This window comes from Sus scrofa, chromosome 1 (genome assembly GCF_000003025.6).
Source record: "Sus scrofa isolate TJ Tabasco breed Duroc chromosome 1, Sscrofa11.1, whole genome shotgun sequence".
NCBI classification, from domain to species: Eukaryota; Metazoa; Chordata; class Mammalia; order Artiodactyla; family Suidae; genus Sus; species Sus scrofa.
In genome coordinates, this window is record NC_010443.5 from 207,172,937 (window position 1) to 207,749,652 (window position 576,716).

At 39.3% G+C, this 576,716-nt stretch overlaps 4 protein-coding genes and 3 long non-coding RNA genes across 23 annotated transcripts in view; 4 read left to right on the plus strand and 3 right to left on the minus strand.

The window, feature by feature from the left end:
- On the plus strand, nt 328-43,501 carry PSIP1 (PC4 and SFRS1 interacting protein 1). 4 transcript variants are annotated; one of them, XM_005660092.3, is made up of 16 exons: nt 328-758; nt 1,283-1,497; nt 4,889-4,965; nt 17,857-17,995; nt 20,504-20,608; nt 21,653-21,715; nt 26,936-27,032; nt 28,642-28,717; nt 32,718-32,946; nt 34,003-34,121; nt 36,834-36,889; nt 37,498-37,568; nt 37,785-37,886; nt 38,003-38,216; nt 40,374-40,485; nt 41,742-43,501. In XM_005660092.3, exons 2-16 carry the CDS (start codon nt 1,426-1,428, stop codon nt 41,800-41,802), a joined length of 1,593 nt encoding a protein of 530 aa, XP_005660149.1. In that variant the 5' UTR covers nt 328-758; nt 1,283-1,425; the 3' UTR covers nt 41,803-43,501. The 4 variants fall into 4 exon arrangements, with proteins under 4 accessions (XP_005660149.1, XP_020957809.1, XP_020957867.1 ...); XM_021102150.1 differs by lacking the exons at nt 36,834-36,889; nt 37,498-37,568; nt 37,785-37,886; ... (1 more) ...; nt 40,374-40,485; nt 41,742-43,501 and adding an exon at nt 35,560-36,374; XM_021102208.1 differs by lacking the exons at nt 36,834-36,889; nt 37,498-37,568; nt 37,785-37,886; ... (1 more) ...; nt 40,374-40,485; nt 41,742-43,501 and adding an exon at nt 35,425-35,595.
- SNAPC3 (small nuclear RNA activating complex polypeptide 3) lies at nt 42,795-79,485 on the minus strand. 2 transcript variants are annotated; one of them, XM_001927743.5, is made up of 9 exons: nt 79,132-79,484; nt 78,349-78,426; nt 70,588-70,672; nt 61,862-61,966; nt 59,911-60,060; nt 52,159-52,241; nt 50,769-50,933; nt 48,167-48,274; nt 42,795-46,858 (listed from the first exon to the last, which is right to left on the minus strand). In XM_001927743.5, exons 1-9 carry the CDS (start codon nt 79,446-79,448, stop codon nt 46,711-46,713), a joined length of 1,239 nt encoding a protein of 412 aa, XP_001927778.1. In that variant the 5' UTR covers nt 79,449-79,484; the 3' UTR covers nt 42,795-46,710. The 2 variants fall into 2 exon arrangements, with proteins under 2 accessions (XP_001927778.1, XP_003121948.1); XM_003121900.4 differs by lacking the exon at nt 59,911-60,060 and having other exon boundaries at nt 46,170-46,858; nt 79,132-79,485.
- Nucleotides 86,439-162,342, minus strand: LOC102162768. Its single transcript, XR_002335897.1, has 5 exons — nt 161,966-162,342; nt 107,403-107,715; nt 106,396-106,528; nt 88,979-89,177; nt 86,439-88,308 (listed from the first exon to the last, which is right to left on the minus strand). It is a non-coding gene; the product is annotated as an uncharacterized LOC102162768 (long non-coding RNA).
- On the minus strand, nt 166,753-169,989 carry LOC110255498. Its single transcript, XR_002335899.1, has 3 exons — nt 169,791-169,989; nt 169,539-169,679; nt 166,753-166,858 (listed from the first exon to the last, which is right to left on the minus strand). It is a non-coding gene; the product is annotated as an uncharacterized LOC110255498 (long non-coding RNA).
- On the plus strand, nt 174,409-317,817 carry TTC39B (tetratricopeptide repeat domain 39B). The gene is given in 21 exon segments (XM_021063500.1): nt 174,409-174,460; nt 174,463-174,653; nt 207,493-207,527; nt 248,943-249,038; nt 263,154-263,264; nt 266,058-266,189; nt 267,435-267,511; nt 274,314-274,381; nt 277,585-277,649; nt 285,917-286,022; nt 287,673-287,738; nt 289,268-289,376; nt 290,360-290,427; nt 290,517-290,576; nt 291,993-292,154; nt 293,738-293,829; nt 297,652-297,778; nt 300,746-300,854; nt 309,981-310,098; nt 313,193-313,309; nt 315,616-317,817. Coding segments are annotated over 21 exon segments (2,037 nt in total). The 5' UTR covers nt 174,409-174,423; the 3' UTR covers nt 315,707-317,817.
- LOC106507234 lies at nt 330,018-349,070 on the plus strand. Its single transcript, XR_002335903.1, has 5 exons — nt 330,018-331,254; nt 341,392-341,580; nt 345,152-345,246; nt 346,477-346,616; nt 348,145-349,070. It is a non-coding gene; the product is annotated as an uncharacterized LOC106507234 (long non-coding RNA).
- FREM1 (FRAS1 related extracellular matrix 1) overlaps nt 362,875-576,716 on the plus strand; it is a 268,715-nt gene continuing 54,873 nt past the window's right edge. For 3 of the 13 annotated variants that reach the window (XM_021063514.1, XM_021063573.1, XM_021063581.1), the window contains exons 1-24: nt 446,107-446,635; nt 467,807-468,317; nt 474,253-474,347; nt 477,073-477,374; nt 478,722-478,918; nt 483,018-483,341; nt 486,561-486,669; nt 503,585-503,716; nt 505,467-505,811; nt 513,092-513,234; nt 519,954-520,150; nt 521,389-521,479; nt 523,052-523,219; nt 526,329-526,537; nt 530,740-530,833; nt 534,661-534,913; nt 539,575-539,769; nt 541,111-541,296; nt 547,234-547,430; nt 551,291-551,513; nt 557,765-557,909; nt 562,768-562,909; nt 565,610-565,805; nt 569,543-569,807. In XM_021063514.1, the coding sequence (XP_020919173.1) occupies nt 468,075-468,317; nt 474,253-474,347; nt 477,073-477,374; nt 478,722-478,918; nt 483,018-483,341; nt 486,561-486,669; nt 503,585-503,716; nt 505,467-505,811; nt 513,092-513,234; nt 519,954-520,150; nt 521,389-521,479; nt 523,052-523,219; nt 526,329-526,537; nt 530,740-530,833; nt 534,661-534,913; nt 539,575-539,769; nt 541,111-541,296; nt 547,234-547,430; nt 551,291-551,513; nt 557,765-557,909; nt 562,768-562,909; nt 565,610-565,805; nt 569,543-569,807 (4,451 nt within the window). In that variant the 5' untranslated portion in view covers nt 446,107-446,635; nt 467,807-468,074. Of the gene's footprint in view, nt 363,094-446,106; nt 446,636-451,943; nt 452,243-460,462; nt 460,617-463,661; nt 464,320-467,806; nt 468,318-474,252; nt 474,348-477,072; nt 477,375-478,721; nt 478,919-483,017; nt 483,342-486,560; nt 486,670-503,584; nt 503,717-505,466; nt 505,812-513,091; nt 513,235-519,953; nt 520,151-521,388; nt 521,480-523,051; nt 523,220-526,328; nt 526,538-530,739; nt 530,834-534,660; nt 534,914-539,574; nt 539,770-541,110; nt 541,297-547,233; nt 547,431-551,290; nt 551,514-557,764; nt 557,910-562,767; nt 562,910-565,609; nt 565,806-569,542; nt 569,808-576,716 lie in introns of those variants that run through there. The other 10 variants (XM_021063521.1, XM_021063517.1, XM_021063564.1 and 7 more) reach the window with 10 other exon arrangements.

Here is a 576,716-nt window from a genome sequence, read left to right on the forward strand (position 1 = left end):
TCAAGAAAAGGAGCCTGCAAGCCCCCTTCAGCGAGGCTTAAGAGGCCTACAAGCTGCACAGTGCAATCGCCTTATGCTCTGATTTCATCTATGGGTTTTTGTACAGTTCTTTTTTGGATGGTGCAAACCGCGCAACTGCAGCAATGAAAACCTCCCCACCCTGGGAAACGATGGAAGAACATGTTAGCTTAGGCTGCCAGGTTCTCCCTAACACACAGCCAAGGGCTGGAGGCCCAGATACCCGCCCCCAAACCCTGTCCACAACAATCGTTTCCTCCCTCCCCGCCTTTTACATACAGTACACATACAAATACACACACGCAGAGCAGCCAGCAGGGGCGGGCCGGGCCCGACCATTCCACAAACCGCAGGGGGGAACCACAGCGGGCCGACCTGTTAGTGTCCACTCCTTTTCTTCTTTGGACCCGTATCTCTCTCTGTCTGACTGCAACTATTAGGCCAAAGCGAACTTGGGGATCTATGGCCTCCTGAAGTTCCTCTCCGGAGCCACAGACCTTTGGCGGGTGCTGCGTTACTCCCCCTCGTCGGCGAGCAGTTGGTCCCGCCCCAGTGCTAGCGGGCGCCGAGCGGGAGCCGCGCGGGAGCAGCGCAGCGACGGCGGCGGCAGCGGCGGCGGCGGTTGCGATTCGGAGCCGTTGAGACGCCTCTGCGGCAGCTGGTGGCGCAGGTGGCTTGCGTGGACGCGGGCAGAGGCGGCCGGTCCGCCACCGCAGCCCCAGCGCCCGCGGCCCCGGCAGGTGAGCGGGCGGCGGGGACTCGCCCCGCCCCCCCTCGGTGGCCTCACTCCTGGCTGTAGCGGGGAAGTGGCCGCGGCCCGCCCGTGAGCCGAGGTTCGGCCCGGGGCTGCTACTATCGGGGAAACAGGCTAGGGGAGAGGTCGTGTGTGGATAGGAAGAGAACGTTCGCCTTGCTTTTGCCATCTTTTTCTCCTCCTCCCCCTCCCTCTTGGGGCTTAAGCTTGGGGGAAAAAAGCCAGAGGAAAGATGGGGCTGGAGAGAGAAGAATTGGGCTGAGAAGCATCTCTGCCTCAGGTGGTGGCGTCTTTTCGGTCGTCGAGCGGTGGACCTGGCGGAGCCTGGAGGGGAAGCTCTCGGGCTGCGGAGGCCGAGTACTCGCGGGGGAGGAGCAGGAGGCGGCTCTCCCCTCACTCTCCCACCCCCACCCCTGCCCCTCCACGGTCCTCCCCTCCCCCGTTCCTCCCCGTACAGCCCCTCCCTTCGGGTTTCTGAGCTTTAACCGCCCTCGGTGCTCTCCCTCGCAGGAGCGTCGGGACACCCCGAGGCATCCTCTCCCTCCCGCCGCCCAGGGGAGCCTCGGCTCCCCTCCGCCCTCCCGCATCCCCTCGGCGTCCGCACCACCGCTCCTCCTCCCTGGGCTTCGGACCCCCGGCCTCGCCCCCGAAACATGACTCGTGATTTCAAACCTGGGGATCTCATCTTCGCCAAGATGAAAGGTTATCCTCATTGGCCAGCTCGAGTAAGTGATTTTTAGCTTTCTCATTTAGCGATGCTACCTTTTTCAGAGGCCTACTTCCTATCCTTTTCTCTGAATTTTTTTTTCTCGTTTCTTTTTCTCTCCCTCGAGTTCTTTAGTCTCATTTATAAGCTCACCTTTTTAGGGTTTTTTTGGCCCACTAATCTCCCATGTAATTTAAAAATCCTGATGTTTTTACATAACTAGGTATTTTTCTGTGGTTTGTTTTTGACAGACTTTGGCAGGTTTCTTTAATAGAGATATTTAAAGGTGATGCAATTAATGTTCCACTGTAGGTGAAAATAATCAAGTATAGATTTGACGTTTAAAAATTAATGAAACATTGACCTTTTCCTAATTTTGAGTAAAATGCAAAATACCAGTGGGATCTATGCAAACTATTTAGGTGTCAAAGAGTTGTATGTGATTAAATTGAATTCATAGGTACTTTTTTCCTGTTCTATAGTAGATCAGGCCTTTTGGATTGACTTGTTTAATATGATAGAGGATTGGATGTTCTTGAAAGTTTTATGATAAGATAGCATCAAGGATGGTTTATAAAACTTATTTTTGTGTTTTTACTGGAAAAGTTTGCCTTATGACCTTGAAGAAGTTGTTTGATTACTTTGATTGTTTCCCATAGGCAAAAGGAGAAGTAAACCCAGATTCCTGTAGTACATGCAGTACGGAGAGGTGATTAAGGAGCCAGGATTTTTTGTTCAGAAATTTAAGACTAAAATATCTAAGCACCATTTTCAGAAAAAGATCTTTTAGTTTATGGTAGAACTCAGGTTCTAAGATAGTGATAGAACCTAAAAAATGTTGAGTTCAATTAGATTAGTAACCCCAAGATCCTCCTTAAATATAAACATGTGTCTAAAGTTGGTAATTTCCATTAATTTGCTCTTCAAGGAGTGTATTTCTTGAGGATAATTCAATTCTATAGTTTTAATTATGTCAGCTGGGAGGAAGAATAGCCAGTGGTTACAAAGAATCATGGAATGAGTTGCTGAGTGTTATCCAGGTATAAAATATTTTTTGTTCCTTAGTTTTTCCCATCCAACTCTGTATAGACTCAGGTTAACAGGTTTCCTTCCTCAACCTGGAAAGATTTCTTTTTCCCCTAATTTATTAAGTCTACCTTTTCATTGGAGTCTTACTGGAAAAAGCCTTAATCATAATTCTTGCCTGTGTATTTGACGCTTTATTTCATTGCAGTAACCCTTTATTTTAACTCTCCCTTACATTCTTTGGCTTCCAAATAGATTGTAAGGCTCTCGAGGGCAATAGCTATAAACGGAATTTCTTTATTACCCCCTCATCCTTAGTACATAAATGATGCACTTAAAAACACCATTTTAGGTTTAAATAGAGTATAGGGAAACTGAGCAGGTTTAAGGTCCCTCCAAGCGTTGTTTTTTTTTTTTTTTTTGTGATTTTAGCATCATTTATTTTGAGGTGTTATAAAATCTGAGGTTATAAGATACATCTGTATTCAGTTTTTATACAACTGCACTTAAAAGCCAAATGAAAATTTTCAAAAAATTACCTACTCTTCTAAATCATCTTCCCCATATGCTTCAGTCTGTTAGGTGACCAAGGATTAGTGCTAAAAAAAAGCAAAATAAAGTAGCCTTAGGAAGGCCAGCGTACTTTCTTTATTGAATAAGTTCTATAGTTAACAGCTTAATTTGAATTGAAATGGAAAATTTTAGTCTCTTTCCTTTTCCCCTTTTTCTCTTGAGATGCTGTTGAATTTGTTTTTGATATTGTCTATGTCTAAGAATTACAGTCCGTTTGTATTTTCTTTTTAGTCTTATAGATTCCAAGTCTTTGCTTTATAGAGTTTAGAGTACGTTTTTAAGATCTCAGCTCTGAAGGTGACACCCATCGTTCCAATTTTGATATTAACATTTTCTGTCTGCATCACAAAGTTCATTATTTTTTAAGTCTTGCACATTTGTGTAATCCTGTGCCAGTAATAATCATTTTTAGAGTTGACTTAAAAAAATTTGCCTAGTATTTATTAAACTCAGGTGCTAGACATTTGCACAAACTTTTAAAGCTGTTTGCTGGCAAAAAGAAGCATATGAGCTGAGTTGACAGAAAATATCCCTCATCTTAAGGCCTCTAAGGATTGTCACAATTTACAACTTGTCATAAAGTTGAAAACACCCTGTAGGTGAGGAAATTAAGTTCTGTAGAGTGTTGGATGCTAATGATTCTTACTGATATCTGAAGTCTTCGGATTGGTAACCAGTCAGGTCACCCTCAATAACACATAGAGAGCACAGTAGGTCCTTTAATGGGCTGTTCCCTTCTTAACAAAGTCAGCTGATTTTTAAAAATTAGTTTCTTCGAAATTATGATAGTTATGAAATGGAAATTTATTATGAAGTTTAAATAAATAAATATGTTAAATTCTGGCTAAATACCACTACTTCATGGTGTTAACTTTGATAAGAGAAAGTGACAAGTATTATGGATGTTTTAGACATAACCTGGTAGTTTCTTCCTTACTTAATTAGAAGTATTAAAGAGAAATGAAAAAGAGGAGTTCTCGTGGTGGTGCAGCAGAAATGAATCTGACTAGGAACCATGAGGTTGTGGGTTCCATCCCTGGCCTTGCTCAGTGGGTTAGGGATCCGGCGTTGCTGTGAGCTGTGATGTAGGTCGCAGACATGGCTTAGATCCCGAGTTGCTGTGGCTGTGGCGTAGGTTGGTGGCTACAGCTCTCCGGTTGGACCCCTAGCCTGGGAACCTCCATATGCTGCAGGAGTGGCCCTGGAAAAGGCAAAAAGACAAAAAAAAAAAGAAAGAAAGAAATGAAAGAGATAACCTCATTTGCTTCAACCTTGTAGGTATAAGATCTTTTCAGAATGTGTCTCAGACTTTGAGAAGTACTGCTTTAAGTTTAATGTGTACTTATACATTATGCTGATGTTTGTATAGATTTCTTGCAGAAATAACATTTAAACAGGTTAAAACTCCCTTATCTGAAATGCTTACAGTCAGATTTGTTTAAAAATCCAGAATTTGGGGATTTTAGAAAGGTAGCGATGGAACACACGCCAAACGTGTTGCTCCTGGTAGGGTCTGGGATGGCCCATGGTAATCTAGCACAATATTTCTGCAAAGAAGCATCAGTAGAAACAATAGGTAGGTAAGAAATGATGGGATAGCTTACCTCAATCCAAGTTTTGCCACCAAATGAATTTTGAGAAATACATTGGTTTTCAGACCTGCTTGGGTGTTAGAACTGGAGATGAGGGCTTGTGAACCTGTAGAACTGCTCTACTTTAGAGCAGATCCCTCTTGGGTGTCTTGTTTTCAGTTTATCCTGGTGTGTTTGGGTTGATGTAAACAATTTTAATTTTTCTGATCTTTCTTTTAGGTAGATGAAGTTCCTGATGGAGCTGTAAAACCACCCACAAACAAACTACCCATTTTCTTTTTTGGAACTCATGAGACGTAAGTCCTTTTGGCTGAAAAGGCAAATCATAGTTAATTTAGCAGGTTCATTGGGCATAAAATGAAAAACTAGAGATTAATTCAGGGAGAAAATAATAAAGAGGAAATGTTAAAACCGTCTTTGAACTTTAGAAAAAAGTTTTCAAGTTTCTCTTTTAAATTTATTTTTTCTGGTAGAAAAATTGGACACTGTAGGCCTAACTTTTAATGGAATGGATGATTCCTTAATCATAAGAGGAAGATAAATATATATGGATCCTCTCAGCAAAGAGAAGAATAACTGACGGATGAAAGTATGTGAGAAAAGTTTTAACAAGGCATTCAGTATTCATATTTAGGATAATTAGTGCTTTTCATAATGACAACCTGGCACCCTATTTTCGGCTTTATGATTTTAACCACACAAATGGTATATTAGAGAAAAGATGAGAAGAAATCTAGATAGTGCCCTCTGTGCGTGTGTGTATGTATGTATGTCTGTGTATATGTGTGTGTATATGTATGTATGTATGTATGTGCATGGTGCTGAGAGCTACTAGTACTGCTCTGCTGCTCCTGGAAGATTTGTGGGCAGAGAACTGATTTGGTGAAACAAATTTTTCAAAAATTGGAGTTGAGTATTGAACTGCTGCTCTAGGTGCAGAGGATTACTCCAAAGGCTATCTTATTATTTTTAAAAAATAATACGCTTTTTGCCTATATTTCAGTAGCCTTAGAAGTAGTATGTAATTTTGCCGATTTTGAGAAGTATAGAATGTGTGATAATTTTGGTAAAGTGGACTTGTTTACCTGGGATCAGGTGAAACATTGAGCTGGTGATATTCTAATTAGAAGTATGTATTCCTTAGAGTGACTGTAATAGCAACAGTTGGTTTAATGTTGCTTAGCTACTGTATGAACTTAAGGTAATTTTTAAAAATGGCTTTATTGGTAGGTAATTTACATCTTAAAGTTCATCTCTTTAGAGTGTATAATTCAGTGGATTTTCTTTTTTCTTTTTTTTTTTTTTATATAATTCAGTGGATTTTAGTGTTATTTACTTCTGTACCCATCAGCAGTCATTCTTTATTCTTTTCTCCCCAGTAAACTAGATACCCAATAGTTACTGTCTGTCTAGATTTGCCAGTTCTGGATGTGTTAATGTAACATACAATGACACGTAATTATTTGCTTTAAAATACAGTTTTGAGTCTACATTTGGGTTGGTTTTCACTGTAGTTACTTTGAGTTGGGTTCAAGTATATTAAAAACAAGAAATTAATTTTGTAAAAAAAATGAGTTTCTGATTTTCTGGAATAATCTACCATTTAAATTTAAAACTCTGCTATAAATTCAATAGAGAAAGATGTCTTTTAATGAAAAATTGTATACTCTCTATTGGAATAGGGGTTTTAAAGTGTGATACCAGGTCAGGCTGCAGCATACATGGGAACATCACATGGGACGTTGAGGCATGCAGGTTCTTGGACCCCACCTCAGACCTACTGAATCAGAAACTGAGGTATGGGGGGCAGCAGTCTCTTTTAACTAGCTTCCAGTTGATTCTGCTGCATGTGAAGTTTGGGAACACGGTAGCAGAGTAATGTGAATAGACGTTCCCTAGAATTTTTGTGTCCTTATAGTATTATAGAACAACCTCGTTGATTCTTACATTAAATTTAGATGAATGAGTATTCCTTTCCCAACATTTACAAGTGAGGATTTTTAGGAGTCGTGTTGTGGCTCAGCAAGTTAAGGACCTGATGTTGATGTTGTCTCTCTGAGGATGTGGGTTCAATCCCTGGCTTTGCTCAGTGGGTTGAGGAGCTGGTGTTGCCATAAGCTGTGGTGAAAGTTGCAGATGCGGCTTGGATCCAGTGTTGCCCTGGCTGTGATGTAGGCCTGAGCTGCAACTCCAATTCAGCCCCTGGCTTCGGAATCTCCATATGCAGAGGGCGTGGCCGTAAAAAGAAAAAAAAAAACAAAAGTAATTACAAGGATTTTTAGGTTGTAAATATCTGTGAATTATAAACCAAAACAAACTATACCAAATAACTAAGTTTTCATAAGCATTGTTTTGTTAATAAATGGTATAAAGTGCTTAATGAAGACAGTGAATTACTAATCAAAAATTAGAATATACTCAGGGAATATAATTTAAAATTAAGCTAATGATAATAAATTTTCATTTCAAAGTGTACTCGTAATTTTTGTGTCATGGTGTTCTCATAAGTACGCCATTATCTTTGGAAAGGTAGTGTTGGTGTTTCTATTGGTCTGGTGGCTTAACTTTTTTGGTACTTAAGGTTAATTTTTAGAAACTAGATCTCAATGGTTATTTGCATTCCCCCCCCCCAGAAGTTGAGAGAGGATGGTTATTTGTACCTTTCTATTTGGGATTTGCATAAATGGGAGTTTATTCTGATATCCTGTAGTGAGGGAGGTGGAAAGAAAGAACATAGAAAAAGAAATGGCAGTTTGAAAATTGGAAGTACTGATTCATAACTAATTTGTAGATTAAGATTTCTTTATTGTTGAGAGCAGAGTGCTTTTGTAATTGCATTCTTTTCCTGACCTACAAACATCTGATTTTTCTTAATGTTTTGTGCCTTTCACAGTAAATTCATACAGCAAAGTTCTGAACATTGGATAACAATGAGCCTTTGCATATACCAAATGTCACACTCTACTAGGTAGATATATTCAGGAGTTCCCGCTGCGGCACAGGGAATTAAGGATCTGACTGCAGCGGCTCAGTTTGTTGCAGAGATAGAGGTTCTGTCCCCTGCTTGTGCAGTAGCAGTGGGTTAAAGGATCTGGTGTTGCCACAGCTGTGGTGTAGGTCTCAGCTGCCTTACAAACAACCAACCAACCAACAACCTGATATATTCAAAACAGATTCTCAGTAAATGAGTGTGACAAGAATGTAGTGCTTTGCTGGAGCCAAAAATTATGTGTTATCCTGGATTTCATATTACAGTCTTTACCCCTTCCTCCCACATCTTGTCATTCAGCAAGTCTTGTTCTTTTTCTTTAAAGTGCATTCTGATCTATTTTTTTTTTTTCCTCCATCTCCTCTACTACCACTCAAGTTTATGCCGCAGTTACTCTTAGAGATAGTGTCCTGGAGTTGCCATTGTGGCTGAGTAGTAATGAACCTCTTTAGTATCCATGAGGACGCAGGTTCTATCCCTGGCCTCGCTCAGTGGGTTAAGGATCTGGTGTTGCTGTGAGCTGTGTTGTAGGTCAAAGATGCAACTTGGATCCCGTGTTGCTGTGGCTGTGGTGTAAGCTGGCAGCTGTAGCTCCGATTCGACTCCTATCCTGGGAACTTCCATATGCCACAGGTGCGGTCCTAAAAAGACAGTGTGTCCCAATCCTGCCTTGGTCTCAGTTTTCACTCTTGATGTAGAATCAAAGTGATCTTTATATTCTAGACAGATCATGTCATTTCTCGGTCCAGAACTCTTCAGTGGCTCCCTTATTAACATTACCAATCAACAAACCTCCCAGTTTTTCCTACAAATGCTATTTATTTGTAAGTCCCTATATGAATTAGTCTGCTTAGATCTCCAACCTCAACACATTTTTTCAATGTTACAGATATTTTTCACCTTTTGTCAGGTCCTTCTTGATTTATCTTATTGGGAAAAGTATATCTTCAGATTTTTAGTCATTTAGATCTCAAATCTTGCTTTTTAATGCTTTTTTCTCCATTGCAGTGATGATAGAAATTTTTTCTTTAACCCCCAAGTCAGGAGCTTGGAGAGCAGAGACCTTGTCTGTCTTGCTTGTCATCTTAAATGCCTGGCACATAGTAGCTGTTAAATAAATGTTTGGTGTTTGAAAGCTCTATGACCTAGATAAAAATCATTTGTTGATTATGCATTTGCTGTCTATTAGCTAGCATTTATATAAGGTATAAGACAACTGGATCAGAAGACTCTTTGAATTCTGCCACTTACCTGCTGTATATGACCTTAGGCAGGTTACGTAGCCTTGTGTCCTACTTTCATTACTTGTAAAATGAAAATAATAAAATATCTCAGGATTTGAGGTGAAGATAAGTTGTTACATAAAAGGTGCTTAAAACAATGCTTGGCATGTATTAAACACCAAATATCAGCTGTTAATAAAGGTAATACTGCATATTATTTTCCCAATTATATTCCAGCACTTGTGTTTATTGTTTGCAATTCACTTTGAGTTTTGCTGGCTAATTACCACTGCTAATTGAAGGAATACTCAACCCAGGTGTATTTATTTCTCTGAAGTCTAGTAAATTTAAAATGGTGTTTTTACTACTTTTATCTCCTGATGCTCAGTTCTAGAAAATTTAAAAAATATCTGTAACAGTCTATTTCAAAACTTGCCTAATTGCAGTTTTAGGAGTGAAGGGGAATGGAGAGGTAATACTGTTGATTGTTTTTTTTTTGTATAACCTGGCCACAAGAAGGGAATAAAAAAAACAGATCATAGAATAGTATTTTATTTTCTTCTATACTCCTTCTGAATAATTTCCTTTTTAAAATTTTTTGTTATTATTTTTTTAATAGTTATTTCCCCAATACAATTTTTTTTCTACTGTACAGCATGGTGACCCATTTCCACATACATGTACATTATCATGCTCCATCGTAAGTGACTAGACATAGTTCCCAGAGCTTCATAGCAGAATCTCATTGGTAATCCATTCTGTATAATTTCCGTACTGCAGATATGGCTGTGTGTGTTGGTATGGGACTTGTATAGTTTCTCATGAACCTTATACCATAAAATGGGAGGAACTGTATGTTCATCTCTGTATGGTCAGGTTCATGGTGCATAGTAGATATATCCTCATTTGTCTGTTGAATCATTTTCTGTTATAAAATAGTGTATGCTTTAATAAAATATAATTATAAAACAGTATATTTCATATTTTGTAATTTAATAATAATAAAGAAGTGAAGCAGCAAGTTAGAATCAGTGTTTTAAAAGACAGAAGTTTCTGTATTATTTGGCAAGAGATAAATGAGTATTGAGCTTCATGTTTTCAGCTCCGATAAGCTTTCCATCCCATTTTTTTTGTTTTTTTTTTTTTTTTTTTGGTATGTGATTTCTGGTTTTCTTTAGGTTCTAAGTATGTGATGATTGAGTTTTTGTGAAGCATATATGTATATGTTCTTATGGGTATATACATTGTTTCCAAAAAGGTACCCGGAGAGAGAACTGCTTTTCTGTGTGCTTAAATTTCTCTGAAAATTGGGATATACAGAGACACACTTAATGGCCTTTAGGCATATGCCATGTAAGAAACACACTAGTAAGATTTGTTTCAGAATTTTAAAGATTAGTAATGTAGTTAATTTGCTTTTTTTTTTTTTTAAGGACATTTCACATCAGCTTTGATACTTGTGGGCTTTGGCATTGGAATTTGAAATCTGTCTTGATATGTGTAGGGATATGACATCAATATTTTATTAGGAGATGGTTGAAAGACTGTATTACAGTGGTTAAAAGAAACCCTGAAACCTTTTTAAGGGAATGTTGTACAGAGTGGAGGCTCTGCTGTTTAATAGATAGGTAACCTTGCCAGAGTCAGTTGCTCTTTCTGGCCTTCGGTGTTCTAATCTTTAAAAGGGGGATTTTGGTGATCCCTAAGCTTTCTTTCAGATCTGGAATTTGGTGGGTAATTTGTTTTGAAAAATTACCCACCAAAAATTTAAAAAACAAATTGTAAAAATTAAAAAAAGTCAACAGGAGTTCCCGTCGTGGCGCAGTGGAAACGAATCCAACTAGGAACCATGAGGTTGCGGGTTAGATCCCTGGCCTTGCTCAGTGGGTTAATGATCTGGTGTTGCCCTGAGCTGTGGTATAGGTCACAGACGTGGCTTGGATCTGGCGTGGCTGTGGCTGTGGTGTAGGCCAGCACCTGTTGCTCCAGTTTGACCCCTAGCCTGGGCACCTCCATATGCCACAGGTGGGACCCTAAAAAGCAAAAAAAAAAAAAAAAAAAAAAAAAGAATCCTCCTTGGGAGGATTCTTTCTGTGTGTATGAGTTTTCTTATTTTTATTTATTTATTTATTATTATTTTTTTATTTAATAAACAAGTGGCCGCACCTGCGGCATATGGAAGTTCCCAGGCTAGGGGTCGAGCCACAGCCATTGTAGAAGCAACGCCAAGTAGTTATGTTGTGAGCCACATGGGAAGGCCGGGTTTTCTTATTTTTAAAAACTGATATGGGAGTTCCCGTCGTGGCTCAGTGGTTAACGAATCTGACTAGGAACCATGAGGTTGTGGGTTTGGTCCCTGCCCTTGCTCAGTGGGTTGACGATCTGGCATTGCGGTGAGCTGTGGTGTAAGTTGCAGATGCGGCTCGGATCCTGCGTTGCTGTGGCTCTGGCGTAGGCCAGTGGCTACAGCTTCGATTCGACCCCTAGCCGGAACCTCCATATGCTGCAGGAGTGGCCCAAAGAAATAGCAAAAAGACAAAAAATAAATAAAAAAAAATAAAAACTGATATGTAATTGATGCATATTGTGTAAGTGTAAGGTATGTTGATTTTAATATGTTTATTGCAGTTGTGATTACACACCACCATAGCATTAGCTAACACTTCCATTAGGTCCCATGAGTCCTTTCTTTTTTGTGGTGAACACATGGAAGGGTTTTTTCAGTCTCAATAAAGAACCGCCTAGTTTTAGGCATAACAGTTCTACTTAGAATTATTAGGAAAGTATGTGAAAAGATTGAGCAATACATAATTTATTATAGCTCACTTTATTTTTATAATTTATTTTTTTGGTCTGTTTTAGGGCCACGCCATGGCGTATGGAAGTTCCCAGGCTAGGGGTTGAATCAGAGCTGTGGCTATCAGCCTACATCACAGCCGCACTTGGGATCCGAGCCAAGCATCTGCGACCTACACAACTCACAGCAAAGCTGGATTCTTAACCCACTGAGCGAGGCCAGGGATCGAACCCATGTCCTCATGGGTCCCTGTTTGGGTTTGTTACTGCTGATCTATGATGGGAACTCCCTATAGCTGCATTTTATAATAGAAAATTTGGTATAGAAAGTGATCTCACAATAGACTAATTTTGGGATAGGTCTTCAGTGAAATAGTACGTAGCTGTTATGTAATTGTTGACATGAAAAGATGTTCCTTACATTACAATTTTAGAACATCTTAATAATCCCAAAAAGAAATCTGTACCTGTTAGCAGGTACTTCCCATTTGTCCTTTCTCCCTCCCGTCTTGCTATAGGGAACCACTAATCAGTTTGCCTGTCCGGGGCATTTCATGTAAATTGACCGATACAATATGCAGTCTTTAATGACTGGCATTTTTTAACTTAGCATAATATTTTCAAGATTATTTATAGTGTGTAACATGTGGTAGTAATTTGTATTTATTGCAGAATAGTACGTTGTATTGATATATATTTATCTGTCAGTTGATATTTGAATTGTTTCTACTTTGAGCTATTATAAATAATGCTACAATGAACAATTTGTGTTTTGTGTGTCATGTTCTCCTTTCTGTAGGAGTGAAATTCCTGGGTCACATTAACTTGATGCTTGATCTTTTGAGGAATCTCCAGACTTCAAATTAGCTGTGTATCATTTTATATTTCTATCAGCAAAGCGTGATGATTGTAATTTCTCCATATCTTTGCCAAGGCTTGTTATTATCATCTTTTTTCTTATTATAACTCTTCTGTTAGGTGTGAAGATAGCATCTTACTTGGTTCTCATTTACATTTCACTGATAGCTAATGATCCTGAGCATCTTTTCATGTGTGAATTTTTTTTTTAACCATCTGTGTATAACATGAAGGTCTTCTCTCAGTTGGAAAGGCATAGTTATTTAATTCGGGGTATATTTATAAAGATACAAGTTTAGGTATGACTTATAATATGAATATAACGAATAGTAAAATAATACAGAGTAGTTCTTGAAAACCTGAATCTGGGGAAGGAGCAGGGAGAGAATTTTTTTAAAACCTATTCTGCAGAATTAAGAATAAAGGTTAACCAAGTGTAATAAAAATTTAAATGTAAAACACAATGGTATAAGACCAAATATAAATGATTACATTATGTGAATAGAATTCTATTAAGACTTAGATTGGATTAATCTTACTAATCTACCTATATCTTATTTTGTGAGACAAGGCTCAAAAAAAGTATGACTAAGACTAATGTCACAAAGAAAGCAAGAATGGATTTGTTCTATCTGATAAAAGTAGAATTTAAAGTCAAAGCATGAAGAGGAGAGGAAAGAAGGTACAGGCAATCTTTAGCTTTGCATAGGTCTATCTAGTATGTATGAATTTTGGTTACCATGGTTTAGTTAAAATAGCACCAATGCCCCAACAAAATGTTTCAAATTGCACTTTCTCTGGAATATTAACTGTAATTGTATAAACTACTAAATTTATTGTTACCTCTTCAGTCCACAACTCTAGATATAAATAGGAGATCAGATGCATAGCATGTCACTTTGTTTAAAACTGCATCAGCGGCACGTGGAAGTTGCCAGGCTAGAGGTGGAATTGGAGCTGCAGCTGCCAGCGTACACCACAGCCACAGCAGTGCTGGGTCTGAGCACCATCTGTGACCTACACTGCAGCTGTGGCAATGCTAGAACCTTATCCTACTGAACGAGGATAGCGATCGGACCGGAGTCCTCACAGACACTATGTCGGGTTCTTAACCCACTGGGCCACAGCGGGAACTCCATGTATCACTTTTTTCAAAGTTTCTTGGTAACTGGTCAGTGTACATCTGTTTCTCACTTCAGGCGTAGATAGCGCTATGGTAGCCTCCATGTCTTTCGATTATATACCCACCCAGGTTGAGTTTAATGAAAAAACAAAATGGAGAATTGACCAACAAAGAAGCTAATAAGGCTAGAATTGAAACTTGCATGTAAATAGAGTTGTAGAATAAATAGACTTGTGAATAATAACCTCATGAATATAGAAGTGCTAAATATGGGGAGACTAGATATGCAGGCAGAGCAACTAGGGAGGGCAAGCTTTTCAATATGAGGGAGGTGGTTGTAATAAAAAGGATGAAGATGTCTCATAGGAAGTCATGCCAACTAATAACATTAAAGATACTTCACAACATTCAAAGTGCAAAATAAAATGTTAGAATCATCAGATTTAGAAAGGAATGTGACACATTGCCGTAGGCATAGAAAATATGCATTGATAAGCTTTTTACAAAGAGTGAAGTAGTTTAAACTCAGTGTTTCTAATGTTTTAAATTACAGTGTAACTAATAAATAAGTTTTAGTTTTTAGTGTTTTAAAATGTCTTCGTACAGGAGTTCCCGTCGTGGCGCAGTGGTTGACGAATCCGACTAGGAACCATGAGGTTGCGGGTTCGGTCCCTGCCCTTGCTCAGTGGGTTAACGATCCGGCGTTGCCGTGAGCTGTGGTGTAGGTTGCAGACGCGGCTCGGATCCTGCGTTGCTGTGCCTCTGGCGTAGGCAGGTGGCTACAGCTCCATTCGACCCCTAGCCTGGGAACCTCCATATGCCGAGGGAGCGGCCCAAGAAATAGCAACAACAACAACAAAAACAACAAAAGACAAAAGACAAAAAATGTCTTCGTACACTTAAGAGTGTTTTGACGTTTTTTTTTTTGTTTTTTTTTCCTTTATTTTTTATCTTATTTATTTTTTTGTCTTTTTTAGGGCTGCACTAGTGGCATATGGAAGTTCCCAGGCTAGGGGTCTAATCAGAGATGTAGCTGCCAGCCTACGCCAGAGCCACAGCAATGCAGGGTCCAAGCCGAGTCTGTGACCTACACCACAGCTCAGGGCAACGCCGGATCCTTAACCCAGTGAGCAAGGCCAGGGATCGAACCCTCAACCTCATCGTTCCTAGTTGGATTTGTTTCTGCTGCACCACAATGGGAACTCCTGTTTTGACAGTTTTTGAAGGTTATGGAACAGTTATAGCTTTTCCTGTTGTTCAATAAAATTGCCTTGCTGTGGTCATTTGTATGGTCTTTTTGACATACAAAGTGAGGACTATGTTTTGGAAAAGAATAATCGTGTAAATTTACCTCTCAAGCCTTTATAAATAAATAACATCATGGTAGAATCAGTTTTCTCTTTTGAATAGCTTTTTAGCTTAGAGTCATGTCTAAAAATGCCTCACATTTGAGGTTTTTAAGACATTTTTTCTGTAATTTTATTAAGTATTTAATATTTAAGGCCCTTCCACCTCTTGAAGTTCTTGATGCCAGCACTTTCAAATCCCCTTTGGGGATTTTGAACTATACATAGGGGTCCTATCTCACTTTTTACATCCCTGCTTAATATCAAATTTTCTGTCTTTCTAGCTTCCGAATGTGTTGATAATGTCTCTTGTTTCCTTTAGCCTTAGGAGTTGTAGGGTTTTAGGAAGAGAGAATTGCTTTGTTCTAACTAGAAGTATATTTTATTTTTTTGGCCACCCTGCAGCATATGGAGTTACTGGGCCAGGGACCAAATCTGAGGCACCCTTGCCACCTATGCCGAAGCTGCAGCAACACCTGATCCTTTAACCCACTGTGCCAGGCTGGGGATTGAACCTGCATCCTGTCACTGCAGAGACGCCGCAGATCTCTTTGGGCAACAGTGGAAACTCTGTTGTCCAAAGTATATTTTATTTATTTACTAATTATTATTAAAGTATAGTTGATTTGCAGTGTTTCTTCAAGTATATTTTATTTTTGATGGAGTTTTAGCTCAAGTCATTTACTTAGAATTTGAAGGAGAGATTGATTTACCGTTTTAACTAAATGTTAATTTTTCTTATTTTAGGTTACAAGTATGAATGAATGAAGCCTAGTAAAGGTCTAGAATTTCTGGATCAAATAAGATAACAATGATTTAAGTGTGTCTTAACTGATGTGCATTTACTTAGAGTTTTCATAAATTGCAACTAATAAAGCTGACTTTTATATGCATAGATTATATATAGAAAGAGAAAGAAAGAGAGTCTTTTTAGGGCCACACCTGCGGCATATGGAGGTTCCCAGGCTAGGGGTCAAATCAGAGCTGTTGCTGCCGGCCTATGCCAGATTCACAGCAACATAAGATTTGAGCCGCATCTGTGACCTTTACCACAGCTCACGGAAACGCCAGATTCTTAACCTACTGAGCGAGGCCAGGGATCAAACCCGCAACTCATGGCTCCTAGTCGGATTCGTTTCCACTGTGCCATGATAGGAACTCCCTGCATTGATTATATTTAAGTAGAGCCCTGAGTCTCCTTTTTGTTAAAATTTTATCTTAAAGCTTTTAAAATACTCTAACTGGAATTTTGACTTTACTCATTAGGTCCCTAATTCCTAAAGAATTTCAGCAGATAGAGAATTTATGGTAGATATTTAATTGATATTTAACTTAATGTGGTAGTAAATAATTTTAAATTATAGCACATTTTAGAAATGAGTATTAATTTTCCTCTTTGGAGACTACGTGTATATCAATCATTATTGCAAAAAACTTAACACATCCTGTGCATCTGCCTTTATAGGAATGACAGACTTATCTAGAACTGACATAGGGAAATACATAAGGGGGCTTTTCTGAGGATGATAAATATGTATGTATATTTACATACACACACAAAAGTAGTTGATTGTCATCATTTGTGGTTTCCATATTAATGAATTTGCCTGCTTACTAAAATCCCAAATCAATACTTGAGATGCCTCTGTGGTCATGTCTGTGTGCAAAATGGCAAAAAATTTGAGTAACTTGATGTACACATCCCTAACTGAGGCTGAACCAAGGCCATGTTTTGCTTTGGTTCATCTCTCATGTTGTAAACAAGTGTTTGTGGTTTTTGTAGTGCCATGGTTTTTGTGTTTTTGTGCTTTAAGAAAAAGCACAAAACTGTCTATAATCAGTACCCAAATGTAGTGCTGAAGTGCCATTTAGTGTTCCTAAGTGCAAGAAGGCTCTGCTGTGCCTTATGGAGAAATATTTGTTACATAAGCTGTTGGCTGTGAGTTCAGTGTTAATGAATTAGCAGTATATATTAAATAAGGTGTCTTTAAAGACAAACGCACATAAAGTAATGCATTGATTGACAAAAAGGTTGTGACCAGAGGAACTTACCCTGTATTTCCTCTGGAGCAGTAGTACAGTATTCCCTAATTTAGTGTTCCTGGTGACTTAGAATATAATTACCATGAATACAAGAATTGACTGTAATGTAATGGCACAGTGGATTAAGAATCCTACTGCGGGTGGCTCGGGTCACTGTGGAGGCATGTGGTCAATCCCCTGCCCAGTGCACTGGGTTAAAGGGTCCAGCGGTATAGGTCGCAGCTGCAGCTCAGATTTAATCCTTGGCCCAGGAACTTCCAGATACAGTGGCTGTGGCCATCCAAAAAAAGGCCAGAATGAATGAAGAAACCAGTTATAACATCTGAGTACCTCACCGAATAAAGTAAAATTCCTAACACTCATTTTATTATAAAAATCTATGTGTGTGTATATATATATAAATATTTTAAAAATATCGACAATGCTTTATAAGCTATATAATATGCCAAATTACTTTGCAGTAAAACTTATATTGCTGTGCATTTAAAAGCATTGATTAAAACAGTCATGTCATAATCTCTTTTTTATGCATTCTTTAATTGTGGTAAGATAAACATAGAGTTCACCATTTTAACCATTTTTTAAGTGTAAAGTTTAGTGGGATTCACACTGTTGTGCAACTTGTGTGTTTTAAAAAGAATTATGGATCTAGGAATTGACTGAATTTAGTAAGAGTGTTTAATTTACGATTTTTACTGCATTTTAGGTTGAGAATTTTTGATAATTGCATCATAAAGTGGTGCTATTTAATAACTTATATTTGAGATTGCTTTGCACTCACATTTCCCCTTCCCCCTCTCCTTTTTTAGTGCTTTTTTAGGCCCAAAGGATATATTTCCTTACTCAGAAAATAAGGAAAAGTACGGCAAACCAAATAAACGAAAAGGCTTTAATGAAGGTTTATGGGAGATAGATAACAATCCGAAAGTGAAATTTTCAAGTCAACAGGTGCGTCATATTACATAAAACTTAGTTTAGTTTTATTTATTCAGTTTTGGGGAGTAATCACTAGTAGAGCTATAGGAAAATAATTTAAAAGCCTTATGAATTTCAGATTGAATCACTCCCATTTGTGAGGTTGAGATAACTTGTTGAACTAGATAACTTGTGAAATATTGCCTGCATGGTCAAAGATATCTCAGAAACCTGGGAAACAATTATTGAAATCTTGATTGAGAGTTTAATGTATCATTGAATTTAAAACCGTATGTACTCTTAAATCTAAGTTTTACAGCTTGAAGAGTTTTTTTCTTAATCTTTGAATTTCTAAATCCATAAAATTTATTAGAATAAGAACTTCACATGGATTAAATTAAATCTGTGACAAAAGTACTTATAGCACTATGCAAATTACACTTGTTTTGGTGTGTAGAAGAGCAACCTTTAAACCTCCTTTCTGTTCTGTTTTTTGTGTGTCCAGAGCTTTTGTTCATTTATATTAGGCTTCAGTTAGTAAAAGCTATTAAGAGTATGAGTAAATCTAAAGGAGATAGCAATACTGAGAATTCTGCAACTTTCTACATTTAAACCCATATATATATATATATATTTTTTTTTTTTTTTTTTTTTTTTTTGTCTTTTTTGCCATTTCTTGGGCCACTCCAGCAGCACATGGAGGTTCCCAGGCTAGGGGTCGAATCGGAGCTATAGCCACCGGCCTACGCCAGAGCCACAGCAATGCAAGATCCGAGCTGCGTCTGCAACCCACACCACAGCTCACGGCAACGCCGGATCGTCAACCCACTGAGCAAGGGCAGGGATCGAACCCGCAACCTCATGGTTCCTAGTTGGATTTGTTAACCACTGCGCCATGACGGGAACTCCCAACCCATGTATTTTTTATTTCTTTGTATGTATTGTGCTTTTTCTCATGTTTGAGAACTTTTCAGTTGCTCTTCTGTCTGGAACATTTAAGTCTTTTATTGATGTTCCAAGACTGCATTAGATGGTAAGTGCCTTCATTATATACCCAAAAGTTATTTGTTACAGTATTCAGTCATATCATAGTTGCTTTTGTGCTTGTCTTTACTGCCACAGGCTATATAGTTCTATAACAGAGAAGTCATATGACCTGTGTGCCTGGGATTTTTTATGTGTGGGAAGACTAGGTATTTACTAAATGTTTGTTATGCAAATGTAAGAATGGATAAGTGATTTCCCATCCTTATCGCCTTGACTATGTAATGAGAGTCTAAAGAGACTGAGTTGACTGTTTCCTGAAAATAGTATTTTGTAACTTAAGATTATGCATCCTTGGTTGTGCCTTCAAGGTCTTTTTATCCTCCAGATTGCCTAGTGTAGTTACTGTACCTCTCTTCCTCCCTATCTACTTAATCTCCAGGTAGTTTCCATGTTACATACTTAGGATTTTCCATTTCACAATGAAATTTTTGGTAGATTGTGTGCATGAAACTCAACAATTATCTGTTCTTAACAAAAGCGTGAATGATTATGCTGGTGTGGTGTACTCTGTATTTCTGGCACAGACATCCCCAGTGGCACATTCCTGTGGTTTGGTGCAAGCATTGATGCCCAAACTTACACAGAAGAAACAACGATTAAAAATTGGCCATCATGATTTGTAACATTTCTATAGTGCTATAAGTAATTTTGGGCACATTTTTACATTTTTTTATTATACTTTTATTTATGAGTTAGTAGCATTTATTTTAAGCGAGGAAATGGGTTCATAGTGTAAAAGACCTGCCAAAAGAAATTGCTAGAAAGGTGCTTAGTTTGGATTATAGTGCTGTCTTCCTGTAGATTTGTGCTTTACTCTGACCTCTCAGTGTGTACTGTGTTGCCTTTGGTATTCATCTTTTTGGTTGGTATGAAAATCTAGGGATGCTAAGTTAAGTATCTTTCTCATCTAGGGGTACTTCTAAAATTTAATGATGATTACTGGACTCCCACACAGTACTTGTTAAATCAGAATTGAGTTTGGGTCTCAGGAAGCCGTGTTTTAAAATAAACTAAGTTTGAGATAAAGATCAATCACAATCCTTAAATAAAGCTGAGATACATATCCTTTGCTAAGGCTGTTGGTCTTAGAGTACATAGATAAACTTCTTTCTCCAGAATATTTCAGTAGTTGGAAACAGTATAGGTCTGTGCTGTTCTAAATCAACTTACATTGCATCTTGTTGAGTGTTTGTTGGTTAGAACATCAGAATGGTATTCTTTGTAACTGTACTTTTCATTTCTGCTTCACTTTTGTCCACTGAGCTTGTATGTATCATTTGCAGGAATATAGTCCCTTATATGACTTTACTAAAGAAAATGACAGCATTTAAAACTATTTTAAAATTGTATATATTAAAAGGTTATGTGCGACAGAAATGAGGGTACTTCTCTAGCTTTCTTATAAACAGGCTTTGGTTTTTTTCCTGGGTGCAGAATTTTAAAGTTGGGGTAAAATCTTATTTTCTGAAACTGATAAAACTTGATTGTTCATAGGCATCTGCTAAACAATCAAATGCATCATCTGATGTTGAAGTTGAAGAAAAAGAAACTAGTGTTTCAAAGGAAGATACTGACCATGAAGAAAAAGCCAGCAATGAGGTATGTTTAATTTTCACTTGCACTCTAAACCCATTTTGTTGCAAGGAAGAAATTTTAAAATGAGTTGATAGTGGTAAGATAGAAAGTAATCTTTGAAGTAGTTGAGTAATGGGAGCTGTTGTCACCCACTGGGTTAAGGATCCAGCGTTGTCGTTCCTCTAGCGGCTTGGTTCCATCCCTGGCCCAGGAACTTCTCTATGCCTTGGACATGGCCAAAAAAGAAAAAAAGGAGTTGAGTAATGAATGAGAAAATATTAAAGGCTTATTTCCACATGAAAATATTCAACATAGTATTATAAAATAGTTTGTATCTTTAAGATACTCGGATTTTTTATTCGAAGTTATTTTGCTGTGCAAAATATGAGGTACAACTAGGAGAATGGCTTACTGTTTGCTAGGGACATTTTTAAAGTGAAGTATTGTTGGATAGATGTATTGGAAAAGACATTAAACTGAATCTTTATTAATTTCTATTTTTTATTTTTGGCTGTGCCCATGGCATGTGGAAGTTCCCAGGCCAGGGATTGCACCCGTGCCGCAGCAGAAACCTGAGTTGCTGCAGTGACAGTGCTGGATCCTTAACCTGCTGTACCACAAGATAACTGCTGAACTAAATTTTTTAAAACCTAGGTGTATTTCCAGCTCTGTATTTGGTTGTTTTGAATAGGAATTACAGCCCTTTTATACGTCTTGAACTTGTTAGATGATATCCAAAGTCAGCTACCTCTTTCATAGTCCTAACACTGGGATTCTACTGCAGAACAAGTGGTTTTGTAAAATTAAATAGACAGACTTCCTGGTACACTAGCAAGTGTGACTTTGATCTGAGAGAGGGAAGGATTTTTTTAGGGTAAGACACTGGTAATTACTTTAATGTTACATTGATTATGTGATAATGTTAAGTAAGACTTTTGGTGTTTATAATTTCCATGGTCAGAGAAGCAAAACAAGTTTCTGTAAACTTTTAGTAAAACACACTTGTGACTTGTAAGAAATTTTCTTTCAGTTGTGGCATAATTTATCATTTTTGTCTTTTTTTTTAAGGATATGACTAAAGCAATTGACATAACTACTCCAAAAGCTGCCAGAAGAGGGAGAAAGAGAAAGGTAATTCTACTGCTTAACAACAGAGGTGTTTGTTTGTTTGTTTTGTTTTGTTTTTTGTTTTGCCACAGCTATGGCATGCAGAACTTCTTGGGCCAGGGATCAAATCTGTGCCACAGTAGTGGCTAAAGCCATAGCACTGACAATGCCAGATCTTTAACCCACTGAGCCACAGGGGGACTCCAACTACAGAGATCTTAAAAGAATTTTTATTTTAGTGTAGAGATAATGCAGCTCTGCCATTTAATTTAAACTATGCTTTTCATTCTAAGTCCTTTAATTTTTAAAAGGGTGGGTCATGATATTTATATAATAAAACTACCTGTGTTTCCTTTCTTAATGATACAGCATCCTTGAGTAAAGATGAATGGTAAACAAAATAAAATGTTTTAATGATGCTGCCTTCAGTTTTCTCTGTAAAACGGATAATAACATATACTTATCGGATTGTTGAGAAGATAAAATGAGTTAACATGTAAAATATTTGTAATAAATCCTGGTACATAGTAAGTGCTTTATACATGCTGTCCATTATTATGCTGTTGTTTTATTACTTTACAGCATTGTTGCATAAAATGAGAGTATGTGACAGTTTAGGTTGAAGTACATCTTATGCTTCTAATTAATGTTTCTGTTTCTTCTTTCTCATATGAAACTTTGTTCATCGCACTGTTTTCTTTTTTTTTTTCCTTATCTTTTTTGAGGGCTGCACCCACAGCATATGGAGGTTCCCAGCCTAGGGGTCTAATTGGAGCTATAGCTGCCGGCCTACACCACAACCTCAGCAACTCGGGATCTGAGCCTCATCTGCGACCTACTCCACAGCTCATGGCAACACCGGATCCTTAACCCACTGAGCAAGGCCAGGGATTGAACCCGCAACCTCATGGTTCCTAGTCAGATTCGTTTCTATTGCGCCACCATGGGGACTCCCATCACACTGTTTTCTGACCTGTTTATGTCTCAGACTGTTATATGACAAAGATACAAAGTAAACTAAGAAGAGTTCAGTGTCTTTTAAGAAAGTAAAATATGAAAACAAGTAATTACAGTGACTTTTTATCCCCTGTAAGGGGCATGTGGAAGGGGCTGTGATAACTTCAACAAGATTTTAAAAGATAGGCAGAATTATGTCATGCACATGAAGGAGAGTAGGAAGGACATGTGAGGCAATTACAGGGGCATAGAGAAAAATTCTGCTTTAAGCAATTCAGGAAGGCCTTTCAATATTACCAGATAAAAGGTTTGAGGTAAATGAGTATAAGAAAAAATGTTTTATTCTAAAGAACTTAGAGAAATGATGGGAAGCTATAGAATCAGTTTAAATTTCAGATAACCTCCTCTTTTTCAGGAGAATGATGGGGATTGGATTGGAGCAGTGAGACTGGTTCAGTGATTAATTCCTCTAAGGTTTTGGTACTCACTTTACTAGTCCAGGCAGAGAATCAGTAGTGAATAAGGAAGATAAGTTCTCTATTCTCATTGAACTTTCATTTTTAAAATTTTAGGTACTTATTTTTATGGCTGCACAGGTGGCAAATGAAATTCCCAGGCCAGGGTTTGAATCTGAGCTGTAGCTGTGACCTACGTTGCAGCTGTGGCAACGCTGGATCCTTTAACCCACTGTGTTGGGTTGGGCCGAGAATTGAGAACCTGGACCTCTACAGTGACCTGAGCCAGTGCAGTGCATTTGCGTTCTTAACCCAGTGTGCTATAGCATGAACTCCTGAACTTTTTTGTTGTTGTTGTCGAAACTGACAATAAATACATAAAACGAGAGAATCGAAATGGGTAGTTAGGATTGTGACTTGGTAAATAAATTATGAAAAGCCTTTCTAAAGACCTAGCATGATATTTTTGGTTGTGTAGAAGAGAGATAGGATTTTACGACCACCTTAGAAGATAAAGTTAATAGTTTGAAGGGAGGGGGCAGCATCCGATAAGCCAGAGTGTTGATGGGATGACCAGATAATATGCTGAGAATGCAGGAGATGTTGTTTTGCGAGCAGAGGCATGAAGGGGAGGATGGGAAACATCTTTGGAAATTGGACCTCAAGATAGGTATTACTGACACTACGGGGGCAAAAAGTGCAAGTTACAGATGCAGCCTCTGATAGAAAGATAGGATGTTAGACAAGGAGTCAAGAGAATGTGGAAAACAGAAGCCTGAAGGAAAATAATGATGACGAAAGGTTGCCTTGAAAAATTATGGCTGAGAATAAACTGGCAGGAGAAACATGTAAGGGAGGATGTAAAGCTAATAAATGAGGGAGTGGGGGAATTCCTGTTGTTGCACAGCAGGAAAAAACCTGACTAATATCCCTGAGGATGTGGGTTCTGTCCCCGGCCTTGCTCAGTGGGTTAAGGATCTGGTGTGGCTGTGGCTGTGGCGTAGCCCAGGGAACTTCCATATGCTGCAGGTGCAGGTTAAAAAAAAAAAAAAAAAGAATGAGGGATTGATTACCAGTGTCCTGATGCAGAAGGGTCCAGTAAGATTTGACATTTAGGCTTCCCCAGGGTTGTTGTTTTTGTTTTTGGGGTTTTTGTTTTGTTTTGTTTTTTTAGGGCTGCACCTGAGCATATGGAGGTTCCCAGGCTAGGGGTCGAATCAGAGCCACAGCAACCCCAGACCCGAGCTGTGTCTGTGACCTACACCCTAACTCATGGCAACGCCAGATCCTTAACCCACTGAGCAGGGCCAGGGATTGAACCTGTGTCCTCATGGATGCTAGTCAGATTCATTTCCACTGAGCCATAAAGAGAACTTCTACCCCAGGATACTTTAAAATCAGATGGCAAGGACAGATGTAGTAGGTTGAGGTATAAAATGTTCAGTGTTAAAATTTTATTGTGCTTTTCAAATATCTGAAGGGAAGGAGAGAGAATGCAGCACCAGGTATATGCATGATTATGGGAGGGTGTTAAAAGTGGATATAGTAGAGGCTTTAACACTTCTTCAAAACCAGGAATGATTGAAGACGTGAAAAGCGTGTAAGTTATTTTAAGTTAAGAATAATACTGGAAGAGAGCAAAGGGAGGACACGTTTTGAAGGAATTGACATAATGGGGAAGAGATGGACATTTCACCTTTTTTTTAACATTGAAGGAAGGGAAGGGTAGAGGAGACTATTAAAAATGTCTAGGGAGACTTGGAAATTAAGGGAATTTCTTCTGGCTGGCCTCAGTTTCTCCCTCCTCCTCACTGAATTCAAAGACTGCAGGAAGAGAGGTTTTGAAAGTTTATGCTAGAAGGAAGAGAAGGAAAGGGCATGACAAAAATACAGGATAAAGGATTAGCAGTGAACTGAACTTGCATAAAATGAATGCATGCTTGTATAATTTCTTTTTTAGCAGACTTTAACAAGGAATAATGAAGCAGGGAGGGTAGAGTTTTTGGTAATGCTCTGTTGGAGATTTGTGAGACAGGTGAAGCAGAACAAGAATGCAAATGAATAGTTCCATAAGGTTTTTGTGGGGTGGGAGGACCTCTATGTAAAATCATGAAGGGGGGGAGTAGAGCTAGAAAGGGAGGTGTTATGGGGAGACTTGTCAAAGGATTAGAGGTCTCAGATCAAGAAAAACTTGGAAGAAATTAATCTGCACTCAGAATATTTGCATTTAAGATATTTAAATATATGCATATTTGAAATAATAGCCCTTTCTCTAGATGAAATGTTTCTTTGAGGTTTATTTTCATGAGGAATGATTTGACTTGGGTGATTTTTTGGTAATAGTCAAGAATATATGTCTACAGAAGGGCTGGATTTTTGCTTAGTATAGTGTTAATTTATTTTTATTCTTGGCATTTGTTATTGATGAACTTGTTACCTCTTATTGGTATCTTCACAGAAAGGTTGATAGCTATAGTTCTTACTTAATGTCAAGATTTACTTTGGAAAGCAGAGTATAAGTGAAGAGAGGGTTTTTTGCCAGATCTATCAAGTCAGGATTAAGGGAGGAGTTAGGTGGTCTGTAAGTTTTTAAAGTCATAGAAATAAAACAAGACCTAATATTTTTGAAACAGTGTTTGTCATACTCCTTGAGAACCATTGAAGAGTTACATTGAATAAGTTTCTTGACTTTTAATAATGCTTTGAATGTGCATTATTATATTTCAGGTAAAAAAGCAAAACTAGTAACAAAGAAATGGATAAATTGTTAGAAGTAGGCTTGCTGGGTAAGATTTGGATCATCTTTATTGCTTATATTCATAAAGATATTTCATAAATGTAGTATCAATTTATTGATCACCAATAATCAAAACATGAATAATTGTCCCATCTTACCCAATAGTGGGCATTATCTTTAATGAGGTGTTTGCAAATTAGATAGTTGATTAAAGGATTTAAAAACATCTTTCTTGGTTTAAGATTGGATTATCTCTTTATTTTATATGATGCGTTATTCCCTTTTATTTGTGTTGATCTAGTTTAGGCTGAATTGTAAATAATTGAGGTGGGGAAGCAGCTCATAGTAGGCCTCTCATTCTTTGTTCTTTTCACTGTTTCTTTTGTCTCTTTTCAGTGGTGATGTGATGTTTGCATTTCCTTTCTAACTGGTGATTATTAACCTTTGTTATGCTGTAATGCCTGAATCATTTAAAATGATTGTTTTAGTCTCTTCACTGGGGCATTACAGTTTGTAGAAGATCATTGGGATTTCTTTATAGTAGTAGATCCTTTATGGAAAATAAAGAGTAATTCCTAGGGTAGAACAGATGTATCCTAGTTCAAAAATAAAACATGTATATATTAACAAAGTTGAGTAGAAATATCAGCAACTTAATTTCTTGCCTTTTCTAACATTAATTTAGAATTAAATAACATTAATTTGTACATTAGTAAGTACATGGAGTTAAATGTTAGCATTTTGAGGTTCTCGGTGAAAGTACATTTATAAGCAATGCGTGGGCTGTTTACAGTGTAAATTACATTATAGTTCAACATTTTGCATCAAGAATACTCACTTTATTTTTATAAATGACTTTTTCATGTTGAGAATATCTAAAAAAATAAACTGTTTTGTTTGTGTCCTAGAATTATTCATTAGACTTAAGAGCTAAGTTTGACAATATCACTCTGAGTTGTCTGTTGAAAAATAATAAAGATCATGTAGAAGTTACTCATATATTAGAACTTGTTATCTTAATAGTGGCATGTTTTTGCCATTGAATTAAACTTTGAATTCCTACTATGTCTAAATAATTAAATCTTTGTGATTCAGGCAGAAAAACAAGTAGAAACTGAGGAGGCAGGAGTAGTGACAACAGCAGCAGCATCTGTTAATCTGAAAGTGAGTCCTAAAAGAGGACGGCCTGCAGGTAGGATTATTAATGTTTAAATCTCTGGTTTGTGATTAATACTCTATAATCGATTAAAGTAATGTACCTCAGCTACTTTGGAATAGGTGAACACACACTTGGTTATGTGTAACATATAAATTTCAAAGGAGATAAACATTAGATTTCTGTTCTTTATAATAAAATATTTAAATTTGAAATAATTGCTTAAGACTTCTTTCATGTTCTGTTTTATCCCCATTGTGTTTTCTTTTCACAGTATAGCTAATGAGGCTGTGGCAAAGATTCAAATTCCATGAATGATGGGTTTCTTTTACCTCTCACTTTAGAAAGCATAAAGGTTCCAAGTAGAATCATAATGAAAGCAATAGAAAATAGTATTTGAGTAATCAAAGCTACTAATTTATAAATTACTGCCCTTTCTTTATTAGGACCTTTACAATACGCAGCTATCTTAAGCATTGCCTATTTTTTTTAATTTGATACATAGGAAGTAGTTTGGAAGTATGTTTCTAATACAAAGTAAAGCAAAAATTAGTTAAGATAGAGCCCTTTTTTTTCTATTTCCTAATACAAGATTCTTAATGAAACAGGATAAAATGAGTAATACCCCAAAAAGAAAAAACCTGAGAATCTGTTCATTTAATTTTTACTTTGGAGTTTAATATTGCAGTGACTCAAATTAATGGTATTAGAAAATTCAGTGAATTCTAATAACAAATTTTCAGAGATGTGAACAAAAATATATAACATTGTAATATATATATGAATATTGAATATAAGTGCTAGTGTCTATTATAAAGTTGAATTTTGTGACATTCCTGTTAAAACAACAATGAAGGATATTCTTTTTAAAGGCTAAATCGAAAATACTCTTGATTTACCTCTCCAGATTTTCTGCTCCTCATTTCAACCATTGGAGGATATGATCTTTTTTTTTTTTTTTTTTTTTTTTTTAATTTTTAGGGCTACACTGGTGGCATATGGAGGTTTCCAGGCTAGCGATCAAATCGGAGCTGTAGCTACCACCCTACCCTACACCACAGCAACACCAAATCCGAGCTGCATCTTCGACCTACAGCACAGCTCATGGCAGTATCAGACACTTAACTCACTGAGTGAGGCCAGGTATCGAACCTGCATCCTCATGGACACTATGTTGGGTGCTTAACCCACCGAGCAACAATGGGAACTCCAAAGAGGATATGATTTTTAAAATTTAAAATAATTGTAATGAACTACTAATTAAAATTCTTAGTAGATGTCATTTGTAATATTTATATGTGAGATCTGCATCTTTTTTTTTTTTTTTTTTTTTTGTCTTTTGTCTTTTTGAGGGCCGCACCTATGGCATATGGAGGTTTCCAGGCTAGGGGTTTAATCAGAGCTGTAGCTGCCATCCTGTACCACAGCCACAGCAACACCAGATCCGAGCTGTGTCTGTGACCTATACCACAGCTCATGGCAATGCTGGATCCTTAACCCACTGAGCAAGGCCAGGGATCAAACCCACAACCTCATGGTTCCTAGTCCGTTTTGTTTCCACTGTGCCACGATGGGAACTCCTGAGATCTGTATCTTAATGGGAAAGCTGATAGTTTAAACATTTTTTTTTTCCTGTCAATGTTAGCTACAGAAGTCAAGATTCCAAAACCAAGAGGCAGACCCAAAATGGTAAAGCAGCCATGTCCTTCAGAGAGTGACATGTGAGTATAATTCATTATGTAGTAAATGAGGCATTTCATTTTAAACATGTCTTAAGTTTTTTTTTGCCTTTTTGGTAGTTTTATTTACAGGTTATTTGTTGCTATTACTGTTTTGTACTTCTAAAAATTATGGGAAAAACATTTGAAAAATAGTTTTTATTATGTAAAAAGTTAAAGAAAAATCTGACCATTTCATTAAGACATTTTCTTGTATATCAGGGTATCACATACTTACTAATGTATTATAAAATTTATAATAGGGAAGTTGGGTAAGATAGTTTTTTTGTTTTTGTTTTTAATTTTATTGCTGAAGCTGCAGTGTATGGAATTTCCCAGCCAGGGATTGAACAGCTGTGACCTAGACCACTGTGCTGGGCCAGGGATCTAATCTGTACCTCCACAGCGACCCAAGCTGCTGCACTCAGACTCTTCACCCACTGTGCCACAGTGCGAAGTTAGTGTGTTTAAGAAAGTTTTTAGACAAAGTATTTTTGAAGTGTTTTCCACAAATCTTCTAGTCCTCTAAAATAACCTTATTTAAAACACTAAATTATTTTTATAAGATTTAAAAATATTTTAATGGTAACTTAGTTTTCAAAAAAATATTTTTTTTCTTGCCAACTTTATTTTCTATTATGGATCTTGTTTATGTTGGCAGGAATATATGTTTCGACAAAGAGGGCAAAACTTTGTAGCTTTGTGTTTGAAAATTTTATAAAAAAAGCTCAAGTGAGTTATATCACTTAGGAATGGATTTAGAGCATTTTGAATGAAAAGATTTTATAGGAAATTATAGTTACAGAAAACTAGAGTGTTGGTAATTTTCAACTAATGTATATTTAAAGAGTTTCATTTTACTGCTAAGCCAGCTGTTTAAATATTCTTAAAAATAATGGTACTAAATTATAACATGGTTTTAACTACTCTAGTGAAATTTAAGAAATTAAGTACATGCATGTGAGTTTCTGGTTTTATGTATTTGTTTATTTATTTATTTATTTATTTTTGCCCTTTTTTTTGCTATTTCTTTGGGCCGCTCCCAAAGAAATAGCAAAATTTAAGAAATTAAGTACATGCATGTGAGTTTCTGGTTTTATTTATTTATTTATTTTTGTCTTTTTTTTTGCTATTTCTTTGGGCCGCTCCCGCGGCATATGGAGGTTCCCAGGCTAGGGGTTGAATCGGAGCTGTAGCCACCGGCCTACGCCAGAGCCATAGCAACGCGGGATTCGAGCCGCGTCTGCAACCTACACCACAGCTCACGGCAACGCCGGATCGTTAACCCATTAAGCAAGGGCAGGGATGGAACCCGCAACCTCATGGTTCCTAGTTGGATTCGCTAACCACTGCGCCATGACGGGAACTCCAGTTTCTGTTTTTAAACATAACAAATCTTACTCATCCCCTCCCTAAGATGTGTTCTCTAATCAAGGCATCAGGCATAAAGTCTAGGATTTGAGGATAAACATAAGGCCTTATCTAGAGACTCAGGAACTGAAACATAACTTATTTGCTCTCCTCTCCCCTTTATATATGCACATGGATCTGGGATAGGGAACTGTAGTACTCCAGGGGAGAAGAGGAGGCACACAGCAGTTGGTAGGGAAAATATTGTGAGATCCCTATTTTAAATACTAAGGTATATCTCTCCTTGACTAGGTCCTTGGCAGTCTTCCCTGAGACTATCCTTCTAGTCCATTTCTCTCCATGGCTTTTGGCTGGTTCCTCTGAGAGGTCTCCACTTTTTCAATATCATCTTTAGTTGATTTTTTTCAGTCTTTTTTCAGTATCCTGTTAGTTACACTGAAATGTATTACCCTCATTAGCTGAGCAGCTTTCTCAGTCTGGTTTCATACTTAGGAGTTGGGCCTAAGGTTCCTTTATAGATCTCCATTACTTTCTCTTAATGCAGGCTGGTGCCACTCTTGGTAGTTAGCATGTGTCTGTATGTTTCATTCTCATCAGCTTCATGTGCAGTGGTCTCATTTGTAAGACTTCCCTAAACATGCTTATCTTTTTTTGTGTGTGTGTCTGTTTTGGGCCACACCCGTAGTGTATGGAAGTTCTTAGGCTAGGGGTTGAGTCAGAGCTGTAGCTGCCGGCCTACGCCACAACCACAGCAATGCAGGATCTGAGCTATGTCTGCGACCTACACCGCAGTCATGGCAACTCCAGATACCTGACCCACTGAGCAAAGCCAGAGATTGAACCCACAGTCTCATGGACACTAGTTGGGTTTGTAACTAGCTGAGCCATAACAGACACTTCTTTTCTTGTTTTGTTTTGTGTTCTCTTTTTTTCTTTTTTGGCCACCCTATGAGATAGGGAGTTTCCCAGCCAGGGATCAGATCTGAGCTGCAGCTGTGACCTATACCACAGCTGCAGCAATGCCTGATTCTTTAATCTGTTGTGTCGGTCTGGATTTCAAACCTGTGTCCTGGCATTGCAAAGACCACTGATCCCATTGTGCCACAGCAGGAACTCCTATTATTTGTCATTTGTGCTATGTGTTATTATAATGCTGCTCTCAGCTTTGTATCTGGGCAAAAACTCAGTGGAGTACAGAGGGAAACTTCATAACCCATTTTGAAACTTATGTTCTCCATAAGAACAGCTTATGTTAACATGTTTATAATTTTCTTAGTCTTTTAATGTAACTTTCCTATTGTACCTTGACTGTGACCCATTAAAAAGGGAATTTATCACCGTGAGAAATCTGTTTTTCATGGAAGATGGTAAGGAGGAAGACCTCAGCAAGGCCAGGGATCGAACCTGCATCCTCATAGAGACTAGTCAGATTCTTAACCTGCTGAGCTACAGCAGGAACTTCAAAACCCATATAACATTTGAAAATAAACATAGCCAGTGATAGTTATGGGACAAAACAATTTCTAAAGAGATAAAAAGGTTTTTTTTTTTTTCCCCAATTTAATCTCTTAAGGGTTAAAAGAAGCAGTTGTCTGGTGGGAGGTTAGTGGGTTTGGAATTGAGATACTGGGCTGTTTGACCTTTTTGCACCATCATTTTCTCATTTGTTAAATGGAATGGGTTGGACTAAGTGACCTAGGGTCTCTTCCAGCTTTCAAATCCATTATATGTATGTGAAAATATCAAATTCTTTGAACACTGTTTATTACATTTAATTGACCATATATTTTACCATTATATGCGTAAGTTGGGAGCCTTTTACCTTGTAAAGAATTTTTTTTTCTTTTTTTGCTTTTCAGGGCTGCTCCTGTGGCATATGGAGGTTCCCAGGCTAGGGGTCCAATTGGAGCTACAGCTGCCGGCCTACACACAGCCACAGCAACATCAGATCAGTCACATCTGCAACCTACACCACAGCTCACAGCAACGCCGGATCCTTAAACCACTGAGTGAGGCCCAGGATCAAACCAGCAACCTCATGGTTCCTAGTTGGATTCGTTTCTGCTGTGTCACAACGGGAACTCTGTAAAGGATATTTCTTTACATTTTAAAATGACCATATTTCACCATGGGCAGTTCACTTGTGCAAGTGTATTTTTTCCAGCATGGCTGCTTTTTAAACATAATTTATTATAATAAGAGTTATGTGAACTTCCATAATATCTAGGGATCTCACCCACCTTATACATTGCTATTACCCAGAGTCAAGAATAGTACCTTGGCATGTAAGATAGTACTTAATATTATTTTTAAGTGAATGAATCACATTACAAAAATAAAACTTGGGGACCCAGTGCGGTACAGTAGAAAATTGACAGAACACTGTAAACCAGCTTTAATGGAAAAAATAAAAATCATTATGTAAAACAAAAACAAAACAAAAAAACTTGGGAAAAAAGTGAAAAATCACTTTTCTGTTACCTTATTGCCACTATAATTTTTTATTTTCTTATATTAAAAGGATGTTCTTTTTCTTTTATGATTGGTTGATAATTTTTATGGTTAATTAATTCAGAGTGTGATTGACAAGTATATAAAAAGTTCATTTTTCATTGTCATACCTATGAAATAGGGTAACTGAAGAAGACAAAAGTAAGAAAAAGGGGCAAGAGGAAAAACAACCTAAAAAGCAGCTTAAAAAGGATGAAGAGGGCCAGAAGGAAGAAGATAAGCCAAGAAAAGAGCCAGATAAAAAAGAGGGGAAAAAAGAAGTTGAATCAAAAAGGAAAAATTTAACTAAAACGGGGGTTACATCAACCTCTGATTCCGAAGAGGAAGGAGATGATCAAGAAGGTGAAAAGGTAAAATGTTTAGCAAATATTCTATTTTTAGTTTCCTATGTAGTTCTTAAGCTTTAGCAAAGCAATATTTTTATGAAATGTCTATAAATGTGATTGTTAAAATGGATTTATGTTTCTGAATTAACTTGAATTAGCTGTGTTAAAAAGCACATTTGAAACTTTACTGTAATTTTGTTATCTTTTCACAATAACCCCACTTATCTAGAAAAGGTAGGAAAGTAGAAAATTAAGCCAAATAGGCTGTGACCAGTCAAGACAGTTGTAAAAGAGGTACATTTATACATAGATTTTTATTATTTACCTCCATGAAATTCTTAATACTCCAGGCCTACTACTGTACATTTTATTAGTGGTACTTAATTATTTGGATGCAACAGTTGTTTGGGAATTTCATTGAAGCTCTACATTTTTTACTGTATAAAAACATTTATACATAGATTTTATATGTACCTATGTTTTATATAGGTACATTTATACATAGATTTTTATTATTTACCTCCATGAAATTCTTAATATTCCAGGCCTACTACTGTATATTTTGTTAGTGGTACTTTATTATTAGGATGCAACAGTTGTTTGGGAATTTCATTGAAGCTCTACATTCTTTACTGTATAAAAATACAAGTTTTGTTTATAGTCTTAGAAATCTGCAGACTCAGGTCATGTAGGTCTTTTATTTATGTTTATAATAGTAATTTACTAATACCTCAAAGGCCAAAACAAATTCGGGAGGTTGAGCAGTGTACTTGTCAGTAAAATAGGTACTGATGGCAAAATCAGAGTGTAGAGGCAAATAGCCTAACAGTCGTTTTGACCCATTTTAACAAAAGGATATCATTCCTATAGCAGTGCAGTAAATAGATTATAAATCCCAAAATCATCAAGGGAAAAGTTAAATTTAGATAGTAACATGTTTAATTCTGAAGTTTTTTTAAAATTAGTAATTTAAGTATTTGTCCCTTAAGAAAATAGAGTTGCTTCTTTTCTCAGAAGATTGTAATCATAGAAACATTAGTCACTGATAGTTAACTAAAACCATACAAATTCTCAAAACAGAAGAGAAAAGGTGGAAGAAACTTTCAGACTGCTCATAGAAGGAATATGCTGAAAGGCCAACATGAGAAAGAAGCAGCAGATAGAAAACGCAAGCAAGAAGAACAAATGGAAACTGAGCAGTAAGTATTTTCTTACTAAATTCCATTTCTTTTTTTAAGCTAGCATGAAATTTTTAATAGACTTTCATTTTCCAGACTTTATGAAGCCTTTTAAATAAGTGACTTTTCCCATGTGTTAGAAAAGTGTCTTCAGTATATAATAATAATCATGTTTCAGGCTTCACCCTTTTCTGCATAAGGAGGATGAAATTCACTGAGATAGTCACCCTGCAAATTATTTTTAATTTAAACTGAAAGTGCAGATAGGGTTTAACTGTTAAGTGGCTTTGTAGAAAATGTCCTCATCCTCTACTGCTTACTTGTATAATATTAAATACAGAAAGATGATAATAAAAATTGGCCTTGAGAAAGAATGAGGGAAATATCTGTATTTGTCATACCACCAGCAGGCCTTCCCCAAAAGACCAGCGAAAGAAACAAAAGCACAGTTGGAAACCCAAGAAGCCAGTAAAAGTAAATCTAAAGGCTGACAGGGTTTGCATTAGATGTGTGCAATATAAATCAAGTTCAAGCTAGTAAGTTTTGATACTTGGAAACCATGTAACTTACATGGGGAATTTCTTTCCCCTTTAATTTTATTCTATAAAGCTTTGTAAGAAGGAAACTAGCAATGGCAGTGATGAATTAGGCTTCATGTTTATTACATTTGTTTTCCTAGTTAACTTTAGACTGTCACTTCTCAGTTCTTTCTCTGAAAAGCATTTCTTTCTTTGTGAAGCGTCTTGCATTATTCTGACTAAACTTTGTTTTTTTGTTTTAGTGAGATGGTTTTAAAAACATGCTCTAGGTCACTAAGACAAACTTAACGATAAACAGCAAAATTCTTAAAACCATTCTTAAATAATTTTGTACTTTTTATTTATATAATACATCTGTAAGGTGAAAGTCTTTCTCGAGAAGTATAATATTTGACCATCTGCTTTCTTAGTTTTTTTGGAGGATATATAAGCAGTTTCAGCTGCTTGAGGGAGTAATTTAAAGATTGATATAAAACTCAGAAATGTTACTCCCTTTGACCATTTATGTAAATACTAGTTATTTTTTGTTGCCTTTCCTTTTCTGTCCTTTCACTGAAAAGTTGTTGGACTGTTTGTTGCTTTTAACTTTATTGTGCTCCGCAAACTAGAGATAAAAAATTAGCTGTTGCTTAGTAAATTTAGCCCAACTCTTCTTCAGTATCTCAGAGTTGATCTTTATGTGTTTCAATTTCTTTTTGAATGTCCTCCGAATGTAACTTTCTCAAATTCTAATATTTGTGTTTTCTTTCCTTCTCCTGTTATTACAAAACTTTGTACTTGGACAGTTTTGCTCTGTAAAGCATTTCAGATGCAGCTTGTATGAAATGCATTATGCAAAATAAAGTTTATTGTATTGTATTCCCAGCCAAACAACATGTAATCTACAGTAATAAAAAATATATCTCATTTTGGGCTCAAAGCATTAATCCAGTTACTGAAAAGAGAATACAAGTGGAGCAAACAAGAGATGAAGATCTTGAGACAGACTCATTGGACTGAATTTCCCCCTCCCCCCCTTGATGGAAGAATGTTCCAGATTCTAAATTGAGGACTTCATTAATGGCATTATTACTGTGTTATGATTGTTAAAAAACATTTCCTGTAAGGTACACACTACATACTAAGGTCGGCCATCATTCCTGTTAAAAGTTTTTTTACCAAGCTTAAAATGAAGCTTTGTGTTTGAAAGTTATAAGCTCAGATGAAGATGGTGGTTGTACATTATTTCATTTAGAAAATATAAAATTCATTTTGTTTTGAAGCTAGGTGTTAAACTGGAATAGCTATTATACCCCCACAGAATGGGGCAGTTGTGCCCTTCCCTTGACATTCTTTTGTTGTTTAAATCTTTAGAATATTAATAATTGTTTTTTTAATCCTGAGAGATTAAACAGTAGACTTGTTAAGAAAACAAAAATGAAACTGTAACCAAAATTTTAAAATAAAGTTTTTTTAAAAAAACCTGATTTTTAGATATTTTTTTGTTCTTGTCTATTTCAATTGGTTTATTATAATAGGGCCTGAACTCCAAGTCAAGGTACTAGAAATTATTAAGAATTCATTTTTAAATGGTTATTTTTGTGATTTACAGTAAAGTGGTACCTTTTCATTTGTGAAATGATATGTAAATGTTAGTGAATGTCACTGAAGTTTGATATATTGGCAAAAAAAAAAACCCACCTCATTTTAATATAGTAATATTATCTTTAAAGAGTCTATTTAATCTTGAAACTAACTTTGAACCCCTCAGATTACCTACATTTTGGAGATGTGGGAAGAATTAAATCAGTCTGTTTTGACATATTACTTTAAAAAATAATTGTGATATATGGAAGTCAAGAAACATTTATAGGCATTCTTTTCCCACTGTGGCCTCTTTGTCCACTGACCCTGAAGTTGGTCTTTTAACACACTATTGTTGGAAAAAAATTCACCAAAGCAGCTGTCAAAATTTATTTGTAATGCCACTGAAAAATGACATAGATCATTTATTCTGGTATGTTTGTGTTTTCAGTTTTGCTTATATTTATACTAATTAGTACTAATGTGGCATTGCAGAATTCTAAAAATTACAATTCCCTGTGATCTACTATTTTAAAGAAAATTTTAATTTTTACATAAGGGATTGGTGGGCATTTGGAAATCAGTCGCCAAAGTCCAGTGTTTTTGAAATATTTGTGTTGACATTTGATAGGCAGAATAAAGATGAAGGAAAGAAGCCAGAAGTTAAGAAAGTGGAGAAGAAGCGAGGTTAGTTATTTCACTTTCTAAGATAAATAAAGTTGTATTATATATAGAAAGGAAGATAAATAGACACTTTTAATTGTATAGGTTTTGAAGTTGATCATTTTATGTTCTTAATCTACAGGTACACTTTTCAAATCCCTAAGGGATTCTATATACCATACATTGTTTTTAAGTATTATTAGGTGAATTTGCTTAAGGAGTTATGTTAATTTTTCTTAATGCTCATTAAACGATGTCAAATTTTTGTAACATTGCCAAAAGCTGGATGTTTTCCCATTTCTGACAAATTTGGGTTTCAGATGGATTTTCTAGTTTTGGTTAAATGTGTAAACGGTGAGGCAGGTATTTAAGGACTATAATAAGAGTAGTTATTACACGCAGAATGCCTGTTTTAGAAAAACGCAGATGATGATTCTTTGCTTATATGATGAATGCTCATTGCCTAAACCAAATACTATAAAAATGGCAGACAGCTTCTTAATGATGTAGACTTGATTACTAGGAACATTTAAAAAAATTTACCAAGTCTTTCCATTATACTTTGCTTAGATGATACAAAAAATACTGGTTTTGGAAAACCTATTTACTGTGTTTCACATTTTAATTTATAGAAACATCAATGGACTCTCGACTTCAAAGGATACATGCTGAAATAAAAAATTCACTCAAAATTGATAATCTTGTAAGTGTTTGATACCTAACTTAGAAATACAGTACTGCCTTTATAGCTTCATGTTTTATTTCTCACGATTTTATAAATATGTGCAAATTTGAGATGATACTATTACTGGTTATTTTGTATTGCTCTTGTTATTCAAGATTTTAAAAGTGATCTCTAGCAATAGATTATATAGCTTGTGGTAATTAACAGTTATGAAATTACTGTTTTGTCATGAAGGATGTGAACAGATGTATTGAGGCCTTGGATGAACTTGCTTCACTTCAGGTCACAATGCAACAAGCTCAGAAGCACACAGAGATGATTACAACACTGAAAAAAGTAAGTGATCGTGAGTTTTGGAGATATTTTAGATTTCCTCATTATCACCATTTCATTAAGTAACGTTTTAAAAAAACCAACAAGGAAAATTACGAGCGTATGTTTTGTTTTCTCAGATTCGGCGATTCAAAGTTAGTCAGGTTATCATGGAAAAGTCTACAATGTTGTATAACAAGTTTAAGAATATGTTTTTGGTTGGTGAAGGAGATTCTGTGATCACACAAGTGCTGAATAAATCTCTTGCCGAACAAAGACAGCATGAGGAAGCAAATAAAACCAAAGATCAAGGGAAGAAAGGGCCAAACAAAAAGCTAGAAAAGGAACAAACAGGTATGTGATAATAAATTATTCGCTGGGACTGCTCTTTAAAAATGGCTTTGATATTTTGTTAATACTCTATATTAAATGACGAGAGAGTTTCATAAAGCACTTAGGACATCCTCAACCTTAGCTGTTTTTCTAAGTTTTCAGAAGTTTGAGTAGTTAATACTACTAGTATCTATTAGTAGCAGTGGTTGCTACCTTTTCATTTATATTATGAAAGATTTCTAACCTTAGTAAAAATAGAAGGAACCTCCTTTGTCCCCATCACCCAACTTCACCAATTACCAATATGTGATCTTTGCTTTGATATCCCCATCAAGTATCTGTGAAACTCCTCAAGGTTATTTTTTTAGGGCCGCACCCATGGCATATGGAATTTCCCAGGCTAGGGGGTTGAATTGGAGCTACAGCTGCTGGCCTACACCACAGGCACAGCAACGCCAGATCTGAGCCATGTCTGTGACGTACACATCACAGCTCATGGCAAAGCCAGATCTGCAACCCACTGAGTGAGGCCAGGGATCGAATGTGTGTCCTCATGGATGCTAGTCAGATTCATTTCCGCTGAGCCATGACAGGAATTCCTCCTCAAGGTTATTTTTAAGCACATTCCAGATATGCTATACAGTCATAAATGTTTTATGATGTATGTGTGTCCAGACACTTAGAATCAGTAGTACAGAGATGTTGTGGGTTCAGTTCCAGACAACTGTAATAGAGTCCCACTAATTTTGGGGTTTCCCTGGGCATATTAAAGTTGTCTACATTATACCATCATCTTTTAAGTGTGCAGTAGGATTATCTTTTTTTTTTTTTTCTTCTTAGGGCCGCACCTGTGGCATATGGAAGTTCCCAGGCTAGGGGGTTGAATTGGAGCTATAGCTGCTGGCCTACACCACAGCAACACCAGATCGAGCCACTTCTGCAACCTACACCACAGTTCACGGCAACGCTGGATCCTTAACCCACTGAGTGAGGCCAGGGATCGAACCCGCAACCTCGTGGTTCCTAGTCTGATTCATTTTCCCTGTGCCATGATGGGAATGCCAGGATTATGTCGTTAAGAAAACCCAATATACCTACTTTGATTTAAAAATACTTTGGGAGTTCCCGTTGTGGCCCAGTGGGTTAAGAACACAACATAGTGTTGGTGAGGATGTGGATTAGATCCCTAGCCTCACTCAGTGGGTTAAGGATCTGGCATTGCTGCAAGCTGTGGCATAGGTTGCAGATGCAGCTCAGATCCAGTGTTGTCTGGCTGTGGAACTTCCCTAGCTGGGACCCTCCCACATGCCCCAACTGCGTCTGTAAAAGAAAAAAAATAAAGAAGCAAACAACTTTGTTGCTAAGAAAATGTTAACAAATTATCTGAGCTGTCAATGAATCATAGTTACTAACATCAAAATCACTGATAACAGACCACCATAACACGTGTAATTTTAAAAGTTTCAAATACTGTATATTTCACAGAATGTGACAGACATGAAAGGAGCAAATGCTGTTGGGAAGATGGTGCTGATAAACATGCTTGATGGAGAGTTGTAACAAATGTTCAGTTTGTAAAAAATGGAGTATTTATGAAGCATAGTAAAGTGAAGTGCAGTAAAATGAGGTCTGCTTGTACCATTATCAGCTTCCCCAATTCCGTGGTACACAATATCTTAGCAGCTGTTGCTTAATGTAGAAACCAGTGTTCAAAAGGAGTTAGATTGATACTCATTAGGGAATGATACAGATCTCCTGAGAGATTTGTTAATGAATAAGATTTACAAGGAAGACCTTAGCAGTTATTAAGTCATAAGAGACAAAATCATGTTAATTAGGATCTACTTTTGACACTTTTTGTTATTAAGTATGAAATTTACTGTGATTCACATTACTTTTTCTAAGAAAAAGAATAAACCTCAGTACTTTAAATGTACCACCCTTTGGTCTGCTTGATAACACTAACATGGTAGAATCAGATTAATAACCTACTTTTTGAATGGACAGAAGTATTAACTCTGATTGTTACTGTTGCTGTGTAAACCGAAGGATTACAGAGTAATTTCAAATAAAATATAGTGTTAGAAACTTTGGAGCTATGTTTTATTTTTGATTTTGCGTCTTTTGAGGACATTTAAAAGAAGCTCTAACAGATTTTCTACTGGAATCCTCCTCCAGGTTCAAAGACTCTAAATGGGGGATCAGATGCTCAGGACAGTAATCAGCCACAGCATAATGGAGACAGCAATGAAGAAAGCAAAGACAACCACGAGGCCAGCAGTAAGAAAAAGTGAGGACATGTTTTAATGGGTTGTAATACATGTTCTAATTTTTAAATCATTTTGCTGTTCCAGGGTTATTTGTATAAGGGATTATATTTTATATTTTCATCACTCATTTCTTGAATTCAGTATGCAAAAATGCAAATCAAGGCCAAAATATAATGAGACTTCACTTATAGCTAATATTCAAGGGAATAGAACTAGGCAGGAATCCAGTTCAAGAAAATATTCCTTGGGCTTCTTTCACTGATAAATCTTTAATAATAACTATGTCCATACTTTGTTGAATTTTGACAGGATAATACAGAAATCAGATCTAGAATCATAGGCTATGTTGGATCATAACACCCATTCTAAAATAACTAGGTATGGAACTGTAATTTTACAAATCTTGGTTTGTTCCACTGTACATTGGAAGGACTTGGAATCAAGCATTCCTTCTAATTATGAACTTTAGGGAAATCTTGTCTGTGTGTACATTACTTCTCCTTTAAAAAAAAAAAAATTTTTTTCCTTTTTGCCTTTCTTAGGGCCGCTCCTGTGGCATATAGAGATTCCTAGGCTAGGGGTTTAATCAGAGCTGTAGCCTCTGGCCTACACCACAGCCACAGCCACACTGGATCCTTAACCCACTGAGCAAGATCAGGGATCAAACCTGCAAACTCATGGTTCCTAGACACATTCGTTAACCACTGAGCCACGACAGGAACTCCGTCTTCTTAAAATCTAGAATATGTTGGTATCACAGATAATATTTTCATGTTCTTTAAAGAAAATTCATTTTAAAGCTGGAAATGATGGAAAAGGGCCTGGGCCATAGTGCTTCCCTGATTATTTTGCTTGATCTGCATATTATTTTGGGAAGAAGATTATAACATGGTAAAATTTTGAACAAAAAATAATTAACAATAAGTCAGGATCCAAAAAAATTCTTTTGGTGGTTTTAAAAAAACAGCATAGGGAGTTCCTGTTGTGGTTCAGTGGTAATGAACTTGTAGCATCCGTGAGGATGTGGGTTCGATCCCTGGCCTGGCTCAGTGGGTTTAGGATCCAGCATTGCTGTAAGCTGTGCTGTAGGCTGACAGCTGCAGTTCCAAGTCAACCTCTAGTCTGAGAACTTCCACGTGCTGCAGGTGCGGCCCTAAAAAAAGTAAAACAAAACAAAAACACACGAGGTACAGATTTAATGTCTTTTTTTCTCCTGAAGAAAAAAAAAATAGTCCCTAATCCCAGTTGTCATACTTTTCTTTCCCCTTTTCTTTAGGCCATCCAGTGAAGAGAGAGAGACTGAAATATCTCTGAAGGATTCTACACTAGATAACTAGGTTGACATACCTGGAATATAAAGAGCATTTGAGAAGTTCGTAATGGTTTTCATTTGAAATATTTAGACAGCTGAAAGTTTTAAATTTTTATAAGCATAGGTTTTGATGTTTAAAACTTGTTTTGAGGGAGAAATCCCCCTTAGCTTTGTTTAAAAGTGACTAAACATTATTGATAATTGTACTTGTGCAGTATTAACAGCTACATTATACAGTAAATGTGAGGGAAAGTCCATTTAGGAAATGTTAAAACTGCTTTTCCAGACATCGGTTGTAGTATATTTTCAATTAGTGTGTGTATGTTAATGCGTAATTGATAGTAGAAAAAGGTTACATTTTAAAAACTGCTACTTGTATAAACCTTTCCTCTTTCCCAAATACTGTGGGTTTTGTGCATAGTTTTTACAAATCTTGGATTTACCAGAATGTCTTTTCACCGTTTGTGGGTTTTGTAGAAGTCAAGCATTTTTATGGTAGATAAAATGTTACTTCTATACAAGTACTCACTCCCCCTTTTATCAAAAGTTAATTTTAACCTCAGTCTACATTGTGCTACATTATCCTGCTGCTTTGTAACAATGTGTGGTCTGTATGCCTTTTTGTATGACAACTAGATATCCAACTGACATTGAACTGACAATTCTGCCAGGTACAAAACTCATGTTAACTTTTGAAGGTAATTTAGTTTTGTGGCTGGGAAATTTGGTGTAATCACATGACTTTCCTGCAGGGAGCAGCAGTATGTTTAGGAATGAATCTGGCTTTAGGGTTCAACTATTTAAGATCCTTTACAGACACTAGTAGCTCCAACTGAAAACTAAATGATAAAAATTTATTTTTGAGAAATGTCTCGAGTTTCTGAATTTTTTAAAGAGTCACACTCATTAAAGAAATTACTAAGTATTTTTTTAATTGGAAAAAAGCAATCCATGATGGTTTTGCAGTAAATAAAAGTAAATACTATATAAAGAAACCAACCTATTTGAGAACACACCTTTATCAGAAGGGAATTTTTATTTCTATGTCATGTATGTGACAGGATTGCATAGAGTGTGGAAACAATAGTTACTCTGAGGCAGTACACAAAAGCTTTCTGTATATTCATGTATATGGACTTAAATCAGGGTGAACCAACATTAATACAAAATTTAAGGGTAATTGAACAGATAGCATTTCTAAGGTATTTTGAATACTAGGTCAGTTGTGGTTTGCAGTAGCTTCAAAGACTCTTTTCATGTTTGGAAACTAGGAATATGGGAAAAGGTTGAATACCAGTGTTGCATGTGACATGCATTGTATGCTTTGACCTCTTGAGTAACTATTTTCATCTATAGATGGAAAGTTCAAATTATTTTAATAATTGGAGTTTTGCTTTTGAGAGGTCTTAAAATGGAACTAGGACCCACTGTTTTGAGGGAACTCTTGCTTATTACATTATATCTGTTTGGTCCTTAATACAAGTTAAATTTGGACAGATTTATTCTAGTTAAGCCATAAGTGTCAACATGTAAACTTGTTTTGATTAAAGGATTTTTCTATCAAACTCTACTAGTAAATTACTTCTTTGCCATTTACAAAAGTGTGAATTCTGGATTTGCTTCCAAGAGAGTATAACCTGGTCATAGAAATTGTATTATTTGGGGATACAGGGTTACTGAAATATAAGTTCAACAATATAGAAATAAAGGAAATGTTATTTTTTTGTTTCCCCTCCCTTTTTTTCAGTGACCCAAAAGACTTATGTAATTTTACCAAGAAGCCACAGACTACTCAAATTCTGGAGGGAGAATTCTGATAATTTGTCTGTTTATATGGGCTGAACTTGCTGTAGCCAGTTGGTTTTTGTAGCGTTAAAACACAATTGCCTTCTCCTTACCCTCATTTCAAGAAATTATTTTTTGTCATAGGTTGATTCCCAGATAACTACTATTCTAATTTTCTTAAGGAAAAGTCATATAAACAATTACCAATTTTTAGGAGCTTTGACATAGTTTAAATTTGTGTTTGGTCAAAACTCCACTGCTGAACAAGTCAGTAAGGGATACTTTAAATGAGATAGCTAGTCCCTTCATCAAAAAACCCCCTTATTTTTTGTGTTAACTTCTTATATGTATAAGCAACATCTATTTGGGGCTGAATTTTTAAAACCATTGGATAATATTTTAAAAAGTAAGTTACACATGACCCAGGAGAATCAACTGCTGCATGTTTTTTTCTCAGCTGCTTTGAAGAAATTTAGATGTTATCATTCTAAATTGGAGAACCTGAACAAGACTTTGTATGTGTAAATAGCCAAAGCCTTATATTTGTTATTATATCCTGTGATTTCAAATAGTGAGATGAGAGATTTTACCTAGTTTTTGCTGATACGTTGACTGTAGTGTACCCACACACACTTACCTGGTTAAAGACATTCAGATCAAGGTGAGGTCTGCCATCTAATCCTGTACAAGAGCAAAAGGCTTTTACAGGGCTCTGTGAGGGCTTCACTAACACAATTGATTCTGTTCCACTGGTCAGAGAAAGGATGATCTATTGGAAATAGCAAACCCATAATTAAATCTTAAGAAACGAAGAAGCTGCTATACAGGTACAAATGTGTTTATGCTGTGTAATTCTCCAACCTTAGAGGATATGACGACACTGCAATTGGATTGGGAGAAAGGTCAAACTATTCGTAAAGGATACTAAATCCTAAAGAATGTTATTTTTCTAGATAATGTGATTTTTTGGTGCATGACTATCCACTATTATATCAAAATCGGATTCATTTCTAACAATGTTAAGGTTCATGAAACATTTTCGTATTTGCCTTCATTAGATAAAATATATGTAATTTAACTTAAATCATATGTTTAATACTGATTTTTCCAGCTACAAAATCCCTGATCCAAGACATCTTTGATGTCTACTTCAAAGTTAGGAGTTTCTTTTGACTTGAACTTGGTGGGAGACCTGTATGACTGATACGTGGTACATTCTCAAGTTCTGGGAGTGACATGGTAGGCCTTTCCTCTAGAACTCACCAAGAAGTGATAACAGAAGTGTATCTGAGCTGAGCCTTTGTAACCTGGGTGTGGAGTTAACCTAAAGAACCAGCAGAATAATAATCTCAATTTCAAAGGACAAAACAAGAATTTCAGTAGCAGTTATGTTTTAACTATCTTTCTTCTCTATCTAGTAACATGAATTGATTGGTGCCACACATAGATAAATGCTTCTTTATGACAATCCATTTTCTTGAACTTGCTTTGAGACTATGAAATGATGAAAATAAAAGCAAAAAGACCCTTGCATAGTAACGCAAGACCTATAAATGCAGTTTCAAAATAAAGTTTTGAAATGCAGTTTCAATATAAAGGAAGCAAAACTTCATTTTTACCTGGGGAACTTTAAGGACTAGGTAAATCTATGGTTTTCCTGCATGAATTTTTACCTGTTCAAATTGAACATCATTGGAAACAGGAAAAGTAAACATTTAGTTAATAACAGCCAGCTAGCCATGGAAGAACCTTAGTCCCTTACACTGATTTTCTGGTGTATTGACAGAATCAGAGCTGCTAGAAACAGGTGTTTGTCTTCTACATACCAATCCAATTAATTGGATATATAGCATTTAAGTCCATAAAACATTTCACTGTCAACCTTTTAAACACATAGGCATCACCAGTTTTTGATTTATATGGTATATATGTGTTCTTAGCCATCCAGGGAATATGGAATTCAGTTGAACTTAAATACAACCTAGAAGAGAGAATGTGAAATTTAAATAAAACACATTTAAAATGAACTGCTTTTCAGCATTCCTAAAGTCTTTAAACAAATTTTCCACCAAAAAATAATTCCAGAATACATTTCAATATGGGTAGCTACAATTTTCTCTGATGGAATTAGAGCTCAGAATTAAAGTTGCCCTTTGGCAAGAGAATGAGAATAGGATAAGAAGGATAATCATAACAAGGATACCATAAGAATGAAGAACTAGGCTAGAAACACACTTGTTTTCTTTTTGCATATAGAATTCTGGGTATTGCCCAGGAGTAAGTGACCTAGAGGTGGCAGACCATGGGGATCTTAATTTCTCATGTCCACTCAGTGGTCACACTACATAAAATCTGCTGTTCTTTCAGATTGTAAAAATAATTAACATACATTTTAAACTAATAACATTTGTAATTCCAAAAACTTCTGGTCAAGAGATGAAGCTTCAATTTAAATGTTACTTCTGTGAAGGCATGAGTATATACTCAAGATTTTTCATGTAGTGAATCTCAAAAGTGTTGTGTGCCCAGTTTCTAACAAAAGGGCCCACTGTAAGATTAAATTACACAATAGCTATTCTTGATTATTTATTAAATACAGTATTAAGAATAGTTACTTAATAATCTTTTATTCTTAACTTCTCCCTCATTTTTATTACAGATATTTGAAGGATCTTTTACCTTGGAAGCCTCAAGGTACAAGGTGTAGCTCTCACATTCTTCAAAGAATTTCCAAACACTTCCATCATTTGATATATCATTAAGAGAATTTTGCTAATGAGCAAAAAGCCCTCTGGACAAAGAATGAATAGGCAAACCACTGACTGGGAAAAAACCAGAATACTTGTATCTGACAAAGGATTTGTATTCAGAATACATAAAGCACTCCTACAACTCAATTAAGACAACTCAGTTAAAATGGGCGAAAAGCACTGAATAAAAACTATACTTTGGAATAAATACTAAAATAATTTAATATAAATTTCAAAACATTTAAATACAATCAAGGTACTGCATAAGAAAATCTGGGATTTGAACTTTTGCAGGGGGTGGTTAGCTTTTAGCTCATTGTTTGAGGTGGATCCTGATCCTTGGTGGCATTTCTGGGAAGTAAAGTAACCATCCAAGAGGAAGGGTACACTTTTTGTTATTAATTAAAGGTTCCAGGATCAACATAAGGATAAGCGAGGAATTCCCCCAGTTTGTTGCCTTCTGAATCATAGTGGAGCATTCGGAAGCAAACATCACAAAAGAAACATGGGTCCTCTGGTGCAAAACTGTCATTGTTCGTCACCCATCTGTAGTTAAAAAAAATGTATATCATCACAATCAACCTTTTCATGCTTTAATGTGCTGTAAGTTATGACCTACTTAATATGTAAATATAACACTCCCACTATTGTCTTATAATTTATAATTATATATATACATATAGGTACAGACATATCACTACCAGTACTCTACAAGGCAAAATGGCAACTTTTTTCCAAAATACTCCTCCTTAAAGGTAAGTAGAAAAGAATATATATAAATATATAAATCATACACTTTTGCCATGACATACCTACCTTTCAAATAACTGTTAATAATTTTCTAGTAGGCCATCTTGAATATTCATTAATATTAGATACTACAGACTTGATAAACTTTTTGCTTATAATAAAATTAGTACTGGGCTAACTTGAAAACTCAAGCTTTTTAATCTAGCCTTTAGGATAAAATGTTTAAAGAGTGCAAACAAATGAGAATATAGGCAACATTATTCAACTGAGATTTTGGTTTTGTCCTGAGATGTCACAGTTAAGTAAAATGCTATTTTTCAGTCCTTCTGAATTCTACATCTCATGGAATGTTATTTTTATTTTTGGCCACATCTGTGGCCTGTGGAAGTTCATGGGCCAGGGATCAAACCTGTGCCACAGCAGCAACCAAGTCACTGCAGTGACAACAGCAGATCTTTAGCCCACTGTGCACAAGAGAACACACTCATGAAATATTTCCACATTCCCTGATTTTCCAGTAACTGACTGATCATACTTTTCCTATTGATCATTCAGAAAAGCCTTTTTGGTGGGGAACCCAAAACAAACTTATGACACCAAAATATTCCCTCTTCTAAATGGTTTTTTGACTCTCATCCACAGTTAAACATAATTTAAACATGCAAACCTACAAAATTTTATAAATTATATTTTGACCTCATTAAAAATGAGATGCTGTTTTTTTAATCATCAAATGCTGTTTTTTTAATCATCAAAAAACTGGGATGAAGCCAATTTTATAAATTGCAGACAAGAAGCAGAAAGAACATGGCTCCCTGATGACATCATCCAGCATTTTATTAACCAAACTAAAGTCATACCTAATCCCTGAACTTTTAATTACACACAATTCATCTCCTTATTGTTTAAAAAGATGACTGTAACCTATTAAGCTGATTTGTACTGTTGGTAGTGCTTTCCTACTAGATGACGCCCTTTATATTATTTATACCCCAAAGTGTAAGTCTTCAGATTCAAAACAGCAAAAACTTCAAAAGCCAAAAATCTTAAGTACATAACTATGGAAAACCAGTACTTCTCAAGGAAAAAAATAGAATCACTTACCTAGCTGTATACATTTTACAAACGAAACATTTTCTGGTCCAGAGCCAATGCTTCTTGATAAGAAGGGGATAAAGTGTCCTATCCAAGCAGTCATCATGATGCACAAGCCTTTTGTACAGGAGAAAATAAATGAAGATATTAGAGTGCAAATTTTTGCGATCTGTAACAAAATGTATCTTTATCTCAAAATCAGCAATAGAGTTAGGTGTTTTTTTCAATTTATTGTGTTCTCCAAAAGAGCCTTTGGGATTAAACAATGTTTTCTTCCTGTGAAACTTTCCAAATCCCTTTATGGCCATGTGCACTCACACTAAAGAAAGAAATATTGTAGGCAGCAATTCTTGAGTGTATTCCATCAAAGAATCCTTGCTTTGCTCAACACTTGGTAACTTTTTATGAAACAGAGTTTGAGCAAGTCTATCCAGGGCTATTTTACCTAAATTAATTGGCTTTGTATTATAAACATGGCTAATTTTTTAAATTACAAGAACCCTTTTATTAAAATTCAAATATGGCTTCTGGCATATTGTAAATTGGTAGGACTTTAGTTTTTGGTGTCAGAATTAGGACATTTTAAGTGGAAGTCAGTGTCTACTATACCACAAATCAGAGTAGTGGCTAAGTCCCATAACCATGCTAGACCTCAGATTCTTCATCTAAAAAATGAAGGGAATGCACTAGAGTATTCTAAAGGCCCTTGATAATTAGAAAATTTGATATCTTAAGGAAGGGTAGCAATGTATCAACATCATCAGAAAATGGTAAGCTATGCAATGGCACTGAATTATTAATCTTCCTATAGAATAAAAATTAGTGGTAGTTAATTACATTAAAAAATTCCTTAGGGGGAGAAATTCCTTAGGAATGTCCAAGTTGTTTTGAATTTAAGGAATGACACTATAGCAAATATGCCTACACTATAGTAAATATAAGGATCACCAGAGAAAAGTGGACTAGCTTCTGTTTTATCCTTATTTGAGGCACATTCTCCTGCATTTGAATGAAGAGCAGGTAGAACAGCTTAAAAAACTTATCAAATAAAGAAATGTACATAATTTTAAGTCATTAAGTTCATGAGCTCTCCTGGCTTTTGCTTTAGCAATTCTTCCCTAGAGGCTTTTGAATTTAGCTCCTCTACATCCCTCTACATAACAACTCGGCTTTGGTTAAATAGATATTTATATGTTTAAATTATGACAAATGAAGTAAACATATCCACACAATTGACTATAGGTTCATTTTATTGTGTAACACTTTAGTTTCCTAGCTACGAATTCTCTCATGTTTGCATTTGCTTGGGTTTCAGTGTAGTTGTCTAATTCAGTTCCCTAATTTCTGAGAGAACAGTAAACACGTTCTCCACAGGAGGCCTAGCAATCTCAGGACATGCTTCCTGAGTCCTCTGTCCTGCTCCAGTCTCTGGACTAAGCATCATTCTGGGATTCCCCTTCTCATCATTCTGAGAGTTCCTTTTATATTTTATCTATCTTGATTTGCATTCAGTATTTTTCTTTTTCAATGTTTACTCTTCAGGTAAAGTACTTCTGGTAGCTCCCTGAGAATGAGGGCGTGAGAGGTAAATTTTGGGGGACTGGTCACTAAATCCCCAAAGTGGAAGCAGGCACTTTCTGAAAGCATCAGTTCCTATTACTAGTATAACAAGCATTATCATTGCTCCATAAAAAAAAAAAAACTTAATTGTCTCTCACAAGAAATCAAACCAAGGATAAAGTAGGACTTATTCTTATATATTGGCCCCTCATAAATTGAGATTTCCTAAATAAGGAAATGAATAGCCTTACTCATTAGAGATACTAGCTATACAACATTTAAAACTAGTCAATCCCCAAACCTCACTTGAGACCATTTCCGGACTTCCCACTCTTAAATCTTTATCAAAGCATCAAGGCTTCCATATTTATCAAATATCAGAATTACTCTTCTCTTCCCCCAGTTTCCTTTTATCGCCTTCAAATTGTGGCAAAAAGAGAAACTTTAGGTGCAAATTGCAAAGGGCCTATGTGATGTAGAAAGTGGATAACTACTACCTAGATAACAGTTATCTAATACACAGGTGGAGACACTTAAAAGTGTTTACAGGAGTTCCCGACGTACCTAAGCAGAAACGAATCTGACTAGTAGTATCCATGAGGACAAAGGTTCGATCCCAGGCCCTGCTCAATGGGTTAAGGATCTGGTGTTGCCGTGAGCTGTGGTGTAGGTCCCAGATGCAGCTCTGATCTGGCACTGCTGTGGCTGTGGTGTAGGCCAGTGACTACACCTCCGATTCTACCCCCTAACCTGGGAACCTCCATATGCTACAGGTGCAGCCCTGAAAAAGCCTAGGAAAAAAAAAGTGTTTACAGATTTTTAATCCTTTAAAACACTAAAGTATTTCTTATTACAGATTTTTCAAAAGGCAAATGGATGCAGAGCTGGTCACTGTACGGACAACAAACACTTATGTTTACTGCTCCTGAGCCAAGCTGCAGTGATAATTACTTCTATTCCTCTTATTTCAAACATATGAACAAAAAACTACCTGTGCTTTTTATACACTGTGAAATAAACAGAATAAAATGCTCTGAGTGCTGTCACTTACCTTATGTCGGTAATGACAACAACATGTTCACAATCTCCCTGGTGACAGTATAAATAAGGAAAGCCCAGTTTAATATACAAGTCATTGAAGGTGAAATCTTCCATCTTGGCAGTCTGAAACTTTCCATAGCCTCTATCATGGGACTCCGACCACTCAATGATGGTTCTGAGGGGGAAAAGGCAAGCATGTATCATTGCTGACAAAAGTCAGCTGACCCAATTAACTTGACCATCTTAGAGATGAAAATCAGAGTGGTTAATACATGTTGCAAGTAGAAAGAAACAATTTTCTGTATCCATTAGAGCAGTAGTTCTCAAAGTATGATCCTAAGACCCCCCTCAGAGATTTGTGAGATCAAAATTATCTTTATGGTAATCCTATAATGTCATTTGCCCTTTTCAACCCTTATTCCCTCATAAATACCAGTTTTCTGGATGCTATGTGATGTGTGTTACCACTTCAGATTGAATGGAAAATGTACAACAATGCCATTCTTCTCACTATTTTGTTTTGGAAAAGATTTCTGAAAAATGTCATTAATGGTAACTATATTGGGACTATTTAAGTTAGTTAATATTTTAAAATATTTGTCTCAATTTCTAATGTAAGTATATAGTCTCAATTTCTAATATTTACAGCTGTAAGCCAAAAAAACAAATGCTCTCTGCAGTCCTCAATTATTTACAGCATAAAGGAATGTGAAGACCAAGTCTGAGAACTCCTGCATTAGAATATAGACACAAATGCCTATGAAGGAAGAGTTTATATTATACACTCAGAAAAAATACACATCTATATTCTAGTTGCCAGGACACCAACCATAAAAGTATGGTAAATATTTTTAGGTAGATAACATGATACTAGATACAGATTTTTCATGTTATGTATTTAAGCAATCAGTCACCTAGGGCAAATAATAGTACACACTGGACAAGAAAAATAGTGAAAGACTAATTTACTATCACCTAAATATGAAGAACAGAGATTAATAAACTACCTAAGTGGGGTTTAATCTTTTTTTAGATGCATCTAAGACTCAACATAAAATTTAACATAATCTCTGAAATAGTAGGTAATAGATTTAAAAATAATTACAGATAGCTGGAAATGTTCCAGACAGACTTGAAATGTTCCATGTATGTCTTTGGCAAGAAAATTTTCTTCTTGGGGTAAAAATTTTGATTAATTTATGATAACCTAGGCCAACCAGAAGAAATAACTTTGAAAATATTTAAAAAATTGAGAGATCATTTTAAACCTCAAAACATATCAATCTAAAAAAAATTCCTTGGCAAAGATTCTTAACAGACCAATAATATTTATAGAGATAACATTATTTTGACAACTAGAAAATAGGAAAGATTTAGAGAAGATTTTTTGGAAACTATACCTGCTCAAATCTCTGCACTCAGGGTATCTTTTATCATTGTAAAATGTTCCTTCAAAATAAAAGAAGGCTGATTTGTATAGGTCCTAAAAGAAAACGGATATGGAGAGAAAGGTCAGTATTAACAGTTGTAAAATTGCTCTAAGTATTAATTCCAAATTTGTATGTCATAAAGTCACACTAATTATGTTTTACAACAACTTCATAGAATATGCTCAGCTCATTCTGTTGGTTCCCAGAGATAAAGGTGTAAAAGACACAAATCTTTGCTATTTTTCAAGTGCTGTTTTTTTTTTGGCTGTGCCCACATGTATTGAGTTCCTGGGCCAGGGACTGAACCTGTGCTATAGCAGTGACCCAAGCCACTGCAGTAATGCTGGATCCTTAACCCATCATGCCACAAGAGAACTGCTATACTACTGCTATTTTAAATCAATAGGTTTGATTTAAATTTGTATATTCTACTGAGATTCATGAAAGGAACCCAATTAGAAATGAAATAAACTTTTAATATTATATGCATACATAGCAGTGACAGTTATTTTGGATACTAGAACTAAAAACTAAACAATGTCACATCTTTGATGTTTCCCCAGTGATAGTAACAGTGATTATAGAATTATGCTGATCTGACATTTTTTCTGTTTGTTTTGTTTTGTCTTTTTAGGGCCGCAACCACAGTGTATGGAGGTTCCTGGGCTAGGGGTCTGATTGGCGCTGTTGCTGCCGGCCTACGCCACAGCCACACCCATGCCAGATCCAAGCTACATCTGCAACCTACACCACAGCTCATGGCAACGCTGTATCCTTAACTCACTGAGCAAGGCCAGAGATTGAACGTGCAACCTCATGGCCCCTAGCTGGATTCGCTTCCACTGCACTACAGTGGCAACTACTTTTGTTGTTATTTTCAATGGGCTTTTATAAAGATTCTCTTTTTATATTTTCAGTAACTCTTATGCAGGCAGAATGTAAACTTCTATTCTCATTCAAGCTCTTGCCCAAAGTACCATAGTAGTTGCACAGCTGGTCTGAACCCTCAAGTTTCAACTTTCAATCTACCAGACTTTCCATCAGAGGTGGTCTCAAATCCTGACCTCATAACAGAATCACAAAAATACCAAAGACCACATCTCACTTCAGATCCATTAAGTGAGTACCTCTGATGATGGTACCAGTATTTTCCTAAATCCCCAAGAGATTCAGACATGCAACCAGCACTGAGAACCTTATGGATTCTGTTAGACAATTCCTTCACCATTTGCTCAGAATTAGGCCCTTGGTGAGGGTCAGAAGATGTGTGTCTTTTTGCTTAATCTATACTTCCTTCTCAGACCTAAGTTTCCTGACCTGTATAATGAGAATAGTATCTACCATATTATCATTCAATTATGGTGATAACCAAAAAATCAAAAGCAGTCTATGAACTATGAAAGATGTATAAGCTTCAGGCATTAAAATAATTTTATCCTAAGATACCCTAATTTCTCTCTTTTTTTTTTGGTCTTTTCTAGGACTGCACCCAAGGCATATGGAGGTTCCCAGGCTAGGGGTCTAATAGGAGCTGTAGCTGCCGGCCTAAGCCACAGCGACGCGGAATCCAAGCCACATCTGTGACCTACACCACAGCTCATGGCAACGCTGGATCCTTAATCCACTGAGCAAAGCCAGGGATTGAACCCACAACCTCATGGTTCCTAGTTGGATTCCTTAACCACTGAGCCACGATGGGAACTCCCAAGATAGCCTAATTTCTATCCCACTTCTTTGAAACTTTGATTTTTCTTTTTCTTTTCTTTTTTTTTTGCTTTTGCTTTTTTTTTTTTTTTTTTTTTTTTTTTTGTCTTTTGTCTTTTTTGTTATTGTTGTTGTTGTTATTGTTGCTTATTTCTTGGGCCGCTCCCGCGGCATATGGAGGTTCCCCGGCTAGGGGTAGAATGGGAGCTGTAGCCACCGGCCTACGCCAGAGCCACAGCAACGTGGGATCCAAGCCGCATCTGCAACCTACACCACAGCTCACGGCAACGCCGGATCGTTAGCCCACTGAGCAAGGGCAGGGATCGAACCCGCAACCTCATGGTTCCTAGTCAGATTCGTTAACCACTGCACCACGATGGGAACTCCTGCTTTTGCTTTTTAGGGCTGCACCCGTGGCATATGAAGTTCCCAGGCTAGGGACTGAGTTGGAGCTGTAGCTGCCGGCCATAGCCACAGCAATGTGTGATCTGAGCTGAGTCTGTGACCTATACCACAGCTTACGGCAAGGCCAAGGATCGAACCCATATCCTCATGGATCCTTGTCGGGTTCGTTAACCGCTGAGCCATGAAGGGAATGCCCTGATTTTTCTTTCATTCCCCTATTTACAGATCACCTGGCACTGGTATCAGACCCCCTTCTAAGATCAGCTGTGCTGTTTCTTCTTGGACTACTCACTGAATCTCTTGATTCTCTGTTTCCTCGTGTAAAATCAGTAAAGCTAATACCCTCTTCCCAAGTGGTTGCAGACATATAAAGATATAATGTACTATAATGCCATGCCTGGTGGCTGTAACACAAAATGTGCCACTTACTATGCCACTTACCTCAAAGGGGTAAGCTAGGGTCCAAAATAAAGATTCTAGAAGAATCACTACCTTATTTTGGAAACAAAAGAAGTTTAGTGTATATAAAAATATGTTCAATAGTTCTCTTGTGGTGTAGCGGGTTAAAGATCTGGTGTTGTCACTGCAGCAGCTTGGGTCACTGCTGTGGCACAAGTTCAATCCCTGGCCCGGAACTTCCATAGGCTGTAAGCACAGCCAAAAAACAAACAATCCAAAAAAAAAAAGTTCATATATAACTTCATCTATAAGTTATTTAGGCAACTTAAAACCTCTGACATAATAATTAGAAGGGGAACTCTAAAAGAACAAAAATAGTTTCCTTATTATATAAATGGAAAGAAGATATAAGTAATCTCATTACCAGCTAATTTTCATTCTCAGTGGTAACCAGAGATCCTCACTAAGTAGTTTTCCTGCTTTGTCAGTTGAGCCGACCAAGTTCAAAGGAGGGAAAATGGAAAAAATGGTGTGAGAAGCCATGAAGGAATGCCCTGATGGGGTCCCAGGTTGTTATGGTTGTTGTGTAGGCCAGCAGCTATAGCTATGATTCAACCCCTAGCCTAGGAACTTCCATATGCCACTAGTGTGGCCCTAAAAAGACGAGGAAGGACCATTAAAAAAACAAACAAAAAAAAGAAATAAAAAGCCAGAGCATAACTATTATAGTCCAAAAAAAAATAGCAAAACATATTACATTTCAGACATGGCTTTTAAAAGGGATTTAAATACATTGGCCCAATTCTTGTCATCTCACACACCAAATTAATCAAAGTATTTTATTAATCTCTTGTTATTGGCTGGAATAAGAGTCTCACTTCCTTAGCTACAAGAGCTGCAATCCATTAATTTGTTCCATGATTACTAGTGGCATACATGCCAAATATCTCCCTGTCAAAAAAACCCATTATAACTGAAGGACTTATTTTCAATTTGTTGGGTGTAACAATGGCAGGGGGTAAATAGATGAACTAATTCTGGCAAAATGCTGAGAACTGTTGAAAGTGGGTAATGGGTACATAAGGACTCATTATACTATTCTTTTTCTTGTGTGCATGTTTAAAACTTTTCAAGGCAAAAAAAAAGGTGCTTTAAAGAAAACACCATCATAAAATACAAATACCAATCAATGAAATAAAATTCTTTCCACAGGCCACATGATTATTAGCATCAGGAAAATTCCACTTAATTATATAAGTTCAACATCCTAAAACATAGCTGGAGAACAAGGAAGCAAATGAAACAGGTCCCTCGACAGGCAAAAATTCGATAAAGTCTATGTATTAGAATCTTGCCGTCAATCACAGCACAGCTCAAGTTTTCACTCAGTGCCTGTTCAACAAGTAAACAAAAGGGTAGGGAAAGATGTCTAAAGCCAGGCATGGCGCCAACATGGCAAAGAAGGAACACTCGGCTTTGACGGCAAGTTGGCGAGGGTCTAAATCCAGCCTGCATCACTAATTACCAAACGCAGTCTCCACATGAAAATGCTTTGATCCATCTTTTTCTTACCTGTAAAATGGTGAAAATTCTTTTCCAAAGATAGTGTACTATGAACTACTGTACCATACAACTGGTACATGAGTGCTAAATAATCAGAGGATATAATTTTAATAAGTAGAAGTGGCAGAAACAATTGTAACAGCAGATGTGTAAATAGTTTAAATGACTATGGGTCATTTAAATCCCTTGCTTAGGAAGCTGTTGAAGGCATGAGCACTGATGTACAAACACAATAAACTAAGCAAGTCTGGTTAAAAACACTTTTCAGGGTTTCAGGAGCTAAGACTGATTCCGAGATCACAACCACCCCCCCAACCCTGGTAGGGTGGAGAAACCTGGTAGAAGATTACTTCTCTTAAAAGAAAAGATATAAACCTCCTATTCCCCGGTATGTATACAGCCTTGAGATTCCACTTGCCTCTCTTTAATGTTTGCCTCCAAGAGCATCAAGCTTGCAAACCTGAAGAATCCAAGTATCTTAAAACCATTTAAGTAAAATCTACTGTTACTTAAGTCATGTGAGTCATGATGCTGGTCTCCATGCTGATCACCAAAAAGACTAGAGCACAGCCAGCCTTGTGGGGGGCATGACATATCAAAAAGTATCCATACATTCTTATAAAGCACTATAAAAGGAAAAGTGAAATGGTCCCAGAGGGGCACAGCGGAGGGTCAAGAAGAAACTCATGGAGGAATTCCCATCATGGCTCAGCAGATCCCGAGTTACTGTGGCTGTGGTGTAGGCTGGCAGCTGTAGCTCTGAGAACTGCTAGCCTAGGAATCTCCATATGCTGTGGGTGTAGCCCCAAAAAGACAAAAAAAAAAAAAAAAAAAAAAAAAAAAAAAAAAAAAAAAAGACGAATCTCATGAAATAAGTGAGTTTTGAGCTGAGTTTGGAATATGAATATGAACTCAATTCATCAGATGGATGGAGGGAGGGGAAGGGAATACTAATGTGGGCAAAGACCTCTTTGTTGAGGCAACACCTGAAAGAAACAGCAAGAATGGCAAGTGGTTCAAAGGCGGACAAGTGATAGAGAAGGTGTTAGGAATAAGAAGCTGGGAGGCAAACAGGACCAGATAAATGGACCACAATTAATGATTTTGTATTTTACTTTAGAAATAAGAGGAAGCCTTTAGAGACTTTTGAGCTGAAAAGCCACAGGATGTGACTGATACTTAAAAAATACCATTTTGGCTGGTAAGGAAGTGTGGAAGGAGGGCAGGATGAATGGTCACTAGGCTACTGCAGAGTCCAGGCAAGAGATGATGGTGGTTTAACCAGCCTGGTACATGTGAAGGAGCAGATCTTAAATATAATTTGAAAGTACAGTCACTGCACTTGCTGATGCCTTCAACATGGAATAAAAGGAGGGCAAAGAAAATTCCAAGGTTTTTAGCTTAAGAAACCAGGTGTAGGAGTTCCCATTGTGGTGTAGCAGAAATGAATCGGACTAGGAACCAAGAGGTTGCGGGTTCGATTCCTGGCCTTGCTCAGTGGGAGGGAGGGAAGGAAGGAAGGAAGGAAGGAAGGAAGAAACCAGGTGTAAAATGAGCATATTTACTGAAATGGGAACACTGGGGAAGGTATAGATTTGAGGGGGAAGAGAAAACCAGAGTCTTTTTGAACATATGCAGTTTGAAATGGCTACTAGACAGTTGGTAATTGTCAAGGAGGCAGTTGGCAATGAAGTCTGGAGTTCAGAGGAAATGCTGGGACCGGAGATGTGAGTCTGGATGAGATCACCTAGGAGTATATAAGAGGAGAGTTCTGAGCATTGATTCATAGGGCTTAATAACATTCACAAGTCAGGAGGATGAAAAGCATCCAGTAGAGGAATTAAAAGTCAGTCAGACAGGAAGAAAATCAAGTGGGTGAAACATCTTAAAAGCCAAGTAAAGAAAGTCTTTTAAGAAGGAAGAAATATTCAGTTGTGTCATGTGCTGATGAAAGGTCAAATAAGATGAGACCTAAATCTATGGTGATTTAGTTCATCGATAAAAATGATTTTGGTGGAGTGGTGAAGAACAAGAATGAGTGTAAGAGAAAGTAGGGGGAGAAAAAAATAATAAATCAAGGTACTGTTATTAACTCCTATTAAATTTTACTCTTATTAACTCTTGAGTCAGTTTACTGAGAAGAAAACAGAAAGATGAAGTCATAGCTAGGAAAAGATACATAGTCAAGAAAATGCTTTAGGATGGGAGATATTACAGCCCATCTGTGTACACATGGGAGAGTCAAAAGAATGGGAAAAAAACAAAACAAAACTGATGATATAGTCCTTGGTTATGCAATTGGGGGTGGAATGCAGTAGACACATAGCTTGGTGTTTGATAGCAGCATCTATTTAGTTGAGTCCATCTATGCTAACAGGTGGGAAGGCAGACTAAGCAGGCAGACGGATAAATGTGGGAAAGAAAGGATGGAAAATTCTTTTTGGTAACTGTATTTTGTCAGTGAAATAAATAGCAAAGTTTTCAGCTGTAGGTAAGCCAAGAGGAAAACATGTTGGCAGTTTCAGAAGGAATAAAACAGTTACCTTGAAAACTGTCAGTGTACTAACTACAGAGAGGTGGTGAAAATGCTACGCAGCATTGAAGCTAAGTGAGAATGTCCTGTAGGCACTTCAAAATAATGAGTTTGGAAACCAAGAGAGAATATGGTCAGGGAAAAAGATTTACAAAGATTGGAGTATACTTAAACACATGAAAATTGGGGGTGGGGCTAGGGGTGGGGGAAGCCCAGGAAAAGAATTTAGAATAAGAACTAAGATGAAACCTAAGTTATAACAACATTTATTTGGCTGGCTGGTGTTAAAAGGAAGAGCAAAAAAAAAAAAAAGAGATTGTGATGGTTCTGGTCCAAACTCTATCTCCATTCTAGTTGTTCCAAACATCTTCTTCTGCAGGAGATGCTGCACCTCTTCAGCATGTCAATAAAGCCGAGGTCTTCCGTCAGAGTTGTGCCAAGTAAAAGAATTAGGTCAAGCTTGGTCTATGATGAAATTCGGAAGGATCAAGGCCCTACTATTTTATTGGGTGAGCAATCCCTTCTGAAAACTGTGAGTAGCCACAGTTTTGCTCCTCTCCATCCTGATCCAATGGGAATATAGGGTTTCTCTGCCCTTTTAAGAGCAAAACCCTGGGAAACACCAGCAAGGACCAACATCAGATGCTATATCCCTTTGCTTTGGTCCTTGGACTGGCAGCTTGTTCTATGGGCACTGATGCTCTCGGGGAAGACCCCAAACCCTTTGCTGGGAGCAGTTATATGACAGACAAACTCATATGGGGTTTCAAGAAAAGAGAGTGAAGAGTCAAGTTCAATACTATAGTGAGGTCAAGTTGTATGAACGTGGAAAAGAGACCTATTGGTTAGACAATTAGGTGGTCCTATGACCCTAAAAAGAAGAGTATATGAAGAATGATTGCAAAATAAATGGGAGATGAAGAAATCAAAACCAACTACAGACCAATCTTTGAAAAGGTCTTGATGATAAAGAAAAGAGATCGGCATGATTGAATGGCATACAAGAAAAAAACATTTACTGGAAAGTCTGTGAGTCTGCTAGAGTAATCACTATTTCCTTAGCTTATTATTATTTCCTTTTGTTTTATGGGGGTTAGAGAAAAAAAAAATCACCTTACTTTGCTGATGTGTTCAGGTGCTTGATCAGGAGTGTTGCTGAATTCCCCACCAATCTGGAGGTCACTAACACAGCAAATTGCATCTCTTAGTTCCGTGAGCTTCTGACTGCCCAGTACCAGTATCGTCTGGTATGGTTTGTGTTCTTTGTGCTAAAGTCAGTAAATAAATCAGTGTTCACTTAGAGACAAAGCAGCTAAACTATAGATCTGTCATGACCAGATCTAAATTAAGTTTTTTTAATGTAAATTATTTCCATAACATGGTGTCCTGCGTTTTCTTACATTCTGCCATTAGTCTACTCAGCATCTATCAATTTTAGGGCCAAACTAATCACCAAAGTTGTTTACCATCTCCTCTGTAATTCAGAGCCCCACTGTAAACTATCTCCTTTCTCTAACTCTAGTATACCAAGCCAGTATTTTCTCTGTCCTGAATCAATTGGAGCCCGGTACCAGACAACTAGGGACAGCACTATACCCCAGAGCCCAGTGGAATTGTTCAAGCCAGCCAATCCTAAACTGTTTACTCTGCCCTGCTTTGATATTCCTGCTGAAACCCCCCAAAGGGCAATGGCCTATGTCTCTTCCTTTATCTTTTCTGTTTCCAGACTGATACTAGTGCTTCTCCTGTGGCCCGCAATGGCATAGCATACCTCCTCCCCTGAGGAAGTGCAAATAATAAAAATCTTCTTTCAATGGCAGTGGCCTCTAGTGCTAGCATCAGTAATCTCTATAAATTAAAATCCCAGGAGTACAATTGAGACACTTGGTGCTATAGTCTGACTGCTTATGTTTGCCCAAAATTCACATGCTGGAATCTGAAGGCTCAATGTGATGGTGTTAGCAGGTAGGGCCTTTGAGACCGATTAGGTCATCAGGGTAGAATCCTCATGAACAGGAGGGTGCTTTAGTAAAAAAGAAGTCTGTGACTTGGAAGCGGACTCTCACTGGACCATGCTGCCACTCTGATCTTAGATTTACAGTCTCCAGAACTGTGAGAAACAAATTTCTGTTGTTTATAAGGCACCTAGTCCATGCTATTTTGTTATAGCAGCCAGAATGGACTAATATGCCCAGCAATAAAACTTTTTTAGTTTAAGCTACAGTTTAAAACCAATATGCTACTAAAGTGATGTCAGCAAAAAAAAGCCTTTGGAATATAGTTATATATAATTAAATTATAAATTTAATAAATTATAATTGAACATAATTCTCCTGGAAGTTACCTCTAGAGGTCAAGCAATGTATACACTACCTTCATGTTATAAACCCAGAGGTTTAGTTTTCCTTTGTTTTCTTTAATAATTTGACATCATAATCAAACAACATAATTAGTACTAACTATATCCCAGATGATTCATAAAAGCCTATTTAACCATAAGTACAATTTACGTGCAGCAAATTTCAATTAAACCTTATCAAAGTTTATGATACATCTATTTGAGGAATCAAGAATATATACACTCTGGGCTGGGGATAGAGTTCTTTTTATTAGAGGCCCCTAAGAAATTCCTGGATACCCCTGACCTGTTAACTTTCTGCAATTTCATCTAAGAAGAGCTGACCTTAGTTCAATAACTCCCAAGAATTCTGAACTAGTGAACAAAAAATACCCCCCTTCTTTGCCAGTTTTTCTGCCAAAAACCCTCATGAATTCATATAATCAGAATCACTATGGATTTGTATACTTTCAGTTGCTACTAGTATAGAAATCAGGTATATTATATTCCAATACTCTAATCCTACTACTCAAGAGATCACTTGAAATTTAACCTTATTTACGATATTCCTTATAAAACAAAGAACCCAAGAATACAGACAGAATGTCAGATAAGACAGCATATGCCTGCATTTATTTTGAACCCTAAGGTCAAATAATTCAACTTCAAATAATTCAACTCTGACAAAAGACAATCATAATATGTGAAGTCCAAAAGGCTTTACCACTGACCTTATGAAATATAACAGGGTACAAGATATTCACAGATAGGATAAGTTCTCCTTCTTCAATCATGTCTGCTGGATTTTCAGGCTTTTTCCCCATGGCATGTGATTCCTGAAGAAGGAAGCAAATTAACAGAGACCTTAAAATCAGCCACTGTGACCCAGCTCAGAGGCAGTATAGAACAATGGCTATAAGCAAAAGCCTGAGTGAGCCCTAGGTCTGATTCCTAATTTTACTTCAGGAAGACCGTTAAAACCTCTCTAAACTTTGGTTTCACCATCTGTAAACAAATAAACAAACAAAAAACCAGAAAATACTTATTTTACAGAACGGTTGTTGGAAATGTATACATAAAGCATCTATTAAGATGTCTGGCACTAACTGCTCAGCAACTGATGACAAAATAGGATTATCACCTAATGTCGGTACAACATTGGCATTTACAAGTTACTGACACTCTTACATACCTCCTCTTGTATTGCCATGACAGCTATTTGACAGATGAAGCTCAGGTTGACCAATTTACTCAAGGAAAATCAGAGAGTCAGAATGTAAATATAGATCTGTTTGACTCTAAAACCCTTGATTTTTAACTATACCGTCATATCTTTAATATGTCACAGCATCACACTCGCTTTTATATGTGCTGAATAACCATGAAATAGGGGCCACCAGGGTGGACTGGTAAAGAAGTAAAGGTGCATTGATGTTTTAAAAATAGGTGGGAGTGACATCACGTAAAATGGCAGAGTAGGAAGCTCTAGGGATTGGTTCCTCTACCAAAGCAACCATCACAATGGAAAAAGAATGGAATCAATTATGTTGGCACTCTGGAGCCTGATCAGACACTTATATTGACCAGTGAGTGCCTAATTAAGGGATAAGCTGCTGATCTTTCCTAGGGAAGCAGAAGGTATAAACCAACTACCGTGCCCGGTTCTTTAGCCCTGCTGCAGATGTGGGGATAGCAGCCTGTGGTCCTGGAACAAGTGGCTGATGCCAGGACATGCAGTGGGGATCTTCTTCTCCAAAATATGGGGATAGCGTGCTCTGGTTGCTCCGGCAACGACCTGAGAGCCTGGTGTAAATACTACCTTGGTTTAAGTGCTCCTACCAGCAGTGGCTTCCCCTAGCAGGATCTATTAGAAAACTTAGACAGAAGACCCTTTGTGGAGTCAGACATTTAAGGAAATCTTGGTCAGGTCACTGGCTGACCACCCAGATAATGAAACAGAAATATCAGTGAGCATACGAGCATACCTTGGGATGGATTCAGCTCCAGACTAACACAATGACAAATATCGCAATAAAATGAGTCACATGAATTTTCTGTTTTCCCAATGTACACAAAAGTTATGTTTATACTATGCTGTAATCTACTAAGTCGGCAATAGAATTATGCCTAAAAAAATGTACAAACAGTAATTAAAAATACTTTATTGCTTATATTGGATGGGTAAATCATAAGGTCCTACTGTATAGCACATGATAACTATATTCAATATCCTGTGATAAACCATAATGGAAAAGAATATGAAAAAGAATATATATATATATATATATATATATGTATTAACTGAACCACTTTGCTGTATAGCAGAAATTAATACAACATTGTAAATCAACTCCACTTCAATAAAATAAAATAAAAAAAAATACTTTACCAGTAAAGAAAAAAAATGCTAACTATCTTCTGAACCTTCAATGAGCTGTAGTAGTAACATTAATGATTACTGATCATAGATCACCTTAATAAATACAAAAATAATGAAAAAGTCAGAAATATTGTGAGAATTACCAAAATATGACAGAGACACCAAGTGAACAGATGTTGGAAACTTGCTTAACACAGGGTTGCCACAAATCTTCACTGTGTAAAAAGATACAGTATATGCAAAATAGAGTAAAGTGAGATAAAATAAAGTATGCCTGAAAACAACAAGGAATACAGGCATTGGAAAAATTGTTTGGAAAAGTCACAAACAGCTCTAGCCCTTAACAAGTAAAATACATGCTCAGAATGTCTAGTTCTCAAAAAAACTTACAAAACGCACAAAGAAATAGGAAAAGATGACCTACTCATAAAAAAAAAAAAAGAATTTGACAAAAAACACTGTTGAGGAAGCCCAAACATGGAAAATACTATCCAAAGATGTTAAAACCAACTATCTTCAGTGCACTCAATGAGCTAAAAGAAGCCATACTCAAAGGACTAAAGAAAATCAGGTTCCTCAGTAAGATTAAAAGCTTATTTCTCATTAGTAACCATGGAGACAAGAAGGCAATGGTATGACATATTTAAGTCTTGAAAGATAAAACTGTCAAGCAAGAATTTATACACCCTGCAAAACTATCCTTCAGGAAAAAAGGAGAAACTAAGCCATTTTCAAATAAACAAAAGCTGAAGGAGTTCATTACCAGTAGGCTTCCCCTATAAGAAATGCTAAAGAGAATTCTTCAGGCTGAAATTAAGACACTAGACAGTAACTTGAATCTATAAGAAGAAATAAGGAACACTGGTAAAGACAATGACATAAGGAAATTAGAAACTCAAGATTACTACAATTTTGGTTTGTAACTTTTTTCCCTATGTTATTTCAAAAGCAAATGCCTATAACAATATTTATAAATTATGTTAACAGACAATACATAAAGATATAACCTGTGACAATAACAATACAAGGGGGAGAGATGGATATATATATATAGAAAAGTATACGTGTACTAATGAAAACGTGGGTATTACTAGAACTAGACTGTTATAAATTTAAGAAGTTAATTGTAATCCCCAAGGTAACCACTAAGAAAATAAGTAGAGCACATGTAGAAGGAAAAAAGAAGGGAATCAAAGGGATACACCACAAAAATAGGTAGTAATGGATGAACTGAAGAGCAAAAAACATATATAACAGAAGTAAATACAGAAACAAACAACAGGGGAGTTCCCGTTGTGGTGTGGTGGAAACGAGTCCAACTAGGAATCATGGGGTTGCGGGTTCGATGCTTGGCCTTTCTCAGTGGGTTAAGGATCTGGTGTTGCCGTGAGCTGTGGTGTAGGTCGCAGATGAGACTCAGACCTGGCTTGCTGTTGCAGTGGCTGTGGCCAGAAGCAACAGCTCCAATTAGACCCCTATCCTGGTAACCTCTATATGCCATGGGTCTGGCCCTAAAAGGACAAAAGACAAAAAAAAAAAAAAAAAAAAAAAAAAAAAAAGAAAGACTAAACTCTCCTATTAAAAAGGTAGGAGAGGAGTTCCCTGGGGGCCTGGGGGTTAATGACTTCACATTGTCACCACTGTGGCCTGGGCTACTGCTCTGGCTCAGGTTCAATCACTGGCCTGGGAACTTCAGCATGCAATAAGCACAAACAGAAAAAAAAAAAAGATAGAAGATTGGCAGATTGGATAAAAAAAACTTGATCTATGCACCCTCTACAACAGAATCACTTTAGATATGAAGACATAAAGAGATTTTAAGTAAAAGGATGAAAAAAGATATTCTGTACAAATAGTAACCAAAAGAAAGCTAAGGTATCTATATTACCGTCAGAAATAGACTTTAAGTCAAAAAAGATTATAAGAAACAAAGAAAGATATTATGCATTCACAAATGTTACAATCCAGCAAGAAGATACAAAAATTATTAACAACAGAACTTCATAATCTGTGAAGCAAAAATCGACAGAATTGAAGGGAAAACAGATGGTTCTACAATAATGCTTGGAGATGTCAATAACCCACTTTCAATAATGATTTCAATAATCTATTACAGAGATAAAAAAGACTTGAGGTGTTTCTGCTGTGGTGCAGGTTCAATCTCTGGCCTGGTGCAGTAGGTTAAAGGATCTGGCGTTGCTGCAGCTATGGCTTGGATTCAATTCCTGGCTGGGGACTTCCATATGCCACAGCTGTGGCTATAAAAACAAAGAAAAGGAAGAAGGGGGGTGAGGGGAGGAAAAGAGAAAACTTGAAGAGTAGAAACCGAATACCAAATAGGCCTAACAGACACATGCAGAACACTCTAACCAACATCAGCAGAATATACATTCTTTTTAAGGGAACATGGACCATTCTTCAGACTAGACCACCAAATCTTAATATATTTTAAAGGACTGAAATGATAAAATAGTATCTTTTTTTGATCACAATGGAATGAAACTAGAAATCAACAGAAGGAGGGAAACAGAAAAATTCCATGTGGAAGTTAAATAGCATATCTGTAAACAAACAATGGGTAAATGAAGAAATCGCAAGGGAGTTCCCATTGTGGTGCAGTGGAAATGAATCCAACACTAAACATTAAATAAAACAGAAAACAAAGGGAATTTCCTCAACATGATAAAGGCCATATATGAAAAATCCACAGCAAAACTAATATTCAGTGGTGAAAGACTGATAATGATGTATACTTTTGCTGCTTCTATTCAACACAGTACTAGAAATCTAGCCACAGAAATTAGGAGGAAAAAAAAGGAAGGAAGACAGAGCAGGCAAGCATCCAAATTAGAAAAGAGATAATGACATACATGATCTTCTATGTACAAAATCCTGAAGAATCCACACACACCAAAAAATACTGTTAGAGCTAATAAACAAACTTAGCAAAGTTGCAGGATATAAAATCAACACACAAAATTCAGCTGTATTTCTCTACAGGAGCAATGAACAATTTGAAAAGAATATTAAGAAAACAATTCCATTTAAAACAGCATGGAAAGAACAAAATACTTAGTAATAAATTTAATAAAGGAGATGAAAGACTTAGACACACCAAAAAAAAAAAAAAAAAAAAAAAAAAACCCTACAAAACACTGAACAAAATTAAAGACAAATTTAAATAAGCTGAAAGACATCTTTTGTTCATGGATTGGAAGACTTAATATCATTAAGGTGATAATACTATCCAAAACATAAAGATCTGAGGTAATCTCTATCAAAATCTCAGTGCTTTTCTTGTTGTTATTGCAGAAATAGAAAAACTTATCCTAAAATCATTTGAAATTTCAAGAGACCATGAATAACAAAAACAATCTTTCAAGAATAAAACTGGAAGAGTAATATCTCCAAATTTCAAAAATGACCACAAAGCCACAGTAATCAAAACAATATGGTACCAGGATAAGGACAGACAGAGACCAATAAAATAAAGAACTCAGAAATAAACCTTATCTATGGTTAACTGACTTTTAACAAAGGTACTAAGACCACTCAACAGGGAAAGGACAGTCTTGAGTACTGGAAAAACTGAATATACACATGCAAAAGAATGAAGCTGAACCTTTTTTATACCACGCATAAAAATTAACTCAAAATGGATCAACAACTGAAACTAAGAGCCAAAACTATAAAAATCTTGTAAGAAAACATAGGGTGAAATTAAAATCTCATGACAGTGAACTTCTGTTTGTTTCTTCACTATTACACAAAAAGTATAGGTAACAAAAGAGAAAACCACACTGAATTTTATAAAATTTTAAACTTTTGACCATCAACAATCAAGAGAGTGAAAAGACAATCCACATAATTAAAGAAAGTATTTTTAAAATCATACATATGGTAAGGTTCTAATATCCAGAATATACAAAGAACTCTTGCAACTTCAAAACAAAGAGACAAGCTAATTTGAATACAGGCTAAGGACTCAAAGGACTTGAAGAGACACTTCTCCAAAGAAGAAATACGAGTGGCCAAAAAGCAAATGAAAAGGTGCCCAACATCAAAAAATCGTTAGAGGAATGCAAATCAAAACTGTAATAAATACTTCACACCCATTAGGAGGGCTATTATCAAAGCTCAGGAAACAGTAAGTGTTGACAGGAATGTGGAGAAATTGGAATTTTCCCTCATTGCTGGAAGGAATATAAAGTAATGCAGCCCCAGTGGAAAACAGTTTGGCAGTTCCCCAAAACATTAAATCTAGAATTAAAACACAATCAATTTAACATTGCAACCAAAAGAATAAAATACCTAGGAGTAAACCTACCTAAAGAGACAAAAGACCTGTCTCTGAAAACTATAAGACACTGATGAAAGAAATCAAAGATGACACAAATAGATTAAAGATATACCATGCTTGTGGACTGGAAGAATCAATATTATCAAAATGACTATACTACCTAAGGCAATCTACACATTCAATGCAATCCCTATCAAATTACCAAGGACATTTTTCACAGAACTTGAACAAAATAGTTTAAACTTTGTTTGGAAACACAAAAGACCCAGAAGAGCCAAAGACATCCTGAAAAAGAAAAACAGAGCAGAAGGAATCAGGCTCCCTGGCTTCAGACTATACTACAAAGCAACAATCATCAAAACCATATGGTACTGGCACAAAGACAGACATATACATCAGTGGAACAGGATAGAAAGTGCAGAATTAAACCCATGCACCTACAGCCAACTCATCTATGACAAAGGAGGCAAGAATATACAATGGAGAAAGGACAGACCCTTCAGTAAGTGGTGCTGGGAAAACTGGACAGTCACATGGAAAGAATGAAATGAGAACACTCCCTAACACCATACACAAAAATAAACTCCAAATGGATTAAAGACCTAGATAAAAGACCAGACACTATAAAACTCTTAGAGGAAAACATAGGCCAAACACTCTCTGACACAAACAACAGCAACATCTTCTCAGATCTACCTCTTAGAGTATTGACAATAAAAACAAAAATAAACAAATGGGACCTACTCAAACTTCAAAGTTTCTGCACAGCAAAGGAAACCCTAAACAACACAAAAAGACAACCCACAGAATGGGAGAAAATCTTTGCAAGTGATTCAACTGACAAGGGATTAATCTCCAACATTTATAAACATCTTCTGCAGATCCATATCAAAAAAACAAACGATCCTATCAAAAAATGGGCAGATCTAAAGAGACAGTTCTCCAAAGAAGACATACAGATGGCCAAAAATCACATAAAAAGATGTTCAACATCACTCATTGTTAGAGAAAGGCACATCAAAACCACGATGAGGTAGCACCTTACATCAGTCAGAATGGCCATCATCCAAAAGTCTACAAACAATAAGTGCTGGAGAGGGTGTGGAGAAAAAGGAACCCTAGTACACTGTGGGTGGGATTGTAAATTGGTGCAACCACTCTGGAAAGCAGTACGGAGATTCCTCAGAAAACTAAACATAGAACTACCATTTGATCCAGCAATCCCACTCCTGGGCATCTATCCAGAAAAAACCGTGACTCGCAAAGACACATGGACTCCGATGGTCATTGCAGCACTCTTTTCAATAGCCAAGACATGGAAACAACCTAAATGTCCATCGAGAGAGGAGTGGATCAAGAAGCTGTGTACATATACACAATGGAATATTACTCAGCCATTCAAAGGAACAAAATACTAGCATTTTAGCAACATGGATGGACCTAGAAATTATCATGCTAAGTGAAGTCTGCCATACAATGAGACACCAACATCAAATGCTTTCATTGACATGTGGAATCTGAAAAAAGGACAGACTGAACTTCTTTGCAGAACAGATGCTGACTCACAGACTTTGAAGAACTTATGGTCTCCTGAGGAGACAGTTTGGGGGGTGGGGGGATGTGCTTGGGCTGTGGGATGGAAATCCTGTGAAATCGATTGTTATGATCATTATACAACTACAGATGTGATAAATTCATCTGAGTAATAAAAAATAAAAAAATAAAAAAACCCTATGATCAAGCAATTCCACTTCTTGGCATATAGTGAAAAGAGCTGAAGATTGATTCAAACAGATACCTGAACACTAATGTTCATAACTGAATTATTTACAGTGTTCATAACAGAATTATTTGGAAATAACCCAAATATCCAACAGATGAGTGGATAAACAAAACGTGGTGTATCCACACAATGAAATATTCAGCCACAAAAAGAATGAAGTTCTCATGCACACTACAGTATGAATGAACCATGAAAACATCACAATTAAGTAAAATAGGCCAGAGACCAAAAACGAAAGATTACATGATTCCACTTACATGGAATATTTATAATAGGCAAACTCACAGAGATGTAAAGTAGAACAGAGGTTACCTGGGGTGGGGGAAGGGAGAATGGGGAGTTAGCGTTAATGGGTATAGAATTTATTTGGGATGAGGAGAAAGTTCTGAAAATAGTAATGATGCTTACACAGCATTGTGAATGCACTTCATGCCACTAAGTAAACATTACAAAATGGTTAAAACATTAAATTTTATGTTATGTAAATATTACCACAATTTAAAAAATGAGTGAGAGAGACAACAGATACCCCTGTGCACTAGTAAGTGCCCAAAACAGCATCTGGCTTGTAGTAAATTCTAAAGAATATGTACTGGATGAGCCCATCATGTCTACAAGCACTTAATTCTTCATTATTCATCATCTTAAATTATTCTGAGGGTTTTACCTAAGAGATAATGGATTAAGAAAGAATGTAGTTAAATCAAAATTAGGAACAGAACAAAAATATCAGAAAGAGCATGGTAAAAGCATGAAATTAGCCTAATACAGAGAGCAAGACCAAAAAGTAAAAACAACAATAAGGCAGAGATCTGAGTGTAAAATGTGCCATTGCTTGAATTTTATGGGTCTTTTTCTCCTACTAGTTCCTAGTCTCAGTAAAGTTTTTCTAATTTGTTTCTAAGCATATCCAATATAAAGCTATCATATAGTCATCACTAACATCTAGTAAGAGTTTGTTTCATGGGAAAAAGTGAAAAGTTAACACTTTTACCATCTCATAAGCAAATGTTTCTTGTCTGCAGACCCGATCTATCGTTATGGTTTCTTTCCGATGTTCCAGAAGCCTCTTTCTAACCCTGTTAACAAGAAAAATCAAACTTCAACATTCTTTGCTGGGGTTCCAAAGATATCTTTAACTTTTTATTTCTAACTAATTTTAGATTTAACACTGCAAAACTAGTACAAAGAGTTCCCTATTCTTACCTGGGTTTCTCTATATTAACATCTTACATGATCACAGAATCACCAAGATCAGGAAATTAACATTAACACAGTATTATTTACTAAAGTTTTTTTGAATTTCACAAGTCTTTTAATTTAGTGCCTTTTTTTCTGTCCCAGGAACCTATGCAGACACCACAGTACATTTTCTTTCTTTTTTTTTTTTTTTGCTTTTTCAAGCTGCACTTTTGGCACATGGAGTTTCCCAGGATAGGGGTCGAACCAGAGCTGTAGCTGCTGGCCTATGCCACAGGCACAGCCCCTTGGGATCCATGCCGCATGTGCAACCAATACCACAGCTCACGGCAATGCCGGATCCTTAATGCACTGAGCAAGGCCAGGGATTGAACACGCATCCTCATGCATTTTAGGTTCTTTAATCGCTCAGCCAGGAAGGGAACTTCCTACATTTTCTTATTTCTTCTTTCCCTCAGTCTTTGACAATTCCTCAGTCCTCTGTCTTTCACGATCTTTACACTTTCAGTTGCTTTGTAGAATGTCCTTCAATTTGGGTTTGATGGCTGTTTCCTCATAATTGGAGTAAGTGTATACAGTTTGGGCAAGAATAACACAAAAATGATATTGTCCTTCTAATTCTATCATCAGGAGATTCAGAATATTAATATTGTCTTATTCCTAGAGATGTTTACATTGATTAAGTTCCTATCTGCCAGGGTTCTACACCAGAAAGATACTTTCTTTTTCTGTGTATCTGACAAATGTTTGGGGGAGATACTTTGAAACTATGCAGATCTTGTTTCTCATCAAACTTTCATCTAGGAATTTTAGCATTCATCAGTAAATTCTGTCTGCAACATTTCTTACAGTGGTTTATACCTAAGAGTGATTTTCTATTCCCCTCCTTTTACATTTATTTGCTGTTATTAAGAGGGAGACCTCTTTTCTCCCATCTATTTATTTGGTCATTTATATTATTACTATGAACTCATAGATACTTACTTTATTGTACAGGTTAAAATCTAATAGTACTGTTATTTTATTGCTCAAATTATTCTAGCTTTGGGCATTAGGAGCTCCTTCAAGTTGGCTCCTGTTCTTTCAACAAGCCCTCGTTTTTGTTCTTTATCTTTTCTTCTTCTTTTTTTTTTTTTAAGCATTCCTTACCTTTTGGCACCATAAGATGCTCAGGGCTCATCCTGTATTTTCATATCTCAGCCCTGGAATCAACCACTTCTCTTAGGAGCCCTATTTCCTTCAGTGGAGAGAGATTTAAAGACCTGTATCTGAGAACAAGGCACTCTCACTGTTTCCACAGTCACTGCTTCTAGGACTCTCAGAAGAGAGGTAGGAAACATACACATAGGTAGGCAACATAAACACATGTACTAACCCACACACATACAAATATCTGTGACTGTGTATTTTTGTTGTGTTTTTTAAGCCATGAGTTTATACTGATACTTCTAATCCCAAACTAAAATCACAGGATTCATTTTAGCCTTCAACCTTTCCTTGTTTATAACTTTTCTCCATAAGTGAGAAACCCAGCTCCCATTATCTACAAACTTTTATTCACTTATATATTTGGTTTTTTAAAATACATGTTTTGAGAATTACTAAGCTACACCCTTGTGAGAAACACTAACTCATTAATCGTTCTTGTCTGCAGCCTTACAACACTGAATCAAGGTGTGATTTTGTACAGATTTAGATGAGATCTTTCTCACTAACTCTCTTCAGTGTTGTTCTGTTATTCATTTGTAACACAATTAGATTCAATTCACAATTTGCCAGTTTTTGTATTCTATTTTTCCCCCTACATCCTGGCTAGTTTTGATAGACTACTTTGGGGGTATGTAAAAGATACGTGAAACACTATTATGGTTCTAAGAGTCAGAGTTATAAAAAGTACATTCATGAGTTCCCACTGTGGTTCAGCAGGTTAAGAATCCATGAGGATGCTGAACCCTGGCTTTGCTCAGTGGGTTAAGGATCTGGCATTGCTGTGGTATAGGCTGGCAGCTGCAGCTCCGATTCCACCCCTAGCCTGGGAACTTTCACATGCTGCATATGCGCCCCCCCCCCAAAAAAAAAAAAAGTACATATATATCCAAAGAACTGTCATTCTCTTTTTGTTCTCACCACTAAGCTGTACTTATTTCCTTTCTTTCCACTCCACTCCTTTCCTAACTACCCAGAGAGGGCAACCAATCTTTACAGTTCTGGTTTATTCTCTCCATTTCTTTTGTTTAAATATGCAGATACTGGAGTTCCCATCATGGCTCACTGGTTAACGAATCCAACTAATGAACCATCAGGTTGTGGGTTCGATCCCTGGCCTTGCTCAGTGGGTTAAGGATCTGGCGTTGCCGTGAGCTGTGGTGTAGGTTGCAGACACAGCTCCCGGTGGCTACAGCTCCTAGTAGACCCCTAGCCTGGGAACCTCCATATGCTGCAGGATCAGCCCAAGAAATGGCAAAAAGACCAAAAAAAAAAAAAGCAGATACTTATGTACATTCTTTTCTTTCTGTATTAGTCTGAGTTTAATTGGGAGGAAAAGAAAACTAAACAGTAATTTGAACAGAGAAAGCTTAATATGAATAATTATTAACTTTAACAGAGGAGTGGAGGAATGAGGGATTGTCAGGTAAGAACTAGAGAACAAAGGATTAGCAAATATAAGGAGTACCCTACCCCTTATGCTAAGAAAGAGTAGCCAAAGGAAGGCTCCTTTTTCTTTCCCCTGATCTGAAATCCAGTCTTGTTGGAGAGGGCATGGCTGTGACTCACTCCAAGGCAGATTGGAGCCCTAGCCTGGGAACGTGGCTAGGTTCATGTGCCGTGGGTGCGGCCCTGAAAAGACAAAAAAACAATTAAGTGCCTATGTAATTTTGTAAATTTGGGTACTACTAAATTTCCCTAGAAAAAGGTTGTATCAATTTTCATTTCCATCAGGAATGTAGGAAAATGCTGCTTCCCCTCAGCCTCATCAAAAGAATGTGTATTTTTAAGAATGCACCATATTTTAAAACTTGTGCCAGTCCAAGAGAAAAAAAGGCATCATTTCAACTTGCATTTTTCTAATTATTAACACACATGAACATTTTTTGATATGTTTCAGCCATTTTTTAGATCTTTTTTTTTGTGTGTGTGAATTATTGGTTCTTATCTTTTCCCCATTTTCCCTTTGGATTTTTGGTCTTTGTCCCTCAACTTTTAAGGTCTTATATATAATGGTTATTGGCTCTTTGTGGTACACTGTTATATTCTCTCCAAGTTTGGCAGCTGTCTTTTGACTTTGCTTATGGTGTTCTTTTGTTAAGCAAAATTTAAAATTTTTGTGCGATCAATTTTACCAGTCTTTTCCTTTTACTGCCTCTGAATTGAAGTCATAGTTGGAAAGCCTTTTCTTATACAAAGACTTGTATGTTTCATTCTCTAATCCCTTTGGGTTTATTCTTGTGTGTAGTGTGATACTAAATTTCCATATGCATTTAAATATAACAGACCTTTCTCTTCTATTCCACTGGTCTGATTGTCTATTCATGAGCTAGTACCTACTGTTTTAATTACAAACACTTTGTAGTATATTTTAATATACAATAAAATTACTAAGGACTCACAATTTTCTTTCCCTCAGTTTTTCCTAGTTATTCTTGTATATATTCCATACGAACTTTATAACTTCATAAAATAACCAATACTTTTAGTACTTTTATTTTAGATGTGTCTATTGTCTCTGCAAGGTTTTCATTTTGTGAGCCAAATCTAAACCCCTTTTACTAGACTGTAGAAAGACTGATGCCTTGGGATACTACTCAGTTATATTTTCTAATTATATGGTACTTTGTTATATTAGCTAGTTTTTTCATTATGAGGTGTGTCTTTTTGCTTATCTATTTTTTAGAAATTGGGAAGTTTGGCATTTGCATTTTTGTTCCTGTGGTTACCTTTGTACTTATATATATTTTTAATGCCCCTTGTTATACATTTTCTCTCTGAAATCTAATCATTTTACTAAGCTATGCCTCAAGAGTTGATAATTCTGGGTTAATTTTCTCAGGTAAATAGTGAGCTCTTTTAACTTGTTGTTTTGGGTTTTCTTCCCAATTCTGGAAATTTTCCTTAGATTATGTTCTTAAATACTCTATTTATAGGCTATTGGATTAAAAAGAATGTTCCTCAAGCTTTGGGGATGAAAGATAAGTATTAGTAGCACCCATGTTGTAACAACTCTCTCTTATACCTGGGAATTAAAATCCTATCTTTTCAGTGATCAAAAAAAATTCAAGCGTACTCAAATAAATTATTTAGCTTGCTATGGATTAAGGAGAGAAGCAGTATCAATGGAGAATAAATCTCTTATCAATTACCTTTTTTTTCCCTAACACATAAAATTAGTCCTTTGGGGAAAAGAAAAAGTGCTATAAATTTATTTGTTTTATGCCATAATAAAGGGGTCATGCCATACTTTGGTTGTGTTTTTACTTTTATGTTTTTAAGTTATTGGTGGGGAGAGGAAAGGAAGGTTTAGGGAAAGAGAAGGCATAGAGATACAGATCTTTGGCTTTTGGCACAAGTCTAACTTACTGGTGGTACTGTTAAGATTAACATTAGTCCTATTTTTTTTCTTTTTGGCCACACCTGCAGCATATGGAAATTCCTGGGCCAGAGACTGAAAATTAACTGAAGCTGTGACCTACACCACAGCTGTGGCCATACCAGATCCTTAATCCACTGCTCTGGGCTGGGGATCAAACTGGTGCTGCCACAGAGAAAACCCGGATCCTTAACCTGCTGTACCACAGTGGGAACTCCAGTCCTATTTTAAATGGCTTTAAAGTACATCAAAACAATCCCAGCTAAGGAATGCTGCACTAACTTTTTTTGCATTAGATTACACATATCATTCTCCTCACATTTCCCATGGAAGGGACTAGAAGACAACTGAGGAGATCTAGTTGATCTAATAACAGAAAATAGCCAGGGGAAGCACTGTGTAAAGTAGTCTATTTCACATAGCTTAATAAAATCATTATAAGCCAATTAGCATGTAATTAACTACAGCAAAAAGTGTGCTTTGTTTATAATTATCAACTTTCTTCTTTTAGTCAATAGCTAAAAAATTACTTCCTTAGGTTTATGTAAGTTTCATTTATTCCATTCATTCTAAAAATATCTACTGACTCCCCATTATGTGCCAAAATTCTAGGAATGGGGGATATGACAGTGTGACAGACATAGCTTATAGAACTTTTTTTTGGCGGGGGGGGGGGGGGGCTACATCTGTGTCATGTGGAAGTTCCCATGCCAAGAACTGAATCTGAGCCAAAGCAGTGACAACACAGGATCCTTAACCCACTGCACCACAAGGGAACTCTGGAACTTTTAAGCCTAGCTAGAAGACAGAAAATTAAATAAATATGATTTTTTTTTTTTTTTTTTTTTTGCTTTTTAGGGCTACAGCTGTGGCACATGGAAGTTCCCAGGCCAGGGGGTGAACTGGAACTACAGCCTCTGGCCTACACCACAGCCATAGCAATTCGGGGATCCGAGCCTACACCACAGCTCACGGCAACACCAGGTCCCCAACTCACTGAGAGAGACTAGGGATGGAACCCGCATCCTCATGGATCCTTGTCAGGTTCGTTACTGCTAAGCCATGACAGGAACCCCTGATGAGTATTTCGACAGGGAAGCACTGGAAGCTACACAAGCATAAAAGGGGAGCTCGATGGAGTTCTCAGTCCATCAGCTAAGACCTGAAAGATAAGTAGAGGTCAGCAAGACCAGGGTATTAAGAAAGTGAGTGTTCTAGGCAAAGGCCTGGAATGAGAGCACATTCTAGGAATTGACAAACAGTGTAACTTGGCTGGAGCCCTGCAAAAGATAAAGAGCTGAAAAGATTAACAAGATTCCTTCTACAGAGGCCCTTGTGATCCTTTTAAGAACTCAGGACTTTTGCCTAAGAGCCACTGAAAGGTTTTAAGTAAGACAGTAACACAATCAGATGTGCCTTTTAAAAAAAATTCTACTTACCAATCAACAATAATTTAAGAGCACCAAATGGAGCAAAGTAAAACAACAGAGTTAAGGGCAATTCACAGATAAAGGAGTATGGACTCTCAAAGAGCCTTTAAGGACTTTAGAAAGGTTAGAAGAGTTCTAGACCTTTCAAGTGCTTCTATTCCTTCAGGGAGACAAATGGGTTGAGAGATGTGAAAAAGATTCTCAGGGTCTCAGAGTTCCTGGTGGTTCTGCAGGTTAAGAATCCAGCACTGTCACTGATGTGGCCTGGGTCACTGCTGTGGCATGGGTTCAATCCCTGGCCCAGGAACTTCTGCACGCTGTCAGTGTGAACAAAAAAAAAAAAAAAAAAAAAAAAAAAGAATCTTAGAGTCTCAGAGATGGGGTTGGTTTCATCTGGGAGAGGGGTCATGTTCATCTTGACCCACTGAAAGAGAAAATGATCAAATATAAATCAAGAAAGGCAGATTTGGGCTATGTGGAAGGCTTCAAATGTCTAAGGAAGAAATCTGAAATTTGTCCATAGAGGAGAGGATGAGCTATTGACAATTTCTAGCAAAAGAGCGTGATGCATAAATCAGAAGGAGGAAAGACAGGAGCTAGGAATAACGGGAACCTTTTATATCACTCCAAATATTGCTAATGTAAATATTAGCAACAGGGTAAGAGAAAAAGATTTGGCAGTTATAGAAGAAACCAAGGTGAAGTAGAAATGCCCCTCTATTTTTTGAGGGAAAATAGAAAGGGTAGGATAAAGGCTGACAACACAACTGAGATGGTGCAAAGTAAGGGGCTACAATCCAGGAATTATAAATTTCACTATTACACACACAGTTTCTCCATAACAGTATCATCATAGAGCAGTGTTTCTCAAAAGTGGTTGGCAGACCAGAATTCATCTGTTGGTCTGTTATCCTACTGGTACAATGAGAGTAAGCATTTAGAAATGTTCATAGCAATGACAGTGATTTTTCTGTTGAATTTAATAAAAAATTTGGAGTTTTATTGTCTTTTAATTCCATTTTTCTGGTAATTCATCTTTATCCTATTTTACAGATATAGATCTGTCAAAAATTAAAAAAAAAACTAGTACTTTATCATACTACCAGAGTATGATAGTTTGAGAAGCACCGTCAGAAAAATTAGCTTGCACTGAGAAACCTATTTAAATAGATTAATTGTACGTTTGTAAACATTAAAAAAAAAAAATTTAAATATGGACTGAATATTACAGTTAATGCATTTACTGTTAATTTTCTTAAGAATAATAATACCACTCTGATTAAGTAGGAGAATGATACTTTTAGGAGCTATATGATCATGTATTTCGGGGTAAATTATCATAATGTCTGCAACTTACTGAGTCGTTCTGCAATAGAAGACACACAGCGAATATCTCAAACACAAAGAGCTAAAGCCAAGATGGCTAAATGTCAACAATGCCTGAATTTAGTGGATAGAATGATAACAATACCATACTGTCGACTTCTGAATAATACAATGTTGAAAGAAATATTTAAACAAATGACAAAGTCCTCCATACCCCAAAGTCACTAGGTCGGTATTCTCTGGGATGACTTCTGGATCCTCCCCTTCCTCAAGGCACTTCAGTTTATCAAGGCTAAAACAAAACAAACAAAAAAAAAGCAATCACGAATCCTTCCGTAGCGCGTTGAAGAGTGTGTCCTAAATACGTTAATGAACAATTAAGAAATCAGATAAAATCCAGCAGGCGCCTCAGAGGAGGCCAGAATTAAAGGCGAATTCTGTGCGATATTCATTAAGTAAAAGGATACATGGCGTTTGAGGAGGCCAATACTGTTAAATAGACAAAGAGATGTTACTTTCATATTTTCACCCAAAATAAGGCACTCTGGGGAAAATCTCATTAACAGCATACCCGGGAGGTCGCCAAAAGAGACCACAGTTAATCAAGATTCCATTCTGGTTTAACATCCTTCCAGCTTCTTCGTTCCTAAGGTCCTTCCAACATCAAAGTGCCTCTCAATGGCAGATACCCGTCGCTGTTACTATAATTGTTTTACTACATTAACAATCACTTAAAAAACTAGTGAGTAGAAAAATGAATCTCTTATGCAGCTCTCTCCCTTCACTCCAACTAGCAGAAATTGTGCATTCCGATCACGGGACTTCTCCCGTCACTCAGGGAAGGCTTTCACCAGGCTGAAAGCTTTGAAAGGGCAGCCTGTCTACCCCGGGGGAGTAAACCACAGGCCCGCCCTAGGATGAGTCCCAGCGGAGCGCAGGAGCAAGGCTGCACCTGGGTAGACCCCAAGTCCCAAGAGCCCCTCGGCCCCGCACTCACCCGCACACCGCCCTTAGCTCTGCTGCCGCTTCCAGGCTGCAGCCCAGATCCCGGGCCACGGCAGCATCCTCCCGGCCGGAGTCGGCGACCGTGTCGCCCTCGGGCACCGCGGGTGCCGGAGGCTCCTTCAGCGACAAGTCCCCTTTTCCGCGCAGTCGGCAGCGCCACAGCTCCCCAAAAGCGCCCACGTGGAAAGCGCGTGTGTTTAGCTCAGGAAGCTCGTACTCTGGAAAGCCGCAGCCACCACTGCTGGGGGCCGGGTCTTGTCTGTCCTCCATCCTGCCGCACGCTGGACCGCCCCGACTGCCTTCAGCCATATTCGTCCCACTCCCTTCCCTGAGAAAGCCGGCGGATCAAGGCCTCGCGGAGCATGCTGGGACTTGCAGTTGCGCGGGGCCCGGGCCAGCAGGCAACGAGGCTGCACGTGCCCAACTTCAGGTACTACATTTCCCGGCAGGGCCTGAGTCGTACCCGCCCCGGGGCGCGGCACCGCGAGTCTCCGCGTGCGGGGTTGAGTGCATTGTTCTCCGCTGGCGGCGTTTCGAAGAGTGGCTTGGTTTTCTGTTCACTGCAGCTTGTGTGACTGGTTTTTCGGCTCTCCGGGTTACGCAGCGTCGCTCTCTGCGGGGCCGAGCGGCTTTGACAAGCCCATGGCCCCACTCAGTGCTTTCCTCTCGGCCCGGGGGTGTGGGACTTTTCGTTGATTTAAGGGTTGCGTGGCTGCCTCACTGTCCCAGAGCCTGAGAGCCTTGGGGGTCGAGGGCTGAGACGGGGTGGGGGGGGCACTACCGGACCTCCAGATCCGGTTCCTTGAGAACCTCCCCAACGCCCCCCACCCCCAGTAATATATGTATCACTGCTGAACAGGCGCAACATGCTGTTGATTTTTTGAGCACTTAATATGTGTCAGACACTGTACATTATTATCCCTAGTGTATATTTTAAAAAATCACAACAACCTTGCCAGGCAGGGATTACCATCCCCATTGAGCTACTGAGGAAGGAGTTAACCTCCAGGAGACAGAAGCAAGGTCAGAACTCAATCCGTCTAGCTTCAGATGGCACTTTCTCCATGTGTCCGAAGCCCCAGAGGAGGCAACGTAGCAGAACATATGGGAGGAGCCTTGATTACTTACTTATTGCTCTATAATTCACATACCATACACCTGACCCGCTGTAAATGTTCTTTCAATGGCTTTTAGTAGATTTACAGTTAGGCAAACAGCACCACAGTCAATTTAAGAACATCTTCATCACTTCAAAAAGAAACCCCATTTATTTTACCTATCATCCCAACTCCTCCAGCCTTAGGCATTTAATATGAATGGCATCATATATGTGATCTTTTAGTGACTAGCTTCTTTCATTTAGCATGTTTTCAGGATTTATCCGTATTGTAGTATGTACTGGAACCTCACTTTTTTATGGCTAAATATACACAGTGTATGGATATATGACGTTTTATTTATCCATTTATCAAAAAAAGGTCTACCTTTTGGCCATTATGATACTACTGCTAAACATTCATGTACAAATTTTTGTGCAGTTTCATTTCCCTTGAAGATATATGTGTATCTAATGATATATATGTAGGATTGCTAGGTCATGTGGTAACTCTGTCGTTAAAGCATTTGAAGAACTGCCAGACCTTTTCACAGTGGTTGCCCCATTTTACACTGCCACTAGGATTGTATGAGGATTTTGATTTCTCTACATCCTTGCCAATGCTTGTTATTTACTGACTCTTTGATTATAGCTATCCTGGTGGGTGTGAAGTGGTATCTTGTGGTTTTGATTGCATTTTTCCAGTGACTAATGGTACTGAGCATCTTTTTGTGTGCTTTTTTGACCATCTGTCTTTTTTTTTTTTCTTTTTTTTTTTTTTGAGGAATATTTAAGTCCTTTGCCCACTTTAAATTAAGTTATGAGTCCTGGTATATACCGGTAGGTTGTCGTAGAAGACATCCGTTGTTTTTGTCTGCTTAGCAGTTTGTTTCTTAGCATTGACCCTGCCTACTCCTTTTGGTCCCCCAGGGGCTGCCAATCATAGAACCATTCTCCCTTTGCCACAGTGATTGGGTCAAGGATGAGTAAGTGACTCAGCTAGAGCCAATTAGAATCCTCCCATGGAATTTTTATCTATAAAACACCCTTCCTCCATTCTGAAGACCTAAGGATGTGCCCTAGACATAGCTTGTGCCAGCCAGTGGACGGTTAGAAGGAAAAAAGCCAAGAGTTTAAATAAGGAAAGGCAGAAAAGAGAAAAGTCATGTGTCTTGGAATGATGTGTCTGAGGCCAACTCCTCCCCTAGACTTGCCATTATGTAAACCAGTAATTTTTTAAAAACTTTTTGCTAGTTTGAATTGAATTCTCGAAACCTGAGGACAATTGGTCTTCCCAGGGCCTGTAAACCCTGGTCCAAATCCCTCAACAGGGGGAGCTCTCACTCCAGAGAAGGAGGTCACATTTCAGGTGAAAGAAATTTTTTTTTTTTTTTTTACCCAGATCTTGGTTTTATTTTTTTTATTTTTTAATAATTTTTTTATTTTCCCACTGTACAGCAAGGGGATCAAGTTATCCTTACATATATACATTACAATTACATTTTTTCCCCACCCTTTGTTCTGTTGCAACATGAGTATCTAGACAAAGTTCTCAATGCTACTCAGCAGGATCTCCTTGTAAATCTATTCTAAGTTGTGTCTGATAAGCCCAAGCTCCTGATCCCTCCCACTCCCTCCCCCTCCCATCAGGCAGCCACAAGTCTCTTCTCCAAGTCCATGATTTTCTTTTCTGAGGAGATGTTCATTTGTGCTGGATATTAGATTCCAGTTATAAGTGATATCATATGGTATTTGTCTTTGTCTTTCTGGCTCATTTCACTCAGTATGAGATTCTCTAGTTCCATCCATGTTGCTGCAAATGGCATTATGTCATTCTTTTTTATGGCTGAGTAGTATTCCATTGTGCATATATACCACTTCTTCCTAATCCAATCATCTGTTGATGGACATTTGGGTTGTTTCCATGTCCTGGCTATTGTGAATAGTGCTACAATGAACATGCAGGTGCATGTGTCTCTTTTAAGTAGAGTTTTGTCCGGATAGATGCCCAAGAGTGGGATTGTGGGGTCATATGGAAGTTCTATGTATAGATTTCTAAGGTATCTCCAAACTGTTCTCCATAGTGGCTGTACCAGTTTACATTCCCACCAACAGTGCAGGAGGGTTCCCTTTTCTCCACAGCCCCTCCAGCACTTGTTATTTGTGGATTTATTATTGATGGCCATTCTGACTGGTGTGAGGTGGTATCTCATGGTAGTTTTGATTTGCATTTCTCTTATAATCAGCGATGTTGAGCATTTTTTCATGTGTTTGCTGGCCGTCTGTATATCTTCTTTGGAGAAATGTCTATTCAGGTCTTTTGCCCATTTTTCCATTGATTGATTGGCTTTTTTGTTGTTGGGTTGTATAAGTTGCTTATATATTCTAGAGATTAAGCCCTTGTCAGTTGCATCCTTTGAAACTATTTTCTCCCATTCTGTAAGTTGTCTTTTTGTTTTCTTTTGGGTTTCCTTTACTGTGCAAAAGCTTTTCAGTTTGATGAGGTCCCGTGGGTTTATTTTTGCTCTAATTTCTATTGCTTTGGGAGACTGACCTGAGAAAATATTCATGATGTTGATGTCAGAGAGTGTTTTGCCTATGTTTTCTTCTAGGAGTTTGATGGTGTCCTGTCGTATATTTAAGTCAGGTGAAAGAAATCTTAAGGGTGTATGTGGAGATTTAATAACATTGGCTTCAGGAGTGGATACCACTGGTGGTTCCTGAGCAGCAGGCGGGAGGGGCAGGACCAGAGGAGCCAGGGCAGGGAAAGGTGGTTCATTATGAGGTGCAGCACTGTGCTGCAACAGCAGTTTACAGGTGTGGTAGGGTGTGGTTCGAAGGGATCAGTGGGGAAAGGATTAATGGTTGTGGCTCCTCCTTGTAATAAGGCTGACGGGGTCCAGGGTAGCCACTGCAGCATAAAATTATTTTGAGCTGAAGGCATTTGAGAATTAGCTTTTCTTCTGAACCCCATTATTTACCTAAATGTGGACACCCCCCCCACAAAGAGCTGAATTGTTATAAATCAACTCCCATAACTAGAGAAGATTGAGTGAAAGTGGGCATCACACCCACAAGCTGTAATAAAACTCTGTCTCCCATCAGTTTCTCCCTAGGACCTATTTTATCTTTCCTGAAAGTCACTTATTTTTTTTTCCTATTAGTGCCCTGCTCCCCTTCCCCTCCTCCCACTGAGATAGTACATAAGCTCAAATTCTAACCGCCTCCTTGAGTCACATTTTCCTGTGAATGCTCATTAATCTGTCTTTTGTCAGTTTCATTCACAGGGCCCAAAAGAGCATGAAAGAGTTTAAGAGGAAGCTTTTCCTCCCCAACAACCTGTGGTAAAGGTAGCTGCTGGCCCCATGGCCCAACTGGCAGAAAAATGGGAGTATTGTTGGACTTGGCAAGCACCAGACAGAAAAGAGGTAGAATGATTCTAAGGTCCCTGGATAGATAGGTACAGTCCTTGTAATTCTGGGGGAGCTTTGTATGATTCCTGGGGGGGGGCCCTAAGATTTCCAAATTGTGGATATTGGAACCAGCTACTAGATTGAGGTGGTGGCATTTGTTTAGAGTCAGAAGTCTGAGTAGTGGCACAAACAGGTCATGGAGTCATTGTCTTGCTTTTGGTTGGGGAGTGGGAATAGGGAGACAAGAGCTCTCAAAGTTTGCCTCTGGGCATTAGTTTCCTCCCCTGAGATACTTACATGGGCTCAGCAGGTGATAAAAATTGGCTTGCTGATGGGAACTGTGATGATGGGAACCGTGACAGACGGTGGAATACCAGCCTCTGTTTACAAGGCTGCCTGACTGTCATGCAGGAATACAGCATTTGTCTACCAGTGCCTCTAATATTTCTAAAGAAGTTATATATTTAGCTTTTTTTTCTTCTAAATGTGAAATCTCCTGATCAGGAGATATTGGCAATTAATTTTGTTAAATTACTTAAACAAGGAGCACATTGGATTGAGGTGGCTCTAATGTGGTGGTCACTTACCTCAGCAAACCAAAATCTAAGTCTGTAAATGCCTCAATTACAAAATCAAAATGCTAAAGACAACCAATCGCAAACAGTCAACGAGGCTTTAAGCTATAACCAATCAATAATTGCCTTGTTTCCGCCTTTCTCTATAAATGTCTTTACCCAGGCTCCAATCAGTGAAGCTCTCCTAACCACTTCCAGTTTGGCACTGCCCAATTTAAATGGATTTTTGCTCAAAGAGACTCATAAAATTTTTAATATACCTCAGTTTATCCTGTAACAGTTGGTATAAAATTTAAAAACAATATTCAAACCAAACACAACATACATAGCCCACCTGTTTACATACTATAGCCCATGTGTTTGTAATCTCTTAGCTATTGTATCCCTAAAATCCACCCAGCTCCCAATTTATGTAATTCCAAATGTGAACTTCTTTTGTGTTTCTTTTCCAAAATAATTCTACCAGTGCCCCCAGGCCATGTTTCTCAGAATTAGCTATAGGTACCTGGGGGTCTCACTTGGGATTGAAGCCATATGTTTCCCACCATTTCAGTGTCATCTGTCCAAGTTGTATTTCCATCCCCTTCTAATGTCTAAATATTTCCTATAGCTAAATCATTTACTTTATTTTTCTCCTCTGGCTTCAGCTTTTTTTCACCTGAGTGTACAATTGGTCTAGATTTTTTAAAAATAGTTCTTGAGTAAGCATATAATTTAAATGATACAAATATTGACTATATTATTATTATTATTTCTTTTTTAGTCACGCCCCCAGCCTATGGAGGTTTCCGGGCCAGGGATCAAATCTGTGCAACATTGTGGCCTGCCCCGTATCCTTAACCTGCTGTGCCACATGGGAACTCCCAACTATATAGTCAATAGTAAGATAGTATTTTTGTATGGGCGTAGATGGTAACTAGGTACATGGTGATCATTTTGTAATGTAGAGAAATATTGAATCACTGTATTACCCACCAGAAATAATATAGTGTTGTAGGTCAGTAATACTTCCAAAAACAAATAAACGCAGAGAAAAAGAAATCAGTAATTCTCTTGTGGTACAGTGGGTTAAGGATCTGGTGTCATCACTGCAGCAGCTTGGGTGGCTGCTGTGGTGGTTTGGGTTGCATACCTGCCCCAGAAACTTTTATGTGCAGTGGGTGTGGCCAAAAAAAAAAAATCAGATTTGTGGTTACCAGGGGCAGGGTGTAGGGGGAGGGGGAATTGGGAAAGGTGGTCAAAAGGTACAAACTTACAGTTATAAGATAAATGAGTATCAGGGATGTAATGTACAACATGATTAATATAACTAATGCTGCTCTATATTATATATGAAAGTTAAGAAAGTAAATCCTAAGAGTTCTCATAATGAGGAAAACAAAGTTTTTTCTTTTATTTTGTATCTATGTGAGATGATGAATATTCACAAAACTTATTATAATCTCTTCATGATGTATATAAGTCAAATCATTATGCTGTACGCCTTAAACTTATACAGTGCTATATGTCAATTATATCTTAATAAAACTAGAAGAAAAAAATTGATACAAATATCACACAATGAAAGTCTCCCTTTCTCTCTAGTCCCCAGTAATGTAGAGTCCCTTCCTAGATTTCTGGAGGCAACCAGAGCTGTTATGTATCTTTCTGAAGAAATCATACACACAGATTTATGTATACAGATGCTCACACACATGTGTGTGTATGCATGTACACACATATATTTTGTATACTGTACATGTTGCTCTACATTCTATATCTGGTAATTTCTATGTAAGGTTATATCTTGGACATCCTTTTATATTAATATATTAAAAAGGATCCTAATTCTTCCACTGTAGCTATCTGTCAAGTTTGTTGAACCTGTCCCCCCTTGAAGTATATTTAGGCTGTTTGTAGTCTTCAACTTGTACAATTAATGCAACAATGAATACTATTATAAGAAGTCATTTTGCTGATTGATATCTGTCCTTAGGCCCCAATTAAAAATTCTTTTTAAAAATTATTCTTTTGGAGTTCCTGTCGTGGCTCAGTGGTTAACGAATCCAACTAGGAACCATGAGGTTGTGGGTTCGATCCCTGGCCTTGCTCAGTGGGTTAAGGATCTGGCATGGCCGTGAGCTGTAGTTTAGGTCGCAGACGCGGCTCAGATCTGGTGTTGCTGTGGCTCTGGTGTAGGCGGGGGGCTACAGCTCCAATTAGACCCCTAGTCTGAGAACCTCCATATTGTGCAGGAGCAGCCCTAGAAAAGGCAAAAAGACCAAAAAAAAAAAAATTCTTTTGTACTCTTGTGGATCACTCACCCTGGGGAAAGCTAGCTCTATGTCATGAGGATACTCAAACACAATGGAAAGGCTGATATGATGAGGAAAGGAGAAGAGGCCTCTTATCAATAATCAGCACTAACCTGTCTGGTACTTGAGGGAGCCACCTTGGAAGCAGACCTTCCAGTACCATCAAGCCTAAGATAACTGCAGTCCTGCTGACCCTAGCTCATCTCTTCCCAGATTCCTGACCCACAGAAACTGAGTGGGATAATAAATATTTAAGCTGCCACATTTGGGGTAATTTGCTGCATAGCAATAAATAATACACAGAGTGATGTAAACACAGCCATGCATTAATAGAATTAACCCATACAAGGGGCTTTGCCATAGAGACAAGAAGCAAGGAAATAAATAAGGAAACATTTCCAATAGTCCAGTAAAGAGGCAATGGTGGGTCTATGAATAGAGAAAAGGTTTAATGAGAGAAACTTAGAGGAAAAAGAAATGAGAGACATGAGGGTAGTTGTAGGCTTACATGCTCAAATATCTAGGAGGATAGTGATGATGTTTCAGAAATAGGGAAGAGTGGAGGCAGAAGCAAATAACAGGAGTGAAATAGTAATATCCAGAGTAATTGTGTAAGGTAGATATTTTTATTTTCCTCATTTAAGAATTTGAGGCTGAGAAAATTTCAGTGATGGGCTTGAAGTTGTAGAGTTAGGACTCAAGTCCGGGTCTGTATGTAGGTTGCTTTACTGTCGAGCATAGGAAATTTCAAGTCCAGTGAAGATGTCCAGCAGGGAGATAGAAGTTTGAATCTAAATGAGAATGAACAGTGCTAAGGATATAGTTCGTAGAGCTGTTTGGGAAGATGGTAGATAAAAGCCATAATAAAACACAAAATTGTCAAGGGAGAGGGAAGAGAGCATATGAAAGCAGCAGAAAAGAGGGCCACAGAAGGTACAGCACCCAGAGGAGACCCTCAGCAGAGCAAAGCCCTGGGGCATAAGCCAGCACAACATGCAAGGATAAATCTTGGAAAAAGAAGAGCCACCCAACTCGCAACAAAGCCAATCTACTAACATTGAGTTGTGGTGAAGGAAAGTATAGTGTTTATTGCAGGGTGCCAAGCAAGGGAGTGGAGATAAGCCTCAGACCCACTCCAACCTGGTCGCCAAGTTAAGGGTTTTTTAAAAGGGGAGAACAAAGATGCTGGGATCAGTCACTGTCTTGTGACATTTTTAATTGTAGTTTGGGGAGTCAGAATGTCTGGTTTATGATTCTCTGGCCAGGCCGTCTGTAGCTCAGATGTCTGTTAGCTCATCCAGCCCTGGAGAAACAACCTGCATTTGTACATGAGTGATGATATTCTAGAATATAGTAATTTTAGTATATTAATGATATTATCGACAACAGCAATTTTTGTCATCTGACTCTGGTTGATTAGCATTCAGTGAGCACAGAACTGGGGTCAGAGGGGACAAAAAAGGGAATAAAATTTGGGGTAAAGAGATTAATCATAAACTTGGTAAAGGAACTGGCTTTAAGGAGACTTGTTTTCAATAACAAATGCAGGAAGATTCATCTACTTAAACAGCAATATTTCCAAAAATGACTGATTCTGAGAGCATTAAATGCTATCACACCCACTGAAATCACCTTTCAACTATGAACTTGGTCAGAGTGTGCTCTTCATATTGAATGGCGACTTCATACCTCTGATCATTTTCTTTTGACTCTGTTGATCCTATCTTGTTGAGTAGCATTTCCAACTGTGGGACACCATGTGGGAACATTCTTGCCTTGAGGTGTTGACAGCTAGTTTGGGAGGAAAAGTGGGTAATCAAAGAGAGACAAGGGGATGCAAGCACTTATCTCCTTTTTTGTCCATTCTTTCTTCTCCTTTCACCTTTGTGAAACATACATCCACATGGATTCTTTTGGTTAGTGTTGTTTGTGATTCAAAGCACTGATGAGTTTTATCCGAAAAACAGAAATGATGTTTAAATTTACCAACACCTTTTTTTCCCCCTACCCTCCCAGCATGTGGAAGTTCCCAGGCAAGAGATCAGACCTGAGCCTCAACAGTGACCTGAGTCATAGCAGTGACAACACCAGATCCTTAATTGCTAGGTCATCAGGGAGCTCCTACAAATATCCGTTTGCAATCCAATCATCACCTCGACTAAGCATAAATCTCTAAATTTTCAAAGCTACACTGTTTATGGCCATAGTCTAAGCCCACTGATTTTTCAGTAATTTACATTTGACTCATGATTAGCAGGGAGTGTACCTCAATTCTAAATTTAGGCAGCAATTACAGTGTGCTCAGGCTTTCCTTCTTTTGGGTTCTGTGGGACAGACATTCCCACCAGGTTCAAAAAAAGACCCTGCAAAAGCAACTGTGAAACAGCTTCTCCTACCGACAACTCTTTTTTGGCATTTCTAGTGAGAGAAGGGTAGAGACAGATGCCCAATTCTCACTTACCCCTTAGGCATTGTGAGGCTTTAGGAAAATAAGAATGAGTCAGCTCTCTCCACAACAGGGTTGGAAACATCTTCAAGATACCAAAAGGAGAAAACCTTTTTTTGCTTGGTGCTGTTCCTGATTTCTCTGCTTCAACAGATTACATGTTCCTGTGGAGAATTTCTTTCCTGAAATCAGGGGACTATGTGGGAATTTCTCCCTGCCAAAGAAAGGGTTAGAAGAAGGACGGTAAGGGAATGATGTGGCCAGAAAAACAGCTAAAGGATGTTTGGTAGAATAATAATAACCATTTGGTGATAATTAAGATCTATAACCATTCACAGTCCTGACATTTAATTATAAGGAATTTTAACAACTGAGGGAGGAAACCACAACTGACTGTCCTCATCCATTCTAAGCAATGGTCCTTCTCACAGCTAACTGTTAATAGATATATATTTGCATAATGACTTTTTTTTTTCTTTTTTTCATTTTATGGCCGCACCTGAGGCATATGGAAGTTCCCAAGCTAGGGATTGCATTGGCGGTACAGCTGCCAGCCTACACCACAGAAACAGCAAAGCTGGATCTGAGCTGCATCTGCAACAGACACGACAGCTCATGGCAACGCCAGATCCTTAACCCACTGAGCAGGGCCAGGAATCAAACTTGCATCCTCATGGATACTTGCATGGTTCTTAACCCACTGAGCCTCAATGGGAACTCCGTACAATGACTTTTTAACAAATGCTCTAAATTGTCTCCAACTAGTTTTTGGATACCTCCATTATTTCCTGTTTTCCCACCATCCTGACCTCAGTTCCACTGATGAGTACAAATTAGGCAATTAGTTTTTTCCAAGAATGATCCCAAATTTATTATAAGCTATTTTAAATCTTGGATTAGCAAATAGAGTAAGAAAGGTTACTGGTAGAAAATGTAAAAAATCAGAGAAAAGGGAGTTCTCTTGTGGTGCAGTAGGTTAAGGATCCAGCGTTCTCAAGGCAAAGGCTTGGGTGGCTGCCGTGGTGTGGATTCCACCCCTGGTCTGGGGAAATTCCACATGCTGCGAGTGTGCCCAAAAAAACCAAAAAACAAAATCAGAGAAAAAAATATCAGAAGATGTTTTGGTCCCTTTTGGTTATAGGGACTATGGACATGGAGAGATTTGGGTGAAGCTATTATTTTTTTGGAGGGAGGGTGGGACCAAGACGTTGTCCCATGCTACAAGGCTGGTGTCACCCTAAGATTCTGCAAACAAGCATACTTTTTATCTTCTTAAATTCACCTACTCTCTCTATGGGACACATTCACTGATGCGAGAGGAACAGATCTTGGAAATGATATAAAATGACTGGAGGCTAGAAGCAGTGGGCCAGGTAATGAAATACTCTCCAATATAAGATTTTTGCTCTCATTTCAGAAGGAAAGCATCTTTCCATTTTAAAGTTCTGTCTTCCTTCTTTCCATACTCTTTGGAAGCAAGTCACTAAAGACAGCTCACTCCTGGAGGGTGAAGGGGTGGGGAAGGAGTGGGAATTAAGTTTAATTCCTCAGAGTAGGGAACAGTTCACATAAATTATTTGAAATTCTATAAGGGAGATTTGCCTCTTCTCCTTCACTAATTTAAATATTCAGTCTTTCATTTATAATATCAATATATACTCATGGATATTTATTTTATCTTTGGATTATCATCTATCACTCCTGTATTAATCACGTGCTTCAAATGCTTTGACATCTGGGGATCTGGGGTATTGCTAAACCTGGAGAGAGCACCCCTCCCAGGGATTGCCCATTCCTAGAGATAGTAAAGGATTCCCCTTTTGAGTGTGCCTTTCAAATGCAAACCAACCAATCCAGAGACCACAACCCAGCTATCAGCCACAAAGGGCAGCCGCTATGCCCTGCACCACTGAAATTATTTAAATTAGTGACTCCTGGAGTTCCCATTGTGGAGCTGCAGAAACAAATCTGACTAGTGTCCTTGAGAATGTGGGTTCTATTCCTGGCCTCAATCAGTGGGTTAAGGATCCACCGTTGCCGTGAGCTGTGGAGAGGGTCGCAGACACGGCTTGGATCTGACATTGCCAGATAGTTATTGCCACTGAGTTTATAAGTAAGATTTTATTGGAACACAGTCATGTTTATTCAATTTCATCTTGGCTGTTTTTGCATTACAACAGCAGAATTTAATGGTTTAACAGTTACAAGAGTGCATGGTCTGAAAAGCCTGAAATATTTACTATCTGACTCTTTACAGATGTTAACCAGATCTATTGTGTGATTATTTCACAATACGTACAAATACTGAATCATTATGTTGTACATCTGAAACTAATATAATGGGTTTTTTTTTTTTTTTTGCCTTTTCTAGGGCCGCTCCCGCAGCATATGGAGGTTCCCAGGCTAGGGGTCGAATCGGAGCTGTAGCTGCTGGCCTATGCCAGAGCCACAACAATGCAAGATCCGAGCTGCGTCTGCAACCTACACCACAGCTCATGGCAATGCCGGGTCCTCAATCCATTGAGCAAGGGCAGGGATGGAACCCGCAACCTCATGGTTCCTAGTCGGGTTTATTAACCACTGCGCCACGACAGGAACTCCTGAAACTAATATAATGTTATATGTCAATTATATCTCAATAAAAAATAATATGTAATCATAGTAAAAAAAATTTGCTCACTCCTTTTTTAGATAAAGGTGATTGTTATGCTTCTTTTTTTGAAAAATTTATTTTATTGAAGTGCAGTTGTTTTACAATGCTAATTTAATTTCTGCTGCACAGAAAAGTGATTCAATTATAAATATATATGTATATATTCTTTTTTTTTTTTTTTTTTCCAGGGCCGTACCTGTGGCATATGGAAGTTCCCAGACTAGGGGTTGAATTGGAGCTACAGTTGCTGACCTACACCACAGCCACAGCAGCTTGGGGTCCCAGCTGCGTCTGCAAACTACACCACAGCTCACAGTGTGTAAAGTAACATAATGTCTTTTCTATCAAAGGAAATCTTGGTTAATCCATTTTGCTCTGGTTTCTGCTCCAACGCCCTCCTGATACACCCTCCTCTTTCCCTCTTCTCCTAGTAGCAATTTGTTTCAAATTAGCCAACTGAGAAGAATGTACACCCTGACCTGACCAATGGGAAGGGGATGGGTATATCACCTGCCTTAGGAATAAATAGGGAGGGTCTTCTTTGCATGCAATTTTTGAGTACCCACACCCTTCTGCAGAAGTAAAGAGCCTTGTCAAGATCTCCCCATGTTCATGTGTCTCATTTTCCAACACTGAAGATCCGAGCCATTTCCCAACAACAGCAATGCCGGATCCTTATCCCACTGAACAGGGCCAGGGATAGAACTTACATCCTCATGGATACTAGTCATGTTCTTAACCTGCTGAGCCACAATGGGAACTCTATATATTCCTTTTCATATTCTTTTCCGTATGGTTTATAACAGGATATTGAATATAGTTCCCTATGTACCTGTGTACTAGTAGGACCTTGTTTATACATTCTATATGTAATAATTTGCATCTGCAAATCCCAAACTCCTAATCCATCTCTCCTCCCCCTTCCTCCCTCTTGGCAACCACAAGTCTGTTCTCTATGTTGCTTATTTCTGTAAGAATAAGAGAGATCTTATGGAAGTCCAAAACATGAACAGAATTGTTCGTGGGATCTGACACCAGGAATCAACACTACATTTCTTCCAGGGCATCTTGGCCTTTATTGTGCACTTCAATTCCTTTTTTCTCTCTCAGGTGGTTCTCACTGGTTCCTTATGCAGATGGCTAAATAGTGGGGGAACCCTCCCTTTTAGCAAGGTTAGAAGGGAGGAGATTTATGATAAAGAAGAATTTAGCTAGAGCTGGCACCACCCCCTGGATGGTAAAGAGAGCCAGGTACCTCTCTAGTCATGTAAGCTAAGTCCAGGGAGAAAAAAAAAGCAATTCTTCTCAACACAATTATTGCCCTTTTAGAACTTGTCAAATTCATGCCAGTTTCAAGGAAGAATATCCTTTCCTTGTTTGTGATTAGACATTGTAGCTGAGGGGGAAAAAACCCCAAAATTGCTCACTTTGGAGAGGTGCCCTTCTTTTTAAGGCACGTTTCTGAAGATGTCAAGTCCATCAAACACTAGGGATTATCCTCATCCTCCCAGATCAGCAGTGACTAAGCAAAGCACAGCCTCTCAGGTGCTCAAGCTTGCAAGTCCCTGCAAAAGACAGAGAGGAGGGCTGTCCTCTTCCTACAGGGAGGGCAGGAGTTCCCTGAGGGAGTGGGTGGCAGGAGGGCACCTTACTATAGGCTTTAAAAAGAGGCAACGTTAGCTGGAGAGGGGTTGAAGAAGGAGGGAGAGAGGGAACATTTACATTAGACTCCCTCATTTTGAAGACCTCGTCTGGAAGGTTTTTGCTGGTGTGAGGTAGTGCGGGGAGCCGAGAAAATGCAGGGACTCAAAAAAGGACCTTGCCTGATGGCAGAAAAAACCTGAAGGCAGGTTCTTAACCAAGAAAGGGAGCCCACCCAAACGGTACAAGCCGAAGGTGGGCTTTTGGTCAGGAAAAAAACTCACCTGAATGGTGCATGCCGAAGGTGGGCCTCTGGTCAGGATGAAAGCCTGCCTGCACGGTACAAGCCGAGGGCAGGCCTCAGGTACACAGCTCTCACTTTGATGTTGATGGGGAAGAATTAAGGCTTTCCTGGGAAAGCCATTTCCATGTTTGCACTGAAGAACATGGATTGTTTCTCGGGTGACCTAGTCTTTCCTGATGTTTTATTTGTTATTCAGTTTTTCTCAGTCTTTCCTGATTATTTACTTATTATTCTTATTTTCCATTCTTATTGTCCTGTGGTGATTTGTGACTTAACAAAATTACAACAATAGTATAATGAGAATTTCATCCTGAAGGACTTTCCCCTATTTTAATCCAACTTAGTTAAAACATAGTGTTTACCTATTAATTACTTATACAGTAAATTTTAGAGTTAGGATTTTAATGAGGTTCATAGAAGTTAGACATATATTATTCTTGACCAAAAAACACCTATCTATGAGTTATAGAAGCTTTTAAGTGATATCTAGTTAAGGTGGTTTATATTTTCTTACACTGTCTCCCTGCCATAATGCTTTAAAGATAAGCACCAGTCTAAAAACAAGATTCGTGAATGCCAAATTCTTGTGTCTGTGTACTCTTCAAATTGTAAAGACTGGCTGGCCGTGGGATGATTTGTACTGTCTCCTCCTTTCCATGATGTATTGTACTAATTGCCCTTAAATTGTACTCACTAAGTTTAGTTAAGATAGAGATCTTCAAACATGATGTATTGTACCTAATTGCCACTAAATTGTACCGACTAAGTTTAGTTAAAACAAAGATCTTAAAACATGATGTATGGCTGCTATACCATGTAATAGTTGACCAATGTGCTTTTAACACTGTGATGAAATCTGTAGCAAAAAGCTGTCTCTATAATCAACCACTTATGCCAATAAAATTTGAGCAGTCCAGAGCCCTGAAAGAAGGGACAAAGAGGCTCTCTCCGTAATTGTACATTTGCCGATGCCGCATCCCTCTCCGATCGGGAAAAAGCGTACGCTCCCTGGCCGCCGGAGCTGGCCTCCAGCAAGGTAGAATAGAGTCCGATACAGTTATAGCCTAACCCAGGGTGATGAATATTTGTACTTCACTCATAATACAGTGTGTACCTGGTCAGGGGAGACTGAGCAGCAGAGGAACAATAAGTGCTCTCTGGTCGCTTGCTGGGGATCCAGCAAAATGAGGAGAGGAAAAACACGCCTACCACATTGGGGCAGAGTCTTCCAGCACCAGAGACAGCCTGCCTTTTTCCTTAAGGCAGAAAAGAAGAGATCTGCACTGCTTTGCCCCACAAGCTTCATATTCACATGTTGCATAAGGGCACCCGATAAAGTTGCCAGATTTAGCAAATGAAAAGTGCAGGACATCCTCCTACTTTTGAATTTCGGATATAAACTATGAACTAATAACTTTTTAGTATAAGCATATTCCATGCACTATCTGGGATATACTTACACTAAAAATGTTTGGTTGATTGTTGTTGTTGTTTTTGCTTTTTAGGACCACACCTGCAGCATATGGAAGTTCCCAGGCTAGGGGTTGGCGGGATCCGAGCTGTGTCTATGACCTATACTACAGCTCACAGCAACTAGATCCTTAACCCACTGAGCAAGGCCAGGGATAGAAATTGTATCCTCATGGATACTAATCAGGTTCATAACCCACAAGGAACACCCTAACAATTCTTTATTTTATCTTACAATCCTATGCCTGGCCTACAGTCTACTTCATAACCTTTCAGAGCAGCTCACGGAGCTACAAAAAACTTCCCTCTGGATCTTTTGCGAGGGAAGGCACAAAATCAAGGTAGAAAGAGAAGAGGATTGTTTTCCCTGTTTTGGAAAATCCTGGCATCCCAGGCCATGCTAAGCCAAAGGTCAGCTTTCAGATGGACCTGTTGTGTCTCCCCTTCTGGTCTAACCTGCTGTGGCCAAGGTCATGGGCTGTTGATTGGGGGCCTGTAGGGACACAGACAGATTTAGTTTACATAGAAAGAAAGTAGTCAGGCAGGTCATTATGCCCCGGGCACTTATGTCTGCCAGCAGACTCCCTCACTCCCGCCTTCCTCCCCTCTTCTCTACCTCTGGCAAGAAGAGGTTCCTTTTCTGGTCCCCTCACCTCTGCTCAGTGCTTGTCCCTCTCCTGCCTCAGTTTGAAGTTTCTCTCAGATATCACTCCTATGCTTTTTGGCTCACTCAACTGCCTGCTGACACTCACTCTTGCTCTTGTCAGGTTGACCTTCTAGCCTACCTCTTTTTCTGCACTATTTTCCTCCGCTCATCCAGATCATTTGAGGCTCCATAGAATCCTTCGGTTCTGTGACATCCTTCCCATGCCAGTCTGTACTGTTCTGTCCACACTTTATAAATGATCTTGTATTCTTCATCACCTCAAAAATTTAATTGCCCTCTGTTTCCTTTTTTAAAAACTGAAAATCAAAATCATAGCGCTAAAAAAAATTTAAATCCCTCATAGTTCCAACAACCTAAAAGGACTTAAAAAAAAAAAAAAAACCAAAAATCTCTTTTTTGGCCATGCCCTCTGGCATGTGGAAATTCTTGGGTCAGGGATCAAACCTGTGCCACAGCAGCAACCTGAGCCACAGCAGTGACAACGTCAGGTCCTTAATCTGCTGCGCCACAAGAAAATTCTGATTTTTTGAAAATGTTTGAGTAGCCTTCCAAATCTTATAATATGTATATATAAATAATATGGCTATCTAAGATCTCATATTGATATCTTTCCAGCTTTCGTGATCCTAGAGGCAAGGCCACTCTCACCTACCTCCAAATAGCAACAACCCAAGAGGATAATTAATCCAGCTTGGAACACCTGCCTACCATACAGCAGTCCTTTCAACCAGTGACTGCAGCTAGGGGAATGAGCTATTATGTTTGGCTAGATCTAGAGCACCCTGTGGCCATGTGATTAGATACTGTGACTGACAGCTTGGCCACAAGGAAAATCAGAGCTGGCAAGTGGGTGGGAGAAGAACAGTGCCCCCAAAAGAAGGAAGGTAATAATGGTCAGACAGAAACAAGAGCTAGCTACAAAAACCACGATCCTTCTGAGTTTGGGTAGAATGACCCAGTCGCCTCAAATATGGTCATCCTTTGGTGAATTAAAAACACAATTTTTACAACTGAGGACTGAGCTCTCAGGCAATGGTAAATGTCAGAGGACACTCTAATTTCAGTGACACTGATTTTACTTAATTATATCTTCTTCCTTTGAGTAAATGAATTTTCTAATGATCAGATAGCGTTGGATTGTCTAAGAAGAATTATTGTTTTCTTTCTTTTAAAGAGGGGGACATTGGTAGTTCCCATTGTGGCTCAGCGGTTATGAGCCCGACTAGTATTCATGAGGATGCAGGTTCAATCCCTGGCCTCAGTCAGTGGGTTAAGGATCTGGCCTTGTTGTGAGCTGTGGTGTAGGTCGCAGATGGGGCTCAGATCCCTCATTGCTGTGGCTGTGGCATAGGCTGGCAGTTGTTGTTCTGATTTGATGCCTAGCCAGGTAACTTCCATATGCTAAAGCTGTGGCCCTAAAAAGCACACAAAAAAATAAAAATTAAAAAAAAAATAAAGAGGAGGACATTGAGTCTTGAAAGAATGTAGGAAAAAATTAAAAGTCCTATCTAACGACATACACTGGTGAGTTGTCTGGGATAAGTTAAAACTGTTCAGCCTTGTATCTTATACTTTCTACAAGGGTGGCTTCTGCAGTTCAAAATATCAGTGGATTTTTTTTTTCTTTAAACTGGAAGATGACTTTAGGATATGCAGTTTTATTTGTTTTCCCCTCCCCTCAAGTGTTTTAAATGAAAAATCTTCATATGCTTCAGGAGTAAGGCAAAAGGAATGTTGTTTAAATTGAGTGAATATATCCAACTAAGAAGGAACAAAAATTCTGCTTCTAAATCTGTATGATAGGTTTTCCTGTCATCAACATTTTGCTTTCACACAAGCCATAAATCTCCAGTCTTGTCTGTGTTTTTAAAGGTGCCCAGTCTCACATTATGTAATTGCTGTGAACAGTTAGTTATTAGAGTATTACTACCCACATAAGAGGGAGGTGAAGCAAAACATTCTTCCCTTATTTTCTTTTGTCAGCCAGTTTCTGACTTATGGAGCAGTTTAAACAAAATTGTGCTATCTTCTGAGCTGTGTCTAACTCTGGTGTTTCCTTGCAATATATTCTTTGAAAACTTATTTGCATTTTTTCAACTCAATGGATTTTCTTATATTATGGTTGTGCAATGATCATCACAACCCAATTATTTGCGTTTTTGAATAGATAATATCTTCCCTTAGTTCAAAAATAAAAAAGATTCAGTGAAGTCTCATGCTCATGTCTTTTGCTGTCTTTTCAGTTCTTACTGCCCCACTTTTATCAGATGTATATAACTTATACAGCTTTCTAATATAAACATGAACAATTATGAACATATGTATTCCCATTTAAAACAAAAGGCAGTACTGTTCTAAACCATACTTAGCAATGTATCTTTTTTTTTTTTTTGGCTGCTCCCATGGCATGAGGAAGTTCCTAGGCCAGGAATCAAACCCAAGCCACAGCAATGACAACACCAAATCCTTAACTGCTAGGCCACCAGAGAACTCCATCATTGGTAAATAGAGAGCTTCCTCATTATTTCTTTTACAGTTGCATAGTCTTCCATCAAATGGATATACTGCATTTACTTAATCAGTACGCATTAATTTATATATGAATTTTTTTCAATCTCTTACAAAGAGTGGTGCAATGGTTAAGCTCATACTGAAGTCATTTATTACATGTACAAATACATTTATAGAATAAATCCCAGAAATAAGATGGCAAGGTTGAATAGTTAACAAATTGTCATTCCTGTAGTGTTTTCTTAAAACGGTACTACTGTCCTTCCCTTTGTGAATTCTTCCTTATTTTCCAAAATTCATTTTAAACAGTAGCTTAAAGACTACTGTGCAAAGACTTCCTGATCCCTTTTCTGAAGACTGTCATTTGCTCCCACCTCACTGCTCTCCCTACCTTGTATTTGTCCCCCTAATATAGCTCTTAGCCCTTTGTACTGAGATTATTTATTGGCATTGCAGTTACTTTTCACTCTACAATGTTGAAAAGCAGGGATGCTGCCTGCTCCATTTCAGTAACCCTAGGACCATGGATAGTACCTAATGTGCAATAGATGCTCAGTACAGATGGATGGAAGATGCATACATGGATGAATAAATAAATATGACCAAAGAAATGACTATTACTGGAACAGTTCTAAAAAATTCTCCTATGGATAACCTGGGACAAATATCAATGTTAAACATGAGTGTGCATTATTTTGCTTTAAGATTTGGGTTGCCTGGGTGAGTTGTTTGAAAGAGAAGTTCTGAACTAGAAGCAGGACACACTGAATTCAGATAAGTGGTTGAAAATAGAGAGCTGTACTGGATAAGGTTCATGTGGATTCAAGAACCAGAAACAGATCTTCTATTTAAGCAAAAATTAGATTCATCGTGGAAGCTTAACAATAGGAGGCAGAGCTAAACAGCCAAGTCTTAGGAAGAGTTATCCTAACAGGGTCAGTCCTTTCAAAACAAGAAGAGCTTGTGGGTTTCTATCCCTAATTGCCAGCAATGACTCAGCTCTTATCATTTTCTGTCTCTGTTCTCAAAGTTCCCAGGAAAGAACCTGATAGGTCAGCAATCTCTTCCTTTGTATCATCAGGCATAACTAAAGGAAAGAATGGGTAACATAGGCATAGCCTTTTGGGAAACCGTTATGTGTCAGTCTGTAATTTTTGCAGAAGAACCAAGGTGACAAGGTCTTGGGTTTCCTATCAGATATGTATAGCAGAATGACAAGGAAGCCAGGGAAATGTAGGAACTAGGTCAGTGGGGCAAGGAATCAGATAGGAGAGCAAGCAGAAGCCTAGACATTAAGACTTGGGCAATAGGTCAGAAGTCGACTGGCAGCCAAATGTGGAGTTGGAGTCATCTGAGCACATCTGGCCCCAGGTTAAGACTGGCTCTGGGAACTAGAAGAGGCCTGAACCTGTCCTTGGGAGATGAATCAGGGAGCCAGCAGGGAGGGGCTGGGGTGGGGGAGGATGTGTGGGTTATACCTGGCATGTACCGTCAATCCCTTGATGCGGAACTTGGAGCAGAGCTCTTCACTCATATGCATTTCTCACTAGTTGGCCAGCTGACAGTGTGAAGGACTGGCCCAGACTTCCTTAACCCCGACTAAGTGAACCAACAACAATGTTTACACATTTCGTTGTCTCTCAGCTACTAGTGATTATTAATTTTTTCCAGTAGCTGTTATTTGGTCTTGAATCCAACTTATTTGCTGGTGTGACTGAGTGGGGAAGATATTTATTTTGTGTCTACTAAGTTCCAGGCATAGAGATAGAGATCTCATATGCATTATTACATTTCATTTTATTTTATATTTTAAACTACATATATAGTTTAAATATATAGATATATATTGCTTTTTAGGGCCACACCTGTGGCATATGGACGTTCCCAGGCTAGGGGGCAGAATTGGAGCTACAGCTGCTGGCCTACACCACAGCCACAGCAACGCTGGATCCTTAACCCACTGAGCTTAGGCCAGGGATTAAACCCGAGTCCTCACGGTTATTAGTTGGGTTTGCTGAGTCACAAGGGGAGCACCTAAATATTTTTTTATTAAAATATAATTGATTTACAATGTTTCTTTAATTTCTATTGTACAGCAAAGTGACCCAGTCACACACAGTTCCCTGTGCTGTGCAGTAGGACTCCAGTGCCCATCCATCATTATGTTTTAAAAATATCCTCAAAATAGTCCTTTGAGGGAAGGACTAGGCCCCCTTTTATAGATAAATTAAATGAGGCAATTTGTCTGTTCAGGCTGCTATAATAAAATACCACAGATTGGGTAGATTACAAACCACAAACATTTATTTCTTACAGTTCTAGAAGCTTGGAAGCCCAAGATCATGGTACTGGCAGATTTGGTGTCTGGTAAAGGCCCATTTCCTAGATGGCCATAGGCCATATTTTTGCTGTAACTTCCCATAGCAGAAGGGCTAGAGAGCTTTGTCTCTGAGGCTTCTTTTTTTTTTTTGGCCATAACCCTATCATGGCATATGACAGTTCCTGGGCTGGGGATTGAACCTGTATCGAAGTTGCAACCTGCATCACAGCTGCAGCCTTCACCACAGCTGCAGCAACGCCAGATCCTAAACCTGCTGCACTATGTGGGAACTTCCCTCTGAGGCTTCTCTTAAAGGGGCGCTAATCCTATTATCCTATTCCTAAGGCTCTGCTTTCATGATCTAATCACCTCCCAGACTCCCCATCTCATATGATCATCTTGGGGATTAGATTCCAACATATCAACACTGGGGGGACACAAACATTCAGATCGTAGCAGAAGGTCTAGTAACTTGAACAGTTTTCTCTGAAACCCCAGTGCTCATATCTCCTTCTTCACAACACTCTCTAGACTCTTCTGGGCCTCGTCATACAAACAATGGGGCCTGTTTTCTGAAAAGCGACTGTATGACAGCCATATGTTCACAGGTAGTGGAAAGTGCTTGGAATACAGAAACCTCAACTCTGGGCTCAGTTGTGTTATCAATTAGATGGTGACTTAGTTTCCTCATCTACACAAAGTTACCCAGAGAGCATGTGGTGAAGGTGGGACTTGAATTCAGATTTGCCTGAATCCACAACCCATTTCTTACCCAGTCTCTATCCTATATGGCTGCTTAAATTGAACAGGGGTCTAGTCAGCAGGACTGCAAAAACTTGCAACTAGTAGCAAGCTATATTTTCTATTCTGCCTGTTTTGCTTTTGCAAAGATGTTATGTTTCATAAGCAAAAGGAATATACTGAATACCAACATTGCATCAACTTCTGTTAGTAATAATATATCACATTTTTGTGTTACTGACTTAACTTACAAGCTGCTTGGCATTATGGTCCACAAGGTAGATAGATGGTCAAATCATAGAATGCAGTAGAACTTGGTGGTTAAGAGCATAGGTCTGATTTCTTAGTTTAGATGTGTCCTAACCGTATGAAACCAGACTAATTACTTATCAGTACCTTCGTCTCCCCTACAGAATGGCGTTTACAGGCTAATGTTATTGCTTTATAGTTGCCCTTTCATTTTTTTACCTAAATGGAATCACCCAGCTTTGTCATTGATTTTTTTCCCCCCTCCAGATCTGTATCTTACTGATTTTTAGCTTCTCCCAAATATATGAAAATTTTCATAAAATAAAAGGAAACTTATAGGTAAAAAAACAACAAATAAATAAACCTCTGAAGCAAGCCTATTGTAGAAATTTTAAACCACTTCCAGCAATAACATTATTATCTAATTGAGCATAGTTTCCCATGAAGGTAATTTTCAGTGTGATGATGTAACTTCTTTTTTTTTTTTTGCCTTTTTAGGGCCGTACCTGCAGCATATGGAGGTTCCAGGCTAGGGGTCAAATTGGAGCTGTAGCTGCCAGCCTATGCCACAGCCACAGCAATGCCAGATCTGAGATGAGTCTGCAACCCACACCACAATTCATGGCAACACCAGATCTTTAACCCACTGAGGGGGGCCAGGGATCGAACCTGCATCCTCATGGATACTAGTAAGATTCTCGTTTATTCCATAAAATGGAAGCAATCACACACACCTTCCCCTTGTGACTGTATGGATTTGGATAGCTGAGCCCTCAGTGTGATACCCACAGAAAGATGGCCAAGTGTCCCCTAGTTATTAGCATGAAAACAGTTGGAATAAGGCCACAAAAGAGTAGGGTTGACTAAGTTTGGAGATGTGGTGTTTTTTTTTTTTTTGTCTTTTTGCTATTTCTTTGGGCCGCTCCAGCGGCATATGGAGGTTCATATGGCTCAGCATATGGAGGTCCATCATGGCTCAGCATAAATGAATCTGACTAGGATCCATGAGGACTCACTTCAGTCCCTGGCCTCACTCAGTGGGTTAAGGATCTGGCATTGCTGTGAGCTGTGGTATAGGTCGCAGACGCGGCTCGGATCCTCCACTGCTGTGACTGTGGTGTAGGATGGCAGCTGCAGCTCCTATTTGACCCCTAGCCTGGGAACTCCATATGCCTCTCAGGGGTGGCCCTAAAAAGGCAAAAAAAAAAAAAAAAAAAGGAAGGCTATCACTACAAATCTTATAAAAGGAAGGATAATAAAGGAATGCTATGATGAGCTTTATGCCAATAAATTTGACAGATAAAACATTCAAGTTCTTAGAAGAACCTAACTTACCAAAACCAATAAGAGAAGAAATAGAAAATCTGTATAACCCTATAGCTGCTAAGTAAATTTTATTAAAAAAATTCTAATCTTAAACTCGCAGAAAAAAGGAAGAGTTAACACTTCCATGTTGCTTTATGAGGCCAATAAAACTCTGATAACGAAACCTGACATGATTATCACAAGAAACAGATACCACAGACTAGTATATCTCATGAACAGAGACACAAAAAACCTTAACTAAATATTAGGAATTGAATCAAGAACTATATATAAAAGGATAATTGTCAGGAAGATGTGGAATTTATCTAGGAATGAAAGGTTGATTGGTTTAACATGAAAAATCAATCAGATAGTTGCAAACTATTGCATAGATGCAAACTATTGCATTTGGAGTGGGTAAGCAATGAGATCCTGCTGTGTAGCACAGGAAACTATATCCCGTCACTTGTGATGGAACATGATGGAGGATAATGTGAGAAAAAGAATATTTATATATATTTATGACTGGGTCACTTTGCTGTACAGTAGTAATTGACAGAACACTGTAAATCACTTATAATGGAAAAAATAAAATCATTAAAAAAAAATCAATCAGGCATTCCTGTTGTGGCTCAGTGGGTTACAAAGCAACTAGTATCCATGAGGATGCGGATTCGATCCCTGGCCTTGTTCAGTGGGTTAAGTATCCAGCATTGCCATGAGCTGTGGTGTAGGTTGCCCACAGACATGGCTTGGATTCCGCTGTGCTGTGGCTGTGGCGTAGGCCAGCAGCTTCAGCTCTGATTTGACTCCTAGCCTGGAAACTTCCATATGCTGCAGGTGTGGCCATTAAAAAAAACAAAAAACAAAATACATAATTCATTGCATTAACAGAATAAAGGTAAAAAAGTTGTTGCATCTCAATAAAGAAAAAGCATTTCACAAAACTCAACATCCACTCATGACAAATTTCATCAAACCGCAGAACAAGGGAATTTCCATAATCTGATAAAGAACACCTAACAAAATTATAGCTAACTTTATACTTAATGATGAAAAGCTGATTGCTTTACCCCTGAGATTGTAAACAAGGCAAGGATGCTATTATGGGCTGAATGTCTGTATCTCCCCCAACATCATATGGTAAAAACCTACCCTCCAATGTGCTGGTACTAGGAGATGAGGCCTTTGGAAGGTAATTAGGATTAGATAAGGTCATGAGGGGGGAGCCCTTGTGAAGAAGATCAGTATCCTTATAAGAGTCCTAAGAGAGCTTTCTTTCTTTATACTACTTGAGGAGACACAAAGTCAGCCATCTGCAACCCAAAAGTGAGCTCTCACCAGAACTTAGCCATGCTTGCACCATGAGCTTGAACTTCCAGCCTCCAGAAATGTGAGAAAAGTTTCTGATGTTGATAAGCCATTCAGCTTGTGGAATTTTGTATAGCAGCTCAAACTGACCAAAAGAGATGTCCACTCCTACTACTTCTAATGAGATAAAAAATAAAAGTCTTATATAACTATAATTAGATAACTGCATTGGAGGTTCTAGCTAGTTTAATAAAGCAAGAGAAAGGAATAAAAGATATAAAGATTGGAAAAGAAGAAGTAAAAACATCATGAACAACATGATTGTCTATATAAGAAATCCTACAGAAACTACACAAAATCTACTAGAATAAATGAGTTAGCAAGATTGTAGGACATAAGGTGAATAATAAAAAATAGGAGTTCCCGTCGTGGCTCAGTGCTTAACGAATCCAACTAGGAACCATGAGGTTGTGGGTTCGATCCCTGGCCTTGCTCAGTGGTTTAACGATCCAGCGTTGCTGTGAGCTGTGGTGTAGGTCACAGATGCGGCTTGGATCCCATGTTCCTGTGGCTGTGGCATAGGCTGGTGGCTATAGCTCCAATTAGACCCCTAGCCTGGGAACCTACATATGCCACAGGGGTGGCACTACAAAAGACAAAAAAAATTAAAAAAAAAAAACCAACAACAACCATATTTCTATATTATAGCATATAACAACTGGGAATTAAAATTAAAAATCAATATGATTTAAAATATCAACAATATGAAATACTTAGGGATAAATTTAAGGAAATAATGTAAGACCTATACACTGAAAGCTATAAAACAATATTGAGAGAAATTATTAAGATGATCTATTTAGGAGATGAATACATGTTTAGGGATTGGCAGACTCAATATTCTTAAAATGTTAATCCCACCTCCTCAAGTTATCTACAGATTGAATGACATTCCAAACAAAACCCCCACAGCTTTTTTGTGGACAATAATCGGCTTATTCTCAAATTTGTATAGAAATTCAAAGGACCTAAAATTAGCCAAAGTAATCTTGGCAAAAAAAGAGGAAAAATTCAAAGGACTTGTACTTTCTGATTTTAAGGCTTATAATACACCTGCAGTTATCAAGACAGTGTAATACTTGTAAAATTATAGCAATTGAATATCAAGTTCCGAAATGGATGCACACTGATTTTTAACAAAAGTACAAAGATTCAATGCAGGAAAGAACAGTCTTAAGGGTGTTGAATCAACATGATATAAGTACAAAAAAAAAGAACCTCGAACTTTACTTCACATTATTTATAAGAATTAACTTGAATGCATCATAGATATAAACATGAGCCCAAATTATAAGATTTCTAGATAAAAATAAAGCAGAAAATCTTTGTGATGCTAGGTTAGGCAACAGTTTCTTAGGTAGGAAACAGAAGCATAACCATAAAAGAAAAATTAATAAACTAGACTATATCAGAATGAAAAACTTGCTTTTCCAAAGACGCTGTTAAGAAAATTAATGCAAACTACATAGGGAAAATATTTACGAAATCCTATGTTATAAAAAGACTTCTATCTAAATTGCAGCAACATGTATGGAACTAGAGACTCTCATACTAAGTGAAGTAATTCAGAAAGAGAAAGGCAAGTATCATATGATTTCACTTATATCTGGAATCTGATATATGGCACAGAGGAACCTTTCCACAGAAAGAAAATCATGCACTTAGAAAACGGACTTGTGGTTGCCAAGAGGGAGGGGGAGGGAATGGGAGGGACTGGGAATTTGGGGTTAATAGATGCAAACTATTGCCTTTGGAATGGATAAGCAATGGGATCCTGCTGTATAGCACTGGGAACTATGCCTGGTCACTTGTGATGGAGCATGATAATGTGAGAAAAAAGAATGTATATATATGTATGTGTGACTGGGTCACCTTGCTGTGCAGTAGCAAATTGACAGCACACTGTAAATCAGTTATAATGGAAAAATAAAAATCATTATAAAAAATAAAATATATGTTATAATTCAGTGAGGTAAGCAATGCAATTAAAATGGGCAAAAGAGTAGAAATGATACTTCACCAAAGAATACTTTAAAAATTGGCAAATAGGCACATGAAAAAATGCTGAACATCATTATTCAAACCACTAGAATGATAAAATTCAATGTACTACAATACCACTTTTTGGCAAGGATATGAAGCAACTGCTACTCTGAAACACAGTTGGACTTTTTAAAAAATAAAGTTAAAATACACTTACCATATATCTCGGCAAGCTTGCTAGATATTTTCCCAAGAGATATGAAAACATCTGTCCAAAGACTTCTCAGAGGTTCACTGCAGCTTTAGTCATGATGGCAGAAAGTGGAAATAATCCTAATGTCCAGCAACTGCTGAATGGATAAAGAAATTGCAGTTATTTTTAGAAATCACAAAAAACAATTCCATTCCATACAATGAAATATAACTCTCATCAATTAGATGGAATAGACCACTGATACACACCAAGACAGTGATAAATCTCAAAAGCATTATGCTGAGTGAAAGAAGAATTTCTATTTCTGAAATCGTTGTGATAGAAAATAGCTCAGTGGTCACCTGGGTCTGGAGGTTGGGGGAGCGGAATGACTGCAAACCGGCATGGGTCACTTTTGGGGGGATGGAATGTTCTATATCTTGTTTGGGGTCATGATTATAGGACTGTCTCCATTCATCCACACTTATCAAACTATACACCTAAAGTGGGTCAATTTTATTGTAGGTAAATGACATCTCAGTAAAGCTAAGTTTTAGGAAAAAATATTGTCTTTACAGAAAGGAGTAATTTTATTTGGGTATTAAATCAAATAAAGCATGTATAACTTTATTAAAATACAGCAATTGAATTCAATATCAAGTTCAGAAGCTTCAATTTTGTGTTTAATAATACTCAGAGTGAAACTCTATAAGATTTACTTAAAAAAAAAAAGACATATGGAGAGTTCCTGTTGTGGCTCAGTGGGTTAAGAACCCGACTAGTCTCTGTGAGGATTCAGGTTTGATCCCTAGTCTCTGGCTCAGTGGGTTAAGGCTCTCAAGTTGCCACAAGCTGCAGCGTAGGTCACAGAGTGGCATGAATCCTATGTTGCTATGGTTGTGGTGTAGGCCAGCAGCTACAGCTCTGACTTGACCCCGAGCCCGGGAACTTCTATAGGCCATACGTGTGGCCCTAAAAAGAAAAACAAAGCAAAAAAGAGACGTACAAAGAGGCTGTTCAGAAAGAGGTACCTGGGAATTGATCCATTGGCTTTAACCACACCTCACAATTGGCCTGCACTTTCTGAATTTTCAGTGGAGGGTTCCTTATTTGCCACTTGGCAGTAAAGGTAAAGCAGCCTTGCTCCTGCTGAGAACACTTTGGTTAACTGAAGATAGCAGAAGAGGGTTGCCAGGTGTCTTCACTCCATACTTGGAATAGCCTGAAGGGAGCACACTTGTCAGTGGAAATACAGGCTGTGTTCTGTCCTGGGCTGGCTCTGGAGTTTTCCCACAGGACAGAACACATAGGCAGGCCCACATTCTGCTCCTCTGAAGATCTGATCTGGAAAGAAGACAGCTTGTGATGAAAACCAATTTCTTGGCAAAAGGTGCATATTACCACTTCGGAATTTTCCAGAATGAATAACTATACCATATGTTGTTCATACCCCTAAGGGAGCTACCCTTTAATTTATATCTTAATGCATGAAAGAAGCCTTAGGGGAGAACAGGAAGGGCAGTGGTTCCTTCAAGGGCTCCAAATAAAACAGCCAATGAGCTAAAAGCAGGAACCAGCAATTAAGGCGGACACAGGGGATTTGGTTTCTTTAACCAGCTTGACGCAAAGCAATTCCCAGCAGGAATCTCAGAGCTCAGAGCCAAGCTCAGTTGTTTGCAAAATCCAAGCTAAATATACTGATACCAACTTCAAGGATAAAGCAGGGTGGTAAGAAAAAAGCAAAACAAAGGATGACAACATATGCTTTGCTCTTCCTAGAGGAAACTTGGTGCAGAAACATGGTTTTGTGGCTTAAATCATTTGACCACTATGGGTTGGCTTCTCTCTCCTTGTTTTCTCTCCAATCATTCTCTTTAGTCAAAGTTAAAAATACCTGCCTTGATGAGCTATTGTAAGGTTTAAAGAGAACGCAGGCAGGGCCCCTTTAGCACAATGCCTGGCTCCGAGTAGTTTAGTGAATAATAAATATTTTATGTAAGAAGATGTTAAATATGACATGTTTGTAAATACGATATCATAAAGAATGTGTGTATGACTGTCCTTATGTTTTGTGGCAAATTAATGTTGGACCTGGGACTTGGAGCCAAGGCTTGTACTATGAATTCCTTGTACTATGATGTGATCCATTATTTGCCCAAGAAGGCTAACCCCTGAGAACTCTGAAAAGATCTTTGAAAAGGATAACTTCCTAGAGACATATAGCTTACAGCTGTAGCTCCTATTGGACCCCTAGCCTGGGAACTTCCATATGCTGTGGGTTCAGCCCTAAAAAGCAAAAAAAAAAAAGGAAAAAAGAAAAGAAATGTCAAAACCCACACACACGATAATCTCAATAGATGCAGAAAAGGCATCTGACAAAATCCAAAATTCATTCATGGTAAAAACTCTTACCAAAGTGGATATAGAGGGACCATAACATCATAAAAACCATTATGACAAGCCCACAGCCAATATAATATTCAATGGAGAAAAGCTAAAAGCCTTCCCACTAAGATCTGGAACAAGACAAGGATGCCCGTTCTCACCACTTTTATTCGACATAGTATTGGAAGTCCTAGCCACACACAATCAAACAAAAGAAAAGTTATCCAAATTGGAAGAGAAGACATAAAATTATCACTCTACATAGGTGACATGATACTGTATATCAAAAACCCTGACTCCACTAGGATCAGCAAAGTAGCAGGACATAAGATTAAAATTCAGAAATCAATTGCATTTCTGTATACTAACAATGAAATATTAGGAAATGAATATAAAAACACAATACTTTTTAAAATCACACCAAAAAATTAAATACCTAGATATAAGCCTGACCAAGGTGAGAGACTTATATGCTGAAAGTTATAAAACATTAATCAAGGATATTAAATTCAAATTAAATTTAAGGAAACTAGATTCAAAGAAATGGAAACGTATTCCATACTCCAGGACTGGAAGTATTAATATCATTAAATGGCCATAACACCCAAAGCAATCTACAAGTTCAATGCAAGCCCTATCAAATTACCCAGGACATTTTTCACAGAACTAGGACAAACAATCCAAAAATTTATATGGAACCATGAAAGACCCAGAATTACCAAAGCAATCCTGAGGAACAAAAACCAAGCAGGAGACATAACTCTCCTAGACTTCAGGCAATACTACAAAGCTACAGTAATCAAGATAGTGTGGTACTGGTTACCAAAACAAACAAACAGACCAATGGAACAGAATAGAGAGCCCAGATACCTATAGTCAATTAATCTTTGACAAAGGAGGCAGGAATATAAAATGGGAAAAAGACAGTCTTTTCAGTAAGTGGCAAAACTTCATGTAAGTCAATGAAACTAAAACACACCTTCAGACCATGCACAAAAATAAACTCAAAATGGCTTAAAGACTTAAACATAAGACAAGACACCATCAAACTCCTAGGAGAGAACATAGGCAAAACATTCTCTAACAACAATGGTACAAATGTTTTCTCAGGTTAAGTCTCCCAAAGCAAGATAAATAAAAATAAAAATAAACCAATATGATCTAATCAAACTTACAAGCTTTTGTACAGCAAAGAAAACCATAAAAAAAAGACAATGGGAACAAGAGAATGGGAGAAAATAGTTGCAAATGATGCAACCAACAAGGACCTAATCTCCAAAATATACAAACAACTCATACAACTCAACAGCAAAAAAACAAACCCAACTGAAAAACAGGCAGAAGACCTGAATAGGCATTTCTCCAAAGAAGACATATTGATGGCCAAGCAGGCACATGAAAAAATGTGCAACCTCACTAATTATTAGAGAAATGCAAATCAAAACTACAATGAGGTACCGCTTCACGCCAGTCAGTATGGCCATCATTAGTCAGTTTACATATAACAGATGATGGAGAGGGTGTGGAGAAATGGGAGTGTAAATTGGTACAACCACTATGGAAAACAGCATGGAGGTACCTCAGAAAACTAAATACACAACTACCATATGATCCAGCAATCCCACTCCTGGGTATATATCCAAACAAAACTTTCATTCAAAAAGATACATGCACCCCTATGTTCACTGTAGCACTAGTCACAATAGATAAGAGATGGAAACAGACTAAATGTCTATCAAGAGATGAATGGATTAATAAGATGTTGTACATATACACAATGGAATACTACTCAGCCATAAAAAATGCCATTTGCAGCAACATGGATGGAACTAGAGACTCTCATACTAAGTGAAGTTAAGTCAGAAAGAGAAAGACAAATACTATATGATATAACATATCTTGAATCTATTACAGCACAAATGAGCCTATCTGCAGAAAAGAAACAAACTCATGGACATGGAGAGCAGACTTGTGTTTGCCAAGGGGTAGGAGGAGAGTGGGATGGGGTTAGTAGTGGAATTTGGGGTTAGTAGATGCAAACTATTGCATTTGGAATGGATAAGCAATGAGGTCCTGCTGTATAGCACTAGGAACTATAATCACTTGTGATGGAATGTAATGGAGGATAATGTGAGAAAAAGAATGTGTATATTTGTATAATTGGGTTACTTTACTGTACAGCAGAAATTGAAAGAACATTGTAAATCAACCATAATAATAATAAAAAAGAAATCTTTGTGGAACTGTAGGAGAACAGTGCATAAGAGAAGTATGTCCTAGGAAATGACTATTGTCACTCAAACCAACTTCATATCGTGGCCATATTTTGTGCTACTTTCCAGGGGATGATGCTTAGATTTTTAGACTCTGAAATGCAATTTTTAGGGATCATGACGTGTTTGGGCTTGAGGCTTGACTCCCTTTAACCAAATCCACATATATAAACTTAAAATGCCTATTTGTTAATTAACAAACTGATCTATACTGATCATGAGAAAAAGAATTATGTTGTTCTTGTCCTATTTGCAAAAATCTATGTGGGAAGCCAGAATCCAGTAAGGTTGCTTAGGGGACAAATAATTAGCACAAGGGAAAGCACTTGGATGACTTTCACGGTTAATGTCATCTGGGAAGGATAGATGTCAGGAATCTGGCTGTTAGCTGTGTTGGTCAGAGAGAGCAGTGAGTACCCTGGTGCCGAGCTGGAGGCCTCAAGTCAGTGTCTGTGTCTCTAACTCCCATTTATGCTTCATTTACCAACCCAACCACAACTAGATAGTCACCCTCTCTTTAGGTTATGGTTACCTTTTATCACCCTGGGAAGCTTACCATTCTGTCTCTTAACCTGTGATATAATTCTTCCTTTGCTTGTAATAAAATATTTCTCACACAAGGCAGATTCTTCCCTTTTATCTCCAGCTTCTTATTTAATCCTCATCTGGGGCCACATCTACCATCTATGGCTACCAGATGTGAAGGCATGATCTCTAGGACTAGTTTTTGCTGCGTGTAATGCTTCTTAATTTCAGGATTTTGAGCAGAGTGACAGATGGTTATCTCTCTATAGATGGCTCTCTAAATTGTTTCTGTCCTTGGAGCCTCATGTTAAAGTTTATTGCTCTTAATTTATTATTACTATTATTTTGTTTTTAGGGCCGCACCTGGAGGTTTCCAGGCTAGGGGTCGAATCAGACCTATAGCTGCCAGCCTACTCCACAGCCACAGCAATTCCAGATCCAAGCCTTGACTTTGATCCACACTGCAGCTCATAGCAACGCCAGATCCTTAACCCACTGAGCAGGGCCAGGGATGAAACCCGCATCCTCAAGGTTCCTAGTCGGGTCTGTTAGTGCTGAGCCACAATAGGAACTCCAGGTTATTGCTTTTTAACGGTCACATTTTGGACCTGACTAGCTTCATCTCTAAAATCTAAAACTCGAGGAGTTCCCATCGTGGTGCAGGAATCCAACTAGGAACCATGAGGTTTTGGGTTCGATCCCTGGCCTTGCTCAGTGGGTTAAAGATACGGTGTTGCAGTGAGCTGTGGTGTAGGTCGCAGACCCGGCTCAGATCCCGTGTTGCTCTGGCTCGGGCGTAGGCCGGTGGCTACAGCTCCGATTCTACCCCTAGCCTGGGAACCTCCATATGCCGTGGGAAGTGGCCCTAGAAAAGGCAGAAAGACAAAAAATAAATAAATAAATAAAATCTAAAACTCGAGGAGTTCCCGCTGTGGTGCAAAAGGATCGGTGGCATCCCTACAGCACCAGGATGCAGGTTCAATCCCTGGCCCAGCACAACGGGTTAAGGGAACGAGCACTGGCTTAGGCTACAAGTGTGGCTCAGATCTGATCCCCGCCTTGGATACTACACACGCAGTGGGGCAGCCAAAAAGGAAGAAAAAACCCAAAAAACAAAAAACACACTCGAAAAGCACACACTCTTACCACGAACCCTTATCCTTCCAGCACTTATTCCATCTCTAACCCCTAACCTTCAATCTCAAGGGTGTTTTGTAATACCTTAATCCCTCTATCTACCTGCTCCTGGCCACATTTCCCTCCTATCTAATCTACGGCCTGGTAGATTATCATACTCACTACTCACTAAGAGCCCAAAGCTCACAATCTTGTGTCCTTCCACACTTGCCTTGCACTTCCATGAGCCAGACCTTGGCCTTTTTTGCTTGCACACATAGGCAGCGGTTTTTCTGAAGGAAAAACAATCATTAAGCAGACTGGATCCACTTCAAGTTTATAATCTTCCATTTTAACTGTACTTTCAATCATTTCTTTACCTGATAATAATCAACTCCTGTTTGGCAGAAATGTCACCATTCTCCTCCAGGGCTCTAACTCACCTCCACCTCTGCCTCCCTCAGTTGTTCCTGCCTATTTATTTCATATATAAAATAGAGGCCATCTGATAGACCTTCACTCACTACGTGCACTTCCCCACATCATGGTTTATACACAGCCACATACATCCTTACTTCTTTTTTCAGGAGCAGCTGTCTCTCCCTACAGCATTTTCAGGCTGATCCTTCTGCCTGGCTTCTGATTAGGTTAGGCTTTAAAAAATCCTCTGTTTTCTTTCGAACCATGGTAACCGTTCTCTGCTGATTCTTTCTTCTCGGCCTAAAAACATAATCAAATCTCTTCGATCTTAAAAAAATAAAAGGAGTTCCCTTTGTGGCTTAGCAGTTAATGAACCTGACTAGGATCCATGAGGATGTGGGTTTGATCCCTGGCCTCACCCAGTGTGGGTTAAGAATCCGGTGTTGCTGTGAGCTGTGGTGTATGTAGGTCCGCAGATTCGGCTTGGATCTGGCATTGCTGTGGCTGTGGCGAAGGCCATCAGCTGTAGCTTTGATTCACCCCTTAGCCTGGGGACTTCCATATACTGTGGGTGCAGCCCTAAAAAGCAAATAAATAAATAAATAAAATAAAATAAAGCAAAGACCTTTGTGAATTCTACATTTCTTTCTACATACAAGCCCCTCTATCCTTCCATTCACAGTGATGCTCCTTGGTAGTCTATATTCACTATCTCTCTGCCTTCATCTTCCATTCATTCTCTAGCTTACTACTCTCTGTCCTCTGCCCCAATGTTCCACTGAAACTATTCTGAAAAATGTTAACGGTGGCCTTCTTGGAAAAGTCAATGGACTCTTGTTTGATCTCAGTACACCTTGTTGTTGAAAGCTGGCCACACTTTTTCTTTTTCTTTTTTGGCTGACCCATGGCACATGGTACTCCCAAACCCGGGATCAGATTTGAGCCACTGTTGCGGCCTGTGCCACAGATGCATCAGGATCCTTTTACACACTGTGCTGGGCAGGGGATTGAACTTGCATTCTGGTGCTGCAGAGATGCTGCTGATCCTCTTGTGCCACAGTGGGAACTCCTGGACATACTTTCACGAGAAATTATTTTGCCTGCCCAACATAGAATGCTTTTCTGCTGAATTATTTCTTCGCTCCATGAATCTTGGGAAAGACCTTCACTACACCTCCCATGGATGCTAAGAATAGACTCATTGACAGCCTCCTTGGTAGATGGCACTGCCTGTGAGTTAGGTTTGGTTATTTTGATGCATCTGCTTCAGACATCAAATCTAGCTAGTGAGACAAAGAAGAGGGACAGCAGACTTGTCACTGAATGTGGAGAATATGGCTGTAGCCATCTGCCTCTTTTCTTTCAGGCACTGCCAGTAGTCCAGTCTGCAGAGACTGCAACCATGGTAGCCTCTGTGCTGTGATTTCTGGTTGTGATTCTGGCAGTCTAGCCTCTGGGCCTCCCAGGTAATTTAATGTGCTACCCAAGACCCTTAAATCTTTTCCCTCTTGTGATTAAATTAACCAGAGTTGATTTCTGCCATTTGCAACTCAGAGCTCTGACCACTGCAATTGCATTTTTGAACTGAATACCACCTTTGATTGATGAATTCTCTGCTTCTATGTCCTTATCCCTCCAATCAGTGACCATTCTAACATAACTGTATCTTTCAACTTGGATGTGTTCTCATATATATCTAATGTTTTGTGTGCATGCTTATTATTCACATAAATGGTATTTTGCTAGGGATCTTTTTCTTTTGTACCTTTCAAAAAATTTAGCACTAAGTTTTTAATAGTCTGTTTTGTAGTGTATCTAGTGTGTTGCATTGCTGCATGGAGTTGTTTCCATGTGAAGTCTCTGGCTTAAAACTTCCCTCTAAGGAGTTCCTGTTGTGGTACAGTGGTTATGAAACTGACTAGTATCCATGACGGTTTGGGTTTGATCCCTGGCCCCACTCCATGGGTTAAGGATCCAGCATTGCCATGAGCTGTGGTGTAGGTCACAGATGTGGCTCGGATCCCACTTTGCTGTGGCTGTGGCTGGCAGCTGTAGCTCCAATTTGATACCTAGCCTGGGAAATTCCATATGCTGCAGGTGCTAAACAAAAAATTACTCATAAACAACAACAAAAAATTACTCATAAACAACAAAAAATTACTCATAAAACTTCCCTTTAACACATAAACTTTGCAATAAGCCTCTTTCTATATGTGGCCTCATGCTCATCTGTATGAGACTGTCTCTAGTATAGTTTACCAGGAGTGGGACATAGGGAATGTATTTATTAAATTTAAGTACTGCCATATTGCCCCCTAGAATGGCCACAGGAGTCATCTCCTATAGAGGAGGAAAAAGTTTTCCTTGGCCCTCTTAGGGTCTCTGGCTGCATCTAAAAAATAAATGGACAAAGAAAGATGAACAGGAGAGAAATGTACACACTTTGCTGAATTTTGACATGTACATGGGAAACTTCACGAGAAGATGAAGACCCAAAGAAGTGACTAGAGCAGGAAATGTTTATTCCATTCAGACAAAAAACCATTACATTTGTGAAGAACTGACAAGACAAAAGGGTTTGGGCTGGGTGTGGTAAATGTTGAAGCACTAACTAGGAAGATAAGGGTTAGTTTAGCAAGGTCTGTTTGTACAGATTTTTTGGCCCCAAATTTCCTGTCTCTGGTGATAAGAATGTCTTCCTTGCTCCCAGGACAAGGAGAGTACCTGTCGCATGGGAGTTTTATGACCTGTTTTAGAGAAGAAGAATGAGGGAAGGTGGGGGTCAGAGTGACCTTTCTGCTTTTGCTGTCTTCTCAGATTTTTCAGCTTAAAAAATGCAATATACCAAGGTGCCATATTTTGGGGTAGTATGTCTTGAACCCCATAACTACCAACAGCGTTCCTATTCATCTCGTCTCATCAATACTTGTTATCTGTCCTTCTAATTCTTAATGACCTTTGTATGCAGTAATTTTTTATAGCTGCCATAGGCGACCAATATGAATAGCTGGATGACTTATTTCTTTATTTATTTTTAATTTTTTTTGCTTTTTACGGCTGCACCCACGGCATATGGACGTTCCCAGGCTAGGGGTCCAATTCTACAGCTACTGGCCTATGCCACAGCCACAGCAATGCAGGAACTGAGCCTTGTCTGTGACCTACAGCACAGCTCATGGCAACACCAGATCTTTAACCTACTGATCAAGGCCAGGGATCGAACCTGCAACCTCATGGTTCCTAGACAGATTTGTTTCCACTGTGCCACCATGGGAACTCATGGATGATTTATTTTTTATATAAGTATACATCTATGAAACCACCATCTCCAGCACAGAATTTGAGGTGTCTGCCTTGAAGAGGTGGGGTGGGAGCAGAGAAAGTGGCCTGAAGCAGATTCCCTAACAGCAGAGGCTTCGACCATGGACAACCTTTTTTTTTTTCTTTCCATTTTTCACTGTCCCGCATCATATGGCGTTCCCAGACCAGGGATAAGATCCAACCCATAGTTATGACCTACATCACTGGATCCTTTAACTCACTGTGCCTGGCTGGGGAGCGAACCTACATCCTGGTGCTGCAGAGACACCAGGCAATTCGGTTGCACCATAGTGAGAACTCCAACAGTGGACATTTTTGAAGGAAGCCAAGCAGAACACAAAGGTAATGATATATTCCACCAGGGGTCCTGAAGCTACGTGGGAGACTTTGCAAGGTTACTAAGAACATGACCTTTATTTGATTAATTCTAGGTTGGGTGGGCTGGGGAACAGGTCATTGCTTTCTGCTCCCCTTCTTGACAATATAGCTTAAGGACTTTATCTTTAATTGGCTATATTGCTAGTTTCCTGAACATTTTTTGGCCCAGGGTAAATATTCATTAAATGTTTATTGAATAAAGAGCCACATTCCCTTGGCTTACTCTTTCCTACTTGCAAAAGGGAGAGTTGTCTCCTATATTGAAATGATATTTATTTTGCCTTTTACCTCGAAGTCCCAGCTAGCAAGTCATTCTAAACTTCACTTCACTGCCAACCTTGGCTTTGAAGTGTTGCACATGGATATCTCAGTTTGGTTACAGCCTTCACAACCTGGACTCAATCTCCCACATCCTGGTCTCACAGCACTTCCTCGTGTGCACCTGCCATATTTGGGCTGGAGAACGTGTCCTGGAGTCACAAGGTACTGGGCTTATGAGTGGTTCCTACAGTGCCTCTCCCTGGATAACACCTCCCTTACCCCTAACAGCCCTGGGAGTACCAACTTCTCGACTGAGACCCTGATAAGTATCACCTCTAGAAGGTCAACGTCTTCATCACTCCAGGCAGAATTAGTCACCTCCTTTTTAATTTACACGGCACTTTATTCTCACTCTAATAACCCCTGAGATTGTAATTTCTCTCTTAGCTTGTTTCTTCCTCAGAGAAGAAGGCCATCTCATCTATGGGTTTATCTGGGACCTCAGTGATTAGCATAACCTAGCACACAGTGGTGCTTGTTTTTTGTTTTTGTTTTTTGGTTTTTTTTTTTTTTTTTTTTGGTCTTTTTAGGGCTGGCCACCCCCACCTCCCCGGCATATGGAGGTTTCCAGGCTAGGGGTTGAATCAGAGCTGCAGTTGCCAGCCTATACCACACAGCCACTCAGGATCCAAGCCACATCCAAGAACTACGCCACAGCTCACAGCAAGGCAGGATCATTAACCCACTGAGTGCGGCCAGGTATCAAACAAGTGTCCTCATGGCTATTAGTTGGGTTTGTTACTACTGAGCCACTAGGCGAACTCCCTAGGTGCTTGTTTTAATCAGGGTTTTCTAGAGAAGTAGAACCAATTAGATAGATAGATGATAGATAGATAGATAGATTTATTTATTTTAAAGGATTGGCTTACATGATTGTGGGGGGCTGGTGAGTGTGAAAGTTTGAAGACTGGAAATTGAGCTAACAGTTGGTGTTGCAGTTTTGAGTCTGAAATTTCACAGAGCAGGCGTGCAGGCTGTAAACTCAAGCCAGGTTTCTCTGTAGCAGTCTTGAGACAGAATTGCATCTTCTCATCAACCGGTTAGATGAGGCTTTAACAAGGTAATCTGCTTTATGTAAAGATGTAACATCAACTGATTATAAACATTAATCATATCCACAAATACCTTCACTGACACATCTAGACTAGCCTTTGACCAGATAAGTTGCACCATAACCTCGCCAAGTCGACACATAAAGTTAACCATTGCAGTGTTCAAAAAGCGTTTGCTGAATAAGTAAAGCAATGTCTAATAAGTCTTCCAGGAGTCCAGAGAACAGAGCAATGGGCTTTAGCATAGAGTTCCAAATTTAGCAATGTTCTTGACAAGCGATAGAATAATCTTATTGGTTCACTGAAGTGGGTAGCCTTCAGAACCCTCAAAAAGATGGGGGCAGGGGAGGGAGGGAGAGAGAGAAAGAGAGGGAAGAGGAAAGGTAAGAGAAAGAGGGAATACATCCATCTGTAAATCAGACAAATCTATATACATGGACACCTGCAATATATCCATCCAATTACTTTTACTCTAGATGGTGGCAATATGGCATTAATAAATTTTGATCAAAATTATTTCTTTATTTTACTGTGAACTGCTGCGGCATCAACAAAAACACTTTCAGAGGCAAAAATGAATGCTTCAAAGTGGTCCTTCGTATGGACTGAAAATGACTAATAATTCAAGAGTGTCATCTCCAGGTTTTGATTAGTTGTGAAGCCAGCAGGGTGCAGGCAGGAGTGAGACTGGGGGTCAAGGGTGAGAGGCAATGCCTGGAGAGAGCTTTCCTTCACAACATGCTGTTTTCCAGAATAGACTCTTTCCTTCAAGTCACTCAGGAGGCAAGAGTGGGAAGATTTGAAGCTTTTACAGAAAAAGTCACCTCATCTATAAAATGGACACAATTGGAGTTCCCTGGTGGCTCAGGGGTTTAAGGACCTGGTGTTGTCACTGCTATGGTTTGGGTTCAATCTCTGGCCAGGGAATTTCTGTATGCTGCAGGCGTAGCCAATAAAATAAAATAAAATGGGCCAATTATGAATGATAAATATTAGGCTAAGTCATATGAAATCACTAATGTTCAACTATTTCTGGCTTTCAGAAATGGCACTTTCATATGATTCCGCCAAATACGTAAACTACTGACTGAGAAGAAGAGCTATGTTGTAGGTGATCAATAACTGCTGGCTCTCATCTTTATCATGAGGCTTGGGCTGGATGCTTTAGGGGAGCCAAAGATAAGCCATCAGGGGTGGGCAGGGCACTAGAAAGGCAAAGCTCTGGGCTCTACTTGGTGGAACTGAGTCTTTAGCAAGACCTTGGGATTTTTTCCTCCAAAAGACCCCAGCTCAGTACATTGAATAAAAAGAATCTCAGGGTTGAAAACACGAGGAGGGCAAGGAAAAATGAAATGGGGAACTGGTCGATAAAAGTCCTAATTTGTTCAGTAGCCCTTCGCAATATGAAGTTGTAGAAGCAGAAGCAACAGTGACAGATTTTCCTACTGTTACGTCCTGATGTGGACATACAGATGGAGAAATGAAAGGGACTGACTTTTTTCAAAAGTCAAACAGAGGAAGAAAAAATGAGAAACACACAAAAGGGTGGGGAAATAGTGAAAGTATTTAATCAGTTCCTCAACTTGTCATATTGAAATCAAACTATCGCTAATTAAATAAATGCATGCACATCTCATTTAATTCTTGTAATGCCACTGTTGGCATCACCATTCTTGTTTTCCACAGAAGGAAACTAAGGGGAAAAGAGATTAGACAATTAAAAAAAAATGATTTCAATTAAGTTGGGTGCTATTTCCCACCAGCTGTTAAGAATGCCATGCAATACCTAGACAGCTGGCTCTCAGTACATCTCTTCTCTTGATTTCAGAAGTTTTCTTGTAATAAAGAATGACTGCCTGGGCAGGCTCATAAAAGCACACTCTGTTTCATGTTTTCATATGCTCAGCATTCCTGGGACACTGTGTAAGTGCTATTTTTCAGATTGACTTTCTTAATGCAATGGCCAATGGTTTCCTCTGGTCCTAAACTATTTATTTTTAAATGTGCGATTTTGATTATTTAAGTTATGTTCTTTAAAAAATCCCATATAACAAGGATGCAAAATGGGGGAAAACTCTTCTATAATACAGAGGTTAGAATCTGATAGTGGTGCTCATGAAATGCAAGCTGCTGACCCATCGATTTTTCCATCCTGGATGATGGAAACAATAGTATTTTTCTAGTATAGCATCCATGCTGTCTCATTATAGAAACTTTGGAAACTACAGGAAAATATAAAGAAGCAATAGCAATTCAAAAGCCCTCCCCCATGAAAGAGCTACTATAAACCTTGTAGTATATGCTTCCCTTCAGCCTGGAAAAGAGACTTTTTTTTTTTTTGGATGAAAAGAATCCTGCTGGAAAATAATCAGCAAAGTGATGGTCCAAAATTCAAGGGAGAAAGGTGAACTGGTTGGGTAATCATTTAATGCTTTCTACTCTTGCTCTGACATAATCATTTCTTGGTAACGTGACAGTGTAAACTTGGAGAGTGTGCCCAAATGCTTTCAGGCTCTCCGAGATATAACCTTTCTGCTAGGGTTGCTACATTAACAAGTTAATACCAGTTCAATGTCAACCTCACGGGAACTTTTCGTAATCGAGCATTCTCCTGAATGCTACAGTAAAACTCCAGAATTTAGAATTTAAGGGCTTTTTCATTTGGATAATTTCGATTTAAGTGCAACTGATGGCCACAAATGCTTCCCCTGGTGTAAACATTTTGGGAAAGGGACAAGTGAACAAACGATGACTTGACTTTGAAGTAACTGAAGAGACTGACGTTAAGACTGGAGGAGGGGAAAGTTCCACTTGTGGCTCAGCAGTGACAACCCTGACTAGTCCATGAGGACACGGGTTCAATCCCTGGACTTGCTCACTGGGTTAGGTATCCAGCATTGCTGTAAGCTGTGGTGTGGGTCACAGACGCGGCTCAATCCTGAGTTGCTGTGGCTGTGCCTAGCAGCTGTAGCTCTGATTCGAACCCCTAGCCTGGGAACCTCCATATGTTGTGGGTGTGGTCCTAAAAAGCAAAGAAAGAAAGAAAGAAAGAAAGAATTGGAGGACAGTGTAGGGTGTGCTTCTGCCCAGCTCTCTGCAGGGCTTAAGCTGAAAGGTGGAGGAGCTGGTTTCTTTTGAAAGTTTAAGGTCTAGAGACCTTGGTCCTTTAGCAAAGGTGGCACATGACAGCACAGAGCTGGGCCAGATGCCCACCTTCTCGGGTTAGATGTGGGAGATAACACCTCTGTGGCTGGCTTTGGAGAGCTCCCAAAGAGACCATTAGGAGTGGCCCTGGTGGAGATCCTCCAACTGGTGTGACAGGAAGAGACTGTCCACAGGGGGAAGATGAGGAGAGGAAGGTAGCAGATTGCTCATAAAATCAGAGGGGAGGTGGGAGGGAGGATTTTGCAAGAGATCTTGTCTGAGTAAAAAGTGCAAAATCAGTTACAAAGTACTTTGCTAGGGAATTGCATTTGGCTGCTAATGCAGAGACCTGAAATAGCAGAGGCCTAAACAAGGGGGGCTAGAGTGGTTCCAGAATGTCATCCATGTCCTGGGCTTGTTCTAACTTTGGGCTCTCCACCCTTAACAAGGGGCACAAGGTCTTCGGTGGTTTAAAGATGGATCTCGCAGCTCTTCCTTTTATATCCACTTTGAGGCAGGAAGATGGAGGATCAACCAGCGCTTCTGTAACAAAGTCCCATTGACTGGGTGGTTTCAACAACAGAAACTTAGTGTGTTACAGTTCTAAAGGCTAGAAGCCAGATCAAAGTGTTAATTTCCTCTGAGACCTCTCTCCTTGGCTTACGGATGGCCCCCTTCTCCTTGTGTTCTTATAGGGTCTTCCTGCTTTGTCCTTTTTTGTCTGTGTCTTAATCTCCTCTTCTTAAAAAGACACCAGTCCTATAGGATTAGGACCCACCCTAATAACCCTGTTTTAACTTAATTCCCTCTTTAAGGGCCCTAGTCCAAATACGGACACATAGTCACATTCTAGGGATTAGGACTTTCACATGCAAATTTTGGAAGAGAGCCACAATTCAGCCCATAACAAAGGCAAAAGAGTGCGTTTCTGCTGGCACTCCTCTTTTTCTTTCTCTCTCTCTTTTTTTTTTTTTTTTTTTTTTGGCTGTTCCCAAGGCATGAGAAGTTCCTGGGCCAGGGATCAAACCTGGAACACAGCAGCACCTTTAGCAACAGCAGTGACAACACCAGATGCTTAACTTGCTTTGCCACCAGGGAATTCTGCTGGCAGCCCTCATTTAATCGTCTTTCCTTGAAGCCCCTGCACTACCACTCACTCTCACAGGTGAGGTTGTCCTTCATCAAAAGATGGAAGATGTAAGGGCTGTGTTTGTTTTTGTCTTTTTCAGGGCTGCACCTGTGTCATATGGACGCTCCCAGGCTAGGGATTGAACCAGAGCTGCAGCTGCCGGCCTACTCCACAGCCACAGCAATGCCAGACCCAAGCTGCATCTGTGACCTACACTGTAGCTCATGGCAACGTGAGATCCTTAACCCACTATGCAGGGTCAGGGATTGAAACTGCATACTCACGGATACTAGTTGGGTTTGTTACCACTGAGCCACAACAGGAATTCCAAAATGTAGTTTTAAATGGCTTGACACATTGCTGTTTCGCTTGCTGAGCTTGGGTGTGGGTTGGTAAAGAAGAGGAGGAAATGGATGTGTGAATGATCTAGCCAGACCAGGGTCGTGAAGTTACTGTGACTCAGTGACTTGGAGGGCTCTGTGACACATGGTTGTGTCTGTGAGGAATGTACATCTTTTGACTATGGATATCTATTCACCAGGAATGTATCTCAGGGCCAGTGCTGTAAGGCCTGGAGTTGGCGGCTGGCCATCCACAAGACACCCAAGCATCTCCCGTGGGGTGAAACTTGTGGCTGTTTTTGTAAAGGAGCTAAGGCTGAGAGTGCAAAGAAGGGCAGCAAAGGTAAAGCAGGAGAGAGAACAGAGAAAGGAAGCGTGGGAGTAGGGGATGAGGACGAGGGACAGTAAGGAAGGACAGAATGTGAAAACAAGAGCTGGGATGAGGAATAAGTAGGTCCTTTTTCTGCAGTGTCCACCCCCAATGACAGGAAGAGGGAGGAAATGAGGAGAGGCGGAGGGAAAGAAGAGGGGAAGAGGGAGAGGGAGGGAGAGAGAGAGAGAGAATGATCATGAAAAGCACTGAGGTAGGGTAGAGCCAGGCCAGCTGGAACCAGTCTTGAAAACCCAGCAGACTGACTATAGAGAGTTCCACTTCTTTACGATTTTTTGGGGGAAGAGGGAACTCTTCCACTTGTTACTAACCTCTGCTCATTTATGAGCTTCCTGAGTTCTGAGTCACTGATTTTCTATGCTATTAAAGGGTGAAATGATGCTAAAGAAAAATATTACAACTGTTGGGTTAATTCTGTTCCTTCTGTCAGGGCCACTGCTGGTGATCCCTGTGCCTTGGTCCCTGTGTATGCATCAGTCATTGAGGTTTTTATTGGGAAGTATTATTTGATTTCTGATGCAAATGTGCAGTGCTCTTTCCATCAGCTGAGGCAGGCAGAGCTCCCCAGAGTGGGAAGGAGGGATGGTGTTACCATGGTGATGAGATGACTAGTTGAACACCAGGCTAAGCACCCTCCTATAGAAGGGCAGGAAGAAGTCATTCCTTACTCTCTTCCCTGATGAGTCAGAGCTGATTTGCATAACCCCTTCATTTTTCATTTAAAGTTGACATCTACTGGGAAGGAAAGTCAGAACAGTGGTCAAACTGGAAAGGGGTTGCTTTTCAACTAACACCATCTTGGTTTTTCGGTTTTATGCTTCTAATTAAGATATTGATTTCTGCTGAGGGCATGTATAGAGTGGCTAAATTTTTTTTTTTTTTTTTTTTTTTTTTGGTCTTTTTGCCTTTTCTAGGGCCGCTCCCTTGGCACATGGAGGTTCCCAGGCTAGGGTTCTAATTGGAGCTGTAGCCACTGGCTTATGCCAGAGCCACAGCAACGCGGGATCTGAGCCACGTCTGCAACCTACACCACAGCTCACGGCAATGCCGGATCCTTAACCCACTGAGCAAGGGCAGGGACCAAACCCGCAATCTCATGGTTCCTAGTCAGATTCGTTAACCATTGCGCCATGACGGGAACTTCCAGAGTGGTTAAATTTTAAAATGTCAGCCAAGGAGTTCCCATTGTGGCTCAGTGAGTTAATGACCCGAGGTAGTCTCTGTGAGGATGTGGGTTTGATCCCTGGCTTTGCTCAGTGGCTTTAGGATCCATTGTTGCCACAAGCTGTGGCATAGGTTGCAGATGCAGCTCAGATCTGGTGTTGCTGTTGCTATAGTGTAGGTTGGCAGCTGTAGCTTGGATTTGATCCCTATCCTGGGAATTTCCATATGCCATGGGTGCAGTGGCAGTTTAAAAAAAAAAAAAAGTCAGCCAAAATTTGAAGGATGGTATAAATTGGCTAGTAAACTAGGGTTATTAGCTATGTAACATTGAACAGCACACTCAACCTTTTAAACTTGAATACATGTATTTCCTTCTGATGTTGACACTCGGAAGTAGAAAGCACTCTTTTGGATGTTTGCTTACAAATTTCTGAGGACAGAATTGATGTCTTCTTTAATACCCAGCACTTGCATCAAATAGCATGTGTATAATAAGTACTGAATACTTTTTTTTTGGTCTTTTCAGGGCCGCACCTGTAACACAATGGAAGTTCCCAGGCCAGGGATTGAATCAGACCTACAGCTGCCAGCACACACCATAGCCACAGCAATGTTAGATCCAAGCTGTGTCTGTGACCTTTGCCTCAGCTCACAGCAATGTTGGATTCTTATCCCACTGATTGAGGCCAGGGATTGAACCTGCATTCTCATGGATCCTAGTTGGGTTTGTTACCACTGAGCCACAATGGGAACTCCAATAATTGAATAAGACATCACTAACATGAACACTCATACATTACTGGTGGGAATACAAAAGGGTACAGCTATGTTGGGAAACAGTTTGGTTAAACACACATTTAACCAAACTGTTGCTTTGTGTCAACTTGGCTAAGTTATGATGCCTTTATTTGGTCAGTCCAGATATTGCTGTGAAGATATTTTTTAGATGTTATTAACATTTATAGTCAGACTTTGGATAAAGCCAATTACCTTCCATGGTGTGGGTGAGTCTCATCTGATCAGCTGAAGGCCTTAGGAACAAAGGCTGAGGTTTCCTGAAGAAAAAGTAATTCAGCTTCAAGATTGCAACATAGAAAACTTCCTTGAGTCTCCTGCTTGCTAGTGCTTTCCCTGCAGATTTTGGATTCAAGACTGCGACATCAACTCATCTCTACCTCTCAAAGAGGATAGGTAGATATAGACATAGACAGAGTTTCCTACTGGTTCTGTTTCTCTGGAGAACTCTAAAAATAATCTAATTTATCAAGCCTAGTCCTAGATAAATACCTATGAAACATGAAAAATTATGGCAAAATAAATACCTATATGTGACTCTTTCTATCTGCATCATTACTAATCGCCAAGAATGGAAACACAACCCAAATATCCTCCAACCGGTAAATGGAGAAACAAACTCTGCTTCATCCATGCAATGCAATACTACTTGGCAATGAAAAGGAAAATACTATTGGTACACACAACAACCTGGATAAATCTCAAAGGCACTGTGCTGAACAAAAGAAGTCAATTTCAAAAGTCTGCATGAGTCAATTTAAATAAAATTCTAGAGAAGGCAAAACTGTATGAATAGAAATAGATCAGTGGTCACAGGGACCTGGAGTTGGGGGTGGTTTACCAACAAAAAACATGTGGGAACTTACTGGGGTGAGGGAACTTTTCTACATCTTGATTGTGGTTACATGACCATAAGCACTTGTCAAAACTCATGGATCTATATACTAAGAAGAGTAATTTTACTGTACACAAAGTATACCTTAATGAAAATGTTAGCTCTGTAATCTCACCATGTGTAAATAATTTATTGATGTTCAAAATTTGTTGTTCTAAGCTTCCAAGCTCTTTTCTAAATATACTCACCAAATACACACACATTCACATGCATTTGGTGTAGAGAAAAGGGAACCCTCCTGCACTGTTGGTGGGAATGTAAGCTGGTACAACCAGTATGGAGAACAGTGTGGAGACACCTTAGAAATCTATACACAGAACTACCATATGACCCAGCAACCCCGCTCTTGGGCATATATCCAGACAAAACTTTCCTTAAAAAAGACACATGCACCTACATGTTCATTGCAGCATTATTCACAACAGCCAAGACATGGAAACAACCCAAATGTCCTTTGACAGACGATTAGATTAGGAAAATGTGGTATATATACACAATGGAATACTACTCAGCCATAAAAAGAACAAAATAATGCCATTTGCAGCAACATGGATGGAACTAGAGACTCTCATCTTGAGTGAAGTAAGTCAGAAAGAGAAAGACAAATACCATATGATATCACTTATATCTGGAATCTAATATATGGTACAAATGAATGTTTCCACAGAAAAGAAAATCATGGACTTGGAGAATAGACTTGTGGTTGCCAAGGGGGAGGGGGAGGGAGTGGGATGGATTGGGAGCTTGGGATTAATAGATGCAAACTACTGCTTTTGGAATAGATTAGTAATGAGATCCTGCTGTGTAGCACTGAGAACTATGTCTAGTCACTTATGATGGAGCATGATACTGTGAGAAAAAAGAATGTATACATGTATGTGTAAATGGGTCACCATGCTATACAGTAGGAAAAAAATTGTATTGGGGGAATAACAATAAAAAAATGAAATCATAGCATTTATTCTGTTTTGTGGCCTGTTTTTTTTTTTTCACTTACATCATTTTCTATATTGCTGCTATTTTAAAAATTAAAATACCTTATAATTAGAAACACAAATCTCTTTCCACTTTGTAAAAGAAACAAAACTAGCCTAGTGTTTCCCCACCCATCACCAAATAATGAAAAACATGAAAATAATTACATGGGCACCCCGTGAATGAAAAAAAAAAAGACAAACAAACTAGCTTTTATTTATGTCAACATAACTAATCCAGGCAGTTTAGGCTTTATAAATATGACATATGTAAGACTGAAGGAAAAAACTGGAGAGGGATGAAGTTTTCAGAGCATGCAGCAAAGATATGTGAAAACAGCCCAATGGCCCAACAAATACACTCTTTGAAAGTAAATACTGCAAATAGCAAGGCCAGGAAAACTCAACTCATCCCATAAGTCAGTAATTAAAAGACAGCTGGCATGACATCAATACTAAGATCCTGAAATATAAAAGGTGGGAAAGAGCCACATAACTAACCAGAGAAGACAGTGAACTGAAAATAGTGATGAAAAATAATCACCATTGCGCTATGAGTTTTTAAAAAACATAAAGCATCGCTTCTCTAAAGGAAGACACAAAGGCAGAAATATAAGAACTTATGGAAAAGATGGTGAGAAAAAGAAGGACGTGAACAGAATGCAGGAGTAAATGAAATATGGACTGGGGTTTATTCTAGAAATTTGAATGTTAGGACTATGTTAATATACTTTGTATTAATAGATTGGAGGAGGAAAATCATATAATTATTTCCGTAGATGCCAAAAATACATTTGACCAAAATAAAATATGCTTAATAAAAATACTGAATAAAATACAGATATATCCTTAACATGGTAAAATAGATCGATCTCAGCTCAAAATCCAATGTCATGCCTAATGACAGAACTTGGAAACGACAGAACTTGGAAACATTTTCAATAAAGTCAGGATCAAGATAAAGATGTCCATGTCACTACTATTATTTAACAGGGTGCTAGAGATTTTAGTTAATACAACTAAGTAAGAGGGAGAAATTAAAGATGTAAAAATTAGGAGAAAGTGAAACTATCACTATTGGCAGATGTTATGGTTATAAACTTGGGAAACCCAAGATAATTGAACAAGAAGCTACTTTTACTGATAAAAATGTTAGTATAAGCTTAATTGCTTCACACAGATGTACAAATCACAATCAGATAAAAGTAAGAAAACCCATTTATAATAGCAACAATAACAACAAAAGGAAAATATCTAGTAATAAACTAAACAAAAAAATATATAAGACCCATATGAAGAAAAAACTTCTCTTAAAGATGTAAAACAAATCTTGAAAAAGCAGGATATAAAATATTCTTGGATGATAAAACAACATTATGAATATCTTAATTCTCTCTAAGTTAGTCTGTAAATTTGTCTCCAAAAATTTGTTTTGTTGAAAATGTTTTAACAAAAACCTGATCTTAAGTTGTGTATTAAAAATAGCTAGGGAAACCTGAAAATAAAAGCTATGATAGAAGATAGAAGTACTGGATGTTAAAACCCATTATAAAGTTGCAGAATACTGGTATTTAGAAAATAAATTCCAAATGGATCAAAGACTTAAATGTGAAAAATAAAACCATAAAAGTTCTAGAAGAAAACAAGGAATTCCTTTAAAACCTTGGAGTGAGAAGGGCCTTTTGAACTAGGATTTGAAATCCTGAAGCCATAAAAGAAAAATTTAGCAAATTACATAAATACAAAGTTTGGGAGTTCCTGCTGTGGTGCAGTGGGATTGGCACTGTCTCTGTAGCACTGGGACTCAGGTTTGATCCTTGGCCCGGCACAGTGGCTTAAGGATTGGGTGTTGCCACAACCATGGCATAGGCTGTAACTATGGCTTGGATCTGATCCTCTCCCCGGGAGCTCCATAAGGAGCAGAGTGGTCAAAAAAGAAAAAACCAACCAACCAACCAAAAAAACCCAAAGCTTGAATTAAAATAAAACCAAAAGCAAAAGCAAGAAAAAAAAAAGAGTTTTTATTGTGGCTCAGTGGGCTAAGAAACTGGCTAGTATCCATGAGGATGTACATTTGATCCCTGGTCTTGTTCAGTGGGTTAGGGATCTGGCATTGCTGTGAGTTGTGTAGGTTGAAGATGTGGCTCAGATCCCTTGCTGCCGTGACTGTGGTGTAGGCCAGCGGCTGCAGCTCTGATTTGGCTCCTAGCCTGGGAACCTCCAGATGCCACAGATGTGGCTGGAAATTAAAAAAAACAAAAACAAAAAAAGAAGTTGCCTATGTGCTGATGCACAAGCTGCCTTAAAATATATTGTATGTGAATAAAAAAGAAGGTAGAGAACATCTTTTTGGAATAAAGAGTGACACTTGAGAATCTATATTTATATTTCCTTGTATATGCATAAAGAAATTCTAAGAAAAGGGATGACCTATGGAGGGGAGAAGGTGTGCAGATGGGGATATGGGAAGGAGATTCCATGTCTTCTTTTTACTTTCTGGTTCTTGAGCCATATGAATGTATTATTCAAGAGGGGAAAAAAGTCTTATTTAGAGAACTAGAGCAAATAAGGTTTCTGTAACTGGATTTGAAGATGGAAAGACTAGACTGGCATGCCATCAAGTCACTGCCCCTTTTAGTCACATGATCAGGCTTTAGGTCAGATCCCTTCAGAATTGAAGTCACTTGACCTGGCTTTGCTTCATGTCCCCCTGGTTTAAAGGAAGGTGCCTGTCTTTACATGTCAAATGCCCAGCTTTACTCCAGCACCCACAGCTTTAGGACATGTAACCTGGCATTATAGAGGGGAGAGAGGTCTGCTTTCAGCAGCTGATGAGGCACTTTCAACCAAGTTGATTGGCCCAGTGGTCGGAGAGCCTAACAGGCTGTCTGAGGTCTGAATACCCTTTGTTTCTCCAGAGGCAAGATGCTGGACCCAGAAATACCTGGCTGGAATCTTGGTCTTGCAGTTTTCAAGCTGCAGGCTTGCATGAGTGTTGGCATCTGGAAAATGGAGCTGGTGGTGGTGAACATGTAAATGGTAGTATTTTGGTGGGCTGGCTATGCTCATTCCTATTCCCTTTCTCTGGAGAATTCTCCCAAACTTCCTTCTTCCCTTTCCATCTGAGACTCTCCCTCCTGTCCACTGCCCTCAGCAGAAGGGTCTCACCATCTGTTGAACAACCACTGATTACAGCCTCTATGCCAAATGTTATGTTGGGTGCTGAGATCATTGTGAAGTTCCCAGCTTTTGAATTTGCAGGCTTGAGAGGCAGACAGTGTTGTACTTTACTGATTTAAAGCCAGGTCATATGACTGAGAACCTGGTCATATTTCCCACCCTGAAGTGCAGTTTGACTGGCTAAGATGGACTTCCCATGCACATGTACAGGTAAATCAGTTCTCTGACACCCTGGCTACACATTAAAGTCATCTGTAGAACTTAAACATTTTTAATGCTGAGGCCCCACTTCAGATCAAATAAATCAGATCCTCTGGAGCAGAGCCAAGCATCAATATATTTAAAGAGCTTCCCAGTGCTTTTCATGGCCAGGGTAGCAAAGCACTGAGTTGAATCATTTGCGTCTTGTCATAATCTAGTTCATATGTGAGTTTTTCTTAGTCAATTGCATCTAGAACATGCTGGTGAAACATGTCAAGCTATCAGTATCTGTTTCACCAGCTGTGTTTATTGCATGACTGTGACAGTGAGAGAAAATGACAAAGGTCAACATTGATTTCTTTGGTGAAAGAGGAGTTAAGGTCAAATTTGAGGAAACTTCCAATCTACCAAATGACTGTTGATAATACTTACGTGTCCCTGTTATGTGCTCACCACTTCCTCTGACTTTGGGGGGAAGCAGAAGCAATAGAAATGAGATCTTTGTGTCCAAAGGAGAAAGAGAATGGGAGTAGAAGAACAGTGACAAAGGTACTAATTCCTATGTTTTAGGCACATTCTATAGGTCATTGCATATAAGCCTCATGACAACCTGGCGCAGTAAATGCAACTATCAGTGCACACGGAACATTCTCAAGGATTGACTAGGTACTGGGGCACAAAATTAACCCCAACAAATTTAAGAGTATAGAAATTATTTCAAGTATCTTCTCTGACCACAATGGCATGAAACTAGAAATTGACCACAGGAAAAAAAAATGGGAAAAAACATCGGTTACAAGGAGACTAAATAAAATTTTACTAAAAAAGCAGTTGGTCAATGAGGAAATCAAAAGGAAAATTTAAAAATACCGCAAGTAAATAATAATGAAAACAAAATCATTCAAAATATATGGGATGCTGCAAAAGCAGTTCTTAGAGGGAAGTTCATACTGATACAAGCCTTCCTCATAAAGAAGAAAAATCTCAAATCAACCACTTAACCTACCATCTAGAAGAATTAGAAAAAGAACAACAAAATCTAAAGTCAGTAGGAGGAAGGAAATCATAAAGATTAGACAGGAAATCAACAAAATAGAGATTCAAAAAAAAATACAAAAAATTAATAAAACCAACAGCTGGTTCTTTGAAAGGGTAAACAAAATTGACAAATCTCTGGCCAGACTCACTAAGAAGAGGAGAAAAAAACTCAAACAAAATAAGAAATGAAAAGGGAGAAATCTCAACAGATCTTGCAGAAATACAAAAAGTCATAGAAGAATATTGTGAACAATTATATACCAACAAATTTGACAACCTAGAAGAAATAGACAACTTTCTTGAAACATACAGCTTGCCAAAACTGAATCAAGAAGAAATAGACCAAATGAACAGACTGATCAGTAGAAATGAAATTGAATATGTCATAAAAACACTTCCTACAAACAAAAGTCCATGACCAGATGACTTCACAGGCAAATTTTATCAAACATAAAGAACTAATACCCATCCTTCTTAACTTTTCCAAAAGGTTGAGAATAAGGAACACTCCCAAAGATATTCTATGTAGTTATAATCACCTTAATACCAAAACCAGACAAAGATACTACCAAAAAAGAAAATTATAGGCCAATATCTTTAATGAACATAGGTGCAAAAATTCTTAACAAAATTTTACTAACCAAATCCAACAACACATAAAAAAGGTCATACACAATGACCAAATGGGGTTTATCCTAAGTTCACAAGGATGGTTCAACATACACAAATCATTCAACATGATACATCACATTAACAAAAGTCAAAAACCACACGGTCATCTTAATAGATGCAGAAAAAGCATTTGACAAAATCCAACATCCATTCAGATAAAATCTCTTACCAAAAGTGGGTATAGAGGGAACATATCTTAACATCATAAAAGCTATTTATGACAAACCCATAGTCAATATGATACTCAATGGAGAAAAGTTGACAGCCTCTCTGCTAGAATCTGGAACAAGACAAGGATGCTCACTCTCACCACTTTCTTTTTTTTTGGGGGGGGTCTTTTTGCCATTTCTTGGGCCGCTCCTGTGGCATATGGAGGTTCCCAGGCTAGGGGTCTAATTGGAGCTGTAGCCTCCAGCCTACGCCAGAGCCACAGCAACTTGGGATCCAAGCCACATCTTCAACCTACACCACAGATCATGGCAATGCCGGATCCTTAACTGAGGCCAGGGATTGAATCCACAACCTCACGGCACCTAGTTGGATTCGTTTCCGCTGCACCACCATGGGAACTCCTCACTGCTTTTATTCAACATAGTATTGGAAGTCCTAGCCACAGCAATCAGACAAACAAAAAAAATAAAAGTTATCTAAATTGGAAGAGAAAACATAAAATTATCACTCTATATAGATGACATGACACTATATATGGATAATCCTAAGGACTCCACGTAGAAACTACTCAAACTGATCAATGAATTTAGTAAAGTAGCAGGATACAAGATTAACATTCAGAAATCAGTTACATTTCAGTATACTAACAATGAAATATTAGAAATGGAATATAAAAATACTTTTTTTTTTTGCCTTTAGGGCATATAGAAATTCCCAGGCTAGGGGTCAGATTGTAGCTGTAGCTGCAGGCCTATACCATGGCCACAGTGTGGGATCCGAGCCATGTCTATGATCTACATCACAGCTCAGGGCAATGCTGGATCCCTGACCCACTGAGTGAGGCCAGGGATCAAACCTGAATCCAAATGATACTAGTCAGATTCATTTTCGCTGAGCCATGATGAGAATTCCAAAAATACAATACCTTTTAAAATCACACCCCCCAAAATTAAATACCTAAGAATAAACCTAGCCAAGGAAGTGAAAGGTTTTTTTTTATATATGTTACTTTTTTCTTAAGGTGTATTTAGTTTTATTTATTTATTTTTTGTTTGTTTTTTTAGGACCGTATCCACGGCACATGGAGGTCCCAGGCTAGGGGTCTAATCAGAGCTGTAGCCTTTGGCCACAGCCACAGCCACATCAATGCCAGATCAGAGCTGAGTCTTTGACCTACACCACAGCTCATGGCAACACCGGATCCTTAACCTACTGAGCGAGGCCAGGGATGGAACTCACAACCTCATGGTTCCAAGTCAGATTCATTTCTGCTGCACCACAATGGGAACTCCCTGAAAGATTTTTATGCTGAAAACTATAAGACATTAATTAAGGAAATTAAAGAAGATTCAAAGAAAATAGAAACATATTTCATACTCCAGGATTGGAAGAATTAATATCATTAAAATGGCCATACTACCCAAAGCAATCTACAGGTTCAATGCAAGCCCTATCAAATTACCCAGGACATTTTTCACAGAACTAGGACAAACAATCCAAAAATTTATATAGAACCATGAAAGACCCAGAATTGCCAAAGCAATCCTGAGGAACAAAAACCAAGCAGGAGGCATAACTCTCTCAGACTTCAGGCAATGCTACAAAACTACAGTAATCAAGACAGTGTGGTACTGGTACAAGAACAGACATACAGACCAATGGAACAGAATAGAGAGCCCAGAAAGAAACCCAGACACCCATGGTCAATTATTCTTTGACAAAGGAGGCAGGAATATAAAATGAGGAAAAGACAGTTTCTTCAGCAAGTGGCGCTGGCAAAACTGGACAGCTGCATGTAAGTCAATGAAACTAAAACACACCTTCAGGCCATGCACAAAAATAAACTCAAAATGGCTTAAAGACTTAAACATAAGACAAGACACCATCAAACTCCTAGGAGAGAACATAGGCAAAACATTCTGTAACATCAATTGTACAAATGTTTTCTTAGATCAGCCTCCCAAAGCAAGAGAAATAAAACAAAAAATAAACCAGTGCGATCTAATCAAACTTAAAAGCTTTTTGCACAGAAAAGGAAACCATAAAAAAAAAAGACAATGAGAACAAGAGAATGGGAGAAAATAGCTGCAAATGATGCAACCAACAAGGACCTAATCTCCAAAATATACAAACAGCTCATACAGCAAAAAAAACCAACCTGATTGAAAAATGGGCAAAAGACCTGAATAGACATTTCTCCAAAGGAGACATACTGATGGCCAAGCAGGCACATGAAAAAATGCACAACATCACTAATTATTAGAGAAATGCAAATCAAAACTACAATGAGGTACCACCTCACACCAGTCAGAATAGTTGTCATTAGTAAGTTTACAAATAACAGATGCTGGAGAGGGTGTGGAAAAAAGGGAATCCTCCTGCACTGTTGATGGGAATGTAAATTGGTACAACTACTATGGAAAACAGCATAGAGGTACCTCAGAAAACTAAATACACAACTACCATATGATCCAGCAATCCCACTCCTGGGCATATATCTGGACAAATATTTCACTGAAAAAGATAATGCATCCCTGTTCAAAATAGCCAAGACATAGAAACAAACTAAATGTCCATCAACAGATGTGTGGATTAAGAAGATGTGGTACATGCGTACAATGGAATACTACTCAGCAATAAAAAAGAGTATAATAATGCCATTTGCAGCAACATGGATGGAACTAGAGACTCTCATACCAAGTGAAGTTAAGTCTGAGAGAGAAAGACAAATACCACATGACATCATTTATACCTAGAATCTAATATATAGCACAAATGAACCTATGTATGGAAAAGACATGGAAAACAGACTTGTGTTTGCCAAGGGGGAGGGGGAGGGAGTGGGATGGACTGTTAGTTTGGGGTTTGTAGATGCAAACTATTGCATTTGGAGTGGATAAGCAATGAGATCCTGCTGTATAGCACAGGGAACTATTATCTATTCATTTGTGATGGAACATGATGGAGCATTCTAAGCACTCAATAAATGTTAGCAATTATTATTATTGCTGGAGATCTCAAAACTAGCAGGTTGCAAGATAGAGAGAATTAAAAGCCAAAACTGGACTTCCCTGCTGTGATGCAATGGGATTGACAGCATCTCTGGAGAGCTAGGATGCAGGTTCAATTCCCACCCCATCACAGTATGTTAAGGTTCTCGTGTTGCCTCAGTTATAGCTTAGGTCGCAACTCTGGCTCAAATCTGATCCCCTTGCTTAGGAATTCCACATACTGTGGGGCAGCTAAAAAATGAAATGAAATGAAATAAAATGAAATAAAATAATAGCCAGGGCCACCTGTCTCCAGAACCATGAACTTTCCTCTCTGCCTTGCAGCCCAGGAGGCAATTTAACAATAACAGCATGATACTGCAATATGAAGCAGCAATAGATGTAAAACACAATGAAGTGTCAAAGGCCGGTGGAGGAAAGGGCATGAGAGCTATGCATTTGTACTCAGCAAAGGAAGCCAGTGAGTATTAAGCACAAGAAATAGAAATTAAAAATCTGGAGGTTTGGGTGATGCACACTGCTGCTTGGCCTCAGCTTTCAGTCATGGATTTAACCCACGCCACAGCAGCGACTCAAGCTGCTGCACTGACTATGCTGGATCCTTAGCCCGCTGGGCCACTAGAGCTTTCCAGCAGACTTTTTTTTTTTTTTTTTTTTCCTTTTTACAGCCATACCTGTGGCATATGGAAGTTCCTGGGCTAGGGGTCGAATCAGAGCAGCTGAGACCAACGCCACAGCACACCAACACCAGATCCAAGCTGAATCTGCAAACTGTAGCTTGTGGCAATGCTGGATCCTTAGCCCACTGAACAAGGCCAGGAATCGAACCCACATCCTCACAGAGACAACATTGGGTCCTTAACCAACTGAGCGACAATGGGAACTCCCCAACACACTTCTTCTTCTTCTTCTTTTTTTTTTTTTTAGGGCCACACCTGCAGCATACGAAATTTCCAGGCTAGTGGTCTAATCAGAGCTGTAGCTGCCAGCCTACACTGCAGCCATAGCAACGTGGCATCCAAGCCACCCCTGAGACCTATGCTGCAGCTCACGGCAATGCTGGATCCTTTACCCACTGCACAAGGCCAGAGATCAAACTTGCATCCTCATGGATACTAGTGGGATTCTTAACCCACTGAGCCACAATAAGAACTCCCCCAACAGACCTATTCTCAATTTGTTTTTCTCTTGTGAGCTCTGCATCTTTTGAAAATGTCTGTGCGAAGTGGTTCCTGAGTGTAATACCGTTGTTTCAACACCCTCATCGTCCTAGTGGGAACTAACTAGACCTTAGGGATGATAAACACATGACTGTGAAACTGAAGAAGAGGCTGACTGCCATCACACATCCTCAGGGTGTAGCCATGGCTGAGGAAATCTGAGCTGTGAAACACCTGGGGTGCTGGGGTCTGACACAGCAAGGCAGATGCATGGTTTGATGAAGCTCTTCAAGCATCTCTCTCCCACCTCCGATCAAGAAGGGGGAAGAGAAAACACCCAGGGTGGAAAATGTCTGAGCCCCTCACTCTTTGCCCTATCCTCCTCAGAACTTTTTTACACTTGGCTCAAAAACTTCGGCACCTTTGCACTCAATGCCAAGTTTCTGTGACAGATTAGTTTCCCCATAAAACCATTCTGAAGTAAGCAGTTACTTTAAAGTTTTGTTTAAGTTATACAAGTTTGAATTTTTACGTTCTATTAAAATTTAGGGAGTTCCTGTTGTGGATCAGCATAAACATATCTGACTAGTAACCATGAGCATGCGGTTCGATCCTTGGCCTCACTCAGTGGGAATCTGGCATTGCCATGAGCTGTCATGGAGGTGGCAGTCATGGCTCAGATCTGGTGTTGCTGTGGCTGTGGCATAGGCCGTGGCTACAGCTCTGATTCGACCCCTAGCCTGGGAACTTCCATATGCTGTTGGTGCAGCCCTAAAAAGACCAAAAAAAAAAAAAAAAAAAACCCAAACAAAAAAATCCCCAAATTTTAGCCCTGGAGTTCCTCTGTGGCTTGGTGGGTTAAGCATTCTGCATTGTCTCTGCTGTGGTTCAGGTCATTGCTGTGTTTCGGGTTCCACTAGTGCAGCCAAAATAAATAAATAAAAATAAAATTTAGCCCTAAAATGAAAAAAAATTCAAGATTCAAGGCTTACCTTCATCATATCCTAGCAAACTGACTTTAAAGTAATTACATCTGTAGCAGCCTTAATTTATTCACTTGCCTAAAATAGGAATAATAATAGCACTTACTTCGTCGTATCTTTTTTTACAAAAATTAAATGTGATCTTTTTTTTAAAAGCCTATGCTAATTAAGTAGTTTGGTTTTAGTTAGGTAGAGGAAAGAATTTGAAGCTAGGACAGAAGAAACATGGGTTCTAATTTCTGCCGTGACCTAGCTCACTTGCTTTGGGCAAATTCCCTGATGTCCTTGCTTTTAGTTCACCCCTTGTTAACAAGATAGGAGAGCACGTAGCAGAATGGTAGGCATTCGGGAAAAGTAGCAGCATCTTTATCCTTCCAGTGTCTTGTAAAATGAGACGACTGGATGAGTCACTGGTTCACAAAACCTGGCTAGTTATCAGAACAAACTTTGGTGATTAAAAAAAGAAGAAACAGAACAATCAGAACATGCGTGTTGAGAGCTGTGGACTAGATGATTTCTGAGATTGGCTCATGGTCTGATGAAGAAAATATGACTTGGGTTTAACTTTATTTGTTTATGCTTTTTAGGGCCATGCCCAAGGCATATGGAGGTTACCAGGCTGGGGGGAAATCGAAGCTATTGCCACCCGTCTACGCCACAGCCACAGCCACATGGGATGTAAGCTGTGTCTTCCACCTACACCGCAGCTCACGGCAATGCTGGATCCTCAACCCACTGAGTAGGGCCAGGGATCGAACCTGAAACCCCATGGTTACTAGTTGGATTAGTTTCTGCTGCGCCACAATGGGAACTCTTGCCCTTTTTTTTTTTTTTTTTTTGCTGGGTTTAACTTTCTTTATTCTCTCTTTTCCACAAACTGTTTGAGTCCTTGTATAATGTTATATAACAAGAAAAGGGATAATATAGGAGGATTGGGGATTTGAAGAGTTGTTATGAGAATATAATTTGACAGTGCCGGCAGGCACTTAACACAGGGGTGGTCAAGGTGAAGATAAATAAATGGCAGCTATTGTTAAATGAGTCTCACTCTTCCTAAACATCACTTTGAAAGATGTGTTTGGAAAACACTGGGTGACTAATGGATGTTGTATTCTCTAGAACAGAGATATTTTGTAATATTGATTAAGAGTAATGCAAGGAAATATAGAACAGTGGGGGAAAAGGACTTTCCAGAAGAATGGGGCAATCTGTGTGGAGCTCTCAGGATCTGACCTGTGTATCTGAGTGATTGATAAGACAATGTGACAGGTGAGGGAGGGGTGCTGAGAGGTAAGGTCAGACCACAGAGGCTTTGAAGGTTTAGTAGAGAAATGTAATCTGGTTGAACTATTGAAGCTCTGCTTTTTTTATTTTTTAATTTTTCTCTTCATGGCTGCACCTGCGGCATATGGAAGTCCCCAGGCTAGGGGTCAAATCGGAGCTGCAGCTGCTGACCTATGCCACAGCCACAGCAACACTGGGTCTGAGCTGCATCTGCAAACTACATTACAGCTCACGGCAATGCTGGATCCTTAACCCATTGAGCGAGGCCAGGGATCAAACCTGCATCCTCAAGGACACTATGTCAGGTTCTTAACCTGCTGAGCCACAGCAGGAACTCCAGCTCTGTTTGCTGACTTTATGACCATGGCCACCTCCCACAAACTCACAGAGCTCCTATAGGAACATCTTGTACACCAAAGCAATTTTAAGGACATATGCAGGGGAGCTGGGAAAGAGAAAGCACTAGGAGGCAAGCACATCTTTGTTTTCTTCTGGGAGAAAGAAAGTAAAAACAAAGTGTTCAGGACAATGTTCTCCTTTAAAAAGCATGATGCAAACTGTCAGTCTTATTTTCCTTTTGTGATTTCATATTGCTGATGTCAACTAAGACATATCAGTAAACAAAAGCCGTTGCAGCCATCCAGCCACCACGTGACAGCCACCCCGACAGTGAGCCCTGAGGGAACTCAGGATGGAAACCAAGAATGCCTGCACTCTAGCAGTCAGCTGCTGCAGCCACCTCCTACTGCACACCTGGCAGAGACTCAGGATGAGAAAACACAGGATGCTGCCCCTCCCTCCTGTAGCTTTGTGCATATCAAAGGAATGATTTCAATGACCTCAGACTTTGCATCTTCCCCTACATAAAAATTGCTAATTTCATTAACTTCAGATGTCTGGTTTTCTTTTATTAACAGTAACTTTTTTTTTTTTTTTTTTTCCATTTCTTGGGCGGCTCCCGCAGCATATGGAGGTTCCCAGGCTAGGGGTCCAATCAGAGCTGTAGCTGCTGGCCTACACCAGAGCCACAGCAACGCTGGATCCCAGCTGCGTCTGCGACCTATACCGCAGCTCACGGCAATGCCGGATCCTTAACCCACTGAGCAAGGCCAGGGATCGAACCCGCAACCTCATGGTTCCTAGTCGGATTTGTTAACTACCGAGCCACAACGGGAACTCCAACAGTAACTTTTTGATGTTTGGAATACCTGGCCCTTCATGGCAAAACTCCTATATATCTTGACTTGCATCTTCAGAACAGTCTCTCAGAGTCACTGGAGATGATGTTTCCTGGGTGAGGTCCTAAGAATGTCTGCTGAATAAAACATTACTCTCAACTTTCAGGTTGTGCAATTTCTCTTCAGGCTACAGTGACAAGCCCTGTGCCCTACTCCCAAGTCACCCCAGAATGACAGAAGCCTATGGCCTTCTAATGGACACCTGATCCAAGCGAGTACCTGCCACGGGATGAAAAACACCAGAGTAATTGCAGCTCATTTAAAGTTAGCTGGTGATGGATAAGCAATGAGATCCTGCTGTATAGCACAAGGAACTAAGTCTAGTCACTTATGATGGCACCTGATGGCGGATAATGTGAGAAAAAGAATATGTGTGACTGGGTCATTTTGCTGTACAGTAGAAATTGACAGAACACTGTAAACCAACTATAAGGAAAAAATAAAAATCACTTAAAATGAAAAAAAAAATAAAGTTAGCCAGTGGAAAGAATTTTATTGCTCCACTTGGGCATCCAGTGTAACTCACAACAAACTTCCACAATGGCCTGGTTGTCTTTATCTTTAAAATAAAATCATTTATATTACAATTTGTACTTCTCCAGAAACAGGTATTTTCAAGTGATTTAGAGTCCCCAGGCAAGCTTTAGGGGAGGGTCTGCTGGGCTTTCCTCCTTCCCCCTTTTGCCTCTTAGATTCTCATTAGTGTTTAAGAGCCTTGAGGCTGAAACTGAGCAGGACCCTGTAGGGCCTTACTAGGGACAGACTAGCCTCACCTTCCTGCACCCTCCTGTCCATAGAAAAGCTTTAGCCTCTAGGCCTTGCAACTGAAGCAGGAGATAGATCTGTCCCAGGCTGAGCAACAGTAATCTGCTCCCTGTGGACAGATAACTTCAAGATAAAAGCTGCATCCTGCTTGGATAAAAGATAGAGATCCTCTATTTCTCATTCCTGAGGTCAAGGAGACCTCCGGAACCATATAGCTGCAGAAATGTTCCTCAGGGGTCAGAGAAAGGAGGGGCACCAGACCACAGTACATCCTGTCAACTTCCAGAGACCCTCAGCTAGAATCCATCCCAGCTAAAAGATGTGCATGCACACAGGGAAGGGCCCTGAGTCAGGCCAAACCAGATGAAGCAACATAATTAGCCAGAGGGAGCCTGGAAGGACTGTCCCCATATGGGTGATTTAAACAACCTACAAAAACAGGTGTTGTTCTCTTCTTCTCTCTTTTTTTTTTCTTCTTTTGTCTTTTTGAGGGCCGCACTTGCAGCATAAGGAGGTTCCCAGGCTAGGGGTCTAATCAGAGCTGTTGCTGCTGGCCTATGCCAGGGCCACAGCAGATCGGAACCGTTTCTGTGACTTACACCACAGCTCACAGCAATGCTGGATCCTTAACCCACTGAGCAAGGCCAGGGATCGAACCTGCAATCGCATTGTTCCTAGTCAGATTTGTTAACCACTGAGCCACGAAGGGAACTCCATCTCTCTTGCTCTGTCTGTCTTTGTCTCTGTCCCTCCCTCTCTATCCCACCCCCACACCCCAGCCTGCCTGTTCCTTTGCTTTCTCTGCTCCCATCTTCTCTCATCTCTTTAAACCTTGCCTGTGTTTTCTCCACACTTATCTCTCTCTTCTTTCTTTAAATAAATAGTTATTGGTATCACTACCCTGAGTCTTTTTGCCGAATTCTTTCTCCAAAGGGACAAAGTTCTGGGGACCTACAGCAGGTGGTTAGGGTTCAGCATTCTCACCTGACAGCCACCCAAGAACATTTTTGGTGCCCAAACCCAGGAATTCAAGGTAATCCGTGGGCCTTGCCCAGCTGTGACTTGAGGCCCCTGACTTTCACTCTTGCTCTTTCTGTCTCTAGCTCTCTGCTTCACTTTCTTTTCAAGACCCATCTATCTCCTCCTTCACAAAGTGCAAAAAAAAAAAAAAATTTTTTTTTTTCTTTTTTGGCTGCACCTAAGGCATATGGAAGTTCCAAAGGTCAGGGATTGAATCCAAGTTGCAGTGTTGACCTGTGCTACAGCTATAGCAATGCTGGATCCTTAACCCACTGCCTCAGTGGGAATTCCTCCAAAGAGCAAATTTATTTTATTTTATTTTTTTTGAAAAGCACTTGTCAACATTTAATGAATTTCCCACCATGTGGTTTCAAGCTACCAGGACACAGGCCCCCTCCCGCCACACCCTTAATCTTCTCTTAGCTGTCTGCTGAAAACTTTGGCCTTCACGACGACAAGCTGCTTTGGGAGCTTTCTCTTCCCCAGAACTTTGTAGTAACCTGATCGCACCACATCAATGATAAGGGCAGCTCCAGTCTTGTTCTTGGCAGCATTTATCTTGTGTCTGCTCACTGACCAAGGTCCACAATTTATCAAGGTTGACAGTTGGGCAGAACTCTGGTTCCTCTTTAAGTGGTAATGCCTCATACCAACTTTCCCAAAGTATCATGGGTGATATTTGTCGAAGTTGATCCTGTAGTGATGCATGTCACCCGCATTGCCCCGGCCTCCTGGGTGTTTCTGGTATTTGCCGATTTGGCCATGGCCGTGGCTCACGTGGCCACGAAGTTTCTAGGTCTTCCTTAGTCTGGATGGCATGTGGGCAGCAACGGCGAAGAGCAAAGAGCAAATTTAATCAGAGAAGTGAGAGAATGCAAAAACAAAGGAAAACAGGCAAGACAAAATAATAATAGTTTATCCATAAAATAAAGTCAAGGACTTTTCATTCCTTCTCAAGAGCTATAGGCAATATTCTGAGTCATATCCTTGAGTTGTTTTGCGGATGCTAAAACCCTCATCAGGTAGAGGAAGTGAATGCTATGCTAACCACAAACACATAGACAATCAGTTGATGATGTTAACTCCCTAAATACCACCCAGTTACTGCATCATCGACCAATCTAAGGAATATCGACAATCTGAACAGGCATCCTACAGTCTTCACCCCTAATGTTGCCTTTAAAAACCCTTCTCTGAAAGCCACTGGAGGATTGGGGACTTTTGAGCATGAGCTGCCCATTCTCCTTGCTTAGCCCTTACACTTTGTGATAAATGCTGCATTTTCCCTTCACCACAACCCACTGTCAGTAGATTGGCTTTACTGCATTGATGAGAAGAATCAAGTTTGCTTCAGTCACAAAGTCAAGGACTGGAGCCTCACTCTTCTTTCACCTGCCACTGCACCTGCCACCATGTTGGCCCAGACTGTGTGAGAACTGTTTCCACTGGGATTTTCACAGGGGTCTCCAGTGTAGCACACACACAAAATATATATATATATATATAATGAGCACAGAGCTAGCTCTTTTAGAATGACTAAATTTAAGTTAGCAGCCAAACTCCTACTCCTGCACAGTGATGGTTGTTACCTTTTTTTCTTAAGAGATTTCTCAGATCCATGCTTTTCCCACTATCATTCCAAAGTCAACTCACAAGTCTATGTGGAAGTTTAGAACAACACAATGAATGGTGAGTGTGTAAATTCTTGTGGGTTCTATGTGTATGGGTATGACATTGTGTTTCCTGGCTAAGAGTTTGCAAATGTCTTGGTATTTTGTGAATGTGTTAGAGGGATGATCAAAACACTTCATTGAAACTACTCTTCTAGTCCTGCCTTATTCATTCCACACTTCAGAGGTATAAATTGGGGTGGCACTCAACATTATAAATAATATTCAGGGATATTGTTTTGCTTTTCACCTCACAGTGAAAGCAGCTGTGGAGCAGGTCATTTTGCTTCTGATGGTTTCAGGGATGGTTCCTCCTGACAAACAAACACAACATGTCCCTTATGTTACTCTTGGTCAGTTTTTGCCATTTCAAGTACAGATTGTCTCTATACTTGTACATCACATGTTCTTGGAAATGTGTTTCCAGTTGAATACCTGAAAGTAAGTGAAAGACTCCCTTGTTACACAGAGCATTCCGTCCCCAGAGACCCAAAACATATCGTTTAGGCAGTGGCTCTTTTTATTGGAAACAGGCAACTGGGCATGGGTCACTCAGAGGCTTCACTTTGTCAGAGGGAGAAGGGAGGGACAGCAGAAGATAGAAGGAAGATGTTAGGCTCAATGAAGTGATTCCATAAGGCCTCCCCAGAGCATGGCAGGATGGGGACGAGGAGAGTAAGCTCCAGGGTTCCAGATATCAGGCACTGTGGGATCTGCAGGGTCCTTTAGAGAAGATAACGTGATCATGATAAGACCTGAAGGAGGGGTGTCTAAGCTAACCTGAAGGGTCATAAATGAAGGCACAAAAATTTCCCTGACACCTTGTCTAAGGCTGATGCTTCACAGGGAAAGCAGCTTAAAGGTGATCCAATTATCAGCCAGCTGAAGCAGGAAGACTAAATCCAGACAGATGCTTTACCAGTATGAATATATTAAGTGGAAGACACTTGAAGGCTTCTTAGTACTTTCGGGCTTCTGTAACAAAATACCCCAGACTGGTAGTTTATAAACAGTGGAAGTTTGTTTCTCACAGATCTGGAGGCTGGAAGTCTGGGACCAGGATGCCTTCAGGGGGCCCTTTTCTGGGTTGTAGATTTATCACACAGTAGAAAGCATGGGAGCTCTTTGGGATCTCTTTGATAAGAGCACTAGTCCTAATGTGAGGACTCCACCCCCACAACCAAGCACTAGCATAGGAGGTAGGATCTTTGGGGGGTGCCTGGTCATTGGGGTGGAGCCCTCACATTAGGACTATCAAAGAGATCCCAAAGAGCTCCTATGCCTTCTACTGTGTGATAAATCTGCAAGTCAGTTAGATACTGAATTTTTACAGATGAAATTGTATGTTTAAAAAAAGTTTTTTTGGTTATTTCAAAGAAACTTTTAGTGAGTACTTACACTCCATGGATTTTTATTCTTTATCTTTCTGGTAATTTTAGTTTTTAAAAATATTGAGCCCTTCAAAGATTTCAAAGCCAAATTTATGGTTACCAAAGGTGAAACATTGGTGGGAGGGATAAACTGGGAAGTTGGGAGTGGCATATTCACACTACCTTATACAAGATCGATGGGTGATAAGGACATACTCTACAGCATAGGGAAACCTACCCAATACTCTCTGATGGCCAGTGTAGGAGTGGAGTCTGAGAAAGAATGGATGTATGTGTATGTGTGGCTGATATACCTTGCTGTGCACCTGGAGTTAACACAATGTTGTGAGTCGACTATACTCCAATAAAATTAAAAAAAAATTGAGTCCAGTAGCCTACTCAAAGATGGCTCTTTACCTTCCAGTATTCACATCTTATACTATCTCCCTCACACTGAACTAGGGCTGGCCCTACATGCCTTCTGAGCCTGGGTAATAAAAGGCATTGTAGCTTTTGCCTTAATCTCTTGGACTACTTGCTCGGCAGAGAGCTAGCCATCTTGCAATGAGGACACTCAAGGAGTCCTGTGGAAAGGTCAGTGTGGAAAGGAACTGAGCCTCCTGGACAACAGTTGGCACCAACTCGCCAGTCATGTGAGTGAGTCCCAGTTACCCTTTAGGTAAGTCCTCCAGCATTTATCTGACTACAACCACGTGGCAACTGAACCAGAACTGCTTAGTGAGCTACATATGAATGCCTGACTCCCAGAACTTGTGAGAGAAAATAATTATTATTGTTTTAAGCCACTAAGTCATTTTGGAATGACTTGTTAATTAGCAATAAATTATTAACATATTAAGTTTCTGAAAGTCAGAGATATTTTCATTATTTAGTCAAACCATGAGAAGTTCCTTATTTTTGTGTTGTTTAACCTAAGAAGTATAACATCAGATCTGTGGGGTTTTGTTTTCTCCAATTTTATAAAAATTTTGACCATTTCTTCAAGTATTTTCTCTAGTCTCTACCCTCCTTCCTCTCCTCCAATGACTCCAATTACACATATATTAGGGTGCTTGAAATTGTCCCATTGCTCACTGTTGCTCTAATCACTATTATTTTTTTTCCTTTTCCTTTTTGTGTTTATTTTGGATCATTTTTAATGCTGTGTCATCAAGTTCACTAATATAGCCTCCTGCAGTATCTAATCTGCTGTTACTATCATCTAGAGTAATTATCATCTCAAACATTTCATTTTTCATCTTTAGAAGCTCAGCTGAGTCTTTTGTTATGTCTATTACATGCCTAAACATGCTTGTTTTCACCACCTTCTTAGATATATGGAATATCATTATAACTATTTTAACATCCTTGTCTATTAATTCTGTCATATATGTCATTTCTGGATCTGTTTCTGTTGTTTGATATTTTCTCCTCTTCATTATGCATCATTTTTCCTACTTCTTTACATGCCTGGTAATTTATGATTGAATGCCAGACGTTTTTCCCCTTCTAGCTTTACTAAGATATCAGTGTGAGCACTGCATAGTTGTCTAGTCTAATGATTTGACTTATGTACATCACAGACATTTTGCATCTCTTGAAGACAGGATATATTATTAAATATATTTCACATATTTATTTATAATATAAACATATTTACAGTATTTCTTATAAATATTGTTGAGTTTTGTTCTGAGACACAGGTTACTTGGAAATATTGGTATACTTCTGGGTCTTACTTTTAAGCCTCATAAGCAGGATCAGAGCAGCATTTGGTCAAGAACTAATTTTGCCCTACAACTGAGGCAATTCCAAGTATTCTACTTGCTGTCCTATGATTTATGAGATTTTTCTACTCTGCCCACATATGTTGATGATAGTAATAGCCTTTTCTTGAATGGATCCTTTAATTATTAAATAGTGTCCTTCTTTGCCTTTCTTTATGGCCTTCGTTTTAAAGTCTATTTTATCTGATATGAGTGTTGCTACTCCTGCTTTCCTGTCATGTCCATTGGCATGAAATATTTTTTCCCACCCCTTCACTTTCAATCTATATGTGTCCTTTGTCCTAAGGTGAGTTTCTTGTAGGCAGCAGATTGAAGGTTTTTGCTTTTTATCCAATCAGCCACTCTGTGTCTTTTGATTGGAACATTCAGTCCATTGATATTTAAGGTTATAATTGATAGATGATTATTTATTGCCATTTTAAACTTCGTTTTCCAGTTGATTCTATGATTACCCATTCTTCCTTTCTTTTTTTGGTTGGATGGTCTCCAATTATTTTCTGCTTGAGTATTTTTCTTTTTCTTTTTTGTGAATGTAATGTTTGGTTTTGATTTGTGCTTGTCCTGTTTTTTAAGTATGTTAACCCCTTCCTATAACTGTTTTAGCCTGATAGTCCTATAGGTTCAAACACTTCATTACCATACTAAAATTAAAAAAAAAGAAAATTAAAAAAGAATCTATTTATTTCCTTACTTCCCTTGCCCACATTTTATGATTTTGATGTCTCTTTTTTTCTTTTTAATTTTATTTTGTTTTAAACATCTTCATGATTAGATCTGTATGCTGGCTTATTTGAGTGACTGCTCTCTAATTGCGGTTTCCTCTGTCGTAGTTCTTCCTTTTTTTTTTTTTTTTTTTTTTTAATTTAGAGAAGCCCTTTCAATATTTCTTTTAGAATGGGTTTTGTATTGCTGTATTCTTTTAGTTTTTGTTTGTTGGAAAAAATTTTTATTTCCCCTTCTGTCTTAAATGATATTCTTGCTGGATAGAGTATTCTAGGTTGCATATTTTTTCCTTTCAGTGCTTTAAATATCTCTTGCCATTCCCTCCTGGCCTGTAGAGTTTCTGTAGGGAAATCAGCTGAGAGCCTTATGGGGTTCCCTTATAAGTGACACTTTACTTTTCTCTTGCTGTCTTTAGGATCCTCTCTTTATCAGTAACTTCTGCTATTTTTATTATAATGTGTCTTGGTGTGAGTCTATTTGGGTGCAACTTATTTGGAGCCCTCTGTGCTTCCTGTATCTTGAAATTAGTATCCTTTAGATTTGGGAAGTTTCCAGCAATAATTTCTTCAAATATATTTTCAATCCCCTTATCTTTTTCTACTCCTTCTGGAATTCCTATTATGAGTAGATTGGCCCACTTTATATTATATATTGCTTTCATGTTTTTTTCATTTGGTTTTCTGTCTGCTGTCCTGTTTGGGTGATTTCCATTATTCTATCTTCCACGTCATTAATTTGTTCTTCTGCATTATTCATTCTGGTTTTTACTGCCCTTAGCTCAGTTTGTATCTTTGCAAATAAATTTTCTAGTTTTTCTTGGCTCCTCCTTATATTTCTAGTTCCTTTCTGAGGGCGTCTGCATTATTGTTCATATCTTAATTCCTTCAGTATTTTCACTATTTCCCTTTTGAACTCCAAGTCTGTCAGACTGCAGGGGTCTGTTTCACTGTTGACTACTTTAGGTGAGTTCTCCTGTTGGTTTAACTGGGAATGGTTTCTGAGCTTCTTCATCTTGAACGTTATTTTCTTTTTCGTGGTGGAGGTGCACGCCCCGTGGCCGGGTAGGGTTGCCCTGGCACTGCTGTAGAGTGTTTCCCAAGGGATGGCAGTGTTGGCTGGTGGTCTTTGATGCAGCGGGGTGTTTCTGGAGGGTGGACGGGGCTAGCAGGGTCACTCTGAAGCAAAGGAGGACTTCCTGAGGGCAGGCGGGACTGGCAGGTCCGCAAGGTATGGAGGCAGACTTCCCGTGGCCAGGCAGAGCTTGCCCTGGTGCTTCTGGGCCTCAGAGCTCTTCCAGGGGGACCAGTGGTGCTGAGTGCTGCTCCACTGGAGTGTAGCCCCTCTAGAGGGTAGGCAGACCAGGCCAGGGAAAGCCCTGGAGGTGGTTGGCTTCCCATGAGTGGTAAGGCCAGCCTTCCGGGATGGCAGGCGGCCTCAGGTCAGGCGCACATGGGGTAGGGGAGGGGGGATGCACTGGGAAGCACTGCTCTCTGCTAGTTGGCAGCAAGAGTGCTTGCTGGGGCTCAAGGAGTATTCTATGGTGGCCCACCCCCTCTCCTCTCTCCTCCCCAACACTGGCGCCTTGTCTCTTCTGCGGGTCCAGATCTTCTCCCAGATTCCCTCTGTTGTGGCTTTCCACTCCCCAGCCCTTAGCATATTGCTCCCACCACCCACAATGCACCACTTCCTAGTCCCTCAGGCTGTCTCCACACCACCAACCCCAGTCCGCTCCTGGGGACTAACCTCCTGAGCCAAGGTCTTGGTGCCCAGCCCCCACCCAAGCGTCTCGTTTTTTGGTGACTGTGCCAGTAGTTGAGATGATCTATTTGGCTCTCACTCTGCTTTTCAGATCTCAGACCTACTGCTGCGCTCTTCTCGGCCTCTGGAGATCCCTCCAACTTGGTTGATATTTCTGTCGATTAGGTGACTTTCCAGGGTGTGGGTTCCCTTTCTCCTTCACAGTTTCCTTTCAGGAGTGCCAGTTGGGTCCTGATTCCCAACTCTCACTCTCCTCTTTTCTCTTGTTTTACCCAGTTATATCATGAGATTCTTGCTGTTATTGGAGGTTTAAGTTCCTCTTCCAGCATTTAGTTGCTGTTCTGTGCGAGTTGTTTAACATGTAGATGTGTTTTTTTTGTTGTTGTGTTTGTGGGAGAGGGCAAGCTCATCCCCCTACTCTTCTGCCATCTTGCCTCCTTTGACACAACATTTTAAGTCAACTATATTCCAAAAAAGTTTAAAAATTCAGTAGCATTTCTATATACTAACAATGAACATGCAAAAATTGAAATTTTAAAATGCAAGATCATTTACTGGTGCTCTAAAGAAAATGAAATATTGATGTATACACTTAATAAAACATGGACAAAATCTATATGCTGAAAACTTCAAAAATACTGATTAAAAAAAAATCGAAGACCTAAATAGAGACACATGCTGTGCTATGGATTGGAAGAGTCATCTTGGCAAAAATGTCAACTCTCCCCAAATTGATCTATGGGTTCAACACAATTCCTATCAAAACCCTACCAACCTTTTTGGAAATAGAGGTAAGGTTATTCCAAAATTCAAGCATAGGTCCCCAAATAGCTAAAACATTCTTGACAAAGAAGAATAGAAGGAATCACTCTACCTGATACTAAGGCTGATTTTATATATGCAGTGACTGAGACAATAAGTTACTGGTAGAGGCAATGACACACAGATCAATGGAACAAAACAGAGAATCCAGACAGACCACAAAAACATGCCCAACTGACTTTGGACAAAGGTGCAAAAGCAATTCAATAGAAGAAGGACAGACTTCTCAGCAAATGGGGCTGAAGTTACTGGACACCTTAGTGAGAAAATTAAACTTCATCTAAGCAGTTCTCATTGCGGTGCAGTGGAAATGAAACCAACTAGTATCCATGAGGATACAGGTTAGATCCCTGGCCTCACACAGTGGGTTGGGCATCTGGTACTGCCATGAGCTGTGGTGTAGGCCAGAAGCTGTAGCTCCAATTCGACCCCTAGCCTGGGAACTTCCATATGCGGTGGGTGCGGTCCTGAACAAACAAGCAAAAAACAAAACAAACAAAAAAACTCCATCTATGCAAAATTTAATAAAACACAAAAAGTAACTCAAAATGGGTCATGAATTCAAATGTAAAATGTAAAACTATAAAACTCTTTGAAAAAAAATTAAAAAAAACTCTTTAGGATCTAGGACTAGGTAGAGTTTTCCCAGATGATCCATGAAAGGAAACACTAAACCACCGAACTCATCAAAACAAAATTTTATTCTGTGAAAGCACATGAAAAGAGAGTGAAAAGACAAGTTACAGAATGGGAAAAACCACTTGCAAACCACATATCCAACAAAGAATAAATATCTAGAATACCCTAGGAACCCAAGAGTAAATATACAAACAACTTGATTAGAAGATGGGCAAAAGCATGAACAAACATTTCACCACACAGGCTGTATGAGGGCAAATAGGCCCATGAAAAGATACTCAACATCATTAGCCATCAGGGGAATGCAAATACAAACTACAACGAGCTATGACTACACATCTGTCACAATGGCTAACATTAAAAATGAGGACCACCTCATACACTGGAGAGGGTGTGAAGAGATGGCATCATTCATACCCATTGTTACTGGAAGTGTAAATGGCACAGCTGTCATTTCTTATAAAACTCAACATCCAATCACATATGACTCAGAGATTGCACTCTTGAGCATTTAACCTAGAGAAATGATAACTTATGTTCACGCAAATGATCTTAACAGCTTTATCTGTCACAGACAAAGCTGGAAACAACCCAAATGTCCTTCAGTGGGTGACTGGTTAAACATGTTATAGTGTATATATTTCACAGAATACCATTTAGCAACAAAAGAAGAATGGATTGACACATGTAAGAGCTTAGATGAATCATGAGGAAATCATGCTGAGTGGAAAAAGGTAATCCTCCAAAATTACATACTACAGAATCCCACTTATAGAATATTTTGAAATGACAAAATTTTAGAAATGGAGGACATACAATTGGTTGCCAGGGGTTAGGGATGAGGGTTGGGGGTGATGTGACATGGCAGGGAGATGGGTGTATTTACAGAAGATAATAGGAGCTATCTTTGAAATGCTGATACTCTTCAATTTCTTAACTGTGGTAGTAGTTCCATATAACTAAATGTGATAAAACTGTATAGAAAAAAACACACACGCACAAATGAGGACAAACAAAATTAGGAAAATCCAAATAGGATTGGCCATTTGTATCAATGCTGATATACTGGATGTGATTTTATATTAGAGTTTTACAAAATATTACCATTGAAGGATACTGGGTAAAGCATATATAGGATCTCTCTTATGAAAAAAGAAGAGGGACAGTGGGGACATTACTGAGAAGAGCCACAGTCTGAGACGACTGGTATCAATTAGATTAAACTCCAAATTCCATATTGCAGCATTCTGAATTTTATGATATGGTCCCAACTTATTTTTTCAGGCTGTCTTCCATGACATACTTAAGCGACCCCAGCATTAGAGCCCTTCTGAGCTCCCTGCCTTTCCCCCAAATGATTAGTGCATTCTGTATGGAAGGATGCACAGCTCAGGGCATTGGTCCCCCAACCTGACTGTGTATTAGCGGCCTTCCTCTGCCTCACCCAGTACAAGGTGAAAATCATGATATTTTCTCCTACCATGTAGCAACCCGTGAACTTGATAATCTCACCCTTAATTCTAGTAGTATACCAAAGCATTTTTCCAAACCAAGAATGTTCTCTTCTCTTCTGATGCTAGTGATCAAGATAAAAAATGCCATCTTTTTTTTTTTTTTTCTTTTCTAGTGGTTCCTCTGCCTGGCATTTCCTGCCCCCAGCTTTGCCCCTCCTTCCACTACTAATCTTAAAAAAACTTCCTTAGTGAAGATTCTTGTCTGTTCAGCTGGAGAAAATTGCTTCCTTTTTTTGAAATCTCAAAGTCCTTTTGTCTTAGTTTATACTCTGTGCTATATTGGGGTTATTCATATACCAGTTTAACGTGTCTGCTAGACTCTGAATGACTTAGGGGCAACGTCCATCATCCCCTAAACTCTCACACTAGCTGCTGTGGAGGCAAACATCAGTAAAATCCCTTCTAAGCCCTCAGAGCTCACACAACTCAGTGAGGGGGATGGTATCATTGACAAATTCCTCTACCTTTCACAAGCTGTGGAGGCGTCAAAGATCAGTGCCCCATTTCAGTTCTTCCAAGGCCCCATCACAGTAAGAAGCAGATTAAATCTGCAGTGGTTGATCCTCTCTACACAGCACTTTGTGCTGTTCCTGCTTCACTCCTGTTGCTGAAGCCAGAAACCCTTGGGAAACAGGAAATGGCCCACGTGGGAAAAGAGATATGGAGGGTAAAATGGCTGATGTGAGAGTCTCATCTCGTCTTGGAAGATAAACTCCAGGGCTTTGATACTTTGAGGCAAAACAACAAAAGAAAATATAAACATGCACATTCCTGTGCATGTACACAAACACACTCACACACACACAGCCCCAACCCAACAACAGGAAAGAAAACCATTTATATTATGACACATTTTTCCTTTTAGATTTCACATTTGCTAATATGAATAATGTAAAAGTAATCTAAAATCACAAAGCTTGACTAATTGTAGAAGCCACAAACACATGGTGGGTAATGGGAGTGGTAAATAGCAGAAAGATTACAATTTTGAACCTTACAATGTTCTCAGAAGGAAGACGATCCTTTCATGGTAAGGCAGACATGGATGGTTTTCAATCTCATCACTGGGGCTCCTTTATAAAGTTCTTTAACTGGTCACGTATTTTGTGAACATGACGTCTTTTTACCTACTTACTCTGTGTTCCTCCACCCTGCTTTTGGCAGCAGTAACCTGATTTTCCCTGGGGACCTTCTACTCCCCTGTTGTTGTCCATGTGTCTCCCCAGAATTAGCAAGTGACTTAGAGCAGCCCATCATATTGTATTCCTCTGGTCACTGAGTGGTTCTGTGGGTGGGTACGTGACTCAATTTGCCCCAATTAAAGTGAATGCCAGGACTTTTGCCAGAACCACTGGGAGAGAGAATTACTCTTTGGATTGAGGTTGCTAACAGAAAACAGTGTAATCCTGACAGCCGTTTCCCCCCCACCCCCCAAAAGAGGATACTTTACCAGAAAAACTATTATCTCACACACACACACACACACACACACACGAGCTGAGTTATGGAAAGAGCAAGACTGAATCTCTGGTATTTAGCTTATGCCTCTGTATCTAGAATGCCCAGTGCTTGCTCTACTCTTGGACTTTAAAGATATATAAGTTAATAAATTTTCTATTTTGCTTAAGCCAGCCTCATCTTTGTGTATGTGTATATTTATGGGCACGCCCATGGCATATGGAATTTTCCAGGCCAGGGACTGTATCGGAGCAACAGCTGTGGCAACACCAGATCCTTTAACTCAACACACGTCTGCAGCAACCTGAGCCTCTGCAGTTGGGTTCTTAACCCACTGCACCACAGTGGGAACTCCTTCAATTGTATTTTTTGAAAAAAAAAAATAACTTTCAAGCAAATGTACACAGACATTATAACTTTGAAAAATAAAAAATACAGACATTTTTTTCATCCTACCTAAGGAGAACTTTTGGTGTTTGCTGGTTCATCTATTTCAGGAAAGCTTAAAGCTTTAGGTATTAAGGCAAATCAGGTTTGAGCAGTAGGAAATGAATTATCCTCATTCACTCAGGATAGAACAGCTAGGCTCTACTGTGATAATAACAACCTCAAAATCCCCTAAATCTGAGTTGCTCACACTCTGTGTCCATTTCAAAGTGGTGTTGGGCTCTGCTCTGTGGTCACTTAGCTGGACACAGGCTAATGGAGCTTTCACCACTTTGTAAAAGAACCATCTGGGTAATATGGCTCCCTTGGTCATCAAATGCAAGAGGAAAATCTCATAACCAATCTTCTATATTTGTTATAACTCATTGTATGGCCCCAAAGGAGAAAAGAACAGGATATAGTGGCACTAGTAATGTCTAACATGTGACCAAGCTTGTATGTATGTATGTATTTATTTATTGTCTTTTTATGGCCACACCTGCAGCATATGGAAGTTCTCATGCTAGGGGAATCAGAGCTACAGCTGCTGGCCTATGAGAGCCACAGCAGCCCAGGATCTGAGCTGCATCTGTGACCTACACCACAGCTCTTGGCAATGCCAGATCCTTAACCCACTCAGCAAGGTCAGGGATTGAACCTATGTCCTCATAGATACTAGTCAGGTTCATTACAGCTGAGTCACTATAGGAATTCCCCAAGCTTCTATTTCTTTTCTTTCTTTCCTTTTTTTTTTTTTGGTCTTTTTGCCTTTTCTAGAGCCACACCTGTGGCATATGGAGGTTCCCAGGCTAGGGGGCTAATTGGAGCTGTAGCTGCCCGCCTAAGCCAGAGCCACAGCAACACCAGATCCAAGCTGTGTCTATGACCTACACCACAGCTCACGGAAATGCCGGATCCTTAACTCACTGAGTGAGGCCAGGGATTGAACCCACAACCTCATGGTTCCTAGTCAGATTTGTTAACCACGGGAACACCCCCAAGCTTGTATTTTTAGATAACAACTCTGATAAGAATTATGATAGGGAGTTCCTTGGTGGTTTAGAGGTTAGGATTTTTGGCATTTTCACCATTGCAGCCTTGGTTCAGTCCCTGGTCTGGGAACTGAGATCACATATCAAGTCACTGCATGCCGAGGCCAAAAAGAAAAAAAAAAGAAAAAGATTATGATAATAACAGGGTACATGTGTTAAGTATTCCCATGTATAAGGAATTTTATATATTATTGTATATGCTCCTTACAGTGTCTTTATGACTTATAATTGCCTCCATTTCCTACATGAAGAAATTGAGGTTCAGTTGGATTAAGAGACTTGCTAGGAGTCACAAATCAAGGGAGATAAGGTTCTGTTGGAACCCACGTGGGAAACTGGCTGCTTACTCTGTGCCATACTCTCTCCCTGATATGAAGGGTCCATTGATTAGCTAAGGAAGTGGACTCAGCAAGATCAACCAGAAATTCAAGTGAGAAATGATGAGATGCTGCTACTCAGATCCTGGGTGGATGGAGAGAAGAGGCATTACCAAGGTGGAATGACAGGACTTGGTGATAGATTAAATGAATGATTGTGGGCAGAAATGAGTCAACGATGACTGAGTTTTCAAGCAGTTTGGGAGGGGTTTGACATGCTAAGTGAAATATGGGAGGGGATGTTAGGCTAGCAGGCAAAACACAGATTTAGACCTAGTGTGGAGATGCTGATTTGTGAATTCTACACTTACATGGCAGTTTGCCTGGGTGGTGAGTAAGATCATCCAGAGTGAAACAGCATGACATGAGAAAAGGGTCAGGACAACTTGTGGGGTGGAGTCAGGGGAGTTATAGGATCTTATAGTTTCCAGGGAAGAAAAAGAATCAAGCATAAGGAATCCTAAGGAGCAGGAAACACCTAACAGTGAGTCTCAGACCTCTGTCTCCATGAGAACCAGGACTTGGCCAAGAACAAATTCCCTTTTATGAGAAAGTGTTTGTCTCTGTTGGTTAAAGCACGACCTAATTAGGACTTTTTTTTTTTCCATTAGACATATTTTTTCCAACCTAGATATTAATAAGCTCTGGTGTTCAGTTTTAATCTCTTGGACTTTAAGATTGGGAATTCAACTAAAACAATTAGAAACCAGTCAATCTAAAACATAAAAAGAATGTGCCATCTTTAACATCACAGTTAAGACAAAAGCAGGAGGAAGATAACAAGAGAGTGTTTCAGAATAGGAATGAAGAGACAATGTAAACTCCAAAATTTTCAGCTGGATAGAAATTCCTGTTCCTCTTCCATTTTTTTTAACCCTTTTCTTTATTGACCTTTCTTTTTCTTTTTAGGGCCACCGTGGTGGCAAATGGAAGTTCCTGGGCTAGGGGTTGAATTGGACCTGCAGCTGCAGGCCTATGCCATAGCCACAGAAACACTGGATCTGAGCTGCATCTGTGACCTACACCGCAGCTTGTGGCAATGCCAGATTTTTAACCCACTGAGTGAGGCCAGGGATTGAATCCACATCCTCATGGACACTATGTTGCGTTTCTAACCTGCCCTGCCATGACAGGAACTCCTTTATTTATTTATTTATTTATTTACTTACTTACTTACTTACTTACTTCTCTTTTTAGGATCACATCTGTGGCATATGGAGGTTTCCCGGCCAGGGGTCGAATTGAAGCTTCAGCTGAGGCTTACATCACACCCACAGGAACGCCAGATCCCAGCCACATCTGTGACCTACATTACAGCTCACAGCAAAGCTGGATCCTTAACCCACAGAGTGAAGCCGAGGATTGAACCCATATGCTCATGGATACTAGTCAGGTTCATCACTGCTGAGCCACAACAGGAACTCCCAGAATTCCTTTACTGACTTTCCTTAACCATTAACTTCTCTGGGAAGTCTTCCCCGGCTAAAGCAAAGCCATGTCCTCCCCAAGCTCCCTTGGTACTTTTAACCTACTTGTAGAGAATTCACCAAGCGTTCCCAGAGGCAGATTAACGTTAACACTATGAAACTAATGAGATTTAAACCTTTGGGTCCCTCACTTGCTCAAGCTGCTGCTGGTGCTGGGAGGTGCTGAGAGTTACGGGATGTTTCTAAATACAGGGTGTGGAGGGGAGGCCAGATGGCAACCAGGAAGCATTTCCACGAAAGCATTTCTGATAAATTGCCAAAGAGATGTTAAAAGAAAGGGATCTCAATCTCCAAGCCTCTGGTGTCTAAAAGTGATTGACTTTCTTATTCTAAATAAATACTCATTTTCATGCTTAATTTTGTATTCCCAATTTTGTAAGCCCAATTCCTCCTTGGTTTAAAGAGGGCTCCCAAATCTTTGCAAGCTTCAGGCTCAGAAAACATGGATCTGCTGTGCATATGCCATTTTTATTACCAGTCACTACTGAGTAAATTGTCCAAATTGTATCCAAGCCCCTTATTTTAGACATTTTTACACCGACAGGTCCAGCATGGTGTCTTGCTTCATAGTAGGCTATAACAGACGTTTGCTGAATAAACAAGCATGGAGTAAGCCATGGTGAAGAGAAGCCCAGAGTTTGGAGAGGAGTGTGGGCATGGGTCCTAAAAGACATGACAGAATGTCAAAACAAAGGAACTGCTCTGTGGTGGGGAAGAGAAATCAGAAAAGAAAAATTCTCAGGGCTTTCCATTTTGCCTGGGGAAATCAGGCTTAGCAGATAAGGCAGTTTTCATTTTTTAAAATAATCTGATATAGCAGATGTTTCAAAAATAATTCCTATCTACCTTCCCTCCACTGGCTGCAAAATGCACTAAAAATTCATAGAAAGGAGATTATAGCAGAGCCAAGCTCTCTAGTATAAAATTTTATATTCTTCCATTCAAGATCAGGTCGAAGATACTTGGTGAAAGAATTTTATATGATAAGAGCCTAGTTCAAGTTTTCTATTTAAGGAAGCAGGCAAAGATCAGGTATTTTTAGTTCCATTTTATACTACAGGAATCTGAAAGATGGTGTCTATCTATTTTATAGAGTACAGAAAGCAGATAAAATTTCACTAAAACCTGTTTTCTGCTTAAAAAAATAAAAAATCTAGTTTTAGTTTCCACAACTGGGAATCATGTTTCTTGTCTTCTAATTTTGCTTTGTTTTTATGTTGATTTTAAAAATGACCAGGAAGATAGAGTGAGAATCACTGAAAAACACAAATTTAACTTGATTGTATGCTAAGCCCATTTCAGGTCTAGATATACTTAAGTTAGAAACAAAAAACTTATCAAAGAAGACAGAGTAAGAGTAGAGGAAAAAATTAGCCCAAATGTATATTTTTCCTTTACTTCATCAACATTTCATAGTTAGTTTCATAGTTTCATATTAAACTGTTCATAGTTTAATAAATAAATGAAAATTAATAAATATCTAAAATAAAGAAATAAAAACTAATAAATAAATGTCTGTGAATCCTTGTTGGCTCTGGAGTGAAAAAGTTGCCTGTTAGTTTGAAGTCTGACTATTCAGAAAGTGTATACTAACGTTACTTTTATTTTACGTGGGAAAAAAAAAAGTGAAAAAAATCTTAGAGGGTGGAAGTTTGGGAAAGTGAGAGGAGAAAAGCTTAATGTTCTCTTCTCTTCCCCGAGATAAATAAGATTTCCAGAAGCCTAAATACAGAAAACACTGTTCTTAGCAAATTCTGAGAGGGAAATGGTCTTCTCCCAGATCTTTCTGGATTTAGTATAGGGTGGCACTGAGGCTGTAAAGCCTACTGCACAGAGTGCTGTGACCAATGACTCTGACGCTATGTTTCATTTCCAGTTTTATCACCAGCTAAATGATTCGGGGCAAAATTACCTCTTAAATTTGTTAGCATTAACCTCCAAACAACAGAAAATCCTCAACTAACAGTGGTTTAAATGAGATAGATAGAGCCTTATTTCTCTTTAACACAAAGGAGTTTCAGGTATAGGCAGTAGGGAGCTAATACTGGTGGTTATATGGTCATTAGGGACTTGATTTCTCTCTATTTTGCTAGTCCAGTATCCCGAGTGTGTATCTTCACAGTACAGTGAAGTTGCTTGAGTTCCAGCCTTTACATTTACATTCCAGCAAATGGAAAGAAGAAAGGGGAAAAGGTAAAGGCCAGTAACACTTTTAAGGAAATATCTAGAAGTAGCCATACAATGCTTATGTTTACTTATCATTGGCTACATCTTATTTTTAAGTTGTCATAGTTGGAAAAAATAAGTCTCAGAAATGTCAATCTCTATTTTGTTTACTTGTGCCCCAGGTAAAAATCGGATTTCCTGTAAAAGGAGAGTGTGTATAGGGATGGAATCCTCATCCTCTGCCATATCTCTTCAAGCCTCAGTCTCCTTTATCTGTAAAGTGAGAATAAAAACATCCTACCCTACCAGATAGGACGAATCAGATAATATAAGTAAAGTGCCTGGTACATTGTACATGCTCAATAAATGTTAGCAGTTATTTGTGCAATATAAATATGTAATCAAAACTTCAAATTGCACCCCCCCATATTAATTCTCAGTTTTACACTTTTAGTTATACAACTCTCTGAGTTTTGTTCTATACACAGCTGCCCAGCTAGAGATTACATTTCTCACTTTCACGTAGTGTGTGACTATGTTATGGCTAATGAGATGTGAGAAATGATTTCTAAACTTCTAGGTCACGTACTTAGAAGGATACTGTGTACGCTCCACTTCCTCTGCTCCCATGCCGCAGGCTGAAATGTAGATTTGATAGTAAACCATCCAGCTTTGACCGTGTGGACTAGGGCAATCCCCTGGAGGATGAGGAAGAAATAAAATAGAGGGAAACTGTGCCCCTAAGTGACCTTTAGGATCTGTACCACTCAAACTTGCTGGACCACCTTCCAGTCTTGATTGCTAGTCAGAAAACAATAAACCCTCTGTATTACTTAATGTGCTGTAATTTTTGCTCTTTGTTAAAGCTGTCTAATTGAGATTCAAATTATTACTTAGGAAGATAATCATACATGTATAATTATACATAATTATATATGTATAATATATATGTGTTATATATACGTGTGTCATATATATATGTATGAGTCACGATTCTTAGCTACAAGCAACAGAAACTATTTTTTGCTGACTGAGGTAGAAAAGGAATTCATTAAAAGGCTATTAGAAGGATAGCTTGCTTGTTTTCCAGAACCAAGCTCATAGAACCAACATAGAGACTTCACAACCAGAAATAATGCCCATTATCATGCTGCAACATGGGTCCCACTCTACACAGACTCTGAAGCTCATGTTTCCAACGTTAGTGACATGAGATGGCCACTGACCACCTTCACTTAGAATTATTGCTCCACTTGCTCTTGGAAATGGCTTGTAGCAGTTTCCACTGTCCCTATGCACATTCCTATGGATTCTGCAGGATACCTGCTGGTTCCTGTACAAGCTTCGAATTCAGCACCTGAGTTAGGCTCTTGTGATTGGTGGACCCTTGGTCATCACTTGCATCCTAGCTAGAAGGGAGACTGGAGAAGAAGGTCTGGCACTTTCAGCTTTTCAAGAGGGAGGTTAACTTTGTCTCAGGTAGGAGTTCTCTTAACACAGAGTTTTAGATGCTGGGTGGCTGAAAACAATGACAGATGATTTCTAAACAGGAAAACTTCTTTACAGGATTGAGGATAAATCTTTGTAGATTCTCTAGTTCATCATTTGGATAAGTGGGTGGTGGTGAGAAAAGGATTATTTATTAGGCAATACTATAGGCACTCAGCTAGCTGTTGAGTATTTAGTTATGAATAAGAAATCATCCCTATCTTCTAAAGCTCAGAGTCCAACAGCTGAGGCAAAACTTAGGTGATTTTAAATTCTTCTGTATTACAGTTTCAAATGGTAAAAACTGCTATATAGTCAATGCTTATTATTTATGGATTCAGAATTTTGAATTCACCTACTTAAAATTCATTAGTGTCAATACTTGTGGCACTTTCAAGGTCTTTCCTACAGTCCTTTGAATCAGCATTACTCTTTGGCTGATTCCCTTATTAATGACTTAAATAGATTTTTAGTGTGTGCTCATGATATGTCTATATTAGAGTCATGTTTTTAATTTTCTGACATTCTAAAATTATAATTTTAGAACTTTAATGTTATGTGTTCTAAATCATAACATGCAAAGCAGTGGAAAATTTGAGTCATCTGATGCTTACGTTCCCAGCTGAGGTTGAATGAGGCAATGCTCTGGTCTCTCATTGTACTGTCATGCTGAAAACCAGCATCCTTTCCATAGTCTATTTAGAGCCATGCTTCTTTCCTTCCTTCCTTCCTTCCTTCCTTCCCTCCTTTCTTTCTCTCTCTCTCTCTCTCTCTCTTTCTTTCTTTCTTTCTTTCTGTGCTTTTTGTTGGTGAATCTATTGCTTAAACTTGCCTGCAAGAAGAGTGCTAAAGTGAGGAGTTTCCATCATGGCTCAGTGGTTAATGAACCCAACCAGTATCCATGAGGATTCGGCTCAATCCCTGGCCTTGCTCAGTGGGTTAAGGATCCTGCATTGCCATGAGCTGTGGTGTAGACTGCAGAGGCGGCTCGGATCCTGCATTGCTGTGGCTGTGGTGTATGCTGGCAGCTACAGCTCCGATTGGACCCCTAATCTGGAAACTTCCATGTACCTCGGATGTGGCTAAAAAGACCAAAAAAAAAAAAAAAAGTGCCAAAGTGTATACAAATATAGATATACTTTTCTAGGCATAAGTTATACTGCTGTTGGTCGTGAATTCACTGTTAGTGAGTCAACAATATATATTAAATAAATATGTCTTTGAGCAGAAACACACATAAACCAAGGGTACATATATTGACCAGTTGACAAATCAGAAGCTGGTAGGAAACTAACCCCGTATTTCCTCTAGAAGTATTGCTAAATCAGTATTTGTACAACTTTATAGAATATTACTATCATGAACACTGAGAATAAACTGTATTATATTCCCCCCTAATTTTAAAAGTGAAAGTAACACAAGCAATAAAGGGACATATTGAGAAGAAATGAAAAACACTCTAAATCCCAGCAACTCAGAAAAAAAAAGTTAGCGAAGCAGATCCATTTACCTGATGTGCAGCAAGCCCTACGCTAAGATGCTGAAGTTTGCAGCGAAGGGTTTTTTCTCCAGGCAGCCAAGCGAGGAAATACGAGCTATGAACATGTCTCAAATCAACTTTCTCAAAGGTGAGGATTGGAGGTATTTATGGGACAAAGAAGGAGCTTGGCCTGAGGCGTGGGGAGCATAGGTAAACATAAGGGGAAATAAAACAAAGGTGCAGTAATTATTGTTCTGCGCAGGCGTAACCGCTACAAGCTTCCTCATCAGACAAGGGATTAGAAAATGGTGTGTTCACTTGTTCAGAGGGTGGAGTTTTAGGCTTTCTGACGTCAAAAGACCACTGGCACACACCTCGTTGGAGGGTGGTTGGTCCTAACTAGTTTTAGCCAGCTTGAGCTTGAACCGGACACAGCTGACTCCAAATTCCTAAAAAACAAAAACAAACCAAAAACTCAGGCAAACACCTTATTGTCTAGGCTTTGTGCTACTAGGAACATAAGCAAGTTTTGATCAGTGAAGGCAGGTTCCAGATTTAATCGGATCTAACGGATGAATACCCTCAGTTTCAAAACCATCAATGTTAACTATTTTGGTAAAAATTATTTCAAATATTTCTTTCTTTTTCATATATATATATGTATATATATATATATATATATACACACACACACACACACACATTATTTTATATAAATGGGATGGTATGCTTGTGGTTCTATAATTTCTTCACCCAATGTATGAATTATAATTTCAGAATTTTCAGAACGTCAAAAACGAGACTCTGGTCCAAATATATCATAAACACCTGTTTATTTAATGCATTAATAAGGAAACCAGTAGGACATAACACTGGTTCAAAGGAGCAAAGAGGAAAACATATCTATAGCCATTGAGAGAATGAATATAAAAATGAGGTTGATAAGTAGATGCAAAATCGGTTAGTGTACCACCTCAGGGCAATAAAACGCTAACCTTTGGGGAAAAATTTTCTTCTGGATAGAAATTTTTTGCAACTTATCAATCATTTGCAAACAAACATCCAACTGGGACTAGTCATTAGTAAATTGTAAATCAGATAAAAATTACAGAGAGCCTTATGCTCTTTAGGCAGGATTATGAAACAATCCTCTAGTAAGTATAAGAAAAATTATAACACATTAGATATCAACCCTAAATTTCTTAAAATACAATCAAAACATTCTTAAATGATTTTGTTAGGATGGAAAATGCTGCCTGTCACCAATTAATATGGTCATAAACAATAGCTGTTTTGCAGGCGGTCCCTACTCTAGATCAGCACCATCTTTGAGGCAGAAACTTGGCACTGATACTTAGTACACTTTTCAAAGCCATCCAAGTGAGATTCTGATATTCTACCAATTATTTCTGGACTACAACTCAAGACTTTTCCTGAAAAGTATTAGGGAATGTCAATACAATTTTTTCTTTTGTAAATGCTGGCTGAAAAATGTATCGAGAAATATGTATGTTCTAAGATGTTTGGGTATTTAAAACAAAGAGGCAATCTCCCGGAAAAACAGCGGAGACATTTTTGCAGGGTATCTCTTTAGTGTATTCTGAAAATTCTTCTGGCTACTCCTGTGTTGACTAACAGTCCGTTTCTCTCCCTGGAGACAAACAGGGCTGTTTCTTCTGTATCACTCCAGATTATTCTCTGTATATATGTCATATGTATCTAAAGGATGGTGAATGTGATACTTCCTGTTGCCCTTTGGTTTTGCAAGTCCCAAAGGCCTAAAATAAAAAACTGTGTGCCAAGGATCCTCCCCTTCACACGTACAGGTGAAGAGGGGACTAGACCATCTCAGGAGCACAGGCAAAAAGAATGAGTTCCCGAATCTGTTTGGTGACCTTGGATTTTCAGCCAATTCCAGGTGATGCAAGAGGAGGCCAAGAATTCCTTAGAGGTCATTGGCATGATAAGAGCAAAGCTGATTTTTTTAAAATTTTATTTTCACACTGTACAGCATGGGGATCAAGTTATCCTTACATGTATACATTATATTTACATTTTTCCCCCACCCTTTGTTCTGTTGCAACATGAGTATCTAGACATAGTTCTCAATGCTACTCAGCAGGATCTCCTTGTAAATCTATAATCCTCCCACTCCTTCCCTCTCCCATCAGGCAGCCACAAGTCTATTTTGCAAGTCCATTATTTTCTTTTCTGTGGAGATGTTCATTTGTACTGGACATTAGATTCTAGTTATAAGTGATATCATATGGTATTTGTCTTTGCCTTTCTGGCTCATTTCACTCAGTATGAGATTCTCTAGTTCCATCCATGTTGCTGCAAATGGCATTATGTCATTCTTTTTTTATGGCTGAGTAGTATTCCATTGTGTATATATACCACATCTTCCAAATCCAATCATCCGTTGATGGACGGTTGTTTCCATGTCCTGGCTATTGTGAATAGTGCTGCAATGATTCTAAGAGAGAGAATTGCCGTGGCCTCGGCAAGTTCAAGTTCTCCTTCGACTCTACTGGGGAAAGATAAGAGATGAATGGGGGCTACTCCTTGCCTTCTGTTCAGACAAAGTTTTCAATAAAACCACTCAGAAAGCTTAACAGCCATCCACTGGAGCTTAAGGGCAGGATAGGTGTCTTCCTATTCTGGGGAAGGTCTAGGTGAAGGCTGGCTGGGGACTTGGCAGGAAGGAAGGGGTTCATTAGAGGTGAGTTGTGTGGCCTCTGACGTCAGGGGCAAGTGTGTGTTACTCAGACACCATTAGGTGAGGCCCTCATAGATATGGCAACTGTAGGTTGTCTTTAACGGGACCCTCAGACATTTTCAGCAATCCTGGGAAAGTGAAGCGCTTCCCTGCTTCCTCCCTCCCCCAAAGAAGCATTTCCTTTGAGAAACACTGAGGATGAGGAGGCTAGATTCCACGCCTGCAGAAATCTCCAAACTATCCTCAAAGGCCTCTTGTGATGGAAGGATCAACATTGTGATCTGTCCCACCAAGAGGGCACCAGTGCTAGTCAAGCAAGAGCTTTTGTGACCTTCATCTTTATCATTCCAACATTAGAAGGTCCTAACATTTAAAATTTTTAGTTATGTTTATTTTGCTTTTTAATTTTTTGTATTTTTGTCTGTGTCTGTGGCATATGGAAAATCTTGGGCCCACACCACACCGCAGCTGTAACCAGAGCTACAACAGTGAAAATGCCACATCCTTAGCCCGGTGGGCCACCACGGAATTTCTATTTATGTTTATTTATTTTTTTACTACTTTTGTTTTTTTTTTTTTGGTTGTGCCTGGGGTGTGTGGAAGTTCCCAGGCCATAGATTGAACCTGTGCCACAGTAGTGACCCAAGCTGTTGCAGTGACAACACCAGATCCTTAACCAGCTGGGCCACAAGAGAACTTCCCTTTTTATGTTTATTTTGACTTGAAATGTATTTTGTTATTGTTGTTGTTGTGGGTAGAGTTCTTCTCGTTACAATTGTATGACTGAGGTTTCTGTTCTTTTTTAAAATTATAGTTGATTTGACTTGAAATATATTCGACATGTAACACTGTGTAAATTTAAGGTATACAACAGGTTAATTTCATAATTTATACATTGTAATGTTAATGCCATTATAGCAATTGATAATAAGCATCTCTATCATGTTACATAATTATCATTTCTTTTTAGTTGTTGAAATAACTAAATTGTTCTAGTCTCTTAGCAAGTTTAATGATTATACTGTAATATTGTTGTCAAAATACATTATACTGTGCATTAGATCTCTAGGACTTACTGCTTATTACAAGTTTGTACCCTCCAACATCTCTGTCCTATGAGGGTCCCAAAGTTGTAGGTAGTAATGGATTTCCAAGAAGGAGCAAGAAGGATTCAGGTTCCTTCTGGCTCAGTCATGAACCAAGAGTAGAGAATCCATGCTCTGGGCATCAGCGTGGATTATATCCAATGAAAGATGTGTCCAATGAAGGCAAAGGGCAAAGATCATAGGACACCTGTCTCTAAGGAAGGGTCTTGGAAGCTCCCAGGTAAAAGTTTTGCTCACACCTCATCAAGGAGACCTCAATCACATGGCCACACCCAGCTGCAAGGGACACTGGAAAGGCAGCCAGTTATGGATGAGGAGGTATCTGGCTAAAAATTTTGGAAGAAGGGTGAAAGAATATTGTAGAACAATGAACTCTGTTTTGCAGTGTTTTGTGCCTTGCATATTTAATAATATATGTTGGAGATGATTCCTTACCAACCTTTAAAGAGGTTCCTTATTTTTATGCATTTTATTTTATTTGGAAATATCAGTTAACATCTAACTGTCCATCAATCCTCTGCTGATGGACAGTTAGATGTTAAGCTTATATTATCACAGATATTGCCACAGTGAGTAACTCTGTGCATTAGTTTTATATACTTGTGAGAATAACTACAGGATAAATTCTCAGCTATGGGTTTTATACTCTGGATCCTTGTTGCCAGACTTTTCAAGGAAGATGTGCTAATTTTCCCAGTCCCACTTACAAAGCTTGAGAAATTACTTAAATTTGGGGGCGCAGCTAGAAAAATAGTTTTGGAATCAAATATGCCAGCATTTGAGTTGGATTCCTTTAGATCCTCTGAAGAGTATTGGATGACTATTTTTAATCAGTTAATTTGTATGAACACAAACAATAAACACTCTTTCCCCTGTGGTGAGCTACAGGTCAGTTCTTTTAACCTTAGCTGGGCTGCTTAGAGTTGGCCTCACATGTGCAGGGTTCAAGGGTCAGTCAGAGATTTGGGCAGGAGCTCCCCACCTCCACCAACCTCTTTCCATTCCTGGATATCTTGTCTTAATTTCCAGCTGCCGCGGTTGCCTGAACTCTGTCCTTGGTTTCTTGGAACCAATTAAATTGCACAGGTTCTCCTCAGGCTAATGGCATAAAAAACAAGAAAGCCATGGAGTAAGTTCTTTCTCTAGTATGAGACCTTGACAGCTTTCAGAATCTACCTTCTTTGGGTCTTTCTTTAGAAGGTTTCAAAAAAAGCCTTCAGGTAGGTTTTTTGTGGTCGAAGGTTGTTTGTTACCCGCACTAATTCTTTGGACTTATTTCGGCCTTCTTCACAGTTTGACATCTACAATTTTTGTAGATCCTCTGTGCATGAACAGTGTCACAGAAATACATTTTGAGTCCACCAAGGGCCTATGTCTCCATATCAATTCCAAGGGCTTTGGAATTGTCTGATAATAACAAAACAAACAGCCGGGAGAGTGGGGGGTCGTGAATGGTAGGGGAGCTCACAAGTTTCTGGGGGTACTTTTGTTGTAGTGTGGCAGATTTTGGGTACTTAAACCTTTTCTAATCTCTCCAAAAACAAAAACGAAAACAAAAACAAAAAGAAAACAAAACAAAAAAACCAACACCAGCCTCCAGGTCACGGTTATATCCTTTATAGTATACCTTTCAGAAAAGGTAGCATGTGATTTATCCCCCACTCAGTAATGACTTTGGGCAGATCATCTAATATTTTAGAGTCTTAGTTTTCTAAGACATAACTGCCAAGCCCAACTAGAGGTTCCCAGTCTGCATCTGAGATCCATCACCCTGAAGCCTACATTTCAATGTTTAAATATGTGTCCAGAAACCAATGGGGAATTCAAAGTCAACTGGAAACATCAAAAAGCAGTAACACTAGGTAGTATAGAGTATAGAGAATAGCATTAATTATTTCCTCTTAAAAATCTTTGTTCCCCCCACCCTGCCTTGCATATTAGCTAGTATGGCCTTTAGGGGGAAATTATTTGAGATACCTGGACCCGGAGATGTGTGAACATGTAAAATTCACCTACTTGGCTACTTCAAATCACCACATTCCACTCTCTGTCATAATTGTAAATCAAGGAGAACTTCCTATTAAAGTCTCAAGGTTGTCAGAGTTCACTGGTGACTAAGCAGGTTAAGGATCCAGCGTTGTCATTGCTGTGGTTTTGGTAACAGCTGTGGCTTGGGTTTGATCCCTGGCCTGGGAACTCCCACGTGCCATGGGAATGGTCTCTAAAAAAAAAAAAAAAAAAATCCTAGGATTGTTGGAGTTCCCTGGTGGCTCAGCAGGTTAAGGATCTGGTGTTTTCATTGCTGTGGCTCTCATAACAGATGTGGCTTGGGTTTGATCTCTGACCTGGGAACTCCCACATGCCATAGGCATGGTGTTAAAAAAAAAATCCCAGGATTGTCTACAGATATGGAAAGTTACACTTACTTACTTTACCTGCTTACTTTAACCCCTCTTTCTATCTTTGGCACCCACAAATAAAGCTGAAAGAACTGAAGTGGATGGATTACTCAAAGATCACAAATCAGGGTCAGAAGAAGGTAGAAGATGAAGGTCCTGATGGTTCAGTATTTGTGTGGGAGTCAGGCTCTTATGGAGCAGTGAGGACCTACCGCTTTTTTGTTGGTCAGTTGGACAAAAATAAAAATTGATGAAAATGAAAGTGGTTTTATTGAATCATTTGAAAATAAACCTCTGTCCTCATCTCTTAGATTGTTTTCCTTTTTGTTGAAAGAATATCAAGGAGAAAGTAGTCACAGCTTTTCCTTTACATGGAATGTTAATGTTAGCCCTAGTGTGCTAAGTACTGACACAAAAAGCGCTTTTCTAGTTTTTCATCCTGAACCCTTAGTTAATGGGTTATATCTGGCAGGTAGGCTGCTTGTGCAAGAGGGACTTAGGTTGCTCGGCACAATTTAAAGCAGTGGTTCTCAAGGCATGGTTCTTGAATTAGTAGCAGTAGCAGCAAGTGGACCCTACCCTAGACCCTCCTAATCAGAACCTCTGGGGAATGGAGCGAGCAATCTATATTGTAACAAGCCCTCCAAAATCTGTGTTTTAATAAGCCAGGTGAGTGATTCTGATGCTTGCTCAAGTTTGAGAGCCATTCATTGCTTTAGAGACACTTAGAGCTAACTGCTGTAGTGCTGAGTCAAAACCACTTTTAGAGTACAGATGTTACTATGGGTATATCTTATGAAGAAGGTTTTTATCTGTGACTCCTTTTCTAGATGGGTGTAGGAACTGCCTAATATAAACCCAAAGTGTCAGAAGCATTGTAAATACTAGGTCTAAAAGAAGCTATGAGAATAGAATTGTGGAAGACGGCCAAAGATAGTTATTGGTTATCAAAACTGTACATGAAATACAATGAGAATACCATAAAAAAAGATGCTGGTATTTTTCAGAATGTGGAGAATATTTGGATTGGAGGAAACTAATGTATTCTAGCAATGGGAGGGGAAATATGCCAGAAAAGAAGGCACAACAGAATCCTGAGAAAGAGGACTTAAAGGAAGTGTCTTCAGGAAAAGAAGACGTGTAAGGGCTGCAAAATTGCTCCAAGTAGGCTCCTCTGAGTCAACACTGGCCAGAAGTTCCAAATGCTTTAGCATATAGGGAAGGCACATGGGAACTCATAATGTCTAACAACACTTTGAATTAGATACGTATACATTTAGATTGCAGCTAACAGAAAACACTATGTAATGGTGGCTTAAACAAGAGAGTAATTGAAATTAAAGTCATAGAAATCTGGTGGTTGGTAGTCAAGTACTCACATGGCAGCTCCACACTCATCAGGAATCCAAACTCTTCTTGCCTTTTTGTTCCTCTGTTCTAGTTCAAGGCTTCTATTCTCCAGGTGTTACTTCATGGTCCAGTAGGTCAACAGGAGCGCCAACCATCGTGCCTGTTCCAGGCTGTGGAAGGGAGGAGAGGCAGAAGGGCAAAAATGTCACATGCTTCTGTTCAGTCACTTTCCTTTCCTAGAAGTTATATATAATATATTTCATTATCTGGAATTTTCTTACATTGGCCATTCATAGTAGTAAAGGAGTTCTTGAAAATGTAGTCTTTTAGCTGGGCACCATGTTGCCTTATATAAAATCAGGTTCTGTTACCAATAGAACAAAGGAAGAATGAACAATAGGGGACAACAAGCAGTCTCGACCACAGATTCCTTATTCTTGTTTTTAAAACCTCAGTGCTGAACTGAGATTTCATACTGCCATAGTTAGTCTCTGTTCAGCTTTTCTCTTCTGTGGGTCTCTCTTACCTGGAAAAAAAAAAGATTAACTTAATTTAGAGAGATACAGGGAAAATAAATAGGAAGGTGATTGGAAAGATTATATATATAATATATATAATCATATAAAATAATAATCATATATATGTGATTATTATACATCTATATAAAGTACACATCTGGTAAACAGGGCAAAATCAAGGTTTACCCAGCTCCAAATGCCTACAGTAAGGATGTTCTTAAGGGAGGATTTCAGCCTCTACTAAATGATGAGGTTTTTTCCCCCCGCTGTAGCATTTAAACCTCTTCCAGGAACATAGATTAATCCCCTTTAGGTCACAGAGGGACCTCTCAGTGCTTAGCTCTTGTATAATTTTGAAAAAAAGAGAAGACATTAAAGGTAGTCATCATGCCTGCCACATTACCCTGAGAAAAATAGTATTGACTTTTCAGATTTCATGTAATTTGTGTCCTTTAATCTCCCTCATTATTACTGATTGTCTCTGTGTTTAAAAAATCATTAGACTAAAGTATTGGCATACAAGTTCTAAACAGAAAGCTCTGGGCACTACAAACTTTATACATATTCATTCATTCACTCCCACTTATTAATTATCTATTAAGTGTTGGGCACTGGGGTTTGTCGTAGTCACAAAACTCAACGTTCCTTCCCTCATGGAGCTTGCATTACAGTGTTATGTGTGGGTGTGGCTGTTGAGAGAGATAGACTGTAACCAAGGAAACAGATGAACAAAATATTTTCAGAGTAATAAGTGCTAAGAAGGCAGTAGGAAGACATGGTAGTATGTGATGGATAGGGAAGGGCTAATTTAGAAGGGGAAGTTCTTGTTGAGCTAAGATATGAATATGAGACAAAGCCATTGACAAATGCATGACATATGGTGATACGCACATCTAAAATTTTTCATTTCTCTCTTTCTTTCTTTTCTTTCTTTCTTTCTTTCTTTCTTTCTTTCTTTCTTTCCTTCTTTCTTTCTTTTTTTGCTTTTTAGGGCTGCACCCTCTGCATATGGAGACTCCTAGGCTAGGGGTCAAATCAGAGTTGTAGCTGCTGGCCTATACTATTGCCACAGAAACATCAGATCTGAGCCTCATCTGTGACCTATACCACAGCTCACCGTAATGCTAGATCCTTAACCCAATGAGTGAAGCCAGGGGTTGAACCTGTATCCTCATAGATCCTAGTTGGGTTTGTTAACCGCTGAGCCACGAAGGGAATTTCTAAAATTTTTCATTTCTAAACTCAAAAGCATTCTCACTACTCCTACGCAAATGATGAAGATGCAATTTTAATTTAAATCAAGTATCAACAAAAAAACTTATATCTTCTAAGAGTAACAGGTTTAGGAATACTACAGATTTGATTGTCTGCAATATGAGATTTGTTTTGAAACCCAAAGAGCTCCCAGTAGATCTACCTTAAAAAAAAAAATCAGACACTGTTCTTGCCAAATCCCTATGCTCACTTCTTTTGGGAAATAGAACATCTAGTCTCACTTGACTGATAGAGTATATTATTATCAGCAAACTGGCAAAGGGAATTGTGTCACAAAAATGAATCCATTCTAATTATTCCCTGAAAAAAAGCTGTTTTATATTTGTGATTCATAATCTTGTAGAATCACTCATGTGCAGGAAAGGAAAGTTGGCATCTGTCACGTGCAAAGCAAATTTGATTATATGTTCCAGTGGCTAGAACACACTTATTCATTCAGTGTTCATAACTGGCTCCCTCAGAAACAGGAATATTACTCATTTAGTGACATGAATTTAAAACATACAGGGCTTCATATTTGATCTCTAATCTAAAAAAAAAAAAAAAACAAACCCTACCAAACTGTCTCTATAAGAATGATTTTTGGAGTTCCCACTGTGGCATAGTGTGTTAATCTGGTTTGTCTCTGTGTAGGCGCTGGGTCATCCTGCCCCAATGGGTTCAGTGGGTTGAAGATCCAGCATTACTACAGCTGTGGTGTAGGTTGCAGATGTAGCTCAGATACGATCTCTTGCTTGGGAATTTCCAGATGCTGCGATTGCAGCAAAAAAAAAAAAAAAAAAAAAAAAAATCTGAAAAATTAAACTTGATTCTTATTATAAAATAATCAAGCCACTAATTAAAGCTAAGTTCTTTTGTATCACTTCAAAAATTGAAGAGTTGAGATTCAAAAGACAATAACAAAGCATCCAGGAGAGGAAGAAGATACCACAACATGGTTTAATGTCAAAAAATATGATATTAATTTAGGAGCCAATGAACTTTGAAAAACAGAATCATGTGTGAGTAATACAGAGAAGAATCTGGACCCAGACAGGAAATCCAGCTTCAGAAAGTTAAGCATAAACAGGAGGTAGGGGGAGGAATGGAAACTTTCAGAGGTATTGGAAATAAATGACCTTTGGGTTCCTTTGAGCCCCACATATCTGATTCTAAAACACCCCAAAGAACATGTTAACCTATTTTTAAAAATAAGAGTTCCCATCGTGGCTCAGAGGAAATGAATATGACTAGCATCCATGAGGATGTGGTTCGATCCCTGGCATCACTCAGTGGGTTAAGGATCTTGCGTTGTCATGAGCTGTGGTGTAGTTCACAGATGTGGCTCGGACCGCGAGTTGCTGTGGTTGTTTGTGGCATTAGCAGCTGTACCTCTGATTTGACCCCTAGCCTGGGAACCTCCATATGCCATGGGTGCAGCCTTAAAAATACAAAAAAAAAAAAAAAGCATTACTGAAATAAAATGTACATGATGGTAAAATTTACCCATTATAATTATACAATTCAAGGATTTGTAGTAAATTTATAGACTTGTGCAATTATCACCATAACCTAATCCATTTTTTTGCCGTGTTGTTTGTGGGGTAGAAACCATTTTATTTTTCTAGCATAAAGGTACATAATGACATTAAAATTGTAGAGCAAGTTTCAAGGATGCAAAAATGACTCACTGAAAATGTGTGTAATAGACATGTGCAGGCAACTGCTCTACTGAAACAAATAGGGAGAACAAGAGGGAAGGTGATAGCTGGAAGCAGTGCAGAGCCACACCCTCGAGTCAGAGTGCTTGAAGTTCAGATTCTGGCATTCTTACTTCCTTAATTGCTGTCTGACTTCAAACAAGTTACTTAAGCTCTCTGAGCCTGAGTTTACTCATCTGTAAATTAACAGTACCTACTTCATGGGATTATGAAGGATAAATGAGGTAATTTATGCAAAGGGCTCAGCAAAGTTCAGGCACATAATAAGTATTCAATAAATGTTGGCAGTTTTATAATTATCACAGGATGACCATTAAATAGTACTTTATGAGCCCAACACAAAAGACTATAGGCTCTATGTTTAAATTTATATGAAATCCTAGAAAAGGCAAAATGATAGTGATAGCAGATCAATGGTTGCCAGAGGCTGGGGAGCGGGGGAAGGAAACTGACAGCAAGGAAGCACAGGGAATTTTTGGGGTGTGTTCCAAATTATGATTGGGATGGTGTTTTGTAGACATTTGTTATCAAGTTACAAACTTAAACCTGGTGAATTTTATCATATGTAAAATAAAGCTGACCAAAAAAAAATCTTTAAAAATATAGCTTCTAATTTTCCAATTGGATTGTTCATTTACCTTACATATTAGACGCAAGGATTTCTAAATGAAGCCAGTAAATATTTGTTGAGCACCTACTACATGCAGGGCACTGTTCTAAGTACTGGGGATACCGGCTTGAAGAAGAGGAACAGCACCCTTACCTTCATAGAGCTTATAGTTCAAGTCCACTTATGTACACATGTTTGGGGTTACAAAAGGGGTCAGCGAGATATTGAGAGGAGTGGTAGAGGAGTTCTCAGTTGCATAAATATCTGTCCCATGGATTTTCTTTTATTTTTCAAACATACACAAAAACAAAGCATCCTTGTTATGAAGACGATGTTCTTCACCTGGTGTCTGGGAAGGTGGTATGACGGAGACCTCTGGGAGACTGGTGACTTTGACTCAAGCCTGCTCTCTGGCCTCACCATCTTCGGATACATAGTGCGCACCTGGCGAGGGCAGGCGACTGGCATTGGTCCAAAGACCAGTTGGACGCTTCCACGAGCAGCAGGGGTATTGTGGCTTTGACTTTGGTCTTGTTAACCCGGCGCTCACTTAGCTCTAGGTGAGAGCTAGCCCCTTGGAAGGAACTTTCTCAGAGGGTGGACCAGACCCGCAAAGTCCGCGAGTGACCCCGCCCACGAGGTGACTCCGCCCGCGGAATGACCCCGCCCACGTGGATTCGCTGTGGATGCCGGCTGGAGGCGGAGACGCGTTGAGGGAATATGGTTGGTTACTCTAGACAGTGGGGGCGGGGCGAGGCCTGCAGGGGGCGGAGTTTGTGGAGGGGCAGGCGGCCTGGCCCCCGCTTGGGAAATGGATGCTCTGTCAGTCTGCCGGCGCCCAGGGCAGGGAAGGCTTGCTGGCCCCGCCCGCGACCCGGCGGGAGAACGGGGCCGCCCCTTTCCTCCCTTGCTGACGCTGGGCTGAGACCGGAGCCGAGAAACCGAGTTGGCTCTGAGCTCCCTGTTTGGCTTTTGGGCGGTGGCAGCCTGAGGAGGAACATGGCGCTCGTAGGCAACGGAACAGAGTTGGAAGCGGACGAGGTACTGGCCGGTTGGAAGTGCGTGTACTGCTCCTGGACCTCGGGAGGGATGAGCGAACCCGGCAGGGTTGAGCGAGCCCGGCAGGGACAGCCAAGGTCCCGCCCCCTTGGTTCCCAGTTTGGGACCTACATCCTCCCGCTCCGCAGAGAGTAGGCGCTGTTGAGGTTGGGGGCGCTGGCATCGTGGGGTCGTGGGGATCGAGGACACCACGTCCTGTCGGTGGGTGGATGGGTGCGAGCGCATGGGAGCGCGGGACCCGCAGGACAGAGCAGTTCCGAGCCTCACTAGGAACGCCTGGGCTTTTGAGGTCTGACCCTAAAGTCCCGACATGGCCCTTTGGAGTTTGTGGAATCCTCTCTTGACTTCGGAATCTCACCTTCTATGGAAGTTTCCCGGTATCAGAGCCGAAAGTCTTGCAGACCATGAGAGGAAGGGGAAAGCCGGAGGAAGGCGCCCCGGGGGCGTCTGCACCAGCGAGCAGGGCAGGGCTGCCAGGGGCCGGAGGGCTAGAGCCGCGGAGCAGCAGCCCAGGAATTGGTGCTTTCCCCTCCGTGCAGGGCCCGGGCCTTTTTTCAGCCGGTCCCCAGTGTCGGTGGTAGACGGAGAGAAGGCGCTGGGGAACTGACTTTGGCCTCCAGTGGTCTCAACTGCCTTTAAATAATTAGTCACTTCCTCCTGTGACTGGTGCGTCTGGGTCTGAGCACCCTCCGGCGGACGGGCAGGACCTGTTGATTTATTGACTGTTCCTTTGAGCAGTTGGCAGCTCTGGAGATTCGCTTTAGCGCTTGAGGTTGAGGCCAGCCGCGGCGGCAGCAGCAGCAGGAGCAGTACCCACAGCTGCGCCTGCTGCCATTTTACCTGACTTGTCGCTGCCTGAAGAGGCTTAGCTTCAAATGATGCAGTAGCGCAAGATCTGGAGTTGGCGGGTTAAGATTCTCTTCAATGTCGGGAAGCTCCTGGCAACGAATACTGTTTTAAATGTAGCCCTTAAACTCACAAAATAAAAGCCAAACTGCAGCTCCTTTATACTGGTCGACGGAACCTTAAACCTGACTGTCCAGAAGCTTCCTTACAGCCTGTGCCTTACAAGGAGGGTCCCAGGACCACAGATCAATAAACTAGAGCTTGTATAGTTGCATATATTTATTGTTGAAGCTTTAAAACTACACATAAAGGCAAATGATGAAATAGCTTATTTATTGCTGTTTTCATCTGTGATAACCTTTATTTGTAGCTTTAGGCTGTCTTTTTGGTATGACCTGGAGTCAGCTTTTTTCATTTTTCTTGTCTTAGATCTTTTCTGTAATCGAAGTCATAACACTTTCATGGTGCTTGACTGTACGCTCACTCTCTTCCTCAAAAGATTTTATGCCTCCCTGTTGTATATTAAATGAAGTATCTGTGTTCTTGTCAATCAAAGCCTGCTACAGTGTGGTCTCAATCTGAATTCTCGGTCTTGTCCCCAGACCCTTTTCTGTATATAACCATATAGTTTAATCTGTGTTATGCCTGTATTAGAAATGAGGAAACAAGACTGGGAGTAGCTGGTAAATATGGATAGAGATTTTTGAAGCCCTGGGCTTCTTATTGAAAAAGATTTGTTACATTAGGGCTGTATAATTGTCTAGACCAGGGCATTGTTGGGAGAGGATGCTTGGACAATAGGTGTAAAGGGGACTGTTTTGGGCATATGGAGACATAGCTACCTGAGCTTTGCCCACTGTCTGCAAGGTGAACTGAATGCCATGCATTTGCTAGGGAGGAGGGCTCTAGATCGTGGGGGATGTTAGGTTTCAGAGCAGCAGAGAGCCTGGCACACAGATATTTGGTAAATACATATGTTATATTTGTTGAATGAATGAATGGCTGCAGAATGAAAGACAATGCCTAATAATTTTTCAATTTTTGCCGTGTCTTTTTTTTTTTGCTTTTTAGAACCAAGCCCGGGGCATATGGAAGTTCCCACACTAGAGGTCAAATCGGACCTACAGCTGCCGGCCTACACCACAGCCATAGCAACTCAGGATCCAAGCTGCATCTGCGACCTACACCACAGTTCACTGCAACGCCGGATCCCCAACCCACTGAGTGAGGCCAGAGGTTGAACCTGCATCCTCATGAATCCTAGTCCTGTTCGTTAACCACTGAGCCATGAAGGGAACTCCCTTTTGTTTTTTGTTTTTTTTTTTTCCTTTTTTTAAATTCAGTAACTATTAGGCTCCTAGTACATGTCAGACACTAAACTGGTCCTAGGAAATGAGCAAAGTACAAACAGAATTTTTTACATGCCAACTTTTATCCCTCATGGTGCACCATTTCTACTGGAATAAATTTTGCAAACTTTTTTTTAATTTAATTTTTTTTTAATTTTATTTTCCCACTGTACAGCAAGGGGGTCAGTTATCCTTACATGTATACAAAATTTTGCAAACATTTATTTGCCATTCGCTTTGTGCTTGCACTTGGTAGGTACCTTAGAAAGAGAAGGCAGTTTTGGCTCTCTATGGTTCTCAGTCTGGGTAGGGAGATAGGGCATGGAAACAAGAACTCTAGAAAAGAGCTCAAGGCAGGATAAGCATGTAAGAAGTAGTGGATTGCAGATTGAGTACCCTTGACTTATTTGTAGAAAGTCCCTCACTGTCGGGCGGAATTGCTCCATCCAGGGTATATAAGACCCTGCTCTTCAACTTACTGGGTGTGTAAAACTGAAAGAACTGGGAATCTTTACAAACAATATAAATTTGATAGTTTTTGAGGCCCCTATTTGATATTCTAGGGAAGTAAAAGGGAACACGTGGCATAGGAGAAAAAGTAGTAAGTTAAGAATTAGGTGAACTGGGCTCTCAGCTCGTTGCTAATTTGCTCAATAGCCATTGTCATTAAGTGTGCCAACATCTGACTTTGTTATGTGTCAAGCCCTATGCTACCTTGGGGCTGCAACAGTGACCCAGACTAACAAGTTCTCTGTACAGAACCAGTGACCTTGATTGAACCAGTCACTCAACCTCTTAGAGCACTTTTTTTTTTTTTTTTTTTGCTTTTTAGTGCCTCACCCTCAGCATGTGGAGGTTCCCAAGCTAGGGATCGAATTGGAGCTACAGCTGCTGGCCTACACCACAGCCACAACAACGCAGGATCCCAAGGTGCGTCTGCAACCTACACCACAGCTCATGGCAATGCCAGATCCTTAACTCACTGAGTGAGGTCAGGGATCAAAGCTGCAACCTCATGATTCCTAGTCGGATTGTTTCTGCTGCGCCACGACGGGAATTCTCACTTAGAGCACTTTTAAGTTTCCTCCTCTAAAGGTGGAGGGGCTCTATGAACCCTGAGTACTCTTCTAGCTCTAAAAGTCTACACTTTTGGAGGCAGGGAGCTTGCTTTTTGGGAGAAGGGCTAATATTAGGGGAATGCTTTTTCGTTCAAAGGGCTCAAGTAGATGACAGTAGTAGAGAGGCCCTGATGGTAGCTGTGGGATGTGTAATTTGACACATTACATTTTACACTAAAATTACATTAAAAGTTACTCAGCAAATACAGTAAATAAAGTTTAATGTTCATAGCTTTAACTTTTAAAATTTGGGAGTTCCCTGGTGGCCTAGGAGTTAAGGATCTGGTGTTGTCACTGCTGAGGTGTAGGTTTGATCCCTGGCCCAGGAACTTCTGTATGCTAGGGGTGCAGCCAAAAGTAGAAAAATTAACTTAAAATTCTTATCATCATTATGAACCCATTACTGATTAAAAGAAACTTTACACTTGCTTTATGTGTAAAGTACAGATATATCTCTGTGCTATTAATGTTTCCTAGGGGGTGTGGTTAGGAAAAAATGTCCAAAAAGTTTCCCTGGGTGGGGCAATAATGAGAAAAAGTTGAGAAGCACTGGATCAGGGAAAGAAATGGTTTATGTGACAGATGTTTTCACTGCCTGCTTTTTTGGCCCAGGATTTTTTCGATCTAATTCTGATTTAGAAAATTTCTCCACTGGCATTTTATTTTATTTTAATTTTTATTGCTGCACCTGAGGCATATGGAAATTCCCAGGCCTATGTCACAGCCACAGCAACACAGGGTCTGAGCCGCATCTGCAACCTACACCATGACTTGTAGCAAAACTGGATCGTTAACCCACTAAGCAAGGCCAGGGATCAAAGTTGCATCCTCATGAGACTAGGTCCAGCCCCTAGCCTCCTGAGCCACAATCAGAACTCCTGGACTGGCAATTTAGATGAAGATTAGATAAAAGTGATTGCTATAGGTTTCTTTGGCTCAGATTCATTCTTTAATTCCATTAGCGTTTCATTGAGCACCTCCCCACGTATGGGGAGTCTTTAGATGCTGGAACGCCACACTGAAATCAGATGGCTTGCTTGCTCTTGACGAAGAACACATGCTCTAGCAAAAGACTCAGTTATACCCGTAATAGAGGTGTCTTTGGGTCAGGGTAGATTTTAGGTAGGAGGGCCATATAATTTATCATCCATAGCAGGGTCCTGGGAGAGTCAATGTGGTGCTTGCAGTAATTACCCCAGGACAACAGGGGCAAACAAGGTTGGTTGGCCACCCTCATTTAGGGACTGGCAAAGACTCTCAAGAAGAGGTGGTATTTGAACTGTGTTTTGAAGGGTCTGGGTGGAGCAAGTGAGATAAGTCACAGACCTAGGTGGAAGTTGAGATGGGTGGGGATGGGCGCACATCTGGGGGTCAGCAATGTGCTCAGCAGGTGGGGAGGAGCAGGCTGAGAGCTCCTAAAAAATGGGGGCCCAGAAGTTTTTTTTAATTTTACTTATTTTTTTTTTAATCTTTTTTTATCTCTTGCCCCATACCTTCTTCCTCATCCTCAAGTCCGGTGGTGTGGACATGCCTCTTAGGCAGAACTCAGTCCTTCCTTGCGTAGCTATTTGCTTTCATAGCCTTGGTCCCTGTACACAGGTGCTGTTACTGATGATTCATGGTGCCACACAGATCTGTGAATTCTGTGAGGCCCCTGGTTTCCACCTGGCTGGCTGCTGACAGCTCCCTGGTTCCCGGTCTCAGGTGCCCCGGCGGTGAGCTTACTTGTGTCTCTTGAAGTCACTGTATGTCCCCTTCCCAGGAGATGAGTACTGGAGGACCAATTTGGGCTCTGTGAGGCTTCCTGGGGAGAGCTTCCCTTGGTCACCAACTGTCCTTTTCCACCCCTGGCTTAGTGGGAGTCAGTCACACACTCAGAGCCACTCTGGCCAGTTGGCCATCCTGGTGAGGTCACCCCACCTCTCTAAAGGGACCTTTCAAGTCTTGACTGCCTGGTAGTTTATAATGCCTTTGTGCATCTTCAGCTCTTTATTTAATAAAGACTAGGTGCATAGGAAGAGAGTTTTTTTTTTCTTCCCTGAGATCTGTGGACCTGGCCCCTTGGTATTCCTGATACTCTGCTGACAGAGGCCTATGTATTTTAAGAATATTTTAGTGAAATGATGCATTGTGTATACTTGTTAGGTCTGACTGTGACTAGTGAAGGAGATGATTATTCAGTCTGACTTAATTTGTTGGGTTTTGTGCCAGATGTTCCCCCCTTAAGTTATGGTCTAGTGGGAGGTGGGGCCAGGTGTGTAAACAGATTGATGCAATTCACTGTGCTGAGAACCATAGAGGAGGGATGCCAGGCTGCTTTGGGAGTGCAGAGGAGGGCATCTCACCTGGGGGTGAGGGGATGGGTGATCAGGGATGGCCATTTCTTAGACATTCTGCATCTTGCAGGATGAGTAGGCATTAGCCATGTAGAAGAGGGCTGGGGAGAGAAGGAACTCTTGAAGTGCATCCCAGGGAGAGAGTAGCAGGCTTAAGGTACAGAGGTGAAGAAGAGCTTGTGATGCTCTGGGTGGCGGGGAAACTGAGGCTGGAAGGCTAGGAAGGGCCGATCTAAGTTTTTCCTGAAGAATCGTGGATATCATGATGTGCATTTAAGAGTTTCAGCTGAGGAGAGGTGTGGCGAGACGCCCGCTGTAGGTGGCTTCCTCTGGCAGTGTGCATGAAGCCTGATTGATTACAGGTGGACAGGATAGGAAGGGGGGAGGTAGGTGGTTGTCTGGTGTTTTGTTTTGTTGAATGACTGGGCCCATGGAAGGCCCACTCTGTGTAGGGGTAGCTAGGTATTGGGTTAACATAATGGGTAAGCCATGGTTTTGACCCTTCTGGAGTAGGTGATCAGGAACATGGACACAAAACCCCACTTTCACCTGGAGTGGAGGGAAAGGGGGGAGAGCATGAAAGCAGGCCTGGAGCTCCTGGAAGAAGGAGGAAGAGAAGCTTTCATGGGGTTGTCACACACCTGGGAGATGGTGGTGAGGGATGGACCCCATCTCTAGGTCAGCTCAGCTGACTTGGTTCCCATACCAAGTCTTTTACTGCCCAGCTGTGTGACTTCTGGGCCTTGGTTTCCTTGTTACACCATGGAATTGACCTTGATGATCTGTTTCTGAAGTTCTCAGCTTTGACATCTGGGATCTACAAGGTGACATTTGATCTGGACTTTGAGGGGTGGAATTTCGGCAGGCAGCCATTGGAGCAGAACTCGGCTTCATTCCTTCAGGCAGAGGGAGCAGCAGGGAATACACTTGGCGTGGATGAAGCTTGTGGAAGCTGAAGCAGAGGGTGTGCAGGGCTGTGCGGTGGAGGTAGAAAGGCAGTGCTGTGTGTGATAGCAGATTTGGATAGGCCTTGAATGCTCAGCTAAAGAGTTTGCGTTGTTTTCTTTTTTTCTCAATTTTCTTTTGTGATACATGTATGATCCCCTATTTGGAGAATGTGTTTCCCTTCCTCCCTTCCTTCTTCTTTTTTGATTGTTAGGGCCACACTTGCGCATATGGAGGGTCTCAGGCTAGGGTCAAGTCAGAGTTGTAGCAGCTGGCCTATACCACAGCCACAGCAACATGAGAGTGGTGCCACGTCTGTGACCTAGCCTGCAGCTCACAGCAACACTGGATCTTTAACCCACTGAGTGAGGCCAGGGATCAAACCTGAGTCCTCATGGATACTAGTTGGATTCGTTACCACTGAGCCACAACAGGAACTCTCTCTGTTCCTTCTTTCCTTTCTTTTGATAAAGGAAGCAATGATGGTCCTATTTTTTGGTTTTACTTTCTCCTTTCCCAGCCGCATTTCCAAAGTATTTAAACTGATCACTGTAAGTTGCGATGCAGTGGTTAAGGAGATAAGTCAGTCACGTGCGAGTGATTCCAGACGCTATGTTTTGTCACCTAGACTCTTACCCTTGGCTTAGTTCTCAGACACAGAACCACCTGGACCCACGACTCCAGTGTGGTCAGCAGGACTAGTCGGGGTTTCTCCAATGGTGTCCTCTGCCCTCCTCTTCTCTCTCCTTACTTCTTTAGACTGTGTTGTCCAAGAGTTCTGGGATTCCTGGTCTTTTCTCCGTATATAGGTCACAATCCTTCCACTCAGAACTAAAGGAAACAAGCTTCAGAGTCTCACATCATTTTTCAGTCCAAATGGGCAAGGATCTCTGAGAGGAGGCGGGCAAAACAGTTGACAAAGTGGGAGAGTCCTGAAGAGAGGGGAAATGACGCCTGAGTCCAGAACCCTCTGCCAGAAGCACTGAGATGGCCTTATCCATGTAAAGTCATAACCTGAGTGCTTGTTCAGAAACAGTGACCCCAGCTTGGGTGCAGACCCAAGCTTCTCATCTCATGTGCTGTGTGACCTTGGGCATTTATTAACTTGTCTGATGCTTTTCATTTATAAAACAGGAATAACTGAATGTGGTCTGTAAGGCTGGCTGTCAAGATGAAGTGAGAATCTGCTGTACAAAGCTTCTGGCACATAGAAGTGCCCTTAATATGCTAGTTCTCTTTTCCCTTCCGCTTTGCCTTAAGGTATTGCTGCCACTGTTTATTATTATTATTGTTACGTATGGTCTTTTTAGGGCCACATCCGCTGCATATGGAGGTTCTGTCTCGGGGTCCAATCCGAGCTGTAGCTGGCAGCCTATGCCGCAGTCACAGCAATGCAGGATCCGAGCTGTGTCTGCAACCTACACCACAGCTCATGGCAATGCCGGCTCCTTAACCCACTGAGTGAGGCCAGGGATGGACCCGCATCCTCATGGATACTAGTCAGGTTTGTTAACCACTGAGCCACAAAGGGAACTCCTGTTTATTATTTATGGGTTCGATGGAGGATCTGTTTTAGTGGGTCCAAATATAGTTTTACCTTATTTTTGTAGTTAGTCAATTTTTGTAGTCAATAGGGAGGAACTCCTGTAAGAGAATCAAAGAAGAGGCAGGAGGCTGGAGTGCCGAGACTTCAAGTGAGGTTTTTTTTTGCTTTTTGGGGCCACACTCGTGTCATGTGGAAGTTCCCAGGCTAGGGGTAGGGTCAAATCAGAGCTATAGCTCTTGGCCTATGCCACAGCCACAGCAACATAGGATCCAAGCTGCATCTGCAACCTACACCACAGCTCACAACAATGATGGATCCTTAACCCACTGAGTGAGGCCAGGGATCAAACCTTCATCCTCATGGGATACTAGTCAGGTTCATTTCAGCTGAGCCACGATAGGAACTCCTATTGATTGGCCAGGGGCACTGAGAAAGAACTCAGGTTCCTGCCACTTAGGGAGCAGTTAGTTATACAGGAAAAAGTGTAGTTTCTATTTTTAGCACAGGTTTGTTCTTGGGTTAAGTCAGTATAAGGGTTAGGGGGAGGCAGTCTCCTTAGGAATGTGGGTGATGGTTTAGGGTAGAGGGAAGTTGTAAAGAAAGGTCCCATGACAAATGACTGTTTAACTGGTCTTCAAGGCAGCTCATTGTTGGGGGAGGGATCTGCCTGTCTTCTGGATTATAAGTCTTATTAAGTTTTGGTGGTGCCTAGCAAGTCATGATTTCCCATCTAAGAAAGTATGCATCCTAGACACAAGCAGTGACTGACCCAGGGCCACCCAGCTCACTTAGGCATGGAATCAGGGTTAGAAGCCTGGTGCTCTAACTGTACATTCAGGGTCCTTTCCACTAGGTCAGGGGGTGGCAGGCTTTGCTGCAAGGACACAAATAGGCTTGTTTCTGCCTGTTTTTGAAAATAAAATTTTATTGGAACCCAGACATGCCCCTTCGTTTAAGTGTTGTCTGTGGTTCCTGTATAGACAGTCAGAATTAGTAGCTGGGGTACAGACCAAATGGCCCACATGGCCTAAATATTTATAGGTCCTTTATGGAAATAGTTTGCTGACCTGTGTACTAGGTGATTTCTAGGGCTACGTGTAAGATTGTTTATAAAGCGTTGTAAGCTTTACGAATTAAATTTGCTTATTCCCTTAATACTTGTATAAGCATCAAAAACTAGGAAAAATTTGCCATCTATTTGGCACTATGGGACAGGCTCTGGAATTAGATGGACAGGGGTTTGAATCCTTGCTTCTCTGTGTATAGCCTTGGATAAATTAATCTCTTTAAGCTTCAGTTCCCTCATCTGTCAAATGGTGATAACAGAAGTTACTATAGAGGTTATTGTGAAGACTAAAGCCCTATAAAGTGCTTAGCATATGGGGTGCAGATGTTAGCCCTTAGCACTATTTTTATTAAGGCTGTGTGATATGATGCTTGATGTTGTTTTCCCAACCTTATATAAAGGTCAGCCCACCTAGAGTTCTGCAAGACTCTTCTTCTACCTGGATTCCTTCAGGGTGGTGCTGCTACCCCTCAGGCTGATCCCAGGACTCCATCTAGGTCAATTCTGCAAGTTTACAACCCTCATACCTCTTACTCCCTGAGGGGAGAGGGGAAACTATATATCACAAAAGAGTATAAACATGGGCTCAAAGGACCGTCTGTTTGAGCACAACAGTGTTCGTATTTGTCAGCAGGGGATTTGGCCATATCAGTAATATTTTGAAAGTGACGTTTGCCCTGTGACACCTATGTGGTATGTGTGGTAATGTCTGGTTTCTCCAAATGTGTGGTTGTGAGGGATGATCCCATCTTTAACATCGGTGAAGGTTTTGACATTCTTAGGACATTTTCATAATGACATAAAGCGCCCAGATGTTAATAGGAGACTGTGACATGTAGGAGGTATGTTTGCGTGTGGTTACTTAGTGTAAGAGGTTAAAAGGTGAAGGAGGTGACAGAGTGTGTGCACCTCTAGGCCCTGGAGGGAGCTCTAGGGTTCTTGCTCTTCTTGCTCTGCCCCAAAGCCATGTGCTGTGCCAGGGTTTTGTTTTTTTTTTTTTTTTGTCTTTTTACCTTTTCTAGGGCCACTTCCCGCGGCATATGGAGATTCCCAGGCTAGGGGTCTAATCAGAGCTGTAGCCACCGGCCTATGCCAGAGCCACAGCAATGCGGGATCCAAGCCGAGTCTGCAACCTACACCACAGCTCATGGCAACGCCGGATCGTTAACCCACTGAGCAAGGGCAGGGATCCAACCTGCAACCTCATGGTTCCTAGTCAGATTTGTTAACCACTGAGCCACGATGGGAACTCCAGGGCTCTTTTTAAAGTTCAAGTGCATAACGTCCATTCACAGTGTCTCATTGCTTTTGAGGTTTTAGTCTTTTCAGATACTCCCTCCTTCCCTCCATTCCAGGTGCTCAGTAACCATTTAGCATTCCTGGCTACTTCCAAGGAGAAATATTCCTCTTTTGGCATACACGCTATGACACCCAGTAGGGATGGGTGCCTTGGTTGTTTGAGAAGGAAAGGGTGGAATTTTTCTGCCATAGAAAGCAGCAAAGGAACTCCCTTTAGTGCTTTCTAACAATATTATATTTTAAGCTCCTCAACCAGAAAGAAGAATTCACCTCCACAATCTATCTATTAGCATTAGCTCAGTCTTAAAAAAAAAAAAAGTTTATTGAGGTGTAATTCATATGCCACTAATTCACTCCTTTTAAGTGTATAATTTAATGATCTTTAGTACATTTACAGAGTTGTGCAGCTGTTGCCACAATCCGATTTAAGAACATTCCCATGACCCCCCTAAAGATTCCTTGTGCCGTCTGCTCTCACCTCAGTATACTTTTTACACTTAAATTCATTGACAAATTGAAAATCAGCATGATAAGATAAAATTTATCAGGCAGAAATGAGCAGCCATTGTATATTGCTTTGGAGACAAAGCAAATGTGTTAGGCATCAAAAAGCAAGACTGTAGGAGTTCCCATCATGGCACAGTGGAAATGAATCTGACTAGGAACCATGAGGTGGATTTGATCCCTGGCCTCGTTCGGTGAGTCAGGGATCTGGTGTTGCCATGAGTTGTGGTGGATGGAGGTTGAAGACTGGCTTGGAACTGGCGTTGCTGTGGCTGAGGCTGTGGCTGGCAGCTGTAGCTCTGATTTGACTTCTAGCTTAGGAACCTCCATACGCTGAGGGTGTGGGCCTAAAAAGCAAAAAAAAAGGAAGACGTACAGCAGAGTGCAATTGGGTCAGTGCTGACTTGGCTCTGGCACTGTGACCTTATCAGAAGACGGGCTCGAGGCCTAAGTGAATTACCCTTGTCCAAATGAGTAATTTGTCCCATTTGCAATAAAGCAGAAGATGTGTAGTGTGTATAGTTGATGATGGTTTTCCCTGACTTTCTAGTTCATTCCCCAAGGCAGATGCTACTTATCCAACATGTTTAGCTTCCTGCCAGAGGGACCAATGAGCAATTACATTTCTAAGCCATTAACAGTTGAATAAAAGGGAATGTCATCTTAGCACAAGTCTCAAAGGACAAAGAGTCAACTGAAATCAACCTCTTTTCAGGGACCCCTGAATTTCAGATTTGTTGTGTCTGTTCCTAAGAAAGCAGGTGGGTGAGAGGGAAGGACATGGAGGGGCTTGTACATTAGTGGACATAGGTTGGGTTCTGTCACTTGCCAAACTGTGACCTTGGGCAAGTGACTTAAGTGCTCTGTGAGTTTCAGTCTCCTTATCAGTCAAATGAGGGATTCTAGCTGTCACTTCAGAGAGTCGCTGCTGCAGCCCTGGCACCTCACCCAGTTCCTGCCGTACTATAGATGTTAGCTGCAGCCATTCGTTTGAACAATTATGTATAGATTTTTCTTTTATTTATTTAAATGATTTTTATTTTTTCCATTATAGTTGGTTTACAGTGTTCTATCATTTTCTACAGTACAGCAAAGTGACCCAGTCACACACAAATATACATCTTTTTTCTCACATTATCCTCCATCATATTTCATCCTAAGTGACTAGATAGAGTTCCTTGTGCTATACAGCAAGATCTCATTGCTTATCCACTCCAAATGCAATAGTTTGCGTCTATTAACCCCAGACTCCCAGTCCATTCCACTCCCTCCCCCTCCCCCTTGGCAACCACAAGTCTGTTCTCCAAGTCCATGAGTTTCTTTTCTGTGGAAAGGTTCATTTGTGCTGTATGTTAGATTGAGATTTTTCTTTTAATCAGTAGGTAAGGATGGCCAGAATTTTACAGAGCAGGAGAGAATCCCAGTAAATTTGTATCATATACTGCAACTAGACATGTTGAACATCCTGACATTCAATGGTCATTTGCTGATATAAATTTTAAGATTAGTTTTGTTTTGTTTTTGTTTTCGTTTAATAGTACAAATGATGAAAACTGTCCCTGTGGATAACTACCTCAAGCCAGGTAACCAAGAGCAAGGCACTTGGAGCCAAAGCTTCCTAATGCCTGCAGTGGGACAAAGTGAAAACACTCATGCAGTCCATCTGGGAGCATTCCGAAAATGAGGATGAGTAGAATTTATTCATGCACTTAATGCTTTTAGAATCCTGAAGTGTTCACATTTTTAACAGTTTATTTAGTAATACTAACACGTGTGCATAGGTGGTATTTCTCCCAACTTTCCAAAATGGAAAACACTGAGATTCGTGGGAATTCTTTTTCAGCAGATGGCAAGCAAACCTACTCTGATTTCATAAATAGTAGATATGACTTTACTAAGGTGTGAGGCTCCACAAATTCTATTGTATTGCTGATTATATTGGCAATTTAAAAAGTGAAGCTACCAGCTTGAATTATTTTTTTCTTCTAAAGACTTAACTGCTTTATCTTCCTTTGTAGTTTATGGTAGAGAAGGCTACATTTTAATTTAGGTAAGAGTCCCCTTTTTTTTGATATATGCAAACCCTGTCCAAGTCAGGGTTTTAATTTTTGTTTAGTTTTTCATTATTCCCATGGCATGTGAAAGTTCCCAGGCCAGGGATCAAACCCAAGCCACAGCAGTGACAATGCTGGATCCTTAACTCGCTGAGCCACCAGGGAAGTCCTCCAAGTCAGAACTTTAAATCTGCATGCGGTGGGTTGAGGGGGAGTAGGTTTCACGTGACAGAAGGTAAGGCTCACTTCAGGACATGGGACATGTTTAAATGAACTCCCTTCTTTTTGTCAAAAACTGAAAAGCATTCCATTTCCATTATGGCAATTTGGTGACAATCACCCTTTCCTTAATTATTTAAGGACAAACACAAGGCTCCTTAACATGGCCTTATTTGACCCAAAAAACCCTCTTCATGCCTCAAACTTGATTTTCCTTTTCTGTTCCCACATCTCTGTCATCAGCTGGTACTGTTGCTCTTCCTCCAAAACACTGCTCCCTACTGTATCCTGGCCCCCTTTCTCCATCTCTACCGTGTCCCCAGGCCTCGGCACAGTGTCTCACCCTGTACCTCCTGGAGAGCATCCTCAAGGTCTCCTAGCTTCCCCTCTGCCTTTTACAATCCACCCTCACCCTGCAGCCCAAGTGCTCTTTTACAAATGGTATTCACGTTACACCTGTACTTCAAAGTTTTAGGATGAAATCCATCCACACTTCCTTTCTTTTGCTTTCCTCCTCCAGCTCATCTCCTGTCCCTCTGCCCTTCATTCCTCTACTGTAGCCACCCTGGCTTCTCCCCCCCCCCCGCCCCCACCTCAGTGAGTGTTTCCCCAGCCTGGCGGATTGCACCAGGCCTCCACGTGACCAGCTCCTTCTCAACTTTCCATTCTCACTTGGAAGATCAGGTTCCAAGTGCAGCTTTCCTTAGGTTACATCTCCAAAGCAGCCTTTCTCTTTACTTCTGTTTATTTCCTTGTAGATAGGATCACTGTCTGTATTATTCCGTACATTTATTGTCTTCTCTGTCATCTTCCTCACTCCATCGGGTTTCAGTGCTGGAAGTGGAAACTGCTTTACCTAGTTTAAGGAAGAAAGTTTAAGAAGGGAATCAGGTGCTTACAAAATGCATAGAGGGGCTGATGGCCCAGTTTTAGGCTAGGCCTCTGGAATGACCCTCAGGGGCATCCAGACTGATGATTCTGGAGCTGATTTCCCAGCACTTTGTGGTGGCTTTGATTCTTACATCAGAAAGCTGGAATAGAGAAGCCTCTGCTGCCACTGTGTTTTATATACTGGAAGGTGGAGAAAGGATACTGAGCCCTGCTGTTGAGACAACCTCAGTCTTCTCACCCTTGCTGGACAGCAGAAGTCAGAAAGGGGCAGAAAAATGACCTCAGACTTTCAAATCTTGTACGGGTATATCTCAATGGATGTAACCTAACTCTCACCCAGAATCAACTCACTACTACAGCCACAAATCTATCAGGCTCCCCAGAGTTCCTGTCTCTGTGAATTGTGCTACAGTTCCTGAAATTTCTGCTGTGATTGGTCAAAACTCTATTGACTGTTCTGACTGGTTCTGTTGTCTCCAGATATATCTCAACTTCTTTTTTTTTTTTTTTTTTTTTTTTTTTTTGTCTTTTCTAGGGCTGCACCCACAGCATATGGAGGTTCCCAGGCTAGGGGTCTAATCAGAGCTGTAGCTGCCGGCCTACGCCAGAGCCACAGCAACATACGATCCACGACTCGACCACAGCTCATGGCAACGCCAGATCCTTAACCCACTGAGTGAGGCCAGGGATTGAACCAGCAACTTCATGGTTCCTAGTCGGATTTGTTAACCACTGAACTACCATGGGAACTCCCTCTCAGCTTCTTAATTTTGGCAGTTCTTTATTTTTACGCTGGCTGCACTTTTCTGCCAGTTTTCACTCTAGATAGCTCTTTGCCTTAATTAAAAAGAAACAATTAAAAAGACTGAATTTTAGCGGTCTGCACCATTATTCTTGTGTAAATGCTGATGGTCCTTTCGGTTCTGCAAGTATTTAGATCAGCTAAGAATTAGTAAGGAAGCTTAGCTTCAGATGACAGCAAATCAAGCAGACCCTTAATATTCCCTTTTAAATAAGATCCATTTTGTAATGTATATTGGTGTGTCAAGTGTGTAGGTCAGTGGTTACCTAACTCAGTTTTCATTAGGTCGCTCAGAAAAAATAATTGAGTCTAAGCCTTAACCTTGTGAGATTCCTGGGCAAAACAGAATTCTCATAATAAGCAGGTTCTAGGTATTAGAATTTGCTCGGAGGGGGTAAATAGAAATGTAAAAATTGCCTAGACCAAATTTGGGACAATTTGAATGCCAAAATAAGCAACGGACCATTGAAAATAGGTCTCCTTGAGTCCATGTGGATGATGACCAACTAGACAGATGTATGGAGGAGACAGGAGGGCATTCCTTCCTTCCTTCCTTTCTTTCTCTTTCTCTCTCTCTATTTCTCTTTATCTCTTTCTCTTTCCTATTCTTTTTAGGGCCGCACCTGTGGCATGTGGAAGTTCCTGGCCTAGGGGTCAAACTGGAGATACAGCTGGGGTCCATGCCACAGCCACAGCAGCACTGGATCTGAACTGCATCTGTGGCCTTAGCTGTGGCTTTTGGCAATGCCAAATCCTCAATCCACTGAGTGAGGCCAGGGATTGAACCTGCATCCTCATGGAGGCTATGTCAGGTTTTTAACCTGCTGAGCCACAATGGGAACACCAACAGGGAAGCTTTTACTTTCAGTAGAATGCCAAGGGCCAAGTAATAGCAGATGAGGGAGTGCTGGAGATGGAAAAGCAGTGTTCAGCTAGCCTAGTAAAGATTGAGTCAGGCAACCATCATTGTGGGTGCAGAATCTAGAGACAGGCTTCAGGGAGGTGCGTGTTACACTGTCTCTCCATAGATTCCTTATTACTTTCAAGACAAAAATGGTAACTATGCAGTGGAGAAATCAGACAACACTTTGACCAGGTGATCAAAATTAATACCATCAGTGGAGGCAGATAACATCTGTGCCTCTAGATAGACATGACCTGGCAAGGACATATTGTCCCTTCTGTACTAGTCTAGCCTGAATCTGATCACAGAGGAACATCAGAGAAACTTTAAATAAGGAAGGTTCTATTTAAAAAAAATAAAAAAAGAAGAGGGTGGTACTCTTTAAAAATGTCATTGTCATAAAAGACAAAGAAAGTCTGTGAAAGTGTTTCAGATTAAGGAGGCAAAGGAGTTGGGACGGCTAATTGCAATAGCTGACCTGAGCTGACCTGAGACTAGTTCTGTACTGCAGGGGAAATACTGTTGGGTCACTGGACAAAATTGGAAAATAGACAAGAGTTCACAGTAGTTAAGTTTACTGAAGTGGATAATTGCACTGTGGTTATGTAAGAGAATATCTGTATTTTTGAAAAATACGTACTAGAGTAATTAGAGGTAAAGGGCCACAGAATATGAATTTACTCTCGGTTTAGAAAATTTTTTCATCTCTCTAGATAGAGAAGAAGAGAAGGGGAGGTGGGGAGGAAGAGGTAAGAACAGATTATAAGGCAAATGGGGCAAAATGTTAACACCAGCTGAATCTGAATCAGCAGCATAGAGGCTTTCTTTGTACTATTCTATAAGTTTGAAGTTATTTCCAAATAAAAAGTTTAATAAGGATTGTATAGAAACTGAAAGTGCCTTTCACTTATACTGGGCTTTCGTGCCCAGTTCTGGGTTATGAAACAAATTTAGCTGAAATGTCATCTTATCTTACTTAGCCTACCTGAGTTTTTCTCTAGGTATGTTGGCTCTGTTTATCATAAAGACTTCAACCTTCTTAATATTGTTCAAACTTTTCACTTTTTCTACATTACACAAGCAATACATCAAGCGAGTCCTTTGTAAAAGATTTAAATGATTCTGAAGCCCAAACATAGTCTCACACTTTACCCTTTCCTCCTTGCCCATCCTTAGAAGAAATTAGCCTTAAGAGTTTTTTTAATGTAAATGGGATCCTGTACTGTTTGCCTTTTCTAGAAATGAGCGTTTCACTTGTTATATCTGGAAGATATTTCCTCTGTTTGCTTTACTCTTTATCTAATGACAGAAGAGGATCAGGTCATATAATTATGGATTGAAAAATATTCACCATCCTATGGACAAAATTATACTACCTTTTAAGCGCCCTTTTCAAAGTTTATTGACTATTGGATTTCTTTTTCATGCACTCTTTCTTTACACTCTTTATTATTATTCTTTCGTTGTCTCTTCTTTATTGACCTATAAGAGTTCTTTATGTATTAGGGATAATTTTTTTGCCTGTTTATGATGCCTCAAATACTTTCTCCTAGCCATTTGCTTTTCTTGCACTTTTAAATTTTTATGTAGCCAGATCTTTTACTCTTTTCTTTATGGTTTCTGGGTTTTATGTCTCATTTGGAAAGATTGTCCCTGTCTCAAGATTATAAAAAGTATTCTCCATATGTTCTTCTCTTGTTTTTTATGTATTTATCTCTTTAATCTATCTAGAAATTTGCCTATGGGTTTAATTTCGCTTTTGTCCCGGTAGATAACCACATTCTTCAGCATCATTTATTAAATCACTCATTATTCTTTCTCCAATTTAAATTTTAAGTGAATCATAAAATGCATTCCTCTGTGTTCAGGCATCTGTGTCTGCATTCTTTTTTATGCTCTATTGATCAATATATTTGTATTTTCCTGTGCCATTTGCACAAATTTAATTTGGCAGGGAAAATCCTATGACATGTTTTCCTTTCAGATAACTATAGAACTACTTGTCAGGTTCCACTGAAAATCTGTTAGGATGTTGATTGGCTGAATTCTCCCTATGTGAAAGGATTCTCATGGCATCAGGGATAAGAGCTCAGGCTATGGAGTCAGGCCTGTGTGTAAACCACTTATTAATTAGTTCTGGGATGATAATTGTACCGATTTTAGAGAATTGCTGTCTGCTTATATGAGACAATGTATTAAAATGCAAAGCATATGCTTGGTGTATAAAGGTACTAAAATTATTTATATGTTAATGGAGCTGATGTACTCAGTAACAGTTTTGTAGCTTATTAGTCAGAATAGCCTTTTCATTGACTTAAGACGCTGTAGGGTATGTGTATAACTACTCACACGTGCACATATACACATGCATGTAAACAAAAGTTCAGTCTACAGTGATGCTTACTGTATAAGGAACTGCATTAGTGCTCTTCTGGTTCCACGCATTTCTGTATTCATTCTTTTTTTTTTTCTTTTTATAGCTGCACCTGCAGTATATGGAAGTTCTGAGACAGGGCTGAATTGGAGCTTCAGATGTGGCCTATGGCATGGCCATGGCACCACCGGATTGAGGTGCCTCTGTGACCTACACTGCAGCTTGTGGCAATGCCAGATCCGTAACCCACCAAGGGAGGCCAGGGATTGAATCTACATCCTCATGTAGCCTATGCCAGGTTCTTAATCTGCTGAGCCACAACCGGAACTCCACTTTATTCATTCTTTCATGTAGTGTATCTGGTAGGCCCCAAGCTTGGTGCTCAATGATATGCCTCATGCAGCCTGTGGCCTGGAGTGAAAACAGACATGAAACAAATAACCACACACACAACTTTGCACATGCGATATATAGCATGAATGGAAGTTAGGGTCTCTCAAGAACTTTGGTTCTGTTTGATGGAGTTCATTTTGTTAAACAGTTCAGTTTGTCGAAATTACCAAATTTGTTTCTCAGAAATGGTTTAAATGGTATTCATGAAAATGAATTTAAAGCTTGAAGGCTGTGGGTTTTTTTTTTTTTTTTTGGTAAATAATTCCTACTTTTTTATAGATTTTTCATATCTCTTACTCTGTCCTCAAAACATCAGGTGAGGTAGGGAAGGAAATTCAATGCGTCATCCATTTATGCCATGGTAAACAAACTTTTTTTGCAAAAGGTCAAAAAAAAAGAATATTTTCAGCTTTGTAGACCCTGTGGTCTCAACTTGCAACTGTTCAGCTCTGTGGGTGTAATGGGAAATATAGAAATTTGTAAATGGTTGAGAGAGGCAGTGTTCCAATAAGACTTTATTTACAAAGACAAGCCGTAGGCTGGATTTGACCCTTGGGTGCCTACCTCTGTGGTGGTGGACTGTTCTCTTTGGGGACACCAGGACATGTGGGCTCAGGGAGGGGGCACAGAAACAGGATTCCCTGGGAGAAGGGCTGTGCCCCGTCTATTCCCCAGCCTTCTCCAGGCTACAGCCTGTATCGCCATTCATCAGGGCCTTTAGGAGATTCAGGTCCCAACAATAATAGTGATAATAACTGATGTTTTATCCCGGCTGCTCTATTCTGTATGCTTTTCACACTTGTCATTTAATCAGTAGACAAGCCAGTGTGATGGGAAACTGAGGCGCAAAGAAGAAAAAGGCTTGTCCAAGGACACAGAGCTGATAAGCGGTGAAATGGATTTGAACCCAGGGAGGCTGATTCTGAGTACATGAGCTTAAATCCTTTTACTTCACCTTTCCCACATTATGGGCTTACTTAGTTTGAGGTTACCTTTGAAGCCTTCCTCCTCAGAAGCTGCCTCTTCCCAGCACTGATATCAAGACGCAAGATTCTGTATTCTCTTTTAAGATGTTTACTTTGGAACAGAGCTACAAGCAAGGGAATGCTAACTGCTGTTTTTCTGTTACAGCTGGAAAGTTTGAGGGGACAAACAAGATGATGCAAGAAGTTTCTTTTTGCTCATCCTTAGGCTGCACTGGAGACTGTCAGCTTTAGAAACACTGTCATGATAACAAAACAAATTTTTGTTAAATACAGCATTAAATACATGATCTCAGCTAAACCTCAGAATAATGCTGTAAATCAAGCAGTATTATTCCCAGTGCACAGATGGGAAAACTGAGGCTCATCTATGAAGTGCTGGATAAGTTAATTAAATCTCCATGAATCTTAGTTTCCTTATTTAGATATAATAATAGCCCTACCTTGTAGGGTCATTATGAAAATTCAGTGAGTTAATACATGTTAAGGATTTAGAGCAGTGTTTGGCACTCAGTGGTGTTAACTCCTACTATTGTTGCTATTATTATTATCAAAATATAATGGCAGTTATAATGGTAGAGATGAAATGTCCTTTTTATGATTGGTTGTGAATCGGAAATAAGCATCTAGGTGTCTAACAGCACCTAGGTGTTAATAAATGGAATTTGTGGTTATTTATTCATGGGAAGAAGCTATAAGCTCTGTTCATTTTAATTTTAAAATGCTTCTATAGGAGCTCCCATTTCGGCTCAGTGATAATGAACCCAACTAGTATCCATAAGGACTTGGATTCAATCCCTGGCCTCTGCTCAGTGGGTTAAGGACCTGATGTTGCCATGAACTGTGGTGTAGGCTGGCAGCTGCAGCTCCAATTCGACCCCTAGCCTGGGAACTTCCACATGTTGCAGGTGGGGCCCAGCCCTAAAAAAAACAAAACAAAACACCCCCTCCCCAAAAAAAACCTTCTAGTCATGGTTTCAAAATTAAACATTTTAAAAGATTAAAACTTAGGCCCTCGGTTCTGTTTGTTGCTGTTTGTGTAAAATTAGTCTCCTCCAAAAACAGTATGCCTAGATAATCCTCTGTTTACTATAGATTAGGTAGGGCTGGCACTACAGCACAGGAGTGCTTGACATATTAAGTGTTTGCCAAGGTTCATTTTACAATCATAAAAATAGCAGCTTAGGACTATGTACAAGGGGGTAAGATAATTTGCTCGTTTATGTTAAATTCAACAATACACAATTGTGAAAAAACATGTTTTGCAAATATATTTTATTTCATTTTATTTTATTTTACTTTTTAGGGCTGCACCTGAGGCATATGGAGGTTCCCAGGCTAGGGGTCGAATTGGAGCACCAGCTGCCAGTCTATGCCACAGCCACGGCAATGCCAGATCCGAGCTGAGTCTGCATCCTACGTCACAGCTCATGACAGCGCCAGATCCACTGAGCGAGGCCAGGGATCGAACCTGCATCCTCATGGATGGTAGTCAGAATCATTTCCGCTGAGCCACGATGGGAATGCCTTTATTTATTTATTTATTTTTATGTATACACTTTATTACACACTGTACATTGCTGTGCACATTTTATGTTTGTACATGCCCATTCCTTTCTATTGTAATGACAATTTAAAGGATTGTTCAATGTCAGCTTTGACTATATGTGATTGTTTTCTTTTGATTACTGACCTTAGAACCTAATCCCTGCGTTAAGGGGCCACTCAATTCCATATTATAATGAAATGCAGAAAGGAAACTCTTTCCCCCTTCATAAAGTGAACTGTTTCATTTTTAAAAAAATACACTTTTCTCTGGATTAGTGCTCAGCAAATGCTGTCCAGTTCAGTTGTTGTTTGTGAGAGTGACATCTGGTGGTTCTTTTTAATTATCATGGTTTCTCTGTGCTTCGCTGGAAGTTCTTAGAAATTCCAAAGAACCCTTGTGTCAGTTGCTTTGCCTGGTACTTAACACACTAGGTGGCTTTTGAGGATCGAGTTAGTAAAATGGATAGGGCTTTGAAAGCCCAGCACTCTGTATAGATGCAGTCCTGCAGAATGCTGGCCTTTCCCAAGGGATTTTATTTTAGTGCCTGTGATAGACAAACAGCTGCCTTATTAGGGAGGATTTGTATTTAACTCAGGGAATTTAGGACTTTGGTATCTGTGCCAATCTCCCTGCTTGACTCATGAGTAAGCTAGAGCCCCATGAGGTTGAGTGTGTTGGCCAAGGTCATGCTTTGTTGGCCAATGTCACTGCTCCCCAGTGAACCGAGGTCCTGGGCTCTGTGCCCATAAGTTGTGTTTATCATGTTGGGTAACCCTCTTGAGTTGAAAGAATGTGGGCATTAAAGGATAGGAGATGGAGGCTTTTTTTTTTTTTCCTTTGTCTGTTTAGGGCCACATCCATGGTATATGGAAATTCCCAGGCTAGGGGTCGAATCGGAGCTACAGCTGCTGGCCTATGCCACAGTCACAACAACATGAGCCGTGTCTGCGACCTACACCACAGCTCATGCAACGCTGGATCCTTAACCCACTGAACGAGGCCAGGGATTGAGCCTGCATCCTCATGGATACTAGTCGGATGTATTTCCGCTGCACTACAACAGGAACTCCATGAAGGCATTTTAAATGGGAGAAGTAAAGGCAGTTACCATTTTTGAGTACCTATTTGCTATAAGTATTCTCATTTTCAGCCTCTTTCCTTTCTTCCAAAAGAGGGCACAGAATTGTTAGTATGAAAGAATTATGAGGAAGTATGGTGAGGGATCCCAGCACTGTTTGCATGAGTCCACTGATTCATCCCATGTCTGAGAATTTATATCCTCCGAAGTTGTATATGGTGAGCCTATTTTGAGTTGGACCTTTATTTATTTATTTATTTTATTGTGGCTCCACAGACAGCATGTGGAAGTTCCCAGGCTAGGGGTCAAGTCAGAGCTGCAGCTGCCGGTCTACACCACAGCCACAGCAATACCAGATCCCAGTTGCATCTGAGACCTATATCACGGCTCACACGATGTGGGTTCCTTAGCCCACTGAGGGAGGCCAGGGATTGAACCTGCATCCTCATGGATACTGGTGGGGTTCTTAACCCACTCAGCCACAACAGGAACTCTGAGTTGGACCTTTGTATGCATTATCTCACTAGTGTATTGACAGCAGTTTGGGGAGGTGGTTGAAATCCACCTTGCTAAGAGTCTGCAAAGTATAAAAGTACCGTGTTGGGTTACAAGGCACATTCACAAGGAGTATGATGGCCCTTGATTTCAGCCAGGGAGTTAAGATAAGCTGTTGAAAAAAATCAGTAGAGGAGGATTCACAGGGCTAGACCTCCTCAGGGTTTGGGTAGATTTGAAACTCAGACCCAGATAGGTTTAACTTCCTGGCCTAAGTTTATATTTTCCATTGTCCTTTGTTGGAAATGTACTACATTTCTGCTCTAATGTTGAGCAGATATTTCAATAAAACTTAACTTGCCAACATGTAATAGTGGCTTATTAAAAATGTGCTCAATTTACTTGTGTGTGCAAAGTAATCTTTCCTAATGAAGTGACTGTTACTCTACCTCCTTTTCTATTGTCAGACCTGTGATTTTTGGTAAATATAAAGCTTTAAAAAGTTCAGAAATTATGAGGTAATATTGGAGCACATCACGAGCATGAGCAAAACTAGAGAACTTGGAGAATGTGTGAAATTATTTTCACTCTCAAATGATGAAATGTTTAAAATAAAATTTCTAAGGTGCAGATTTTTTTCTTTTGGCAGCTGATTTTTACTGTTTGTATTATTTGAAATTTAAAAACCCTACCTTTAAATAATGTTTGAAAACCTCCAATTTTTTGGTAAACATATCCAAAAAATTAGATTTTCAAACCTGAGCAGATTTGGAAGATGAACTCTGTGTCGCACTTCTTTGGTCTACCATTTTTGAGAATTATGTTTATAATGTTGGGAGGGTCACATTTTGTGCGTTGCAAGGGCCAGATGAGGACTCAGAGTGTGAGTGGTCTCTAGTACATGAGCCCCTCATTGCTTTCCTTCTCTTTGATTAAGAGCTCTGTGGGTTAGTTGAGTTTTTTTTTTTTTTTTTGTCTTTTTGCTACTTCTTGGGCCGCTCCCTCGGCATATGGAGGTTCCCAGGCTAGGGGTCCAATCGGAGCTATAGCCACCGGCCTACGCCAGAGCCACAGCAACGCGGGATCCGAGCCGCGTCTGCAACCTACACCACAGTCACGGCAACGCCGGATCCTTAACCCACTGAGCAAGGGCAGGGACCAAACCCGCAACCTCATGGTTCCTAGTCGGATTCGTTAACCACTGCGCCACGACGGGAACTCCCGGTTAGTTGAGTTTTGACGTTAATCCTTAAAGGGGAATTGTGAGTGGTGTTTGCACCCTTTAGCCCCACTGATGGGGATACTGAGGCTGAGTTTTACATTTGGCTCCCGAGGGTCTCAGAGCACTGATGTTCCCTCCTACAATATGAAATTTTAAAAAATGAAGCAATAAAATACAACTGGTGAGGAGTTCCCTGGTGGTGCAGTGGGTTAAGGATCCAGTGTTGTTATTGCTGTGGCTCAGGTCACAGCTATGGTGTGGATTTGATCCCTGGCCTGGGAACTTCTGCATGCCATGGGTGTGGCCCCAAAAATGAAAAATAAAAAAATTAAAATAAAACTGGTGTTAGACCTTGGATCCAGTTGCGGAGTTTAAAGGCTTCAGAAGGCCATGGATGGCAGATGTGAGCAGAGTGAAAAATTATCCCTGACACATGAGCTCAGGGCACATATATTAAAACATTCTTTGCCCTTTTCTCTAAAAGTCACTTCATGGGTGTATGATAAAGGTGGATTTTTAAATTAATCCTGATTTAGAAAAATCAATACTTTATATTGAAGTCATAGTAGGGAATGATATGACTTAAGTTTATGCATTTCTCATAGCTAGTAATGCGCTTTTTCCTTTTATGTGTGAAAAGATTTATATCCAAAGGAGAAATGCTCCTGGTATGTCAGTAAATAATAATAAACTGTAACAACTGATGGCAGTCTGGTTTCCCATTTTGGACCTCTTAATGGACCAGTGATGAATGCCATGTGGAGGAGTGTTTGTAGTTCCTAGGACCCTCATACCCATGGCTCTTAATCCCTGAGTTGGTCCTGCGGGAGGCTGGGGCATCCTCTTCATGTCTCATCTCCTTGGGAATAGTACAGATGTGCCCCAGAGCCAGGTATAGAATCTGTGACTTATCAGAGTTCTCAGCAGCCCTGGGGTTCTTTGAATCCATGGTACCAAACATACAGCTTCATTGGTCAAGAGAATAGAATGTTGGGGAAAAGCTCCAGTGGGAAGGGTCTGGTAAAATGGGATGGAAAATGGTTCTCATTGAGGAGGAAGGTGTGGACAGAGCCTTGGCAAACCTTATCACCGTGTTGTCCTAAAGAACAGCAGTTAAATGAGAACATGATAGTTTCAGCTCACAGCCCCGTTGAGGACATCCACATGAGAGAGGGAAAAGTGGAGGAAGAGGCGGAGGAGGAAGATGAAGAGGAGAAGGAGGAAAAGGAGAAGGTAAGGGGAGAAAGGCAGAGGCCATAGAGAAGTGATTCGACGTTTTGGATTTGCAGTACCTACTTTCAATTTTTATCCGATTCCTTCCTACTTCCTCTTCCTTCTTGGAGTCGTAGTTGCCACATGTTCCTTTCCATACCACAAAGTGAATTAAAATTCAAGCAGGGAGGCCCAAAACACTTGTAAATCTATTTGCTCTCTTTGGAAATTAATAGAGTTTTTAAATTATTGCTGTTAGTAATGTACTTTAGCTTTATTCTTTGTGTTTCCCCCTTAGGGATAAAAATAATGTAAACATCTTCATACTTAGTTACTGTATTATTTAAGATTCTTAAATGAACAAATATTTATTAAGAACCTGTGGTCACTTGGAGTTCCCGATGTGACACAACAGGATTGGTGGTATCTTGGGAGCACTGGGACATAGGTTTGAACCCTGGCCCTGCGGTGTGGTTTTAGGATCCGGTGTTGCCACAGCTGAAGCTTAGGTTACAATTGTGGCTCAGATATGATCCCTGGCCTGGGAACTCCATATGCTTAGGGTGGCCAAAAAAGAAAGAAAGAAGGAGGGAATGAAAGAAAGAAGGAAGGAAAGAAGGAAAGAAGGAAGGAGGGAAGGAAGGAAAGAAAGAAAGGAAGGAAGGAGAGAGAGAGGGAGAGAGGGAGGAAGGAAGAAAGAAAGAGAACCCATGGTCATTTAAATGCACTTGCATGCATTTTTGCTACTCAGAGTATTGCAAAGCTAACAAATTCAGAGGAAAGTTGTTTAGAAAAGTTTTAGCAATTGATGCAACACCCCCATCCCCTTTCCTCACTTCTGGCCTGTTTCCATGACCAGGACCCTCTATCCCTCTGGAGGCCAGGGGTTGGTTTCAGGCTCCCCACCCAGCAGAGAGCAGGCTGTGGAGGGCAAGCTGGCACCTGGAAGGTTCCCCCAGGAAATCTTACACCTAACAGGGTTAGCCTATTTGCCGAATCGCAAAATGAAACTCCTCAAGGTAAGGACCTTCCATCTCAAGACAAGGGTGCTCACTCGGCCAGTCAGCCACTTGTGTGCTAAGAGTCTTTGAAGTGCAGCATACTGTGTTGGATTATAAAGTGGATTCAGAAGGAGTAGGGCGGCCCTTGACTCCAGCCAGGGAGTCAAGATAGGCTCTTGAAAAAGTCAGGTATCATATTGAGGCCATGTATGCTTAGGAGCCAGGTGTGGCTCAAGTAAATCTTTATTATACTTATGCCCAAGGGTAGTAGCTCCTCAAAGTTGGCCTTGGCATGAAATTGGGGGTGGAAAATGCAGTAGCCTTTAAGGACAGAACTAAATGCCAGTGCTTTCCTATGAACACATCTTATGGGTCAGCAGCATGAACTTTCCTGTCTTACTTAAACTGGATGGACTCTGGATGCCTCTCTAATTGTATGTATTTCACCTAGAGTCCACATGGTGGGTGTCCTCAGTACTGGGAGGCTTGAGGGAAACCAGCTCTGGTAATTACTAGGGAAATGAAAACTAACTCTGGTGAAGCATTGGGAAGTCGATGGTGAGTTTGGAGAAGCAAAGAGACCAGAGGTGGAAAAATCTAGTTATGGTCCATGAGGAATGTGTGTGGGGATATTTAGTGATGGGTGGGAGACTATTAACTAGGAGTTCCCTGCAGATTATGTGCTAAACCTAGCAGTCCTGATGGGAATCCATGGGGGAAAGGAGCTCCCTGAGGTAGCAGCAGGAAAGGGATTGATTTGAGTTGGGTGTTGGGACCTAGAGAGATAGGTATGTGGTGTGGGAGGTATGAACAGTCTCCTGACTTCTGGACCTTTTACCCCCCACCCCCCCATGCAGAACCCACACCAGTTTTCCCAAGGAGCTGGGAAAGTGTATTTGCAGGTACCCAGGGATGTTACAACAGCAAGAGTGTGTTGTCACTATTTTTTTTTTTTTTTTGTAAATCAACTGTACTATTAATTAAAAAAAATTTTTTTGGAGTTCCCATCGTGGCGCAGTGGTTAACGAATCCGACTAGAAACCATGAGGTTGCGGGTTCGATCCCTGCCCTTGCTCAGTGGGTTAACGATCCTGCGTTGCTGTGGCTCTGGTGTAGGCTGGCAGCTACAGCTCCGATTAGACCCCTAGCCTGGGAAACTCCATATGCCGTGGGAGCGGCCCAAGAAATGGCAAAAAGACAAAAAAAAAAAAAAAAATTTTTTTTGAGTACTCAGTAGCTCCTTTTAGTTTTAATTTTATTTATTTATTTTATTTCCCTAATACATTTTTTTTCTACTGTACAGCATGGTGACCCTGTTACACATACATGTATACATTCTTTTTTCTCACAGTATCATGCTCCATCATAAGTGACTAGACATAGTTCCCTGTGCTACACAGCAGGATCTCATTGCTAATCCATTCCAAAGGCAATAGTCTGCATCTGTTAACCCCAAGCTCCCCAACCACCCCACTGCCTCTCCTTCCCCCTCCCCCTTGGCAACCACAAATCTATTCTCCAAGTCCATGATTTTCTTTTCTGTGGAAACATTCATTTGTGCCATATATTAGATTCCAGATATAAGTGATATCATATGGTATTTGTCTTTCTCTTTCTGACTTCACTCAGGAAGTCTCTAGTTCCAACCATGTTGCTGCAAATGGCATTATTTTGTTCTTTTTATGGCTGAGTAGTATTCCATTGTGTATATATACCACATTTTCCTAATCTAATCATCTGTCGAAGGACATTTCTGTTGTTTCCATGTCTTGGCTATTGTGAATAGTGCTGCAATGAACATGTGGGTGCATGTGTCTTTTATAAGGGAAGTTTTGTCTGGATATTTGCCCAAGAGTGGGATTGCTGGGTCATATGGTAGTTCTATGTTGTTGTTACTGTTAATGTTCAGTATAATTTCCAAAAGTTAGAAATATGACTCCCATAAAGCTTTAAAGTGAACGCGTCAAAATTTTATTTAACCCATCAGTGAGAAAACCAGTGAGGTGGTAAACTGAATCACAAGGTATTTGTGGACCTGCGTATTCATAGGCTTAAAACAAAAACAATATTAGCTTAAGATTGCTAGGCTATATATAAAACTAGATCATGTCCTCCAGGGCCATAAAACTATCATCTTTGGGGTTTTCCCACCCTTCTTAAATCTGCAAGTTAACACGCAATCTCACAATGTCTGGGTTCCAATCTGATAGTAAATAGCAAAGTCAAGGACAAAGACATTCTCTTAGATCATTAAATAATTCTTGGGAGGATATGTGCAACAATCTGCTGTAGAGAAACGCTGCCCATGCCTCGCCTACCCCCTCTCTAGTTGTGTGCAACTGCCTTACCTCCAAGTTTTGGAAGGTGGTTTTTTTTTTTTTTTTTGTCTTTTGTCTTTTGTCTTTTCTAGGGCCACACCCTCGGCATATGGAGGTTCCCAGGCGAATAGGAGCTATAGCAGCCGGCCTACGCGAGAGCCACAGCAACTTGGGATCTGAGCGGTGTCTGCGACCTACGCGACAGCTCAGGGCAGTGCCGCCAGATCCTTAACCCACTGAGCAAGGGCAGGGACCGAACCCATGGTTCCTAGTCGGATTTGTTAACCACTGAGCCATGACGGGAACTCCTGGATGGTTTTTATTAACATAAAAAAATCCTTTAGAGTTAAAGAAATCTGAGATTGAGTCCCAGTTCCTTAACTGGCCAGCTATATAATACTGGGCAGGTAATTACCTGAGACTGGATTTACTTGCTGCAAGTTGGGAGGAGCAAATGAGATAGCTTTTGTAAACTGCCTGGTACATGATGGATACTGATTAAATCTTAGTTCTTATCTTTACCTTTACATTTTGAAAATATTTTATCTTTTATATTTACCTATTTTTATTATAGTTGATTTACAATGTTGTGCCAATTTCTGCTGTACAGCACAGTGACACATTCATACATATATATATACATTCCTCTTCTTATATTATTGTCCATCATGGTCTATCCCAAGAGATTGGATATAGTTCTTGGTGCTATATAGTAGGACCTCACTGTTTATCCATTCTAAATTTACTTTTCATTTTTTTTAAGTGAAAAAAATTCACCTTTTGTCTGCCTTTCAGAGACAAAATTGTCTTTGTTCTCCTTTCTTCTTCCCTCCCTCCCTTCCTCCCTCTCTTTCTTTCTTTCTTATCGCTGATTTATTAGAATAATATCCTAGAACTCCGGTGGATTTTCTGCATTACTAATAGAAGCATTCTATTAAATTTTTATTACTCATCTAAATGGAAAAAAATAGACTTTTCATTTTTTTGGCCAGAGTGTGCAGCTCCTTAATGTCAGATGTCAGTTGTCAGGGATTGAACCCCAGGCCACAGTGGTGAGGGCACCCAGTCCCAACCACTATACCACCAGGGAACTCCCCACAAAAGTAGATTTTAACATTCTTTTTTAATTAAAAAAGTTTTCCCCAGCTTTATTGAGGTATAATTAACATATAACCTTGTGTAAGTTGAAGGTATACAACTTAGTGGTTTGACGTATGTATATATTGTGAAATGATTACCATAATAAGGTTAGTTAACACATCCATCACCTCTCAATGTTACATTTTTTTGCAGCGAGGATGTTTAAGATCCACTCTCTTAGCAACTTTCAAATATACAATGCAGTGTTGTTAACTACGGTCACCATGTTGTACAGTATGCTTTATTTAGAGAACCTTCTGCAGGTGACAAGATGAAGAGATGTTACTTAAGTGAAGATGATTTCTTACTGGATAGTCTTTAGTTTTTCTGAGGGTGTGGGTGTGGGTATTACATGTTTAAGTGGAAATATTAGCCTTGTCTCCTTTTATTTATTTATTTATTTGTTGTCTTTTTGCCATTTTCTTGGGCCGCTCCCTTGGCATATGGAGGTTCCCAGGCTAGGGGTCCAGTTGGAGCTGTAGCCACCAGCCTACACCAGAGCCACGGCAGTGTGGGATCCGAGCCGCGTCTGCAACCTATACCACAGCTCACGGCAATGCTGGATCGTTAACCCACTGAGCAAGGGCAGGGATCAAACCCGCAACCTCATGGTTCCTAGTCGGATTTGTTAGCCACTGAGCCACAACGGGAACTCCAGCCTTGTGTCCTTTTAAAAGGAGAGATGCCTTCCTCGGTTACCCTTTCTGAAGTGTACTCTGTAGGTATCTCAGTGTCTACTGTGTGCCACACCCCAGGTGGACATTTATAAGGACGGGGATGGATGCCTGGGAGCTACCAGGGGCATGCTCTCTGCATCCCTCTTCCTGTAAAGGTCAGTCCAGCGGGGGTTAGTGGCAAGGCCTGAGGACTGTAAGCTCCTGTCTGGCACAGGCACCTGGTCATCACAGCCAGATCTATGTTGTGGGAGCACATAGCCTCTTGTCTTCTCCACAGCCACTCACATGATAAAGCAGTATGCTGGCACATGGGACACTGAGCTGCGATTCAAATGACAAAATCTATACCAAGAGCCTCTTCAGCATTTTGATTTAGAAAAAGGAGTGTTTTCCTAGTTAGAATTTTTGTTTTTTCTTTTTTTTGGCCGTCCCAGGGCATAAGAAGTTCCTGGGCCAAGGGGATCAGATCCAAGCCACAGTTGTGACTTATGGTGCAGCTGAGGCAACGCCAGGTCCTTAACCCACTGTGACTAGCTGGGGATGGCACCTGTGTCCTAGTGCTGTAGAAATGCTGCTGATCCCTTAGCATCTCAGTGGGAAATCCTAGATTTTTTATATAGGCCAGAGAAACATCCTTTTACTTTTGGCTGAAGAGCTTTTGCTTTAGGACCAGCTCATTTCTCTTCCAGCAGCTGGTTTATGAGCTTCTGATTTTGCTCTAGTCACTAATCTCTGGAGAGTGAAGAATAAGATGGAAATGCCCTTGACTTTATCCCCACGTAAAGAGTGTGATATTAATGTTGATCTGTAGGTCAGAGATTCCAAATTCTAAACTCAGTTCTGTCACTACCTATAATGCCATTTCTTCTTTTTTGTATGTGCACATTTTTTTTCCTTTCCTGCCTGGATGCAGAATCATGCAGCATAGTGTACACATTGTTCAGTGTTAATGGTCACACAGGGAAAAACTCTAACCCTCTTACCTCATTTCTGAATCATAGCTCTAAATGAGGTGATAGGATTGGGGCCCTGATGGTCCAGGCTCACTTCATTCATTAGGCAACGTGTATCTGGTGAGCAATGACTCTGTGATTTCTCTGCAAACAGGGGAAGTAAGACCCTGCCCTGATGGAGATAGATTGTAACCAAGTAAACAAATAAAATGATTAGAGACTGATAAGTATTACGAATCAAAGAAATCAGATGATGGGAAACTCTAAGTAAGCTGCTATTCTTAGTAATTTTAATTAGGGTTATCAGAGGCTCTCTCTCTGAGGAGGTAGCTTGCTGAGATGTGAATGGAGGGATGAAAAGGAGTCAGTCATAGGAAGAGTTGGATGAAGAACATTATAGGAAAGAGAGACAATGCAGAGAGGGGTAGGCTGAGTTTGGCTTGGGAAAGGAACAGAAGGACATATGTGTGCCTGAAGTGGAGTGAGCAAGGGGGCCAGTTGGTGGAGACGGTTTCAGAAGCTGGGTCATTTAGGGCATCAAAGATCATAGGAAAGAATTTGGGTTTATTCCAAGTATAATGGAAAGCTTTTAAAGAGGCTAAAGCAGTGGAATGGTATGAGTTTATCACAAGGAGAGAAAGAAAAGAACAACTGCAGCTGTTGCTTGAAGAGTTGAATGGTGGGTGTCAAGTGTGGGAGCAGGGAGACCGGTGAGGTCCTTGTGCTTGGTGGTGGTGATGGTGGCAAGGATGTGAGAGAAGGATGCTTTGAGGATTTGACTTGGTTACAGGGGATCCCAAACATCTGGATGAGGAGCTTAGATTTGATTTTTGCAGTTGTGAGGGAGTGTTGTGTATGTGTGAGTTTGTGAGTGAGTGTATGTGTGTTTGTACGTGTGTGTGTGGGGGTGGGTGTGACTGTGAGTTTATGGGTGAGATTGTACATGTGAGTCAGTGTGTGTGAGTGTGGGATACATGTGTGGATTTTTGGGTGGATGTGAGTATATGTGTGTGTGTGTGTTTGGGTGTTTCTCTTCTTGCTGCTTTTGAACAAGCCAGTGGCATGAAGAAAAGCCTGTCCTATATGATGCAGATAAAAGGCTGGTAGCAGGGACACTCCCTGGGAGGGTAATGGAGTTAGATGTGACATGAAGGCCCAGAGGTGCTAACTTGTTAGCTGTGGAGAAAGAGATTGAATTGGCAAGTCTTGTTATTAGTTTTACCTTGTTTATGGTTAAATGAGACTGAGGAGTAGAGACTCCATTAAAGGTGTTACATTCTCTTCAAAGTAGCCCATTTTATTGCTAGCAGGTTATGTTATTAGTCTTAATTATTAAAAAAAATAAATTAAAACTCACTTAAATTCCTATGCTTGGTTTCTCTGAAATAAATGGAAAGTGGAATGATTCTACTGTGGCCCAGCAGAACTGTTCCTGCTCTGCCCCTGTATGTGTACACACACACACACACACCCACCCACCCCTCCTCTTTTATACTTAAAGTTCTTGATTCTTGAGAAACTCATTGTATTTTTTGTTTTCCCTCCAGGACATCTTTGAAGATGCCTTGGAAACTCTCTCTATGTAAGTAGTAACATAATTTAAAAAGTATGTGGTAAAGGAAAAGTGATGATTTTCTTATATAAGATGTAAATATTTCATTCTCATTTTTTTTGTGAGTAGTGAGTATTAGAAAAATCTACTTCTCTATAACTTAACAGGATGTGATTAGACAAGAAAGGATCTATTTAAATTACTACCAAATATATTTTTGAGTATTATTTCTTGTAACATTACAAAGTAAAATAAAAGAAAAAAATGCCTTCCAACAAATCAAATTTTATTTGTTTATAGTTTACCCTTTTATTTCTTGTCCATATTTATTTACATGGCTGGCCTCATGTTGTACATTTTTGCTTTTGGTTTGCATTTAACTTTATTTTTATTTTTTTTATTTTAATTTTTTTTGTCTTTTGTCTTTTTGTTGTTGTTGTTGTTGTTGCTATTTCTTGGGCCGCTCCCGCGGCATATGGAGGTTCCCAGGCGAGGGATTGAATCGGAGCTGTAGCCACCAGCCTACACCAGAGCCACAGCAACGCAGGATCCGAGCCGCGTCTGCAACCTACACCACAGCTCACGGCAACGCCAGATCCTTTAACCCACTGAGCAAGGGCAGGGACCGAACCCGCAACCTCATGGTTCCTAGTCGGATTCGTTAACCACTGCGCCACGACGGGAACTCCTGCATTTAACTTTATTATAAGCATTTCCTATAAGCTTATAATAGTCATGTTATGATTTCAAATGACATCATATTAGGTCAAGTGCTTTTTGTAATTATTTTAAATGACATCATATTAGGCCAAGTGAAACAGCACAGTTTACTTATCCGTTTCTCTGTTATTAGACATTTAGGTTTTTACTGGTTTAAAAACTTAATGCTAAGTAATGAATATTTTAATGTGTATAGCTTTGTCATAGTTTTGAATTATCTCTAAAGGTTAACGTCAACTGATGTGAGATTATTAGATTTAAATGGATTAATATTTTTATTGCTCTTTATATGATATTTTTCAAGTTGCCTTTCTGTATTAGTCAGCTCAGGCAGCCATAACAAAATACCAGAAACTGGGTGGCTTAAACAACAGAAATTTGTTTTCTCTCAGTTCTGGAGCCTGAAAGTTAGACATCAGGGTGCCAGTGTGGATAGGTTCTGGTGAGAGCTCTCTGCCTGGTTTATAGACAGCCACCTTCTCATTGCATCTTCATGTGGCAGAGAGGGAGCAAGCCCTCTGGGGTCTCGTCTTATAAGGTATTAGTTAGGCATGAGGACCACTCCACTCTCAGGACCTGATCTAAACCTAATTGCCTCCTAAAGGCATCATCTCCACATACCATCGTACTGAGGATCAGGGTTCCAAAGTGTCAATTTTGAGGGGACACAATTCAGTCCATAGCACTTTCAAAAGAATTTTATTAGTGTACATGGTGACCGATGGTATGTAGGTGAAGTGGTTTAATATGTAGCCTCAGGGAGTTCCCGTTGTGGCTCAGTGGCTTAAGAATCTGACATAGTATCTATGAGGATGTGGGTTCTGTCCCTGCTTGGCCTTGCTCAGGGGGTTAAGGATCCTGCATTGCCACAAGCTGTGTTGCAAGTTGCAGCTGATGCTCAGATCTTGAGTTGCTGTGGCTGTGGTATAGGCTGGCAGCTACAGCTGCAATTCGATTTCTACCCCGTGAGCTTCCATATACCGTGGGTATGGCCAAAATAAAATAAAATAAAATAAAATATAGCCTTAGAGTTCCCCCTGTGGCACAATGGGATGGCTGGTGTCTCTGCAGCACCAAGATGCAGGTTTAGCACAGTGGGTTAAGGAATCTGGTCTTTAATCTCAAGGTCACAACTATGTGATCCCTGGGAACTTCATGTGCCAAAGGGTGGCCAAAATATAGCCCCATCATCCCTAGGTATTATTTGAAACTGTGTTGCTATTTAAATGATACCTAATTGCTTGGTTTTTAAAAAATTTTCTTATTATCATTGTTTAGTCTATCTCATCCTTTTAAAATGAATTTTAGTCTTTTTTTCTCAATTTTTCTCCTACATACTTAATCTTTCTTTTTTCTTTTTTTGTCGTTTCTAGGGCCGCACACCTGGCATATGGAGGTTCCCAGGCAGGGTGTCTTATCGGAGCTGTAGCCACTGGCCTACACCAGAGCCACAGCAACTCAGGATCTGAGCTGCTTCTATGACCTACACCACAGCTCATGGCAACGCTGGATCCTTAACCCACTGAGCAAGGCCAGGGATCGAACCTGCAACCTCATTGTTCCCAGTCGGATTTGTTAACTAACCACTGTGCCACGACGGAACTCCCTCTTACATACTTATTAACTTTAGAATATAAATACACCTTCATCTTTTGTCCTGGTTGCTACAGATATTTTCCTAGTTGCTATTTTTCTGTACATTAATGTTGCAAATTTTTATAGTTTTCAAAAAGTTTTAGAGTTCATGTTGTTGAATGTGTATGTGATTAAAAAAACTTAATTTGAAAATTTAAAAAACCTTTTTGTTGTGCAATAGTTTCAGATTTACAGAACTATCGTGAAGGTAGTACAGAGAGTCCTCTAGCTCACACCATTTTCCCTGTGATTCATTTCTTACATTAGAATGATATATTCATCACAATTAACAATCTGTCATGGACGCATTTTTTAACTGAAGTCTGTAGATAGTTCATTCAGATTTCTTTAGTTTTTATCTAGCATCCTTTTTCTGTTCCAGGATCCCATTTAGGACTTCTCCTTAGTCATCCTATCTCCTTAGGCTTCTCTTAAAAAAAAAAATGCATTTAATTTAATTTAGTTGGATTTAATTATTTATTTTTTTTGGCTGTGCCCATGGCATGTGGAAGTTCCCAGGCCAGGGATTGAACCTGCGCCATGGCAGTGACCTGATCCACAGCTGTGACAACACCAGATCCTTGACTGCTTGGCCAACAGGGAACTCCCAGGCTCCTCTTAATTGTGACAGTTTCTCAGACTTTGCTTTTTTTTGATGACTTTGACAGTTTTGAGTATTGGTCAGGTGTTTTGTGGAATGTCCCTCACTTGGGATTTGCCTGTTTTTTTTCCCTCACGATTAAACTGAGATCATGTGTTATAGGAGGAAGACCACAGATATAAAGTACCATTTTCATCACATTATGTCCTCCTGGCTTACTACTGTTGATGCTAAATTTGATCAGTTGGCTTGAGATAGCATTTGTCAGGTCTTTTCACTGTAAAGTTACTCCTTCCTCCCCTTCCCTTTTCACACTGTACTCTTTGGAAGATAACCTGCTTATGTATTACTTAAGATTACTTTTAAGGTGAGTGCATTCTCTGCCATCCAAAAATCTTACAGTTATTCAGCTCTGCTCCTGCTGCTCTACTCTGAGTGTTGGAATGAAGAGAACTTGAGTTACATAGCAGACTGAAGTCTAGGAGATGGAAAAGAATCAGCCTGTGGGACTGGTGACTGGAATTCTCCAGTGAAGGCATAGCAGTTCCCAGTGGGAAGCTAGAACACCAGACACACACCAGAAAGGGTTTTAGTTCTTAGAGATGAAAACAGGTCAGACACGTAATTTTTTTTTTTTTGTCTTTTTTTTTTTTTTTTTTTTTTGTCTTTTGTTGTTGTTGTTGCTATTTCTTGGGCCGCTCCCGCGGCATATGGAGGTTCCCAGGCTAGGGGTTGAATCGGAGCTGTAGCCACCGGCCTACGCCAGAGCCACAGCAACGCTGGATCCGAGCCGCGTCTGCAGCCTACACCACAGCTCACGGCAACGCTGGATCGTTAACCCACTGAGCAAGGGCAGGGATGGAACCCGCAACCTCATGGTTCCTAGTCGGATTCGTTAACCACTGCGCCACGACGGTAACTCCCAGACATGTAATTGATGTGACTGATGGGTGGCACACATTAAAACTTGTGTTTCTTTGAGGTTTCATTGGCTGCATTAGACTGGCAGTAGCTTTACCTTTGGGTCTGAAAGGTATTTCTAACATTATTATTTTAAAATAATGATTTTAGCTATTTCTAACATTATTAGTTTAAAAAAAATCAGCTATTTCTAACATTATTAGTTTAAAAAATTCAAATTATAGGGAAACAAACAAAAATCTCTTGAACTTGACTTCTGGTTTCTGGTTTTCCTTGTAAAGAGCTTGGAAGTTGTCACTCCAACCTAATAACAATTAAAGAACTAGACAGACTTGAAAAATCCACAGGTACAGGGCAAACAACTGCCTCCAAGATTGGAGGGACAGAGAGGCAAATTCAGGGAGTCATGGCATATCAGAGGGGAAGACAGTGCAGGAGCAGGAAAGCCTCAGCTGTGATCAGTGAATTGCCGGAGGCACAGCATGAACTTTTCTAGGAGCTGAGAACCATATGGGGACCCTGTCATGTGAAGGTGCCCTTCACCCCCATGTGCAATTTATCTCCAGAAGCTCCACCAGAATCCCACAGTAAATAGAGGAAAAAAATCCCTTTGGGCTTTCTACAGAGTGAGGAGAAAAGGAACCAAAACACGCCACAGTTTCAGTAAACTATTACAAGTAACCAGGGGAGTGTAGTTAACCAGAGCCTAGTTGGAGCTGGATAACTGCAGCCCACTCTAGCCATCCTGCCCCACCTAAGCAGGAGAAAAACTGAGAATCAGTTGAGAAGTTCCCAGTCCAGAGGCACAGGTTCCCTAAGAGACTGAGATCTAATCACAGAACTTGGGAATGGTTCCCGTCCCCAACACCTCACCACCATGTGACTACAGGCCTATTTACAGTTCCTTTTTATCCTGTATGTCATATTTAACTGTTAATATTACAAGGCAAACCAATAGGCAGAAAACACAGTTGGAAGAGACAGAGCAAGCATCAAAACCAGACATGGTGAGGCGTGGGAATTTAAAACAACTATGGTTAACATGCTAAGGGCTCTATGGATCAAGAGGAGAGCCTGCAGGTACAGATGGACAATGTAAGCAGAAAGATGGAAATCATAAGAAAGAAAATGGCAAAGGGAGTTACTATTGTGGTGCAACGGGAATGGTGGTATCTCTGGAGCACTGGGACACAGGTTCAATCCTCGGCCCAGCACAATGGGTTGAGGATCTGCACTGCCACAGTTGGACCTGATTTCTGGCCTGGGAACTCCATATGCTGTGGGGCAGCTTTATAAAGAAAAAACAAGAAGAAAATGCTAAAGAAAAAATAAAGTCCTAAAAATAAAAACCATTGTAACAGAAATGAAAAATGCCTTTGATAGACTTATTAGACTGGACATGGCTGATCAAAGACTCCCTGAGCTACAGGCTATAGCAATAGAATTCCCAGAAGCAAAAAGCAAAGAGACCAAAGACTACAAAAAACAGAACAGAGCATCTAAGAACTGTTAGACAACTACAATAGGAATCACATGTGGAATGGGAACACCAGGAGAAGAAAGAAAGAAACAGAAAAAATAATTGTAATAATAATGACCTGAGAATTTCCTCAGTTAATATTAGACACCAAAACAGAGATCCAGGAAGCTCAGAGAATACCAAGCAGGATAAATTAAAAACATTAAAAAAAAAATCCCCTCGGTATATCATCTTCAAAATATGGAAAATCAAAGATAAAGAAAAAATCTGGAAAGGAGCCAGAGGATAAAAGCTCCTTACCTATAGAGGAGCAAAAATAAGATGACTTCCAACTTCTCAGAAACCAGGCAAGCAAAAAAAAAGTGAAATGAAATGTTTGGGTTGAGAGAATAAAACTGCTAACATAGAATTCTGCTCTTTCTGAAATTATCTTCAGAGGTAAAGGAGAAATGGAGTTCCTTTGTGGTGTAACAGGTTAAGTATCCGGTGTTTTCACTGCAGTGGCCTGGGTTGCTGCTTTGGTGCAGTTTCAGTCCCTGACCTGGGAACTCCCACAAGCTGCAGGTGTGGCCAGGAAAAAAAAAAAAAAAGTAAAGGCAAAATAAAGACTTTCTCAGGTGAGCACAAATTGAAGGAATTTGTTGTCTGTAGATCTGCCTTGTAAGAAGTACTAAAAGAAGTTCTGGAGTTCCTGTCGTGGTACAGTGGTTAACGAATCCGACTAGGACCCATGAGGTTGCAGGTTTGATCCCTGGCCTCGCTCAGTGGGTTAAGGATCCGGTGTTGCCATGAGCTGCGGTGTGGGTAACAGATGCTGCTTGGATCCTGCTTTGCTGTGGCTGTGGAGTAGACCGGTAGCTGCAGCTCTGATTGGATCCCTAGCCTGGGAACCTCCATGTGCTGCAGGTGTGGCCCTAGAAAAGCTGAAAAAAAAAAAAAAAAAAGTTCTGTATAGGGATGGAAAATAATGGGGGTCAGAACCTCATATCTACATAAAGAACATCAAAGAAGAAGAAGTCAAAGTAAAACATTTTTCCTTAATTGATCTAACAGTTAAGTTTTTTCCAAATAATACCAATAGTGTATTAGATTATTTACAGCTTATGTTTATATATTTTATATACATATTTATATAAAGATGTTTATGTATGCTTACATGTAAGGGAGATGAATGACAGCAATGATATAAGGGATAGGAGGGAGGAATTAGGATTATTTTATTATTATAAGGTACTCACACTACCTGTGAAATGATATAGTGTATTTGAAAGTAGACTCAGATTAGTTGTAAATGTGTATTGCAAACTCTAGGGCAACCACCAAAAAGAGTAAAATAAGAAGTAAAGCTGGTGTGCTAAGAAAGGAGAGAAAATAGGGTCATAAAAATGCTCCATTAAAACCACATACAGCAGAAAAAGAGTGGGAGACAAGGATAGGAACAAAGAACAAGGGCAGCAAGCAAAAAACAGTAATGAATGTGGTAAATATTAATCCGGCTATGTCAACAATCACTTTGAATGTTAGTGGTCTAAGTTTTTTCATTAAAAGACAGAGTAGATGAAAAAACATGACCCAATGATATGCCGTCTACAAGAGACTCATTTTAAATGAAAGACACGTATAGGTTAAAAGTAGATAAAGAAAAATATATTGTGCTAACACTAATCAGAAGAAAGCAGTAGTAGCTATCCTAATTTTGGACAGAGTAGACTTTGAAATAAGGAAAGTTATCAGGGATAACTTACATAATGATGAGGGGGCAGTTCTCCAAGAAGACATAATTCTTAATGTCTTTGTACCTAATAACAGAGCATCAAACTACATGAGGCAAAAATTAATACAACTACAAGAATAAATAGATGATTTTATTACCATAGTTGGTGACTTCAACGCTCTAAGAAATAGATCCATCAGGTAGAAAATCGTTAAGGTCATAGTTGAACTTAAAAAAAAATCCCCCAAATTAACCTAACTGAAGTTAATTTAGCTCCCTATCTCATGCCAACCCTAAAATTGCTTGCCCGTTATTCTAACACCATTTGCCAAATCTGAATAAAAGAGTATATATGTATGATGCCTTCTTTATCAAATAATAAACTCATTAGAATAATAATGCTCTGTTTCTGGGTTTTGTATTTTGTCCCTTTGATCTCTATGTCTGTGTTTGCACAACACTACTCCATTTAACTGTTTTATGTTTCAATATTAGTAGGACTGACTAGTTCTCAGAATAGCATCCAAAAATGACCTCTGTGATGGAGATATTTTTGATTCATGATTATCAGAAACCTATTGCGAACTCTTAAAATGTGGAATTCTGGAGGCTTTGTGTCTTAGGTTCTTTTATCCTACTGTCAACCATATTACAGTTTTGCTCATCTTGAAAACAATAGTTCTTTAACGCTACCTTGCTTTCTAATTATCTAACATTTTCTTTTCCATTCATTGCCTCTTTCAGCCTCTCTTAAGCTGCATCTATCTGCTGTTGCCTACATGTTTTTTTTTTTTTTTTTTACTTCCAAATTTAACTTCCCCGTCCTGTCCAGTTTAGCAAATACAAGTGTTTACCCATTCTAGAATTTACCTTATTCTTTTAGGTTTCTGATGTGCATTATTTCCTGTGACTCTTAAGACTCTCTTAAACAGTTTTGTGTTTCCTTTTCAATGTTGACAAAATGTCCCTGATACACACTCTTGTCACCTTGGTTGTAGCAATACACAATAGTTACACTTCACCTAATAGAGATCCTCAGCTACTTGAAATAGAGCTCAAGGCCAGACAGGGTAGACAGAGTAGGTAGTAGAGTCCATGCCCTAAAAAGCTTCCATCCAGAGCCTGTTTACACTGAAATTTAGACTTATGCGCTTTGGCATAATTTTGCTGGAGTTCTACGAGGTATGGTGAGGGGGTGGTTTTAGAAGCTAGTTTGAGATAGTCTCAAAAAGTGACAAGGAAAGAAGAAAGAAAATAGGACACATAGTCATAGAATTCCAAAGCACAGGGGTGTGGCTTTACCTTGCCTAAGTGCACCAACCAGATGTACCTTCCTGGAGGGACAAGCCCTTGGACTTGACAGGTGAACTTCAGCACTAGTCCCTATGGCCATTTACTACCTGGGAGAATTGAGTCTCAGTTTCTTCATCTTTCACAAATAGATCTCTCACAGAGATGATAAAAAGAAATTTAATTGAATTGTGAAAATGAGTATAAGCACATAGTAGGTGCTCAGTAAATGTCAGTACTTTACTGTTCCCCCTCCCTGGCTGCTGTCAGTCTCCACTGAGAAAATCATGTTCCTAATGCTGTCTCTGAGACCCCGGAAAAAGGTTAAATTATATCTAGTTTATTCCATTTGAGAAGGTAGAGACTTGTGTCACATATGTTAAGAAAATGCCAAAATGACTGAAAATGTTTGCAAATACCATTTTGAAAGTTAGTAGGATATACTCTGTTCACAGAGAAATCTCTCTTGGGTGTTTTCCTTTATTTCCATAGTACAGAGTGCGATAATCCTGTAATCTGTCTCCTGCATTACTGACCATTTTTGAAATTAAAAATATTGCTGAAGTAATCTATTATTCAAATTTTTCTTTAAAATATTGTCTATGTTTCCATCTGATTACAAATAAGTTAATTGTAAAAAAAATTCTTCAGTTGTTTATTTATTTATTGGCTCTATCTGTGGCATGTGGAATTTCCTGGGCCAGATACCAAACTCGTGCCACAGCAGTGATGATGCCAGGTCCTTAACCCACTGAGCCACCAGGGAACTGCACATGTGAACTTTTATTTTGTCATAATTTCACTGTTTCCAAAATTTCTCCCTCATTCTCTCTCAAATTTATGATGCCACTACTTTCCCTTGGTGATCCATTAGCTGCTAAACTCAGTAGAGCTCTTTTTCCTTATGCAGATTGAACCACATATTTTGGTTTTATGTGCTGACAGCAACACTTCAACCTCTCTGTAGCAGGATGTGTTCTTGCCAACCTGGTGATTAATTTATTCCTATGAATATTTTCTCCTGAATTTCTAATGAAAAGAGGCACATGGACAGATGAAACACATTGATTCTACAAAAGAAAACTATTTCCTGGAGTTCCTGTCGTGGATCAGTGGTTAATGAATCTGACTAGGAACCATGAGGTTGCGGGTTCGATCCGTGGCCTTGCTCAGTGGGTTAAGGATCCAGCGTTGCCATGAGCTGTGGTGTAGGTTGCAGACTGGGCTTGGATCCCACATTGCTGTGGCTCTGGCGTAGGCTGGCGGCTACAGCTCTGATTGGACCCCTAGCCTGGGAACCTCCATGTGCCACAGGAGCCGCCCAAGAAATGGCAAAAACAAAAACAAAAACAAAACTATCTCCTGGTTTCCTCTTCTGTTTGATGAATTCACCATCACAGATGTAGTTTTTCCTAGTTCTGGATCTTTGGTGTTATTTTAACTAACTAACTAACTTACTAACCTAACTGTCTTGGGAAGTTGCTAGGTTTGCAAGCTGGCAGATCATACAGGCATCTCTAATATTTAGAACTGGAGGGAAAGATCAGAGATTAAAAAAAAGGGAGTTCCCGTTGTGGCGCAGCGGAAACAAAACTGACTAGGAACCATGAGGTTGTGGGTTCAATCCATGGCCTCGCTCAGTGGGTTAAGGATCTGGCATTGCTCTGAGCTGTGGTGTAGGTTACAGACACAGCTCGGATCTGGCATTGCTGTGGCCGTGGTGTACGCCAGCAGCTGTAGCTCTGATTAGAAGCCTGGCATGGGAAACTCTATATGCCGTGGGCGCAGCCCTGAAAAGCAAAACAAAAAACAAGTCAAAACAAAACAAACCAGCTAGTGGTACATTGAACATGTCCTTTCTAACAATTAAAATTGTTTATGAACTTTCTGACTTGCCTAGCATAGGAGGTGACCTCTTAGGAACTGTACATTAGACCTATCTCATGACCTATAGAAATTTGCCAGAAAATTAGCCTCTTGTTTCCTTATTTACCAGTTCTGGAAGTTCTCCTTGTGGTGAAATGGAAACAAATCTGACTAGTAGCCATAAGGATGCGGGTTTGAACCCTGGCCTTGCTCAGTGGGTCAGGGATCTAGTGTTGCCGTGAGCTGTGGTGTAGGTCGCAGACATACCTTGGATCCCGCATTGCTGTGGCTGTGGTATAGGCTGGCAGCTGCAGCTCCGATTGGATCCCTAGCCTGGAAAACTTCTGTATGCCTTGGGTGCGGCCCTAAAAAGAAAAAGAAAAGAAAAGCAAACAAACCAAAAAATCCCCCACACCGTTCCTGCTGGCATGTGCTTCTGGGTGCTCTGATGACTGGGTGTCCTTCTTTCCCAGTGTTTGTACACAGCTACTGTCTCTGACAATGTAGTGGTGGGTCTAAATAAAGACTGCTCATAAATTAACTGTGATATGACATGTGAAGAATAAATGAAATGTCTCAGGGGTTCCAAAGAGAGCTCTTGTCTCATCGGGAGATCAGAGTGGTTGGCATTGGTTTTGGATTTTGAGGGACATCAAGCTTACCTGGGACACCTGTGAACACAAGAGCAATTGGTTCACCAAGGACTCCTGGCCTCCACTGAGTGAGGAGAGTAGCCTAACCACGTAGAATCAAGCAACTTGGTAGTGCTTTCAGCTAACCTTTTTCTCATAAAGACCACCCTGGGCAATGGCACAGAAATCTAATTAACTGTAGAGTCTGGTCAGGTACTAGTTAATCAAGATTTCTTTTTCTGATAGTTTTGAGAATCAGAGGAGACATCACATTTATGTTCAAAGACTGTTAGATCAGATGTAGGTTTAATATGTTCTCAGCGATCTCTCATAATACCTTATTACAATATTGAATTTATCCTTATATAGAAATTCGTAGGTGTTTAATCGAGTCCCGAGGCACTGTGAATACAGTGGGATGAATATATTCATGTGCAGGAGTGACAGTGAATTTGTTCTTAGCTTAGACATCGGAAGAGGCAGCTGTTTTTAGTCAGGTGCCAAGGAGTTTACAATAGAAATAAAAATAGTTTGTAGCATAGCATTTCTCATGGACTTTTTCCTTCTTCATGAAACTTCTCTTTTGAGCCTTAAATTATATATCAGAATGAGATAAAGCCTTTAAGGCAGTTCCTCCCCCAAATCAGGTTCAATCAATTAATTATGATGCAATAGTTTGGTCTGTTTTAAGGTTATTTGGGGTGAAAATTAGTGAATGATAGTTGAAAAACATCTAGTTAATATTTTTCTTCATAGTGGTTAAATTATAACTAGTACCTAGAGGCAGAGTTAAATTTATTTCCATTTTTCTGTGATCTCTCTTTTGACTCACCTTTCTTGTCTCAGTAATCCAAATGTTACTCAGATATGGAAGGGGACCTCTCTCCCCAACCTGATTTTTATTTTTCCTAACCAGGTTGGCATTTAATTATTTTATTGGATCTAAGATACCATTACCATGATCTATTAGTGCTAGGGAAGGAAAAAACCCAGCGGAGAGTTTTATAGGTGACTTTGCATAAGAGGATGAAAAAATAAAACTGTCTCACAGGAGGACCAAGTAAGGAAATGTGTCCTTCAATCTTGGTACTAGGTAGGGAGAGGAAAAACAAAAAAGCCTGTTGGGATTCTCTGCCCTGGGAAATTTAAAAAATAGCTCTGGTAATGTTATTAATTTCTATCCAATAAAATCCCTCGGCGTTCCTGTCGTGGCGCAGTGGTTAACGAATCCGACTAGGAACCATGAGGTTGTGTGTTCGATCCCTGGCCTTGCTCAGTGGGTTAAGGATCCGGCGTTGCCATGAGCTGTGGTGTAGGTTGCAGACACGCCTTGGATCCTGAGTTGCTGTGGCTCTGGCGTAGGCCGGTGGCTACAGCTCCCATTCGACCCCCTAGCCTGGGAACCTCCATATGCTGCAGGAGTGGCCCTAGAAAAGGCAAAAAGACCATAAATAAATAAATAAATAAATAAATAAATAAATAAAATCCTTGTTTTAAGTTTACATTGTAGTTCATCAAAGTTTAGTATATTTATCACTCTAATTAAAAATATTCATCACTCAAAAAAGAGACACTGTGCCCCATTCCTATTACTCCCATTCCTAGGCAACCACTCATCTAATTTCTGCCTCTAGATTTGCTGCTATAGACATTTCATGTTAATAGAATCATGCAATGTGTGTTTGTTTGTGTCTGGCCTTTGAGGTTTATCCATGTTGTAGCATATGTCAGTACTTCATTCTTTTTTCTGGCTAAATAATATTCACCCGTGTGGGTTTACCACATTTTGTTTATCCATTCATAAACTTATAAACGTTCAGGCTGTTTCCAGTTTTTGACTGCTGTGAATAAGGCTGCTATCTGTTAACAACCATGTACAAATCTTTGTGTGGACCTACATTTGCAATTCTCTGTCATTCATATCTAGGAGTGGAATTAATGGGCTGTATGGGAAGGCTGTGTTTAACTTTTCAACATGCTCAGAATTTCCATCACAAGCTGGTTTGTGGCCTGAATATTAGGTGTCACTGTGGCCCAAAACAACTTTAAGCAGGTAATTTAATTTTAAGTGGATCACGCTGGTGTGGCCCTCAGGTAACTGGCAAAGCAAATGGGGATCCTCTCCCTAAGAATTCAGCTTTCATCTAGGTCAGTTAGAGTTGCTTTTCAATGTTAAGACATATCCTGGCTTTGGGAATATTACATGATGAAAAACCCATGTTATAGAGTCAATGAAATACAGTAAGTGGAAATAAATTGTGCTAAAAAGTCCAGAGTGAGTAGCATCCACAAGTGTCTTTTCCCCTGTATTTAATTGCTTTTTTCTTCTTTTTTTTTTTTTTAGGACCATACGATATGGAAGTTCCCAGGCTAGGGGCCAAAACGGAGCTGCAGCTGCTGCCTACACCACAGCCACAGCAACACAGGATCTGAGGCTCATCTGTGACCTACCCAAACTCACAGCAATGCCAGATCTTTAACTCACTGAACAAGGCCAGGGATCGAACCTGCATCCTCATGGATACTAGTCCAATTCTTTACTGCTGAGCCACAATGGGAACTCTCAAGTAGTTCTTTATGTAAGGCTATTGGGGAAGGTGTGTGTGTATGCACGTTTTAAGTTAAGGTATCTATATTCCATGAGAGTTTTCCATCTATATTCCATCTATATTCCCTTCACTATAAGGAGGGACAGGATTTTCTAGCTCAAAGGAAAGCTCCTTAGTGACCTTTTGATCCATTTGTCTCATCTTGTCAAGGGGACCCAGGGAGGTGGAAGACTTGACTGTGTTGGTGGGCAGAATGAATGGAAAATGACCCATGAACTCTTATGGGCAGGGCCTTTGCTGTTGAGGTTGCCCTTTCTACAGGCTCAGGAGCCTCTCTGCCCTTCACTCAGCCCCAGATAGTAGCCCACGTGGTATCTGAAGGTCAGAGACAGCCTGCTTCCAGTTCTGACCTCTCCTTACCTCCTCTATCACTGACTTTCTGGATATCACTACTTACTCTGTCTGGGACTCTCTTAATAATTATGATGGGAAATAGGTCCAATTGTTGCTTATTTGATCACCCACTTGGCTATTTCACAAACACCTTAATTTATATGTTCCAAACTGAACTCTGGATAGCCGCCTCCCTCGTCCATGTAAAACCTCTTCCTCTCCCAGTCCTTTCCATCTCTGTGAATGTCCCCACCCACATTCTCAAGCCAGATGCCTTGGAGACATCTTTGATTCCTTCCCTTCCCTTTCACTTCTTCCTTCCATACTACCTAGTCTGATGATTTCTACCTCCAAGTTTATTTCCCATTTGTTCACTTCTCTCTCTCTCTCTCTCTCCTCTGTAGTTATTGCATTAACTCAAGATGCTGTCATATTTTGCCTGGATTACTTTAAGAGCCCTCAGTGTGTTCTCTTGCCTCCTTTATCCTTTATCTTTCCACCTGCCCAACTGCATCCCACTCATTCTCCAAAGAGTAGCTAAAATCATCTTTTTTTTTTTTGTTTGCAAGGATTTAAAACATTTCTTTCTTTCTTTCTTTTTAAAAATTATAGTTGATTACAATGTTCTATCAGTTTCTGTTGTACAGCAAAGTGACCCAGTTATGCACAGACATCATTGTTTTTCTCATAGTATCATCCATCATGTTCCATCGCAAGTGATTGGATATAGTTCCCTGTGCTATACAGCAGGACCTCATTGCTTACACTCCAGATGCAATAGTTTGTATCTACTAACTCCAAATTCCAGGTCCATCCCACTCTCCCCCTACCCCTCAGCAACCATAAGTATATTCTCTATGTCCATGAGTTTGCTTATGTTTCGTAGATAGGTTCATCTGTGCCATGTATTAGATTCCACATATAAGTGATCTCATATGGCATTTGTCTTTCTCTTTCTTTTTTTTTTTGTCTTTTGTCTTTTTGTTGTTGTTGTTATTTCTTGGGCCGCTCCCGCGGCATATGGAGATTCCCAGGCTAGGGGTCGAATCGGAGCTGTAGCCACCGGCCTATGCCAGAGCCACAGCAACGCAGGATCCGAGCCGCGTCTGCAACCTACACCACAGCTCAGGGCAATGTTGGATCGTTAACCCACTGAGGAAGGGCAGGGACCAAACCCGCAACCTCATGGTTCCTAGTCGGATTCGTTAACCACTGCGCCACGATGGGAACTCCTGTCTTTCTCTTTCTGACTTACCTCACTTAGTATGAGAATTTCTGGTTCTATCCATGTTGCTGCAAATGGCATTATTTTGTTTGTTTTCATGAATGAGTAGTTTTCCATTGTGTATATATACCACATCTTCTAAATCCATTCATCTGTTGATGGACATTTAGGTTGTTTCCATGTTTTGGGTATTGTGAATAGTGCTGCAATGAACATAGGGGTGAAAGTATCTTTTTGAATGAAAATTTTGTCCAAATATATGCCTAGGAGTGGGATTGCTGGATGTTATGGATTTCTATATTTAGTTTTTTAAGTTACCTCCATACTGTTTTCCATAGTGTTTGTACCAATTTACATTCCCATTGGCAGTGTAGGAGGATTCCAAAGTCATCTTATTTTATTTTTTTTTTGGCCATGCCTGCAGCATGCAAAAGTTCCTGGGCCAGGAATCAAACCTGTGCCAAAGTGCTGACAATGGCAGATCCTTAACCCACTGAGCCACCAGTGAACCCCAAAGTCATCTTATTTTAAAATTTTAATATAAAAAATTTCAAACGTAAAATGCAGACAGGATAGTAACTGAGCTCTTATGATGCACTCACCACTTACCTTTACCAGTTGTCAGCTCAAGGTCAACCTTATTTCATCTATGATCCACCTTTAGGTTATTTGGAATCATATCCTAGACAATATATTTCTACCTCTAAAAATTTCAATCTGCGCTTCCCAAAAACAAAGATGTACTCTTACATATTTACCATTCAGTTATTAAGGTCAGGAAATTGCATTGAAACAGAACTATTATCTAATCTATAAACCATTTATGGCATCTGCATTTTAGTATGCATGTAAAAAATAGGTCTCTTTTGAAAAACATCACAAGGCTATTATCACACCTAAAAACAGTTAACAACATTTATCAAATATCCTGTCAATGTTCAGCTTTCCCCGGTTGTCTCATAATTTATTAACAGCAGGCTTGTTTGAAGTAGGACAGAGTGATCCTTTTAGAAATTCAATTGGATGATGTCACTTTCTTATTTAGAATCTGTGCATGAGTTTGCATGTCTCTGAGGATGAAGATCCCAGTTTACCTCTGTCTCCAAGGCTTGAGGTCAAGGTCATTTTCCCACGTACTGCTTCCCTTGGTACACCGTCATTCTCTGCCCTCAGCTACAAGCCTCTTTCAGAGTTTTGACTGAGGTGGACCACTGCTGCCCTAGATTTGTGCATCTGACATCTCTGCCCAGAGCAAATTCCTTCTACTCCTCCTGGAGCATCTTCCTGATCACCCTCTGCCCTCAGCTGCTGTGTCCTCCCATCTTAATGACTCTACCCAAATAGGTTACTCCTCCCCCAGTCCTCTATCCTGGCATCTTGTTTGTTCCTCTCCTTCCATTTCTCATTTTGTAGTTGCCTTTTACTTGTTTTTTGACATCTGTTCCTTTGAACTCTTTGTAGATGTTCAGTGTGTATTTGTTGAGTTAATAAATTTGTTGAGTGGATGCCCTAATTAGAAACTACAGATGAATAGTCCAAGTGAACTGCAAGGATTTGCAACTGCATTAAAAAAAAAACCAAAAACAACAGCCATCATTCATTGAGAACTTAACAAGTATAAGGCACAATGATATTGCTGTGATTGTTCAAAGGGAGAGTGAGTTAAAGTATCTTGTGGAAATTCTTTGTCCTTTTTTTTTTTTTTTTTTTTTTGTCTTTTTAGGGCCACACCCACAGCATGTGGAGGTTCCCAGGGTAGGAGTTGAATCGGAGCTCTAGCTGCCAGCCTATTCCACAGCCACAGCAACGCCAGATCCGAGCAGAGTCTGCGACCTACACCAGAGCTCATGGCAACACGGATCCTTAACCCACTGAGCAAGGCCAGGGATTGAACCTGCATCCTCATGGGTACCAATCAGATTTGTTTCTGCTGAGCCATGACAGGAACTCCCTTGCTCTTTTCTTTTTCAACAGTGATTACAGGTGATTGTGTTACTCAACCCATATATACCCAATTAGGGTATTAGGTGTTGTCCAATTATTTGAGTGTAGTAAGTGCTACCCAGGATTTTCTCTGCTATTTCTCAACTGTGGGCTGACTTCCTTTCCATCTGAGGTTTATGCATATGGGCTGCAGACTCTTAGGGGATGTAGTGAACCTTACTGCCCTTTGTTACCTTTCCACCATCTTTTATCTGCCTTCTTTTTGTCTTTTTGTCTTTTTTAGGGCCACACCTGTGGCATGTAGGGGTTCCCAGGCTAGCAGTCCAATCAGAGTTTTAGCCGCCAGCCTCCACCACAGCCACAGCGTCTCGGGCTGCCACCTACACCACAGTTCATGGCAATACCGGATCCTTAACCCACTGATCGAGGCCAGGAATTGAACCTGCATCCTCATTGTTGCTAGTCCGGTTTGTTAACCGCTGAGCCACTACAGGAAGTCCTGCCCTGTTTTATAATACCTTCATCTATTTAGATAAAAATAGCAACCTAAAGTGTCTAATGAAATACCCCAAAAGCAGATACTTGGGAGTTTTGTCTTTTGAAAAGCTTCCTTGCTCATGTTCAGTTTGAAATCAGTCTTTCTGGTTCCCTCCCTCTCCCCTTCTCCCTACTTTCCACTTTGTGTCATCACGTTTGTAGAACATGGTGGGTGGAACTTCTCAGAGATGGATGACATTTGGATTAGGTGCATTTATAAATCATGTATAGTCCGATTTCATGTACCATACACATTTAATAAGGAGTCTGAAGACTTAGCCACCAACAAATCCAAAAGATTCTGAAATTGCTTAACTTTGGTGAGGTATTTGGGGATTTATGTGTGATTTTTATTATTGTGTAAAGTAATTGATGTTATTTTTGTTGTCCAGAGTGAAAGCATTCAAGCCAACAAACAGTATTTTTTTTAAAAAAATTTATGAGCAGATAACTCTGATAAAATAACTCTGATAAAGTTACATTTTGAAAGGTATAGGCATAGTTTTGGTCTTCCCTATAGGCAATTAAGTTATAAGTATTTAATTTCTATTTATCTTGTGAGTGAAGAAATTTTCCTGCAAGGATAGCTTGACTTTTATGAAGTCAAAAAAGAGAGAGAGAGTGTATAAAGCTTTGTGTTTCAAATTACCACTTTTTTTTTTTTTTTTTTTTGGCTTTTTAGGGCCATTCCCCCGGCACATGGAAGTTCTGGGGCTAGGGGTTGAATCTGAACTGCAGCCACTGGCCTATGCCACAGCCAGAGCAGCACCAGATCTGAGCAGTATTTGTGACCTACCCTGAAATGCCAGATCCTTAACTCTCTGAGCCAGGCCAGGGATTGGAACTTGCATCCTCATGGATACTAGTCAGGTTCTTAGCCCACTGAGCCATAAGTTATTAAAAATCCCCTTGTGGCTCAGTGGGTTAAGAATCCAACTGCAGTGGTTTGGATTACCATGGAGGCAGGTTAGATCCTTGGACCAACGCAGTGAATTAAAGGATCTGGTGTTGCTATAGCTGCAGTGCAGGTTGCAGCTATGGCTCAGATTCAGTCCTTGGCCTGGGAACTTCCATATGCTGTGGGTGCGGCCATAAAAAACAAAAAATTCTGGATCCAATTTAGAAGAAATCACTCCAACAATGTATTATTTGCTTTGATTAAAATAATTCTGTGTTGGAGTTGCCATCATGGAGCAGCAGAAATGAATCTGACTAGTGTCCATGAGGATGCAGCTTTGATCCTTGGCCTTGCTCAGTGGGTTAAGGATCCAGCATTGCCAGGAGCTGTGGTGTAGTTTGCAGACTCGGCTTGGATCTGGTGTTGCTCTGGCTGTGGTGTAGGCCGGTGGCTATAGCTCCAATTTGATCCCCAGCCTGGGAACCTCCATATGCCACAGGTGCGGCCCTAAAAAGACAATAGTAATAATAATTCTGTTGTAGTTTACAGGGAAATTAACTCTATGATTCCCTATTTGAAGCATATATATTTTGAAAGAGCATTCTCATTGTTTTGGTACCATTTTATTGTTTAGATACATAGATGGATCCTATATTTTCAGTAGAGCTTACTATAATAGTATAAGTATGCCTTTACAGACAATTCAGTGTAAAATAAAAAGTGTATTTTGTAATATAGGTCTTTAACCTATGAAATAATTTATTTGAAAGCATTTTATAAAGCTACAAAGTTTTATAATGCAATATAATATGTAATGTAATATCTCTACCAATTACTCAACATATAATGTCATATTGGGAGCATTTTGTAAAACTACTATTCCTTCCTACAAGAAATTTTGCTATAGCTATTTTCATGCAGTCTTAGCGTGGCTGCTTCAAGATGTAAAAATGTTTTTTGAAAAAAGTAAAAACATAAAAGAAAAGGAAACATTCTGTGAAATTTAACAAAGAAAAATAAGAAGTGAGTAATTGATCCTTGGTCATTTTCCTATTTTTGAGACTCACTTCATCAGACTAGGGAGAAAGTGAGCATCTTGCTTTGCATGGCTTAACAAATGTTTATCAAGCATTTTCTCTACATCAGGCATTGAGGTAGTTTGGGGAGAGACTTGACAAGTGGAGCATGGATATGGATGGGGGCCTCGGAGAGATCTGTAGTCTCACATCTCAGCACTTATTCTCCAACCAAGTCTCTGTGTTGTTGCTGGTCCAGGGGATGAAGAGTGGAGGGACATGCGTGTGAGATTGTATGGCTTTGCATTGTTCTTAATAATAAAGAAAAAAGTTGGAGATTTTATTGTTTAGATAGTAAAAGCAAATTAAGGCAAATAATTCTGGGTTCTTTGGGTTGGAAATTATGTTTTAAGCCTGATACCAACAGGAAAAAAGAATGATCATTTTGACCATTATGACAAAACCCTCATAAACCCAAGTTAAAAGACAATTAACTGGGAAAAAAAACTTGAGTATAAAAAAAGGTTAATACTCCTCCCCCCAAAAAATGATCAAGAAAGTGGACATGTTGATGAAAAAAAGAAATATGCAGATAACTGAAAAGAAATATGTCAGTAAGGCTACTGTATTAGTTTCTCACAGATGCTGTAACAAATGAACACAAACTTGATGGCTTAACACAAATTTATTCTCCTCTAGTTTGGGGGGTCAGAAATCCTAAGTGGATTTCACTGAACCAAATCCAAGGTGTCGCCTTGGCTATGCTCAATTGGGAGACTTGGGAGAATCCATTTTCCTCACTGTTTCTGGCCTTGAGAACTGCATTTTCTCACATTCTTGGCCTCATGGCCCCTTCCTCCAACTTCAAAGCCAGCAGCATAATCTTTTCAAATGACTCTGCCTCCATGGTTGGTCATATCACCTTGTGTCTTTTGTGTCAAATACTTTTCTTCCTTCTTGTTAAAAGGATACTCATGATTGCATTTAGGGCCCACCAAAATAATCCAGGATCATCTCCGCATTTTAAGATTCTTAATTACAGCCACAAAATCTCTTTTCTAATATAAGTTTGGTTCTAGGGGTTAAGACATGGATATCTTTTGGGCCATTATTTAGCCCAACCACAGCTAAAAATAGCATGCATGGTGGATCAATGTACACACACACATATATACACATACTATGCTTGAGATTTGTTATCTCAGCTTGGTGAGATTACAGGATATTTATGTCAAGTCCCATTCTTTTGCACTGCCAAAACATTTTTATGAGGTATATTTTATTAATGATCAGAAAAAGTAAAGTTACTTTCATTTTGGGAAAGAGACTTAAAAAAAAAAAAAAAAAAGGCTTTCCTAAAGTTCCTGCTATGGCACAGTGGATTAAGAATCTAACTGCAGTGGCTTAGGTCACTGCAAAAGTCCGGGTTTGATCTCTGGCCTGGCTCAGTGGGTTAAAGGATCTGGTATTGCTGTGGTGATGGCTCTGGTCACAGCTGCAGCTTGGATTCAGTCTCTGGCATGGGAATTTCCATATGCTGTGGGTATGGCCATAAAAAACAAACAAACAAAAAACTTGTATTTTCTAGAACAGTTTTAGATGTACAGAAAAGTTAGACGTTCGCACATACTCAACACCTAATTTCTGTTACTGTTAACATCTTACATTAATATCATGATTTATTACTATTAATGAACCAGTGTTAATATATTATCATTAACAAAAGTCCATACTTTTTTTCAGGTTTGCTTAGTTTTTACCTAATTGGCTGTAACAGTTTCTTAGGCCTTTACTTCTTTTTGAAGACTTTGATGCTTTTAGTAGTACTAGTCAGATATTTTTTAGGATATCCTAATATTGGAATTAGGTATTTTTCTCATGGTAAGACTGTGGTTATAGGCTTTGGGGAAGAAGAACACAAGAGAAATACCATTTTCATCATATCATATCCAGGGTACATACTGTCAATATGATTTATCACTGTTGATGTTGATCTTGATTACCTAGAGAATCTTCACAAATTGAGCATTTTTTTTTTATCAAATTGCATCGAGAAGGTCAAGTAAAAAAATCCATGTCAAATTATATTATTTCCTACATTTTCAAGGGGATCCTTTAGCCTTCAGGAGATCCTGTGCGTGGCTAAGTTAATTTTTGGTTGAATACTTAGAAACACCTGGTAACTCACTATTTTAGGAATATCTGTAATTGGGTGGTCTATCTTTTGTAATTTCTCAAAGGTTATGTTCAACTATAAGTTAGATCAGTTATTACATATTTTATATTATTCACAAAAATATAGTTAAAATCAAAGTTTCTTTTGATATAAAAACGAATGTTAGATAAAAGACTGGAAAATGTAGGTGTGCAATACACTGTACTAATAATTTTGCAGTTGAGCTTGCTGATCCTTGAGAAACCCTGACCTTCGCAAGACGCAAGACGTGGACTCTTAGATATTTCTAAAGTGTCCTGTAGTTCTCTTTTGAGGTACAGCACCTATCACATTTGCAATTGTTTGATGAATATCTGGCTTCTCTGCTGGATCAAGAGCTCAAGGGACCATGTGTGCTCTGCTTGCTACTGTTATTCTCCACACAAAGCACGTAGTAGGCACACAAAAGCATGTTGACTGTCACTTGCATATGCGAACTCTCTTGAACACTTTTAGAAGCGGGTCCCATTTATGGGTATATAATCATAACATCATGCTGTGTGTAAAAGGGAATGTATAAAATGGAAACCAACAATATTAAAGAAAAAAATATACATGGAGGAAGGAGACTAGAAATAAATCTAGTAACATATTAAACAGCTGTTATCTCTAGGTTATGAGATTATGGCTGGTTTTAATTTCCTTCTTGGTTTTCCAGTCCTCTGCAAGGAGTTTATTACTTCCTAATCAGGAAATATCAGAATACATTACCTGATACTTTTATAATCAGATTAAATTGTGAGCTCCATTGTAGAAATTGTTCACTTCTAGTAAGAAGCTCTTTAGGCAAGACAAAGTTGCCAAGTCATGGACCATTTCTAAGCCTACTCTTTTTTTTTAAGTTTCATCAAATCAGTTCAAATATTTTTTATTTGATATTAATTTTAAAGTGCATTTTCCATCTACATTATAATGGCTGTTATGTCATATGTATATTTTCATTCACTTCACTTATTTAACTTGTGTGCATTTTACCCATTAAACTAAAAACTTCAGAGAACTTGACTTGCCTTATTTAGTATTTGTAAAAAGTCAGTAGGATACAAAATCCAAGTCTAACCTGGGAGTATCAGCTTGTTCTCATGTTTTCTTTAAAAGAGGTAGTTCATCTTATTCCTCAATTAGACCTCTTTTGATAGAGACGAATCCCTGGATTAGGTCGAAAAAAATCATTAAAAGACCCTGTAGATTTTATAAATCCAGGCCATTTGTATTCTTCTTGCTTGTTTCCCTAGGATAATTAAACAGTGATGGATTAGAATTAGGCTGCAGCAGAGATTGGGGAAAAAAAAAATCTCCCAGCATCCCTTCCTGCAGAAGCATCAGCTTCGGCAGTGAATGTAGCTGCCACTTTAACTGACATGTCTTAAATCCTGCCCTGGGAAGCTCTGGGATGCTGTCAGCTGCCCGATAACTTCTTTTCTTATGCTCATGAATTGAATCTTCCTGGACACCAAGAAATAAAACAGAAATTGAAGATTTTTGTTGCCCTTTAAATTGGAGATTGTCTCTTCATTGATTTTTTTTTAAAAAAATCTGTTGGAAGAGAAGGAAAGGCATCTTCACAGTGGGATTATATTCATCCCTTCAAAGTTATAGTTGCTCTAAATCTGTGAGTATGTTGCATTTATTTAGCTATTCTTGGGGGTATGATTGCCGCCTTCTCTTTAGACCTGGGAGGACTGAATTTAAGGGAAGCTATGCCAGTTAAAAAAACTGGAGTTAAATTTCATTGCAAAACTGCAGTTTTTGTTAGTTAATCTTGTTTTCATTAAAGCCCTCATGCCAAGCCTGCCAGGGACTCCCTCCTCTGCTGCCTGCACCCCTGCCCCCGTATCTTTTTTCTTAAGTTCCTGAGGGTGAGTGCTGGAATTGAAGAAAATAGCAAATCTCACTGCTGAGAAGGATGCAGTCTTCCTGGGATGCTTTGGCTGGTTTACTGCTTCTGCAAGGTGTGCACCGGGCTGCAGAACAATGGAAGGAGGGTGACAGCTCAGGTTGTAATCATTGTGCTTGCCTTAGGTCCTTTGCTGGCTTTGGTATTGTGTTTTGTTTTGTCAAGGTGACTAAAACCTTAAAGCAAAATTAGGCAATGAGGCATGCTCGCAGAATAACGTGGGGAGAGAGTCATGGGCTTACCTCCCTCTGTGCTGTGTCGGCTTCAGCCCGTCTTTTTGTAGCAGATTCCCGTGAATGGGAGTTATCCAAAAGTGACCTTTGCATGACCACCCTTTGCTAATTGTGCATTTGAGTGGGTGCCATTTTTTTTTTTTTTTTTTTTTTCTGGTGACGCAGGCCCTTTAATCCCAACATCTGTCCTTAGTCATTGTGTCCTGCTTTTCCCCTTTGGAATTCACTGAGGCTGGATCTGTATCCTTGCTGAATTATTATTGAATCTGTTGTGAACCTTTTGTAAAGATAGAGGTTAAATTTTGGTCCCCAGGATAACCCTCATATGTTCATGATTGATCTTTGTTACATGAAAGTCTTATTATTTGAGTAATCTGATTCATATCACTGGTTATTTGGTTATTGATGTCATTCCTTTATCTTAAAATTACATTAGCTAAAGGGATTTCTAAAAGTTAAGTTCAGGGATCAGTAGTCAAAATACTTTTAAACACCAGCTGGTAATAGTTATCTTTGTAGAGGTGGAATATGTTTGCCTTAAGGTGATATATGAGGTTTGGGGTGCTAGTATTTTTGATTGATTTCCTATAAGAGAAAATAAATCAAGGATTTTAAAAAAGAAACTCTCTACCACCCAGAGATCAAACATCTGCTGTTTTTATTTTTAAACATTTCATCATATTTAAATGTAGAAACTTTGAATTCAGTGAGGAAAGATTCCTGAAAATAGGAAATTCTGCCTTGGCTAGACTTGCAAAGAAGTTAACAAATGTTTACATTTGTTTCAAAGCCCTTGTTCTGCCCTGGGGACATGATGCTGAACCAGATATTACATCTGCCCTTAGGAACCAGATATTGTTAGCAGGTGAGGGGAACATTCAGAAACTGCCAGAAACTGCCTAATTATTTCATTACATGTGTGGTGATTTTTCAACCGTAGAAGTGTGGGAACTTTGCAGCCAAATAGACAAAAGAAATACAAGTATTTGCAACTTATGCTGCCCCAGATGTTCTGGAGCCACAGATCCTTGGTAAACTTGAAAGGCGATTTTGAAAATAATTAGTTCAGCAAGATAGACTCTATATAAGTGCTGGTTTTTAGATCAGCATTAAGGAATAGTCCCTGCTGTGAAGGAACTCACAATCTAGTCTAGTGGGAGAAGGAGGGGAATTGATTATGTTAGTATATTCTCATATATTATTGATTTATTAATTCAATAAATATTTATTGAGTGTATGCTGTAATGTTGGGCACTATTATGGACACTGTGCTGACACTGGGGATGGGATGGAAAATAAGAGAGATGCCCTGCCCTCTGGCAGAGAAATGATAGGATGTGATGAGAATACACAGGATGGGGAAAGGGGCATCACTGCTATTTACTGAGCATCTGTAGTGGGCTAGCCACTAGTTGTTACTCTGTGTATATTCATCTTCTCATTGATCCTATAAACCTATAAGATTAAACCTACGGGTTACTATCTGTTGTAATAAGCAAGTAAACAGAGGTACTGAGAGGTTAAGTCGTTTGCTTAAGGTCATACAGGAAGTGAGTGGAGGAATTTTAACTTGATCCCAGTTGTGACTTGATTTAAATCTCTGTCCCTTCCAGTGTTCCCCAAACCTGGCTCTCATCAGAGTTACCTGAACTCTGGAGGGAGAACTGTGTTAATGATGGGCATCCTTGAGGACTGTGGCAGTGAGGTTTAGGAAGCATTCTTAGACTCCCCCCCCCAATATTCAGATGGAGGATAGTGAAGATAGATAGAGTCCTACAATAGTTAAAATGGAGTCAGTACCTAGATTTCCTGATTTCCTAGCCACCATTCATTCCATTACAGTGTCTTGGAAGATACGTGCTAAGAAATCAGAACCAGAATCATGAGCAAACAACAGATCCAAAACAACTAGCCAAGTTAATAAACAAAACAAAATAGAACAAAAGCAAAATAATTGCCATGAGAGCCTGAACTTGTAAAGTGTTTGTCTGGTCTTGGCTCTGAAGAAGAACGCCTAGCTATCCTGACTCACCTTTCCTGACAGTGCCAGTTCAGAGGTCTTCCTATGTTGCCTGAATGGTTATTCCTTGAGAGTGAAACAGCTAGGACTTTTTTTTTTTTTTTTTTTTTTAACAAAGCAGATGTTGTGGCTTATTAATATTCATTCAGGCACTTACAGTTTATTCAGGGATACAGATAAGAAACTCTGTACTTGGGAGATAGTGGGATAAAGTCTGAGGTCTGGAGAAGGTCAGTGTTCCATGGAGCAAAGATGAGGGGCCACCAAACTAGCCCTGGTTGATGGCAGGAGTTTAGGGAGACATTGACCTTGTCGGGCTTTGTGGAAGAGTAAATATCTAAATTGAGGCAGATATTGCTAGATATTGATGGTCATTGGATATGGCCATAGGATTTTTTAGGTCAAAGGCCCCGAGATATTTGAGATCATTGTAGGAGGAGAAAAACATTCTCTTCTACCCTGTTAGGTTCACATCTGATACCTTGCAAATTAAGTGGACAAAAAATTAGCAAGAGAAGAGAAAAACAAGTTTAGTTGCATACATACACATGAAAGTTCACAACGAAATGTGCTTCGAGGAGGTGGTTAGAATTGGGGGCTTATATACCATCTTAGCAAAGGATGATAAAGTGTGGCAAAGAGGCTAAACAAAAGAAAAAGGAGTTTTTGGACTTCTGGATGAGGGTAAGTTATGGGACGATGACAAGGAAAGTGATGGTAAATGAGGATTGTTTAGTATGGCTTTTAAGTGGATAAGAGTCTTCTCAGGTGATAAGAGTGATCTCTGGACTCTTCCTGGATGTGGGAGAGGGAGACATCTTTACAAAAGGAAATTGATGCCCTGCTTTTAGACAGAAAGGAGAGCAGAGAGCTAATTGAGAATGACATATTTTGGGTTGACATACTCTGATCCCCTTCACCATGATCTCTTTAGGGTTTGCCAAGAAGCGTGAAAGGCCTGTAGTTCTAATAAAGGCAGGCTGGTTAGAGACAGACAGGTGCCAAGGGTACCTTGCCAAGAAGCTTGGACAGGGGCAGTGATGAGCCACTGAAGTGTCACTAAAATGTAAGCAGTGAAGTCCCTTTGCTCTTGGCTCTAAGACTCTGGCCACTTAGTAATGATTTAGGATTTAAATAGGCATTGATGGCCTCGGTTGGGAATTTAACATATTTGTATACATATACATACGAATGTGTATACAGATATATACTTGTATATACACACATAGTTCACATGCATGGAGATATGTATTAGTATAGGTATATATCAGTCATTGTTTTTATAGAAAGTGTATTTTGATTTCCAACCCAGTAACTTCTAAACACATTTGTAAGATGCAGCTTGCGTAGTTTTTAATCTCCTGTTTTTCAACATCACATCTCTCATTTGATTAGCAGGAGGCTCTGAGGTCTGTTACAAGATAAAGCATTTTCAGGCTCTGTAGGGTTTCCTGGACAAAGCATGAGGGAGGTTTAGCAGCTTTTTGCTGTGTTATCATTTTCATATCTTAGTGGGGAAGAAACGCACTAGATTTTTAAAAAAATGTCTTCTGTGTCAGGCCCAGTACCCACCCTGTCTTTGTGTCTTAAATAACAGCGGTGTTAATTGATCGCCCCCTTTACAGATGAGGAAAACCAGGTGGGAAAAGATTTAAGCAATTGCCTGAGGTTATTTAGCATGCTGACCATGTGCTAAAAATTGGCAGATCTGTGCTCCTACAGGCTGCTATATTGTGTCTCTTAGCTTTGGATTGATTGAGGGAGTGGAGATGGCCCCCTTCTCTGTTTTTCCATAAAGCACACACACAGTACGCTCTGCTTACATGTGTCATGAATAATGCTTAGGTGTTCTGGCCTCATGCCCAGAGATCTTCCTAATGTTTAGACTTGCTTTCCCCTTTTTGCTGTTAAATTTACACTGAGGTCTTTGGCTCATTTTAGAAAGGGTGGGATTGCATCTATGGGCAGATTATATGAACACGAGTTTGATGTGAATTTCATGCATCGTTTGCTTTGCTTTTGATGTTTCATCAGTACACAGGTGTGGGAAGTCTTTAGTGATCATTCAAGCGGATGAGTGGATTTCTTTGGTGATCGTTTTAGATTAGTGGGTTATGGAATATCTTATTTCAAGTCATTACAGGTGACTATATTTTAGAAAGCAAGGAAGTGTGGGACCGAGACTTCAGTTTTTCTTTTGATTTGGGGCTGTAGTCATTATCTTCTTATTTAGTGGGTGGGGCAGAATTTGAGCCTTTCCGTGAGCCCTAATAAGTAGCATTTATATACCATCATCTTTCCTTAATATTAGCTTAGGTTTTTGTTTTTTAAAGGCAATAACATCCCTGAATAACAAAACCATTTTGTGTGCCCACTTAATACCACAACTTGAATATACACATTATACCAATTATGAAAACAGTGAACAGCTAAATAAAATGAAACTTTGGTGCTTAATTTCTTGAGTATTTATATGCTTTCCCTTCTATTTTGCTTGTCTTAGCTGATAAATGTTTGTTGGGAAAAGCCTACTATAGCTTGCTTGTGATTAAGGACTCCATGATCTACAAATGTGACATAAAATGTCAAATATTGAGGCTGTGTTTGGCACAAGGGTACAAATATTATTGACTCATCAATAACTTATTGAGCATCTCTGGGCTCAGAGAGTCCCTGCCCTTAAAAAGCTCATAATCTACTCACAGCAAGTAAATAGTTGGACCACTCATCATGCTATGATTGGTTTTAAATTCTGACCATGGATCCCAGAGGAGAGACATATTATCTAGCCTGGAAAACATGGGGTATTCTTTATGTATTCTTTCCCTTGTGAATTATTATCCAAATGAAAGGAAAGCTTGTTTTCAATATTGCTTTTTAAAGATTTTTTTTTTTTTACTACCTTAGTTTAAGGTGGTTTTAAAGGAAATGATAAACAATTACCCGCATTCAATGTCACACTGAAAACCTTCATTTGCTCTGCATCCTGAAAAGACCTACATCCCTACCTTGAGGGACTAATGAAAATGGCAAAGTGCTGGTAAGTGGCCTCTGGCCACAACTGCAGGAAACTGCTGAGTAGCAGGAATGCAATGGTCTGTCGGATGGGAAGTTCTTGGCCTCAATCACTTAACTCTCTTACCAGCATCAGCACTACATTTGTGTGATGTTTTGGTTTAAGAAGTGATTTTTCAAAATGGAATGCGTTATTTCCTCAGAACATCCCTGTGAGGTTGACAGGATGCAGGTAATTTTATGTGTCTTCTGTTTTTTTTTTTTTTTTTTTGTCTTTTTGCCATTTCTTGGGCTGCTCCTGTGGCATATGGAGGTTCCCAGGCTAGGGGTCCAATCGGAGCTGTAGCCACCAGCCTACGCCAGAGCCACAGCAACGTGGGATCCGAGCCGCATCTGCAACCTACACCACAGCTCACGGCAACGCCAGATCCTTTAACCCACTGAGCAAGGCCAGGGACCAAACCCGCAACCTCATGGTTCCTAGTCGGATTCGTTAACCACTGCGCCACGACGGGAACTCCTGGGTTTTTTTTTTTTTTTTGGTGTGTGTGGGTGTATGCCCCCCCCCATTTTTTATTGCTGTAAAATACATGTAACATAAACTTTACCATCATAACCACCACTTTAGTCATAGTAAATACATTCATAGTGTGGTGCAGCTGCCACCACCGTCCATCTCTGTAACTCTTCATGTTGTAAAACTGAAACTCTGTTCTGCATTAAACAGTAGCACCCCTCCTCTGCCCCCAGCAGAGGTGAGTGATTGCTCCAGAGTCACACTCCTTGCATACCTGGCATAGAACCCAGCAATCCAGTGTTCTGTCTTGTGTCCCAGTGTGCTTTCTCTTCAATTGCATAGCAGTAGGGAGCTGAAGAAGGATAATTAATAGAGAAGGTAGAAGTTTTCTGCTAGAAATAAGAGGACCCTCCAGTAAAGAAGGGGTTTTCTTTTTTTCTTTTTTTTCATTTTTTGAAAGTTTTGTTGATGTATAGTTGATTTACAAGGTTGTTATAATTTCCGTTCTACAACAAAGTGATTCAGTTACACATATACACATCCATTCCCTTTCAGGTTTCATTTCCCACATAGATTATCATGGAATATTGATTTCTCTGTGCTATACAGCAGGTCCCTGTTGGCCATTCATTCCATATGCTTCAGTGTGAGTTTTCTTTTCTTTTTTTCTTTTTCTTTTTTCTTTTTGTCCTGTTAGGGCTGCACCTGCAGCATATGGAAGTTCCCAGGCTAAGGGTCATTTGGAGCTATAGCCACTGGCCTACACCACAGCCACAGCAACTCAGGATTCGAGGCACATCTGTGGCTTATACTGCAGCTCACAGCAATGCCAGGTCCTTAATCCGCTGCAGCTCGAGGCCAGGAATCGAACCCTCGTCCTCATGGGTACTAGTAGGGTTCATTACTGCTGAGCCACAGTGGGAACTCCTGGGTTTTCTTTTAAATTAAAAAAAAAATCAGTGAAGAAAATCAGTGCAATGAAATAGGAGCTGTATGTATCTCTTGCCAGTCTAACATTCTATTTTTGTTTGTTGTAAATAATGTGAAGGAATACAATTTGCTTTGCCTAAGGAAGGAATTTTCAAAGATAACTCATTTCCAACTTGGTCAGTGATTCGCTGTGGTTTGAGCAAAAAAAAAAGCATCTGTTGAGGTTCTCTCTTTTTTCTAAAGACATAGTCAGTCCCAGCCTCTATTTTCTTTCCTTCTTTCCTTTCTTTCTTTCTTTCCTTCTTTCCTTTCTTTCTTTCTTTCTTTCTTTCTTTCTTTCTTTCTTTCTTTCTTTCTTTCTCTCTCTCTTTCTTTCTCTCTCTCTCTCTCTCTCTCTCTCTCTCTCTCTCTCTCTCTCTTCCTTCCTTCCTTCCTTTCTTTTGTTCTTTTAGTTCTGTAACCATGGCATATGGAGGTTGCCAGGCTGGGGGCCAATCGGAACTGTAGCCGATGGCCTACGCCACAGCCGTAGCAATGCCAGATCCGAGCCGCATCTGCGACCTACACCACAGCTCATGGCAACACCGGATCCTCAACCCACTGAGCGAGGCCAGGGATCAAACCTGCAACCTCATGGTTCCTAGTCAGATTCGTTTCCGCTGTGCCACGATGGGAACTCCATCCCCCTCTATTTTCTTAGTGAGTAGGATCTGGACATGCTTTATATTTTATCCACAAATGAATTTTTTGTTCTTTTCAACAGCCCTCACTTTGCTCTGGAATTCTCATCTCCCTGGAAGATGGGAAAACACATGAAATTGTCAATTAAAGATGACGTCATCTATTCAAAATTCAGACAAGCCTCTCTTGGAGTGACTCAGGTTTTCTTGTGGGTATGAGAGAGGCAAGAAAAGTTTAATCTCTATCTCAGGCTGACATCTCCTTTCTCAAAGATTTCCCCCTTCTCCCATCCTTCCCTGGTGGCCTCTGGGTGTAGGACAAAGTGGCATAGGGATGGAGCCCTGATCTGAGTGTTGCTCTCTGGTGGAGTATCTCATCGGTTATTTTTGCCTTGACCTCTATCCTTGCTGCCTCTGTCCATGAAGCACCTATGACCTGAAGGACTTGGTATCCTCTGCTGGCGTTGGCTGGTCCACAGGTGGCCACTCCCATTTGATCCCTGTTCTCTGCCCTTTGCTACAGGAGCTGTCTTTTAAAAAAACTTATTTTGCAATAGGTCCAAACTTAGAGAAAAAGTATGAGAATACTACAGAGAACTTATCTGTACTCTTAATCCCTTTTGAACATTTTGCCACATTTGTGTTTTATTTTTTATTTTTTTATTTTTTCAAGAGGTAATTCCTTTTTGTTTGTGTGGATTAGAGGAGTCTCTTTTCTTTTTTTCAGCCATACCTGTGGGATATGGAAGTTCCCAGGCTAGTGGTCAAATCAGAGCTCCAGCTGCTGGCCTATACCACAGCCACAGCAACACAGGATCTGAGCTGCATCTGCAGCCTACACATCAGCTCACGGCAATGCTGGATTAAGGATCCTTAATCCACCGAGCAAGACCAGGGGTTGAACCTGAATCTTCACGGACACTATGTTGGGTTCTTAAACTGCTGGGCCACAATGTAACTCCACATTTGTGTTTTATTCTCCCACTGTATATATAATATTTTGTATTTTTCTGCATCATTTAGAAGTAGGATGCGGCTCCAAAGAAGGTAGTCTGGAAGGACGAATTGGAACTTTCCAAGTGAACAAGGGGGGAAATGTCTGGAAATAGCTCTCATGTTCTTTCCTTTTCTCGGCTTTCCTCTAACTCTTCTCTCTTATAAGTTAAACTTCTCCACCTTCTTGAGCTCTTCCTTTTATAGAAAAGCACAAAGAATATAAAAGCCATCCAAGTCCTGCAGATAATATGAAGATTTATGATTTTGAGTGAGGAAGCCTTTGTCATAAGTCTAAGCATTAATTATTAAGGGGTAGATTATAGAGTTAATTAAATTTGCTACGATCTCACTCAATAGAATAATTATATCTGGTATTGGTACTTGCCCTTTGGCCTTGTCCAGCTTTTTATTTTTTTATTTTTTATTAAAGTATAGTTGATGTACAATGTTGTGCTAATTTCTGTTGTACAGCAAAGTGACTCAGTCATATGCATATATACATTCTTTTTCTCATATTATTTTCCATCGTGGTCTATCCCAGAAGATTGACTGTAGTTCCCTGTGCTACACAGCAGGACCTAGTTGCTTATCTATTCTAAATGTAATCGTTTCCATCTACTAACCCCAAACTTCTAGTCCATCCCACTCCCTTCCCCCTCCCCCTGGCAAACACAAGTCTGTTCTCCATATCTGTGAGTCCGTCTCTGTTTTGTAGATATGTTCATTTGTGCCACATTTTAGATTGACATATAAGTCATATCCTATGGTATTTGTCTTTCTCTTGCTAACTTAGTTCACTTAGTATGAGAATCTCTAGTTGCTTCCATGTTGCTGTTTTCCAGCTTTTTAGATCTTTCCTCTAAAGGGCAGGACTAATGTGACAAAAAAAAAAAAAAAAAAAAAAAAGTTGAAATTTCTTTCCATTGATTCTGATGGCACTGGTGCCAGGCCTGGAGGTGGCGGGGACAGTGACATGTATTTGAGGGGTGTCTGTTAATTTCTGGGCTGTCCTTGCTCTCCCAGCTGCAGGATTAGCACCTTCCTTCTTTCTTCAATCACTGGCCATGAGAATGGCTATTTGAAAATGTCATCATAGGGCAGAATTTATTCTAATGAGCGGTTTTCTTTAGTTAGAAAGACAAGTTGGTCATGTGGTCAATGATATTGGGCAGCAGGTTTCCTAGAAATCTGGTGCTGGTGTCCACTGGAGTCCTATGTTCCTAACTCTGATGGATGCTCTTCAATTGCAGGTTATAAATGGTGCCTCTTAGAGCATATCCATTGGTTTTTCTTTATTCATTCCTTTTTGCCCCCAAAGAGAGATTTTAAACTTTGATGAAAAACCTTCAAGGATATGTTTTTTTAATGAATTTTTGACATTTTATTTCATTTTTTCTTTTTAAAAATTATTTTATTTTATTATTATTTTTATTATTATATTATTAAAGTATAGTTAATTTAACAATGTTTCATCAAGTTCTATTGTACAACAAAGTGACCCAATCACACACATTTCCCTGTGCTGTACAGTAGGATGCCATTGCCCATCTATTCCAAATATAACAATTTACATTCCCCCAAACCCCAAAATGCCCATCCATCCCACTCACTTCCCTTCCCCCCATCCCTGGGAGCCCTAAGTCAGCTCTTCTTGGCCATGATCTGTTTCTGTTTTTTGTTGGTTTGTATGTTATTTTTAGATGGGATCATCTGTTCCATATTTTAGATTCCATGAATAAGTCATATCATATGGTATTTGTCTTTTTCTTTCTAGTTTACTTCAATTAGTATGAGAGACTCCAGATTCATCCATGTTGCTGAAAATGGAATTAGTTTGTCTTTTTTACGCTGAGTAATACGCCATTGTATATATGTACCACATCTTCTTAATCCATTCATCTATTGATGGACATTTATGTTATTTTCATGTCTTGGCTATTGTGAATAGTGCTGTTATGAACTTAGGGGTGCCTGTATCTTTTTCAGTGAATGTTTTGTCTGGATATTTGCCCAGGAGTGGAATTGTTGGATCATAAGATTTTTTTTTTTTTGTATTTTCTAGGGCTGCACCCATGACATGTGGAGGTTCCCAGGCTAGGGGTCTAATCAGAGCTGTAGCCATCGGCCTATGCCACAGCCACAGCAATGCACAATCCACACCGCATCTGCGACCTACACCACAGCTCATGGCAACACTGGATCCTTAACCCACTGAGCGAGGCCAGGGATTGAACCTGCAACCTCATGGTTTCTAGTCAGATTTGTTAACCATGGAGGCCATGATGGGAACTCTGTTATTTCTATATTTAATTTCTTGAGGTACTTCCATACTCTTTCCATAGTGGTTGTACCAATTTACCTTCTCACCAACAGTGGGGGAGGGTTCTGCACACCCTCTCCATCATTTATTACTTGTTGCCTTGTTAATGATTGGCATTTTGACTGGTGTGCGGTGGTACCTCATTGTAATTTTGCATTTCTCTAATAATTAGTGATATTGAGCATTTTTTCGTATGCCTGTTGGCCATCTGTATGTCTTCTTTGGAGAAATATCTATTTAGGTCTTCTGCCTATTTTTCAGTTGGGTCGTTTGATTTTTTTGTTGATGAGTTGCATGAATTGTTTGTATAAAGACATTCTTCACAGAGATAAAATAGACTATTTTAAAATTTGTATGGAAATACAAGAGACCCTGAATAGCCAAAGCAATATTGAAAAAGAAAAATGAAAATGGAGGAATCAGGCTTCCTGACTTCAGACAATACTACAAAGCTACAGTCATCAAAACAATATGGTACTGGCACAAAAACAAAACTATAGACCAGTGGAACAGGATAGAAAGCCCAGATATAAACCCATGTACCTATGGGCAACTAATCTAAGGTAAAGGAGGACAGAACATACAGTGGAAGAAAGATAGCCTCTTCGATAAATGGTGCTGGGAAAACTGGAAAGCTGCATGTAAATGAATGAAAGTGGAACACTATCTAACAGCATATACAAAATAAACTCAAAATGGATTAAAGACCTAAATATAAGGCCAGATACCATAAGACTCCTAGAGAAAAACTTAGGCAGAACACTCTTTGACATAAATTACAGCAACATCTTGTTTGATCCACCACCTAGAATAATGACAATAAAGACACAAATAAACCAGTGGGACTTAATCAAACTCAAAAGCTTTTGCACAGCCAAGGAAACCATTAAAGAAACAAAAAGACAACCCGCAGAATGGGAGAAAAATCTTTGCCAATGATGCAACAGACAGGGGCCTAATCTCCAAAATATACCTTCTTTTTTCTTTTTTAAATAGGATAGTTTTTTTTTTTTTTTTCATTCTGTTGGAACATAGCCCATTGTGTTGCATTTATTGGGGGAAATTAAATTTGAATTGATTCTGCTTATTATGATTTGATTGAGAAAAAAAGTATAAACAATGCAACTCTAAGCTTTTCATTTGAGAATGGTTCTACTCAGTGATTAAAAATTAGAGCAATGTCAAACAATAATAAAAAGACAGAACACAATTAAAAATGACCAAAGAATCTGAATAGGCATTTCTCCAAAGTAGATATACAAATGATCAATAAGTACCCAAACCGATACACAATATCATTAGTCACTAAGCAAATGCAAGTCAAAACCAATGAGATACCACTAAGGTGGAGAGTAGCAAGTTCTGTCCAAGATACAGAGAAATGGAAACTTCCAAACATTACTGGTAGGAATGTAAAATCATACAGGCACTTTGGAAAATGGTCTGGCAGTTCTTCAATATGTCAAGCATAAAGTTACTATACAATTCAGCACTTCTATCATAGGTATATACCCAAGAGAAATGAAATATATGTCCACACAAGAACATGAATGTTAATGCAAAATTATTCATAATAGCCAAAAAGCGGAAATAGCCCATATACCCATCAGCTAATAAAATGACAAAATGTGTTATAGCTATCCAATGGAGTATTATTTGGGAATAAAAAGGAATGATTTATTGATTTATGCAATAGCATAAATGAATCTTCAAAACACTATGCTAAATGAAAAAAGCTAGTTATGAAAGACCATTAATGTAAAATGTCCAGAATAGGCAAATCTGTACATACAGAAAGTAGATTAGCGGTTTCTTAGGACTAGAGATGAAGGGAAATGGGGAGTGACCGCTAGTGGATGGATGGATACAGGGTTCATTTTGAGTGAGAAAATATTGTAAAATCAAATTGTAGTGATAGTTATACACTTCTATGTGTATATTAAGAACCGTTGATTTATACTTTAAATGAGTGAATTGTATGGTCTGTGAATAGTATCTCAATAAAGCTGTTTAAAAACCTTAAAAAATTAAAGCAGTAAAATCAGAGCAAAATAAAGACTTTTCCTAGCATACTAAATAAAATATGATGTACTGTTTTCTTTAGCCTCTATAAACCCAATGACCATATTTTCTCTAGCTAAAAATAGATTTTTTTCTAACATTTGAGTGTAACATCTAGGTTATGCCTAGTACCTTCCTAGGACTGGGAACAGGCACATCATTCTGTTAAGTCAAATTTTTAATAACTCTGCTTACTTTGGTGGCACATATTTTAAAACTGAAGCAATATAAGGAACATTTAACATGGTTTTTTTGCAAGAGTACATGTTCCTCAGTTCAGTGTTTTATATGTATTTCCTTTCTTTATTGAAGGAAGTAAGAGAAGACCTGAGTAATTGTAGATAGGTGTGAAAATATACCATTGTAAAGATTGTAGGGGTTTTTGCTTGCTGTGGTACAGCAGGTTAAGGACCCAGCATTGTCTCTGCAGTGACTCAGGTGGCTGCTGAGGTGCTGGTTTGATCACTGATCCCACACAAAGAGTTAAGAGTCCACAATGTTGCTGCAGCTGTGGCATAGGTTGCAGTGGATTCTATCCCTGGCCCGGGAACTTCCATATGCTGTGGGTGACTGGAGATGGAGGGAAATGGGGAGTGACCGCTAGTGGATGGATGGATATATGGTTCCTTTTGAGTGAAAAAATACTGTAAAATCAAATTGTAGTGATAGCTGTACACCCCCATGAATACATTAAAAACCGTGGTAATTCTTTTCAAAAATCTCTAAAAATGTAATGAAGTCCCACTCAAAACCTCAGCAGGACTTTCCTTGTAATTTTACAGTGACTGATTCTAAAATATATAAAGAATAAAGTTGCAATAGCAGCCCCATCCTCCCCTCCCCACCAAAAAAAAAAAAAAAAAAAAGAACATTTAGTAAAGCAGAGGACTTGCCCATTGGCCTATAGTTTCTAAAAAAGCCACGATAATGAAAATTGTGTGACTGGTGCAGACAGAAGCAAATGTATGAATGGACCAAAAGAGTGCCCGAAACTGCCCTGTGCACGTGTGGAAAGCTGCCATGTGTTAGAGACTGCAGTGTTATTCATCATGTCAGAGTATGATAATTATCGTGTGAACACATGTTAACATTTACTTATCAATGGCGGAACCAGCAAGATAGTAAAACTGCTCCAAAAGCACTTGGGGAACTGAAGAAAGAAGGTTTGAATAAGATCTGCATTATACAAAACTGATTAATCTCCTACAGGACAATAAAACCATAACCGTACCAAATTATTTGCATTTGTATGAGACAAAAAAACCTACAAGTTAATGTATTATTTTACACAACATAGACCTTAATTAGTAGAAGATAGCAAATCAAGCAAAGGTATATCCCCTAGAGAATGAAATATTCCTTGGGTGGGCCTGTCAGGTAGTGCTCCAAGGTGGCATTGAGTGGACATGAGGTCTTTCTTTTGTCTTATTTTGAAGCTAACGAATAGCCGAAAGATGAGTTTTTCATTGCCGTTGAAATAGTTGCCAACCTATAGGGAAAACAAATTTAGATCACACTGTACACAAAAGTGGATTCCAGATATACTGGCATATAAATTATTTTCTCCATGTATTTGAAACATTTTTCATCAAAAAGGAAATAGGTTCTTGATACAATACTAGATAGTAGTTTAAAGGAGTGAATTGGGTCTATATATAAAAAAAATTTTCTTGGAGTTCCCATCGTGGTGCAGCGGAAACAAATCCGACTAGGAAACATGAGGTTTCAGGTTGGATCCCTGGCCTCGCTCATCGATCAAGGATTTCGTGTTGCCATGAGCTGTGGTATAGGTTGCAGATGTGGCTTGGATCTAGTGTTGCTGTGGCTGTGGTGCAGGCCAGTGGCTACAGTTCTGATTTGATCCCTACCCTGGGAACCTCCATATGCCACAAGTTGCAGCCCTAAAAGGACAAAAAGACAAATATGCTCTTGAATAAAAATCAGTTTGTAGCATGATATACTTATTGTGATATTAATATAAACTTAATACTATAGAATTTCTGAGACTTCATGTACGTGTGTATAAAAGCATAAAGAACTAAATTTTATACCTCATAAAAATGAATAAATTCTAGGATTGTTTTATATTATGTTCTGCTAAATTCAAGTCTATCGTGCCTGATAAAGATACTCTAATTGTAGCTTTGAAATGCAACATTTACCTGGCCCAATAGGCATGATTTCAGCTGAACTTAATTTAGTCACTTTATATACACATGGTATGTCAAACCATTGGAGAAAAGATGTGGTTTTAAAAAAATTATCTTGGGAAAAATGGCAAAAGATTAAGAAAAAAATGCATAGCACCATCTCATACCATATACTCAAGTTATAAGTGGATCAGTATATTAAATATTAAAAAGTAAGTAATACTGGTAAAATTATGTTACACGGTCTTTACGGAGGGAAGGTTTTTTTCCCTAAGTATGCCTTCAAAATCAGAAATTATAAAGGAAAGTGCCTTTTTGATTAGTTCAAACTTTCACTATTGGGGAGAATTTCAAAATTAAAGCTAAAGGCAAATGAAAAAAGGGATTTTTTTAACAGTGTTTTTCAGAGTACATGTTCTTCTAGCCATTATAAATGAATCTGTAAGAGAACAGATGGGCAAGAATGATCCAAAAGGGTAGACAGCCCTTTGAGTCTGCCTTTTCCTCTTTCTGCTTGTAAACAAAGATGACAGTCAGGGCCCTAGACTCTGGTTTATCTAACTACTTAGTGCTTCCTCCATTCTCCTGGTAAAAAGTTCTTGTGATGGAAAATAATGAGTGTTCCAGCTACGTTTCCCCTTATGCATGGAGTTTCCTTTTCTCACCACCCACACCCAACCACCCTAGTAAAAAGAACCCTGATTTCCCCCTAACCTGATGTATATAATCTAGGGAACTTGATCTTTTCAAGAAAAGATGAATGTTAAATATAAAATATCAGAGGATATGGGGGAGTCTGAAGGTGGAATATAATTAAACTTCCTTTAAGGTGCAGTAAGGATATTGACATCTTAGAATTTAAAAAAAAAAGAAAAAAATCTTCCCTAAAGGGATGGTCCATAACTCTTTGTTCACTTCTCTGTGGCTTGTGTTTAGTTAAGGTGGGTGAATGGAGGCGGGAGATTGATGATATTATTATGATACAGGACAGGGCTTATTCTTAAACTCTATGGAAGTTTCCTTCTCTCCTGGAGATCTGCCTCCATGTATCTGTGAGGTAGTTCTGGGTCAAAAAGTGGCCTAAGATTCTGCAAACCAATTTGTCTCCACCTCTTCTATGGTTCCTCGGCATTCTGTGGTGTATATAATGGAAAACAAGGTAATTAAAAAAAATAGAAGATACCCGAAGTAAGGCTTTGGGATGGGATCCCAAAGGCCTGTAATAATAAGGGTTTTTACAGGGACCATTTAATTGGTTTTTTGTTTGTTTGTTTGTTTTTTTAATTTTTGCTTTTTAGGACCGCACCCTCAGCACATGGAGGTTCCCAGGCTAGGGGTCTAATCGGAGCTGCAGCTGCCGGCCTACACCACAGCCACAGCAAAGTGGGATCTGAGCTGTATCTGCAGCCTACACCATAGCTCACGGCAACGCTGTTTCCTTAACCCACTGAGCGAGGCCAGGGATTGAACCTGCAACCTCATGGTTCCTAGTCAGATTCATTTTCACTGTACCACGACAGGAACTCCAGGACTATTTAATTGGAAGCAGAGCTTGTAGGTTAAGGTAAAAGAGGGTCAGAGTATGTGAGTATCCTGGAAATAAAGACTTAATGGAATAAAAAAAATTAAAATTAAAAAATATTAAAAAAATAAAATAAAAAGAAGATACCTTATAAGTTACATGCCCTTTAAGTCCAGAATTTATCCTTAGGAAATAATCAAGCAAGTGAGTAAGGGGCTTATTGCAATATTGTTTGTAATTGCAGAACAGTGGGAGCAACTCAATTGCCTCAAAATGAGGGATAGGTAAAAATTATGTTAACTAGATTCAGTAGACTTGCTGTGTGGAGAGTAACTATGATATAGCAATTCTACTGAGGAGGAATGATTCAGGATAAATTCAGCATATAATGAAGGAAGCCAGAATATGGTATCCCAAAATATTTATGCCTCTTTGACATAAAAATCATTTTGAGCTGAAGGCAGTCAAGGCAGTAAACACTGAAAAAGTTCTCTTTCTGCCCAAAGGCAGGACATAAATTCTCTTTTTACTGCAGACAGACTTATAGCTCAGAGAATCTGCAGACAAACCTTGTTAAATTAAACCTTATTTTCTGGTTATTTCTTCCCCCTAGCCCAACCCTTTTGTCTTGCCTTCACAAAGGTACTGTTTCTTTGCCTATAAGGTATAAAAGATTTTCTGTTCTGGTCACTTTTTTGGGTCTTCATTCTCTTATGAAGGCTCTCATACATGTAAAAATTCAGTAAAATTTATTTTCTTTGCTCTTGTTGATCTTCATCAGTTTGATTTTTCATTCCCAGCCAGGGATTCTAAGAAAGGGATGAAAACTTTTTCTTCCCCTAAAATAATAATCTATTTCAGTGAAGAAACATGTAGATAGGTAGGTAGGTAGGTAGACAGTCGATAGATAGGTAGATAGATAGGTAGATTTACTTGGGGAAAGTTTTGGGAGGTGATTTCATGAATTTCTTTTTTTGTATACTAGAATATAAAGAAAATATTTTATTGGGGCTTTATTATAGGAATGTTCACCATATAACTGAGTAGATGTTGCTATTTGATTTTCAAAATTGGCAAGAAATGGAGGTGAGGGAGTTCCCATCGTGGCTCAGCAGTAAGGAACCGGACTAGGATCCATGAGGACCTGGGTTTGATCCCTGGCCCAGTTCAGTGGGTTAAAGATCCAGCATTGCCATGAGCTGTGGTGTAGGTTGCAGATGCGGCTCAGATCCCGTGTTGCTGTGGCTGTGGTATGGGTGGTAGCTGCAACTTTGATTTGACCCCTAGCCTGGGAACTTCCATATGTATCTGTCGCGGCCCTAAAAAAGACAAAAAAAAAAAAAAAAAAAAAAAGAAATGGAGGTGAGATATTGCAAATAACTGAAGGGCTTGGGTGGTATTCTTGAATCTATGTTGACTTTTCCTGTAAGACGAAGAAATAAAAACCTCACTGCCTTTTTATTAACAGGGCTTCTCGCATAGATATGGCAACAAGCAGCCAACACTGCTCGTCATTTGATACAAAACAGGCATCTGGACAGCACCGAACATCTGCTGTGAAAAGGTCAGGAAGGGGGTGCCGATGTTCCTCGGGGGGTAGGGGGAACAGTCCAGCCCTCTGGGCAGCTGTAGTGTTGATGCTGCAATAGGGCTTTGGGTTTACTACTTGGCAGGGGGTGGGAAGGGGAGAGGCCCAGGCAGGTTTAGTGCCCATTTTACAAGTTAGGGGAGGAGCTGCCAAGGGATTTAGTGATTAGGTGGCACTGTTACACAAAAGCAGAAACAAAACTGAATTCAACTCTTGATGGTGGGGGGAGGCACGACTCCCTTTGGAAACTTTTTTATCTTAACCTTAACCATTAATTTATTATAAAATAATGTAACCATATTGTCCAGCATCAGGGAAGATGAAGAAAAGAATTATGAGCTTTATCATAGACTGTTAGAAATTTGGTATAAGTTCCCACTATGGTGCAAAGGGATTGTCGGGGTCTCTGCAGGGCCGGGATGCAAGGTTTGATCCCTAGCCCTGCACAGGGGGTTAAAGATCCTGTGTTGCTGCAGCTGCAGTGTAGGTTACAAGTGCAGGTCTGATTTGATTGGTGGTCTGGGAGCTCCACATGGCGAGGGGCAGCTTTCTATCTATTTCACTCCAATGTTTTGTCCAGGCAGGTGGTCCTTCATATACATGTAGCCACACCTTTTTCATTGAATATTGTGTTGTGATTATTTTTCTACTTCTATTCTTCTTGTAACTTTGGTTTAGAAGTTCCCTTGTGGTGCAGGCATTAAAGATCTGGTGTTGCTACTGCAGCAGTTTGGGTCGCTGCTGTGTCTTGGGTTCAATCTCTGGCCTGGGAACTTCCACATGATATGGGTCTGGCCAAAAAAAAAAAAAGTGCATGTTAAGAAACTTTCATTGTAAATAATTAAGGAAATGCGGAAAAGCACAAACAGGAGATAAAATATATATTCACCATAACAATTGTTTTCACGTGTATCCTGTCTTTCTCTTTTTCTTTCTTTTTTGGCATATGGAAGTTCCTGGGCAAGGACTGAATTTGAGCCAGAGCTGTGACCTACACCAGTTGCAGCAATGCTGGATCCTTAACCCACTGTGCTGGGCCGGAGACTAAACTGGCCCCTCCACAGAGACAAGTTGGATCATTGTTGGATCATTAACTCACTGTGCCACAGCAGGAACTACTCTCTCTCTCTCTCTCTCTCTCTATGTGTGTGTGTGTGTGTGTGTGTGTATGTATATATATGTATATATATATGTATATATATATGTATATATTTTAGGTTTTTTCCTAAATTGGGATAATATTAATTATACTATTTGGTAACCTGCTTTTTAAAGCATAATATATCATGACATTTTTCCTTTCCACTAAATATTTTTTATAATATCATATTTGTTTCCTAAGTACTGTTCCTTTTTGCACATCTTAGAATTATTTTAGTCAGTTGTCTCTTTTTGAATATGTAACTTGTTCCTTTATTGGTTATTAAAGCAATTCTGTTAAAGCTCTATTTTATTATCATGAGAAAGTGCTTTCTTTCTATCCTTACAGGTTTATTAAATCTTAAATTATACAGCATATCTTTAGCATTTTTGATTTTGCATTTGAAATTTCAGCTATTTTTGGTTATGTTCATAATATCATGGACTTGGCAGTTTGTCTTAGGATTCAACCCTTACAACATAAGAAAGGGGTGCAATATTATGGGGTTTGAGGAATGGAGATGAAGTTGAAAATGACTTCTAAGGATATGGAGGCATTTATTTTCTGCATTACTTTTTTATTTCCTATGTCTCTGCTCATGCAGATTTGAGCTATCTTTGGAAATATGTATTCCTTCGTCATAGTTTCCTCTGATGGTTTCCTAGGTAACCATTGCATCACCATTTACAATGCTGAGTTTTAAAGCTGGGGTAAAATAAAAATTGTGTTACCGAAAGCAGTGATTAATAGAGGATGTAGCAGTAAGAGAGAGCTCCGGGCTGGGTGGATATACTGGGAATCTTCAGCAGATGTGGAGCTGCAGAATGCATGAGCTGTACATGCTCTTTCCAAGAGAGAGCAAAACAAATCAGTGGAGGAAGGAAGCTCTGGGAATACAGACATTGAAGGAACAGCTGATAGGATGAGTTCAAGCAAGAGCTATGGAAATGTGAGGATCAAGAAGACTTAGTGAGATGGTGACTGCAGGATGGACAATGTGCTGGGGAGAGGTGAGTTCTAGCATAAGGTCAGCACAGCCAGGTGTTGCAAAGAGGTCCACCTGGGTATAGGCTGGAAAGCATCCTTTGTGTTATGTTATCAGACACTTGTAGCTTGGAGGGTTTCAGGAAATTGTGGCAGGAGCCAGGCTGTAGTGGCTGAAGATGAATAGGAGGAGGGAAAGTAAGTTAAGCAAGAGTCAATTCCTTTTCAAATCTCTTGCCTATGAAGAGAAGTGGGAGAAGTTCAGGAGGGAAAATAAAATTGAGAGAATGTTATCTTTTTTGTTGATTTTACTTTAAGAAAAAGTGAGTGATATTTGTGCATGTTTCTGAGTTGGAAAGGGTGTAGAGAGGACAAGGTTCGAGATCTATAAAAGAAGAAACAGAAGGAAATGTAAGAAATAGTATAATGGCATATTCAAATATAGTATGGGCATTTGTAGGTTTCATTTTAAAATTAAAATTTCTTAAAAAAATGAGACAGTAAAAATTCCTACTGTGCCTTTTAGTCAACGGGTCTTCTAATGCATTTGTAAAAACAAGCACTTGTAAATTTATTGTGGAGCAGCCGGGAAGGACATCTGCAAAGTTGAGCAATGTTTCAAACTTGAGCAAATATGTGGGTAGTTAGACCACATAGAGAGTAACAGCAACACTACCTATTGTAGTGCTGAGTCCTCCAGTGACTATCCACTCCACAAACCTCCAGTATATTGCTCTTCCACACAAAGCTGTGAGGCAGTCAAGGAGGGAGTTTGGTTACTTTTTAACAAACGAGCAATCCTGGATGGTAGCTGACATACCCAAGATGCCCTGAAGTAGTTGAATTGAATCTTGATGCTCCAACTTCTCATTTCCTGGCCAGAGCATTTTTTTTTTTTTTTCCGGCCACCCTCTGAGGCATAGGAAAGTTCCTGGCCAGCAAACATGAATCTGAACTGGAGCTGTGATCTATGCCATAGCTATAGCAATGCCAGATTCTTAACTCCTGTGCCGGGTAGGGGATGGAGGCAGCGTGTCCACAGAGACAAGCTGGATCATTAACTGCATCACAGCAGGAACACCCAGAGCATCTTCAGTGAACTCATTTGCCTCCCTGGTTATAATCCCTGTTTAATCTTATAAAGTATTTTGACAGCCATGGTTTCATTTGATTATACTTCAACTTGAAAGAGATGGGAAAGTATCTTTCCATGTAAAATGCCTTGCAACTCTGAAATCCTCTCTTGGATTGTTTAGTAATGAATGCTTCATAGAGGGAGCTGTTGTTTAATGGGTATTAGGGTTTCAGTTTTGCAGGATGAAAAAGTCCTGGAGATTGGTTGCACAGAAGTGTACATATATTTAATACTACTGAACTGTATACTTCAAAACAGTTAAGGTGTTGAGTTTTATGTTATGTGTATACTACCACGATGAAAGAAAAAAGGAATGAAGAATAGATAATCCAGACATTATTAGAGAGTTCAGCCTATCTTTTTTTGACCTCCTTCTTTGACTTAGAAGTACTTGGTACATTGTACATGAAATTAAGACATGGATTTCATTTCCTCCTGGAAAGATCCTTCCTAGTTTAAGAAAGAAACCTCTGGACTGAGTTCAGGAACGCTGAGGCAGGGTTTTTGTGTGCATCTCACCTTCTTGCTATATTTTCTTTTTGCTTTTCCCTGACTCACTTGGCATTACCCTAAGGAGCTTCTGCTTTGTTATTATGGCTGTCCAGAACCTTCGCTAGTTAGGTAAGCTGGGGGTAGTTAGCAATCTCTGACAAAAAGGAGCCCTTTCAAAGAGATGATTAGTCAAGGCTAAATTAGGATCATACCAATGAGATGTTAAAGAGCACCTTTTATAATTGTATTTATTAATAAAATCAAGATAGGAGGAAAAGGCAGTAAGTACAGGTAGTTGAAAGGAATTTGATGTGTCATGTTCTGGTTTTGTAAACTAAGTGCTTTTTAAGGACAATTGATAAAAACTCCACTCCTCCTTTTAGTTAACAGATCTACTAAAATAGATATAACATGAAACACTATGGCACCATAGGAGGGGCTCTGGTTCAGAAGTCTATCCTGTTTGGTCCTGAAGGACGAACACATAATTCACAAGCAGAGACTAGCTTTTTCTTTTAAACTATAATAATAGTTACCTATTCATTTAAAGGCATTATTTAACAGCATTTTGACCTTAATATCATTTTTTTCCTGCACTTCCTAACAGCATAAAAAAGCTATTGAATAGATATTGTCATTTGCTCACATCTTTTTTATAGATGAGGGAACAGAGAGTTGGAGAGGACAAGTAACTTGCCTATAAGCTCACCATAGATTACGAATTTATCATAGGTTATGAACAGGTCCCTCCTCTCCCTTGGACCAGGAATCGCTGTAATCTCTTTGTCCAGTCATGTGTGTTCCTGAGCCTCTGGGCTCCACACAGCTGAACCGACAGGCCTGGGGTATGCTGGCCTGGAGCTCTTGAGTACAGATGAGATCTTGGGTTTGCTTGGGAAAGAACCCTGAATATACATTGGTAAAGGCCCCTGAAGAGTAAATCCTTATCCTGTTGCCTTTCTTTCTGTGCCAACAAATCCTAAGTGTTTAGGTCTGTCTTTGAAAGAACTGTCTCTTTTGGACCTAAGTCTAGAGCCAATTGAGTTATTGGTAAAGGGGTCAGATCAATAGAGCTCAAACTCTCAGCTTTATTTTTCTTACAGTCTCTCTGAGAATGTAGATTAGTTGCATGAAGAAATGGACTTTTGTCACACCTCTGAATGAAACTTAGGTGCTATTGCAGGCTTCCCTCGTGAGGATAATGACTGTGGTGGTGTAGAGCCTGCCCTTCCAGCTTACCACATTGTTGACAGCATAGACTGTTAATGTACCAGCTTTCCATGTGGGAAGGAGGCTGGGTCATTTATGCCCAAACAGATATCTCCTCTCCCAGAAGAGGAATGCAGAGGTACGAGTCCAGGATTGTTATTTACCAGGTTCCCCTCAGGGAAATCTGGGAAGTGGGAGAAATATTCCTCCATTACAGCTGTTACTTTCTAACTCATCTGTGAATTTTCTAGGTAGCTACATCAATATTCACAATGCTCACCTGTTACTATTGAGCCTTTATTACATAGAAGTGGATTTAAAGTAAGTTTGTATTAGAGACACTTTTAGACAATTTGAAAATGTTAGTGGGAGTTCCCTTCATGCCTCAGTGGTTAATGAATCCACCTGGGATCCATGAGGATGTGGGTTCAATCCCTGGCCTTGCTCAGTGGGTTAAGGATCCGGCGTTGCCGTGAGCTGTGGTGTAGATCGAAGATGCAGCTCAGATCCTGAGTTGCTGTGGCTGTGGTGTAGGCCAGCAGCTGTAGCTCTGATTTGACCCCTAGCCTGGGAACTTCCTTATGCCCTGGGTGCCACCCTAAAAAGCAAAAATAAGTAAAAAAAAAAAAAAAAAGTTAGTGACTATTCAATTGAGTGTTCACATTTTTATTTTTAAAATTTTATTGAAATGTAATTGATTTATTATGTTGTGTTAATTTGTGTTGTAAACAAAGTGATTCAGTCATATACACACACACACATATCATTCTTTTTCAGATTCTTTTCCTATATAGGTAATCACAAATATTGAGTAGATTTCCCTGTCCTATTCAGCAGGTCCCTATTGACCATTCATTCCATATACAATAGTGTGCATATGCCAGTCCCAAACCCTAAGTCCATCCCTCCCTTCTACTTTTCCCCTTTGGTAACCATAGGTTTGTTTTCAAAGTCTGTGAGTTTGTTTCTGTTTTATAAATAAGTTCTTTTGTATCATTAGAAAAATTCCACATATATTATCATATGATATTTGTCTTTTTCTGTCTGACTTACTTCACTTAGTATAATAATCTCTAGGTCTATCCATGTTGCTATAAATGGTATTATTTCATTTTTTATGGCTGAGTAATATTCCATTGTGTATATATACCACATATACCACATCTTCTTTATCCATTCCTGTGTCAGTGGACATTTTGGTTGCTCCATGGCTTAGCTATTGTAAATAGGTATATGTAATTATTTTGAATACTTTATTTATCAAGTAAAAGAAGCAGTTAAAAATGTAAGGAGTAATTTAGAGAAACTTAGAAGTACAGCATTATTGTATATTGATTATTGGTTTTTTAGCCTTCTATTCATTTTAACACAAATCATAAAAATCCTCTCTCTGCCTTCTACTCAACAGTTCTCATGAAGCAGATATGATTAGTAGTGGGTCATTAGATATGAGCAAATGTGGAGAAGTTTGCCAGGTAAGAAAGTCTGAGAGTATATGTGGTTCTTATCAGGTGAGGCTGGGCAGTTTGACACTCTTAGATAATTATACTAATGCCTCAGTACATGTTAAGTGCCTATACTTTTATTTCCATGTGTGTACCTGAGTTTTTCTATGTTGTAAAGTAGTAACAGCAGGCTTGACTACTGTTTCCTTTCCTTCTTACAGATAAGGAAACAGAAACTTGGGGAGGTAAAGTATATTGTTCAAGGTTACAGAGCTAGGAAGTGGTAGAGATAAGAGTATTTTCTTTATAGCATTAATTTTATCTTTGAAAATTTTATAAATCAAATTTCCATGATAAAAGTAACATGGACAGAGTTCAAATAATTTGGAATAAGAAAAAAGTCACCAATTATATCTCTACTCAACATAGCATCAGTATAAACTGTGAGCTCTCAGAGGGTAGAAACAAAATCTCCAGGTAAATAACTGAACATGGCATAGGGGTCAGATCTGTTCTCTAGGACGACAGTTTCGTGGAATGAGTACATATAAGAAATCTTTGATTCAGAGTCTTAAAGCAAAGGGACTCGAATAAAGTAAAAACATTCTCTGGATGCCCTTAGCCAAGAATCCTGTATTCCTGTCTGCTTTCTGATGACTCGATCAATGAATATCCTCTTCTCCCCTCCCCCACCTTCAAATCTTCATAAATAATAAAATTCTGACATATTGATTTCTTACAGATAATATGACCTTTATGTTCCAAAGGGCTAGATTTTTGCTTCTGTTTGCCTTATAGCTAGTGAGAAGTAAAGCTTCTTAAATAATGCTTCAGATGTTCTGAAGGTAATTTATTCCTCCTTTATCCTCCATATTGACATTTTATTCTTTTCTGACTGTCAGCACTACCACTGTCTTGCCAATGTGGGGAGGGGTGATGAAAACAGTAGCAGTTCTTAGAGTCTCTATACCCTTAGGGGACTTCCTGCCCTGCTGTGATAGTTCCACTCCTGCTCCCTGCCTCCTGGAGCCCCCCAAAAGGCAGGCGCAGAAACATATGCAGGCACTTCCAGTGCTTTACAGTTCTCTCCCGGACAGGCGGACAGACAGATAATGTGGCCCACATTGTCGGCCCCCATCATTGGCACTTTGGATATGGCACCAGCCTCTATTCAGTCCCTGGCACCCACTCTGGAGAATTCCAGTCGGATCTCAGATCAGCACCTCAGACAGCTCCCAGACCCTGTCTCCCCTCCCCCTCCCTCTGGAAACAACCAAATAAATTAAAAGGGGGGGGGGTACAACTAAGGATAAGGAAGAAGGGTACCTCTCCCTCAGAGTCAAAAGAGCTTTCTGCTTCCTCCAACTCTTCTGCTGAGGCGCTGCTGCTGCTCCCAGGTGACCTTCTAGACTGAGTTTGTTCCAAAACCTCAGACTCCTGAAACTGGCATCTTTCTACCCCCCAACTTCCAACATTCAGCACATTGGAAAAAGTGGGGAGAGGTGGTGGGGGTGGGGCAAAGGGCCGTTGCCAATATCTTGTGTTTCACAATTGATTAGATACCTAAATTGGGTTATTATTTTAGATATCTTTCCTTTTCAAAATATAAAAGACTCATTTTGCCTTTAAATGAATGTATCTTCTCAATCAGAAACAGGAAGGAAGTGTCTTTGCTTTACTGAAGATCTAATTGAGGGAGGCCCCTGGGTGGGGCTCCCACAGATCAAGACTGAGTGTGTAGTCTCTCTGGGCTGAACACTCACAGCTTTTGGAGAATTATACTTGGGTGGTAATTTGCACAGGCCGTGACAGTTCACCCAGCAGGCTCGTAGCAACCCTTGCCTTTGTTTTTCCTGCACGACTTGTGAAATGGGGTGGGGGGGACATTTCAAGGATGAGGCAATGCACTTAGGGAAGTGAAGTGACTTTCTGAATGTCACAGGCTAGAGTGGCAATGCCGACTTCTGATTTCCTGTCCAGGAATTTTCATTACATCACATTAGGCGTGAGGAGGAGGATGCCATGAGGATGATCCTCTTGGAGATACTTGGCTGCTTTTCAATAGCCATCCTCATGGCTCTGGTCTGGTTGGACAGGTGTGGTGGGGCTGGGTGGAAGGGTTTGAACCTCCTGAGGCAGCTGTGGGTGGCTGTGTTAGGTTCATAATCTAAGGGAGCCATATGATTGAACATGTTTTAGGAAGAGGAGTATGAGAGTACCTAGGGCGAATTAAAACAAAATTAGTGTTATCTCAGAACTTGCTGGGCCCATCCCAGGCCTACTGAGTCAGAAACGCTGGTGGTGGGGCCCAGCAGGATGTTTTAACAGGCTCTCTGGTGAGTTGACTGCACATTGAAGCTTGAGAATGACCTAAGCAAAGCAAGTAATAGGAAGCCATTCTAGAGACTGTTTCAGAATTCTGACTTGAAGTGATGATAGTCTCAATTCATGTGATGGGATGCACATTAATTAAACTTAATTAATTAAACTCACCCTTTTGGTTGTTCTTTGTAGAACACGTGGTGGTATCGATATTCTTCTGGGGGAGGATGTTAATTTCATGTGAGCACGTTACTGAAATGTTTAGGAGGCTTTAGCGCCCACTTTGGTTTCTCCCTCTGAGCTGCCTTGCAAGTGTGTCCTCCTGCCAGGTGCCAGTGTGGCCACCTGAGAGGCAGAAGTAACCACTGGTGTCTGTTCCTAGCCCATTTCCTGGTAATAAAAGGTGAGCTGTACTCCCGAGAGAACTGGTGGGAGTGGAAATTAAGGAAACAGGTGAGAAGTAACCCTGGAAAACCTAATGCTTGAATGGAAGGGGTGATTAGAAAAGGGGTGGGAATTTCTGAGCTACAAATTTCCTTTTGTTCTTAGAAAAAAATCTACCTTCTCTGCCGTGGTGGTTTCTGGTTTCTGCCTGCTTTCTGTCCTCACTTCCTCCCACTCGGCCTTGCTCACCACATTCCCAGCCTAGAATCTCCTCTTCTCTCTTCATCCTAGAGATTCCCATGGCTGCTTCCCTTCTGTAGCAACCCGCTGTTACCCTTTTCAAGAGCTTTCCAAGCCCTTCCTCATCAATGCTGGGCCTCACCCCACCCACCTTCCCAACGAGTCTCTTTGCCAGACTCATTATCCCAGCCTGAGATGATCTGAGTTACTGATCTCCTTGTTGAAGTCTGTGCTCCCTCCCCAGGAGCATGAAAGCTCTTCCACAGCTGGGAATCCTGTGGGTCTTGTTCGGGGCTCTATTCCCAATGCCTAGAAGAGTGCTTGGCACGTAGTTAGAGCTCCATAAATAATGCATTGAATGAATTCTAGGTAGAGCGTTGACATGGGAAGAGGTAGGGGAAGGAAGTGGCGGGGGGCGGGGGGGGGGGAGAGAGAAATGTGTCTGTAGACACTAGGCAGCAAATGACAGCCAGCTTGGCCTGGGTCGTGGAGGTGAAACAGGATAAATCTGGAGTTCCCTGGTGGCGCAATAGGTTAAGTATCTGATGTTGTCATCACAGTGGCCTGGTTTGCTGCTATGGTGTGGTTTTGGTCCCTGGTCTGGGAACTTCCACATACCATGGGTGTGGCCAAAAAAACCCCACAAAAAACAAAAAACAAAAAAACACCAAACACAGGATAAATCCAAGAGATGTCCAGGAAATAACACTGACAAAATATGATGGACTGATGTGGAAAATATTAAGCAACTTGCTTGTGAAGAATCTTCCTGAGAGAGGTTTGTGAATTCCTAGCATTCTTATTGCGTCTCCTCATTTGCTGGAAACTTAAGAGTGAAGCAATTCTTTTTTTTTTTTTTTTTTTTTTGTCATTTTTTTGCCATGTCTTGGGCCGCTCCTGTGGCAGATGGAGGTTCCCAGGCTAGGGGTCTAATCGGAGCTGTAGCTGCAGGCCTACGCCAGAGCCACAGCAACGCGGGATCCGAGCTGCGTCTGCGACCTACACCACAGCTCACGGCAACAGCAACGCTGGATCGTTAACCCACTGAGCAAGGGCAGGGATCGAACCCGCAACCTCATGGTTCCTAGTCAGATTCGTTAACCACTGTGCCACGACGGGAACTCCTGAAGCAATTCTTTATTCGTGTTACAGTCGGAGTTCTCCAGAGAAACATGACCGATAGGATATATAAAGAGAGATAGAGATAGAGACAGAGTTAGATTGATTTATTGTGGGGACTGGCTCACGTGACTATCAGAGCAGAGAAGTCCTCCAGTCTGCTGTCTGCAGGCTACAGAACCAGGAGAGCCAGTGGTGCAATTCAGTCCTGGTGCAAAGTCCTGGGAACCAGGAACATGGGAGAGTGGAAGATGGCTCCCCAGCTCAAACAGAGGGAGATCAGAAATTCACCCTTTCTCTGCCTTTTTGTTCTATCCTGAACTTCAGTGGATTGGCTGATGCCCACCTGCATTGGAGAAGGCCTCCTGTTTTACTCAGTTCACCAATTCAAAGGCCAATCTCCTCCAGAAATACTGTCACAGACACAGAAATAATATGCCAGCTATCTGGACATCCCTTGGCCTGTTGAAACTGACATGTGAAATTAACTGTCACAAATTCTGAGCTCTCCAGCTAACCCTTTTTCCAAGAGCTTGTCTCATTTCTGAAGGCTCTGGAGAGGTGCCTCCAGCTCCTAGGCTTGAGGATTTCTGTTTCTACCCAGAGTATCTACCTCTCTCCCCACCCATCCGCCCAAACTGTCCGCCCACTCAGCAATTCTTAATGAGATGCACTATGGTCTAGATTACAACCAAGGCCCTGTGGATACAGTAGTGACTACAATAACCTCCTTGCATTTATATCTTAGAGTGGGAAGATAGGCAAAGACAAACAGATCCTCAAATACAGGCACAAGATAGTTTGGATGGTAGTAAGTGGTATGGAGCAAGCAAGACAGGATTGGGTGGGGTCAGTGAGGCAGCTCTGAGTTGGCGCTTTTTGAGCTGAGATCTGAATAACAAGGAGGAACCAGCCAGGAGAAGACTTGGGGGCAAAGGGTGGGTGGCTCCCTGTAGAACCTTCAGAATCCACTTCAAGAAGATGAATAACTGAAGTGCAATTTTGTTTTCCTGCTTGACAAATGAACTTGGAGGGGATAGTGGTATAGAAATTCAACCTTCAGCACTTTTTTCCCTCATTTTTCTTATTTCTTTGGCTGCAACCATGGCACATGGAAGTTTTCGGGCCAGAGATTGAACCTGCAGTACAGCTGCAACCTGAGCCACAGCAGTGACGGTGCTGGGTCCTTAACCTGCTAAGTCATGAGGGAACTCAATCTTTTAGTGCTTTTACATGAATCATTGTATAAGGAGGATGGGACTAACATATATATATAGCTGCTGTATATAAAACAGATAAGTAACAAAGACCTACTGCATAGCACAGGGAAATCTTCCCAATATTTTGTAATAACCTACATGGGTAAAAGGAATGGATATATGTATGTGTATAATGGTTTCACTTTGCTATACATCTGAAGCTAATACAACATAGTGAGTCAACTATACTCCAATAGGAGTTCCTGTTGTGCCTCAGTGGGTTAAGAATCCCACTAGTATCCATGAGGATGCGGGTTTGATCGCTGGCCTCGCTCGCTGGGTTAAAGGATCCAACATTTCTGTGAGCTGTGGTGTAGGTTGCAGACACAGCTCGGATCTGGCATTGCTATGGCTGTGGCTTAGGCCAGCAGCTATAGTTCCAATTCGACCTCTAGCCTGGGAACTTCCATATGCCGAGGAAGCCGCCCTAGAAAAGGCATAAAGACAAAAAAAAAAAAAAAAAAAGAAGTTACATAAGGAAGTTCCCTAGTGGCTCAGCAGATTAAGGATCCATCTTTGCCACAGGTGTGGTGCAGGCTATAACTGCAGTGTGGGTTTGATCTCTGGCCCAGAAACTTCCATATGCCACAAGTGCAGCCAAAAAACAAACAAGTGAAAGATAAATAAACAAACAAACATTTCTAGAGTTCCTATTTTGGCTCAGTGGGTTAAGAACACAATGTAGTGTCCCTGAGGATTCAGGTTTGATCCCTGGTCTCTATCAGTAGGTTAAGGATCTGATGTTGCTCTGAGTTGCAGAGTAGGTTGCAGTTGCAGCTCAGGTTCCACATTACTGTGGCTGTGGTGTAGGCCTCAGCTGCACCTCTGAACTGACCCCTGGCTTGGGAACTTCCATGTGCTTTGGGTGCAGCCATTAAAAAAAAAATTGTTGGAGTTCCTGTCGTGGCACAATGGTTAACGAATCCGACTAGGAACCATGAGGTTGTGGGTTCGATCCCTGCCCTTGCTCAGTGGGTTAACGATCCGGCGTTGCCGTGAGCTGTGGTGTAGGTCGCAGACGCGGCTCGGATCCCGTGTTGCTGTGGCTCTGGCGTAGGCCAGTGGCTGCAGCTCCGATGAGACCCCTAGCCTGGGAACCTCCACATGCTGCGGGACTGGCCCAAGAAATGGCAAAAAAGACAAAAAAAAAAAAAAGATAAAAAAAATTGTTATACAACATTTTAGAGTTGGCTCTAAGTTTTAAAGGGCAGAATTTCTGTCAATCATAAATAATTAACATGATTTCCAAACAAGGGTAAAATCATGACTCATACAAATGAACAGATGCTACAATTTTTACTGAACTCATTAATCAGTGAGGGAATTAGACAGATGTTATAACATTCAAAGGAGAAATCAAAATAGCACAGATCTATATGGAGTAAAGGAATGTTGAAATGAATGCAAATTTACATAGAACTAGCTTCTTCCACAGTGGAGGAGAGAAGTCACTTGAAGGCCAAGACAAAACTGACGTGTTAAATAACAGAGTAAAGCTGAAGATCTCATTGTCATTATTCAACTATTTGCGATTTGGGCTACATCCCATCTAGCAATAGAAAAGAGCTCCTTCAGGCTGCGGGAAAGGAAAGGTTTTTCAAGGCAGAGAGGAAGCAGGGGAATAGAGGAAATTATTAGCAAAGAATGGCATTGTTTTAGGCTGGGTCGCCCCCCTAAGGGCAGTAAAAGTGGTCTATCACCGGATTTCCTAGTGCTGATCAGGAAATTCCTGGCTGGCTGGTTAAAGATCACATTCTTAGGGCAGGTTGAAATTATAATTAGGTTGGGTTTAAGTGCTGGTGGGGTTTAGCATAAGTGACTCCATTTTGGGCCTGTTGCTTCTTTTCAAACACTTGTCTATAGACGACAATTATTTTTCCTTGCTATCATTTACTTACAATTTATCAAGTCATAAGATAGTTCCCATAGAATCCCAAACATATAACCTGGCAGTCTCCTCTAGATTTTAGACAATGCATGTCTAAAGCATATTCTTAGCCCTACATAAAACTAAAACAAAATAATCTCTGCTCCCTCTCATGAATAGAGGTAAGTTCCCACACTTGTGGTCTTTGGAGTGATGGGGTGGAGAGTCTGTCATTTATTTTGTGCTTGCTATGAGCCTTATTTGTTAATTACGCGCGTCCTTGCAACAACCCCCTGAAGGAGGTGCTAGTGTTTCCATTTTGCACATGAGAAAGTCAGGTTCCCAGTAATTAAAGAAATAGCTGGTAAGTGGCAGAGTTAGATTTCCAGCTTGTCCTTCTGTCCCCAAGGTGTACACACACACAAGCACTCCCTGTGACAACTTGCTGAAAGTAAAAGCTCTAGAAATTCTGTGTATTTTTCCTTGATCTTTAGGTCACCGTCAACGAAGGTGGATCTCAGGAGTTGCCTGGAAGAGTGTACAGTGGCCCTGAACTTATTTCTAAGTAACAGATTTACAGATGCCTTAGAATTGCTTCGACCATGGTAATTAACTTTCTTTTAGATAAAATATATTTTGTCAGATGCTTTTGTTGTCATTCTTTATTTTTTTCCTTGATGGTGTGCTTGTCAGTTAATTTTTCTGCATTTCCACCTGAAAATTTATAAGCTAGTTTGGTTGAGACCCTAACTGTTGTTTAGTTTTAATATCCAGTTAAAAAATTTATCTTTTCAACTTAGTAGAGAATTTCTGATTCTTTCTTCTGTCTTAATTTCTGTACTTGTTCAAATAGTATCATCTTATTAGTTTTGATGAGCTTCATTTTGCATTTTTCACTGAAGTATTTTTATGGCTATTCCTCTTAAGTTTAAGTATCATTGAGAAAAGTTTCCTGTTTTCAATTTTAATTTTAATTTTTTTTTTTTTTTTTTTTTTTTTTGCTTTTTAGGGCCTCATCTGCAGTATATGGAAGTTCACAGGCTTGGGGTCAAATCAAAGCTACAGCTGCTGGCCTATGCCACAGCCACAGCAACTTGGGATCTGAGCTGTGTCTGCAATCCACACTACAGCTCATGGCAATGCTGGATCCCTGACCCACTGAGCGAGGCCAGGGATCAAACCCCCTCATGGATACTAGTCAGATTTGTTTCTGCTGCACCACAACAGGAACTCTGAGAAAAGTTTCTTTTTAATTGGGTGTGGGAAAAACTAAAATATGCTCAGATGCTGAAAAGAAATTTAAGGTAATAAAAATCTTATTGGGGCTCCCTCTTTATGTGATAAATAAGTCATGCAATTTCATTTCAGTGAATAGTATCTGTTAATTTTGATGATTTGACAGCAAAACCTGTGCTTAACTTCTTAATAAGCCTCCCTTTGACCACACTGCCCACTTGTAGAGCTTGAGTATCTTGTGACAGGAATAATCACTCTCTCCTCGTGCCTTACTTGGCAACTTACTTGGATGAAACTGAGGCGTCAGGTAATAATTTTCAAGACAGATATGTGGGTGCAGGAGTGGGACTCTCATTCCTTTGAGGAGTCAGAGCGGTGACATGACTCTGTCTGGTCAGTGACTTTGAATCTTAGAAATTAGTATACCTGGAGTTCTTGTTGTGGCGCAGTGGTAATGAACCCAACTACTATCCATGTGGAAGAGGGTTTGATCCCTGTCCTCGTTCAGTGTGTTAAGGTTCCTGCATTGCTGTGGCTGTGGTGTAGGCCGGCAGCTGCAGCTCCGACTGGCCCCCTAGTCTGGAAACTTTCATATGCTGTAGGTGTGGCCCTAAAAAAAAAAAAGAAAAAAAAAGAAATTAATGTACCTGCTAAACTGTGGTAATTCTAAGATTTAGAAGAACTGCACTCAATGAGCATTTCAGAGGTTAGAAACAGATGGTAAAATGGATGGTGAAGCTCCCTGCCTCAGGAGATTGCCCAGGGTTGTTGGCTTCATCCAACACGTCTCACAACTTCTGCCTTGACTGCCCCCCCCCCCCCGTCCTTCTTAGTCCCTCAGACTGTCCCTCCCTCCCTCTCTCTCCATCTTCTGTCTCTACGGTCCCTCTGTCTTCTCCCTCATCTCTTTATCTCTGCCTGTCATTCTCTTCTTGTCTCTCTTCTCTCAATCTGCCTGCCTGTCTGCCTTGTTTTTTAAATCAAAAAGTCTTTTTTTTTTTTCTTCTGCCACTGATGCCCAGCTGGTCATATTATGGAATGAACATAAATGACTTAGTCTTATATTTAGTCAAGTTTTATATTCTCTTATCTTTATGCATATTTCACTGTTAAACATACTTTTTTTTCCCCACTTGAATACTTTTCTTCCTCTTGGAGAAGCTTTCAAATGTGAGCTTTAGAACCACAATTGTTGATGAACTTTGGGCTTCTCTTATTCCTTTTTTTTTTTTTTTTTTTAGTAGCTAGTGCCCTCATTTTTTGGGACTAACTGCATATTACCAGAGGATGTTTAGATTTAGACTATTTCCAGGTGGGAAAGAATAATGTGGCTTGTATTTGTTTTTCAGAGCATCAGGCTGTTGTGTATTATATTTGAATTAAAAAAAATAAAAGCTGTGCTGTAAATAACTAATTATTACTTGAGAAGTTTTGAGGAAAGAGAAGGTGAGGTTTTCAGTCTGAGAATCTGGGATGTGCCATCCATTAGGACTAGCTAATGTCCTTAAGAATCAAAGCAGTACTCACAGATTAACTTGATAATTTGAATTATCAAGAACTTTAATCCAGATTCCCACATATTGGGGTTAGATTTGGTCAGAGGGCTTCCATGAATTTTTGCCTGGGCCCTTTGTGGCTGACCAACTTTCTACAAAAATCTTGCTTCCTCACAGTCTCTGGCTGGGAGATGAGAGGGGATGATTTTAAAGAAGCCTTATCTTTCAAAAATAGATTAGAATTTCTCTGTCACAAAAATATCTTTCCAGTGGCCTTAATGTTAGCATTTGTTTCAGAGCGAAAGAGTGCACTGCTTCTTGTTCAATAGGGAAAACCTGGTTTGCTTGGAAACTTTTTCTAAAAAATGAATTGGCAGGCCGCCCCCTCGTGGTCAAACAGGGAAAAGCATGTGTCACGTTCTGCTTCCACCTGGACCGTTTTGTGCGGCCTGTGTGGTGTCAAATTGGGAAGGTCCGCGGCCTTTGAGTTTTTTAGGGAATGTCTTTCATAGTCCATGCAGTTCCCGTGGTCATGGTGAAGGAGTAAATGTTGTCACTGTCGAAGTCACGATGTGGATTTACTAGGATTTCTTGTGACTGGTATCAGGCGAGCCCTGAATGCTTTCCAGTTGAATTGAAATGTAGTAATTTCTGTGTTCTCCTCAGGGCTAAGGACAGTATGTATCATGCCTTGGGCTACAGTACCATTGTGGTGATGCAGGCCGTCATGACCTTTGAGCAACAGGACATCCAGAACGGCATTTCTGCAATGAAGGACGCCTTACAAACCTGCCAAAAGTAGGGGCTGAGTAATAGCTGAGATAATGCCTATAAACCCTTCTGTCTTTGTGACAAAATGAATGGATGCACCTTGCTTGACTGAGAGCTCTATTGCAAGTTGGCCATGGTTGTAGAAAAGACCTTGAGCAACAAAGCTTCCTGGCCTCCTGTAGTTTTATGTACTAGAGACAAAAATTTCCGCTGAGGAATTGCATGTGTGTATGTATGATGCTGCTCCACGTGGCTAAACAGACGCACCTATACCTTCCACTTTTCTTTTTGGTCCTTGAGCTACCCAGAAGGGCCAAGGGAGATTTCAGTGGGATGCGTGGCAGGCACCTCTCGGGGGCCCCCTGGTGGAAAGTTTAGGTACTACTTGCCAAGCTAGGCCAAGCAAGAGGCATACTTTCCTGTGGGAGATGCTGCAAGTTCAGAAGGGAGTCTTTTATTTGTTTCTTATGTACACATTTGAACACTGTTGATTGGAAAATTACATGAGGTTTGCTTTATTTTAATCTTGGTGTGTATAGAAAGCTCCCAGCAAAAGCTATTAACTAGCATTGGTACATTTATTTTTTTTGGTCTTTTTTTTTTTTTTTAGGGCCACACTCATGGTTCCCAGGCTAGGGGTCCAATTGGAACTGTACCTGCTGGCCTACACCACAGCCACAGCAACAGCAGATCCGAGCCGTGTCTGCAACCTACACTACAGCTCATGGCAACTCCATATCCTTAACCCACTGAGCGAGGCCAGGGATCAAACCTGCATCCTCATGGATACTAGTTGGGTTTATTAACCACTGAGCCACGACGGGAACTCCCTGCATTGGTAAATTTTAACACTGATGAAATTATCTTCTCTTGTAATGTTGCCGGCTGCTGAAATGAAGAGTCTCTGATTACTGTACTCTAACTCCATCCTTAATGTGTGGCAACTCTTACCCAGAAATATTGATTTTAGCCATAGAGATCAGGGTACATGCATGACAGGGTTAGTATTGACTGTTTTGCATAGGTTTATCCACTCGCCTGTTCGGTAAGCATGGATTCAGTACTCACAGGTTGCTAGTGCTAGGAGCTGGGTGTGAAGAGTTCAGAGGGGTGGTCTCTGCCCCATAGACTTTAGGGCTCAGAGTTCTGCTTTGAGGAGTCTTGGGTGTGATTGTGACTGAAATGGATGTCAAATGAAAATGAGCTTGGCCTGATTGCTTGTTATTTTTTTCCTTTCTACTTCCCTTTTCCCCTCCTACTTATTTTCTGCAGATACAGGAAAAAATGTACAGTTGTAGAATCTTTTTCTAGTCTTCTTTCTAGAGGATCCTTGGACCAGCTGACTGAAGGTAAGAGTCACTTAAAAGATTGTTTCTTTTCCTCGAAAAATTAAAATGTGATCATGCTCCTAAAATGTGATACTTAAAAGTATAATATAAAGTAAGTGGAATGTCTTTTTCTCTTCCCCATCATGCTCACCCTCCACAAGTAACCACTATTAACAGTTGGTTTTCAAGCTTTACAGACTTTCCTGTGTACATTTACAAATATATACAGAAGGTACATGCAGGATTTTTATAGTTATTCATGGATTCATTTTTTGTAAGCATAGAATCACATGATATATATTGTTGTACAATGTAATTTTTGGCATTGACTTTTCCCATTTCACGAAAATATAAATTTTACTTCATTCTGTTTTATTAACTGAGTAGTTGGGGGAACTCCCACTGAGTAGTGTGGTGTAGTGGGTTAAGAGTCTGACTGTCGCAGCTCGGGTTGCTGCAGAGGCACAGGTTCAATCTCCAGCACAGCAGAGTGGGTTAAAGGATCCAGTGTTGCTGCAACTGTGGCATAGCTGGGGCTTGGATTCAGTCCCTGGCCTGGGAACTTCCATATGCTGTGGGTGTGGCCATAAAAACAAACAAAAAACTGTTTAGTGTTCCATAGAACCAGTACCATAAATTACTTTTTCTCTATTGAAGGACAGTTACATTGTGTATTTTTTTTCACTATTATAAATGATGTTTTCCTAAAATCCTTGTGCATATATGTTTTCATGCATTTTTGTAAGCATTTCATGGTATAGATTCCTAAAAGCAGAATTACTGAGACTGAGCTTTTGAAAATTGAAAACATTTGTAGATATTGCCAGTTTTCTCCAGAGGCTTAAGTCAGTTTATATTCTTACCATTCATGTACAAGAATTTCTATTTTTCGACAAGCTATTCATTTTTTTCTCAAGGTCAAAGTAATTTTGCTACCTTTAGAATAATGATGGTGTTTCACAGTATGGAAGATGTTTGGTTTGTGGACACTTAGGAATATTCAAGAACCCAGGAAGGACTACAGCATCTGGATCAGATGGCTGGGAGGAAATGACTCATTTTTCTGTCAATTCCTTGCTGTTCCCACAGAGATTAGGGCAGAAGTTCCACGATTATGTTTTATGAGTGTTATTCTCTAGTCAGAATGGTTTACAAGAAAGGAGCATTCAGATTTTCCTGTCGAAGAGAAAATAGCATCCTTTAAATGTGGCCCTTGTGGAATAAAGCTTCTGCCACCCAAAGAGAATTTGTGCCTGTGTTGTCATTGTCACATTTGTTCTCTGGAAGAGGTAACATGAAATTGCCAAAGTAGCTGTGGCTCATTAAGGCAAGAGCACTTTTGGATACTGCTCTCCATCATTCCTAGTGGTCAAGTGTGTGTCAGACACATTTTTGAGTGTGTTTCATTATGAAGTTTTTTTTTTTTTTTTCTTTCTGGAGTCACACCTGCCACATGTGGAAATTACTGGGCCAGGGGTCAAATCAGAGCTGCAGGTGCGGCCCACACCACAACCACAGCAACAGGGGATGTAAGACCCTACATCTATGACCTACACTGCATCTTGCAGCAACGCTGGATCTTCAAGTCAATGAGTGAGGCCAGAGATTTAACCCATATACTCACGGATACTATGTCAGATTCTTAACCCACTGAGCCACGAGAACTCCTCTTTATGAAGTTTTGTTGGCTTTGTTAGATGAGTTTTATCAGCTTGTTATGGACATCGGAGAACTTTGGGTCACTAGAGTGTTGATTACTGGAGAGGATTATGAGACTTGTTCCAGACGGTATGATGTTGGCCCTAAAACTGTCATGGAGAAGATTGGCGTTTCCTTGGTCCCTCCAGGCAATGGAAGCTTATCTTTTTCTCCTGAAACTGACCTCTAAGAATCCTTAAGAGTTTATCTCTTTGATTTAAAATAGAATATGTTTTCATATTTTTCATCTTAGGGCTATTTATGTAAGTTGGCCCCAGTAGCCCTAAAGTAGGTCAATGAGAGATTGAATGGGTCCCAAGGAAATCTGGCTCATTTATATTCTCCTTACTGTTGTCCTCGAAATGGCTTCTCTCCGGGGACCCATTGCCCCCTGCTTCCATTTTTTTTTCCAATATAAAGGCTGACATTTGAGGGTTTTTAAACCTAGTTTTGGAAAGAATGGCATGGCATTTTTGGTGTAAGTATGAATAATAAGAATAGTAATTTAAAAATGTAATAATGATAATCCCACTCCCCTTTTTAAGCACTCTGTGTGTCAGACACCATCCTTGGCGCTTTCCTTAGCCTTATCCAATCTAGCCTATCTAGCCTCCTTTCTATAGACTAGGAACAGATGTTCAGAGAAATTAGACAAATGGTCCAAGATGATCTGCCTAATGGAGCAGGGTTCAAACCTGCTTTTCCCTAAGCCATGGTTCTTTCCACTGTACCCCACAACTTCTCCCATAGGTGGGTAGAAAAAGATATAAAATATGTCACATATGGACAAAGGTAATGTTGAATTATTTCTGTATTAGATATCTTGAAAATAGATGGCATGTGTTCTTTTTATTATGCCTTTGGGCATGGCATATTTAGCAATATTAAAAAATAAACAGTAATAAGATACCATTACACACCTATTAGAGTGTCCAAAATCTGGAACACTGACAACACCAAACGTTGGTGAAAATGTTGGGCAGTTGCAGCTTTCCTTCATGGCTAGAGGGAATGCAAATATAGCACAGCCTCTTTGGAAGATAGCATGGCAGCTTCTTACAAAACTGGGAGCTGAAAACTTGGGTTAACACAAAAATCTGCAGGTGAATAAAGCTTTATTCAGAATTGCCAAAACTTGCCTTTCAGTAGGTGACTGGATAAATAAATCGTGGTACATCCAGACAATGAAATATATTATCATTGCTAAAAAGAAATGAACTATCAAGCCATGAAAAGAATGGAAGAACCTTCAGTGCATGGAGGAAACTTCAGTGCAAGTTACTAAGTCAAAGACACTAATCTGAAAAGGCTGTATACTATATGACTCCAAGCGTGTAATATTCTGGAAAAGGCAAATCTATGGAGATAGTACAAAGATCCATGGTTGCCAGAGGATGGGGTGGAGGGATGAATAGGTGGAGCAGTGAGAACTTTTAGGGCAGTGGAAGTATTCTGTACGATGCAATCAAGACAAATACATGTCATCATACATTTGCCCAAATGCATAGAATGTACAACAGCAAGAGCAAGAGTGAACCCCAATGTAAACTGCGGACCTTGGGTAATTAGGGTGTGTCTGTAGAGGTTCATCAATTGTAACAAATGTACCACTTTGGGGGTGGTGTTGATAGTGGGAGAGGTTATGTCTGTGTTGGGGGCAGGGGATCTATGGGAAATCTTTGTACCTTTCCCTCAGTTTTTCTTTGAACCTAAAACTGCTCTAGCAAAAAAAGATCTTAGTTAAAAAAATTTGGGAAATAAATCAGCTTGTGACTCTAGCATCTTCTAAAATACTTGTTTGTTAAGACTTTTATGTCTAAAGGCATGCTTAGCAAATGCTTCAGTGCATAATGGAGATATTTCCTTCAGTGAACTAGGGAATTTATCATTAAGAGATGTTCTGGTAGGTACGTACTCATAAATGCCAAATGTCTCATTTTGAGAGCTAGAGACTGTCCAATATAAATCAACCAGAGTGAAGAAAGAAGACTTTTATAAATTAAGTTGCATTTATTCCTGATGAGTTTGGCTGTCACCACAACCCAAACAGACTTCGTGTTCAAGGGAGCATGTCAAAACATTGTAGATTTAGTGTGAGATTTGTTTTTCCTCTTGGTAATTTCCATTTCCATCCTGGAGTGGCTGGTTGTCTGCAGGAATGAGGATATTTAATTAAACTTTTTGTGGGTTTAACATAGGACACACCCATTCTCCTTTCTTCATGGCTGGTGTATTGCCCTGAATGGCTTTCTAATAGCCTTTAAAATCAGATGTTTACACGCAGTGCTTGGGATGTGAAAGGGATTTAATACAAGGAATCCTTACACATGGAATGCAGAGTTTAAACTTTCTTGCCTTTTATCCCTGGATTCTTTTTATGTCCTTTATGCTTTGTCTGCCTTTAAAAGGCTGATCCATCCGCCCTTCTGCTCAGATCTCTGCAGTGACTTACTGCTGCCTACTGAATGAAGCCCAGACTCTGACATTCAAGATTGTCCACAATTCAGCCCCAGTTTACCTCTCTGGGTTCATTGCCCATGCCTCCCTCCCTGTACACACCTCGTGCTTCAGCCACAGGCACACCAGTGGCCTTGCCACACAGGGCTCTGTGCTCCGTGCCTTTGCTTGTGTTGGTTCTCTCCCAGTAGCCCACTCTCCTCCGCCTTGGCCCATGCCCTAAGCCAGCACTCTGGGTAGGCTTTTAAATAGAATAATTACTACCAATTCCCACTTTGTTACAAATTTGCCTGGAAAGAGGGTATTCAAGTGACTCTGTAAAAACAGAAATTACCAGTTTTTATCCCACTGAACATGCTGAGAAAATGCAGAGACATTTACTTTGACGTGAGGCATTCCAAGGGCCTGAGACCCTGGCTGTTGATGCTGCCAGAATGTTCTCAGGCCAGAACTCCTAAAGTTTGGCCTGTCATGGGTTTAGCTCCATCTTACATGTGCTGTTGGAAGATCTTTGTTGCACAGTTGCATCTTTGAAAATCGGCCTTTTAATATGAGTGTGGCAGGTAGGTGAACCAATTTATGAGAACTAGTGGTGTGTGTGTGTGTGTGCTGGTAGTGGCTGTGTTGGTGGTTATGGTGGTGATGATGGTAGGGTCTTGTGTGTATAAATGAAAGAAATAATGCCCTAGTTTTTTTTTTAAGTTTTATTGAAGTATAGTTGCTTTACAAGGTTGTAAATAATTTTTGCTGTACAGCAAAGTGATTCAGTTATATATATACATGCATCCATTCTCTTTCAGATTCTTTTCTCTCATAGGTTATCACAGAATATTTGGATAGAGTTCTCTGAAAGTACTAGTTCTTATCCAGTTAGATTCGACAGCATTCCCATTAACACGGAAATACCCCATTTTCCGGCTACTTACGTCACCAGTGTTCTACTTTCTGAACTGTTAGCAAAAAGCATGATCTGGGCCAAGGGCAGTGATCTTAGTGAAAGATTAGTGAAAGATGCACATCGAATGCTTATGCTGCACTGTGAGCTCTATATGCAACCTCTTGGTGAATTCTGCAGCTCTGAAGTAGAGATGTCCCTGGCCAAATGTTACAGATGAGGAAGCCAGCAGAAAGAGGGGAGGGTAGCTTGCTCAAGTTTCTACAGCCTGTATGGGGCTGAGCCTTTCCTACAACCCAGGCTCTAAAATACTCCAAACTCCTTTACTTAAATAACACACCAGTTCGGGAGTTCCCGTCGTGGCTCAATAGAAACGAATCTGACTAGCATCCATGAGGACACAGGTTTGATTCCTGGCCTTGCTTAGTGGGTTAAGGATCCAGCATTGCTGTGAGCTCTGGGGTAGTTTGCAGACACAGCTCGGATCTGGCGTTGCTGTGGCTGTGATATAGGCCAGTGGCTTCAGCTCCAATTGGACCCCTAGCCTGGGAACCTCCATATGCTGTGGGTGAGGCCCTAAAAAGACAAAAACCAACACCCAAAAAAACCCAGCACACACCAGTTTGCATCCCATGGATAAAACCAGAATCTGGTTTTGTTTGTGCAGACTTGCAAAGATTTCTCCTCCCCCTAACTCTGCCGGTATTGTGGATGATTTAGAGAGATAGGTCATGTGTTTTGGGGCACTCCACAGGTCCTGGCAATACGCACAGAGTTCTACAAAGCCCTTCTGTGCATGCCTTGTTCCTGCACTAGAGGTCTGAGGGATCCAAATAGCCTTTGGATAAAACTGCGCTATTACTAATTTTTTTTGACATCAAGTCTTCTGTGAATAAGGAGTCTTGAGTCTGGCATGCAGGCCAGTTCTTTTTCATAGAACCCTAGGGAATTTCTGCTTTCTCTTCAAGATAACAGGGCGCCTAATCCTGTAAATGACTGTCATGCCTTCATATTTTGGAAGTTTGCCTTACTGTAAGTGAGTTTGTGTGTGTGTGTGTGTGTGTGTGTGTGTGTGTGTGTTTGCCATTTCTTGGGCCGCTCCCGCGGCATATGGAGGTTCCCAGGCTAGGGGTCCAATCGGAGCTGTAGCCACCAGCCTACACCAGAGCCACAACAATGTGGGATCCGAGCCACGTCTACAACCTACACCACAGCTCATAGCAACGCCAGATCCTTAACCCACTGAGCAAGGCCAAGTGTCAAACCCTCAACCTCATGGTTCCTAGTTGGATTCGTTGACCACTGCGCCACGACGGGAACTCCTAAGTGTGTTTTTCAATCAATTAGCTGTGTTAAACTTGCATGTGAAGTTACATATAAGTGATTTCCCCCTGTGTTGTACAGCAGAAATGATCACAACCTTGTAAATCAACATCAATAAAACATTAAAAAATGAGAAAAAAAAAGTGATTTCCTTTTTGGTTTCCGCTTATGAGGTGAGTTTGGGTCTCTGACACCAATTGCCTGACTCTTGGCAGTTATATTTGAATGGAGCCAAAGATGACTTCCCTGAACCATGTCACACATTCTGGGAAAATCTTGCTGAGGACCTGAGAGCTGAGGTCATTATTCCACTTTCATGGAAGTGCCAAAGCAACCAAGGTTTTTGTGTCTCCCTGGGGCTCATTGAATTACCAGAATTTTCTGAACATCTCAGAGCAATTCCTGTGGATATGGGATTTTCCTTAATATGCTTTTATTTGTTTTTAATAGAGGAAATGCATGCTGAAATCTGTTACGCTGAGTGCCTCCTACAGAAAGCAGCCCTCACGTTTGTACAGGTAACGAACATTTGGAATAGAATCAGTGTCGCCTGGGGAAGCCTGCCAAGTATGACATAGAAAAAATGTGGCTCATTCTATGTCAGTGCTTCAGTTCTTTTGACTCAGAGTCATAATGACATTTGTTATTGCTGATAAAACTTTGGTTGCAAGAAGACCCTGGGGAGGTTTTTTTTCCTACTCAAATGCACTTAAAAGGGTCTATTTTGAACTTCAGTCTGTTGGGAACAATTGCCTTTTAAAGCACCTGTCTTGCAACCACCACACCTAATTTCAGGATGCTTCTCTGTGTGAGAACTGCGAAATCATCCTTCTTTGTGCTTGCTGATGGTGGAGGGCTGCACACAGGAGGGACTTGGCTGGAGGAGGCTTCACCTTCCTTGGCTGTTCCCTTCTCGCACCAGATGCTTCAGCAAAGCTCAGCTGTGCATGCATAGAGAGCCAAACTTCCCACGTACACCTCACAGTTTATTTCCTCTCATCTTTGTATTCTCATTTCTTTTCTTTTTTCTTTTTAATTTCTTCCTTTGGAAGAGCAGTTTAAAAAAGTCACTCACCAAAACAATGAATACTTTTCTCATGGGACATTTAAATTTCACCTTCAAGAAGTGTCACCACCAGTACCTTGCCTGTCATTGTAGCTTCCAGTGCTTCTGAAAAATACAGATTTGGATATCATGGCTGCACAGGTGGCTGTGATGGATACAGTGGGAGTCAACGTAGGGTGGTGATTGTAAGGGAGCAGAAATTCAACTGGAAGATGGAGAGTCTTCCTCCATCTCAGTGGTCTACATTGAATTGAGAGTTGCTTTTCTCTTTTACTAGAAGTTGACCTCTTAGGTTGGATTCTGGTTAAGTAAAATTGAATCAGTCTGGTCTATGACCCTGTTTCCTAAAACCCTATGTATTTTGAAGGCTGATTGAACACAACAGTCTTGCTGCTTCCATGAACAAATGCTAGTCAAGGAAGCCCCCAGTTTTTTCTGATGTGTTTTTCAAATGGGAATTTGACAATAAAATCATTGATTTGAAGACTTTTTCATGTTTGGGGGCTTGTAATTCAACATGTGCGAGATAGCCGTGGCTCTTGCCTCTTCTTCATACCTTCGTATCCAGTCAGGCTCATGGTCAAGCTGTTTTTACCATGTGAGGATTTAGCAGCTACATCTCTTCCTCTTTATTCAGACTATAATTGTTCTAGTATGGGCGTCGTCAGCTCGTCGTAGGGACTCCTGCTCTGTAGTTTCTCTTCTCTCTGGCTCACTCTCCATTGTGCGATTGTGCACTGACTCAGAGATGAGATTCTCCCTGATCATGTCTCTGCATTAGCATTTAGTAGCCTCATGAACTATGGTAGTATTTGTGTATCAGAATATCACCGATAGGAAATGCTTTTTCAAACTAAACTGCTGTCTCCCCCCATATTCTCTACTCCCCTCTTATCAATGCCCTCAAATGCTCCTGACAGGCATTATGTATACTTGAGTAGCAAGGGTACAAGCAGCTTTCTTACTCCTTAGTCATCCCCTTCTTTGCAGTAGATTTCTGCAGCCGTGCTGTTGCATAAGCACAGATGGCCAAACACAACATGATCTTTAATGCAACCTTGCCTTTCCTCCTGAGTTTTTTGTTTGTTTGTTGTTGTTGTTTTGCTTGCAGAGTTCATATCTGCCTTGCCTTCCTTCATCCCTGGTTACTTCCTAATCTTTTTTTTTTTTCATGCTGTAAGCACTGATGCTTCCAGGAGGCTTTTGTGGACCTCTTTGTGTCCCCGTCCACCTTTGTGCTGTGATGACATCCTGCGCATGTCTTCGTTTGTGTGTGCATGCCTCCAGCCCTTAGAGCATTGTGTTGCTGTTGTCTGATTTTGCATTCAAGAGCCTGCTGTAATAATAGACATTCAGCACATGTGTGGTGAATCGTGAATTCTTTTTTTTTTTTTTTTTGTATTTTTAGGGCTGTACCTGCGGCATATGGATGTTCCCAGTTCAGGGGTTGAATCAGAGCTATAGTTGCTGGCCTGCGACACAGCTACAGCAGTGCATACATACACCACAGCATATGGCAGCATCAGATCCCCAACCCACTGAGCAAGGCCAGGGGTTGAACCTGCATCGTCATGGGTACCAGTTGGGTTTGTTACTGCTGAGCCCCCACAGGAACTCTGAAATGAAATATTCTTATTGGAGGCAGATTTTAATCCAGCCTAAGAAGTTCTTTCCTGGCAAGTATTGGAATTTGAGGAATGGTAATGTTCTTTAAAATAAGGAGATAAACATTTAAATTGCATAGTGAATTTTATATTTGTTGATTCTTGTAATAATTTAAATATTAAGTGTTTAACAAACTAAAATCAGTTCTTCTTTTGCTCCAGAAGGATGCCCAAGTACACAGGAAATAAATTCCAGAGCATCCTCCTGATATTAATGACTAGACAAACATTACTGGAAATGTGAAACATGGGGCCATTTCTATTAGCACTGACTTTTAGAAGAACGTCTTTCAAGCAGTTATTTGCTATACTTCATTAAGAGTGTCTTGGAATCCTAGACTGCTGACTCTGAAAAGGTCATTGATTTAGGCCAACTGCCCCAATTTTATGGTTGATGACCATCAGGCAGAGAGAATTGATCTTTTTTCCTTCAAACAAAATTTCATATCGGTGACAGAAAATTTAGAATCCAAATCAGTTATTTTTGATTTGGAAATGTATACAAATGAAATTCACAGTGTTTAATAGCCTGGCTGCTAAAGTACCTTGAAAGAAGTATGATAATTCCATTTATTAGGAGTATGAAAGACAAGAAAGTTAGGCCTTGAGCAAACCTCAAAAGTCAACCACTTTGAATTCCGCTGAACTCAGAAGAAGACTGCTCATTAGCTGATAATGTTTATTAAAGTAGGTTTGGACTAACCTCTCTGGCTCCTGAGTAATGACAACTACTTCCTTGATTGCTTCCTTAAAGTAATGCAAGGATTTTAAAAATATTTTCTGTTTTTTTTTTTTGTTGTTGTTGTTGTTCTCTAACTTGGAGGAAAAATGACAAAAATCATTTCAAATGTAAAGCAGGAAGAATGTTTTAATTTAAAAATCATGTCCTCAAAAGGTACCATTTTGTTCTAATCACACAGCTACACAGCTGTGGGGACAGTTTAAGAATCTTGTGCTAAATGATCTAATTATGTAATTGAATTATTTTCAGGATGAAAATATGATCAACTTCATCAAAGGTGGACTCAAAATTAGAACCAGTTACCAAATATATAAGTAAGTTAAAAGTTAAGATTTAAAAAAAATCTTATAGAGGTTTGTACCTTTTTGACCACCTTCATGTGGTTTTAAAAATGATTCTTGTCCCATGTACCATTTGTACTTCAAAATTCTCAATTAGTATGACTAGATTTTTAAAATTTGATGTTGGTAAAAATACATTTGATTTTTAGCTTCCTGAGTGTGTATTTGATACTGTAGGACAACAGAATTTAAGGTTGAATACAATTTTAAGAGAAAAAAATAGCTGAAAAGAATGGTACTTACATACCTTCTGATTAGATAATCTTAGTTCCTCTCTCCTAAAAACAATTTATAAATTTAAAATGACAGGTATGTCTTTGATCCAGACTCTAGAACAGCACTGCCCAGTTGAATTTATGCAGTGATTCAAATATTCCATTAAGGTGGATCATAGCTTCTATATCCTTACTGATTTAGTAAATGATCTATTTGTCCAATCATTTACTCACCGTGTTGAAAATTTTCAGCCCTGATTCTGGAGTTATCCATTTCTCCCTTTAGTTCCATCAGTGTTTGCTTTATGTATTTAGAACTTCTGTTAGGCTCACATATACTTTATTTTATTTTATTTTTTGTCATATATGTTTTAATTGTTTTATCTTCCTAATCACTTAACCTTTTTATCATTATGAAATGGTCCTATTTAACTCCTTACAATATTCCTTGTCTTGAAATTTGTTTTGTCTGATATTAATATAGCTACTCATGTTTTTTTATGATTAGTGTTTGCATGGCATATATTCTTTTATGTTAAACTTACGTTTGTTTTTATATTTAAATTGCTTTTTTTGTAACTGGGTTATGCTTTTTAATTTGGTATCATAGTTAATATATGTTTATACTGTGACTACCATTTTGCTTTTTCTCTTTGTCTTATTTGTTTTCTCATTTTTCTGCCTTCTTTTGCTTTAATTAAAAACATATGTATATATATTCCAGTGTAATCATCAATTGTTTTCTTAGCTATTGCCCTCTTTAATTTTTTAAATGGTTGCTCTAGTGATTGTAATAGCCTTCTTATCACAGTCAACTTAGAGTTAATATTTGTAACATTGTACATAAAGTACAAGAACTTAGCAAAAGTATAGTTTCATTTGCCACCTATTGTCTTTTGTACTATTCTTATGGAAGTACACTTATTTATATTATAAACCCACAACATGGCATCAGATTTTTGCTTTAAACAGTTTTATGTCATGGTCTTCACTGTGTACCTGTATATTTACCATTTTTTGGCGTTCTTTTTTTCATTACTATATAATTTCAGGTGCTAAATAATTGTTATAGAATTTGTTATAGAATTTTTTGTGTGCATGTCTGCTTTCAATAATTCTGTTTCATTCACCTGAAAATGTCTTTATTTTTGCCTTCATTCTTGAAGGCTTTTTTTTTTTTTTGTCAGTACACTATTCTTGAGTTAAAAGATTTTCTTTTTTTCTTTCTTTTTTCACTCCTTTAAAACTGTCAGTCCATGTTATTATGGCCTCTATTGTTTCTGATCATAAGTCAGCTGCTATTTTCTTTTTTTTATTATTCCCTTGTCTTTAAATGTGGCACTTCTTCTGGCTGCTTTGAAGACTTGTATTTTTGGTTTTTAGCAGTTCGACAGATGTACTTAAATGTGGCTTTGAGAAACATGTAGCTATTACTTCTTGAAATATTTTTTCTGCTCCATTCATACTCTTCTTCTGAGACTCCAATTACATGTTATCAACCTGATTTTGTTCAATAGGCCACTGAGGTGTTTTTCATTAAAAAAATTTTTTTTTTCCAATTGTATCTTATTTCACCATCTGGGCTACTTAGGGCTGATGTCTATTGCCTGCTTTTTCTCTTGACTGTGTATCATATTTTTCTGTTCTCAAGTCAGTATTTCTTTTTATTTAGTGATTTTAATTTTTTTCCATTATAGCTTGTTTACAGTGTTCTGTCAGTTTTCTACAGTACAGCAAGGTGACCTAGGCACACGCATTCACATATACATTCCTTTTTCTCACATTATCATGCTTCATCATAAGTGACTAGATATAGTTCCCAGTATTATACAGCAGGATCTCATTGCTTATCCATTCCAAACGCAATAGTTTGCGTCTATTAACCCCAGACTCCCAGTCCATCCCACTCCCTCCCCTTCCCCCTTGGCAACCACAAGTCTGTTCTCCAAGTCCATGATTTTCTTTTCTGTGGAAAGGTTCATTTGTGCCATATATTAGATTCCAGATATGTCATATCATATGGTATTTGTCTTTCTCTTTCTCACTCACTTCACTTAGTATGAGAGTCTGTAGTTCCATCCATGTTGCTACAAATGGCATTATTTTGTTCTGTTTTATGACTGAGTAGTATTTCATTGTGTGTAAATATGAATAAGTAGTATTTCATTTTTACTTTTAGGTCCACACTCGTGGCATGTGGAAGTTCCTAGGCTAGAGGTCGAATCAGAGCTGTAGCTGCTGGCCTGTGTCTGCAACCTACATCACAGCTCATGGCAACATTGGATGCTTAACCCACTGAGTGAGGTCAGAGATCAAACCCACATCCTTATGGTTACTAGTCGGGTTCATTACCCACTGAGCCATGATGGGAACTCCTCAAGTCAGTAATTTTTTAATTGTACATAGATTGTGATGCATTGTAGAGACTCTAGGTTCTGTTATCTTCCTCAGAAGAGTGCTCATTTTTGTTCTAGGAAGGATTTAACTTGACTAGACTTAGAGTCCACACTCTTACTCTCTGATAGTGGGAAGCATCTGAAATCTTGGCTCTGTTATTTCTTCTGTCCTGTCCTAGCCTTTTTTTAGAGTCTTCCTAGTGCTCACATAGTTCATGAATCAGTGAAGAATTTGAATGGACTTTTAATACCGATTTTGATGTTTCCGTTCTAAGTGGTTCTCCCCTCTGAAAATTTCCCCATTACTTCACAGCTGCTATGGCAGATTTGGACTTTGTACTTCTTTTTAAGCCAATAAGACTGTGGGCTTCTGTTTAAGTTCTAGGTACTCCACACTGAGTGTACTGTGAAGTCACTACATAGATGTCTACGACTAGCCATATAAGTGTAAAGTCCTTTCAAGAGTTTTTCCCTTTTTCTCAAAGTTCAATGCTTCTACAATTTCCTATTATTCCCCACTACTTTCCAGTCCCTGCGAATGTATTTAAAATATATATTATGTATTTTGTCTAGAGTTTATGATTGTTATCTGTGGGGATGTTAATATAATATAAGCAACCTTGCCATTACTAGAAGCAGAACCAAGATTTAGTATTAAAATAGATGCTTTTACCCAAAATGATTTCATAAAGTTATATTCCATTCAAAATCCTAGAGAGGGGGTGGATTTTGGGAAGCTGACATATTGTTTTTATTTTTCCTCTTAAAGTATTTTTTAGAAGATGTAAAAGAATGTTAAAGAGTTGATTGCTTTTTCAGTCATCAAAATTTTAAAACTGAAAGAATTAAAATTGTCTTATAATGGCACAGAAATATGCATCAGTGGAATGGAACATAGAGTTTTGGAACTGTGTGTGTGTGTGTGTGTGTGTGTGTGTGTGGTATGTGTGTATGCCCAAAAAACATACACAGTTGCTTGGGAATTCAAAAGCATGCTAAAAACCTATATGTACATAAGTCTCTAAAAACAATGGGGAAAGATGGGTACTTTAATAAATGGTTTTGGGAGAAACTGTCTCTTTGTTTTGAGGGAAAAAAGGCTATGTAAATGATACACTCTTTACAGATTTAATATTACAATATTTTAAAAGAGTACACACAAAAATATAGGAAGGTATTTTTATAGTCCTAAAATACATAAGCCTTTAAACCTGTGTTTTACTTTTTATTTTTTTCACTTTGAATTAATTTCAGAATTTTTCAAAGAATTTTCATATATTCTTCCAATATACGAATATTAACATCTTGTAAAACCACAGTATAATTAACAGTACAAACAGTGTAAACAGTATAAACTAACATTGATGCCATTTTGTTAACTACTTTATTGACCTTACTCAGATTTGCTGTAGCTAGATTCAATCCCTGGCCTGAAAATTTCCGTATGCCATGGCTGTGGCCATAAAAAAAAAAGAAACAGGATGATAAAACTATAGTTATAGTACTTAATGTAGGAAAAATACTTGATGAATGAACAAGAACACTCTTATCAGCATTGTTTATAATATGGAAAATTTTGCAACAACTTGAAAATTTAAGAATAGGAATTTGGCTCAGTAAAATATTCCACAGAATGAAATAGTAGGCACCTGTTAAAAAAGAGTAAGGTAATTTTCATGCATTTTCATGGAAAATCATCAGTATGACTTATGGAACAGTATACATTATATGATCCCGTTAATCATATAATGCATTTTTTTTTACATTAAACACATTTAGTCATGTAATTTGTTTTTTAAAGATTGCATTCTTTTTTTCTTGTTTTTTGCTTTTTAGGGCTGCACCTGCGGCATATGGAGGTTCCCAGGCTACCCAGGCTAGCGGTTGAATCGGAGCTGCAGCTGCCAGCTTGTGCCACAGCAACAGCAATGCAGGATCCTAAAGGCACTTGCAGCCTACACCACAGCTTGCAGAAATGCCGGATACTTAACAGACTGAGTGAGGCCGGGGTTTGAACCTGCATCCTCATGGATACTAGTCATGTTTGTTACTATAGAGCCACACTGGGAACTCCAAGACTGCATTCTTAGTAAAGCATAAAAACTACAAGTGGATTATGTACCAGGCTATTAACAGGGACCATCTCTCCACAGGGTGTTTGTGTAGGGGCTCAAAGGCTTTTTCCATAAGATTTGAAAATTTTCTAACAACTATCTATTATCATCAAAATAGAACATTTACATTTTGATTAAGAAAGAGCTCTGACCATCATATCCACATCCTGCCATCCTGTTGTTATTTTGATATTTGAGATTTTTAAAAATTTAATTTTTTTTTCCTTTTGGGGCCATGCCTGTGGCATATGGAAATTTCCAGTCTAGGGGTCGAATTGGAACCACAGCTGAAGACCTGTACCACAGCTATAGCAACACTGGATCCAAACTGCACCTGCAACCTATGCTGCAGCTTGCGACAACACCAGATCACTCACTGATTGAAACCAGCATCCTCATGTATACTATATCAGGTTCGTAGCCTACTGAGCCATGATGGAAACTCTGACATTTGAGTTTTTGATGCATATTTATAAGCATATGCAATTATCTTTTTATATAATGGAATAGTATGCTTTGTGTCATTTTGGAGTTTGCTTTCTTACTTCATGTAGGAAAATTTTAGGTTGTTAAATATTTTTAATTCATCATGGCTTTTAAGGGCTGCATAATTTTTCCAATATGTGATTGTACCACATGTGTATGTATAAATGTCTGCATGCATACAACTGTCTTCTTAACTAATTTCTGTTGTTGCCTGTTTAGTTTGTTTATACATTTTCATTATAGGTAGTAATACAATATTTCTCCTCATAGGTTAGGTTTTGTGTGTATCCATGCCATTTCCTTATAATCAAATTAGATTTGTTGGGTCACAGGTACTCATGGGTTTAAGATTTCTGATATATATTGCAAAGTTATTCTGAAGGATAGTTAGGTTGGCAAACTTTTTCTTAAAATACCAGACAGGGAGTTCCCTTCATGGCTCAGTGGTTAACGAATCCGACTAGGAACCATGAGGTTGCAGGTTCGATCCCTGGCCTTGCTCAGTGGATTGGGGATCCAGTGTTGCCGTGAGCTGTGGTGTAGGTCGCAGATGCGGCTTGGATCCCATGTTGCTGTGGCTCTGGCGTAGGCCGGCAGGTACAGCTCTGATTCGACCCCTAGCCTGGGAACCTCCATATGCCCAGGGAGCGGCCCTAGAAAAGGCAAAAAAAAGACAAAAACAAAACCCAAAAAACTCAGACATTAAGTGTTTAGGCTTATGGGCCATATGATCTTTGTCCCACCTACTCAGCTCTATGACTGCAGGGTGTAAATAGCTGTAGACTGTAAGTCTAGTCTACATACATGTGACTATGTTCCAATAGTTTGCCAACTTCTTTACTATAGCTACCATTTCACCAGAAGTAAATGAATGTGCCTATTTGTTCTTACCTTTGCTGACATTGTTTTCCATTAAAAAAATTAAAATAATGCTTCTGATCGCAAAAGTGGCTTATCTATTTTGGAAAATAGCACAGTGTGGATGAGCATACATTAAAACACATACAGGAGTTCCTGTTGTGGCTCAGTGGTTAACGAACCTGACTAGCATCCGTGAGGATGTGGGTTTAATCCCTGGCCTCGCTCAGTGGGTTAAGGATCTTGCATTGCCATGAGCTGTGGTTTAGGTTGTGGATGTGACTTGGATCTCTCATTGCTGTGGCTGTGGCATAGGCTGGCAGCTCCAACTCCAACTGGACCCCTAGCCTGGGAACCTCCGCCCTAAAAAGACAAAAAGACAACAAACAAACAAACACATCCACACACATACATACCCCATATACTTATTGCCCAGTGATTATGGCTGTTAACACTTAGTATGTATTCTTTCAGAATATTTTCCACACCTAACTAAAGATACATCTATATATCTATATATATATCTTTATTTTAAAATATATATGTATTTTTAGAACCAAAATGGGATCATCCTATATGTACTTTTTAATAATGTGCTCTTTTCGGTTAGTGATCTTTCCTTTTTCATGTTAATAAACCTTCATTTCATGTAATACTTAATAATCCATCTTCAGATTTTGCCAGTCGGTCCCAAGTGTCTTTTACTGCTAGTATGTTAGCACCAGGATCCAACCCAAGACTGTCTTATGCATCCAGTGTTTATGTTCATTAAGTACATATAGAAGAGTCTCTATATTTATGATTGTTGAAAATCCCAATCCATTTGTCCTGCAGTATATGCGTAGATTTGTTTGGTGGCTTCCTTGGGTTGTCATTTAGCTTGTTCCTTGTCTTCAGCTCAGGCCTCCTAACAAACTGTTGGATGGCTTAGCAATAGAGATTTATTTCCTCCCAGTTCTGGAGGTCGAAAGTCCAAGATCTGGGTACCAGCATGATCGGGTTCTGGTGAGGGCTCTCTTCTTGGCTTACAAACAGCCACCTTCTCATAGTGTCCTCACATGACAGAGAGAGATGGTGCTCTTCTTATAAGGACACTAATCTTATCAGATGAGGAGTCTGCTCTTATAACCTCATTAAACCTTAATAACCTCCTAAAATTGTTTGCATAATATCTATGTTTCTTATTACCTTTAAAAATGTTCCCACCGTGGCGCAGTGGTTAACGAATCCGACTAAGAACCATGAGGTTGCGGGTTCGATCCCTGCCCTTGCTCAGTGGGTTAACGATCCGGCATTGCCATGAGCTGTGGTGTAGGTTGCAGACGTGGCTCGGGTCCCGCGTTGCTGTGGCTCTGACTTAGGCTGGCAGCTGCAGCTCCGATTTGACCCCTAGCCTGGGAACCTCCATATGCCGCGAGAGCGGCCCAAGAAATGGCAAAAAAGACAAAAAAAAAAAGTGTCAATTTGATAATCAATTTCTGCTTATTGTCGATTTTTCCATTTTTGTCATTGTTTTCATCTGTGGTTCTCTAATTATTTGCCTTTTGGATATGTGAAGCAAAGGGAGAAATGCATAGAAAAGTAATTAAAGTGAGAAATCAGAAAAATTTGCTTGGCTGGAAGAGGGAAAAGTAAGAGGATAGTTGTGGGTTGTTGGGACGGAGTTTGCTTGCCTCTTTTAACCTGTCCTAGTTGCAGGTTGTAATGGATTTGGTATATTTGAGACCATGATGATCACATGGAAATTAAAATCTTTTTGTCAGTAGCCTCTCAGTTACTCAGTGGAAGGTAGGTAGCTGAGTTGTGCACAGCCACTGAGAGACTGAGCACTCCTCCAGCACATCGCTGGAAACTGAGGTCCTGTGGCTCCTGAGTCATGCTTGCCAATGTTTGAATCCTCTTTTGCTTTAGGCCCAGAAAGATCAGTCCTGATAAACACTGTAGAAATCATTCTGAATGGTTATTATCCAGTGGCCTTAAGAGTAAACATCATCTACTTCTGATGATGCTAAGAGTAGCATCTCTTAAAATTCCACTTATATCTCCACTTAAAAATTCTCTTGCATTTTGGCTTATGACACTTATTTTATGATATTGTAAGTGTGAAATTTGATTGAACCTTAGTTTTCAGAGTCATGGTAAACAAAGTATAACTGTTTTCTTTAATCTAGAGAATGTCTTTCTATCCTGCATGTAATTCAGAAGAACAAAGGTGGACAGCAATTCCTCAATGAGTTTGAAGGGGGTGTCAAGCTTGGAATAGGGGCCTTTAATCTGGTAAGTGATGATAAAGCAACTGGAATCTTTTGTAAAAGAACATTAGGTTTTCACTGCCTTCTCTACTGCATATGAACCTCATCCCGAACAGCTGCCTGGGTTTGGTTGGCAGGTGGCTAGAGTGGGATCAGTTTTCACGTATTGTGACTCAGTGAGGGCTTTGGCCAGAGTTTTCTGTAATGTTCTGTATATGCTCAGAGTAGTTTTGGATTATATAATAAAGGGAAACATGTAGCACTCTAAATGGACTAGTAATTTTTTTTGGTATAAAGGAGCTTGAAATTCAGTGCCATTTCTAAATCAGAAATATTGTTGCTAGAGCAATGGCAGCTCTGGATTTGAAAATTGGTGAGGCAACAATATAACCTAAGAAATGATAATGCTCTGAAGGAGATGAAGAGTTTGAGTGGATTTCTATTCTGATATATTATTTAGAGATTTTGATACTTTAGTAAGATTTGACTAGAATTGGTGAGAAAATTAATTAGAAAAGGGAATCCCTTTTCTAAGTATACACACTACCATGGCCACTTAGTTCATGAGCCCATTGACTGAAGACAAAAATGGCTGAGGAGAGAGGCTGACTTCCGTCCAAAGAATGGATCACCCTACCCACTGGGTTATTTAAATCCTCCTCTGCTGAGGTCAGCCTTTGGCGAATATTCATGTAGGACACACATATCTTCACATTTTTTGCGCATTCAAAGAGGTCTATCCACATACCTCTTCCCCAGAGCTTCTTGTTGTCGATTTCCCCATCATGTTCTTTCTAAGTCCCTGACCATCCAAACAAACCTTTGGCTACCACCCATGAATTGGTTGGTTTATAACTACATGTATGGCTGTACCTCCTTCCAAGCGAATTGAACAACCAGGTGTGCTGCTCAAATTTCAGCCCTGGGAGGACTTCCCTTCATCCTACTCTTCAGGAATGTCCCAGAGAGGGCCTAGGATGCTGTAGCTCTCCACTTCTGGGGCATGCCTGGGTATCATGAAGAATACAACAGGCTTTTGCTTTTTAGAAACAGAGGCTAAAAGAAACCTTGTTTGGAAATGGGCAATAATTTTAACCTTCTCATCATTTTTTATCAGTACATGAAAGGAGCAGGTATTCTTTAGAGCATCTTGAAAAGCCCAGTTTTTTTTGGTTTGTTTATTTTTATTTATTTATTTATTTATTTATTTATTTATTTATTTATTTTAAGACCACACCTGCGACATATGAAATTCCCAGGCTAGGGGTCAAGTAGGAGCTTGCAGCTGCCAGCCTATGCCACAATCATAGCAACACTGTATCCTTAGCCCACTGAGCAAGGCCAGGGATTGAACCTGCATCATCATGGACACTATGTTGGATTCTTAATCCACTGAGCCACAGTGTAAACTCCAAGGCTAGATTTTCTTCTTTTGTTTTTAATTTTTTGAGTGTATTGTCTTAACTAATGAAATTAATTCACAAGTAATGAGTATGGTAGGTACAGTATGTACTGATTGAGGCATATCTAGTGCTTTAAACTTGGTTCTAATTTTTTATATTACTGACTCATTAGAACTTTAAGTTATTTAGAATTTAACATTTATCTGCAATTATTTATGCTAACACATAAATACACTTGTGTTTTTTGTTTTTTTTGTTTTTTTCTCTTATAGATGCTGTCCCTTTTACCAGCACGGATTATCAGACTACTAGAATTTATAGGATTTTCTGGAAATAGGGTACAAAATTAATTTTTTTCTTAATTTTGACAGGGAAGATAAAAAATTATTTATTGAAAATGAGGGAAATACAGCATGTACTTATAACATAACTAGCGTGAAAATTATTGGCAATTTGATTGCAGAACAATAAAGAGGTATTGGGTCTTAATCATATTTTTCAGGAGTTAGTGGTGGTATTTCTATTCAAAGTTAGAAATTTGCATCTTTGTTATCTAAATCCTGGGATTAAAGTTTACGTATTACTAATATTGCTGTTTGCTGGATCTTTAGTAGTCTTTTGAGGTTAAAATATGCTTCCTTAATAATTTTTCAGCCCCAGAATTAACCGCAAAATCAGGAAATTAGGCAAGATTTCCATGTCTAACATTTTATGATTCATACGGATGAAGTATAGTTGCTGTATTTTGGGTTTTCTTGTGGTTTTACAAGTTTCACTGTAAAACTAAGCAAGGAAATTTGTTTTCCATGAGTTTTGTTTGGTTATATTTCTGTTTGGCTATTTTCATAGTGTATAACATCTATTAATCACAACACTCAATATGCTATTACCTGAGTTGCCTAATTGCAAAAGATGTTCCTGTTAATCAGTAGAGCAAATTTTGAGAAATGTATGAGAACAGTACCAGAAGCTCTGACTTTTCCCCTATTTATTCTACTCTCCAGGTTCTTCATAAGCTATTACTTATTTATGGTGATCCCTTAATGTTATGATCTATCTATTCAGACTCTGTATTTCATGATTTCTGTCCACTGGACCATTCATCTTCTACTCTCTTTCTTTGGTGGCTCCAAGTTGCCCCTTGAGTAATGTCCAAACTGTAGCATGAATTTAAGAGTCCTATGTCCTGATTCTAGTCTTACTACCCATACTTTTTGCTTCCCCAATGTTCCTGATAGACTCTGTGCTTTTCTGTTTCCATGCTTCTGCTTGTCTTTCTTTTGGATGTCCTCCCCAACCAGCATCCTTCCCAATAATGTCTCTTGAAAGTCTCTCCATCCATTAAGTTTGAGATACATATTGCCTTTTCCACAGAGCTTTCCCTTATCTTCTTCCAACAAGGCTGAAGTATTCCTAGCTTTCAGAATTGTTTCTGTATCTTTCTTAGGGCCTTTACCATATTCTAATAAAATGATGTGTTCATATACTGCCTTTCTTATGTAATGGAAAGATCTTTGAAAACACAGAACCATGTTTATTTGTGTCCACCAGAATGTTTTGTACCTAGATCCTCAGAATATTTTAATAAATTAATATTTATGTAAGAGAAATATAGCATTTTCTGAAAAATGAGCTCTTCATTTTTCTCTCCTTAGGAACACATGATATAAAGAATGTGTGAGATTGTCTTAGGCCAGTTTAAAATGTAAAGTTTGTTTCTAGTTAGACATTAGAGCTTTTCTAAGTTCTTGAAAAATAAACCCCAACTTCAGGGATGGTGAAGTTACATGAACCAGCATTTTAAAGTATCTGAATATGACATTTCAATCATGTTATTTTCATTCTAAAATGCATTTAATTCCCACAGGAATTGGGCATCCAGCAGCTACGGGAAGGCGCATTAGGAAAAAGCATGAGGTCTCCACTATGCTGCCTAACTATACTAGCTTTTCACACTTATATCTCCCTCATACTTGGTAAGGACTAATTATGTTTTACATCATTGAAAATTCATTACCTTTCATCTGAGTAAGTAAAAATTTAGAAAAATCAGTAAGAGCTAGTAGTCTATATTTACTATTTTTGAGTAAAAATGGAAAATAGTGATAATCGTCTTAGTAACTTTTGGTGGAGGAGGTGGAGGTTTTCTTTCATGGAGCATTTTTTAAAATATATTCCCAGCTAAAAAAAATTCTAAAAATTTATTAAAGTGGTCTATTTTTGGCAGAAAATTAAATTTGGAGTTAAAATACATTCATATTGCTGATAAAACTGGAAATTTCAATTAGAAATTGAAGGCAGGCATTCCCACTGTGCTGCAGCAGGCTAAGTATCTGGTGTTGTCTCTGTTTAGGTTCCATCCCTGGCCCATTGCTGTGGGTTAAGGATCCATTGCTGTTGCAGCTGTGCTGTAGGTCACAGCTGCAACTTGGATTCGACTCCTGGCCTGGGAACTTCCATTTGCTGTGTGTGTAGCTAAAAAAAAGAAATTGAAGGCAACCACCTCCTTTTTTTTTCTTTTTTTTTTTTTGTCTTTTTGCCTTTTCTAGGGCCACTCCCACGGCATATGGAGGTTCCCAGATTAGGGGTCTAGTTGGAGCTGTAGCTGCCAGCCTGCACCAGAGCCACAGCAACGTGGGATCCTTAACCCACTGAGCAAGGCCAGGGATAGAAGAACCTGCAACCTCATGGTTCCTAGTCAGATTCGTTAACCACTGTACCATGACGGGAACTCCGCAACCACCTCCATTCTTGAGAATTAGTCTATCCTAGAGTTTTATTACACTATTCATAGATGAGGCTTGTCATCTTTTATTTCCCAAATATTGAAATGAGAAACAGACAGTTGTCATTTTTCCCATGAATAGGTCTTTGCTATATTTTAATGAAATTTAGAGAATTCGTTATAAATATCAACCATGTTTTGTGAAGACTGAACCTTTTCCTGTTAAATTTCTAGGTACAGGAGAAGTGAATGTTGTGGAAGCTGAGAGTCTCCTTGAACCCTACCTCCAGCAGTTTCCAAATGTATGCTTAGAAATCAGTTGTCTGTTTCAAACCCATAATCAATCAACAGGATTAACCATTGACCAGTCTGTTTCTCCCTTCTTCCGCAGGGCTCCCTCATGTTGTTTTATCATGGCCGGATAGAGCTGCTGAAAGGGAATGTAGAAGAGGTAATTTATTTGAGGGGGTCATTTGGGGAGTTGCATCACACTCTCATTTCACATGAGCAAACTCACCTATGCACATCAGACAGAAAGAAAGGGAAAGCATGTAACTAAAAAAACAACATTTCATTATACGGATGCATTCTATTTTATGTAGTCAATTACTGAATATAGTCTACATGTATACATAAAGTAGCTGAGGCAATTCAGGGTAGGCTATGGAAATACAGGTGGGCAATTTAAGGGACTTTTAAAAAACTTTGCTATCCATCTCGGTGTTACATATTGACCTCGAAATCTAGCCACTGTATAAGGTACGACTCCACTGTACTACAGGTGTGCTCTCCATCAAAGGAAATCATTCACTCATTACCTTGAAGAAGAAGAGTGAAGAGCCTTTCATATAAGTATACTCATAAACAATTTTCTCCCTCACAAGTGGGGTCAAACATATATTTTTCCTTGATTTGACTTTTCCTACTTACAATACATCTTGGATTTCTTTCCAGGTCGGTATATCTAAATCTTCCTCATTCTTTTTGATGACTGGGTTTCACCCATGAGATGGATACACTATACTTATTAAAGTGGTCCACTACTGATAGACATTTGACAACTAAACATAATGCTGTGGTAAACATTATTATGTGTATATTTCTGTGCAAGGGTATAGTTACATAAGACAGATTCTGGTAACTAGGATTTCTAGGTCAAAGATTTTTTTTGAATTTTGATAAATTCAGAGAAATTGCACTCCTAACTTAAGGCAATTCCATTTTAACTCCTGTAAAGATAATAAGAATACTTGTTTTCAATGCTCTTTGCCAACTCTGGTCATTATTTATGTTTTATTTTTACCACTGTGATAGCTGAAAAATGATGATCTAATTTTTTAATTTATATTTCCAATTTAAAAATTTCTTCATATGTACATTTGTCACTCATATATCCTTTCCTTTGATTTCTTATTTGTATCTTTAGCATTTGTCCCATTGATTTTTTTTTAAAGAATTTTAAAAAATTGCTGTATAAAGGTTAATTCTTTGCCTTATGTAGGTAGCAGTCCTTTTTCCCAGTCTGGCTATTGCCTTTAGCTTTGTTTAAAGTGTACTTTACCTTCTAGACATTCTGAATTTATTGTCAGTCTTTTCTTAAAGGACTTTTGCATTTTATATCCTACTTAAGGAAGGAACATTGTTATCCTTACATTATCAAGTTCTGTAGCCCACTCAAAAAGTTAAATACAGAGGCAGAATTTAACTGTATTGTTGCATGTAAGGAAAGGAATGTATCATCATATTGAGTGGTTTAATGAGTGATGATTTTGTTCTTTTTGTACAAAGTATTTTATGTATTTTTCCATTAGGTTATTATCTCCTTGTCTAATATCTGGATGATCAGCTTTATGCAATTGACTTATAGGCACAAGAGATATTTCGAAAATGCATTTCAGTTCAAGAAGAATGGAAACAGTTTCACCATCTCTGTTATTGGGAGCTGATGTGGATTTTTGTATTCCAACAAAACTGGATGGAGGCGTATTACTGTTCAGATCTGCTTTGCAAAGAGAGTAAATGGTCCAAGGTAAAGTGCAGTGCTTTTCATTAATGTCATTTGTTTGCTAATAAGTGTACAGGATAATTTTCATTTAGGACTGTTTATGCAATAGTATGATATTGACATAGTTTTCTCAACTTAGACATCCTTCAAAGGAGGAAGTATGCCTTAAGTACCTGTTGTTTAAGGTACTTAAGTCCTCTGCACTATGTGCTTTTTTTTTTTTTTTTTTTTTTTTTTTTAAGATTTTTTAGGAGTTCCCGTCGTGGCGCAGTGGTTAACGAATCCGACTAGGAACCATGAGGTTGCGGGTTCGGTCCCTGCCCTTGCTCAGTGGGTTAACGATCCGGCGTTGCCCTGAGCTGTGGTGTAGGTTGCAGACGCGGCTCGGATCCTGCGTTGCTGTGGCTCTGGCGTAGGCTGGTGGCTACAGCTCCGATTCAACCCCTAGCCTGGGAACCTCCATATGCCGCGGGAGCGGCCCAAGAAATAGCAACAACAACAACAACAAAAAGACAAAAGACAAAAAAAAAAAAAAAAAAAGATTTTTATTTTTTCCATTATAGTGTATTTACAGTGTTCTGTCAGTTTACTGTGTATTTTAAAAACCACCCAGTCCTTTTCAACTTTTTACAGTGTTCTGTCAATTTACTATGTGTTTTAAAAACTACCCTTCTTTTAACTCTGAAGATGTACTTATATTTAAAAATTATTAAATATCAATAATTCTGATAATTTTTGTCGATTTTGATGCCCTGATGACAAGGCTTTTCATAATTATCAGAATTAATTCCTTGTCCATTCATCTGTTGATGGGACACTTACTTTGCTTCCATATATCTGGGCTTTTATAAATAATGCTGTAGTGGACTTTGGGCTGCATATATCTTTTTGAATTAGCGTTTTCATTGTCTTTGGATATATACCCAGGAGTACATTTGCTGGATCATATGGTAGTTCTGTTTTAATTTCTTGAAGAAACTTTATCGTATTTTTCATAGTTGCTGTACCATTTATGTTCTCACCAACAGTGTACTAGAGTTTCCCCTTTCTCTACATCCTTGCCAGCGTTTATTCTTTGTTGTCTTTTTGATGATAGGCATTCTGACAGGTATGGCAAGATAGGGGAAGGAGATTAAGAGGTACAAACTTCCAGATATAAAATAAATGCAATACAAGTTTGTAATATGCAGGGAATATAGCCAATATTTTATAATAACTTTAAATGGAGTTTAATATATAAAAATATTGAATCTCTTTGTTGGACACTTGAAACTATTATAATACTGTAAATTAACTATACTTCAATTTAAAAAAAATTCTAATTCATTTCAGAGAAATTAGGAGGAATGAGATAATGATCTCTTAGTCATTTCGTCCACTTTCTCATCCATGAACACTGTAGGTATATAATAGGAAAATGGCTAAAATTAGGTGAAAACTATTGATCTCCTTTGAAATAGGCAATCTAAGACTTCATTTCCTTTTTTCATCTTTGATAACTCTTAAATATTCTGTCTGGAAAATTTGTAGGTCATTCCTGATTTGCAAGGTAGAAATGTCATGTACCTAGGGATGCTCTCTAACTAGCTGTTTTTCTTTTCCTCAAGGCAACATATGTGTTCCTAAAAGCTGCAATTTTGAGTATGCTTCCAGAGGATGATGTGGAAGCAACTAAAGAAGATGTGGTAACTTTATTCAGGTAAGTGGGGCACTATTTCTATAACAATGATCCTGAATATGTAGAGGAGCTCACAAATACTTCTTTCTTTTCCACTTGGTGCTCTCCCATGCTTCATCTTCCCATTTCTTTATTTGTTCATTTGATACAGAAACTCTTAAAAATGTCAGAGAGTCAAAATGTCATCCTTTCAGCAGAATTTTGCAGATATGCCAGTGTAATTGGGAGTCTTAAGAGCACATAATTGTTTGTTTTGTCATTGGGGCTTTGCTCCTGCATTTTGAACATGATCTCCTAAAATGGTATTGTTAGCAAAAGCTGTTAACCATTGTTGTAAGCGGAAAGTATTTTTGATCACAAAAACTTAAACACGGTATATCATACCCTTACTTTTCATTTGTGTAACCAAAATTCTGAGAAGATATGCTGTGCTTTGTTTAACTTTGTTTAGACCAGTGTCCATCTGTCCATCCATCCATCCATTCATCCTTTCAACCATCCATCCATTCATTCATATATCCATTTATCTATAACCTTTATGTTGACCACCTACTGTATGAAGGCTACTGTGTTAAGTGTTGAATAAACAGTCATGGCTCCTATCCTTGTGGAGTTAATCTTATGGTAGACTAGACAGCAGTAAGATAATCACACAATAAATGCAAAATTATAATACATCATGATTTTTTCACCCCTACTTCTCTCACCATTCCTTCTTTGTATGTTTGTAGGCTCATCCTACTTTTTCCAGCTGTTAAATTCTGGTACTTTTATTTCAAAGGTCAGCCTTAGAACCTCAGTCTTAGGAACTTTTACCCAAGCCAAATTAAATCCCTGGTTCAGACTTTGTGACTGATCTCCAGAGCCATCCAACTCCCATTTACCACCTTCACTTAGATAGATCAAAGCATTTTAAACTCCCAAGGAAACCTGGTATTCTTTCCTCTCTCAGTGGTTAGGACTACCATTTATCAGGGCAGTAATCTGTCATACTTGCATCACCAACACGCCCCACTGTCCTTCCATTCCCCAGTGGGAGGGGTGATGCATGTAAAAGCATAGAGGGCATAGCAGTTGAGGTGAGGTCTGAAGGTGGAGAAGGAGGTGCTCATGCAGTGGGGAGTTGTGGTGATTCAGTTTCAGACCAAGGGAACAGCCTATGAGAGGACTTGTTGCAGGATGGTGCACTGCACATTTAAAGAACTAAAAGAAAGCTGATAGTGGATGGGACATGATGCTACATTTTATATATAGATCAAAAGAAAGCAAATGTCAAGGGTTACTCAAATTATGTCCCAGGATATGTCCAGTACACAGAATTCCATTGAAAAATAAGGAAAAGTGTATTTTAGTGATACAGAGATCACTGGTATTCTGAGCAGGTTCTGGTGAGGTTATGAAACAGAGGTGGAAACCAGATTGGAGTTGCCTAAAGATAAATGCGATACAAAGAAATGAAGAGAGTTGAGCATAAAAATATCCCTGGATAATTTTGACTACAAAGGGGAAGGGATTGAGAGAGAGAGTTGGAGGGAGATGCATGATATATTAAAGAAGAGTTTCACGGAAGAGATCTGAGCATTCTCAAAACCACTGGGATGGATCCAGTTGAGAAAGAGAAGTTGCACAGATAAGGGAGCAATGGGATAATATTTGTAAGGCTCTTGAGAAGGCAAGAGGAGATAGAATCCAAAGCATAGATGGCATGACTGGTTTTATCTAGAGGAAGTACCAGGCAGAATAGCATTCAAAGGATAGTGTGCTTGAATTTGAGCTTTGAGGTAGAAAGGTTATAGGTGACGAAGTGGTCTAAGATAGGACTGTGGGGGTGGGAGGCTGTGGTAGAAAGGAGGTGGTGACCTCTGGAGATTAGGGAGATAAGGAATGGAGAGGCCTCACTGCATTCTTCAAACATAATTGATGACAAGCACTTTTATATGGGATACTCTATTCTGTGTCCACATAATGAGAAATAATGGCTTGGTTGAACCCTCAGACTTAGGGCAAATTTGAAGGACCAGGACTATTTTTTGCCCTGCTTTTAAAGAAGCTCTTTTTAGAAATAGGAACCATGTATACTAACTGTAGACTCAACATTAGTGGAAGCCATGTCGATCAATGGCCCCTCGTACTAGTCAAATGTATTTCGTTCTCTCACACAAACAATGAATGGAATGAAATGGAATATTAAGGTACATTGGGATCTTTTAAGTCTCCTTCTCTTTCCTCCCACTTCTAAGGACATTTTCTACACATCGAAATAATTTCTGTGAAATATGTAAACAATATTATGTTCAGGAGAAGGCTTAACATCTGCTGTACCATAGCATCTAATCTGTTGGTATAAAGAGAGGAGAGTCCCCTAAATGAATATGTTCTCTTCATACAGGCTCTGTGATGCTTCCCGACAAGGTTTCATGTCCACTGCATGCTTTCTGACTCCTTCTCTCGACCCCCTACCTCACATTTCCACTTCCACTGATGTTAATTAACACTAAATGATGGGTATTTTGGTTTAAAAGCCATAACCCTTTGTATACCTGAAAGTAACATAATGTTATTTGTCACTTATACCTCAATTAAAAAATACATATACTTGGGGTTAATGGGTGCAAACTATTGCTCTTGGAATGGATTTACAATGAGATCCTGCTGTGTAACATTGAGAGCTGTGTCTAGACACTTACATCGCAACACAACAATGGGAGGAAAAAGTACGTATACATATATGTGTAACTTGGTCCCCATGCTGTACAGCGCAAAAAAAAATACATATGCCAAAATATGCCCAGAAGTAATGTTAACACTATGTCACATAACAGTATGTCTTCATATTGGAATTTTTTTTCTCTTTCTTTCAGTGGTATAATTGGATATTTCCATAAATTCTTTCTTGGGATCCTGTTTGACGCATTTACAACATTGTGTATTACAAAGTGTCCTAGGAACACATAGTCTCACCATCCTGTTCTCATTTTTACATGCTTGTGAATGTTATAATTGGAATTTCTTAGAATTTTGAGAGTAAGGTTGTAAATATGGCGTGTGTCCTTAGCTTATTCTTTTATTCCTTGCTTTTTTGGGGGAGGGGTCTTTTTAGGGCCCCATCTGCAGCATATGGATGTTCCCAGGCTAGGGATTGAATTGGAGCTGTAACCGCCAGCCTACAGCACAGCCACAGCAACGCCAGATCTGAGCCACATCTGCCACCTACACCACAGCTCACGGCAATGATCCTTAACCCACTGAGTGAGGCCAGGGATTGAACCTTCGTCCTCATGGATGCTAGTCAGATTTGTTTTCACTGAGCCATGAGGGAACTCCTTTAGCTGAGTATTTTCAAAATCCCCTGTGCTTGGGAAACATTTTCTCAAATTATACATGGCTGTCTTTTGAGCCACATCATTTTATAGATCTGTGTCCTACTTGGAATTGGAATGGGAACTGTCCCAGTATACCTCCTTCTCTCTCTCTCTGAGCATCTACAATGTGAATAAATACTTTGGACTCTTGCTTGCTTACTTATGGAAACTGCCAATTTTATATCTAGATTTCCTCGACTGTATTGGATAGGCTAGGACGCTAGCTAAGTTAACTAGAAAGAAATCCATGTCAGCCAATGGTGGCTTGCAAATGTGTGCATGCATCAGAATCACGGGGAGGACCCACTGAAATCCAGACAGCTGGACCCCAGCTCTAGAGCTGCTGATTTAGTAGGTCTGGGGTGGAGCCTGAAGATTTATCTTCTGAGCTGATTTCCAGGTGATGCTGATGCTACTGGTCTGGGGAGCGCAGTGTGATGAGGACAGATGTAAATAATATGTGTTCTGGGTCTCTTCACAGGCAGGTGGATGGCTTGAAGCAGAGAATTGCAGGGAAATCCATCCCTACTGAGAAATTTGCTGTGAGGAAGTCTCGGCGTTACTCTCCCTCGTTGCCTGCACCTGTGAAGCTTGTCTTGCCTGCCCTGGTATCTGCCTTTACTTTATCTACTGCTTGCATCCTAGAAACAGATTGTCCATTCAGTGTCAGGGAGAACATCTAACTTTTGTTCTGAGGTTTGCTCAATTAAAAATCACTGTAAGGTGAACATTTATAAATAAATTATTGATACATAATAAAATTATAGGATTTTTTTTTGACTAGCTGGTATGTCCTAGGCATTATGATAAAGGGTATTTAAAATTATTATTTAATTCTTACAGTAACTCTATGAGAGGAGTTTCTTTTTGTAACCTTATTTGACAGGTAAGGAAATTGAGGCAGAGAGAAGTGAGTTGACGTAATTGAAATTTTGTTGAATTATAGTGCAAGCCCCATATGTACCTTTTTTCTGGTAGCCACATTAAAAATTAAAAAGTAAAAGGACATGCGATAATCATTTTAAGAATAATGTTTAACCCAGTTTATGCAAAATGTTGTCATTTGATCATGTAATCTATAAAAACATTAATGAGAGTTCACATCTTTTATATTGTACTAATCCATTGAAATCAGTTGTGTATTCTATGCTTGGAGCATGTCTCAGTTTGAATCAGCCACTTTGCTCCAGAGCAGTAAGCTAGAGCCCATACTCTTGGTCCATATGCCATTTAGACTAGACTTGTTGAAAAGCATCATATCAACTTAAATTGTCTTAATGAAGACCTCTTTAAAAAAGTACTGAACATGTGAAACTACAATGAGTCTTTGGGGCTTTAGTTTTGTGTAGGTAGTCATATAGCACAGGAAAGCTGTTTAGTGTAAGCTGATACCTGTTGTCTTCCTTTGGGTTTCCTGATACACATATATACACACACATACATATACATACATACATGTATATATACACACACACATAACATACATACATATATACACACACATATACACACATACATATATATACACACACACACACCTATATATGATTACAGAGTTTATTCAGTTATTTGCTATTTAGTTTCTAGTTACTACTATTTACAAACATGCTTCAATGAATATTCTTTTATCTCTTTTTTGTACATGGGCATATAATTATCTGAGAGCGATGTCTAGAAATGGAATTCCTGGTTGAAGGGCATACGCAGTGAATAATTCGACATTTCAGAATTGCACCCCCCCCGCCCCCACAAAAGGCTGCATCAATTGCAATTCCTGCTAGCAGTGTTTTACTGTTTTCATATGCAGTTGAGCATCTTTTCATATGCTTGTTTATTTTTACATCTTCTTTTGTGAATTGTTGTTCAGATACTTAAAATTTGTCATTGCGTTGTTTATTATATGCCTTATATGAGCTCTTTGTATATCCTGCAAGAAAGAAAACTGCAGCCCTTAACAGGTATTAGCTGGGAGCTAGCCTGCCGCTAGTACCTGGACCCAGGTGTTCCCTACTTAAGATAAACCATCACAAGAGAAAAATATCACTATCAGACCAGGTTGTTCTGTACCTGTGATGGAATGAGACAAAAATAGGACCATTCAGATCTGAGTACAAATAAAAATAAGACCACCATGCCAATCGCAAAAATGACCAAATATCTTCCCCAGCTAACGTGGAGCCTGCCACTGTTTTACCAATGACAGCTTTTCGCTTCATTCCTGCTTCGTTTTTTTCAAATGATTTGTGCTGGGAAATTTTTTTCTTTCTGTGTCAAAGAACTTCCCTGACATTTTTCTAGAGCGCCATAATCCTTTTTCTACCCTAGAACTTAAACGCTTGAATGTACATAATGATGCATATCTTGCTCTGATTAAGGGTCTTAAGAAAGGTTAACTCACAGCACTTCTTTCTCCAGGCCTAAAGGTGTATAATTGGCTCAAGTTAGTGGTAACTAGGAATTTTACCAAAAATCCTATATTTCATAAAAAGAGAAGCTCAGATATGAACCTTCCTTCTTCTGATAAAATATTCTTTCAATAAAAACAAAACTAAAAAAAATCATCAGAGTAAACATTCCATTAGTTATTTAATTGAACTTTTACACTATTAGCAGTAAGAAACTTTAGATGGAAAACAAAAGGTAGAGTATCCTGATCTTAGCTTTTAGGGCTGTAAGGTTAAGATTACTTGACTCCAGTGTATTTTCCTCATTTCTACTGCTTCCCTGTAAGAGGCTGTTCAAACAATATCTTTATCATATTTTAACATTCATTTATTTCTAAGAAGAAACTAATTACCCTTCAAAATATGAAACTGTACTACCAGAAAGATTAGAAAAATATTTTCAAGCAAGAGCACATTTGCTTCTGGCCAAAAAAAAAAAAAAAAGAAAAAAGAAAAAAAATTTCTCATCTGTTAGGCTATTAAATGTAATGTGCAATGAGAAATCATTAGTTTACATTTTTAAGGGCTGTCATTCAGCCATATGGCCTTTAAATGAATGCATTTTCTGCTTATTGGATGGCATTACTGGACTGTCACATATTTTTAATGGTATAAGAGAACCTCAGCCAGGTAAAATATTTCATATGTTCATTTTCAGTAATGTCCTTGGAAACGTTTTATGTAAACAATTGGGAGATGTTGAAAAATATTTACCTTTACCTAATGATAACAACAAAAATTTACATTAAATAGAATTGTTCACAATATCAGTTTAAAATATTGTATTTATTTCTGTATCTATGATCTTCCAAAAGGATTGAATACCAGTAAGTGCTTAATAAATACTTGTTAAATGAATGAGTAAATTAATTTTTCAGTAAAAACACAGTATATATCTTGAATTACTTGGCAGTATAAAAGGCAAAAAGCATATAATAAAGTGAGAAAAAGGGAAAAAGGGAAATTAAATCACTAAACTCCAAATGAGAAAAGCTAAGGAAAATGACCTCTGTATGTTGTCTTGAGATCACTAGCAATCAAGGCAAAAGGCACGTAACATCATTTTGTTCTTGGAAAGAACATTGAATAACCTCACATAATTAGAATAGTTTATTCATTTTTCCTCATTAGGAAATGATGTATGTCTGGAATGGTTTTCCACTAGTGAGCAAAAGAAAAGACCTTTCTGAAAATCTTTTGGTAACTGTTGAAAAGGCTGAGGCAGCTCTGCAAAGTGAAGGTAAGTATGAAAAATAAGAGCCTTCTCCGTTCCTTTTCCTGTGCACATCTCCTTGTGTTAATTTGTGTGCCAGATGAGGACAAAAAAGCTTGAGCCACAGGTGTCTGGGCTCAAGAAAGCTGAAAGAAGTCGGCTACAAAAGACGAGAGTGTGTGATTCTATTTGTACAAAATATTGAGGATAGATCAGTCTATAGAGACAGAAAGTGAATCAGTGGTTGCCTAGGGATGGAGAACTGGGATTGTGTGACAGCTGAAGTGTATGGCACTGCTTTTTGGGGAATAATGAAAATGTTCTTAAATTGACAGTGGTTATGGTGCACAACTCTGTAATATACCTAGAACTGTTGAATGCACACTTGATGTTTTATTTTTGTCTTTTTCATCTTTTCACAGTCACACCCATGGCATACAGAGGTCCCAGGCTAGGGGTCGAATTAGAGTTGTAGCCACAGGTCTATGCCACAGCCACAGCAATGTGGGATCTGAGCTGCGTCTGTGATCTATACCACAGCTCACAGCAATGCTGGATCCTTAACCTACTGAGTGAGGCCAGGGATCGAACCTGTGTCCTCATGGATACTGGTCAGATTTGTTTCTGCTGAGCCACAATGGGAACTCTGAAATGCACATTTTAAATGGGTGAATTATATGTCATGGTTATTTTATCTTAAGTATTACAGAAAAAAAGACGAAGACAGTTGAATTTTAGAGCAGCACAAGGGAAATGTGTACTCCTTCTGGTTTTAGTTGGTTGTGACTCTTTCCATGCCTCCTTTTTGCTCTCTAATGACTCTCGTTTTCATAGCCACAGAGAATTGTTTCCAAGTTGAAATCTTGTAACATTTTTATTTATTTATTTTTTCCTCATGACTTTTGATTGTCCTGGAGATTCCTCTCTAGTTCATTGGAAGCTCTGTTTACTGGGAGCAGCTGGTGTAGTAGAAGGAAAATCAGCTGGTCTGGGCTTATAGTCCTGGCTCTACAGCTGTGAGACTCTGGGAAATATAACTCATCCATACCCAGGAGGGCCTGAAGTTTCTTTAAAATGGGGGTGGTGTCACACCAGATGATACCCAGAGTTTTCTTGCTCTGGTGTTTTCTAGTTCTCTGCCGTAAATAGAGGCTTTATCTTTTGCTTAAAAAATGCCCTAGATGATAGCCTTTGTTGTGTTCCTTATCAACTCCCAAATCATTCCAAGATAATGGTCTTAGCTTCTGGAATGTTCTAACCACAGAAGTAAGACCAAAACTTCTGAGCTGATAAACACCGAAAAGTGTATAGAGATTCTAACAGTTAACTCGTTTTTCTTAACTTGAAGAAAATGGGCACTGAAGGAATACTGGCTTCCTATTCAATATAGTCTCCATGAGGGTGATTAAATTATTGTGAGCAGGGATAATTACCTCATTTGCATCATTTTTTACCTCGACCACAGTATGAGGCTGAACTGTTTAATGAAATTTCTCTTTATACTTACTTTAAAAAAATTAAACATGTCATTATGGTTAATACATAATAGGTGCAAAACGTCACCCATATTTTTCCCTCTGTCCACAATTATTTTAGAATTTCTGGGTTCGCCATCCCAGGTTTATTCTTCTTTTTTTTAAACTGTAATCAATTGTTATTTCCCCAATACCCAGGTTTATTCTTATAGTTATGATCATAGTGTACCCAGATACACTCTAGCCTAGGTTTTTTCATTTAATATATCATAAACTCTTTCCCATTAAAATATAATTGACCTATACCACTGTATTAGTTTCAGGTGTGCAACATAATGTTTGATATTTGTATACATTGCAAAATAATCACCACACTAAGTCTGGTTAACATCTGTTACCATACATAGTTACAAATTTTTTTTTCTTATGTTGAGAACTTTTAAGATCTACTCTCTTAGCAACTTTCAAATGTATAATACAGTATTAACTAAGTCACCGTGCTGTATAGTACATCTCCATGATGTGCTTATTTTATAACTGGAAGTTTGTAAGTTTATACCTTTGACACTTTCACACATTTCAGCCACTCCTAAACCCCTTGTCCCTGGCAACCAACCAGTCTGTTATCTGTATCTATGAGCCTTTTTTTTTTTAAGATTTCACAAAGAAGTGAGATCATATGATGTTAGTTAGTCTTTCTCTGTCTGACTTTTTCACTTAGCCTTCAAGGTCCTTCATGTTACTACAAATGGCAATAGCTGAATATTTCAAGGTCCTTCATGTTACTACAAATGGCAATAGCTGAATATTTTATATATATAATATATATATAATTATTTATAATATATAAATAACACTCACATTTTCTTTATCTGTTCATCCATCTATGGACACTTAGGTTGTTTCCATAATCTTGGCTATTGTAAATAATGCAGCAGTGAACAAGAGGGTGCATATATCTTTTCGCATTACTATTTTTTTTTTTCCAGATAAATACCTAGAAGTGGGATTGCTGGATTATATGGTAGTTTTATAATAAATGTTTTAATTGTTGCTAAGTAACCCTTATAGTAATTTCAACAGCTTTGTGTACTTCCATGGAGCTAATATATTGTAATTTAATTAACTCTTTCAGTATTGTTGGGCATGTAGGCCGTCTTCCATATTTAAAACAATTCTAGCTTTTACAAATATCATATGAGATCATTAATATGTGGAATATAATAAAAAATGATACAAAAGAACTTACTCACAAAACAGACTCAAAGATTTCAAAACCAGACTTAGGGTTACCACAAGGGGTGGATTGGGAGGTTGGGATTTGCATATACACACTATGCAAAATTGATTAGTAACAAGGAATTACTATATAGCCCGGGGAAATCTGTTAAATATTCTGTGATAGCCTATCTGGGGAAAGAATCTGAAAAAAAATGGATATATATATATATATATATATATATATATATATGGCTAATTCACTTTGCTGTACATTATAACATAGCATTATAAGCCACCTTTATTCCAATAAAATTTATTACAAAATTCTAGGAGTTCCCGTCATGGCGCAGCAGAAGTGAATCAGACTAGGAACCATGAGGTTGAGGATTCGATCCCCGCACTCTCAGTGGGTTAAGGATCTGGCCTTGCTATGAGCTGTGGTGCAGGTCGCAGATGTGGCTCGGATCTGGTGTTTCCCTAGCTCTGGCATAGGCCGGCGGCTGTAGCTCCAGTTAGACCCCTAGCCTGGGAACCTCCATGTACTTCGGGTGCAGCCCTAAAAAAGACAAAAGACAATAAATAAATAAATAAATAATTCTGGCTCTAGATGCCTATCAATAAGGAGAAGAACTATAAAAGAATGAAATCCGAATCAGTGGTTGTATCTACTAACAAGCTCAAAGTTTCAGGCTGGATAGCTAAAGAATCCAACAGAAAGAAAGAGCAGTGCTGTTTTTTGGTTTGTTTGTTTTTTAGGGCCACACCCATGGCATGTGGAGGTTCCCAGGCTAGGGGCTGAATTGGAGCTATAGCCCCTGGCTTATACCCAGGCACAGCATCGCCAGATCCAAGCTGTGTCTGCAGCCTACACCATAGCTCACGGCAACACTGGATCCTTAATCCACTGAGCAAGGCTGGGGATCAAACCTGTGTCCTCATGGGTGCTAGTCGGATTCAATCTTGCTGAGCCACAATGGGAACTCTGAGCAGTGCTGTCCTGAGTCCATAGACCACCACCCTCCCCACCTCATCACAAGCCTTCTTGCAGACACAAACAGGGAAACCAAGTGAGTGGTATATTCTACTCCACTGCTGAAGAACAGTCATACATGAGCCCATCTGCTGATGGAATAGGAGTATGTCACCATTCCATATTAAAGGCAGCATTTTTTTTTTAAATAAAAGAACTATGGTTTCCTTTCTCTTCTTTTTTCTTCCCCATTTTACAGAAAAGTTATAATACTTCAGTTCCTTTTGAGCTAAAGGTTAGGTAGAGTAGCCAAAATATTGAGGTGTTCTTCTTCATGGCCTGATAATTCCCTTTGATTTCTGGGTACTAGGGAAACAAGTGGATGCGAAGGCTCAAGAAACTGGGACCAAAGAAGGATTTTAAACTTTGTATTTATTTAACAAAGAACCAAAGGAGCATATGTATAAGTTAGACAAAAGACTCACTATATGGACATTTCAGACTTCCTTTGTCTGTGTTCCTGATGTTCTATCACTAACATATTTTCTACACTCTTTCCATTAATATAGAGTTATGATAAACCCCCTTTCATTTTTTATAATTGTCTTTTAAATTTTTAATTGTAGTAAAATGTACATAATATAAAATTTAGGTGGCCCAATAATGTTAAGTATATTCACTTTGTTGTGAACCAGTTTTGGTAACTTTTTCATCCTCATTAAATAATAACTTCTCATTTCATCCTCTCTCAGCTGCTGGCAACCACCATTTTACTTTTTGTTACTATAAATTTGATTGCTACTGCTCTAAAGACTAGGTATGAGTAGAGTCACACAGTATTTGTCTTTTTGTGACTGCCTTATTTCCCTTATCCTAATGTCATCCAGGTACATCCATTTGTAGTATGTTTCAGAATATCCTTCCTTTTTAAGGCTGCATATTATTCCCTTGGATGTTTAGACCACATTTTACCTATTCATCCATCAATGCATATTTAAGTTGCTTCTTCTTTTGGAAATTGTCAATAATAAATACTTTCATGAACTTGGGTAAGCACTTTTTTTTTTTTTTTTTTTTTTTGAGGAATTCCTTAAGATATAAGCCCCGAAGTGAAATTGCTGGATCATATGGCAATCTTTCTTTCTTTCTTTTCTTTTTTTTTTATGGTCGCACCCACAGCATATGGAAGTTCTCAGGCTAGGGGTCAAATCAGAGCTACAGCTGCCTACCTATACCACAGCCACAGTAATGCTGGATCCTTAACCCACTGAGCAAGGCCAGAGATCAAACTCGTGTCCTCATGGATACTAGTAGGGTTCATTAACTGCTAAGCCATGATGGGAACTCCTGGCATTTCTATTTTTAATTTTTTGAGGAATTGCCGTAGTGTTTTCTAGAGGCCGCATCATTTGATAAACATCCCTACGCATAGTGTACAAGGGTTTCAATTTCTCTACATTCTTGACAATTCCTGTAACTTTCTCTTTTGTTTGTTTCCTTTTTTGTATTTTTTAGTAGTAGCCACCCTAATGCATGTGAGTTGATTTTTTTTTTTTACTATTTTTAAAGCAGAATAATTTCAAAAAAGGGAAAATACTTATTTTGAGTGGAAAAGTCAATCTTTTTACATAAAGCTACATAATTTTAAATTTTAACTAAAATAAAACTCTGTGAAACTTTACTTTAAAAAATGAGATTTGACAAAATATACTTCAGTAAAATCCATTTGGGCCTTTGAACACATTTACTAGTATTTATTTTTTTGACCCAATATGGCCACTTTTCATTAATTTGTTCATTTGAACACTCTTAGATTTTCCATACTAGACATAGCATTATGATAGGCAAAGAAAGCATTGCTCTTGCCACTAAGGGAATTAACTGTGATTAAAACCCAAACATTTACAAATTAGGTGTAAAAATGAACATGTTTTCAAATAAGTGGATATGTAAAACTGGAAAGTAAAGAGAAAACTCATTAAGTGAAGTCATTTGTAGGGTGTTTGTCTCCCAGAGGAGTAGGCCAGCTTGCTTCTTCTATTTTACTACAAAGATAAGGGTTTTGGTTCAGTAGAATAAATTCTCATGTTTGAATGTCCATCCTTTGTAGCATAGACTAATACCTACCACAAGGGAGTAAGGCCTTTGTATACCGTCATCCCTCAGTTCTGCATGGAGTTGGTTCCTGGACCTGCTGTGATACCAAAATCCATGGATGCTCAAGTTCCATATTTAGCCCTCTGTATCTGTGGTTCTGCGTCCGCAGATTCAGTCATGGGTTTTAAACATAACTCAGCATCTGTCTGGTTGAATCTGCAGATGTGAAACCCTCAGATACAAAGCACCCACTCTGTTAAGAAGTTCTGAAACCACTGGAATTTTCTCCATTTGAGCAGGCTCTTTTTTTTTGTTTGTTTGTTTTGTTTTTGTTTGTTTGTTTTGTTTTTGTTTTTGTCTTTTTGCCGTTTCTAGGGCTGCTCTTGCAGCATATGGAGGTTGCCAGGTTAGGGATCTAATCGGAGCTGTAGCTGCCGTCCTGCACCAAAGTCACGGCACCTCAGGATCTGAGCTGCGTCTGCAACCCACACCACAGCTCACGGCAACGCCGGGTTCTTAACCCACTGAGCAAGGCCAGGGATCGAACCTGCAACCTTATGGTTCCTAGTCGGATTCGTTAACCACTGCGCCATGATGGGAACTCCTGGGCAGGCTCCTCACCTCTATCCCCAAGTTTATTTTGCCCCTACCTTGGTTGGGGAAAAAATTAAAGTAGTAATATTTCTGTCAGCCTGTGCATGTAAAATGCAATAGAGATTTAGAAAACCAGGCTGTTCTCTCCATCCATTCCTTTCTCTTTTAATGACATATTGAGGTTTTAGACTTTGAGACATATTTACACAGGGCAAGGGGGAGCTCAGACAGACAGACATACCATACTTTGTACAGTGTGTCTTTGAATGTCTTCCTGGTGGGTTAAAAAAAAATTGATTTATTTCCTAAAGATCCCTTTTGCTGGATGGAGCACAGGAAACATGTGATGATCCCTTCTAGGTCCACAGTTTATACAAGATGATTACCTGATTTTATGCCCCCACAGATCTTTTAGTAATTAAGATTGGATCCTTCAGAGTGAGGGGAAAAAAAAAATCCAAAATTGAAAAATGAAGTGAAGTGGTAAACCTAAGTTGACTTTGGCCTCCACTGAGGCCCCCAATAATAGGAAATGAATATGTTTTTGCTTCTCTTCCCTTTGGAAAGTGTCTCTAAAGTCAAAGATGGTAGAAGATGCTATTGGTGGTCTCCGACAATGCTGTAGTTATGAGAGGTTAGAGACTCAAAGGAAAGAATACCATTTAAAGAGAAAAACACTTGGTAGTGTGCCTGGAGTCTGGGCTTGCTGTTAATTCTAATAGTGCTTTGTTGGAAATCTACCTCTATTCAACATATAGCCAGAAGTTGGTTCAGTAGTTCTCCTTTGACTATTTGTTAGAATTAATTTGCTTGGTGAAATTATGTTGCAGCCATCATCAGAGTTACATAAAATGGAAAGTGTTACTTTGTGGCTTTTCACTTTCTAAATCTATTTTCAGATTTTTCCTTTGGTGCATTTCAACTAGCTTCTGAAAAGTTCAAGGTAGATATTTTTATAGTTTGGGCCTTCAAGCTTCCTTTTTCCTAAGCCCACCCTCTGCTTTATTTAAGTTCAACAGATCTTTTGTGATGAAAATATGCTTTGGCAGCATTATTATGTAATTTTTGGGGAGGTATAAATGGAAACTGTATGTTGAAATGTTCAACCATGAATTCACCCATAAGGATGATAGTCTTGATAAAGCTTTCACGTTTTAGGGGAGATAGTACTGTGTGGTCTGAGGAAATAATGATTTTGCTTTCTAAGGTTTTTGGAGGATGTGGGGTTTTTTTTCTTTCTTTCTTTCTTTTTTTTTTTTCTTTTTCTTCCTTTTAAATCCATTCTCTAAATCCCTAGCTCATGATCTAAATAAAAGTTGTATATTTTAATGGTACTTCAGCTTTCCATGGTGTCATGTCTGTTCCTCAGCAAAATCATCCTTCACTGAGCACCAAAATGGTGTGATAACACAAACTGTCATAAAATGAGACACAGAACTCGATAGAATGTGCAAATATGATACTAGACCTTAGCATCCAATATGGACTGTAAGGGGTTGGTTCTTGGCATGGAAAGATACTGCTTCTTGAATGTATATTTTAATGAGTGTCCATGATTAGAAGTATACATCGATTTTTTTGTTGGGGTGTGTGTGGAATGGGCTTTAAGTAACAGGGAAGATAATTTGTCATTGATATCTGTGGTTTTCTTGTTGAGTAACCTGTCAGATCTTGGAAGTGAGAGGTGAATATCAGCTCTTTTTAGCACCTAGAAGTAAAGTGACTCCCTTGAATTGGTTAAAGTAGCATAGATAACCTCCCCAAGCCAAGCAGTTTATTGATTAAAACACAAGCATGTGTTAATGGTGATTTCTGATGTTTGTACTGAAAGCAAGATTATTTCAGTTTGAGGGACTCCCAGGGCCTTGTCAGTTTGGTTTACTGGCCCTCCCCACCTGTGTTGTCAAGCCTGAAAGGTATAAATTACCAGTATGTCTTGGAATGGTTTGTTAGTTGCACCTAACTTGCAACAACAAAAACAAAACAAAACAACTGAAATTCACAAGTGGTGAATGTGAAGTGGCCACCATTGTCAGATAGATGCCACTGCAGATATGGTTCCTTCTGTTTAATATGTATTGTCCTTGGGCTGTAGGAAGTGAGGAGTCATTTTCGAAAGGGAAAAAGTCCTGAAAGAAAATGCCCTACCTTAGCCCCAAGCAGTTAGAAGTTTGTGGAGATTTTTAGGTGCCTTGTACTTCCTTTAGAACCATTTTATCTAATTTTATGACATAATTTCTTCTCCCAAAGCACATAACCTGGGAGAACTGATAAGTTGTAAACATAACGATCTGGAGAGGGTGTTCTCCTTCCTGAATTTTTAATGGGGAGAAGGCCATCTGCTCTTCCATATGGAAGCATTACCCTCTTGTGCACAAAGCCAGCGCAGTGAGGGGCCAGAACCACAGGAAGAGGCAGCCTGCTTGCTCCTCACCGCTTTACCTTTCCTAGAATTAATAAAGCTTTTACTTTTTTTTTTTTTGTTTTAACAGTTCAGGCTTCCTATTATTGTATATGAAGTCACATAACTCACAGTATGAGCACCCAAAAAACATTTAATTGGCTGGTGAACCCCTTAATAAAATGGTGTACTCATGTAGTAAACTCAGTATACTTTTAATTTGAAATCTTTTCATTGTATTTTGTTTAGTGGGGCATCACACATGCTGAGCATATTTTCCTTGTTTTTAAATGATCCCTCTGATACCTAAGAACTGTTCGTGCTGCCTCTTACAGAGGATTTTGATGAGTATTTTTCTTTCTGTGTGTGAATCATGTGTTCCTTTTTGCTTTAAGACTCCAGTGACTACTCAATAGATGATGAGTGCTTAGTGAAGTTGCTGAAAGGATGCTGCCTGAAGAACTTACAGCGGCCACTGCAAGCAGAATTATGTTTCAATCATGTGATCCAGAGGTAAAAGCAGACAGGGGAACCAGCCTGATTGTAAATTGTGGTCTCTGGAGAATGAATCACTGTGAGAGAATGATACTTTTATCTCCCTTTTACTACCCTTTTACTTTGCGTGACCAGAAAGTGAACACAGTGTCTTTTTCCTTATGCTTTAAGAACAAAATTATGACCCAAGTGGAACATGGCTTTATGCATTTCCACTTGGTGTGCAAAGGTGACTTACAAAAGCTCAATTTCCATCCAGGCTGACAGGTGACCATCTAAACTCTGGCAGCAACATATTGAGCAGCTGATGCTTCTTTTTTTTTTTGTCTTTTTGCTATTTCTTGGGCTGCTCCTGAGGCATATGGAGGTTCCCAGGCTAGGGGTTGAATCGGAGCTGTAGCCACCGGCCTATGCCAGAGCCACAGCAACATGGGATCCGAGCCGCGTCTGCAACCTACACCACAGCCCACGGCAACGCCAGATCGTTAACCCACTGAGCAAGGGCAGGGACCGAACCTGCAACCTCATGATTCTTAGTCGGATTCGTTAACCACTGCACCACGACGGGAACTCCTGATGCTTTCTTTTGATTCATGTGTTGCCTGCCATTCATTTATTCCACAGATATTTGAGTACCCACTATGTGCCAGAGACTGTGATTCTGAATCCTGGGGATTTAACGTTGAGTAAACAGACTCGCCATCATGGTGATGATAATTTGGCAGGAAAGAAGACTGATGAACACCGTGACTGCTTCTCTGTTGGCAAGGGGCATTTTTCCATACATGAATGAGTTTTACTCCCCCATAGCGCTGATGATGATGTCCTGCTCTTGTGCTATAGAGAGTTGAGTCAAGGTTCTGATGCCTGGCCTTCTTCTCTACAGCTGGAGTAACAAATGCACTTGTCCACAGGGGCCAGGCACGTGACCTTACTGAGTGATGGCTGGAATGGAGATTAGTGGGCACTGCAGATGAGGGAGATTGTGTATTCTCTCTAAAGAGTGCAGCCACTCCTGAACTCTAATTGATTATTGCTCTGGACAGTGTGGGCCCAGTAGCAATAATCCCTACATTTTTTTTCATCAAAAGCCTGGAGTCTGAATTTTATGTAACATCTCCCAATTTTTAAATCTTGGCTCGATATTTCGGAAACTATTGTGTCAGCCAAAGAGATCACAGCCACAGACCTCCACTTGACATCATCTGTTGCACATCATGTGCTTTTCCATCCATAGTTACTGATTCCTCTCTTTCTGACAATATTTTGTGGAAATATAGGAGGGCTGGTATCCTAATAAGAAGGGGAAAGAGAGAGTGTCTATTTCCCAAATAAATAATGCATTGTATTTAGTAAACATGTTAAAGAAGTATCTGTCAAGTTCTCTTTTAGTGGTGGTTCTTCTTAGGATCAAAAGGATGACCCACTTTGGCAATTGGTTGTGGGTTTTTTTTTTTTTTTCATATTTGAATTGCTTGCTCGTGTATTTTATTTTTTAATTAATTTTTTTTTTGTCTTTTTGGGGCTGCATCCACAGCATATGGAAGTTCCTAGGCTGGGGGTCGAATCAGAGCTGCACCTCCCTTCCTATAGCCACAACAATGCCAAATCTGAGCCACGTCTGCAACCTACGCCATATCTCATGGCAATACTGGATCCTGAACCCACGAGCGAGGCCAGAGATTGAACTTGCATCGTCATGGACACCAAATGGGTTCGTTAGTGTTGAGCCGTGACGGGAACTCCTGATTGTGAGCTGACTTTCAGTGAGGTTGTATCTTGAGACCTCTAGGAGTCTAGGATTGAGGAAGAGTCCCTCTTTAAAGTGATTTTACTTTTTTCTGCCAGATACCCCAAAGGCTTTTCCAGATTGTGGCCACTTTCATGTTAATTTCATTGCTTAGAGGTTCTTGGATCCTTTGGGCTACATAACTTTGTTTGCTTTTTTTTTTTCTTTTTTTTGCCTTTTAGGGCTGTGGGTAGAGCATATGGAAATTCCCAGGCTAGGAGTCAAATCAGAGCAGCAACTACCATCCTACGCTACAGCCACAGCAATGCCAGATCTGAGCTGAGTCTGCAACCTACACCACAGCTCATGGTAACACCAGATAATTAACCCATTGAGTAAGGCCAGAGATTGAACCCATATCCTCATGGATTCTAGTCGGGTTCATTTTCATTGAGCCACAGTGGGATCTCCCTGGGCCACATAACTTTGAATTGCAAATTCATGTAAGGGCAGGCCTATTGGTTATTAATTTCTCAAGGGATGTGTTTTTTCTTTTTACTTAGAGTGCAGGCCAAGGGGCCAATTACCCTGTGCCACGAGCAAGTTTTTGCCATCTGCCCTTTCTCTGGGTGGAGCGAGGCCCCAGCATTATGTAGAGGTCCCACCCCTGGCTGCCTTCTCTATGTAGGCTCAAGGCTTCACCTCCTGTGTGGACACTGAGACACAAAGCCCAGGCAGATTCAGCATGAAACAGACCCAGGAGTGCATTGGCATCATTCACAAGCTTCTAGTTCTGGTTTTGTTTTGTTTTCAGTTCGAGAGTTTTTCTTAAGTTTTTGTAAGCTGAGCCATGCATTTGGAAGGGTGTTGCTCTTATTTTTTTCAGTGCTTCTAGATAGTTTGTTGTCAGAGCATTTTCATAATATTGCTGAAAACAGAAGTGTTTACCACTTCCTCCTTGACATTTTTAAGCATTATAAGACACTGGTGCAAAGAGGGTTGAACCTTGGTGAAAAATATGAGGAGTCATTTTCTTAATGGAGTCATTTCCTGAATACGTTCCTGTTGGGGAGGGATGAACTTGTACTTTCTGGGGTTAATCTTTGAACATCTGCATATGTTTGTCTACCTGAAGGGCAGTAAACTTTCCTTAGCACTGAATTTAGATCAAGGAATAAAATAAAGGAGTGATATATTAAAAGCAAACTATTTATTGCCATGATTTGTTAAGTTCTTTAACTGTATAATGACTGCTTTTCTCTGTTGATAGGCTTGGTGTTGTACCTGTTTTCTTAAAGATGGGGAAGATAGATATAGATATATAGAAAAAGAACATGTTCTTTGTTCTGTTAAGACTTAATTACTTTTCATTCGCTCTTTTAGTGAAAAGTTACTGAAGTATGACCACTACCTAGTGCCGTTTACTCTGTTTGAGTTGGCATTTTTGTATAAAAACCAAGGGGAAATTGACAAGGCCATAAAGGTCCTAGAAACTGCAAGGTGAGTGAAAATGGCATGTTTTCCCTCATTGTTGTGGAGTCGGGAATGTCAATACTATTTTTACAACAGCAGTAACTTTATACACTTAAAAACGAACACATTAATGAAAAATTAGTCATGACTTGCTAATTTATGCTTAGCTTCTCCTCATGGCCTTTGCTGGAATTGTGCTCTTTCCAACCTACTTAATGCCTGACCCTATGACTGTTTACAAATAGTTGTGATTTTAAGTACCTACATGACAGATTTCTAACCTATTCTCTTCTATATCAGGGGTCAGCAAACTTTTCTGTAAAGGGCCAGTTAGTGGTATTTTTGGCTTTGAAGTATGAAGTCTCCATTGCAACTACTCAACTGTATTGAAAGCAACCACAGAAGACAACATGTAAATGCACGAGTGTGCCCAGATTTGGCCATTATTTTGGTCATAGTTTTCTGACCCTTGGGGTATTCCACCAGCTCTCTCTCATTCCTTAAAGAGCCAGAGATTTGAAGAAGCCCTTTGAATCTTCCCCTCTTTCTTCTTTCTTACTACTTTTGCAGTTTCAAAGCCCTTCATCATTTCTGCTGAACAATAATGACTCGTGAACTTGTGATCATGGCTCACTTACTGGTGGCACAAACCCTGTGGTCTGTTTGCTTTGAACACTGCTTGCCATAGAGAAAGAACGCCATGATAGCTCCAGGCCATAAATAGCTTAGTGATTCATTAGTATGCTCACTTACTCAAATTCAGCAAGTATTCACTGAGTACCTAATATGTGTTCAGGAACTAGGAGAGGTTCTAGACAGACAACTGTGCATAAAAAGGCAAGTTTTCTACTTTGTAGGTTGCAGGGGGATGGATACGAAGCACATAAGATAAGTAGCAATGGTATGTGCTTTGCTGAGATTTGCAATATGATACAGGGTACCTTTGTATTACTTTATTTTTTGCATTTTTTAGGGCTGCACCTGTGGCATATGGAATTTTCTAAGCTACGGGTTGAAGAGGAGCTGCAGCTCCCAGCTCACGCCACAGCCACAGCAACACGGGATCCAAGCCACATCTGTGACCTAGCCTGCAGCTCATGCTGGATTCTTAACCCACTGAGCGAGGCCAGGGATCCAACCTACATCCTCATGGATACTAGTCACACTCTTAACCCGTGGAGCCACAATGCGATCTCCGACCTTGGTATTACTTTAGATTAGGTTGATTCTGGAAGATTTCCTTGAGGAGGTGATATATAATTGAGACTGGTGTTATTAAAGCCAGTCCTGAAAAGATCAGTCACCAGAAAACTGAGTAGGGAGCACTCCTGGGGGTGTGGGAGGGTGTTGAGCTCCTAGGTTGATAATGATGCTTTACTGAAATTGGGAATTTAAAGAAGGAGATTTGGGGAGAGGAAAAAAAAAAGCATACTTCTGTTTGGATGATGATATTTTGAGGTACCTATTAGGTATTCACATGGAGATGGTAAGTTGACAGTCAAATATAGAAACATGGAGTTCAATTAAAGGTCAAAGCCAAATGTTGATATTTCAAAATCACCAGCACATAGACTATAATTTTTTTTTTTCTTTTTATAGCCACACCTGCAGCATATGGAAGTTCCCGGGCTAGGGGTCAAATTGAAGCTGCAGCTTCCAGCCTACACCACAGCCACAGCAACATGGGATCCGAGCCACATCTGTGACCTACGCTGCAGCTCATGGCAACATGGGATCCTTGATCCACTGAGCAAGACCAGGGATCAAACCTGCATCCTCATGGACACTGTGTCAGGTTCTTAACCCACTAGGCCACAGTGGGAACTCCTAGACCGTGATGTTTAAAGCTGTGGTGCTTGATGAGGTCATTGGTGTGTCACAGAGTAATCCTGCTGCTTTTTTTGGTGATTTTTTGTTTCCTGAAAGTTTCAAAATAATTTTTTTTTTTTTTTGGACAGGGTGAATGAACATGTTTACCTTGTTTCTATGAGACTGCCTAAATTTTCCAGTTTAGAAAAGGGGGTGAACTATTTAGAAATAGTTCACAAAATTTGTTAAGGCTGCCTTCTTGCTGTTTGTGAATGGCTTGGTAATTAGGTAAACATTGCTACTCAAAGTGTGATTTTTAGACTACCACCAGGAAGCTTCTAGAAACACATAATATTGCCTCTTCTCACAGGAACCAGAATCTGCATTTTAACAAAATCCACTGTTTTGCATATCAACATTTGAAAGCAAATAAGGAACGAAGAGGAGAGGAAGCAGGGAGGGTGGTGGTGCCCTGATATGTAAAGGAATTTTGACATTACAATTTTATTGTTATTTGTCTTTAGAAATAACTACAAAGATTACTCACTGGAGTCCAGACTACACTTCAGAATTCAGGCAGCTCTTCACCTCTGGAGAAAATCTTCCTCAGATTGATCGGAACATGAAGGATGGAATTTTCTCTCAATTAGTTAGTACTGGCATCTGCTATAGAGTAGACCTTATATTAAAGTGGAAGGGCGCTTTTGTGAATGAGAGACAAAAAACGAATTTTACTGTCAATATTTTCTATCATCTGTGTGCTTTACTTTTGGTCACATAAGTGTCCCCCTCCCCCCATGGAATGATCAGTAATGTCTAGAAAACTCTTATACTTTGCCTCTCCAAAAAGAATTTCATATCAGATTTGAATCGGAGAGTGAAGAAATCTTTTAAAGGACTCACAGGTACAATAAAGTCTCATTAGATTATTTATTTTTTTAATGTGGAAATGAATATTGTTTAAGTAGCAAATGACTCACAACCTGAGTCCTTTTTAGATTTGTTGGTCAGTTAAACTTCCGAGATATTTTATTGCCTGGTATATCAGTTTCCGAGGGGAAATAATTCAAAATAGCTTAATAACCTTCTGAAGACTCTTGAAAAAGACAGACAATGAGTGTGAACAGGGACAGGTAATGTAGGCGGAAAAGACCTCTTTCTAGAAAAGATGATGAAATGTTATTGTTTTTTATTCTTCATGTAAGTTAAAGGTCATGACATTTTTGAGAGACTCCTGTTTTTGAATGTACTTAAGTCAATCATTATTATAACAAAATTCAAAAACTCCATGTATCTAAAGGGAAGAAAAAGTTATACTTTAGAACTTATCCTCAACCTTAACCACGAGAGCCTAAAATATATATGCTGATTATTTTTCTTATAAAATTGCTGCTGCTTTAAGTGATATGTAAAATATCGGTAATTTTTACACTCATAATGTTGGTGTGTAAAGTCTAATTTTCTAATCTCTCTAGCACTGTGGTGGTTCCTGGTAACCATCTGGACTGTGCTTAGTCCTTTAAAATTTGGAAACTTAGTCACATGAGAGCCTGACTGCAGGTCCAGGCTCTGCTGTAGGTAGCAGTTACCAGGATGATCTTTAGGGAGTTCCCTGCTGGCTCCCTTACTATGTTTTCTTCATCTGTGAAATGGAAAAAGAACAGATGACTTTCAAGGTCTCTTTCAGTTTTATAACTGTGGGTCTGTGTCTTAGGTATTTATTCTCAGCGAACAATGTTAGAATGTTTAATCCAAACCATTTCCATTTCGCGTGCGTTTTATTTTACAATCACCACGGCCTCCATCCCCCCTCCCCCACTCTCCATTCTATCTGTGCAGCGGCTAAGGACATGACTGCATCTATGAATCGACGAATCAGGGTTTTGTCTTATTTCCATTTTGAAGAATAACTTGTCATGGAAGCCTCTGCAGTTCAACAAAAACAGCCCCAGGATGGCCCTCGGGAGCCCGTTTCTGCACCTTAACAGTTCCTCGACATGGAGCAAGTCATTGACCCTTGCTGGGACTCAGTTTCCCCAATGGGGATAGCAGCACAGCCTGGTGTTTATGCGGGTTCAGTTAGATAACGAATAGGATAGCTTTTTGTACACTGTGAAAAGCTGTATGAATATGAGTCATTGTGATAGTTAATGGTTTTTGTATACAAATGACGGTTATCAAAACCAAAGTACTGGCCGGGTCTGTGCTCTCTGATGTAAAATGAAAGAAGCGTGGAAATTCAAACAAGCTTAAATGTATTTGTGTATTTGGCACTGACAGTAGCTTGCATTATGAATTTTCTCCTTGCTGTTTATTCCCTGCTATATAAGCCTGTATCCAGCAGGTATTTGGTTTTGTTTTCTTTGTTTTTTTTCTTTCTTTTTCTTTGTTTTCTTGGCCAATACGGAGGATGTATTTCCAATGGAAAATGATGACTATAACTCTATTCGTAGTACCACCCCTTCAGATAATATTGGTGGTTGATTTTATCATGTGCTGTTAAAATGAATCATATAACTTTACTTTAGATCTGGACAAAAGAGGAAATAAATTAATTATCATTACAATTAGTAGTGGAAAATCTGCTCGGCAATTTCTTTGTATATTACTTGGCAAAAAGGTTTCCACGTTCCTTCGAAGAGCTTTGGTAGTGTTATTTTTAAAAAATAAATAAAAAAAAAATCTCATATTGCTTTTGTAAGAAGCTGCAAGTTGGAAAAAAAAAGTCAGTGAAAAATGCTCCTTCTGGTGTAAAATGGAGACAATTTAAGCTAACGGTGGTTATTTTTGTTTTATTTTAACTCTACCAAACAAGTGGAAAAAAATTTGCCTCTGCCATTAAGATTTTCCCTGTTACTTGTTTTTATTTTGTTTGTATTTTTATTTTCTGTCCCTTTACAGTGACTTGATAATCTATTCAATGGATTTTTAAATGTAATAACATTAAAGCTACAAATATTCATCTGTTTTCCTGCCACATTCAAGATACCATGGTAGTGCTAGTTTCTTGTGACATCAGCTAATACTGCATTTTTGGAGTCATTTTGCAATTCAGGGTGTTCTGTGAAGAATGAGAACTGAAGTGATCATATTTTATCTCCTGTTTTGAGGGGCATATGTGAGGATGTTGGGCTGGCAATGTGTCTGACAGTTTGTGCAGTTTGTGTAGTTCTTAGTATAATTGCCTTTTTATTATTATTATTTTTTAATGGAGAGCCAGGGTTTTGATTGGTGCTATGTTAACTTAAGACTCAAGTAGAGGTTATGCTTTGCGGGATTGGTGACAAAGAAAGCATGATTTCCACTTGACAATTCATGGCAGATTAGCCATATCAGCTCATATATGAACATATATTTTAATGTTTCTATGCTTCTCCTGGATACAAGAAGGTCCCAAGATATATAGGAAAAAAAAAAGTTCATTGATTCTCTGTCTCTTCTGCAAGTGAGTAGAAGCTATGGGGAAGTGAATTCCAGATTAATCAGCATCAAGGATTTTTAGTCATTGAAACAATGCAAGAATATAACCATCTCTTTTTCAAAGGAGTGAGTTTAGCAGAGCCATGTGACTATCATTCCTACCTGGCCTGAGAGCTTGTAGTTGAGCTTTGAGGTCACTGTGAGCCTTTGATTAGGCTTCCAAATCAGTGGGATATGTGTAAAGAAGACTTACCCCGTTAAAACAAAAGTGAGTGTTCCTACTTTTGAAGCTGCTTTGAGAGGTATTTATGTTATGATGGGCATGAATGGCCCCTGCTGTTAATAATCATTATGGTTTCACTTCTCATCCATTCCTTTAAAGAGAGTCTGTTGACATTTTCTTCCTTCCTTTCTTTTTCTTTTTTTTCCCCTTTTTTTGTCTTTTTAGGGCTGCACCCATGGCATATGAAGGTTCCTAGGCTTGGGGTTTTTGAATCGGAGCTACAGCTGCTGGCCTATGCCACAGCCACAGCAACACCAGATCTGAGCTGTGTCTGCCACCTACACCACAGCTCATGGCAACACTGGATCTTTAACCTACTTAACAAGGCCAGGGTTTGAACCAAGTCCTCATGGATACTAGTTGAGTTGGTTAACCACTGAGCCACGATGGGAACTCCGACATTTTCAAATAATAATTTTTTTTCCTTTGGTTGTCAAAAATAACAATTTAAAAAAAGTCTTTGTGATCAATTGGAAAAATTTCTGTCATGATTCTAATGGATTCTTCACTGATTTTCTTTCCTATTTCCTTTTTCCCTTTTCTTTTTCCTATTTCTTTTTTTTTTTATAATTTTTTTTATTTTCCCACTGTACAGCAAGAGGGTCAGGTTATCCTTACATGTATACATTACAATTACATTTTTTCCCCCACCCTTTCTTCTGTTGCAACATGAGTATCTAGACAAAGTTCTCAATGCTATTCAGCAGGATCTCCTTGTAAAGCTATTCTAAGTTGTGTCTGATAAGCCCAAGCTCCCGATCCCTCCCATTCCCTCCCCCTCCCATCAGGCAGCCACAAGTCTCTTCTCCAAGTCCATGATTTTCTTTTCTCCTTTTCCTATTTCTTAACTAGGAAAAGTTATTTTCTTCATATTTATAAATCATAAGTTCAAGTACATTTAGTTAAAATGAGTTAATGAAGACTCCAGTGATTGTTTTGAGGTCCTAGGGTTTTGTGAGTCATGGGGCATGGGATGGATCTTGGGAAATTATGTGATTCTCCCCAACCTCAAAACAGTGTTGTTTCTCCTTCAGTCCTACTCAGGCTAGTATGGTGGCCACTGGTCACATGTGGTTATACAGCACTTGAAACAAGGCTAATGGCACATGTGGCATGATGCTGAGTGGCAGGGAGCATTCATTTAAACATGCCTCCCAGTGTCATGCTTCCTGTGGTTCTGGCTTTTACTGTGATCACCTAATGACCATAGTCTCGTCGTCAATTGTAGTTCAGATATGTATCTGTGAGGTTTTGCTTTTTCTCTTGAAGTGCACATAAACTTTTATTTCACAAATTTGCAGATGATCATTGATCATTGGCATGTTTGAATGTTATTCTTCCCCCCACCCCAGCTCCTTATGTACTAGACTAAGGGACCTTATTTTTAAGATTATCATTTTAATCTGATTTTAAAGACAGTCCTTGCTTTTTGAGATGTCACAGCACAAACAGTTAAAGTTGTAGAGGAAGTGACTCGCCTTTGAGATGTTAGTGGATTTTATGATGAAAATAATATTTTCTTAAGATGAAAATGATCCTGAAAAATTAGGTGACTTATTCAATTCCTTTGTATTATCAATGTTTCACCAATGACTCAGCTGGGCCAGTATTCTTCCTTACAGATTTTTAGGCAGTAGTTATCCACTTAGAGAATGATTTGACAGGTACTTTATTTAAAGTTATGTTTGTCTTTTGCTTCCGATTATTAATATTTTTAATGTGTATGATATCTAAGTGATGTGCATACATGTAATTGACATATTTTAAATCTCTTTAGACATTTCTTGATCAGATACATAGAAAGGTCAATAGGTAGATAGAAAACAGTTTACAAATATTAAATAGACTCTTGTTCATACTGTTCTTTCAGAAGGAGTGCAGGGTTTTTTCCATTTCCCTTCCCTCAGACTAGTCATTTACTTATTCTTTCTTTATTTGATTGCTGTTATGAAGCCCTATTTCCCCTTCTCCTTGTCAGCAGTTTTGTCTTTTATACCTCACTTAGATTTAGTTTCTTCAGAATGTTGAACTTAAAATTTAATGAAGAGGATATAACGGCATTTAGGATGAGGGATATATATTTTCTTGTTGAGCAGCTGCTGTCTTGACCACGATAATGTCAAAGTCCATCCCAGTCTGTTTATAACTTCATAACCACAGAAGGAAAGTAATATAAGGACTGTTTAGTAGGTTGAGAAGGCTGAATGGATTCTTGGCCTGATCCATCCTGAAGTACTGTGTGGATCTAGTTTCAAAGGAGTCCAGCCCTCTGTCCAGTTTACACATGTGTAAGCGCAGTAATACTGTGGCTTGACTCTGCATGGAAAAATGAAAGCAGCCACCTCACTGTATTTCACTAATAAGGCATGTGTACCATTGCCTACAGATTGGATATTTAATAGGAAAACTTGAGGTACTTTAATATCTACATTATGTAAAACTTGTTGCATATTAATATATAATACTCCTTGTGTATTAATTCAGTAGTTCTAAGAAACATGTAATTTAAATGATGAATATAAGGAATGCTGATATATCCCAGTGGGAGTTTTTGTTTTATTGCTACTTGATATTTTTTATTAAATTAGTTTTAATTATGGGGAGTCTGTGTAGCATTATTTAGGGGAAAAATTTTGGTCTCAGTGTAACAGAATCGAAAGCCAGAGCAATTGGGTAAAATGAACACCTTAAAGAATAGTGCTTATTTCAGTTTTAAAGAAACTACATTATTTTGAAGTGCTGGAAGGCCTTCCTCATTTTGAAGGGATGACACTTTGATTTGGAAATAATGCAAACATTTTAATTCATTCTTATGTTTATTGGAACCAAATGTCCAGGTAGCAACTGTGGGTGTAGTAAATGAGTTTAAACAGTTTTCATGACCTACTTCACCTTTTTCTTATAGAAGTGATTTTATTTTTTATATCAGACAATTGCTTTCTCTATAGTGATTTCAGAAAATAATCTACATGAAAAGAGAGATTATGGTAAATATTATAAATCTTAGGCTATTGATCTAATGGCTTAAGAGAACAGTACCATTGGGTTCTGTTTAACTAAGATTTGCAGGAGAAGAATGCATGTGTTTCTCTGAAATGTGTTGTCCAGAAAAATTATTTAACTCTCAGTGTGTTGCATTCTCATGTTATGTCAGAGGAAATTTTTATAACTAAATAGTATATTATTTAAAAATTTTTTTTTGCTAACTGTTGACATCCAAACACCTGAATGAATACCAGCTGATTCATTTATATAGTGTTTTAAAATATTTATTTGCAGATGTTCAAAGAACTCTTGAATTTTTTTATGTAAATTGCTAAATCATATGTAAAGGCAAAATATATATTTAATAAGTGAGAAGTATTTTATTACTGAGATTTATTTCCAGAGCAAATTTATTTTGTAAGTACTTCCCTTGGGAAATTTTGCTTTGCCTTAAAACACACATATAAAACCCTTCATGTTACCTTGACAGGATTTTAGTGAGAGGCCATAGCATTTTGCAAATCACTGTGTAGTTTCCTGTTAAATCATCAAAGCTACCTGTATGTGCTTTATACATTTAATGTCTGTTAGTAAACATTTTTAGCGTTTTATCTCACTTTTTATCTTCTTATTACATTTGAACATAAATCCTATCTTCCCCATTCCCAGCAGTCACAGTTTTACAGCGCAAAATAATTTTAGAAATCGATGATGTGTTGAGTGTTAAGACAAATGTGTTTAGTAGCATCCATCTGCTGATCAAGAAGACATTGGATCTGATACTAGAAAGTGAAATAGATTGTAGCTATAAAAGCATTTTATCAATATAAGTCGAGAAGGAAGTCGAAAGCTGTGAACTTCTGATATTTTTAATATCAAAACTGTGTTCCCAAATGAGTATTCGTTTGCTGATTTTGTGTTAATGTTATCATCTCTAATATGTAAGCTCATGCTGATATGAGATCTAAATTTTCAACGTGAAGACATCAGTTCCCGTAGCCTTTTTATAACATTAAGACATTTTGGAAAACAGATGTCATCTTAGAAATTGTATTTTAAAGTGCAAATAAATCATCCCCACTTGTAAGTCAATGTTTTATGTTTCATTCCCTAGTCTTACAGAATACTCTGTATTATTAGATGCATGTTTAAATTGATGGATATTCTTGGAATTATCTATTTTCATATTGCTACAACTGGTTTACCTACAATGTGCAATTGAATTGTTATTTAAATAAATTACATATGATGGAATTACAGTCTTCTGGTTGGTCAACATATAAAAGATGCACACATCACCTCTTTTGCTGACATTTAATTGTAGTGTGATGTACACTTGAATTTTTGTTTCTTGGTAAGAATTTTTTTAATTTGGGTATGGTCGATTTAAAATGATATATCAGTTTCTGGTGTACAACATAGTGATACACAATTTTTAGAAGTTGTACTCCATTTATAATTATCATAAAATATTGGCTATATTCCCTGTATCCTTGTAGTTTATTATTTTATACTTAGTAGTTTGCATCTTTTAACCCTCTATGCCTATCTTATCCCTCTCCCTTTCCCTTTCCCCATTGGTAACCACTAGTTTGTCCTCTGTATCTGTGAATCCTTTTTTGTTGCATTCACTAGTTTGTACTGTTGTTTAGGATCCATGTATAAGTAATATCATACAGCATTTGCCTTTCTCTTTCTGACTTATTTCACTAAGCATGATACTTTCCAAGTTCATCCATGTTTTTACAGATGGCAAAATTTCATTCTGTTTTATGGCTGAGTAATGTTACTACACACACACACACACCCCACATCTTCTTTATTTTATTTAATTATTTAATTATTTAATTTTTAGTCTTTTTAGAGCCGCATCCATGGCAGATGGAAGTTCTCAGGCTAGGGTTTGAATCAGAGCTGCAGCTGCCAGCCTATAGCACAGCCACAGCAAGACGGGATCCAAGCCGTGTCTGCTACCTACACCATAGCTCATGGCAATGCCAGATCCTTAACCCACTGAGCGAGGCCAGGGATTGAATGAACCCAGATCCTCATGGATAGTAGTTGTCTTTGTTTCTGCTGAGCCGCAACGGGAACCCCCTTTTTTTTTTTTTCCACAGCTTCTTTATCCATTCATCTGTTGATGGACACTCAGATTGCTTCCATGTCTTGGCTTTGTAAATAGTGCGGCAGTTTACATTGGAGTGCATGTATCTTTTCAAATTAGTGTTTTAGTTTTCCTCAGATATATGCCTAGGACTATAACTGCTGGATGGTATAGTAACTCTATTTTAAGGTTTTTTTTTTTTTTTTTTTTCTTTTTAGGCATATGAAGTTCCTAAACAAGGGGTCGAGTCAGAGCTACAGCTGCTGGCCTATGCCACAGCAACACAGGATCCGAGGCGCATCGGCTACTACACCATGGCTCATGGCAATGCAGGATCTTTAACCCACTGAGCAAGGCCAGACATCAAACACACATCCTCATGGATATTGTTCAGGTTCATTACTGCTGAGCCACAACGGGAATTCCTATTTTCAGTTTTTTGAGGAGACTCCATACTGTCTTCCACAGTGGCTGCATCATTTTACATTCCCACCAACACTGTGCAAGTGCTCCCTTTTCTCCACATACTCACCAGCATTTGTTATTTGTGGTCTTTTTTTCCCTTTTCTCCACATCCTCACCAGCATTTATTATTTGTGGTCTTTTTTTTTTTTTTTTGTCTTTTCTAGGACCGCTCCCACGGCACATGGAGTTTCCCAGGCTAGGGGTTGCATCGGAGCTGCAGCCACTGGCCTAAGCCAGAGCCACAGCAACGCGGGATCCGAGCCATGTCTGCGACCCACACCACAGCTCATGGCAATTCCGGATCCTTAACCCACTGAGCAAGGCCAGGGATCGAACCTGCAACCTCATGGTTCCTAGTCAGATTCGTTAACCACTGCACCACAACGGGAACTCCTATTTGTGTCTTTTTGATGAAAACCCTTCAGACAGGTTGAGGTGATATCTCATTGTGGTTTTGATTTGCATTTCCCTGATGATTAGCAATGCTGAACGTCTTGGTAAGACTTTTTTTTTTTTTGTCTTTTTGCCTTTTCTAGGGCCGATCCCATAGCATATGGGGTTCCCAGGCTAGGGGGTCTAATCAGAGCTGTAGATGCCAGCCTATGCCAGAGCCACAGCAATGTGGGATCCGAGCCGCATCTGCAACCTACACCACAGCTCACGGCAATGCCGGATCCATTGGTAAGACATTTTTTTTTTTTTTAAAAATGCTTAGAGGGGAGTTCCCGTCGTGGCGCAGTGGTTAATGAATCCGACCAGGAACCATGAGGTTGCGGGTTCGATCCCTGGCCTTGCTCAGTGGGTTAACGATCCGGCGTTGCCATGAGCTGTGGTGTAGGTTGCAGATGCGGCTCGGATCCCGCGTTGCTGTGGCTCTGGTGTAGGCTGGCAGCTATGGCTCCGATTCAACCCCTAGCCTGGGAATCTTCATATGCCATGGAAGCGGCCCAAGAAATAGCAAAAAACAAAAAAACAAAACAAAACAAAATGCTTAGAGGCATATGTGAAGGTGCTTCTTGGTGCCATGTTCTTGGCTGAGCACCAAGCATGAGGTGATAAATGGATGATAGAATTCTCTGAAGGGAAGATTACCTTCTTGTTCATCTTTTTATAATCTAGTCATTCAGAGATTTAGATTAGCTAGTATGATCAATTTAAGGAGGAATCTTTAGCATTTATGTTTCACAGTAGAAAAAACTTGGTCCTGGAAACCAAGAAGTCTGTATTTGAGGCTGAACTTACCTAGGTTCCTACACCCCTCCCCAGCAACTTAACTTCTCTTAACCTTGCCTGACACCTTTAAAAAGGGGATGATTGCACTGCCCCTCGTTCAGCTCTAGAGAGGATCAAAGGGTTCTCTATGCAACAACCACAAAGGACTAATTTGGAGTTTCCATTGTGGCTGAGTGGATTAAGAATACAACATAGTGTCTGTGAGGATAAGGTTCAACCCCTGACCTCACTCAGTAGATTAGGGATCCAGTGTTGCTACAAGCTGCAGCGTAGGTTGCAGATGCAGCTCAGATGTTGCTGTGTTGCTGTGGCCGTGGTGTGGACCAGCAGCTGCAGCTCTGATTGACCCCTAGCCTGTGAATTTCCATATGCTGCAGGTGCAACCCTAAAAAGGAATAAAAGAATTTTAAAATTAAATAAAAGGTCTAGTTCAGCATAAAGTACTTTCTTCAACTCTTCAGGACTCTGCGATGAGTTAAAGTCTGTCACAAACCAGACTTGCCAGTGGGTGACTTTTCATGTTGTGACTCTGTGACCCTCGTTCTTTCAGTTGTGTGGCTCTGCTGTCTTCTAAGCATGGCTGTTAAGGTCACTGTTTAGTTTTTTTTGATTTTGTTTTTTTTTGTTGTTGTTGTTTGTTTTTTTTTTTCATCAAAGTGCTGGAGAGGAAGAGTCATGGCAGGTAGTGGGGGGGATTGGGGGAGTGATGTACATCATCTTTTGCATGTCAGCTGTTCACGTTCCATTGGTTAGAGCTCAGTCACCTTGCTTTACCTAACGACAAAAGAGTCAGAGAGATGTAGTCTAGCTGTGGGCTCATGCAGAAGAGGAAATAGTATGGTCAGCACTTGGCCATATCCTTATTTGGCCTGGATCCACCATGGTTTTCCTAGTGAGTCTGAGCTTTTATGTTTGTCTTTTGGGTTTTGGCATGAGCAGCATGATGGATTTGGGAACATATTAGTTATATCTCTTTGGATTGAAAGTAACGAAATCCGGAGTTCCCGTTGTGGCGCAGTGGTTAATGAATCTGACTAGGAACCATGAGGTTCCAGGTTTGATCCCTGGCCTTGCTCAGTGGATTAAGGATCCGGCATTGCCGTGAGCTGTGGCGTAGGTTGCAGATGCGGTTCGGATCCCGCGTTGCTGTGGCTCTGGTGTAGGCCAGTGGCTGCAGCTCTGATTAGACACTTAGCCTGGGAACCTCCACATGCCACGGGAGGGGCCCAAGAAATGGCAAAAAGACAAAAAAAAAAAAAAAAAAAAAAAAGGTAACGAAATCCACTTTTACCCACTAGTTAGGGTAAAAACAAAAACTTAAGGAGGAATATATTAAACAGTTAAAGAGTGAGAGTTTCCTGGTGCCTACTGGTTAGGATTTTGGTGATTTTGTATCCTGGGTTTGATCCCTGGTCTGGGAACTAAGATTCCACATCAAGCTGTTTCATTCTGTGGCTAAAAATACAAAAACAAAAATAGATAAAGGGTATCTTGTGGAACCCAGGGGAAGGAATGTGGAAGAACCTCAGGAAGTTTTTGAATTTGGATATTTCTGGAATTGATTTCTGTACTAATCAGAATAGGGTACAATATTCTATAGTAACAACCAAGCCCCAATTTTCAGCAATTTAGAATAACAATCTCTTATAACGGATTACAAGCAAACCTGCCTGCCCTTTGCTCAGGAGGAAGATACTATCTTTGGTCATCCTAGATAGAAAGGGCACCTGCCCTCTGCTCTGGAAGGAGACACTATATTTTGCACAGCTGCTCACTATCCAAACATTTTCGAAAAGACGGTCTAGAACAAACTGCCTCTTTTTGCAAGGTGTGCAGAAAAGCAAGAGGCCCATGGAGAATTGTTTCCCTGTGAGATGTTTATAAGCTACCTTTGTAAGTACATGGGATCCTTTTAAGGACTTTGACTTTTACCCTGACTGAAATGAGGAGCCATTGCAGAGTTTTCCTCAAGTGACTGACGTGAGGGGACATGTCTTGACAAGGTGATCCTGGCTGCCACGCTGAGTGGCAGTAGACAAGGGCAGAAGCAGAGATTCTTGCAGGAATCCAGCCAAAATGGTGGCCCAGACCAGAGTGATGTTTTGAGTTTGGGCCTGGACAGCTGGAAGGATGGTGTTCCATGAACTGAGGTGGGGAGAGTGACAGAAGGAATAGATTTTGGAGGGCTGCTCAGAGATCAGTTTTGGATGTGATGAATTTCAGATATTAGATAGATAAGATGTCTTGGTATCAAGAGGGCCATTGGATTAATGACTCTGGAATTTGGGAGAGAGGTTTGGGTTGAGATAAAAAACATGGTCTTTGGTGTACAGTTGACATTAAAGCCATGCGGCTGGAGACTTATAAGGCAAGCTGAGGGGATGCCCAGGGTATTTCATTTGTAGTTATGAATTGGGGTGAATTATACGCTCTGTTCACTCTCAAAGCCGAATCGAGGCTGTTGAGGTTTAGATTGAATAAAATACAATATAGATGAATAATATTAACAGTTTAAAAATGAGCTCATCCGATAAAACAATTAGGGCCTTTATCTGACTTTTTGCAGACTCCCATGTATCTAAAAGAGGCAGAGTGTCATTTGAGCTTTAAAGGAAAAAAAGAAAAAAAGCCAAGCATAAAATCTAAAATTTTAATTAAAAAATTTTGACAATGTTAAACAAGAAGCAGCTGTGTGGGGGAAGATTGGTGTGCATTTTTAGCCCCACTTTGAAAGCCTCAGATTGTCTCTGGAGCAGAATGCAGCAAATTGTCACAAATCTTGTTTTCTGAGAAACTGGTTATATCAACATTACAGCATGCCACTTCTTCAGCCAGCATGCCAAAAATAACACGAAAAGAAATGACTGCAAATCTAGTTAGAATTAAGCCCATAATTATTGCGTTTGTGATCATTTCCAAGAATTGTTCCTAACCGAATATTAAATGGAAGAAATGTTCTAGCCTTGAAAGTTTCCATTTTATTTTTCTCCTTCACTTAATGGTTTATATTAGCAAACTATGAGTAGTTTTAGACAGAGCCCTTCTATGTTGAGGTTAAAAGCAAACCCATTTTAATAATACTTTGGAGACTGTATTTTTCTTTGTTAAAAGAGGAAATGTTTTTGTTCTGCTTGTAGTTGTCTAGAACACTAAAGTTTTAAAAGCCCTGATTAAAAGTCTGTGATCATTTAAAGTCCTGAGATACTACCTCTTTTCTGATTTTTCCTTCATTATCAGATAAATAAATCTTAATTTAAAATATCTGTTTGGCGGAGTTCTTGTCATGGCTCAGCAGTAACGAACCCGACTAGAATCCATGAGGACACAGGTTTGATCCCTGGCATCACTCAGTGGGTTAAGGATCCGGTGCTGCCTCAAGCTGTGGTATAGGTGGCAGACGTGGCTCAGATCCCACGTTACTGTGGCTGTGGCGTAGGCCGACAGCTGCAGCTCTGATTCGATCCCTAGCCTGGGAACTTCCATATGCTGTGAGAGTGGCCCTAAAAAGAAAAAGAAAAAGAAAAAAAAAAAAAGAAAAAAATCCCCTCAAAAATCTATTTGATAAACTGTGGGTGAACACGGAGATAAGAATGGTGGTAATGGAACAAATGCAGAGATGGAACTAAAGTCTTTCTTTTGTCCATAAAATGGCTTATCTGAAAACAGATGGAATCCTTTATTTCAGGAAAGTAGTTTTTGTTTTTTAATGATGACAGCATAATTATTTAGGAAATTCCCCTTAGTATTTGTCCAGCTTCTTCTCCCACGGTTTCTATATTCCTCATACAAGTTAGATCCACCAGCAGACCATGTGGATATTTATGGTGCTTGTTAATATAGTAGGAAGTATGTACATTCTGACATTTCTGTGCCTTGGGGGAGTCTATGTTTCCAGTCCTTGTCAGGTATTTATGTATAACTCTTAACCAGTAAAAACAGGACACATTCCTCCTCCTCCCCCTTTCAACAAAGTGTAACTCACTGTACTTTAACAAACTTGTTTTTTTTTTTTTTTTTTGTATAGTAAGCCTATATAGACTTAAATTCAGAAGACTGTCTTTTGGCTAAAGAAAAAAAAAATCCACTTTTTTAAGTAGCATTTGCTTGGAGTTCCAACGTTCCACAAGAGACATTTTTCCTTCCTAAGATCATTACCAACACAAGGTGTGCATACATATGTGTGCTCTTGTGTGCACATTAGAACACGTGCATGCATGAGCACACACACACACACACATACACACACACACACGTGTGGAGAGTCTCTGCCTTGTGCAGAAACATTCTGATTATTCCAAGGATGAATGGGCTGCCCTACAGCTTTCCCCCTTTCCCACCTGCCTTAAGCCTACATGAAGTTCATCACCAGGAGGAGGCTGTTCTATGGAAAGTCTCCCGTTGGTTTTGGAGCTTCAGGGGTGGCAGGATCAGGCAGGCACCTAAATCCACATTGTCAAGCCTTTGGCTGTACTCTACTGGAGAAAAACGCTGCAGGGCTTTTTCTCCTCTTTCAATGTCAACAGAGAACGATGTCCCGGAACAATTGAATGGCTACCTCTTGGTCTCTGCATGATTATCTTAATACCAAATACCATTTGCTGGTGTGGGGACTCTGAGCAGTCCCTTGCAAGCAGCCCTGGCAATGTGTGTTGAAAGATTACTGATGTCAGGAACCCTTTTTCGGGACTTGCCTCCTCTTGGTGGACCCCAGGTTGAGTTGCCTTCTGGGAGGACGACCATAGAATAGCTGGAAAAGAGAAGCTTCGAAGGTTCCTTCAGGCTTGACAGACAACTAAAACTTGTAGAGAGGGAAGTGGCAAGTGAGGGCAGTTTCCTCTTTAGGACTGCGGACAGGCAAAATGGTTTTACTAGGTGAGGTGAATAGGCTGTATGGAGATTGCTGAGGTGATAGACCTACATTGGGTCTTTCATGGTAGATCATTTTTGTTGTTATTAATTGAATGTTAGCTGAGATTCAGCAGAAATTCTGAGTACTTTAAGAAGAAAAGGATTTAATACAGGAGACTAGGCATGTACAAAATCATCAGATGACTGGACAAGTAGGTTCTAGACTGGGCCTCTAGCAATGACTCCAGAACATGGAAAAAGTGACCCACTGGGGGAAGAGGGGGGAGGTGGAGAATTACAAAGCTGCCACATTTAACCTTGAGTTAGAAAACCTGCTGAGTGGCTATAATCTTGGTATCAGGAAATCACCTGCTTTCTAGGTGTGGTACACAGACTCTGCTGTGGAAAAATCCCACGTCTCCCACAACCTTGCTTGCCAATAGGAACAGCCCAAAGTCGCAGGAAGATGGGCCTCCCTCATGCCTTCAGATCTCCTGTTAGGGCATCTAGCTGAATTCATGCCCAGATCTATAGCAGCAAGGGTATCTGGGAAATGTAGTTTTTATCTTTCAAGCTTCTTCAGGAAGGCCTACTGGAAGGAGGTTGGAACATCTATGGGGTAATTATTGTCGAGAATTCAACCCATATCCAGAGAGGGCTGATCCCTTCAGCCTGCCAGCAGCTTCAGCTTCCCTGGCAGGGTGAGGATGTGAGCTCACTGGATATTTCCAGGGCACGTTCCTTCAGGTAACCTGAATGGCTGGGACAACAGTGAGGATGACGGTAGAGGCAACAGCAGCCACAAAGATAGCAGCTTCCAGTAGGGTGAGTAAGAAGCCATGACAAAGCCTTTAAGGAATGTGGGTCGTTTCCTCGACTTCTGGATCCTTTCTTGGTATTGAAGTCCCCATCTTCCTTCTGGCAGCAGCTTTGAGAGAGAAGCGTGGGCATACAGTGGGGAGGAGGGTGCCTCCTGGCTGGCTTCTCTCCAGGAGTATTGGTGGCTGCAATCATCCTGTGGACTTTTTTGTAGGTGTTCGAGAGGGCAGATGGGGAGTGGGAAATGGGTACCTGTGGGACCTGCAGTTTCTTCTGGGGGTTCTGGTGGTGTCAGGAACAGCCTCCAGCACAGTAAGTGTATGATGGTGGTGGGTCACATGGGTGGTTCGTGGGGATTAGAGGGCATTAGATTTAGTTGATTATAGTACTTATTTTTTTCTCATAAAACCTAAAAATATCACCTATAAGAAATGGTAAAACTTGACAGTGTTCTCAGTATTATTAGAGTTCCTATTTCTTCTCTTTCCTACTTATGTTAGCAGTAGGCTATCCACCCTGACATATTTTAAAAGGAGACAACAAAGAGGCAGCCAGTGAAAGTCCCCTTTCCACAGCCATCTTCAGGCTCAGTAGAAGTGGGAGAATAATATTGGAATTAGTATTGTAGACTTACAAGCTTATGAAGATGAAATGCACTGTTCCCACCCCACACTCCTGTCTCTGTCAGACTCACCTTCAGTTATGTCTATTGTAACCCAGACAAGCTCACCCGAGACCCAGAAAAATTGGGAGCTAGTTCCACGCTGTATTAAATATGACTCACAAATACACAATCCTTTTTCTTTTCCAATGACTTTTATCACATAGGGGATGTTACATTATGTATAAATATATTTTTTTATTTAAAAATTTTTTTTTGTCTTTTTAGGGCTGCACCCGTGGCATATGGAAGTTCCCAGGCTAGGGGTCCAATCAGATCTGTAGCCACCGGCCTATACCAGAGCCACAGCAACGCCAGATCCGATCCACGTCTGTGACCTACACTACAGCTCACGGCAATGCCAGATCCTTAACCCACTGAGCAAGGCCAGGGATTGAACCCACAAACTCATGGTTTCTAGTTGGATTCGTTTCCACTGTGCCACGATGGGAACTCCTTTTATTATTATTATTTCTTATTTTATAAACATTTGATTGTTTGGTTTGAATGTTGTCTCATCGTGAATGTAAAAGCAGCTATTCTCTGCTACAGACAAAATTCCAGATTTCAGCTCGACCCGCCTACCTCTGAGAAAGTGGTTCTGGGAAGATGCTGTGAACATGGCAGGTACGGATATCGTCACAAAGTTTGGGAAAAGCAGGAGGCAGCCTTTTGTCTATTCCTTGTCCTTGCTGTCTAGCTAAGGCTGCATCAGGACAATAAGGCAGTTCTATCAGAAAACTGCACTAATTAGTTGCAGTTTCTCAAAACGTCCTTAGACTGCTTCTGAAAACTAATTAATGGGAATCAGAGAGTGTAAGAGAATACATACCCTGTGGATATGTAGTTAACACACACACCTCTCCCAGGCGCTGATGGGACGGGCTACTTAATTTCCCCAAAGAGGATTCACTGGGTTTTCCCCTCCCCATCTTTTAGTTTTTCTTTTTTAACAGCTTTGTTAATTTAGGTTAAGTGGTTTGGTTGTCATGGAAACCAGTATTCCTCTCAGGCTGATTGTGTCAAAGGCATCATTAATCTGTTTTCTCAACTGCCTCTTCCTCATCCATCTAATTGCCATCTCCCTCCCCAGCCCCCTCTTTGGATGACATCATTTTGGACATTTTTAGGACACCATATGTGAGATTCAGCACGATTTATTTTCTTTTCAAATTCCATATCACTATGTTAATTGTCATGTTCCCACCCCAAGGAGGAAGATGGCTCCCCTATGTGGGGGATATAATTCCTCCCAAAGGTGAGGCTGCAAGTCACTTAATTTAATATATACCTCAGGTGCAATTCAGCTTCCCAAATAACTCTTTCCTTCTCATCTCCTGGGTTTTTTTAGGATTCTAGATCATGTTTTTGATGTTATTCTGGGTACGGTGATCTTTGAAAGCATAAAGAACCTGTACTGTTGGGCTAGCGAAGAGGATGGATGATTTCGGTAACAGTGTGGCCTGACTTCTATTGAGATGGCCTTGAACCTGGTGAGAGAATGTGGAGCCCTGCCTATTGTCTCTTCTGCTCAGATAATGCTCTTGGTGCAAAATGCTGTATCATTTGTGTCCTTTTGCCGTGATGTCCATATTGACACAAATCTGGCCCAAAATACAGTGTGGCAGTGGCTTTTTGCCCCCCTGCAGCTCTGATGGGTAGAAAGATTCTCAAGTGATTGTTCTGTTCTGTTTTACCTTGGTCAGTGGGCAAGATTTTCCCTGCACAGCTCTGTCTTCTCACAAGATTTCCAGATTCTGTGCCCATTCAGATAATAGGTATGTAAGCATCAAAGACATTTTGGCCGTAAATGGGGCACAGGTCAGTGGGGTACAGCACTTGAGGATAATTTAACACCTGGTCCATCCACTCTGCTTCCTATGCCTCTCAACAGAAGAATTTTGAGAATTTTTGCCTCACCATTTTCCTCTTGGAAAAGCCAAATCATATCTTTTTATTATTTTGCTAGTGCTTTTATGAGGCGGTGATAAAAATCTGGGAAGTAATGTTAATTTATATTTTACATGCAGTAACATCATTTATACATAAGTCACATTTTTTTTTCTTATAACAGCAGACACAAATGATATTCCTAATACTTTTTGTGATATCTGTTTGATGCCAAAGGTTTATATCCTTTTCTCATCTCTACTCATTAGGCAGAATTCATTGTTTCTTCCTCTGTTTCCTGATCCAGACATTTATTACAGCATGCACACTGTTAAATAGTTAATTTAAAAGTGTGTCACTTTATATGTTTTATACTCACCATTGAATAATTAGGATTGAACAATAAGGCTTTTATTGGATAAATGAGGTTTTTAAATATTATACATGAAATTTTTGTGGTATCGTGCAACATACATTAAACATTTCAGTACCCAGTACACAGGAGATGCTCAATAAACACTGAGTGAATGAAATATTGAATATGAATTGTGTTTCAATTACACACAAGGTCTTTTTGTAGTAATTAGAGATTTGATCAGTGCTTTAATGAAATTACAATATACGGTGGATGATCATTCAATTACTTTAAAACATTTTGAAATGGCATGGGGATTATTTTGAATAACATTTTATTTTTCTTTACTGTTTTGTTTAGTTTTTTCTAAAATACCTGGCTTTTAAAATGATGGTCAAATACAATCCTTGTGAATTTAATATATTAAAGAATACTTATATAAATGGTGTCCCTTAAAAACATGAGCCATTTGAATTGCCTTTCTTATCTTTATGCCCACCAGAGTGTTTGGCAAATATTATTTAGTCAGATTAACTGTAGGATAAACTAATGTTGACTTAAGATTAAAACAATATTGATTTATAGCTACATCAATTTACAATAGGTAAAAAATGTCCATTGCTCTTGATTGCCAACAACAGTGGTAGAACTGACCAGATTTCATGTGCTACCTCTCTAAGAAGCATTTCTATTTTAGGCCCAAGGAATGAAGCAATGTGTAAGAAAACTGCACAAAGGCAGTTGGTGGCTGTCTTAAACCATTTGGGTTGCTATTACAATACATCATATACAGTAAACACAGTATATCACTGGGTGGCTTATGAACAACAGAAATTCATTTCTCATAGTTCTGGAGGCTGGGAAGACAAAGATTAAGGTGCTGGTGGATTCACTGTATGATGAGGGCCTGCTTCCTATTTAATAGATGGTGTCCTTCTGCTGTGTCCTCACTTGGCTGAAGAGGCAAGGGAACTCTCTTGGGGTTTCTTTTATAAGGACACTAATCCCAGTCATGAGGGCTCCATCCTCATGACCTAAGGACCTCCCAATGGTCCTCCACCAAATTCTATCCTCTTGGGGGTTAGGTTTCAGCAGTGAATTTGGGGAGGGTAGATACAATCTTTCCATCTATAGTAGTGGCTAAGATTTATGCTTCTGCAATACTAATTTTAGATTTGGAGACACCAGAGTGGATAGGGGGCATGGGAAAGGACCTAGAATGACTCCTAGCCCTCTGGTTTAGGTTCCTGGGGGGAGGCTGACACCCCAGGGGAGAGCTAGTTAGACAGGTTGGAATAGGGAAGATGCGTGAGCAGCCTTGACATGTTCAGATTGCCTCTAAACTTTCAAGCACAAGTACAGAATGAATAGGTCCTTTCTGAGTAAAATACAGAGAAATCCTTAGGTTATGTTTTGTCTCTGTGGCTGAGTCTTTAATGCAACTATCTGGAAGCTAAGTGTCCAATATCATGTTGTTCTAAGCAAGAATCTCAGGGCTGTTGGGTACTGGACAGAAATAAGGAAAATAGGCAACAAGCGTCCTAGGAATTCATGAAGAGCAATTCAGATTTGTGAACAAGATTTCATATCAAGATTCTTTTTCTTGTTTCCTGCTGCACCCACAGCGTGCTGAAGTCCCTGGGCCAGGGATTGAACTTGCACCGTAGCAGTGACAATACCAGGTCTTTACCTGATAGCCCACCAGGGAACAAACGCCTCAAGATTCTTTTTGTGCTGAGGAAATCACTCAAGTTACCTCTGACAGGTTTTTTTTGTTTGTTTGTTTGTTTGTTTTTTAAGTAAAGAATAGTTCCACAGGAGGGCAGAAACCAAGGGTAATCACCTCTGTCTGCTTCCTTCTCCATGGATCTCCCTGTCTTTTTTTTCCAGTACTTCTTGGCCTTTCAGACATTGGATTCATTCTTCTCTCTCCTGACCCTGATTCCTCGAAATGTTATTATGTCCTGAGCCCATTTTGTCTGGTCCTCGACCTTATGGGATACACCTACCTTCAACTCTCCAGATAAATGATGTTATTTTTTTATTCTCCCAGATTCCAGCATTCTCAGGAGAGAATGGAAGGCATACGGAAGTTCCCGGGATAGGGGTGGAATCAGAGCTGCAGCTGCTTGCCTAAGTCACAGCCACAGCAACGCCGGATTGGAGATGGATCTGAGCCGCATCTATGACCTACGATGCACCTTGTAGCAACACTGGATCCTTAGCCCACTGAGCAAGACCAGGGATTGAACGTGCATCCTCATAGACACTATGTTGGGTTCTTAACCCACTGAGCCACAAGGGGAACTCCTGTCCACTTCATTTTTAAAGCACTGATGCAAGGAGTACTGGCAGGGTTACCTGGCAGTCATGCATTAATCAGGTATGTGAGTGAGGGGGTACTATAGAATGAACCCTGGGGGGGAAAAAACTTCATGAAAACATCACTGAAAGACATGCTGCGCTTCTTGCAGTGAAAAGAACTGGTTATTTCCCTGTCTACTTCCCCTGTAGAAACAAGGACTTTTATCACAAAGATTCTTTTGTCATAATTATTAACATGGTGAGCAATGTAAGATTCACACAGAGGTTGTTAAATCTTCACATTTCTGGAGTCCTCTTCCAAACTCATGTCATACTTTTACATTGTCACCAAATACTTGTTTCTTAACATTCAGGTTTTATTTCCTGCCATAAGGAGGTGCAGTAGGACTGAGAAGCCACTAGATGTCGCTGTTGCAGGTAGCATTTCAAATCCTCCAACTTGAGTCTGCTATTGTTGAATGCAAATATTTCAGTAATAGTTGACAGAAATCATCCAGACTATCCTTCCTGACGGGCAATCACAGTGAATGGTGGTGGTTTACCTTTAATGAACCTCAAGTAAAGAGCAATGTTTAAAAGAGCACCCATCTCTGCTGGCCACTGGCAGGACAGATACCAAAGCAAGCTGGCCTCCAAGGTCCTTACAGTCTGAAGACCTTTAAGCCTGAGAGTCTAAAGGCATGATCTCTTCTGGTTTTCTAACCTTTGTGTGCCTTTGTTTTTGTCAGGATCAAATCATTTTGGTAAATGGCATATTGTATATTCAACATAGCAGAATCCATAATAGTGAGAAACATTAAGAAAATATTACAAGGAATTCCATTGTGGCTCAGTGGTAACAAACCCTACTAGTAGTATTTCTGAGGATGCAGGTTTGACCTCTGGCCTCACTCAGTGGGTTAAACATCTGATGTTGCCCTGAGCTGTGGTGTAGGTTGTGGATGCAGTTTGGATCCTGCATTGCTGTGGCTGTGGTGTAGGCTGGCAGCTTAGCTCCCATTCATCCCCTAGGCTGGGAACTTTCATATGCCATGTATATGGCCCTAAAAAGAAAATATTACAGTGATGGCAAAAGTTTGCTTTGTATTTAGGTGACTTCCCTTGGCTTAGGAGGCCAAGGCTCAGAGGCTGAGTGCTTCAGAGAAAGGGCAATCTTCAGGCCATTGGTCAGCTGCTCTCTGCTGGCTTAAATTTAACTCAACTCTGAGATTATTGTGGGATATTGAAGGGGGAAGTTTTAATTGTGTAAAGACAGTCCTTCTCATATTGTCTTGTCATTTTTCTCTTTCCTTCTTCTTCTCCTGTCCTCTCCTCAACTTCTTTTGCCCTGATTATCCTTTTACCTTTGCCCTTAGTTCCCAGTGGCTCCAAGGCATTTCCTAGTAGCAATGGATGCTCAAGAATGTATGATTTTGGAACCTGGTTTCTTGTCCCTTGTCCTCTTCTCCTAATACTTTCAACCACAAATAAAAGATTTCCAGCTACTAAAAATGGATAATCCATTAGGAGAGTGAAACCTAAAGAATACTATTGGAGACCTGGGTGGAGAGGCATGGCCGACTGAGGCCAGTGCTTCCCAAAGTGGGTTGAGTAAAACATCACTCCTCAGGAATGCACACTACTATATATATAATAGATAACCAATAAGGACCTACCGTACAGCACAGGGAATTCTACTTAATACTCTGTAACAACCTATGATACAAAAAAGGAGTTCCTGTTGTGGCACAGTGGAAACGAATCTGACTAGGAACCATGAGGTTGGGGTTCGATCCCTGGCCTCGCTCACTGGGTTAAGGATCTGGCATTATGGTGAGCTGCGGTGTAGGTCGCAGACACAGCTAAGATCTGACATTGCTGTGGCTGTGGTGTAGGCTGGCAGCTGTAGCTCCGATTGGACCCCTAACCTGGGAAACTCCATGTGCTGCAAATGTGGCCCTTAAAAAAGCCAAAAAAAAAAAAAGAAAGAAAAAAAAAAAAAGAAAAAGAAAGAAAGAAAGGAATCTGAAAAAGGATACACACACATACATAACTGAATCACTTTGCTATACACTGAAATTAACACAACATTGTAAATCTAATATACTTCAATTAAAAGATGAATCATGAAGAAGCAGTTCCATGCACATTGAAGTTGAGAAATACTATAGTTATTATTCTCTCTTGTGAGGTTTACAATGTATATGGCGCAGTCAACTTTCCAATATGTATTCCAGCAGAGAAACCAGTTTAATTTTCTCAGCCCAGCATTACCTACTCTAACTGGACCACAGAACCCATTCTCTGTCATTGCTGATGGTTCACACCACCAACTAGTAACCTGTAGAAGTGGTATTTCATGAAATAGATGGAATACACTTTGGAGACTATTTCCACTGCAGGAAAATTTTATAAATCCAGTCTTTGCAATGAAGTAAAATTGAATCCCTCTTCTAAAATAAGCTCAAGCTTAGATTTTTGTCTTCTGAGATGTTTTATTTAAAGCAAGTAGGATAGTAAGTATATAGGGGATATCACTTTTCCATGATGTCATTTAGATTACTAAAAAAATACTGAATTACTGATATAATTTCAAGACTTTTTTCTCTTTGGAGGCATTTCATGCCAGAATTAGTTATAGCTTTAGGCTATATAGTTAATATTTTTTGAGCATTTACTATATGCCCAGTACTGTCTAGAGGAAATGTGATGGAAAAATCTTTTTTTTTTTTTTGGCTATTCCCATGGCATGTGAAAGTTCCCAGGCCTGGGATCAAACCCGAGACACCGAGACACAGAGGTGACAATATTGGCTTCCCAGCCGCTAGGCCACCACTCCTGAAGGCAAATCTTATAGTATTATACCTCTTAACACTTCTCCTCTGTCGTTCTGATTTTTAATAAATGGAATGTTACTTTTGATATGCTTACCTCTGTGCCTAGGATAGGGTAAACCTTAGGTAAATAATGGCAGGCATGATTAGCTACTTGGTCAAGCACTTTGAGTTGGAGAGAACATTATAGATACTTTAGACCCTTCAAACATCTTTTCCTGTGGCTTAAGTACTAAGAATGAACCTCAACGAGGTGGCTTCCAATCTTATGGTCAAGGTTCTTTTTTGAATGTGTGATCATTATTTCCTTACTACTATTAGGACTAAAGTCAGAGAAAGTCTGGTAAGTGCTTAATGAATTGACCTATATGTGTTGCCCCTTGAAATATTGTGAATAACTCCTGAGAAATTGTCTCTTCTTTGAGGAGACCTTTTTGTGGGATGTCAGCAACTTCCTTCGAGGTAGATCTGTGATTCTAAAAAAGGCATAATCCCATTTGGGACAAAAGCCAAGTTCAATATCATTTAAAGCTTAGCTCATGCACAGGATGAACAAATTCTCAGTAGAATTTAAGAAAAATCCTTTTCAAAACTTCTTCTTGATTTATGGACCTTATAAATATGACCCCTGGAAGATGGCATGTAGGATTATGGGATTTATTTTGTGTGTTTGCCGTGAGGATGAAATAGAGTTTTGGAATTACTGAGGCCAGACGCAAAGGGAAATTAAATAAGCTCTGTGGATGAAAAGAAATTTTTAAAAAGTGCCCTATAAGACATATCAGGTAATAAAGCACCAGGGCCAGATGGATACACAGCTGTATTGTACAGAACGTTAAAGCATAAATTGCTTTCAATTTTAGAAGAGGTTTATAAACATGCTCCAGGAACCAAAGAAACCCCTCCTTGTTCCAATTTCACTGGCAAGAAAAAACATGTATAGGCTCTAAACTAATTTTATTCCTTAACTCTGACCAAAAAGCCATGACTGTTAGATTTATAAAGCTATTAGGCGGTATATTTCCCTGATCAAGTGGATTAATTCTGTGGGATATTTCTGGAAAATAATATTTACTTAGTTAATATTACAAATATAATACTAGATAATAGAAAAATGGGTACGGATAAGATATTTACCTAATGAATTGAGGTGCCAAGAAAGTACTACATTTAATGAAATAGTCACAGAAGGCTTTTACTTCTTTTTATGCCCATACCTGCAGCATATGGAAGTTCCCCAGCTAGGGGATCAAATCAGAGTTGCAGCTGCAGTCCTACACCACAGCTCTCAGCAGCACTGGATCTGAGCCCAAGCTGCAACCTATGCCTCAGCTTGCAGCAACAATGGATCCTTCACCCACTGACCCAGGCCAGGGCTCAAACCCACATCTTCACAAAGACGATATTGGGTCTTTAACCGGCTGAGCCAAAAGGGGAACTCCAGTCATAGAGAGGTTTTACAGAAATTGCAAAACTAGCCTGAATCCAGGCAAAATAAATAGACTTTCTCATTTTTAAGAATATATTTTTGCAATAATCATGGATATATTAAATTATTTCATATCACACATATTTTTTTTAAAGTGAGGTTTAAAGTGGCAATCAGTTGGGAAAAAAAATTTATGTCCAACACCAGGCTGTTATGGTATATTCATTCCATGGATGTTATTCAGTTATTGCAGATAATAGAGAATGATTAATATCAGAAAGATGGCTATCATATTTTAAGTGAGTAAAAATGGGTTTCAATGCAGGGTTTTTTTTTTTTTTTTTTTTTTGACTTTTTAGGGCCACACCCGAGGCATATGGAGGTTCCCAGGCTATGGGTCGAATCCGAACTACAACTACCAGCCTACGCCACAGCCACAGCAACACCACACCCGAGCCATGTCTGTGACCTACACCACAGCTCATGGCAACGCTGGATCCTTAACCCACTGAGCAAGGCCAGGGATTGAACCTACAACCTCATGGTTCCTAGTCGGATTCATTTCTGCTACGCCATGACAGGAACTCCTTAGTGCAGTTTTTATGGTATGATTTGCTTTTCGTAACCTAATAGAAAAACCTGTGTTTGTGTATTGGCACTGTCCACTCAGGTGTCTTGTTAGAGTCAACTGGATATTAAATCTGAAGACTGTCAGAAGATATATTTGGCCCAGGCTTCTGTGGAGGGTGTCACACAGGAACTACAGCTGTCTACAGGAAGCATCAGCCATTCTTCTTCAGCTGGAGTTTTTGCAGCTGTATAGCTCTGGTGCAAGGATATGAGAAACCCACCAGACAGGGTAAGAACTGTCATGGCTTAGAAACCTCAGACCTTACTACTGTACCAATTATTTCTTATAATGACTCAATAGGATTCCAGTCTCCAAAGGGCAATCCAGTCCCAAGAGTTACCATACTCAGGAAGACCCATAGCTACCTGTCTGATTGGGTATTTAGAGCACATTTCTAGTCTCTCCCAATCCAGATGCAGTTGACCAAACAAGGGTTATCTTAATCATTAAGCAACGTTGCTTAGTGCTATAGACTTAATATTTATTTTCCCCTACCCCTAATCCATATGTTAAATCCGAACCCCCAAGGTGATTAGAGTTAGGAGATGAACCCTTTGGAAAGTGATTAGGTCATGAAAGCAGAGCCTCCAAACCCAAGGAATTCATGCTCTTATAAAAAGAAGACTGAGAAAGTGTCTACCTCTTCCCTCATATGAGGTTACAAAAAAGATGGTAGTTTAGGACTGAATCCTTGCCCAATACCAAGCCTTCCAGCGCCTGGATCTTAGACTTTCCAGCCTTCAGGACTGTGAGATATAAGTTTCTATGGTTTATAAATTCTGCAGTCCATGGTATCTTTCTTACAGCAGCTTGAATAGACACACACTTACTATTGTAGTTAACATTCCATCTGAGGAACAATCAGGTGTTTAGGTGGTCATTTTAAGACAGCAAGCCAGGAGTTCCTATTGTAATGGTAATTGGTTCATTCAATGGTAATGAACCAGACTAGTGTCCATGAGGATGCAGGTTTGATCCTTTGCCCCTTTTAGTGGGTTAAGGATCCAGTGTTGCTGTGAGCTGCTCTGTAGATCAAAGATGTGGCTTGGATCCTGTGTTGCTGTGGCAGTGGTGTAGACCAGCAGTTGCAGCTCTGATTCAACCTCTAGCCTAGGAACTTTCATGAGCTCCAGAGGCAGCCCTAAAGAGAGAGAAAGAGAAAAAAAAGAGAGAGCAAGCCACTGTACAGCAGAAACTGATAATACAGTGTAAATCAACTATACTTTAAAAAACAAACAGCAAGCCAAATGAGCATAGTAATCCAAACTTTATTTCATAAAAGTGGCAGTAATAGCTAAGAGAAATATGAGGTGCCTGCTTCCCAGGGCTGTATGTTCCCCATGGAGTTAGACTCCTTACCACCTTTATCAGGTCTCCAAAAGATAGAGCTAAAATTTAACCAAAGGGCCAGTTTTCATTGAGAAGGGCCTTTAATCCTTCACCTGTACTCATAGTGTTTTTTTATATTGATCTGTTTTTTTTTCCTGGTTATTTTGTATTTATTTACTTACTTTAAAAATTTTAATTTTCTTCTGTTATAGCTGATTTTTGACCTCCTTTATTAACCTTTTTTTCGGTCCTTTTTTTGGGTCACTGTGGACTCAAATGACTCTCATGTATCAGCTCCTTTTTATTTGTTCAGTGACTTGGCTGGAAGTACCACCCACGCTGCCTCAGGTAAATCCTCTTAGGTACATATACCTCAAAAAGTGCAGCATTGGGCATGCCCACAGTCCCCCTGGGATGACAGTGGGTTTAGCAGAACTTGCTTGTATTATCTTTTACCCTGATTGCTCTATCAGGCTGCTCCCCTCTGGTGGTATCACACCCAGCTTTTAGGCTCTTCTAATTTTTAGGTGGTTGTGCTATTGCTTTTAACAATATGCCAGAAGAGAAATTGTTCTAGTTAAATTTGGACACTTTTGCAGGAATAAAATCTTTGAGTCCAGTCTCTGAGATTTGTTTTGACCCCAGGAGGACTGTTCTTATCTGTCTTTCCCCCTGTTCTCTATTAAGCCTCCACTGGTCTACAATTACCTTATCACTCTTATAAAGCTACCAGCCTCCTCTTCATTGCTTTGCTTCACTGTTCTCAGCCATGCTCTTTAGGCTTGAACTTCCCTACATCCTTTTCCAAATAAAATCATTCTTTTGAGAGATTCAAAGCTTTCTGTTCTTATGGCTTGTCTGTTCCCCTGGGCATAACTTCTGTGCCACTGCTCCAGAGCTTGGAGCAGCAACACCAGTCCACTTCTCTCAGAATGACATCTTTGCTTGATAAGCAGTGTGCCACTTGGGGTTGGAGATGGGGTATCTTTTCAGCTTGCTCCTCCTGGCAAGAAGCTCTGCTCCCAAGTGAATTGGAATACAGGAGATTTGGCCCCAGTACTCTCAGCCTATCATGCCTGGCTGGGATAGAGCTTCTGTTCTATGAGCTGAGCTTGATGAGTTGATGAGTTGTGGTGATCAGTTGAGGGTAGCTCTGAACCTCACAGCTATAGAGCTTCTGCGGCCTGAAGCTAAAGGGAAGAGAAATGCTGGAGACCTGGTCCCCCTGGGGAGATACTGCAGCTCCAGACTGAGAACTAGGGGAAGTTGGAGCCCTTGCTCTTGGCTATACCAACTTGCATTAGTGCATCATGCTGAGCCGGGGGTGAGGGAAATGATGCCCATTCTTGTTCTTACTGAGATTTAGTAGACCGTTTTGGGTTTTTTTGTGTGTCATTTTAGGGCCGCACCTGCAGCATATGGAGGTTCCCAGGCTAGGGATCCAATTGGAGCTGTAGCCGCCGGCCTACGCCATGGCCAAAGCAATGAGGGATCCAAGCTGTGTCTGCAACCTACACCACAGCTCATGGCAATGCTGGATCCTTAACCCATTAAGTGAGACCAGGGATTGAACCTGCATCCTTATGGATGCTAGTTGGGTTTGTTAACTGATGAGCCACGATGGGAACTCCAAGCAGACTATTTTGAATGAATATTTTTCTAAGGGCTCTCTCACGGCTGTATGCCATCAGGAAAATTTATAGAGACTTAAAACAATGTTTTAAAAATAATTTTTGCTAGTTAGGGTTGTTTTGCTCAGGAGGTTGGTGGAGCTAATTATACTGCCATTCTAAAAATTTATTTCCCTTTATTGTTTGTAATTTATATGTGTCTCAAGGGCCATTAGCCTGGAGTTGTTTCATTAACACTATGCATGTATTAAAAAGATGAAAAGATAGATAATGATCTATTAATGTTAATCTGTTGATTTAAATATCTTGATTTTGCTTATTTGTATGTTATGCCTCCAACTTCTTCCTTTTTTTTTTTTTTTTTTGAAGTGAGAAAAAAAGGTTTTAATAAAAGAGGCAAGTAAAAGCAAATGATTTCTCTCTTGGTGGCTGGGAAGGAAAGAGATAGCACTAGGCCTGCAATCCATTCTCTCCTTTTTACTGAGAGGCTTGATGGGAAAAAAGGTAAATCTCTTTAGGAGCATATTCATGACAGACCTCTTAGCAAACACACTGATGGCATCCACTGATGGGAGAGTCCTCAGTCGTGGAATGTTTTTAGCATAGCAGGATGGACCTGGTCTGTCTGGAACTGATCATGCTAACCAGACCAGGAATCTATGGATTTCTAGGGCATGGCTCTCTGGAAGAAGTCACATTAGCTATTGCTGGGGGAGGTCAACGAGAGGACATGATGGGACCTAACTCCCAATTGACCTGAGAGTTGGAATGGGGCAAATATAGGCTCCTCATCTGCTCTGCTATCCTGGAAATATACATTCTACCCACCATGCCCACAGCCACAGCTGCAGCTGTTTCAAGGACGCAGCCTTGAGAGTGTAAGGTGCTGTTGAGACCATGAGACCATCTGGACTGAATATGTGATGGAACCTAGGTAAGACCTTTATGTGAACTTGAAGATTTTGGTGGGTGAATGCGAGATCTCCTTGTGCCGTGGTTGCCCAGGAGCACCGTTGTAAGGAAGCTCCCTTCTTTTCAATCTGCCGCCAATCTGGAGTGATCTGCCTCTCTCTTCCATCCCTGTGTATGGGGGCCAGATTGTGAACCAACAGTTCTGTGACTTGAGAGCTATGAAAAAGAGATGTTTTATGATAGAAATGGCTTTCTTTTGTGAAACAGAGTATTGTAGAAGTTAAATATTGCCAAATGAGGCAAGAAAGGCCTGGGAAGCTGTGTCAGAGGTCCTGGACCTCCCTTCTCTGTTCCATAAAGGCCTCATATTATGGAGTAAGATCTCTGATTCTGGTGGGTCTGATTGGAGAACCCAACCCTTTGTATTGTTTCAGTGTCAAAATAAGAAAAGGAGCCACTTCCTTGGGACCCTTGTGAGTTTAAACACTTAACAGAAATGGTGTTAAGAATCACTGAACTCTTTTCAGGTATATAATAAGCAATTAAATTCAAAAGAAGCAAGGAGGTGGAGATTGTGTCTACTGAGTGCCAGCACTGCTATTTATAACATAAATTAGGTGTGTTTCATCAAACAATTTGGCAATGAAGCTTTAGGTCTTTTTCTTTTATTTTCCTGAAAACCAATTTGTCCTAAGTCAGTTTGGCAATTTACTGAAATAGTTTTCTGGGAATTGATTTTTAGAGAATTGGATTGTTTCCAGGCAATACAATTAAAAAATAAAAATATTTACCCCAGTTCTTCTGGCATTTCTATGGTGCCAGAGTATAAAGAGGAATTATTAAGAGCTTTGGGAGGTGAATACCTTTTTCTCCCAACTATGAGAAGTTTTATGTTTTTGGTCTGCTATATGAATTTTTTCTTTTTTGCCCCTTGTGGAAGTCCCCCCCCCCTTCTGTTACACTTATGCATCCATCAAAGAAAATTTGAAAAAAGAGAGACAATATTAAAAATAGGAAACCAGCCAGTTTTCACACATTTTATATACTTTTCTCCAATCTTTTCTTTCTATGCATAAGTTTTTCTTATCTCTTTGTAAATCATTCTGAACAGGATTAAGACATTTTAATATCCCAGACTTCGTTTTAGTTTTTTTTTTTAAATCAATCCAGATACTTGCTTGGATTGCCTGATTATTCAAAAGGGCTGAGTCAACACAAACTCTCCAAAATGTTTGTTTTTCTTTCTTCATAGCATAGACAGGTCCTGTGAACATAATAAAAGGCATGGAGGAGAAAAAATGTCCCACTTGTTTAGGGGCAGCACGTTAATGGGATGTAGGAGAAGAAACTGATGAAGAGGCTCTAGCCCTGGGTGCATCTATCCATCACTGGGTAAGTCATGTAATTTCCAGGACTGTTTCCCAGGTGTGTTAGGGAGTGGACCACGGTATCACTACGGTCTTTTCTAGATAGAAGAGCCAACAGACATCAGAAGTCATAACCCCATGTTTCAACTACTTTTCATCATATGTAAATCACTGGTCTTACTTACAGAATTCCATGTGGAAAAAATGACAGTCACCAATTTATAACTGCTTTGTATTCAAAAGGATTTTTTTGGTTAGTTCAGTTTGGATGGGAACGCATTTTCCCACAGAAATGATGTTAAATTAATGGTTCAGTTTCCACTAAGATAGCTAAGAGAGAGTTCTAATAGCATCATTATTATTATTTGTCTATTTTGGCTGCTCCTGCAGCATGTAGAAGTTCCTGGGCCAGGGTTGGAACTTGTACCACAGCAGTGACAATGCCAAAGCCTTAATCTGCTGCGCCACTAGAGCAACGTCCTCAAAAAAATTTTTTTTGGCATTATTAGTTTTTCTTTGTTTCTATGTCGTGATGGGTCCTATGATCTATCTAGCATCTTAAAGTTCAATAATATATCACATATAAATGGCCATATAGCAGTTCCAGTCTTTAAATGAAGATCTCTTTTCCTCTCCTTCTTCATTGTCCACACTCCATTTAAAAGCAGAGAGGATTAATAATATCAAAAAAGATACCACCTAATGTTTATTGTAGGCATACTATTGTGTCATTTAATTCTCATTACTCTCCCCATTTTATACATGAGCAAACTGAGACCAAGAATTAAAGTGATTTATTCAGAGAACTAGAGCTGAAAAAAGGTGGAGCATGAATTGTCAGCTGTGGTACAGTATGTTAAGAATCTGACTACAACCAGATAGTTGCAGAGGCACTGGTTCCATCCCCAGCCAGCACACTGGGTTAGGGATTTGGCGATGAGGCTGCTGGCATAGGTTGCGCGCAACTGGCTGGGTTTCAATCCCTGGCCCAGAACTTCCATATGCTCTTGGGTGTGTCTATATGAATTTTTAAATTTTTTCTTATCTTTTTAGGGCCACACACATGGCACATGGAGATTCCCAGGCTAGGGGTCCAATCGAAGCTATAACCGCTGGCCCAGGTCACACCACAACAACTTGGGATCGAGCAGGGTCTTCGACCTGCACCACAGCTCAGAGCAATGCAGGATCTTTAACCCACTGAGCGAAGCCAGGGATCAATCCCGCATCCTCATGGATGCTAGTCGGGTTCGCTAACCGCTGAGCCGCAAAGGAAACTCCTGGGTGTGGCTTAAAAAAAAAATATGGAACCTGACCTGATGTCACCAAACCCGGTGACTGCCCCCTTATGGCAGAAGTGCCACTAAAAGGACCCTCTACTGCAACCATAATCAACACAAACAGAAGTTCCCCAGTTACCCACAATTCACAGTTTACAGTGGTCCATAAGTATTAAACGGAAAACTCCTGAAATAAACAATTGGTAGGATTTAAATGGCGCGCCTTCCTGAGAAGTGAGCTGAAGTCTCGTGCTGTCTGCTTCTTCCCTCCAGGGCTGTGAATCATCCTTTTATCCAGCGCATCCTCCTGTCAATCACTTAGCAGCCACCTTTGTTGTCGGATGGACCCTTGAGATATCACAGTGCTTGTGTTCATGTCACCCTCATTTTACTTCCTAATGGTCTCAAAGTGCAGGAGTAGTGATACTGGCAATTCAGGTGTGCCAAAGAAAAGCCTTCAAGTGCTTCCTAGAAGAGAAAAGGTGAATTTTCTTGACTTAAAATGGAAAGAAAAATATCATAGACTGCAGTTGCTAAGATCTATGCTAAGAACAAAACTTTTACTCGAGAAATTGTGAACAAAAAAGAAATTTGTGCTGGTTTTTCTGTGGCTCCTAAAACTGCAAAAGTTATAATTCAGTGCATGGTAAGTGCTTAGTTAAGATGAAGAAGCTGTTGAATTTATATAATAAGATAATTTGAAAGAGACCACATTCATATAATTTTTATTAGGGTATATTGTTATAACTGTTTTACTTTATTATTAGCGATTGTTGTTAACCTCTTACTGTGCCTAATTTATGAATTATACCTTATGGTGGGATGTAAGCATAGGAAAAAACAAGGTGTATATGGGTTTGGTGTTATCTGTGGTTTCAGGCATCCACTGGAGTCCTGTGGGCAAGGGGAGAATATGGTATTGGCCAAATATTGTTTCCTTGCTAAGAATATCCCTACATGCTTCCCTCTACTCTTGGACTAGCCCAGTTGTCCTTACTTAGACTCTCACAGCCTTGAGTTTATAGTCCTCAATACTTTTATACTAGCATTTGTGTAGTTATTTAATTACTATCTTGCTGCTTTCTCGCTGCTCTCTTAGACAGTAAGTCCCTTGAGGGAAGGGACAACTTATGTCTTTTCACCTTTGCTCCCCTAATGCTTTTTTTTTTTGTCTTTTTTAGGGCCTCACCTGTGGCATATGGAGGTTCCCAGGCTAGGAGTCTAATCGGAGCTACAGCTGCTGGCCTATGCCACAGCCACAGCAACATGGGATCTGAGCCGTGCCTGTGAACTACGCTGCAGCTCACTGCAATGCTGGATCCTTAACCCACTGAGGGAGGCCAGGAATTGAACCCTCAACCTCATGGTTCCTAGTCAGATTCGTTAACCACTGAGCCACGATGGGAACTCCATGCTCCCCTAATGCTAATGTCAGTGTTCTCTTAATACATTTTAGAACAAATGAATGAAGCAGACATGTGGTAGGACTGCCTTCATGGGGGCAGAGACAGAAGGGCATATGTGGGTAGAACTGGGGCTCCAGTGTCCTGGGGAGCAGGGGTGGGGCTCCATTGTTGATGGTGCTTGCGGGTAGCCACAGGTTCTATAGCTCTGGGTACCGGTGGAGAATGGTGGCCCAGGATGGTGTTAGGATGGCTATTTTATCTTTCAGATTATTGTGTCAATCTTTATCTGAATAGTTTTCTTTGAGACAGTTTCCAGAGTCAAGAGGATTACTGTTGATTGCATCATGATTGCAAATCATTGCAGTGATTTTTTTTCACTTAAAATTTTTTTTTGCCGTATAGTTGACTTACAAAGTTGGGTTAGTTTCAAGTATACAGCAAAGTAAATCAATTATACACACACACACACACACACACACATACACATGTATGTATATCCATTCCTTTTCAGATTCTTCTCCCATATAGGTTATTACACAGTATTGAGCAGATTTCCCTGTGCTATACAGTAGGTCCTTGTTACTTATCTATTCCATATATAGTAGTGTGTATATGTTGACCCCAACCCCCCAATTAATCCCTCCCCCACCACATTTCCCCTTTGATAACTGTAAGTTTGGTTTCAAAATCTTTTTTTTTTTAAATTTTTATCTTTTTAGGGCCGCACCCACGGCACATGGAGGTTCCCAGGCTAGGGGTCAAATCAGAGCTGTAGCAGTTGGCCTATGCCACAGCCACAGTAATGTGGGATCCAAGCCGGATCTGCAACCTATACCACAGCTCAAGGCAACGCCGGATCCTTATCCCTATGAGCAAGGGCAGGGATGAAACCTGCATCCTCATGGATGCTAGTCAGATTCGTTTTCCCTGAGCCACAACAGGAACTCCTGATTTCAAAATCTTTAAGTCTGTTTCTGTTTTGTAAGTTCTTTTGTATCATTTTTTATTAGATTTCATGTATTAGTGATCTCATAATATTTGACATACTAAGTAAAGAAAGTTGGACAAAGATATTTTCATTAAAAATCTTTTTTTTTTTTTTTAATTACGGAGTTCCTGTTGTGGCACAGAGGAAACGAATATGCCTAGGAATCATGAGGTTGCGGGTTTGATCCCTGGGCTCGCTCAGTGGGTTAAGGATCCGGTGTTGCCGTGAACTGTGGTGTAGGTCACAGACATGGCTCAGATCTGGCGTTGCTGTGGCTCTGGTGTAGGCCGGCAGCAACAGCTCCGATTAGACCCCTAGCCTGGAAACCTCCATATGCCATGGGTGCAGCCCTAAAAAGATAAAAGACAAAAAAAATTTTTTTTAAAAATTATAGTCGATTTACAATGTTGTGTATACAATGCTGTATAGCAAAGTGACTCAGTCATACTTACATATACATTCCCTTTCTTATATTACCTTCCATCATGGTCTAGCCCAAGAGACCACTGCAGTGATTTCTAATTAAACTATTCCCCTAATCCGTTGGTTCTTTTAAATTTTGTTGTTATTTATTTTGCTTATTTTTAATTTTCACCAGCTTTTTTGAGGTGTAATTAATGAAGAACATTGTGCACATTTAAATCATACAGCATGATTTCCTATGAGTACATATTGTGAAAGGATTACCATAGCATTCTCAAGAGTCATTTGCTGAGGCTTTGGTAAAACTTCAGGGGTTTCTTTTTGCCTTTGGGAGAAAAGTCCTAAGGCATCAACCCAAGGCCCTCGTACTGAATCTCATTTCCTGCAAATTCCCAGTGTGAACAGTCTCCTACAGCCAGGTTCATCTGCTCCCTGGACCCTGTCCCTATCATGGCTTTTGTCATCTCTCTGTCCCCAAACTACCTCTTCCACTTCACCTCACTCCTATGCTAAACCCTAATGACCCTCGGAAGGCCCAGTAAGCACCTGCTCCACACAAGCCTTCCAACCTAACCGGTCCTGTACCCACATCTGTATCCTGCCACGTCACTGCCATGTTCCCTTCTTGTCTTCTTTTGGTAAAAAAGTCTCACCCCTTCACAGGATCACCACGTAAGTGATCCTTATCCTCCCATCATTTCCCATGCTTGAAGCCAGGTGTAATACTGAGGAGTATTCAGTAGGTGGCAGCCTTCACAAAGAGAATTCAGGCAATTTTGTTGCTTTGCTCCGCGGGATAGTACGCCTAATGAGAGGCACAGATGCCCCGAGCTGCTACCTCCGCTGATCTTGTTCACTAATTAGAAACATTTGCTTCCTTGGAGTCACAAAAATGTTCCCACTACTATTCTGTTTTGTAAAGGGAAACAATCTGAGTTATTTAAGTGATTCCATTCTCCAGCTCTCACCAGCTTGGAAGATCAGAAGATATCAAACAAAGCTCTCCTTTTTTTGTGTTTTGTCAAAGATTTGGGGAGAAATGATTCTTTTTTCAATTTTGGTATGGAATTTTTATTTTCCTGTGTTGCTGCTGCTGCTGAAATTTTGTATCGGAATCTTTATCGTTAAAAACAAGCAGAAGGAGAGAGAATGTTTTAAAAAACACGAGAGTAGACTGCTAATTGAAAACAAAGGCATTAAGAAAACTGGACATATTGTTCAGAATTTATTTTCTCTTTAACAAGAATATTTGAGAGTTGGTTGCTTTACAACATGGAGATGTTGGTACATAGCACTGGTACATATGGTACCTGGACTTATCTGGAATAATGATAGAGGCATGCACTTATTTAAGACCCCTCTTCCTCTGAGTTCATGTCCTATTTGTTGCCCGAGACTAAAGCATCTTTCACTTTTAAATGCACTCACTTTTTCTTTATTTCTTGTTTTGGGCTATGTTTATTTATTTATCTATTAAAAAATTGTTTTTATTATAGTTGGTTTACAATGTTTTGTCAATTTCTGCTGTACAGCAAAGTGACCCAGTAATACATATATAAACCTTCTTTTGTTCACATTATCCTCCATTGTATTCCATCACAAGTGATTAGATGTAGTTTCCTGGGCCATATAGCAGGACCTCATTGCTTATCCATTCCAAATGCTGTGGCTTCGGCTGCTGCTATGCCTCGAGGTCGGTCTCTGGCCTGGGACATTCCATATCCCGTGGGTGTGGCCAAAAAAAAAGTGAAATACTGTTTAGGGAGCCCTTGCTATGTGTCAACTACTTTCACTGATGGAAGTTCATTTCATCCTCACAAAAACATTTTAGATTGGGCATAACTGGAGTAATTTCTATTCTATTCCAGTAGCTAAGGTGGGGAAGTTAGGGTTTGAACCTAGAGGTGTAGCCTACCTGGCACCCCAGTGTGGACATGACTGTCTTGCACTCAATATTTGGTTGCCCTTACCAGAATCAGTTCCCTTTCATGAATAAACCTGTCTTTCTTTAGTGCTGACTTTGATAACAAATAGATAAACTAAGAGCAGTAGCAGGAGTCCATCCTTAGGTAACACTTATTCTGGGTCAGGTACTTTTCTAAGTGCTTTACATTTATTTACTCATTTAATCTTCCCAAAACCCTGTGAAAGAGATACTATTCTCATTCTCATTTTATAAGACAAGAAAACAGAAGCACAGAATGGGCAAGCAGGTGTTTGAGCTGGGATTTGAACCAAGGGAGACTGAGTGCCAGGGCCTGTGACGTGAATCATGATACAATGCTGTCACTAAAGAGTTGAACCCACACTATGTAACCATCACCTAATAGCAACCTCATTCCATGATACTTAACAAGATGGCTAAGCAATTCACATCCAAGTGTCCACATATATACATGTGTGGCCCACAGAGATCTGCACACAGGGTATAGGCTTCATTGGGGTTGTTGCCCTGGAGCCATTTACCAAGCCCTCCACATAGGCTACCAGCCAGAAGTGCCTGAAATGACTCCTCAGGACCACAGCAATATTGAAGTCACAGGACTTTTCATGGTGAACAGGCCTTCATAAAGCCTACTGCAAAATGCTCTTTCTTTGTAACTACAGAAAGAAGGGTTTTAGAAGCCTCTTTCATTGTAGGTTAAAAAAAGAGAAGTGTTTTGGAGTTCCCGTCGTGGCGCAGTGGTTAACGAATCTGACTAGGAACCATGAGGTTGCGGGTTCGATCCCTGCCCTTGCTCAGTGGGTTAACGATCCGGCGCTGCCGTGAGCTGTGGTGTAGGTTGCAGACGTGGCTCGGGTCCCGCGTTGCTGTGGCTCTGGCGTAGGCCGGTGGCTACAGCTCCGATTGGACCCCTAGCCTGGGAACCTCCACATGCCGTAGGAGCGGCCCAAGAAATGGCAAAAAGACAAAAAAAAAAAAAAAAAAAAAGAGAAGTGTTTAGAAGTTCTTCATTTTATTTAGAAATACCTCCATCTGTGTCTACAAACTTACAACCTATTTTCTTTCTAGCTAGGGTTTGCTGGGCTCCCATGCTGGGTCTGCCATTTGATTCTTGAATCCCCACTGCTTCTGGGTTATACAAGCAACTCTTTGAACATAATTTGATTTTTTTTAAAAAAATAATAACTGTGCATTGTTTTGAAACAGTGTTTTTTTTCAAAGTCAAAGTTTATTTTACGGACTATTAGATGGCAGACTCTCAAGCTCGGTGGGGCTATTTCAGCAATAAAAATATGTTTGTGAAAATGAAAAAAAAAAGAAAATATGTTTATGAAGATATAGCTAGATGGCCATAACATATACAGCCTTAGGATTCAGAAATATCCAATGCCACAAGATCCTCTAAATCAGAGCAATTTTCTGGTATAGTTCATTGCTTTTGTAGTCGGTTTTGGCATTATCATTCTCTGCTGTTCCAAGGCATGCCATGGACTAGAACTTTCTTTGCCTTAAACTCAGCTCAAACAATGCAATTTATGCTTCATTGTTCTAGTTAAGATGGAAGTGGATGTTCAATTAAAAAGTTGTACACCAACCAAAAAGAGAAGGGAGGGAGAGAGGAACAGCAAATGCTCAGTAAATGAAGCCCGAAGACAATGGTTTAAAACATTTCCTCCCAAGAACACACTCTGTGTGTGTGTGTTTACATGTGTGTTGTTTGAATGGTTCAAACAAAGATCAGTTTGTATTAGCATTCTCTCAGAGGAACTCTTTCTTTGAACCTGCCCCTTGGTTCCAGCCAGTGAAGATTTCTGTCTCTGACATGTGTGAAGGGCCCTTGACCTCAGGACTTGCAGGGGGTGATGAGCATGTTTGTTGAGAATGATGGCACCTACACTGTGGAAGAGACCATAAAAATCTGATGTGCAAAAAAACCTGAAAACTATATATGGTTTTTTTCCTTCTCACAAAGGGATTGATAAAAACTCTGAACCAGATGTATTTAAAAAGTGGTCTCTCTTCCACCACTCTGTGTTCCTTTTTCCTTGGGATTTCTTCATCTGCTGGTCCCACCCTGCTCTAGGTGACTGAGGGGTATCACTCTCTGGTGTCACAACTCTTAAGACCATTTGTGGAAATTCTTTATATCTAAACTCACTCAGAGCCCTTTATTTAGTTTTATTAGTGTTGACAAGAGCATTAATTATTGTATCACAGTAATACATGCATTTATATATAAACATAATGAACTAGAACTCAAAACTTATCAAGAAAAAACCATTCCCCTGGTCCATTGCTCCACCCTCTATCCCAGCCTTTCTGAAAGTGATCCCATTAAACTCTTTTAACTATTTCGTTTAACGTTTATTATAGTATATCTAACTAATGCAGATGAGGCCTTAGCCCTTTTTCTCCCCTGTTCCCATTGCTTATTCTGCCTTTTCCCTTCCTCATAATCTAGTTACAGCCATATTTTAGTTTAGATCAATGCTCAGTATTTACATTATTATGACTGTATCTGCTGTTCTCTGCAGAAGCAAGGTGCATTTGATGATTGCATGTCCTTTCTTCTATACCTTTTCAATCCTAATGTGAATAATTGCCTTATTTTTTCATTGGCTTAGTTTTCTAGGTGTGCCTTGATAATTTGTCTTCCTAATGCCGCAAGAGTTTTGTCAAACATATGTCAATATTTTTTTAAACACTCAAACAAATTTTATAGAAAAACTCCCTATGGGTCCCACTCCCTCTTCACACTTAGCACCCCATCTTCTCCAGACGTCTGATTCTGCCCAACCCTAGAGAATTTGCTCTGTGGGCCAGCAGAATGGGGGCCGCCATGGGACTTCTCTGGTCTCGGGACCCTGCTTTTCAGATCCTATGCCTTTCCCATCCCTTCATGTTCTGAAACACAGCCTTGCTTGAGAAACGTATTTTTTGAGTTCTTGGGCAGTCTGAAGATGTCTTTATTCTATACCACACCTTAATGAATTGTTTGGCTTGGTTAAGAATTCTGTCCTCATCTGCCTGCATTTTGAAGCCCTTGTTTACTGTCTTCAATAACCCAGTTTTTTTTTTCTTCTAGTTTTATTGAAATATAATTGACAAATAAAATTAAGATATTTAAAGTGTACAATGTGATGATTTGATATACATATATATACTGTAATTGGATTTCTCCCCAATAAAAGCTAATACATCTATCACCTCTATTTTCTTAGCAAGATAATCTAGTTTTCTTGTTAAGAAGTCAGATGCTATTCCAATTCACATTTTCTTTGTAAGTGAATATTATTGCTGTTGTTGTTGTCATTAAATCTGTGTAATCCCTTAGAACTTTCTTTGGTATTCTAAAATTTCATGGTGATGTGCTTTTTTAAAAATTTTTTTTATTTTTTAAATGGCTGCCCCTGTGTTGTATGGAAGGTCCCAGGCTAGGGGTCTAATCGGAGCTGTAGCTGCTGGCCTACACAACAGCCACAGCTACATGGATCCAAGCTGCATCTGTGACCTACTCTGCAGCTTGTGGAAACGCCAGATCCTTAACCCACTGAGTGGGGCCAGGGATTGAAACCACATTCTCATGGAGACAACAGCTAACCCACTGAGCCACAATGGGAACTCCTGGTAATGTGCTTTTATGTGAGTTTTTTATAATTCATTTTTTTGTGCACTTGTGGGCTTTCTCAGCATGCAAACTCCATGTCCTTCAGTTTTGGAAAATTCTTTAATTTTATTTCTTTACCATTTCTTTCCTGTATCTGTTCTCTCTGCCTGAAACGTCTGTTAGTTGGGTCATGGATCTCAGCTCTAACTTTGGCTAAAAGTAAGAGTTGATCCTAATTTTCTTATCTTCTATATTATTATCCTTGGTTTTTTCATGCTACTCTTCCAGATTTTTAAAAAAAATTTTAATTTTTTAAATTTTGTTTTGGTTTTTTTTTAGGGCCCCACAAAGGCACATGGAGGTTCCTGGGCTAGGGGTCTAATTGGAGCTACAGCTGCCGGCCTGCGCCACAGCCACAGCCACAGCAATGTGGGATCTGAGCTGTGTCTGTGACCTATACCACAGCTCACGGCAGCGCCGGATCCTTAACTCACTGAGCAAGGCCAGGGATTGAACCTGCAACCTCATAGTTTCTAGTAGGATTTGTTAACTGCTGAGCCACGACAGGAACTCCTCTTCCAGCTTTTATATTGGATTTTAAAAAATTTCAGCCAAGATATTTTCAATTTCAAAGAGCTCTTTGTTTTTATTTTTAATATTATATTTTTTATTCTTTCTTTGTAGATGTATCATCTACTTTCAACCTTAGGATATTAAAGATAGTTTTATACTGAGCTTATAATCTTTTTCTCCATGAGTACCTACTGTGTGTATGGCATTATTTTATGCCTAGAGATACGTTAGTGCATAAAACAAAGTCCCTACCCTCATAGCAGGCTCTCTTGTATCTCCCAGATTTTTTTTTGGTCTGAGCCACATACTGAAAAGGAGAAGGGCATGGGAATTTGGAAAGGGGGACTGGGCGTTCATTTTTAGGGGGTTGTGTGAGCTTCCACACATTACTACAAATTTAGTAGCTTAAAACAACACAAATTTATCACTTACAGTTTTTAAGGTCAGAGTCTGAGGAAAGTTTTCCTGGGCTGAAATCAAGACTGCATTCACTTCCTCCAGAAGCCCTAAGGGAGGTCCTATTTTCTTGACGCGTTCAGTTTCTAGAATGGCATTCCTTGCTTTCTTTGGCTGGTGGCTTCTTCCTCCATCTTCAAAGCAGGCAGCCTCGAATCTTACTTCTAGTAATCATTGGTGAATATCTCCTTCCTTCTTCTTTTGAAAGCACATCCTCCTCTACTCCCCTCTTATAACGTCATTCCTGATCACATTTAGGGCCGATTTGAATAGAGTGGTATCTCTTTTGAGATTTTAATTTGCAATTCTTTGATGACTAATGATATTCAAGATATTTTCATATGCTTATTTGACATTTATTTTTTTGTGTAAGTTGTCTGTTTTGCTATTTTTATTTATTTATTTATTTGTCTTTTTGCTATTTCTTTGGGCCGCTCCCGCGGCATATGGAGGTTCCCAGGCTAGGGGTCTAATCCGAGCTGTAGCCACCGGCCTACACCACAGCCACAGCAACTCGGGATCCAAGCCTCGTCTGCAACCTACACCACAGCTCAGGGCAACGCCGGATCGTTAACCCACTGAGCAAGGGCAGGATCTAACCCGCAACTTCATGGTTCCTACTCGGATTCGTTAACCACTGATCCACGACGGGAACTCCTGTTTTGCTATTTTTAAAAAATTAGGTTATTTATCCTATTATTGAGGAGTAAGAATTCTTTTCAGGATACAGATCCTTTGTATATTTTCTCCCAAATTGTGGCTGAGCTTTTCATTTTAAAATATGTCTTTCAATTAAAAAAAAATTTCAACTTTAAATATAAATCGTCATTTTTTCCTTTTAAATTAGGTATTTTTTATGTTACATATAAGAAAAATCTTAACCAAAGTGGTGGGAACTTTTTTCTGTGTTTTCTTCTAGAGGTTTTATGGTTTTACCTCTTATGAGTTAATTTTGTGTATAGTGTGAATTTATTTTTCTCCATGTGAGTATCCTATTGTTCCAGTGCTGTTTGCTAATAAGACAATTCTTTCCTCAAAGAATACACTTGTCATCAAATGAGTTCATTAAAAACCTGTTTGTGTTTCATCATTCTGTATGTCTATCCTAGGTGAACATTATTGCAGCTTATCACAGGTCTTGAAATCAGGTAGTATAAGGCTGCCAACCTTGCCCAAATGTTTGGGAATCCTTTCCTATCTTATAATTAAAACAATAATCACTTGAAAGCAAAATGGAAGTTAGCAGTAGAGTATGTGGTCCTTGGGCAGTGATCTGACTTTTTCATTAAGACAGTCAACATCGGTACCTATGGAGTTTTCCTCCTCTCATGCTGTTCAATTTCTTTAGGCAAGAACATGTTGATATCTTTCCTGGAGGGTATGCAGTTTCCAGCAGCAGAGTAAGGGGATATAGATGCAGTATTATGCTGGGAAGTCTTTCCTTAATCCTCTCTTTTAAGCTCCATGCTTCATGTCACTTCTTCACGACCTAATAGTTGTAAGTCTTTCTGGCCCATTTTTTTCTAGAGAGTAAATTTCCAGTCTCCTAAGCACTGGGGAGAAGGCCTTTGCCTGGCTATAGGGAAATGAGGGAGGGGAAAAGAGTCCTTAGGGTTTGATCACTTTCTACTCTGTATACAGATTTTCCTCCCTGGGTCTCATCCCATTTTTTTTTTTTTTCTTTTTTTTTTTGGTCTTTTTAGGACTGCACATGCAGCATATGGAAGTTCCCAGGCTAGGGGTCAAATCAGAGCTGCAGTTGCCAGCCCACACTACAGCCACAGCAATGCTAGATCTGAGCTGTGTCTGCCACCTACACCACAGCTCATGGCAACGCTGGATTCTTAACCCACTGAGCAAGGCCTGGGATCAAACTCACGTCCCCGTGGATACTAGCCGGGTTCATTACAATTGAGCGATGATGGAACTCCTTATCCCACTTTCTGATTCCTGGTCCATCTACTTGTGAACCTTTCCACAGTACTGCAGATGATTTGCTTTTATTTGTTTTTAAATATTTTTTCTCTGATTTTGATACTGGATTCCTCCCTTTTGTTAGAATTGTTAGTACTCCCCTCTCTACTTTCTGGCTTTGAAAATTTGTTGATGGCCACTCATTAGCGTTTGTCTCCTCCCTGTTTTTTTTTTTTTTTTAATCCTTTTGCATTGTGCATTTTTAATTCTTTTAATTTATTTTAGTGGTATTTCAAAAGGTGGTAGATAATTACCATTCTTCATGCCACCCTGTTATGGCAGGTGTACCCTTTTAAAGCCCTTTAAATAATAAATACTTCTTGAATACACTCTCTAAGGAGGTTTGCTATTCACAGTATGCTTTGTAAAACACCTGTCACTGACTACCTAAAAATGACTTATTTTTCTACTTGCTCAGTGGCACAGTCTTGCTCTCCAGCTGGGGGCATTCTGGGCTAGGTATCTTCAGGGTCCTGCCTCTGGGTTCTGAGTTCCTTGTTCTTCCAATGTTGTATTCCTGATACTGCCTGGGATAACATTTTGCACAGGTGATTTCCATTTCTTAGGCGTAAAGAGCTACTTAACTAGAAATGATTTTCCCAGAAATACAAAAAATATTGAATATCATGTTGTATTTGAGGAGTTCTAAAGGATTTTTCCTACTTTCATGTGATCTACATATGCCTTCAAAGATTTAAGAAATGTGTGTAACTCTCATATCAACTGGGAGCCCTTGTTCCTTTAATGTCTAATAAGCTTATTTGAATGCCTGAAAACCATGGTCTGTAGAAATCCATCCTCTGCAAGATTTCTGCAAATTCACAATGAACTGACATTCTGAGGACCTTCTTTGACAAGTGCATTTGTGTTTTTCTTTGACCTACACTGTTATAGCCTAAATGTGAAATACCAACCTCTTCAAATTCCAAAAACTATCCTCTCACAAAGCACCTGTAAGCAGATGTAAATTAAAGGAACTCAATTGAATAGAGTTACTTAAGTAGAGTTTGAATTAAATTGAGTTTGAGCTGATTCAGGTATTGAATTGAGAAGGGATTTAACTGAGTGGATACAGTTGGGAAGAATTTGATTTGAGTAGAGGTTGATTTGGGCAGAGATCAAGTTGAATAAAGGTTGAGGTGAGAAAAGAATGAGTTGTGTAGAGACTGAGTTTTATACAGTTTGAGTTCTGCAGAGAATTAATTGAGTAGTTTGATAGAAGAAGACTTAGGTGACATATGAAGTTGGGATCATATTTCACATAGTAAACACATTAAAAGTCTATAATGCATTCTCCAAAATCCTTTTGGGGTCATCTTTTGTCTCTCTCCACATAGAAAAGGAGCAAAGAGCTTTATCACAAGATATTCCCCTGGTTCTGCCCGCTTTTCCTTTCTTTCTGTCCTCCTCTTCCTGGCTCGTTCTAAAACAACAAAGAAATTCCTTTCCCAGCTTCCCTTAGAGGAATTTCAAGATCTTCTCTGACTGCCAGATCCTTACTTTCTCATCATCACAAGGGCTTATCAGAATGTTTCTCAGAGACAATCCCATTCCGAGGAAGGTATGGTAAAAATGCCAAAATGATACGTTTTTCCCCTGCCTTGTTACCTTTAATTTCACTACTGATAAATTTTAAAATGCTCATCTCTCTGTTTTTGAAGTACATTGAATTGAATGCTAGGATTATATTCATCAATATTGACATGGAGAACAAAACCCCCCTCAGTGTTTGCTAATTGGAAAATGCTAAGATATATTTGGGTATCATTCCTGTACTTCCAATAATAAATTGGTCAAAATGGCAATGGTAGTTAATTTTAAGGCAAGCATGTCAAATGGATTATGATGAAGAGATGCTGCTATACTGTATTCTTACAATATCACTCATTAAATCTCTCCATATGAAGCTATGAAATTCCATTTGGTGGGCATACCAATAGCTAAAATAGCAGTTCATACATTAGATCTACTATTTCAAAGCAAATTAAAATAACAGGCACTGAATGTTTACTAGGTACTGGAGAGAAAATTTGCATGAGTCACAATCCTTTCCTCCAAAGAAGATGGGAATCTAATTAGTGAAATAAACAGTAAATAGACATAACTTTTAAATAATATGAAAGGGCATACATTTCAGGATGAAATTGTGGGTTGGAGCTCTGTTATGGGATTTTGGAGAAGGAAAGGCTGTTAGGGTTTAGTCAGATTAAAAGCCTGAGAGAGGGGACTGGACTTTCACCTGTGCCCCAGAAGGTTTGGGGTTGAGCTTTTCAGGTGAGGAGAAGAGTCTGGATGAAGCTAGTGCTTTGGGAATGGGTTGAATGAGGGTGAAGAAAGTAAGGAGATGATATCCATGGTAAACAAATATTTCTTGGGGAATATTAACAGTTGAGGTCAGCTAGGACAGGTGGGTATCGATTGGGTTCTAGGCTGAAGAGGCTGGGTTTTGCCTCAAAGAGATGAAGGAGATACCCAGGTATGACTGCCCATGCAGAACAAAAAAGGATGAAATTGTTTAGCCCTGAAGACATTTCACAAGTTGCAGAGTTCTTCCTTTGCTTTCACAGGCTTACAGTTCTCTCTCAGCAGGAAATGGTGGGGAACATTTTTTTACTCTCTCGATGAGAATGGTGTAAAGAAAAAAAAAATGGAAGAACTTCAAATTAGTCTGTTTTGTACATATGCATTAAAATAAACATGCTGTTCACACTGTGAAGACTTTTGCCCGCCTGCATCTGCTGAATTGCCAGCCCACCTTGAAAGGAAATCCATTTAGAAAGTTTATTTTTTCTTCAAGAGGAGTAGGCTTGTCAGCTTATTCCATGTGGTTGGTGAAGGCTCAAGAAAGGTGCTGATGCCACCAAACGTCACCATCAATTATTGACCCAAGTGAGGAGTGTCTTCTTGCTGATTTCTTTTGTGCATATTCAAATATTTCTACAACACATTTTTGTCTACAAAAAAGGATTGAAGTATGCCTCCAATTGAGTTTCAGTCTTTTTAGACAAGTCTGGCAGACTGAGGAGGCTTGGAGATGGTCAGAGGAATCAGAATGCAGGGACGGGTGGGCTATTTTGACCTTCAGATGGACAGAATAAGCTTGAGGCTCACAGAGAGCTTACTTTTGGAGAACCCATCCCATGTCATTTCCAGTTAGTGAAAACTCACCTATATTCTATGATAAATGTCTTTATATGAAAATAGTATTTGAGTTGATGCAATGTTATATTTGATAAACATTTTAGTTGAATACGTATTCATTTTAATTTTTGCAGGTTTTAAAAGTAGTTGCAGACAAATGAATACTCTTTTTGGTATGTGTTAGGTCTCAGCATTTTCATAGGCTGTTGACTGAACCCTGTCTCCAGAGCCCAGCAGATAAAAAACCCTGGAGGGAGGGCCACTCAGTTTCCCTTGGAGGATGAAGGGGACTGACTGCTACTCTAACCTTCCATGGGCACCCCAAGGAGCAAGCAGAGAGATGGCTGCTGTGTGTTATCTGAAAAATACTTTCACCTGAGTTCCCATCCTCAGCCCCCATCCATGACCACGTGATGGAGAGGGGGCCTGCCTTTCCCTGCTCAGTGCTCCAGAGGTCAGCTGTTTCCACGCAGCCAGACTGGAGAGCCTGGGGGGAGGGGCTGTTCCCAAAGCCGTGGTACAGCTGAGCTGCCACGGAGGTAGGCGTGGGTTTACATTGACCCAGGAGAAAGAGAAGTGGTAGTCAGAGCTGTCTTGTGAGCATACAGCGATGCTGTCTACAGAGCGGCAGAAATAACTCCAAGGAACTTTGCAAGGGATTGGATTCTGTTCGAGCAGCATGGAGAGGCGTATTGCTTTCCACACAGAGGTATGGTAGGCCCTCTCGCACTTCGTGTTTGCAGGTTCAGCATCTGCAGATTCAGGCAATTGGGGATGGAAAATATTATGGGGGAAAAAAAAGCCTCAAGAATGTTCCAAAAAGTGAACCATGAGTTTGCCAGGTATTGGCAACTATTTACATAACATTTACCTTGTAGGAGGTATTCTAAGTAATCTAGAGATGGATTTCAGGTATACGGGAGAATATGTGTAGTTTATAAGCAAATATTATGCCCTTTTGTAAAAGGGATTTGAGCGTCCGCCAGAGTTTGGTACCTGGGCGTCCTGGAACCATTTCTTCCACGCACACGAAGACCACTGCTTTAGTGTTGGGGGAGACCTCGGATGTGTCCATTCGCTGATGAACTTGGAACTCATTTAGGTGCTTCCACAGGCCTGCTTTCCTGCCTTTTTTCCTTCTAGCACTTTGGGTTCTTTCACTGACCAAGTATGCTTCTAATTAGATGTTAGAGGTACAGATGAAGAGTTTGTGTGCCTCACCCTTAAATTACTCCTGAATCCATAGGAGGGGCTCTTGGTGTGTAAGACTGTGCACTGGAGTCACCAGCCAAGTAGCACCTCACACTGCCTGTGGTGGGGTGGTGGCCAAGGAAGGCTTGGAAGGGGAGTTTTGAGCTGGTTTGTTTTTTTTGTTTTGTTTTTTTGTTGTTGTTGTTGTTGCTATTTCTTGGGCCGCTCAAGCGGCATATGGATGTTCCCAGGCTAGGGGTTGAATCGGAGCTGTAGCCACCGGCCTACGCCAGAGCCACAGCAACGCGGGATCTGAGCCGCGTCTGCGACCTACACCACAGCTCAGGGCAACGCCGGATTGTTAACCCACTGAGCAAGGGCAGGGACCGAACCCGCAACCTCATGGTTCCTAGTCGGATTCGTTAACCACTGCGCCACACGGGAACTCCTGAGCTGGGTTTTAAGGGAGGGATAGGAATTCACTGGGTTCGTCGCTGAAGTACATGGGAGCACAGTTTCGTCTCAACAGCAAACACAGTAGCAACCTGAAAATCAACTACACGTCAATTAAGAAAAAAGTGGTTTGAAAGTTCAGCAGGTGCCTGGAATTCTCCTACTTTACAGACATTATCTTAACCTATTAGAACCCATAGACTAGAGGTTTTCTGAAGTAGATGTTGAGTGGAACTGTATTTTGATGTTTGCTTGCCTCAACTCTTTTTTGGACCCTTTTATTATTTATTATTTTTGTGCATGGTGTGAGGGTATGTTCCAGTTTCATTTATTTGCATGCAGCTGTCCAGTTTTAGCAGCACTACTTGCTGAAAAGACTGTCTTTTTCCCGTTTTATATGCTTGCCTCCTTTGTTGAAGCTTAATTGACCATAGGTGTTTGGGTTTATTTCTGGATTCTCTATTCTGTTCCATTGGTCTGTATGTCTGTTCTGGTACCAGTACCACACTGTCTTGATAACTTTGGTTTTGTAATAATTGCCTGAAGTCTGGAAGAGTTATGCCTCCTGCTTGGTTTTTGTTCCTCAGGATTGCTTAAAATTGAAGTATAGTTCATTTACAATGTTTTCATTTCTAGTCTATAGCAAAGTGATTCAGTTGAATATGTATGTATTCTTTTTCAGATTCTTTTCTATTGTAGATTATTACAAGATATTGAATATATTTCCATGTGTTATGCAATAAGACCTTGTTGCTTATCTGGTGTATATATAGCAGTTTGTATCTGCTAATCCAAAACTCCTTTCACCCACTTTCCCCTTTGGTAACCATAGGTTTGTTTCTCTGTGAGTCTTTTTTTTAAATAAATTCATTTGTATCATATTTTAGATTCCACATGTGATACTATGATATTTGCTTTTCTCTGACTTACTTCACTTAGTGTGATAATCTCTAGGTTTGTCCATGTTGCTCCAAATGGCATTATTTCATTTTTTTTTTATAGCTGAGTAATATTCATGTGTGTGTGTGTCTTTATCCATTTTATCCATTCATCTGTTGATGGACATTTAGATTGCTTCCATGTCTTGGCTACTATAAATAGTGCTGTGGTGAACATTGGGGAGCTTGTATCTTTTTGAATTATAATTTTGTTCAGATACATATCCAGGAGTGGGATTTCTGGATCACATGGTAACTCTAAATGAAGTTTTTAAAGGAATCTCCATATTGTTTTCTGCAGTGGCTACATTAATTTACATTCCCACCAACAGTGTAGGAGGTTTCCCTTTTTTCTATACCTCTCCAGCATTTGTAATCTGTAGACTTTTTGATGATGGCTGTTCTGACTAGAGTGAGGTGATACCTCATTGTAGTTTTGATTTGTATTTTTCTAACAATTAGTGATGTGGAATATCTTTTCATGTGCCTAATGGCCATCTGTATGTCTTTGAAGAAATGAGTATTTAGGTCCTCTGCCCATTTTTTGATTGGGTTAATTGGCTTTTTGGTATTGAGTTTTTTGAGCTGTTTGTACATTTTGGAAATTAAGTCCTTGTTGGTAGCATCATTTGCAAATATTTTCTCCCAGTTGGACCCTTTTATTAATGGCTTAATGGAGGCATTACTTTTCATGCTACCTGTCCATAATGAGGCATTTTATACTTCTTAGCACTGGCATACTTACATATCTCTGTTTTATCAGTTGTCATCTAGCCCACTGTTTGGGCAATTAACCACTCTCCCAGCATGTCCCTTAAATAATAGAATTTTTCAAGTTTGTGTCTTTTCCCTCCAGTAATAATACAGCCCGTTTTTGTTCCCCATGATCCCAACTCAGAGTCACAGCCAGGGTTATGTTGGTTGTTGCTTTTTTAGGACTTCTTGACACTTTGTCAAATGTTGTCTAAATAATGTGGAGCAAAGGAGTGTGATTTTTTTTTTAAAGCTCAGAACAAAAACTTCACGTGTCTTCCACGGCAGCCATGTGGTGTACATCAAGTGCCCAGTTTACAAACTCTAATATAGAACATATTTGAAAAGACTCCCAGCTAATCCACACTGAGAATATCTATGTGCTTTTGGGGGATTTTGGCATGGGCGTTTCTTTTCCGGAACAGGTGGTGAAGCTAAATTTGTTTGGTGTGCTTGACATACTTGGAGCCTGATATTAAAAGACTTCAGTGGCTGCAATAAACAGTTCTTCCCTTCTTTGTTTACAGGGAATTAGGACTTTCTCTGGGGTTTTAGATTTCTGCTTCTACCCACGGGCAGGCTGGAAACCATCCTTGGCCTCTATTCTTCCACAGCTGGGCTGATTTGGTTTGGAAGCCTCGGTGCTTGGCTGTGAGATGTGGCCCTTGTTCTGATGTTTGTGTCAAAACTGGATTTAGTGATTCCTTCAGGTTCACAGAAACAAAAAAGAAATTCATACCATTTCTTCACGATCCCCATGTTTACATGAAAGTGCTTCCTTCCAGGGTTTCAAGGTCACAAGGCGATGGGGGAGGGAATGAGGGCACAGGCAGAGGCACTGATACAGAAACATGAGAAGGGTGCCTGGTTGCTGGATTTGAACATCTTTCAGGTCTAAAAGCAGATGGTTGCATTTTTGTTTGTTTTGACTAAATCATATGACTGTCCCCAAATCTGCTTTTGATGGAAAGCAAGCCTTTCCTGTTGAGGAAGAGGGTGGCTTGCTTTGTCAGGGCCTCAGGGTGGGCCAGCCCTGAGTCTTTAAAGTTGTAGATTTTAGACCAATAGCTGTTCATCTTCTCATAGTAGCAGTATGTGAGTGCTGCTGGGAACTGGATGTTAGACACACTTTTGGTGAGCAGGAATGAGAGGTGCCACCACCAAAGCACCTTCATGCTGCCACATTGGACTTCAGCTGGGAAGTGTCACTGGCAAGGTGTTATCTCCATGGATTGTTTATGATGGGTGCTTTTATACAACAAACCTGAATCCAGCCCTTATCTGCAACTGTCAAAATTATATTTGTATAGTTAAGGTTGTTAGAAGGGCCCTCTGTCCTTCCAGCTGTTTTTTGGTATTTTCATTCTCAAGATCCAGAGGGCTGACCTTGGAATGTGAGGTGGTACAGGCTTGTGTAGGCCTCAGATTAGCTTGCATTTAACACCTTCTCTGGGTGCCAGTTTGACCTTTTTTTGGTCTTTTTAATGGCCACACCTATAGCATGTGGAAGTTCCCAGGCTAGGTGTTGAAGCAAAGCTGTAGCTGCCGGCCTAAACCACAGTGATAGCAATGCAAGATCTGAGCTGTATCTGTGACCTGCACCACAGCTTACAGCAAGACTGGATCCTTAATCCACTGAGCAAGGCCAGGGATCAAACCTGCATCCTCCCAGACACTCCATTGGGTTCTTAAACCACTGAGCCACAGTGGGAAATTCCAGCTTGACCTTTCTCTGGTATGCTTTTGCCTTTTGGTTTTTGTGTGCATGATTGTATAGTATATAAGAAATTGGGCATTAGGGAGCTCCCGTCATGGCTCAGTGGTTAACGAATCTGACTAGAAACCATGAGGTTGCGGATTCGATCCCTGGCCTTGCTCAGTGGGTTAAGGATCCGGCATTGCTGTGAGCTGTGGTGTAGGTCGCAGACAAGCTTGGATCCTGCTTTGCTGTGGCTGTGGTGTAGGCCGTTGGCTACAGCTCGGATTAGATCCCTAGCCTGGGAACCTCCATATGCTGTGGAAGCGGCCCTAGAAAAGGCAAAAAAAAAAAAAAAAAAGAAATTGGGCTTTAGATTGACCCAGATATGGATTCAAATATCAGGCTCTGTTTTTTGAGTTTTTTTCTTTTTTAAAAACTTTATCTTTTTAGAGCAGTTTTAGATTTACAACAAAATGCTCTATTGTTTTTTGAGAATGTGACCTGGATAATGAATTAGGACACACATATAGCTGATGTAGCAAAGGACAGAGTACAGCGGTTTCATTAGGTGAGAAGCTTCTATCTGTCATGCATAACAGAGTATATGCTTTAGAGTTGATGGGACCATTTCACGCTATCTGGTTTCTTGTTCTTCTGCCATCTTCCACATACAGCTTCTATCTTTGGTCCAAGATAGTTGCACCAGCTTCCACTACCAAATCTATCCTGGCTTGTAGGAGAGGAAGGCAAGAAGTGAGGGCATGTTCCTTTTAAGGGAACAACCTAGAAATCACTTTAACTCAGAGCCTGTTGCCGAGCATTTAATTGCATGGCTGTTATGTCTGTATTCACCCAAAATTCATATGTTGGGCCCGCTCATATCAGGGAGTGGGGACTTTGGGAGTTTATTTCAGATGATGTCATGAAGTTGGGGTCCTCATGATGGAATTAGTGCTCTTAGAAGAAGAGACCAGAGAGCTTGCTCTCTCTCTCCTCTATGAGGATATAAGACAGCAATCTGCAAGCCAGGGAGAGCCCTCTCACCAGGAACTGTATCAGTGAACACTTCAGTCCTGGACTTCTTAGTCTCCAGAACTGTGCGAAATAAATCTCTGTTGTTTAAGCCAATCAGTCCATGGTATTTTATTAAAACAACTGGAGCTAAGATAATGGGCACACATAGAAGCTGGGAAATGTTGTTTTTAGTCAGGTGGCTATGTGCCCAACTAGACTTGGATGTTTGTTACTAAAATAAGAGGATAATGGGTGTCTGGGAACAAATGTCTTCTTCCAAGGACAAATTATTTACATTTACTGTCTAACCTCCTTCATCTGGAAAGTGAGATTGATCTTAAAGATTTATGAGACTTAGGTGGTGATTATAAAGCTTTTAATGTGGTGTCTGGAACCTAATAACTATTCAGCTAACTACAAGTAAAAGAAAACATGTGGGTTTACTTGGATCCTTCCCATTTGTTAGGGTATAGGGTAGGTTTTATTACATTTTTTTTCTTTAGTTTTTATCTTAAAGCTTTATCCCCAGGAAAAGATTCACTGTATTACAGTGGCCAAGTGATGAGTTCACTTTTTGTATCAATTTAGAGCTTTATCAAGTGGCATAAAAAGATTTGAGGTGTTTGTAAAGGAGACCTTACATTTCCCCCCTTATTCCATCAGGAATTGCCTCATTTGCAGCTTTCATAAGATATGCCATAATTGGGAACTCTAGTTTCTGGGAAATGAGAAGAGAGGTTGATTGCTTATGAATCTCAGAGTCAGAGTATGGTTGCAAGAGTTTTTAAGAAAGAGGGAGCTTCTGGATCCCAGGGAAGGGCACCGTGTCCTTTGTCAATTTGTAATGGACACTAATATTCGGTGTCTGATAAAGCTGGGGTCTCATGCTTCTGAGTTGCTCTGATCTCTGGAGTGAAATAATTAGCTGAATCTGAGGGCTTGATGTGAAATCTATGCCTCTTGCCTAACATTTTCATCATTTCGGTTGATGATAAGTTGTCAGCTATGCTCACTACACAAGTTTTGCCTTTAACAATTAAAGATTTATTTTCATTGGACTATGACTCACAAGCCAGACTGTAATACCAGCACAGATTACCAACTCTTGCCTGGATCTGTGGTCTAAGGAAACAAGGGCCCACAGTGGGAGCACACAGGGTGGAGGCAGCTCCACAGACTTGTTCACATGGGAAGGAGCAGTGGAGGGTCAAGGAAGTTCTCCCTAATGCAAGGTATGGACTGACAGCCTCCAAGGCTGCTGTGCAACTTGTAGCTAATTCTGATCTTGCTCTATTGAATTGTGTTCCAAGCTGTGTGATTGTGAAGTAATTTAGTAAGTTGTGTTGGCCATTCTTTAAAAATTGGCATAGACTAGAAACACTAGAATGCATCACAGGTTAATAAGAGAAGCATGTAATATTTATTTTAACTCTGTGTGTGTGTGTGCGCGCACGCGCCTGCACATGCTCAAGCATGATGTAAATGTTTTTCTCACTGACCCATGAGCAGAAAAAGTTTGAAAAGTATTGCTCTAGCATAAGCTGTGCCAGTGTTATCACTGTAGAGCTGGTTTTCTGTGGTTTAATTTTTCTCTGATCCAGTCAGACTGTATTGATGGGGAGGTAGGCAGTTCTGGGTTTTGTAATCTCTGTCTCCCTCATTCACGAGATGGGCTGAAATCATCCTAAAGGCTAAATAGCACAATTGGTTCCATTCCACAAACCATTGTTGACCAGGAACTGCGTACATACAGTGTGCTAGGTGGTGTGGGAAGGACATAAAACCCTTTGCTGCCCCCCAGAGGCTCATAAACTTGTAATGATGAGAACAGATAAAGGCATACACAGATAATTCAACCACGAGACTGACCATAATACTCAATGTCATTAACTTGGATACAAACATCATGGATTATCTTTTGAAATTTAATTTAGATAATTATACTTTTTTTGCTGAGCATCAATTATGTTCTATTAATATTCTTTTGATTTTAGAAGTTTTGAAATTCATTGTAGGCAAAGTTTGCTAAGGTGGAGACTTGGGCAGTGGCAATGGGAATGTAAGTTGGTATCATCTTTTTGGAAAGCAATTGATGGGAAATAATTGGCTTAAAAATACAGTCTTTGCAGGAATTCCACTTCTAGGTATCCTTTAAAAAATGAGATTTGGACAGAGGTTAATGTGCAAAGATATTATTGCAGCTCCATTTCTCTAGAGTAAAAAATTAAAAACTAAAGATTTACAGGAGGAATCTGTGTAAGGGGTATTATCTATTGTTAAAAGTCACATCCTCAAGAAATAGGTCAATACACCGGAAAGTGTTGACATGAATTATTAAATGAAAAAAGCAGGGTCAAATACTTAATATACAGTATTATCACAATTCTAAAAAAAACTATTTGTGTAAAGGGGGAAAAAAAAACCTTAAAGGAAATTCATCAATATGTTAAGTGTTGAAGTCTCTCAACTGTGGCATTTGGTTCATTTTTTGTTCTCTTTCTCAAAAGTTTTCATGTATTTTATATAATATGAGATTTTTGCTTTATAATCATACATCAAAATGCCATTTGATAAAAACTATAGAAATTACATTAATTCTCACATGCCAAATTGAATATGTTATTTTGAGAAGAGACTTTTTTGGACTATAATGACATCTTTTTGGATTTAGTGGGCAGTCCTAATATTTGCCTCCTTCCTTCACTTTGCCAGTAGGAGAATGTTTGCTATGGCAACAGAAATGATTAGGGCAGTCACTTATTTCCTTTCCTAAATTTAACGTTTAAGAAGAATAGAATGTGAAATGTCTTCCAAGTAGTTGGCCCCATCTACATACCCATTTAGATTTCCTGGAGTCCATTCCGACTTAGTCTCCTAGATCAGGACTAACTCGAAGACCTTCACATTCTGTCATAGGACAGAGATGAGCACTTGGACTTGATTATGGACGCATTTGATTCATCTGGGTTATCTATAGTTGCCCTCTTCTCTGGGCATTATTTGTTTATTCAATTTATTGTATAGTTCATTTAATGTTGTGTTAATTTCTGCTCTACAGAGAGAGAGAGTGATGGGGAGGTAGGCTTTTCTTTTTCATTATGGTTTATCTCAGGATATCGAATATAGTTCCCTGTGCTATACAGTAGGACCGTGTTTATCCATTCTTTATCTCATAGTTTGCATCTCCTAATCTACCCTGGGCAACTTTGACCCAAGAGGGACTATACTGCTTTTGAAAGAAGATTTTGTATTGTAATTTTTATCTTGGGAGGGTAAATTCTTTAAAGATAGGAAGTAACACCTGCCAAGTTATTAGCAATTACTGAGCGATTCTTCAGTGTTTCCCCTTAACAGTCCAATGTAATTTCCTTGGATTTTCTCATTTAACTCTAACAATAACCCGTCATGTAGTTCCTCTTACTGTCCCTGTTTCATCTGCAAGGCATCTGATGTCTCAAGAGGTTAGGTAATTTGTCTAGAGTTATATCAATACTAGGTGACAGAACTGAGGCCAGAGTTCATGTTCTTAGACTTGATGCCACTCAGCATTCTTTTGTGTTCCCTTTTCTGCACTCTTGAGATACACCACGACACTGGTGTAGGGGTTAGGTCATTTTAAAACATTCTAATGTCAGAAGAGACATTCTGTCATGACTATTATTATAATGGCAAAATTATTCTGGACTGATTAGGGATGCCAGCTGCCTTCAGGTTCATTCTATTAAAATTAGCTTTGCATATTTCTGCCCATCTACTTGGTGAGACTCATGTTTTAATCTCCTTGCTAATCTAGAAAAAAAAAAGTAGGCATTTTATTGCCAGTAAAAATTCTTCTAGGTTTAGTCAAAGCAAGTTGTAATTTCTAGTGCTCCTTGGCTCATTAGTTCTTCCAGATGGTGCCTGTAAACATGGCAGGAACTGCAAATTGTGTGAAGGCCGAAATGTAAATCAAGAAATAAGTATTCATTATAGTTTGTATGACAAATGGAAAGCCTATAAAGCGAAACAGTGCATTGCTCAATCAATTTCATCCCATTACTTTTGGGATCCCCCAGAGACTATTTTCGGAAATGGACTTCCCCGATTTGGTCAAGGTCAGTTGTTGTTACAGTGTTTAGAAGAGTTCTCAGTCTAGCACAGATGTTTGGGGGCATCATAACTCTGTCTTTCTGCTCTTGATCATCTGGAGGCTGATTTTAGTTCTTATTGAAGAACTAAAGGGAGAGAGAAAAATGTTACCTTAAAAATTTGAGGGTTTTTTGAGAAGGAATAGGAGACTGGTTGCAAGAGTTCTCATGCCCACTGTTGTGGATGTGATGTGCCTTGTCCAGATTTCTCCCTCTCTAGGACAGAGGGACTCATTCCACTATCCTGCTGGGACTGTTGATGGCAGGTAACTCTCACCTGAGGCCCATGACCCTGAAGAGATCTTCATGGCCCAAGGTACATGTCTTCTGAGCAGTCCCCATCTATTCGCTAGTTAGTGTGGAAACATAAGGGTCCAGGATCCTCTTCGCACCCTCCATCCCCCTTCTCAACTCAGGACAACTATTAATGGCCACCCCAGCACCTGAGATACTCACAGGGTTGGCTGAGGCCATTGTTGTAACCAAACTGCAGTTCTCTGTTCTGGAAATTTTAAATAATAATTTAGCATCCAACATAGGAAGCAATACCATGAGGAATTCCCCAGTGGCTCAGTGGATTAAGGATTTGGCATTGTCACTGCTATGGCTTGGGTAGCTCCTGTGGTGCAGGTTTGATCCCTGACCCCAGAACTTCTGCATACTGTGGGCTTTCCCCTCCCCCTAGTAAAAATACCATTAAAAAAGGAAGCAACACCATGAAGTGGTAGAAAGGGCACCAGACCAAGAATCAGGAAACCTGGGGTCCAGTGCAAGCTTTGCCACCGTTAAGTTTTAAGATCTCGGATAAGTGGTTTTTCTTGTAGGTTCCTTATTTTTCTTATCTTTCACATGTAAATCCTGGCCTGGATCAGCAAATCTTACCCAGGGATCTCCCTAAGGTGGTGTCTCTTGACTCTGAAACTCTGAAATTGGATGTGCTGTCTCTGTACTTTTGTAGCAAGAGGATCAGAGTTTTTCGTTTTTGTGGCTGAGAGTCGTTTTTGTTTGTAATACATCTATACATTGTGAAAACATTTTCACTTGGTGAGGGATTACATGTCACATCCAAAAGTTGGCCGATACTATCTTACTGAATGGTGAAGGATGTGTGGGACAGAACAGATGAGAATAATAACTTTCCTTGGATTTTCCTGCATGAATCACGTTGATGACCAGGGTCTATGATGGAGATGTCTTATTTTAGGTGGAAGAAAATGGTTGCTGCCATGTTGCAATATTTTGTTATTCCTGTCAGCCTCAGGGTGACGTCTTCGCTTTTCTTGAATGACAGAGTAAGCCAACTGAGTGTCCAGGAACTTGTTATATAAAACTGGACATTTGGTCCTCTAGAACCCAATTCTGATGTTACTGCTTTGGTGCATGATCTTAGATCTCTTGGGGTCTCTCTGTGTCACTGTATTAGGCTCTTTAGTTGTGTCAGTCATGCATCATTGCTTGTGTTTCACTGAAACAGACTTCTCTGAATACCTCAAAAATTTAAATATCCTATTCCCACATCCATCTGGGCTGTTTATTTTTCTAAGCTTTGATACTACTGTCCATTAATTTTCCGTTAGTAAATTCATCTAAGGACAGGTATGAATAGTCTTTTCCTTCATATTGTTGAAATGAGATCTAAAGAATATCTAGGAACACATAATTTATTTTTACTGAGCTTGATCCTTTGATCCTTTGGTATTACTTTACAGTGTAAGTTAATAAAGTTATTTCAAAAAATATTCATTAATATAATTTTTTTCTCTAAATTATGAAATCATTTTTTAATAATTTTTATTTTTTCCATTATAGCTGGTTTACAGTGTTCTGTCAATTTTCTACTGTACAGCATTGTGACCCAGTTACACATACATGTATACATTCTTTTTTCTCACATTATCATGCTCCATCATAAGTGACTAGATGTAGCTCTGAGTGCTATACAGCAGGATCTCATTGCTTATCCCTTCCAAAGGCAATAGTTTTCATCTATTAACCCCAAATTCCCAGTCCATCCCACTCTCTCCCCCTCCCCCTCGGCAACCACAAGTCTGTTCTCCATGTCCATGATATGAAATCATTTTTAATGTCTTCTCAGAAGCTGTGGTGAGATGATTGCTGGCAGATTTTAAAAAAAGTTTCTTCTTGAAAAATTCATTAGCTGAATTCCCATTACACTGGCTTTTTTTTTTTTTTTTCCAGCATGCCTCAAAATACATCAAAGCAATACTTGAATAAAAAGTGACTGGAAAACTGCCTGCAGAACCAAAGACACCAACAAAAGTATCTACTAGAACTTTTATACTTACTCTGATTACCTGTGGCTATGAGGGATGTTCTTTATATGTATGGGCTCATTAAATCCTCACAACTTCTTCATGAGGTGTTATCCTTATTTTATATACAGTAAGCATTAAATGAACATTTGATTCAGTCCATCACATCTTGTTTCCTTTACCATTAATCAACCTCCAAACATCATGCTGAGGCAATTCTTTCTCTTTCTGTGTCCATCTGTCCATCTGAATTGGTATATTATTCTCTACCTTGCAACTGGCTTGTTTTTTGTAAAATACAACCATGCTCTTGTAATAGGTTTTTTTGTTTGTTTGCAAGTGAGTGAAACCAGTTCAGTGTCTGTTAAGCAAATCACAGCATTTATTGGCCCACATCCTTGGGAATTTCAAGAGATGGGTCTGATTAAAGGCTCAGCTTGATTTAGGGCTTCAAAAATACCCACTGCTGTGTATGTAGGTCACTGGCAGCCCAGGATTCAAACTCTCCCCACTGCACAAAACAGCAAAAGCAAAACATTTTCCCACATAATTTCAGCAGAATGGTCCCAAAGAGGTTCACAGATTTAAACATGAACTAGTCCCTGAAGCTCTTGCCATGTGGATCTTTCTTGGGGGCAGGCTGGGCTTGGAGGACAGAGGCAATTCCATACAAACCTCATGAATAGGTCCTGTTATCAGCTGAAGGAGAGAAAGGAGCCATGGAAGGTGAACATAATGGATGTACATGACATCCCAGTTGAAAGTCTTACCACTACGCCCAGCTACCTTTGGATAATTGCCAAACTCCTTAGCATGTTATATATGCTTTGTGTGCCTGTACAGTTTTATTTCTGCCTCTTTTTCTTTGATTGACAACTTATCAAAGGCTTAATTTAAGCAGCGCATCACCACTTTCTTGGAGTCTGTCAAACTAGGCTAGGGATTCCTCGTCTGAGATTCCAGAGCATCCTTCAGGATGCTCCCCTAGCTGGGAACACTTTTTTTTTTTTTTTGTAATTAGTGTTTATCAACTAATCCTCTGCTCAGAAGCTTAAAATATACCCATGCCCTAGCTCTACCCTAGCTCAAGTCTATCAGAGTCTTCAGATGGAAAATGGGAGGACTCTCTCTCTCTCTGTCCATCCATCTGTCTTTCCATCCTACCTACTACCTATCAGGTATCTGTCTATCTATCTCATTTTTTTTCTTAAGCTCCCCAAGTGATTCTAAGTTACAGCTAGGATCCTGGACTCGTCCCCCTCCTTCTTCCTGTTTCTAGCTTTTGCATTGAGAGATAGCAAAGCCAGAGTTTAGTTTAAAAAAATAAATAAATACAAACTATTGTCTGTTATTCTAATTGCCCTTAGATGCTTGGAAGCTACCTCAGTGACACTGAGAATATCTGAGTCATTAAAAAATGAGTTACTGTGTCTATTGCTTCCTTCTGCTAGTTCAGCCCAGTCTCTCCTTATACGATGCCCCCAGCCCTGGAGCTGTGCCTTTGGGCCCCTTATGATTGTGTCTCATCAGCACGGCCAGTCAGGGCTACAGTGAACAGAGTCATTTAAGGCGCTTTCTGTAATGTTTCAAACTGTTGTGTTGTTGACATTCGGTGCATGTGTTTGTCATTGACACACAGGCTCCCATTCCAGCTGGAAAGCTTTGCCTTTCATGTCGAAGCTGTTTAAAGGAAACGTTCCTACTTATCTCAAAGCCAGAGAGAATGGAGGGGAGGGAGGAGTTTGTTTGCCCACATCTTAATCGCACTGCATTGTGGGGATGCCAACAGGACTGTTTTCATTTGCTCCCCACAAAGGGAGACTTCTGCTGCTCTTCCGGAGTTTCTGATGGAAGAGTGTTTGTCTTTAATGTCAGGAGGCGAGATAGTGCAGCTGTGTTTATGGTGGGAGTTACCTGTAATTTATGTTCTAACTTAAACATTTGGGAAGATTAGCTGTTTCCTTTAATTTAAAGACCTGAATTCCTTCTTTCTTTTCTTCTTTTTTTTTTTTTAAGCTCAACTCCTACAAATATTTTAAGTACCAGGAAGGCAGTTGGAAAATCAGGACTTTGGGTGTCTGGTACAGAGTTGGAACTTTTGAAATGACAACATTCTAGAATATGAACATATATTTAATTTTAATCAGGAAAAGCAAATGAGGAAAAATTCCTATAGGTGTTTCTTTTTCTTTTTAGGGCTACATCCATGGCATATGGAGGTTCCCAGGCTAGGGGTTGAATCAGAGTGGTAGCCACCAGCCTATGCCACAGCCACAGCAATGCAGGATCTGAGCCACATATGCAACTTACACCACAGCTCACGGCAGTGCCAGATCCTTAACTCACTGAGTGAGGTCAGGGATGCAACCTGCGTCCTCACTGATGCTAGTCAGATTCGTTAACCACTGAGCCATTACTGGAACTCCATCTAGCTGGCTTTTTATTTTTTTTTTTATTTTTATTTATTTTTTTTATTTTCCCACTGTACAGCAAGGGGGTCAGGTCATCCTTAGATGTATACATTGCAGTTACAGTTTTTTTTCCCCCACCCTTTCTTCTGTTGCGACATGAGTATCTAGACATAGTTCTCAATGATATTCAGCAGGATCTCCTTATAAATCTATTCTAGGTTGTGTCTGATAAGCCCAATAGCTGGCTTTTTAAATGAAGACAGGACATTGCTTAGGGGATTTGTGAGACTCAAGCTGATCATATCATGTGCCTCCTTCTCACTTACTACTCAGCTCCCTTACTTTTTTTTAATAGTTCATAACATGCTAAATTTTATTATCTTGGAAAACTGTCTTCCAAGGACATTGGAGAAAATAAGCCAGGTCAATACTGCTCAGGTTTGGGGACTGGGAAGAGGAGTGCAGGGGGCAGTAATTGTGGACTGATAGAATCTAATGGAACCTTAAGTGTTTGTTTTCTAAGCACCAAGAGATGGATTCCTCCCCTTGCCTGACCCAGTGAAATATATTTGTTCTCATCTAGAACCTTCAGAAGAAAAACCTATTTGCCCCTCCCCCACCTTTGCTCACCTTTACCTTAGGACCTGTTCTCTAAAAAACTAAACTTCCATTGAAAATTTCACCAGAATCTCCAAAGAAAATTAAAATGTAGCATCACTTATTTATCAATTCAGCAAATGCTTATTAAATGCCCAGTATATGTAGGCATTATGTAGCAAATGAAAAGATGAAATTGAATGCTGCATTTATACAAATGCATTTGATAAATTATGAGGAGTTCCCTGGTGGCCCAGTGGCTAAAGATCTGGCATTGTCATTGCTGTGGCTGAGATCACTGCTGTGGCATGGGTTTGATCCATGGCCAGGAAACTTCTGCATGCCATAGGCATGGATAAAAAACAAAATAAGGCCAAAAAAGTAACCTATATTTTAAAAAAATTATAAAAATAAGACAATTGCTTAATAAATCAGTGGATAGAATTACTACTGGTCACAGACATCAAAAAAGACATAAAGTACTTGGATGTGATCTAGATTTAGTTTGTGGTGTTTTCTTGGTCTATGAATCTCGGGACCGCTTGACAAAAGTCAAAGAGGTTAAACTGGCTAGACTCAGTTTTGTAAGCCTACACTGTCTCATAGTGATACCATTTTCTTTACTAACATTTTCTAAATTCTAAGTGGTAGTCAATTCTAGGATTTTCCTGGCAATTGAACGTCAATTTAACTGGTATGTACTTTTCAAAATCTCTGTCTAAACATTGTTTTGATCATTTGTGTTTCTCTAACTTTCCTCTATAGGCTGCACCATCTACAGGGATTGGAGGATTAATACTACAATTTTGTAAACAAGCCATCAACATTATGGAGGCTTACAGTTCTGCAAGAGCCTAGTCAAAGTCAATTTGACTGTTGGGTTCTGAGCTTGAACGGAAGTGTACCTCATCCATATCCTCCCCACAAAAGACTTTCAGAATTGGTGGACAAGTTCCCCTTGGCTACTTAGAAAACATCCACCAAAATGCCTTCCTAGGTTTTATAAGTCCACTTTGAATTTGTTCCCGGGTTATTAAACCTCTTTGTACTGCTAAACACTTTTTTGATAAGCCTAACATTATTTTAAAATAAAGTTAAATAATAATATAATTTATTAAACTAATTATTGATTGTTAGACCCTTAGATTGTTTCTAAATTTTCTTTTTTTGAATAACTTTGTAGTTAATATCTTGGCCAAAAATTTTTGTGTCCTATCTATTTCCTTATAGTACATTCCTAGAAGTGCAAATGTTGGGTGAAAGGGTATGCATATTTTTCTCTCTTTTTTTCCCTTCTGGTTTTGAGATGATTGACATATAGCATTCTGTAAGTTTAACGTGTACAGCATCATGATTTGACTTATTTATATCCTGGAATGATTATCACAGCAAGATTAATCAACATCATCACTTCATATAGATACAAAATTAAATAAAAACAATTTTTCTTGTCATGACCACTCTTAATTTTCATATATAACATAACGTACATGTTACTTATATGTATCATGTTATACATTATCTTCCTAGCACTTACCTTATAACTGAGAGTTTGTACCTTTTGACAACCCCACCTTCATCCAGGTTCTCCTCCCTCAACTCTCTGCTTCTGGGAACCACAGATAGATCTCTTTTTCTGCAGTTTGCTTGTTTTTGTAATATATTTGACCTACAACACTGTCTTAGTTTCTGTTGTACAACATAGTAATTTGATGTTTCTATACATTTCAAAATGATTACCATATATGTCTAGTTATGACATGTCACCATACAAAGGTACTATGTATGTTCCCTACACTGTACATACTATGACCCATTTATTTTATAACTGGAAGTTTGTACCTCTTAATCTCCCTCACTTATTTCTTTTCTCCCCTCAACCACTTCTCCTCTGGCAACTGCAAAAGCAAAATGTGCTTGTATCAAGTATTTTTTTTTTTTTTTTCTTCTTAGGGCTGCACCTGAGGCATATGGAAGTTCCCAGGCTAGGGGTTGAATCAGACCTGCAGTGGCTGGCCTATGCCCACAGCCACAGCAACGCTGGATCTGAGCTGCATCTGCAACCTATATTGCAGCTCACAGGAATGCTGGATCCTTTAACCCATTGAGCCAGGGACTGAACCTGCATCCTCATGGATACTAGTCGTGTTCATTACCACTGAGGCGCAACGGGAACTCCTGTATCAAGGCTTTAATGTGGTACCAAATGTTGTACTTACTTGAGATTCTTTTCTCATTTGGCAACTCTGTTTGTTTAATTTGTTAACAGAGTGTGAAACTTTTGTTTTATTAAAAAAATAAATGTTCTCTCGCCAAGAATTGGAAGCATAGCAATATATGAGTTGCAGCATCTAATTAACATCCAAAATTGGTATCTCCACTGGTAATCAATCTTTATCCTTAGGTTTAGCTCAAGTGCTCCAACTCCTTCAGATCAGAAGGTGAATTTCTATTTATTTATTTATTTTAGGGCTGCACCCAAGGCATATGGAAGTTCCCAGGCTAGGGGTGGAATCAGAGCCACAGATGCCGGCCTGCACCAAGCCATAGCAATGTGGGATCGGAGCCACATCTGTGATCTACATTACAGCTCCTTAACCCAGTGATGGAGACCAGGGATCAAACCTGCATCCCCAAGGACACCAGTCGGATTTCCAAGCCCTCCTTTTTCTTTCCAAGCTCTCCTTTTTCTCACCTGTGGTTTTCTGAGAAGTCGAGTTAAGTCCTGTTCTTTCATTTCCCACCAGTCCTGTTCATGCAAGGATGCCTCTGGTGGCTTGGGTTTCTTGAGTGTCCCCAACCCTGTTCTCAGACAAGTCTGTGTCATTGCTCTCACCTTCAGTTACTTTGTCCAGAAACATGTCCTCCAACCCCAGCCCTTCTTATCCACTTGGAAAGTTCCTCCTCATTTTTAGGACTTCAACTAAAGGCTCACCTGTCCGCATGATGCAAGGTGGGCTGATTGCCAAGTGTGCATGAAGCCTTAGATAAGATAAGTTTGTAGTGCCAAGTGAAGAGAAGTGTGACATACAGCTCCCAATTTATGTAGCCAATTTCTTTACTTCTGCCCCTTCTATCACACTATAGTTAGAGTTTATTTTTTTCCTCTGAGAAGTTGGGGGACATGAGCTCTGAGGACTCTTACTGCCACCCCCTTCTGTTTGAAGCCTTCTCTTGCTTCCTGGGCAGGTTCCCAGTCTCTCCTGGACTTACATAGCAGTGTGCACGTGTCTCTCTCAAAATATTCTCTTGTTGTCCTGACAGTTCTCCCTCTACACTTTATTTGCTTACTCTCCTGCAAGCTCTGCAGAGCTTTCTCCAGGTCTTATTCATGTTTATATTTTTTTCTTGGTGCCTAATATATAGAATGTGCTTGATATATGTAAGTTTAGCACTATTAGTCCTCTCTTTGTAGAAATTCTATTTGTAGCCTGCTGCAATTGAGAAATCTGAATTTTACTTTACTTGCATACATTTTATTTTATATGCAACAGTTTCCTTTTCTTTTTTCTTTTTTTGGTCTTTTTAGGGCTGCACTCACAGCATATGGAAGTTCCCAGGGGAGGGGTTGAATTAGAGCTGCAGCTGCCAAGCTACAGCCACAGCAATACCATATCTGAGCCACATCTGAAGCTTATGGCAATGCCAGATCCTTAACCAACTGAGCAAGGCCAGGGATTGAATCTGCATCCTCTTGGATACTAGTTGGGTTTGCTAATGCTGAGCCACAATGGGAACTCCTGTATGCAATAGTTTCTTAATCACACAATACATGTATATTATGAAAAAAGTAGAAAATACTGATAAATAAAAAGATAAGGGAAAGTGTTCTATAGTTGCACATCCTAGAAATGAGCACTGTTAATGTTTGGGCACATATTCTTTCAGAATTTGAAGAAGATGATGGTGAATATTTATTGAGTCCTCACTGTGTGCCAAGCATTGTGCTAAACCTTGACATGGATCTTGCTTAATCCACACATTAACTCTGTGTGAGAGAGATGAATTCTTACTTTCCCCATCTCCGCTTGGAAGACACTGAGGCTTAGGAAGGTTAAATAACTTGCTCATGATCACGTGGCTGACAAGTGGCTTAGCCTGGATTTGAACCCACATGCTGTGAACCCAAGCACACATGAATCAGAAGAGTATGTGATCAAAGGGCATATCTCCAGAGCCAAACTACTTCGGCTTAAATCCCAGTTCCTTCATTAATAAGCTGTGTGACATTAGGCAGCTAATTAATCTCTTTGTGCCTCAGTCCCCATCCTCTCCTCTTTAAAATGGGGTTAATGATGATGCTAACCCTGAATTCTGTGCAGAGTTGTCATGAAGATAGAATGAAATAATTTATGTGAAGTAGTTAGAACAGTGCTCACCTACAGTAAAGGCTGAGTTGTTAGCTCTTCTATCACTATGTGTATTACATAAAAATCTTCATGCTGTGATCTTTATAAATTTTTTACTTTGATGTGAGCATCTTTTTAGTTAATAAATGTACTTTTACTGCATCATTTATAGGACTATACATCATTCCACTCTTTGAAAATACCATAATTTATGTAACCAGTTTCCTGTTTCTCTAGGATATTAGCTTCATGAAATGGGGACTGTTCCAAGGACTGTGGTTTTCCTATGCCTAGAACAAGGCTAGCACAAGGTAGATTCTCAGTAAATATTTATAGAATGACTGACTGAATGGATATTATTAAAGTTATTTTCAATTTTTCACTGTTAATCATATATTAAGGAATTCCTTTATTTCTAGGTGGTTTTGGAGTTTTAAAATTTCCCTATGCAGTAATATATAACCTTCTAATCATTGCTTAAGAACCAAAATGTAATTCTTACACTGATGTAAAAACATGTTGAGTCTAAGAATACCTATTTGGTCCAAGAGAAAAAATACTGCCACTGAAGTAAAGGTGCATGGTTATGTTTAAAGTAATAACTTTAAAAATCTCTTTCATGAAATTGTTTTCAAAGCGTGTTGTACTATGTGGGTAAATTTTAACCAAAATTGCCCAGATTAACTCCAACTAAGTACAGTGACATGCATAATGCTTTGATTACACATATGAAATTCATTTAGTCAAAAGAGACTCTGAATAGGAAAAAATGCAACTTTGTGTGAAAAAAAAATCCCCATTACTCTAATGATAGAGTAGTTCCTCAAGATCTAATCACATGCACATTTAGAAGAAAGCCTTTTAGATTCTCTGTAACAGCAACATCTGGTGACTTTCTGACTAGTACTAAAATCCACTCTGCCTTCAAAATTCCATTTCGTGTTAGCCGAATCTGTGAAGTTGCCTGCACAGAGTTGAGAAACTTGGAATATTTTCAACTGAACTTGAAAAATGAGCTACTCTTCTTCAGTCCCTTGACCTAGGGTGGAAGATAGTGATGACTAGAGAGGCAAGATGAATAAGGCGAGGGGCCACTTCATGTATTGTTCTGATGCAGTAAACACCTCAGAGAATTTCTTTAAGGAGGTGATGAGACTGGTGGGTAGAACTTATGGACCAGAAGGAACATAGATAGACGATGACTAGCTTAAAGAGCAGCTGTAGCAAAGGATTGCTCCAGAAAGGGAGGAAATCTAGAGCCAGCCAAGGATATCCCTATTTTTTTTTTCTGTTGAGATTGTGTCACAGTTATATTATGCTTGTAGATAGATTTTTATTAAATTTTATTTTTTGGCCTTCAGCTGAAGTGTAAACCATGTAACCCAGTTTGCTTCCCAGGATAGTACTGAAGTTGCTTCAAGGACCGAAGTATTGGATAGGGATCTCTACTCAATATTTTGCAATAATGTATAAGGGAAAATAATCTGAAAAAGAATATGTGTGTGTGTATAACTGAATCACTGTGCTGTACACCTGAAATTAATACAACATTGTAAATCAACTATAGTTCCGTTAAAATATTTTCAAAATATCAGTTGTATAGTCTCAGTATATATTCATATACATACGTGTGTGTATATATACATATGTGTGTAGTCACACACACAATTCTCAGGCTTCTCCAGTCTTCAGAGTTAAAAGATTTTGGAGAGTTGGGAAAATAGCTATTGCAGTCAAAACGAGTGCTTATAAGAGGAAAAGAGCACAAAGAGAACATTAAAGAGCTTGTTCTATGTTCTATTCCTTCTGGAGAATATTAGAAATAGGTTTTTCTAATTCAGTTTATAATAACACATCTGGATATATATGTGTGTGTATATATATATATATATATATACATATACATGATATGTGTATATATAAGTTTCTTCATGATAGAGTTGATTATTTTCAATATGGTAGTAAAACATGGTATTGTAAGTGAAAAAAAGGTTGCTGTGGACCTGGGTGTCAATTTCTCTTTCACTTTGGTTTTGTTCAGTGTGAAAATGATAGTTCCTGGCTACCTGCTACTGTGGAGCCAAGTTTCTGAAAAGTGTAGTAAGAGGCATTGGAGACCTGTGAACGATGGATAAACAGTTCCCAGGCATCGTAAAAGGAAATAATCCATTGGTATTTTGGCCTAAAATCCACTTATATCCTAACTGAAGAGCAGAGTGTGATGTAAAAATAATCTTCCTAGAGTAACATTTCTTTGTCTTCTCTTTTTATTTGCTCCTCTGTTTATTCTGTCCTCTTCTCTCCTTTTGATTTCTTCTTTTCTTTTCTCCCCTTCCCTCACCTTTCTTCTCTGTGCCTCCTGGTTTTTTAACTGCCAGTGTTTTAAATTCATGGGGCCAAAGTATTATTTTGATCATAATTATGAAATAGAATTTTACTGTTAGTAATTTTAAAAATAGTTTGAAGAGAGTGTTTATTTTTCCAAAGAAAAAACTGTGCTCCACTTTTTCTGATCTTAGTTTTATTACCTAATATAAAACACTTGAATAAAGTCTGGCAGAGAAAAAGCACTACATTAAATCTTAGCGATTAGTATTCCCCTGATTCAATTTTTCCTTCTGAATGAGTCGACCTTGAAAGAAAAAAGATTTCCTCTGTTTTCCCTAAACAACTCCAGATGGACGGTTACCATTGCCCTTATAGGTGCTCTTAAAGTTGGAGTGTACACCCTTTTCCCAGCTTCCTGTGTCAGTGGGTCATTATTAACTTGTCTTCCCAAACCTTCTTTCCATGTAATTTAAACTCACTTTCTTTTGTTTGAGCCTGAGTGGAAAGAACAAACAATTAGGTCACAGTTCAAGTTCTAGAAAATGGCTTTTGGGCCATCTTTGGACCTTTTACAGCATAGTTCATGGCCAGAACATGGACTCTGGAGCCTGATGTTCAAGTCCGTGGGCAGAGCTTTTACACTCTCTCAGCATCTATCCAGGATAGATTCCTCACCTATCAGGAACCATTCAGAGGACTGTTGGAGTAAGTCAAGATAGTCAAGCTGACAGAATGCTTAGCTTGGTGCCTGTGCGGGGTGAGATCTTCATAAACGGCAGCATAGCCTCCCGGCACTCCCACCTTGGGAGATTCTTCTCATGGAAATGCTACCGATTCTTCTTCTTACCTCTCCCTGATGATAATGCTGCTTAGGATCTGGGAATAGTAAAATAAGAGAGATCAAAGATCATTAAGAATGGAGAGAAAGGGAGAAACAGGCACAGCCCATTGGCCTGCATTTCTTGTGCCTTTTTTGGCAGCTGAATGACTAAATTCAGGTGCTTCCCAGGGTGGAGCCAGGAGAAATAATGGGCCTGCATTTGCTGAGTTAATGTCTTTCAAAAACCTTGTGCAGGAGGGTCTGCCCTGGGGTTTGCCCCTTTTTCACCTCCCCACAGACATTGCACAAGCATCTGGTTGGTGGAGAACCCAATCAAATGTGATAAACTCTCTCACTTTCAAGTGTGTTACACGAGACAGTGGGGTAGATGTGGATGTGTGTTTATCATGAGCTAGTAGAATTAAACCCTTCTCTTAGCAATACTTGAAATGCTCCTACAACTTAATCTCCGCTACAGTTTCTTGGTACTTTCACCAAATTAATTTAAAAATGCTGAGACCAAAACTGATCCAGTCAGGAAATGTTTTTATGAAAATGTTCATTGGATATACTCCTAGGGTTTCATTGGTTCTTTTTTCAAAAAATTTTTTTAATTAAATTTTTTTTTTCTTTCTTAGGGCTGCACCTGCAGCATATGGAAGTTCCCAGGCTAGGGGTTGAAGTGGAGCTGCAGCTGCCAGCCTTTGCCACAGCCACAGCAACATGGAATCCGAGCTGTGTCTGCGACCTATACTGCAGCATATTGCAACTCCGGATCCTTAACCCACTGAGCAGGGCCAGGGTTGAACCCACACCCTCATGGAGACTAGTAAGGTCATTACCACATTTTTATTTTTTAATTTGTTTTCTTTTTTAGGTCATTGGTTTTTAATTGCAGGTTAGCGTTCACTGCTGTGTTGCCTGCTGTCATTTGTGACCAGGGCTGCCAACCATTTAATAATAACATTGTTAGTGGATAAAGTGGTCAAGCTTGTAAATGACTTACTTTCTAACTAAATAGATGGAAAGGAGTTCAGAAATTGTTCTATAATGACATGACTTTAGCTTGCTTTTCATTTTGCTTTTTTGGGTGAAGAGAGTGGCATGATGGCTGGCTGGTGGGACTCTTCCTTGACCCAAGATGTGAACATCATTGGCATGGCTGCTGTGAACAGGTATATAAAGATAAACCTGGCAGGAAATGGGATGTGTTAGGCCACTGCTGATTTTGAGGTGAAACCATAATGCTTTAATAATTCAGTGCTTTGCTTTCTCAAATTCATATTCCTCAGGAATATCTATAGATACAGTGCCTTGATGATGAGTGACAGTCTGAGGAAATGGATCTTTTGGAGGATCTGTATATGCTGGCGTAAGATGCTTCTAGTGCTATGAGGACAACAAGGAGAGAGGAAAGACATAGAAAGGGGAGCAGGTTAAATCTGTGAGCAGCTAGTCTTTAAGGAAGCCAAGAAAAGGAAGGACAGCCGCCTTTCCTCCTGGGTGGTCATAGCAGAGATCCTGTGACATGATGACACTTATTTCTCAGACTTTGAAATAGTATAAAAATCACTGAGGTTAAAAACCTTTGAAGGGTTCTTCTCAGGCTGTAAATCTCAAAGATGAGGTGAGCTAGTGTAACAGGGGTCTGAGTCTAGTCTGTAGAGTTTCCTTTTTTCTACAGTTTCAAGAGAGAAAGGAAGACTGAAGAGGAGAATAGGACAGTGAGAGGAGATAATGGAAGAAACAGTCTTCCATTAGCACCCTGTACTCTTACACATCTTGCTGGGCATGCCAAGATTTCAGGGCCCACTTTATTTTACACCAGGCCATTGCTTAGGATGGTGTTGGCATTGAATAAGCTGGAGGCCTGAAGTAAAGTCTCCCTCTGACAAAGCAGGCTTGCTTATTGCTTTCTATGACATGGTGAGTTCCCCCAAGCTCAATGTTCTTCTTTATTGAAGAGTACCTTCCACCCAGTGTATTTGTGGGCATCCATTTGGGCCTCCACCTTGCCTCTGCTTGGAGGGCAAGTGGAAGTGATGCAAACATACTAACACTCCCACTGCTTGCTGTGCCAGGAGTCAAGTCCCTCGTCTTTAACCAGATAGCTCGTGTCTTCTGTCAGCATCCATGAAAATGGTAGCAGGGTAACTTCCTTGTTTGTAGACAGGCTAAAATCAAATCTCAAACCTAACAGAAAAGGAATACAAAAGGTTACAGAAATGTTTTCAAAGAACTCGAGCCTTCACCAAAAGCACTTTTTTTTTTTTTTTCTCTATCTTCCAGGAAGTTGCCCACCCATCTTTAAAAACCAACAGTAAGCTCTTTGGTACTTGGCAATGCTTGGACTCCGTTAATCTGGCCTTGAAAGCCTTGAACTTCCTGAATTCTTCCTTAGGGATTTAGTGTGCTTGATAGTGGGCGACAGGGGTCTTGGAAAAGTCATCCAGCCTTTCCTGCCTTCAGTTTTCTAGCATCTCCAAAGAGTGAGTGAGTTTAGCCATATTCCCTCAGGAGCCTGTTGCAACATTTCACCTTTTCCCTTTTTTGGATGTTTCTCTGCCTTATCATTGAAGTTGAATGAAAGGCTTATCATGAAAAGGTTTCCTTGAGTTCCCGTCATGGAGCAGTGGTTAACAAATTCAACAAGGAAACATGTAGTTGCGGGTGTGATCCCTGGCCCAGCTCAGTGGGTTAAGGATCCGGTATTGCTGTGAACTGTGGTGTAGGTTGCAGATGTGGCTTGGATTTGGCATTGCTGTGGCTGTGGTGTAGGCTGGCAGCTACAGCTCCAATTAGACCCCTAGCCTGGGAACCTTCATATTGCCACAGGTGTGGCCCTAGAAAAGACAAAAAAAAAAAAAGGTTTTCCTTTCGTGTACTCCCATGGGTATTTAGAAAACTGGTCACACCCTGAGAGAAAAACAAAACCAGACAAAAAAATCTTGAAGTTCACTGTCATTGTCTTTTCTCAAGGCAGAATGGTGTTCCAATTTCCTTTAAAAATCTTTCACTGTGGATATCATTCCTTATCATTCCTATAATCATTCTTTGCTGGTTTCTTCAGGGAAAATAGGAAACAAGCTCTACTCATACCATTTCAAGTACCATTTTCTAGGGATTGTATGAAGTGGATTCGTCAATTGGTCACTGGAATGATTAGGCTCTAAGACTACTTCCAACATGAGGTTGATGAGTTTATATCTTGGGGGGTTCTTGTATTCCCAGTTTATATACACCTGTGTATTTAGAGTACTAATCATTCAACTCCATACTATTTAAAAAAAAAAAAAACCTCTTACATTTAGAGTGGATAAACAATGAGATCCTACTCTGTAGCACAGGGAACTATATTCAGGCTTTTGGGATAGACCATGATAGAAGATAATGTAAGAAAAAGAATGTGTGTGTGTGTGCATATATATATATATATATATATATATATATATATATAAAAATACATATATATGTCACATATGACTGGGTCACTTTGCTATAAGCAGAAATTGGCACAACACTGTAAACCAACTATGCTTTAATTTAAAAAAATAAAGGGAAAAAAAGCATGAATAAGTTCTCATGATTTGTCCAACAGATCTTGTGTTTCCAAGGATGTACTCAACAAGAGACATCATCTTTTCTGTAAGTTTCCCTTATGGATATGCCTTGTCTTCATGTTTCAACTTTTAGTAAACTCATTACTATTGATATTGTTATCTTGTAATTAAGAAAAATCAATTGCTAGTTTAAAAGTTGAAATGGAGTACATATAGATAGTGTACCATGTACTAACTTCCCATCACTGAAACTACTCTTTTTTTCCCTTTTCCCTTGAATTTTTCAAGTTGCACAGCCAAAAGAAAGTAATAGTTTTCCTTCTTGACTTCCTCAACCATTCGCTAATTAGTCAACACATGTTTGTTTGGACCTTAGCTTGTGCAGGCAGCTGAGATTTAATTATCTGATTGAGTATAGTAATTTAGCATGTAGCTGTTAGCCATAAATTCTTTATTTTTCCCCCCTTTAATTCCTTAATGACACTTCTCTGGCACAGGATTTCCTGGGTTATGTGAGTGGGGAAAATTGTGCAAAGGTGGCATTTGAGAGGGCCCTGAGAGAAGATCATTAAAACTCTGCTTAATTAGATACTTAGCAGGAAAGTTTCCTGTTTTTCCCTATGAATTTTATTTCTCTTCTTCAAAGAGTAGAATTTTATTTGCTCTTAGCAGTATTACTTTTGCTGTTAGTATAATCAACAATTTTACATGGTGTCACTATCAATACACTGACTATTAATACAATATACTCTGCTTGGATTTTGCCAAAATTTAATAGCATAAATGAAGTCAGAAAAATATTGTAGAATAATTTCTGTTGATGTGAAAAAACATTTATAAGTGATGATTTAAATTTCCTTCATTTTTCTCATATCCATTTTCTAATTTTTCTCCTGTTAATATCTATAAAACTGATGTGGGACCTGTTGTTCACAGTTGAATTTTTCTGAATTGTTGAAAGGTCAGAAAAACCCAGTAGGGCCTATGGTGATCACCATATTGTGGAAAACTCAGAATCCCTGAAGGTGATACTGGAGTATGTGAGAAAACTACCGTTTAGAATTTGAAGAGTTCACACCAGGCAGAATGGCCATCATTAATAAGTCCACAAATAACAAGTGCTGGAGGGGGTGTGGAGAAAAGGGAACTCTCCTGCACTGTTGGTGGGAACGTAAGCCGGTACAACCACTGTGGAGAACAATATGGAGGTACCTTAGGAAACTATGCACAGAACTACAATATGACCTAGCAACCCCACTCTTGGACAAATATCTGGACAAAACTTTCTTTAAAAAAGACACAGGCACCCGTATGTTCATTACAGCACTATTCGCAATAGCCACGATATGGAAACAACCCATATGTCCATTGACAGATGATTGGATTAGGAATATGTGGTATATTTACACAATGGAATACTACTCAGCCATAAAAAAGAACAAAATAATGCCATTTTCAGCAACATGGATGGAACTAGAGACTCTCATCCTGAGTGAAGTAAGTCAGAAAGAGAAAGACAAATACCACATGGTATCACTTATACCTGGAATCTAATATATGGCACAAATGAACCTCTCCACAGAAAAGAAAATCATGGACTTGGAGAATAGACTTGTGGTTACCAAGGGAAAGGGTGATGGAGTGGGATGAATGGGATGCTTGGGACTAACAGATGCAGACTATTGCCTCTGGAATGGATTAGCAATGAGATCCTGCTGTGTAGCACTGGGAACTAGTCTAGCCACTTATGATGGAGCATGATAATGTGAGGAAAAAGAATGCATATATGTATGCATATATGTATGTGTACACCATGCTGTACAGTAGAAATAATTGTCTTGGGGAAATAACAATTAAAAAAAAGAATTTGAAGAGTAATAAATATCTGGTCCTTCTTGTTTTATTGTGTGGACGTGCTTATGCTTTGAAGACCTATCTCTCATTCTTTCATATTTTCATGTGGCCTCTTAAGCAGCTCTCAGGATTCTGCTCATTGGCAGAATCTCTTGTGGGGTCTCAGAGATCTTAAAGGCCAATGGAGACTGGCCATTTTCATCTCAGGAGTGTCCACTAATGTGAGAGCATCTTACATATTTGTGAAAACTAGGAAATTAACTTCAGTGCAGGGTTACTAGTAGTAAATTACAGAATATATCTGGATGTCATCAGTCATTCCAGAGCTAATGTCCTTTTTCTCCTCCAGACCACATTACACTTACATGTCACATCTTCTTAGTCTCCTCTCCAGTATATGAGAGTTTCTTGCCTTTTGCTTTTTTTTATGGTGTTGACACTTTTTTTTCCCAACCACACTGTGGCATATATAAGTTCCTGTGCTAGAGATCCGGATCCAAGCCACAGCTGCGACCTATGCCACAGCTGTGGCAATTCTTACCTTGACACTTCCAAAGAGCATTGGTCAATTTTTTGTAGTATAGTTGGTTGGCAATGTTTTGTTAGATTCAGGTATATAGCAAAGTGATTCAGTTACATACTTTTTCAGATTATTTTCCATTATAGATTATTATAGGATATTGAATATAGTTCCCTGTGCTATATAGTAGTTCCTTGTTGTTTATCTGTTTCACATATAATAATTTGTATCTGCTAATCCCAAATTCCTAATTCATTCCCCTCCCTCTTTCCCTTTGGTAACACTAATTTTGTTTTCTATGTCTGTGAATCTGTTTCTATTTTATAAATAACTTCATATTCCACATATTTTACATTCCACATATAAATCCATTTGGCATTTGTCTTTTTGGGGCAGATTTTTTTTAGACTGTCCCTCAGTTTGTCTTTAGCTGATGTTTTCTCATGACTAGACTGGAGTTAAGAATTTTTGAAGACGATATGACTCTTGTGATTGCACCACATAGGTGAATAATACCAACATGACTTTTTACTGTGGATGTTAACTTTGATCATTTGGGTTGGGTGATGTCTTCTGGGTATGTCCACTGTGAATTTATTGTGTTACTCTGGCCATATTCTGTTCTTAAGAAGTCAGTCCCTAAGTGCAGTCTTTTCTCAAGGGGAGTGGAATTAAACTCCACCCCCTGAAGAGCATATTCTCAAAGAATCGGTGGACATATGTTAAAAACTCTACAGTAATAAATATTTGGGGCACAATACTTGGAGGCTATAGAGACATGTCATTTCTTTATAAAGTTTCCCTTATAATTTTAGTCTTCTTCAGTGAATCTTGCCTGCAGTAATTTTCACTATAGTGTTCTAATTTTCTATATTATATATATATGTGTGTGTATATATATGCATATATATATACATATGATGTACTATAACCTTCATCGCAATGTTTATTATTTGGAATTCTTCTGTAAGGAAGAGTTGTTCCTTCTCCCCCATTTGTTCATTTATTCAGTCATTTATTTGTATCAGTATGGGCTCATATATATTTATTTTTCTTAGAGGTTCTAGCTGAAACTTCTAACTGACTTAAATACCTTCTGGTGCCATCTGTCACGTGGAAGCAAATGCCAGAGGTCTTGATCTCCCTCCAGGTATCTGTCTCTCTCAGATTTCACCTTACTCTCTTGCTCTTTGATCTCAGTTGTTGAATGGGCTCAAGACAAGTTGTTCATTTGCCACTCAGCTTTTTTATTGTTGCTGTGTGTGGCTGTCTTCCTTGGTTCCTGACCATTTTTCAGCTTAGTTTTTCGGTCTTCATGTTGATTCTATGAGCTATCCAATAGCTTTTCAATAAGTAATTTTTCTGCCTTGGTAGTTTCTACTGTTTGCAACCCCGAACCCTGACTCTAAAATAAGAGTTAGACTAAATCACCTTTATGATAATTACCTCATCTTTTTACCACTTTATTATTATATTGCTTCTGTTTCATCAATGGGTGTGCTTTTTGTGACTTTTTAAAGAAGTAAAAGCACCTGAAACTAGTATGTTGTAAGTCACCTATAATTTGATAGTAATTAAGAAAGAAGTCAAAGCAGTGCTTTAATAGGCTTAAGGTTTTAGTTTTTCTTTGGATTTTCTTTTGAGTAGATGAGTATGAAGATCAGGGACTTGAGCAAATATCAGTGTTAAGAATGTTTTGAATTTTACTACTTAAAACCCAAGTGGGTGACTGATTGTAAAGTTAATGATATGGTTCTCTGTTGGGTAGGCTGGTTCTGGGTGTTAACAAGCACAAAGGCAGAATGCAATAATTTCCATAAGAAACTTTTGTGAACAAGAACAAAATAAGGTTTTGTTGTTATTACTACTGTATACTGTGTTAACTCAATTTAACACGTGGCAACTGAAGGATCTGATGTTTGCTGGTCTTTTCATATATGAAGATAGTATGAAGGATCTGGTGCAGACCTAAATTGCTTGAGTTAAAGCCAGAGAGAGATTCAGGGAGGCCCAGAGGAAAGATCACAGCTGGGTGCTTGAGGAGCTTGAAGTCTATGAGGGTAAAGCTAGAGAGAGAGGTGACCTTTGGGATGGTAGCTAAGGATACATTTTGGAGAAATGGAGAAGTATCAAGGGGATTTTTGGAGAGAAATACTTTGTGTGTGATATAAACAATCTCCATCTCCCCCAAGAAATTATAAAGTCCATATTGCATTCTGATGCCTGTGGGTGGAAGTCTCTTTATTTTAAAGGATGGAGTGTCGGATGAAAATAGAGATGGCACATCAAGGCAGTCGACACTTGGATTACAGAAATCATTTTTGCAGAGTCTTGTAAATGTCACTTTTCACTGTCCTTAACTGAGGTTCACTTGAGCTGTAGTAGGACTCATGCTCAGAGGATCTTTTCTTAAGTTAGATCTATTTTCACACAGATTTGGCGCATTTCCACTAAGAAAGTACCAGCATCTCCTGAGGACCTTCTATGGAGCAGTCAATAAGCCAGTTAGTTGGGCACCGAGGTGGGGGATTGGCATAATGGGAGTTGGCCTGCCTGGGTAGGAGAAGTATCTGATCACTGAGTTTATCTGGAGTTGTCACAATAAAAGGCAAGTCACCTTTTAGTCAGTTTTATTATTGTTTTTAAATTCTCTACAATAATAGACCCCTTTTTTAACTGCACCTGGGCACATATATCTCCTCTCAGTTCCCCTCGGTGTGCCACTGCTTGAAGCTCTACATGTATTACCTGTTTTATCACTTAGAATAACTCTACAAGGCATTGTCACCCAACACTATGTATAGATGAGCCTTGAAGAGATTAGGAACTTCATGGAGACAAGAATAGAGGCAAGATTTTAGCCCAGCACCTTGGGTTTACAGAGCTTCACTGTCCCCATCACGTCACCCTTCCTCCTCAAGGCAGCCTGGACAGGGTGCAGGTTTATTTCTGGTCTAATGTTTGTGGATTGTCGATGCCCTCTCTCCCGCATCTACCCTCATGGAGGGTAGAGGACTGTTGAGGGCAGTGAGCAAGTACCCATTCTGTCCCTCAGTGACAAAAATAGTTTGGTTATCCTGGTCTATAACAAAGCTCTTAGGATGTCAGTTTTGATTGTGAAAAGAACTATATAAAAGCAGTGACTAAATTCAGACCTACATGGACAGGAAAGCTGTCCTACTTCCTAATGCATTTGGCTCATCCTCAAGAAATAAACATAAATAGCACTGTAACTTGTTTGTGATTAAAGGCAAGTCTCTTGCATGAAGAAGTTGATCTTTTAAAAAATAGCTTAAAGCAATCCAACTATCGTGATGAGGTGTCAAAACTCATTTACTCTTGGTTAAAATGTGCCCTTTCTATATGCTCCTAGTGCAAGGACAGATGCACAAGAGCAGTAAATTAAGAGTTCAGAGCACTTGGGAAAGTGTGCTTTGAACTGAATTAAAGATAAATCAGCAATAGAAAAATCCTTCTTAACTGCTTTTGAATTGCAGTTAGGCCTTTTCCGATTTGCCTCATTTTCGGCCTCCTGTCTTAAAATCTGAATATTTATTGTTAAAACATACTTACCAAAGGTGGATTAATTCTTCTTTGCTGTTTTCATGGTAAAGGGTTTCTCTTGCCTATGCGTTAACACCAAAAAATTTTTTTGACTTAGGTCCAAACAAGACAGACATATGGATTAGATTTGTTTTGAAATAAACGTGGCTTTGAGGCTTGTCTGTGGTAGTGATAGCTCAGGGAGAGGGAGAGAAAAAAATATATGTCTTGGCCTTTTCTAACATCAGAACACTTGGAGATAATTTGTGAGTCAGTCATCGCCCCAGCAGCATACCTGTCTTCATTCTTTGAACTCCCCTGACCTTCAATCAGGATCCTACAACTCTTGTCAGTTGAGGGCTGGTTGGAAACTTTCCTGTTCACTTTGCAAGCACCTCCCACCCCTTAGAAGTTGACTATAGAGCTGGCAACCTCTTAATCTATTTTTTTCAGATTAATGATGCTGCTGCCCTTAGTATCTTTTTTTTTCATTTTTTTTACTATTTATCTCATAGGTTTATTTTTAAATTTTATTAGAGTATAACATTTGTAATGTTGTGTCAATTTCTGCTGTATAGCATAGTGACCCAGTCATACATATACATACATTCTTTTTTTTAATTTAATTTTTTTTTTTTGCATTTTAGGACCACACATATGCCATATGGAAGTTCCTAGGCTAAGGGCTGAATTGAAGCTGCAGCTATAGGCCTATGCCACAGCAACATAGGATCTGAGCCATGTCTGCTGCCTATACTTCAGCTCATGGCAACGCCAGATACTTAACCCATTGAGCAAGGCCAGGGATCAAACCTGCATCCTCATGGATACTAGTCAGGTTTGTTCCTGTTGTGCCACAATAGGAACTTCCTACATATACATTCTTTTTCTGATACTATCTTCCGTCGTGTTCTACCCCAAGAGTACAGTAGGACCTCATTGCTTATCCATTCTAAGTGTAATAGTTTGCATCTACCAACTCCAAACTCCCAGTCCATCCCACTTCCCCCCACTTCCCCTTGGCAACCACAAGTCTGTTTTCCATTCCTTTAGTAGCATTTTTGTCCAAATGTGATCCATACACTGCCTGCATTAAATGACTGAAGGAGTGCATTAGAAATGCAGAGCCCCAAGTGCCACACCAGTCCTCATGAATCCACACCTTCCTGGGAAGAGCTCAGGGGGCTCATTTTAACCAGATTCTCAAGCACATCAGTTTGAGATCTCCTGTTCCAATCACTTAGTAATAAATAAAGATTTAGCCTTGTTAAATTGTTAGCCTATGACATCCTTGGTCTGTATCTAGGGAATAATAATGTTAGGACTGCTTAAGATTTCGAATCCGCTAGATTTATTGATCCCTTACATCTGTGCCAGTCTTTTTCATGTTGATGATCTTGCATAGTGATAAATTATCCAATGAGGTATTTTATCATTGGATACACAATATCTGGGAAACTGGGACTCCCAGATATTAAGTCACTTGCTCACCCAAGTTTACCCAATGAGTTAATGGGAAGTAAGATTTGAATCAGGATTCTAACTTCATAATCCAGCTTGTATTTCAACCATAGCTGTTCCTTTGTGGAATTACAGGTGTTTATTGAGCTTTTTACTACGGGCCTGGCACTGTTCTAAGTACTCAGAAATGGAGTGATAGCAGACAAGACCCCTGCACCCCCCAGACCATATTTTCGTGGGAAAAGACAGACAATAAACAGCTCAAATGCACATAAGTATCCACATTCAAACACATGGGATAAATGAAGCTTCTAATTCACAAAAATTTCATTCTTATAATCTTAATTGTCACATAAAACTAAATAAGAAATTATTAGTCCATAGGGATAATAAAGTTCTTGGTCATTATATATAGCAGGTGTAAGAATTGCCCATAAATGTTAATTAATGAGAATTGCAACCAAGAAAATGAAAAATCTGGAAATTCGCTTCTATTCCATCAATAATCTTAGCTACAACCAAATGGTCAGACTGTTTCATGCTGTTTAAGCACTGAACCATGTGACATATCAGGCAAACGTCTTCACCTCTCACCTTGAGCATCTCAGCCTCTAGATAAGTAGAAATGGATTGGAGAAAAAACAGAAGTAACTGTCTCCACTCTCGACTTAGTTACAATATCACCTGGGTCTAATGCTCATTATATTTAGAAAAAAGCTTGAAGACATGTCTTTCTGGCACTCACCAGAGAGCACTTTTGTTTATTTATTTTACCTCAGTTGTGGTTCTGCTCCTGCTAAAAGTAAAATTAAGATGAGAGGGAGAGAGTCGGGGTGGGGAGGGGAAAGGGAGAGAGAGAGAAAGAATGAATCTCCTATGTCTTTACTGGAATCTGAGGTGAGGTTACCTGAAAACAATGCACTTAAATTCTCCTGGCCTAGTTCCCTGCTAAAGAGCTTTCTTTGAGCTTCACTTCTCCAGGCCATTGAGGGAGTCAATGAAGGAAATCATTGCTTGAGAACTGTTTTTGCCTCCTCTCAAAATGGCCTTTAAGACATTGCTCCTTCGGTTTTCCGGAGCTGTTCTGAGGACCCATGTAAAGAATAATTGGAACTTAAGGCTCGGAATCACTTTGTCCTCCTTACCAGCTTCGCCTGGGATGTCTGTCTTTCTGTGAATGCCTGGCTAAACCACTGTTCATTCAGCTCAGATGTTGCTGCTTTCAGGAAGTGCCCTCTTCCTCCTCATCTCCCTTCTAAGGAGCTTTTCATGGCATCTGTACACCCAAGCTCTGCATCTAGAGCACAGCTTTTGCAGCTGAGGTTTCCGCAGTTGCCTTGTCTATCTTCCTCGGTGTTCCCCTGAGTTACCATGAGGATAATAACCATGACTTAACCATCTCTGAGTCCTCTGCATTCATCACAGTAGGAGCCACATGTAATATTTAAAAAATTCAGTCCACTCAGCCATAAAAAAGACAAACTAATGCCATTTGTAGCAACATGGATGGATCTAGAGACTCTCATACTAAGTGAAGTAAGCCAGAAAGAAAAAGACAAATACCATATGATATCACTTACTTTTGGAATCTAAATATGAAACAGATGATCCTATCTAAAAATAACAAATAAACACAAAACAGAAACAGATCATGGCCAAGAAGAGCAGACTTGGGGCTGGGGCGGGGGAAGGGGAGGAAGTGGAATGATGGGCATTTTGGGGGTTTTGGGGATGCAGACTTATATTTGGAGTGGATGGGCAATGGCATCCTACTGTACATCACAGGGAAATGTGTGTGACTGAGTCACTTTGTTGTGCAATAGAACTTGATGAAACATTGTAAATGAGCTATGTTTTAATAATAAGATAAAATTATCACATACATTAAAAAAATAAAAATAAATAATTCAAACTTCTGGTGTAAGGACCACACCTTGAATACTGAGAAGTTTATCTGATAACCAAAATTGACTGGGAAGGTATAATAAGCTCTGCCCCAGATGCTACCAGAGACATAGGGCTCAGTGGGAAAGGGGACACAGCACAATCGGGGGCATCTGATGAGAGAAATGAATATCTCCCTGTGACTACTGGTAGACAGTGGACACTCCTCAACAAACTGGTTGCAGTCGGGGCAGGTGTAAGGTCTGTCTTTGCTGTTATAACCCAGCATCTTGTCTCCCTCCTTCAGGAAACAGGTGGTTGATTTTTGCTTTGGAGAATTATCTCTTTATCATATACCCCTTGCAGGGCTGTCAGTAAGGCACCAGCTCCCTCCTAGCACAAAAGGGGGCATGTGATGTAAGTAACCATTCTCTCATGGGAAACTGAACCTTGAAAACAGGGATCCGAAACCTTATAATGCTGGCGCTCATTCAGGTGTGGGTCCCACCCTGAGGAGACCCTAAGTTTCTGTTCCACATCCTCAGTGGCATATGTTCCCATCTCTCCTCATTCATTCATTCAGTAGATATTTATTGGATATTATTTGAGATCCCAGGGATTTTGTGTTGAAAAGACAGGTAAGTCCCTTATCTATCAGATGGGGCTGACACTCTGTGATGGTTCTTTCACTCTTCTTCTTAGAGATACTCTGTATCCTTCTCAGGAATTTCTTCCCTGCTATGTGAGCTGGGCTGGTTTCTGTTGCTTGGAACCACACCCCTGGCTGATTCACTGATCATGTCCACCATCCTTACCTTCCTGGTCTCATCCAGCCTGCATTCACCCCACTGCACTGCCAGATGCACCCCAAAGCCCAGTTTTACCAAATTGTAGCAGACCCTGGGCATTTGCTGATTGCTTGCAGATTTGACTGTGGGATAAAGACACAAAGGATTCCAAGTCAGAGGTATTTTCCTGGAGTATTACTACACAGAGTACTTTCTTGTACCTTTGTACATCCTGCTCCTTCATATTAGAATGCTCTTCCCTACCCAGAAAAATAGAAGATTCAGCTCAAAATCACCATTGTCTTCAAGTGCTGCCTCACAGTTTATTCTGTAAGAGAGGTCAAAGCATGGGCTTTAGAACAGTGTGATTCATTCACTTGTTGTATATCCTTGGGTGAGGTATTTAAGTTTTTTGAGCCTCAGTTTTCTCATATGTAAAATGGAGATAATAATACCTGCCTCCTTGGGCTGTGAAGATGGAATGAGATGGTATATGTAAAATACCTAGCTTAGTGCTTGATACAGAGACATTTCTTCAAGTATTTATTTCCCTTTTGTACTGATTTAGGTCCCAGCAAGAAATGACACTCAAATTAGGGTAATTTAAAAGGTTGGGCAAAATATAAGAGAACTGCAAAGGGCAGTGCAGTCATCTGGGGTTAATAACCATGGAGGGTGAGCTGATACCAAGCCTAAAGGGACAAGGGGAGGGAGAGGTTACTGAGGAGAGAGTTGGAGTTCCTGTCATGGTGCAGCAGAAACGAATCTAACTAGGAACCATGAGATTGTGGGTTTGATTCCTGGCCTGGCTCGGTGGGTTAAGGATCCGGCGTTGCCGTGAGCTGTGGTATAGGTTGTAGATGCGGCTCAGATCCTATGTTGCTGTGGCTGTGGCGTAGGCGGGCAGCTGTAGCTCTGATTTGACCCCTAGCCTGGGAACTTACATATGCCATGGGTGTGGTCTTAAAAAGACCAAAAAACACCCAAAAAACAAAAATCAGAAGAGGGAGTCTTGTCTAGCTGTGACCTTGAGAAGACTAGTGATGTGGGGTGCAGGGATACAGCTAAGTGACCTTGCAGAAAGGGGAATGGGAATAAATGCTGTCACCTCATTCTCTTTCAGTTTCCTGTCAGTGTTCCCAGCAGGAAGCAGAGGGAAGGCTAGGAGCCTGTTGACCCAGCCCATGCAGGTCAGCTTTCCATTTTATGGAGCAGGAGAAGGAGGAAGGAAAGTGGGTTGGGAGAAGTGGACCAAAGGTATCCTCCACCCCTCTCCTTTATGGAGTAGAGTTAATCGTTTCACCTCAAGGGACTCATGTACCAAACAAACAAACAAAAAATGAGCTCAAGTGACTTCATTTCATTCTTCCAGGTAAAAATCATATAAAATTACTGTTTTGTAGGTCAAGAAAGTATTGAGTATTAGTACTTGCTCATGGCCAATCCAATAGTCATTCAGCCTGGTATAATAATTGTGACAGTCATTTTATAGCTGAGTTTATAAACTCGCACTGATACCCCAGCCCAGCCCCCCACCCTTTTCCATACACTGCGGTGCATTTTATGCAAAGCTGAAGGCTGAGGTTTGTCTCTGGACTATGGCCTTACCAACACAGTGCTTGAGTAAGATGAGCCCCAGCCCCAGGGTTCTGGGTGTTTCTGAAGTCATCCTGTCTTTGAGGTATTTAGTGGAAGAGGAAAAGCTCTCTGGAACTTAACCTTCTTGCTTTATCTCAGTTTCTCTCTATCTTCTATCTACTCCTTGATCTAAAGAGGGTGGGTATTTTTTTGTCTCTCCTCCCTAACAGACTGAAACTTTTCCTATTTCGTTTTCTCTTCCATGAAGGAAAAAAAAATAAGCAATTAAAAATGTTTACTGTCCTTGTCTCTGATTATAAACCAGACACTCCTAGAATAGGTGGTCTATTGAGTCATATCACTAATTTTTACCTTACTGACTGAGAACAAATGAACAAAAATCCTTTTGATGAGAGTTGGTTTTGATAGAAGGATGGGAAGAGAAATCTTAAAGTCAGAAGTATCTGTGAGCAAGAAAAGTGCAATTGAGAGATTAGGGAAATAAACTTCACCCATTTCTTTTTGAAGATACCAAATGGACCTGTCCCTACTGGTAAATTTCTTCTTTTTCTCCTTAGATTTAGATATGGGACCAGCCTTATTCATTTACTTATTTTATGATAGTGCTCCATGCTGAGCTATTTGAGAATTCCATTGTGTTTTATTTTCTGGTATTTTGTTTCATTTTCAGGATTTTTTTACCCCATAACATTTCAATGATAAGAACACGTTATTTTCCAGACACTATTTTTTTTTAACAGCGATTTCCATTCTGGGCTTTGCCTGGTCTGGCTTTTGTCTAGAAAAGACAGTCCATTCAAGCCCTTGCCAAAAGAGAGATAAGGATGGATGACTTTCTTTATGCCCCTGGGGGAGCACTTTGAGAAAAACTCATGGGGGAGGCATGGTGTGTGTGTGTGTGTGTGTGTGTGTGTGTGTGTGTGTCTTTGGTTTCTCCATTCTTTCAATCTCAGTTTAATAATTTAGTTGAGGAATAAGATGGGAATTTCCTGGTTCACCCACAGGATGGATGAGAAACCTGGGAAAGTAGTCTTCATACCTTTAGGAATAGTGACATCCCAATAGCTGTTCTTAAAGTTAGTAGTGGGTTATTTTTCCTGATAGAGAACAAGCAGTTCCATTACTGGTGCGAATAATAGTATAGCAGAATTCCTGCTTCACTCCAGTGGGTAAAAGTCACCTTTCTCTGGCAGTGAAAGGGAATAATTGTTTGCTTCAAAAAATGTGGGGTTGTGACCATTACTTGGGGGATGAGAAAGGCATGATCTTTGGGTTCTGACCTGGATTCGAATCCAGACCCTATCACATACTAGCTGAGTGACTTTCAACAAGTTACTCATCTACTCTGATCTTCAGTTTTTTCATGGGTATAAAAGGGAAAATAATCCATACCTCAGAGTTGTAGAAAGGGGCTATTTACAGAGCCTAGTTCCTACAAAGGGCTTCAGTGAATACCCTTTTGCTATGGATTTTGTTTTTGTTTGCAAAAAAGGAAAGCTCTCATCCAGAAAATTAGTAAAGACAAACTCAAAAGAGCTGATTTTCTCTTAATAATCACCCACAGTAAATGGCTGGTGACAGTTTTCTCAAAGCAGGGAGCTTCATTCTATGAATTCTCTTCCTAAATAATCAGGAAGCGATTTCTCTCCAGAAAGTTGGTGGGTCATGTCTCATACAAGCTAGTTCTAGTAAAATGCTAAAAGTTTCCAATTGTGCTAAAGGGGAAGAAAATGAGAAATACCAAGTGTGTACATAATAAATGCTATCAGTCAGTTCAGGCTGTTAGAACAAGGTATTAAAGAATGGCTGGTTTATAAATAGAAATTTATTCCTCACAGTTTTGGAGGCAAGAAGTTTGAGATCAGGTTGCCCAAGTGCCTGAGTTTTGGCACATACCCTCTTCCAGGTTGGAGACAGTCATTTTCTCATTGTTATCTTCACATTTGGGTTGGGAGCAAGTGAGCTTCTGGGGTTCCTTTTCCATTCACGAGGGCATTGTTCTAATGATTTCATTACCTCCCAAAGGTCGCACCTCCTAATACTGTCATTTTGGGGTTCTGGATTTCAACATATGAATTTTGGGGGGAGAGTACACAAACATTCAGTCCATAACAAATGGTGATTTTGTAACAAGTCTGTTACACAAATTGTCCATACGTGGTGGTTTCTCCTTGGAAAGGAAATCACCAACAATAACAGACCATCAATTACATGCTAGATATTTGTACACACACACACTCTTTCTAACTGCTTAAAAATAAGCAAGAGTTATTTTAAAACATTTGCCTGTGACCCTTAGCAAGAAATACATTTTAATTATGTGTATGTGTATGACATAATTATATAGTTATATATGACATTAAAGCAAATATTTTAGGAAACAATATTTACCCTTATGACACATAACACACTCTTGATATTTTTATTCTGTACCATTTCATTTGGTTATAAAGTTGATTGTAGTTCAGATTGGAGTTAAGACCTGCTAATGTGTAGCAAATCTGCCCAACATTCTATGTAAGGGTAGCTCTGTTTTGAGTTTTATAGCAGAAGAGACATTTTGAGAATGTGTAAGACATGCCCAAGGCCACATGGCCAAGAAGTATCAGTGTATGGATTCGAATCCAGAATTTTGATTCTGAACTTCAACATTGCTTATACTACAATAAGCTTGTTCCACTGTCTTTCGTGGAAATTTCTTCTCTTCTATTTCCTTTCCTTTCTTTCCTTCCTTTCTTTGCTTTCTTTTCCTTTTCTTTCCCTTCCCTCTCCCTTCCTTCTTTCTTTGCTTTTTTTTTTTTTTTCTTGTGTGTATTCATCACCCAAACACACTTAGCTATTCAGAGGCCATGGAACAATTTGTTAAACCAATCCTGGAAACAATTAAAATAATTACACTAGATACAAAAAGCAGAGTTTCTAGAACTTTTCTCCTTTGCAGGGTTCTCACTGAATACTCTCTGTATGCAGAAAACCTGGTCTCTTTAGTCAGATGTTTAAAAGTACTGTTTTGTTTTTCTTTTCCAAAGGGAGATACAAATTGCTGGTTCAAACTGAAGGGAAAAATATCTACTTTATGTGTGCCTTTTATTTTGCATCCAATTAGTCTAGAAAAGGAACAAAACTGAGGTACCAAAGTAAAGAGGGCAACGTTGCACCCCTGGATTCATTTTAATGATTTTTTACAAATACCTTAAAGTAAGCTAAAGAATATGACACACCCACTGTTTCAGTGACATGTTATTTTCTGAAATTCTTAAAAATAATAAGCTTTGCAAATCCTATGTCAAAAATAGCTAGTGTGTTTTTTTTTTTTTTAAAGTGTTTTATTTGAAGAGTCTGGAAAGACTCTTACATGGCCTTTCCCCACTTTCAGTTGGATGAAGGGACTTACCTCATCTGTGAGATTTTTCATTGAAGAACTCCAAGAGTCTGACAAGCCAAAGCCTGCCAAATCATCATAGACATCAACTGCCTTGATAACTCTTATGTCCAGCCCAGAGCTAAGCCTAGTTAAGTCTGGCATACATTTTGATATCCTAATTTGCAGCCTTTTAATTCAAATTGCCAGCAAGCATAAATGATATCTGTAAAATGCTGTGGTTTCTTTTACAAAACAAACAAACAAACAAACAAACAAACAAACAAACCCAGCAACAAAGAAATGAGGAATTAGATTGCAGCTTTTGATATAACTCAATAGCTACTAAGATTAGACCACTGCCCAGAAAACCAGGAAAATCTCTATTATAACCGGTCATTCATTCAATCAGTAAATATGTATCAAGTATTTACAGTTGGCCCTTCACATTCCCAGGTCCTGCATCCATAGATTCAACCAGCCACAGATAGAAAAATATTCAAAAAAAGGGCAGAAAGTTCCAGAAAGCAAAACTTGAACTTACTGCATGCTGGCAACTATTTACATCATATTCACATTATACTTTTGATTATTTACATAGCATTTACATTGCATGAGGTATTATAAATAATCTAGGGATGATTTCAAGTCTATGGGAGGATGTGCTCAGATGATTATGCAAATACTATAGCATTTTATATAAGGAACTTGAACATCTGTGGATCCTGGGACCAATCCCCTACAGATACTGAGGGATGACTGTGCTGTGTGCTGGAGACTATGGCAGGCTGTTTATTCTCAAGGAGTGTATTCATTGCAAAATTAATTTTTTTACAATTCCTCTGTTCAGAAAGCATTGTGGGTAATTGGGAGCTTCCTCTGAGCCATGTTTCTGGTTCTGATACTTGATGCAATGACATCTCATGGGAGGTCACTGGAGGCAGAATTGAGGGTGCAGTAAAAGTGGGGCCAAGCAGTCTTCTCTCCTCTCATGTTGTTTAATGCATTCTTTCCTCCATGCATGAGGATGAGAACAGTGACTATTAGAATCCACTGTGCTCTGTAGAGGAAGAACCCTCTTCTGAGACTGTTAGAGTTCAAAGAAGTTTGGGGATTGCAGTTATAAAAAAAAGGAGGGGGGATCTGATTAGGTGTATTTATGTATTTTCATTCATTCATTCATTTTTTTAAAAAGAGATGGACAAAATTAAAACCTAAAATAAAACATCCCTGGCCTCAGGAGCATCTGTTTACTTTTGATGTTGTAGTACTTAATCCAGGGGCCCAGTTCTTGGGGAAAACTAGTTGTTGCATAGACTTATTTACAGACTTTTGGTGTCTCTGGAATAAAGGCTTCTAGAAAACAATAGACTACATGTAAAAGAGCCCCCAAAGGCTTTTTAAAGGTCCACCAAACCAACCACTGTGTTGCTGCTGAGTTCTAGGGCTCTTCAATAAAATTTTGTTGAATATATACATTGTCTGAAAGAGATCCTATGAGGTCATAATTCCTGGAACACAATAGAGGCCCAATAAATCTGTTTTGAAGAAATAGATGGATAGTTAATTCTTGGTCTCAATGTCAAGGAAGCTTGAAATCTAGTGTTGTAAACAGATACTTTTTCAGTAAATCATGTATTCAACAAATATTCATCAAGTGTCTTCTATAGACTGGTATTTTTCTGAGTTTAGGCAATATGATGTTGGGTTAATATTGAGGAAAGGCTTACCTTTGGGACCATTAATCAACCTTAGAATTATAAATTGAAACCCTAGTATAGTAATGTCAGTAATAGATAGCTCTTGTTTGGTGATTATGTACCAGGTACCCTACTGAATGTTTTACATAATTGTTTTATGTAATCCTCATGACACTCCTGGGTGGTATTGATATACTATTTTAATTTTTTTGTTTTTCATTTGTTTTGCCTTTTTGTCTTTTTAGGGCCACACCTGCGGTATATGGAGGTTTCCAAGCTAGGGGTTGAATCCGAGCTATATCCACCGGCTTACACCATAGCCACAGCAATGCAGGATCAGCCACGTCTGCGCCATACACCACAGTTCACAGCAATGCCGGATCCTTAACCCACTGAGTGAGACCAGGGATCAAACCCATGTCCTCATGGATGCTAATCAGGTTCGTTAACCGCTGAACCACGGTGGGAACTGCCTGATATACTATTTTAATTATTATGTCATTTTCACTGTTTTGTGTTTTTTGCTTATTTGTTTTTGGCTACACCCACAGTGTGTGGAAGTTCCCAGGCCTGGGATTGAACTTATGCCACAGCAGAGACCCAAGTTGCTGTGGTGACAATGTTGGATCTTTAACCCACTGAGAGAGAACTCCTATGTCATTTTTACTGTTGGGGAGACTGAGACCTAGGGAGGTAGAGTAACTTGCCCAAAATCATAACGCAAAGAAGCAATGAAGCCAGGATCTTCATCTTTGTGGTATTTTTCCATTCCTAATATATATATTTTTCCTTTTATGGCTGCACCTGCAGCATATGGAAGTTCTCAGGTAGGGGTCGAATCAGAGCTGCATCTTCAGGCCTATGAAGCCACAGAAATGCCAGATCTAAGCCACATCTGTGACCTATGCCACAGCTTGTGGCAACAAAGCATCCTTACCCGCTGAGCGAGGTCGGGGATCAAATCCACATCCTCACAGAGACTATGTCGGGTTCTTGACCTACTGAGCTACAATGAGAACTCTCTTTTCCTAATAATTTTTTTTAACCCCAAAGCTAACATTTACTCTTTGCAATTAAATGGGAGTCTCACATTCTTTTACTACAATTATTCTGTAGGTGAGCAAGCAGCATTTTAGCTAGTGGTTGATTCTGCTCAAGCTCATTGACATAGCATTCCAGGCCAATGCCTGGGTTTGGAGACCTTGGGTAATACTGTGTGAGTTTTATTAATGACTGCTCTTTAGTTAAACCTTATGATACTCATCACAAATGAGACTGAGGCTTGTTTTGAACTATTCCTGTGTTTTCTTCTTCTTCTTTTCAAGTATTTAAAAGTGTTTTCCTGACAAATCTACCACTTTTAGTTTGAGGATACTTGTTCCCCTGGCCTTGCTCAGACCTATTGTTTACAGTCTGGTTGGAGGAGCTGGAGGCTATGCAGCTGTACAAAGAGTGAAGTGGTGGTCAGAGAGAAATAGTTTTGGTTTCCTTCATTTTCTACTCATCTGATCCTCAAGGACCCATGCAAGATGCTATGGTGGCTGCAGAGGATGGTTAGGTGTTAAAGTTTACTCAGATCATAGGCTGATAAAAGGAAGCTAGTCTGACTCCTGGGGAGCATATTGGTGACTTTCAGTAGTCTTTGTGAGAAACAGCGAGAGTAGATTAGTAGTATTTATAATCCTCAGTGCTGGGCTGATCATTATTTTCTTGGGTTAAACTATCTGAAACTATTTATTCTATCTCAGTTCCTCTTTCCCCATCAAGGGCCAATAAAAGGAAAGGTCCAGTTGAGCTTTATTTAAAAATTTTTTAACATTTTTTTATTGATGCATAGTTGATGTCCAGTATTATATACTACAGGTGTAGACTATAATGAGTCACAATTTTTAAAGATGATAGCCATTCATAGTTATTACATAATATTGGCTACATTCCCTGTGCTGAACAGTATATCCTTGTAGTTTGTTTTATACCTAAGAGCTTGTACCTCTTAGTCCTGTCCCCCTGTGCTGCTTCTCCTCTTTGGGAATTTGTTAGAATGGCATAGGTACCTCTGTCTCCTTGTCTTCATCTTCTCTCTCTCTTCCTCGTCTGGTCCTTCTGTTAGTCCCTTTCCACCATTCACTTAGAGCCAAACCATTCTTTTTTTGATGCCAAAAGGTCTAGTCTGTATAAATATCTACCTCATGCAGCTGTCACGAGCATGCAATGAAATAAATAATAAGTGCAAAGCTTAGGCAGAGTTAATTCTCAAGGTATCCATCACAGGATTGGCTGTGTGAGTGGATGGTCTGTGAATTTGCCCAGAGCTAGCCTTATAAGAGCCCCACACTTGGTTTAGTGCCCTGTGGTCACTTTCTTGAAATTCTTCATCGGTTTTGAACACAGGGACCCACATTTTCATTTTGTAACTACCTCCTGCACATCCTGGATTCTGGTCCTGTTTAGCAGTAAAGAGACAAGACCACGCTTTTCCCCAAGTGCTATCCTTTAATGCAGTTATTGTTGCTCGTGATAACATGACTTAATAACCTAAAAATGTACCTTTGTGAATGTAAGTTAGCGTACCAAAACCTCCTTTCCCTCTGTGGCCACTACAAGAAAGCTAAAAAATAATTGCCTTGTGGTATGTGTAAGACATAACCGGCTTTCACAGGCCACCAAGAAATTTGAGCTCCTTTAAAGTTGAAGGATCAGCATTATTAGAGGATTTACCACATTTTTCAAAAAGCATGCCCTCAGCTTCACCTGCTTTTCTGACTCCCAGGACAGAGGAAGTCTTGGAGAGAAGCATTAAAAAATGTGGAATGTCATTTTCATTCGTGAATCTGTAAATCCCACAAATATCTCTTGGATGCCTCTGAGGTGCAAGATATTCTCTTACCTGCTGGGGATCTAACTGTGAACATGACAGATCTGGTCCCTGCCCACCCTGAGCCCCGAGTCTATTACCAGGGGTGCTGTGAGGAAGAGGTACTCAGTGCTGTTGCTACTGAGCAGACTTGAGTTGGCTCACTCATGTGCAGTACAGCCCATCTGCTGACTCAGGGTTGTGGTGATGGAAAGTGCAGCATTGGCTGCAGGCAGGAAGTCCAGGGCTGCCTGTGCCTAAAACACTTGAACTCCCTGATGGATTTCAGGAAAGCATCTTTAAACACCAGGTGGGGGGGAGGGGGCATCCCACAAGTGATCAGCTTGTGCACAGTCCTCTGAATGGTTGATGGTGAGATAATAGGGCAGTGTCACAGGGGTTAATGTTATCAATCCCTAGGCCTGGGGCTGTGTGCTCAGGGTCATCAGGCAGTTAATTTCTTCCATTTGGTGGTGGTTTTAGCATCTGTAAAACAGCTCAGGAAATGTGCCTCAGACACTGCTGTGTAGGTCCTTCAGAGTGGAGCTACAACTGAGGAAGTGGATGCAGCGTCTGTCCTGGGAAGGCCCCATAGGGTCCTGCTGCGTTACACTGTAGGGGTACCTTAGGAAACCTTAAGCACTTAGGGAATCAAGGAAGACTTGGAGGAGGGGATTTTTTTTTTTTTTTTTTTTTTTGTCTTTTGTCTTTTGTTGTTGTTGTTGTTGTTGTTGCTATTTCTTGGGCCGCTCCCGTGGCATATGGAGGTTCCCAGGCTAGGGGTCGAATCGGAGCTGTAGCCACCGGCCTACGCCAGAGCCACAGCAACGCGGGATCCGAGCCGCGTCTGCAACCTACACCACAGCTCACGGCACCGCCGGATCGTTAACCCACTGAGCAAGGGCAGGGACCGAACCCGCAACCTCATGGTTCCTAGTCGGATTCGTTAACCACTGCGCCACGACGGGAACTCCGAGGAGGAGGGGATTTATAAGCTGATACCTGAAAGATGAAAGGACAAGAGGTATGGCATCTCCTTAGAGCTGACTTTAGGGACAGCTGGCCCAGGGAGTGAAAGGACCTCTTATAATGCTACACTAAGCGTGGCTTTCAGGTCAGGTGGACCTAAGTTTGAGTATTCTATTTGTTCTTTACTAGCTATGTGACCTCATAGAAGGTTACTTAACTTCTCTGAGCCTCTATTTTTCATCTGCGAAATGGAGCTAATTATGGTACCTACTTCTACCTGGCTGTGATAAAGATTGAGAAGTTAATTTCTCCAAAAGCTAGCACAGTGCTTGGCAGAAGTTAAGTGTTAAATAAATATTGGCTGTATTGTTTCAAGACGTATTAGCTGTTTTCCCGGCATCGCAGCTGTTATTTTTATGATTAAGACATGAAGTTCTGAAGCAATACTGCAGAGATTGATTTGCTAATAATCTTGGTTTCTTGTCATTTATGTTTTGGGCACATATTCAGTGCTTTCAGCGCCTCACCATATCTGAGCGGCCTTTCTGCTTTGAGGAAGGACTTTTCACTTGTCAACAGGGAAACAAAATGGCCAGGGACCTCAATGAGAGGTTCAGTCAAGACATGAGATCTGCTGTCCTGGGGGAGCCAGAGGTCTGAATCCCATTCAGTGTTCAATTGCATTGCAGGCAGGAAATGATGTGGTCATTCTCATAGGATTAAAACCAGAGGTCCTTATTAATATGGATATTCAAGATGTTGAGGTCATAGCCCCGAGGAAGAACTGGGGACCCTTATAATCCCTTTGAAAAGCATTGGTCATGTGCAGTTTAACTGTGGTTATAGCAGATAGCATCTAAAGATGCTAAAACACAAACGTCAGTATTCAGCCCTGTCACTCTCCTAATTATTAGCACCTGTCCTCACTTCAGTGACTTCCCTGTGACAGAGGTGTACCTACTGTACAATGGCCTAATCAGGTCAGTTGGAACAATAACCAAAACCATAACTGTTGTTTATGGCTCTCTGCCTAACAGCCTGCTCATCAGAGAGTCAATTTCCTCCCAGAAACAGGATGCAGGACTGTTTGATTTTTCTGGCCTAAGGCTTTAAAAAAAAAAAAAAAATTCTGAGCATGGGGCCAGGAGCCTTTGGCTCTGATTCGGATCATCTACTTTGCAGAATTTGTTCTGAAGTATCAGTTTCTTGAAGCACTTTGCACTTCCTGTTCATAGCTGCTTTATTTTCTTGTTGTTCTTACTCACTCACTGATGCATAATCAAAAACCTATGTCCAGAGCACTCTAGAAAAAGGAAGCTCTAGTCTCTGCAATTAAGAAGTTACAATCTGATTGCAGAGATGGAGTACACTCCTATGAACGTGAGATTTGTGTATCTGTGGCTGATACATGCGCTGTTAAATCTCAGTTAATACAGCGGAGGATGGAACTCATGCTGCAGCTTTGATTCACAGGTAATTCTAAGGTTTCAGTGGTCACAAATCCAAGGGTCTGATGGAGAAGCCTGATTAACCACCTTGTTCAGTAAAACTGAGTGATTTAACAGTGATGATGGTGACAGTAATAACTTCTAGGTTATCTGTTCTTTACCCAGTACACGTCTCAGCTAATATATGTTTAATCTTCCCAACAACATGTTACTGGAACTTGGCCTCTGCGCACTGGTGTGGAATAGAAACACAGAGACAGAGCTTTGGGTGAAGGAAAAAAAAATAGCTCTATTGCTTTGCCAGGCAAAGGAGGTCACAGCAGGCTAATGCCTTAAAGACTGTGCCCCCTCCCCCAACCCCTTAGGAGATATTGGGAGGTGGTTTTATAGTTTTGGGAGTGAAAAATAGGGCCCCAGATAAGGATCAGAGTAGAAGCAAGCTTGTATTGTTTTCAAAGCTGGTGTTCAGTGGCCTGGTGGTCTTCTTTCCTGAATAAGGAATGCTTCATTAACATCTTCCATTGTTTGGGGTTTTAAGTTCCGCAGAAGAACTCAAATATATTATTATCTATATCCCTTGAGGAGGCACCAGGACCCTATTTCTTGACTGCTCCTCTCCATCTCTGCATCCCCTCCCTTCCCTGATTAGCAACTGTTTGAACCTGCCCTTTGGAACTCAGGGAAGGTCATGGAGGCTGAAGGTTATTCCCTAAAAACAAGAAATGGGAGACACAGAAAGGCTTGTGTGCCCAGGAACCTCACAGGGCCCTGCTTGGTTTCAAACACACATACTATTATTTCCTTTTCACAGATGAGGAAATCATCTCAGAGAGACTGAATAATTTTCTTCAAGTCCACACAGCAAGAAGGTGGCAAAGATAGGGTTGGAACTCATGTCTACCAGTCAGTGATTCCTGAAATGTGCTGTTTCCTGTTTGTGTGATGTTGGACATTTGTTGACACCTTGACAGCTGTATGTCCTTTTCTATAAGATGGGATAAAAATAAAATTGGAAAAAAAGATTGGGTTGTTAGGATTAAAGGAATTAATAAATGTAAAAGGGCTTGGAAACTGTAGAGTGCTCTTAATACTTAACAATATTACATAGAAAACTTAGAGACAGTCTCCCAAGCTCATGTCAGGCTGTTTTATGCCAAAGCAGGCCTGGGTTCTCTCTCCTAGAATTTGTTAGTGACACAGCTCTGCAACATGGTCAGCCACTTCTGTGATGTTTGCCACCAGATGACTGGGTCACTCATTTGAGAAATGTTTATTGAGTTCACTTGTATATTAAGCAAAATGCTGGATACTGGCTGTGTGACAGGGCACATGCAGTCACCACTCCTGCCTTCCTGGAACTCGTAGCACTAAGAGCGAGATTAAGATTAAATATATAAACCTGCAGGTGGTGTGTGTGTATGAAAATTTTGATGAGTTCTCGAAGAGGGAAAAAGCCATCTTGAGAGAAAACCAAGAGGACAGGCAAAGTTAAAAATTAGTCCAGGAAATAGCATTTGAGTAAGTGATTTACAAACTGAAATTTAAAGGGTGAGTGGGAGTTAATTGAATGTGGAGCTGGCAGCATATGCCAGGCATAAGAAAGAGCAAATTTTAAGGCCCAATGTAAGGCAATAATAATAATAATACCTCGTTATAGTAGTTACAAAAGCTATTTAGTGAATACTTACTGTGCGTCAACTACTATACTAAGTGCTCTACCTTTTTAACTCATTTTATCCTCAAACACTCTTTGGGGGTAGATGCTATTTTTTTTTAATGGCTACACCCACAGCATACGGAATTTCCCAGGCCAAGGACTGAATCTGTGCCATAGTTGTGACCTACACTGCAGCTTAGACCATGCTGATCCTTTAACCCCTGTGCCAAGCTGAACAGGTGCAGTCAGATATTTAACCTGTACTATAGCAGGAACTCCTGGTAGATGCTATTTTTGTTCCCATTCTAAAAAAATGAAGACAGAGGCTAAAGTGATGAACTAACTTATTCAAGGTCATGTGACATGTAAGTCCTGGAAATGGGAGTCCAGATTCAGCCAGGATGAATACAAATCTACATCCTAAGCCATGATTTAGGTTCAACTAAATAACAAAAAGTGGGTCAGTCCATCTGTGAGGGCTCAGTTGCAGTCAACAGAGACCCCCTTAGCTGAGTTGAGGAAGAAGAGGTGTATCAGATATTCAGTGGTTTACAAAATGATTGAAGGAGCTGGAAGGAAAGCTCTTGGGCTTAGAGTCCAGGATGAGCTTCCAGAGATAACCCTGTACTCTGGGAACCACACTGTTATTTCTCTGACTAGGAAACCCACTGCTGCAGGAAGCTGTGACTGCAGAATCATGCCGATTCTGGCTCAGTCTGCACCAGCAAAGTGGATGCCTGGTCCTCTGCCTCTCCCCTGCTTAACTGGGTCCCCAAGTCAAGTCTTGAACAAGTGCTTCTGATTGGCAGAATGAAATCACATGCCAGTTCTGGCTGCAAGGGGGATCCAGGAAATGTAGTTCTGAACTTCCCAACATGCAGTGTAGGGAGGCATACTCATGGGAGTGGGCAGTCAAACCATAGGCTCCAAGTCAACTAGTGGGGCTGGAGTGCAGGGAGTGATGAGGGTAGAGAGGTAGATGGATCACACCCCAAAGGCCTTTTGACCATGGTAAGGACTTTCTGTTCTACATAGAATACAATGAGATGCAGGGGACTAGCAGTCACAGCATTTTAAAGGAAGATTAGCCTGCCTGGTGTGTGAAAAGTGGCTCGAAGGAGACAGGAATGGATGCAGGAAGATGATTTACTATGAGATGGACCGAATTGGACAGATATGCAATATGCTTTGGATGTTGAATCAATGTGACATGGTGTTGAGTTAGATATGGGTAGCTGGAAAAGAACGGGTGACACAGTTTTCTGGCTTGAGAAACTGGCAAGATTGGGAAGGATTTGCTGAGACAGAAAAGGCTGGGACCAACTGGTTTGGATGAGTGTTGGACACAGAATGCGATTGTCAGGAGTTCTGTTTTGTAGATCTGAAGTTTGAGCAGTGGAAAGGTTAGAGGAGCAGTTGTAGATGACTATGGAGTCCAGAGAATCGAGACTAGAGAGAGAAATTTAGGAGTCGCAAGAATGTTTATTTAAAGTCAATGGTCTGGACGGGATCAGTGATACACAGGGGATGGTGTAAGAAGAGGAGAGGGCATGGGTCTGAGCCCCAGGCCCTTCAGCGATTAGAGCTTGGGTAGAAGAGGGGGGACCAGCACAGGAGAGTGAGGAAGAACCAGAGGTAGGAGGAAAATGGAAGAGAGTATGAGGACACAAAGAGTTCTTTTGTGAAGGAGAGTGTGGTTTTTTAAGACAATTGTTCACTGGACGAGACAGAATGGAGGGATTTGGTGACCTTTGGTATTTTGGAGAGGGCTGAAGAGTAACCTGGGGGTGGGGAAGTGCAGAAAAGATTTGTGGGCAACATTTCTGAGAAGGAAAACAGCTGGTGTACTTATGGGACAGTAAGGTCAAGGGCGGTTTGGTTGGTATGTGTTTTGAACTCACTAGAGCATGGAGGACGCCCATGGGAATGATACTAGAAAGGAAAGAGGAGGATTTTGCTGGATGGGGAGCAGCAAGGTGAAAAATTAAGTTCCTGAGAGGGAGAGAGGGGATGGGGTCCTGGGCCACAGTGCCAAGTGGTCTGTGATACTCTCTCTGAACAGGAAGGAATTACCAAAGGGGAGCCTCAGCCTCAAACAGGCTGGGGATTTGGTGGTGACAGCATGTTGGCAGGCTGTTGGTTCTGTTTTCCCACTAAAGCAGGAGGCAAGCCTGGGGTATCAGTAATTTGAGGAGAGCCTCTGGGTCCTTCTGTTTGCAGAGGCAGAGCTTGAGGTCTGGTTCAGTCCAAAAGGCTGCTTCCATCTTCCCAGCCAGCACTGCATGGCTCTTCTTTGTTTGTTTGGGTAACCAATGGATCATTCTGGAATCTGGCCCTGATAAAGGGATTTCTATTCCTCCAACATGAATTATCCTTTCCATTGCTAGAAACCAGCAAAACCCAAACATTCATTTCCTTGTTATAATCAAGGAATTTAAACTCTTTTCATTGGGCATATCGGTACATGTGTAATATGTATTTACTGTGGATGCTGGGTACTCACCCTTGGATGGGAGAAATAGGAATAAACAGAACAATGCAGAGGGAGATGGGAAATCCCTGGGGTAGGGGGTGGGATAGATGTGGGGTGTCTGGAGAACAAGAAAGAAACCCAGCTCATTTATTTGTAGATCTATTGTGGCCCCCAGTTCCTATGTTCTTTCCAAAGTCTCCGGCCACATTATTCACAGCCTCCTTCTTTCCTGACGGCGAACTCCTTCTCTGAGAGTGCTGGAGAGACTCACTAAGGAGAAATGTTAGAATATTAAGAGCAGGAGTTCCCATCGTGGCTCAGAGGTAACAAACCAGACTAGTATCCATGAGGACTCGGATTCCATCCCTCGCCTTGCTCAGTGGGTTAAGGATCCAGCATTTCTGTGAGCTGTGGTTTAGGTTGCAGATGCGGCTCAGATCTGGCATGGCTGTGGCTGTGGCATAGGCTGGCAGCTGCAGCTCCAATTCGACCCCTAGCCTGGGAACTTCCACATGCTGCACTTGCAGCCCCAAAAGCAAAAAATAAAATAAAGGACTGAAAAAAAAAAAAAAAAGAATGTTAAGAGCAGAAGACAAGCATTACAAAGAATCTCTGTAATGAATCCTAACAAATGTAGTGCCATAGCTCCAGGTGGAGAAAAAAGTCACATCCCTTGAGGCATTTACAAGGAGCAGGTAGCCAGACTGTACAGGGTGTGGGCATCTTCTCCTTGCCCCAGGAGAGATATAGAAATGACTATCTCCAATTGGAAGTTCCCAAGATACTATGATTTAGTGCCTGTTGAAAGGCCCATGTGTGTTGTGATTGAGTATGAAATGGGACACATGGTTTACTTTAGAATCCATCTGAAGCCCTTAAAAGGCCAAATGTTTGGGAGGATGTTTTAAGTTCTGGTGAAGGTCAGAATGCTTTAATAGGCAGGAAACTCAGGCAAACTTCATTTAAATTTTTTTTTTTTTAGATAACTAGTTATATAAAATTTTTATTTAAAAAATTTTTTTGTTTTAGTTGATTTACAATGTTCTCTCAATTTCTGCTATACAGCAAAGTAACCCAGTTATATACACACACACACACACACACACACACACACACACACACACACACACACATTCTTTTTTTCACATTATCCTCCGTCATATTCGATCACAAGTGAGTAGGTACACTTTCCTGTGCTATACAGCAAAATCTCATTGCTTTTCCAGTCCATATATAATAGTTTCCATCTACTAGTCACAAACTCCCAGTCCCTCCCACTCCTTCCCCCTCCTTCTTGGCAACCACAGGTCTATTCTTCATGTCCATGAGTTTGTTTCTGTCCTATAGATAGGTTCATTTGTGCCTTATATTAGGATCCAGATATAAGGCAAACTTTATTAAAGTATCAGTTCTTATGTTGCCCTCTGAACTAGCAGAAACTGTGTAACAAGGACCTGTAGGAGCTCAGGGAATTATAGGTCATCTACTTTTCTTTAATTAATAAGTCAGTCTTTTATAGACACTGCTTTTGCTACTTTGTTAGCAGTTGGCTTGTTATCTTAGGGGTAGATGGTCGGAAGACATTTCACCTAAAGCTGTCTCAGTCTGGATAGTTATAGTTTTTTCCTCCGTCCTCTCCCCCACAACATTGGGCATTGCCTTCTCTGTCCCTTTTCAGAAGTTATCTTCTTGTTTTGTATGTGGATTTGAAAAAAAAAATTCCTATTTTTTACAGTGTTTTCTTCCTTCTGTCTCTTTCTTTAATTATTGTTGTTGGACATCTCTCTGTGTTTTCTATTTTTGCATTTTTCCCCTTTATGGTTCACTTTGAGTATGTTTCCCCTAAGCTGAAATCCCCAGAAGCTGGAGGACAGACAGGTGAGGTGGCAATCAGCCATACCCTTTCCTTAAGCCTAAACTAAGAATTGGGGAGCAGTGCTTGTTTCCCCATCCTCCACCAGAATGGAAGGGGTTCTTGGGGGCAGGTGGCAACTATTCTTTACCGAAAGACTCAAGGTCATGAAGATTTCTTCTTGCTCTTCTGAATTTAGGGCCTTACAACCCCCAAACTTCTAGTTCATTTTTAGGGTATGTGAGGTTTCCTGGAGCTGCATGGGTAATCCTGGGTCCTTGTGATGCTTGTGTAACCACACCTACTCCACCTTATTAGCTGTGTCATGTTCAAGGCAACAAGGGAACAGAGAAGGGACTGAATGGCTCAGATCCTAGAACTTGGTCTTTATTGAATTTTCTCATTGCTTAAACCTCTGAGTATTTGTCAAGTAGGGTATTCATGCATGTGTGTATGTTTTTATAATAGCAGTATTATAATTATAAATGTTGAAAATGGGATCTCTTCACAGGTACAAATGAAGGAATCTAGGAGGGTAGTGAGTGTGCAAGGCCTCTGTCAAACCCCCTCCCTGAACCGGGTCACCTTTGAGAAACCAAAGTCGGCTCTCAATAAGAGCTGAAGCCGAGCCTTTGTTTTCCTCTATGCCCATTTATGGAATTCCCTAAACTTTCCCCAGAAACATAACAGAGGATCCCAGTCTCCATTTGGAGGAAAAAAATAGGTTTGGGAATAAATAATGTTGGTTAGAAGAAACAGAGACTCCCCCCGCCCCTTCAGAGGATATAGTGATATGAAAACAAATTCATTTTTTCTAATTGCATTTCTTTGAAGAAACTTTTGCCCAAGGCAGGGAATGGAGGAGAATTTTCTGGCTCAGTGGAGGAAACATACCCCAGAGACAGAATCTGGGGCTCTGGTGAGTGTGGTATCATGACCTGGGCATCTCCAGTCTAGGCTGTCAAGGCTTAGCTGGGGACCTAGGCTTCTGGGGAGCATGGAGGAAGGTTGCCTCAAACAGCGTTGCTTAGGTTCTCTTTGGGTTTTCTGCCTCTGTCTGTGACCAGCATTGTGATGCTTAGAGGAGTCATACTGCTAGGTCATGCTTGAAGGGTGCAGGATGTGGCCTTCAGCCCTACCTTTGCTCAGAGATGGAAGGAGCCCCTGACATTGCAGGAATTTGTATATTATTATTATTATTATTATTGCTTTTTAGGGCTGCACCTGTGGCATATGGCAGTTCTCAGGTTAGGGGTTGATTTGGAGCTACGGCTGCTGGTCTATGCCACAGCAACTCCAGATCAGAGCCATACCTGTGACCTACACCGCAGCTCACAGCAACACCAGATCCTTAACCCACTGAGCAAGTCCAGGGGTCGAACCCGTATCCTCATGGATACTAACTAGTCAGATTAGCTTCTGCTTTGCCACAATGGGAACTCCCAGGAATTTGTATATTTGGCTCTGCTGGGCCTCCAGTTCACTCAAGGAGGAAGTCTATTTCCTTGACTTAGTTTCACACACAAGCACTGCTTTATTCCTTAACATCTAGCCATAGATAGACTTGTTCTTTGTGAGCTTCAATATTCCCTTTGCCTACAGAGCTAACTCTGATATCTAGTGGGTCTTCACTGGACACGAATGTGGCTGTTGTTTAGTCTTTGGGCTGTAGCTCTTCCTGTCCCTTCTCTTTTTTTTCCAAGGATGAAATCTCTGAAGCAAATGCCTCATGCTCTTTTTTTTTTTTTTTTTTTTTGTCTTTTGTCTTTTTTTTTTTTGTTGTTGTTGTTGTTGCTATTTCTTGGGCCGCTCCCGTGGCATATGGAGGTTCCCAGGCTAGGGGTTGAATCGGAGCTGCAGCTGCCAGCCTAAGCCAGAGCCACAGCAACGTGGGATCCGAGCCGCGTCTGCAACCTACACCACAGCTCACAGCAACACCGGATCGTTAACCCACTGAGCAAGGGCAGGGACCGAACCCGCAACCTCATGGTTCCTAGTCGGATTCGTTAACCACTGCGCCACGACGGGAACTCCTCATGCTCTTTTACAATTTACTCTTTTATGGAAACTCTGGCAGGACTGGATATCAGGTTGTGCTTTTCTTCCTACGTGCCTCTCCTTGAAGAGCTCTGCTTTTTGAGGACTGGCTCTAGGCATTTACGTCCTCAGCCATGGTAGCCCTGGAGCCTCATGGAGAGGAGAAATGGAAGATAACCCTGTTAGAGCTGGGGATTGAATAGCAGAACCTTACCTTGAAAGCTCCCACTTTGTTCTTCCTGCCTCTGCATTGATGATGAAAGACCAAGACAATGAGATGCTGGGACCCATTGTTCACTTCCCTCTTTCTAAGCAAGTGGAAGACATTCATTCTTGAATGAATTACGCGATATTCCTTGATGAATTATGTGACTTTCCACATTGATTTGTGATCTGATTCTTTCCATGCTCTTCATTGTTAAAATGGATAAAAATATTCTCTTCAGACCCTTCATGGAAAATTCAAATAAATAAGGGTTTTCTGGAATTCCCATCATGTCTCAGTGGTAATGAAAGTAATATCCATGAGGATATGGGTTTGATCCCTGGCCGTGCTCAGGGGGTTAAAGATCCGGTGTTGCTGTGAGCTGTGGTGTAGGTCATAGATGTGAAGTTTGAATCCCTCATTGCTGTGGCTGTGGCTATGGCTGGCATCTGCAGCTCTGATTTGACCCTAGCCTGGGAACCTCCATATGCCATGGGTGTAGCCCTAAAAAAAAGACAAAAAAAAAAAAATCAAATGTGGAATTCCACTGAATGCAGTAACAAGATAGAAAGAAGTCCCCCAACCCCATATAAAACAAAATTCCCAGGTCTTACGAAAAGGCAGAAGAAGACAGCCAGCAGTCTCCTTCATCTGGGGTACACTGCTGGCTCAGGTGATGGGGCAAAGAGAACATGTGTTCCAGTCTGAGGTTCCAGGCCCCATCAGGGAGCTGTGGGACAGCCACAAAGGACTCGCAAGTGCAAATTCAAGGACAGCCTCTTTGTCACCATCTAGCCTAGCAGATCCCAACACCAGCTCATGGCTGCTAGATATATCCACCCTCCCTGGTCCTTCCTAGTTTCCTCAGTATTTGTATATGTGTATATACCTGTCAACAAAAAATTTAATCATAGTCTAAGAAAGAAATGGAAAATTTTATTCAAGTCAGCCTGAGGGTTAGCATCTGAGACACAGTTTTTCAGAAATCTCTGAGGACTGTTCCACCTGTTAGTGGTCAAGGCACAGTGACATGAGTTTTTTGAGACAAAAGACTATACATCAAAGTGACATATTGACAATCTGCATGGTCCTGTAAAGCCAATAGTGGGTTGTTGTGACCCCTTACGGGATTGAAGAAGGAATGTTGCCTCCTAAGCAGTTACCTTGCTGGCATCAGGAAGAAATTACTTTTGTTTTTGGAGAGTAGGCATTCCTGGGTCTTCTAAGGGAACCTGGTTCATGTGGAATGAAGATGCACAGTGTGCACTAAAAGTGAGGAGGAATGGCTCAAATGGGCGGAGAGAGAAGTTCATGATGAAAAATGTTATTTTCTTACCTTAAAATGATTTAACTTCATTACACCTTAGTGTAATTTTCTCTTGACTCCACATATAATCCACATATTATCTGGTTTCCTTTTACTCCTTAGAGATAACAGATGTGGACACGACTATTACCACAAACTTTGGAGGTCTGAAGTTCTCCCAGGAAATTTTACTAATTCCTAGGGACTATTTTTTTAAAAACCCTTTTTGGGAGCTCCCATTGTGGCTCAGTGGTAACAAACCTGACTAGTATCCATGAAGATGCAGGTTTGATCCCTGGCCTGGCTCAGTGGGTTAGGGATCCAGCATTTCTGTGAGCTGTGGTGTAGGTCATGGGTGCAGCTCAGATATGGCGTTGCAGCGGCGTAGGCTGGCAGCTACAGCTCTGATTTGACCCCTAGCCTGGGAACTTTCATATGCCACTGGTGGTGGCTATAAAAAGAAAAAAAATATTTGCAGGTTGTTCAAGAATTAAGAACATATTGCTTGGTAAAGATGGAGAAATATCAATAATTCATTCTGGAAGAAGGTGGATATGCATATATACATATAGAAATCCATATTGAGGGAAGTGGGGATTTCTGGCAAGTATGCATTTCCTTTTCCACATGTTTTCGAACGCAGTTTGCAGACTCTGTTTTGTAATGAAAAGCATCTGCCTAGATTCCAACAAATGCTCACAGTTTTGAGTGCCACCAAATTTCAATTATTATGGTAAGTCGTATGGGATGGAAGAGACTCAGTTTCAGTAGTTCAGTTGTTTTACCTCAGGATTTTTTGTTCGTTTTATTTTGCTTTTTAGATTTTCTTATTGAATGACAAACTAATTAGGACAGTACAAGCTCCTGGAGGTAATGAAATCCTATATGTCATTAAAAGGATGGTGAGCTAAGGTCACATCCATCATCACAAGTAAAAATTCTTTGATACTGTCTGTGTAACTCCTGTGTAATTACATACTTGAGTCAAGTTCATGGTATATAGAGATCAGATTACAGTCCTTGGCTACATGCTTCATAGAGTTTTTGTTGTCTCCATTCAGAAAGAAATTTTTGGAGTCTGTGGTTCTTTAACTACATATTTAGTAAGTGCCACTGGTGGTTCTTTCAATTTATTTGTGTGCAAAATTGGTTCTAACTGAATAGGTTATGTTTGTTCCCATTTCTTTGTATTTGTTGCAATAGGCAATTTTTACTGATTTAGCTGCAAGAAGAATAATTTCACTTGCACTGCAGGAAAAATATTGACTGGTTTCTTGTTTTATTATAGTGTGTCCAGTAAAAATTATTAAAACGTGCCAGATAATGCTTGCCAGTGCTAACTTAATCAAGTAGAAAGTAATAACAATTATCATTATGTGAGGGATCTTTAAGTGTACTGAGCGATTTTGGAGGCTGTACTGCTAGACCTTCTATGACACCAGAAACTATGTAGTGAATGTAGGTGTCGATGTAGATTTGTGGTGTAGAAAAAAGTTTGTGCAAAATCGTGTAAGACAATAACAAGGGGAAGGCAAAAGCTCAGAAAGTCAGCACGGCTCTGATGAATCCAGAAAAAGTGTGTTAAGCTTTTCCAGGGATTTTTCTATTCTTGGCATTAAAAGAAAAAAAAAAAAAAAAAAAAAAGGAAATGCAAACCAAACAAACCAATGGAATTCCCTGAAGGAGAAAACTCCTCCCACACATCCCCAACTCCAAAGGGCATGAGTAGCCCTTGGTTTGTGGCTACATGACTCCAGTCTCGTCCTCTGTGGTCATGTTGGCTGCCCCTCTTCTGTGTCTGCTCTCCCTCTGCCTCCCTCTTAGAAGACCATTTGGATTGCATTTAGGACTCACCTGGATAATTGAGATAACTTCCCAATTACAAAATTCTGAATTTAATCTCACCTGCAAAGCCTCTGTTCCCATGTAAGGTACCATCCACAGGTTCCAGGACCGGGTTAACTTTGTGGGTCATTATTCAGTCCACTCCATCCCTCCATCTTTGTTCTCTTCCTTGAATTCCTAGTTGGATCCACTCTTTAGTTATCTTCTCTCTCCTATTTTTCTCATCTGTCTTTGCATTCTGCCTTCTATATTCTCAATTATATTTTCTAAATCTTTTGAGATTTTAACCTCTCCTATCATACATTTAATTTCCAAACATTATTTCTTGCTTTCCTAATACTCTTTAAAATATAGCATTGTGTTCTTATTTCACGGGGGCAATGTTTCCTCAAATGTTTTGTGGATCTGGGCTATCAATTTCATTCTTACTTAAGTGGGAGGCATGTGAAGTTCCTTTTTGTCTATGGCTTGTTGACAGGCAAGAATGTGCTAAGACTTTATGGGTAGTTATTTTTTACTCGGCTGTTAATTTCCCCTTGAGAAGAAATCAAGATCTCTCACGTAAGTTTTCATTTACTTGGCTCTGTAAGTCAGTGGCCACTCGGTTCTCTTGGAAGTCTATCTAGGGATAGAACTGCTGTATTAAAAAGTAAGTATAGTTGGTGAAGTTGATAAACATGAACAGCATGATGAAATCACAATACTGAGTGGGGTGGAAAATATGCCAAGACTTGACATGAGTAAATCTTTCAAACTCTCTGAACTTTTGTTTCATAAACTTGAAAATAAAAATCATACTACTTTCCCTGAAGAGTTGCTATGAAGACTAGAATATAAGTAAAGAGTGTGAAGTACCTGACATATGACCTGGGGCATAGTACAGTACTCACTAAATGAGGGCCACGGTGGTGGTGGTGGTGATGCTGATGAAGAAGAGGATGTTAATAGAGTTTCTTTATATGCACTGATAGGTAAACTTGCTGACTTAAAATAGAGAACTGATCTCCTCCTCTTATCCTTGAAAGAGAGTCTGAAAGTTTTCAAGAAGGTCCATCTCATATGTTGGCTAGACCTGTAGTTCTTAACAAGATTCTAGCATTCCACTTTTGAGATTCTTATTTAAGACTAGGCCCAGGCTTCTGTTTGCTTTCAACTTTCTCCTGGTGATGTTAATCTGCTGTCAGGGCTAAGAACCACTCCTTGCTTAGCAGAAGAATTAATTCAGAGCTCACCTTGTCTGATTTAGCCATTCTTTGGTTCTCCATGGTAGCAGATTAGTTGCAGTGCTTTCATATTCTTCTCTGTGCTGAAAACTAGTTGTATCTGAGACACTGAACCCATCTCTGGGCTTTGTGTCTTATTGGTAAGCTTCCAGTAAAGGCAGAAAACCTTTTCTCTTGTTTCTCTTATGAATCTCAAGCTGTTGGTCTTATTTTTTTATTCTTATAGTACAATGGCATGATGTTTATTTTTAAAGTTTTTTTTTCATTTCTTAGTTTTATTGAATTATAGTTGATTTACAATTTTGTGATAATTTCTGCTATACAACCAAGTGATTCAGCTATACATTCCCCCCCCCCCCCAGATTCTTTCCCCATATAGATTATCAGAGAATATTGGGTAAAGTTTTCTGTGGTATATAGCAGGTTCCCATTGGCCAGTCATTCCATGTACCACAGTGTGCTTATCCCAATAAACCTTTGATTTTAGATGGTGTGCTTTTGTTTCCCATTTGCTGCTTGGCTTCCGTATGCAGCCTTAGTCTCCTCACATGTCACCTTCTCAATATTTTCTTCCTATGTTCCTGCTGTTTTTACTTTTTCATTTAAAATAAACACCAATATGGGAGCTCCCGTTGTGGCACAGCAGAAATGAATCCGACTAGAAACCATGAGGATGCAGGTTCGATCCCTGGCCTTGCTCAGTGGCTTGAGGATCTGGCATTGCAGTGAGCTGTGGTTTATGTGGCAGATGTGGCTGGGATCTGGCATTGCTGTGGCTCTGCTGTAGGCCAGCAGCTGCAGCTCTGATTAGACCTCTAGCCTGGGAACCTCCATATGCCATGGATGCAGCCCTAAAAGGACAATAAATAAATAAATAAATAATAACACCAACATGCAACCTCCTGCCACCTCTGGTAGCTGACAGCCTACATGCCTGGTTGTGCCCACCTTAGAGGTACAGATTAGCCTGGCAGACTGTTGAAAGTTGTCGTGACTTAAGGAGCAGCTGTTTTTCATCTCTTTAAAAAAAAAATTTAAACCAGATTATTTTCACTTTTAATTATCAAAGTAATATATGTTTACTGTGTCAGACAATTTGGAGACTTAAGTTCAAAATCCAAAACAATTAAGAGAATTTCTGCCCTTTGCTGTACAGCAGAAATTAGCAGAACACTGTAAATCAACTGTAATAAAAATTTTTTGAAAATCAACTTTCTGCTTATATAGTCAATATCCACTTTCAACTCCAGTCATTCCTATATATATATGGCCCTGGGTTACTTCTCTTCCCTGAGTCTGTGGCCTCATATGTTAAAGAGGGATATTTTTTTCTAACAAAAATCTGATAGAAAAATGGAGAAAAGGCATGGATGAAAATTCACCAGGAAAAGGTTAAAATGACTAAACATATAAAAATAGTTAATTTCACTCATAAGATACAGGCAAATTAATGGCAAAAACTTTAAGGCTTGACCACATACTTTGTCAATGAGGTGGGGTCAAACTCAGATATTGCAGTGAAAGTGCAAAATGGCACTTCCTTATAGAGGGAATTTGGCAATTCTTAAACAGACTACATAAATGTTTACATTTTGATCCAATAATCTCAATGAAAAGAATTTATTCTGAAAATGTATCTTAAAACTATGAAATGTACATGCAAAAGATTACTCATTGTGACATTATTCACAATCACACCATATTGGAAATAATCTAAATCCTCCAATACAGGAAATTTTTATTGAATAGCCCATGAAACATTTATATTAAAAAGAACCATGCGACTTTAATGAAGAAGGATAAAGATCTTCATAAACTGAAATGAAGTAATTACCTGTGAAAAAAGCAAAGGGCAGCAGAAGACCTAAATAGACATTTCTCCAAAGAAGACATACACATGACCAACAGGCATATAAAGAAATGGTCAACATCGCTAATTATTAGAGAGATGCAAATTAAAACTACACTGAGGTACCACTTCACACTGGTCAGAATGGCTATCATTAATAAGTCTATAAATATCAAATGCTGGAGAGAGTTTGGAGAAAAGGGAACCCTCCACTGTTCAGTACCAATATAAATTGGTACAACCACCATGGAAAACAGTATGAGCTACCTCAGAAAACTAAATATAGAACTACCATATGATCCAGCAACTCCAGACAAAACTTTCATTCAAAAAGATACATGCACACCTGTGTTCATTGCAGCACTGTTTACAGTAGCCAAAACATGGGAACAATCTATATGTCCATCAACAGATGAATGGATTAAGAAGATGTGGTACAAATACAGAATGGTATACTACTCAGCCCTAAAAAGGACAAAATAATGCCATTTGCAGCAATATGGATGGAACTAGAGATTCTCATACTAAGTTAAGTCAAAAAGAAAAAAGACAAATACTACATCGCTTATATGTGGAATTTAAAATATGACACAGATGAAACTTTATGCAGAAGAGAAATAAACCCATGGACATAGAGAACAGACCTGTGGTCACCAAGGAAGCGGGAGAGAATGGGATGGACTGGAAGTTTGGGATGAGTAGATGCAAGCTATTGCATTTGGAGAGGATAAGCAATGAGGTCCTGCTGTATAGCACAAGGAACTATATCCAATGATTTATGATGGAACATAATGGAAGATAACATGAGAAAAAGAACATGTATCTATGAGTAACTGGGTTACTTTGCTGTACTGCAGAAATTGACAGAACATTGTAAATCAACTATGATAAAATTTTTTTAAAAAAAGCAAAAAGGCAAAGAAGTACTATGTATATGTATACTGCTTTTGTATAGCCGATACTACATTCCTGATATTACATTAATAAGCTGATGTTAATAAGCTTATTACATATTAATAAGCTGATTCCTTATTACATAATAAGATTATTACATATTAATATGCTAATATCTTATTACACTGGTAATAAGAAAATATATGTTGCAAAAAGTAAATTAGAAACTAATAAAATTGATTACCTACAGGGGTGGATGAGAACAAGGTGGGAAGTGTAAGAGAGTAAGTGACACTTTTCTGAATATATTATCTTATGTAGTTTTGACTTTGGGAATCATGCTAATGCTATTTCACTCTCAAAAAATTTGAATCATATGGATATGGGGGGAAAAGCCTTAAAATGAAATACAAACAGAAGATGAACCCAAATTTCAAATAGAGTAATATAACCCATTCAGAGTTGTGAAAAAGAGCTAAGTAACTTTGAACAGAGTATTTTGGCTATTGTTAGACAAAAGAGAATTTTGAACTATATTTATTAGGTTAGTTTTTTTTTTTTCTCTGTATGGCTTTAGCAATTCTGAAATTACTTTCTGTGTGTGGTAGGGCTAAGTAGAGGAGTAAATACATTGATTATGCTGATGGCCAGATTTCTCACAGTGGGGAAGAGAGATATAAGTATGAAACAAGGGAAGGGTGAGAAGAACACTGTGGTGTTTGGTGTTAGCTTGCAATTGGTACTCTCGGTAGGAATATACATATATATCTATACATACACGTATGTGTTGTTTAAATCTGGAGGCTGCTATAAAAAATTACCATAGACCGGGTGGCTTGTAGACATTAGAAATTTCTCACAGTTCTGGGGGCTGGGAAGTCCAAGATCAAAGCATCAGCAGATTCAGTGTCTGATGAAGACTGCTTCCTCCTAGATCTCTATCTTCTGACTGTAACCTCACTTGGCAGAATGGACTAGGGAGCTCTGTAGAGCCTCTTTTTATAAAAGTACTAATTCCATTCATGAGGACCCCACCCTCATGATCTAAGTGCCTCTCAAATGTCCTGTCTCCTAATACCATCACTTTAGGCATTAGGTTTCAACATAAGAATTCTGGAGGGAATACAAATATATGTATTCATATATACATATATAAGTGTATATATATATTCTCAGGTGTTTATATATACTTGCACTATTTATACATACACACACACATACATATATAGTGTATGCCTATACATATGTAAATACACATATATGGAAGCATACATACACGAAAACATTTTTTTTTTCTCTCATACAAACATTTCTTAACTACCCACTAAAAAGGCTTGGATGCAACCACTTCCCGCCAAGAGGACAAAAAAACCCAGCCCCTGAACAAATTTTGATTTTTAAATATCATACCATATTAAAAATAGCTAGTGCTGCTTGAATTAATGGCTAATCCAGGGCCAGAGAAGAGAAAAACCAAGATAAGCCTGAACATTTTTTGTCTAAAAGGTAAAGATATGCTTAAGAAACAATGGGAAATTGTATTAGTCAGGGTTCCCCAGAGAAACAGAGCCAATAGGATTTATGTATTTATATACTAGAAAGTTTTGTGCATTTGTTATAAGGAATTTAAGAATATATTCTTCATAGGAATCGGCTCATATGATTATGGAGGCTAGCAAGTCCCAGGATCTGCAGAGTGAGCCAGCAAGCTGGAGATCCATGGAAACTGATGGTGTAGTTCCAGTCCAGTGACTGGCAGGCTTGAGACTTAGGAAGAGACAGTGTTGCAGTGTTCAATGTTCAAATCCTAAGAGAGGACAAAGCTGATATCTCAGTTTGAAGACCACCAGGTAGGAATAATTCTCCCTACTTGGGAAGAGGTCAGCATTTTTGGCCTATTCAGGCCTTCAACTGATTGGATGTGGCCCACCCACATTATAGAGGGTAATCTGCTTTACTCAGTCTACTGACTTAAATGTAAATCACATCCAAAAACATCCTCCCAGAAATACCTACAATAACATTTAACCTAATATGTGGGCACTCTGTGGCCAAGTCAAGTTGACATGCAAAATTAACCATCATAAGACCTCTGAAAAAAAGAAAATAAACAGTGATGGCAAAGGATTATAACTTAATGAATAAAAAATACATCGTGAGTCCATAGAGATAATAAATTTTAAAAACAAGTAATTGAAAGAAAAAGGGAAAGTAAAAGGACATCTCTTCCTGAAATAAGAAATCAATAGTAGGTGAAAGTTTGTTGAGGTAATGCATATGTACATACTCTCAAAGAATTAAAAAAAAAAGAGGTCACTACAGTGGAGACACCTGGCTGATGCTACCCAATGTCTTTAGCCTTATTTAACATCTCCAGTAATGTGATTAAACCCACATCGTGTCCCTCTTGATGTGATGCACTGAGGACACAATATCACATAAATAGCATTTTTGGCAAACATAAAGGCAAAACAAATTGTGGGGAAATCTACAAAATACATGGCCCATGCACTTAAAACTGGTCAATGTTATAAAAAACAAAAGCAGAGGAACTGTTTCAGATTAAAGGATATTAAAGAGACACAATATCTGAATGCAGAAAGTGATCCTGAATTGGGTCCTAGACCTGAAAAAAAATTACTATTCAGTATGTTATGGGGATAATATAGGATATAATAGTATTATCTACCAGGGATCTTGGCCACCTTTAATCAGTAGAAATTTATAACAGGCCAGGTAAGACATTCAAGCAAGGCTTTAATCAAGGCCACTGCTACAGCAGAAGGAAGTGAAAACAGGTAACAGGTTCCTTTGCTCACTCCCTGAGGAGAGGCAAGCTGGTTCCTTACATGGGATGATGTAGGGGTGGGTCCGGAGTTTGGGCTGGAGGGGTGGCTTGGTGGTTTGCCTGTCCCTTTGGTGGTGTTGTACACAGGGATCATGCCCAGTACCCTGCCTTTACTCCCGGCTCTTCAGAAGTGGCATTGCATTTATTTTATTTCTTATTTTGGTCTTTTCCTATCTTCTTGTTTATAACTTGCCCCAACTGTGCATGCACACAGTTATTTTTAATCCCTTGTATTTTCTTTGTATTTTGTTGCTTGAGGAGATATCTGTTCAGGTGCAAGCACTGCTATAGAGTCCCATGTCCTAGATGGGACTCTTTCTCATATGAGCTGTCTCAATATGAGGGTGAAATTTCTTTTTTTTTTGGTCTTTTTGTCTTTTTAGGGCTGCATCCACGGCATGTGGAGGTTTCCAGGCTAGGGGTCTGATTGGAGCTGTAACCACCAGACTATGCCAGAGCCACAGCAACGCCAGATCCCAGCCGTGTCTGCGACCTACACCAGCTCACGGGAACACTGGATGCTCAGCCCACTGAGCAAGGCCAGGGATCAAACCCACAACCTCATGGTTCCTAGTCATATTCGTTCTGCTGTACCATGAGGGGAACTCCAAGGGTGAAATTTCCTGACTTGATCATTATGCTGTGGGTATGAAACAAAATGCCTGTCCTAAGGAAACACACAGTGAAACATGTAGGAGTAAGAGGCCATGGTGTATGCAACTTACTCAAGCTGTTCAGAAAATGTGTATATAGAGTGAGACAAAGAGAAAAAAGAAAGACAGGCAAAGCAAACCTGGCAAATGTTAATTGGTAAATCCAAGTGGAGGCTATAGAAGTATTCTTTGTAGTATTGTTGTCAGTTTTCTTTAAGGAAGTTATGTTAAAATAGTTTTTAAATTTAAAATAAGGATACAATAAGAGTGCTTGCAGTATTGTTATGAGGACTTTTTTTTTTTTTTTTTTTTTGTCTTTTTGCCTTTTCTAGGGCCGCTCCCACGGCATATGGAGCTTCCTAGGCTAGGGGTGGAATCGGAGCTGTAGCCACTGGTCTACGCCAGAGCCGCAGCAACGCAGGATCTGAGCCGCGTCTGCAACCTACACCACAGTTCACGGCAACGCCGGATCGTTAACCCACTGAGCAAGGGCAGGGATCAAACCCGCAACCTCATGGTTCCTAGTCGGATTTGTTAACCACTGCGCCACAGCAGGAACTCCTATGAGGACTAATTTGAATAATCCATTAAAAAAATTTTAACACAGGGCCTAGCATAGAGGAGAAAATTCAATCTATTGCTAGATATTATTAAACTAAAATAAATATAATCTCATTTTAATGAATATTTGATTAATATAGCAATTGATAATTACTCCCACTATATTAATATCAATATATACATCAAAATATTTGATATCAATAGTGTGTTGATATTTGATAAATGTATATTTATATTGATAATAGCACTGATACATTAATATTTACTACTGCTAATATCAATATGCTAATATTTATTGTTGCAGTAAGTAATTTTATTAAAATAATGTTAGATAATTATGCTTTTTCACTTAAATTATATCATGAGTAATTTGATTGTTAATGCTATGATACTTATTTAATAAATATTTATTGCATATTTCACAATGAAAAAATTTTTTTCTTTTTCTTTTCTTTCCTTTTCTTTTTTTTTTTCTTTTTAGGGCCACACCCATGGCATATGGAAGTTCCCAGGCTAGGGGTTACATTGGAGTTACAGCCACTGGCCACAGCCACAGCCACAGCAACGCTGATCCAAGCCGTGTCTGTGATCTATACCACAGCTCATGGCAATACCTGATTCCCAACCCACTGAATGAGGCCAGGGGTCAAATCTGCATCCTCATGGATACCAGTCAGAGTCGTTTCTGCTGAGCCACAAAGGGAGCTCCTTCTTTTCTAATTTTGAATGTTTATGTTCCCAGTTTTCTTGTTTACTTCTTTTCTAAATAACATCTTGTGTATAAATTTGTAAAATAATCTACAAAAAGTATAAATTTCTCTCCTTTTTCCTGATTGTATAGGACAGGGTGTAATTTGCAAAGTCAAAGGGACAGATATTTTAAAAACCCTTTGGGTGAAGCTGCCAGTGGTTTCCAGAAAGATTTCCCCCCTTTTCTCCTGATGAGCAGGATAGAAATGTGTCTGTTTTTACCTTTCCTCACTAACATTGCCTGTTATCAATTATCTTACTCTTTAGAAGGGGCTGATTTTTAGGAATTAAACTGTTTCTGAGTGGTAGAATTTTGTTAAAACTTTTAAAGCTTTCCCTTTTGTACTTTAGCTTATTGCTTGATATTTTCCTAAGAATTACAAAGAAAAACAATGAAATACTTCTTTAAAAAAAGTAAGATGAATTTAGTTGGCCAAAGTAATAAGGGAACCGATGTAGATGGTATGGTCTCTGTATGTGTAAGGAACATCATGCTGCCACCTAGAAAAATGTTTCACAGGTAACTAGACCTCTATGATAGATTCCCCATGAAGACAACTAGTCTTTGGCATCAGATTGGTTCAAATCTTGGTGCTTTCATCTACTAGCTTCTAACTTTGGGCAAGTTCTTAGACTTTTCTAAGCATTGTTTTTATTGGCAAAATAAGAATAGAACCACCTTCCTCATGGTGTTTTGGGTGGTTTAAATGAAATAATTGGGTAAAATGCTTGGTTAACTTACAAACTGCTTTATAAATACTAGTTTAGAAAATTTATCATGCAATTGACAATGTTTTCAGCTAGTCTTATAATAAATAACAGAAGCTCTAAGCTTATATGCAGTGTCCCTTAATCTAAGCCAGGGGGAGAAGATTGCAAAGGGTACTCAAAGAAAGTGAATTATCTGGGAGGTTAAAAGTTGTCCTAGAACTCCAGTGACTGTAGTTAATAATGCACTGAACCAAAAGTCTGCAGGCTGGATAAACACATCTCTAAAGGCCAGATTACATTCCTACACTTGACCAGGAGAGAGACCACCAAAGAAAAACTTCTTGCTAATTTGATGCTGAGCTAAGACTTTTAGGTAGAAGAAACTTTATTCATTTGCTTTGATTCTGAAAGTAATGAAACCAGAAGTTTTATTTGTCTCTAAAAAGGCTGTAAAATGGTATCTAGGTTGCTTAGGAATAAGACATGTTTGGAAAGATGTGGCCATTTCAAGTTTCTTTAAATCAATTTTACCTTCGGGCTAGATTGAAAAAAAAATGTGTAATATATTCCACCACCAAAAGACCTTTTAACAGGGCAACTACTTTTAAGTGTCTGGAATGAAAATATATTTCCCCTACCTCTAGGTTATCATTGTAAAAACTAGATTATTCATTGTAAAAGTTTGTTAATTTAAAGTTTAAAGGGAATGGATGTTGAAAAATTGTTTTATTTATCTTTTCAGGAGTCATCATAAAATGCATTCCCTTGCTTCTTGATAGTTAGCAGATGCTACTATATGCCCACAAAGCCTTAGCCTATGAGGCAGAATCTGCCACAAATATCTGAAAATATTTACTTGGCCAAGATTTATGTTATGCATTGAAATTAGTCTACTCTTAAATAATCCATTTGATTAATATATATGCATAGTAAGTGAATAATTTAAAAACATATGCTACAAATTTCTAGGATAGAGTGGTAATACACTGTGCCAAAAATATGCATTGATGCAGAGGCATACAAATGGAGCTTGATTTGAAGAAGACATTCCATCCTTCTTTGGATAGAGCCATTTTTTTTTTTTTTAATTAGGGCTGTGCCCACAGCATATGGGAGTTCCCAGGCTAGGGGTCGAATTGGAACTGTAGCAGCCGGCCTACACCATAGCCGCAGCAACTTGGGATCCGAGCTGTGTCTTTGCCCTACATCACAGCTATGGCCACACCAGAGCCTTAACCCGCTGAGTGAGGCCAGGCATCAGAACTGCGACCTCATGGATGCTAGTCAGATTTGTTACCGCTGAGCCATGAGAACTCCTGGATAGAGCCTCTTATAAAAATTTTATTTTAAATCTGTGGAATAGGGTGCCATTAATCGACATTGATGATAACTTTTTAAAAATATCCATATAAACCCAATGATGTCTGAAAATACCAAGGTGAAGGGTCTTTATGGGAGCCTCTGGAAGGTGATGAGAAATTTCATCAGCTTCTCTGGCGAATTGCCTCCCTTAACTGTCCAGAAGTGCTTCGTTGTGTCGGTAGTTTATGGAATGTGCAAAAGCAGTGTAAGTCACGTTTCCAAAGCTTACTTTATCTTTAAATTCTCCAATGATCAAATGGCCCAACCTCTAACTGCAGTCGTTGGCCTTTTAAAGAAGGGAATTTAGGATTATTTCAGCCAACACCAAATTATTGCTGAAATGTTGTAACTTGCTTGGGAGAGTGTACAGCTTGGTGTGGATCTGCTGTTCCCTTGCATTCTAAGGGCACCTCCTTAAGAGACTGAAGGATTTCTCCCTTTCCACTCTCTTGTTTTGTTTTTGGCAAGTACAGTGTTCTGTCATTCTGTTATAAAAACCAGCTCCAAAGTGCCAAAATTGAGCAAATTTGTGATCTTCCTTTTTAATCATAATCGGGATAGTTTGGAATTACACTAGGCAAATTTAAGAAGGTAGATTCAAGAATTTCTGTTGCGGAGAGTCGCTGTTGCGGCTCAGAGGTGATGAATCTGACTAGTGTCCATGAGGACGAAGGTTTGATCCCTGGCCTGGCTCAGTGGGTTAAAGGATCCAGCATTGCCGTGAACTGTGGTGTAGGTCGCAGATGCCACTCAGATCCCACAATGCTGTGACTGTGCTGTAGGCCAGGAGCTACAGCTCCAGTTCAGCCCCATAGTCTGGGAACTTTCATATGCCATGGGTGCAGCCCTAAAAAGACCAAAAAAAAAAAGAGAGAGAAAGAGAAAAGAAAACAATTTCTATTGTAGCTCACTGGGTTAAGAACCTGACATAGCGTCTGTGAGGATGTGGGTTTGATCAGTGGCTTAAAGCATCCAGTGTTGCTAAAGCTGAGGTGTAGGTCACAGATGCAGCTTGGATCTGGTGTTGCTGTGGCTGTGGTGTAGGCTGGCAGCTGCAACTCTGATTCACCCCCTAGCCCGGGAACATCCATATGCTACAGGTATGGCTATAAAAAGAGAAAAAAAATATGGTAGTTTCAAAAGAAAATTTCTTAGCTCATTCTCCATTCCAGCCCTCAAGTCCCACTCCTTGTCTCTAATTCTATAGTGTTAGTTATAATGACAAATCGAGTAATACCATCTGAATTTTTTCAAATATAAAAGTTGTAAATTTACATTTAAAATGTTTGATACTTATTGGAGAAGTCAAAAAACTCTGTTAGTCCAAGTCATTGACATATTCTTAAAGTGTTTGATTATTCATGAATTAATATTAAAATTCTTTTATATTTAGAAATACTTGAAGCTTTTCTAACAACCATGTTGTTTACCTATGTTGAAGATTCTCCCGGCTCTAATTATCTGGCTCAGTATCTTTAATTTATTAGTCTTCCTGTGAATATAGAAAGAATAGAACTTGAATTCATGATTTAAAGTTATTTAGCTAACCCCAAATTGAAACTAAGGTCCTTGTCTGCTTAAAGCCAGACCACCTTAGTCAGCAGAGAATTAAAGTTTTGTATTTTTATGCTATTTTTAATTGATTCCTTAAATTAAAGTTGGCATGTCATTAATCTCAAGCAGAAATAAAAATGTTAGGCATCACTTTATCATCTATTTAGTAAATTAATCAAACTGTAGGGGGAAATCCATCAAACTAAACAGAGCGTTAGAGAAAAACAGTAAAAATTATTGATAAATCACAAAACAACCAACATTTGATCTTAGGAAATGACTGTAAAAGTCTGTCTTTTTTTTTTTTTTAAGTTTAAAAATGCACTTGGAGGAGATCCTGTCCTGGCGCAGTGGAAATGAATCTGACTAGGAACATGAGGTTACAGGTTCGATCCCTGGCCTCGCTCAGTGAGTTGACAATCTGGCATTGCTGTGAGCTGTGGTATAGGTCGCAGACTTGGCTCAGATCTAGCATTGCTGTGGTTCTGGCATAGGCTGGCAGCTGCAGCTCTGATTAGACCCGTAGCCTGGGAACCTCCATATGCCTCGGGTGTGGCCCTAAAAAGACAAAACAAACAAAAAAACCCAACCCAAACCAAACCAAAAAAACACACTTGCAGAGTTCCCGTCGTGGCGTAGTGGTTAACGAATCCGACTAGGAACCATGAGGTTGTGGGTTTGATCCCTGCCCTTGCTCAGTGGGTTAACGATCTGGCGTTGCCGTGAGCTGTGGTGTAGGTTGCAGACGTGGCTCGGATCCAGCGTTGCTGTGGCTCTGGCGTAGGCTGGCAGCTACAGCTCCAATTCGACCTCTAGCCTGGGAAACTCCATATGCCGCGGGAGCAGCCCAAAGAAATAGCAAAAAGACAAAACCAAAAAACGAAAAAACAAAAACACACACTTGGTTCACATAAGGTACTTAACTGTTACATTTTTTTTGTTGTTGTTGTTACAAAGACAGCTTCTATTCTTTTCATCCAATATATAAGCTTAACATTTAATTCTAAGAGAATACATATTTGCTTCTAACCCCGATTATACCACATTTACTTTTAGTGAATACAGTGACAAAATAGGCATCTGACTTGTTTTACCCTTGAAGGATAAAGATACTTGTAGATAATTAACTTCTTTTAAGCTAAAACTTTCAGGTTTGGTGAAAGTAGGTTTTAAAGAAAAGATGATCTTGGCTTTTTGGAAGGATAAACATGTCTGGAAAGTAGCCTTGATGAAGAACCATAAAGCTATAAAATATTCAGATTCAAAGTTGTTCAGAGAATATTTAGATACAATTCCTTCCTTCTGCTGCACGGAAAGCACAGTGGATACAGAGTCACAAACATAGGTTTCAATCCTGGTCCAGCCAGTTGGCTGTGGCAAGAGGTCCATCATGAATTTCTCTAGGGTTAGTTTCCTCATCAGTAAAATTAGAAGGGTAATGCATTTTCTGTTTATCTCTAAATTGTGAGAATTAAATAAAATCACAAATGTAAATATGGAATCATAAACCGTAACACTGTTTGTGGAGGTAGGAAAAATATGTTCTTTGAGGAGAAAGTATAAGCTCTATATTCTTTAGCTTATTCCTTGCTTTCCAAAAGCCCTATTTTCTTTGATTCAATCTTGGTTAATATAATCATGGCAAAAGCCAGGCTGTTGATCCAGTACTTGATACATAAGGAAACTGGGAATGTTTGTAAGACATAGGCTTAATTGGTGGTTCTCAAACTTTTTGGTCTCAGCATTACTTTACTCCCTCAAAAATTACTTTCATTTATTTATCTCTCTATATAGTATATTAAAAATTAAAACTGAGAAATATTTATTAATTTCAAAGGAACAACAATAAATTTATATGTTAACATAAATACATATTTCCTTGGAAAATAACTATAATTTTGAAAGCAGGAAAATCCCTGAAAAAGTGGTCTTGTTTGACATTTTTGCAAATCTCTTTAATGTCTGACAGTGGAAAACAGCTGGATTTTCACATCTGCTTCTGCATTTAATCTCTTGCAATATAATACATCACATAGCCTCTGGAAAGCCGTGTTCTGTACTCATGAGAGAATGTGAATGAACAAGGAAGAGAGTATTTTAATATTATAAAAATAGTTTTGACCTCATGGAGACCCCTGAAATGGTCCTTGAGAACCCCAGATATTCCTGGCTACTTTGAGGACTTCTGGCTTAGAAGATACTTAAAAACATACATTGCATGCTGTGTTTTGATGAGGGGAAAGCTGATTACAATGATGTCTAAATCTATTTTAGCAATCAAAAGCAATTTTCTAGGCTACTATTTAAAGACCTGTTAATGATAATCCTCTATGAACAATTATTCTTTCATAAAATTGAGGGGTAACAAGACATAACACTGGGTAAATTTTTGTCCAGAGTGTTGATTTGCTACACGTATATTTTGTGAGGTGATTATTGCCGAGATGTTAGCTAACCCTTGAAAATTATTCTCATAGCTAAACATACTAAATCAGGGAACTGAGTTTTCTGTACTTCACTTGTATACAAAGGTTGTTTTTTTTTTTTTTTTAAATGTCTTTTTGCCTTTTCTAGGGCCCCTTCCGTGGCATATGGAGGTTCCCAGGCTAGGGATCTAATTGGAGCTGTAGCCACCGGCCTACACCAGAGCCAAGCAACTCGGGATCCAAGCTGCGTCTGCAACCTACACCACAGCTCATGGCAACTTGGGATCCTTAACCCACTGAGCGAGGCCAGGGATGGAACTGGCAACCTCATGGTTCCTAGTCAGATTTGTTAACCACTGAGCCACGACAGGAACTCCGGAAAGGATTAAAAATATCTTTTTTATTCAGTAAAGTATCAGTATTTTCTGACTTATTTCTCTACTGGCTTTTCATATAATTGATGACTAGATTACAAACTTACTTCTTCAAACTACTTAAGAGGAACAATTTACTTTGACACAAATGTAAAACGATCTTGTTTTGTGATTGAGACTCAGAAAGGTGAGGAATTTGCCGCTCTTTATTCATTCGTAACTCGATTGTACAACTCATTTTTTTTATTATATTATAGTTGGAAAACAGTATGGGGATCCCTCAGAAAATTAAATATGGAGCCACCATATGATCCAGCAATCCTACTCCTGGGTATATATCTGGGCAAAACTTTCATTCAAAAAGATAGATGCACCCATATGTTCATTGCAGCACTATTTACAGTGGACAAGACATGGAAACAACCTAAATGTCCACTGACAAGATAAATGGGTTAAGAAGATGTGTTACATATATACAATGGAATACTACTCAGCCATAAAAATGTATAGCTCATTCTTAACTTGGTTGTAACACTTAACTTTTTGGACAAAGAAACACTCCCACCTTCAGACCAGTCAGACCCCCTGTTGTATTCTCTTATAATGTCCTGCACTTACCCTTTATAATACTTATCACATTCTAATTTCTAGTTCACTGTTTGCCACCCACCAGAGGGGGTGAAGCTTCATGAAGACAGGGTTCACATCCACCTCATTCATTGCTACGTTCCTGATATGTAGCAGATACTGAACAAATAATTATTGCATGAATGGCATTGTGAAGAATCTACACAGTTAGAGTAGGTTAGGTTTTACTAGACTTGGAAGTTAATGTTATTATTTAAAATCCTGCTTAAAGATGCTGCAGCTAAAATGTATGTTACTATATTATGACATAACAATTTCAGACCTGAAATATACGCAAGAGAAGTTAGTGCAGAGATTTACCTAAAGATAGGTACAAGAATTTTGTAGCAACTTTATTCACAGCATTCCCAACCTGGACACAATCCAAATAAGAGAAATAGAGAAATAACTTATTGAATAATCATGGCTATTGGGAATAGTACTACAATGAACATAAGGGTGCCATACATGCCCAGGAGTGGGATTGCTGGATCATATGGCAGTTCTGTATTTAGTTTTCTGAAGAACCTCCATACTGTTTTCCATAGTGTTTTTACCAATTTACATTCTACTAACAGAGTAGGAGGGTTCCCTTTTCTCCACACCCTCTCCAGCATTTGTTATTTGTAGACTTATTAATGATGGCCATTCTGACAGGTGGCCATTCTGATGGTACCTCATTGTACATTTGCTTATTTATATAATAATAATAATAGCCAAGATATGGAAACAACCTAAATGTCCATCAACAGATGACAATGGCAGTCATATTACAATATATAAATGTATCATATCAAATTAACACAGTTTGTCTTAATTTTACACTGTGTTATATATCAAATATAGTTTGATAGTAAAAGGTCCTTATTGCCTCAGAGGTTGAAAAGACATCTCTCATGGTGCCTTACTGTTCTGCCTAATGACTTTCCCATTCCTCTTCCCTGTTCCCATTTGAAAAATCTTTCCCTACTCTATGTTGTCCTTTGGCGTCAACATCCGTAGCTCCCACTCCTTCCTCAGTTGCCCTAAGGTTTTTCTGCTAAAACTAATATGAAAGACGATCTCTTCCTTCTGAATTGTAAGCCATAGGAAGCTAGGCCTAGATTTTGGGTGGTTTTCTTTATCACAAAAATGGTTGTATGTACCAGAAAAAAAATAAGGTTAACATGCAAAGTAGAGAGATTTTGTCAGTGGAAGGAGAGAGAACTAAGGCTATGCTTGGAATCCCTTGATCCATTCAAGTTGTAGAATTAAATGAGTTAATGGATGCATGTAAGTAAAAATGTTCATTAGGGGCTATACATGTACAGTAATTGTTAGCTACCCTTAAATCACATCTCCGTATAAAATATCTCTGAGTTTTTTTGTTTTTTTTTTGCTTTTTAGGGCTATACCCATGGCATATGGAGGTTCCCAGGCTAGGGGTTGAATCAGAGCTATAGCTGCTGGCCTATACCACAGCCACAGCAACGCAGGATCCAAGCCATGTCTGTGACCTACACCACAGCTCACGACAACACCAGAACCTTAACCCAGTGAGCAAGGCCAGGGATTGAACCCGCAACCACATGGTTCCTGGTTGGATTCGTTTCTGCTGCACCATGATGAGAACTCTTTTTTTTTTTTTTTTTTTTTTTTTTTTAAATATCTCAATATTCTTATCTTCTCCAATTGCATTGCAGGATTTTTAAGAGCAGACATTTGGTCCCACTTATCTCAGTTTCTCCTGTGATTAGCACAGTCTAGTTTGTACTAGGGTTCAGTAACCCTTGTTGAAAAGAATTTAATAGATCAGCATGTTATGGTTTCTGCCAGACACATTCAGTGTACGATTTCAGCCTCATCTTTCTAAACAAGTCTGGGCTTGTTAGTAGATTTGTGCCATTTACTCCTAAAATGAGAAAAGCATCTTTTGCCTATGGGTATGTTTTGTTACTTTCAGCGTATTCTGCTTGGACTAAGTTGCCATATTTTTTAATGTAAAAATTGCTTTCATTTTGATTTTTAATGATGCAAAATGCATTGTTTTTTGAGAGAGTTGGAGTTAGGTTTTGCCAGAATCAATAAGCAAAGACTCCCAACTCCTTGTATTTTATTTAGAAAGATAAAATTTTTCTTGGTGCTAAGCTTTGAAAGACCAAATCACTCCTAAACCTCACAAAGATAGTTGAAATGTAAACAATTTTTTTTTTTTTTTTTTTTTTTTATATTAAATTTTATTTTATTTTCCCACTGTACAGCAAGGGGGTCAGGTTATCCTTACATGTATACATTACAATTACAGTTTTTCCCCCCACCATTTCTTCTGTTGCAACATGAGTATCTAGACATAGTTCTCAATGCTATTCAGCGGGATCTCCTTGTACATCTATTCTACGTTGTGACTGATAAGCCCAAGCTCCCGATCCCTCCCACTCCCTCCCCCTCCCATCAGGCAACCACAAGTCTCTTCTCCAAGTCCATGATTGATTTTCTTTTCTGAGGAGATGTTCATTTGTGCTGGATATTAGATTCCAGTTATAAGTGATGTCATATGGTATTTGTCTTTGTCTTTCTGGCTCATTTCACTCAGTATGAGATTCTCTAGTTCCATCCATGTTGCTGCAAATGGCATGATGTCATCCTTTTTAATGGCTGAGTAGTATTCCATCGTGTATATATACCACATCTTCCGAATCCAATCCTCTGTCGATGGACATTTGGATTGTTTCCATGTCCTGGCTATTGTGAATAGTGCTGCAATGAACATGCGGGTGCATGTGTCTCTTTTAAGTAGAGCTTTGTCCGGATAGATGCCCAAGAGTGGGATTGCAGGGTCATATGGAAGTTCTATGTATAGATTTCTAAGGTATCTCCAAACTGTTCTCCATAGTGGCTGTACCAGTTTACATTCCCACCAACAGTGCAGGAGGGTTCCCTTTTCTCCACAGCCCCTCCAGCACTTGTTATTTGTGGATTTATTAATGATGGCCATTCTGACTGGTGTGAGGTGGTATCTCATGGTAGTTTTGATTTGCATTTCTCTTATAATCAGCGATGTTGAGCATTTTTTCATGTGTTTGTTGGCCATCTGTATATCTTCTTTGGAGAAATGTCTATTCAGGTCTTTTGCCCATTTTTCCATTGATTGATTGGTTTTTTTGCTGTTGAGTTGTATAAGTTGCTTGTATATTCTAGAGATTAAGCCCTTGTCAGTTGCATCATTTGAAACTATTTTCTCCCATTCTGTAAGTTGTCTTTTTGTTTTCTTTTGGGTTTCCTTTGCTGTGCAAAAGCTTTTCAGTTTGATGAGGTCCCATGGGTTTATTTTTGCTCTAGTTTCTATTGCTTTGGGAGACTGACCTGAGAAAATATTCATGATGTTGATGTCAGAGAGTGTTTTGCCTATGTTTTCTTCTAGGAGTTTGATGGTGTCCTGTCGTATATTTAAGTCTTTCAGCCATTTGGAGTTTATTTTTGTGCATGGTGTGAGGGTGTGTTCTAGTTTCATTGCTTTGTATACAGCTGTCCAGGTTTCCCAGCAATGCTTGCTGAATAGACTTTCCTTTTCCCATTTTATGTTCTTGCCTCCCTTGTCAAAGATTAATTGACCATAGGTGTCAGGGTTAATTTCCAGATTCTCTATTCTGTTCCATTGGTCTGTCTGTCTGTTTTGATACCAGTACCACACTGTTTTGATGACTGTGGCTTTGTAGTATTTCTTGAAGTCTGGGAGAGTTATGCCTCCTGCTTGGTTTTTGTTTCTCAGGATTGCTTTGGCGATTCTGGGTCTTTTGTTGTTCCATATAAATGTTTGGATTGTTTGTTCTAGTTCTGTGAAAAATGTCATGGGTAATTTGATAGGGATTGCATTGAATCTGTAGATTGCTTTGGGTAGGATGGCCATTTTCACAATATTGATTTTTCCAATCCAGGAACATGGAATATCTTTCCATTTTTTTACATCTTCTTTGATTTCTTTGATTAAGGTTTTATAGTTCTCGGCATATAGGTCCTTTACCTCTTTGGTTAGGTGTATTCCGAGGTATTTGATTTTGTGAGGTACAATTTTAAAAGGTATCGTATTTTTGTATTCCTTTTCTAATGCTTCATTGCTGGTATACAGAAATGCAACTGACTTCTGAATGTTAATCTTATATCCTGCCACTTTGCTGAATTTATTAATCAGTTCAAGGAGTTTTGGGGTTGAGTCCTTAGGGTTTTCTAGGTATAGAATCATGTCATCTGCATACAGTGACAGTTTGATCTCTTCTCTTCCTATATGGATGCCTTTGATTTCTTTTGTTTGTCTAATTGCTGTGGCTAAGACTTCCAAAACTATGTTGAAGAGCAGTGGTGAGAGTGGGCATCCCTGTCTTGTTCCAGATTTGAGTGAGAAGGCTTTCAGTTTTTCCCCATTGAGGATTATATTTGCTGTGGGTTTATCATAAATGGCTTTGATTATATTCAGGAATGTTCCCTCTATACCCACTTTGGCGAGGGTCTTGATCATGAATGGATGTTGAACTTTGTCAAATGCTTTTTCTGCATCTATTGAGATGATCATATGATTTTTGACTTTTTTTTTGTTAATGTGGTGTATGATGTTGATTGATTTGCGTATGTTGAACCATCCTTGTGAACCTGGGATGAACCCAACCTGGGAAATGTAAACAATTTTAAATTAAATTGTTTATGCTGCCTTTGGTGCATTTTCTCCCTTTTCTGTAAAAGATGGAGATTCCTGATTATTGTTTCATGTTTTTAATGTGTGTGCAGAAATCCTAATGTCTGTTTTCTTTAATGCTAGCATTTGAAGCTGTGTTCAAGTTAATTATTAATGAGAAAAATGGAATGAGTCAATTTATTCTAATTTCCCACCTGAATTTAGTGGACGGATGTAGAATTGATAATGTGACGAGTAGAACTTTGAGTTTAAAGTTTCCATTTCTACAAGCAATAGCCTTGAATGTGGAGAATGGACAATATTTTCTCAAACAGATTCAGGGAAGAACATGATTTGAATATCAGCCCTCATAAAATGAAAGGACCTGAATCTTTCATTCTTTCAGCTCTCCAGCTGTACCACTGGCCTCAGACATAAAGTGCTGGGAAAAAGATTTCCTTGTCATTACTAGCTATATTGCTGGGTGTGTACATTGTGTTTGGAAAAGGCTCCCCTGCAGTGACTCTCCTTTCAGGGCACAGTCTTCCAGCATCCTCATTTACAAGATTTCTTTGTTGTTGTTGTTGCAGCATTGCTTCCCATAGCCATTGGGTTTTGTAGATTCAGTGGAAAACCATCTTCACAGTGCAGTGGATAACACCTCTGTACTTAGTGCCATCAGCACCACTTAATAGGCACCCTCCTAATTGTTTTTTTTTTCTTTTTTCTTTTTCGGGTTGCACCCGCAGCATATGGAAGTTCCCAGGCTAAGGGTGGAATCTGAGCTGCAGCTGCTGGCCACAGCTAGATCCGAGCCACATCTGTGACCTACACCATAGTTTGCGGCAACACTGGATACTTTAATCCACTGAGTGAGGCCAGGGATCGGACCCACATCCTCATAGATACTAGTTGGGTTCTTAACCCACTGAACCATAACAGGAACTCCCCAGATTGTTGTTTTATATGGGTTTTTGGTGAAGGTATTGGCTGTGCTTCTTAGGGAATGCTATATTCCATGACAATTCAACAAAAATCCTATATGTTTATTATATGAAAAGGTATGGTAATCCCCAACACATGACATTTTATATTTTTCTTATTGCCCCTACCCTATGGTTAGAAATAGAGTTATTTATTTAAAACATGTTTTATTTTAGCATGTTTTTCAACAGCCCAAGTTTTTAGGGGGAGAATTCTTTGTTGTTTCTTAAGCTAACTTCTTTAAGACATTCTGGTGTTGCATTTCAGCTTGTTCAGAGAGTAGTATATTAGAGATGATAACAATGTTATTTCAATAGCCCTTATCCATTTGTGGAAGATATAAAAGACTGACTTATTTGTAACAGCAGGTACTTCAGATTTCCAGATACTTTGGCTAATCTAACTCCGTTTATTCTAGCATATGTTTAGCACAAAGTTAGGCCAAGCATCATGTATATAATTAACTTAATAAAAATTACATTTCCTGCAGATATTTTGAAATATGTTGCAATCTCTGTTTTTGATATTTTTTTGCTTAGAATGCATAAGGTATTTTTTTCCCATAGCAGTGGTATAAAGCATTTTTTTCTGTTTATAGAAAAACTTTATTTAGCTCAGATGTTAGCAGAAGCACATCAGTGCAACTACCTACTATCATTCCTTTATCAAATGAGTTTCAAATCTCAACAAATAGCTTCTAGAATTATCTTTATTTCTTTGCATGTGAGATATTCACATACTAGGAAGTTTTTCAATTTAGTCTGAGAACAAAATTATCTGTTATCCTGTATTTCCTAATTGTTATCATTAAGGCTTTCTTTTTCAAGATTAGTTTATGAATCTTACATTGTCTCACTATATTTTGTTTACTAATAATTGTGTTTAGTAAATGGTATTTGTTTACCTATAAAGAGCTTAGTGGTTCTTGGAGAAGTTTCACCTATTTATTCTCAGAGCAAATGGAGTGAATCAAGAGATTCTTGAAGACTTCAAATTTCTGCTGACTTGGAATAAGTGTATATGTGCCTTTCATTGCTAAAGTATCCATAAAGCATGTTTTAAAATAAAATAATTGTTTTACTCTCTTTTAAAAATTCCTTTTTTATTGCTTTCTTTTCTTTATTCCTTCTTCACATAAGTTTCTGCCCCTTTCTTCCCCTCATTGCTTCCAAAAGAGAGGGTAATATGTAGTGACCTTATGAAGGGAAATGACAGTCGAGGGTGAATTGGATTTATGGTACCTGGTACTTTTGGCTTAGGTTTAGAATAACCAGTCGTGTCTCAATATAAATATTTCTGCCAAAGTGAGATAATACTCCAACTTCTCTTTGATGTCAATTTAAAACTTAGCCCAGATACTATGCCATTATTATTCTTTTCCAGTGGAGATAAAATACAGCAAAGTATTTTATTTTATTTATTTTATCCTATTTTATCTTATTTTTTATCTTTTTGTCTTTTTAGGGCTGCATCCACGGCACATGGAGGTTCCCAGGTTAGGGGTCCAATCAGAGTTGTATCTGGTGGCCTACACCACAGGCACAGCAATGCCAGATCCTTAACCCACTGAGTGAGGCAAGGGATCAAACCCGAGTCCTCATGGATACTAGTCAGGTTCGTTAACCCCTGAGCCATGATGGGAATGCCAAAATACAGCAAAGTATTTTATTTTGCATTTGTTAAGTAACCAGATTTTCACCCACCCATTAAATCCTGACCAGTTGAACTAAATGAATATCTGTTGAGAGGACATTTCTTGACCTGTGATCAAGTTGAATTAGTGGGGTCATAAACTATATGCAAATAAAATGAGATCAGTGGAATTTGTGTAGATTTTTTTAAAAGAACCAAACACATGAAAAATCTTATAACCTGAAAAAAAATTAGGTAGCACTTAAAAACAGCCCCCAAGAAGCTCTACTTTTCCTTTAAAGGCGGTGACCAAAGTTCAAAGGGGCCAGGCCCCCTTCCTCTTCCCCTCTGAATGCTGGGCATCTTGTTGGAATTTGAATAAAAACCCTTCAGGATGGGAATTTGTTCTAAGAAAGTATTGGGGGAGGGTGTGTGTTTGAAGAGTCTGAAGGAAAAAAGTTGTGTATGTCTGTGGGTGGGTGTGAGCATGTGTGTGTGTGCACTTGTGTGTGGGGGTAGGGTGGGGTGGGGGGGTGTATTTGCACACTCATGGGTGTGAGAATGTGTGAATGTGTGTGTATGCCTGTGGATGTATTTGTCTGTGTGTGGGTATGTGTGCATGCACGCATGTGGATGCCTCTATGTGGTGTGTCTGGGTGATTGCATGTATGTGTGTGTGTGTGCCATGTGTGTGCCTGGGTGAACACGTGTGCCTGTGCGCTGTGGGCGGGAGAGGCAGCATCAGCTCAGCCAGTGGTGGAGCAGTTAGAACATAACTAATAGTGGGAAGCAAAGCTGGGGAGAGACCAGGAGGAGACGCAACCAGCCTTATTAACAAAAGCTCGATTTTGTCCCTGTGGACCCAGCCATCAGAAGGGACTGGAGAGCAGTGGCTTGCTGCCAGGGAGGTCGGGCTCCCTGCAAACAGTTGCAGGCATCCTTTAGCATGCCCTTCTCCCAGGGAGTCCTAATCCTTGGCAATCGGGAAGTTTTCAAAGCCGTAGCAGCTGGAGCCTTGGAGAAGACCAGCAAAGACAGTGGAGTGTGTATGTGAACTTCAGTGCTGTATTTTCTTGTTGGGTGGGTTAATGGATTTTTAGTACAAAGAAAGCTAAAACTCAGCTGACCTGAAAGACTGGAATTTCAGCTCTCTTTCCCTCCCTGGGCTGTTTTTCCTCCCCCTTCCTCTCAGAGCCCTTTAAACCAGAGATTACCGGGTCAGTGACTCTTCTCCCGCCCGCTGGCCAAGGGTTTCTAGCTTTTTGGCTTGGCAAGGAAAACCACTACCTGTAAGTATCTGCTTTATGTATTTCCTCTCCTCTTTACTGTGAATGTTCTGTCAGAATGCCCCAGAGGTTGTTTGTGTGGTAACATTAACTCCAAGAAATGATGCAGAAGGTATATAGTGTCTGCTTGCAAAACTTTAATTCTCTGTGAACTCAGAAGGTGGCAACTTGCATTGTTAAAAAGTCATTTACCCCAAATGGGAGGCTCTTTATTAAGTAACACAAATTTCTAACTCTGTTCTGAATCCACCCCCAATTGCATTCACCAATGAAATAAACATTTTTACGTTCTGTAATTTCCTCCCCCCAAATCAGAATGTGTTTTTTTCAGCTAAATGTAATGGGAAAGAGAAAAGATGCAAAAATTAGCAAAATAGGTAATATCCTTATGGTATAACATTAAAGAACTTTAGACAGGGTGATCTGGGAATTCTTTCTCTTTACTTTAGTTATATTTGGATATATTTTTTAAAAGCAGGGCTTTTGTTTTTATGAGGATGAGAGCTAGTGTTGGAGGGGCAAAAAAAACCCCATATTGTTCTGAAGTTTTAAACTGATTTTCAAGCTCTTTCTTCTCAATACCCATATTTGGTCCAGTGATTTTGGTGTGGCAGTAAATAGTTCCTTTTGGTTGTCATCTGGATCCCAGAAATAATTTTCAAGGCATTTCACTTTTGGTTCTACTTAAAACAAAAACAAAAGCAAAAACCCAAAAAACAAAACAAAACTATTGTGCTCAGTCTTACTGTGTGGTGTGAATTACAAAGCTTAAACAGAGCATTTCCGGAGGTTGGTTGAAGTTTATGACTTGGGAATCTTACTGGAGAGATTAACCTCTTCAGGACTGCTTCACAGACCAGCAGTAGAGATGTAGATGCTTTCCATGTTTCTGCTCTGGAAAACTGATAACCACCACATCCAGCTCTGGTTAAACCTTGAAGCTTTGCTTCTTAGTCCCTTGACTTCATTTGAGAAAATTGCCTTCAGCATAAGTCTAGGATAATGCTAACTATCTTTGGTCTTTCCTTCAGGGATTCTCAAAACTCCATGTGCATAAGAACTATCTGACTGCTTGGTGTAAGGCAGGTACCTAGGCCACTCCCCCAAAAGGATTTTAGACTTGGAGTGAGGCTGGGCATTTACCCTGGTGATTCTGATGCAGATGAGATCACACTTGGATAAGCACTGCCTTACATTGTCCTTGGCAACTACATTCTTGTCATGTCCTTGGTTAATGTTAAACCTCATATCTAAATGAAAAACTTGGGTTTGAACTGATGTTGAACACAAGTGACATGCAGCATGGTTTTACATGCTTGGCTGACAAGCCAGGACTTTTAACCAGCTCTCCTAACAAACTCATTTTTTTTTTTTTTTTTCCTCCCTTTTCCATCCTGGCTTTCCATTCCCAAGAGTGGGAAAGGGAGTCTGGGAAATATACCTGAGTGCCATGTCCCCTGATTCCATGTGTTGGGCTCTGCAGTCTGACCTGCTCTGCATGGCCAAGCTATATGTATCTTGGAAACTTTAAAGCCAAGGCTGTTCTTAATTCTTTATCCACCTCCTGGGGACGTTCTTCTGGGGACAGGTTAGGCTGAATTGGGTTGAACGGAGCTGGATTATTTCTTGGGACTCTTCAAGAGCAGTATAATTCCTAGAAACTTTGTTTTGATTGGATCCACCCCCAGGAGTTGGGAGAAATAGGAAATGATTCCTCCATCATGGTGAGGTCCTCATTTGACAGTATATAAAAGTAAGAATGCAATGGCATTGCATTTTACAGGGAAGAGAAAATAAGATGTGGGCATCAGCCTCTCTTCCTTTTTTCCCCTCGGCTTGTTCCAAATATTTCTAGGTACCTGCTACATGCCAGGCTCCCTGCTGTGCCAGGGATGCAGAAAGATCAGTGTGTGTCATATGGATAGAGAAATATTCTTCATGGTGTTTCATATTGTGGCTGTCACTAACCAAGCTTGGATGAACCACATGGTCTCTCTAAACTTTACTTCCTCCATCAGTAAAACAAAAGGGTGGAACTAAATGAGTTTGGGTATCTTTTTAGCTCTGATATTCTGACATTGATGGATATGGCTCTGTCTTCTAAACATAGATATGGGAGAATGAGAGCTTTTTAGTGTTTGCTTGGACAACAGGCCTAAAGATTTAGCTTACTGTTCTTCTTACAGTCATTCAAAGTATCTTTAAAATTTTTTTTCTCTCACGAAGAACCTAGACCATGGGTCCTGTGAGGTGGACAAATGCCACCTTTTCAGAGCACACAGGCATTTCTCACAATGGAGTCCTGTAACTTTCTAGAGAGGCTGTTTCCCTGGGCCAGGTTACCTAGGATGACAGCCTCTTATCTTGTCTGAATCTGGTGTTGCTCCCTCTTTGGAGTGCTGGGTGGTCTCAACAGAGCTTGCTGGCTTCCATACTTGCACAGCTTGCTCTCTGACCCTTTCATTCAAGTGATTTAATAGCTTTTGTGCTACTAGCTGAGAGGCTCAAACAGAGACCTTTGAGGGGCTGGAGGAAAAAAAAGACAAAACAACTCCCTAATGAAATCTTGCATTTTGTCTGTACTGTAGTTTCTCATACTGCAGTGTCTGGTGCAACGTTTCAAAGGGTTCTATCGGCCATCAAGATAAGAAAATCAGAATACAGCGGTAATCTTGTGTTTTTCTGACAAACTTCACCTCTAGCTATCTGAAGATACTGTGTTTGGGTGGGAAGTTATTCACTGGAAGGTAGAATACAGGGATCTTGCAAAGTTAGGATATTTTTGACAAATGTTCTTGGCCTCTCATTGGTAAGTTTAATGGAGATGGCAAAATAGACTCTGGTGTCACTTTGATCCTTCCCTATTTATGGAGTTGTTGATAAGATGTCAAAATACTCCTTTGGTGCATCATCAAAGGCTGCTGAGATGATATGTCACTCTTCACTCTCAGCTTTATCCTTGAAACCTTCCTCTCTGGCTTCCTCAGAGATGGAGGCAGATTACATTCCAGGACTTACAATGCTCCTCATCCCTCCATTGGTGGACCGCCTCCCTGGGATCCCATATCTGTATCCTATCAGGCGTTAATCAGCTGCTTGGTACTTACAGATGCTCCCTGAATTCTACTCTTAAAATGAATACACCAGGATTTTTTTCTCATGAGGTCACATTCACTGTCATGGTATTTCCATTCAAATTCTGCATTTCTTGTTAGCACAAAAAAATTCTTCATTTTGTAAATTATCATCCCAAATCATTGAGTGGTTAGGAAGATTTCAGAAAGGATCAAAATCTTCCCTGAGGATTTATCCAAATGTTTAAAAGTTGTTGGATTATTTCCTCTCAAACCCCTTTCATGCCCAGATTTTGTTTTTTCCTGTAAAAATGATTCTCCTCCTTGGAACAACACAGCAACAACATAAAAGCAGTACTTTGATTCTGTTTTATATAAATCTCCCCTTTTGTTATAACATGGTAGGATGAAATAGTTTATCAAATAAGCATTAATGACTGTTTTGAAACCAAAACATACTTTTGATAGGGAGCCCAAATAGTCAGTCAAAGTGGTATCGTAGAAAATGACAATGGCCTTTGAATAAATTTCAGTTGGATTCCATTCTAAGCAACGATGTTCTTTGGTTCCCTGATGTTGAAATTGACTTAGCCAGTTTCCTCAGGAGTAAAACAAATATATGGATACTTAACCTCACCAGGTGTTTGGAAGGGTTAAAACAGATTTGGAAAAAGCCCCCAGGATTGTACATATCATAAGTTCTCAATACATATTTCTTCTTTAGGAGAGGGTGAACAGGTGCAAAGCGTGGAAAGAATCAAACATGTGGCCAGCCACTCCATGTGTAGGTGAAAAGACAAGGGAAATGAGAAGTAGAGCTTTGTTCCAGGCCTCATGGATTGGGCAGAGTGGATCTCAATCCACCACTTCCTTCGCCTTTAACTCTGGGCATCTGCCTGGTTCTCCCTTGATTCCTTCTTCCAGATTAAGTAGAAAGATGAAGCAGACCTGTGAGCTCATAGACTCCCAAAGTGATTTCTGGGGAGACAGCACAGGTGTTGTGAAAATCATTATGTCCTTTTCTTCTTGGCCCTTCAGAATGGAAGGCTTTTATAGTCATTTGAAATAAATACATGAGGAGAGAAATCATTTTGTTTCTCTTGGGATTTTGCTGCGCTGTAGCAAGCAGGCTACCCTCAGGGGGAGGTGTTTGTTGGAGATTTTGAAACTCTGAAACTGCCCCCTGGTCAGCCTGTGAGCTGTCACTAAATGGAAAGACAGAGCTATTCAAACATAAGGTATGCTCTCCCTCCTTCTCCCTCCCTCTCTCTCCCTCTCTTTCCCATTCCCTCCCTCTTCTTCTCCATCTACATCTCTATCTCTGTCTTTCTAACTCTTCTGTGAGTTTTTCTTATAAGTGCAATGTTTTACATGGGGTAAATCAGTCTCTCAATTGATATTCATTGAACTTCTCTGAGCCAAGAATGATCAGGACTGGAGATACTTGAGTGAGCAGAACAATCATGGTTGTTATCTTCAAGAAGCTTGCAGGCTAAGGTAGAAGGCAGATGTGTTTTATTTAAAAAATTTTTTTTTCTGACCTGTTTTCTATTAATACAGTTTTATCTTTTTCACTTTGATCTTTTAGAATTTTTAAAAAGTATTTTTTAAGAGCAGTTTTAGGTTCACAGCAAAATTGAAGGGAAGGTCCAGAGATTTCCCATGTATCTCCTGCCCCCACACATGCATAGCCTCCCTGTTAGCAACATCCCCCATTGAGAGTAGAACATTTGTTATGATTGATGAACCTTCGTTGACACATTGACATTGCCTCAAGTCCACAGTTTACATTACAGTTCTCTCTTGGTATTGTACATTCTGTAGGTTTGGACAAATGTATACTGACATGTGTCTGTCTTTACAGTATCATACAGAGTGTTTTAACTCCCCCTCAAATCCTCTGTGCTCCACCTGTTATTCTCCTGCTCCTCCCCTGACGTTATTTCACTGTCTCCATAGTTTTGCCTGTTTCAGAATGTCATGTAGTAATTATACTGTGTGTAGCATCTTCAGATTGGCTCTTCAGTAATATGCATTTAAGAGTCCTCTGTGCAGATGTTTCAAATGATTACAAATAAACAGTTAAATGTCTGTAGATGTGCATTGCTTAGAAGGTGGGACTGCAGGATGCAGTGCAAGTAAATATGCAAGCAGATTACCCTGGTCTAGAAGGTGGGGACTTGAAAGATGGGTAGAATTTATCCAGATGGGGTGGTGGGTGGGAGTGGGGGAAAGGCATTCATGGCAGATGGGTTGTTTGTGTCTTCACTTGGTCTTCCCTCTGTACCCTCCTATGTCTTTAAAGGAACAAAATTCAGCCTGTAACACCATGCCACCAAATCCTGGCACAAACAGCTGATGTTCCAAATTCTTTAGACATTATGGCATCCTAAGAAAATAGAATAGAACATGTAGCTGCATACACCCACATTTAAAAGTTAATATATCCTATGCTAGATTTAGAGTTTGCCCTCAGGATGGACTGACAGGGAAACTTCTTGAAGCAGGACTACCTTTGTACTTTCAAAAACTCCAGGTAGAACTCATTTTGTCTTTCTTATTTGACCATAAAGCCCACGAGGTGCTGATCTGACTCTTTGGGTTGGGAGGGAGCAGTGTGCCTTGTGTACCATTTGTACGCAATGTGGCTTCCACTCATTGATCATTGCTGATTGCTTTACTGGGAACTGTGAGTCTTTATTTACTCCCCATAAAGTGACATTTCTGGTCTGTGGTGTTGTAAGTTACTTTGATGTGAAGGCCTTATAGTGCGTGGAAACTGCATGCTATGGGATGCATTGGTAGGAGGACTTTGGGATCCTTGTGTGTCCCTTCCCACTGTAGATTTGCCTCAACTGTGTGAGCTGTTGGGGTCCTCTATCATACGGCAGTGCCCAGTAACTTGCTGCCATGGACAGCCCTGTATTTATAGGCATCCCATCTGAATTGCTTGCTTGATGCCCAAAGTGTTCTGAAATTAGGAATTTAAGGCCTAAGTCTTAAGACTTTAGCCTTTCAAGGCCAAGACTTTTCAGACTTTTTAAGACTGAGACTTAAGACTTTAAGATAATGACACACAGTAAGGAGCATATGTGCCTATGTGAGGGCAGTTACCCTTCTCTATTCATTAAAATCAACGACAAAAACTATCTTTACAGCAATCTTGTGAAGTCAGTATTATGAATCCCCCCATAAGATGATGAGAGCAAGGCGGAGAAAGTTTAAGTAACACATTTATATTCCAGACTGATATTCTTTCTAAACACTCAAGTCTTTGAAAAGTGAATAGCTTAGACAGAGTGTTTATCCTTAGTTCAAGGGCTTAATTGAGGTCTGCCTCCAAAGGGATGTGTGACTGAGGAGTATACCATAAATGTCATGCGATTTTGTCCAGCTTTCTCTTTATATAAAAAGAGAAAAAATTTTACTTAAAAAAGAGTTGACTCTCCCCCCCCAAAAAAAAAAAATTGATCTTTTTTTTGTTACTGAGTAAAAAAAGCCACAATAAGTGATAAAACCAAATTGTTTATTTCGAGAGGAAGACCGGAGAAAGTGAGATGGGCTCCGATGGACAAGATCAAGAAGGTTCAAGACCATGTTAATAAGAGGGGTGAGATAATGGCCATTGTTTCATTACAGAATTGATAGGAAATAATTGTTCCATTAGGAACACAAAGGACAATTGGACTTTGAAGTGATAGGAGAGTTTTTTTAATTAGAGACCAGAAGGTTTGAATATTTCTACTTTGCAGGAGATGGTCAAGCAGGTAACCTCAAATTTCTTTCTAATCTGATCAGTAATGGCTTTGCAAGTAAAGATTTTTGAGAGCTGTATTACTTCCTGCCTAAATCCAAAGGTTCATTTCTGTTACATCTTAAAATATCATACTGTGGAAAAAATAGCATGGCAAAATATTAGTCCTACGAGTAAAAAAATTTGTTGCTACTATATATGTACCTTGTCTTTGAAGATTCACTACACGACTAGCACCAGGCAGAGTTTGAAAGCAAGACCCAGTTGGAGGTGACTGGGAGAGGGATGGGGAAGAGGAGAGGGAGACGGGATGAATGGCTCCAGACAGAGAGTCAAGGAAGGAACCTTCCTGACAGCCTAGCTGGGAGGGCCATTCCTGGGAAGTGCATTTTTGTCAGATGTACAGACACAAGGCAGTGGCTTCTTGATTTAGCAAAATTGTTAGAAAGGCAATAAAATTGAAAATAAAGGATATTAACACAAATTTTAACCAGTAAAATTTTGTGCTACCACTAGTTTCTATCACATTCTAACTTTTCCCTTCCTGTGAATCTTCTAGTTGGGAAGGTCCTAGATATTAGTTAGGGTACATATCCATGGTAAGTCCCAAATGAAGAACAGGTATAATTATCTTTATTGAATGAGCGAGTGGTTTTCTTTTCTCTATTTTTTTTTTTTGTTGCTTTTTAGGGCTACACCTGTGGCACATGGAGGTTCCCAGGCTAGGGGATGAATTAGAGCAGCAGCTGCTGGTCTATGCCACAGCCATAGCAATGTGCGATCTGAGCCACATCTGTGAACCTACACCACAGCTCACAACAACACCAGATCCTTAACCCACTGAGGGAGGCCAGGGATCAAACCTGCATCCTCATGGATACTAGTTGGGTTTGTAACCCCTTGAGCCACAATGGGAACTCCCTGAGAGAGTGGTTTTCATTCTAAGTTATTCAATTAAAGCAAGCTGTTGTCAAAATTTGTATGATATAGACCCCTCTGGCTAAAATGAAAATAAACATAAATTATGGCCACTTTCTAATCTTCAAGGAAATACCTTTGATAACTTAAAAAGCTTTAACACTCATTTAAAACAGAACTATATATCAAGTACAATATCTTTGCCCTCTGCAACCAGTTTTTTTTTTTTTCCCCTACCTTTGAAGGTAGTTTTAGTAGAAGATCATAATAGAGAAAGGCCGGATGTCTGGTTTCCAAAGAGTAGCCTGGAATTTGGACTTCTGGCATAGATTCATAAAGTATGGATTTATCAGGTATGACCAGAAATTTTGTAGATACCATGTGGCCATTTTATATATCAATCATTTTAATTCTGTGACCTAGTGTCTCTTGAATGATTTCTCAAAGAACCTGGGTTTTTTAAATTTTTAAAAAAGATTTCCTATAAATTTGCAAACTTTGGGCTTAAAGGTTTTCTTTCTGTATGACTTCTGAGAGCCTTTAATAAGCTCATTGTAAATCTTTGAAAGGAGATTTTGGCAATCCTGTGCTTCGCATATATTTGATTTGAACACAGAAGACTTTTGTGGAAAACTTCTAATATCTCCAAAATGTGCGTTTTAAAAAACACAGTTTGCAAAATGTGGTCTTTATCAGCAAGATAGACATGGAAGTGTTGAAAAATCTAAGAAGGGAAACATAATGAGTGTTGTGGTAGTCAAAGATCCATCTTTGCAACCTTGGGCTTATGGTACAGCCTGAGGGAGGCTTTCTCTCCATAACTCTATGACTCTGTCAGTCAGTGCTTCATGAGACCTGAAAGGAAATACTTCAAAGGCTATTTCTGAAGTGAGCATCTGTGGTTTAAATAAGCTGAATGGGACAGTGGAAACTGCACTGGTTTGGATCTCAGGAGAACTATGGTTATAGGCCAGGCTCGGTTTCCAGGTTACTGTAAACATAATCTTGGTGTTAAAAAAGTGATTAAAGACCACAGTTTAGGTGATACAAACTTTTCATGGAGTGGATAGTCTACTTTCAAAAAACAGCAAAATAGGGCAGAAGGCAAGAAGCTGTTATAAAATAAAGTACAAAGGTCAATCAAGTAGAAAATATCCGATTGGCTGGGGTTGGGTTGCCAAAGTCAACCTTATTTGGGGTGAGAAGGCCCAGAATTGGCTTGGTGTTTGGGGACTGGCTGGTTAAATATACTGTGCTTCTGGTTAAGCAGAGCATTTGCAGGGACATGGAAGTTATGTAGGTTTTGCTTTGCTCATATGGCAACCTGAGAAGGAGCAGCTCCATCTTGGGCCTTGGGAGGTATTTCAACATTGGTGCAGTCACTCAACTGCCATGGGACTTCCTTTCTGCTATAAAATAAAGGGGCTTCTAGAAGAGAAAATGCAAATAATTAACAGTCATTAAAAATAATAAAAAGTCAGAGTTCCAGTTGTGGCTCAGAGGAAACAATCTGACTGGCATCCGTAAGGACTATATGCCCTGGGTGGGGCCCTAAAAAGACAAAAGACGAAAAAAAAAAAATAGTTTACATACCGTATGTACATATATATACTTAGGAAAACCTTAGGGCATTTTCTTTGTGTGTTGGGAAAGTATTTTCCTTTTCTTTGTGCTTTTATATGTTTATCTTTTAGTTAATGAGCATGCATTTATTTTATACACATAAAAAGAAGTGATTTTCAGAAAAAGCAAATAAATTGATAAATAAAATGAATGCTATGGATTAGTTGATTTCTAAGTTTTCTCCTAAACCACACATCTATGATTTAGATTACATTTTAGGAAAAATTGCAGAATGAAGGAAGCAGAATGTTATAAACAAAATCAACACATATTTTATTGATTTAATAGCCTGGAATTCTGAAGTGGTGGACTGTTTGCCTTGAGGCCTTTAAACTGTGCTTGTGGTGTAAGGAGTTTGAACACTAGGGTTTTGGTAGACAGGGTAACTTCCTTAATTACATGCTCTTAAAGTAACAGCTACTTAAGAGAACATTGCCTTCAGTGAAACTTTAACTTCTACAACAGCCATCATTTGCTGTTAGGGCCACAAAGGAAGTTAAGGGTTTGCATATTTTAGGAAAAAGACCCTAGAGAGAAGCAATTTCAGAGTCTAAGGTTTTGTTATAATGTAAAACAGTATAATAAAGCAGTTAAGGGCACAGGTCGGGGCATAAATGGGTTACAATCCCAAGGACCCAGATTCCAGAGTCAAGCTAAAAATCTTAGGCAAGTAATTTAACCTCTTTTCCAAATCCATAAAGTCACTATCTACCTAGTAAAACCATAATAGGAATTAAGCAAGATAATGTCTGCAATATGTATTTGAACAATTCCTAATCCACAGTAAGTACTTAGTAAATGTTAGGTTTAATTGTGTTTGTGATGTCAATTCCTTAAGTCACTGTTTCTTTAGCTGTAAAATCAGAATAATAGTAGAAACTGTAGGTTTGTTGTGAGAAATAAATGAAAACAAACGTGAAGAATATAGTCCAGGGCTTGTATGTAGTAAGTAAAAATACTTATAGTCAAAAAATGAGGAAAGGAAGATACAGTCAGCTTTCCATATCTGTGCATTCCACACACATGGAGTCAGCCAACTACGGATCCAAAATATTGAAAAAAAATTCTAGAAAATTTTGAGGAGCAAAACTTGAATTTGTGGGTACTGGCAGCTATTTACACAGTATTTACATTGTACTTACAACCTTTTACATAGCGTTTACATTGTATTAGGCATTGTAGTAATCTAGAGATGATTTAAAGTATATGGGAGGATGTGCATAGGTTAAAAGATGAAAGATGTACCAGAATCTGGGCTCTTGTTCACGCAGCTGAAGAATGAACTTTGAGAACACACAGGCAGCAAGCAAGCAGTGTTTATTACAGGAAAGCAAATAGCTGCCAGGACAGCTGGGAGTGGGGAGAAGAGGCCCTCTCTCTATTGTCCTATAGGGGGTTTTATCCCTTAAAGATGGGATGGGGGGGTACCAACGTGGGGTCCAGAAAGATGTGGTTTTCTCCCATTGGCCTTGCCCAGTTACCTATATCAGTCCTTGTCCAATAGGGATCTTAGAGGTGGACATGTCCCATAAGTTTTATGGTTTCTTTGCCTTTCTCTTCCTGTAGACTGAGTCACCATTTCTCTCATTCCTTTTCTATCAGTTGAGGAGTGGGTTAGAGAATAAGGTCCATGTGGGCATAGGTACACTTCCTATAGTAAACAAGGCCTGTGGGGATGTTACTCCCTGGAGCCCTTAAACCACAAATGTTAATTAACAGCCATATCAAAGAATCCATCGAAGCCCTGCTCCTACACTGACTACCTGAGTTATTATTCTGCCTCAGTACTATGCCACTTTATATAAAGGACTTGTGTATCATCCTGGAGTTTGGTGTCCTGAGGGTGATGGTTCAGGGTTGGAAGTGATCTTGGAACCAACCCCTGGATACAGAGAGATGACTGCTCTAAAAATTATTAAGAAAAAAATCTTAGAAGTCACAAGTTCTTTACAATTCTATTCTCCCTATCTAAGCAAATTCACTGTGTGTAAAGATCACCAGGGATTCTCCAACCTTGTGGGGTTATTGCACAACTAAAACTGCCTAAGAGGTTATAGGCTTCTTGAACCCTGCTTGTGTCCCTGTCTTCCCAGGGCTGCTTTTGTAGTGTGGTTCGAAATGGAAATAGAATGTGATGGTCAGGCTAGAGGGGGACAGAGCACTTCCCCAGGATGCCAGAGGTCTGCTTCTCCCAGACTCTGCTGCCTCCGGCTCTGCCCTCTACCAGTCTAAGACTCTTCATTGCTTATGGCAAGGAGTGATTAGACTTTTCTCTCAGGGAAGGAAGGTCACAGGAGGTGGTGGACCTAAAGTTCTTGGTAAATTCTAAGTTGCAATTTCATTAAGTACAACACAAAGAAGAGATCCTCAGAGTTCCCTGGTGGCTCAGTGGGGAAAGGGTCCTGCATTGTCACTACTGCAGCTCAGGTTGCTGCTATGGCTCCAGTTTGATCCCTGGCCTAGGAACTTCTGTATGCCCCGGGTGTGGCCAAAACAAAAACAAACATTGAAAAGAAAGAGAAGAAGGAGGATGGGGATTGGGAGGGGAGAGGGAGCCATCACTTTCTCTGAATTTAGTCAGTTAGTTCTTCCCTTGGGATACATTTCTCCTGATTTCCAGGTCATTGCCCCTATGTGAATCAATTTATGTCACATTTGATTTGGAGTCATTTGTTGTTTTATGGATAATTACACTCAGCTATGAATTTATGCTTGAAATGTTTACATTTTGATTTATATGAATTACTTTGGAAATTAGTCTGAGTGAAAATCATGATTTAAAAAATTTATTATAAGGAATTCCATGATGGCTTCTATGTTCCTTCTGACTGGCATTTTCAAGACTTTAATATAGGGGTTCTCTTTGTGGCTCAGTGGGTTAAGGACTTGATGTTATCTCTGTGGATGTGGATTCAATCCCTGGCCTGGCTCAGCGGGTTAACAATCCAACGTTGCTGCAAGCTGTGGTGTAGGTCACAGATGTGGCTCAGATCTGGCATGGCTGTGGCTGTGGCTGTGGCCTCAGCTGCAGCTCTGATTCAGCCCCTAGCCTGGAAACTTCCATATGCTGCAGATGTGGCTGTAAAAATTACAAAAAAAAAAAAAAAAAAAAAGGTTTTAACATGGAGTACAAGATCAGAAATTCTTCACTGGCTTTCTCATCATTCTAGTCAAAGATATAAAAATCTCACAGTGTTTGAGTGGCTGGGAATGGATTGATCCTGAGTTGGCTATTTTTTACCCACTATGCCACTTCTCTATTAGTTTATTTTCTTTCTTGAAGACTCCAGGGTACTAGTAGGGGCTAAAGCTGTGAGTAATGAAGTAATAGCTCCAAGCACAGGGAAGATAAAAAGTTTTAGTTGTTTACATCATCTTTAGTTGATTGGTAATAATTTCTACTGAGGAGAAGTTTATCCTGCCAATAGAAGTCCTGCAAACAGCAAAGCCAGCCAACACAAGGCTATGCTAGATTATTGATATCTCTCTTTTTTTTTTGATCCTTTTAGGGCCTTGTGGAAGTTCCCAAGCCAGGGGTCAAATTGGATCTGTAGCTGCCAACTACACCATAGTTTATGGCGATGCCGGATCCCCGACCCACTGAGCGAGGCCAGGGACTGAACCCACGTCCTCATGGATACTAGTTGGGTTCATTACTGCTGAGCCATGATGGGAATTCTGATTATTGATATCTTGATATCTGTGTTGGGCATGGGAAGGAGAAGGTGCTTCCCCTGTGTGATGAAGCTACCATGGCAAAATTCCACAGAAGAGCAATAGTAAAATATGATTCTCTTCAGGGCTCATCATTAACATTGACCATCAAGAGATTCCATTGCAGAGAAAGCCTGGAAGGGCAGCTGGGATCCATTTTTTCTTTGTTGTGCTCAGATTATGTCAGATAAGTGGCAGGCGTATCATGTTTATATCAACATGGAGAATACATCCTCCTTTAGTTAAACTGAATGTGTAATTGTGAAAGAAATACCAGCTCACATTTCTCCTCAACCAAATGAAATGTTACTAAATCTTTTTCTTCTGTTCAAGAAATTTACTAAGAAAGAGCGTCTGGGTAAAGAAACCCTTTTGAATTTTGATAAGGAAGAACTCAAAGCAGGGTGGATTTCCACTTTCCAAAATGTCTTTTCACAGTTTTGTTGGCTTGTACAGATATCCTGAGAATACATGGTTTCCACATGAAGAAAAAAGGCAAGGATGGGAAATGGTCTGTTAGAGCATAACTGATTTGCACGGTGACATGAGGGTTGTGAAATGCTGAGAAGCAGCTGAATCACACAAGCAGGCACAGACAGGCTTTGTTTCCACTGCAGAATCAAATTAAGTCCCATGTGGCTAAAAGTCAGTTAGCTTACAAGCTCCCTTGTAGAACCTGGCTAACTTTCTACTTCTCTTTCCAAATCCTCCTCCTGGTTCTGCTGACTCTGTGTATGCCCATATCAGTGATCAGAGCAAGCTGTGGACCAAAGGATTCTGAGGATCTGACTTGGCCCTACTTTGGGATCAAGAAAATGGAGTTCTCAAGATGTATTAGGTTTCCCTTAGGGTGTTGTCAAGAAAATGTTGGTTGCCTCTGGACTGAAATTTTATAACACAGGTGAGACAATTACTATCATTTTATTTGGTGGAGGTAAAAGACCCATTATTATTTATGAAGTCATGTTTGATTCAGAATCCTGATTTTCTTTACTATTGTTCTGTGTAGGTTTTGTTTCTTTTGTTTTATTTATTTATTTATTTATTTGTCTTTTCCATCTCTGTTCATCTGTATCCTTTTCTCTTTTCCCTCCCCTCCACCTTCTTTAAGTCAAAAATCAGAGTAATATTTTCCATGGAATGTCTACATACTTGATGTTTCCTGACACCAAGAGAAGAAAATGCAAGAGCAAAATTAGAATGTAAATAAAACACAAATTACACTCTTTAAAAAATAATTTTATTGAAATAATTGATTTATATTTATATTTTTATTTTTATAATTTTTTCCTATAGCTGATTTACTGTGTTCTCTCAATTTTCTACTGAACAGCAAAGTGACATGGTCACACATACATGTATACATTCTTTTTTCTCACATTACTGTGCTCCATCACATGTGACCAGACATAGTTCCCAGTGCTATACAGCAGGGTCCCATTGCTTATCCATTACGAAGGCAATAGTTTGCATCTATTAACCCTAAATTCCCAGTCCCTCCCAGTCCCTACCCCTCCCTCTTGGCAACCACAAGTCTGTTCTCCATGTCCATAATTTTCTTTTCTGTGGAAAGGTTCATTTGTGCCTTATATCAGATTCCAGATATAAATGAAATCATATGGTATTTGTCTTTCTCTTTCTGACTTACTTCACTTAGTATGAGAGTCTCTAGTTCCATCCACGTTGCTGCAAATGGCATTATGTAGTTCTTTTTATGGCTGAGTAGTATTCCATTGTGTATATATACCACATGTTCTTAATCCATTCATCTGTCAGTAGACATTTAGGTTGTTTCCATGTCTTGGCTATTGTGAATAGAGCTGCAATGAACATGCGGGTACATGAGTCTTTTTTAAGGAAAGTTTTGGCTGGATATATGCCCAAGAGTGGGATTGCTGGGTCATATGGTAGTTCTATATATAGTTTTCTAAGGTACCTCCATACTGTTTTCCATATTTACATTCCCACCAACAGTGCAGGAAGGTTCTCTTTTCTCCACACCCTCTCCAGCATTTGTTATTTGTGGGCTTATTAATGATGGCCATTGTGACTTGTGTGGGGTGCTACCTCCTAGTAGTTTTGATTTGCATTTCTCTAACAATCAGGGATATTGAGCATTTTTTCCTGTGCTTGTTGGCCATCTGTCTATCTTCTTTGGATAAATGTCTATTTAGGTCTTTTGCCCATTTTTCCATTGAACTGTTGGCTTTTTTGCTGTTGAGTTCTGTAAGTTGTTTGTATATTTTAGAGATTAAACCCCTGTCAGTTGCATCATTTGAAACTATTTTCTCCCATTCTGTAAGTTGTCTTTTTTTTTTTTTTTATGGTTTCCTTTGCTGTGCAAAAGCTTGTCAGTTTGATTAGGTCCCATTGGTTTATTTTTGCTTTTATTTCTGTTGCTTTGGGAGACTGACCTAGGAAACATTTGTAAGGTTGATGTCAGAGAATGTTTTGCCTGTGTTCTCTTCCAGGAGTTTGATGGTGTACTTGTCTTATATTTAGGTCTTTAAGCCATTTTGAGTTTATTTTTGTGCATGGTGTGAGGGTGTGTTCCAGTTTCATTGATTTATGTGTGGCTTTCCAGTTTTCCCAGCATCACTTGCTGAAAAGACTGTCTTTTCCTCATTTTATATTCTTGCCTCCTTTGTTGAAGATTAATTGACTGTAGGTGTCTGGGTTTATTTCTGGTTCTCTATTCTGCTCCATTGGTCTATCTGTCTGTTTTGGTACCAGTACCACACTGTCTTGATGACTGTGGCTCTGTAATATTGCCTGAAGTCTGGGAGAGTTATGCCTCCTGCTTGGTTTTTGTTCCTCAGGATTGCTTTGGTAATTCTGCATCTTTTGTGGTTCCATGTAAATTTTTGGAGTGTTTGTTCTAGTTCTGTGAAAAATGTCCTGGGTAATTTGATAGGGATTGCATTGAGTCTGTAGATTACTTTGTATGTCCATATTCACAATATTAATTTTTCCAACCCAGGAGCATGGAATATCTTTCCATTTGTTTGAATCCTCTTTAATTTCCTTGATTAAGGTTTTATAGATCTCAGCATATAAGTCTTTCACCTCCTTGGTCAGGTGTATTCCCAGGTATTTGATTTTTGGGGGTGCAATTTTGAAAGGTATTGCATTTTTGTATTCCTTTTCTAATATTTCATTGTTAGTATATAGAAATGTGACTGATTTCTGAGTGTTAATCTTATATCATGCTACCTTTCTGAATTTGTTGATTAGTTCAAGTAGTTCTGTGTGGAGTTCTTAGGGTTTTCTATGTGTAGTATCATGTCATCTGCATACAGTGACAGTGAAATATAATTGATTTATAATGTGTTAGTTTCTGCTGTACAGCAAAGTGATTCAATCATATATGTGTATATATATATGTATACTTACATTATATAATATTTGTTTTCATATTCTTTTCCATTATAGTTTATTACAGGATATTGAACATAGTTCCCTGTACTATGCAGTAGTACCTTGTTGTTTCTCCATTCTGTATAGAATAGTTGCATCTGCTAATACCAGAATACTCTTTTTTTGTTTCTTTCTTTGGCTATGCCCATGGCATGTGGAAATTCTCAGGCCAGGGACCCAACCTGTGCCTCTGCAGTGACCCAAGCTGCTGCATTTGGATTCTTAACCCATTGTGCCATAGCAAGAACTCCTGGAAATTGTTCCTCTGTGCTCTTCGCCTCCCATCAGTGTTGCTTCAGGTTGTTTCTGAAATATTAGAATTCAGTCTTTTACTACTACTGCCTGTATTAGGACTATAAGGAAGAAAAAGAGAAAATTCAAGTATCAATAAAACATTATTTGGCTTTTACTGAATCTAATTCTGTTGATTTTACCCAGGACAAAGTCCTGCTAATCTGTTTTTCTTGAGACAGGCTTTACTCTCTTATTCCTTTTATATATTTTGTAATCTTAACATTACCTTTATATAGCACTTTTTCATTTAGAAAATATTTCCACATGGATTCTTTCATTTGGTCTGATGGGGAAACTGGAAGACTCAGAATGAAGAGCCCCATTTTTGAAAAAGGAAATGGATGGATGTTCATGAAAATCAAGGTTATAACCTAGACCCTGAGATTCAGGTCCTCACTTCTCACACCATTGTGGCACAGGAAGCTAGAGAAATAGATTTCCTTTTCTTTCTGTCTTGTCTCTTCCTGGGAGATGAACATTAGAATCTTGGTCGTTGACCTTATTTCCTGATTAAGGACTTACTATGAGAACAGCCATTGCCACATATACCATTAGGTAAGAGGTTACAATATTTAGCTGATTAGTGACCAAATGAAATTAATAGGCAAGCTTAAAGAATGAAGTGGTTATTAACAGTGTAAAGTCCAGTCATGAGTAGCAAAATAAACCCCAAATAACAGTGGGTTAATCAGGAAAGAAGTTTACATACTCTGCGTGGTAACTTACAGGTACCCAGGCTCCTAGCTCACGGCTGTGGTAGCCCATGGTGTAGTTTTGTGTCTTATGTACAACATGGCATCCTCAGTCTGGGCAGCAAGATGGGGAGAAGCATAAAGATAAACCCATGAATAAAAAAGAAATTCTCACCTTCATGAGGGAGATGACAATGAAGTGTAAGTAAGTAATGTATTATTTCAGGTGGGTATAAGTGCTCAGGAAAATGATGCTGGGGGGAAGAGTGTCATAATTTCAATGCAGTGGTAGGTGTGGCCACAGGGCGAAGGTTATAATGGATGGAAAACTTGGAAGGGGTGAGCTGGAAAGAGGGATCTCTAGGGGAAGAGTGTTTGTGCCAGAGGGAACAGCAAATGGGAAGGTTTGGGGTAGGGGTGAGAAGGGATGGTTGATCTTGATTTGTTTGCGGAAAAAAAATGTAAAGATGCTAGCGTGGCTGGAGCAGAGTGAGCAAAGGAAAGACAAACAGGAGATGAGATGAGAGAGGGAACGGGAAGCGATTCCATAGCACCTTATATACCATCATGAAAGCTCAGTTTTTACTCTGAAATGAGAAGCCATTGGAGGTTAGGGGCACAGAAGTGATATGATATAAATAACATTTAGTAGGAGCCTTGGTTGCCGTGCTGAGAAATGCCTAAAGCAGAGGCAAGAGGAGAAGCAGGGAGGTCAAGTAGGATGCTTCTGTAGTCACCCAGTAGAGTTGGTGGTGGCTTGGACCAGGGTGACAGCAGTGGAAATAATGCTAAAGGTTAAAGGTATAAATGTGGGACTTATTAGCATGTGGATTTGGTACAGGTTTTGAAAACAAGCATTAAATTTATATTGTGCACAAACAAATTACTACAAACTTAGTGGTTTAAACTAACACAAATTTATTGTCTCCCAGTTTTCACTGGTCAGAGTCCAGGTGTGACTTACCTGGGTTTTCTGCCTCAAATTGTCATCAGATTGTAATCATGGTGTCCATGCGGGTTCATACTTTTTTTTTTTAACATATATAATGATTTTTAGTTTTTTTCCATTATAGCTGGTTTACAGTGTTCTGTCAATTTTCTACTGTACAGCATTGTGACCCAGTTACACATACATGTATTCATTCCTTTTTCTCATGTTATTATGCTCCATGATAAGTCACCAGACATATTTGGAGACTTGAGTTAGGAGGAATCCTCTCTTGATCTCACTTAGGCTGGTGGCAGAATTCATTTCCTTGTGACAGTAGAACTCATGGAAGCTTGCTTCTTCAAGTTCAGTAATAGAGCCTCTAGTCCCAGTTGGCCAAGAGAATCTTCTATATCATGTAGCATAGTCACAAGAATGACATTCCATCATCTTTGTTTTATTTTGTTGGTTGGACCTGTCCTAAGTTCCGCTGTCACTCAAGGGGAAGAAACTTCTGGATACCAGGAGGCTGGAATTATTGTCTACCACAGTGAACAATCAGGATTTTTGTTTGTTTGTTTAAATGTAGAGCCTGAGGAGTTCTCATTGTGACTCAGGGGTTTAAGGACCTGACATTGTCTTTGTGAGGATGCAGGTTCCATCCCTGGCTTTGCCAGTGGGTTAAGGATATGGTGTTGCCTCAAGTTGTGGCGTAGTTTGCAGAAGGGGCTCAGATCCGGTGTTGCCATGACGGTGGTGTAGGCTGGCAGCTGCAGCTCTGATTTGACCCCTAGCCTGGGAACTTCCCTAGGCTATTGGTGTGGCCATAAAAAGAAAAAAGATGGAGAGTGTAAAACCAAAAAGTGAACAAAAGCAAAGCTGGAGTTGCATTAGCTGAGATAAGGAAGACCCAAGGAAGGGAGACCAAGTGCTCGATTTTGGCTCATTAAGTGTGAGCTGCCCATTACAACCCACAGGGGGATGTCAGATAAACAGCTGCATATGTGATCTAGAGTTGATGGAGGAGGTTAAAGGTATAAATGTGGGACTTATTAGCATGTGAATGAGGGTAGACGAGGTTGCTATGGAGTGAGGGTGGGCAAAACACAGCTCCCAGGATAGGACTCTGTGTTCCCCAATAAGAAAAGGGCAGGATTCTAGGAAGAAGCAGCAAAGAAGAAGGGAATTCAGAAGAATGAGTGTGTAGGGGCCTTGTACCTTTTACAGATGGGTTTCATTCACTTAAATCTCAGAAAGCCAAGTTTCTTTCTTTCTTTCTTTTTTAAAGTATAGTTGATTGACAATATTGTGTCAATTTCTACAAGTCACCCCCATCATACTAAGTTTCTTCTCTTACCTCTGGGTTTTGTGAGACACCTCTCCACCCTGGGGCTTCTCTTCTCTCTGAATACACTGCTGTTTTGAATGGTTTTAGATGCCAGATATAAATGCAAACAAGTCATGAAAGGTCAACAACCATATTTGCATCCTTTCCCAAACAAGCCAATCTAATTCAGCCAGAGAATGAGCAACACAGTCCCTGGGAGGGTGTGACTGTTTTATTTGGGGGCCAACACCGTAAAAAGTAGGCTGCTCTGTGAAGCATGCAGCTCCCCCCTCAGGTGTCAGGTGACATATATCACCCACTACCTCAAAAGTGGAAGGTTTCAAACAGTGACAAGAGAGTGAGCCCTCCATTAATGTATTGGTGGTGGACAGTGGAGACCTTTTTGTCTCCACCTCTGACAGATATTTATTTCACTATCCATGTACAGAAATCATTAAAATCATTAAAAAGCAAGTCCTTTCTATGGGCACAATTAACCACCATTGGTTCATCTAATCATACCTTGGAATTAAAGATAAATTGCAATACTTTGTGGGGGTGTTGTTTTTTTTTTTGCATTACCTTTTAATTTGGATAAAATAATTTGTGTTCTTACAGGATGCAGGGAAGTATTCAGGAAATTCTAAGTGGTTAAGATAAAAGAAAAAAACTCTGCAAATTCAGCACTTTCTATGTAATCAGCATTATAGTGTACCCATGTATGTACCTTAGCTGTGTCATTAGCTGTATATATTGAAGCTACATTACTCGATTGCTACATCTAAACAAAAGCCTAAGGGAGTTCCCTGGTGGCATAGCAGTTAAGGGCTTAGTATTGCCACTGCTGTGGCTTGGGTTTGATCCCTGGCCTGGGAACTTCTGCATGCCATACATACAGCCAAAAAAGTATATATCTTTTCTCCAGTTTCCATTCAAATGTTTCTTAGGTCTCTTCATTTCTTTGAAAAGTCAGCATTATGCCCCTGTGAGAAATTATTAAGCCTGTTCTTCCTGTGGGTAGCATGGGTTTAGAATTAATCATATTTTCAAACAGTGGGCAGATAATCCTATCAGTTCTCTTACACAGATTTGGTTATAGTCATCATTTATCAAGTGAGGAAACTAGCAGAGAGTTCAACTCTTTCAGAAAGCAGAGGAGCAAACTCTGCATGTGGTGGCGAGGCGGGCGCCTGGAGGACCACACAACTGACATAACCCCGTTGAGTCCTGAAGCAGGAGTTCCCGCAGGAGAATGAAATCGTTGCTTTGCCTTTCAGATGGGCCTGGAGGTCAAGTTCATTTATTTGTTTTTAATTTAGCTGAAATTATAGGCTGGTTGAAAGATTCCTTTGTCAGCGGGGGTCTGTTGAAAGAGCCACATAAATCTTTTGGTTTCTCTCTCCCTTTCCTCCAATCCCTTGTCCCATTTGCAGGATTGAAAAAAGCACTTGGGAGGCACATTAATCTTGCTGGCGATGTCAGGAGTGATCAGCGAGTTTTATTAAAAGCTCCGGGACTGCCTGAAAGGCCTCCTTGTCTGAGTTTGAAACGAAAGGGACGTGTTAAGATCTGGGGGCACATTGTCAGGACCCCTTGCCCTGCCCCTTGGACTATGAACTGACATCCTCAGAGGAAGCACAGAAGCCCTCCTTTGTTGCAGAGGTTTCACTGGTGGATGGAAAGGAGTTGGCCTCTGTCGGCATGAGCTCCCTCAGCCAGGGTGGGCTCCGTGCCCTGCTGCTGCTGCTGCTGCTGCTGCTCCCAGACGGGGCCAGCCCCTCCCTCGTCAGTGTTAACCGTGGGGTCCAGGTGATGAAAGGCAGCTCTGCCTTCCTGTCTCAAGATGACCTGAAGTTTGCCATCCCCGAAGAGAAAGATACCTGCAAAGTGGAAGTTGTGATGAATGAGCCAATCACCCAGAGGGTTGGGAAACTCACTCCACAGGTGGGTCATAGGCAAAATTTTCAGTTTAGTGGTGTGTATGTGAGTGTGTGAGAATGTGAGGGAGTGACAGAGGGAAAGAGGGAAAGAGAAGGAGAAAGGGAGAGAAAGAGAGGAGAGAGAGGGAGAAGGTTTTTCTTCAACCTACCAGAGGTGGATGTTGTCAGATGTTCAGTTTTGAAATGTTGCAGTTGCAGTTGCAATTGGCGTGTGTAATATCACAGTTTTTCTGTGTAAACTGAAACTTGTTTAAAATTTTTTTATTGATGTATAATTGTCATAGAACCTCAGTTTCAGGTGTACAAGGTAATAATTTGGTATTGGTCAAATGTCTTGGCTGACTGTGGATTATGACCTTGAAACCAACAGGAGTGACTCCTATTTATGTAAATACCTGTGAAGGAAGGCCAGTTCAAACTAACGTGGATATACGCATTTTTTAAAATTAATAATGAATCAATTGACAAGTCTTTTCAATTTATCCTCTGTTACTGAGGAGAACTTGGGTAAATCTTACCAGCTACTTGAACTTACAGAGCAGCTAACCATCCAAGGAAAGGCATAAGATAGGGAAATTTCACATCTCATTTTAGGAACATCGCCACACTTTGAGAAACAGTGAGGGAGAGAAGGGGAGTGAGGAGAAAGGGAGAGATTGAGAATGCAAACAGGGCCAGCTTCCAAAGGTTGGAGTGGTGAGTCTCCTGTGTGGTATGATCAGTCTTTTTTTTTTTTTTTTGTCTTTTCTAGGGCCACACCTGTGGCATATGGAGGTTCCCAGGCTAGGGGTCCAATTGGAGCTGTGGCTGCTGGCCTACACCACAACCACAGCACTGCGGGATCTGAGCTGTGTCTGTGACCTACACCGTAGCTCAGGGCAACATTGGATCCTTAACCCATTGAGCAAGGCCAGGGTTCGAACCTGAGTCCTCATGGATGCTAGTCCGATTCGTTTCTGCTGAGCCACGATGGGAATGCCTGATCAGTCTTTATGAGACTATTCCTGTCCCAAATTTTCTCACCTGGGGCCAGTCAGATTGCTTTTGGATGAGATGTCTGTGTTTTGGGACATTCTTAGGGCATACTTGTGACTGCAGAATAGCAGAGGTAAAACATGAAAACATTTTTATCTGTTACTATCCCTTGAACATTCCCTTGAGTAAGGGAGGAGGGATGGAAAAGAGATATGAAGATACTTTAAATTTTCACTGTTCTTCAAAAATGTCTGCACATATTTTTTCTTCTTTTAATCAAAACCTTGTCATTTAAGGGTATTCCGTACTCAATTCTTGGGCAGAATGAAGAGTTACCCTCTAATCTGTTTTTTTTTTTTTTTGTCTTTTTGTCTTTTTGTCTTTTTGCCATTTCTTGAGCCGCTCCTGCGGCATATGGAGGTTCCCAGTCCAATTGGAGCTGCAGCTGCCGGCCTACGCCAGAGCCACAGCAACGCAGCATCCGAGCCATGTCTTCAACCTACACCACAGCTCACGGCAATGCCAGATCCTTAACCCACTGAGTGAGGCCAGGGATAGAACCCTCAACCTCATGGTTCCTAGTCGGATTCGTTAACCACTGAGCCACTATGGGAACTCCCTCTGCTGAGTTTTTTAAAAGTTTGTATTATCATATATTTGCTCAAAGTAGGAGTTTCTCTATACAGTAGAAAATTGCTTCTGGTCTTACTACTTGTTCCTGCTGTGATTTAATTTTCCTCTTGATGCAAACGTTTATGAGAATATTCAAGGCTGGATGAGGCTGTGCTTCTGGCAAAATACATTATTTCCATTTGCTGAACTGTGAGCATTAATGTTCTTTTCTATTTGGCTAAAGAAATATATTTCATCATCTTATTCAAAAGTGGTACTAGATGTCATAAAGACATACTAAAGAGATTTAGATAGATACTAACTCAAATTGACATCTCTAGACCTTCCATTTACCTCCCTTACAGTTAGAGTCCAATTCTGAAACACATCAGAATTCTATGGCTGGGGGGCGGATGGCTCTCATGTTGGAAGTCGGAAATATTCCTCATGTGATTGTGTCTAAACGTCCCCCTTCAGTTTCCCATGAGATTTTCTTTTGTCAATCAATATACTGCTGATGGACATCTAAAAATATCCGTGTGTGCTAATGGCCCCAGGGCACATTTATATTCCTAAGTGTGTGGTAATTGCAACATCTCCCCATTTTCTCCCACTATAACTTGTAGTGGAAAGTGTGTTTGATTGGCACCTATGACTTAGCTAAGGAGAAAGGAAAGCCCTGGGGTAGCTCATATCTGGAGCCCAGATTCACTAAATGTGATGAGTAAGTGATGTGAATAAACTCAGCAGCAGGCCGTGGAGACCTAACTGCAGGGACTGGGGCCAAAAGCAAACTCTTGGAGATTTGGGGAGCAGCAAAATAGAACCCTAATCATAGATGATTGGGGTCCCTGATAAAGCAGGCACCCAGGGCTTTCTGATATATGTGGGTACCTTATAAATACCAACATGCTGATAATTTGATAACCCTTCTAATCAATATATCTTTTAATTGTTTAACATTTATTTAGAAGTTAGGCTGCATATTTGTGAGGGAGGAAAATAGGAAAATTCCTCCTGGTAGCACACTGGGATAACCTGTGGTCCAGCTTATGCTTTGGCCCCAAGGGTGCAAAACCAGAGCCATGTTATTCACCGGATTCTCTGTCCTTAGAAGGCATTTTGGGGAGAATCTACTGTTACTTAAGTCAGCCTCTGAGAGCAATCCTCACCCCATCCCAAATAGCCTATGACTTCTAAAAACATATAATAGCACCTTCTATGAAAGTAATAAAATGTCATCATTTTGAGTGGTATATTAATGGTCCTCACCATTTGTCCAGCTCTGAGGCATCAGAGAGCAAAAAAGGGTCAACGTGACTAGAAGTAAGAAAAACTCCTATTTGGTCACAAGGGTCAAGGGTTGTAATAGATCTCTAAGTCGTCTTCCTTTCAAACTTTCTCTGATTTTAGGGCAAAAACTCCGCAACTGGAAAAAAATGTCAAACAGAAACAACAAACCTGTCTGATTTAGGAAAGTCTGCATTGCAAAGGAAAAGGGCAAGGCTCCGCATAGCCCCCAAAGCTCCCCCAAGGTGCTGTGGCTCATTAAAAGACAGTGTTTGGTGCAGGTCTAACCAGAATTAAATCTGACACCTCAGACAGATTTATATCATCTAAAGTAAATATGTGAGTTAAGTCTTCTAAAACTTATTCTGCGGAATTATAAATTAAAATGTGGAATTTCATCACCTTTTTGTCAAATATTACAACTTCGTACCATAAAGAAATATGTATATCCAGAGAATTTTATTTTTCAAGTCACCAGGTGATCTTCCTATTTTTTTTTGAATTTTTAAAATTCAAATAGTTGATTTGCAATGTTGTGCCAATTTCTGCTATACAGCAGAGTGACCCAGTCATACATACATATACATTATTTTTCTCATATTTTCTTCCATCACGTGCTATCCTGAGAGATTGGATGTAGCTCCCTTATTTTTTTTTTACTGTGATAATTTTAACAAAAGCAAGATTGCTAAGTAGAAACTGCTTTTTTGGAACATATGCCTGTTTTTAACTGGGCTGATGGAGTCTTTCTCAGGAATCTATTTCTTATGGAGTTTTGGAAATTAAGCACATGCACAGATGAACAGCCACAAAAACACACACATGGCCTACCCAATACTCTTTAATAGAGCTTACGAGTAAGTTGAGAACAGGCTTATGAGGGCCCATTCCTAGTGAGATGACTGTATTAACAACACCCTGCTGCGTAATGAACAGTTTCATGTGATTTGCACAGAAAATGTTTTGTTTAACATCTGTTCAATTAGTGTTTTCATTTCATTACCGAAGTTTGTCTTAGGACCAACAGGTTCATTTTCCTATTGGATATTTGGAAAGGGATTTCTCTTGGCGCACACCAGTACCTTCTGTCTAGATAACCCTCTCGATATAGTCAATTAGATAAGGTCGATGGCAATATGTTTTCCTCGTGTTTTAGGACAAGACTTCCCACACACAGTGCTTCTTGCACCTGTCCCAAAGCAAGACATTTCCTGGGTGGAAAAGCACCCTCGTTTAGCACCGAGCTTGCTCTTTTGAATAAGAAGTATAGCAGTAAGAACATACCTTGAGTTTGAACACCAGTTTACTGTCATTAAAGTGAGTAATGACTTAGGAATGTGTGACAATTTAATTATAAATTGTAATTGAAAAGCAGTTGAAGTGGAAAAAGCAAAGCTAGACAGTAATTAGAAGAGGATTTAGCTCTCCTTTGTTTTAGTTAGTAAATTTATGGACTATTATGGTTGTCGCCTTTTATAAAAGGAAAACATATTACGAAACATAAAACAGATGTTTCTTTTAACAAAGCAGATTGTCTCTTTATTACTGTGACTATTTGTCAATGATATGGGGAAGGTCTTTCCTTTATCTCCTGCCTTGTTGTCAATTAAAAAGAGGAGCCCAAGATGTCTGTGGGAAAAGATCACTTGTATTAGTGAAAAGGTCTTCTTGGAGAGAATTATGTTGTCTGTAAATATTTGAGGCTGTAACAAGGTACAGGCTAAATACCATGAGCTCAAGAGTGATGGTATGTGAATACCTCAAGGGTATTTCTTAGAGCTCTACCAAGTCAGATTGGGCAGAGTGAGGGTCATGACTGTGAGAAGAGGAAATTCTTTTAAAAACCATGGCTCCCAGAATATAACAGTTGGCAGTTTTCTTTTCTTTTTCTTTTTTTGCCTTTGTCATTTCAGGGCCACACCTGTGGCATATGGAGGTTCCCAGGCTAGGGGTGGAATCAGAGCTATAGCTGCTGACCTAAGTCACAGCCACAGCAATGTCAGATCCAAGCTTCGTCTGCAACCTACACCCAGTTCATGGCAACATAGGATCCTTAACCCACTGAGTGAGGCCAGGGAACAAACCCATGTCCCCATGGATACTAGTCGGGTTCGTTTAACCACTGAGTTCTGACAGGAACTCTGGCAGTTTTCTTAATAGTTCTATGTGAGGTGACAGTTAATTGTAATTTTGTTTGAATAGAGAAAATTGCCTCAAGATTGCCATTTGTTTCATTGTCTTTTCTGCTGATACATAACTAAGAAAAGCAGTCTTTTGCAAGTAATAAGACATCACTGTGGGTCATATTTGGTTCTGCTCTACCATAGTGGTACATAGTGTCTGTAGTGAGTGGCTTTATTTTTAAATATAAAAAAATACTATTTGAGGAGTTCCTGTCACAGCTCAGCAGAAACTAATCTAATTAGTGTCCTTGAGAACGCATATTCGATCCCTGGCCTTGCTCATGGGTTAAGGATCCAGTGTTGCTGTGAGTTGTGTAGGCCATCAGCTACAGCTCCAATTTGATCGCTAGCCTGGGAACCTCCATATGCCATGGGTGAGGCCCTAAAAAGTTAAAAAAAAATACTCTTTGGAAAAGAAAGCAATAAAAGAAGAAAAAAAAATACACAGCTGATACAGCATGTGTGTATGTTGGGGCAGTGCATGCCTTTCCCTGCAAACACTCAGGCAGACCTCTGTAACTCAATTGCCGTGAACCCCTGAAGGATGTGGGTAAATAATATCTTTAAAAATGGAACCATAATTTTAATTTATGCACTGTAATTTATACACTGTAAAAAAGATAATTGTTTAGAGATAATCACTGCTTGATTATCTGTTTGATCTGCTTGGATTTTTGTAATGTATATTTTCTTAAAACAAGACACAGCTAAGCAGGATGGTGATGGCCATGAGGTGGGTAGAGGTGGTGTTTAAAACACACACACACGCACACACTGCTAACGGACTATGATTTCTCCACACAATACTTAATTGGTGGAAAAATTAACAAGTGCCCCAATTTTCTCACAGATATTTATCTATTTCTTCATGTGAACTAGGTCTTTGACTGCCATTTCCTTCCCAATGAAGTAAAGTACACTCACAATGGCTGCCCAATTCTCGATGAAGATGCAGTGAAGCTTAGACTTTACAGGTAAGCAGCATAGGAGCACTGTTTGTTCTTTGCCAGATATCCATTCTGTGTACTTCTTTTTCTTTGGATAGGTATCATCACAATGGGAGTTACTAGATTTCACACAAATAAGTAATTTAGGAGTAGGAACTTGAGACTTGAGTGGGTGAGGCAAGAATTGTAGCAACTTTTCAGTTACTGTTTTCCTTGGGTCTTTTTTATGGCAAATTATCACCTCTATCCTGTCTCCCTTTAGAGCTCTTGTATAGGTATCTCTGTTGATCCAACTCGCCACTTATGATACAAAAAAATGGAGATTAAAAGCTAAAAAATTTTAATGAGACTTAGGAAAATTTTGATTCCAAAAGTGAATGGACTTCATCTTTTTGATTATCAACTGCTTGGTTATAAGAAGAGTAATATCTTCTATTTTTAGACATATTAAATTTAAAAAAGATTTAAAAAGTCAACTATAGAGGTGAACACAGTGACCACCTGACCCAGCAGTTAGTTCTACTCCTAGATGTATACACAAGATAAATCAAAACATGTGTTTACACAAATATTTGTATACAGATGTTCACTGCAATATTTTTCATAAGTGCCAAAAAGTTGAAACAATCTAATTGATGAATGCATAAGCAAGACATAGTATATCCATACAAGGAAATGTTATTTAGTAATAAAAAGGAATGAAGTACTGATACATGCAACAACATGGATGAGCCTTGAAAACGTTATGCTAAGTGAGATAAGAGAGACACAAAAGGTCCTATATTGCATAATTTCACTTATATGAGGTGTCCAAAAAAGGCAAATCCATAAAGACAGAAAGTTGATTAGCAGTTGCCAGTAGTTGTGGGAGGGTGTGAATGGGGAGTGACTGATAATAGGTATGGAGATTTTTTTTTGGAGGGGGTGCTGATGAAAGTATTCTGAAATTAGAGTCATAATGGTTGCATAACCTTGTGAATATACTGGAAACCACTGAGCTATAAACTTGAAAAATGTAACTTTTAGGGTATGTGAATTATATCTAAATAAAATGTTCATTTAAAAATTAAGCTACTGGGAGTTACTGTTGTGGCTTAGTGGGTTAAGATCCTGACATAGTACCTGAGAGGATGAGGGTTCAATCCCTGGCCTTGCTCAGTGGGTTAAGGATCCAGCATTGCTGCAAGCTGTGGTGTAGGTCATAGATGCAGCTCAGATCCAGCACTGCAGTTCCTGACTTGTAGTCCAGGAACTTCCATATGCCACAGGTGTGGCTGAAAAAAAGAAAAAAAAATTAAGCTGCTGGTTTTGGTATTGCTCTTTTCCTAGAAGCAACTAAGAGTTTGCTGTAAGTGGCATAGACCTTATATAGGTTTTTTTTTTTTAAACTTGATTTTTGTTGCTTTTATGAGTATTTGGCTAAAATACCTCCGCATGAATTTCCCTTAAGCACTAGACTAATACTAGTCTAGAGTTTTATATCAGACACTGAATCATCCTATGAACACTTAAGATCACCTACTATAGGTCAGGCTCCTGCTTGGCACAGAAAACACAAAGATGAGGATACATGGATGCTTGATGCTCATAGTCTGCTGCAATAAATGGGGAGATAATAGTGATGCAGAACCGCAAGTGCCGAAAAAGTGGCATGAACACAGTGCTGGCTCAGAAAGTAAAATGGCACTATGGATTCCTTGGGAAGCTATGTGATCAGCATCCAGGGCTATTTGCTCTTCCTAAGATTTTAAAGTTAAAAAACAAATTAGCTTCAGAGAGCTTACCTGGAAGGACAGGATAAGCTGGTACATTCTGGCCATTTCCATGTCTTCTTGAGTTTCTAGGGGGTGGGAAGGGTAGAGAAACACACATGAAGTGCTGAGTTATAGGACCTGTCAATTTTCTTGGTCTTGAAGGTCAAAAATAGAATAGTCAGAGGAGTTGGAGGCAGAAAATCAGGGAGAAGTTTTACTCCCCTCTTACCTCATCTTCAGGGCTCTTGGCAAGCTACTTGACCTCTCTCTGGGTCAGTTTCCTCATCTATAAAATGAGATAACAATGCCTATCATAGATTGCTGTGAAGATTACATGATACACTTTGTAAAGAGTTTAGCATATGCCTGGGACATAATGAAAACATATTAACTAAAAGCTGCATTATTGATGCACACTCATCACTCAATAATTTTTTCCCTTTAATAAAGAGTGACAGCCCATCTCTACTAGTCTCTGCAGATATTCTAAGAACAGAGTCACTAAGGGAAAAGAAGGAAAATCATCGCATACTTTTTACATGTCATGCACTGAGCTCAGCCCCCAACTAGACTGTAAATGACCACCCATGCAGTGGCACTTCTGAAGTTTAACAAGGCCTTGATGCTTAAGGAACCCTTCACTCCTGAACTAAAAGTCAGTTCATAAATTATACATGCTGGATACTCTTATATTGCACTTGTGTTCAAGGTGAGACAGTCACTGAATACCAGCATCAAAGCATCGAAGATGGCTTTGATAGCAGGTGTTGAAAGAGGGGTCATTGGAGAGGGAAGTGACAGCAAAAGGAGTTGCCTCCAAGATAAAGAGAAGAGGGGGAAATGCACAGAGAGGTTGAAAGTCAAGTATAAAATACAATCCAAACTCTACCTGATGGACAGATTTCATAAAAGCCAATCTTTAAGCTTTGAGCCAAGAGCACGAGTGTCAGAAGAATTTGAGCACCAATAATATTGCCTTTGCTCTGTTCTGTGCACAGATTGACTGAGACAGACACCTTCATGGAAACTTTTATCCTGCGCGTCTATCTCCTAGAACCGGACTGTAACATCATCCTTATGAGTGACAATGTATTGGAGGTGTCTGAATTCTATGGCCTGTCCCGAGCCATTGATAAGAACCTGCTCAGATTTGATTACCACAGGATGGCTAGCCTGGAATGTACCATCAGGCTGGATCCTGTGGAAACTCGACTGCCAGCCCATGGCCAGATGGTATTGGTGGAGCCCCAATTGGAAGAGCCTCGTGGAGATCAGCCGCACAGTTTTTTCCCTAAGTCTCGTATGATATGTCTTAATACTTAACCTGGATGTTACTAAAACAGAAATCTATAAATGGTCATCTTCCACCATGACAAAGAGTTTTACTTATAATCTGTAGATGGATGAAAAATGTAAGCTAGTGGTTAAGAGTGCAGTCTTTGGAATCAGGAAACCTTGCGCTTGAAAACTGCCTCTGCTGTTTGTTTCCTGTGTGATTTTGGGCGAGTTACTTAAATTGTCTGAGCCTCTGTAAAATGGGCAAGGATGGTGGCTGTTCCATCGGGTTGGGTAAGAATGGGAGTGGATGAGATCTGATGCACACAAAGTGTGTACACAGCGTCCAGCTTGTAGCATGTGCTCAATAACTATCAGCTGTCATTAATCGTAGGTTAGCAATGGCAGTGGTAACAGAGCAGTTGGTGGATGTATTAAGTAGTATTAGACTATGAGAAGGGTTGAGGAGCTGGTGGGCAGCAGCCATGTTTTAAATCAGGAAGAGTTGATAGATCATACTCCCTCTGTTATTCATTTAATCGCTATACTTTTGGCACCTCCTATATGCATAATATTGTTTTAGGCGCTGTGAAAAGACCAAGAAGTACAAGAAGGAAATAGCAGTCATAGTATTACCTTGAAAATGGACAGAAATTTGTAGCTAAAGTACACTTGCACATGAGTCATCTCATTTAGTCTTCATAGCCTTCTGGGTATGAAGGCTGTTTTGCACATCAGGGAAATGTGCAAAAGGCCACTAAAAAAAATAGGTGACCTCTAAGTATCATATACTATGCTAGAGAGAAAAATGAAATGGGCCAGAGACTGGAAGATATGTATCAGAGAGATGGTTATGGTTTTCTGTGGGAGAGAGCAGGTTGGTTTGGGTGGTCAATGGATATTTGAAGAAAAGTTTAGTAAAAAGACTAAGTGGGCCTGGAAAAGTATGTAGCATTCAAGTGTGTGACAAGCACTATGGAAGTGAATTTCAGTGAGTAAAGGAGTCTAGCAGAGCTTGCATGATGGCACCATAGACACAGATGCTATAACGGAAGACGAGCTAGATTATGGAAGGCCCACAGTGAGTCTATTGCTCAGAGATGTTCCAGCACCAGAAAGCACATTTTATGTATTTTTTTATCTCAGTAACTTTTGTTGGGTAAGGACCTGATGGGACAAGTGGTCAACTCTTCAGTAGAGGAAATGACAGGTTTTCAGAATAAAGACAACCCAATCTGTGAATGATTAGAGGGGACACTTGAATATTCTAGGGGCAGTGGGAAGAAATAAGTATCCATGGGAGGAAAGATGGGTTTTTAAATTTTACAATTATGTACAAGTGACTCTCTTAATTCAGTGCTGTACATTTTAGAGCTGGGAACAGAACTGAAGTGTCCAGGAGGCAGGTGTACCATGGGACTGAAGAAAGTAGGAAGTCTCAAAGTGAGCTGTGAGGAGTTCCTGCTGCTGGGGCTTCGATATCAGCATCTGAATCCCCCCTCTCCCAACATTGATTACATCTCCATCCGACTGGACCTCACAGACAGCAGGAGTAAGATCATGTACAAGGTAGCGTCTGTGGAGTTATGTGTCTGTGTCCTTAGCTGATTCTCAACAAGAGAACCAGTTCCATGGCAGGTGTTGGTGGGTGGGGGGAAGTTCTCATGCTGGCTCTATGCCAGGGAGTGTTCCTTTTGGTTGTGGGTAAAACAGCTCAGTGACTCATTGGAATTGCAGGCTTGATCTGCCAATAAGTGCTTAAAACAGTAGCTTTTGCACATAACACCAGATATAATTTCATTTCTCTGGCTCTCTTCTAGCTCTACCATCACTAAAGCAATTTAGAAAGGACTAGAATCAGGTCACGTGCTAACCTTCTCTCCTTCCCCTCAGTATTCTTCAGCTTCTCATTTCTGCTTTTGTAACATGTTTGATGCTTCTTTAACTTCTTTTCAACTTTACAGGAATCACAGCCAACTGAGTAAGGCCACAGCAACTGGGAGAAAGGGAGACCTCAGCCTCTTTTATGGTTATAGCAAAGTATATCAGTTTCATTCTTCCAGACTTGGACTTGGAGGACTGTGTTGTCAAGGAGGCAGCGCCCACAGATTCCCCCATCATCTTCCAATCTCTCAAATTCTGCCCTTTCTTCCTCTTGATCTCTTCACATTGAAATGATGGCAGAAAGTGAAATCGGTGCAATGAAAGATTTGACATTCTGCTCTACTAAATCACATCCTCTATAATGTGTTTATTTGGGAGCTGGGGTGACTGTGAACCCACTGATACCACTCAGATTTTGTGCAGATTTAAGAAGATCCAAAATGACATTTGTGAAAGACCTCCATCTTTCAAAGGTTGACTTCTCACTAGGATTTCTCCTAAGAGTCTTCTTAGGATTTCTCCCAATCCAATGTTGAACTGTTACCACAGGGATGAATAAAACAAGAAATGCTGAGGTAATGATGAATAGGATCATAGAATTTTATAATTGAAATTTGGAAAGGTTGTGAGGTAGTCTGGTCAAATTGATCAGGTAAATCACCTGGGCAGCTTTGAAAGGATACATTGAGTCTAATGTGAAGACTTAAAGAGGATGACATTGGGCTGGGGTTGCCTGGGTTCAAAAGTTAACTTGCTGTGTGATTTGGACTTCATGCCTCATTTAAAAAAAGCTTAAAATGGCTATGATAATACCTACTTCTTAAGAGTAATTTACCTGTGAAATTGGATTGTTATGATCATTATACAACTATGGATGTGATAAAATCATTTGAGTAATAAAATGAAATTAAAAAAAAGAGTAATCAAAAGGATTAAATGAGATAATGCTTATAAAACACTTGGCATGAAGTTTGGTATGTATTTTGCTACTTAAGCCACTCAGTAAAAAACTGGTCATCAGCCAGGTTTGTAAATAATCCGTGTACCCCAGACCCCTTACTTTAATAGTGGTGGCCAGAAAAGTCACATACCTTGACCTATCCATGGCTGAGTCAAGACTAAACTCTCGGTTTCCTAACGACTAGTACATGTCTTCTGTATGCTTTGACATGAAACTCCCTTCACTTTCAATGCTTTCTTATCTCCAAATATATATATATATATGCCTGTACTATTTTTCTTCCTAATTTATTTTTCTTCTTTTTCCTCTCTACATTGATTTAGGGCTTGTTTGTTTTTATTTTCAGATCAGTTTATTAGGAGTTTCCCCTTTAAAATGATAATATAAAATGTTATATTGTTATTCTTATCATTATAACAATAATATTTATTAACAATAACAAATATTGTTATTGCTTACATTATCTTTTTATTTAAAATTTTTATTGTTAATTTTTTTAATGATTTTTTTGTTATAGTGCATCATCTTTTACTTCAATTAAGGTCTTTTAACATTTGTATCCATTATGTTAGTATGTTAAAAATAATATTTATATAGTCTTAGTGCTAGGTTTAATTGGTCTTATTGTTTAGCACTAGTCCTTTTATACTGTGATTTCCCCATTCTTGAATTTTTAAGTGATAAATCTTCAAATGTTCTTCAATGGCATTAGAAGGCAAGATAGTCTAAACTTTGGCTGTCTCAGCATTTCACACATTTGTCTTTAGAAACCATGCACTTAGAAGGGGAAGGGCTTGTCGTCTTCTGTTTCTTGCATTTCTCTCTTTCTCTGAGCATTGCTGGCTACATTCTGAACTGCCAGGCTAGGGGAGGGAGTGGGAGATGGCTTTGAGGAGTGTTGGAGAGCAAGGTCTTATTTGACCAGGCATTGATGGAATATGACTTTGTGTTCTCTGAGTCTGGCAGCATTTCAAGCTGCTTCTTAGTCTCTGGGGCAATTTCATGGTCTCCCATCATGCAGGCCTCCTGTCTTGAGGGAATGCATTTCTAGTCTGATTGGCCAACTGCAGTTCCTCTCAAAGGTCCTGTTTGGATTTTGGTTTCTCGGAGATGTACTCTAGAGGTTAGGGTCCAAAATGACCCTCTATCAACCCTCTGTCCTACTTGCGCTAGATCTGAGAGCATGCATATACTCCTTCCTGCCACAAATGGGGACTAGAGACTGATCCCAGCACAAATACCATTATTCTTCTGCCTCAGGCCACTTAATTTCCTAAAGTATGAGCCTAGCACCAGTCCTCTGTGTGCTCTGCAAGTAAAAGACACATTTTAAGCCTGGTATGAAGGAAACTCCTCTCCTGATACCTGAGACAGGGAATGTAGCTTTGTCTCACTCTTCCTCTTCATGGAGGAATTGGTGTTGGGGTTAAGGGGGTGACTCAGCACAACACAGTACTTCTCTCTGCAGATAAATCTCTACTTTTTACTTCTTTCAGCCCTTTTAGATTCTTATAGTGGGTGACAGGGTTTTGGAGTATGGAACTGGTTCTAGGCAATTCGCTTGTAAATTTGGCCTATAGTGCCTGTGTTGCATTTACTTTGAAATCTATCATCTCTTTTGTTGGAACGTCCATGAGACTGAGCCAAGAATTCCATTTTTAACATTCTTTTTGTATACAGACGACAACTCCTATTTCAGTATCCAATGTTCCGCAGTACTGCCCTAACATGACTGATCATTAACTCTGGTTCTCTCAATGGTAGGGAACATCACATTCTGTGATAACGCAGTATCTTCTGCTATGAGGATGCATCCCACCCATAGCATTTGTTGAGACCTCAGATCCCATGATGCAAGCTGTTGTCTTCTCCGGAGGTCTTCCAATGAGGGCCTTTCCCCGCATAGCTCTCTCATTTGCAGAGGATGCATTTCTAGCCTGAGTAGTCACTTGCAATTTTAATTATACATTCCTCACTTGGAGACCCAGCATCTTAACTAACTAGACAACCGAGCAACCATCCTTCAGTTGCATAAGTACCAAATTATGAAGACATTTTCCTTCATCCTGCCATTGCCACCTTTGAAACCACATGACAAGAAGTGTATGGGGCAGCTAGAGGAGATTGGTAGTGTGTGTCAGACACTACTAGTCTTTTACTTTGATTATTTCATTTAGTCCTCACTTAATACTTGGGGGATCGAGTGCTTGCGTTTTACAGGTAGGGGAAATCAGGATTTAGAAGTTAAATAACTTGTCTAAAGTCACATCGGTCACAAGGGCTGGATATAGAATCAAAAGCATAGTACCTTCTAGTGCCAAAATTGGTTCCCCTCCTCAACCCTGGCTATACATTAGTCATCAAAGAGCTTTAAAAATACCACTTCTGGGGCGTGGGGTTCCACTGCGCCTCAGTGGGTTAAGAATCCAACTGCAGTGGCTCGGGTCACTATGGAGGCATGGGTTCAATCCCTGGCACAGTGCAGGGGGTTAAAAGATCTGGCATTGCTGCAACTGTGGTGAAGTTAATCCCTGGCCCAGGAACTTCTGTATGTCGTGGGTGTGGCCATAAAAAGGAAAAAAAAAAAAAAAGAAGAAAAGAAAAATACCACTTTTTTGGTCTCCTCCTTGGGAAAATTAAATTAGAACTTCTAAAAATGGAGCTTGGACATCAGTATGTGATGAAAACTCTCCAAATGATTCAGATCACAGCTGGCTACACCTTCTGGACTGTGGCTTTGTGTTATAGATTATACCATTAACCCTTCTGTTACAGCTTCATTTATATTATTTCCCCCTTCATCTTTTCTTCCTCCTTCAAAAGTCAGAGAGTGCGTGGTTGCCCGTCTATATCAGAGGTGGCATTCCTAATCAGATCCCACGGGCTGCATTCATGGCCATGTTTATTCTGGAAGTGGATCAGTTCATCTTGACCTCTTTGACTACATCAGTTCTGGACTGTGAAGAGGATGAGACCCCCAAACCCTTGCTGGTGTTCAACATCACTAAAGCCCCGCTCCAGGGCTATGTGACTCACTTGTGGGATCACACCAGACCCGTGTCCTCCTTCACCTGGAAAGATCTAAATGACATGCAGATCGCATATCAGCCACCAAACAACAGCCATTCTGAGAGGAGACATTATGAGGTAAGATGAGAGACAAAGCTGCCAGCCTATTTGGTATTCAGAGTTAAAGACCCACCTCCCTTGGCCTGCAGGTTAGCTTGTGTGCTCATGGCCTCAGAAGAGAATCCATCACTGTCAATCAGGATGCAGACCGGGCAGGTGATGCAAATGAGCAAGGCCGCCTGGAGGGAGGCTGTAGGGAATTGAAGAAAGAGCTGGCAATTTAGGAAGCAGCTGCAACTCAGCTCCAGTTGACCATTGCATGTGAGAATACAGATGCACCCAGTGTTGCTGTAGCTTTCCTTTGTCAAGAGAAGTTGGAAATCTATAATTTTTTTTATAAGAATGTTTCCATTTTTTAAATACAAATGAATGTTTGTGCAAAACAGAAACAGACTCACAATCTGGAAAATAAATTTGTGGCTAAAGGGGAGAATGAAGGGGGGAAGGACAAATTAGGGGTGTGGGATTAATAGATACAAACTGCTGTGTATAAAGTAGATAAGCAACAAAGATATACTGTATAGCACAGAGAAACATAGCCACTATCTTGTAATAACTTGGAGTATAACCTGCTAAAATAATGAATCACTGTGCTGTATACCTGAAACTAATATAGTAAATCAACTATAACTCAGTAAAATTTCAATTTTGTTTTGTTTTGTTTTTGTTTTTTAGGGCCGTACTTGCAGCATATGCAAGTTCCTAGGCTAGGGGTTGAATTGGAGCTGTAGCCACTGGCCTAAGCCACAGCCATAGCAATGTGTAGAATCCCAGCCACATCTGTGACTTACACCACAGCTCATGGAAATGCCAGATCCTTAACCCACTGAGCGAGGCCAGGGATTGAACCAGCAACATCATGGTTCCTATTAGGATTTGTTGCTGCTGCACCATGAGGGGAACTCCAAAATTTCAATTTTCAAATAGAGAAAACATATTAAAAACTTAAAACATACTGGGTCAGCTGCAAAATATTTCTGAGGGCCACATTTGGCCTCAGGTTCACAGTTGGAAAACCCTGGTGACCTTGACAGCCTTCCTCCATTACATAGAGCATGGAAGTTATTATTTATGTTGTTTTCTGTTTTTTTGTTTTTTATTTTTTTTTTAAACTGGCATCCTAATTTTCATGAATAATGCTAATTTAGGATAAGAGGGGCTGTAATGTCATCAAATGAGATTCTCTCCTAATTTCACTATCAAGCACTTTCCATCAGGAAAGTTCTTTTTCTATCTAATCTAAATCCCTTCTGCTGCTATTTCAGACTCTCTCTCCTCTTGATTTGTATTCAGTGGGAGTAGAGAACAGCTGGTTACAGACTTGTGCATAATAACCCTTCACAAACATATACACATACCAGCACGTTGATTGAAACAGGATGGAAAATTTAAATAAGCAGATTGATACAGACTTGGTTCAGGTTTATGGAGGAAAATGAGTGTCCCTGGGGTTATCAAATTGCTCTCCATCTAGTTTAAGGGTTTTCAGCCTTTAGCCTCAAGGGCAGACAAAAAAGACTGTAGACAATAAATGTCATGCTTTGCCCTTGGCTTTTATTTCCTTCACTTCATAATAGTAAGTGGTAATTGCTTTTTTCTTTCCTGCTTTGCCTTCCGTTCCTTCCATATGACAAAGAAATTTCTTATTAGACATCCAGTTTTACCTCAAGCTCACAAATATAACGCCACTCCTCTGGCTGCTTCATGTGTGTATTTTCTGGCCTTGCGCAGTGTCATCTTAAAGCAGAACCTGTTGAAATGTGTGATTCTTGTTTGTGTTTTAGAAGGTAACTTTCAATTTTCTCAGTGGAGATTCTGTGCTTTTCAGATTATGTAGAAGCTGCCTGGGGTGGGATTTCTGAGAGCAGAGTAATGGCCATTGTTCCTGAAGCTAGCTGATATTTCCCTTGGCTGTCACACCAAGGCAGTCTGTTCGTTTAAGCATGAAATTTCAAATTCACTTTATTAAGTCCTCCATTTATTTTAGAAGAAAGTTGCTTAGTGAGAACATAACATACAATTTCATATGGCTCAACCTAATACATATTTATATTTTACCTCCAAAATGATAATACCCACTTCAGTATAGTTTCATTTTCAGTCCATTTCTTTGGCACCCTTGAATCTGTTTTTGTTATGTACTGTTTGCTGATATGATGCTATCTTGTTATTTCTCTTATCCTCCCAAATGGACCACACATTTTTTTCAAAAATAGGTAGCATGCTTTCCATTTCTATGTTGTAACTTATTCTTCTCTGTCAGCACCTGGTGTAGCACATACACAGCATGTAATGAGTATATAACTGCACTTATTAGCTATGGATTTCATGGGAGCAAATAAAATCTAGATATTTAATAATATGTCTAATGGGACAGATGCATCTAGATTAGGATCTCCTAAAAGCAACTCTCCCTGAAGTGGATTATTTTTTTGTTGTGGGCGCTGTCCTTGTCATGCATGGTAGGATATTAATAGCATCCCGGGTCTCTGTCTGCTGGATGCCAGTCTCCCCCTCTCCCCCGACCCCATACACGTACCCCCATTTTTTTTGGTCTTTTTGCCATTTCTTGGGCCGCTCCCATGGCATATGGAGGTTCCCAGGCTAGGGGTTGAATTGGAGCTGCAGCCGCCGGCCTATGCCAGAGCCACAGCAACATGGGGATCCGAGCTGCGTTTGCTACCTACACCACAGCTCATGGCAACGTCAGATCCTTAACCCACTGAGCAAGGCCAGGGATCGAACCCTCAACCTCATGGTTCCTAGTCAGATTCATTAACCACTGCGCCACAACGGGAACTCCACGTACCCCATTTTTGAAAACAAAAATGTTTCCAGATATTTCTAAATGGCTCCCAGGCAGATGAGATCACCCCCAGTGGAAAAACACTGCTCTAAACCCTATGCCTTTGAAAGAAGCTTGAGTGGTCTGATGCTGAATTGACATAGTCTCCAGAGAAAATGTAGTGACACATCCCAGCATAGTTACTTGTTTCATGCAAAGAAATTCTTTTCATGGAGAGGAAACTTTAAAAACACTGATACAACCTTAAAATCACTGATAAACAAAGGAACAGAACCTAGAGCCTGAAAAAGTGAGGTTAGGTTATCAAAAATAAGATCAGGCAACAGCAGAAATCTGAATCCATTGTGCCTCCATCTGTGGTGTTTCCCCCGGAAATAATGGCATTTTATAACTTGTCGATGTGTGGTTCATATGCAACTGTTTGTTTACAGGTGGAAGTGGAGGTGTATGACTTCTTCTTTGAAAAGAGCGCTCCTATTACAGTCCACATCTCCATTAGAACAGCAGATACAAATGCTCCACGAGTGTCCTGGAACACAGGTGAAGCCCAATATAGAAGTCAAACAACATAGCCCTGAAAGGAAGATAAGAAAGTATATGGGTCAGGAGAAAAAAGAAGGTTTATTCCCATTTTGCACATGAGGCAACTGAAACCCGGATAGTTTAAGGATATCGTGTAGTTGTTTTTTAATTTTTGTTTTTGTTTTGTTTTCTGTTTCTTACTGTCAGAGTGAGAAATTTAAATCCAGGATTCTTGTATCCTGAAACCAAGTTCCTTCTTCCACAGGAGAAAAGCCAAAAGACCCCTTTTTACCAGTTGAGGCAAAAAAGTGACTATTTGTGATACTGAGCATAGTTGGACTCAGAAAGAAAAAATCTCCAACTCAGAATTGTATAGAGGGATCAAAGGAAGATGTAGTCAATAAACCATTGTTTTATTTTTGCATTGGGTTGTATGGAAAATTAAATGCACAAATGAATTTAAACTGCTTCATTTTTAAATTTTTATTTTTTGTTGAAGTATACTGACTTGGAATTTTATATTAGTTTCAAGTGTATAACATAGTGATTCATTTTTTTATATTTCCTGTGCTGTACATCCTTGTACAGGATTTTATGCATATGTACACTTGTATATTTCCCTGTGCTGTGCAATATATCCTTGTATAGGATTTTCAAAATCCCCTACCCTATGCTTTCCTTCCTTCCCTCTCCTGACTGGTAATGACCAGTTTGTTCCCTATATCTGTCTGTTTCTGCTCTTTTTTTAAAAAATATTCATTCATTTGTTTTATTTTTCAGACTCCACATGTAAGTGATAACAGAGTGTTTGTCTCTCTCTGTCTAACTTACTTTACTTGGTACAATACACTCTAAATCCATCCATGTTGTTGCAAATGGCAGAATTTCATTCTTTTTATCACTAATATTCCATCGTATATATAAACATTTTCTTTATCCATTCATCTATTAATGGACATTTGGGTTGTTTTCATGTCATGGCTATTGTAAATAATGCTGCTGTGAACAGTGGGGTGCATGTATCTTTTTGAATTAGTGTTTTGTTTTGGGGGGCGTATATACATACAAGTGTAATTGCTTGGTCATATGTAAGTCATATTTATATTCTTTTGAGAAACTTCTGTATTCTTTTCCAGAGTGGCTTCACCAATTTACATTCCCAGCAGTAGTGTATAAGTGTTCTTTTTTCTCCACATCCCCACTAATATTTGTTGTGTTTGTTCTTTTTGATGATAATAGTCATTCTAACAGGTGTGAAGTGATAGCTAATTGTGGTTTTAATTTGTATTTCTCTGATAACTAGTTATGTTGAGCATGCTTTTTTTTTTTTTTTTTTTTTTGGTCTTTTTAGGGTTGCACCTGTGGCATACAGAGGTTCCCAGGCTAGGGGACTAATTGGAGCTGTGACTGCCGGCCTACACCACAGCCACAGCAACGCCAGATCCGAGCCATGTCTGCGACCTACACCACAGCTCATGGCAATGCTGGATCCTTAACAAACTGAGTGAGGCCAGGGATCGAACCCACAACCTCATGGTTCTTAGTCGATTCATTTCCCCTACACCATGAGGGGAACTCCAAGCATTCTTTGGAAAAATGTGTTTTTTTTCCAGGTCTTCTGACCATTTTAAAATTGGATTTTTTTTTCTTTTCTTTTTCTTTATTTCTTTCTTTCTTTTTTTTTTTTTTTTTTTTTTTGCTGTTGTCTGAACTGTGAATATATTTGGATATTGGGTAAGTTGTCTTTTCATTTTCATTTAGTTAATGGTTTCCTGTAACATCATACTAAATGGTAAAAAGTAAAAGCCTTTGCTGTGCAAAAGCATTTAAGTTTTATTAGATCCTATTTCTTTATTTTTGCTTTTGTTTCTTTTCCCCTAGGGGACAGATGCAAAAAAAAAAAATATTGCTATGATTTATGTCAAAGGGTGTTCTGCTATGTTTCCTTCTAGGAGCTTTATGGTTTGCAGTCTTATATTAAGGTCTTTAACCTATTTTGAGTTTATTTTTGTATAGGATGTGAGAAAATGTTCTAATTTCATTCTCTTACATATATCTGTCCCGTTTTCCCAGCATGACTTAATTGAAAGGGCTGTCTTTTCTCCATTGTATATTCTTGATTCCTTTGTCATGAATTAATTGACCGTTAAGTGTATAGGTTTATTTCTGGGCTTGCTATTCTGTACCATTGATCTATGTTTTTTTTTTTGTGCTAGTACAATACTGTTTTGATTACTATAACTCTGTAGTATAGTCTGATGTCAGAGAACAGGATACCCCCAATTTTGTTCTTTTTTCTCAAAGATTGCTTTAGCAATTCAGAGTCATTAGTAGTTTTACATAAATTCTAGGATTTTTTTTTTTTAAGTTCTGTGAAAAATGTCATGGGTATTTTGAAAGGGATTGCATTAAATCTATAGTTTGAGTCATATGGACATTTTAACAATATTAATTCTTCCAATCTATGAACATGGATATCTCTCCATTTCTATCATCTTCAATTTTCTTATCTTTCTATAGTTTTCAGAGTACATATCCTTTACCTTTTTGGTTAAGTTTATTCCTAGGTATCTTATTCTTTTGATGTGATTTTAAACAGGATTTTTTTCTTATTTTCTTTTTATGATAGTTAATCACTAGTTTATAGACAAGCAACTGGTTTATGTATATTAATCTTGTATCCTGCAACTTTACTGAGTTCATTTATTAGTTCTAATAGTATTTTTGTGGAGACTTTAGAGTTTTCTATATAGAGTATCATGTCGTCTGCAAATAGTGACAGTTACTTCTCTCGCATTTTTGGATTTCTTTTTTTTTTCTTTTTTTCTTTTTAGTCTGATTTCTGTGGCTAGGACTTTCATTACTGTGTTAAATAAAAGTGGTGAGTGGTGAGAGCATGCGTACTTGTCTTTTTCTTGAATTTAACAAGAAGGCTTTCAGCTTTTCACTATTTAGTATGATATTAGCTATGAGTTTGTTATAATGACCTTTATTATGTTGACACATTTTCCCTCTGTACAAACTTTGGTAAGAGTTTTCATCATGAATGCATGTTTAATTTTATCAGATGCTTTTTTCCTACATTTATTGAGGGGAAAATGTGATTTTTATACTTCATTTTGTTAATGTGGTATATCATATTGATTTATTTATGGATATTAAACCATCCTTGCATCCTTGTAGTAAATCCCACTTGATAATGGTGTATGATCCTTTTGATGTATGTTGAATTACATTTGTTAATATTTTGTTAAGGATTTTTGCCTCTACATTCATCAGAGATAGTGGCATGAAATTTTATTTTTTTGTAGTGTCTTTGCTTGGTTTTGGTATCATGATAATTGTGGCCTCATAAAATTAGGAGTATTACCTCTTTTTCAATTTTTTTTGAAAATAGTTTGAGAAGGTATTAGCTGTTTTTTTTTTTTTTTTTCTTTTCTTTCTTAACATGGTTGGTAGAATTCTCCAGTGAAGCCATCAATCCTGAATAGTTTTTTTTTTTTTTTTTTTTTGGACTTCAACTTCACTACTTGTGATCAATCTGTTTAGACTGTCTTTTCCTTCCTGATCCAGTCCTAGAAGAGTGTATGTTTTTAGAAATTTATACCTGCCTTATAGTTTATCCAATTTGTTGATAACTGTGCATTGTACTCTATATGATTTTTTAAAAATATCTGTGATATCAGTTCTTTTTAAATTTAATTTTATTTCATATTGGAGTATAGTTTATTTACAATGTTGTGCCAGCTTTAGCAGTACAGCAAAGTAAGTCAGCTATATGTATACATATATCCATTCTTTTTCAGATTCTTTTCACATATAGGTTGTTATAGAATATGGAGTAGAGTTCCCTGTGTTATGTAGTAGGTCCTTGTTGATGATCCATTTTATATATATTAGTATGTATATGTTACCCCCAAATTCCTAATTTATTAAAAATAAATAATTCCTCCTGTCCTTCACATTTTCACTTTGGTAACCATAGGTTTGTTTTTGAAGTCTGTGATTCTGTTTGTTTTTCATAAAGAAGTTCATTTGTATCATTTTTTTAATAAAAAACGGGGGGCACTCCTGTGGCATGTGGAAGTTCCTGGGTCAGGGATCAAACCCATGCCATAGAAGTGACCTGAGCTGCTGCAGTGACAATGCCAGATCCTTAACCCACTGCACCACAAGAGAACTCTCTGTATCCTTTTTATTTAGATTCCACATATAAGGGATATCATATGATATTTGTCTTCCTCTATTTGACTAACTTCCCTGTGATATCAGTTCTTACATCTCCTCTTTTATTTCTTATTTCGTTTATTTGAATCTTCTCTATTTTTCCTGATTAGCCTGAATAAAGACTTAGCATTTTTATTTAATCCTTTAAAAAACCAACTCTCGGTTTCATTGATCTTTTCTATTTTTTCCCCTCTATTTATTTCCTCTCTAATCTATATCATTTTCTTTCTTCTGCTGAATTTGGGCTTTGCTGATTCTTTTTCTAATGTCTTTAGGCAGTAGGATAAATTTTTTTTTAATTTCTTGAGATAAGCCTGTATTATTACAAATTTCCCCTTAGAACTGCTTTTCGTGTGTTCTACAGATTTTGGAGAGTTGTGTTTTTATTTTCATTTTTCTCAAAGTGTTTTTTGATTTCCTCTTTGATTTCTTCATTGATCCATTTCTTTTTAAATAGCATGTTTGATCTCCATGTGTTGGTGTTTTTCCCATTTTTCATCCTGCGATTGATATATACTTATTGACATTTTGTTGTTTTTGTTTGTTCGTTTTTGTTGCTCCTCTCTATTCTTCTTCTAGTTTCCTCCCTGTGTTTGATGATTTTCTTTAGTGATATGCTTATATTCCTCTCTCTCTAGTTCTTATATGTCTATTGTAGGTGGTTGATTTGTGGTTACCTTGGGGTTCATGTTTGTTTGTTTGTTTTGTCTTTTTAGGGCCACACCCTTGGCATATGGAAATTCTCCAGGCTAGGAGTCAAATTGGAGCTGCAACTACCATACTGCAGCCACAGAAATGCCAGATCTGAGCCACATCTGCAATATACACCACAACTTATGGCAACAGCTGACCCTTAACCCACTGAGTGAGGAAAGGAATCAAACTTGCATCCTCATGTATATTAGTTGGGTTTGTTACCATTGAGCCACAATGGGAACTCTAGCGTCCATGCTGACCTGTAAATATTTCTACTTGTTTTTAACTGGTAGTCACTTATTTTTTAATTTTTTTAGCATTTTATATTTTACTTATTTATTTATTTTTCTTGTTTTATTATTTAATATTTTTCCACTGTACAGCATGGGGACCAAGTTCCTCTTACATGTATACATTTTTTCCCCACCATTTGTTCTGTTGCAATATAAGTATCAAGACATAGTTCTCAATGCTACTCAGAAGGATCTCCTCATAAATCCATTTCAAGTTGTATCCAATAACCCCAAGCTCCTGATCCCTCCCACTTCCTCCCTTTCCCCCCAGGCAGCCACAGGTCTATTCTCCAAGTCAATGATTTTCTTTTCTGTGGAAAGGTTCGTTTGTGCTATATATTAGATTCCAGTTATAAGTGATATCATATGGTATTTGTCTTTGTCTTTCTGACTCATTTCACTCAGTATGAGAGTCTCTAGTTCCATCCATGTTGCTGCAAATGGCATTATGTCGTTCCTTTTTATGGCTGAGTAGTATTCCATTGTGTATATATACCACCTCTTCCGAATCCAATCATCTGTCGATGGACATTTGGGTTGTTTCCATGTCCTGGCTATTGTGAATAGTGCTGCAATGAACATGCGGGTGCATGTGTCTCTTTTAAGTAGAGTTTTGTCCAGATAGATGCCCAAGAGTGGGATTGCTGGGACATATGATAGTTCTATGTATAGTTTTCTAAGGTACCTCCATACCGTTCTCCATGGTGATTGTACCAGTTTACGTTCCCACCAACAGTGCAGGAGGGTTCCCTTTTCTCCACACTCTCTCCAGCATTTGTTATTTGTGGGCTTATTAATAATGGCCATTCTGAGTGGTATGAGGTGGTATCTTGTGGTAGTTTTGATTTGCATTTCTCTAATAATCAGTGATATTGAGCGTTTTTTCATGTGCTTGTTGGCCATCTGTACATCTTCCTTGCAAAAATGTCTATTCAGTCTTTTGCCCATTTTTCCATTGGGTGGTTGGCTTTTCTGCTGTTGAGTTGTATAAGCTGCTTGTATATTCTAGAGATTAAGCCCCTGTCCCTTGCATCGTTTGAAACTATTTTCTCCCATTCTGTAAGTTGTCTTTTTGTTTTCTTTTTGGTTTCCTTTGCTGTGCAAAAGCTTTTCAGTTTGATTAGGTCCCATGGGTTTATTTTTGCTCTTATTTCTGTTGCTTTGGGAGACGGACCTGAGAAAATATTCATGATGTTGATGTCAGAGAGTGTTTTGCCTCTGTTCTCTTCTAGGAGTTTGATGGTGTCTTGTCTTATATTTACAACTTTCAGCCATTTTGAGTTTATTTTTGTGCATGGTGTGAGGGTGTGTTCTAATTTCATTGCTTTGCATGCAGGTGTCTAGGTTTCCCAGCAATGCTTGCTGAATAGACTTTCTTTTTCCCATTTTATGTTCTAGCCTCCCTTGTCAAAGATTAACTGACCATAGGTGTCAGGGTTTATTTCTGGGTTCTCTATTCTATTCCATTGGTCTGTCTGTCTGTTTTGGTACCAGTACCACACTGTTTTGATGACTGTGGCTTTGTAATATTTCTTGAAGTGTGGGAACATTACACCCCCTGTTTGGTTTTTGTTTCTCAGGATTGCTTTGGTGATTCTGGGTCTTTTGTTGTTCCATATAAATTTTTGGAGTGTTTGTTCTAGTTCTGTGAAAAATGTCCTGGGTAATTTGATAGGGATTGCATTGAATCTGTAGATTGCTTTGGGTAGTATGGCCATTTTTACAATATTGATTTTTCCAATCCAGGAACATGGAATATCTTTCCATTTTTTTACATCTTCTTTAATTTCTTTGATTAAAGTTGTATAGTTCTCAGCATATAGGTCCTTTACCTCTTTGGTCAGGTGTATTCCGAGGCATTTGATTTTTTGAGGTGCAATTTTAAAAGGTATTGTATTTTTGTATTCCATTTCTAATATTTCATTGTTAGTATACAGAAATGCAATTGATTTCTGAATGTTAATCTTATATCCTGCTACTTTGATGAATTTATTAATCAGTTCAAGTAGTTTTTGGGTTGAATCCTTAGGGTTTTCTAGGTATAGTATCATGTCATCTGCGTACAGTGACAGTTTTATCTCTTCTCTTCCTATTTGGATGCCTTTTATTTCTTTTGTTTGTCTAATTGCTGTGGCTAGGACTTCTAAAACTATTTTGAATAGCAGTGGTGAGAGTGGGCATCCCTGTCTTGTTCCAGATTTGAGTGAGAAGGCTTTCAGTTTTTCCTCCATTGAGTATTATATTTGCTGTGGGTTTGTCATAAATGGCTTTGATTATGTTAAGGAATATTCCCTCTATACCCACTTTGGCAAGAGTTTTGATCATGAATGAATGTTGGACTGTGTCAAATGCTTTTTCTACATCTATTGAGATGATCATATGGTTTTTGACTTTTCTTTTGTTAATGTGATGTTGATGTTGATTGATTTGCATATGTTGAACCATCCTTGTGAACCTGGGATGAACCCTACCTGGTCATGGTGTATGATCTTTTTGATATGTTGTTAGATTTGGTTGGCTAAGATTTTGTTGAGAGTTTTTATGTCTATATTCATCAATGATATTGGCCAATAGTTTTCTTTTTTGGTGGTATCTCTGGTTTTGGAATGAGGGTGATGGTGGCATCATAGAATGTCTTTGGGAGTGTTCCTTCTTCTTCAACCTTTTAAAAAAGTTTATGGAAGATGGGCACCCAATCCTCTTTATATATTTGGTAGAATTCGCTTGTGAAGCTATCTGGTGCTGGACTTTTATTTGTAGGGAGTATTTTTATGACATTTTCAATTTCATTTCTAGTGATCAGTCTGTTCAGTTGGTCTGTTTCTTCTTGATTCAGTTTTGGCAGGCTGTAAGTCTCTAGAAAGTTGTCCATTTCTTCCAGATTGTCAAATTTGGTGGCATATAGTTGTTCATAGTATTCTCATGTTTTTTTGTATTTCTGCTGTATCCGTTGTGATTTCTCCTTTTTCATTTCTAATTTTGTTTATTTGGGTTCTTTTTCTCCTCTTCTTACTGAGTCTAACCAGGGGTTTGTCAATTTTGTTTACCTTTTCAAAGAACCAGCTCTTAGTTTTATTAATTTTCTCTATTGTTTTTTGAGTCTCTATTTTATTGATTTCCTCTTTGATCTTTATAATTTCCTTCCTTCTGCTGACTTTAGGTCTTTTTTGTTCTTCTTTTTCTAATTCGTTTAGGTGGAGGGTTAAGTTCTCAATTTGGGATCTTTCTTCTTTTTTGGAAATGCCTGTATTGCTATGAATTGCCGTCTGAGCACTGCTTTTGTGGCCTCCCATAGATTTTGAGAGGTTGTGTCTTTGTTATTGTTTGTCTCAAGGTTTTTTTTAATTTCCTTCTTGATTTCCTCATTGACCCACTGGTTTTTTTAGTAGCATGTTGTTTAGTCTCCATGTAGTAGGTTTTTTCTCATTTCTTTCCTTGTGGTTGATTTTTAGTTTCATGCCATTGTGGTCAGAGAAGATACTTGAAATAATTTCTATACTTTTAAATTTGTTGAGGTTACCTTTGTGTCCCAATATGTGGTTGATTCTTGAGAATGTTCTATGCGCACTTGAGAAGAATGTGTATTCTGATTTTTTTGGATGTAGTGTCCTGAAAATGTCAATTAAGTCTAACTTTTCTATTGTTTCCTTTAGGATCTCTGTTGCTTTATGGGTTTTCTGTCTAGAGGATTGGTCCATTGGTGCAAGTGGGGTATTAAAGTCTCCTGCTATGATTATATTCCCATCAATTTCTCCCTTTACATCTGTTAATATTTGTTGTATGTATATGGGTGCTCCTGTATTTGGGGCATATATGCTGACAATAGTAATATCCTCTTCTCGGATGGATCCTTTAATCATTAAATAGTGTCCTTCTCTGTCTTTCTTTACATCTTTTGTTTTAAAGTCTATTTTGCCTGATATAAGTATTGTAACTCCTGCTTTCCTCTCATGTCTATTGACATGAAATATTTTTTCCCACCCCTTCACTTTCAATCTATATGTGTCATTTGCCCTGAGGTGAGTTTCTTGTAGGCAGCATATTGAAGGTTTTTGCTTTTTTATCCAATCTGCCACTCTGTGTCTTTTGATTGGAGCATTCAGTCCATTGACATTGATAATTGATAGATGATTATTTATTGCCATTTTAAACCTTGTGTTTCAGTTGATTCTATGGTTCTCCATTCTTCCTTTCTTTTTTTGGTTGGATGATCTCCGATTATTTTCTGCTTGAGTGTTTTGTTTTGTTTTGTTTTTTCATTTTTTGCGAATGCAATTTTGGTTTTGGCTTGTGGGTGCCCTGTTTTTTAAGTATGCTAACCCCTTCCTATAATTATGTGTTTTAGCCTGATGGTCCTGTAGGTTCTCATTACTATACTAAAATTAAAAAGAGAAACAAACAAACAAAAAAATTTTTTTAACAGAGTCTATTAATTTCCTTACTTCCCTTGCCCACATTTTATGATTTTGATGACTTTTTTTTTTCTTTTTATTTTGTTTTAAACATGTTCATGGTTAAATCTGTATGCTGGTTTATTTGAGTTACTGCTCTCTGATTGTGGTTTCCTCAATCATCCTTTCTTTTTGGTTTAGAGAAGCCCTTTCAATATTTCTTTAGCCTGGGTTTTGTATTGCTGTATTCTTTTAGCTTTTGTTTGTTGGAAAAATTTTTTGTTTCTCCTTCTATTTTAAATGATATTCTTTCTGGATAGAGTATTCTAGGTTGCATATTTTTTCCTTTTTGCACTTTTAAGTATCTCTTGCCATTCCCTCCTGGCCTGTTGAGTTTCTGTAGAGAAATCAGCTGATAACCTTATGGGGGTTCCCTTATAGGTAACATTCTGCTTTTCTCTTGGGTATCTAGGGTATCTTTTGCCATTTTTATTATAATGTGTCTTGGTGTGGGTCTATTTGGGTTCAACTTGTTTGGGGCCCTCTGTGCTTCCTGTATCTTGAAATCAGTATCCTTTAGTTTTGGGAAGTTTCCAGCGATAGTTTCTTCAAATATGTTTTCCATCCCCTTATCTTTTTCTACTCTTTCTGGAATTCCTATTATGCATAGATTGGCCCATTTTATATTATCCCATAGGTCTCTTATATTGCTTTCATGTTTTTTTCATTTGGTTTTCTGTCTGCTGTCCTGATTGTGTGATTTCCATTATCCATCTTCCACATCACTAATTTGTTCTTCTGCATTATTCATTTTGGTTTTTACTGCCCTTAGTTCAGTTTGTATCTCTGTCAATGAATTTTCTAATTTTTCTTGGCTCCTCCTTATATTTTCTAGTTCCTTTCTGAGGGTGTCTGCATTACTGTTCATATCTTCTCTTAATTCCTTCAGTATTTTCACTATTTCCCTTTTGAACTCCAAGCCTGTCAGACTGTGGAGGTCTGTTTCATTGTTGACTGCTTAGGTGTGTCCTCTTGTTGGTTTAACTGGGGGTGGTTTCTCAGCTTCTTCATCTTGCTTGTTATTTTCTTTTTCCTGGTGGAGTTGTACTCTGTGGCTGGGCAGTGTTTGCCTTGTCACTACCATGGAATGTTTCTGGAGGGCTGGCATTGTTGGTCAGTCTTCTTCGAGGTAGCGTTGCTTTTTATGAGGGTGGGTGGGGCTGACAGGGTCTCTCAGAAGCAAAGGAGGAGTTCCTGAGGGCAGACAGGACTGGGAGGTCTGCACCGAGATGGAAGCAGATTTCACACGCCAGGCAGAGCTTGCTCTGGTGTTTTTGGGCTGTGGGGCTCTTCCAGGCGTCTGGTGGTGCTGGGCAGCTGTTCCACAGGAGTGCAGCAACCCCCCTAGGGTGGGAGAAGCTAGCTGGGCCAATGACAACCCAAAGGGCTCTTCCCCAGGGCAGCTGAATTGGGAGGACCGCCTTGGGATGGAGGCAGATGTTGCACGGCCAGGCTGAGCTTGTTCTAGCTTTTCTGGGCTGTGATCCTTTTCCAGGGGGCTGGTGGTGCTGGGTACTGCTCTGCGGGGGTGTAGCCCCTCCAGAGGGCAGGCAGGCCAGGGCAGGGAAAGCCCCTGCGTTGGTCGGCTTCCCGCAAATGGCGAGGCCAGCCCTCCGGGATGGCAGGCAGTTTCAGGTCAGGCACACAAGTGTGGGGGAGGGGGGATGCACTGGGAAGCACAGCTTTCTGATAGCTGTGGGCAAGTGGGCTCGCTGTGGTGTGGGGTATTCTATGGCGGCCCACCTCTTCTCCTTCACCCAACACTGGTGCCTTGTCTCTCCTGCAGATCCAGCTCTTCTGCCAGATTCCCTCTGATGTGGCTTTCTGCTCCTCAGCCCTTAGTGTATTGCTCCCTCCACCCGCTATGCTCGGCTTTCTGGTCTCCCAGGCAGTCTCTGCCCCGCCAATCAGACAGACCGCTTCCTAGACCCCCCCCCCCCCAGGGCAGTCTCTTCCCTGCGAACCCAACTGACCGGTTTCTAGTTCCCCAAGCAGTCTCCGCACTGCCCACCCCAGCCCGTTCCTGGGGACTAACCTTCGGAGCCAAGGTCTCGGTGCCCAGCCCCCACCCAAGCGTCTCTGTTTTTGGTGACTGTGTCAGTAGTTCGGATGAACTGTTCGGTTCTTATTCTGCTTTTCAGATCTCAGACTTATTGCTGCACTCTTCTCTGCATCTGGAGATCCCTCTGATTTGGTTGATCTTTCCATCGAGTAGGTGACTTTCCAGGGTGTGGGATCCCTTTCTCCTCCACAGTTCCCTTTCGGGGGTGCCTGTCCAGCCCCGATTCCCCTTCTCTCACTCTCCTCTTTTCTCTTGTTTTACCCAGTTATGTCTTGACGTTATTGGAGTTAAGGTTCTTCTGCCAGCGAATATTGCTGTTCTGTGCGAGTCGTTTCACCTGTAGATGTGTTTTGTGTGTGTGTGTGTGTGTTTGTGGGAGAGGGTGAGCATGTCCCCCTACTCTTCCGCCATCTTGTCTCCCTCAGTCTTAAGTTAAAATACATTCTAAAAAAATCTACAGTTTTTCTCCCCTCCCCAATGTTTTGTGTTTTTGGTGTCATAATTTATATCTTCACTTCTATCTCTTAACTGTTTATTGTAGTTATAGTTGATTTTATATTTTTTAATTTTTTACTCTTTGTACTAGCTGATTTATTGATCCACAGCCTTTACTGTATATTTGCTTTGACTAGTGGGACTTTTTCTTTACTGTGGATTCTTACTTCTTATTGTTGCCTATGCTTTTCCACTTAGAGAAGACCTTTTAACATTTCTTTTAGGATTGGTTTAATATTGATGTACTCTTTTAGCTTTTGCTTACCTGAGAAGTTCTTTATCTCTCCTTCAATTCTGAATGATAATCTTGTTGTATAGACCATACTAGATTATAGATTTTTATGTTTTAGCACTTTAAATTATATCATGCCACTCCCTTTGGCCTGCAATTTTTATGCAAAAAAATCCATTGATAGACCTACGAAGGTTCCCTTCTGTGATTCTTTGTTTTTCTTCTGTTGCCTTTAGAATTCTGTTTCTTTAATTTTTGCCATTTTAATTATGATATATCTTGGTGAAGTTCTCTTTGGGTTGATCTTGTTTGGGACCCTCTGTATTTTCTGTACTTGGATATCCATTTCCTTCTTCATGTTTGGGAGGTTTTTCAGCCATAATTTCATCAAATATATTTTTGACCCCTTTCTTTTTCTCTTCTCCTCTTAGGACCCCTGTATTGTGTAATCTAGGTATGCTTGATGTTATTCAAGATGGCCCTTAAACTGTTCTAATTTTTAAAATTTGTTTTTCTTTTTGTTGTTCTGATTTGGCATTTTCCTTATTCTATCTTCCTGATCACTTATGTGTTCCTTTATATAACTTAGTCTGTGGTTAATTATTTCTAGTGCGTTTTTCATTTTAGTTACTGTATATTTCAATTCTGATTGGGTTTTTTAAAAAATATTTTCAAGTTCATCTACTCTTTTCCCTAGTTCAATTAGCAGTCTTACTATTAATGCTTTAATTCTTTATCTGGTAAATAATTCATCTCTATTTCACTAGTTAGTTTTTTAGGGTTTTTTTTCCTCTTTTGTTTGAAATATAATCCTCTGTGTTCTACTTTTGTTTCTTTCTCTCTCTCTATGAAATTTGGTGAGAGTTATCTATCCTGGTCTTGAATGTGTGTCCTTGTGTGGGAGCACCTTATAGTCTGTATGTTTGCAATAGATTTAGTGGGAGAACTGAATCTGATGGGAACACAAGTCATGTATTTCCCCAGAGTGTGCTAGATACTATCAATTTCGTAGGGTCTAAGGCTAGAGATGGAGGAGCTGAAGCCCAAGCCAGGTGATGGGCTTATCCTCTTCTCAGTGGCCTGTCAGGGGCAGGGGTGTATCGAAGGTGTTGAAGCAGAAGCCCTCAGAGTCAAACCCAAGCCTGCTCCATCCCCCACAACTGAGCACTCTCCTCTGCTGTCACAGCCTTTGTTCTGGTGAAGAACTGTACTTCAGAACTTTGTTCTGGTAAAGAACTGAACTCCAAGCAGGACTGGAAAGGGTTCTCAGCATGGGATTGGGCATGTGCTGGGCTGATCCTACCACAAGTTAGAGCTCCAAACTGCTCCTGATGTGCTGCCTCTGTGAATGCTAGTAATGGCTTCTCTTGTCCTGTATGGATGCCATGCAAGGTCTGAGCCTGCTCTGTCTCCTACAACTTTCTCCTAGACTGCAGCAGCCTTTGCCCTAGCATGGAGCTCTCCTGCAGGGTACAAGGGGCTAAAGGAGTGCTTTGCTCTGGCTGGGGCATGCACTGAGGCAGTTGTGGGAAACTGGTCATAGTCCTGGGCAGTTTCAGTCTGCTTTCTCTGTCTTGTTTGGGAGTAAAAAAAAAAAATGTGTGTGCTCTTCAAGAGTAGAGGCTAGATTTCCTATAGCTCTGCTTTCAGTTCCATTGGTTTTCAAACCAGCTAAGGGAACTTTCCCTCCCATTGTTGGGCCCAGGTTGAGGCACCCAATATGTGGTTTAAACCACTCACTTCCTAGGAAAATCTTCCCTTGTAATTCCCCTCCTTTTCTGTGTCCCCTCCTAGAGATGCAGGTCCCAACTTGATTGCTTCTTTTACTTTCTTACCCAACTCCATGTGGTTCTTTCTTATAGCCTTGGTTGCATAAGGGTCTTTCTGTTAGTCTCCAGTCCATTTCCAGTGAGAATTGCTCCACATATAGATGTATTTTTGATGTGTTCATGGGGGCGGGGGAGGAGGGGAGGTGAGCTCTGTGTCCTCCTACTCTGCCATCTTGTATCTCCTCCTGTTATGTTTTTTAAAAGATGGCTTTGCACTGCCTCTAATTTCTGAGTAGACTTATAATGCAATGTATATATTTAAATCAGATGTAAATGTGGAATGTAAATGAGGATTTTTTTCTCTTTTCCACTAATACCATCAGTAGCATTCAGAACATAAGAAGTGTTAGGTTCAGTTAACACAGAAAATATCTCTGATTTAAATCCTCAGGTGGCAACATAAATGGCTTACATTTTGTGCTTGTGTGTATATATGCATGTGTGCTTGCACATGGGTAACATCACATGTATTTGTTTTGTATGTATGTGAGTTTCAGTACAGATGGACAACATTGATTGAGTGTCTTTGACTTATAGTCTGGCTCTCTTTCCTATTCTACCTCTATTTGAGGGATAATGATAGAAAAGAAGGAACTGGTAAACTAAAATTTAGTAATAATCACATATTAATTAGATTATTACTTGAGCATAGAGACTTAATGATCTGCCTGTGTATGTGTGATCTGTGAAACTGAGGCTTGTTAAGAGCTCCAAATATGGTTTTGGCCACTTTGGTCATCAGAATTTTTTTTAAAATAAAACTATTTACTATGAACTTAATATAAGTTCATCATTGAAAACTTGGAAAGCACAATAAATAGAATGAAGAGCAGTGAGTTAATAATAATGAATAAATGATTGAAATTATAATGGATGAATGAAGACATAATTACATTAATATCTTGCTATATAAATTCCTAGTGTTCTTTCTTGCCTTTCCATTGCATCCTATCATGCCTTGTCCTGTGCTGTATTGTGCACTCTTGCCTTCAAAAACCATAGAGAGTCTTTATATGCACTTGTCCTCCTTCCTTCCCTTCCTCCCTTTCTTCTACCCATCTGCACTTTCTCTCTCACTCTCTCCCCTTCTTCCTTCCTTCCTTCCTCCCTCCCTTCCTCCTCCTTCCTTCCTTTTTTCCTACCTTCCTCTCCTTCTCCCTCATTCCTTTCTTACCTCCTTTCCACATTCCTCCCTCTCCCCCTTCTACTTTCCCTTCCTTCCTTCCTCTCTCTCTTTCAATATACTATATGTCTTAGCTCAGATTTCCTAGCAAGTAGCCTCTTGGGCAGATTATATGTACTAACACTTTATTGAAAATTAGAGTAGGGGTCAGGGAGTTTGGGGGTGTAGAGAAGGTGGCAAATGAAAAGGTGATGTAACTGAGCTTGTCATAGATTTAAAAGAAAATAAAGCTGATTGTTTGGTAATGCTAGTGTCTCCAGGAGGAGATGGAACCACTCTGTGTGGTAAGAGGCAGGGGCTGTGTTGGGAAAGGGTGAAAAACCATATGTTATCTCCTTCCATCTCCTGTCTCGCCTTGGTCAGTTTGCCTCACTGGATATTAACTTCCCACATGTCCTGGCTCCACTTGGCAGCCACTGTACAAACTCCTTGAGTCCCCTTGTGTAGGACTTGACCGTGGTTACAAAGAAGGTCATGCCAAAACTTGGTCTTCACCCCAGCAGGCAGTTGAGGGCAGCATTGGAAGATGAGGCAGTGGTGGCAGCCAGGGCTTTCCAGTTGTGGGACTGTGGGAACCTCGCTGCCACAGCTAAAAGCAGGCATACGGTCAACATTAGGAAGCAGGGGAAGCTGGGCAAATTTGAGGAGAAACATTAGCTGGACCACCAGTGAACTGTCTTTAAATTTCATTAACTTGTTTCTTTAAAAATATTTGTTCCCTTTCAAGATTCTAGGCAATCTGTTGGCCTGCAGGTCTGCTGGTTAATGGGAATGATTAATGATGCTACAGCTCCCTGTCTCTAACCACAGTGTTCAGTCTAGAATCTATATTCTTGCTCTGAGCAGCACTCACTCTCTACCCAGATTCCCTCCAGCATGCTGGGTCCAAGGAGAAGGCTGTATTTTTAAATTTCTTTCTTTACAAAAGTTCCATTCTTTTTAGTGTCTAGACCAAAATACAGCCCTCATTACAGAGTGTCGGGCCTTCCTATTTAACACCATTAAACACTCCCCTAGCACAGTAGCTCTGTCTTTGTATATTTAACCACCTTAATTCTCTATCCTGTGGGATATAAAACTCTTAAGGTTTATTTGTAAAAGCACTTGTTACTTTTTTGCCCGCTTTAAATATGTGAATGCAGACTTTGGAAAATTCCTTGTGGACGTTTTTGAACTAGAGACCACTGTGAACATAACATCTATTATTTCCTTCCGGTATTTGTTTTTGGCACCATCTTGCCTCTAAAGGATACATTATAAGGAACCAGTTGTCAGGTTGGAGTTAATAGTACAAATAGTAAAAATACTACTCAAAATAAAAGCTAAATTCCAGTTTGTTGAGAAGATTTTGAAGATAAACTTTTTAGCTAGTTTTGTGAATGAAAATTCACTTATCTTGTCTTAAAGTAGGCATGTTGACATGTCATAGAACTTCCCAGCACACTTTTTTTTTTTCCTCTTGTAGGTCTTAATCTCCTGGAGGGACAGTCTCGGGCCATCACTTGGGAACAGTTTCAAGTTGTTGACAATGATGACATTCATGCTGTCCAGCTGGTCACTGTGGATGGGCTGCAGCATGGACAGCTCTCTCTAAGAGGTAAATGGGCAAGCTTTGTAACTTAGAAAAGAACCAAAGTATTTTCTTTAAAAGCAATTATTTGTAATTATAAAGCAAATAACTTTATAATTACAATTCGAAGGGTTTTAGTCAACAAGGTAATGACCCAAATAAAAATATCCATACTTAATGATAATATAGTCAATTCCTTGTAATGAGCTCAGAGGATCTAACTCAATTATTCTGTTAGTTTGCCTAACTATAAAGCAAAAAGAGAGCTCTTATTTATCATGATTTGTGATTATGGAACTCTGAAAAATAAAATCATAAATAAAATGATACAGTCTCTTGCTTGATCCTGGAAGAATGGGAGCTTAGCTAAACTGAACGTCTTATTTAGGGTGGTGTTCAGCTGTATGAAAGGAAAACCCACTACAGCAGCTTAAAAATTCATCAGTTATTTTCTCCTTGTCGCAAGTTACCCAGAGGTAGGTATTCTGTATCCATGATGCCAGTGGCTTTTTTCTACATTGCCAGTGATCATGGGATGGTGCCTATACCTCCAGGCTTCTAATTAGTATCAGAGGAAGGAAGAAAGAGGAGGAATGATAAGAAAAAAGTTAATGCCGTCTAAGTGTGTTCTATTTAACAACTTTTCCCAGGAGCCTGATACAATGCAGTCCAATTATATCTCTTACCAAATTGCATACTATCTCCTATATGCAACAGAGTCCAGGAACCTGAGTATTTTTAAATGGTCATATTGCTGTTCCAAATCAAACGAGGATTCTGGTAGTGAGGAAGAAGCAGAAAGTGGCTGTTGGGCAAGTAACTCATAGTGTCCATCAGGCTCATGTTTAATCCATATGCTATTGTGTGGGGAGAGTAATGGGACACTGGCCAGCAATAATTGTAATAGTTTGTGCAGAGTGAAACAATGTTTATCAATACTATAGGAATTAAGTTAAGGGTTGGGACCCATAATGTAATGATATTCTGTCTCAGAAGATATAGAAACTAGTGCAAACATATATTAAGCATTTACTTTGTGCCATATAATGTACAGAGCATTCTACATACTTCATCTCATATCAACTTTATGCAGAAAGATGCTATTATTATTGTTATTCTCACTTTGCAAATGGAAACCTGAAACTTAAAAAGTTGACTTGTCTAAGGTCTAGAAAGTGGCAGAGCTGGGATTTGAACTCAGATCATTTGCTACTATAGCTTTAACTTTTGATCATTAAGCCAGTGATTCTCAAACTTTAATGTGCATTAGATCCCTTGAGGGCTTGATAAAACACAGATTACTGGGCCCCACCACCTGAATTTCTGATTCAGTAGGTCTGCGGTACTGAGAACTTATATTCATAACAACTTCCCTGATGGTGCTGATGCTGTTGGTTCAAGGCCACTCCTCTTAGAAGTGCTGTCATGTACTATGATAATAGTGAGGTGAAGAATAATTAATACTTACTGTAGGTACACTGTTGTTTGAGTTCTCATCCTTACAAGGTAATGTTAGGAGGTTAATACTGTCTCCATTTAATTTTATAGATGATTCTCAAATAAATTAAGTGCCTTGCCCAAGTTTACCCAGCTGGTGTTACAGCCAGTATTTGAAACCAGGTCTGTGGAGCCCCAGAGCCCACTGAACAATCTGTATTTTTTCCAGGTGAGGGAAGTAACACCATCTCCTTAACACCACCTCCCGTAGTGCAGCCCTCACTAAACTGCTGCCTTCACAATCCTTTACATTCAGCTTCACTTTTGTTCTTTCCATCAGGAGGGAAGGGGTTTCTCTTCACTGTGGCTGACCTTCAGGCTGGAGTTGTTCGATATCATCATGACGACAGTGACTCCACCAAAGACTTTGTGGTCTTCAGGATATTTGATGGCCAGCATAGCATCCGACACAAGTTTCCCATTAACATCTTGCCCAAAGATGATAGTCCTCCGTTCCTCATTACCAATGTTGTGATTGAACTGGAGGAGGGACAGACTGTACCAATCCAGGGTTCCATGCTGAGAGCTTCAGACATGGACTCCAGTGATGACTACGTCTTCTTTAATATCACAAAACCCCCACAGGCTGGAGAGATTGTGAAGAAGCCAGCACCAGGACTGATAGGTGAGTTCCCGGCAGTTAAGATCATTTGTGTCAGAGTTTGTGCTAAGGTGGATATCAAGTTTATGAAGCAATATTCTATTATTAATCCCATTTCATAGATGGGAAACCTGAAACTTAGTGAAGCTAAGTTGATGTATCTATGTGGTATTTAGGAAGTTTCAGAGTTGGGCCTCAAAGTAGCCCAATATTTAATATGAAATATTAAATTCCCAAGTGGAGTGATAGAACAAATAAGGTTTAGGAGATATGTTTGACCTACTCTAGATTATTGATTTTTAAAGAAATTTTAAGAATACTATTTATAATTTTTTAAAATGATTTCATAACTGCTTTTTAAAAGTAGGAGTTTGATAAAATAGATAATAAGTAGGTAGTGTTACTTAAGAGTATTTCTTTTTCTTTTTTAATGTATTATATTTTTAATTTATATATTCATTTTTAGATTGAGGTCTAGATGTACAATATTATAGGAGTTTCAGGTGTACAATATAGTGATTCACAATTTTTATAGGTTATACTCCATTTATATTTATTATGAAGTGTTAGCTATATTCCTTGTGTTGTGTAATATACTTTGTAGCTTATTTATTTTATGCATGGTAGTTTTTACCTCTTAATCCCCCCCACCCCAATCTTGTACCTCATTTCCCTTTCCCAGTGGTAGCCGCCAGTTTGTATTCAATGTATGTGAGTCTTTCTCTTTTTGGTTAAATTCACTATTTTGTTGTATTTTTTAGATTCTACAAATAAATGATATACAATATTTGTCTTTCTCTGCCTGACTTATTCCACTTAGTGTATTACCCTCTAAGTCCACTGATGTTGCAAACGGCAAAATTATTCTAGTTCTGTGAAAAATGCCATTGGTATTTTGATAGGGATTTCACTGAGTCTTTAAACTGCCTTGTGTAGTATGATTATTTTAACAATATTAATTCTTCCAGTCTGTGAACATGGTATATCTTTCCATCTGTTTGTGTCGTCTTCAGCTTCTCTCATCAGTGTCTTATAGCTTTCTAAGTATGCATCTTTTACCTCTTTAGGTAGGTTTATTCCTAGGTATTTTATTCTTTTTGATGTAATTATAAATGGGATTGTTTCCTTAATTTGTCTTTCTAGTAGGTCGTTGTTAGTGTGTGGGAATGCAACAGATTTCTGTATATTAATTTTGTATCCTGTAACTTTATCAAATTCATTGATGAGCTTTGGAAGTTTTCTCATGGCATCTTTAGGATTATGTATGTATAGTCTGCAAATGGTGACATTTTTACTTCTTTTTTCAACTTGTATTCCTTTTATTTCTTTTTTCTTGTCTGATTGCCATGGCTAAGACTTCTCATCCTATGTCAAATTAAAGTGGAGAGAGTGGACATTCTTGTTTTGTTCCTGATCTTAGACGAAATACTTTCAGCTCTTCACCATTGAGTATGATTTAGCTTTTAGTTTGTCATATGTAACCTTTATTATGTTGAGGTATGCTCAGTTTTTGCCCACTTTCTGGAGAGTTTTTATCATAAATGGATATTGAATTTTATCAGATAGATTTTTCTGCATCTTTTGAGGTGATCATATGATTTTTATCCTTCCTTTTGTTAATATGATGTATCACATTGATTGACTTGCAAACTTGAATTCATCTTTGTCTCCCTGGGATAAATCTCATTTGAGCATGGTGTATTATTTGTTTAATGTATTATTGGATTCAACTTGCTGGTATTTTGTTGATTTGTGCATCCATGTTCATTAGTGATATTGGCCTATAATATTCTTTTTTTCTTATATCTCTCTGGTTTTGGTGTCAGGGTAATGCTGCTTTTTAAAATGAGTTCAGAAGTAATCCTTCCTCTGAATTTTTTTTGGTGGGGGGGAGTAGTTTGAGGAGGATAGGTATTAATTCTTCTCTAAATGTTTGGTAGAATTCACCTGTGAAGCCATCTGGTCCTGTACTGTTTGTTTGTTTGTTTTGTCTTTTTATGGCCACACCCATAGCACATGGAAGTTCCCAGACTAGGGATCAAATCAGAGCTGTAGACACTGGCCTATGCCATAGCCACAGCAATGCCAGATCTGAGCTGCATCTGTGACCTATGCCACAGCTCATGGCAACACTGGAGACTTTAACCCACTGAACGAGGCCAGGGATCAAACCCATGTCCTCATGCATACTAGTTGGGTCCATTAACCACTGAGCCATGATGGGAATTCCCTGCTCCTGCACGTTTATTTGTTGGCAGTGTATTTTATTATTATTACTGATTCAATTTCACTACTGGTAATTAGTCTGTTCACACTTTTTGTTTATTCCTGGTTCAGTCTTAGAAGATTGTATATTTCTTTCCTTGTGATTTCTTTCTCAAACTTTGCATTTTGTTTGTTCTTCTATTTATAGTTCTTTTAGGTATAAGGATAGGTTATTTATTTGAGATTTTTCTTGCTTCCTGAAGTGAGCTTATTATCTCTATAAACTTCCCTCTTAGCACAGCTTTTGCTGCATCCCATAGATTTTGTATCATTGTGTTTTTATTTTCATTTGTCTCCAGGAATGCTTTTGATTTCTTCAGTGATTCAGTGGTCATTTAGTAGCATATTGTTTAGCCTCCACCTGTTTGTATTTTTTTGAAATTTTTTTCTTGCATTTGATTTCTAGTCTCATGTTGCTGTGGTCAGAAAAGATGCTTTTTATGATTTCAGTTAAGTTTACAGAGGCTTGTTTTGTGGCATAGCATGTGATCTGTCCTGGAGAATGTTCTATATGCTTTTAAAAATCATGTTTATTCTCCTGCTTTTGGATGGAATGTTCTGTATATAGTAAACCCATCTGATCTAATGTATCATTTAAGGTCAGTGCTTCCTTACTGATTTTCTATCTGTTTAATCTGTCCATTGATGTAAGTGGTGTGTTAAAGCCCCTTACTATTGTTGTGTTAACATTCAGTTTCTCCCTTTAGAGCTGTTAATATTTGCTTTGTGTAGTCAGGTGCTCCTAGGTTAGATGCATTGGTACAGTTGTATATCTTCTTCTTGGATTTATCCCCTGGTTTATTTTATTTTGTTTGTCTTTTTAGGGTCACATTCATGGCATATGGAGGTTCCCAGGCTAGGGGTCGAATCAGAGCTGTAGCTGCCAGCCTACACCTCAGCCACAGCAATGCCAGATGTGAGCTGCTTCTGTGACCTATGCCACAGCTCATGGCAACACCTGATCCTTAACCCACTGAGTGAGGCCAGAGATTGAACCCATATCCTCATGGATGCTAGGCAGACTCATTTCTGCTGAGCCACATGGGTACTCCAGCCCCCTGATTATTATGTAATGTTCTTCTTTGTCTCTTATAACAGTATTTCTTTAAAAGTCTACTTAGTCTAATATTAGTGTTGCTACCTTAGCTTTTTTTTAATTTCCATTTGCAGGGAATGTCTTTTCCATCTCCTCACTTTCAGTCTGTGTATGTCTTTACATCTGAAGTGAGTCTCTTGTATACAACATGTGTACAAGTCTTGTTTTTATATATATTCAGCCACTCTGTGTCTTTTGGTTGGGACATTCAGTTCATTTAAATTTAAGGTAATTATTTATATGTACTTATTGCCATTTTGTTAATTGTTTTGGGTTTGTTTTTAGGCCTCCCCTTCCTTTTTGTCATCTTTTATTCTCTTGTGTTTGATGCCTATCTTTAGTGTTATGTTTCGATTCCTTTTTCTTTTTTGTGTATATATCTGTTATAGATTTGGTTTGGTTTGTGGCTAATTGAATTTTTTTTATTACTCAGTGAATTTTATTGCATTTATGGTATACAACAATCTTCACAATGAAATTATAGCATTTCCATCACAAAACCCCAGCACATACCCCAGCCCCCACCCTGTCTCTTTTGGAAATATGTTTGTCAAAGTCTGTGAGTCAGTATCTGTTCTGCAAAGAAGTTCATTGTGTCCTTTTTTAAGATTCCACATGTAAATGATAGCATATGATGTTGGTGTCTCACTGTCTGACTGACTTCACTTAGCATAATTTTTAGGTCCATCCATGTTGCTGCAAGTGCCATTATTTCTTTCCTTTAATGGCTGAGTAATATTCCACTATGAATTTTTATATAGCAGATTCTCTGTGTGTGCGTGTGTGTATGATCATTTTAAGTTGCTGATCTCTTAATTTCAAGTACATTTTTAAGACCTTGCATTTGTACTCTCCTCCCCTCATGACTACTGTTTATCATATATTTTATATCTAATTGTTTCATATCTCTTAACTGCTTATTGTGGATATAGGTGATTTTACTACTTTTGTCTTTTAACCTCCTTACTAGGTTTGTGTGTGATTTCCTAATTTTACTGTATGTTTGCCTTTACCAGTGAGCTTTTTCATTTTGTAATTTTCTTTTATCTAGTTCTGGCCTTTTCTTATTTGCCTAGAGAAATTCTTTTAACATTTGTTGTAAAGCAGGTATGGTGGTGCTGAACTCTTTTACCGTTTGCTTATCTGTAAAGTTTTTGATCTCTCCATCAAATCTGAATGAGAGCTGCTATGTAGAATATCCTTATTTGTAGATTTTCCTCTTTCGTCACTTTAAAAATCTTATGCCACTTCTTTCTGGCCTTCAGAGTTTCTGCTGAATATCAGTTAATAACCCTGTGGGAGTTCCCTTGCATGTAACTTACTGTTTTTCCCTTGCTGCTTTTAACATTCTCTGTTTATCTTTAATTTTTGACATTTTTAGTACAATGTGTCTTGATGTGTTTCTCTTTGGGATAATCCTGAATGTGACTCTGTGCTTCCTAGACTTGGTTGTCTGTTTCTTTTTTTGAGTTAGGGGAGTTTTCAGTTATTATGTCTTCAAATAAATGCTCTCAGCCTCTTCTCCTTCTGGGACCCCTGTAATGCCATTATTAATGCATTTGATGTTGTCCCAAAGGTCTCCTAAATTCTCTTCATTTATTTTCATGTCTTTTCCTTTTTGTCTGTTCAGTTTCAGTGATTTCTACTCCTCTGTCTTCCTGCTTGCTAATCCATTCCTCTGTCATTTTGTCTATTGTTGATTCCTTCCAGTTTATTTTTCATTTCAGTTATTGCATTTTTCTTCTCTGTTTGGTTTTTCCTTATATTTTCTCTTTGTTAAAACCTTCTAACTTCTCACTCTGTGCATCCTTTTATCCCTCAATTTCTTTGATCATCTTTACTATCTCTACCCTGAATTCTTTCTCAGGTATATTGAATATCTCCAATTCACTTAGTTCTTATTCTAGGGTTTTATCTTATTGTTCATTTGGGATATTTTGCATAGGTTGCTATTTTTATTTTTATATATCTAATAGTTTGGTCTTGTTTCCCAACCTTGGAGATGTGTCCTTTTGTAGGAGATGCCCTATGTGTCTCCCCTCTCATCATCTGACCTATATGCTCTAGAGACTTCCTTTATAATGCCTCTCTGGGTCTTACTATGGTTGTGGGCTGACTACATGGGTGGTCTAGGAGGCTTGTTTGGCCCCTGGTCCATTTGGTTGCCAAGTCCTGTCTTGTGTGGAGGTTTCCAGCTGCTAGGTGGTGGTACTAGGTCATGAGATGACTTACTTCAGAGCTTTGGGGTCCCTGGGGCTAATTTTGGCTCACTGGTGGGTGGTATCAGGGTCCAGGAGACTCTAGGGCTGTTTTCTACCTCTGGTGGATGAAGCCAGATCCTAGAGTTAGTGCTGACCTAGTGACACACAAAGGTGGGTCCTGGAGTCTGGTTTCAGGACCCAGGGATCCCAGATCTGGTGTTGGATCATTGGGGCAAGGAGCTGGTTCCTGACAAAGTTGGGTTCAAGATCTAGGGTGTCCAGAAGCTTGTGTTGGTCTCTCAGTAATGGGGCTATGGCCCAGATGGTCTCAGTTTAGGGTGTGGCCTATTGGTGGGCAGATTGGATCAGCAGACTATGGAACTGTAGTTTTCTTGTGGTTGGTGTCTGTCCCCTGGTGGGTGAGATTGGTCTGGAGGCTATTACGTGCTCCCTGGAGAGCAAGGTTAGGGCAAGGGAGGTCCTGGGACTGGTACTGTTCAGTGGTGGACAGAGCTGGAACCTAGGCTCTCTGGTGGGTGGGACTATGTCCAGAAGGGGCTGTGTGCTCAGGAGATCTTAAGGCAGCTTGTCTGTTTGTGGGTAGGTCTAGCATCCCTATCTGGTTAATTTCTTGGCCTGAGGCATCTCAGCCTCTAGGCCTTTTGGCTGGAGTAGGGATGGGTCTTGGCCATGATGCGGTAGAGGGAGGATTTGATAATGGAGCTTGCCAGAGCCAGCATCCACATGGTATAATAAGCTCCCCAAAATGACCGCCACAAGTGTCTATGTCTTCAAAGTGAGGTGCATTTGCCTTCTGTCTACCCAGAAGACCCTAAGATCAGCAGGTAGGTCTAACCCAGGCTTCTATCAAATTACTGCTTCTGCCTGGGTTCTGGAGTATATGAGATTTTGTGTGTACCCTTTAAGAATGAAGTCTCTATTTCCCCCATCTCTCTAGGACTCCCTAAAGTAAGCCTGCTGGCCTTCAAAGCCGAATGCCTTGTACAGGTTCCTGGGCTGGGGAGCCCAATGTGGGACTTGGACTTCATACTCCTTTGGGAGAACATCTACAGTTGTAATTATTCTCCCATTTGTGGATTGCCAAGCCAGGGGTATGGGACTTGACTATATCTCAACTTCATGCCTCCTACCTGTCTCATTTTGGTTCCTTCTTTATGTCTTTAGCTGTAGAAGATCTTTTCTGGTAGGTTCTGGTCTTGTTCACTGATGGTTGTTCTGCAGATAGTTGTATTTTTGACATGCCCATGAGAGGAGGTGAGCTCAGTGTTTTTCTACTTAATTAGCATCTTGGCTAATCTTAAGGTTATTTCTTGAAAATATTTTTCTAATGCTAACTTTTCTATATATTAAGACAGATTTTTTTCATTATTTGTAAGCTTTGATGCAAGCATTTCATAAAGGTTCCTTGTATAAGCTATACATAAAATAGGTAAGCAACAATGATCTACTTATAACACAGGGAACTATACTCCTATAATAACTATAAGTTATTATACTTTTATAATAACCTATAAAGGAAAAAATAAAATATATCACTTTGCTGTACACCTGAAACTAACACAATATTTATAAATCGAATATATTTCAATTAAAAAACAGATGCCTTGGGTATCTGCAACATACTAGGCAGATAAAACTTTTAGGGATTAAACCCAATATTGGTATACCCCAACATCTGTCACACTGTTACAAAAGTATGTGGTATTTTATGGACCCAATAGGCTATCCTGTCCCTGGCTTCCTTCAGAAGGATCTATTCAATGGCATCATTTACTATCGTCACTTTGGTGGAGAACTCTTTGAAGATTCTTTCGAATTTGTCCTGTGGGACAGCCATGAACCTCCAAATCTCTCAGTGCCACAGGTAAGAGTCTATTTCTGAATATTTCCCCAAAGTTTTCTCCACAGCCAATTCTGGAAAATGTTGTTAGAAACTATATGAATACTAATCTCAAGTTTCAAAATTTGAGAAGCTATGTATTAAGAAAAATTATGTCAAGTTTCTTTGCAACATAACTGCTCCAAAATTTACTTTTCCAAAGAGTTATGACAATTTCCATGTGTGCAGTGTTTCCAAGATTATTGAACCATATAATCCTTTTATACAGAATACCTCACAAAATTTGCTTGCTTTATAACACACACACACAAAAACCCCACTGGTTTTTTTTAATGTGTAGTGGTTAAAATGTAGGCTCTGTTGTTAGACTGTCTTTATTTTTCTCCTATCCATGACACTAACTGACTAGTGCCTCAATTCCCTTATATGTAAAACAGTTAAAATATCTTCCTTATAGGGTGATTATTAGGGGAGTAACATAATATGTACAAAGTATTAAGGACTTGTTAGCATATGGTAAAAACCCAATAAATATATTAGCTATTATGTTTTGTGGTTCTGAAGAACTAAGAGCATTACTAACACTCAAGGATGCAATTTAAATATATAGAATAGACATACTGGGGTGGGTATTTATCAGAAGTCAGACCAGAAAGTGAAGTGGGCAAAACTAGCACAGAGAGTAATTCCTTGGGGTGAGAAATAGCACTGGATAATTTCAAAGGATGATTCAAAAGAAGAATCAGGCAGGAATCAAACCTCGGGGCAGAGAAGGATCTGCCAGATCACCCTGATCTGCCAGAAAGGCAGATACTAGCCAGTGGGGTATCATATTGTGAGCCGGGTCCTGAGTGCCAAGGTTAGCTATTGTCATTTTATATACCGATTCATTACTTTATGTTCAGCTTCCCTACAAATCCATCTCTGGGTGCTTCGTGGCCACGAGGCAAACAGGGAGAAGTCAGCAAGCAAGAGCCCAGTGACTGGTGTGGGCACAAGTTTTCCATTGTCTGAGAATAGGTATTTAATTAGTTTTTTTTTTTAACAACCAAATTTCAGTAAAATGAGAACACTTGATTTCTCCATGGAGTTTGTTAAAATGGGATTTTTTTTTCTCATCCACAGAACACACACACAGTAATTATTTGAACATGCATAAATATGTAAAGACACATCAACTTAGGTGGTCATAAAGATGTTGAAAAATGTGCCCACCCAAAATCACTACTGGGATATAAAAAAGCATGCTTGTACATTCTTTTACACAAAGAACACATTGGAGAACAAATTAGCATAGAAAATGGTCTCTTTGAAGGCACAATAACTATTGTTTCCTTATTAAATCCAGTTTTTCAATTAAGTAGAGTCTCACACTGATCCACACCATGGCTGGGAAGCCCATAGAGAATTCCTGAACTTTGTAGATTATCAAAAAAAAATGCTATAATTGGAAAAAAAAATCATGACACAGATTCCAGGAGACTGGAGAAATGACTGTCATTGTGTTCCTTTATTTTGATCATTGGGTTTCATTTTAAGTATTGAAATGCTTCATAATGGAGTGATAAATATGCTATATGCTTTAGTAAAAGTAATGGAGAAAGGGAATTAATTTATTGAGCACCTACTACCAGGTCTCATTGTGCTATCTGCTCTCTCACTTGATCCTGATAACACTTCACGATAATAGCCATTGTTGTTATTCCCAACATACAGAAAGAAAATCTGAGCCTCAAAGGAGATAAATGATTTGCACCAGGCAGTAAATCTTGCAGGTGGCTAAGTTGTTGCCTCAGTTTTTCTATATCATACCAAAGCTTAACCATGTTTTAGTTTTTGCTGTGTATGTTAATTTAGAAAAGAAAGTCTCTTCATTTTCAGGTTGGATATGGTGAACAGCATTATCATAGAAAAAATTGGCATTGATGATCTGCGCTTCTATGACATTAAAATAAGTCAAAATCAGGCTAATACTTTCTTGTGTCAGGCTGTGCAAAGATCATGCCAAACAAATATACCATTTCAAGAGAGAGTAATTACTTTCTCGTAACCAGCTGTGGATTATTGTAAAATATATATATATATATATGATGATAAAAGCTATCTGGCAAAGCCTCCTTGCCCTCTTGCAAGATTCAGATCACTGAGTGAGCCAACACTGATGAAGTGCCTCCTACCTACAAAATACTGTGTCACAGAAATACAAAGGATCATAAGAGACTACTATATGCAACTATATGCCAATAAAATGGAAAACCTAGAAGAAATGGACAAATTCTTAGAAAAGTACAATCTTCCAAGACTAAACCAAGATGAAATAGAAAAGATGAATGGACCCATCACAAGAACTGAAATTGAAACTGTGATTAAAAACTTCCAACAAACAAAAGTCCAGGACCAGATGGCTTCACAGGTGAATTCTATCAAACATTTAGAGAAGAGCTAACACCTATCCTTCTGAAACTATTACAAAAACTTGCAGAGGAAGGGGTACTCCCAAACTCATTCTGAGGCCACCATCATCCTGATACCAAAACCAGACAAAGATACCACAAAAAAAGAAAACTACAGGCCAATTTCACTGATGAACATCAATGCAAAAATCCTCAATAAAATACTAGCAAACCACATCCAACAATACATTAAAAGGATTGTACATCATGATCAAGTGGTATTTATCCCAGGGATGCAAGGGTTCTTTGATATCCACAAATCCATCAGTGTGATATACCACATTAACAAATTGAAGAATAAAAACCATGTGATCTTCTCAATAGATGCGGAAAAAGCCTTTGACAAAATCCAACACCCATTTCTGATAAAAACCCTTCAGAAAGTGGGCATAGCAGGAACCTACCTCAACATAATAAAGGCTGTATTTATTAAGGCCAAACCCATACTGAACGTCATTCTCAATGGTGAAAACCTGAAAGAATTCCTGCTGAGATCAGGAACAAGACAAGGATGTCTGCTCTCACCACTACTCTTCAACATAGTTTTGGTAGTCCTAGCCATGGCAATCAGAGAAGTAAAAGAAATAAAAGGAATCCAAATTGGAAAGGAAGAAGTAAAACTATCCCTATTTGCAGATGACATGATACTATACCTAGAGAATCCTAAAGACTACCAGAAAACTGTTAGAGCTCATCCATGAATTTGGCAAAGTCTCAGGATACCAAATTAATACACAGAAATCAATGGCATTTCTATACACTAAGAATGAAAGAGCAGAAAGAGAAATTAGGGAAGAAATCCCATTTACCATCACATCCAAAAGAATAAAATACCTAGGAGTAAACCTACCTAAAGAGACAAAAGACCTGTACTCTGAAAACTATAAGACACTGATGAAAGAAATCAAAGATGACACAAATAGATGGAAAGATATAACATGCTCATGGATTGGAAGAATCAATATTATCAAAATGACTATACTACCTAAGGCAATCTACAGATTCAATGCAATCCCTATCAAATTACCAAGGACATTTTTCACAGAACTTGAACGAAATATTTTAAAGTTTGTTTGGAAGCATAAAAGACCCAGAATAGCCAAAGACATTCTGAAAAAATGGAACTGGAGGCACCAGGCTCCCTGACTTCAGACTATATACAAAGCAACAATCATCAAAACTGTATGGTACTGGCACAAAGACAGAAATATAGATCAGTGGAACAGGATTGAAAACCCAGAACTAAACCCACGCACCTACAGCCAACTAATCTATGACAATGGAGGCGAGAATATATAATGGAGAAAAGACAGCTTGTTCAATAAGTGGTGCTGGGAAAACTGAATAGCCACATGGAAAAGAATGAAATGAGAACACTCCCTAACACCATACACAAAAATAAACTCCAAATGGATTAAAGACCTAGATATAAGACCAGATACCATAAAACTCTTAAAGGAAAACATAGGCCAAACACTCTCTGACATAAATGACAGCAACATCATCTCAGATTCACCTCTTAGAGTAATGACAGTAAAAACAAAAATAAACAAATGGGACCTAATCAAACTTCAAAGTTTCTGCACAGCAAAGGAAACCCTAAACAAAACGAAAAGACAACCCACAGAATGGGAGAAAATCTTTGCAAGTGAATCAACTGACAAGGGATTAATCTCCAACATTTATAAACATCTTCTGCAGCTCCATATCAAAAAAACAAACAACCCCATCAAAAAATGGGCAGAAGATCTAAACAGACAGTTCTCCAAAGAAGACATACAGATGGCCAAAAAACACATGAAAAGATGTTGAACATCACTCATTATTAGAGAAATGCAAATCAAAACCATGATGAGGTAGCACCTTACACCAGCCAGAATGGCCATCATCCAAAAGTCTACAAACAGTAAGTGCTGGAGAGGTTGTGGAGAAAAAGGAACGCTAGTACACCGTGGGTGGGATTGTAAATTGGTGCAACCACTGTGGAAAGCACTGTGGAGATTCCTCAGAAAACTAAAACTAGAACTACCATTTGATCCAGCAATCCCACTCCTGGGCATCTATCCAGAGAAAACCATGACTCGCAAAGACGCATTGTACTCCAATGTTCATTGCAGCACTATTTTCAATAGCCAAGACATGAAAACAACCTAAATGTCCATCGACAGAGGAGTGGATCAAGAAGCTGTGGTACATATACACAATGGAATATTACTCAGCCATTAAAAGGAACGAGATACCAGCATTTTTAGCAACATGGATGGACCTAGAAATTATCATGCTAAGTGAAGTCAGCCATGCAATGAGACACCAACATCAAATGCTTTCACTGACATGTGGAATCTGAAAAGAGGACAGACTGAACTTCTTTGCAGAACGGATACTGACTCACAGACATTGAAAAACTTATGGTCTCTGGAGGAGACAGTTTGGAGGGTGGCGGGATGTGCTTGGGTTATGGGATGGAAATCCTGTGAAATCAGATTGTTATGATCATTATACAACTACAGATGTGATAAATTCATTGGAGTAATAAAAAAAAATACTGTGTCAGATGTCGGAGAGCTACAGAAATGAACAAAGTATTTATTGAGCACATATTGTGTGATGGACAGTTTACCTTAGTGATATTATAAACATTTTTAAATTGATATATAGTTGATTTACAGTGTTGTGTTAATTTCTACTATACAACTATACAGCAAAGTGTTTCAATACTCTCTCTCTTTCTCTCTCTCTCTATATATACACACACACATTCTTTTTCATTTTCTTTTCCATTATGGTTTATCACAGGATATTGAATATAGTTCCCTGTGCTTACATAGTGATATATGATCCTTATAAAATTCTGTGAGGTTATTGATATTATAGTTAATTTACATATAAAAAATTGAGACTCAAAAAGTTGGGTGACTTGTTCAAGATCAGTGAATGCTAAGCAGCACACTCAGGACTTCAGCTATCTGCTCACTGCCAAATCCCATGTGGTTTGTGCCCTACTATGATCCTCTTCTTAAGTTAGGCGAAGCTAACATGTAAACCACTAATAATACAAGACAACGAGATCATGATGTTGGTCAAGGGATGAGCACAATTCAGGAGCAATCAGTTCTAACTGAGAAATGGAGGAACATTCCAAAAAGAGCCTTTAAGCATAAGAAAGGCTCCGGATGCTGGAGAAAGCAGGAGAAAAGTGTTCCAGACTGAAGAAACAACATGATCCAGAGCACAGAGGCATGTTTGAGGACAGCGGCGGGGTCCACTGAGTGCAACCAGGGTGCTGGGTTAAAGTTGAAAGATAGTAAAAGATAACGTTGAAAAATAGAATGTGTCTGAACTGTGAAGTGTCTTGAATACCCTGCTAAGGAGCTTGAATAATTCTATCCTTCCCAGTGGGTTAAGATTTTTGAAGTGAAAAACCTGATTTGACTTGTATTTTTCAAAAGATAACACCAAAGATACAAATCAAGATTAGCTGCTGGGTGAGTTCCTGTTGTGGCTCAGTGGAAAAGAATCTGACTGGTATCCATAAGGACTCGTGTTCGAACCCTGGCCTTACTCATTGGGTTAGGGATCCAGTGTTGCCCTGACCTGTGGTATAGATGCGAAAATACGGCTCGGATCCCTTGTTGCTGTGGCTGTGATGTAGGCTGGCAGTTCTGATTTAACCTCTAGCCTGGGAACTTCCATATGCCATGGCTGTGGCCCTAAAAAGAAAAAAAAAATTAGTAGTTGAGAGCTAGGGCTGACAAACAGGTGTTGCAATAATGTAAGGAAGAAATGAATAGAACTGGAGCAAGGTCAGTAACAGTGGGAATGACAGCTGGGGTGGAGTGGGGAGTGGTCACTATTTAGAACATTTTTTAAGTACAAACTCTGGGACTTGGTGATGCATTATAAGTAGGTAGAGAAAGAGAAATGAGATTTGGGGAATCTGTGACTAAGTAGAGGGAGGTAGAGAAAACTCAGGTTGTTGGTAGAAAGGACATGTAGAAATAAAACCAGTAACATATTTTGCGAATTATATGCCCCTTCTATGGCACTCATGACTGCATTAACTATAATTGTGATATTTATAGTCTTAAAATGGGATGAAAATGGCTAGAAAATGTTTTCATTTTAGCTCATGTTCTTAATAGCTCCTGAGTTATTTCAATAGAAGTATATTATAAATGGCAGTTTTTGAAAATCATCTTAATTGTCACTGGATGGTAGTGGGGCGGGATTTTTTTTTGGAGGATGTCTTTTTGGTATTTCAAAGTAATGGCACAGATAATTTCTTTCCAGGTGGTGACAATCCATATCACTCCAGTGGATGATCAGCTTCCAAAAGAGGCTCCTGGGGTTGCTCGGCATTTGGTTGTCAAGGAAACGGAGGTGGCCTACATCACTAAGAAACATCTACATTTTCTAGATGTAGAGTCACATGACAGGGAGCTGCTCTACACGATAACAACTCCTCCATTTTTCTCCTTCAGCCACAGGTATCTCTTTAAAAAGTTATCACCTGGCCTATTAGTTGAGGGTTCTGTTCTAGTGTGGAGTTGAAAGTGTCAACGTATAATACTGTGGTTTAGTTGCTTTGCTGGTCAGACATGAACTTATATTCAATTCAGCATTTCTTCTAATCGCAAACTTACCTCAGACCTCCCTTCAAAGCTAAGATCCTGCTGTATAGCACTGGGAGCTATATCAAGCCACTTACAGTGGAGTGTGATGGAGAATAATGTGAGAAAAAGAATGTATATGTGTATGTGTGACTGGGTCACTTTGCAGTACAGTAGAAAATTGATGGAACACTGTAAACCAACTGTAATGCAAAAAATAAAAGTTATTTAAAAAAAAGCTGTATTAATTGGTAAGTGACCTGTAGCTTGTAGTGTCTTCAGCTTAGGAAGGTTTAAAACAATCTTTAATTCCCTTTTCTAAAGAGAGCATTGTTTTCTTTTTAGTAAAATTTATTGAGTCTTCATAAACACTGTTTTTAGATATTGCAGGCCACACACTGGTCATTTTCTATGATTCCAATCCAGAAAATGGCATGAGTATACCTTAAGCTTGTATCACGAACTACATGATAGTGGGAAAATATTTTTAGGATGAGTGTCTAAGTATGTTTCACTGTAGTTAGATTCTCTTTCATGATGTCGGAGCAGAAATTCTGTTTTATCTAATAGATAAGATAAATATTTTATATTTTATATTTTATCTATTAAAAGTGCTATTTCAAACATTATTTTGTTTTATTTAATTTATTTATTTATCTTTTGTCTTTTTAGGGATGCACACACGACATATGGGGATTCCCAGGCTAGGAGTCAAATCAGAGCTGTAGCCAATGGCCTATGCCACATCCACAGCTAGATCCAAGCTGTGTCTGTGACCTACACCATAGCTCATGGCAATACTGGATCCTTAACCCACTGAGCGAGGCCAGGGGTTGAACCTGCCTCATGAATGCTAGTCAGATTTGTTTTTGCTGTGTCATGACGGGATCTCCCCATGCTTTTTATAGTCGTAATGAGAATGGCATTGATGATACTAAACTTAAAGTTAAAACCCTTCCCTCCCATCCCCCTTAATATATAGAGAAAATACAAAGGTGAAACATTTGATTTCCTTCAAGGAGAGTTTTTAGCTTTAAAAATTTGGTTTGGATTATTTGATTTAATTTTTCTTACCTGAAAAATTAGCTGATGTGTTCCCTTGTGTTTTTCTTTAGACATTTGGATGCTGGGAAATTATTCATGGTGGACAGTATACCAAAGCTAATCAAAAATCCTGCAACTCCAGGGTTAAAGTCATTCACACAGGTATGATGCTATGTGCAAATGTTGACAAACATGCAAGTGTCTTCAGAGAAGTGATGGTGTTCCTAATGTTGCACTTGAGAATACTGGCCTTTGACATCTGTCACAAGCAACAAATCCTTGATGTCTGTATTCTTTCTGCTTGTACATTTCCAGTAAGTGAGTGACATCTATTTGAAAATGCTTGATCCAGCTGGATATGATTGCAAAATCTTGCCGTAATTCACCACAGCCTTTTGCATTGATTTAGGGACCTGGTTTAGGGCTCTGATTTAGGGACCTGGTGCATATGCTTTTATTCCATCAAATTGAGTTCACCCAATATCTTACCATGTTAGTTTCCTATGACTGCTACAGCAAAGTACCATAAACTAGGAGGCCTGGAAGAATAGAGATTTATTGTCTCACAGTTCTGGAGGCTCAACGTCCAAAATCAAGGTGTCACCAGGGCTACCATCCTCTGAAACCTTGTGGAAGGGATCTTACCTTACTTCTTTCCAGCCTCTAGTGGTCTGCTGGCAATCTGACGTTCCTTGACTGGTAGATCAGCCTTCCACTCTCTACCTTTGCCAACCCATGGCTGTGTTCTCCCTGTATCCCCTCCTTTTTTTTTTTAAAGGAACAAGTTATATTGGATTAAGGACCCACTCTGTGCCAGTATGGCCTTACCTTAGCTAATTATATCTGCAACAGCTTTATTTCCAAATAAGGTCACATGCTTAGATTAAGGGTTAGGACTTCAACGTATCTTTTTTTGAGGTGGGCATGCATGTGCAACATATGGAAGTTCCCAGGCTAGGGGTCGAATCTGAGCTGCAACTGCTGGCCTGTGCCACAGCCACTGCAACACAAGATTGAGCCGTATCTGCTACCTACACCACAGGTCACAGCAATGCTGGATCCTTAATCCACTGAGTGAGGCCAGGGATCAAACCTGCATCCTCATGGATACTAGTTGGGTTTGTTACCACCGAGCTGCAATGGGAACTCTAGTCAACATATCTTTTTATGTGGCAGATATGATTCAACCCATAATTGCCTTCTAAAATCTTTCATTAACCCTCTCGTTTCTCCTGTAGACTCTACTCTGAAGACCCGACTGGGGTCAGAGTAATGGTAATGAATGCTTAGTAGCAGTTAACCCTGATGTTTAGGGTTCATCATGTTGAATCTCACTATAGTTCGAGGTTGTAAATGAGTATGTCAACCCATGTGCTAAGTAATATTTTATTCATTTTATAGGTAAGGAAAGAGGCCTCACAAGTTTAGGTAGCTTGACCAATATCACATAGCTACTTCTGGGTGGAACTGGATTGAAATACATGTCTCTTGTCTTTTACAGAGTTGGTTAGCTTCAAGTACTTGATATAGCTAATTAATTTCTTTGTTCTTTTCCCTCTTGCTTTTGGAAAATGTGATCTGTAAGGTAGAGCTTTTTAGAATCCTCAAGTTGATGATGATGGCATTACAGTGTTCCATATCAATTCACATGTCAGGTCTCCCAGACCTAGGTCTAGAAATCTCTCTGATCCTAACAAACTGGCACCCATGTGCCCATCTTGATTTTCTTTGCAGCATGCTGTGAACTATATGAAAGTGGCCTACATGCCACCCATGCAAGATATAGGCCCCCATCCACAACATGTCCAGTTCGCATTTTCCATCAGTAACCAGCATGGTGGCACTTTGTATGGGATCTGTTTTAACATCACGATTCTTCCAGTGGACAATCAAGTTCCTAAGGTAGGTGTAACATTTGACATGAAGGATGAACAGGAGGGAAGACCCAAGGAAAGAAAGATTTTTTTTTAAGACTTATAGGAAATGCTAAATTTTCATGAAGCTAATTCAAAGAACTTTTTAATTTTCCAGCTACAGTGTAGAAAAAAAAGCAGGGGGGAGGGGTGTCCTTTACCTCCCATGGGATTTTCAATCTAAAAAGTGAGATTTTCCACTTGCTGAATCTGGCATTCTTTTCAAAGCTTTATCAAAATCCCTTTCATTTCCTTTCCTTTCTGCTGAGTTTCACGTGTTGATCAGGGGAAGGGGATTAAAATAAGAGTCTCTTAGCAACCAGATGGGCTTATTTGCTCTCCCTGCAGGCTAGCTCTGCTGCTCTGTCATCTAAATAAGCTCTTTAATTTTCCAAAATGAATTAAGGTAGGCCCTCGCCTCCTATCCTGTTCTACTCCCCAATGTTTGCATAAGCTTTCAAGCACTTGGGTCTCTCATTAAAACCAAACTACAAAGGCAACACTACCTTGTTCATCTTACCTGCGCGGCTGGGATTCATAATGAGAATTTGTTCTGTACCTGCTCCCTCCCTATCAGTGCTAGTGTTAATTAGTGCAGCTGTCCCTAGGCTTGTTTTTCCCCTCAAAAATGGAAAGACAAAGTGTGATTACCTGTTCATTAGGAACCAGAGGGGACCAGAACTTATGCATATCTTATCCCTAAGGAAAGCGGCCACCTTCCCAAACATCCGCCTGGAATGTAGCCAGGAAAGCCCAGATGCTCCCTTTCCTGCCCACTCCACACTGTCTCTACACCTGCCTAAAGCTGTAGGGCTGAGGTCTCACTCTGAGGACCAAGGGGTTTATCCAACCCACAGAACTGTTCTGATGAGTCTAAATAATATTTTAAAATAATGAGTTGCCAACCCATAAATATCAGGAGGTTTCATGTCAAGTCTGGATTTCTGGCTTCTCTTGAAACTTTAGAATTTCGAATTTCTGGCAACACCGAACCTGCTTACCCCCCTGCAGCGGTTGAACAGGGCACATTCCCCATCACCAAAGTCCCCACCCAATCAGGACATTTATTTACATTGCTAGCCTGATCCCTCAGGCCTCTGAGCTTGCTGTTTTGGGTGGAAGATGTACCCAAGAGCTCACACAGAACAATCTAAACTATATTCTTTGCCTCCTTCTCTTTATGGGACCAGATCATATTCCCTGTTGAAAAAATAGTTTGCCATTTGCAGCAACATGGACAGACCTAGAAGTTATCATATTAAGTGGAGTCAGTCAGACAGAGAAAGACAAATATCATCATTTGAGATCACTACTATGTGGAATCTAATAAAAATGATACCAAAAAAACTTATTCACAAAACAGAAACAAACTCAAGAATTTCAAAATCAGGTTTAAGGTTACCAAAGGGGAAATGATGGGGAGAGGGATAAATTAGGAGATTGGGATTAACAGATACACATGACTCTATGTAAAATAGATAAGCAGCAAGGACCTACTGTATAGCACAGGGAAATTTACTCAGAACTGTATAATAACCTATATGGGGAAAGAATCTGAAAAGAGATGGATTTATGCATAACTGATTCACTTTGCTATACACCTGAAACTAACACAATTTTTAAGTCAACTCTATTCTAATATGATTTTAAAAAGCAAAAGAAAAAATAGTTCAGAATGTGTTATTTTGATTAGATTTTATTCATACCATCCTTTTCCATGTATGAGATACATGCCCTGAAATAGCACAGCATCCAAAGAAGCTGATGTCTTTTCTAGAACAATCAGAGAAAAACAGTTTTTGAAGCAAAGCTATCTAAGCTTCTTGCCAGAGAAAGAAGATTTGTGGAAAAGACCACAAAGGGTGAAGTAAATACTTAACCCCCATCATTTGAAGGTAGATGCAATAGTTATAGGATTTGAGCTCAAGTGGCATAGTGGCTTTTTTTTTTTTTTTTGTCTTGTGTATGGAACAAATGAAACAGAACCTTAGAAAACTGAGAATGGTAGAAATAAAATTTAATGAGTTGCTTCAGAGAAATCAGTCACAGGAGTGGTTCCCTGGTGTGAAATAACCCACAGATAGCTGGGCTAAGTGGTAACCACTGGAGGATCTTGACAACATGCTAACCTTAAGTTCTAGAAACCTTAGCACTGGGTTCTGGCAGGGACTGGAAATTGAATGATGAGTTCCCTTTGTGGATCATTGGGTTAAGAACCCGACTAGTATCCATGAGGATGCAGGTTCAATCCCTGGCCTCGCTCAGTGGGTTAAGGATCCAGTGTTGCCATGAGCTGTGGTGTAGGTTGTAGATGCAATTCAGATCTGGCGTTGTTGTGGCTGTGGCATATGTAGGTTGGCAGCTGAAGCTTCAACTCAGCCCCTAGCCTTGGAACTTCCATATGCCCCAGGTGTGGCCCTAAAAAGACCAAAAAAAAAAAAAAAAGAAAAGAAAAAATGAGTGGAGGCAAATAACCTTATGCTTTTAGTTTTTGCAAGTTGTCCTAAAATACATAAATGTTTAAAAATCATTTAATAAGGAGAAGTTTATTCCTTGAATCTTAGCATCGTGGGATATTAATTGATGCAGCTTAGGACAAAAGGAGGCTGGCAGACTTAGACTGTGTTTTAATAATAATAATAATCCTCTTTAAATAAGAGCTTCATTTATTTCTTTCTCCTACCAACAGTGAAAATGTAGTTTCAGCAAAATGATTATAAGGCATTTGGGAAGGATGATGATGAGTGGCTGTAGGGGGAATGTTATTATTTTCTCAATTTAGCACCACTAATGGTAAATTTACTTGCTGCTTCTACTATATGGAGTCTAATATCAATGAAATGTAGATACTTTCAGGTTTCTAGATCTGCCTTATTCCTTCATATCCATCAGAGCTTAGAACTGGAGGCATCTAGTAAAAATATTTTTCAACCAAGACGTTGAAGTATCAACTTGTCCGCTTTATCGCATTATCACATCCTTGAAAAACTGATGGACATGGAAAAATGGTACCTGAAGTTTTCTGTTGATTTGATGAGCTCTGTCTTCAGGTCTATCTCATGGAACAAGACTTTAACTATCTCCTTCCTTCTTTCTAGATATTTACCAACCCTCTGAGAGTGGCTGAAGGAGGTCAGTGTGTCATCAGCCCAGAGCACGTCCTGGTTTCTGACGTGGACACCAATCTGGACAATATCCGTCTCTCCCTGCAGAGAGGGCCTCAGCATGGAAGGGTGGAGATGGATGGATTTGCTCTGAACACAGGGGCCACATTTTCCTGGGGAGAACTCTGTGCCTTAAAAGTTAGGTTAGACCATTTCCTGGCTTCTTTGTTTTATGTGCTTTGGCTTCCATCTGAAATCGACTGTGAGGCAAAGTAAGATAAAAAAGTCTGTCCCATCCTCTCAGGGGCACCAACATGCCACTGAATAATTTCAAGGGTCAGTTGAAAATTAGAAATGACAAACTTTATATATATATATTTTTTTATTTTCCCACTGTACAGCAAGGGGATCAAGTTATCCTTACATGTATACATTATAATTACATTTTTCCCCCACCCTTTGTTCTGTTGCAACATGAGTATCTAGACAAAGTTCTCATTGCTACTCAGCAGGATCTCCTTGTAAATCTATTCTAAGTTGTGTCTGATAAGCCCAAGCTCCCGATCCCTCCCACTCCCTCCCCCTCCCATCAGGCAGCCACAAGTCTTTTCTCCAAGTCCCTGATTTTCTTTTCTGAGGAGATGTTCATTTGTGCTGGATATTAGATTCCAGTTATAAGTGATATCATATGGTATTTGTCTTTGTCTTTCTGACTCATTTCACTCAGGATGAGAGTCTCTAGTTCCATCCATGTTGCTGCAAATGGCATTATGTCATTCTTTTTATGGCTGAGTAGTATTCCATTGTGTATATATACCACCTCTTCCAAATCCAATCATCTGTCGATGGACATTTGGGTTGTTTCCATGTCCTGGCTATTGTGAATAGTGCTACAATGAACATGCGGTGCATGTGTCTCTTGTAAGTAGAGTTTTGTCCGGATAGATGCCCAAGAGTGGGATTGCGGGGTCATATGGAAGTTCTATGGATAGATTTCTAAGGTATCTACAAACCGTTCTCCATAGTGGCTGTACCAGTTGACATTCCCCCCAACAGTGCAGGAGGGTTCCCTTTTCTCCACAGGCCCTCCAGCACTTGTTATTTGTGGACTTATTAATGATGGCCATTCTGACTGGTGTGAGGTGGTATCTCATGGTAGTTTTGATTTGCATTTCTCCTATAATCCGTTATGTTGAGCATTTTTCCATGTGTTTGCTGGCCATCTGTATATCTTCTTTGGAGAAATGGAAATGACAAACTTTAAATTTTCCCTTGAGATATTTTCTTTCCCTCTGGCTTGCTATACCATTGAGCATGACTTTGTGAATATTTAAACAACAAAAATTTAATGACCATGATGATTAAATTTGCTGAAATTGCACCTATCATGAGAGGTAACAAACTAGATGAATATAGTCCAAAATAATCTATAAGGCAAATCTGCATAATTAAATTTGGTTTTAGGAAAAGCCAATTTATTTTTTTAAATGATTTTTATTTTTTCCGTTGTAGTTAGCTTACAGTGTTCTTGTCAATTTTCTACTGTACAGCAAAGTGACCCAGTCACACACATAAATATATACATTCTTTTTCTCACATTATCTTCCATCATATTCCATTACAAGTGATTAGATGTAGTTGCCTGTGCTATACAGCAGGATCTCATTGCCTATCCACTCCAAATGCAATAGTTTGCATCTATTAACTCCAGACTCCCAGTCCATCCCACTCCCTCCCTCTCCCCCTTGGCAACCACAAGTCTGTTCTCCAAGTCCATGTGTTTCTTTTCTGAGGAGATGTTCATTTGTGCTGGATATTAGATTCCAGATATACATGATATGATATGGTATTTGTCTTTCTCTTTCTGACTTACTTCACTAAGTATCTGAGAGTCTCTACCTCAATCCATGTTGCTGTAAATGGCATTATTTTGTTCCTTTTCATGACTGAGTAGTATTCCATTGTGTATATATATACCACATCATTTTAACCCATTCATCTGTTGATGGACATTTAGGGTGTTTCCATGTCTTGGCTATTGTGAATAGTGCTGTAATGAACATATGGGTGCATGTTTCTTTTCAAGGAGAGTTTTGTCCAGATATATGCCTAAGAGTGGGATTGCTGGGTCATATGTATAGTTTTGTATTTAGTTTTCTAAGGTACCTCCATGCTGTTTTCCATAGAGGTTGTACCAGTTTACATCCCCACCAATGTGTAGAAGGATATCCTAAGAAAAGCCAATTTCATAACCCTGGAAACTCCAGGATAGAGTTCTGTTGATTAGTGTCTTTAGTATAAAAATTTAAGCCATTCTACTGGGAAGGGAATCTGCAGGCAGTCAATAGGATAGGTTGGGAAGGAAGGACATGGATAGTACTTGGGTCTCTTATAGTTGGGGATGGAGTGATCCCTGCCTCATGGTCCTACAGTAGTTCTCCTCACCTTGAGGACTTTCATTTCTTCTACCTAATGCAGTTATGTGAGAAACTTTTCTATAAAATCTAAAAAAACACCTTCTCTGTAAAACAATGCAAGATACTGAAAAGCAATGTCAGGTAGACAGACATACTGGTTAATTTCTCACACACAAGTTCAAATTATAAATGGAATTTGGCCTTTTTGATAAAATATAGTAGAAGGTATTAGGCATCAAATGCTTCCTTCCACGTTTGGAAGTTGACTGGAAGAAGGATTTGTGTTCAGGAAGATCATTTTCATCCAACAGTTTACACTGTTGTTTATATTGCTTTACTTACAGTCTCCAATAACTTAACCTCTTTTCACTACTCTTATCTTCATTAAAATTTCCTTTTCTCCCCAAAGATCTCAGCTTTTGCCTACATGTTAGAAAGAGATCTTTCTTATTAGGGAATGACTGAGGCATAGAAAAAAAAATTACAAGTATTTGCCAGCACATGTAGTTCAAGAATTCTTCTAGAGACTTGCAATTATGTTTTTTTTTCATTTAGACTTCACAGCAACCAAGCCTGACAAAGTAAATGGTTCTATTCTCATATTATAGTTGAATTAACCAAAAGTCACCAAAGAGGTTAAGGTCACTTAGCTAGTGTATGGAAGAGTGTGGTTTTGAAAGGAGTCTGTTTGTTTCCATAACCGTGCCTTTAGAGGTGTACTTCTATGCCTATTTGGACCTTTTAGGGGTATTAGTGTGGGAAAACATAATTAGCACATTGTCACATACCAATCTATTTTTGATGGAAATATTGGAGATCATGACAAAATAAAGTATAGGAGGCAGCATTGGGAGGGAAACCAGGCATAGCAGGTGGGCTTTCTCCACCATTAGAACTGAATACAGACTTTAATCTGTAGCCAGTGTATGGGTGAGACTAGTCCTGAGTAAAATGCCTTTTATCTCAGCAATCTTTTCCTATGTGAAGATTACATGTCAATATATTATACTATTTTAATGCAATTTTATTTCACTTCCTAGAACTAGTTTCCATAACTGAGTCTCTTAAACAGATCGTTGATAAGCTAAAAGATTTGGCTCAATTCAACATCTATTTAGGACTTACTGTGTATCACTGGAGTAGGCTGGAGAGTACCTGAAAAGTCTAGACTTAGGGAATTCCTTTAAGAATCTTGACTGAGGGTTAAAAGAAAATAGGGCCAAGTCTAAACCAAGAAAAAATACTAAGTCTGGGAGAAATTCAAGAATCTTGGGGAGTTCCTCTTGTGACTCAGCAGGTTAAGAACCTGACATGGTATCTGTGATGATGCAGGTTCGCTCAGTGAGTTGAGGATCTGGCATTGCTGCAAGCTGTGGTGTAGGTTGCAGATGCAGCTGGGATCCCATGTTGCTGTGGATGGTGGTGCAAGCTGGCAGCTACAGCTTGAATTCAACCCCTAGCCCAGGAACTTCCATATGTAGCAGGTGCAGCAGCCATAAAAAGAAAAAGGAAAAAAAATTAGAAGTTGAGAGGAAAAGAGCTAGTAAATGGGGAAGGAGCAGTGGCAAGAAAGAGGTAATGAATAATCCGTAGGTAAAATTCTAGTTCAGAGCCGAATAAATCCAGGGCAGAGATGGAAGGATCATGTCCCACCTTACCTGTCTACTGCACAGCCTTACTGGCCCTGGGCAGCATCTTCTGAAAGCAGACAGAGCTATACTCGCTGGATCCCATTGTCACAGGGACAAACTTGAAAGGCAACTTTTTCATCTGGGACAAGTTATAATTGCATGTAACATATTTTTCCAAGATGGAGTAATTTTCCGTTCAGAAATATTTGAGTAATGACTTCATGATTATGCTGTGTTTTTTGTTATTCATTTGTTTACTGAACATATGACCAACACCACGGAAAATCTCTGTGTCGGAAACCTTAGTGTACTCTCACAGTGACCTTGATAGACGAGTGACAACTGTCATTCCCACAGGTATCAGCATGATGGATCTGAGGTACTTCATGATGACATACTACTGGAGGTCACAGATGGCACAAATTCAGCAGACTCTGTTCTATATGTTGAGGTATGTAGTAAGTTCACATGGAAATAAAGAGTATAGAAATATCTCCCTGGTTCCTACAGAGATAAAGCTTCTGGGATTTCCCTTTGTGGCACAGCAGAAATGAATCTGACTAGTATCCATGAGGATTCAGGTTCAATCCCTAGCCTCACTCAGTGGATCGGGGATCCAGTGTTGCCGTGAGCTGTAGTGTAGGTCACAGATGCGGCTTCGATCCTGTATTGCTGAGGCTGTAGTGTAGGCCAGCAGCTGCAGCTCTGATTCAACTGCTAGCCTGGGAACATCCGTATACCATGGGTGTGGCCCTAAAAAAGCAAAGAAATAAAAAATTTTTAAAAAAGAAAGAAAGCTTACAGTTTGGAAGACTCTTAGGGTCTCTGATAGAAATGGACACACGTGGACTCCAAAGCAGGAAGCTGTCTGCCTATATCTTTGAATGTGTCAGGATAGGCAATAGAAAGCTAAATTACTTTGGTGAAATGGTTGTACTGTTTTCTCACTCCCCTCCATTCAAAGGTAGAACTACTCTGACCTCAAACCCAGAGACTTAATTTTAAAAGTGAGTCAGTTCCATATATAAATTAGTTCTGATATTTTGAACCATCACACTCAGGGATATTTATTTAGCAGTTGGGCAGGTTAGGCTAGCATCACTAGGGTTTTCCCTGTTGTGTGTGTTGTGACCCTTTGTGAATTCCGGTTCTATATACCCATGGTCTGTTTGAGGGGATTATTTTTCCTCTTTTGACAAAGGAAGGAAAATCTGCACATAACAGTTGCGTACATACTAAAAGACCTGATGGGAACCCCTGAGTTTCTCTGTTGTGTGATCACCTACGTCCACAAGTGCAACTCAGAGGATTTGCAGTGTTTATGGTTAGTGATAAAGGATGCTCTGCATAAGACTTATCACACTTCCTGAAGACCTAGTAATGATTCTTCCTGTGCCAAATGATATTCCTGTTTGAATTTTGTCCGATCTTTGTGATGCAAAGTGATTATTAATGGCAATAATAACATGTTTGGAAGATATTTTGCAGTTAATAATTAAGAATGATGACATCTATCTAGTGTTTTAAGATGTATGCAGGAAAGAAATTATTCCCATTTTCTAGCAAAGGTCTGAGAAGGTTCAGTGACTTGTCCAAAGCCATTAACTTGACCTTGTAGACCAGGGCTGGCATCTCCACTCTGGTACCTAAGTCAGCGTTCTTTATTCTTCACAACTGCCACAAATCGACATTACCAGGTGATTATAATTATCACCCTTGCTAACATTTGCGGCATGCTTGTCCATGACAGTCACAATGCAGAGCCCCTTCCTTCCATTTCCCCACTTAGTCCTTGTGATGGTCCTGTATCTAGATGAAAAGCTATATTATTTCAGCTTCAAAAAGGAGAGTTTTCTTTATTTGTAGACTTTTACATGTAGAGAAGATTTCTATGAAGGACTTTTTTTTTTTTTTTCCTGCAAAGCAAATTTTAGGTGAAAATTCCAACCCCATCTTCTTATTAATGACAGTAAACAGTGCATTGGGGAAAAGAGTCTATTTATTGTTACTTTTTAGATAAAAGGTCATGGCCTTTGAAAAATCAAGCAGAGATAGAGGCAATTTTTGAACAATTTTATGTGATTCCTTTTAATTTTAATTTAATTTTTTTATTACTCAAATGAATTTATCACATCTGTAGTTGTATAATGATCATGACAATCCAATTTCACAGGATTTGGGTTATGGGATGGAAATCCTGTGATTTTTTTTTTTAATCCAGGAGGAATGTTTTTAATTTTGTTGCTTTGAACTTTATTATGCATTTGAAAGCTGAGGCTATTTTGTGAACTGCTGCAAGATAATGATCATGAATGTAGTGGTGAGATTAATCTGATAGAGTCAAGAACAATAAAGAGGGTCTTCGATGAATCTACTCAGAAGACCTGAACAAAGATATTGTTTCTTAATAAGCCAATAGAAAATTGAATAGAGTATTGCATACTTTTTATACTTTTAATTAAATAAGTAAGCCTGGGTACATCACCCCATCCCTCTACCGGTTAAAGGAAGTTGTCAACATAATTCCATGTATATTTGCGGTAGAGTTCTTAGCCTGTTGAAATCACAGGATAACCAGGCATGTATATGTAGTTATATTCATTCATTCATTTATTCCATAAATAACAAGTGCCTTCTATATGCCAGGTCCTATGTTAACTGCTTGAGGTATGATGGTGATGAACAAGACTTAAAATTCCTTTTCTCTTAGAGTTTATGGGCACGAGAAGAAGGCATGTTTTAAATACATTATCACTGAAATAATAGTTAAAATATGGATGTGATCTACAAGTAAACACAGTAGTAAAAGAGAGTAAACAATAGAAGTTTCCGAGTGAGTCTGAGCTGTAAGGAACTTTTCCTGGAGGAATCCCCATGTAGCCTGAAGGGGAGGAGGTTACCAAACAAAGAGTTAGGGGAGTGTACACCAGGCAAGAGGCAGAGAAAGGAAGCACAGGTGGTACAAAGACCTGACGTATGAAGAGCACACTGTCTTGGGGTAAAAATGGAGTGGAGTGGCAGAGGCACTGCACTGCATGAGATGAGGCCAAAGATACCCTATGAGAAACACTGGAAAGCCACTGAAAGTTCCCACAGGGTGGTGATTTGATGAAAGTCTCATTTTAAAAAGATCTCATTGGCTGAATCATGGGGAAAGGAAACGTAGGGATGAGAGTACTCACAGGGCAGATCTGATAAAGAAACATGCACCACATACCAAGTTGTAGTTTTCAACTCAGAGGAGCAGTGTTCTTCATTCTTGTTTAGAAGACAGACCTCTTCAAATGGCTACAATATTAAAATTTTTTTTTATTTTTATTAAAGTGTAGTTGATTTACAATGTGCCAACTTCCGTGTATAGCACAGTGACCCAATCACACACACATATATATATATACACATTCTTTTTCTTATACTCTCTTCCACCATGTTCTATCCCAAGAGACTGGATATTGTTCCCTGTGCTGTACAGTAGGACCTCATTGCCTATCCATTCTAAATGTAATAGTTTGCATCTCCTAACCCCAAACTCTCAGTCCGTCCCCTCCCTCCCCTCTCCTCCTTGGCAACCACCAGTCTGCTGTCTATGTCTACGAGTCTGTTTTTATAAAAATCTTTTTAAATTCAGAGAGCCAATGTGATCCCTTGTTGCTTTCCTTTCTACTTGGAGTTTTATTTTCACGACAGTGAGAGAAAAATGTTTTATCAAGTTGAAAACTGGCATTGATTTAATGGTTATGGAGTTTCAGATTTAACTCAAAATGTTTGAAGTGCAGCTGCTGCTTATTATGAATCCAAAGAAACTTCCTGGGTGGCAGGAAGTTGAGGGCGGAGGAAAGTTTGTAATCATCAAGTAATTTGAAATATAAATAATGTTGATGTGGTAAATGTAAATGCATCTGACAACAAGGACTAGATTTCTTCTAGAATATGTGTAGATTTAACTGAGGAGGAGAAGGGCTTTGGTGAAGGAGGCTTTATATTACATTTACATTTTGTCTGCCTAGAAACAAACGAGCGCTTTGAGAAATGGGAAAACCATAACTATACTCTCCCATTCCTACCTAAAATGGCTCTCTTGTGGGTCATGTCTGGAAAGATGGTCCATATGGGGAAAGTTAAAAGATTCAGCCTGCTTGGCCACATTCCATGGCTATTGTTTCACGTGGCTGGAAGATGGAAAATGCCTGTCATTACAGTTATGAGCTATGGGTTACCAGTCGAGCAACTTGCCATTGCTTTCTTTTTCTTAAAAACAAGCCTTTTTTCTCTGCTTAGGTGCTTCCTATAAATGACGAGCCGCCAGTCTTAAAGGCGGACCTCATCCCCATGGTGCCCTGCTCAGAGGGTGAAGAGGTGGTTATCACCTCTGAACACATCTTTGCCACCGATGTGGACAGTGATGATCTGCAACTGATGTTTGTGATTGTTCGAGAACCTCAGCATGGGGCAGTGAGGAAAGCTGGAGTGACGGTGCATCAGTTTTCTCAGGGAGATGTTATGGCAGGGGCTGTGACATACAAACACACAGGTAAGTGACAGTGTTATGACTAGACTTAGTGCGGGGATGTGGCAATGTGACAGAGTTTTAGCTCACTCCTTGCTATGGGCTCCGATAAGCTAACTGTCATAATGTTTGCTTCCATTAATCAAGTAGCAGCAGCAGCCTGGGTCCCATTTTTCAAGTGTGATCACTATATTTAGAAGTATTTCTTTCTTTTTTTTTTCTTTTTTTTTGGATGGCCGCTCCTAAGGCATGTGGAAGTTCCTGGGCCAGGGGCTGAATCTGAGCCACACCTATGACCTAAGCCACAGCCGCAGCAATGCCAGTTCCTTTAACCCACTGCACAGGACCAGGGATTGAACCCACACCTCTGTAGCTACCCAAGCCCTCAGTCAGATTCTTAACCCACTGCTGCACAGTGGGAACTCCTCAGAAGTATTTCTTGATCTCAGTAATATAATGAATTTCACTGAGTGGAGAAAGGCAAGAATTATTGCCACTCTGTTTCTGATGCTTCCTCATAGACTTCGATATACCCTGGATTGTCCTCATACCTGTTTCAGTCATTTTGAGTAAGACTGGCCATCATAGCTTCTGGATCCATAAATCATAACTGAAATGCCTGAAGTAGGCTCCCTAAGATAATTACATTATTAATTTGAAAAGTTTTCTGATTACCGGGTACCTCCTAAAAAGTAACTGCTCTTCCCTTTGAGTTCTTGAAAAGCACAAATGATGTCTTACACTTTTGTGTAACTCACCCTCAGCATGTGACAGTGGTGGACATAGATTAGAAATACAGTAAATGCTTGTTTATTAGCATTGTAGTTACATGTATAGCACTGTATTATGTGGTTATCCAGGTGGCATTTGTTCCTTATGTAAGATGTTCACATAAAGAAATGGTTAATTCAGGAGTTCCTGTTGTGGCTCAGCAGTAACCAACCCCAATTAGTGTCCATGGGGATGCGGGTTCAATCCCTGGCCTGCTCAGTGGGTTAAGGATCCAACATGTCTGCAAGCTGCAGTGTAGGTCACACATGACTTGGATCTGGCATTGCTGTGGCTGTGGCATGGGCCAACAGCTGCAGCTCCTATTTGAACCCTAGCCAGGGAACTCCCATATGCCACGAGTATGGCCCTAAAAAGCAAAAAAAAAAAAAAAAAGGTTAATTCAAAATCTGATGTCTGCAAGGCATAGTACTGAGCACTATGGGCTACAGAGGAGAGGAGTATATACAGACCCTAATATGAAGGATTTTTGATTTCAAGTAGTCGACAAACCCAGTCACATGTAAATATGACAGTGTGACTATCTGCCGATCATCACGTCATCACCCATCTGATTTCCAAGTTGGGGGCACTTTCTCAGTCATAATACTATATACTCCTCTAGCTAACTTTTATCCCACTCCCATGAAGTTTCATGTGTACTCATCCACATGCCTCTCTAACCTGTAAATTCTGTGAGGGTGTGTGTGAGGCCAGGTGAGTGGTCCAGAGTTATCGGAATTCAAATTGTTTTCTTATTTGAAGAGACAGAATACAAGCAGTGAGATTGGGGGCGGGTGTGGAATTCCAGGAGGGGGGCTGAGATAGTTAAGGATTAATTTGGACATGGGAGGAAACATTTTGAAATATTTTATATGTACTTTGCAAAACAATGATTTATTAGAATATCAGTGGTCACATGGCCAGTTAGCATGGCACATTTTAGTCACTCCGCCAGACATCTTTTTTCTTTAAATGGTATTTCCTCATCTTTTTCTCTATGTTAAATCTTAGGATAGGTTGGTTGACCCTTTCCTTTTCTGAGGAGTGTGATCCACTTGCTCGATATCTTTAAATGCCCCTCAAGAGCTCACAGCTAGATGCTTCTTTTTGATTTCCCAGGTCGATCTCAAACAGACTAGCAGAAAAGCAATCCAGACATCAATGATTGTTGTTTGATACATAATTTTAACATTTTGGTAGGCTTATGCAGCATAGATAAATTGGGAGTGAGATGAATCTATCTTCTCTTCCTGGGCCTTGTCCAAGGTGCAAAGCAACAGGTGTACACAGGTATAGCTCTCTTTCGGTGTGATGGCCATGTAAGGGAGTGTTAACATTTTTTTTTCCCATAAGACGTAGGAGTAATTGGGACAAATTATTTTGGGTAGACATTTTTGATTACATTGAAAAATTAGCAGTAATTCTGTATTCAAATGAAGTCTTGTTATTTGAATGTTATATTTGAATGTTATATTTTCTTGTAATAGTCACTCAGTTACTCAGTTGGTTGTTATTTAGCACTGTGCTAGGTTAACTAAAGAGAACCGTAGTACTGTAGGTACTGTAGTTTCAGTGGCCCTGTTCTTTCATGCATTGGTTCTAAAGATCACCAGAGAACAGTTATGTCATCATTTTTTTAAAATTCTGTTTTATTTCTATGATTATGAAAATAATACATCCTTATTGCGGAAAACTTGAAAGAGTATTGTGAAGTTTTGAAAAAAATCATCTTATTTGTCTCTCAAAGATAATCACTCCTAACGTTGCAGTATTTTCTAACTGTAATTTTTAACATAGTTGCCATCATATTGTATGTGTAGTTTTGTGGATTACTTTTTATTTAGATTATCACCTAAAAATGTTTGTTAAAATATTTATTAAATGTCACAAAATTGTTGTAAACATGTTTTAATAATGGAATAATAGTTTATGATATAAAATTACATTATTAATTTGTTATTCTACAAACATTAAACATGAGGTTGTTTAAAAATTTCCTTTCAAATAGCAGTACAGTTAACCATTTTAAATATAAATCATATCTTTGGACTCTATTTCATTTCAAGGTAAAGAATTCTTTTACCCATATTTGTAACCTTTTTTGTGGCTTAACGCTCAGCCAACTTTTTCAGCTCTTTCTGTAGATGTGTCCTAGGTTTCCATTATATTGAAATTACATTTACTGAATGTTCCATGTTTGCTTTTTTTTTTTTTTAAAGCTGACTTCTTTTCCTAGAAAGATTTTTCCATTTCTCTTCTCAACTCCCTCTCTCTACATGTCCTCTTCCAACCCCCAGTTCTCTGCCTTATCAGCCTTGTAAGCTACTGATCATTTAATGCTCAGTCAGTACAAAGCCAGCAAGACCATCTGAAAAGACTTCTCTAGCATGAGTGCCCTGCCCCCAATGCCATTGTTAGCCAATACTCTCATCCTCCTTCACCTCTAGCACCTAGTACATAATCAGGCTGAGATGGATGAATTTTCCATTTAATAGGTAAAAAATGGCTTAATAGTAGCAATTTCATGTGGTTCCACTTAATACATACACACTCTGTGGTAATCTAACCAAATTGCATTTCTTTCTCTACCATTAGATTGTGTGAACTTCTGACATGTAGTAGGTCTTTGGACATTTGACATAGTTTTGAACAGTCTTTTGACATTTTCAACACGTCTGCCTTTTTCTCTGCTAGAACACCCAGAACATAAATTGTCACATAATAGGCATTAGAAATATATTTATTGAGTGAGTGATGAATAAACAAGCTTTATGTCAATATCTTTTTCTATAAAATGTGATTGGATGAGAGATGTCTTTTTTTTTTTTTTTTTTTTTTTTACTTTTTCCAAACTTGAAGGTTGGTTGTTTAATTCTAATTCACCTTCAACTCTGTTTTTAAAATAAGTCTAGTTTTCTCATCCATTGATTACTTGGTTGCTCAGCAGTATCATCTCTGGTTTTCCCTTGCTCTTTTTTTAAACAGGTAGAATAATACCAAGCAAAATTCTCTGTAGATTTGACCAATTTGTCTTGTGAAAAGAAATGATGTCCCTGATCTTTCGTGCCCTAGTCTCATCAAAGCTTCAAACATAATTGCTTTCCTCTTGGGATTTTCAGAGTGATGCATGAGAATTACCAGAAGCACATCTGCAGGACTGTTCTGTCCACAGGATAGCAAGCATTCCTACCTCTGTGCTGTTAGTTAGCAAATAGGACAATCTTCCAAAAAGAACATTGTCCTATTTACTGATTATCTAGTCCTAACATTTTCTTTCTTCTTCCTCTCACTGCCTAAGTTGGGGCCATTTTGAATCCCATAGATGTAAGCTCTAAAGAGTAAAAGAAAATGAAAATAAATGCCACTTCTTTTCCAGGCACTGCTGCTGTTTTGTTAACATCTTGACTATTATATAGTCAAGGAAAATATTGAAACAAATGACAAAGATGTGGATTATCTTTGTGTTTCACCTATCCAGCTTTTTCTTAGTTGATGTTTGTTTATATAAGGTGGTTAATGCAAATGGGAAGACAATTACCAGAGGGACAAGAGTGACTTCTGCTCTCCCTCAGGTTGGTCTTAACACTAACAATCATGAAGGAAGAGTAAAACTATAATGAGTCAAGCTTTGTTTCTCTCCCTTGTTCTTTTGTGAACTGTCAGACTCTTGTTAGCCCTGTTTTGGCCCTCTGTATGGTGATAGATGGCTTGCAGAGATTTCACCAGAGGCAACAGATGGGCATGCATTTCTTTTCATGACCCTAAGTTCATAGTGACAAAACTGAGTTTTATGTTTTAGCCACATAAGTTCCTTCCCTTGCCATTCTATGCTTGTAGAAGAAGTGTGACTAGATTTTCTCTAGCTATTCTAAATTTTTTAAAAGTCAGTTTTCAGCTAAAGTTGTGTCTTCTAGGTGGCGAGATTGGCCTGGTGCCTTGCTTTGACACCATTACGTTGGTGGTTTCAGACAGAGAAGCTGGCCCTTTTGTTAATGGCTGTTGCTACAGTGGACCTCATGCAGCTGTCCCTATTCATGAGTCCTTTCCGGTGTATGATCTCAACATCACAGTATATCCAGTGGACAACTACTCACCTTCAATTGCAATAGGTGACAATGTTTTTTTTCTTAAAGGTCATTTACTTCACCTAGAGTCATACCTGTGGTCCAGTGAAATAATGATGCACTAGACTTACAGTGAAAATGGAAAACCCGGAGTTCTTGTCGTGGCTTAGTGATTAGCGAACCTGGCATTCATGGGGATGAGGGTTCGATCCCTGGCCTTGCTCAGTGGGTTGAGGATCTGGCGTTGCAATGAGCTGTGGTGTAGATCACAAACATGGCATGGATCCTGCGTTGCTGTGACTGTGGCATAGTCTGGCAGCTGTGGCTCCAATTTGACCCCTAGCCTGGGAACCTCCATGAGCTGCAGGTGCAGCCTTAAAAAGATTAACAAAAAAAAAAAAAAAAAAAAAAAGGGAAAGCCACCATACAGAATTGCCTTGGATAATTACCTCAATACAAATTTGCGGAAATTCCAAAATCTATAAAATATTACAGAGCAAAAGAATTTACTTGTTTAAAAACTTAGATAATTCCATATTAAGAAACAATGTGTGTGTGTATGTGTGTTTTGGAATGAGGACAACATTGTAATCCTCAAATATTCTGTTTTTATTTCACATGGGAAAACATCATTTGCCTGCTGGAGACAGAGTAATTTATTTTATCCATAATAATTTCTATTAGAACAGAATGAGTTTACCAGAGAGACCATTTATATATATTTAACCTTATTTGCTTTTTAGAAAGTCATCACTTCATAGGCGTTATGTATATGTTCTGCCTCTCAGAAAAAAAATGCAAGCATATGTATGAATGTTATTGTAATTTGCAAACTATCTCCCAAGCAATGTTCTGGAAAGGAAGCATTATCCCTGCAGAATAATTAAGCACCAAGGCATGAAAAAAAATGTTCGTTATGAGCAATTCATAATAGTTCTCAGGCAATTAACGCTCTGACAAACAGAGGTAACAACTGATCTTGAAAAGCACATAAACCACATTTAGTGGCTTATCATTAAAACAGTTTGGCAATTCTTATTTTCATTTGTCACTTCTATAGGGACACAAGGGAAATCAGAGTTCCTTGAGAATGACTAAAGGGCTATACTGGAGCATTTAGTATTTCTGCTGTCTTTCCATTATTGTCTGGCTTACTTATACAAGGAAAAAATATAATTCCATAAGTCAAATTAAATTCCACCCATTACCCCTGAATATTTTCACTGTAAGGAGAATTATGTCAAAGGAAATGAACATCTTCCACGGAAGTGTATTTGCATGTAGGAGGCGTCCCTGAATTGGAATTTAAATCACTCCCTTTTGTCCTCACTATTCTAACTAGAGGATTTCACAATAAGTCATAATTGTATTATTATTTGTATGCAGGTACCATGTTCATTGTAGATGAGGGTTTCTCAGCAGCCCTTACCATTAACCATTTATCTGCCACTGACCCTGACACTGCAGCAGATGACTTGGAATTTGTTTTGGTTTCTCCTCCCCAGTTCGGCTACCTTGAAAACATACTCCCTTCTGAAGGTTTTGAAAAAAGCAATATGGGCATCAGCATAGGTAAGTCATGCTTTCATGTCCAGCAGTAATTTCACCTATGTTTATGACTTTGATAGGTTAGATCATGTTTAATAACTGGGTTAGGACTTCAGAAATGTTCAAAACACTATATACATTCAAAGGATTTATTATTATTGCTGATACTTCTGAATATTATTGTTTTTAATTTTAATTTCCCCATGTATGGAAGTTTACTCTGCAATAAGTGGAATTTCACTTGTGCAAAATATAAGAATAAGTACTGAAGAAATAATATTTTAAAAGGCTCTGAAAGAATACTGTGATAGAATAAATCTGGTGGCACTCACTAGTCTCATTCTCAGTTTTTTAGCACTTTTAAAAAATATTGGCAGAAAAGATTAGTAAATATACTATGGAAGTATTGAAGATAATGACATTGATTTTGAAACCAAAATGTGTCTCAGGGAGTTCCCGCCATGGCTCAGCAGAAACAAATCTGACTAGTATCCATGAGGACGCAGTTTTGATCCCTGGCCTCACTCAGTGGATTAAGGATCTCGCATTGCCGTGAGCTGTGGTGTAGGTCACATATTCAGCTCGGGTATGGTTTGCTGTGGCTGTGGTGTAGGCCAGCAGCTATAGCTCTGATTTGACCCCTAGCCTAGGAACCTCCATATTCCACGGGTACAGTCCTAAAAAGACCCCTCCCCCAAAAAAACTATCTCAGATACTTAAACAGCTCTAGTGTTTCAGGCAAAAACAAAACAACCAAAACGAAAACAGACACCAAAAACAAAATTGTCCAAGGACAACACTTTAGAAATAAATGAAGTAATTGTTCTTTAAGCATGCCCAGGGCATACCTGTCTTAAATATCAGAGAAATATGGATTTAAGATTACTTATTAATGGAGTAACTGAATGTGTACAAAAAACAAGAGCCAGCTATATGCTGCCTATAAGAAACTCACTTCAACTTTAAGGACACACACAGGCTCATTAGAAAGAGATGGAAAAAAAATATTCCATGCAAATGGAAACCAAAGGAGAGCAATATGCTTATTATACACAAAATAGACTTTAAGCCAAAACTGTAAAAAGAGACAAAGAAGGTCATTATATAATGTTAAAGGAGTTAATTCATCAAGAGGACATAATAGTTGTAAATGTACATGCACACAACATTGGAGCACCTAAATATATTAACCAAATACTAACAAATCTGAAGAGAGTAATACACAAAAATACAATAATAGTAGGGACTTTAGTACCCCATTTTCAACAATAGATCTTTCAGATGGAAAATCAATAAGGAAACATTAGACTTGAATGATGTGTTAGACCAAATGAGCCAAAAAGACATATATATACATTCCGTCCAACAAAAGAGGAATACACATTCCTCTCAAGTGCACGTGAAACATTGTTGATAAATCATATGGTGAGTCACAAAACAAGTCTCAGCAAATTTAAAAAGACTGAAATCATACCAAGTATCTTTTTTGACCATAAGGGTATGAAATTAAAACCAATAACAGGAGGTAACTAGAATATTCATTAATATATGAAAATTAAACAACACACTTCTGAACAATCAATGGGGTCAAAGATGAAATAAAAAAGAAATTAAAAAATCTGAAAATGAAAATGGAAACACAGCACTCTAAAACATGAAATGCAGCAAAAGCTGCATCAAAAAATTAATCAACCTAACCTTATGCCTCAAGGTACTTAGAAAAACAGTAATATATAAAGTCCAAATATATAAAGTCCAAACTTAACAGAAGGAAAGAGATAACAAAGATTAAAGTGGAAACAAATAAAATAGAAAAAAACAATAGAAGAGATCAACAAAACTGAGTTAATTTTTTAAAAAAGATAAGTGAAATTGACAAATCTTTAGACTTATCAAGAAAAAGAAAGAACTCAAATAAATAAAATCTGAAATGACAAAGGTAACGTTACAACTGATACAGAAATATGAAAGTTCGTTAAGAGACTGCTAAGGACAATTATACACCAACAAATTGGACAACATAGGGACATAATACTTACCAAACCTGAATTCTGAAGAAATAAAAAATCTGAACAGATCAATAACAAAAGATTTAATCAGTAATCTAAAATCTCCCAACAAAGGAACTCCCAGGAGCTGATGGCTTCACGGGTGATTTCTACAAAACATATAAAGAAGAATTAGCACTATTTTTCCTCAAACTCTTTCCCAAAAATGCAAGAGGAAGAAGGAATACTTACAAACTCATTTTACAAGGTTGGTCTTACTCTGATACCAAAGCCAGATGAGGATACTACAAGAAAAGAAAACTGCAGACCAAAACATTTGATGAATATAGATGCAAAAATTCTCCACAAAATGTTAACATAGCAAAGCAATCAATAGCATATCAAAAAGCCATACACCATGATCAAGTGGTATTTATACATGTGGTGCAAGGATAGTTCAACTTAGACAATTCAATAAATATGATACACATTGATAGAATGAAAGACAAAAATCCTATGATCATCTCTGTAGGTACAGAAAAGCATTTGACAAAATTCAGCATACTTTTATGATAAAAACTCTTGACAAGTTGAGTATAGAAGGAACATACCTCAACATAATAAAGGCTGTGTATGATGAACCCACAGCTGGCATCATACTCAACAGTGAAAGCTTGAAAGCTTTCCCTTCAAGATCACAAACAAAACAAGGGTGCCCACTCTCATCACTCCTTTTCAACATAGTACTGAAAGTCATAGCCAGAGCAATTAAGCAAGCAAGAATAAAAGGCCTCCAAATCAGTAGAGAAGAAATAAAATGTTTTTGTTTGCAGATGACATGGTATCATACATAGAAATTTCTAAAGACTTCACCAGAAACTGTTAGAACCAATCAAGAGATTCAGTAAAGTTTCAGGGCACATAACCAACTTACAAAAATCAGTTTTCTTTCAGACAATAAATTATCTGAAAAAGAAATAGAGAAATCAGTCTCATTTATGTTAGCATCAAAAACCATAAGATACTTAGGAATAAATTAAATGAAGTAGAAGATTTATATACAAAAAGCTGTAAGATGTAGAATTGATTTTTTTTTATGGCCGCACCCACAGCATATGAAAGTTCCCCAGCTAGGGGTTGAATGGAAACTGCAGCAGCAAGGCTATGCCATAGCCACAGCGACACCGGATCCAAGCCTTGTCTGTGTTTGGTAATGCTGGATCCTTAACCCACTGAGCAAGGCTAGGGATCAAACCTGCATCCTAACGAACACTTTGTTGGGTTCTTAACTGGCTGAGTCACAACGAGAACTCCAGAATTGATATCTTGATGAAAGAAATTGAGGAAGACACAAACAAACTGAAAAATATCCTATATTCATGGATTGAAAGGGTTAATATTGTTAAAATGTCCATACTACCCAAAGCTATCTATACATTCAGTGCAATCTCTATTAAAATCCCAATGGCATTTTTTACAGAAATAGAACAATCAATACTAAAATATGTATGGAACCACAAAAGACCTCAGATAGCCAAAGCAGTCTTCAGAAAGAGGAACAAAACTGGAGCCATCACACCTCCTGATTTCATGCTTTTATTACAAAGCTATAGTAATCAAAACAGTATCATATTAGCATGAATATAAACACATACATCAATAGAACAGAATAGAGAGCCCAGAAATAAAGCCATGTATATATAGTCAATTAATTTTTAACAAGGAGTCAAAAATATGCAATGGGCTGGGAGTTCCTGTTGTGGCTCAGCAGTAACGAACCTGAGTAGGATCCATGAGGATGCATGTTTGATTCCTGACCTCACTCAGTGGATTAAGGATCTGGCATTGCTGGGAGCTATGGTGTAGTTTGCTGATGCTGCTTGGATCCCATGTTGCTGTGACCATGGTGTAGGCCAGCACATGTAGGTCCAATTTGACCCCTAGCCTGGGAACGTGCATATGCTGTGGATGCAGCCCTAAAAAGCAAAATATATTCAAGAAATGGTGCTGTTAAAAATGGACAGCCACATGCAAAGCAAAAGAATGAAACTGGATCACTATCTCAAAGCATATAGCAAAAATTAACTCAAAACAGATTGAAGACTTTAATATAAGATTTGAAATCACAAAACTCCTAGAAGAAAATATAGGCAGTAAGCTCCTTCATGTGGGTCTTGGTGATAACTTTTTTTAAAATTTGATGCCAAAAGCAAAGGCAAAAAAGCAAAAATCATTAAGTGGGACTACATTAAACTAAATTTTCTTCTTTATGGAAAAGGAACAGTCAACTAAATGGAAAGGCAAATATAGAATGGGAGAAAATATTTTCAAGCCATACCTCGGATAAAAATTAATGTCTAAAATATATAAATTACTTATATAACTCAATACAACAAGCTCAAACAATCTGATTAAAAAATGATCAGAGGACTTGAACAGACATTTCTCCAGAGAAGTCATGCCGATGGTGGAACAGGTACATGAAAAAGTCCTCAGCATCACTAATCATCAGGGAAATGACAATTGAAACCACAATGATACATCACGTCCCACCTGTTAGAATGGTTCTTACTAAAATGACAAGAGATAACAAATGCTGTGAGGATGTAGAGAAAAGGGTACCCTGGTACACTGTTAGTTGGGAATATAAATTGGTACAGTCACTATGGAGGCACCTCAAAAAATTAAAGGTAGATCTTCCATATGATCCAGCAATTCCACTTCTGACCAAAGGAAATGGAAACAGGATATTGAAGAGATATTTACACTTCCATGCTCGTTACAGCATTATTCACAGTAGCTAACATATGGAAATAATCTTAAGTGTCTACTGATGGATGAATGGACAAAAAAATGTGGTATATATAGACAGTAGAATATTATTCAGCCATGAGAAAGAAAGTAATGCTGCCATTTGCAACAATATTGGGTGGACCTTGAGAGCATTATTTTAAGTGAAGTTCATCAGACAGAGAAAGACCAATACTGTATGGTCTCAGGTGGAATCTAAAAATAATGAACTCATAGAGACAGAAACTAGAATAGTGGTTACCAGAGGCTGAAGCATGGCAATGGCAGAGATGGGGTTCCACAGGGGAGATAGTGTTTGAAGGCTATAAACTTTTGGTTATAAAACGAGTAATTTCTGGGGGTCTAAAGTATGGTAAGATCACTATAGTTAACGGTATTGTATTACCTACCTCAAAGTTGCTTCAAGGGTAGAGCTTTGATGTTCTCATCATAACACTAATAGCAAAGTGGTAATTATGTGAGGTTTAATGATATGTTAACTAACCTTCTTTTGATAAATACTTTGTGATATATGCATGTATCAAATCATTATGTTGTTCACCTTAAATTTGCACAATCTTATGTGAATTTATCTCTGTAAAGTTGGGAGAAAGATGAATTGTTTTACAGTTTATGCATTTTCTCCTGTAACTTAATATACAACAAAGAGCATTTTTCTCTTATGACTTAAGGCAGTATCACCAAAGTACCAGGTCAGTTAATTCCACTCAATCCTGTCTGTTGCTTAGTATGTGTGTCAAGCAGGCAGATGATTGATTTACTCTTATTTTGCCTTGATATGAAAGAGATGGTCCTTTTCTTATTCAAGCATGACAAGAACTGCTCACACAGCAGCACTGGTTTTAATCAAAGGAAGGTCTCTCTGACATTCATTCCAAATCCATAAAGAATGTTTACAAAATCCCTACACATCCTGATTAGCAGTTATTGCCCTTCTGTTCTCCATGCAAATTTTAACTCTTCCTTATAATTTATGGATATTTGTTTTTATGTCGATGGTTGATAGCCGTTATAGCAGCCCCTAATAGCTCATTCTTAGGTCAACTGCTGTAATTGCTTATGGCTTTCCTGAGAAACAGACTATTGGGTTAAGGATTGAGGACCGGTAGCTTGGAAAATAAATCTTTTTCTTACTTACCTACTCCATCTTGGTGTGCTCTAGCTTCATTTCAGTGGAAAGACATGAAGGCTTTGCACATTAACTATGTGCAGTCCAGGCATCTGAGGATGGAACCAACGGCCGACCAGTTCATGGTATATGTAACAGATGGGAAGCAACGCTCCTCGGAGATACCATTTTACATTATCATCAACCCCACAAATGATGAAGCTCCTGACTTTGTAGTGCAGAATTTTACTGTAAGAATGATATCAGAACATTCCCTTTCTCTTCTATCATTTTCTAATTTTCATTTTCACCTAGCCAGTTTACATTAGTCTCAGTGCACTTGCATTTAAGTTGATGAAGAGTAAGGAGGGCAGTAATCTATGTTATTTAATGCAGTCACTTGAAAAATATTTTTCTTAAGGATGATGGTAATGATAATAATTGCTAACATACAGCAGTTGCATGGTTGTTATTAGAGTTGCATATCTATAGGATGGAGTATATACTAGGTTGTAGGTATACTCCACACCCTTTACATGTATTCATATTGAATACTCATGATAGGGTTTTAGAGTGATGATATTATTGCCATTTAATAACTGCAAAAATAAGAATTAGAGGTTAAGTTAATGGAGTTCCCTTGTGGTGTAGTGGGTTAAGAGTCCAGCATTGTCACCGCAGCAGCTCGGTGCTGTGCACAGGTTTGCTCCCTGGTTCAAGAACTTCCACAAGCTGTGGGCACGCCCCCCCCCAAAAAAAAGATTAAAAAAAAAAAGAGAGATTAAGTTAGTGGCCTAAGATGACAGCTTGGAGGTAAGTGGCATATAGGGGGTTTTGCACCCAAGTGGTCTTATTTTCAACTGCACATCCTCTTAGCCAGTGTGATGGTAGAAGAGGCTCCTAAATCACAAATTATAGGCTGTTTATAAAGATACAGTAAATAAAAAGATAAAATTTGGACTATTATTTTTATGCAGTTTAAAATGTTTTTTTTTCATTTTTTTAATTACTCAAATGAATTTATCACATCTGTAGTTGTATAATGATCATAACAATCTGATTTCACAGGATTTCCATCCCACAGCCCAGGTAAAATGGTTTTTATAGTACATAACAATATTTGTCGGTTTTATTTAAAAATTCAGATATGTAGTTAAAATGGCCCAGGAGAGAACTGCTAAGACAAAAGCTGTTTTCTTTTTAAGAATAATAATAGATACTCTGGGCTAAAGAAGTTAGAATATTGAGAAGCATACACAGTGAAATATGAAATTCTCCTTCCTCAACAGACCCTACCCATAGTCACTCTCCGTCAGTTGAGTTTTTAGTGATTAATTCCCACAGAAATAATTTGTGCACATGCCAGTGATATGTATGTGTATATGTGATTTTTCTGTATTTTTTTACCTATAAATGAAAAATCATACCCTACTATCTACTTAAAAAACACTTAAAAACTTAATTTTGTATACGTAAATCTTCTCATATCAGCATATAATCCTTTTTAAGCAATCCTAATTTTGTATAATTATTTAAAAATTATAATTATGTTTGTGTAATTATTTTTGTATAATATAAAAAGTATTTTTGGATAGCAAATCACGATTAAATGAATAAGCGTGGGCTTTGGAATAAAAGGGGCTGTGTGCTAGCTGTAAGGTCCTGGGTTAGTTATTTCTCCTTGTTTCTGTTTCCTCATCTGCAAAGAGTGTATCAAATCTTTCTTTGGGGGTAGCCACAATGATCAGAATGGTCAGGCACATAGAAAACCCTTAATAAACAGGTACATTCATATTATTGTTTGTCATTAAGTTTGTCATTTTTTTTTTTTTGGACATTAACCAAAGCACATTATCTATTTTGAAACCATTATTTTGTCTTATTTTCCAGTAAGAATCATCAGATTCTAAATGCTGAAGTCTTTATTTGATTTTAATTTTCTACTGAGTCTTAATGGTATAGGAGAGCCACCTCAGGATGAGATTTAAGAGCCAGCTCCTGCCTCTCCTCTTCTGTTGGCACATGGACTTCTCTGGAGAGCACTTCAGTAATTATGAGAAAGAAAAAAAAAATCACAAATGATTCCTTCTATCCCTACCTCTCTTGTCTTGTATGTATCTAGGGTTGGGATTTCTGAAATAATTAGGCCACTGGGAATTTGTCTCTTGCTCTTCTCTGAAAGTAATCATACTTTTTTCCCCTCAGTGCATTCCTTGGAGAAGCTGTTGAAAAGCAACAACTATGGAGCCCCATGTGTTCCTGAAAGAGCTGGCTTTAAGCTTAAAGCGATTTTTTTAATGGGCATATTTATTTTGCTCTCTTGTGAAAAAAAGGGTATTTATTTTTTAGCTAGCTGGGCTCCCATCAAGTTGTGCTGCAACTTGCAAAAAAATAAATAAATAAATAAATTGAGGTCTTAGTTTATTATAATCCATTTCAAAGCTGTCTACTAGTGAGTTTCTGCATTATGTGTATATTGAGCTAAACCATCTATGTATAACCTCAGTCAACAATTGAATGTGCAAAAAAGAATCCCACAGTTTTTTCAATCAAGTTTCCTAGCCATCTTGCGAATGAATTTATCATTTTGTAAATGAGAATGGTTGTCATACAGTGAGTCCAAGAACCCCAAGCTTTATAAAGAAAGATAATTAGAACATCTTTTCAGGCTACTTTATTTATTTAAGTTTTTGGAGAAAAAGACAAGTTTCCATCAAAGATAATTTCATAATTCTTTTTGGGAGGGCAGGGATCAAACCCATGCTACAGTTGCAGCTTGCACCACAGCTGCAGCAATGCCAGATCCTTAACCCATTGCACCACAGGGGAGCTTCCTGATTTCATAATTCTATCCTTGTGCATTAAATTATGATACCATCTTAGTTATTAACAAGTAGGGTGGATAAAAAAAGCCAGCATAATTTTAGCTCAAATATCAGATGTTATGATTCTTCTTTATACACATTCAGGGAAGAGTAGCTGTCGGAAGGCTCTTGTCAAAGTTATTAAGAGATATTGAAGAGAAAGTTCATTTTTACAAGTATGTCTCCTTCACAGCTAAAATGTCTACTCAGATGGGAAGACATTCCTCGGCTCCTTCACACCTTGCATTTCTTGTTTAGTCATATTTAGTAGCACTAGATATTTTCCTTGCATTATAATTCTTGATGGATAGGCCCTCCCAGTCTCATCTGACTTTGATTCCTTTGGATATGCACATTTCCACAATGTACAGTGACACTGCAGGTGCCCAATAAGCACGTTAAACTTCTATACTCACATTATTTAGATCTTTTTGCTATATTTCAGAATACGAAACAGGAATATTTCGTCGCTATGAGAAAAAGAAGACAAAGGATGACTAAGTACCATGTCAATTGTACTCATGGTTCTAAATAACCTGTAGGAGCTGAAATGCATTTAGTTTTCTTTGTGCTGGAAGGATTATGAAGTGTGAAGTCATTCGGGAAAATTAAAGGTGTTATGATTAGGCAGAAATAAGGTACCCAGAATTAAAATACACACCATTGTGCATCCAGAAGCATCCTCTCCATTGTTACTGACTGTAATTGAAATACAGACATTTTTACTACAGTGATAGAAATTAAAAACATTCAATGCGAATAGCAGATATTTGTGCCATTTCTAAAACAGAAACGCAAGAATTGTGAAAGCAACATGGTCCAGAAGGTTAAAATAACAAGCTAGGATCTGAAGACAGGGTCTGCACTCGGTTTTACAACTCTGTGACTTCCAGAAAGCAAGCATCCTTTTGGTTGCTTTTCCCCCTACCTTTAAATTATGCATTATATGGATATGAGATTATGTGTAATTCTCCTTGGTCCTTCATGGAGGACTTTGAAATGAAGTGCTTTGAAATATTCAGAAAAAAAAATGTGAGAAATATTAATGGATTTGGTTTTGTCTTCTAAGGTCATGTTAAATGAGAAACTTCTTTTTAGGACCATATTACATATAAATCTCATGGAAAGTTTGCAAGGATATCTTAAAATTATTCTAGGATATCTTAAAATTATTTATTTTGAGCAGTTTGCCGAAAGAAAGGTTTTACTTCATCTGTAGCTGACTTTTCTGACTTGTTTTGCTTTAGGTGTGTGAGGGTCAGATGAGAGAGCTGGATTCTTCCATCATCAATGCTGCTGACCTTGACATTCCTAAGGACGCTTTGCTCTTCACCATCACTCACCAACCACGTCATGGCTTCCTCATCAACAAAGTGTTTATCAAAGACTTTTCTCAATACAAGCAGCCTGCCAGCCCTAACCAGAAGCACGAACTTGTTTACAATTTTTCCATGGAACTTCTCAAGAATGGTATGCCATGTTTCATTTCACTTTGTTGATGTCGATTATAATAATTTAACCCAGAAAAGACAATAATAAATCACAGAAACAGGATGTGAATAAATGACATTCATCTACTTTATTCATTTATCCCTCCAGGGTTTTTCTCTAGGCTCTGGATTAATGCAGGGTGAAAAGCCCCAGAGAGAGAGAGTGGGTAATTGAACAGGAAATAACATGTTTTCTTTCACTTTTAGAGCATCTATAACAATGATATTTGTGATTTGGGGTATTACCTCAAGCTTTTAATGTCTTAGTAAAAAATTCTTTTTTAAAACTATTGAGATCATGGACGTAAATTTGAGTCTTCTCTACCAAAACTTCCACATTTGTAGCAAATATAGAGCGACATGTAATAACTCATAATATCTGAAGAGATAATTTGTTCTTTAAGGAAATGACCCACTGGGATAACAGCCTGAATTATTTTTATTTATTTATTTATTTATCTGCTTATTTATTTATCTTTTCTGGGGCCGCACCTGTGGCATATGGAGGTTCCCAGACTAGGGGTCGAATCAGAGCTTTAGCTGCTGGCCTAAACCACAGAGCTGCATCTGCAACCTACACCACAGCTCATAGCAATGCCAGATCCTTAACCCATTGAGTGAGCCAGGGATCAAACCTGCAACCTCATGGTTCCTAGTCAGATTCATTAACCACTGAGCCACGAGGGGAACTCCCAAATTATTTTTTCATTATTCTTTTTGAAAAATTAATCTTTTCTCATTTAACATATATATGCATGCTTTAAAATGTTTGAGAAAAGTGTGCTGGTTCTAGAATCACCGTCTACTCTCACTCTCCTTCCTGCCCTTCCTCCCGGTATTCTGTTTACCCCTCCTGAGTGGTCCTTTCCCTCCTTCACTGTGCCAGACAACACCAGCCTTCAGAATCAGTCCACTATGGACCTCTCCGTGGAGCTCACCCCACCTTCCAAACACTTCTTTCTCTCCATTTGTTTCATCCAGCACTTGTTCGACATTTCCTACTGTCTTTTTATTATTATTATTATTATTATTATTATTCTCTTTTTTGTCCATCCCATGCCATATGCAATTCCCGGGCCAGGGATCATGTCCATACTGAAGTCGTGACCTATGCTGCAGCTGCAGCAACAATGTATCCTAAATCCACTCTGCCTGCCTGAGATCAAACCTGCATCCTCCCGCTGCGGAGATGCCACTGATCAAGGGGATCATGGCACCATGGCAGGAACTCCTACTGTCTAAAAAAAAATTAAAGTATAGTTGATTTACAATATTGTGCCAATTTCTGCTGTATAGCAAAGTGACTAAGTCATACATATATATGTTTCTTTTACTCATATTATCTTCCATCATTTTCTTTGTCAAAAGATTGGATATAGTTCCCTATGCTTATCTCCATTGTCTTTTAATTTTTTTCTTTCCCCAACTAGAGTGTAAGCTCTCTGCTCCAAAGTTTATGTTTCAGGAGTTGCACCATATCATCTGAATTGGAAAAGCTAATTCACACGTTTCTCAAATGCAAACATGTTTTATCATATGCAAAGAAATCGGTTGTAGAGCTGAAATGGTATTACCAGACAAATAACTGTGTGTGGTGAATAATACAATATACTGTTACAATATTTTTGGAAATTTAAGACCAAGGCAAAAGAAATAGTAATTCAAATTTTATTCTCGAGAAAGACAGTTTTTAAAAACTAACACTCAGTGATTATTATTAGATTAAATGAATATTATATGCATGTAGTTTTGTTTGCATTACACAATCATTTTGAAGAAAAAATTTTAAATTTTCATCTAAATTAATATTTCAGTGACATTCTTAGAGATTAGATTTTTCACCTCTATTTTAGTTTGATTCATTTACGTCTTCCTTTTTTTGGTAAACTTTAGTATATTCTCACCTCTGCCCCCACCAAACAAACAGAACTTAGAAACTGCTACCATATTATGTAGTCTGTTTTTTTCTTATCAACTATTATAAGAATCTTTTTACTTTTAAAATGTTAAATTGAAAATATGATTGTGATAATTACAGTGTTTCATTATATAGACTATAATTTTATTACAACTGTCTCCTTTTAAATATGCAGATTTTCATATTTTGATATTGTAAGTTACATAACAATAAATATTTTACATATATTTATGTGACATAAATCTTGGCATCTATCTCAATATTTCTTCTGCATAAATTTTTATAGTGAGATGACTCGATATAAAAAGAGCAGCACTTACAACACTTTTGGGGAAAAATTTGTCATTGCCACCATGTGCATGGGTATGCCTATTTTCCTAATCAAGAACTGATATCATTTTTTTTTGTCTTTTTGTCATTTTTAGGGCTGCCCCGGTGGCATATGAAGGTTCCCAGGCTAGGGGTTGAATCCAAACTGCAGTCGCCAGCCTACACCACATCCACAGCAATGTGGGATCTGAGCCCTGTCCGTGACCTACACCACAGCTCACGGCAATGCTGGATCCTTAACCCATGGAGCAAGGCCAGGGATTGAACCCATGTCCTCATGGATACTAGTTGGATTCATTAACTACTGAGCCATGACATGGGAATTACTTTTTTTGTTTTTGGATATCATTTTTAAAAACCTTTGCAAATTTGTCAGTGAGGGGTCTTTTGTTACCTTGATTTGAAATTCTTAGATTATGAGTAGGATTGAACATATTTTCATGTCATCGATCATGTGAATAATGTCTGTTGCCTGTTTTTCTGTCAGTTAATACTGATTAATAAAGGATCATTAAATATTTTTTTATATTTTTGTCATGTTACAAATAAGTTTTTCAATGTTTTTTTATATAGAGAAATAAAAATTGTAAGTAGTAAAATTTATTGTTATTTTTCTTCATGCACTTTTGTTTTTGTATTAGGAAGACCTTCCACAGCCAGGACTAAGATATTTATTTATGTTTTCTTCCAAATCCTTTAAAACATGTTTATTGAGATAAAGCTCACATGTCATAGTATTCACCAATTTAAAGTGCACAGTTCAGTGGCTTTTAGTGTATTCATTATAATCAATTTTAGAACATTTTCATTACTTCCCCCCAAAGTAACCCCATACCTGTTAGCAGTCACTCTTATCCCTCCCTCCCTGAAAACCTGGCAACAGCTAACCTACTTTCTATTTCTATAGATTTGTCTGTTCTGAACAGTTTATATAAGTGAAAACATATAAATGGAATATGTGATCTTTTGTAACTGGCTTCTTTTATTTAGCATAATGCTTTCAAGATTCATCTGCGGTATAGCATGAGTCAATACTCCATTACTTTTTATTGACAAATAATATTCTCTTGTATGGACATGTCACAATTTATTTGTCCATTCACCACTTGATAAACATTTGGGTCACTTCTCCTTTTTTTTTTTTTTGGCATTACTTGCAGCATATGGAAGTTCCTGGGGTTGAACCCATGCCACAGCAGCAACCTGAGCAGCTGCAGTGACAATGCCAGATACTTAACCCACTGTGCCACATGGGAACTCCCACTTTTCACTTTTTTTCTTTTGGGGCCGCAGGTGTGGTATATGGAAGTTCCCAGGCTAGGGGTTGAATCAGAGCTATAGCTGCTGGCCTATACCACAGCCACAGCAACTCAGGATCTGAGCCACATCTGTGACATACACTGCAGCTCACGGTGACACTGGATCCTTAACCCACTAAGGGAGGCCAGGGATTGAACCCATATTCTCATGGATACTCCCTCTACCACTGAGCCATAATGGGACCTCCCTCTACTTTTTAACTATTATGAATAATACTGTTATGAATATTCGAAGTTTTTGCGTGGGTATACATTTTCATTTCTCTTGGGTATACATCTAGGATTGGAATTGCTTGAACTGTTTATTTTCCAAAGTAGCTGAATCATTTGATATTCCTATCAATAGCATATGAGTTCCAATTTCTCTACATCCTCACCAACATTTGTTACTGTCCATCTTTTTTACTATAACCATCCTATTGTGAAGTACTACTTCGTTGTGGTTTTGATTTTGGTTTCCCTAATATCTAGTGGTATTGAGCAACTTTTCATAGGTTTGTTGGTTATTTGCATATCATAGAATTATTGGCTATTTGTGTATCTTTTTTTTTTTTTTTTTTTTTTTTTTGCTTTTTAGGGCCACACCCATGCCATGTGGAGGTTCCCAGGCTGGGGTTGAGTTGGAGCTCCAGCTGTCAGCCTACGCCAGAGCCACAGCAATGCCAGATCTGAACCATGTCTGTGACCTACACCACAGCTCACGGCAACACCGGATACTTACCCCACTGAGTGAGGCCAGGGATCGAACCCGCAACCTCATGGTTTCTAGTCAGATTCCTTTCCACTGAGCCACAACGGGAACTCCTTTTGTGTGTGTGTGTGTGCTTTTTAAGGCCACACTTGTGGCATATGGAAGTTCCCAGATTAGGCGATTAGCCTATGCCACAGCCATAGCAATACGGGATCTGAGCCACATCTGCTACCTACACCATAGCTCACAGTAATGCAGATCCCCAACCCACTGAGTGAGGCCATGGATGAAACCTACATCCTCATGGATATTTGTCAGATTCGTTTTCACTGAGCCACAGTGGGAACTCCCTGTATATCTTCTTTGGAAAAAATATCTATTCAAACCCTTATCCCATTTTGTAATTGGGTTATTTGTCTTCTATTATTGAGTTGCTAGAGTTCTTAATATGTTCTGGATCCTAGACTCTTCCTTTTCAAGCATATGATTTCTAAATATTCTCTCCAGTTGTCATTTTGCTAACTCGATGGTATCATTTAGGGCCCAAATTTTCTATTTTTTGTTTTGTTGTTCTTCTGGTCACTTGCGCTTTTGGTGTATTATCTAAGAAACTTTTGCCTAAACCGAAGACACAAATGTTTTCTTTCAATGGTTTTTCTAGTTTAGCTCTTGGTATTTAGGTCTATGATCCTATTTTGAATTAACTTTTATATATAATGTGAGGTAGTGATCCAACACCATTTTTTTTCTTTTGCCTTTGGGCATCCAGTTGTCCCAGCACTGTTTATTGAAAGACCACTCATTCCCCATTGAATGGCCTTGGGGTCCTTGATGAAAATCAGTTGATCATAAATGGTTGAATGTATTTCTGGACTTTCTACTATTAGATTAATCTATGTCTATTCTACACCAGTACTATATTGTCTTGATTACTGTAGCTTTGTGGTACACTTTGAAAATGGGGACTGTGAGTCCTCTAACTTTGTTCATCTTTTTCAAGACTCTCTTAGCTATTCTGGGTCTCTTGCATTTCCATATGAATGTTATACAGGTTTTAAAAATAGATTGTATTTAAATTTTGATTAGTCTAGAATCTATTTTGGTTATTGGCTTGAGGTAAGGATCTAATTATAATTTTCCCTAAGTAGTGAACTAATCTTTGTTTAAACATCCCAACACCATTATTCTTGGCAATTTATTAAATAATATATCCTTTTCTCAGTGATATTAAATGAGACCCTTATCAAATACAACAAATAGGATTTTTTGTATTATTTTTTAATTTATTATTTTATATAATGATTTTTTTCCATTATAGCTGGTTTACAGTGTTCTGTCAGTCTTCTACTGTACAGCAAGGTGACCCAGTTACACATACATGTATACATTCTTTTTTCTCACATTATCATGCTCCATCATAAGTGACTAGACATAGTTCCCAGTGCTACACAACAGGATCTCTTTGCTAATCCATTCCAAAAGCAAGAATTGGCATCTATTAACCCAAATCCATCCCTTTCCCTGACCCTTGGCAACCACAAGTCTCTTCTCCAAGTCCATGATTTTCTTTTCTGTGGAAAGGTTCATTGTGCCATATGTTAGATTCCAGATATAAGTGGTATCATATGGTATTTGTCCTTCTCTTTCTGACTTTCTCAGTGTGAGAGTCTCTAGTTCCATCCATGTTGCTGCGAATGGCATTATTTTGTTCTTTTCTATGGCTGAGTAGTATTCCATTGCGTGTATATACCACATCTTCCTACCACATCATCCAACAGATGATTAGATTAGGAATTTTAATGAACTAAAAGTGTATTCTTCATAAAGCAGCTTAATTTCAACTTCTTGTACTGATTAATGAGCTCTTGCTAACAACAGTGCCTTGGAAATGAAAACAAATTAGCTGTGACATGCTTTGTAATAGTTCAATCATAAAAAAGATTTACTTTCTCTCTTTTTTTCCCTTCTTTCAGGAATGAGGCTGATGTATGTACATGATGATTCAGAGAGCCTTGCTGATAACTTTACAATCCAGTTGTCAGATGGGAAACATAAGATATTTAAAACCATTTCTATAGTGGTCACTCCAGTTAATGATGAGAAACCAGTACTGAGCAAGTAAGTTATTTGAAAATAGTCTGTTTCTGATTCTCTATAGACTTCCGAGGTCTAGAAGACGGTGCACATGGAATGTGTGTCCTCTACAGAGAAACATGTCATTGATGGCTCCTGCAAATGTTAAAAAATGGAACCTATCCTTGACAGTTCTCAAATTACCCTTTTAATTATTTGATTTTCCTCTAAAAGTTCTACTTATTTGTACATAATTTAAAATGACTGAACAGACAGGCTGGAGCAAACAGGGTATTCAATATTTAAACACTTATATCTGGAATCTAATATATGGCACAAATGAACCTTTCCACAGAAAAGAAAATCATGGACATGAAGAAAAGATTTGTGGTTGCCAAGGGGGAGGGGGTGGGAATGGGGTGGATTGGGAGCTTGGGGTTAATAGATGCAAACTATTGCCTTTGGAATGGATTAACAATGAGATTCTGCTGTATAGCACTGGGAACTATGTCTAGCCACTTATGATGGAGCATGATAATGTGAGAAAAAAGAATGCATATATGTATGCATATATGTATGTGTACACCATGCTGTACAGTAGAAATAATTGTATTGGGGAAATAACAATTAATGCATGATAATGTGAGAAAAAAGAACATATACATGTATGTGTAGCTGGGTCACCTTGCTGTACAGTAGAAAATTGACAGAATACTGTAAACCAGCTATAATGGAAAAAATAAAAATCAGTATAAATGAAAAAAAATTTTAACCATTTGCACACCCCCCCACAATGTTATTAATATACAGATTCAATTATAGTGTGATAATATTAACTGCAGACAGTCTTCACTGTGGATTTACTCAAACTTTGAACTAAGAGTGCCACTTCTTTCATCATCTTAGTATTTCACTGTCTTCCAGTCCTCGACTATGTTCTGTATGGATTAACACCCACAGAACCCAATGTCAAATGATCACTTTCTAAAAATTTTGCACTGATTTTATTAATTGTAGACTTTCTCAGTGTCTCTCTATGCAGCTGATCAGAGTTTGATCATAGGGCACAGAGTCATCATGAATTATGTATCTATAGTTCTAGCCTTTTCTCTTATAATTAGAAACTCTACAGAATTGTTCAAGGTTAGACCTTTAAGAAGCCCAACCCTTCTCAGGTGCTGGGTGGAGGGAAGTGTTTGCTTCTTGATCCCTCTTTGAGTTCTTCCATGGTGCAGCAGTGAGAGGCATTGAGCAGAGAGTCCAAGTTTTTATCAGGAAATGAACTACTTCCTGTAAGTTGTATACTTCCAAAGCCTCCACTTTGCAGAAAAGAGAACCTTAAACAAGTCCCTTCCTAATCCTGCAAATTCTCCTGCTGTTCCCTTATGGGCCACCAGTCAGGCCCTTAGAAATCATTTTGGGGAAATACTGGAGATAGTTTTTTGGAGGGTTGCATCTCAGTCATCACTTTGCCTAAGAGTGTTCAAGAGAAATGTCTATTTCCTGATTCTCTAGCTGCAGTGTTGGATTGGCATGATCTTGGTTATAAAAATGAGAACATGAAGGATATTGTGGTATTATAAAGCCTCTTTGGGAGTTCCCATTGTGGTGCAGCAGAAACAAATCTAACTAGTATCCATGAGGATGTGGGTTTGATCCTTGTCCTTGCTCAGTGGGTTGGGAATCTGACATTGCTGTGAGCTATGGTGTAGGTCACAGACATGGCTCGAATCTGGCGTTGCTGTGGCTATGGCATAGGCCAGCAGCTGTAGCTCTGATTTGACCCCAGCCTGAAAACTTCCATATGCCGCAAGTGTGGCCCTAAAAAGCAAAAAAACACCAACAACAAAAAAAACAAAAACCTCTCCTTGCTGATGACCTCACTTCATCTAAGAGTGAGAGAGGTGAAAACCAGTGTTTTATGCTTACTATGTAACAGACACTATAGTGGATCCTTTCACATATGTTTGTTTCTTAAACCCTCACCAAAATTGTGAAGTAGGTATTATTATCCTCACCGAGAAACCTAAGAGCAGAAAGCTAAAATAACAAGGCACTCATTCAGCCCTATCTGAGTTAATATTTCCTGTTATGTTCCTGCTATTAAACTTCCCAGAATAACTTCATCTGCAGAGTCACCAAGTCCTCTTAATCCCTGCTTTAAAATCCCTCCTTCTTCTTTCTTTTCTTTTTTCCTTCTCTGCTTTTCCCTTCAGTACATGGCCTTGGATATATCCCCTCCTGCCTTCTCCCCAGAACATGCTCCATTATTTTTTCTGTACCGTGTCTCCAAACTCTCTTTTCATTCCTTCTGCTAACAAGACACAGGGCTATAGTTAGTGGTGAAGGGAACAAATTCTGGACCAGACTGCTTTGGTTCAAACACTTACCAGTGGCATGACCTTGAACATGTTACTTAACCTCTCTCTAATTCTTTGTCAACCTCTTTGTAAATGGAGAGAATTGCAGTATCCTTTTCGTGTGGTTGTTGAAAGGATTAAATGAATTAAAATATGTAAAAGGACTTGGAAGACTGGCGAGTATATAAGTTCTTATACGTGTTAGTATCATTATTGTAAGCCGTTATCCTTATTCTAAAACTACAGCAATGACCCTGTCCCTCATTCATTTCAGTGCCAAACTATTGGGAAGAAGAGCTTGTGATTGCTTCCTCCTGGCTGCTGTCTCCAACGTCCCTTAAAAGTTACCCTTGACTTTCCAACAAAATCTAATGTCTTCTCATCCTGTTGGAGCTTATTAGAGCCTATGACGGCATTACTTTTTTTGTTGTTGTTGCCATTTCTTGGGCCACTCCTGTGGCATATGGAGGTTCCCAGGCTAGGGGTTGAATTGGAGCTGTAGTTGCTGGCCTATGCCAGAGCCACAGCAACACAGGATCTGAGCCACGTCTGCAACCTACACCACAGCTCACAGCAATGCTGGATCCTTAACCCACTGAGCAAGGCCAGGGATCGAACCCACAACCTCACGGTTCCTAGTCAGATTCTTCAACCACTGAGCCACGACGAGAACTCCGTGACAGCATTACTTTGATGTTCCTTTTAGAGGCTGCAACAGATGCTCTTAGCTCTTGGGGTTACAACGCCCTTAGTCTACCTCTGATTCCAGCTATAGAGGTGACAAATGTACCCTGCACATGGTTACTGTCCTACTTAAGTCCCTCTAATGCTCTGCTTTTCTGTCTCTGGGCTTTTTGTGAAGCACTAGTGGCTCATTCTGCCCACATCTTGGCACAGCAGAAAACACTCTGAGAGCAGCCCTCTGCTTATGAGAGCTAGTAGATAAGTGTCCCAGCTGGCTAGTGTCCCAGCCTCCCATTCTTCAGAAGTACAATTCAAGGCATATTCTACATGGCTCTTCAGAGAACTCCCAGCAGGATTGAGCCCATAGTAATAAAGACACCCTTTGTTGCCTTTTCCTTCTTCCTTCCCTCACTCCTCATTCCCTCTCGCTTATGCCTGAGATCACTTCCCAAATAAATTACCTGCACCAAAGTCTTGGTCCCAGGGTCCCCTTCAGGGTAACTCAGACTCTAACATACTTTCTTCTCTCTGCTGACATTTAATTTTGGCACTTTCTTTCTACCAGACTCCTTAGCATCTTCATTACATTGGCTTCCTGTTTCAATTCACCTCTTTCTATTAAAAGCACTGCTAATCTCTGTAAGCCCAAACCAATGGATTCATTAGCCTTCTTGAATGATGGGATTAGTATTCTCTGGTAATAAGGTAGGAAAAAGTCACCTCTTTCTGCCAGGGAAAATGCCTGTTGTGAGTAGGCAAGAAAAATCTAGTAAAAAAGGTTAGAACTGATGTGTTTGGGCTTTGGCTTCTCAGCAGAGGAGTGGAAGGCTGTTGAGAAGGCCACTTGATGCTACTCAAAGGTCCTTGATCCAAATTCCAAGGAAACTTCCCAGTTTTCCTCAGAAACAAATTGTCAAGTTGGACAGAGTTAGGCCATGTGTGATGACCCAAACCAAGAGCTAGGAACACAGGTAGAGAGAAATCCCTTCCTCACTTTGGTGAGACCAGGGAAGGCGGCCATCTTGGCTGTGAAAGCAGCAGCACTTTATGGGACACAGGAAACCCACAGCAGCATCTAGGGTAGAAGCAGCAGCTGCTTGCTGTCCCAGACTTCTCCTCAAGATGCCAGGAGCTCACCTGGCAGCTGTAGCACTTGGAAAAGATGAATTGCTGTGCAGAGAATGCTAGTTACCCAGAATATTACTGAAGAGGAGAAGGGTAATGTAGAGAAGATGCAGCTCACCAAGGATCACCAAAATCTTAATGGTCCATCATAACAGGTAACAGAATGCCTGTAAATAAGTCATTTCATCTTTTCTGTCTATAAAGCTGGAATAGTCATACCTGCCCCATTTCATGGGGTTGTTGTTATATCAAGTAAAATTTTGGAAATAAAATCAGTTTATAAAGTAAATTTTAACATAAAATTGTAAAGTTCTATACCAGTAAAGAGAAGTATGTAATTACCTCATATCATATCATTGTTGCTGACTAATTGTCTTTAGGACCTTGACGTATAAGGTGAGGTGAGAGCTTATTTCATGAGTCTGCCTCATCGTTTTCAGTAATTTTTTTTTTTTTTTTGGTCCACCTGAGTCATGTGGAAGTTCTCAGAAGTAGCGATCAAACTTGAGCCGCAGAAGTGGCAAGGCTGAATCCTTAACTACTGGGTTACCGGGGGATTCCATCATTTTCTGTACTTTGGATATTGTATTGGATTTGGATTTTTGAAGGTTGAGTGCTATAATAGTCATTTTATGTGTCCCCTGCTAAAGTGGTATTTTCTGGGGTTTTTTTTTTTTTTTTTTTTTTTTTTTTTTTTTTTTTTTGTATTAACCCAGACATCTTCCTTTGTACAGGAAGGCTGAAATTACAATGAGTATGGGCGAAACTCGTATTATTTCGAGTGCTATTCTTTCAGCCATAGATGAAGACTCACCCAGAGAGAAGATTTACTATGTATTTGAAAGGCTTCCCCAAAATGGACAACTTCAGCTTAAGGTGAGTGGCCTTTTTACTTTTATTTTTCAAAATGGAAGTAACAGGTGTAAATTTTCTCAATGCAGATTTCTATAACTAATTTATTGTATAATAGCCATATTTTGCCAAGAAGTGGAAATTTTAATTTTCCTAGTTTGGGGTGAACTCACACTATTCTAAATTTACTTACTCAATTCAGGGTAAATCCAGACAAAGTCAAAATTCTTCATTGCTCCTTCCCCTTGGCATTGTATCTGCATTGGAGGGCAGGGAGTTACTAGGGTAAAGAAGGTTATCTAGTTTCTGATGAGAATCAGCTATTCTTTGAGATAGCTCTATTTCCACCAGATATTTATTTTGGAAAAAAATAGACTTTATTTTTAGAGCAGTTGTTGTGGATATAAACAAACTTATTCTAAGGTTTATCTGGAGAGGAAAAATACCTAGAATAACCAAGATAATATGAAAGAATGAAACTGAAAGACCGACACTACTTGTCTTCAAGACTTACCATACAACTACATTAAGTCCGAAAATGTGAGTTTGGTAAAAGAATAAATAAAGAGATCAGTGGAACAGAACAGAGTGCCCAGAAATAGACCCACAGAAGTTTAGTAACTGATTTTTGACAAAGCAGCAGAGGTAATACAGTGGAGAAAAGATGGTCTTTTAACAAATGGTGCTCACAGGTCTGATTCAGACTTTGTGTGTGATGCCCAAGGATCAGCCCAATGCAAATTATGGCCCAGTCACTTGAGAAGGTCACTTGAGTAATCCATCAAACTATTTGAATGGTAGATTACAGCTAGTATCAATAACCACCAACCATCTCCAGTGTGATTACTTGATTGCATACTTAACTTTTAATGTCATGTAGATAAGCCTGAGAAAAACAAGAATGCATTCTGTGTATTTGTTGATACCCACAAAAACTGCTCTAGAAGTCTGTTTTTTCAAAAATAAATATCTGGTGGACATAAAGATTGATGGTCTGCCATTGTGGGCACCAAAGAGAATCAATGTGAAGAACCATCACTGATTTAAATTGAGGTGCAGCTGTGTCCTTATTTCATTTCAAAGAGTAATGATGCAGAAATGCAGTGAGAGCTCACACACATGTGAGTGGCATGGGAACTGGAGTGTTTGGATTTTGTGAAAATCCAGATGGGTCCAGATTCCCAGGATGGCTCCAGAGAGCTCTGTCCCAGCTCCCTAGGGGTTCTCCATGTATCTCCAAGCACAGCAACCAGACCTCCTGGACTTCCTCAAGTGTCCTTGTTTTCTAGTTGGCTTTCCTGCGTTTTTCCCATTTTCAACCTGACTCTTATTTTCTTCCCCTGTTGGGACTTGCCAATAACTTTGTCAAGTCAAAGCTTGCACTTGGGAGGGCAAGTGGGGAATGAGATGGAGATGAGGGAGAGCAAAAAATATCTTTTTCTGTATTTACTTTCTGGGAAAAGATGATAAAGAAAAATATTAAGTGGAGTTGCCAGCTGTCTGGTTTAAAACTTTTGGAAGAGAATCTGTTTTAAAAGATGAAATTTACAAATAGATCTTAGGATGAAAATAAACAGTGAGTACAATTATTACAATGTAATTACCTTTCACCCAGTGATCACTGTGGCAGAACACAACTGTGTGCAGACATTGAATAGACACAAACATTAAAGAGGAGGGAGCTTTATCAAATAAGTCATAATGAGGAGTGGTAACACAGTGAGTAGAGAGGAGAGCAAAGCCTTTTCTCTAGAAACTGGGGGTCTGTGGAGTAACAGATCAAGGGAAATAAAAAGACAAATGGTCTAAATTTCTGTATTCATCTCTCAAGCCAGACAGGCAAAGCTCAAGATAATACCATTTAGTAAATTTACCATATAGTAAATTTTTGAGAGGATGTTTTTCTCGAATTACGTCAAAGGACTTTTACAAGACCTTCTTAAGAAAAGCTATACATCTTAGGAGAACAACAATAGAATTACTAATTAGATACAGATTTATTATAACTGTATTTTCTAATACTCTTAGTTGTATTAGAGGACCTCTTTTAATGCAAAATGCCGCAATTTCTACACAGTTCTGTACAGACCATGTGCTTTATTAATGCCTGCTTATTTTTAGAAGAGTAAGATAAATAATACATAATATTTGTGGTTATTTTTGTTTTGACTTAGGGTATTAATATAGGGAATGATAGGGATTTTGATAATTTGCAGGGGACTTTAGTAAGCCTGAAAAATGTATGGGGAGTAAGTATACCCAATCTATTCAGGTAAGCCCAGTGACAAACCAGTTTGAAAAAATAGGTTTTATTAGTTGTACAATCATAAGAACTAAAAAAAGAAACCCCAAATAAAAAACATTCAATTTTTAAAGGGTCAATTCCAACACCTTGATGACGCACCTGCTCTCATTAATTGGAATATTTAATCAGACATGACTGCTTATGATAAATACTTCGAAAGTAGCACTGCTGTTGAAATGCCACATGACTTTGTCAAAAATCTTTTGGTCAAAGCTCATTTTTCCTCAAGGTCTAAAATTGTTTTAATATACTCCTTTCAATGGAAAATATAAAATAGAATGACAAAAAAATTAAATCTGGAGTTTTCCTGAAATATCATTTATATTGGAAGTTTTTCAGAGGATATGGAAAATGTCCACTAACGCAGCTTGAGGGTGGAAAAAAACCATGGGCAGCTGACTAATTCTGGCACCTTTCAGACAGGGAGGGACTGGGTCCCTCTGTACCCTGGCATGAAATGCACTCAGGAGGAAGTGGATCTGAACTTGCTGAGATACACACACACAGGGGCACTGGATTCCCAGAACCGAGACAGCTTCACCTTCTACCTCTGGGATGGTGACAATAGATCGCCTGCATTTGAGTGTCACATCACCATCAAGGATATGCGAAAAGGTAAAGCATTTCTATCAGGGTTTATTGGGACCCAACTTTTACAACCGGAAGTGAGATGATGTAAGCACTCAGAAGATGACCCCTTCCTCTCCCCTTCCCTCCTTCCTTCCTTTCCTTTCTTTCTTCCATCCTTTTTATTTGTTTTCTCTCTCTCTTTTTTCTTCTTCTGCTTTTTAGGGCCACACCCATGGTGTATGGAAGTTCCCAGGCCAGGAGTCAAATCGGAGTTACTGCCACTGGCCTACGCCACAGCTACAGCAATGCTGGATCCAAGCTGCAACTGCAACCTACAGCACACCTCATGGCAATGCCAGATCCTAACCCACTGAGCGAGGCCAGGGATTGAACCCACATCCTCATGGATCCTAGTCAGGTTCATTAACCACTGAGCCATGAAGGGAACTCCCATCCTTTATATTTGAAATTCTATCACTTATGATTTGATCATAGGGCACCTCACTTGCTTTGCCTGAGATCTGTGAGGTTTATGAGAGCAGCCAGTACATTCCTTATTCTCAGTATTTCAAAAGGCCTATCAGAAATCTAACCTTGTGTACCATAATGGCTACACAGGCTACTTTGACTGTCAGAGCTTTATGCTTTAAGTAAAATTTTACCAAATCAATGTTATAACTCTAGTTTTATCTTCAGAATTGAATCATTACTTGAAAATGGAGTTTGAAAGGAAAAACATTTCTAATGTAATAACAACAAAGAAAATACAAATAAATGCATTTTAAAATAAAAGAAATAATAAAAAGGAATTTTATTGTTGAAAAGGTTGGAAGTTGTTAGTCTATGCACTTTGGAGTCCTAACACTTACTCTTTAGCAACAAAGGTATTAATTGAATTAATTAAGCGGACCATTTGCATGATAGGACTCAGTGGCAGATAAATGGTAGAAGGAAGAGAGTAAAAAAAAATAGTGGAAAGGAAGCTCAGCAAGAAAGAGTGTATGCCCTTGATTCTCAAATGTTACTACCCTATACTTTTGCTTAGAACTTATGTGAGGAGGGTAAAGATCATATCTTCATCCATATAGTAAAGGATTTATATATTCTCAGGAGGACAAAGCATACATAGTCTTAACTCTTCAATATATACTTGATTGACAGAATGCACTCCTTTTTTTGCCTGGGCTTCCAGGAAGCTCAGAGTTAAATTAAATTGAATGTTTAAGTGCAGTGAAAGTCATACATCATGTGTGTCATAAAATTGTGGTTGTCTTGAATTTTTTAAAACAAATTTAAGCCAAATTGATTGACTCTGAGATTTTTATCTTGGGCTGCATAATATATTTTATTTGCTTCATTCCTGGAAGATGTGTAATAAGTGTCTCTCAGATAAGCTACATGGTACTGTACACATTTATTTCTCTCTGCAAAAGTAAGACTACATTCATCACAAGTATTTGTCCAGGCAGAACATAATACAAATAAAATGTCAGAGCAGACTACTCATGCATGAAGCAGACTATCTTCTCATTGCCTTTGCACAATGCATTATTCAGGGAGTGAAGGAGAGTTCTCTTCCACGCAGTCACCTGGGGATTCTTTCCAGCCAGAATTCTTTGTCTTCTGGAGGCCTTGGAGGCACTCTGGGAGTAAGATGTGGAGGAAAATGAGAGGATTCCATGGGTTAGGTGTGGAGGTCTGGTTACTTGTCTTCTCCACATCCTGGTGGCTGAAAGATAGTCATGTGTCACATTAAGGGAGTATTTTGAGTTAAAAGCACAGTATAGGTAAAAGACCAATTTCGTCTGGAAACAGGGTTTCCCAGTCTTGGCAATATTGACATTTTGAGATGGATACGTCTTTGTTATGCATTATAGGTTTTTTCTTTTTCTTTTTAGGACTGCACCTGTGACACATGGAAGTTTCCAGGCTAGGGGTTGAACTGGAGCTGTAGCCTCTGGCCTATGCCACAACCACAGTAACACAGGATCCAAGCCACGTCTGCAACCTACACTGCAGCTCACGGCAATGCTGGATTCATAACCCACTGAGAGGGGCCAGGGATTAAACCCACGACCTCATAGATAATAGTTGGGTTCATTACTACTGAGTCACAATGGGAGTTCCCCATTACAGGATTTTAAGCAGTGTCTCTGGCCTCTACCCGATAGAAACCAGTAGCTACCGCTCCCCCACCCCTGTTACCCCATTAGGACAACTAATATGTCTCCAGACATTGCTAAACATGCCCTGAGGGGGTGGGGGTCAGCAAAATTGTTCTTCAGTAAGAACCACAAGTAAAATTATACCTTCTTAATATTTCATTTTCCAAATAACATTTTAAGTTTTATACAATTTTAATTCCAAATTGTGTGTTTCCTTATAGGACTAAATATCTTTTCAAATTTTTATTGACTATTTATACTTTTAATTTAGTAATGACTTAACATTTATTTTTCACATATTTCCTTTTGGATAGTTATCCTGTAGTCTTGATTTGTAAGAACTCCTTGTATATTAAAGAGAGGAAGCAATATAAAAGATATGAGTTTGTGTTCCTGGATCACATGGCTTTAGTACTAGTCCTAGCCCCAATTTTCATAGTTATATAATCATGAGCAAGTTGGTTAACACTTCTACACCTTAGTTTCCTCATTTATAGCCTGAGAAATAGGACAATAGCCTACCTCACAGTATTGGTGTGAAGTTGTAAGAGCCCTTAACCCTGTACCTGGCACAAAGTAGAAACAATGTCTTAGTTATGATCACTTTTTAAATGAACCTCAGGTGAGCAAAACTGGATTATAATCCCTAGTTTGTGACACCCTGTATCCTTAGTCTATGTGTGATCCTCTTTTCTGTTGCTCATTCAGACACCCATTCATACCTTCTTTTAAACACACATAACAGCACCTATGCAGCCACCATACACACAAGGACTGGTATATTAACAGCATCAGAAATCTACCTATATAAGAAAAAAATTTTTTTTCTTTTTAAAGAGAATCTACCCTTGTGCTCTTTCCATCCCCCAGAGAGAACCACCATCCTGAATTTTGTGCTAATTTTCTTACTTCTGATTACAATTTTCTGGGACTTGCTCATCTAACTAACAAATGTTATTAAGCTACATCTGTGCGGCTGCATATTCCTCTAGCTGATTTTGCTACTGTACAAAATTCAGTGGTATGAATAGACCTCAATTTGTTTTTCCAGTCACCTTTTGAAAAGGCATTTGGGTTGTCTCCAATGTTTTCAGTTACAAACTGCCATGGCCCTTCTAGCACAGATCTCCTGGGCACAAGTGCATGTGTTTCTCTCCAGCACACAGCTGGAGTGCAATCACAGGGTCAAGGCCTCTGTAAGTGTTCAACTCTGTACAAAATAATTCCAATTGTGTACCAGTTTTTGCTCCTACCAGAATCGTATGCAAGATTTGACATCCTCTTTAACACTATGTATCATCAGACTTCTGCATCTTTACCAATTAAAGGGTTTTGAGATGGTGAGATATTGAGATCTTGATGTCTATTTCCATGATTATTAGTGGAATTGGGTGTCTTTTTGTCTCTTCATTGGCTACATGTATTTTCCTTTCTCTGTGTAATCTGTTCATGTCTTTTGCATAATTCTTCTTACTAATTCTCTTTATAGAAATCTTGCTATGTCATATTAGTTTGGATTTCTGCACAGTTTGGTCTTTGTTTTTTACCTTCCCTGTGGCCATTTTTTTTTTTTTTTTTCAAATTTGGTTCCTGACCGCACCATCATCTGTCATGCAGGTGATATTGTCATCCTGGCAGAACCACTTGTGGTGTCTAAAGGGGACAGAGGTTTCCTGACAACCAGCACCCTCCTTGCCATGGATGGAACAGACAAGCCTGAGGAACTGCTCTACGTTATCACCTCCCCACCACAATATGGCCAGGTTGAATATGTCCACCATCCTGGAGTCCCCATTACTAGCTTCAGCCAAATGGACATAGCAGGACAGACAGTCTGCTATGTACATAAGAGCCCAGCAGCTGTCCACAGAGACACATTCAGGTGAGCCCGGAGGAAAGCTTTCCCTTCTTTGGATTAATGCTTAGAAAGACAAAGGAGTGGAAAAAATGTATCCTCTTCCAGCTTGGGTATAAATACGCTCTTCTTCCACTCCCTAGATGGCTGCAAGGGAAAGGTACACAATTAAAATGACAGCAGCCAGGCAAGAAATTAGGGCTTGTTGTCTAAAAATAAACACCGAAGCAGATCTAAATGCAAGCTGTTCCATGATGAGAAATGTGAAGACCTGAGGATCCCAGCTAATGAGAGATGTGGAAAAGCAATTTACCTCTTTTTTGAGTGTGTGTTTCTATCTGAGGAAAAGGAGTTTGCTAGTAAACATTTGGCATAAGCAGACAGTGCCTTTTGACACACTCTGTTCCGGTAACAATATCATAAATCATGTTGTCATAAAGTGGATCATATTTCCCCACAGAAACAATGTTATAATTGGGGGCTGTGCACCTGTTCAAGGATTCTGTATCAAATAAATCACTGAAAGGAATAACAATCTGTTGAAAAGGCAAAGATATAACATCAATGAAAGTCTACATTCATTTAAAATACTGAGGTCTGTTTCTACTCACATAAAGGAAGAAAAACTCTAGAGGGCCTATCATTTAGTGCTTCTCAAAGCTGCCTGAACACAAGGTCCTTGATGGAAATACAGATGCCCAGGGCTGGGACGAGAACCCAGAAACCTTAGACTAGCCTTTGGGGGGACTGTGGTATATACTTCATCCCGAGTTTTACTACCAGTTTTACTAAGAAGGAGGCCCTGAGATTGATCTTTGATACATGCAGGGCTTCTGACCTCCAGTATAATTTTTAGCATGTCAGAATACAACCTTCAAAATAATGCTATCAAATAATGTAAATGTGGTCTACCCCTGATGTCATTTGATGGGATATCATAAATTATCAGGTACACTGAGGTACCCCATGTTCAAATACCATTTTCCTCTATCATATGTGTTATCTATCTCAATTCAATATGTCTTCCATGATAAACACTGTTTAAATATCAGTAAAGATGATTTTACTTGCCCTTTTGGCTTTGGGAATGATGATTTGGATAGTTAAACTGTTAAACAAGAAGTCCAGATCAGTTTGAACTAATATCTTTTTCCTTAAGACAAATGTTCTTAACATGCAAACGTTCTTTTGATAATCATTTGGGGAGTTCCTGTCATGGCTCAGTGCAAATGAATCTGACTAGTATCCATGAGGATGCAGGCTCGATTCCTGGACTTGCTCAGTGGATTAAGATCCGGCATTGCTATGAGCTGTGGTGTAGGTTGCAGATATGGCTCGGATCCTGCATTGCTGTGGCTATGGTGTAAGCTGGCGGCATAGCTCCGATTGGACCCCCCAGCCCACCAGTCCGCTGGTGCCGCACTAAAAAGACCAAAAAAAAAAAAAATGCTAATCATTTGGTTGGTCACTATCTTAATAACCAATTCAGTGCTTGAGGGTTGCTAGGTATTAACTAAAACATGAGAGATGGGGATTACTTTTCATACCAGTTCTTTGGCTTGCAAAGTGGTATAGAGCAGTTGTTGAGGCACAGGCTTGAGATGGATTACTGCCTCCATTACTCACCTCTCTGGTTTTCCTCAAGTCGCACATTCTCCTGTGCTCCCAGTAATGCTTTTATGTGATGCTCTTAGTAACTGCCTCACAGAGCTGTTGAGAAGTTTAAATGAGCTTATGTATGTAAAGTTCTTCAAACAATATATGGTACACTGGAAGAACAAGATTAGTACTGATTTCTATTACTACTCTTACACTTGTTGTTGTTTTTCTTGTTATCATTGTTTATTATAGTCTTGCTTCTGTGCCCCTTTTTCCCTCTAGTCTTTCCAACACTAAGATTAATCTTGAAGGAGGAGAGAAATTATCCAGAGCAATGGTGATTCTTTTTGTCCTGTTAATGGAGGGTGGATGCTTTTTGGCTTAACCCACATATATCAGATTCAGGGCTTTTAATTTTACACCCATTTCTGGAACATCTTGGTCCTGTCCACTCCTGCTTTACCCCCTCAGTGCCTGCGGGAGAGTCTGCTGAAGACAGTAGTGACCGAATGGGAGAATCCAGAGATCCTACTGGGGAAGCCAAAGAACAGATGTGTAAAGATGGTGAGAAATACTGATTAGGTATTAATCAGATGGGAGTAATGAGCTGAGACTGGGAAACAGGATCTCTGATGTAAGGATTGGTGCTACCAGAATGATTTCCTAATTCAAATCCACAGAGTCAGAATAGACGGCATTTTAGAAATCATTCATCCCAGAAGTGTCTACATTTCTGGATCCTCGGGAGAATTACCTGAGAGATTTACAAAGGTACATATTCTTGGGCCTCACCACAGAGAGGTGGTTTTGGTAAGTTCAGTTTGGGGCCCAGGAATCTGTATTTTTTAAAAGCTCCCCATCCCGGGGGTTCTGATGCTTTTGGGACTAGCCGTCTCTGGTCTGGTCCAGTCCATTTTTCCAGGTATGTTATGAGAAGGTTGAGGATTTATAGGAGCCTTCTGGGGCCCTCCCAGAGAAAGAAAATGAAGGAGCCGACCTGGGGGGCTCTGAAGCTTGGATCTCAATGACCTGAGAGAACTTTGTTTGTCTTTGGTGGTTTGATTTTTAATTTGTTTTGAATATGGGGCTTCTGCGCAAGGTATTCTTTTAGCATAAAGCCTGTGGACCTGTTTCCTAAAGTGAGGGATTAGTATCACCAAAGATACAAAGATGCAAATGATGTGGGCTGGTCCAGGAAGGAGGCAATAAATAATAAGGATTCAAGAGTGAGAGACGACTTCCTTTTAGATCTCTCAGTCTTTCTGTTTCAAGAAGAAAGTCTCAGGCTGGTGCTCATATGTCCTTAACAGTTCTTCAATATTAACTGTTTTCCCTTTTTAGCAAAGAAGAATACAGGTCTCAGGCTCCAAGCCATTGGCCAATAATATCTAGCTAAGATGAATAACAGTTTGTTTTCCAGTATTTATTTTTGTAGTATTTATGGTGATTAAGCTTTTGTGATTTAAAACTTTCAGCTTTTAGTAGTTAAAAGATTTCTTTTCAAGTACTTATTTAAGCAGTAAAATGAGTTAAAAAAGCAAAATAGTAAGTAGTAAGAATTGACATCATTCTAGAAAATGGCAAAAATGGTAAGGATGGTGTTGGAATGTCTCAAGATTAGGAAATAGGTCTTTAGAGAGAAAATATACAGCGGAGGTTGAAAGGCATGGAATTTAATCCAATCTCTTCATCTCTGTATAGGAAAGCTAGTACTGCATGAACACCTGTAATGCATCTAGCAGTATACTAGACCATTTTTTGTGTATATCATTTTCTTTAAGCCTTATACCCCCACCTTGAGAAAGATAGCTTGTTCCCCTTTTATGGATGAGAAAACTGAGTTTCTAAGAGGCAAAGAAAGTCACCTAAATTGACATAACTGAGTTTCCAATAGGCAAAGAAAGTCACCTAAATTGACATAACTGAGTATCAAAGCTGAGTTTGGGCTGAGATTTCATTTGGGAGAGTTCTTTCCATTACACTTGATTGCACCAAAAATGTGTGGAGAATTTGTACTTGTGGGAAGGAACCTTCTCCATGTGTCATTCTGATGTTTGGCCAGCAGTTTTGCATATTTATAATGGAAGAGCCCAGCATCTGCCCAAGACCTTCATTTTAATCTGGTCGTTTCACTCACCCAATCATGGACCACTGTGTTGTTTGTCAAGTGGCGCTAAACCAAATCTGAAAGCCTGTTTTAATGAAAGTGTGATCATGGTGCTTTTTAAAAATTAAATATATGCAACCAATCTAATCACCTAAATTTATGTTGCTTGCTGTTAAATCTGGCAAGGAATTTGGCTGGGTAGAAGAGATAAATTCTGTGGCAGAGAATTTCCCCCCTTCTCTTTTTAATGTAAGCTATGGCAGCATTAATTACATGGGGGAGTTTAATGGTCAGATTTTACCTTCTGCAAAAATATTTTGTGAATCATAAATTTCTCCTGTATTGTTTGGTGCTGCTGGCCTGGAAGAAAGATTTGGCAGCACATTCTGGGACAGATGACATCAAGTGATTAGCAAGCTGACTTCAGCGGCTGGCAGCCGGGTACTAAAAGAACATGCTAATGTCCTCCATTTTGACATGCCGGCTGGACTTTTTTTTTTTTTTTTTTTTTTTTTCCCCGAAGAACTGGCTCTATTTATGATTCCATTTTTATCTTTTAAATGCCATGACAGATGGCAGATTCTTCAGCCAACTCTATTGCCAGGAAATGCAGAAAGCTTGAAAGCACCATGGTAATGGTGAAATCAGACCAGGCAGGCACCCCAGACAAATCTAAGAGTCATTCCCCAAATTTCATGAGACAGTGGTCATCTTGGCTGTGTCTCTTCTCAGGGGAGTGTAATGAAGGACATGAAATAAAATGCGCTCATGGAAGCTACCTCGATACCACCAGCTTCTTAACTGTGGAATGGATGCCATAACAGCAATGGCACTACTGTTTTCAAACTTGAATGTGTATTTGGAAGCTTTCAGTTAAGGGGGGTGGTGGAGCATTAGTAGGAGCATCTGGTCAACCTTCGCATACGTAAAGCACACTGACCTTGTTGTGCTGGTTCCGCTAGGCTTATTTTGACCGGGAAGCCAACCATGACCATTCACCCTCTCTCTCTCCCATAATGTCTCTGCCTGTGAGGAGTTTATATTGTTATTTGTGAAAGTGGGGTGATGTGTTTAATCCAGACATGTTTAGACACTGCATCCTTTTCACTCCTGGCTTATTAGCTTTCGGTCAATGCAGACAGCTGCCTTGGTGTCCCAGCTGGGCACACGGGCCTCTGTAAACATATTTTTTACCCTCTCATGGTCCCTGGCCTGTTTGCCCTCATTCCCATCTGCCTGATGGCAGGCTGCCGATTTCTGATGTGGTCAGGTGCCCATCATAGGCAAGGAGGGGTTTGAGATGGACTGTCTGGATCATAAGAAAACTTCGGTGCCCTCACACAGGTCACACACTCATGGATAAATGTGGCCACCCCGAGGCTGAGCTTCGAGGACCCACTTGGACATTTTTGGAATTCAGACTCCAGAGGGGAAAGTCAGAATCACATATTCAAAATGGCCACGTCTGATGAGCCCCTGGTGGCCCCTGGGCTACCACTTAACCTCCTTGCTCCTGAGGGCTGTCTCTCCCCGACCTTTCCGCCTCCTGCTTCTTTCTTCTCTGCCAGTATTTGACATGCTTTTAATGGTGCACCAAGACGTTAATTCCACAATTCGTGCTGATACCAAAAAACTTATACTCTGGCTTCAACTTGTGCTCAACTATAAATAGCTAGTTTAAAACTCACCACACGTAGGGACCTAGTAGGGAATAGACAGCCACTTCACTGTAAAGGAGGGCAAAATTGGAAGAATGAATGGTGTTTCTGGAGGAGTTAGGTGGAAAAGGAAATTGGAGGCCCTGAGGGAACCCCTAGTTTCCTTATTTTACTTCTAGTCAGATGATAAACTCCAAGGGGGAAACAAGAAAAGTGAACAGGAAACCAGCAGCATAAAGGCATAATTCCATGAAAAACCTCCTGAGACTGTGATTTTTGTCCCTAAAAATGTATATCATTTGACCTTGGAAACTGTCAAGGGGGCTAATAAATAAAATTTTGAAGGACATACACAGATATTTTTCTAGGTGTGCTTTTTTTTTTCCTTTTTAAAAAACAATGAATTTTGCAAACACATCATGATCCAGCAATGAAATTGCCCTTTTGGCTTAGAATCTGTTTATCAAAATGCATCATTTTGTTTTAAGGAAATGATGTGATTTTGCTCAATCTATAATTCTAAAGTAAAGTCAGTGTTCTTACTCAAACTACAAAAATAATGTTGTGGAAAAAAAACCAAAAAACAAAAATCCCAGGTTACCTTCTTTACAAGTCACATGTCAAAAACATGCTTTCCTTGTAGCCCTTTACTTAGCAGTTTTAAGTTTTGGTACAGGGATTTCTTTTTCTATGCCTCACATCCTATTTTCCTTGTAGGCATTCTTACCAGCTAGATAATTAGAAAGCTCAGACATTTTAGCCTCGCCTTCAAAGCAAAACCTGTATCAGCCAAACTCATCTCCCCTTTACTTTCTGTCCAGCTGCTCCTCTCCCTGAGCCCTTGGCCTCCGGCAGCCTGGCTGACTCATCTTGTGCACACAACCTGGTTTAATGTTCCTTCATGTTCAAGAGAAAAGCCTCAGCCCTCCAACCCCTGAAGGATAAGGGCTTTTGCATTTCACGAAGAATAAAAAGTTAGTAGCCACATTTTTCCATTTGAGTAAAATAAATATAAACTCCCTATCTTTAGTTTTTAAAAAGAACCCGCAAATGAGAATTCCCATTGTGGCTCAGTGGGTTATGAACCCAACAATTACCCATGAAGATGCAGGTTCCATCCCTGGCCTCACCCATTGGGTTAAGATCTAGCATTGCTGTGAGCTGTGGTGTAGGTCACAGATGTGACTCTGATCCAGGATTGTGTGGCTGTGGTGTAGGCCAGCAGCTACAGCTCTGATTTGACCCCTAGCAGCAGGTGCAGTGCTACAAAAAAAAAAAAAAAAAATGAAGCCCCTGCAAGGACAGTTTAATGTTATCACTATGACTTTATGTCCATGGAATATGAGTGTCTCTGTCCTCCAGAAACACTTCAAGCAACTGGTAAGTGGAAAGAACAAATAGACACAACCGTGTGATTATTTTGAAGTATGTTTCTTTGGCCTACGATGACTGGGTCAAGCCCATGGGAGAGTAGTGATTTCCTAGGTTGTTGGATTTTTAATATTGCCTTTTGCTGGCTTAATGAAACAATAGTCTCCACTGTCCTTCAAATAGAGATGATACATTGGAATG

What these genes read in the sequence shown, in the direction of transcription:
- PSIP1 (XM_005660092.3), top strand. Translation starts at nt 1,426, where the DNA reads ATGACTCGTGATTTCAAACCTGGGGATCTCATCTTCGCCAAGATGAAA. An exon ending in TAAAAGAGGACGGCCTGCAG is followed by an intron (nt 27,033 to 28,641) that starts GTAGGATTATTA and finishes TGTCAATGTTAG; the next exon opens with CTACAGAAGTCAAGATTCCA. An exon ending in ATGATCAAGAAGGTGAAAAG is followed by an intron (nt 32,947 to 34,002) that starts GTAAAATGTTTA and finishes TTCTCAAAACAG; the next exon opens with AAGAGAAAAGGTGGAAGAAA.
- SNAPC3 (XM_001927743.5), bottom strand. Translation starts at nt 79,448, where the DNA reads ATGGCTGAAGGCAGTCGGGGCGGTCCAGCGTGCGGCAGGATGGAGGAC. An exon ending in ACCCTGTTATATTTCATAAG is followed by an intron (nt 60,061 to 61,861) that starts GTCAGTGGTAAA and finishes TACTGACTTTAG; the next exon opens with CACAAAGAACACAAACCATA. An exon ending in CACCTGAACACATCAGCAAA is followed by an intron (nt 52,242 to 59,910) that starts GTAAGGTGATTT and finishes GTTTTCTTTTAG; the next exon opens with GACCTATACAAATCAGCCTT.